Below are 519963 nucleotides of genomic sequence, written 5' to 3'. Positions count from 1 at the left end.
ATTCTCGAAAGCAGCCCGGCTTCCACCGAACGGCGCCTCCGGGAGGGGGAGCAGAGCGCGGGACCCGCACCATGGTCCTCTGATTAGGGTTGGGTCGTGGAGAGCCCGCGACGTGGAAACGCTCCGGATTCGGGAACGGCGCCCACCCCATTGCCGCTCGGCTGCGTCCGGGTTCCAATTCGCTTGACCCTGGTAGGAAGACGGGGTGGGAGCTGGGAACGAGCCAAGGGACCGAGCCACCAGCACGTTCATGGGCTCATCCACCCATTCATTGAGCGATTTTTGAGTGCCTGATCCTGTGCCCCCTACTGTGGAGGTTCGCCAGGAAACGGGGTCCCCCCCCTCCGAGGCAAAGTCACCAGTGTACAACACAAGCCAGTGTCAGGAGAGGGCCCCAAGTCATCAAGGACATTAGGGCTGGAAAAACTGGCAGGGAAAGCTGCAGGTGGGATGGCGGGAATCAACCCAGGTCCTCTGGAAGAAATGGGATGTCATCAGGAGGCAGAGAAGGGAGGGGGAGGACCGAGCCGGGTGGATTCAGGGCACCATCCCCCAGCAGAGGATCTGGGGAGGAACCGGTTGAAGTACAGCCTTGAATCACAACTCTAGGAATTTGAATTCGCTCTATCACTCGGAGAAGAAACTATTGAAAGTTCTTGACAAAGGGAGATAAGCGATTTAAGTGGTATCCTGAATAATCGGTTAATCGTTAATTAGGCACTAGGGTGAAGGTAGAGACAGGTAAGTTATTGGAGGACCAAGTCTAAAACATTGAAATGAAAGAAGGAGCAAAACCTGATTATAAGATCGGCATTGCAGAGGAGAAGAAACGAAGTTAAAATTGAGTTCAAGGTTTTGCACTCAGAGGACTGGAAAATCAGTACTGCCTTTTGACGTCAGTGAGAGGATCTGGGACAGCTGGAGCTGGATATGTTTGATGTCACACCTATTAACTTGGAGGGGTCAACAGGACATCCCTGTTTCCTGTCAGCAGCTAAAATTAACGACCTTGAACCTAGTTTATAATAATTCTTCAGAAAACAGCAAATTCTGTATAAAATTTAGGGGGCGTGAGTTCTGAACCAGCAGACAGGAAGAAAAAGCAAAGGAAACATGCCTTCTAAGCAAAACGCTTTTGATCTCATGAAATCTTGTCTTTTTCTTTTGAATTCATTAGCCATCAGAGATAACATTTATTACCCATCAGAGACAAGGTGTGTTCTACAAATATTCATTCATTTTGCACTCACAGTAACCCTAGGAAACAGTAACCCTAGGAAACAGACCTGCCTTGTTTTACAGAGAAGGGGCATAGAGGCCCAGAGAGGTTAAGTCATATTGCTAAGGTCACACAGCTGGGAGCTGGTAAGTGACCCTAGGTGTCCCAGCTGCAAGGACCCCACTTATAGCCACTGCATTAAGTGCCATCTGTTTACTACCTTTTACTCCTGTTGAAGAGTTACAAATGCAGCCTGCAGTCTGTTGTCAAATACGGTGCTTTTCCTTCAGTTCCCGCCCAACAATACAGCACTGTGAGTCCCCAGTCTGCTCCCCAGAAGCCCTTCTGACTCTGCTCTATGCCATCTGTGGTTCTGACTGTTTCTGGGCTTCTGAGCCCCAGCACTGCCTGTTCCAGCGCTGCAAGAGCTCTGTATGGAGATTCTTCTCTATGTTCACCCGCACGTGCCACCGGCCCCACAACTTCCCCATGCCCTGTGGTTGAGGGAAACCCTAAGCTCTGTCAGCCTTTTTTGGTCTGTGCCTCCAACACTCCTCCTTCGAAAACCCCCACCCCAGCCTCTGTCACACATCAGAGCTGTCTCTGAAGCTGTGGTCTGTGCCTGGAATGCTCTTACCCTTCTCGCGAATTCTCTCCCTTTTTGGTACTCAGGCAGCTTCTGAAACTCCTATTGGTCCATCCGTGGGACTTTCCTCGGGGAATACAGGAGGAGAGCAGTTCTCTGCTTTGCTGGTTCAGCACAGCCTCCCGAGTCCAGCCTGGCTGAGGTCAGGGCTCCCCATTTACTAGCTGTATAAGCGTGGGCAGGTTTCTAAGCTTTAATATCCTTGTCGCTTGTATGGGATGTTCATAGTTAAAATCAAAGGATTGTCATGAGGATTAGATAAGGTGATTCATTAAATGCTCCTAGCTGGGCACAAAGTAAATATTCAGTTAATATCAAACCATCCTTATTACCTAAGGATGGTTCGCCAGGAAACGGGGTCCCACCCTCCGAGGCAAAGTCACCAGTGTACAACACAAGCCAGTGTCAGGTGAGGGCCCCAAGTCATCAAGGAATTTCTATACTAGAAATTCAAAATGCCAAGACCATTAAGGCACAATCCCTTCTTTGAGAAACTCACAATCTATTGGGGAGACAAACACAGCAATAACACAGTGCGATGCTTTAAGAAATACACAAACCAACAAGAGATATCGCTTGTTGAATCCTGCTTCTGCTAGATGCTCCATGTAGCATTCAATTTAATACTAATAACTGCACAAGCTAGTAGCCCAATATGGGCAAAACAAGGTTTGCAGCGATGAGATAACTTGCCCAGTTTCACACAGGTAGTGAAAGACCTAGGATTTGAATCCCACTTTGTCTGACACCAAAGCTATTATTCTTTCTGCCGCACAATCCTGCCCTTCTATGGAAGGAAAGGTTTCTCCCTTTATTTCCACCCACAAGATCTCTTTGCTCCATTGTTTATACATAATGCCCATAATCTCTTTGTGCATGCTTGTGCTCCTTTATTTCATCAGTATCTCTTGGCCTGAGTAAGTCCAGTATATACGGTAAATTCTCTGTCATTTACTATTTATAGCCCTGCACTCGCCTCACATTGCCCAGTCCTTGTAGGACGTGATACTGATGCTGTGTCTCCTAGTAGGACAGTGTGTCCCTGTCACTCCTTTAGAATTTGTAGTTCCAAACACATTCGTCATAGAATACTTACTTTTAAATTGTGCTCTGGACATTTTCTAAGTGTATATAATAATTTGGTCTTTTTTTTTTCTAGTTGTTTCTATGTTTTTCGGGGATAAAAGCTCTTTGGGGGCAAGGCCCATGTGCTTTATTTGTTCTCCTGACTTCACAGAGCCTAGCCCAATGCTGCATACACATGAATAAAATGTGCATGGTTCTTAACCATTTAAGAACTCAGTGATATGTTGAAGAATCATCTGATATCTGCATTACCAACAGCACCCATAATTCTGTAATACACCAGTTTAAAAAAAAATGAAACCTTGCTCTTTTGAGACTTACACTCTTTTCTTGATGGCTGTCATCCTGATGAGGCAGAAACACAAAATTTGAGAAGCAGGTCTCAGGCTGTGTGTCTATAAGAAGCCACAGTAACTTTTACTTTTTTGTTTGTTTGATTTTTGAGATGGAGTCTCGCTCTGTCACCCAGGCTGGAGTGTAGTGGCATGATCTTGGCTCACTGCAACCTCCACCTCCCAGTTGCAAGTGATTCTCCTGCCTCAGCCTCCTGAGTAGCTGGGATTACAGGCATGCCACCACACCTGACTAATTTTTATATTTTTAGTAGAGACGGGATTTCATCATTTTGGCCAGGCTGGTCTCGGACTCCTAACCTCAGGTGATCCTCCTGCCTCAGCCTCCCAAAGAGCTGGGATTACAGTTGTGAGCCATCACGCCCGGCCCCAAGGTAACTTTTCTCTCTGATGATTCAGACAAAAGTCCAGGCAGCTGAGTGGGAAAAGAGTTCAATTGGCTATTGCACTGAAGGAGGCATTTGTTCTAATCTCACTCTCCTGTGAGGATTGGAAACTGACCATGTATGGCCATGGAGCTTTCCTTTATTTTCCAGATACCATGTAGATGTAAATGTATTAGTGTTCCAATTCCAGGGAATTCACCTAATTCAGGAATATTTTAAACAACGCACACTCAATTGTGATCTCAGATAAAAATGACACCTTTGGCCGGGCACGGTGGCTCACACCTGTAATCCCAGCACTTTGGGAGGCTGAGGTGGGTAGATTACAAGGTCAGGAGATCAAGACCATCCTGGCTACCACAGTAAAACCCCATCTCTACTAAAAATACAAAAAATTAGCCGGGCGTGGTGGCAGGCACCTGTAGTCCCAGCTACTCGGGAGGCTGAGGCAGGAGAATGGCGTGAACCTGGGAGGCAGAGCTTGCAGTGAACCGAGACTGTGCCGCTGCACTCCAGCCTGGGCGACAGAGCGAGACTCTGTCTCAAAAAAAAAAAAAAAGACACCCTGACAAAGGATGAGAATGAAGCAGGATTTGGTGCTCACTTTATTCTGTTTTCAAAGGAGATTCGGATAAAAAGTACTTTGGGAAAACACAATTATGTCCACCTATGTGTTTGGGAAGATGCCAAGCTTTTCAGGGTAAAGTTTAATTCCTATAGTTCTACATCCTGTTTTCCCATGAATGTTTTCCTGGTTCATTATCATCAGTCCTCCAGCATTCACTGCCGGGGTTTCACTTGCCTTTTTTTGTTATTTTAATTTTTAATCTTGATTTATGTAATTTTCAGCCTTACCTAAAAATTACAAAAATAATACAAAAAAAGTTCCATATACCCTTATATCCCCATATCTCATTTACTCAGATTTTCCTTAATAGCAACATTTTGCCATGTTTACTTTCTCTCTCTCACTCTCTGTCTCTGTCTCTCTGTCTCTTCACACACTCACACATGCATGCACACACACACACACAGACACATCGATACATATATACACATATATTTTTATCTGGACAATTGAGGGTAAGTTGCAAACATGACACCTCTTTACCTCTGAATGCTTAAGTATATTCTTTAAAACTAGAACATTCTCTCACCTAACCATAACACAATTGCCAAAATAAGAAAATTAACATTGATATCATACTATAATGTAATTGACAGCTCTTATTCAGAGTTCACTGATATCAAAATAATGTCCTGTAATAGCAAAAGAAAATACCAGATTACAAATTGCATTCAATTGTCATGTGCTTTCAGTCTTCTTCAACTTGAAAGAGTTCCTCAGTCATTCTTTACCTTTCATGACTTTAACTTTTTTTTTTTTTTTAGAGATGAGATCTAGCTATGCCCAGGCTGGAGTGCAGTGGCTATTCACAGTGTGATCACAGTATGCTATAGCCTCAAACTCCTGGCCTCAAGTGATCCTCTCACCATAGCCTCTCTAGTAGCTGGGACTACAGGGACAAGTCACTGAGCCTGGCCCTTGATATTTTTTAAGAGGACAGACCAGTTATTTTGTAGGCTGTTCCTCAGTTTGGGTTTGTCTGGTGTTTCTTTCATAATTAGATCAGATTTTGCATACATTTTGGCAGCAGTAACATAGAAGTGATATTGTGTCCTTCTTAGTGCAACATATCAGAAGGAACATGTCCATTTGTCCTAATGCTGATAGTGTTTACTTTCATCACTTGGTACATTTATACCTCCTAATTTCTCCACTGTAAAATTACTGGGTTTTCTTTTCTAATTAATAAATATATTGGAAACAGATAATTTGACACTACATAAATATTCTGCCTTTCATTAAACTTTTACTCTCTAATTTTAACCCCATTAATGACTCTTACCAGAATCAATTGTTATTGTAATGGTTGCAAATATTTTTCTCTCTTCAGTTATTAAAAAAGAATTTTATTTGGTAAACTACACATACATAATATCTCCCATCTTAACCATTTTTAAGTGTAGAGTTCAATAGTATTACATTCAATGTATTAAATGGTAGTACATTCACACTGTTGTGCAACCATCACCATCATCCATCTCTAGGACTCTTTTCATCTCACAAAACTGAAACTCTGTACCCATTAAGCAATAATTCCCATCCTTCCTTCCCTCGGCCTCTGGCAATCACCATTCTACTTTCCATCTCTAAGAATTTGACTACTCTAGATGTCATATTAAGGGAATAATACACTATTTGTCTTTTTGTGACTGGCTTATTTCACTTTGCATAATGTCTTCAAGGTTCATCCATATTGTAGCATGTGTCAGAATTTCCTCCCTTTTTAAGGCTGAATAATATTTCATTGCACAGGCTGGGTGTTGTGGCTGACACCTGTAATCTCAGCATTTTGGCAGGCCAAGGCAGGTGGAGCCTAGGAGTTCGAGACCAGCCTGGGCAACATGGTGAAACCCCTCTGTACAAAAAATACAAAAATACAAAAATTACAAAATACAAAAATTAGCCAGGCATGGTGGTGTGCACCTGTAGTCTCAGCTACTGGGGAGGCTGAAGTAGGGTGATCACTTGAGCCTAGAAGGTCAAGGCTGCAGTGAGCTGTGATCATGCCACTGCACTCCAGCCTGGGTAACAGAGCGAGATCCTGTCTCAAAAGAAAAAAAAAAAAAAAATGTATGTATGTAGTACCACATTTTGCTTATCCATTAATCTGTGTGTGGAAATATCTGTTGCTTTCATGTTTGGCTATTGTGAATAATGCTGCTTTGAACATGTATGGACAAATATTTCTTCAAGACCCTCTTTGCAATTCCTTTGGGTGTATACCCAGAAAGGGAATTGCTAGATCATATGGTAATTCTGTTTTAATTTTCTGAGGAAATGCCATACTGTTTTCCACGGCAGCTATACCATTTTACATTCCCACCACCAGTGTACAAGCATTCTAGTTTCTCTATATACTTTGACAACACTTACTATTTTATATTTTTTAATAGTAGCCATCTAATGGGTATGAAGTGATATCTTATTGTAGTTTTGATTTGCATCTCTCTAATGACTGGGGATGTTGAGCATCTTTTCACGGGCTTATTGGCCATGCATACATCCTGTTTGGAGATACGTCTTTTCATGTCTTTGCTGATTTTGAATCAGGTTGTTCAGTGTTTTTGGCAGTAATGGTCATTTTTAAAGTTTTTAATTTGAAAAATTTCAGGCTGGCACAGTGGCTGACGCCTGTAATCCCAGCACTTTGGGAGGCCGAGGACAGATCACCTGAAGTCAGGAGTTTGAGACCAGGCTGGCCAACACGGCAAAACCCCATCTTTACTTAAATACAAAAAATGAGTCAGGCGTGGTGGCATGCGTCTGTAATCCCAGCTACTTGGGAGGCTGAGGCGGGAGGATCACTTGAACCCAGGAGGCAGAGGTTGCAGTGAGCCAAGATAGTGACTGCACCACAGCCTGGGTGATAGTCCCGTCTCAAAAAAAAAAAAAAAAAAAAAAAAACAAGACCAGGCGCGGTGGCTCACACCCGTAATCCCAGCATTTTGGGAGGCCGGGGTGGGTGGATCACAAGGTCAGAAGTTCAAGACCAGTCTGGCCAACATAGTGAAACCCCACCTCTACAAAAAATACAAAAAAAAATAGCCAGGCATGTTGGGAGGCACCTGTAGTCCCAGCTATTTGGGAGGCTGAGGCAGGAGAATCGCTTGAACCCGGGAGGTGGTGGTTGCAGTGAGCCGAGATCGCGCCACTGCACTCCAGCCTGGGTGACACAGTGAGACTCTGTCTCAAAAAGACAGAGAGAGAGAGAGAAGGAAGAAAGGAAGGAAGGAAGGAAAATTTCAAACCCTCAGGAAATTTGGTAAAAAAAAACAAAAATACATTCAAATGCACCAATTACTGGACATAGAGGTTCGGGCCTATAATCCCAGCATTTTGGGAGGCAGAGGCAGGAGGATCACTTGAGGTCAAGAGTTCAAGGCCAGCTTGGACAACATAGTGGGACCTGTCTCTACAAAAAAAAAAAAATGGTTTTAATTAGCCATGGGTGGTGGCATGTGCCTTGAGTCCCAGCTACTTGGGAGGCTGAGGTAGGAGATCACTTGGGCCCAGGAGTTTGAGGTTGCAGTGAGCTCTGATTGTGCTACTGCATTTTAGCCTGGGCATGACAGTGAGATCCTGTCTCAAAAACCAAATGCAAACCAAATGCACCAATTGTTAACATTTTGCCATGTTTGCTTTACCTCTTTGAACGTCTCTTTTATGCTCTTATTGTTGTTTGCGTAACCATTCGAGAGTCAGTTGCAGACATCATGACCCTTCATGCCTAAATACTTGTGCGCAGGTCTCCTAAGAGCAAAGACTTTCTCTTTATAACCACAGTACACTAATTGTACCTAGGAAACACAATTGTATTGTCTAAATATACAATCCGTATCCTAATTTTACCAATTGTCCCAATAATGTTCTTTGTAATAACTTTTTTAAAAATGATCATCTAACCCAAGATCATACATTGCATTTTGTTGTTCTTTCTTTCTTTCTTTTCTATTTATTTTTTTCTGAGATGGAGTCTCGCTCTGTCTCCCAGGCTGGAATGCAATGGTGTGATCTTAGCTCACTGCAATGTCCACCTCCCAGGTTCAAGTGATTCTCCTGCCTCAGCCTCCCAAGTAGCTGGGATTACAGGTGTGCAACACCATGCCCGGCTAATTTTTGTATTTTTAGTAGAAACGGGGTTTTGCCGTGTTGGCCAGGATGGTCTCGAACTCCTGACCATGTGATCTGCATGCCTCAGCCTCCCAAAGTGCTGGGATTACAGGCGTGAGCCACTGCACCTGGCCTGTCCTGTCTTTTTAGTCTTCATTAAACTGGAACACTTTCTTGGCCTTTCTTTCTTGTTCATGTTATTTACAGTTGTTAAAAGAACAGGCCAGTTGTTTTGTGGGTCTTTCAATTCAGGTGTGTCTAATCGTTCTCTTGTGATTAGATTAGGGTTATGCAATCTGGCAGGAATGCTACAAAACTCACGGGGTGTCCTCAGAGCATCTCATCAAGAGATCCATGATGCCACTGTGTCCCGTTATTGCTGAAGTTAATGTTGATTGATTCAAGTGGTATCTGCCAGATTTCTTTACGTGACTCTTTAAGAAAGTAAATTTACTTAGTAATATTTCCTTAAACTCCAGAATTATTACTATTATTAACAACAAAGACATTATCTTTCATATTCTTAAAGCATCTACATATTATTTAATTTCATTTTGGAATAATGGAATGTTTAATTCTGTTGATATCAAATTTTAAGTTGATATCAGTTTTCTTCTAAATATTTTCTCTCCAAAATCGTTTTTGAAACAGCATTTTTGTAACTATGCTATATCCCAAGACAATATTATAAGAAGGTATTGGGAGGTTAATCTTTTTGTTTGTTTTGAGACGGAGTTTTGCTCTTGTTTCCCAGGCTGGAGTGCAATGGCGTGATCTCAGCTCACCACAACCTCCACGATTCAAGTTCCATGGTTGAACTCCCAGGTTCAAGCAATTCTCCTGCCTCAGCCTCCCGAGTAACTGGAATTACAGACATGCGCCACCACGCTCAGCTAATTTTGTATTTTTTGTAGAGACGGGTTTCTCCATGTTGGTCAGGCTGGTCTTGAACTCCTGACCTCTTGTGATCCTCCCGCCTCGGCCTCCCAAAGTGCTGGGATTATAGGCGTGAGCCACCTCCCCTGGCCAGGAGGTTAATCTTAAAAGCATATATGTATGACTTCTCAGTTTCTGTTGTTAATTGTCTTATTCTAACAATGGACTTCCATATGTTAATTTGATCAGTCTTAATAACCCATACCAATCATTTATTCATCAATTAATATTTATTGAGCCCTTACTATGTACCTGGCGCAGTGCTAGACATTAAAGGCACACCTAAGAACAAAGTATGGTGACTGTTCTCTTGAAGATTACATTCTAATGGGGAAAGACGTATCCCCATTAGATACGTCTTTCCCCATGAATAAGCAATTATATAATGTGTCAGATGGAGATAAAGAAAAGTGCCGTAAATAAAAATGAATTTACATAAGAACTTACAGAGTGGAGGCTGGGCGCGGTGGCTCATGCCTGTAATCCCAGCACTTTGGGAGGCCAAGGAGGGCAGATCACCTGAGGTCAGGAGTTCGAGACCAGCCTGGCCAACATGGCGAAACCCAGTCTCTATTAAAAATACAAAAATTAGCCAGGTGTGGTGGCAAAAGCCTGTAATCCCAGCTACCTGAAGGCTGAGACAGTAGAATCGCTGGAACCCGGGAGGCAGAGGTTGCATGAGCCGAGTTCGCGCTATTGCACTCCAGCCTGGGTGACATAATAAGACTCTGTCTCAAAAAAAAAAAAAAAAAAAAAAAAAGAGCTTACAGAATGATGTGGTTGGGTGTGAGAGGTGCAATTTTATTTTGGTATATCAGGAAAGTTCTCTATAATCTCTTCAATACATTTGGGGCAGAGTCCTGGGAAGTGAGGGAGTGAGCCAAGTGGGTAGGTTAAAGGAAGAGCCCAGGCCGCATTTGTTCTTGAGCATAAGGTGCAAAGTTCTTGAGCATAAGTGAGCTTCCAAAGGTTGGCAAGGGAGCCAGGTGGGTGGAGCAGGGTGAGTGAGGGGTAGACCCCTTGGCCCCACAGGCCACAGTAAGGACTTTGGACAGCATCTGAAAATAGTTCAATGAGCAATACTCCCAGACGCAGAAAGAATCAACCAATCTCCAGAATAAGTATTTTCGTGAGTTGGTTAAATTGCTACCTTTGGTTAGGGAAAACATTGAAGATAGTACAAACCTAGCAAAGGACAGCCAAGAAAGAATTCCAGTGCAAGACTAAATGAGATATTATCATTGGAAAGGTAGAAGTAAAAATCGCAAAATGCTATTGCCTTCTCACTGAACTTAAGTGCAGTAACCTACAATCTAATGCTTGTTCTGAAAATGCAGACTTGTTCCACCTGGATGACATACACACATACCTCAGAGATATTGCAGACTCAGTTTCAGACCAGTGCAATAAAGCAAATATAGCGATCAAGTGAAATTACACAAATGTTTTGGTTTCCTAGTGCATATCGAAGTTATGTTTAGCTGTAAAAACCCTGGAAGAAAACCTAAGTAATACCATCCTGAATATAGGAGCAAGCAAAGATTTAAGACAAAGATAGCAAAAGCAATCACAACAAAAGCAAAAATTGACAAATGGGATCTAATTAAACTTAAGAGCTTCTGCACAGTAAAAGAAACTATCAACAGAGTAAACAGACAACCTATGGAATGGGAGAAAATATTGGCAAACTACACATCTGACAAAGGTCTAATATCCAGCATCTATAAGGAACTTAAATTTACAAGACAGGCCAGCATGGTGGCTCATGCCTGTAGTCTCAGCACTCTGGGAAACTGAGGTGGGCAGATCACCTGAGGTCAGGAGTTCAAGACCAGCCTGCCAACATGGAGAAACCCCATCTCTACTAAAAATACAAACATTAGCCAGGTGCAGTGGCATGTGCCTGTAATCCCCGCTACTCAGGAGGCTGAGGCAGGAGAATCGCTTGAACGCGGGAGGCAGAGGTTGCAGTGAGCCGTGATTGTGCCACTGCATTCAAGCCTAGGGCACAGAGCGAAACCCCATGTCAAAACACACACGCACAAACACACACACACATTTATAAGACAAAAAAAACTACCCCATTAAAAAGTGGGCAAAGAATATGAAAAGACACTTTTCAAAAGAAGACATACAGGCCGGGCACGGTGGTTCACACCTGTAATCCCAGAACTTTGGGAGGCCAAGGTGGGTGGATCACCTAAGGTTGGGAGTTCAATACCAGCCTGACCAACATGGAGAAACCCGCCTCTACTAAAACTACAAAAATTAGCCGGGCGTGGTGGCACATGCCTGTAATCCCAGCTACTTGGGAGGCTGAGGCAGGAGAATTGCCAGCACCCAGGAGGCGGAGATTGCAGTGAGCCGAGATCGTGTCATTGTTCTCCAGTCTGGGCAACAAGAGTGAAACTCCATCTCAAAAAAGAAAAAAAAGAAAAAGAAAAAAAAAAAAAAAGAAATACATGTGGCCAACAATCATGAAAAAATCTCAATATCACTGATCATTACAGAAATGGAAATCAAAACCACAGTGAGACACCATTTCACACAGTCAGAATGGCCATTATTAAAAAGTCAAAAACGGGCGCGGTGGCTCAAGCCTGTAATCCCAGCACTTTGGGAGGCCGAGACGGGCGGATCACAAGGTCAGGAGATCGAGACCATCCTCGCTAACATGGTGAAACCCCGTCTCTACTAAAAAATGCAAAAAAACTAGCCGGGCGGGTTGGCGGGCGCCTGTAGTCCCAGCTACTCGGGAGGCTGAGGTAGGAGAATGGCGTAAACCTGGGAGGCGGAGCTTGCAGTGAGCTGAGATCCGGCCACTGCACCCCAGCCTGGGCGACAGAGCAAGACTCCGTCTCAAAAAAAAAAAAAAAAGTCAAAAAACAGATGCTGGCAAGGTTGAAGAGAAAAGGGAACATTTATACTCTGTTGGTGGGAATCTAAATTAGTTCAACCATTGTGGAAAGCAGTATGGTGATTCCTCAAAGAGCTAAAAGCAGAACTACCATTCAACCCAGCAATCCCGTTACTGGGAATATACCCAGGGGAATATAAATATCATCCTACCATAAAGACACATGCACGTGAATGTTCATAGCAGCATGATTCGCAACAGCAAAGACATGGAATCAACCTAAATGCCCATCAATGACAGATTGGATAAAGATGTGGTACATATACACCAAGGAATACTATACAGCCCACAAAAAAGAACAAGATCATGTCTCTCTTGCAGGAACATAGATGGAGCTGGAGACTATTATCCTTAGCAAACTAACACAGGAACAGAAAACCAAATACTGCATGTTCTCACTTGTAAGTGGGAGCTAAATGATGAGAACTCATGAACACAAAGAGGGGAACAACAGACATGGGGGCCTACTTGAGGGTGGAGGGTGAGAGGAGGGATAGGAGCAGAAAAAATAACTATTGGGTACTGGGCTAAGTATGTAAGTGATGAAATAATCTGTACAACCACCCCCCATGACACGAGTTTACCTGTATAACAAACCTGCACATGTACTCCTACACCTAAAATAAAAATTTTTTTTAAGTTATGTTTAGGCCACGCACGGTGACTCAAGCTTGCAATCCCAACACTTTGGGAGGCCGAGGCAGGTGGATCACCTGAGGTCAGGAGCTCGAAACCAGCCTGGCCAACAGGCCAAACCCTGTCTCTACTAAAAATACAAAAATTAGCTGGGTGTGGTAGCGCATGCCTGTAGTCCCAGCTACTTGGGAAGCTGAGGCAGGAGAATTACTCGAACCCGAGAGGCAGAGGTTGCAGTGAGCCAAGATTGAGCCACTACACTCCAGCCTGGGTGACAGAGCAAGACCCTGTCTCACAAAAACAAAACAAAATGGGAGGCCAAGACGGGTGGATCACGAGGTCAGGAGATGGAGACCATCCTGGCTAACCTGGTGAAACCCCGTCTTCACTAAAAAAATACAAAAAACTAGCCGGGCGAGGTGGCGGGCGCCTGTAGTCCCAGCTACTCAGGAAGCTGAGGCAGGAGAATGGTGTGAACCTAGGAGGCGGAGCTTGCAGTGAGCTGAGATCTGGCCACTGCACTCCAGCCTGGGCGACAGAGCGAGACTGTCTCAAAAAAAAAAAAAGTTATGTTTAGCTGGGTCTGGTGGGTCACACCTGTAATCCCAGTACTTTGTGGGGACTAAGGTGAGAGGCTAGCTTGAGGCCAGGAGTTTGAGACCAGCCTGGGCAACAAAGTAGGATCCTATCTTTACAAAAGAAAAAAACAAGTCATGTTTATACTATACTGTAGTCTATTAAGTGCAATAGCATTATGTCTGAAAAAAAATGCGCACACCAAAAATACTTCATTGTCAAAAAATGCCGGCACAGAAACATGAAGTGTGCCCACACTGTTGGAAAAACGGCACCAATAGAGTTGCTTAATGCAGGGACGTCACAAGCCTTCAATTTGTAAAATAGGCTACATCTGTACAGTGCTATAAAGTGAATCTTAATAAAACAAGGTGTACCTGTATCAGGGAATAATTTGCATAATATGAATGTCGCACTTGCTCATGTGAGATTTTGTCTTTGAAAAATACTAGATGAACAAACAGAGAATACTGCACGCGGGTGAACTGAGCTGCATTGGAGTGCACAAAGCGACCCATGCGCCACCCTGGCCAGGACAGTGAGCCACCCCCACCCCCACCCCCACCCCTGCCCCCACCCCCACCTGGGGTCCCAACTTTCCACACTGAATTTCAGATGCTGCTCCTTCCACCCCTTCACAGTTACTCACAAGCAGCCACCCTTCCAAAGGCCACTGGGCCGTGTGGTCACCTTCTCTTTAACTTCCCCCTCTTCCTTCTCAGTCTACTTTGCGTATTTCCTCTCTGTTCTCTTTCTTTCCCTCCCCTTTTCTTCCTCTCTGTTTTGCGCTCTTCCTCTTTTACACAGGTGGTGGGCCTGGGAGCCAGCCGGTGAGTGGGGAGGAGCGTAGGTGAACACCCTGCATGGGAACTTCAGGTCTTTTGCAAGCTGATGTCCTATCGTTGCTGTACTGTATATGCATTTCTTAGCCATGGAACATGTATGAAACTGTGCTGCCATTTTTATTAGGTTCCTAGGTTGTTAATGTCACTAATGAAGTTTTTGATTATTCTACTCCTAACCTGGTTTTCCTGGTGAGCCCTGTGGTTTTATTGCTGCAGTGATTTTTTTTTTTTTTTTTTTTGAGACGGAGTCTCGCTCTGTCCCCCAGGCTGGAGTGCAGTGGCACGATCTCGGCTCACTGCAAGGTCCGCCTCCCAGGTTCACGCCATTCTCCTGCCTCAGCCTCCTGAGTAGCTGGGACTACAGGCGCCCACCACCGCGCCCGGCTAATTTTGTGTATTTTTAGTAGAGACAGGGTTTCACCGTGGTCTCGATCTCCTGACCTTGTGATCCGCCCGCCTCGGCGTCCCAAAGTACTGGGATTACAGGCGTGAGCCACCGCGCCCAGCCGCTGCAATGATTTTTAGGAACACATCTGTTGCAATCCAGCAGAACCTACCACATTTCAGTAATAGACATCAGCACAGCCACGGTAATCATCATTTTCATCAGGCCCACCTGTTTCTCTCTGGTATCATTTAAGTTAGGAAGAAAGTGATCTGCCAGTACTGGCCAGGCGCGTGACTCACGCCTGTAATCCCAGCACTTTGGGAGGCCGAGGCAGGTGGATCACTTGAGCTCAGGAGTTCGAGACCAGCTTGGGCAATATGGCGAAACTCCATCTCTACCCAAAATACAAAAATTAGCTGGGCATGGTGGCACGCTCCTGTGGTCCCAGCTACTCAGGAGGCTGAAGTGAGAGGATCAATTGTGCCCGGGAAGTTGAGGCTGTGAGCTGAGATCATGCCACTGCACTCCAGCCTGGGTGACGGAGGGAGACCCTGTCTCAAAACTAAATAAATGAACAAGAAAGAGGTCTGCCAGTGCCATCCTTAAGAAGGAAGGCATCTACGCCACAGGGACTGAGGGCTGCTGGCCACTTCGTGGTGGGACTAGCTTTGCCTCCCTGCAGAAAGCCAGGGATGCCCCTGCCAGGCCCTTCTCAAAGCATCGCTTGCTGCACATCTCCTGAGCTGCCACTTGCTCCCAGGAGCCCTTGGCTTCTTGCGCACTAAAAACCCCACACCGTCATCCATTTAGGTGGCAAAAGTTACCTTCTGACAGCAAATGCTGAGCCAGCAGGGTAACTGGAAGGCCACATATGGAAACGAGGAAGTCAGGTTGCACAGGTTCATTCGGGCAGATTCAACAGAGCACTGAACATCCAGAGGAATTTAAGTTTGGGGATGGAGTCTTGCTACATTGCCCAGGCCGGTCTTGAACTCCTGGCCTCAAGCCATCCCCCTGCCTCAGTTTCCCAAAGTACTGGGATTACAGATGTGAGTCACTGCGCCCAAAGTGAGGGTTTTGACACAGAAATCATATACAAGTTAGAGGTGACCAAAATAAACACAAAAGAGACCTTTCTAGAAGCAGCTGGCTGAGGAATATTCCGTGAGCCTGACTTCCCAAATCTCCCACGTGCCTTGTGGGAAGACAGTTGGTGTTCTGCCTGTGCAGGGAAGTGTGTGGGTCTCAGAAAACCTGGAGTGGGGTCTTAGCAAGCTGCTTCTACCCTAATCTCATTTTCTGAAACTCCTATGGGTTGCAAAAGCCATCCAGGTTCCCTGGACACAAAATTCAGGTCCTGAGTGTAATTTCTCACCACACAACCAGAAGCAGCTTCCTATGTTTTTCACGATTAAATAAATAGTTACATGAGCAGTCCCAATGTACGATGTATGTCCGCAGACAGGGACAATCAGGCTAAGACGTAGAAGAGGCTGGAAGAACAGGCCTGGCCCCACCCTGTCACACTAGCTTGGAGAGACAGGCTGGATTCTTAGACAATGAGAAGCCAGTGAGTGTTTGGTGGCGTCAGGTGAGCTGTACTCTGCGATGATTACTCTGTCAGCACAATTTGGGAGGAATTAGAAAATAAATGACATGAACATGGAAGTATGCAGGAGAAAGTTGAAGACTCCAATACATGACAGGGGCAGACTCAGAAAGGTTGGGGAACTGAGGAGGTGACAGGTAAGGAAGAGGAGAACGTGCTGGCCCTAAGTGTACTCCATTCAGCTCTAAGGCACAAAGCATGCCTGACAAACAGCCCTAGCTGCTGGCCTCTGGGGCCACCGCTGCATCACGCTGAGGTCCCATGTCCCTGAGCCCGGTGGGGGTGCTAGAGCAAGCCCATTCCTGTAGGATGCCTGCTCCTCTCTCCAGCGATCTGCTAAGCAGGCCTCAATGGCCCAGCCCAATCTTTCCCAGATCCACACTGCAGGCTGTGGGTCCTCCCACCAATGTTCCTGCCCTTTTCTCCTTCCCCAAGGCTGAAGGATCTCCCTGCCTCTTGGCCTGCTCCTTCCCCTTTATCCTTCATAGGTCTAAGAACAGGGATGAGGTTTGGGGACTGGCTGACTCACTGCCCTGCAGGTGAGGGAGAGGGTTACATCTATGCCATTTACAGTGTGTGATGCATAGACTGTCTCATCTAATCACTACAGCGGCCCTGTGGGCTACCTACCACAAACTCTGCTTCACTAGTGAGGAAACCGAGGCTGGGGGTATTTAAATAGTCTCCCAAGGTCTCACAGCTAATAAATGGCACAGCTAAGACTAGTATGCAGTCTTCTTTTTTTTTTTTTTTTTTCTTTCTGAGATGGAGTCTGGCTCTGTCACCGAGGCTTGAGGGCAATGGCATGATCTCGGCTCACCACAGTCTCTGCCTCTTGGGTTCAAATGATTCTCCTGCCTCAGTCTCCTGAGTAGCTGGCATTACAGGTGCCTGCCACCACACCCAGCTAATTTTTGTATATTTAGTAGAGATGGGGTTTTACCATGTTGGCCAGGCTGGTCTCAAACTCCTGACCTCAGGTGATCCACCCACCTCGGCCTCCCAAAGTGCTGGGATTACAGGTGTGAGCCACCATGCCTGGTCTAACATGCAGTCTTCTAACTTCAAATACAACACTGTTTCCACCAGTGTGATGATATTCAAGGGTTTGTTGGTAATTTATTTTATTTATTTATTTATTTTGAGATGGAGTTTCACTCTTGTTGCCCAGGCTGGAGTGCAATGGCGTGATCTCGGCTCACCACAGCCTCCAGCTCCCAGGTTTAAGTGATTCTCCTGCCTTAGCCTCCCAAGTAGCTGGGATGACAGGCATGTGCCACCACACTCGACTAATTTGGTATTTTTAGTAGAGATGGTGTTTCTCCATGTTGGTCAGGCTGGTCTCGAACTCCCGACCTCAGGTGATCTGCCTGCCTTGGCCTCCCAAAGTGCTGGGATTACAGGCGTGAACCACCGCACCTGGCCCCCTGTTTGGAAATTTTTATACCAACATAAGACTATTACCCCAATACTGCTTTTTTCTTTTTAATATTCTAATCAATTATAATATGCAAATATTCTAGACAGGGTTGCCATTACAATATATAGACATCACTTTGTCTTCACTTTTTCTTTCCATTAGCCTGGTACTGTAATAACCTCCACGTTGCAGCATAGTTTCATACTTAATATTTTGTTTACATTCCATTTATTGGTGCACACTTAATCTAACCATTTCTCTACTGCTAATGTTTAGGTTGTTTCCAGTTTTTTTTTTTCTATTTTAATTTATTTATTCTATTTATTTTATATTTTATTATTTTTTTTTTGAGACAGAGTTTCACTCTTGTTGCCCAGGCTGGAGTGCAGTGGCGCGATCTTGGCTCACTGCAACCTCTGCCTCCTGGGTTCAAGCGATTCTCCTGCCTCAGCCTCCCGAGTAGCTGTGATTACAGGCGCCCACCACCATGCCCAGCTAATTTTTTTGTATTTTTAGTACAGACGAGGTTTCACCATGTTGGCCAGGCTGGTCTCGAACTCCTGACTTCAGGTGATCCACCCACCTCGGCCTCCCAAAGTGCTGGGATTACAGGTGTGAGCCACCATGCCCAACCTTTTTTGGCTATTTTTAAAAAGCATCAGCAGTGAGTATTGCTCTTTCTCTGTAGGGCTTCTTTCCTCAAATCCTCTTCCCCAAAGTGGGATTGCTGGGTGAAAGGCTGTGGACATTTTCATGGCCTTTGATTGTATTGCTATTGTTGGGAATGTGGGCAAGGGGAGTCCTGAGAGGAAGGACATGAGCAAATCACCACCAACACCAGAGATACAAGAGGCATGCCTTTCCACCTTCCTACGGGTCCAGCTCCAAACCCCCCTTGCAAAAATCTGTCTCCAATCCACGCCCCCCGTACAATTAATCTCTCCCTTGCCTTCACCCTATTATACCAATGGTTGTAACAATGCCTCACCTAGTCCTCAAACTCTTTAGTGTACAACGTATCTCTACAACCTCATGTAATCTGCAGGAGTGTCTTTATCTCTCATTTTACAGATGAGGACACTGAGAATCGGAGTGATTGCCTTTCTCAAGGACACTCAGTAAGCAAGAGGCAAGGCCAGCTCTTCAAATACAGAGTTCTTTCCAGTGCAGAGCTGTAAACCAGTAACTCAAATCCACAGTGAACTTTCTGTCTTTGACTGAAGAGGTTCCTGCACCCAGAGTTGGAGATACTTGCATTTGAGATAATACTGACTTCTCCTCCTGGCCAGGCAGCCTCTTCAGCTTTCAAAAAAACTCTATCAGGGCAAGCGACGTGCTTTCTTCCATAACAGTCATTCTCAGCAGAGTAGACTGAACGGTGGGGAGACAGGGAGGAGGAGGGAGGGGAGAATGGTGAATCAGAATTACTTTTTGCAAATTCTGATAAGCCTGAGCATGTGTCAGGGTCTAAGGAGGGGTGAGGAGGGAAAGGAAGGTTGAAACTTGAAAGAGAATCTGATAAGCACCCTAGATGGAGAATCTTTGATCGAAGCTGAAGATTTGCTGGAGGTCAGCATCGGGCTTTGTGTCCTGGTTCCCAGCAGGACAATTCCCGTCATAATGAGATTTCCTAGATACAGCCCATTTAATTCTGATTACAAAGTAGCCATTCCTTATGCAGGAACAAAGGTATGAGGATAAACAAAATGTAAACCCAGACAATGCAAACAGATAAAGGAAGGACCTTTCCACCCACTCTTCATTCTAATGCTGGGAAGAAATTTGTACAGCACCTTGTCACATGTCCTACTAATAATGGCTGAATGGCCAAGTGGGAAAAGATTTGGTGTAGAAACCATGCCAACAAATTTGAAAACCATCAGACGCTGTGACATGAACAGTTTGTTAAAAGACGCACCTAGAGCATCCTCTGTATTTACCTAGTGAGGGACTTCTGGGAAATCCTCCTTCTTTTCTTCATCTGCTGCCTGGGATGCAGATGTGGTAACTGGAACTCCAGCAGCCAACTTGAACCATGAGGCACACTTGGGGAGGGTGCTGTAGTGATCTGCAGGGGTCCCCAAGGACAGCGTGGAGCCGTCCTGACTGCCCGAGCTGCTGACTTCTGGACTCTTATTCCCTGAGACAAGGATCATAGTAAATGACCAAGCTTAACACATTCACAGGACAAATCACAGAAAGGGAGTGCCTTCTACAAGTATAGGAAAAAACGTGGCCAGGTGCCATGGCTCACGCTTGTAATCCCAGCACTTTAGGAAGCTAAGGTGGGAGGATCACTTGAATCCAGGAGTTCAAGACAAGCCTGGGCAACAAAGCGAGACCCCATCTCTATAAAAAATAAAAATAAATAAAAATCAGCAAGGCAGGCATGGTGGCATGGGCCTGTAACTCCAGTGACCCAGGAGGCTGAGGTGGGAGGATGCTCAAGCCCAGGCATCCAAGGCTGCAGTGAGCCGTGATCATGCACTGCACTCCAGCCTGGGCAACAAGTCAGACCCTGCTCTACACACACAAAAAAATTTTTTATCAGGGACAGTGGCATGTGCCTGTAGTCCCAGTGACTTAGGAGGCTGAGGCAGGAGGATACTCAAGCCCAGGAGTTTGAGGCTGCAGTGAGCTGTGATCACACCACTGCACTCTAGCCTGGGCAACAGAGCAAGACCCCATCTCTAATAATAATAATAATAATAATAATAATAATAATACAAAACCAAACACAATCAACCTCTCATAGCTGATGGCACAAGCCTCCCTTGCAGGGCACATGCTGATTCTCCACTTCTCCAATGCTTGAGCGTTAACAGAAAATAAACATAGTAAGTAAATGTTATGATCTATAAAAAAAGCTGAGTGCTCTGGAGAAAATAGAGAGGCGTGGGGGTTGGGAGTGTGGGGAGAGGCAGGAATGTGAAATTTTAAATAAAGGGATCAGAGAAAACCTCACTGAGAAGGCGGCAACTAAGCAAAGTCTAAAAGGAAGTGAAGGAATGAGCCATGAAGCTGTGCAGGGGAAGAGTGTTCCGGGCAGAGGGAAGTCAGTGCAAAGGCCCTGGGGCAGCAGCAGGGCTGGTATGTAGGGGGCAGGGAGGCTAGAGCCAGAGTCAGAGGGGAGTAGTAGGTGAGGTCAGTGTGTGTGTGCATGTATGTGGTGCGTGTATGTGGTGTGTGTGCTCATGTGAGCATAAATGTGTGTGGTGCATATGTGTACACGTGTCTGGTGTGTGCATATGTGTGCTCTGTGTGCATGTGGAGGGTGCATGTATATGGTGTATGTGTGTGCTGCATGTATGTGTATATAGTGTGTCTATATATGTGATGTGTATGTGCATGTGTGGGTGTCTGGGTATGTAGTGTGTATATGCGTGTGTGTATGGTGTATGTATATGAATGTGTATGTGAGTATAAGTGGTACATGTATATGTATATGTGTATATGTATGTGAATGATGTGTGCATGTGTGTGGCATAGATAGGTTAATATGTATGTGTACATGTGAGTGGTGTATGTATGTGTGTGTTGTGCCTGTGTGCATGTGTGGTGTGTGCTTGTGGTGTGCATGCTTTGTGTGTGTGTGTGTTTACTTGGTGTTTGGGGAGTGGGGAGGGGAGTGGCTATTGGAAGGGCATATTCCTGGCATCGCCTGGCCTCTGAACTCTCCCATTTCCAAGCCTGATTCCATCCTGTTCCTCCCTCTTAAGAAAGAATCTGGTATCAGCCGCTGTTAAGGTCATTCTATCTGATTCTCCCAGGTCTGTACCATGACTTAACCTAGGCCGGTCAGTGCTCCTGGCCCATGCAGAAAAGCCAGAGGTGGGAATACAAACCAGTCAGCAGGGTCTCGGTTTTCAGGAAGAGTGTAAGGGGTATCACTTTTCTATCTTTGTCATTGTGTTTATTTTAAAATATCTGATTCTTTCTCCACTAGACTCTGAGTTCCTTGTTTACTGTAGGTCCCCCCACAAAAGTAAGCACATAGTAGATGCTCATTAAATGCCTACCAGGCCAGGCACGGTGGCTCATGCCTATAACCCCAGCACTTCCTGAGGCCGAGGTGGGTCAGGAGTTCTAGACCAGTCTGGCCAACATGGGGAAACCCCGTCTCTACTAAAAATACAAAAACATTAGCCGGGCGTGGTGGTGGGCGCCTGTAATCCCAGCTACTCAGGAGGCTGAGGCAGGAGAATCTCTTGAATCCAGGAGGCGGAGGTTGCAGTGAGCCGAGATCGCGCCACTGGCACTCCAGCCTGGGCAACAAGAGCAAAACTCCATCCCAAAAGAAAAGAAATGCTTACCAAACTGAACTGATGTTGAGCAGAAACCACCCTGTTCAAAGCAAAGTTTGCTTCATGAAAATGACTCATACATGAGCCAAGTAGTTAACAAAACAATTTCCCTGTGCAGTTCACATCATGTACTTGAAGCGGGGCCAAGTCATTCGTCTCAGTGTTCAGACAGGTCCTGAAAGATACATTCTGTAGAGATGTGTTTAAAGCAAAGATCATTTCAGGAGGCTGAGGTGTGAGGATCTCCTGAGCCTGGGAATTCGAGGCTGCAGTGAGTCTTGGTCGCACCACTGCACTCCAGCCTGGATGACACTGTGAGACCATATCTTAAAAAAAAACAAATGAGTAGAACAATGATTATAATGCCTGTACTAACACATCATTTTTAAAAAGGGAATAATTGTATCGTGGGTGGGCTTTTCTTTTCGTTTGTTTAACCTAAAACTTGTTCAGATCAGATCTCATTATTATTATTATTATTATTATTATTTTGAGACAGAGTCTTGCTGTGTCGCCCAGGCTGGAGTGCAGTGACACAGTCTTGGCTCACTGCAACCTCCGCCTCCCAGGTTCAAGCAATTCTTGTGCTTCAGCCTCCTGAGTAGCTGGGATTACAGGCACCTGCCACCACGTGTGGCTAATTTTTATATTTTCAGTAGAAACGAGGTTTCACCATGTTGGCCAGGCTGGCCTAGAACTCTTGACCTCAGGTGATCCACCCACCTCAGCCTCCTAAAGTGCTGGGATTACAGGCATGAGCCACCGCATCTGCCTCAGATCTTATTTTCTTGAAGTAGTCTAGCTGAAGCGCAAAATACCCTTTGCCCCTTTACACTTAAAACACGCCAGCTCACAGTTAGCCAGGCGTGGTAGCAGGCACCTATAATCCCAGCTACTCAGGAGGCTGAGGCAGGAGAACTGCTTGAACTTGGGAGGCAGAGGTTGCAGGGAACTGAGATTGCACCATTGACCTCCAGCCTGGTCGACAGAGTGAAACTCCGTCTCAAAAAACAAAAACACCACCAAAACCAAAAGAACCACACATGCTCAGGGCTCGAATACAGTTCCGTGTCATGCACACGTCTTCCTTCTCAACTACGAAGCTTTGCAGGTTCAGAAGTGGGCAGAAACCCCTGAGACCATGTATTCTTGTGGATGGTAACTGTATGGACCGAATGTCCTTTGTCCCAGTTAAAAGATCTGAAACTAAAACAATCAGCAGTCCACTCATTTCGGACCAAATATGGTATGTTTTGGCTCAGAACATACTCCATGGAGCTGTCATCTACAGGAAGGTTTAGGAGACACAAGCACTTATCTTTTTCCAGGAACTAGAGTGCTAAATATTTATAAATGTGAGAGAGGCTGTGTGCCTGAGACCCTCTCAAGGGACGAGTGGTTGCCTGAGGTTTTTTTTTTTTTCCTCTTTCTGGGTTTACACTGAAGATATATTATTACAAAACAAATGATGAAAAATGAGAAATGTGTTCAACTGGTTGTTTGTGGAACATGACATCAACTGGCTAGCATGGTCCATCTGCGAAGCATTTTTTGTTTTTGTTTTTGAGAGGGAGTCTTGCTGTGTTGCCCAGGCTGGAGTGCAGTGGCGCAATCTCGGCTCACTGCAACCTCCGCCTCCCAGGTTCAAGCAATTCTCTTGCCTCAGCCTCCAGAGTAGCTGGGATTACAGGCACCCGCCACCATGCCAAGGTAATTTTTGTCTTTTTAGTAGACATGGGGTTTCACCATGTTGGTCAGGCTGGTCTCGAACTCCTAACCTCGTGATCCGCCCACCCTGGACTTCCAAAGTGCTGGGATTACAGGCATAAGCCACCATGCCTGGCCCTGCAAAGCATTTTTAGTTCTATTCTGCTCTGCTCCACCCTTCACTCTGTCTCGTTAGAGAATCAGGCTCACTATGGAACAGCTCTCGTCTCTGAGAGGCCAGGTGAACAACTAGGCCTGAGAAGGGAATTTTTTAAGTTTTGTGTGTGTATATATACATATATATGTACATGTATCTATCCATCTATTTTATATATATATAATATGCTTTTTTTTTTTTTTTGAGACAGAGTTTTGCTCTTGTTGCCCAGGCTGGAGTGCAATGGCTCGATCTTGGTTCACTGCAACCTCCACCACCCAGGTTCAAGCGATTCTCCTGCCTCAGCCTCCCGAGTAGCTGGGATTACAGGTGTGCACCATCACACCCAGTTAATTTTTGTATTTTTAATAGAGATGGGGTTTCACTATGTTGGCCAGGCTGGTCTCGAACTCCTGACCTCAGGTAATCCACCAGCCTCAGCCTCCCAAAGTGCTGGGATTATAGGCATGAGCCACCACACCCAACCTCAGTTATATTTTAAACTAATGTTACCTCTCCCTATTACATTTATTTTCCAGTAAAATAGCTTGACTTTTACAGCTTTTCCATTTTTAAAACTATAGAAGTAATGCATGACTTTTATAAAAAATTCAAACATTCAGAGAAGTATAATATAAAAAAGAAAATTTATTATCTCCCTTGCCTACATTGCATACTCCAGATGTCATTTTGGATCTGTACCTCCCGAATGGTTTTCTATGCATGCCATGGTTAGGAACACAGACCTAACCCAGTCAGACTACCTGAGTGCATGCCCCAGCTCTGCTGCTCCTCCTAGCAGTGTGACCTTTCATGATACTTTACCTCCTTGTGTCTCAGTTTTCTCATCTGTAAAATGGGCACAATTATGGTACTCACCTCCCAGGGTTGTTGTGGGGTTTAAGCAAGTTATTTATGTAAAATGCCTAGAACAGTGCTTGGCACATAATAAGCACTAGATGTCGGTAAACTATCATTATTAGCAAAGATAGTACCATAAAGGTGCATTGTATTAATTACTACATGGGATTTGCTGCTGTTAACAGTCCCCAGACTCCCAATCGCCGGGCGCGGTGGCTCAAGCCTATAATCCCAGCACTTTGGGAGGCCGAGACGGGTGGATCATGAGGTCAGGAGATCGAGACCATCCTGGCTAACATGGTGAAACCCCGTCTCTACTAAAAAATACAAAAAACTAGCCAGGCGAAGTGGCGGGTGCCTGTAGTCCCAGCTACTCGGGAGGCTGAGGCAGGAGAATGGCGTGAACCCGAGAGGAGGAGCTTGCAGTGAGCTGAGATCCGGCCACTGCACTCCAGCCTGGGTGACAGAGCAAGACTCCGTCTCAAAAAAAAACAAAAAAAACAGTCCCCAGACTACAGTAACTCAAACCAGATAAAAGTGAATTTCTCTTTCTAGAAGCCATTAGAGGAGTGGGACAAGGCAGGCAGTTGCTCTGTTGCATGAAGATTCGTCCTGTAGCAGGGGGCCCTTGTCTACATCAAAGCATTATCTCCAGGGTGTCACTGCAGAAAGGGGACAGAGGATGTGAACAACAACTAGCTTCCTTTTGAAGGATATGACCCCTTCATTGCATATATCACTTCTGCTCATGTCCTGTGGCCAGAATTTAGACCTTTTGACAAAGCTAGCTAAAAGGGAGGTGACGACTGCCCACTTACATGTAGAATTCAGCCACATTGCCCTAGAACCTTGACACCCACCCAAGCCAACCACTTAAAACGGGGCTGGAGGGGGCCGGATTTCTTTTACTAGATGAAATAAAGGATACTGGGCAACAGCTGGCGGTCTCTGCCACGCACTCTTTTTCTTTAGTGGGATTATTTTGTATGTGCTGCTGTCCACATGGGTTTCTCATCGAGCAATGTGTTGGGTGCTGTTCCCTAAATTCCTGTACACAGATCTGGTTTATGTTGTCCATCAGCTCTCTTGTATTCCAGGAAATTGAAATCTTTTTTTTTTTTTTTTTTTTTTTTGAGATGGAGTCTCACTCTGTCGCCCAGGCTGGAGTGCAGTGGCACAATCTTGGCTCACTCAACGTCTGCCTATGGGGTTCAAGCGATTCTCTAGCCTCAGCCTCTCGAGTAGCTGGGATTACAGGCATGTGCCATGACTCCCGGCTAATTTTTGTATTTTTAGTAGAGTCGGGGTGTTGCCATGTTGGCCAGGCTGGTCTCGAACTCCTGACCTCACGTGATCCACCCGCCACAGCCTCCCAAAGTGCTGGGATTGCAGGCATGAGTCACTGCGCCTGGCCAGGAAATGGAAATCTCTTAATTCACATAGCCAAGCCTTACTGATGGATGGACATTGAGGTTGTCTCCAAGTTTTGCTATTGCAAAGAAAGCAGCAATGTACTTTTTTTTTTTTTTTTTTTTTTTTTTGAGTCAGACTCTCATTCTGTTGCCCAGGCTGGAGTACAGTGGCATGATCTCAGCTCACTGTAACCTCCGTCTCCTGGGTTCAAGTGATTCTCCTGCCTCAGCCTCCTGAGTAGCTGGGACTACAGGCGCACACCCCCACGCCCAGCTAATTTTTATATTTTTGGTAGAGACAGGGTTTCACCATATTGGCCAGGCTGGTCTCGAACTCCTGACCTCAGGCAATATGCCCGCCTCGGCCTCCCAAAGTGCTGGGGTTACAGGCGTGAGCCACTGCACCCGGCCAAAACAGCAATGTACGTCCTTCTACACATTTTTTGCACTTTTTTTTTTTTTTTTTTTTGCCAGCCTTTCTATCACATAGGTTTACAGAAGCAGAAAGGATTTGCACATTTAACATTTTGACACATATGAGAGTCTTCACATCTAGAGATTGCCCCTTTAGAGAGACATGATTCCTATCTGAAGACCTCAGGGGAAAGGTCACCAGTCCCCACCCATCAATGACAGTCTTGATTTATAGCTGGCTCAGACTAACAGTCTGGAAGAAAGAAAGGAAAGGAGACAGAACCTTCACACTTATTGAGAGCTAATTATTATTATCCTTGTAAGTGTGGAAATACAGGCATGGACCAGTTACATAAGCTGTCCAGTTCACAGAGCTGGTAGGCCTTTCCTTTTCGTTCTTTTTGTTTGTTTTTTGAGATGGAGTCTTGCTCTGTTGCCCATGTTGGAGTGCAATGATGTGAACTCAGTTCACAGCAACCTCTGCCTCCTGGGTTCAAGCGATTCTCCTGCCTTAGCCTCCCAAGTAGCTGGGACTACAGGCTGCACCACCACGCCCGGCTAATTTTTTTGTATTTTTAGTAGAGACAGGAGTTCACCATTTTGACCAGGCTGGTCTCGAACTCTTGACCTCAGGTGATCCACCAGCCTTGGTCTCCCAAAGTGCTGGGATTACAGGCATGAGCCACCATGCCCAGCCTTCATTCTTTTCTTAAATCAGCTTTATGGAGGTACAACTTACATATAATAAAATTTGCCAACCTTTAGTGTGTAATTTGTTACATTTTAACAAATGTGGACAGTTTTGTAGCCAGCACTAGAATCACGATATGAAACATTTTCATCACCCCAAAAGATCCCTCATTTACAGTCAATCCCTGTTTTCCACCCCAGCCCTGCCAGCCGCAGATCCGCTTTCTGTGGCTATCATTTTGTTTCTAGAATTTCATGTGAATGGAATCTTACAGTATGTGATCTTTTGTGTCTGACTTCTTTCACTTAGAATACTGCTTTTAAGATTCACCCATGTTGTTACGTATATGTGTAGTTGATTCTTGTTTTTTATTGCCGATGAGCATTTTATGGATATACAAACATTTGTTTATTCATTCTCAAGTCGATGGACATTTGGGTTATTTCCAGTTTTTAACTGTCACAAATAAAGCTGCTATGAATGTCCCTGTACAAGTTTATGTGAATACATGTTTTCATTTCTCTTGGATAAACATTTAGGTGTAGGATGGCTGGGCTGTATCGGTGGTATATATTGAAATATATGAGAAATCGCAAAACTGTTTTCCAAAGTGAGTATATCATTGTGCATTCCCAACAGCTATCTATGGGAGTTCCAGTGGCTCTATATCCTTGCCAACACTATCAGTCTTTTTCATTTTAGCCATTTTAGTGGATATGTAGACATATTTCATTGTGATTTCAAATTGCATTTTCTTTTTAATTTTTTTTTTTTTTTTTTTTTTTTTTTTTTTTTTTTTTTGAGACTGGGTCTTGCTCTGTCTCCTGGTCTAGAGTGCAGTGGTGCGATCACAGCTTACTGATGATGCCTCAACCGCCTGGGCTCAAGCTATCCTCCCACCTCAGCCTACCATGCAGTTGGCACTACAGATGCGTGCACACCACCATGCCCAGCTAATTTATTTGATTTTTGTTTGTTTATTTGTTTTAGTAGAGACAAGTTCTCATTATGTTGCTCAGGCTAGTCTTGAACTCCTGGACTCGAGCGATCCTCCCACCTTGATCTCCCAAAGTGCTAGAATTACAGGCATGAGCCACTGCATGCAACCTGGTTTTCTTTTTTCTTTCTTTCTTTTTTTTTTTTTTTTTTTGAGATGCAGTCTCACTGTGTCGCCCAGGCTGGAGTGCAGTGGCACTATCTGGGCTCACTGCAACCTCCGCCTCCCAGGTTCAAATAATTCTCTTGTCTCAGCCTACCGAGTAGCTGGGATTACAGGTGCACACCACCACGCCCAGATAATTTTTGGTAGAGATGGGGTTTCTCCATGTTGGCCAGGCTGATCTCGAACTCCTGACCTCAGGTGATCTGCCTGCCTCAGCTTCCCAAAGTGCTGGGATTATAGGTGTGAGCCACCATGCCTGGCCATGATTTGTATTTTGTTAATGATGAATGATGTTGATTTCCTTAACCATTTGTATATTTGCTTTGGTGAAATGTCTGTTCAAATATTTCACCTCCTCCCCAACACTTTTAAAGTGTTTTAAATTTTTTTTAATTAGTTCGTTTAGCTTCTTATAACAGACTTGTAATAGTTCTTCATATATTCAGAATACAACTCCTTTAACAGATACATATTTTGCAAATATTTTCTCCCATTCTGTGGCTTGCTTTTTTGTTTTCTTAACAGTGTAGTTTTATTTTGAAACAAAGTCGCACCCTGTTGCCCAGGCTGGAGTGCAGTGGCATGATCATAGCTCACTGCAGCCTCAAATTCCTGGGCTCAAGCCATCCTCCTACTTTAGCCTCCCAAGTAGCTACGACTACAGGTACGTGCTACCTTGCCCAGCTATTTTTTTTCCATAGAGATTGGGGTCTTTTTATATTGCCCAGGCTGGCTCTAACTCCTGGGCTCAAGTGGCCCGCCTGCCTCAGTCTCCCAAAGTGTTGGAATTACGGGCATGAGCCACTGTGCCCAGCCAACAATGTACTTTGAGGAGCAAACGTTTTCAATTTTGATGATGACCCATTTATTGATTGCTTTTTACGAATTGTGCTTTTAAAGTCATTTGTATCAACTACATTTTCTTATTTTTGGTATTGTTGATGCTCTGACATCTGAGACCTTACTGAGCCAAAAGAGGCTACCCCTCCCAGGCAGGGTAAGCTAATTCCCAGAGATAGCAAAGGACATGCCTGCAAGCACGCCTTCCATTTGCAAACCAATCAACCCAGAGCTCACACCCCCAACCACTTCCCTTAGTGGATTCCCACACTCCGCGCCATTATCTACCTGCCCTAGTCACCCCAGAACCTGGTACCAGGGAGCTAGGGACAGTCCCTGTGGCCCAGAGCCACCAAATTGTTCAAACTGCCCAATACTAACCCTGACTAGCCTGCTTATCTTGCATCATCTATTTCTTCCCGTGAAAACCATGATATAGGCTCCTGCCCCCAGTTCGCATCAGCACAGCCTGCTGTCTTGCCTGAGTACTTCTCCCTGTGGCCCTGCACGGAGTACCACACCTCCTGTCTCTAAGGACTGTGAGTATAACAAAAATCTTTTCCTTCATAACAATTATTTTCATATTTGCATGTCTTACCATACCCAATTAAAACAAATCTCAAATACCATTAAAACTCACTTCTGAGAAATCTTTGCCTAACCCAACCTCACAAAGAGTTTCTATGTTTTCTTCTAGAACAGAGGTTACCAAGCTATGGCCTGCATGCCAGTGGCTTGTTTTTCTAAATAAGATTTTACTGGAACATGGCCATACCCTTCATTTTCATAATGTTTATGGCTGCTTTTGTGCTATGACAGAGTTAAGTAGTCATGACAGAGAAGAGACCACATGGCCCATAAGCCTAAACATCTGCTACCTTGCCCTTTAAGAAAAAGTATGATGACTTCTGTTTTAAAATTTTTATAGTTTTAGTTCTTACATTTAGGTCTGAGACCTTTTTAGAGTTAAATATTTTTATGATGTGAAGTGAAAGTTAAGGATATTTTTGTGTATGAACATCCGGTTGTTTCTTTTTCAAAAAAGACCATCCTTTCGAAGTTGAATTTTGTTGGTAGTCATCAAAAATTAATTGACCATGTAGCTGTTTCTCAACTTTTTATTCTGTTCCATTGATCTTCATGTCTGTTCTTCTACCAATACCACCCTGTCACGTCTATTGTATCTTTCTAGTAAATCTTAAAAATCAGGTAACATAAGCCCTCCATTTCCATTTTCTGGAAAAATTTGTGTAAAGTTTGTTGTAAATAAATTTTTGGTGCCACAAATGAAGTAGCACTTATACATAACTTTAATTTTCTCAGCAAGGCAATTTTACTTCTATAGAAGGGTGTGACTCGTGGATGGAACAATGGCGAGAGCACACCTGAACAAGGGAGGGTATAGAAGGGTGTGACTCATGGATGAAATAATGGCAAGAGCACACCTGAACAAGGGAGGGGAAGGGGTTCTTATTCCTGACACAGGTAGCCCCTACTGCGGCATTGTTCCCCTATTGGCTAGGGTTGGACCGCATAGTCTAAGCTAATTCCAACTGGCTACTTTAAAGAGAGCAGGGGTATGAACCAGAGTGGCAGGGTGAGTAGTTCGGTGGGAAGGGCAGTTACAGAACAGGTGACTCTGGATGATTCAGGTCAGAGCAGGTGACCAAGGGTGACTCAGGATGGAGCAGGTGACCAGGGGAACAGATGTGAACTACTCATTGGAGCTGTTGGAGAAGGTTGTTTAGTGAAACTAGGGCTGAGGAGAACGAGGAAGTTCAACTTTAAAATGGAGAACAAAGCACTGAACATACTGACATACTGATTCTTTGAAGAGAAATTTAGAACTCACTGTATTCAACAAATTATTATTGTTGCTTTTAAATGTCTGTAGAATTCACTGGTGATCCACCTGCCTCAGCCTCCCAAAGTGCTGGGATTACAGGTGTGAGCCATCGTGCCCGACCAAGAACAGCCTTTCATTTCTACCTTGCCTATAGCCTCCCAAACCAAATACAGGTCTCAACCAATTTCAAGGGCTTCCAACCTGGTCCTTGATCTCCTTGACTCCCCTTGGACCCAAGAAGTATGGTTTCTGTCCCCTTTCCTCTGGTGGATGACCCTGGACACAACTCACCTCACACTGACGGAGACAGAGGGGTAGTCCCAGGGAAATGAGTGAGCAGTTACCTGCAGAAGAGGGAACTTTTGAGAGAAGGAACCAGGTAGCTGTGAGGCCCTTGAAAACAGAAGGCTGTCAAGGCAGACTTGAAGGGAGAATATATGTGAATTAGCAAGCGCAGGAGATAGAGAGAGCACTAAGTATTAGAAAGAAGTGAAAATAGGGCCAGGCGCTATGGCTCACACTTCTAATCCCAGCACTTTGGGAGGCTGAGGCGAGTGTATCACTTGAGGTCAGGAGTTTCAGGCCAGCCTGGCCAACATGGCGAAACCCCCCCACCGTCTCTACTAAAAATACAAAAGTTAGCCGGGTGTGGTGGTGTGCACATGTAATCCCAGCTACTTGGGAGGCTGAGGCAGGAGAATCTCTTGAACTCAGGAGGTGGAGGCTGCAGTAAGTCAAGATTGGACCACTGCACTCCAGCCTGGGTGACAGAGTGAGACTCCATCAGCAAGGAAGGAAGGAAGGAAGGAAGGAAGGAAGGAAGGAAGGAAGGAAGGAAGGAAGGAAGGAAGGAAGGAAGGGAGGGAAGGGAGGGAGGGAAGGGAGGGAGGGAGGGAAGAAGGAAGGAAGGAAGGAGAAGGGGAAGGGGAAGGGGAAGGGAGGGAAGGGGGGAAGGGAGGGAGGAAGGGAGGGAGGGAGGGAGGAAGGAAGGAAGGAAGGATAAGGGGAAGGGAAAGGGAGGGAAGGGGGGAAGGGAGGGAGGAAAGGAGGAAGGGAGGGAGGGAGGGAGGGAAGGGAGGGAGGGAGGGAAGAAGGAAGGAAGGAAGAAGAAGGGGAAGGGGAAGGGAGGGAAGGGGGGAAGGGAGGGAGGAAGGGAGGGAGGGAGGGAGGAAGGAAGGAAGGAAGGAAGGAGAAGGGGAAGGGGAAGGGAGGGAAGGGGGAAGGGAGGGAGGAAGGGAGGAAGGGAGGGAGGGAGGGAGGAAGGAAGGAAGGAAGGAAGAAAGGGGGAACTAGGAATAGGGAGAGGATAAAGAGATTTTAATTTTTGAAAAAGCTATGTTAAGCTAATCAAGTCACATGAGATCATGCAGAGATGCAGCTACCATAGTATCTAAAGAAAAGGACTCTGAGGCAGGCAGGCTGCCTGGGTTCGAATCCTGCCTCTCCCACTTATTCACTGTGCAATCTTGGGCAAGTTACCTAAACTCTGTCTCAGTTTCCTCATTTGTGATGGTTGTTGTAAGGATCAAGTTATTGCACGTGAAGTACTTAAAACAACTCCTGTCCCATTAAGCACAAGAGACCTGTTTTTGTTCTTGCACCACCTTCCTCCTCATCATTACGTACCTATAAATTAACTAACCTGGATTTTACTGGCATTCCAAGATTTCCTTGCACAGTGCTAAAAGTCACTGTTCAAATTGTGCTCCAGTCTGTGCACTCTTATCAGAATATGGGCAAGAGGTTGGACAGAGTTGCCTACTAGAGAAAGCAGGTATATAGGGAGCATCTTTTACATATGTGCATTGGGGCGGTCTTTCATCACAATGGGAGCAGAATTTGACAGGCAGTAGGGCGGGTGAGGTATAGCTCCACACTAACCAGCTGGGCCGTGTGAGCAAATATTGAGGGTTCCCATTCATCATCAGGCTCCTTCCTTTTTTTTTTTTTTTTTTTTTTTTTGAGACAGAGTCTCACTCTGTTGTCCAGGCTGAAGTGCAGTGACACCATCTCAGCTCACTGCAATTTCTGCTTCCCAGGTTCAAGTGATTCTCGTGCCTCAGCCTCCCGAGTAGCTGGGACTACAGGCACTCACCATCATGCCTGGCTAATGTTTTTTGTATTTTCAGCAGAGACGGGGTTTCATCATGTTGGACAGGCTGGTCTTGAACTCCTGACCTCTGGTAATCCGCCTGCCTCAGCCTCCCAACGTGCTGGGATTACAGGCGTGAGCCACCGAACCCAGCCATCAGGCTCCCTCTAACACGTGTTTACATTTAATCATTCGACTTGCATAAATCTAGCTTCTTGCCTGCCCTAGACATGTGTGGCTTTGTTGCAAAACTAGACATGCTTTAAAATTAATTTGAAATGCATGTATCTTTTGCTATCCCAAAGATGGTAATATAGCTGCATTGCATTCCTGGAGACCTCCAACACTTCCTTCCTTCCCGAACAGAGCATTTAACTCTCTTCTCAAACTACCGACTGTCTGGGGCAGTGTGCCATGATGCCCCGGGGGAAGCTCCGTGGATCCGGAAGGCAACTCGGGACATCTGCTCTGGCCAGCCCACCCACGTAATGCATTCAGCAGACCTGCCCCCTACAGGGAGGGCTGAGCCTCTGAGCTCCCACAGGCTGTACCTTATAAGTAAAGACTGAAGATTCTTTGTTCATAAGAAAGAGAGAAGAAAGAAAAGAAGCAATTAAACAGCATTGCAGGAGCTCCTAGAGTCTGTCAGTTTCTTGAGAGCCACGCCAGGGTCTCAGCTCTCTTCTTAGGCTGCTCAGTGGAAGTGAGGCACCCAGTGGGTGCTGGCTGAGGTTTCCTCTCCCTCGGCAGGGTCCCTTCTGATGGCCTCCCTCCTCCATCTGCAACAATCTCCCGCACCCCTATGGGCTTCCTTCTTCCCGCCACCTCTACATGCTGGGCCCTCTGGGTTCTGTCGTCTTCCTATTGGGAGCTCCCTTTCCAAATGACCTCCTATCCTCTGCTGGCCCAGACCTCTGCTTATGTGCTGTGAATCTCCCATCTCCAACTCCAGCCTGATCTCTCTTCTCAATACCCAGAGACCACTTCCATCATGTCCCCCAGACATCCTAAATTCAGCACTTCCAAAACTGGAATTCACAGATTTTCCAAATGCACTTACACACCTGACTTCCTCATGCAGCCCAGGACACTGCCTTTCCCGGATTCGCTCTGTCTAAAACCCGAGTCTTCTTTGACTTCTCCCTTCCCTCTTTCCCTGGTGCCTAATGATAGTAAAATAGTATCGCTGATATATACTGAGTACACCCAGTGTGCTAGACAGCATACGAATCCCCAGCAGTTTCCTTTGATACACGAGGCAGGCACTATTATCAACAGCATTTTATGGACGAGGAAGTGGGGTGCAGAGAGCTGGCTGGAGGGACCAGAGCTGATGGAGAGCTGGACTGAGACTGGATCTGTTTGATTCCAGAGCTTGAGCCTTTTGCACCACTCTGCCCCATCCTTGACGGCCACACGTCCTAAAAACAAAGCAAAACCCAAAACACTCAACCAATGAACAATTTTAGTGATCACTGTCCCACCTCTGGGAGGGCTGGGAGTCCTCAGAAAACACAGAAGTAGCTCCCAGGCCCATAATTCACCCCAACGTTTTTGGTTATAGAAACCTGGTAAAGCAGCCACACAGGCCCAAGCCAACGACAACCCGCGGCCTGGCTTCCCACAGCCCCGGGCCCAGCGAGGCTGAAAGCAAGTCTGGAAGGCGGCGAGGTGGGAAGGGATGCTCCTCTTTCACTTGCTTCAGAGAAACCCTCCCGAGTCTCAGCATCAGCGGTCCACGTGTGGCCTGCCCTTCAGCGGATCTCACCTGTAACAGCTTCGGGGATTTGGGGCAGAGACTGGGCCCCTGCGGCTGCCCCTGGGAAGCCTGAGGTGTGAAGGAGGATTCAGGATGTGCCTCTGTTTGTGTGTGTCCAAGTGTGAGTATGAGTGTATGTGTGAATGTGGAGGTGGGTGAGTGTATGAATGTGTACGTGTGAATTTGAGTGTCATGTGGGTGTCTTTGTATGCATGTGTGTGTGGGTGTTGTGGGTGTGTGTGTACATGTGCGCATATGTATGTAAATGTAATTCCGTGGATGTGTGTGTGTGTGTATGTGTGAGAGTGTTATGTGGGTGTTTGTGGGTGTTGTGTGTGAATGTGGTTGTGTATGTGGGTGTTATGTGGGTGTGAGTACGTGTATGCGTGGGTGAGTGTGGGTGTTGTGTGAGTGTGAGTGTGCATAAGTGTGTGAGTGCTACCTGAGTGTGTGTGTGTGAGTGTTATGTGGGTGTTTGTGGGTGTTGTGTGAATGTGGCTGTGTATGTGGGTGAGTGTTATGTGGGTGTATGTGTATGCGTAGATGAATGTGGGTGAGTGTTGTGTGAGTGTGAGTGTGCATGAGTGAGTGCTACCTGAGTGTGTGTGTGTTATGTGGGTGTTTGTGGGTATTGTGTGTGTAAATGTGGATGTGCATATGGGTGAGTGAGTGTTATATGGGTGTATGTGTATGCGTGGGTGAGTGTTGTGTGTGAGTGTGCATGAGTGTGGGGTGTGAGTGTGTGGGTACAGAATTTATCTGATCCCAAACCATTTTCACACCTACTCTCCCATTTGGAGGCCCATTAAAGGCCCTCCAAGCACTCCCCTGTCCCTCTCGAGTATGGAAGGGACACTCCTCCTGTGAGGTCTCCTAGCACAGCCCATCTTGCACAGTGGCCATTTCCTGCTTACATGGTAGTTATTTGTACCGTCATCTCTGCTCCCTCTAACTGGACGCCTCATGAGGACAACACAGCATCCACTCTGTCATTGTCTTCCCGAAGCCACCAGCACACAGTAGGGGCTCAACAAATAGCTGGTGAAGGCCAAGCACGGTGGCTCACACCTGTAATCCCAGCACTTTGGGATGCCAAGGTACGAGGATCCCTTAAGCCCAGGAGTTCGAGACTAGCCCGGTCAACATAGCGAAGCCCTGTCTCTATTTAAAATGTATGTAACTGGCGAACTCGTACAACCCACCCCCAGCTCAGTGTTCTCCACAGGGTCTTTGGAGGTGTTTTCTCTCCCCTACATTTCTGCTTTCAGCCCCAGGAACACCTGCCCCGACAGCCTGGGGTGGTTGGGTGGGAGAGTAGCTCCCTGCAGGCTTTGGTGAGGGTGACCCCACTGGAAACTCCACATAACGTCAACCTCCCTGGTCTGTAAGTCATCACAGAGAGGCTGAGAACCTGGCTGAGGTGCTGGAGGGGCCATGCGCGGTGACGGGACGCGCTCAGCCTTCTAGGCGCCTCAGTTTCCCCTCTTGGCACTAGGAGCAGCACCGTCCCACCCACTTCACAGGCGGTTGCAAGATGATAGCGGTGGCAGTTTTGGAAAAGCTCTGAATGATATCAGACGACAAGTCACAGCACTGTAAAAACAGGTCTAGTGCTTCCGGTGTGAGAAAAGGTTATTTTTCAGTGTGCTGAAATACTATACAGCAAGTAAGTTGCTGAAGATGGATTCGAATGAACTAAAACTTAAACGTGGCAGAGAGAAAGCAGCCCGGGGCGTGGCTGACAGTGCTGTTTGGTGTGGAAATGAAGCCCAGCGGCCTGGGGCTTGGCTTTTGTAGATGAACCTCCGAAGTGAAGCTGGAATGAGCGAAGGCATCTGCCCCCAACACCGGGTGTCTGAGGCTCTGGCCCCACCCCACAAAGGGGAGACGCTCTCCAGCAAAGCCGCCGCTAAGCAGGGGCTCCGTGGCGACTGCAGCTGGTACCTCTTTTCTTGCTTCCATTTTGCCGTGGTCACTTGATTTTTAGAAGTTGCTGGAGGTACCTGTCCACCCCCTCCTCACACAAGGGGCTGCGTTGGTTTTGCAGGTAGAATCACTTTCCCTTTCTCTGGACTTGATTTTCAGGCCAGTGGACTTGCACAGCCTTTGTTTTGCCTGTTGTACCTTCTCTAGTCGTTGGCTATGTTCCTGGATATTAGCACCGTATTTGTAAGGGAGGGTGGGTTGGAGTAGAATGAAAATTCAACTATTTTTGCCTGACAGCAGATTTGATAGAAGTTTTAGCAGAAGAGAAGTTAGCATTTAACTAATGATTCATTAAATATGTTTTCGATATTTCTTCTTATAAGAGATTTTCAACATCAATCATGTATCAAAGAACAGAATATACATACAATTTCCATTTTGTCAGTTTTATCCAATTCATCCACATCATGCAGAAACAGAAGTTTCCAGTAGACGGCGCCAAAGTCTGTCTTTTCTCCGCCTCACTGCGCGCTCTTCGTTATTTCAAGATCAGCACATCCACCCTCAAGAAAATGACATTTCTTTATCAGCGCAGACCAGCACGAAGTGCTCTTCACAGCAGAAAATCCCGGTAAGATGTCTGGCAAGAAAAATAGCCCCAAGAGTTGTAGCCCTGGGCAGTAAAACCAGAAGCCAGGAACCCTGGTTTCCAAATAGTTGATGAGTTTTGTGCCAGTTCAGTTTTGAAGAAATAGCCCTGCAATACTGCGAGTCAGAGCCGTCTCCCATCTGCTCCCTCTGTCCCTCCCACTGGCCCCCATGGAAGCAGCTGCCCAGGCGTTTTGAGAAGGTGAGTGCCGGAACTCCAGGATAGGAAGAAGACGCTAAGCTTGGTCTTAAAAGACCACGAAGCATGAGATCCAACAGCCTGGGCAACATGGCGAGACCTTGTCTCTAAAACAAAATTTTAAATTAAAAAAAATTAGCCAGACATAGTGGTGTGCTTGAGCCCGAGAGGTCAAAGCTGCAGTGGGCTGTGATTATGCCACTGCATTCCAGCCTGGGCAATAGAGCAAGACCCTGTCTCAACAAACAAACAAAAAGCCAAACAAACAAAACCCCACGAGATCCTAAGGTTTCCACGGCCTGTCTTCTTGCATTGGGCCCGTGACTCTGCCTCAGGCTGTGACCGGGACGTGAACGGAGAGGAAGGAAAGGGAAATGGTAAAGGGGACAGGATTGTCTCCAAGTACTTCACTAGGTCCAAGGGAAGAGGGCTGGCAGGTGAGGAAACCAGAGAGTGAGAAACCCAGGCTGGGCAATGATGTTGAGCCTAAATGCTGGCTGATGTATTGCCGTCTGTGTGCATTGGACAGTGAAAATTACAAAGAGATGTGGTTCCTGGCCTCCAGGAATTAACAATCAGGTGGAAAGAAAGTTCATTCCACCCGGGGATGCGTTGGGGCCCGCTGGCACCCGTGAGCTGATTGTGCAGGTCTCTATACAATGACGTCATCACGTTGCGTCGGTAGTTTCAAATCTGCCATGAAGGAGTGTTCACATCAGAGAAATCAGCAAACTCAGCAAACCAGGGCTTGCTCCACTCCCCGAGAGCTGAATGTTAAACATTTACCTGCACACTGGTGATTCTGCCTCACTATACCGCAAACTGCTTAAATAAAGGTGGGGCGGGACATTTTGTCATGGTCAGGAAGCTGAAAGTGTCATGGGTTTGAGTGTAAGGTCAAGCTCTTCCACTGATTGACTATCTGGCCTCTCTTTAATGAGACTGACGCTATCTACCCTAGTTAGTTACAGGGTGGCTGGGAGGCTCAAATGAGATCAGTCTGTGTGGATACTATGTAAATGATAATGGATTTTATCAAGGTAATAGAGGTACCCTTAAAATTCATAGAATTATGAGAATGAGGCCCATCAAATCCCAGTTTGATAAGGATACATATGATAATGCATATTTGTTTGATTTCCCATTTATTTAATAACACTTATTGATGCTTCCCATATGCTAGGCACTGCTAGTTGGGCAGTCTTAAGAGAAGATGTAAAAACACTTTGTAGATTACAAAGCCTTTTTTTTTTTTTTTTTTTCTTTTTTTTTGAGATGGAGTCTCACTCTGTCCCTCAGGCTGGAATGCAGAGGCTGATCTTGCCTCACTGCAACCTCCGTGCCTCCGGGTTCAAGCGATTCTCCTGCCTCAGTCTCCCAAGTAGCTGGGACTACAGGCATGCATCACCACACCCAGCCAATTTTTGTATTTTTAGTAGAGATGGGGTTTCACCATGTTGGCCAGGCTGGTCTCAAATTCCTGACCTCAAATGATCCGCGCGCCTCGGCCTCCCAAAGTGCTGGGATTACAGGTGTGAGCCACTGCACCCAGCTGATTACAAAGCTTTTGTACAAGTCTTTTGTAAAGTAGAAGGCATCGTGCAAGGAAAAGTGTTGTTTTTCTCAACTTTCTTCATCTCTTCCAATCTGGAGACACTTGCATTTTCACTGCAACTAATATTATATATACCCTGATACTTTCATTTAGACCAAAATACCTGGCAGCGGTCACAAACAATGATGTGGAAAGGAAACCAAGACAGGAAAATATCCTTGCAATATTTCATTGACAAAAAAAGGCCAAAACAAAATTTATACAATATTATTTCTATGTATATCTATATGAATAGGGAAGAATATACATTAAAATATTCACAGTGGCTGTCTCTAGGTGGTAAGATTATTTTAATTAGCCTTTCTTGCTCATATGTAATTTTTATTTTCTCTACAAGAATTGGCTATGAAATTTTGGAGATTAAAAACTGAGAAGTAAAAGATCTTCATGCAGCTATTTATTTTGTAGAATTACAAATATGGATTTGAAAGGAGCCTTACAGATCATCTGGTTTCATAAGATGGGGAAACTGAGGCCGAGGGAGATGGAGAGGAAATAACTGAGGACTTTGAGTTTTTCTCTGAATTTGCATTCTCCTTTTTCTCTCCAAATGTATGTGTGGAGCTTTTAATAATTAATCTAAACCTGTACACTCTACAATTAGATTCTCATCTTTCATTATCTTTCTGACTTTTTGATGTATCCTCTAGTATGGTCACTTGTCTTTGCCTTATTTCTAATTTTTTTTTTTTTTTTTTTTTTTTATGTTCAACTGACTGCTTGGTTTCTCTTTTCTTTGAAAGACTCTTGATGTAAATAAGCCTTCTATCCGAATCAGTGGCCTCTTTAATTATATCTTCTCACGTTTGCTTTCTGGTCTTTACCGACTAATTTCTTCTAATTTCTCAGAAATTTGCAAGGGTGAATCACAATGCCTCCAAGCCATGATTCCCAGAATCAGAAAACTGCTTTTTAAATTTGAGGTAGACTGAAGCATTTTTCATCCATATATACGATATGATCTAATACACCAGCCTTTGCTTTCTGGACCTCAGCATTTACCTCTGCCAGGTGAATGTTTTCCCAACTTGCATGATGACTGCTTCTTGTCGAAAGCGTCTGGGAAAATCCGAAGCCCTTTCCACCTCAACAGCACAGGCTGGGCGGGTGTGGTGGGCTCACCCTGTAATTCCAGCTGTTTGGGAGACAGAGGCAGGAGGATTACTTGAGTCCAGGAGTTCAAGACCAGACTGGGCAACATAGTGAGACCCTATCTGTATTAAAAATAAATTTGTCAGGCATGGTGGCACATGGCTGTAATTTCAGCTACTTGTGAGGCGGGAAGATTGCTTGAGCCCAGAAGTTCGAAGCTGCAGTGAGCTATGATCACGGCACTGCACTCCAGCCTGGGCAACAGAGTGAGACCCTGTCTCAAAACAAACAAAAACAGCACGAGGCTGGGTACAGTGGCTCATGCCTGTAATCCCAGCACTTTGAGAGGCCGAGGGGGGCAGATCACTTGAGGCCGGGAGTTCGAGACCAACCTGGCCAACATGGTGAAACCCTATTTCTACTAAAAAATACAAAAATTAGCCAGGTGTGGTGATACATGCCTGTAATCCCAGCTACTCGGGAGGCTGAGGCATGAGAATCACTTAAGCTTGGGAGGCAGAGGTTGCAGTGAGCCGAGATCACACCACTACACTTTAGCCTGGGCAACAGAGTGAGACTCTGTCTCAAAAACAAACAAACAAACAAACAAAAAAAACAGCACTAGACACTTGACTGCTAGATTGCACATGAGCAAATGGATCTGAGGCTAGAGATTGCAAAAGAAGCCTAAGCCACCTTCCAAGATGTGAAGAATTGGGCTGCACGCAGGGAAAGTCCAGAGAGGCAGGGCAAAACGTCAGAACAAGTGACTTCGACTCCTCTTTTTGTTGAAGCCTCTCTGTGACACACAGTTATCCAGCTTGGAACATCTCTGGGTACAGTTTGGCTCCTTATCTGTGGCCTCTTCGAAAAGTGTCAATCATAAGGGTTGAAACACCCGCCTGCATACACGCGCACTTAGTGAATCATGAATTGACACAAGCCTCCAAATTCTTTTTTGAGAGTAGAATAGCACTCGCTGTCCAGTAGAAATATGATGCAGGTCCCAAAGTTGAGCCATATATGCAATTTAAAGTTTTTAGCAGCTGCTTTTATTTATTTTTATTTTTTTTTAATTATTTATTTATTTATTTATTTTGAGATGGAGTTTTGCTCTGTCGCCCAAGCTGGAGTGCAGTGGCATGATCTCAGCCGATCTCAGCTCACTGCAACCTCTGCCTCTCGTGCCCAAGCGAGTCTCCTGCCTGAACCTCCCGAGTAGCTGGAATGACAAGTGCGCACCACCACGTCCCACTAATTTTTGTATTTTTAGTAGAGACGGGGTGTTGCCATGTTGGCCAGGCTGGTCTCGAACTCCTGAGCTCAGGTGATCACCCCGCCTTGGCTCCCAAAGTGCTGGGATTACAGGCATGAGCCACTGCATCCAGCCATTAGCAGCCTCATTTAAAAAGGTAAAAAGAAATATGACAATGATTGTAATAATGTAATCAATATTAAAAACGATTGTTGGGGGCCAGGCGCGGTGGCTCACGCATGGAATCCCAGCACTTTGGGAGGCTGAGGCGGACAGATACTGAGGTCGGGAGTTCGAGACCAGCCCAACCAACATGGAGAAACCCCCATCTCTACTGAAAATGCAAAATTAGCCGGGGCCATGGTGGTGCATGCCTGTAATCCCAGCTACTCTGGAGGCTGAGGCAGGAGAATCGCTTGAACCTGGGAGACGGAGGTTGCGGTGAGCCGAGATTGTGCCATTGCACTCCAGCCTGGGCAACAAGAGCAGAAGTCCATTTAAAAAAAAAAAAAAAAAAAAAAAGATTGTTTAAGTATTTTACATTCTTTTGCTCCTACTAAGTCTTCAAAACCCAGTGTGCCTTTTACACTAAGGGTGCGTCTCCGTTCCAACTAGCCACAGCTGAAGTGGTCAGCAGCCACATGGGACTGGCGGCCTGCAGGCTGGACAGCACCAGTCCAGGTGTATCCAGCGAGTTGCTGAGGATGGCAGGATGGAAAGGAGGAGTATGAAATCGTGCTGGAATGTCCAAGCGGATTTAATCTTATTAATTAAAGATGTCCACTAGGTGGCGATATATGCAAGGAATGAAAATTTACTATGTGGCTGGCATTGTTAATATATGCAATTATTTGTAGATAAAATTCAGTATTTCCATCATCCCTGCAAGATGAGTAAGAGGATGTTCATTTTGCACATGAGGAAAATGAACCTGAAGCAACCTAGGTGTCTGGTGAAAGGGTTTCCAGCCAGCAACCGGAGGAGGAGGTGGGAATCAAGCCCAGGTGTGTCTGGTGCTGGAGCCCAGAGGCTTCCCAGATCCCCACACTTCATGCTCACCCATCTGCCAGCCACACAGAGGTCCTGGATGTCTGGTGGGCGATGAGCAAGTGACAGAGAGTCTGTGTGATGAGGTTGCTCAGGCTGATGTGACGGCAGTGAGAAGAGGCGTCTCATCTCATCCCTAACCAGATGGGGTTAGGGATGGTGTCCTGGAGCAGCCAACCAGAGAGAGTGACATCACTGATAAGGAGGCAGATTCACACGCCCTCATCTTTATCAGTGCACGAAATGGCACCCTACGGCCTGCTGGTGACCCGACTGCAGAGAGCTCTGGGTGTGTGGCCTCAGTCCTGTGCCTCAGTCCATGTGGCCTCAGTACTGTGCCAACGGGCCAAGATGGCGACGAGCTACTTTGAGGCCAACGAGTACCTCCACTATGACCTGCTAGAGAAGAACATTAACATTGTTCGCAAACGACTGAACCGGCCTCTGATCCTCTTGGAGAAGATCGTGTATGGACACCTGGATGACCCGGCCAGCCAGGAAATCGAGCAGGGTGAGACATACCTGTGGCTACGCTGGACCGCGTGGCCATGCTGCAGTTCATCAGCAGTGGGCTGCCCAAGGTGACCGTGCCGTCCACCATCCAGTGGCCATCTGATAGAGGCTCAGCTTGGGGACGAGAAAGACCTGCGCCGGGCCAAGGACATCAACCAGGAAGTTTATAATTTCCTAGCAACTGCCTGTGTCAAATATGGTGTGGACTTCTGGAGGCTTGGATCTGGAATCATTCACTAGATTATTCTGGAAAACTATGCATACCTTAGGGTTCTTCTGATTGGCAGTGACTCCCACATCCCCAATGGTGGCAGCCTGGGGGGCATCTGCATTGGAGTTGGGGGTGCCAATGCTGTGGAGATCATGGCTGGGATCCCCTGGGAGCTGAAGTGCCCCAAGGTGATTGGCATGAAGCTAACGGGCTCCCTCTTCAGTTGGACCTCACCCAAAGATGTGATCCTGAAGGTGGCAGGCATCCTCATGGTGAAAGGTGGCACAGGTGCAATCATGGAATACCACAGGCCTGGCGTAGACTCCGTCTCCTGTGCTGGCATGGTGACAATCTGCAACATAGGTGCAGAAATTGGGGCCACCACTTCCGTGTTCCCTTACAACCACAGGATGAAGAAGTACCTAAGCAAGACCGGCCGGACAGACATTGCCAATCTAGCTGATGACTCCAAGGATCACCGGGCGCCTGACCCTGGCTGCCATTATGACCAACTAATTGAAATTAACCTCAGTGAGCTGAAGCCGCACATCCATGGGCCTTTCACCCCTGACCAGGCTCGCCCTGTGGCTGAAGTGGGCAAGGTGGCAGAGAAGGAAGAATGGCCTCTGGACCTCCAAGTGGGTCTGATTGGTAGCTGCAACAATTCAAGCTATGAAGATCTGGAGCGCTCAGCAGCTGTGGCCAAGCAGGCACTGGCGCATGACCTCAAGTGCAAGTCCCAGTTCACTGTCATCCCGGCCAATGCTTGTGGCCCCTGCATTGGCCACTGGGACAGGAAGGACGTCCAGAAGGGGAAGAAGAACACAATCGTCACCTCCTACAACAGGAACTTCACAGGCCACAGTGACGCGAACCCCGAGACCCATGCCTTCGTCACGTCCCCAGAGATTGTCACAGTCCTGGCCATTGCGGGAACCCTCAAGTTCAACCCAGAGACTGACTACCTGCTGGGCAAGGAGGGGAAGAAGTTCAAGCTGGAGGCTCCGGATGCAGATGAGCTTCCCCAAGCAGAGTTTGACCCCGGGCAGGATACCTACCAGCACCCCCACAAGGACAGCAGTGGATAGCACGTGGATGTGAGCCCCACCAGCCAGCGCCTGCAGCTTCAGGAGCCTTTTGACAGGTGGGATGGCAAGGACCTGGAGGACCTGCAGATCCTCATCAAGGTCAAAGGGAAGTGTACTACTGACCACATGTCGCCTGCTGGCCCCTGGCTCAAGTTTTGTTGGCACTTGGACAACATCTCCAACAACCTGCTCATTGGTGCCGTCAACACTGAAAACAGCCAGGCCAACTCCATGTGCAGTGCCGTCACCCAGGAGTTTGGTCCCGTCCCTGACACTGCCCGCTACTGCAAGAAACATGGCATCGGGTGAGTGGTGATCAGGGACAAGAACTATGGCGAGGGCTCGAGCCGGGAGCATGCATGCAGCGCTAGAGCTTCATCACCTCTGGGGCCGGGCCATCATCACCAAGAGCTTTGCCAGGATCCACGAGAACAACCTGAAGAAGCAGGGGCAGCTGCCCCCGACCTTCGCTGACCCAGCCGACTAAACAAGGTTCACCCTGTGGACAAGCTGACCATTCAGGGCCTGAAGGACTTCGCCCCTGGCAAGCCCCTGAAGTGCGTTATCAAGCACCCTGATGGGACCCAGGAGACCATCCACCTGAACCACACCTTCGACGAGATGCAGATCAAGTGGTTCCACGCCGGCAGTGCCCTCAACAGAATGAAGGAGCTGCAGCAGTGAGGGCGGCGCCTCCCACCACACCCCAGCCCCACCCCCCAGCGCTGGCATCATGTTCAAGTTCAGCTCCACACACGCCATCAGCCGATCCAATCCATCCAGCCATGGGCTCTGATTCCAAGGCGGTGTGACCAGACATGCTTCCTGCTCCCCTGCTCAGCCTGCAGAGTGACTGTGGTTGGGGGGTTCTTAAAATAACTTTTTAGCCCCTGTCTTTCTATTTTTAGTGTTTGGTTCAGATCTTAAGCAGCTCCATGCAACTGTTTATTTTTATTGACAAGACTCCCATCTAAAGTTTTTCTCCTGCCTGATCATTTCATTGGTGGCTGAAGGATTCGAGAGAACCTTTTGTTCTTGCAAGGAAAACAAGAATCCAAAAAAAAAAAAAAAAAGGCAGATTCAGCAAGCTGCTGTGGGGAGGTGTCGAGGGCAGCTCTTTGGGGGATCACACACAACACCCTGTGGCTAGAATAGGGTCCAGGGTATGCTGTGAGGTGAACATGTGGGGTGAGAGCAGTAGAGATGTCAGCAGTGGGCACGGCACTGTGGGTATTCTACCTCCAGAGCAGCGGGATTTAAGCAGGCAATTGATATGAAGGGTTTTACTACCTAGAGGGCTCCACACCCCAGATGCAGAGCGTTGAGCAAATGAGGCAGCCGGTCCAGGGATGATCCCACCTGCACACTGCCTTTGCAAATTTGAATGACAAGTTTAACCACACGCAGTTACCCTGCAGCGTAGGACGTGGCCTAGCCAACAGAACGGGGCAAGAGTTCTGGAAGGTGCTTGATGTTTGCACCATATGCTGTGGAGTCCCACACGTCTAAACTCGAGCTCTGGCTTTGCCATTCACTGGTATCATAACTTCCGGCAACCCTTAATTTCTGTATCACACAGTAGGAATAATGCTGGGGTCAGTGGGTTAAGTTATGAGGATTAAATGAAGCATTGCTTGCAAAGTCGTGTTACCAAAGCAGTCCCATAGTGGAGTGTTCAGGACCACGAGTGGATGGAGGCACCAGACTCTGAAATTCTCATCCGGTCCCCTCCTGTGTTGCCCGCATGTTAGCACGTGGCCGGGCGGGGATACCTGCCCCACGAGCCACGTGTTCATTCAGGAACTATTCCGACCTTACACACCAGGCCCTGGGGAGGGAAAGATGCTGCCTTCATGGAGCTGATAGCCTGGTTGGGGAGATAGATGGTAGTTAAATGACACAATGAATATATAAATACAACCATGACAAGCATTTTGGAGGGGAACCCCAGGTTCTAATTGGGGAGGTGGAGAAAGCCTTGCTTTGTGTGTTAGTTTCCCAGCACTGTCATGACAAAGTACCACAAACTGAGGGGCTTGAAACAACAGGATTTTATTCTCACAGTTCTGGAGGCTAGAGGATCGAGATTGAGGTTAGGCAGGGCCGTGCACCCTCTGGAGGCTCTGGGGGAGGCTCTTCCTGGCCCTCTCCCAGCATCTGGCATTGCTGGCAGACCTTGGGATTCCTTGGTGGTAGATGCATCACTCCAGTCTCTGCCTTTGCTGTCACATGAACTTCTCCCTCTGTCTGTGTCTAGACATCTCTTTCCTTTATAAGAACTCCAGTCATTGGATGTAGGGTTCCTACTCCAACATGACCTCATCTTAACTAGATTATATCTGCAGAGACCCCATTTCCAAATAAGGTCAGTTTCACAGCTATGGTGGGGGCGGGGGTTGGGACTTCAGTATAGCTCTTGGGGGAACACAAAAGATATATTGATATATATATTCCTCCACATCATTTGGGGAAGTGATATTTGAGCCAAGATCTGCAACTTGAGAAAGACGTATCCAGTCAAAGAGGTCAGGAAGTAGGTTCTGGGTAGGACGTGGTCTGTGCAAAGGCCCTGGGGCAGGAGGGAGCACAGCACCTACAAGGGACTGAAGGAGGGCAGAGAAAGGATGGGCTTTGGGCACTGATTATCTGTGGGAGTGAAAGAGGTGCTAGGTGTCATTATTGTTGTTTCTATAGAAACTATCACACAGGACAGGTCTTGGTGCCCCGTCCTGATAGAATTGTGCCATCCAAGCTGCGCAATCTGCTTTCCTGCTGTATGCCTTACAGCCAGTTCTTTCCACATGACGTGTCATTCAGAGCAACGTGAAACCACAGATGTTTCTAAACGGGACAACTTCAGCGGATGGCGTGGCATGCCTTCAGCTCAGTGCACAGACTCTGCCCCAGACAACCCACCTGTGTGTCCACATTGCCCACTGAGCTGAGCAACTCCTGAGGGTGGGGGGCGTATCGCGTTAATATTTGTACATCTACCATTTCATGAAACGTTAGGCACATCAGAGGAATTTTATAAGTGTTCGCTAAATGTTACTGACTTAGATCAGGGTGTGGCCAATTCCATCCGAAGGGCGTTATTTCTCTTGTCACTAACCGTATCCTAGGGAAGTTATTAAGCATCCGTCTAATTCAAAGGAAAATGGGTAGGTGGTGGGAGGGTTAGAGAGTGGATGCCATGTTGGAAGTCAGGGGTAGGGGAAAACCAGCTTGCTCATCAGAATGTCAGTGAAGGCTGGGAGCTGGGGCTCACACCTGTCATCGCAGCACTTTGGGAGGCTGAGGCAGGAGGATCACTTGAAGCCAGGACTAGCCTGGGGGAACACAATGAGACCATGTCTCTAGACACACACACACACACACACACACACACACAATTTAAATATTTTAACCAGATGTGGTGGTGCACGCCTGTAATCCCAGCACTTCGGGAAGCTAAGGTGGGCAGATTGCTTGAGCCCAGGAGTTCGAGACCAACCTGGACAATATGGTAAAACCTCATCTCTACAAAAAATACAAAAATTAGCCAGGTATGATGGTGCACACCTGCAGCCCAAGTTACTCAGGAAGGTGAGGTGGGAAGATCACCCTAGCCCAGGGAGGTCGAGGCTACAGTGAGCCGTGATGGTGCCACTGCACTCCATTCTGGGTGTCAAAGCAAGGTCAAGTCTTAAAATAAATAAATAAATAAGTGTTCTATAGAATTGTATTGATTAAAGAAAATGTTCAGAATAGATTTATAAGTAAAAAATTAACAAGGTATATATACATAGGCCGGGCGTGGTGGCTCACGCCTGTAATCCCGGCACTTTGGGAGGCCAGGGCGGGTGGATCACCCTGAGATCGGGAGTTTAAGACCGGTTTAACCAACATGTTGAAACCCCGTCTCTACTAAAAATACAAAAATTAGCCAGGCGTGGTGGCGGGTGCCTGTAATCCCAGCTACTAGGGAGGCTGAGGCAGGAGAATCACTTGAACCTGGGAGATGGAGGTTGCGATGAGCCGAGATTGTGCCACTGCACTCCAGCCTGGGCAACAAGAGCAAAACTCCCTCTCAGGGAAGAAAAAAAAAAAAAAAAAAAAGGCATATATATGTGTGCGTTGATTTGTGTATAGAATAAGACATACTTTTTTTTTTTTTTAAACAGACCCAAATAAATGCTAACAGTTATCTGGGTGGTGGGATTGCAAGTGGGTATTTTCTTTCTTTCTTTTTTTTTTTGGAGACAGAGTTTCGCTCTTGTTGCCCAGGCTAGAGTGCAACGGCGTGATCTTGGTTCACCACAACCACCGCCTCTTGGATTCAAGCGATTCTCCTGCCTCAGCCTCCCAAGTAGCTGGTATCACAGGCATGTGCCACAACACCCGGTTAATTTTTGTATTTTTAGTAGAGATGGGTTTCGCCACGTTGGCTTAGCCAACAATGGTAATTTTAAATTTTATTCCATGGTTTTCTACATTTTCCAAATTCTCCTCAATAAAATAAAAATGATTTCATATTGTATTAATTACTACAATGCAAGATCGTAAGGTCAGAGGGACACTAATGGTGGTCTACCTCATGATCCTCCAGGACACAGTATTTCACCGAGGGTTTTCGCATAGTTTCTCATTTGATACTCAGAGGACCCTGTGCCTAGGTGAGGATGGCGGTGCTGCTTCTGAGAAGTCGCTGCCTCCCCTTCTCCCTTTAGCCTCCCCCACAAAAGAAGACACTTTGATTGCTGGGCCACAGTCAGTTCTGACTCCCATATCTTACAACACTTGTCAGGGACCAGCCTGGACCTGTTACCCGAGCAGTGTGTGGCCTCGTTTCCTCTGAGCTTTCTCGACACCTCAAACTCCTATCATTCAGCCCCTTATCTCTCCAAGCTTTCAGCACAAGCCTCTCCTCAGCCTTCTAAATAAATAAACAACACCTACACAGAACACTACCATTTTCTATAAGCTTTTCTCCCCCTTTAAAAATTGCAACAAAATATACATAGGACAAAATGTATCATTTAATCTTTTTAAGTATACAATTCAGTGCCTGTGATATACATAAGACAAAATGTATCATTTAAATCATTTTAAGTGTACAATTCAGTGGGGTGATATACATAAGACAAAATGTATCATTTAAATCATTTTAAGTATACAATTCAGTGGGGTGATATACATAAGACAAAATGTATCATTTAAATCATTTTAAGTATACAATTCAGTGCCTTTAAGTCCATTCATGATGTTGCAATTGTCACCACCATCCAGCTCCGGAACTTCTTAATCATCCATGCTTTTGAATCCACAGTCTCATAACATTTTATTGCCGTCCTCATTGTCAGGTGAGGAAGCTGAGGCTTTCTTCCTAACCTTGCTTTTGTGTTTTCTCTTTAACACTTGCAGTCTGGCTTTTGCTGGTGGCTGTCCCGGAACTGACCCCCTTCAGGCTGTCAGAGACCTCCCGGGGGCTGAATTTCATGGGCTGCTTCCTGGTCTAGTCTTGTTTCTGGTCTGCAGCATTTGACAATCTTGCTTTCCAATCTCTCTCAGAAATTATCTCCTCCCCAGGTTTCCATAACACTCTCTCTCGAGTTTCCTACTACTAATTCTTGGGTGTTTTCTTGTTCTTTTCTTTTCATGTTTTTCTGTTTATTTGATTGTTTTGTTTCTTTCTGTTTTTTTGAGCTGGAGTCTCGCTCTGTTTCCTAGGCTGGAGTGCGATGGTGCGATCTCGGCTCACTGCAACCTCCACCTCCCTGGTTCAAGTGATTCTCCCGCTTCAGTCTCCCGAGTAGCTGGGATTACAAGTGCCCACCAACCCGCCAGGTTAACTTTTTGTATTTTTAGTAAGAGATGGGTTTTCGTCATGTTGGCCAGGCTGGCCTCGAACTCCTGACCTTGTTGGAACCAAACTGTCGATTCCTTCCTGGGCAGGGGTCGCCGCGAAGGATCACCGACACGAGATTCACAGCAGAGAGTTATTTATTACTAGCGAGTTATTTATTACTAGCGCGCTAGGGTCCCAAGCTCTAAGTTGGCCCTGGGACCCTGACTGCTTGTTACAGGCTGTTTATATAGGCAAACACAAGTTCAAACACAGCTTAGGGCGCGAAATTCAAACAAAGCTTTAGGCGCGTGGTAATTGGGTCTGTCTATGGCCTGAGCAAGGTGTCTTGTTCTAATTGGTTAGAGCAGGACCTTATGAGGTTTTTTCCTGGAGTTGTTGATTCCGGGAACTTCGAGGCAGGGTGGGACCCCCGGAATTGGCAGGGTGGGACCCCATGAGGTTGTTTCCCAGAATTGGCAGGGTGGGACCCTATCAGGGTAGGACCCTATTGAGGCAGGGTGGGACCCTATCCAGAGCCACCTGGTGTTAATTTTTTTAAGTTCTTTTTTTATGAGGCCTAGTTTCTAAGTTTTATGCGGCCTAGTTTCAACCTCAGGTGATCTGCGGGCCTCGGCCTCCCAAAGTGTTGGGATTACAGGTGTAAGCCACTGTCCCTGGCCTCTTCATGTTTTTAAATTAGTCTTCCCTTTTTAATTTATTTTATTTTATTTTATTTTATTAATAGAGACAGGGTCTCGCTATGTTGCCCAGGCTGGTCTCAAACTCCTGGACCCAAGCAGGATCTTTTCTTCTGGCTTCTTCTTCTCCTGGCTCAGGAACTCATCCTCACTCCCTTTAACCTTTCGATAACCACTCGCCTGGTTTCCCTGCCTCTGGCCTTGCTGATGAGACAACTAAGATCTTTCTGCCAGGGAAATGTGATGCTGCCCTCAAGTCTACAAGGGCAGCCTGAGCTGACAGGATAACATCTAACCTCCTTAGTTGGATATAGGATGTCCCTTGTCATCCGGCCCCCGGTGACCTCTAACATTATCCCCACCCCACCCCACCCCTTTACAGTCTGCAGTAGAATCGTCTGCAGTCCCAGTGCTGGAAGCCCAGGCTGCCTCCTGCCTCCCTGTCTCTGCATATGTGGTCGCTTTATCCTAGAACTTAGCATGTAGTTGCCTGTGTGCCCGTCTGTCTCCACAACAGGGCAAGGTCTTGCTTGTCCTCTTTATGTCTCAGTGCTTAGTGTACCTTATATTTGGACAATGAATAAATGTGTGCTGCTCTGGAAAAGAGATCAATGTCTCGATGGAGTGGAAATCACTAAGGGACAGAGCAAGGACTGGAAGTCAGGTCTTGGAAAGTTCTGACCCTTCCCACTATGTAAACATCCTTTCTACTGAGGGACCTCCCGGGGTGACAAAGCCTTGGAGGAAATGCATGCAGTCTCTGCATGGTCCTAAGAAAATAAAGGAAATAAAGTAAGTGGTGTAATCCTGGACCGGAGTAGAGAGACTTCTTACCGGGAGGCATTTTAAGGAGGGTGGAGAGGGGGATGCTCTCCCTGCCTCCCGGTCACAGTCTACAGGAGCTTGCTGCTTCAGATGTGCTCACACGGGACCGAGAGGCAGGCAGGCGGAGTGGTGCGGCTGAAAGACATCTCTGCATCAGAAAACTTGAGTCCCGGTTTTTTCTAGATCTGCCACTGACTGGCCAATCTCAGAAGGCCCAGCAGCCTTCATGTGTGAAACAAACGGGGTCGTTTCCATCTCTTTCAACCTGAAAATCCAGAAAGTGGGGACATCTGTGTTTAAAGATGGTTCAACATTTTTCAGATTAAACTGATCCACATTTTCCAAGGTATCAAAGTGGTGGCTGCGTCCTCTCATGGTGCTGGGAATCACAGACTTCTCCCCTCACCCTTGACCGTGACCTGATTGTAGAGGATTGTTGCTGATAGAAATGTCCAAGATAGGCCGGGCGCGGTGGCTCACACCCGTAATCCCAGCACTTTGGGAGACTGAGACAGGCGGATCACGAGGTCAGGAGATCGAGACCATCCTGGCTAACACGGTGAAACCCCGTCTCTACTAAAAACACCAAAAATTAGCCAGGCATGGTGGCAGGCGCCTGTAGTCCCAGCTACTCGGAAGGCTGAGGCAGAAGAATGGCATGAACTCGGGAGGCGGAGCTTGCAGTGAGCCGAGATCGTGCCACTGCACTCCAGCCTGGGCAACAGAGCGACTCAAAAAAAAAAAAAAGAAAAGAAATGTCCAAGATATTCAAGGGGCTTCTCTAGAGGAAACAACTTCACTTTCACTCTTGATTCTCTAGGGGAAATATAACTTCCGTTTCACTCTTGATTTTTAACTATTTTCACGTTATGAGTTGAGATAAACGGCCTTAGAGTTGATTCATCGAGGAGAGAGTGATGCTGCCTAGCGTTCTGTGAAAGCTGGCTGTACTGAGCGAAATGCTAGGTCACTGCAGGGAAGGAAAGGGAAGAGAAGTGGGGAGGGAGAGGGGCAGGGAGAGGGACAGGGAGATTGGTTTCCTTTTACAAACCCAGCTGGTTTCCTCAGTAGTTGTGTGTGGTTTCCACCAAACCCACCTATCACTTAGTTAGGACTGCTAATTAGCGGGCAGAGATGAGGACTGCTGTCTGTAGCCCTAAGGATGTAATAACCAGGAGGCTGAGCTGGTGGTTGCAGCTGACACTGGAAATTTACCCGGCTCCGCCCCCCAGGAGATGTCCACCCCCATATCCTAGGCGGCTGTGGGCCACAGGCATTTCGTTCTCCAAAATCCTACATTCATCTGACTTCATTTAATATTTGCAGCCACATAAGAAGTAGAAACATGGCCGGGCGCGGTGGCTCAAGCCCGTAGTCCCAGCACTTTGGGAGGCCGAGACGGGCGGATCACGAGGTCAGGAGATCGAGACCATCCTGGCTAACCCAGTGAAACTGCGTCTCTACTAAAAAATACAAAAAACTAGCCGGGCGTGGTGGCGGGCGCCTGTAGTCCCAGCTACTTGGGAGGCTGAGGCGGGAGAATGGCGTGAACCCGGGAGGCGGAGCTTGCAGTGAGCCGAGATCACGCCACTGCACTCCAGCCTGGGAGACACAGCGAGACTCCGTCTCAAAAAAAAAAAAAAAAAAAAAGAAGTAGAAGCATAACTTAATTTCCAGATTCGAAGACTGAAGTTTGGACAGAAAAAATAACTTGCCCCGTGTCACCCAGCTGGCACACAGAGGAGCTGGGATTCAACATCAATGACTCCAGGACCACGGTCTGTCTCCATAAGACAAGTATACCCACCTCGATTCTCCACCTGTCAGGCCTTCTCCATTTTCCCACCTGCTAAATAAATCACACCTGGTTCCATCTCTCCTTCTTTCCTCCCCTAACCCATGATTCTTTGTTGTTGTTGTTGTTGTTGTTTTGGAAACAGAGTTTTGCTGTTGTCGCCCAGGCTGGAGTACAGTGGCGCCATCTCGGCTCACTGCTACCTCTGCCTCCCAGGTTCAAGCGATTCTCCTGCCTCGGCCTCCCAAGTAGCTGGGATTACAGGCACGTGCCACCAAGCCCGGCTAATTTTTGTATTATTAGTAGAGATGGGGTTTCACCATGTTGGCCAGGGTGGTCTTCAACTCCTGACCTCAGGTGATCCTCCCGCCTCGGCCTCCCAAAATGCTGGGATGACAGGCGTGAGCCACTGCGCCCAGCCATATCCCATGACTCCGTAAAGCACTCTGTGGTTGTTTCTGGGTTATTTTCACTTCTTCAACTAGAAGGTAAGTTTTTTGGGGTCAAACAGCATGTTTTCTACTTTGTTTTCATCCTATCCCAAATTGCCTGGTACCAATCTGGGCACATAAGATGTGTTTGGTAGTTGATGAGCCAACAGGGAACCCACAAATGGCATTGTATTAGAAAACCACAGGCTTTGGGCCCGAGGAATGACCCTTCTCTTGTACAGTTCTATCCACGCCTCAAAAGCCCTCTCATAGCTCGGTGGATCTCAGCTGAATGTCACTGAGCCAGAGCTTTCCCCGACCACCCAAGCCCAAGTGCTGTCCCTGGCTGTTCCTCCTCGGAGCATCTCTTTTTCCTCCTTCATTGGACTTACTACAACGTGTACTCATAGGCTCATTTGAGTATCTTCCTTATTTTCTCCACTAAAATGTGAACCCAGCTACTGGGGAGGCTGAGGCACGAGAATCGCTTGAACCCAGGAGGCGGAGGTTGCAGTGAGCCGAGATAGCGCCACTGCACTCCAGCCTAGGCAACAGAGCAAGACTCCATCTCAGAAAATAAAATAAAATAAAACTCTGGAATGCTATAAAAGAAACCAATAGTAATGGTTAAGGGTGGGACCTGGGCAGGTGGGGACAGAGGAGCAAGGGAACGTTGCAAACTTTCCAACTGTCTTGCTCCATGCCTAACACCAAGTAAATCTTTAGTAAATTCAGTAAATTAAGTACATCTGTTGATAGATTTGATTAACTAATGATCTTGAAACCAACACATTGGACAAGCAACAGGTTGCAAATGTGCGTTGAAGACGGATGAAAGCACACACTGAACAGGGCCTGCTCCAGTGAACCGTCATCTGCCTGTATCTTTCCTGTTCCAGTTCAAGACCAGTCCGGATACTTGGGCCTTGTTTGGTTTTGCTCCTCTTGGGAAATGTCAGTTCATTGGTCATTACAAGGATAATAGGAGTTACTTCCCGACTGCATGAAAAGTACGTAGAAAAAGCCTGGCACAGAGAGAGAAGCCAATGAGCAGCAGGAATGATGATCACAGGCAATCTTCCCTTCCGCCACCACTCACCTCAGATGACCTGGTGAGCCTTGTATCACAGGCTGGGTATTTCCCCCGGAATTCATATGTTGAAGCTCTAACCCACAGTACACAGAACGTGACTGTATTTGGAGAGAGGGCCTTCTCTCCAAATAGAAGCAGGTAATTAAGGTAAAAGGAGGCCATCAGTGTAGGTTCTAATACGATATGACTGGTCCTGATGAGAAGTGGAGATTAGGATACTGAAACACACAGAAGGAAGCCCGTGTGAGGACACAGAGGAGGGAGGTTGTCTGCAGCCAAGGAGACTGGCATCAGGAGAAAGCAGCCCTGCCAACACCTTGGCCTCCAACTTTCAGCTTCCAGAACTGGAGATCTGCCAGTCAGTGGCACTTTGTCATAGCAGCCCAAGTCGACTAGCACACCTTGCCTAGCCCTGCATTTCTCAAATATATGCAACTACAGAAGTTGTCTTGATTGTTTAGAGCCAAGCCCTGTGCTGCTACAAGGGCATAGGCTGAACCAACCACCTGTCAAGGAGTTTCCATGCAGAAGCAGATGAAGGAGACTTCACCCTAGGGCGAGACCCTTGACCCTGTCCCCAGGAATTCTCCAGCTACGCCTGGGGATGGAAGCTGCCTCCTTGACTACTCTTTTGCTGTTGTGAAGTGCTGGGGTCTCACTCTGTCACTCAGGTTGGAGTGCAGTGGTACCATTACAGCTCACTGCAGCCTCGAATTCCTGAGCTCAAGTGATCCTCCTGCCTAAGCCTCCTGATTAACTAGGACTGGAAGTGCACACTACCACACTGGCTAATTTCTTTGCTCTTTTGCAGAGATGAAGGTCTTGTTATGTTGCCCAGGCTGGTATCAGATTCCTGACCTCAAGCGATCCTCCCACCTCAGCCTCCCAAAGTGCCGGGATTACAGGTGTGAGCCACAGACCCGCTCCCCTGGCAGAGCTTTGAAAACGCATGCAGAGCTGTAGCAGCCGCGGCCCTGACAGAGACAGAAGCCCCCATTTTCGGGTTGTTGGGGAGCAGGCATCTGCCAGAGATTCCACCTGGTTCTGCCACGTCTCAGGCCAGCCTGGGCTTCGATTCCTTGGCCAACCCTCCTTCCTTTCTTGCTGAAGTAAATGAGATGTGGTTTATGACGTTTGCAGCTCAGACGGTCTTGACTAATATAGTCTCTATGGAGTCAGATCCTGATGTTCAGCTACTCTTGGTCAGTGATTGCTGCCGGGGCTCTGGCCTGCCTCTCACTCCTGTAGTAGTGCAGGGCCCTGCAGGGTCACTCTGGGCCTCTGGGACAAGCCTCTAAGCAGAGTGGGTGGCTCTGCTGAGCAGCGTCTGCTGACACCAACCAGACCACTTCTTCCGATGGTGGTGACAGCTGCTCAGTTCTCACCAAGAGCCTGGGGCTCCCTCCCATGGGCTTTCCTGGCACTGTTTGCCGATGGTTATTTAAGCACATATCACAAGGGTGGGTGTGTATCTGTCTTAGGTTATGATCTGAGAGACCAAAATAGACATCCCTGGCCTGGTGCGATGGCTCATGCCTGTAATCCCAGCATTTTGGGAAGCCAAGGTGAGAGGATACCTTGAGCCTAGGAATTCAAGACCAGCCTGGGCAACATAGGGAGACCACACACACACATACATACACATACACACACACACACACACATACACATACATACACACACATACACACACACACAAGCCAGGTGTGATGGTGCACGCCTGTAGTCCCAGCTACTTGGGAGGCTGATGTAGGAGGATTGAAACTAGGCCGCATAAAACTTAGAAACTAGGCCTCATAAAAAAAGAACTTAAAAAAAATTAACACCAGGTGGCTCTGGATAGGGTCCCACCCTGCCTCGATAAGGTCCCACCCTGATAGGGTCCCACCCTGCCAATTCCGGGAAACAACCTCATGAGGTCCCACCCTGCCAATTCCGGGGGTCCCACCCTGCCTCGAAGTTCCCGGAATCAACAACTCCAGGAAAAAAACCTCATAAGGTCCTGCTCTAACCAATTAGAACAAGACACCTTGCTCAGGCCATAGACAGACCCAATTACCACGCGCCTAAAGCTTTGTTTGAATTTCGCGCCCTAAGCTGTGTTTGAACTTGTGTTTGCCTATATAAACAGCCTGTAACAAGCAGTCGGGGTCCCAGGGCCAACTTAGAGCTTGGGACCCTAGCCCGCTAGTAATAAATAACTCTCTGCTGTGAATCTCGTTTCGGTGATCCTTCGCGGCGACCCCTGCCCAGGAGGGAATCGACAGTTCGGTTCCAACAGGATCACTTGAACCCAGGAGGTCAAGGCTGCAGTGAGCCATGATCACACCACTACAGTCCAGCATGGGTGACAGAGCAAGACCCTATCTCGAAAACAAAACAAAACAAAACAGCAAAATAGACACTCCTTTATCAACTAAGACAGACCCTAAGGTTAAGGAGCCAAAACTTACCAACAGGTGGACTCAAAGTTTGGCAGCCATGGCAACTTCTTAAATTCCTACAGGAAAAACCACACTCTTGATAAACTCCCTAACAATAGGAGCTAACCAGCAAATTATCCTAACTCTGATTTACAACCCAGACCACTAAAACTTCGACTGGACAGAGGACCATCTTACACACGCTCTTTCCTGACAAGCAACTGCACACCTCCAGCCAGTTGCAGTCAGATCTAGAGACTGCACACAAACTGTCTGTGTCCTCTAGGTTACCTTTGACATAAAGAGCCCAATTCCACCTCATTTTAATCTAGGCCTCCCACAAAGTGAACATGGGATGTATGTTACATATGTGTTTACTTATTGCACACACACTGAGCTCCCCTCATAAATATGTATCGATTTTGCCCCAGACTTGCTGAATATGCATGACTCTATTGTGTAACACAGACCCTGTGAAGCGTAACACCCATCCTGCCCTTTCCTTCTTTGAAGAGAGAGCACCTTCAGTCCCAGCTGGAGACCATCGCTTCCTGGTTTGCAAATTAATGTCAACCAACAAAGCTCTCCCTTTTTTTTTTTTTTTTTTTTTTTTTTGAGATGGAGTCTTGCTCTTGTCACCCAGGCTGGAGTGTAGTGGCTTGGTATTGGCTCACTGAAACCCCCACCTCGTAGGTTCAAGCAATTCTCCTGCCTCAGCCTCCCAAGTAGCTGGGACTACAGGCGCCTGCCACCATGCCTGGCTAATTTTTGTATTTTTAGGAGTGACGGGGTTTCGTCATGTTGGCCAGGCTAGTCTCGAATTCCTGACCTCAGGTGATCTGCGGGCCTTGGCCTCCCAAAGGGCTGGGATTACAGGCGTGAGCCACTGTGCCCGGCCAGCATTGACTCTTCTACAGCTTGCTGTTGCAGAGTCAAAAAGGATCCAGACCAAGATCCAACCTCCACAGCAGCTCAGAGTTAAAATGCCATTACTCGAGCAGCACTTACTGGAGCGGAACAGAACTGGCTGCCACTGGCCCTTGGCCTCGCTGCCCTTGCTGGGGGGGGGACCAGAGTCCAGAGCCTGGCTGCATATTGAAGGACGCCAGCCAGACAGGGCAGCAGGGGAATTGCAGTTCATAAGGTCATCAGCTCCAGGGGCCACTATTATAGCCATGGAATTGGCTGTGATCTCATCCCAGGTTGGCGGAAGTGGTGGGTCCTCACTGGGCTTTTTGGGCCACGTTGCCCAGTGGCTCAGAGCTAGACATGAGGCTTTCTGGGCCAGCTCTGACCTCAGTTAGCTGTGTGCCTTTAGGGAAGGTCCCTAACCCTGAGCTTCGTTTAATCCTCTGTTAGGGAGAACAATAATTATACATTAATAAAGACATGTTTAGGGATGAACAAAATACTGTGTGTTAAAATGTTTAATTCTAACACCTTAAAAATGGTTGTTTTTGGTTCGTTTGCTCGTTTGGTTGGCTTAACTCCAATCTGTGGTCCTCCTCCCCCTGTACCTCTTATGGTCTGACCTCCTTAGGTTTCTCCAAAACCTGCTCGCTCTCATTCCTCGCAGCTCACACAGGCTGTACTATCTGAACCCCTACTTTTCTGTGTTCATTCTTTTTCTTTTACATTCCTAGTTCCTCCTGGGCCCTTGAGGCCTCCCTAATTGTATACTTCCTTCTTTCCATCTTAATCGTGTGATTCTCAGTCCTGGAGCTGGGAAATTGTGCACCTAGTAAGTGACTGCTCATTTCAGGGCCATGCATGGCTGAGTCACTTGTGTTTTTTGTTTGTTTGTTTGTGTTTTTGATACGGAGTCTCACTCTGCTGCCCAGGCTGCAGTGCAGTGGCGCGATCTCGGCTCACTGCAACCTCTGCCTCCCGGGTTCAAGGGATTTTCCTGCCTCAGCCTACTAAGTAGATGGGATTACAGGCACACACCACCATGCCTGGCTAATTTTTGTATTTTTAGTAGAGACGGGGTTCCACCATGTTGGCCAGGACGGTCTCGAACTACTGACCTCAAGTGATCAACCACCTCGGCCTCCCAAAGCGCTGGGATTACAGGCATGAGCCACTACGCCCGGCCTAATTTTTGTATTTTTAGTAAAGATAGGGTTCGCTATGTTGGCCAGGCTGGTCTCGAACCCCTGACCTCAGGTGATCCGCCCACTTGGCCTCCCAAAGTGCTGGCATTACAGGCCTGAGCCACCGCGCCCAGCCCCAAGTCAGTTGTTGGTCGCCCAGCCCCAAGTCAAAGGGGAGAGACATAAAGAGCAAGACAGACCAGCATCTACCTGTCAGCGTTAATGTAAGAACAGCTCAAGGTCTTCCATCACCACCGTTAAACTGTCGGGATCAGCACCATTCATGGCTCCCAATTGGTGGGCTCTCATGTTCCAGAGGTAGGGCTAGGCACTTACATGCATTATTTTAATATTTCATTTTCACAGTAGCTCTGTGAGGTTGATGGCCTAGTCTGGACAGGAAGAACTGTGGGTATCGACAAGGCTGTGCTTACAGTACCTCAGTGAAGCACAGCACTTGTGCATCCCAGCAAAACTCAGAGCGACCCATTTCTCACCTCAGTAGCTGGCATCTGTGTGCCAGCGGCCTGCCTCCTTCTCTGGGGCCCCAGTTTGCTCCCGAAACTCACCCAGCTTGCTGACAGGGGACTGTGCAGGCTGCTGCTGTAATCTGGTGGTGGGCTCTCATCAGACTGCCACAGACGATCGCCCTGAGGCTTGGATGTGGAGGTTGTCCAAGCAGAAGGCTGGCAATATTCCCACAGCCCAGACGTGCTGAGGCAGCATACATGAGTCAGGCCGTGGCTGCTGCAGCCACGTTGTGGCTTTGTGCTGTGGTCGTGTGCAGAGCAGAGCAGCCACTCACTCATCCACTGACTCTCCAAATTGCTTCTTAGCACCTATAATTCCAGTTCTCCTGGGAAAAGCCCTGCAAGACCCAGGCTTTCCCCAACCCTGTTCTGCTGATTCCTTTTGGTCGATTTCCCAGTATGAGATCCAGTATTATTCCTTTTGAAATTGCATTCCCTGCTGTTTTCCCACATTGAGAGCGCAACTAAGAGGCACTTTGTTAAGAATCTGCTTCTAGGTGCTCTTGGACCAAGTTTAAGTTCTCTGTCCACTCTAGCAGGGCCCGTCTACTCCCAGGGCATCTGTCTGAAGCGGGGCCTCCTGGCCAAATCCTACCAGCCAAGACCTGGATCTCCCAGAGCTCAGAAAGCTCCCACTTGCAGGACCCCTTGGCTTGCCTTCCTGCCTCCTTTCTCTCCCTTTGTCCCCTAGTCTCCAGATGAGAAGACACAGGATGACTCTTGTCCCAAGAAGGCCTTTACTTGCGCTGTGGGCACAGAGGTCTTTCTTCCCTCTCTAAACACAAAGCAGTCACTGTGCTCTGCCTTGCAGAGGAAAAATGCAAATGGTGCTCTGGGTGTGGCCAAGTTCCTTGGGCCTCAAGTGCTGGCCTGCATTCTTTATGGGGTAGCCTTTGTTTTCCCTTCCTGCAGGCTGGGCCTGAACTCTGAAGATTACTTAAAACTCGTACTATGCCAGGACATGGACATCACAATAAACTAGGTAAAGAGTGTCAACTCAAAGACTATTTAAGATTAATTGCTACACAAGAAAACTTGAAATGCTCTGAAAGCTTTTGAACCATAAATGAAAGAAAAGTTCATCACCATGTCCTGAAGCTTGAAAACAACCCTAAGAATCTACAAGACTAACAATGAGTTGCAAAGCGGAAACCAACTCTCCTGAACTTTAATAACAAAAACAAGGCGTGATCAATGTGCGAGAGGAAAGAATTATCTCTCTATTCCCTCTACAGAAATATATTATTGCAGAATTATTCTTTTTGTTGTCATTTGTTTCATTTTTCATTTTTATTTTTAGAGACAGGGTCTCGTTTGTTTGTCCAGGCTGGAGTGCCGTGGCATGATTATTGCTCACTACAGCCTCGAACTCAGGGGCTGGAGTGATCCTCCAACCTCAGCCTCCCAAGTAGCTAGGACTATAGGTGTGCAGAATCATTCTTATATGAAGAGGGGTATACAGCCAAAAAATGCAGAGGTACTTCGGGCAATTACTAAGCAAAAACATAGCATTATTCTTCTGAGTTTTGTGATATTTGTAGTATTGGTCTTCTAAAACTTTGTAATTTGTTCCAAATAAATTTCTTGTTCTAAATAAATATTCACTTTAGTATTATATTTTGTATATGTAACTTTATTTTTTCTTTCTTTTTTTTTAATTCTTTTTTATTATTATACTTTAAGTTCTAGGGTACATGTGCACAACGTGCAGGTTTGTTACATATGTATACATGTGCCATGTTGGTGTGCTGTACCCATTAACTCGTCATTTACATTAGGTATATCTCCTAATGCTATCCCTCCCCACTCCCCCACCTCATGACAGGCCCTGGTGTATGATGTTCCCTTTCCTGGGTCCAAGTGATCTCATTGTGAAATTCCCACCTGTGAGTGAGAACATGCAGTATTTGGTTTTCTGTTCTTGCGATAGTTTGCTGAGAATGATGGTTTCCAGCTGCATCCATGGCCCTACAAAGGACACGAACTCATCCTTTTTTATGGCTGCATAGTATTCCATGGTGCATGTGTACCACACTTTCTTAATCCAGTCTATCATTGATGGACATTTGGGTTGGTTCCAAGTCTTTGCTTTCTGAATAGTTCCGTGATAAACATATGTGTGCATGTGTCTTTATAGCAGCATGATTTACAATCCTTTGGGTATATACCCAGTGATGGGATGGCTGGGTCAAATGGTATTTCTAGTTCTAGATCCTTGAGGAATCGCCACCCTCTCTTCTGCAATGGTTGAACTAGTTTACAGTCCCACCAACAGTGTAAAAGAGTTCCTATTTCTCCACATCCTCTCCAGCACCTGTTGTTTCCTGACTTTTTAATGATCGCCATTCTAACTGGTGTGAGATGGTATCTTATTGTGGTTTTGATTTGCATTTCTCTGATGGCGAGTGATGATGAGCATTTTTCATGTGTCTGTTGGCTGCATAAATGTCTTCTTTTGAGAAGTGTCTGTTCATATCCTTTTTAATGGGGTTGTTTGTTTTTTTCTTGTAAATTTGTTTGAGTTCTTTGTAGGTTCTGGATATTAGCCCTTTGTCAGATGTGTAGGTAGATTGCAAAAATTTTCTCCCATTCTGTAGGTTGCTTGTTCACTCTGATGGTAGTTTCTTTTGCTGTGCAGAAGCTCTTTAGTTTAATTAGATCCCATTTGTCAATTTTGACTTTTGTTGCCATTGCTTTTGGTGTTTTAGACATGAAGATCTTGTGCATGCCTATGTCCTGAATGGTATTGCCTAGGTTTTCTTCTAGGGTTTTTATGGTTTTAGGTCTAACATTTAAGTCTCTTATCCATCTTGAATTAATTTTTGTGTAAAGTGTAAGAAAGGGATCCAGTTTCAGCTTTCTACATATGGTTAGCCAGTTTTCCCAGCACCATTTATTAAATAGGGAATTCTTTCCCCATTTCTTGTTTTTGTCAGGATTGTCAAAGATCAGACAGTTGTAGATGTGTGGTATTATTTCTGAGGGCTCTGTTCTGTTCCATTGGTCTATATCTCTGTTTTAGTACCAGTACCATGCTGTTTTGGTTACTGTAGCCTTGTAGTATAGTTTGAAGTCAGGTAGCATGATGCCTCCAGCTTTGTTCTTTTGGCTTAGAATTGTCTTGGCAATGAGGGCTCTTTTTTGGTTCCATATGAAGTTTAAAGTAGTTTTTTCCAACTCTGTGAAAAAAAGTCATTGGTAGCTTGATGGAGATGGCATTGAATCTATAAATTACCTTAGGCAGCATGGCCATTTTCACGATATTGATTCTTCCTATCCATGAGCATGGAATGTTCTGCCATTTGTTTCTTTCCTTAAAGAGGATCTCCAGTATTGAATAAGGTTGCAGGTCCCACAAAAACTGGATCTGGCCCGGTCTCTGGAACTGCTTTCTCAGCACTACTTTCAACGTATCCCTCACCTTCATTCCTTTTACCGTGCCCTGGAGCCATAGGTAAAGCCTTTCTTGCATAGTTCACCAAAGCCTGGAGATTTCAACCACTATCAATGGCTATACATGTTGTGTGCCCAGGGACACCCATGGTGCAATCATAATAGCTAATTTTCCCTGCAGTGCATGAATCTTATACTACTGAAAGCAAGATCTGGTCAGTTCTCAGTCCCTTCGATGTAATGAAATTGTGTGGGTGCAACTAGCCACGTCTTCTTGCATGAGCTCCTTGAAACACTGCCTTTTCTGGAGATGAAAATAGGAACCTATTAGGAAGAACATTGAACATTATCAGACAGCTTAAATGCCTTTGCAAGAACTCCTGGAAAGAACTGGATCTAATTTTCCCCTCTGAAACTTGAGAAAACCACTCACTGTGACTTCCTGGAGAAGGGAATGATGTTGTTTTTTTGGGGTGAGGGGAACAGAGTCTTGCTATATCGCCCAGGCTGGAGTGCAATGGCTTGATCTCAGCTCACTGCAATATCTGCCTCCCGAGTTCAAGTGATTCTTCTGCCTCAGTCTCCTGAGTAGCTGGGATTACAGGTGCACACCACCACGCCTAGCTCATTTTTTTACTTTTAGTAGAGAGGGTGTTCCACCATTTTGGCCAGGTTGGTCTCAAACTCATGACCTCGTGATCTACCCACCTCGGCCTCCCAAAGTGCTGGGATTACAGGCGTGAGCCACCACGCCCAGCTGAGGGTATGATGTTAACATGCTTCTTAAGATTCATTTATAGCAACAATTTCATTCTGTTTCCAGGCGAATAGGAAATAGTCTATGTTCTTGACCTTGTAGACTAAATTTCCTTTTTTACCGCAGATCCACTTAATACCAAAGTTTTAATGAAATTATTGAATCATTAAGAGAGCATTTCTGAGCAGCTCTAGGAAGGTTATACTACCTGCCTGTTTGCTTAGGTACTAGTTAGGGATTGTCCTAGATTTGGAGTTTATTATGAAGAATCCCACTGGAACTACTTGCTTGAATTAAAATTTGATTTTTATCTTATGACTGGAGGGATGTAAACAGTCTAAGACAGATTTATGGTGATAGTTGCACAACTTGGTGAAGTTACTGAAAATCACTGACTTATACACTTTGAAATGAGTGAACTTTTATTCGATAATGTTTTTTAAAAATCTGATATGCTTAATGCTCTTTCAATTTAGGAATTACAAACATGAGAGCAAAAAATAGGCATAAAATTCATGTATATCTTACAAAAAGTACAATTTGTTAGTTAAAATAGGAACTTTTAAAACACTCCTGGCTTTTACACAAGAATAATCTTAGCTTGTAAAACCCTACTTATCACTTATGCTATCTTACCTACTCCTTGAATCTCAGCACTCCTAAAACCTTTGAAACTTTTAGCATTCAAATTTTAAGATTGTGACTTAAACCAAAAAGCTCACAAAAAATGTAGACTTTGTCCTGAGTGGCTAAGAACAAACATTCCAGCCAGTGAATCAGTTGTTCATTCAATAATGAATCCAACACCTAACACGTGCTGATCTTGAAAGTGAAGAGGTAACTGTGTGTTTCTAACACTTTAGGTTTGGTGGAGCAGGACTTGTCATTGCCTAGAGCAAACAAAAAGTCTTTTATGGGCAGAATTCAGAGACTGAGAGCCACATGACACTAAGTTTTCAAAGCTTGAATTTTTAGAATTCTACTGTAACTGCTGAGGTGGTTTCCTCTAACAATGTACAACTATGAATATAAATAAGTCCAGCCTGATGATGGGATTCTCTGCTGTTAGGTCAAGGTTTCCATTTTTTAAGGGGCCTGCCCTCCTTAGTTGACTGACATTCCTTCTGGCTAGTGTGTTTTTTCTGGGGGCCTCTATTAATATTCTAGATTGAGCAGGCTATGGCTGGTTATATGGTTCCTAATGATAATTTATTTCTATAGCTGGAATCAGCAGAACCAAACAGTACAAAGTGTTCCTTCCCACGGAAATACTAGCATGGATTTGGTTGTTGAAACCAGCTACTTGCCACCTTGGAAATTCGAGTCCTCTGAAGCGGAACACAGACAGACAGGTTTTATTGGGCAGGAAGTATGGGAGGGGTCTGTTCGCTCATTTCAAGTACACAAGTCATTGATTTTTAGTAAATTCACCAAGTCCTGCAACTATCACCATAAATGTGTGTTAAACTGTTTTCATCCTTCCAGTCATAAATTACAAATCAGATCTTAATTCAAGCAGGTAGCCCCAGTGGGATTTTCTCTAATAAACTCTGGGAGGGGTATCCCGCATGCTGCTGTCAGTGGAACTGGAGGAGCTTCACACTGGGGGTTCCTGGAGTCCTGAGCAGTATAGAGGCAGGGTAGGAGGTTTGGAACTGCAAGAGATGCCTGTTGGTAGCCTGATCTCAGAGACCAGACAAGTTGCAAAACAGGAATTCCATCTTTAGCTTGCCTTCTTTTCACTCCCTAAACATTTAAAAGGAAGTAGGAAAGAATTCCCGAGGACAGATAATAAAAAAGATAATCTCATGCAAATGTGATATACATTTTCCAAAACGTGAATTTTCAATTTTTTTTTTTTTTTTTTTTTTTTTTGAGACAGAGTTTCGCTCTTTTTGCCCAGGCTGGAGTGCAATGGCGCAATCTCAGCTCACCGCAACCTTCGCCTCCCGGGTTCAAGCGATTCTCCTGCCTCAGCCTCCCGAGTAGCTGGGATTACAGGCATGTGCCACCACCCCGGCTAATTTTGTATTTTTAGTAGAGACGGGGTTTCTCCATGTTGGTCAGGCTGGTCTTGAACTCCCGACCTCAGGTGATCCACCTGCCTCGGCCTCCCAGAGTGCTGGGATTACAAGCGTGAGCCACCGCGCCCGGCTTTTTTTTTTTTTTTTTTTTGAGATGGAATCTCGCTCAGTCACCCAGGCTGAAGTGCAGTGGTGCGATCTCGGCTCATTGCAATTTCCACCTCCAGGGTTCAAGCAATTCTCCTGCCTCAGCCTCCCGAGTAGCTAGGATGACAGGCACCCACCATCATGCCCAGCTAATTTTTGTATTTTTGTAAAGACAGGGTTTCACCATTTTGGCCAGACTGGTCTCGAACTCCGGACCTCTGGTGATTCAGCTGCCTTGGCCTCCCAAAGTGCTGGGATTACAGGTGTGAGCCACCACGCCGGAACAATTTTCAACTTTTAACAACACGCATAACATAATCTAGGAAGATCTGTAACAGTAGGGAAAGGTATTTGTCCCCATCTGGACTTCCAGCCTGGGCACTCCCTTTCTCCACCTGGAAAATTCCCTACTTGAAGGGAGTGAAGTGGAAGCTTCCATAGAAGCGGCAGATGCCAGGGAGTCATGCTCCCAGCCACTCTTGCTGCTAAGATGAGAGCATGTGGTCTAGGCTCTGCTAATCAAATGCCCCTGCTCCAGACTTTGAATTGGAAGCTTGTGACTTAAGGAAGCATGGACTGCATAATCTATGCTACAGAGGGATTCACTTATCCAAAACCCTTTGTAACCTCTTCCCTTTGCCTGTCCCTACTATAGAGGCTGGACGTGCCAACTGAGTGCTTCCCTTAGAGCTCTAGATGGCTTATGGCCATCTAGGACTGTTGCTGTGGATTTATTGTGTAACTCTCACTCACCAATCCCCTAACTGGCCCTGGAGAGGGACCAGAAGACACTCCCTTTGTCAAGGCACCGAGAGAGACCCTGGTGAGAAAAGTGTATCTCAAAAATACTGTCATGGCTATACTCTGTACATCAGGGATGCTATTGAGAGCTGCTGGAGAGGAGTGGACTCCCTCATGTTTGCCAGGATCCCGGGTGCCAGAGGTCAATGGCAGCACAACCACCACTAAGGGAGAGGTTATCCCAATAGAAGGCATGATGATCATGACCAGTCTGAGAATGGCCAGTCTGACAGTCAGAATTGCCTGCACATCAAAGATCTTTGGCAGAAACTAATTGGATATAAGCTTTTAGGACAAATGAGATGGGCGGTCCTCTATGGGCCTGCTTCATATAGTTGACAAAAACAAAATAAAAACTCCCTAGATCTGATTTACACCATCCCGACAGAGAGTGTTGTACCCACATCCAATTCTCAGACCCAAACTTGGATGCCAAAGAAGCGCTAAATTCCTAATCCCGGCTACTTGGGAGGCTGAGGCAGGAGAATTGCTTGAACCTGGGAGGCAGAAGTTGCAGTGAGCCGAGATCATGCCACTGCACTCCAGCCTGGACAACAGAGCAAGACTCCATCTTAAAAAAAAAAAAAAAAAAAAAAGGCCAGGCGCAGTGGCTCATGCCTGTAATCCCAGCACTTTGGGAGGCTGAGGCAGGCGGATCACCTGAGGTCAGGAGTTCAAGACCAGCCTGGCCAGCATGGTGAAACCCCATCTCTACTAAAAATACAAAAAAATTAGTCCTATTTCCTTGGATTCCTGCTTCTACATTATGCTGGATAATTTCAGGCCTCTCGGCTTCTCTTGAATGATGTGGGCTGCCATTAATTCTAGGTTTCATTCAACCAATGAACCAGACAAACAGACCCCTCTCTCTGCTCCAGGAAGCATATTAAACTAGAATCTCTTGGTAAACAAATGTTCTTTGCCTCCTAGTCTGGTTTAGCACCCTCAAAATCCATTCCCACGTGTATTCCAAAGACTTTTTTCCAGTATAAAGAGCAAAGTCTTGTAGTTACTCTGGGAAATATAGAAATAGACACCAGGAGTATTGGCAGCCACATACTCTCAGAGAATGGTGAGAATTTGAGCTTGGTTATTATGTCTGCTTGAGCTGGAGGAAAATGAAAATTCAGATAGTGTTAAGACGGTTCATGGCATAAATTGTCATTTGTTGTCAGCAGTGGTAAAGGTAACCCAGTACAATGAGATCCCATTGACATTAAAGTTTTCAGAAACAGAGTGATGCTGCCAGACAACAGTATGAGGACACAAAGAATTTAAGAGCTGTGGGCAAAAGTGGTTGATTCTAATGGCTGGATAGCTTGAGAAGCGAATAGCAAGGGCTGCAATTCTAGTTCAAGGCACACAGTCTGAAAACCAAGGACTTTTGATGACTTTCAATGATGATGCCAAAAAATTATTTTATCTTTTGCAACCCATGGCCAAAAGGCAGAGCCTGTGTGTTTCTGGTTTTCTTCCTTTCTTTCTTCCTTTTTTTTTGAGACAGAGTCTCACTCTGTTGCCCAGGCTGGAGTGCAGTGGCATGATCTCAGCTCACTGCACACTTCGCCTCCCAGCTCAAGTGATTCTCCTGCCTCAGCCTCCCAAGTAGCTGGGATTACAGGCACACACAGCCACACCCAGATAGTTTTTGTATTTTCAGTAGAGACAGGGTTTCACCATGTTGGCCAGGCTGGTCTCGAACTCCTGACCTCAGTGATCCTCCCGCCTCAGCCTCCCAAAGTGTTGGAATTATAGACGTGAGCCACCGCGCTGAGCCAGGTTTCTGATTTTCAACATCTGTTAAATGCACAGCTCCTCTGGTCTCTTATGTGATAGTTTGGGGACTGATTGGAAAGAGTTGGAATCAGGGGATGGAGAATGGGGACAGATGGGACTGAGGACTGAGTGCACAAAGCTCCCCTTATCACAGAAAGCAGCTCTTTCTCCCTGTGTGAGGAGGCTGTTCCTGCCTTGCTGGAAGAACTATCAGGTTCTTGCCTGAGGAAGTCAAGTTGCCTTGTATCTCCCACTTCTCATTGTTTTCAAAGACAGAACTACATACCAATATATCCCTCATTTGATAAAACCAACCCTGGATGGAGAATTACACACCAAAGTAACTACAAGACTTTGCTCTTTATACTGGAAAAAAGTCTTTGGAATACACGTGGGAATGGATTTTGAGGGTGCTAAACCAGACTAGGAGGCAAAGAACATTTGTTTACCAAGAGATTCTAGTTTAATATGCTTCCTGGAGCAGAGAGAGGGGTCTGTTTGTCTGGTTCATTGGTTGAATGAAACCTAGAATTAATGGCAGCCCACATCATTCAAGAGAAGCCGAGAGGCCTGAAATTATCCAGCATAATGTAGAAGCAGGAATCCAAGGAAATAGGACTGTTGCTGTGGATTTATTGTGTAACTCTCACTCACCAATCCCCTAACTGGCCCTGGAGAGGGACCAGAAGACATTCCCTTTGTCAAGGCACCGAGAGTGACCCTGGTGAGAAAAGTATATCTCAAAAATACTGTCATGGCTATACTCTGTACATCAGGGATGCTATTGAGAGCTGCTGGAGAGGAGTGGACTCCCTCATGTTTGCCAGGATCCCGGGTGCCAGAGGTCAATGGCAGCACAACCACCACTAAGGGAGAGGTTATCCCAATAGAAGGCATGATGATCATGACCAGTCTGAGAATGGCCAGTCTGACAGTCAGAATTGCCTGCACATCAAAGATCTTTGGCAGAAACTAATTGGATATAAGCTTTTAGGACAAAAGAGATGGGCGGTCCTTTATGGGCCTGCTTAATATAGTTGACAAAAACAAAATAAAAACTCCCTAGATCTGATTTACACCATCCCGACAGAGAGTGTTGTACCCACATCCAATTCTCAGACCCAAACTTGGATGCCAAAGAAGCACTAAATTCCTAATCCCGGCTACTTGGGAGGCTGAGGCAGGAGAATTGCTTGAACCTGGGAGGTGAAAGTTGCAGTGAGCTGAGATCATGCCACTGCACTCCAGCCTGGGCAACAGAGCAAGACTCCATCTTTAAAAAAAAAAAAAAAAATGGCCAGGCGCAGTGGCTCATGCCTGTAATCCCAGCACTTTGGGAGGCTGAGGCAGGTGGATCACCTGAGGTCAGGAGTTCAAGACCAGCCTGGCCAACATGGTGAAACCCCATTTCTACTAAAAATACAAAAAAATTAGCCAGGCGTGGTAGTGGGCACCTGTAATTCCAGCTACTCAGGAGGCTGAGGTAGGAGAATTGCTTGAACCCAGAAGGCAGGGGTTGCAGTGAGCCGAGATCATACCATTGCACTCTAGCGTGGGCAACAGAGTGAGACTCCATCTCAAAAAAAAAAAAAAAGAAGAAGTGGTAAATTCCCATCACTTTTTCATCTAACTGCTCAGTTGGTACACAGATGGAGGGGTCTTGGAAAATAAAACAGGTAATCATAAACTTCATATGGTGGTGACTTCATTACAGCAAGCCCACACAGCCCCTGGAGGAACATGTTTTTTTTCTCATTCCCAATAAGTGAAGAACTCCAAAAGCCACTTTGTCTCATCTAGAAAGGATGCTTTCCCATCTCCTTCAGGGTTAGGTCAACTCTGGTCCACGCCACAATTTGGTCTTCAGAAATCTTAATCATTTTAATGTTCTTCGGGACATCACAGTGATACTACATTAATGACATCATGCTATAAAGACCTACAAGGCAGGGATGGCAGTTATTCTAGGCATGTAACAGACATGTAAATTTCATGAGTCTACAGGGGCCTGTGACCTCACGGAAGCATTTCACGGAGTCTAGGCTGAGATAGCTCCTCCAAAATGAAGGCTGAGATATTACACCTTACACCGGAAATAGGAAACAGAAGCATAATGCTTTGAGGTCCTATTTACGGAAGTAACATTTGTCACATTAGTGTGCTTCCCTGACCCACTTATGGGGTGTCTCAAAAGGGAGCTAATTTTGAGAAGGGGCCCAGGGCAGACGAGAGGCTCCATTTGGTTCAGGCTGCAATGCCATCTGTTTTGTCATCCATGACTCAGGGGATCTAACGGTGCTTAAAATATCAATGGCAGATTGGAGAGGTGTACGTTACCTGCGACAAGCCCTGTTAGGAGAATCACAGTGTCAATTATAAGGGTTTTGGAACACATACATGCCTTATTCGTCAAATAACTATTTTTCTTTTGAGAAAAAGAGTTGGCTTGCTCCTGGGCTGTGGAAGAGACTGAATGTCTTATCAAGAAGTCAGATTACCATGCAGTCTGAGCCGCCCATCTCAAGCAGCATGTTATTTTGATCCATCAAGCCACCAAATCTGGTTCCCCAAAACACCCAGCTCTACTGGAGACTCTCAGCATTCAGGTGGACACGTTGACCTGTCCTGGGTATGGAAGACGTCTTCTGTCCCCAGTTAGCCCACTGCTTATTCAATGGGCTAATGGACACAGTGACCATGCAGGCAGGGACTGATTGATCCATTTTGTAACAATCTGGACTTCCCCACCAAGGCTGACTTGGCTTTTCATGAGCATCGCCAGCCAACTCCGAGTCTTCCAAGAGGTACGAAACTCAGGAGAAGTCCTAGACAGCCACCTGAAAGCAGATTACATAGACTTTTAATCACGTAGGACATCAGCAATTTGTGCTCGATGTAATAGACAATGCTTCTGAACTTGGACTGACTTTCTTTGCCCCCTGGGCCTGCATTATTGTCTCAGGACTTTCTGAATGCATCGCTCATCATCATGGTATCCTATACAATATTGCTCTGAACAAGGACCTCACTTTATACTAAAAGAAGAAATTAGTGGGCTAATTTCTGTCCCTCAAGTAGCAGCTGGCCTTATCCAGTGGTGGAATAACCGACTGTAGACTTAGTTATTGTGCCTGCAGGACAACAGCGCACAGAAAGGTAGTATTGGTATCCTATAATACATAGAATTTCTTCGGAACCCAAAGCTGACATATAGTGCTATTTGTCCTGGCAGTCAGGATACATGGCTACAGGAACCAAGAGAATGGTGCCTTTCGCTAACACGCAATGACTTACTTGCAAATTTTTGTGTTTCCTGTACCTTCGCCTCTACGCTTGGCTAGCTTGAAGGTCTTAGTAACCAAGGAGGAACTCTTCTACCCCGGGAGATTCAAGTGTGGTTTAATTGAAATAAAAGTTGAGACCCTGGCTACTTCAGACTCCTCATGCTAGTGGATGTGTTGCAAAAAATAGTATGATGGTGTTGGCTGTGATGATAGTAACTATTAAGGGGAAGCAGAGTTGCTGTTACATGATGAGCATAAAAAGGTGAATAGACAGAATTCAGTCATGGTAGTGCCTCTTGCTACTGGCATGTCCAGTGGCAAACATTAACAAGATTAGATTCCTCAGAAATCAGGGCTACCCCTGACTAGCTGAGATTCCTGATGAAGGGAAGGGGAGATTTGTAATGTCCATTAAGGAGAGCAGTCATAAATACCAATTACAGCTTTAGGACCAGTCAGAAAAACAAGAACTCTAACTTATATTTTTTTTCTTGCTGTATCATATATATGTATTTCATAAACTGACGCAAAAGTAATTGTGGTTTTTGTTATTACTTTGAATGGCAAAAAGCCACAATTACTTTGGTGCCAACCTAATAATGAATTCTCCTTTCCTTTACATTTTTTTCCTCTACACTTTTATATAGGACAAACTAGTGATGGATAACTTAATAATTTAGTCCGTAAGATACAGAATGTCGAGAGGAGATAGTGATAGAATTAGAGGAATGGCTGTCACCCAGAGTTCCTGGGCTTGGAGCTGGACACGGAAAATGATGATCCTTTTGCAGGGAAAGAGGGAATGTGTTTTTCTGTTTCCTTCCCTCCCTCCCTCCCTTCCTCCCTCCCTCCCTTCCTCCCTCCCTTCCTTCCCTCCCTCCCTCCCTCTTTCTCTCTCTTTCTTTCTTTCTTTCTTTCTTTCTTTCTTTCTTTCTTTCGTTCGTTCGTTCGTTCGTTCTTTCTTTCTTTCTTTCTTTTCTTTTTCTTTCTTTCCTTCTTCTTTTTTTGAGATGGAGTCTCACTCTGTGGCCTTTTGATCCATGCTGGAGTGCAGTGGTGCAATCTCAGTTCCCTGCAACCTCCACCTTCCCGGTTCAAGTGATTCTTGTGCCTCAGCCTCCTGAGTAGCTGGGATTACAGGCATGTGCCACCACACCTGGCTAATTTTTGTATTTTTAGTAGGAACAGGGTTTCACCTGGTTGGCCGGGCTGGTCTCGAACTCTTGACTTCAGGTGATCCACCTGCCTTGGCCTCCCAAAGTGCTGGGATTACAGGCGTGAGCACCTGGCTTGGAATGTTTTCCAGTTGTACAAGGGTTATAAAGTGGGAGCATCTTTATTGTATATCATCCTTATTTTCAGAATTGTAAAGATGATAAGAAACACATTTGATACTAGGTAGTCAAAAAGGGGAACCGTTGTAGCCATCTGGCGTTCTTTTTGTCTGCTTTGAAGGCATGATAACGATGGCTAGTTTTTCCTAAATCCATTCACCCTTTCATCCATAATTACAGAACCATGACTTTCAGCTGTGTACAATGCCGTGGAGACTAAAACTACATTTCCCAATCTCTTGTAGCCAGCTTACTAGAGTAATTAAGTCCTACCAATGAGCTAAAAGTGGATGCATTGTGTGGTCTTTCTGGGAAGGCTCCAGAAACAGGAGAAACAAGGGCTCTTTAGTCTCCCGTGTTCCTCCTAACGCTGGCCTGGGATGTGGACTCCATGTCTAGAGAGCCAGTAGCCCTCTTGGATCATGAGGTAGAATCCATGCACACTGGAGGGAGAAATATCAGAGTTTGGACCTCTGTTGACAAACAGTATTTCTTCAGTATAATAAAACAGTGTAATAAAATGTATGCGGATGTTTTTCCAATGTGCCAGGGGAGATACTGGTAAACAAGACAGTTTCTATCATAAGGACACATAAATGTGTTGGGTGGGAGCGGGGGGGACTAACAATTAGGCAAGGAGATTGGGGAAGCACACAGGTGAAACCCTAGCCTAATCCTGAGAGTATGGTGGGTGGAGAGTTCTGGAAAGGCTCTCTGCAGGAAGTAACACACTCACGGATAGACAGGAAGGACCAGCTGTTAGAAGAAAGGGTAGAGTTTTCTTAGTCTAGGGGAGTCAGGAGGTGTTAACACTGCTTAACACCTTGGAAGAGATAAGGCAGGGAGGTAAGCTAGGGTAGGAGTTTAGACTCTATCCCCAGAACTCTGAGCAGCAAGGGAAGGGCATTTAAGCCCGGGAGTAAAGTGGCCAGGTGTTCTTTAGAACGATCATTCCATCATTCCACTTGCGGTGTTCAGAACGGGGATTGAGGGGAACGAGGCCAGAGGCGTGGAGACCAATTCCATATTTCCTCTTGAAATCGCGATAGGGAGAGGGAAAAGATAGAAAAACTAGAAAAGGAGCTCCACGCCAAAGGCACACTTGGCCCCAATGAACCACCTGGAATACGCTGGGTGCGCTGTAGCCACTAAGCAATTCTGAGCAAAAGCCAGGGTGGATTCTGAAAATGCCAGGCCCTCTTTTGGAAAAAGAACACACAATTAGGCACGAAGTGGAGTAAGAAAAGAAATCACAACTACTGGAGCCTTGGAAATCCGGATTTCTTTCTTCTGTTTACCAGAAGCGCTTGCCCAGCAATGTTTCCAGAGGGCAGCCCGGCTTTCCCTCTTTTCCCAGAGCACTCCCCAGCTCTCCCAAGACAAGGGTGGCGTGGTGCCCCGGGGCAAAAACTAAGTCCATGTACACCCTCGAGGAGCGAGCTGCTCAGCAAAAGCAAAAGAGAAGGGCTCTCGGGCGGCGGGGACAGACCCTCCTTCGGAATGGGTTGGATCGGACAAGGGAGGCTGTGTGCCGTCAGCTGCCCCACTTCTCTCTGAAGCCCAGTGGGCTCCATCCACTGCCCCGCGGCCCGCGCGCCTCCCGGCACCAGCTGCGTCGCTGGGAGGTGAGGCGCTGGGAGCGCGTGAGGCTCTCCGGGAGAAAACAGCCCAGCTTGCATCCGAGAGGAGGCAGCAGCCGCAGGCACCGTCTGTTTCCTTACTCTGAGTATACAAATTTGACCTCAAAAACACAAACCCTGTCTTTGGCATTTCTGCATTTAGAAATAAACATCATTCCCGACGCCGGCCAGTTCATAGCCACAGAGTCGTAAAGTTTTATTTTTAAAGAGGGGGACGGAAAGGACTTGTAAAGTTTTTTTTAAAAATTTTTTTGTTTTTAAATAAAGGAATTAACTTCTGCAAAACAAGCAATCAGCAGCAGAATGCGTGAGGCCAGGAGCGAGATCCCCCGAGGCGCGGGGCGTGCCTGGGAAGTTTTGGGGGCGCGCGGGGCGGTGCCGGGGCCGGGGAAGAGGCGCGCGGCTCTGGGGGCGCGCAGTGTGGGAGCGCGCGGCCCCTGGGACGGGGAGGGGGCCGGGGCCGGGGAAGAGGCGCGCGGTTCTGGGGACGCGCAGTGCGGGAGCGCGCGGCCCCTGGGAGGGGGAGGGGGCCGGAGGCTGGGAGGGGGCCGGAGGCGGGGAGGAGGCGCGCGGCTCTGGGGGCGCGCACTGCAGGAGCGCGCAGTGGCGAGGATAGGGCGGGCCGAGGTTCGCGGGGCTAAGGCGCGCGGTGCCCGGGAGAGGGCGGGCCGGGGCGCGCGGGCCGGGGCGGGGGCGCGCGGGGCCGGTCGGCGCGCGGGGGCGGCGGGCGCGGCGCTGCCAATCGCAGACAAAGGCCGCCCCAGTGAATCATGTGGTGCCGGGAGAGGAAGTGCGGCTTGTTTTCTTTCCTCCAGTCTCTGGGCTGCAGGCGGAGCGCGATGCGCGGAGACCCCCGCGGGGGCGGTGGCGGCGGCGGCCCCGAGCCCCGATGAGGCCGGAGCGCCCCCGGCCGCGCGGCAGCGCCCCCGGCCCGATGGAGACCCCGCCGTGGGACCCGGCCCGCAACGACTCGCTGCCGCCCACGCTGACCCCGGCCGTGCCCCCCTACGTGAAGCTCGGCCTCACAGTGGTCTACACCGTGTTCTACGCGCTGCTCTTCGTGTTCATCTACGTGCAACTCTGGCTGGTGCTGCGCTACCGTCACAAGCGGCTCAGCTACCAGAGCGTCTTCCTCTTCCTCTGCCTCTTCTGGGCCTCCCTGCGGACCGTCCTCTTCTCCTTCTACTTCAAAGACTTCGTGGCGGCCAATTCGCTCAGCCCCTTCGTCTTCTGGCTGCTCTACTGCTTCCCCGTGTGCCTGCAGTTCTTCACCCTCACGCTGATGAACTTGTACTTCACGCAGGTGAGTCTCAGAGAGGCTCCGCTCACCTGGCGGAGTGGTCCCCGCGGGGCGCCGGAGGCAGGGGCGATGGCAGCCGCGGGGGCGGGTCCGGCCCTAGGGCTGAGAATGTAGGGAGAAGGCGCCGGCTCTGGGGTAGTCCGAACCCTGTCCTGCTTGCCGGCATTTCTTATAGGAAACTCCCTGCCATTCCCAAAAGGGGCGAGGAGAAGGAAGGGGAGGGCTGGGGGCCGCCGGTCACTCGCTGCCCCTGGCTCCGCATCGTTTGGTGGGTTCGGGGCGCTTCTCCGTGCAAAGCGCTAAGCAGCAGCGCCTGCGCACGCCAGTTAGTACGGATGGAAGGTGTGCCCCCCAGGGAGGCCTGAACTCTAGAATTTGCCCTCCCTCCCAAGGCACCTAACTACCGTCCTGGAAAGGTCCTCGGCACGTTAGCTTCCAGATTTGGGCCCGACACTGCTGTTTTGAGCGCTGGCAGGGTGGGACCGTGCTGGTTTTGATGAGATGTTTTGAACCTCCGGCTTAGGAGCTCTACTGAACTGCGGCTTACTAACTCATTCCGCCAGATTGCTAAACGGCAGGCTGGGGTAACACCCAGCTTCCGAGCTGCTGCCGCTCATCAGACTTGCTGTCTGAGCTCATCTGAGAGGCCCCAAGAAAAGGCCATAAAAGTTGACTGGGGATCTTTTACAGCCACACAAAAATTATTTTATGGGGCATATTATTCAATAAGCTAATCGGAGAGTACGTGAATTAACGTGGCTGCTGCTTTACTGGTGATGATTGACTTAATTGAGAGTGCAGTAATTGTTGAGCACTTTGCAAATACTTTGTAAAGCATTGCACAAAGGTTTAATAACGCGGTGCGCAGTCATCATGGGCATCATCATTTCTGATTCCCATTAGTTTTCCAAGTACTAAGGTGTCCAGTTTCACTAGGACTCTGCCGAAGGGGAAGGCGCCCACGGTGTCACCTGGCGAGGGTAATTTAAGAACTGTCGGATGGGCAGAGACCCTGTGCAAGCGGGCATCTCATTCCTTGTAAGTGTCTTTTTTTTTCTTTTTGAGAAAAAGTCACTTATTTTTAAAAAGAGGCCATATGCGGTGGCTCACGCCTGTAATCCCAGCATTGTGGAGGCGGAGGCAGGAGGATCGCTTGTGCCCCTGAGTTTAAGACCAGCCTGGGCAACATGGCGAAACTTCCTCTCTACAAAATGTACGAAAATTAGCTGGGTGTGGTAGTGCCTGCCTGTAGTTCCAGCTACTCAGGAGGCTGAGGTGGGAGGCCGAGCCCGGGAGGCGGAGGTTGCAGTGAGCGGAGACTGAACCACTGCACTCCAGCCTGGGTGACAGAGCCAGACCCTGTCTCAAAAAAAACAAAACAAAACAAAACAAAAAAAAAACAGGTAGGAAAAGGATTGCTCTGGTACCCTGGAAGCCACTGACTGAAAATTTCAAAGAAATACTTTTGGTTAAAAAATAGCGTATGTGATATTTAGTAGATATCTTTTAGAAATGGGTCTACGCTGAGAGACTTCTTATAAGTCCAGCGTATCAGCATATTTTCCAGTCGGAGAGTAATGTGTATTGTCTGTCCAAGTACTACCTTTAAACCAGCAAACCAGTTCAGGCAGTCAGCTGCATTGCACGGACACTTGGGCTTTGTAATTGAAATGGGGTGGTTCCAGCAAGATGCAAAAGACAGGTGAGGTGATGTTACCTCAAGAGCTGTGGCAATGGTGGTATTGCACATTGAGCTCTTTATATTTGTCCCCTTTTGGGGGGCAGTGGGGGAAGAGGAAAATGCAGGGAACTGCCACAGCCCTCTGGTAATCACATGCAAATTCTGAACTTAGAGCCGGATTAGGGGCCAGGCTGCACATTTTCTGCACTGTCTGCTGGTTGGTGAGTAAATGCTGAGCAAGGGAAAAAGTGACCAGGCAGACAGAGCCACTCCGGCCCGGGGGCCCAAAGTCACGGCCCTGTCTTCTTTGTATCTCCCAGGTCTGCAGGCACCACAGCAAAGAGCATTTCCCCTGAGGGCACAGGGTGGCTGGCTGGAGAAGGTGGCACGTCTCCGTCTCCGTCTCTGTCTCTGAGTGCTGGCATTTCAGAGCCTGGCAGAACAAAGCTATTTCTGGCTTACTGACAAAACTGTGATACTTCTGGGGAGTTATAAAGTGGTCGGCCTTTTGTCGCCAACCCAGCTCTGCCTCCCATCTCCTCCTCTCCCCCTCACCCCCTCTTTCTCTTACACAAACCATTGGAATTACCTAAAGTGGGGGGCTTTAAGAATGACTATTGCTTGGGCCTCCATCTCAGACCAAGTAAATGCGATTTTGGAGAAGGGGTAACAGCTAACAATTCAGAAGTAAGTTTAAGAAAGCATACTTTTGATCTCGGCTCACTGCAACCTCTGTCTCCTAGGTTCAAGTGATTCTCCTACCTCAGCCTCGCAAGTAGCTGGGACTACAGGTGTGCACCACCATGCCCAGCTAATTTTTGTATTTTTAGTTGAAACGGGGTTTCACCGTGTTGGCCAGGATGGTCTCGATCTCTTGACCTCGTGACCTCATGATCTGTCCACCTCAGACTCCCAAAATGCCGGGATTACAGGTATGAGCCACCGCACCTGGCAAAGAAAGCACACTTCTAAGCAATTGGTCATACTTATTTTTACCAGAACTCTCTGAAGAAAGTACTGATATTGTCCCCATTTTCCAGAGGAGGAAACTGAGGCTGAGAGGTTATAGATGAGTTGCTGAAGGTCACACTGTCAGTGCATGGTGGAGCTGGGATTCAGTGCACATCTGTGCTGTCTGAGTGTGAGGCTTGTCTTTTTTTTTTTTTTTTTTTTTGAGACGGAGTCTCGCTCTGTTGCCCAGGCTGGAGTGCAGTGGCCAGATCTCAGCTCACTGCAAGCTCTGCCTCCCGGGTTTACGCCATTCTCCTGCCTCAGCCTCCCAAGTAGCTGGGACTACAGGTGCCCACCACTGCGCCCGGCTAATTTTTTGTATTTTTTTGGTAGAGACAGGGTTTCACTGTGTTAGCCAGGATGGTCTCGATCTCCTGACCTCGTGATCCGCCCGTCTCGGCCTCCCACAGTGCTGGGATTACAGGCTTGAGCCACTGCGCCCGGCCGAGGCTTGTCGTTTATGTACAGTATGTGAAACCTCTTTTTATTTTTTTTGAGAGAGAGCCTTGCTTTGTTGTGATCTGGATTCACTGCAACCTCCGCCTCTTGGATTCAAGTGATTCTCCTGCCTCAGCCTCCCGAGTATCTGGGATTACAGGCACCTGCCACTGCGCCTGGCTAATTTTTGTATTTTTAGTAGAGATGGAGTTTTGCCAGGTTGGCCAGGCTGGTCTCAAACTCCTGACCTCAAGTGATCCGCCCGCCTCGGCCTCCCAAAGTGTTGTGATTATAGGCGTGAGCCACCATGCCTGGCCATGAAACCTTTTAACAATGGGAATACATACCTACCTCTAAATGCAACCTCATGTTCTCCAGGAGCGCAAAATCAGGTTGCAGAGAATCAAAGTATACATACAGCACAGTTAAGGCACAATTTGGGGCACTGAAGGGAATGGATATTGAAGCATCAGGAGACTTGAATGAGACAGGAGTCCTCTGAGAAGAAGCAGGTGTCTCGAGGCTGAAGCTGGGTGGGGGAGGAGGAGAGGACGGTGGGAAGGAAGCTGTGGGACAGTTTGGCAATTGGGAATGAATTAGAAGGGGAGGTCTGAGATGGGGAGGAAGCTTTTTCCTGTTGTTGTCAGTCCTTTGTCCTTTTGTGGGGTCCCTGTACCTGGGCCTTACTCATCTCACCCTCCCTGGTGACCCAGAGGGCACTGTTACCCCCCAGCTGAGGCTCAGAGCGGTGAGAACACTTGCCCACACTACCTGCTCTGAGCCTCCATGCAATGCACACGATGCTGCAGAACGCAGCCCCAGCTGCCCTTGGGTACACATCTGAGGGTAATGCAATCCTGAGAAGACTCAATTTGATTTACTTCCCCCTAAATCACTGCTTTTAAATTCTGCCAGGTTAAGTCTCTTTCTACCCCAGTGACCTCTTGGGCAGATCCTATGGCTTTCTAGTTATACTCGGTGATTATTATTACTATTATTCTTTTGGAGTCTGGCTCTGTCACTCAGGCTGCAGTAGTGTGATTTTTGGCTCACTGCAACCTCCGCCTCCCGGATTCAAGCAATTCTCCTGCCTCAGCCTCCTGAGTAGCTGAGATTACAGGTGTGTGCCACCACACCTGGCTAATTTCTGTATTTTTAGTAGAGACAGGGTTTCACCATGTTGGCCGGGCTTGTTTCGAGCTCCTGACCTCAGATGATGCGCCCGCCTCAGCTTCCCAAAGTGCTGGGATTGCAGGCATGAGCCACCGTGCCCAGCCCATACTCCTTTATTAAATCTTTACATCTAATTTAAAGCTTCTCCCACCCTGTCCAAGGCCAGCCAGGCTTCGGGCCGCAGGGCTTGGCGCAGAGGGTGTGCCCCATGCTCTCAGCCTCTCCCCTTCCATCTTCCCAGGCTGCCCAGGGGAGGGGCACACTGTCTCATGACTGCTAGCCTGTCGGCCTCTGATCTTGCTCTGGTGCTTCCTCTGTGGGTAGCTCTGCCACGTGGCCATGTTGACATGATGGACTTCAGCTTCTTCCTAGCCCCATCTTTGGTCTCCTTTCCATCCTAATTCCTGCTTCAGGGGGCAGCCCCATGGCTTTAGGCCCCTTTTCAAAAAGTCGTTTTAGGGCTTTTTCTTACAAAGCCATGGGACCACTGAGGCCCCTCCACTCCCACTTGGCCACATGGATGACAGGCTGGATGCCTAACTAGTGTCTTCAGGACCCTGCACCTTGCTGCTTTTCACTCCTTGCCTGCCTGGGGGTCCTCCTACCTGTAAAAATCCCAGGTGGGGCCGGGTGCGGTGGCTCAAGCCTGTAATCCCAGCACTTTGGGAGGCCGAGAAGGGCAGATCGTGAGGTCAGGAGATCGAGACCATCCTGGTTAACACGGTGAAACCCCGTCTCTACTAAAAAAATACAAAAAATTAGCCGGGCGAGGTGGCGGGCGCCTGTAGTCCCAGCTACTCAGGAGGCTGAGGCAGGAAAATGGCCTGAACCCGGGAGGCGGAGCTTGCAGTGAGCCGAGCTCGTGCCACTGTATTCCAGCCTGGGTGACAGAGCAAGACTCTGTCTCAAAAAAAAAAAAAAAACCCCAGGGGGAAGCAAGCATCACCCTCCGAGTGCCTGGTGCCTCCAGATCACCAGGGCACAGGTCAGGCTCCACCGGGACTCCATCTGCAAACAGTCCCAGCTCAGCAAGCGTCTGGCCGGGCCCCCTTCCTGCGCAGTCCCTGAGAGCAGTGCCCGTGTGTCTTTCTCCTTTCTGACCTGGGGTGAGGTGCCCTGCTGGTAGCAGGCTGTTAACTCTTTTTCTCCATCTCCACCTTCCAGTTCAGCCTGGGAACATGGGGAGGCAGCTGTGGTAGGACTGGTTCTTCTAACTCTCGTCTGTGTGCAGTGTCTGTCTGGCCCCGAATGTTTGGAACATACCGTGCTGAGTGCCTGTTGTTTCCAGCTGTGGCTTCTGTGCCAGCTTTGGGAAACAGCTGAACTTCTGCTCCCGGCTGCATGAGGAAGCGGTGGGACCAAGGCTTTGCACCAAGGCCTTGGACTCAGAGCCTGTTGTAAGCGCTGTGTCAAATCGCCATTTTAATGGGGACTTTATTTATTTATTTTTTTGTTTTTTGAGACAGAGTCTCGCTCTGTCGCCCAGGCTGGAGTGCAGTGCCGCGATCTTGGCTTACTGCAAGCTCCGCCTCCCAGGTTCACGCCATTCTCCTGCCTCAGCCTCCCAAGTAGCTGGGATTACAGGTGCCCATCACCACACCCGGCTAATTTTTTTGTATTTTTAGTAGAGACGGGGTTTCACCATGTTAGCCAGGATGGTCTTGATCTCCTGACCTTGTGATCCGCCCGTCTCGGCCTCCCAAAGTGCTGGGATTACAGGCGTGAGCCACCGCGCCTGGCCCTTATGGGGACTTTAGAGAGGGGCAGGACTCTGGAACCTGAGGCAGGCAGGGGTCTCTGCTCATGAGGAATTGTGGTGCCGTCCACCTCCAGGTTTTAGGGTAGAGGCTCAGAAGCAAAGGCGGTAGCTTCTGTGCCCAGGCAGCTCTTGGGCAGACAGGTCTGTGCCCTGCAGGGGCAGAAGTTGGTGTGACGGTGGGCTCGGTGACACCTCAGCAGCCGTGTATCCCAGCCCTTCTTCCTCGGAATTCCCAGCCTGGAACTCAGACTCTCCAGGTTCCTGAGTTTGGCAGAATGGAACAAGCTGGTTCAGCTCTGTCTTGGGCCCCATGACAAACTCCTGCCATTGCAGTCACATGGTTTGCGGAAGGAAATGGAGAAGCGAGTTCTCTCCGTGGGGAGAGGTGCTGTGATGAATGGACACTGATGTGGGAACTGAGACCTGAGACCTCACCACGCCCTGGAGGGCAGATGGGAAGCTGACATTTATCGGGGTCTGTTCTGTTCTGAAACTCTGCTAGGGACTTCCACACCCTCCACTCAGCTGCAGCAGGGATGGTTCGTGAGTCATGCGGTCCTGTGGGATGGTGCCAGCGGCTCGTGGTGAGGGCCCGCGGCTCATGGTAGGGGCAAACGGTTGGTGCTGGGAGCTCATGATGGGCACTAGGCCAGCAAAGCCTTATGAATCAGGAGGCAGCCCTGGGAGTGAAGGAACAGGGTCCCTGGGTGCAGATCTGGGTTCCAATATGGGCTTGGCCTCCAGTGTGGGTCCCATGGCCAGTCACCACCTCTCCGAGGCTGCTGCTTCACCAGGGAGGCAGAAACCGTAATACTCATCCCACGGGTTGGTGTGGGTTAAAGGAGATGCCGCGTGTCCTGAACCCCTTTGCTCCTCTCCTCCCTTGGCTGAGATTCTCACTGTATGTTGCCTACAGCTCTGAACCCGGGCTCCTGCTTTGACACCCAGCCACTGTCCTGAAGGTCAGGTCTGCGGGCTGACCCTGCCCTTTTCCAGCCCACTGTGCTATCAAAATTACTTTTCCACCAAACAGCAACTTTTCTGTTTGTAAAATGGTGGTGACTCTTGGCACACCCGTAGGGAGCATGTGGCAAGCCTAATCGCAGTGCCTGACATGAGAGCGGAAGGCACTGGGGGTCCAGCAGCCCAGTCCCCCCTTTGCAGATGAGCCGACCAGTGGAGGAAATGGTCCCAGGCAGCCCAGCCAGGCGTGCAGAGGCAGGACAAGTCCCGTGTTTCAGGCTGACCGATCCTGTGCTTGCTGCACACGCCACACTGACTTGAAGTGGGTCATAGTCCTCATTCTTGCTGGTAGGGAACTAAGAGGCCCCTGAAAATCGAATCCAGGACCTAGTCCTCCACGCTCAGAAAGGGACCTGGGTGATTGCAGGAGAAAGGGGCTTCGGCTGTGGCTCTTGGCAGTCAGTTTAGTCGGGACGTGTTTGTCAAATACCTGTCATGTGCCAGGCCCTAGTCTAGGAGTTGTGAAGAGGGAAGCTTCTAGGCCTGTTGGTGATTGTGAAGAAGTAAGAGGCTTAGGAAACAGACAAGGCGGACCAAGGGGAAGGACTGTGCTCAGCCTGACCTCTGAGCCCCGCACCCATGGCCTCAGCCCCTGGCACCGGCTCCCTGCGGAGACAGCTCAGTGGGTTGATGGCCAGCCAGAGCCGTGTGTGCGCCTAGGTGTGTACCTTTGTATGTGTCTGTACGTGCATGTGTGCCTGTGTGCACCTGTGTGTGTATGCACATGTGTGCCTGTGCATGTGTGGCTGCGTGCACCTGTGTGTGTATGTGCATGTGTGCCTGTGTGCACCTGTGTGTGTACGTGCATGTGTGCCTGTGTGCACCTGTGTGTGTATGCACATGTGTGCCTGTGCATGTGTGGCTGCGTGCACCTGTGTGTGTATGTGCATGTGTGCCTGTGTGCACCTGTGTGTGTATGCGCATGTGTGCCTGTGCATGTGTGGCTGCGTGCACCTGTGTGTGTATGTGCATGTATGCCTGTGTGCACCTGTGTGTGTATGTGCATGTGTGCCTGTGTGCACCTGTGTGTGTATGCGCATGTGTGCCTGTGCATGTGTGGCTGCGTGCACCTGTGTATGTGCATATGCGTATGTGCCTGTGTGGACGTGTGTGTGGGGGGTCTGTGTATGTGTGCCTGTGTGTATACCTGTGTGTGTGTGCCTGCCTCTGTGTGTCTGTGTGAGTCTCTGAGTGTCTGTGCATGTGTGTGCCCGTGTGTGTGTGTGCGCCTGCCTCTGTGTGTCTGTGTGAGTCTCTGAGTGTCTGTGCATGTGTGTGCCCGTGTGTGTGTCTGTGCCTGTGTTTGTGTGTTTGCCTGTGTTTGTATGTATGTGCCTGTGTGTGTGTGTGTCTGTGCCTGTGTTTGTGTGTGCCTGTGCCTGTGTTTGTGTGTGTCTGTGCCTGTGTGTGTGTTTGCCTGTGTTTGTGTGTATGTATGTGCCTGTGCGTGTGGAAAGGTTTCCTTATTCTCATTTGGTCTGCCGTTCACCCCCAGCACCTCCCTGTAGGCCACTTTCTAAATGTACAGCCCAGTTTCCCGAGCCCTCTCCTCGAGCCGTGGCAGCGTGCTCTTCTCTCTGCAGCTGAGGCTGTGGCCTCATCAGTGCCTCGGTGATGCCCTGCAAACCAAGGGGGAACCAAATCCTGTTAATGCCCTCAGCACTCGGGAAACAATTAGGCCCCTCAGCACATTCAGCATCCAACCCCAGTGACCACCAGGACTTCCCCACGGCAGAGGCTGGGCTGAGGCTGCCGCCGCAGTCTCCATCAGGAGTGCCCCACTGTCGGCTCCGAACACTGTGGTACTTGCAGGCTTTGCTAGAGCTTCTTGCTCACCTGCCTTTCCGTGGTCAGACAGGTGGGAACTGGTAGTGACCAGCAGGGAGGCAGGGCCGGAGCGCTGTCCTGAGGCTAGTGCAGGTTCTCAGGGGAGTTCCAGGGCCCAGCCATGGCTGTCCCGCTGCTGCTGTGCCCACCGTCTTAGCCCCAGGCTAGCTGCTTGGCATGGAATGATGGGGAGTGGAGGGCAGGGGTCATGACAGTGAGGGGAGAGCTGCCCAGAGAGGAGTATTTGCAAGATCCAAGGCCCCTCAACAAAATCTCACTGCAAGCATCTTAGGGTTTTGCAAACAACGACGTCATGTGATCCCAAGGGCTGCTTTTGTCAGGCTGTTACTGTTGGCCTTGCTTTTCCAGTGACAAGAGGAAAGCCGGTTCCTGGTTGGAAGGTCTGTCTGGGTCCTGACATTTGGCTGGCCAGTTCTCTCAGTACAGAAATAGCCCCAGCAGACTGTTTAGACAGTACCTGGGACAACAGGATTCCCCGAAGGCTGCAGAGGCTCGTAAATATTTCACTTTTTATGTTTCCTGCGGCTGAAGTTTAGAGTCCATTAACCTATGAGGACAGATGAAGCCCAAATGGTTTTACTCTGCAAGTGGGTTGATTATCTCAAGCTTGTGTGGGTCAGGATTTTAGGCCTGTGAGCCACATATGGTCTCTGTTGCATATTCCTTTTTTGAGACGGAGTCTTGCTTTGTTGCCAAGCTGGAGTGCAGTGGCATGATCTCAGCTCACTGCAACCTCCGCCTCCCGGGTTCAAGCGATTCTCCTGCCTGAGTCTCCCAAGTAGCTGGGACCACAGGCATGCGCCACCATGCCTGGCCAATTTTTGTATTTTTAGTAGAGACAGGATTGCACCATGTTTGCCAGGATGGTCTCGATCTCTCGACCTTGTGATCCACCCGCCTCGGCCTCCCAAAGTGCTGGGACTACAGGCATGAGCCACCGTGCCCAGCCGCATATATATATATATTTTTAAACAACAACAGCAGCAAATGCAATGCATTAAAATGGTAAAAACCGTTCTTAGCTCACAGGCTTTACTGAAACAGCTTGTGGGATGGACTTAGCCTGCAGGCTTTAGTTTGCTGACCCCTGGGTTAGGACAGACTCACTATTTGTCACCAAGATCCCCCTCCACCATCATCACCTTTACCATTTTTGCTAAGGCAAGTCAGAAACAGGCTTCAGTTTCTCTCATGGTTTAGGGAGTTTCATGCATTCAGTGAACAAGCTGTAGTGATCCCTACACACAGGTGTCAGGGATCAGAGGTAGGAAGCTGGGATTTCTTCCCTGAAGGGCCACGGTCAATTGGGAAGGACAGACACAGGTAGAAAGGAGAGGGCTGGGAGCCACCTGTACCTCTGGCACATAGGAGGGACCCTCACCATGGCTGTCTGGGCTGGGGAGGCAGTCTTGACATCATGTGATATTATCAGCTCACTCTTTCCCTCGATTTTTTTCTTTTTTTTTTTGAGACGGAGTTTCCTTCTGTTGCCCAGTCCAGAATACAGTGGCGCAATCTCAGCTCACTGCAACCTCTGCCTCCCGGGTTCAAGTGATTCTCGTGCCGCAGCCTCCTGGGTAGCTGGGGCTACAGGCACCTGCCACCATGTCCAGCTAATTTTTGTATTTTTAATAGAGACGGGGTTTCACCATGTAGGCCAGGATGATCTCGATCTCTTGACCTCGTGATCTGCCTGCCTCGGCCCCCCAAAGTGCTGGGATTACAGGTGTGAGCCATTGTGCCTGGCCTCCGTCCTCGAATTTTAAATGGCATACACACATATGAGGCTGAGCTACACAGTCTGCAAAACACAGGGTGAGAAAAAACCACACACACAGTGGAGTCCGCTCCGTGGGCTGTTCCCACCCCATAGGCTACTCTCCCTGGCGCCTTGGACTCTACTGCCACAGCTTCCTCGTAGCTGTCAGAGGTCATGTCCCATCAGGCTGTGTGGCAGTCCGTTTGTAGTGCATGAGTCGTGGCAGATAAGGAGGGAAATGGGCAGGAGTGAGTGAGCCGTGCCGTGAGCCAGGCCCCATCAGGACCACACTCATTTTCTGGGAAGACAGCACACATCTGTCTCTGCGAGAGGGCTGCGTCCTCCCAGCTTTCACAAAGCAGCATAAGGTGCAGCTGGAACATGGAGATTCATTTCATTTATTCAACAGGTGTTTTTCTTTTTTTAATTAAAAAAATTGTATTGGCTGGGTGTGGTGATTTATGCCTGTAATCCCAACACTTTGGGAGGCCGAGGCAGGAGGATCGCTTGAGCCCAGGAGTTCAAGACTATCCTGGGCAATGTAGTGAGATCTCATCTCTACAAAAAATTAAAAAATTAGCCAAGCATAGTACCTGTACCTGTACCAAGCATAGTACACACACCTGTAATCCCAGCTACTCCAGAGGCTGAGGTAGGAGGATTGCTTGAACTTGGGAGGTCAAGGCTGCAGTGAGCCGAGATCGCACCACTGCATTCCAGCCTGGGTGATAGAGCGAGACCTGTCTCAAAAAAATGTACTGGGGCCAGGCACAGTGGCTCGTGCCTGTAATCCCAGTACTTTGGGAGGCAGAGGCGGGTGGATCACCTGAGGTCAGTAGTTCCAGGCCGCCCTGGCCAACACAGTGAAACCCCATCTCTACCAAAAATACAAAGAACTAGCCCGGCAAGGTGGCGGGCGCCTGTAGTCCCAGCTGCTCAGGAGGCTGAGGCAGGAGAATGGCATAAACCAGAGAGGCGGAGCTTGCAGTGAGCTGAGATCCGGCCACTGCACTGCAGCCTGGGCAACAGAGCGAGACTCCATCTCAAAAAAAGATCAAGAAACAAAAATTAGCTAGGCGTGGTGGGGACCTGTAATCGCAGCTGTTCAGGAGGCTGAGACAGGAGAATTGCTTGAACCCGGGAGGCAGAGCTTGCAGTGAGCCAAGATCGCGCCATTGCACTGTAACCTGGGTGACAAGAGTGAAACTCTGTCTCAAAAAGAAAAGAAAATGTATTGGGCTAGGTGTGGTGGCTCACATCTATAATCCCAGCACTTTGGGAGGCTGAGGTGGGTGGATCATGAGGTCAGGCGTTCGAGACCAGCCTGGCCAACATGGTGAAACCCCATCTCTACTAAAAATACAAAAATTAGCTGGGTGCTGTGGCAGGCACCTGTAATCCCAGCTGCTTGGGAGGCTGAGGTAGAATTGCTCGAATCTGGGAGGCGGAGGATGCAGTGAGCTGAGATCACACCACTGCACTCCAGCCTGGGTGACAGAGCAGGACTCCATCTCAAAAGCAAAACAAAACAAAACAAATAAAAGAAAGATGTATTGAAGCAAAATTGATGCAATATGAAATTAACCATTGAATGCTTGCAGCTGAGTGATGTTCAGTGCATTCACGGTGTTGCGCAGCTGTCACCCCTATCTAGTTCAGAACATTTTTCTCACCCCCAAAGGAAACTTTATGCCCATTAAGCAATCACTCCCCAGTTCCCGTCGCCCCAGCCCCTGGCAGCCACCCATCTGCTTTCTATCTCTGTGGATTTACCTATCCTGAATATTTCATATCAAAGGAATCATACAATGTGTCTTCTTGTACGTCTTCCCCTTTCACCTTTCACCTAGCATAGTGTTTTGAGGTTCGTCACATTGTAGCGTTTATCAGAACTTCGTTCCTTTATGAGCTTAAATAATATTGCCCTGCATGAATAGAGACATTTTATTTATCCATTCATCCGCTGGTGGACATTTAGGTTGTTTCATCAGGCGTGTTTGGGTGCTTGTTGTGTGCCAGACACTGTGCAGACTGTTTGAGGTCAGAGTTAGATTCTCCCTCCGTGGAACTCAGCCTTGAGCAGGGAAAACAGACTTCATGTCAATGATTTCTCCATTGTGCGATTGACTGGCTGATGTGACTTAGTGGCTGTCCTTACAGTAGAGATATGAAGTGTGAGATGTTTTCAGGGGAAAAAAGAAGACTTAATTCATTCCTTCACCTCTGTGAGTCCCCCCTCTAGGATACGTGTTTTAAAAAGAACCAGTGGTTTTTGCTGCTATTTAAATGAAAGTCAAATCCCATTAAAAAATCTCACTGTAATGAAATCAAAATATTTCCCAAACACAGATACTCACTATGAAGCAGTGCCAGCATGGCTGTGGAGGAACTTCTTGGTGGAAGCCGCCACCTGTGATTTGGGCTGTCGGGTTTCCACCCACCATTGTCCTGGTCCTGCTCCTAGGGCCCCTTCCTTGGGTGCCACCAGGAGGCGAAGGCCTAGGTTTAGGTTGCCATAACAGGTGTATTTTCACCAGAATCAGATTCTGGGGCAACCAAGTGGGCTCCTGGCTAGTCTTGGGTTTTGTATGTGGAAGCCCCCAACCTCCATGTCCTCCTGGGCCCTGCTCCAGGTTAAGCTGGAATTTCTGGTCTGCCTGGTTTGTTCTCAGCGAATCATGGGGTCCAGACCAACATGAAGATGGAAGGGTGGTGCTGGGTAACCCCCACTCCTGCGCCGTGGGGCCGTGCACAGCACGCGTCACCCCTCCTCCCAGGACACACGGCCTGTCACGGCCTTGACAGCATATATAGTGTCTCTCCCAAGTTCTCTCTGCTTGGGGTCAGCTAGTCCCAGTTTTTTTCATTATTCCTGGAGGAATGTGGGTGTGTCTCCTGCCATCCTGGTTGCTGTTCCCGAAGGCCCCAGTGAGCTGGGACAGTGTCAGGAGCAGACCAAGGCCCTACCCCTAGTGAGGAGCTTCCCCCATTACCCACATGGCTTCTCCTCAAGGAGGCCCGATGATCATTCTCTCGGTGGCAGGACACAGGGAGCATCATCTAATACCAGACATGTCCAGCAAGGGCAGGAGTTCCCAGGGCAGCCTAAAACCTCAGACCTCTCCTCACTTCTGAAGCAGAAAGTTATTTTGTGAGGAGGGGAAAAAAACAAACTGGAGTATTTTCCCTGTGAATTTATTTTGTAGCTTTTGCTTAATTAGCCAGCAAGAATCAGGGCACAATGGTACGACACCACACACTGCCGTACGCGGCCCGGGACCCTCCTTCACAGGGCCATGGGGCCCCGCGGGCCAGCGCTTAGCCACCGGGAGAAACCCATCCTCTGTGCTTCTAAGGTGTCACCTTCCTTAAGTACATTTAGAACAATTAGGGGCAGGGCCCTCGCTGGTAAACTGTGAACTGCAACTTGTGGCTGAGCAGTTAAGAGACATAATAATGACGGTAGGGCCTTGCGTGGCCACAGCCCTTGTCATTCCCAAGGCCAAAGAGAGAGAATCCTGCCAGGGAGGCAGGTCGGAATTATTTGCCTCCACCTCTGTGCGGAACTGATGCTGAGACGGACTCCACCCAGGCGGTGGGCAGGCCGGCAGGCCGGTGCGCTTCTGTGGCTGAAGCGGCCGGGCCGCAGCCGTTCCTGCAGGGCTTCCAGGGCGGGGGACACGGGCTGCCCTGGGAAGGAACTTCAAGTCGTGGAGCTGTCAGAGTAGAAGCAGCTTAATGAATATTTGTCCCAATGCGTTCATCTTGTGGATAGACACTGAGGCCTAGAAAGGTCAATGGAGCTAACCAGGAACCAGCAACATAGGCTCCTGGGGGTTGACCAGCCTTGCCCCTGAATCCAGGTGCTCAGGGGACAAGAGACAAGTCAGAAAAGCAGGGAGACTGAAGGACGGCCTTTGGTGTGGCTTTAGGTTGACTTTGAGAGCCACAAAGGGTGTGGGTGGGAAGTGTGCTCTCTACAGAGTCCAGCCTCCTCGCGTGCTGCCTGCTGGGCTGACTTATCAATGTAGGGGCTCAGGGCCACCCCGAGTTCTGCCTTCTGGGGGGCCAGCCTGCATTGGCGCCGTTGGATGGAGTGAAGCTGTTTATGAGGACAGGGAGGCTCTCGTGAGCTGGTGGAGGGGTGGAGGAGGCGAGAGGTGCTTGCTGCCTGGGGAGCTGGGCTGCTGGGAACAGGAAGAAGAGGAGCCGTTGGGAAGGAGGGCAGCCAGTGGAGGTGCCCTTTATCTGTAAAGGTGAAGACCATTATCCATTATCATTTATGAAATGAGGAATGCCTTGTGAGGACTGACAGTAGGGACATTTTGGGTGGGAGCTGAACTCCTGTGTCATGGGGTACACATACACAAACACATGCACACATACACATGCACACACATACACACAAACACACACGTACACACCTGAGGAAGGATCGTAGGTGCCAGGTGAGCTGAACAGGACCATGCAGCGGAGCTCTCAGAAGGGCCAGAGAAGGGCGCAAACACATCCAGGGGGCTCTGAGGTCTACAGAAATCCAGAGAGGCAATCATGGTTGGCCTCTGATCACATGGGAAGAAGCTTACTGAAGTCTGGGGGCCCCCATTCCAAGGGCCAGCATGAGGCTGGGAGCAGGCAGGACCAGCTTCTTGGGCCACTGCTTGCCATGGTCACAGGTGGGAGGTGATGCTGTGAACACCTGACCCTATATTCCAGTGACCCCTCTCACACCTGGCCAGCCTGGGACACAGACCAGGCACACCTTGGCTTCAGGCCACCGCCTCCCAGAACTTGATGGCATGGACAGCATGCTTGCTTGCCTTTTCTGGCCAGTTACCTTCACTGCCACGGACACAGGACTATGAGTGGGGCTGTGGTGGTGGTTATCCAGGTCCTGAGTCCCTGGACCTACAGCCCACAGCTGACATTTGGAAGAAAAGAACATCCTAACGCAGGCGTAGAGGCGCTGCCCTTGCTCGCACTGTCTTGGAGACTCAGCCTCAAATGCAGATCCCCTCCCAGCCACAGAGCCGCCTCGTGTATCTTCCGGGAACCCTGCAGAAAGGAGGACTCCGGTGTCTGGATTTCGGGGACTCTGACTGTCTTGTCGCCCTGCTCTGGTGAGTGAAGATGCTCAGCATATGGGAACAGACTGAAGCAGCTGACGAATGACTGTTGCCTGGGGAGACCAGGGCCTTGGGGTTTGCATAATTTCCCCAATATATCAGGAAGTGGGTAGCGCAGAGGGACCAGGAGAACAAATATCGAATGCGTCAGTGGTTCTTAACCTTTTTGAGTATGAAAGTTCCTTTTATGGTTAAGAAAGCATCTGTGGTCACAGTTGGTAGTCGTTGTGCATTTAGAATCATGGTTTGGGAACATATATAAGGACTAATAATACCAACAGCAGGGGTTGCAGCCACCCACGTGGTACTTATCAGGTGGCAGGCATTTGTCTAAGTGCTCTGCATGTCTGTTAATGCACCAAACGCTTATGAAAACCGGGTGGATGGTGTTATTAGTCTCATTTTACAGATGAGGTACTTGAGGCACAGAGGGGTCAGGTGACTTTTCAAGGCCACACAGCCAACAATTGGTGGAGCCAGGATTCAAGCCCTGGTAAGCCAGCTCCAGATTCCACACTCTTAACCATCCCTCTGTATCCCTCTGCCAGAGAGGGCTACACAGCTATGGCCTGTTATATAGGAGTAGCGTCGTCTGTCAGTATACGTGGGGGACTGGTTCTAGGACCCCCAAGTATGTCCAGACCTCCACATACTCACATCACTGCAGAACCGGCATATACAAAGAGTTGGTCCTCCTTATACTCAGGTTTTACATCCTGAGAACATCATAGTTTTGATTCCCATTCAGTTGAAAAAAATCCATGTATAGGTACACCCATGCGGTTTAAACCCATGCTGCCCGGGGGTCAACCGTGCTGTGCCTTAGTGAAGATGCATGAACTAGACCTGTGTGTATCAACATAGATATATTCCAAACATCTAATCATGGGGAATAAACAAACTGCAGAAGGCTATGGAAGGTATTAATGCATCCATATAAAGTGCAGAACCGTGCCGGACAGTACACTGTATCGTTCATGAATACCCGTGTACCTAGTGAAAGCCTGCCTGGGCTTTTTTTTTTTTTTTTTTTTTTTTTGAGACGGAGTCTCGCTCTGTCACCCAGGCTGGAGTACAGTGGCCGGATCTCAGCTCACTGCAAGCTCTGTCTCCCAGGTTTATGCCATTCTCCTGCCTCAGCCTCCCGAGTAGCTGGGACTACAGGCGCCCGCCACCTCGCCCGGCTAGTTTTTTTGTATTTTGTAGTAGAGACGGGGTTTCACCGTGTTAGCCAGGATGGTCTCGATCTCCTGACCTTGTGATCCGCCCGTCTCGGCCTCCCAAAGTGCTGGGATTACAGGCTTGAGCCACCGCGCCCGGCCCTGCCTGGGCTTAAAAACACAAAATTCGAGATAGCGATTACTTTCCTGGGAGCCAGCGGCACCAGGAGGGGCAGGCTGGGAGCTCCAGCTGTGTCATTTTTATTTATTAAACCACAGCTGGGGCCAGACATGGTGGCTCACGCCTGTAATCCCAACACTTTGGGAGGCTGAGGTGTGCGGATCACGTGAGGTCAGGAGTTTGAGACCAGCCTGGCCAACATGGTGAAACTCTGTCTCTACTAAAAATACAAAAATTAGCTGAGTGTGGTGGTTGGGAGGCATGAGAATCGCTTGAACCCAGGAGGCAGAGGTTGCAGTGAACCGAGATGCTGCCACTGTGCTCCAGCCTGGGCGACAAAAGTGAAACTCTGTCTCAGAAACAAACAAACAAACAAAATATAGCTGGAGCAAACGTGGCAAAGTGTTAAGGATGGAGTGTTGGGTGCATGAGTATTTGCTGTTATTTGTATATACATAAACGATTTTATAATATAAAATTTCAACTTGCCATGCATTTGTAGCATTTTCAGATGAATTTGCATACATCCGTTTTGAACCAGCGTGTGTGATAGAGACTGGTTTCTTTAGTCTGGAGTCTGTGCTTGGTGCATTGAGAGTTTCAGACCCCCTCAGTTACTGCGAGGGTCTCCTCAGGGGTCTCAGCCCACAGGCAGGTAGGATCAGGATGCACCCCTTTTGAGGATAGGGGGATTATGAAGTGTCCAGAGAGTGGTGGCACAGAAGTGGAGACACTAGGGTGTCCAAATGTGGCTCCTGGCTTCGGGGAGATGATTTATAAAGTAAAATGGCTTCAGAGATTCTGAATCAAGCACGGTTTAGAAGCATCGTGCTTCGTTGGCTCATCACAGGCACTGCCGCCAGGGACATTGGAGGTGACTTCTGTTGAGTTTTGCTGACTGCACAGGAGACACTGTCATACCCACAGAGAACAGCAGGGGACATTTCTGCCAGAAACATCACTATGACATAGTAAAAATGATTGTAACCCAGCAACTCAGGAGGCCGAAATGGGAGGATCACTTGAGTCTAGGAGTTCAAGACCAGCCTGGCCAATGTAGGGAGATATCATCTCTAAAAAATAAGATAAATTAGCCAGGCATTTGGGCTGCACCTGTGTATAGTCTCAGCTACTCAGGAGGTTAAGGCAGGAGGATCCCTGGAGCCCAGGAGGATGGAGGCTGCAGTGAGCTATGATGGTACCACCGCACTCAAAGCTGGGTGACAGAGCAAGACCCTGTTTCTTAAAAACAAACAAACAAAAAGATTGTAAGACAGCAAATGTCAACTTGAGTTAGTAGTTGAAAAAAATAGGCTGGGCGGGGTGGCTCATGCCTATAATCCCAGCACTTTGGGAGGCCGAGGCAGGCAGATCACAAGGTCAGGAGTTCAAGACCAGCCTGACCAACATGGTGAAACCCCGTCTCTTTTCGTATTTGTAAAAATACAAAAATGAACCAGGCATGGTGGTGAGTGCTTGTAATCCCAGCTACTCGGGAGGCTGAGGCAGGAGAATCGCCTGAACATGGGAGGTGGAGGTTTCAGTGAGTGAAGGTCGTACCCACTGTACTCCAGCCTGGGCAACAAGAGCAAAAGTCCATCTCCAAAAAAAAAAAAAAAAAAAATAGGCGAGCAGGAGTTCAAAGGGTGGGAACAAATCAGTGACGCGTGAACAGACTGATTTATGAGGGCAGGGGGCAGAGTCCAGCAGCTGCTCAAAGGTCTTTCTGCTTCTGTCGAAACAAGTACGTCACATGCAGAGTTCTAGGCCCTCCTGTGTCGTCCGAAGGATGGGGTGAAGGCCTGGGTTACCGAGGGGGCACAAGGCACCCACAGGTCGGGGATGAGGAGGCCTTGGCCCATTGTGGGAGCGGGTGGTGCGGAAAGCCCATGAGGGCTCTTGAACATTCCCCAGCACCTGACAGCGGCCAGCTGGGGACATCTTCCAGTTGCAGCTCAGCCTTCAAAGTCAAAAGCCAGCATCACCCACAGCACCATCCCCAGATCCATTCTAGGTTCTGCTGAGGTTTTAGGTGGGACTTTCAAAAGCAGAAGAAACGATGCTAAAACTGAAAGGAATTTGCCACTAGGGAGAAGTGCTTTCTTTTCACCGGATGACAGACTTCAGGGTTTCTGATGAAAGTCACTGCAATTTCTTCTTTCTCCTTCAGGCCTGATTCTGCTCCCCTCCCCTGTCCTCCCATCCTTTTTTGCCACAATGGGGGAAGCCCTGAAAAACCCTGGTGTTTTCAGAGGCTGTGTGGAGCCCAAGGAAGGGGAGGGAAAGGAAGTGGGGCTGTCATTTACTGACCATTCAGTTCCTGATCGGGTTCCCCAAGAAGCAGCTGGGACTCTCCAACCTGAGCTCACTTCCCCTGGGGTCTCTGTCGTTAGGCAGATGGCACCCCCATGGCTGTCCCTGCCATGCTCCCTCAGACCCCTCCCTGCTGCCTCAGTTTCTCGGCCTCCACCCTTCCCTGCCTCCTGCCTCTCCCTGCCTACCCTTCTCTGGACCCAGGCTCCTTCTGTCTGCCTACAAGCATGCTCAGGTCTCCCCATCTTAAAAACCAGGTCTGAACCCCCTGAAAACCTCTGTCTTGGATTTCACAAACATGCGCTTGTGGAAAGCAGTTTATGCTCTTGAACTGACTCACTGCTCCCACTTCCTCCTGCTGCCATCCAGGGCCTGCCCGTTCCCCCTCCAGCCTCCCTGTCAGCTGAGCCCGCCCTTGGCCAGGCCCTATGGCAGCTCAAGGTGAAGCGGTCCAGTCTCTCAGCCGCACTGGACACCCTGACTGTCCCCTGCCCCGGGCCTCTCTCCCCTGTAGTCTTTGAGGCCTTTACCACTGAGGGGACTGCTCCTTGACCTCCTCCCTACTCTTAATTTTTTTTTTTAATAACAGCTTTATTGAGATACAATTCACATTTTCTGTGCTGTCCCTATCTCAAAGTGTACCATATTCAGAGTTGCGCAGTGACCCCACAGTCCACTGTAGACCTTTTGCACCCCAGAAGGAACCCCGTGCCTCTTAGTGGTCACCCTCTATTTCCCCGCCATGCCCTCCAGGCCCAGGCATCCTGAATCTGCGTTGGGCCTCTGATTTGTCTTCATGTTCACCTTCTCTGTCAACCCGTGGTCTGCAGCCTTTGTTTTGCTCTGTACCCCAGGGACCCCTCTCACAGCACAGGTCTGCATTCCAACTGTGCCAATGCTCCCCCGAAGCCCTCCACACCCTTACCCTGGATGGCAGCCTCTTCCTGACTGGTTCGCGCCCCAGCCCGGCCTTCTGCTGCCCTCCCCAGCTCCAGGCTCCTGCAGCACCTTCTCTCCTCATCCCCTCCCTCACCGCTCCTAAGTCCACATGCAGGTTCACACCTCCTCATGCTTCCCACACCTCCTCATACCTCCCACAGCTCCACACACACTTCACACCTCCTCATGCCTCCCACTCACACCTCCCACTCACACCTCTTCATACCTCCCACACCTCCACATGCTTTTCACACCTCCTGTTATGGCTTGGCTGTGTCGCCATCCAAATCTCAGCTTGAATTTTATCTCCCAGAATTCCCATGTGTTGTGGGAGGGACCCACAGGGAGGTAATTGAATCATGGGGGCTGCTCTTTCCCATGCTATTCTTGTGATGGTGAATAAGTCTCACAAGATCTGATGGGTTTATCAGGGGTTTCTGCTTTTGCTTCCTCATTTTTTCTCTCTTGTCGCCACCATGTAAGAAGTGCCTTTTGCCTCCTGCCATGATTCTGAGGCCTCCCCAGCCATGTGGAATTGGAAGTCCAATTAAACCTCTCTTTCTTCTCAGTCTTGGGTATGTCTTTACCAGCAGTGGGAAAACGGACTAATACGGTAAATTGGTACCAGGAGTGGGGTGTTGCTGAAAAGATACCCAAAAATGTGAAGTAACTTTGGAACTGAGTAACAGACAGAGATTGCAACAGTTAGAGGACTCAGAAGAAGACAGGAAAGTGTGGGAAAGTTTGGAACTTCCTAGAGAATTGTTGAATGGCTTTGCCCAAAATGCTGATAGTGATATGGTCAATAAAATCCAGGCTGAGGTAGTCTCAGATAGAGATGAGGAACTTGTTGGGAACTGGAGCAAAGGTGACTCTTGTTATATTTTAGCAAAGAGATTGGTGGCATTTTACCCTTGCCCTAGAGATTTGTGGAACTTTGAACTTCAGAGAGGTGATTTAGGGTATCTGGCAGAAGAAATTTCTAAGCAACAAAACATTTAAGAGGTGACTTTAGTACTCTTAAAGGCATTCAGTTTTAAAAGGGAAACAGAGCATAAAAATTCAGAAAATTTGCAGCCTGACTATACAATAGAAAGGACAAACCGATTTTCTGAGAAGAAATTCAAGCAGGCTACAGAAATGTGTATTAATAGCAAAGAGCCTAGTATTAATCCTCAAGACCATGGGGAAAATATCCCTAGGCTATGTCAGAGACCTTCACGGCAGCCCCTCCCATCATAGGCCCTGAGTCCCAGGAGAAAAAAGGGGTTTTGTGGGCCGGGCCCAGGGTCCCCATACTGTGTGCAGCCTAGGGACTTCGTGCCCTGTGTCCCAGCTGCTCCAGCCATGGCTGAAAGGGGCCAATGTAGAGCTTGGGCTGTGGCTTCAGAGGGTGGAAGCCCCAAGCCTTGACAGCTTCCATATGGTATTGAGCCTGCAGGTGCACAGAAGTCAAGAACTGAGGTTTGGGAACCTCTGCCTAGATTTCAGAAGTTGTATGGAAATGCGTGGATGCCCAGGCAAAAGTTTGCTGTGGGGGTGGGGCCCTCATGGAGAACCTCTGCTGGGGCAGTGCAGAAGGGAAATGTGGGGTCAGAGCCCCCACATAGAGTCCCTACTGGGGCACCACCTAGTGGAGCTGTGAGAAGAGGGTCACTGTCCTCCAGACCCCAGAATGGTAGATCCACAGACAGCTTGCACCGTGCACCTGGAAAAGTCACAGACACTCAACACCAGCCTGTGAAAGCAGCCGGGAGGGAGGCTGTACCCTGCAAAGTCACAGGGGCGGAGCTGCCCAAGACCATGGGAACCTACCTCTTGCATCACCATGACCTGGATATGAGACTTGGAGTCAAAGGAGATCATTTTGGAGCTTTAAAATTTGACTGACTTGCTGGATTTCAGACTTGCATGGGCCCTGTAACCACTTTGTTTTGGCCAGTTTCTCCCACTTGGAATGGCTGTATTTACCCAATGCCTGTACCTCCATTGTATCTAGGAAGTAACTAGCTTGCTTTTGATTTTACAGGCTCATAGGCAGAAGGGACTTGCCTTATCTCAGATGAAACTTTGGACTGTGGACTTCTAGGTTAATGCTGAAATGAGTTAAGACTTTGGGGGACTGTTGGGAAGGCACGATTGGTTTTGAAATATGAGGACATGAGATGTGGAGGGGCCAGGGATGGAATGATATGATTTGACTGTGTCCCCATCTAAATCTCAACTTGAATTGTATCTCCCAGAATTTCCATGTGTTGTGGGAGGGACCTGTGGGGAGGTAATTGAATCATGGGGGCCAGTCTTTCCTGCGCTGTTCTCGTGATAGTGAATAAGTCTCAGGAGATCTGATGGGATTATCAGGGGTTTCCGCTTTTGCTTCCTTCTCATTTTTTCCTCTTGCCACTGCCGTGTAAGAAGTGCCTTTTGCCACCACCCGTGATTTTGAGGCTTCCCTAGCCATGTGGAATTGTAAGTCCAATTAAACCTCTTTTTCTTCCAAGTCTCGCATATGCCTTCATCAGCAGCATGAAAACAGACTAATACACCTCCTCATACCTCCCATGCCTCCACACTTTTCACACCTCCTCACACCTCCACACACCTCCCATACTGCCTCACACTTCCTACACCTCCCATATCTCCACACACTTTTCACACCTCTTCCCATCTCCTCCCACCTCCCGCACCTCCCCATGCATTCCTACACCTCTCATACCTCCTCACACCTCCCATGCCTCCTCACACTTTTCAATACCTCCTCACACCTCCCATGCCTCTCCACACCTCCCCATGCCTCCCCACACTTCTCACACTTCCCATACCTCCTCACACCACTGGTACTTATTACTGACATGTCTGTCTGCCTGTGTATTTCTCTGGGACAGGCCCAGCTTCTCCTTCTTTTTACAATTCTTGGGTCCAACCCAGTGTCTGGTGCAGACTTAATGCTGAGTATCAGTTGACCTGACTTGAACACCAGCAGTCGGAAAGCCAGGATGATGTAAATTTTCATCTGGCCTCATTTGTTCCTTAGCCTCTCATAGGGGTCACATCTCCCTCTTTTTCATTCTCGTACATCTGGGGACACTGAGCAGGGAGTGCCCACTCTGTCAAAGCACCAGAGAGTATGACAACAGAATTAATGTCTGCTTCCCCACAGGAGCCGTCGCCCCTCCCAGCCAAGTTCCTGCCAAGGTCAGTGGGAGCCAGTGCAGACTGGCAGAGATGGGCAGCCGGATATGAGAGCCCGGCCAGTCAGAGAGCCAGGGTGAGCCAGGAGGTTTAGCTCAAGTTCCAGACACCCATCAGTCTTTAGTACAGTCTCTCAGAACACACAGGGGAGTGGGTGGGAGAGTTTATATTTTTATTTTTGAAAACTTGGTTTATGCCCTTTAATTAATGAGGGCAAAAGTTGTACTGAAATTATATGTGTGTGTGCTGATATTATCTATATAATAAGTTATATAGATAATGTAAGTGCATATATATATTATTTCAGTTTCACATGCCAGGAGTTAAAACACAACTTTAAGGAATTTAAGTTTAGGGATTAACTTGAAGGATTAAGGAAGTTTCTAAGCACAGCTTGAATAGTGCCCAGATGAATTCAAGAGAGAGAGAGAGAGAGAAAGAGATAGATACATAGATGGATGGATGCATGGAGTTTCGCTCTTGTTGCCCAGGCTAGAGTGCAATGGTGTAATTGTGCAACAGTTCAGCTCACTGCAACCTCTGCCTCCCGGGTTCAGGCAATTCTCCTGCTTCAGCCTCCCAAGTAGCTGGGATTCCAGGCATCTGCCACCACACCTGGCTAATTTTTATAGTTTTAGTGGAGACAGGGTTTCACCATGTTGGCCAGGTTGGTCTTGAACTCCTGACCTCTGGTGATCCACTTGCCTCAGTCTTCCAAAGTGCTGGGATTACAGGTGTGAGCCACTGCACCCAGCCCGAATTCAAGATATATTGCCACAAATTATAAGAAGTGGATAGAGTTTTTCAAAATCATGGTCAAGGCTTTTATTTTGATGTTGTTAGCACTGTGGCTTTGAGCTTGGGAGGATCAAAATGACTGATTTAACATCAGATTGTGCCTTGATATGCTGATGACTTTTTCCCTTCAGGCAGGGAGGTGGATCTAGTGATGAAATGAGTGAGGGTTTGTGAATTATCCGCTTCTTGGCTGGTGTAAGTCATCCTTTCCTTTCAGGGCTAGAATGGTGAACTCCAGGGCCCTCTTGTACTCAGTGCATTGCTTGATCTGTGTTCATGTTCGTGCGGTAAAGGCTGGGGAGCATCTTAAAGTTGCTGCTGCTTCTCCTTTGTTGTTGTTATTGTTATCATCACTCTTATTAAGGCTGCCGTGAACCTTCTGTTCATACTTGGTTCCATAGCACAGTGCTTTGCAAACTCTATTCCCGGGAACACGCATTAGGAAGACTGTAATTGGTCAAATAAATTTGGAAAACCACTGTCTACCGTATGTTTCTCTTGAAGGTTGACAATGTATCTGCCTTTGAAAGGCTCTGAGAATTCCTGCAGGGGGAGACAGTTTTCCTAGCAGTTTCTGAACTTGTTTGATCACATGACATTTATTTTCAGTAATATTTCTTACTAATTTCCAGTTCTGCTGGGACAGCTTGAGGAGGCCTGCCTCAGAATAAATTCTTACAAGTGGAATTGTTGGGGCAAAGCATATGAACATTTATGTATGGTGGCCCGGAGCGCTGCAATATAGCCGCTTTATGTGTTGGGTAAGAGTAATCCAGGAGCGTTGAACTGAGTTCCCTAACACTCAGTAAACCCCACTAAGTGGGCAAAATACCAGAACAGATTTTTATATTGAACGGGTCAAACACTTTTTTAAAAATTCTGTAGTTTCTTCTTCTTACTTTGGCATTTGTGAAGAAGCCTCAGTTATTAAAAGCAAGATCCCTCAGGACTGTTTAACAGAAGGGCATTGTTCTACGTTGCATGAAATCAGTAGCATATTTTGTAATGGAACTTTGGAGTCATGTATTAATCTGTTTCTTGTTTCTAAGAGAGGTTGTTTGGTAACATGTCCTTTTATGGGTATCAGAGAAATACCAAAGGTGATGTGTCTTGACTGAAATCCCGTGGGGGGTTGTCAGATAAAGCAGAACCAGGACTTCTTTAAAGGAGGGTCGCTGTACTGAGCCATCTGTTGCGCCATTACCAGAGAAAAATATTTTAATATATACATGGTGTAAACCCCTACCTCTTACCTATTTCCAAAAAGGATTTATGACAAAGAGAAAACTCACAGCAGAACCAAATAATTCTTCTAGAAGGTTGGAAGGCTCACCTGTGAAGCTCGGAGGAGGTTATAAAAGGGAAGAGGTGCTTACTTAAAAGTCTTTAGGAATGACGGGGCACAGTGGCTCACGCATGTAATCCCAGCACTTTGGGAGGCCAAGGTGAGTGGAGCACTTGAGGTCAGGTGTGAGCCACCATGCCTGGCCATCATAAGATCATTATTTTATGGTTTTTTTTAAGAGCTGAGGCCTCACACTGTGTTGGCGAGGGTGGTCCCGAACTCCTGGGCACAAGCGATCCTCCCACTTCAGCCATTTCCCTGAGAAGCAGCGGAGAGTGGATGTGACCGGGGATTCATGAGGCAGAGGAGGACCAGGCGGATATGCACGTTGAGCACTGGGGTTCAGGAGCTTCAGGGGGCTGTGGGAGGAAAGGCCCTGAGGCTGAGGGTGGGTTTAGGAACTCCATGGAGAGCAGTTTGCTTGCAAGTGGGGAATCTGAGTCTTCTTTCCCCACCCCAGCTTCATTGAGGTATAATTGACAAAGATGGAATATATTCAAAGTGTGCACTGTGATGTTTTGATAATACATATACATGAGGAATGATTCCCACAGTCAAGCTAGTTAATAACATATCCATCACCTTACATAGTTGCCCACCCTTGTTTTGTGGTGAGAACACTTAAGATCTCTCTTAGCAAATTTCAAGTATACAATACATTGTTACAGACTGTAGTCACCACGCTGTGGAACTCGCCGGGACTTACTCAACATGGCTGGAGGACACTACGCTAAGTGAAAGAAGCCAGGCACAGAAAGACAAATAGATCCCACTTATATGTGGAATCTAAACAGGTTAGAACTTGTAGAAATAGAGAGTACAGTGGTGGTTGCCAGGAGCTGGGGGATGAGGGGGCTGTGGGGGGAGAATGGAGAGATGTTGGTCAAAGAGTCCAGACTTGCTGGAATGCGGGTCTTCAGCTACTCGACAGATTGTTTCTGAAAAGCTATCCTGTCTCCTCCAGTCTTCCACACCCTTTCTGTCTTCTCCCAGTACTGTACTGCAACCCTATTAAACCCCAGGGATCTGCGTGCTCATGTATAACTGCTCCACGGGCTACCCCAGTCCCCAGAGACCCCCCCGCCCACTGAGATCCCCATGAGCCTGGGCCCCTGCTTGAATCTCCAGCACATGCTGTAGCAGTAGCAGCCTCCCTGTCTGGGGAGTGGAAGCGTGCGTGGATGTCTACTTTCTGCCTCCTCTTCACCTTCTCGAAGGCTCTGCCAGGCTCTCTGCCATCCAGTGTGTGTGGGCAATTCAGCAATTGTGAAGACTTAGAAAAGAGCTTGAGAAATGCCAGTCTGCAATATTTCTCTTTTAGAAAACAGTCCAGTGTAATACTTCCATAGTCCAGAGACGTTTTGTTATTTTAAATGTACTGCAATGTTTGAGGCCTGGGTAGGCAGACACTTACTAATTTGGTGCCAGCAAAAATGCTAATAAAGAGAGTGGACTGCTTATCTTAAATAAGAATCTTAAGGCCGGGTGTGGTGGCTCATGCCTGTAATCCCAGCACTTTGGGAGGCTGAGGCTGGTGGATCACCTGAGGTCAGGAGGTCGATACCAGCCTGGCTAACATGGTGAAATCCCATCTCTACTAAAAATACAAAAATTAACTGGGTGTGGTGACACCTGTAATCCCAGCTACTCGGGAGGCTGAGGCAGGAGAATCACTTGAACCCAGGAGGCAGAGGTTGCAGTGAGCCGAAATGGCGCCATTGCACTCCAGCTTGGGCAACGAGAGTGAAATTCCATCTCAAAAAAAAAAAAAAAATCTTAAGAGAAATACTTGGCCATGGTAGACTAGTAATACATTTACTTTTGTTTTCTTTTTTTTAACCATCCTTTACTGTTAAAACTGTATGTGCAATATAAGAAATATTTGGCATAACAAATGTGGATGTTTCCATTACAAAATACATGCCCCAGCACCGGGGGCTGCACGGGCAGAGGAATTCCCAGTGATGGTATCAATCTGGTTCTGTCAACCTGCCATGTTTTTCTGTCGTTGCAGGTGATTTTCAAAGCCAAGTCAAAATATTCTCCAGAATTACTCAAATACCGGTAAGTACCGCAGGGCATCTCTTTCTGTGGTAGAAGGGGAAAGTGCTGACATGTGAGTCTCATCTCTCCGTCAGGGTTTGCACACATCGCTGCTCTGTGAGCCGCCAGAAGCAGTCCTGCCTGCTGGCTGGCTGCCCACAAGCATCGTGTGCATTGCCGGTGACAGTCAGGTCATCGAATCATGACTTCATGAATCATGGGGGCTTGCATCATACTTACCCAGTTCGGAAACAAGAGCCTGGTGCCTTTCCTAACAGGAGGAAACAGATGGGAATAAAATAGGTGTATGTTGCCTCTAAACCTTTCTGAGAAGAGCCTCAGCAGAAGGAAACAGGGTTCCTTGAAGATGCGGTGCTTTGCCAGGTGCTCCCCGTTCCCCATCCTGCCCCTCCCATCCTCCCAGTGCAGGTGCAGTTGCAGGTGTAGGTGCAGGTGCAGCTGCAGCTGTGGAAGGGCCTTGCCCCTGCAGCCTACCACCTGGTGGCCTTACGTGCCTTATCTCAGCTGCTGGTAGGCTCCGGCTCCTTGTTTTCCGGAACTTCAGAGCCCATTGAACCCTAAGTTGCTACACAGCTACTTGAAAGGTATCCATCCACATCCAGAAATACCGTTCTGACCATTCAGTGCTCAGTTAGGCACCACGAGGAAGAATGTATTATAGTTGAGAAGTGGACACTATATTTGTAAAGATGGCTTAACACAAAGGCTTGCAGAATCAGGCAAAGCAGGATATGTAACATGCCAAAAGCATGGACACCGGGAGGCATGGACATTTTGTGGAAGAAGAGAGGCTTGTGCCGGAGTGTAATCTGGAAGGGAACCTCTTAAGTTATGTGAAGAGGGGGATCTGCATTTTTTTTTTTTTTTTTTTTTGAGACCGAGTCTCGCTCTGTCCCCCTGGCTGGAGTGCAATGGCGCGATCTCGGCTCACTGCAAGCTCTGCCTCCCGGGATCACGCCATTCTCCTGCCTCAGCCTCCCGAGTAGCTGGGACTACAGGCGCCCGCCACCTCGCCCAGCTAATTTTTTTTTTTTGTATTTTTAGTAGAGACGGGGTTTCCTGACCTTGTGATCCGCCCGCCTCGGCCTCCCAAAGTGCTGGGATTACAGGCGTGAGCCATCGCGCCCGGCCTGCATTTTCCTATGTAGGGGTTCATAGCTCTCCCCAGATTTTCAAAGAGGCCTATGACTTTCCTAAGGCCAAGAACCAGTGGCTTAAAGAATAGTCAGGTTTGGCCAGGCATGGAGGCTCACGCCTGTAATCCCAGCACTTTGGGAGGCCAAGGTGGTCTGATCACTTGAGGTCAGGAGTTCGAGACCAGCCTGGCCAACACAGTGAAACCCTGTCTCTACTAAAAATACAAAAACTATCTGGGCGAGCTGGCGCACATCTGTTGTCTCAGCTACTTAGGAGGCTGAGGTGGGAGAATCACTTGAGCTCAGGAGGCAGAGGTTTCAGTGAGCCAAGATTGCACCACTGTGCTCCAGCCTGGGCAAGAGAGTGAGAATCTGTCTCAAAAAAAAAAAGAATGGTCAGGTTTGACTGGGGTTGGGGGAGGAGAGCAGCCCTCTGGAAGAGGCGAGGGGGTGCAGCGTGAGTCCAGGGGTTCTGGCGTCTCTGCCCAGGAGAACTCCACTGCCTCTGGCAAACATTTCTGAAAAGGTGACTCTGGCCATCACCTCCTTGGGTCAAAATGAAAAATTATTTTGTCATTTTTTAAAATATGTTAAATCGTATACATATTTTATTTAAATATATATCATCTAAAAATACATAAAGACTTTTTACTTAAAATTCTGAAGGTGTAATAGTTTAATCCTGAGTTTATATCCAAGGAAACCAGTTCAGAAAGTTTCTCTGAAGTTCAGAAAGTTCTGTGAAGGTGCCTGGGCCAAGATATAAGTCCCAAGACTCACCATCCCGGGCTTTGTTTTGTTTTTCACCTGATCTTGCTGTCTCCCTTCACTGCTTTGCACGTGGCTCAGTTCACGTCTCTGCCAGACTCAGGTGGAACCTCAGCATCTGCTATGAAATGATGTTGGTCCCAAGGAGAGCAATTTAAAGTGCAGGTTGAGTGTCCCTAATTTGAAATGCTTGGGACCAAAAGTATTTCAGATTTCAGATTGGATTTTGAAATATTTGCATATACAGGCTGGGCACAGTGGCTCACTTCTGTAATCCTAGCACTTTGGGAGGCTGAAGAGGGTGGATCATTTGAGGTCAGAAGTTTGAGACCAGTCTGACCAACATGGTGAAACCCCGTTTCTACTAAAAATACAAAAATTAGCTGGGTGTGGTGGCAGGCGCCTGTAATCCCAGCTACCCAGGAGGCTGAGATGGGAGAACTGCGTAAGCCTAAGGGGTGGAGGTTGCAGTGTGTGGAGATCACGCCACTGCACTCCAGCCTGGGCAACAGAGCGGACTCTGTCTCAAAAAAAAAAAAAGGAAAAAGAAATACTTGTGTATACATAATGAGAGATGAGGGGATTGGATGGGACACAAGTCTAACATGAAATGTATTTATGTTTCAAATACACCTTATACACATCTCCTGAAGGCAATTTTATACAGTATTTTTAATAATTCAGCATAAAACAGTTTTAACTGTTTTGACTGCAATCCATCACATAAAGTCCGGTGTGGAATTCTCCAATTGTAGCATCATGTTGATAGATGCTCAAAAAGTTTCAGATTTTGGAGCATTTCAGATTTTGAATTTTCAGGTTAGGGATGTTCAACCCGTATAAAGTACAAGTAGACAGTTTCCTCTCTTCTCCAGTAACAAAATAGTAGCCTCGCCTCTGCATCTATAGTCTTTGCCCTGCATGCCCCCAACCAGAAATGTACGTCAAAGCATGAGTGAAGATGGGTGTGGAGAACATTCTGTCTGATTAGATCATGGAACTGATTTTATCTTGGAAGCAGTTGAGGCTAGGGTAATTAAGTGTCTTCTAAAGGTGGAATATGAAAGCACTGGTCAGAAGGGAAATTGTTTAAAAAGCTTTCAACCTCTGAGCACAAGGACTGGGGTCTTCAGGTGAGAAGATATGTGCGTGGGGCAGTCCTCGCTTGATCCTTGAGCCAAAGTGTACCTCAAAGACAGGCTGTGCTGACAGTTATGGCTGCATTTTATTGGGAAGGGATTTGCAGAAATGAAGGGAGAAGATGGGGAGAAATATAGTTGGATCCAGATGTTAAAAATGAGATGTTTGGGACCCGGCACGGTGGCTCATGCCTGTAATCCCAGCACTTTGGGAGGCCGAGGTGGGCAGATCACCTGAGGTCAGGAGTTCAAGACCATCCTGGCCAACATGGTGAAATCCCGTCCCTACTAAAAATAGAAAAATTAGCCGGGCGTGGTGGTGCACACCTGTAATCCCAGCTACTTGGGAGACTGAGGCAGGAGAATCACTTGAACCCAGGAGGTCGAGGTTGCGGTGAGCTGAGATTGCGCCGTTGCATACCAGCCTGGGCAACAAGAACAAAAACGCCATCTCAAAAAAAAAAAAAAGAAAAAAAAAAGTGAGATGTTTGGGCCAGTGAAGTTGGAGAGTTCCTTGAAACAGGAGGGTGAGGTTTCAATGGGAGATGCCTGTTAACCCAGTCCTAGTGATTTTGTTGCCAAATGTAAAGAAATACTAGGAGTTATTCCTGTGTAGGCACATCTTTAGTCTCATCTATAGAATTCCTCAGTTCTCTTAAACCAGACGCCACTAGAGACATTTCAGGCCACAGTCTGTCCCTTGAGATGATTTGGTATGTTGGCTTCTAAATAGATTGGCTTCTCTAATTTAATCATGACTCCCTTGAAATAAAACATGAGCCATTGGTCTAGAACTAGTTGAAACTTTCCACTCCAATCTATTCCTGTGGTAATTCACTGGTTTTGAAGATAATTTATATTCAGCTCAGCCAAGAACCACTTTATTTTTCACTTAAAACCTCCTCTGCCCTCCCACATCTGCTAGCTCGAGTTTTGCTGGAGTGGAAGGCAGTTTGATTCAGGCTTTCTCTTTCTCAGTCTGTGTATTTTAATTTATTTGGTTTAAGAAATGTGAACATTGGGCATGGGAGTGCTCAAGAACACGTTGATTTTAAACATTTTCAACTGTTTGCCCTCTAGCTTTGTGATTTTTTAAATAAGTAAAAAATATAGTGAGCCAGGTTTTCTTTTTTTTTTTTTTTTTAAAGAGACAAGGTCTCAACCAGGCTGGAGTGCAGTGGCGGTGGTGCAGTCATAGCTCACTACAGCCTTAATCTCCTGGGCTCAAGCGATCCTCCTGCCTCAGCTTCCTAAGTAGCTGGGAATACATGTGTACGTCGCTACATCCAGCTACCAAAAAAAAAATTTTTTTTGTAGAGACAGTGTCTTGCTATGTTGCCCAGGCTGGCCTTGAACTCCTGGACTCAAGCAACTCTCCCTCCTCGGCTTCACAGAGTGCTGGGATTATAGGTACACGCCACCATGCCTGGCCTGCTTTTCCGTTTCTTTAAGTGAAAAAGCAGTGGCTTATGTTTGTAATCCTAGCGCTTTGGGAGGCTGAGGTGGGAGCATCACTTGAACCCTGGAATTCAAGACCAGCCGTGACAACAGAGCAAGATCCCATTGCTACCAAAAAAAAAAAAAAAAATCAGCTGGGCATGGTGGTGCGCGCCTGTATTCCCAGCTACTCAGAATGCCGAGGTGAGAGACTTGAGCCTAGGAGATTGAAGCTGCAGTGAGCTGTGATTGCACTACTGCTCTCTAGCCCGGTGACCGAGCAAGACCTGACCCCCCCAAAAAAAAAAAAAAAAAAAAAAAGGGAAGAAAGGGAGGGAACAAAAGAGAAAGGAAGAAAGGAAGGGAAGGAAAGAGAGAGAAAGGAAGGGAGGGAGGGGAACAGAAAGAGGAAGGAAGGAGGGAGGGAGGGAAGAAGGAAGGAAGGAAGCGATGGTATTGAGAGATACATTTAAAGCATGCTTTACAGCACTTTGCTTCTGTCGCCTCCCAGTGGGAGGTGGTCAGGCGCTGCTGTGTTGGCTGCCTTGAAGACTCGCCTCACGCCTGCATCTGCTGACCAGCAGCACTGATCCTTCTGGTCCTACAAGCAAAGTGGTCTTCCCAGATGCGGGGTCACACTGATTGTTTTATTTCTTTGGGTCATTTCTGTCATCATGCCAAGATGAGCTATTTATCCTGGCCCTATGGTTTAGGTTAAAAAGAAGTAGTTTTGGGGGCAATGTACAAAACTCTGTTTCTGTGAAAACACAGTTTTTTGATAGAGTTATTCTGGCCCCCTTTTAAAACTCTCTCACTACCCCTCCAGGTCACTCCCTTTCTACCACAGCTGCAGGCATAGAGGGAAAAAAACTTGTTTTGCAAGATGGTTTTGCATTATAAAAGTGATAACAAGCGTATTAGGAAAAAAATTATAAAATAGAAAAAGATAGACATTTTGTGAATATAGACGTGGAAAGAAAAAAAGCAAGTCCACTGAACCTTCCTTCCTCCCAACATAAACCCCCCTCCAGCCCTAAGGAAATACAATGATGTCTGTATTGCATTTCCAATTTTGCATCCTGACTTTTTAACTTGATGTTAGATCACACATATTTTTTCCATATTGTTTCAAATCTCCCAACACAGCCTCCTTTCTTAAGATAATAACAGGCTTTTGTTTAGTAGACTAAACAAAGCCTCCTAAAGGCTCAGAGAATAGGATTTGATACATAAAAATCAAGGGGGAGGAAGGTTCCAGGCAGAAAAATCAGCTTGCAGAAAGACAGGAGGTGGAGACACCCGGACATGTTTAAAACATGGAGTTGACTGGGTGCGGTGGCTCACGCCTATAATCCCAGCACTTTGGGAGGCCGAGGCGGATGGATCACGAGGTCAGAAGATCGAGACCATCCTGACTAACACGGTGAAACCCCATCTCTACTAAAAATACAAAAAATTAGCCGGGCATGGTGGCGGGCGCCTGTAGTCCCAGCTACCCGGGAGGCTGAGGCAGGAGAATGGCGTGAACCCGGGAGGCGGAGCTCGCAGTGAGCCGAGATCACACCACTGCACTCCAGCCTGGGCAACAGAGCCAGACTCCGTCTCAAAAAAAAAAAAAAAAAAAAAAAAACCCATGGAGTTGACCAGCTTGATTAGCATGTAGCCTGTCCATAGATTGAGCTGCCTCTTGAGTGCTTGGGTCTGGAAGATGCAGGGTGGGGCTTTAGGGCAAAGGTGAATTAGGAAACTACATTAGTTCTGGTCAGAGGCATGAGACAGTGTGTGGGGCTGTCACAGGAGGCATGGATAGAGTGGGAATGAAGAATCTACTGACCTTGACAATGGATTACGTAGCGGGTGGATGGAATCAAAGCAGCACGTTACAGTTAAAGAGTCTATGAAAAGCTATGGCACCTTTAACAGAAATAGGAATACTTAGAGGCGTGTTAGAAGAGGGACACAGGCTGGGCGTGGTGGCACGCACTTGTAGTCCTGGCTACTCAGGAAGCTTAAGCGGGAGAATCGCTTGAGCCTGGGAGTTCAGGGCTGCAGTGAGCTAGGATTGCATCACTGCACTCCAGCCTCGGTGACAGAGCAAGACCCCAACTCAAAAAAAAAGGACATTCGGAATTGAGTTTGGGACATGCTGGCTGGAGGGGGCAGGGCCTCCGAATGGCAGGCTGTTAGGGACATGAGTCTGGAACTCAGATCAGAGGCGTGGCTTGAGACAAAAGATGTTTGAAGTCAGTCGTACAAAAGTCATGATTGAAGCTACAGAAAAAAGCATATTTTCTGAGGAAGAGTGAAGGCCAGGTGCAGTGGCTCACAGCTATAATCCCAGCACTTTGGGAGGCCGAGATGGGAGGATCACTTGAGGCCAGGAGTTCGAGGCTGCAGTGAGCCATGCTTGTGTCACTGCATTCCAGCCTCGGTGACACAGATGCTGTCTCAAAAAATACAGAAAATCCTAAGAGAAAACAAATTTTCTACTCATTAAGTGGAAGCGAATGATCATCAAGGCCTTCATCCTCATTGTGTTTATGCTGAGTAAGTGGAGGAGGAGGAGGGAGAGGAAGGCCTTGCTGTGTCAAGGGTGGCAGTGGAGGAAAATCCATACATAAGTGGCCCTGCACAGTTCAAACCTGTATTGCTCAAGGGTCAGCTGTATTTCAAACAGCACCCACAAGGAATCATCTGGAAAACGTAAGTGGCTGCTTATGTGGAATGTGTGTACACACCAGCAAGGGTCCAGAAACAATAGGGCCATGGCCAGCCGGTTCTAGATGTTTCTATCTAGCGCTCTTCACAGAAGCACAGCAGATAAAACAATAAAAGCAGGGCTTTTGAGAATCTGGAATACAGATTTTTGGTAACTCCCAAGTGGCCCTGCCTTTGTTTCTCTCCACAGCTCCTTTGGCCCATACCCCCCTCCCCTGATTCCCCCATCACTGCGAGAACATGGGGCAGAGCACGTGAAAACCTGTAAGCCAGACGCTGCCCTCAAAGCTCCACAGGCATGATTTCCCTGGCCCGCTCCATGGACCCAAGAGACTGACACGGAACACCTCCAGCTCTAGAGAGGAGGAAGCAGCGGGGCTTGCTTGGTTAGGCGACTGGCTCAAGGTCTCATGCAAATTTCAGTTTCCTGATTCTGACCTCCTACACCCAGGGCTTTACAACAGGTTCCAGGAGGAGAAGAAGCACTGCCACGTTGAATGCAGTGTTCCATAGTGCAAGGTGATCCTGACCGTGGAAACATGAGAACATGAAGCAAAGAGTGTGTCATAGAATTGAAAGATAGGGCATTTAGTGGGAGCCCGGCATGGCATTTTGAGGCTGGGGATGTGGGACGGTGGGGCTGCCCCTCTCATGCCCACAGTCTGGTGGGGAAGAGGTTGGAGGTGCGGAGGGAACAGCAGGGCCTGTGACATGAATGGAGGGGACTTGCTCAGCGATCAGGGCCTAGAAAAGAATCTGTCCATGACAAATCATTAATGTCTGTTTGAAAAGCTCTGAGCGCATCATGACACGTGAGGTCAAATCCCCAAGACTTCACAGCGCTCCCCATCATCACACAGCTCTTGGGGGGTGGGGGACGCTGTTCCCATCCCACTGCAGCCATGCTGGGGTGGCGGCTCCCCTCCTGCATGTCCGACTTGCTCATCTGTCTGATGCAAGTATTGTATCGCTCCTCCAGGGCACACACGTTCCTTACTGTGGCACCTTCCTGCCCCCCTGAGCTGCTTGGAGGCCCGGGCCGCCTCGTCTTCATCCCACTCTCTCAGCACGGGCCTGATGAGCAGCCAGCCCCAGGGCTGTGCAGCGAGAAGCCTGCAGTCTTTTTCGCCTCCCCAGAAAGTTGTTTAATTCCCCTGTGATGGGTCGTTTCCCCACTAGCCAGGGGAAGACCTAGCAGCTGCTGTGCTAGAGCATTCATAGGAAATAAAAGGGCAGCTCTTGAGAGCTGATGTCATGCTTTTTGGACTGACTCCTTCCTTCTTCCCTCCCTCTTAAACCTTCTTCATGGAGACCCTGCCACCTACAGCGTGGATGGAGAGAGTGGAAATGGGGAGTCTCATTTTCCACGGGACTTTCTGTCTGGGGAGATGCAGGCATTGATCAGATGGTCGCCCGTCTGTTTTGTTATAAACTGTGATGAGTCTGTGAAGTTAAAATACAGGGGACCAGGAGAGCAGATGTCAGAGAAACCTGACTGCCTGTGTACCCGTGGTGTGTGTGCATGTGTGGAGGTGCAGGGAGAGTCGGGGCGTGTTTGCTGCAGTGCTGTTTGAGCTAAGATCTAGAGGATGAGCGGGAGCCGGGTAGACAAAGTTCTTTGGTAGAACTGGGTTCTGAAAGTTATGTGAGAGATTTTGCCAGTGGGTCGTACATTATTAATTACAAGACATAAAATGCCATTCAGATTAGCCTGAGTAAGTGGGGGTTGTTATGTCACACTGGAATCTGAAGGCAGGAAGTAAAACTGCAGCTGGGCACGGACCTGGGTGGGTTGAACCAAGGTCTCTTTGGCCCATACTCCCTGCTCCTCTCTGTCTCCTTTTCTCTGTCTGCCTCTTTCTCTTCTACCCCCTGCCTCTCCCTACCCACTCCCTCATCATCAGTGGCATGTCTAGATCTGGGACTAGAATCCCAGTTTCCATGTCTGGGTTTTCCCATAGATTTTATACAGGTCACTTAGGAAGTGCGTAGCTCTGAGAAACTACAGGTTAAAAATGGCCAATGAAGTAGAGTTTTGCATCTATTGATACTTGGGCAGTTTCTGTGGTAAGGTTTTTTTTTTTTTTTTGAGACTGAGTCTCACTGTGTCACTCAGGCTAGAGTGCAATGGCGCGATCTCGGCTCACTGCAAGCTCCACCTCCCAGTTCAAGTGATTCTCCTGCCTCAGCCTCCTAAGTAGCTGGGATTACAAGTGCGTGCCTTAACCTCCTGAGCAGCTGGGATTACAAGTGTGTGCCACCATGCCCAGCTAATTTTAGTATTTTTAGTAGAGATGGGGTTTCACCATGTTGGCCAGGCTGGTCTTGAACTCTTGACCTCAAGCAATCCACCCACCTCGGCCTCCCAAAGTACTGGGATTACAGGCGTGAGCCACTGCACCCGGCCTGTGGCAGATTTTTAATCACATTAGTGAGTGCTCTCTGGACTCCATGTCAATAATGACTTTTGGGGGTAAAATGCGTTATACAAATTCATTATCTCATCTAATCCCCACAAAAGACCTATAAATAAGGTAGGTATTATGTAGTCTTATTTTCAAGTGATGGAACCAAGGCTCAGAGAGGTTGCATTTGGCCTAAGTTAATTCTGACAATGTGGAGTTGTCAGAATGCCTGTAAAACCCCGTCCCCAGCCGTGCTCTCCACTCTTTGATGTGAGTAGGGAGTGCTCAGTGAGTGTCCACGCCAGCCAACGTGTGTGAGCTCTCAGTCCTCACAACATCCCACAGATAGGGAAAGTGGGGTTCAGAGAGGTAAAGGACCATCCAGAGCCACAATTTGGGGTCAGTTTGTAATTTGAATCTGGGAACGTCTACTGCCAAAGTCCAAGCTCTTTTTTTTTTTTTTTTTTTTTTGAGATGGAGTCTTATTCTGTTCCCCAGGCTGGAGTGCAGTGGCGCGATCTCGGCTCACTGCAAGCTCCGCCTACCGGGTTCACGCCATTCTACTGCCTCAGCTTCCCAAGTAGCTGGGACTACAGGCACCTGCCACCACGCCTGGCTAATTTTTTGTATTTTTAGTAGAGACGGAGTTTCACCGTGTTAGCCAGGATGGTCTTGATCTCCTGACCTCGTGATCCACCTGCCTCGGCCTCCCAAAGTGCTGGGATTACAGGTGGGAGCCACCACACCCGGCCATCCAAGCTCTTAAATGTAACCTTTGGTGTGTCTGCTTCTAGCAGTTCACCAAAACACATCACAGTTTCCTTCTAGGTCGACCTGGGATGAGCAGTTGACAAGTTTCTCTCATGCTTTCCAGGTTGCCCCTCTACCTGGCCTCCCTCTTCATCAGCCTTGTTTTCCTGTTGGTGAATTTAACCTGTGCTGTGCTGGTAAAGACGGGAAATTGGGAGAGGAAGGTTATCGTCTCCGTGCGAGTGGCCATTAATGACACACTGTTCGTGCTGTGTGCCGTCTCTCTCTCCATCTGTCTCTACAAAATCTCTAAGATGTCATTAGCCAACATTTACTTGGAGTCCAAGGTAGGTAGAAATGTGGTCAAGATCCCTCCCATGAAACGTGTTCTCAAAATAGTTTCCTGGTTTGCAAAAGTGCATTTTGATGAATTTTAGACTTGATTTTGCCTTGACTTTCTCTGTTTTATTGTGTCCCACACAGGGGTACTCACTTTTTTTTTTTTTTTTTTGAGACGGAGTCTCACTCTGTCGCCCAGGCTGGAGTGCCGTGGCACGGTCTCGGCTCACTGTAAGCTCCGCCTCCCGGGTTCATGCCATTCTCCTGCCTCAGCCTCCCGAGTAGCTGGGACTACAGGTACCTGCCACCACGCCTGGCTAATTTTTTGTATTTTTAGTAGAGACGGGGTTTCACCGTGTTAGCCCGGATGGTCTTGATCTCCTGACCTCATGAGCTCACCCCTGTGGCACACAAGCTAACAAAGCACTACTGGCAAAAGAAAATAGTATCTCAGGTTTAGTTAATGACTGACTAATAACAGTACTCAAAAGTCAGTTTTAGTTTTTTGGTCATGTTAACTATTCATTTTGAGCCAGGGGTCTTTTAACTGTCTTTGGAAATTGATAGCTTCATAACGTGGGGCACAAATCACTGATGTCCACATAATTCCAAGCCCAAAGTCACATGAGGGCTCCTGTATTCCCAGCCTCAAAGACTCTGGACAGAGCTGTCCTGAGCTCTGCCCCAGCCATTGTCCCTCTGAGATTGTTTACTTGCCTCCTTGAGCCAGAGGCCCTGGCCTGGGCTCACCTGCTGTGTGTAGAAGCCAAGAAGATCCTCTTGGAGCTGAGCAGCGGCCATTAGAGGTTTAGCAAATGAGCCATCTGACTTTCTTGCTTGTACACGCCAGGCCTCGGGAAAATGGTGCGTATTTTAACCCTGTTAAAGGCATCTCCAAACCAAGTCCCAGGGTCCTTATGAAGATACTTGAAATTGTAGGAAGGAGGAGTGTGAAAAGGACTCTGATAGAAGACCCAACGAGACCACAGTGCCCCGAGATCCCAAAGGGCTTTACCAGACTGATACCAGGCAGGGGCTGGGGCAGGGACTGGTGTCTTGGACCTGGAGTGGCCCATACCTCCTGCTCCCTCTTTTCCAGGGCTCCTCCGTGTGTCAAGTGACTGCCATCGGTGTCACCGTAATACTGCTTTATACCTCTCGGGCCTGCTACAACCTGTTCATCCTGTCATTTTCTCAGAACAAGAGTGTCCATTCCTTCGATTACGACTGGTACAATGTATCAGACCAGGTCAGTGGGGGCGCTGAGGAGGTGTCACCTGACCAGGGACCACAGTTGACCCTTGGTATCCTCGAGGCACTGGTTCCAGGACCGCAGAAAATACCAAAATCTCGATGCTCAAGTCCCTGATATAAAATGGTGTAGTATCTGCATGCAGCCTACACACATCCTTCTGTATGCTTTCAATTAATCTCTAGATGACTTACAATACCAGATACAACACAAATGCCATGTAAACAGTTGTTATACTACATTGTTTGAAAATGTCTGTTTTTAATTGTTACTAGTATTTGTTATTTTCAAATATTTTTGATCCACGGTTGGTTGAGTCCACGGTTGGTTGAGTCCGCGGATGTGGAACCCGCCGATATGGAGGGCCGACTGTATTTGCATTTCAGTGGTTCACATGGCAGAGAAGTACAGGCTCCTTGTTTCTCCCGGTGAATGACTGAGTGACCTTGAGAGGTCACTTCCCTGTGTGACATCTGAACTCATCTGTCAGATGGGATCACAGCACCTGCCTCATTCCCTTTCACATGTCTTTTGAGAAAACCAGATTACATGTGTGTGTGTATGTATCCACACACATGTGCACACACATACTTTTCACTCCATTCTCCCTCTTAGGGCTCATGTTAAGCAGTACTTAATTTTGTTTTTTGTTGTTGTTGTTTTGTTTTTTTTGAGATGGAGTTTTGCTCTTGTTGTCCAGGCTGGAGTGCAATGGTGCGACCTCAGCTCACTGCAACCTCTGCCTCCCAGGTTCAAGCGATTCTCCTGCCTCAGCCTCCAGAGTAGCTGGGATTACAGGCACCTGCTACCATACCTGGCTAATTTGTTGTATTTTTAGTAGAGATGGGGTTTCACCGTGTTGGCCAGGCTGGTCTTGAACTCCTGACCTCAGTTGATCCACCTGCCTCGGTCTCCCAAAGTGCTGGGATTACAGGCGTAAGCCACTGCGCCAGCCAGTACTTAATTTTTTTTTTTTAACATGCTTCCATATAAATGTAAGATGGTATTATTAAAGGGTGACATTTGCAAAGATTAAGCAAATTGTATTCAGATTTCAGAAAATACATAGGACTATGAAGTTATGAGAATGTTTTTTTTGGTCATCATCCTCCTCAGGGAGAGAATGATTTTTAATAGAGTATGTACACGGCATTTGAGAAAATCTAGACAAAAGTGACTGAGGATATTAAAGTTTTAAAAAAGCTCATGGCACTAGTTGTTGCAGTATGATACTCTTTCTAAAAATGCATTCTATACATGTATATATAAGTTACAAGTCATAAAGCAAATGAACAAAGGTAGTGAAATCTCATCTGCCATCCACGCTCACAAAAACTCAAAACAACAATGAGAATGAACCACCATTCACTCATTTGACAAACAGCATTTTTTTTTTCCTTATCTTGGGCACTGAGAAAAATGCCAGGGATACAAAACCAAACAGACTTTCCCTGCCCTTTGGGAGCTTTGTGGTCCACTAAGGAAAAGAGACACACAGATTAGCCACTAACAGTAAAGAAATGTAACTTCCCTATTATAAATGTATTAGATTGATTTGCAAAGGTTCCTTAGCTTTTCCTGGAAAACTATTGAATACCTAACCATCTATAAATGTGCTTCTAACATCTCAACAGTGCTCAAACCCTCAGCTGCATTTAGATAGTGGAAGAAAGAATAAAATGATCATGATAAGCTAAACCTGAGAGGACAAGGTAAAATTGTGTTATAATTAGAAAGGATTAAAACCACACCTCTGAACCCAAACCAATACGACAAACACAGGATGGCAGAAAGCGGGGCAAGGCACTGCTAAGGGTGTGCACTATTTTGAGGAAATCAAGTATATGAAAATCTAAACTTTAAACAATGATTAATTAGAGACAAGCATAATACACAAAGGATTTGATTTTGTATTGTAGTAAAATATACATAACATTTTAATATTTGCTATTTTAACCTTTTTTTTTTTTTTTTTTTTTTTTGAGACGGAGTCTCTCTGTCACCAGGCTGGAGTGCAGCAGCACAATCTCAGCTTACTGCAACCTGCACTTCCCGGGTTCAAACGATTCTTCTGCCTCAGCCTCCTGAGTAGCTGGGAATACAGGCGAGTGCCACCACACCCGGCTAATTTTTTTTGTATTTTTAGCGGAGATGGTCTTTCACCGTATTGGCCAGGCTGGTCTTGAACTCCTGACCTCATGATCCGCCCACCTCGGCCTCCCAAAGTGCTGGGATTACAGGCATGAGCCACCGTTGCCTGGCCCGATTTTAACCATTTTTAAGTGTACAGTTCACTGGCATTAAGTACATTCAGTGTTGTGCAGCCATCATCACCATCCATCTCTAGAATTTTCTCATCTTCCTAAACTGAAACTCTGTATCCATTAAACAACAAAGATTGGGTTTTAACAAAATTACTTCAGTTTTTCTTTCAATTAAGAATGCATGGGTGCTCTGCCTATAAATTCTGTATATGGAGGAGTAGCCATTCTTTATTTCTGTACTTTCCTAATCTTGCTTTCACAAGCAAGCAACAAAAAAATTTATAGGTGGGTGCAGTGGTCTGTAATCCTGGCATTTGGGAGGATCACTTGAGGCCAGAAGTTTGAGACCTCATCTCTACAAAAAATAAAAAATTAAAATTAAAAAATTAGCCAGGCATGTTGGTGCACACCTGTAGTCCTAGCTGCTTGGGAGGATCACCTGAGCCCAGGAGCTAAAGGCTGAGGTGAGTTGTGATCACACCACTGCACTCTAGCCTGGGTGATGAGCAAGACCCTGTCTCCAGACAAACAAACAAACTATATATATAAATAAAAAAATTTATAATTGCAATAGATTTAAAATATGACAGTCTTTAAAATTCTTCTATTTTTATGGGATATTTATGGTTATCTAGATGTGTGTTGCCACCAAAATAATCTAGGAGCAAGCAAACAAATGACCACAGTTGTATACCTTATTTGTGCGGAATCAAAAAAGAACACATGATTGAGATGTGATGTAGAGGAAGTAGGAGGGTGATTTTTCTGAAAGTAGCCTGAGTAGTTTTGGTCACCATGCTTTAAGGATGATGTTACAGAGAAGGCAAAACAGTTAAGTGTAGGTGTTTTGGCCCTTTTCAGGTACATTCTTTCTTTGAAACAATGGCTTTTCTGATATGGTTGCCCAAACCCAACTGTGCAGTTTCCTCACGAACCTTCTGTCTGTTCTGAAGAGAGAACACTGCTCCACCAAGCTCTCTGGCCATCTCACTGAGCCGCATACCTTAGGCTCTGATGATTGTTTTTCTAGACAAGCTAGCCTACAGTAGGTTTTAAAGGGTAAACAACAGGATATGGTTTATGTGAAGAAAAGTTTGAGAGTTGACCTCTTTATCCTAGGGATGGACTAAGGGATAATAGTTATATGCTGCTCTCAAGAATTTAGGAGGAGGCAGCATAACCTTCTCACTATTCAATTGTTGAAGAAAATCAGCTTAGATTTAAGTGAGAGTGTGAATTTGGACTTAAGAGTTTTGGGGGCATGAAGTATTAAAACATCCTAGGTTAGAAGTTTCTGTCTGAATATTTTGAAGAAGATAATCATTTATCCCATATGGTTTAAATAATCCCTGTCTGAGGTCTAGACCATTACTATTATCTGGTTTCAATGTGCATATTTTAGGAGAATGTACTATACTATATTTTAATACTTTAAATAGAAATATTAACATAGTATATTCTATAGTACATTGTAAAATATAGGGGGATGAATTGTACTATAGTATTAGAATTATTCTCTGTTCATGTTAGAAGGAATCAAATTGATTTCCTCTTGCCTTGGTCTAATGACTCTCCCTCTGTCTTTCTAACAGGCAGATTTGAAGAATCAGCTGGGGGATGCTGGATACGTATTATTTGGAGTGGTGCTATTTGTTTGGGAACTCTTACCTACCACCTTAGTAGTTTATTTCTTCCGAGTTAGAAATCCTACAAAGGACCTTGTAAGTAAGCCATTTTATATTTGTAAGAAAATATCTCCTGACTGTGATCATGAAACTTGCAATTAGAACTTTTTCTTCACTTTTCCCTAGAGAAGAGGGCCTATTCCGTTCTGTGGTGGTATGAAAAGTTTCCTGGAGTATTTTATTGAGACATTCATTTCCCTTATTTTTTGAGGGAAAATGTTTTTCAGCTTAGTTTTATTTTACAAAAGAAATGAAAGTATTGCAAGTTGCATCTTAAGGCCTGGGGAAAGTGATTAACCTTTTTTTTTTTTTTTTTTGAGACGGAGTCTCACTGTGTCGCCCAGGCTGGAGTGCAGTGACTGGATCTCAGCTCACTGCAAGCTCCGCCTCCCGGGTTTACGCCATTCTCCTGCCTCAGCCTCCCAAGTAGCTGGGACTACAGGTGCCCGCCACCTCGCCCGGCTAATTTTTTGTATTTTTTAGTAGAGACGGGGTTTCACCATGTTAGCCAGGATGGTCTCTATCTCCTGACCTCGTGATCCGCCTGTCTCGGCCTCCCAAAGTGCTGGGATTACAGGCTTGAGCCACCCCGCACCCGGCCTATTTTTTTAATGCAACATTGCCTCACTAGTATTTGAGACTTGGACTTGCTACACACCAAATATAGAAGCTTTTCTAATAGCAAAGGAAACTAGAGAATAGAGAAATAGAAATAGGAAATAGAAAATACTCATAAGAAATAGTATGCTGGATGGTGACTAGGGAATGGGAGGATAGGGCAATAAGAAACATTATTGCAAGGAATGCTAAAGCTGCTCCCCTAGTTTGGTCACATTTCTGTTCAATCAACTTTATATAAATGTCTTTATGCGGACAGGACAGAAAATGCAAAACCAAGTGGCGTGAGAAACCACCTGGGAGCCTTGTTCTGTAAATTATTCCAACCACACAAACTAGTGGTAGCTTTTTGACTTACTGATCTATGAAACCCTAGAAAAAATACAGTGAGTGGATTTGGGGCAATGTGAGCAAAGAGCAGGTGGTGAGGAAGGCATAGATGAGTAACGTCCTCCAATAATTCACAATTCTTATTTCATACCCAGATGACTGACCTGTGTTTTATCTTGTTGTTGGAAGCCAGAGACATAGCCAGGCTTCAAATCAAGCAGTCTGGTTCCAGAGTCAATGGTGGTGGTTTTGTTTTGTTTTGTTTTGTGTGTGTGTTTTTTTGAGATGAAGTCTCGCTCTGTTGCCCAAGCTGGAGTGTAGTGGCATGATCTCGGCTCACTGCAACCTCTGCCTCCCGGGTTCAAGCGATTCTCCTGCCTCAGCTTCCCAAGTAGCTGGGACTACAGGTGCCCGCCACGATACCCAGCTAATTTTTGTATTTTTAGTAGAGACAGGGTTTTACTAGTTGGCCACGCTGGTCTCGAACTCCTGACCTCAGGTGATCCACCTGCCTCGGCCTCCCAAAGTGCTGGGATTACAGGCGTAGGCCACCGTGCCCATGTGAGTCCATGGTTTTAATCCCTGTGCTATGCTGTAGCCTTCTCTGGCATCATAAGGTTTTGAGAAGAAATTATATTCTTAATATATATGACCTAATAGTCCTATCTATGACTTCTGTAATTACATAGGAAAAAAGTCTAATATTCTTTTGTGAGGAAATCTATAACTTAACTCATACCCATCAACTTTAAAGGAATACACTGCAGGTGGGGCATTTTTTAAAAATGTCATCTAACATTTGTATCCATAATTCATTTGGTGCAAACGGGTCTCTAAACTTGGCATCATTAGAGCTAAACTTCAGGGTCTAGGTAAGGAGATAGTTAAAGTGTGGCTCTTTACCATCCGTCTCAGAATCCGTCAGGGCGCTTGGTGTAAACATTCTTAGGTCGTGTTGGAGACCCAGATCAGAATCTCTGCGGTAGGTTCTGGGAATGTACATTTTTAATAAGCACTCCAAGTGGTCTGAATGAACTGTAAAGTTTGAGAATCTCTGTCCTTGTCCTTTTCTTTTTTGAGACAGGGGTCCTGCTCTGTCACCTAGGCTGGAGTGCAGTGGCACAGTCACAGCTCACCTCAGCCTTGACCTCCTGGGCTTGAGCAATTCTCTTGCTTCAGTCTCACATGTAGCTGGGATTACTTTCATGAGCCGTGTTGCCCAGGCTGGTCTCAAACTCCTGGCTGTTTTTTTTTTTTTTTGAGACGGAGTCTTGCTCTGTAGCCCGGGCTGGAGTGCAGTGGCCGGATCTCAGCTCACTGCAAGCTCCGCCTCCCGGGTTTGCGCCATTCTCCTGCCTCAGCCTCCTGAGTAGCTGGGACTACAGGCGCCCGCCACCTCGCCCGGCTAGTTTTTTGTATTTTTAGTAGAGACGGGGTTTCACCGTGTTAGCCAGGATGGTCTCGATCTCCTGACCTCGTGATCCGCCCGTCTCGGCCTCCCAAAGTGCTGGGATTACAGGCTTGAGCCACCGCACCCGGCCTTTTTTTTCTTTTAAAAACAGCTTTATTGAGATGTAACTCACTTATATAATTCACCCATTTCATGTGTATAATTCAGTGGTTTGCGGGATATTCACATATGTGCAGCCATCACCACAGCCAATTTTAGAACACTTTCATCATCTCAGAAGGAAACCCCATGCTATCATCTGTCATTCCCCATTTCCTTTCTGTCCCTGACCTACCCCTGGGCATAAGCCACTATAATCTCTTGTGTCTACAGATTTCCCTAGTCTCGACTTTCATATGAATGCAATCATATAGCATGTGGGTTTTTGTGACTGGCTTCTTTCACTTAGCAGAATGCTTTTCAGGATTCATCTACGTTGTAACATATATTTGTACTTAATTCCTTTTTATTGCCAAATAAATATTTCATTGTATGGATAGACCACATTGTGCTTACTCATTCATCCATTGATGGACATCACTGGGTTTTTTTTTTTTTTATACTTTAAGTTCTGGGGTACATGTGCAGAATGTGTAGTTTTGTTACATAGGTATACATGTGCTGTGGTGGTTTGCTGCACCCATCAACCCGTCACCTACATTAGGTATTTCTCTTAATGCTCTCCCTCCCCTAGCTCCCCACCCCATGACAGGTCCTGGTGTGTGATGTTCCCCTCCCTGTGTCCATGTGTTCTCATTGTTCAATTCCCACTTATTAGTGAGAACACGCAGTGTTTGGTTTTCTGTTCTTGTGTTAACTTGCTGAGAATGATGGTTTCCAGCTTCATCCATGGCCCTGCAAAGGACATGAACTTATCCCTTTTTATGCTTGCATAGTACTCCATGGTGTATATGTGCCACATGTTCTTTATCCAGTCTATTATTGATGGACATTTGGGTTGGTTCCAAGTCTTTGCTATTGTGAACAGTGCTGCAGTAAACATGCATGTGCATGTGTCTTTATAGTAGAATGATTTAGATTCCTTTGTGTATATACCCAGTAATGGGATTGCTGGGTCAAATGGTATTTCTAGTTCTAGATCCTTGAGGAATCACCACACTGTCTTCCACAGTGGTTGAACTAATTTACACTACCACCAACAGTGTAAAAGCATTCCTGTTTCTCCATGTCCTCTCCAGTATCTGTTGGATCGCCATTCTAACTGGTGTGATGGTATCTCATTGTGGTTTTGATTTGCATTTCTCTAATGACCAGTGATGAACATTTTTTCATGTTTGTTGGCTGCATAAATGTCTTCTTTTGAGAAGTGTCTGTTCATATCCTTTGCCCACTTTTTGATGGGGTTGTTTTTTTCTTGTAAATTTAAGTTCTTTGTAGATTCTGGATATTAGCCCTTTGTCAGGTGGATAGATTGCAAAAATTTTCTCCCATTCTGTAGGCTGCCTGTTCACTCTAATAATAGTTTCTTTTGCTGTGCAGAAACTCTTTAATTTAATTAGATCCCGTTTGTCAATTTTGGCTTTTGTTGCCATTGCTTTTGGTGTTTTAGAATGAAGTCTTTGCCCATGCCTATGTCCTGAATAGTATTGCCTAGGTTTTCTTCTAGGATTTTTATGGTTTTAGGTCTTATGTTTAACTCTTTAAACCATCCTGAGTTAATTTTTGTATAAGGTGTAAGGAAGGGGTTCAGTTTCAGTTTTTTGCATATGGCTACCCAGTTTTCCCAACACCAATTATTAAATAGGGAATCCTTTCCCCATTGCTTGTTTGTGTCAGGTTTGTCAAAGATCAGATGGTTGTAGATGTGTGGTGTTATTTCTGAGGCTTTTGTTCTGTTCCATTGGTCTATATATCTGTTTTGGTACCAGTACCATGCTATTTTGGTTACTGTAGCCTTGTAGTATAGTTTGAAGTCAGGTAGTGTGATGCCTCCGGCTTTGTTCTTTTTGCTTAGTATTGTCTTGGCTATGCAGGGTCTTTTTTGGTTCCATATGAAGTTCAAGGTAGTTTTTTCCAATTCTGTTAAGAAAGTCGGCCGGGCGCGGTGGCTCAAGCCTGTAATCCCAGCACTTTGGGAGGCCGAGGCGGGTGGATCACGAGGTCAGGAGATCGAGACTATCCTGGCTAACATGGTGAAACCCCGTCTCTACTAAAAATACAAAAAACTAGCCGGGCGTGGTGGCGGGCGCCTGTAGTCTCAGCTACTTGGGAGGCTGAGGCGGGAGAATGGCGTAAACCCGGGAGGCGGAGCTTGCAGTGAGCCGAGATCACGCCACTGCACTCCAGCCTGGGAGACACAGCGAGACTCCGTCTCAAAAAAAAAAAAAAAAAAAAAAAAGTCAATGGTAGCTTGATGGGAATAGCATTGAATCTATAAATTACTTTGGGCAGTATGGCCATTTTCACATTGATTCTTCCTATCCAGGAGCATGGAATGTTTTTCCATTTGTTTGTGTCCTCCAATTTCCTTGAGCAGTGGTTTGTAGTTCTTCTTGAAGAGGTCCTTCACATCCCTTGTAAGTTGTATTTCTAGGTGTTTTATTATTTTAGTAGCAATTGTGAATGGGAGTTCACTCATGATTTGGCTGTTTGTCTGTTATTGGTATGTAGGAATGCTTGTGATTTTTGCACATTGATTTTGTATCCTGAGACTTTGCTGAAGTTGCTTATCAGCTTAAGGAGATTTTGGGCTGAGACAATGGGGTTTTCTAAATATATGATCATGTCATCTGCAAACAGAGACAATTTGACTCCCTCTTTTCCTATTTGAATACCCTTTATTTCTTTCTCTTGCCTGATTGCCCTGGCCAGAACTTCTAATACTATGTTGAATAGGAGTGGCAAGAGAGGGCATCCTTGTGCCAGTTTTCAAAGGGAATGCTTCCAGTTTTTGCCCATTCAGTATGATATTGGCTGTGGGTTTGTCATAAATAGATATTATTTTAAGATATGTTCCATCGATACCTAGTTTATGGAGTTTTTAGCATGAAGGGGTGCTGAATTTTGCTGAAGGTCTGCATCTATTGAGTTAATCATGTGGCTTTTGTCATTGGTTCTGTTTATGTGATGGATTATGTTTGTTGATTTATATATGTTGAACCAACCTTGCATCCCAGATATGAAGCTGACTTGATCGTGGTGGATAAGCTTTTTGATGTGCTGCTAGATTATGTTTGCCAGTATTTTATTGAGGATTTTCACATCGATGCTCATCAGGGATATTGGTCTGAAACTTTCTTTTTTTGTTGTTGTGTCTCTGCCAGGTTTTGGTATCAGGGTGATGCTGGCCTCATTAAAATGAGTTAGGGAGGATTCCCTCTTTTTCTGTTATTTAGAATGGTTTCAGAAGGAACGGTACCAACTCCTTTTTGTATCTCTGGTGGAATTCGGCTGTGAATCTTTCTGGTCCTGGACTTTTTTAGGTTGGTAGGTTATTAATTACTGCCTCAATTTCAGAACTTGTTATTGGTCTATTCAGGGATTCGACTTCTTCCTGGTTTAGACTTGGGAGGGTATATGTGTCCAGGAATTTATCCATTTCTTCTTGATTTTCTAGTTTATTTGCGTAGATGTGTTTATAGTATTCTTTGATAGTAGTTGGTATTTCTGTGGGATCAGTAGTGATATATCAGTAGTGATATCCCCTATATCATTTTTTATTGTGTCTATTTGATTCTTCCCTCTTTTCTTCCTTATTAGTCTGGCTAGTGGTCTATTTTGTTGATCTTTTCAAAAAACCCAGCTCCTGGGTTTTTCATGTCTCAATCTCCTTCAGCTCTGCTCTGATCTATTTCTTCTGCTAGCTTTTGAATGTGTTTGCTCTTGCTTCTCTAGTTGTTTTAATTGTGATGTTAGGGTGTCAATTTTAGATCTTTCCTGCTTTCTTTTGTGGGCATTTTGTGCTATAAATTTCCCTCTACACACTGCTTTAAGTGTGTCCCAGAGATTCTGGTATATTGTGTCTTTTTCTCACTGGTTTCAAATAAGATCTTTATTTCTGCCTTAATTTTGTTATTTACCCAGTAGTCATTCGGGAGAGGGTTGTTCAGTTTCCATGTAGTTGTGCGGTTTTGAGTGCGTTTCTTTTTTTGTGTGTTTTTTTTTCTTGAGGCGGAGTCTCGCTCTGTTGCCCAGGCTGGAGTGCAGTCGTGCGATCTCGGCTCACTGCAACCTCTGCCTTCCGGGTTCACGCCATTCTCCTGCCTCAGCCTCCCGAGTAGCTGGGACTACAGATGCCCACCACCACGCCTGGCTAATTTTTTGTATTTTTATTAGAGACGGGGTTTCACCGTGTTAGCCAGGATGGTCTTGATCTCCTGACCTCGTGATCCGCCCGCCTCAGCCTCCCAAAGTGCTGGGATTACAGGCGTGAGCCACCACACCTGGCCCTTGAGTGAGTTTCTTAATCCTGAGTTCCAATTTGATTGCACTGTGGTCTGAAAGACTGTTATGATTTCCATTCTTTTGCATTTGCTGAGGAGTGTTTTACTTCCAATTATGTGGTCAATTTTAGAATAAATGAGATGAGGTGCTGAGAAGAATGTATATACTGTTAATTTGGGGTAGAGAGTTCTGTAGATGTCTATTAGGTCCACTTGGTCTAGAGTTGAGTTCAAGTCCTGAATATCCTTAATTTTCTGTCTCGTTGATCTGTCTAATATTGACAGTGGGGTGTTAAAGCCTCCCACTATTGTTGTGTGGGAGTCTAAGTGTCTTTGTAGGTCTCTAAGAACTTGCTTTATGAATCTGGGTGCTCCTGTATTGGTGCATATATATTTAGGATAGTTAGCTCTTCTTGTTGCATTGATCCCTTTACCATTATGTAACAGCCTTCTTTGTCTCTTTTGATCTTTGTTGGTTTAAAGTCTATTTTATCAGAGATTAGGATTGAAATTCCTGCTTGCTTTTTTTTTCTTTCCATTTGCTTGGTAAGTATTCCTCCATCCCTTTAGTTTGAGCCTATGTGTGTCTTTTCACGTGAGATGGGTCTCCTGAATACAGCATACTGATGGGTCTTAACTCTTTATCCAGTGTGCCAGTTTGTGTGTTTTAATTGGGGCGTTTAGTCCATTTACGTTTAAGGTTAATATTGTTATGTGTGAATTTGATCCTGACATTATGATGCTAGCTGGTTATTTTGCCCGTTAGTTGATGCAGTTTCTTCATAGTGTCAATGGTCTTTACAATTTGGTATGTTTTTGCAGTGGCTGGTACCGGTTGTTCCTTTCCATATTTAGTGCTTCCTTCAGGAGCTCTTGTAAGGCAGGCCTGGTGGTGACAAAATCTCTCAGCATTTGCTTGTCTGTAATGGATTTTATTTCTCCTTTACTTATGAAGCTTAGTTTGGCTGGATATGAAATTCTGAGTTGAAAATTCTTTTCTTTAAGAATGTTGAATATTGGCCCCCACTCTCTTCTGGCTTGTAGGGTTTCTGCCGAGAGATCTGCTGTTAGTCTGATAGGCTTCCCTTTGTGAGTAACCCAACCTTTCTCTCTGGCTGCCCTTAACATTTTTTCCTTTGTTTAAACCTTGGTGAATCTGATGATTATGTATCTTGGGGTTGCTCTTCTCGAGGAGTATCTTTGAGGTGTTCTCTGTATATCCTGAATTTAAATGTTGGCCTGTCTTGCTAGGTTGGAGAAATTCTCCTGGATAATATCCTGAAGAGTGTTTTCCAACTTGGTTCCATTCTCCACATCATGTTCAGGTACACCAATCAAATGTAGATTTGGTCTTTTCACATAGTTCCGTATTTCTTAGAGACTTTGTTCATTCCTTTTTATTCTTTTTTCTCTAATCTTGTCTTTTCACTTGATTTCATTAAGTTGATCTTCAGTCTCATATCCTTTCTTCCACTTGATCAATTCAGCTCTTGATACTTGTGTATGGTTCATGAAGTTCTTGTGCTGTGTTTTTCAGCTCCATCAGGTTATTTATATTCTTCTCTAAACTCGTTATTGTAGTTAGCAGTTCATCTAACCTTTTTTCAAGGTTCTTAGCGTCCTTGCATTGGGTTAGAACATGCTTCCTTAGCTCGGAGGAGTTTGTTATTACCCACCTTCTGAAGCCTACTTCTGTCAATTCATCAAATTCATTCTCCGTCCAGTTTTGCTCCCTTGTTGGTGAGTTGTGATCCTTTGGAGGAGAAGCAGCATTCTGGTTTTTGGAATTTTCAGCCTTTTTGCACTGATTTCTCCCCATCTTTGTGGATTTATCTACCTTTGGTCTTTGATGTTGGTGACCTTCGGATGGGTCTCTGAGTGGACATGATCTTCCTTTCTGATGTTAGTTTTCCTTCTAACGGTCAGGTCCCTCTGCTGCAAGTCTGCTGGAGGTCCACTCCAGACCCTGTTTGCCTGGGTATCACCAGCAGAGGTTGCAGAACAGCAAAGATTGCTGCCTGTTCTTTCCTCTGAGAAGCTTTGTCCCAGGGGGGCACCTGCCAGATGCCAGCCAGAGCTCTCCTGTATGAGGTGTCTGTCAGCCCCTACTGGGAGGTATCTCTCAGTCAGGATACATGGTGGTCATCAGCCCACTTAAGGAGGCAGTCTTACCCTTAGCAGAGCTTGAACGCAGTGCTGGGAGATCTCCTTCTCTCTTCAGAGCCATCAGGCAGGGACATTTAAGTCTGCTGACGCTGCGCCCACACCTGCCCCTTCCCCAAGGTGTTCTGTCCCAGGGAGATGGGGGTTTTATCTATAAGTCCCTGACTGGGGCTGCTGCCTTTTTTTCAGAGATGCCCTGCCCAGAGAGGAGAAATCTAGCAGTCTGGCCAGAGTGGCCTTGCTGAGCTGGTGTGGGCTCTGCCCAGTTCGAACTTTCCAGAGGCTTTGTTTATACTGTGAGGGTAAAACCGCCGACTCAAGCCTCAGTAATGGCTGACACCCCTCCCCATACCAAGCTCGAGCGTCCCAGGTCAACCTCAGACTGCTGCTGTGCTGGCAGCGAGAATTTCAAACCAGTGGATCTTAGTTTGCTGGGCTCCATGGACGTAGGACCTGCCGAGCGAGACTACCTGGCTCCCTGGCTTCAGCCCCCTTTCCAGGGGAGAGAACGGTTCTGTCTCGCTGGTGTTCCAGATGCCACTGGGGTATGGAGGAAAAAACAAAAGCAAAACCAAAAAAAACCTCCTGCAACTAGTTCAGTGTCTGTCTAAATGGCTGCCCAGTTTTGTGCTTGAAACCCAGGGCCCTGGTGGGGTAGGCACTGGAGGGCATCTCCTGGTCTGCAGGTTGTGAAGACCATGGGAAAAGCGCAGTATCTGGGCTGCAGTGTGCACGGTTTCTCAGGCGCAGTCCCTCACGGCTTCCCTTGGGTAGGGGGGAAAATACCCCGACCTCTTGCGCTTCCTGGTTGAGGCAACACCCTACCCTGCTTTGGCTTGCCGTTTGTGAGCTGCACCCACCGTCCAACCAGTCCCAGTGAGAAGAACCAGGTACCTCAGTTGGAGATGCAGTAATCACCCGCCTTTGCGTCGATCTTGCTGGGAGCTGCAGACTGGAGCTGTTTCTATTCGGCCATCTAATAGGTGATATGTTTTTATTCCTGTATGACATCACTGGTTTTAAGGAATTTTAAGTTTTCCTTCTTTTTATCGTTTCATTTCAAGTTTTTCTTTTTTTGGATACAGTCTGGCTCTGTCACCCAGGCTGGAGTAGAGTGGGGTGATCTCGGCTCACTGCAACCTCTGCCTCCCAGGCAGAGGTTCAAGTGATTCTTCTGCCTCAGACTCCCAAATAGCTGGGATTACAGGCACCCGCCACCACGCCTGGCTAATTTTTGTATTTTTTAGTAGAGATGGGGTTTCATTATGTTGGCCAGGCTGGTCTTGAACTCCTGGGAGTTCTGGGAAGTGCTGGGATTACAGGTGTGAGTGCTGGGATTACAGGTGTGAGCCACTGTGCCTGGACTATAATTTCAAGCTTCTTGACGACCCACATCAAGAAGCTTGAAATGACAAAAAGGACACATTTAAGGAAACCACTTGTGGATATGAGTAGATATTTGGGTCATTTCCACCATTTGGCTATGATGAATAAGGCTGTTGTAAACATTTGTGTACAAGTTTCTGTGTGAACATACGTTTTCATTTCTCTTGGGTATATTCTTAGGAGTGGAATTGCCGAGTCATTGGGTATTTCTGAGTGTCACTTTCTGAAAAACTGCCAGACTATTTTCCACAAAGGCAGCACCGTTTTACATTCTCACCAGCAGTGTATGAAGGTTCTGATTCCTCCACGCTCCTAGCACTTGTAATCTGACTTTTTGATTCTAGATATCCTAATGGGTATTAAATGATATCTCCTTTTGGCTTCTGATGTGTATTTCTCTGTTGACTAAGTTAGTCGAGGATCTCTTTGTGTGCTTAGTGGTCATTTGCTTATCTTCTTTGGAGAAATGTCTATTCACATCCTTTGTCCACTTTTAAACTGGGCTGTCTTTTTATTATTGAGTTGTAAGAGTTCTTTTTTTTTTTTTTTTTTTTTTTTTTTTTTTTTTTTTTGAGACGGAGTCTCGCTCTGTAGCCCAGGCTGGAGGGCAGTGGCCGGATCTCGGCTCACTGCAAGCTCCGCCTCCCGGGTTCACGCCATTCTCCCGCCTCAGCCTCCCAAGTAGCTGAGACTACAGGCGCCCGCCACCACGCCCGGCTAGTTTTTTTTTGTATTTTTAGTAGAGACGGGGTTTCACCATGTTAGCCAGGATAGTCTCGATCTCCTGACCTCGTGATCCACCCGCCTCGGCCTCCCAAAGTGCTGGGATTACAGGCTTGAGCCACCGCGCCCGGCCTAGTTCTTTATATGTTTTAAATATACTCTAAGTCCCTTGTCAGGTATATGATTTGCACATATTTTCTCTCATTCTGTAGCTGTCTTTTCACTTTCTTGATTGGTATTCTTTGAAGCACAAAAGCTTCTAATTTTGTCCACTGTATTTATCTTTTGTTGCTTGTGTTCTGGTGTCATACCCAAGAACCCTTTGCCACATCCTATACCGATGGTCCCTGATTTACAACAGTTCAACTTACAATTTTTCAACTTTACAGATGGTGTGAAAGCAGGACATATTCAGTAGAAACTATAATTGAAATTTTGAATATTTAAGTATTTTCCTGGGCTAACAATATGGGTTATGATAATCTCTCAAGATGTATAGGGCAGTGAGGCACAGCTCTCAGTCAGCCATACGATCATAGGGGTCAAAAACCAATACTCTATGGTGTGTATTTTTTATTTATTTTCAACTTATGATGATTTTATCAGAATGTAACCTCATCACAATTTGAGAAGCATCTGTATTTGCCCCTGAAAACTTGCCCCTATATTTTCTTCTAAGAGTTTTGTAGTTTTTGTTCTTACATTTGGTTTCTAATCCATTTTGAGTTATTTTTTGTATATGGTGTGAGATAAGGATCCAACTTCATTCTTTTGCACGTGGCTCATAGGTATTCTTAAACTATTAAAAATAGTAAATTTTAAGGCAATCCACCTTGTGTTAGTTCCACTTTGCTCCTTATGTTTGGCTACATTAATCTTAGCAAAGCAGGAATTCACATTTAGATAGCCATCCTGTGGCCACCTCTGTTCATGTTCTATTAACTTTTAAATAGATCACTGATGATAAGTACAAGGATGTCAAAACATATGCCTGATTTGGTGTGCCATATAATCTAGTTCTGATCTTGTTTATTTAAAATCTTTCCTGACAAAGACAACTTTACTTTTTAGAAGCTGCCGGCAGAAAAGGCTTTTCAAACCCCAACAGTCATCCTAGGGCAGCTGTGATCTTGAAAACTGGCAGTGACCTCTAGGGTGTACCTGAGACCAGTCATTGAAATTTTTTGAGAAGTAAACTCAGTTTGGGGGCAGAAACAGGATGAAATGATTATAGAGGCAGGAAATGGAAATGGGATGAGAAATCCCCCCCAAATGATTTCACCATTGTCATGAATGCCTTCATGATTTATATCCAAATTGAACTATCTACTTTATTGGCTAATTTGGGCATCACCTAGCTTTTAAAAAAATTTTTGTGGGTACATAATAGGTGTGTGTGTATATTTATGGAGTACATGAGATGTTTTGATACAGGCATGCAATGTGAAATAATCACATCATGGAGACTGGTGTCTCCACCCCAAGCATTTATCCTTTGTGTTATAAATAATCCAATCATACTATTTTAAAATGTACAGTTATTATTGACTATAGTCACCTTGTTGTTAGTGCTATCAAACAGTAAGTCCTATTCATTCATTCAAATTTTTTTTTTAACCCATTAACCATCCTCTCTATCCCATGCCGCTACCCTTCCCAGCCTCTGGCAACCATCCTTCTCCTCTCTGTGTCCGTGAGTTCAATTGTTTGAGTTTAGATCCCACAAATAAGTGAGAACATGTGATGTTTGTCTTTCTGTGTCTGGCTTATTTCACTTAACATAATCATCTCCAGTTCGTCCATGTTGTTCCAAATTACTGGATTTCATTCTTTTTTATGGCTGAATAGTACTCCATTCTGTATCTGTTCCACATTTTCTTCATTCATCTGTTGATGAATACTTAGGTTGCTTCCGAAGCTTAGCTATTGTGAACAGTGCTGCAGCAAACATGGGAGCGCAGATATCTCTTCAATATACTGATTTCCCTTCTTTTGGGTAGACACCAGCAGTGGGATTGCTGGATCATGTGGTAGCTCAATGTTTAGTTTTTTTGAGGAACTGCCAAACTGTTCTCCATAGTGGTTGTACTAATATACATTCCTGCCAACAGTGTTCAAGGGTTCCCTTTTCTCCACATCCTTGCCAGCATTTGTTACTGCCTTTTAGACATAAGCCATTTTAACTGCGGTGTGGTAATATCTCACTGTAGTTTTGATTTGCATTTCTCTGATGATCAGTGATACAGTTTTTCATATGCCTGTTTTTTGCTGTATGTCATCTTTTGAGAAATGTCTGTTCAAATCTTTTGCCCATTTTTAATTTTGATTACTACACCTTTTCCTATATATTCTGGTTATTAATCCCTTGTCAGATGGGTAGTTTGCAAATATTTTCTCCCATTCTGTAGGTTGTCTCGACTTTGTTGTTTCTGTTACTGTGCAAAAGCTTTTAACTTGATACAATCCTATTTTTCCATTTTGCTTTGGTTGCCTGTCCTTGTAGGGTATTGCTCATGAATTCATTTATTTTTATTTTTATTTTTGAGATGGAGTTTTGCTTTGTTGCCCAGGCTGGAGTACAGTAGCGTGATCTTGGCTCATTGCAATCTCCACTTTCTGGGTTCAAGTGATTCTCCTGTGTCAGCCTCCTGAGTAGCTGGGACTAAGACATGAGCTACCACACCCAGATAATTTTTGTATTTTTAGTAGAGATGGGGTTTCACCGTGTTGGCCAGGCTGGTCTCGAACTCCTGACCTCAAGTCATCCACCTGCCTCAGCCTCCCAGAGTGCTGGGATTACAGGCGTGAGGCACTGTGCCTGGCCAAGAATTATTTTTTTTAAAATTTTAATCTTAATTTAAAAAGTTTTTGGGGAATAGGTGGTGTTTGGTCACATGGAAAAGTTGTTTAATGGTGACTACTGAGATTTTGGTGCACCCAGCACCTTAGCATTGTACACTGAACCCAATGCGTAGTCTTTTATCCCTCGCCCCCTTCCATCCTTCCCCCAGGTCCCCAAGTCCATTATATCACTCTTAGCCCTTTGTGTCCTCATAGCTCAGCTCCTGCTTATAAGTGAGAACATATGATGTTTGGTTTTCCATTCCTGAGAATTATTTCACTTAGAATAATGGTCTCCAACTCCATCCAGGTTGCTGTGGATGCTATTTCATTCCTTTTTATGGCTGAGTAGTATTCCATGGTGTGTGTGTATACACACACACACACACCATTTTTCTTTATCCACTAGTTGGTTGATGGGCATTTAGGCTGCTTCCATATTTTTGTATTTTTGGAATTGTGGATTGTGCGGCTATAAACATGCCTGCGCAAGTGTCTTTTTCATATATGATTCCTTTACCTCTGGGTAGATACCTAGTAAGTGGGATTGCTGGATCAAATGGTAGTTCCACTTTTAGTTCTTTAAGGAATCTCCATACTGTTTTCCAGTTTACATTCCCACCAGCAGTATAAAAGTGTTCTTTTTTTACTACATCCATGCCCACATCTGTTATTTTTTGATTTTTGAATTATGGTCATTCTTGCAGGAGTAAGGTGGCATCTCATTGTGGTTTTGGTTTCCATCCCCCTGATAATTAGTGATGTTGAGGATTTTTTCATGTTTCTTGGCCATTTGGATATCTTCTTTTTTTTTTTTTTTTTTTTTTTGAGACGGAGTCTTGCTCTGTCGCCCAGGCTAGAGTGCAGTGGCCGGATCTCAGCTCACTGCATGCTCCGCCTCCCGGGTTTATGCCATTCTCCTGCCTCAGCCTCCTGAGTAGCTGGGACTACAAGCGCCCGCCACCTCGCCCGGCTAGTTTTTTGTATTTTTTTAGTAGAGACGGGGTTTCACCATGTTAGCCAGGATGGTTTCGATCTCCTGACCTCGTGATCCGCCCTTCTCGGCCTCCCAAAGTGCTGGGATTACAGGCTTGAGCCACCGCGCCCGGCCTGGATATCTTCTTTTGAGAATTGTCTATTCATGTCCTTAGCCCACTTTTGGATGGGATTAGTTTTTTTTTTTTTTCTTGCTGATATGTTTGAGTTCCTTGAAGATTTTGGATGTTAGTCCTTTGTTGGATGCATAGTCTGAGAATATTTTCTCCTACTCTATGACTTGTCTGTTTACTATGCTGATTATTTCCTTTGCTGTACAGAAGACTTTTTAATTAGGTTCCATGTATTTATTTAATCTTTGTTTTTGTTGTATTTGCTTTTGGATTCTTGGTCATGATCTCTTTGCCTAAGACAATGTCTAGAAGAGTTTTTCTCATGCTATCTTCTAGAATTTTTATGGTTTCAGGCCTTAGATTTAAGTCTTTGATCCATCTTGAGTTGATTTTTGTATACAGTGAGAGATGAGGATCCAGCTTCATTGTTCTACATGTGGCTTGCCAATTATCCCAGCACCATTTGTTGAACAGGGTATCCTTTCCCCACTTTATGTTTTTATTTGTGTTGTTGAAGATCAGTTGTCTGTAAATATTTGGCTTTATTTCTGGGTTCTCTATTCGTTTCCATCGGTCTACCTGCCTCACTCTGTCACCTAGGCTGGAGTGCCGTGGCGTAATCCCAGCTCATTGCAACCTCCACCTCCCAGGTTCAAGTGATTCTCCTGCCTCAGCCTCCTGAGTAGCTGGGATTACAGGCACCCGCCACCATGCCCAGCTAATTGTTGTATTTTTAGTAGAGATGAGGTTTCACCATGTTGACCAGGCTGATCTTAAACTCCTGACCTCAAGTGATCCACCTGCCTCAGCCTCCCAAAGTGCTGGGATTACAGGCATGAGCCACTGAGCCTGGCCCCGCCTTCCTATTCTTATACCAGTACCATGCTGTTTTGGTAACTATTGCCTTGTAGTATAGTTGGAAGCTGGGTAATGTGATACCTCTGGATTTGTTCTTTTTGCTTCGTCTTGCTTTGGCTATGCAGGGCCTTTCTTGGTTCCATATGAATTTTAGAATTTTTTTCTATTTCTGTGAAGAATGATGACCTTTTTGGTTTTTTGAGACAGAGTCTTGCTCTGTCACCCGGCTGTAGAGCAGTGGTGTGATACTGGCTCACTGCAATCTCTGCCTCCCAGGTTCAAGTAATTCTTGTGCCTCAGCCTCCAAAGTAGCTGTGATTACAGGTATGCACTACCACACCTGGCTAACTTTTGTATTTTTTAGTAGAGACAGGGTTTCGCCATGTTGTCCAGGCTGGTCCTGAACTACTGACCTCAAGTGATCTACCTGCCTGGTCTCCCAAAGTGTTGGGATTACAGGTGTGAGCCACTGCATCCAGCCTGATGATGGTATCTTGATGGGAATTGCATTGAATTTGTAGATTGCTTTTGGCAGTATGGTCCCTTTCACAGTATTGATTCTGCCCATCTATGAGCATGGAGGATGTGTTTCCATTTGTTTGTGTCATCTATGATTTATTTTAGCAGTGTTTTGTAGTTTTCCTTGTAGAGAGCTTTCACCTCCTTGGTTAGGTATATTCCTAAGTAGTTTGCTCTTGCAGCTGTTGTGAAAGGGGTTGAGTTCCTTATTTGATTCTCACCTTGGTCATTGTTGGTGATCCGTTTTAGGAGCTTTTAGGATAAGTCTTTAGGGTTTTCTAGGTATACGATCATATCATTGGTAACAGTGACAGTTTGACTTACTTTTTACTGGTTTGGATGCCCTCTCTTTCTGTTGTCTGATTGCTCTGGCTAAGGACTTCCAGTGCTATGTTGAATAGAAGTGGTGAAAGAGGGCATCCTTGTCTTGTTCCATTTCTCAGGTGGAATGCTTTCAACTTTTCCTGATTCAGAATAATGTTGGCTGTGGGGTTTGTCATAGATGGCTTTTATTACCTTGATGTATGTCCCTTCTATGCCAGTTTTACTGAGGGCTTTAGTCCTAAAGAGATGCTGGATTTTTTTCAAATGCTTTTTCTGCATCCATTGAGGTAATCATTTGATTTTTGTTTTTAATTCTGTTTATGTGATATAGCCCATTTATTGACTCACGTAGGTTAAACCATCCCTGCATCCCTGTTATGAAACTCACTTGATCATGGGGGATTATCTTTTTGATATGCTGTTGGATTCAGTTAGCTATTAGCATTTTGTTGAGGATTTTTACATCTATGTTCATCAGGGATATTGGTCTGTAGTTTTGTTATGTCCTTTTCTGGTTTTGTTATTAGGATGATACTGGTTTCATAGAATGATTTAGGGAGGATTCCCTCTTTCACTATCTTTTGGAACAGTTTCAGTAAGATTGGTACCAATTCTTCTTTGAATATCTGATAGAAATTAGCTGTGAATCCACCTGGTCTTGGACTTTTTTTGTTGTTGGAAATGTTTTTATTGGTGTTTTGATCTTGCTAGTTGTTGCTGGTCTGTTCGGTTTCTGTTTCTTCCTGATTTATCTAGAAGGGTTGTATATTTTGATTTTCTAGTTTGTGTAAAGGTGTTCATAGTAACCTTGAATGATCTTTTGTATGTCTGTGGTATTGGTTGTAATATCTCCCATTTTGTTTCTAATTGAGCTTATTTGGATCTTCTCTCGGTTAATCTCACTGATGGTCTATCGACTTTGTTTATCTTTTCAAAGAGTCAGCTTTTTGTTTCATTTATCTTTTGTATTGCCTTTTTGTTTCAATTTCGTTTAGTTCTACTCTGATCTTTGTTATTTCTTTTCTTCTGCTGGATTTGGGTTTGTTTGTTCTTGTTTCTCTAATTCCTTGAGGTGTGACCTTAGATTTTCTATTTGTGCTCTTCCAGACTTTTTTGATGTAGGCATTTAATGCTGTGAACTTTCCTCTCAGCCCCACTTTTGCTGTGCCTCAGAGGTTTTGGTAAGTTGTGTCATTATTGTCATTCAGTTCTAAGAATTTAATTTCCATCTTGATTTCATTGTTGACCCCAGGATCATTCAGGAGCAGATTATTTAATTTCCATGCATTTATATAGTTTTGAGGGTTCCTTTTGGAGTTAATCTCCAATTTTATTCCACTGTGGTCTGAGAGAGTATTTGATATAATCTCAATTTTCTTAAATTTATTTAGATTCATTTCATGGCCTATCATATGGTCTATCTCAGACAATGTTCTATGTGCCAATGAAAAGAATGTATATTCTGCAGTTGTTGGGTAGAATGTTCTGTAAGTAACTGTTAAATCCATTTGTTCTAGGGTATAATTTAAGTCTTGTTTCTTTGTTAACTTTCTGTGTTGATGGCTTGTCTAGTGCTGTCAGTGGAGTACTGAAGTACCCCACTATTGTGTTGCAATCTATCTCATTTCTTAATGTCTAATAATAATTGTTTTATAAATTTGGGGGCTCCCATATTAGGTGTATATATATTTAGGATTGTGATATTTTCCTGTTGGACTGATCCTTTTATTAATATATAATGTCTCTCTTTGTCTTAACTGTTGATGCTTTAAAGTCTATTTTGTCTGATAAAAGAATAGCTACTCCCGCTTTTTGTTTTCATTTGCGTGGAATATCTTTTTCCACCTCTTTACCTTAAGTTTATGTGAGTCCTTATGCATTAGTTGAGTCTCTTGAAGACAGCAGATACTTGATTGGTGGATTTTTATCTATTCTCCCATTTTGTATCTTTTAAGTGGAGCATTTAGGCCATTTACACTCAACATTAGTATTGAGATGTGAGACTGTTTTATTCATCATGCCACTTGTTGCCTGATACTTTTTTCTTTTTCATTGTTTTATAGGCCTGGTGAGATTTATGCTTAAGGAGGTTCTCTTTTGGTGTATTTTGAAGTTTTGTTTCAAGAATTAGAACTACTTTTAGCATTTCTTGTAGCGCTGGCTTGATAGTGGCAAATTCTCAGCATTTTGTTGTCTAAAGACTTTGTATCTTTTTCTTCATTTACGAAGCTTAGTTTTGCTGGATACAAAATTCTTGGCTAACAATTATTTTGTTTGAAGAGGCTAAAGATAGGACCCCAATCCCTTCTGGCTTGTGGGGTTTCTGCTGAGAAATCTGCTGTTAAACAGCTCTTAAGATTCTTTCCTTTGCCTTTAGATAACCTGATGACTGTGCCTGATTATCTTTTTGAAATTATTTTCCCAGGTGTTCTTTGAGCTTCTTATATTTGGATGTCTAGATCTCTAGTGAGGTCAGGGAAGTTTTCCTTGATTATTCCCTCAAATATGTTTCCCGAACTTTTAGATTTCTCTTCATCCTCAGGAACATCAATTATTATGTTTGGCCATTTAACATCATCACAAATTTCTTGGGAGGCTGTGTTCATTTTGTAAATTCTTTGTCTTTGTTGATTGGGTAAATTCAAAAGCCTTGTCTTCAAGTTCTGAAGTCCTTTCTTTTCTACTTGATTCTGTTGTTGAAACTTTCCAGTGAATTTTTTATTCTCCAAGTGTGTCTTTCATTTCCAGAAGTTGTGATTGTTTTTTATTTTATCTATTTCTCTGGAGACATTTTCATCAATATCTGTATTAAAAAATTGATTTAAGTTGGTTTTTACCTTTCTCTTGTATCTCCTTGAGTAGGTTAATAATCAACCCTCTGAATTATTTATCTGGCAATTCAGGTATTTCTTCTTGGTTTGGATCCATTGCTGGAGAGCTAGAGTGGGCCTTGGGGGGTGTTATAGAACCTTGTTTTGTCATATTACCAGAACTGCTTTTCTGATTCCTTCTCATTTGGGTAGACTGTTTCACTGGAAAAATCTAGAACTCAAAGCTGCTGGTCAGATTCTTTTGTCCCACAGGGTGGTCCCTTGATGTGGGGTGCTTCCCCTTCTCCTAGTGACGGGGCTTCCTATGAGCCAGACTGCAGTGATTGTTACTGCTCTTCTTGGTCTAGTCACCCAGCAGGGCCACCAGGCTTTGGACTGGTGCTGGGGAATGTCTGCAAAGAGTCCTGTGATGCAATTCATCTTCAGGTCTCCCAGCTGTAGATACCAGCACCTGCTTTGCTGGAGGTGGCAGGGGATTGAAGTAGACTCTGTGAGAGTCCTGGTTGTAAGTATGTTTAGTGTGCTGACTTTCTTAAATGCTTTATGCTAGCAATGAAGTTGCCACCATGGACAGACTCAGGACCACTGTTTAGCCAAGATGCTGGAGGCAGTAGAATTAGCTGTTGTTTTTTCCTTCCTTGGAGCAGGGGATCTGTCATGAGTTGTAATGTCCTGAGTTGGTTGGCCTCCAGCCAGGAGGTGGCGCTTTCAAGAGAGCACCAGAGTTTTTCACCTGTCTTTCAGAGTTTGCAGTGACCTGCCGCTTCTTTCCAAGTGTCTGTGAATTCTTTCACTTTTCCTGGTATGCTCCTGTGGTGGTTCCTGGAGCAGAAGTCCATGGTGTGACTCTCCACACACTGTTCTGTCTGTCCAAGTGGGAGCTGCATGTAAGCCCTGTCTCCTATCCACCATCTTCCCTTCAAAGTATTTATATGTAAATAGAATAGATGAACAGAATCTAGATCCAGATGCAAATCTGGGATCCATTCCCTGCCTGTTGCACTTCCACTTCTTCAGGAAACAAATTCTCTGCTCTTTAGCCCCAAACCTCTGCCATCATGGCAGTGCCCATAGGGATACTCTCAAGAAATTTTTGCCCAGACCCATGTCTTGGCGATTTTCCCCAATGTTTTCTTGTAGTAGTTTCATAGTTTGAGGTCTTAATTTTAAGTCTTTAATCCATTTTATTTGATTTTTTTATCTGGTGAGAGATAGGGGTCTAGTTTCATTCTTCTGCATATGGATATCTAGTTTTCCCAGCACCATTTATTGAAGACACTGTCTTTTCCCTAATGTATGTTCTTGGCAGTTTGTTGAAAATGAGTTCACTGTAGGTGTGTGGATTTGTTTCTGGGTTCTCTATTCTGTTCCATTGGTCTATGTGTTTTTCTTTTTTGAGACAGAGTCTTGCTCTGTCACCCAGGCTGGAGTGCAATGGCGCAATCTCGGCTCACTGCAAGCTCTGCCTCCTGGGTTCACACCATTCTCCTGCCTCAGCCTCCTGAGTAGCTGGGACTACAGGCACCCACCACCTTGCCTGGATAATTTTTTGTATTTTTAGTAGAGATGGGGTTTCACCATGTTAGCCAGGATGGTCTCGATCTCCTGACCTCGTGACCTGCCTGCCTCAGCCTCCCAAAAGGTTGGGATTACAGGCGTGAGTCACTGTGCCTGGCCCTATGTATCTGTTTCTATACCAGTACCATGCTGTTTAGTTACTATAACTCTGCAGTGTAATTTGAAGTCAGGTCATGTTCTTTTGTTCTTTCTGCTTAAAATAGCTTTGGCTGTTCTGGGTCTTTTGTGGTTCTGTATAAATTTTAGGATTGTTTTTTCTATTTCTGTGAAGAATATAATTGGTATTTTGATAGGGATTGCATTGAATCTGTAGATTGCTTTGGGTAGTATGGCCATTTTAACAATATTGATTCTTCCAATCCATGAACAGAAAATATTTTTCCATTTTTTTGGTGTCCTCTTCAGTTTCTTTCAATGTTTTATAGTTTTCATTATAGAGATCTTTCACTTCTTTGGTTAATTCCTAGGTATTTATATTTGTGGCTATAAGTGGGATTACTTGTTAATTTTTCAGATTGTTCACTGTTGGCATATAGTTTCACTGTTGGCATATAGAAATGCTACTAATTTTTCGTGCAACTTTACTGCATTTATTAGTTCTCACACTTTTTTTGTGGAGTCATTAGGTTTTCCAAATATATCATCTGTAAACAAGGATAATTTGACTTTTAATATTCCAATTTGAATGCCCTTTCTTTTGTCTGATTGCTCTAGCTAGGACTTCCAGTACTATGTTGGGTAACAGTGGTGACTCTGTGTTCCAGATCTTAGAGGAAAGGCTTTCAGTTTTCCCCTATTCAGTATGATACTAACTATGGGTCTGTCATATATCGCTTTTATTATGTTGAGGTATGTTTCTTCTATCCCCGGTTTGAGGGTTTTTATCATGAAAGAACACTGAATTTTATCAAGTGCTATTTTTGTATCAATTGAAATGATCATATGGTTTTTATCTTTCATTCTGTTATGTTGAGCCATCCTTGCATCACATGGATAAATCCCACTTGGTCATGATGAATAATCTTCCTAATGTATTGTTGAATTGGTTTACTAGTATTTTGTTGAGGATTTTTGCATCAATATTTATCAGAGATATTGGCCTATAGTTTTCTTTTCTTTTTTTAATGTGTCTTTGGTTTTAGTATCAGGGTAATACTGGCCTCCTCCATGAGTGTAGAAGTACTCCCTCTTCCTCTATTTTTTTGGAATAGTTTGAGTAGGACTGATACTAGTTCTTCTTTAAATGTTTGGTAGAATTCTGCAGTGAAGCCATCGGGTCCCAGGCTTTTCTTTACTGGGAGACTTCTTATGGCTTTGATCTCTTGCCTTTTTACTACTCCTTGTTACTAACAGTGAAAGTCTTTAGAAACCTTAAGAGAGCTCTGTTTTAGGGACAGAAGAACTGAAGAAAAGCTGGGAGAAAACATTGCTTTCTCAGTGGATCAGGGAGCAGAGAAATTCTAGTCAGGTAGAATAAAAGACTTGCTATTGGTCTGTTCAGCTTTTAGAGTTCTTTCTGGTTTAGTCTTGGTAGGCTGTATGTGTCTTGGAATTTGCTCATTTCTTCTAGATTTTACAGTTTATTGGCATATAGTTACTCATCATCTAGCTTTTCAATAAGGGATTAAAACAATGATGACTCATTGTTGCAAGCAAGACTCTGATAGATTTTGCCCATACTGATAAAAGGCAAGGCTAATCCCTCTCAAACATAAGAGTAACTGAAATGAATATTCCAGCTGAGCAGATACAGCCTACATGCAAATGAATAGAACATCTTTAGTCTCCTACAAGAAAGAGATCTTATTTTTGTCTAGTGCAAGGACGATGTCTGTAAGTATGCTGAATGATTACCTGTCTTTCTAGACCAATCCTGGAATGGTCCCCAGCCATGGATTCAGTCCCAGATCTTATTTCTTTGACAACCCTCGAAGATATGACAGTGATGATGACCTTGCCTGGAACATTGCCCCTCAGGGACTTCAGGGAGGGTAAGACCCTACTTCATGTTAGACAAGCCTCATTAGGAGGGAAAGGTTACACCAATGAAACAGATTCAAGCTAAAAGAAATTTCCTACATTAAAACTGTGCAGCCTTAGGTGGTATAAGACTGGATTATCAGTAGATCATTTTACTTATGGGAAACATTCAGGAATGAGAAAGGACATCAGATTTTTTTTAAAGCCCCACAGCATTATTGTATACAGTAGTGTTTCCTAACCAATATTCCATGAAGCACTATTGTCTTAATAGCTATGCTGTGCAAAAGGAATGATGATTTAAAAAGAAAATCACCTTTTTTATTTTTTGGAGACCAGGTCTCGCTCTGTTGCCCAGGCTGGAGTGCAGAGTGGTGCGATCTCGGCTCACTGCAACCTCCCCCTCCCAGGTTCAAGGAATTCTCGTGCCTCAGACTCTTTAGTTGGGATTACAGGTGTGCACCACCATGCCCAGCTAATTTTTGTATTTTTAGTAGAGACGGGGTTTCACCATGTTGGCCAAGCTGGATTGCACTCTTGGCCTCAAGTGATCTGCCCACCTTGGCCTCCCAAAGTGCTGGGATTACAGGCGTGAGCCACTGCGCCTGGCCAGAAAATAAACTTTTTAGAAAATGCCAAGAGAGCCCGTAATATGCTAATGTGTGCTCTGAATCTCCAAGAGGGAAATATAGCACTTGTCTATGGAATCACTCAATGGAACATGGTATCTTTAATCACATATTCTAAAGCTAGAGAGTAAATGCAGTAGTATTTATTTATTAGAATAAATTATATATTATAAAGGACCAAGTTTTCAAATTTGAACGATGTCAGTTCTTAATTTAAAATTTCAGTTACATGAAGGGTATTTACTTTAGTATTAATTTTCATGAATACTTATTCAATAAGTACTTCTATAGCATCTACTCTGTATCAGACACTGTTCTAAGAGATTCACAAATATCAACTCATTTAGTCTTAACAGTCCTGAGAGGTCAGTACTATTATTAGCCTCATAATACAGATGAAACTGGGTATCCAGAGGGTAGGTGACTTGTCCAAGGTCACAGCTAGCAAGTGGTTAGGCTAGAATTCTAACTCAGGCAGTCTTGTTCAAACCTGTTTTCTGAATCACTATACTATGTAAACAGTTTGTATATAAGTACCCTGTCGCTTGGTCTCACCTATGCTTATGTTATACTTTCATATGAGTTTTAATAGGAAGAGTCTCCTTGCTTGAATCCACATGCAGATCTGGCCCAGGAAATTTGGAGAGGGCAGTTAAATACTAAGAGTTCAAAGCAGCATACATAGAGGGTGTAAGACAATACGTGAACCATACCAGTCTGCTGCCATTGCCTAAGTTTCAGTGAATTAGGAAGACAAATAAAAAGAGGGAAGCACCTGAAATTGCAACCATAGCAGAGACCCACCCCAGGAGTCCAAGTTTTGCCTACCTCAGCATGGGCATGGTCTGCAAACAGGAAGGGTAGTAGCTATTGGGATTCCCTTCCCTTTTCCTCAGCCTGCTGTGCTCAGCCATTCTCCACTACCCGACGACTATCGACTATCGTGTTTCCCTTTCAGCCTGTGGCTGTGAGACAGTGAGGCCAGCAAGGCCAGCAGGGGTGAGAGGAGCCAAAAGGGCTGCAATAGTGCTTGCCAAGCCTGTCTTCTCTCTGCTTGTCCTGCCAGGACCCCCCCCCATCCTGTTCTTCGGAAAGGGGAGCTTCTTAGAAGTGAAAGCTTATCTTTTGTAATCTTTTGTGAGATTAAAGACTTAGCATTAACAACTTTACAACTTTTTCCCTCTGGGATGAAATGATAAAAAAGATATGCTTGCCTTTTTACGCCTTGTTAGTAACAGTGAAAGTCTTTAGAAAACTTTAAGGGAGCTCTGAAAAGAGCCCTTGTTTTAGGGACAGAATACTGAAGAAAAGCTGGGAGAATACATGCTTTCTCAGTGATCAGGCAGCAGAGAAATCCTGGTCAGATAGGATAAAAGATGGTGGCTGAGAAAAAAGCAGCAAGCTGCCCAATCCGCTGAGCCAGCAGATGTAAAGAATGTAAGCTGCAAGCAAGCCAGCAAACAAGGACTTCTTGAAGTCAAAAGCTGACCTTTGGGTCACTCCACCTCTTCCCTAAAACTGTTCTTTTCCAGTTACCCCACTGCACTTCCTATTAGTTTTTTTGCCCCTTTAAACCCATATTCTCCTGGAGCTGTCCTGCCCTCTCACCTGCCAGAAATGACTTAGAGCTGAGGGAGTCCTCACTACCTATATGGGTGAAGAAAAGACCCCCTTTCTACCACATAGAGGAACATAATTATAATGAAAACGACTTCCATGTATTGAGAATTAACTGTATATTAGGTACTGTTCTAAACACTTTACAGGTGTTAACTCAGTCCCCACAATAGGCCCACGATGTAGTTACTAATAGTACTCCCATTCTAAGTGGAGGAAATCGAGGCACAGAAGTTATTTGTCCAAAGACACCACAGGTTGTGATCTGTACTCCTTGTTAGGATTCAGATACAGTTTGTTGCTAAAAACATTTCCTATACATAATAACTGGCTGGGTTCTCTAGTAATGCTATATACTTCTGTGCTCTACAGAGCTCAGTAGAGTTGTGGGTGGGCATTTAGTCCTGTGTGTAGCATTGTTTTGTAGGAAAATGGACTTTAAGAGCCATTTTAAAGAACTTTAGAGTTATCTACAGTTTGTGTAAAATCTCAGCTCTGTCTGCCTAAACTAGACATGTCGTACATACTGTAATGTTTCAAGTCACTGAAATATTTTTTTCTTTTTAAGTTTTGCTCCAGATTACTATGATTGGGGACAACAAACTAACAGCTTCCTGGCACAAGCAGGAACGTTGCAAGACTCAACTTTGGATCCTGACAAACCAAGCGTTGGGTAGCATCAGTTAACAGTTTTATGGACGATTGCTCAGATGAAGAGCTTCAGAAAAGTGTAGTGACCGCTGAATTTTTAGGGCACTTTTCCTTAAGAAATAGAACTTGATTTTTATTTGTTACAGGTTTCCAGATGGCTCCAGAGGACTAAGCAATAATGTAGATTGATAAACCCTTATTTTAGTACTAAAGAGGGAGCCTTGCTATTTCAGTGGGTATTTAAACTTTTTAAAGAAAATCTGTACTTTTATAAAGATGTATTTTATATAACTTAAATAATAATGCTAAAGCATACTAGGGTTTTTTTTTTCTTGAGAATGTTACTGCAATTATGTTGTAGTTTGCACAGATTTTTATGCATAATTCACTTTAAAAATATAGAATATATGGTCTAATAGTTTTTTAAAGCTTTTGGACTAAAGTATTCCTCAAATCTTACCTCTTCAGGTCACTGATGGTCACTCCGATTCTGAGTGCCGCATTGGTAGACTCCTAAAATACAATTGACAACTTAGCCAATTGCAACTCCAGTGTTGATAGTTACAATGAAATAGAATAGCAGCAGACTGTAAGGTCTTTAGAGATTTTTTTTTAAGGTTCAGGCAATAGGTCCCTCAGAGAATCTCTTAAGGTTTGCCCAAAGATTGGTACTTCCTTTCAGTAGGGCGCTAATGTATACACATTAATGATAACAAGTTGATAACATTAAAAATGTAGCTGACTTATCCTATTAAACCTCCTCTGCTATATTCACAGATTCTGCATAGTTTTTCTTTCAGCCTAATGAAAGTATGCATTACCTCAGGGCTACATCGAGAGTATACCCTTTTCCCAACTCACTGAATGTTGATTACATTCAAGGAGAAAATAAGAGGTTCCATAAAGGGCATTAATAACAAATACCCCAAGCCCCTAAGTTAAGACTATGTGGAATCCTTAGTTTTTTCTGTACTCTCCAACTATATTTAAAATAATGCCCTTACTTCTAAATAGCTCTGTAAAGAGCCTGTTGGAAGCTGCACATTTAAAAATGGCAATAGTACTGCAATATGCTGGAGCATGATGCCTGTCAGCCATGTAAAGGGTATGTTCCAGACAAGTCCTTAAGTCATCTTTCATTTAAGTAAAAAACATGTTATGAAATACTGCCTCCCACACCAGAAGTGCCATTCTAAAAACTCCACTGTATATATACTGGAGCCATAAAACTACCTATTGGGAGGCTAAGTGCTCTGCTTTTCTATAAAACAGAGATAAGGTTCTAGAGGAAGTACTGTTACCAGAAACAAGGTACCTTTCTGCTATGCCTAGGAATGTTCATCTGGGGACAGAGGGAAGGTCCGATGAAAAGGAACTTACATTAACAAATCCTACTACATGATGCAACCCATTTCAAATGACTCTTCTCATTTTGATCTTCAGGAATAACTGATCCCTGGGCACTGATTTCACAGAGATGAAGTCTACTATTGTTTTGGTAGTATTTAAAATTGGGATCTCAAGTTTCAAATCGATCATCATTGGGCTTTTCATTTGTATAGAACACCTTTACTCTGTGTAATCCTACATAACATTCTTGTCTTTCAGTACATGAAAAAACTGGGGTTACAGCATTTAAAATAGTTGTCAGGAAAAATTCTACACTGAAGTGAACCCTACGCTGTTATTCAAGTTGCCTTAACACATTATAAGCTATTATTCCAAATAGCTTTACCAGGTTATTGTGGTCACACTGTATTACTAATACTTGGGAGAATTTAAAGGCAGACTCAGCATGTTTTAAACTCCTTTAAATCACATCTTCAGAAAGTCCTGCAGTCCTTCAGTATTAGGTCAGCTAAGGGAAGATATATTTTTTAAAATAGTGATAAGAAGTATCACTAATACCATACTCATCCTATAATAAGTAAACATAATTCTGTTGCTGCTGGCAGAAAAACTGGAATACTCAGCATTAACTGATAAAAGTCAATCTACTTTTATGATGAAGCTACTGGGATTTATTTGAACTATTATTTTTGTTGGATAGTATAAAAATGTTCTAAGTGCCCATTTTTCTCTAAGTGCCCATTTTTCTCATTCCCTCCCTTTTTTTTTTTTTTGAGACAGAGTCTCGCTCTGTCGCCCAGGCTGGAGTGCAGTGGCCGGATCTCAGCTTACTGCAAGCTGCGCCTCCCGGGTTTATGCCATTCTGCCTCAGCCTCCCGAGTAGCTGGGACTACAGGCGCCCACCACCTCGCCCGGCTAGTTTTTTGTACTTTTTAGTAGAGACGGGGTTTCACCGTGTTAGCCAGGATGGTCTCGATCTCCTGACCTCGTGATCCGCCTGTCTCGGCTTCCCAAAGTGCTGGAATTACACGCTTGAGCCACTGCGCCCGGCCTCATTCCCCTTTTAAAAATGTAATGCTAAAATTTCTAGAAGTGTTATAAACACAGAATACAAAAAAAACTATGATTGGTTACATCAAACTCTACTTCCCTCTTAGTAAGGAAAATTAAAATTCCTTTTGGCTTTCTAATTTACTTGTTCTGCTAGGTACACTAACAAAACTACTACTTATGGCTGGGCGCAGTGGCTCACGCCTGTAATCCCAACACTTTGGAAGGCCAAGGAGGATCATGAGGTCAGGAGATCGAGACCATCCTGGCTAACACACTGAAACCCCATCTATACTAAAAATACAAAATATAGCCGGGCGTGCGCCTGTAGTCCCAGCTACTCAGGAGGCTGAGGTAGGAGAATGGCGTGAACCCGGGAGGTGGAGCTTGCAGTGAGTGGAGATTGTGTCACTGCACTCCAGCCTGGGTGACAGAGCAAGACTCCATCTCAAAAAACAAAAAAAAACTACTTATGTGGAATATTGAATGCTAAGAGGAAAAGAATGGTGATTACTGGTTGCAGAATACCCAAATGTTCATTTGTTTTAAAGCAACACGATGAAATTAAAGCCTTGATAATTTGAAAGTTAAAGTGTATGGGGAAGAGGGAATCACTAAAAATGTTGTACCATCATTTAGCTAAGTCTGATGCAACACTGAAAAGTTTCATGGGAATGTTTCTGGGTAACTGTTGGAAATAGTTTCTCTGACTATTGGAATAGGTGTCTACCTCTGCAGTTAATTGTTTAAGAATATTGTATAGATATTTTTCATTGGCTCTTTATCCTTTTTACAATGAACTCAGTTGAGCTGCTGATGAAAACATCTAGAGTATGTTACACAGAGCTGTGACTGTAAGAAGGTTTGACTATTACAATATACACATCAATCGTATTTATGCCAATTCTCTCTTGAATGTATCAGGCAAATTAAAAGCTTTGCTGGTTAAATTTAGCTGCTTAGATCAGGCACACTCACTAATGCCTCCTCAAATTTCCTTTCACCAAAATCCAAGTCAACTGCTCTTTGTTGACCTCAGTGCTGGGCCAACACCTAGTTGAACACTTAAACCTTATTAAGAAGAAAGGAATACATAATAGTAAACCCTAGAACTTGAGAAGCGCTGTTAGAAAAAGGTTCTCATTTTTATATATCTCATTATATAGTGTATATTACTTGCTTTTAACAGTAAAGGTAAACTTATATTAGAACTAAATAGGTCTAAATATTTGAAACTTTTATCGAGATTTCCAATTAGACAAACTTTATCTAAAAAATACCACTCTTTCACTTTAGATTGTTGCATGATGAAGAATAGACTAGCATAGATCTGATCAGAGACACATCTAATATGCATTCCCAGTTTTCATCTTATGTGAGAATTGTATTAAAGGACATTTCTAACTGTATATCATGCTACTTCAGACATGGGTCCAGATGGAGGAGCTGCTGAAAAGGATCAGGCTAAAATTGTGGAATTCTTCTCATCAAAAAGATTCAATTAACAAACTGATTAAAGTGAGGAAACACTGAACAAGGAACAGTGAGGGTAAGAGAGTGGGATTCAATCTCTATTGAGTACCTATTATATGTGAGACGCTGGGCTAGGCACTCGTCACGTTTCTGTGGATCCTAGTCTATACTCAGGAACACCCACATACTAACATTACTCTAGGCCCTTAGCAAGGATACATGAAGAACTCTTGCACCAAGGGTCAAAATAAGTTGAAGTCTTCTGAGGATGTCCTTGTGCCCATAACCTAGATCTGTGTTAGAGTCCCTGTACCTGCTGCCCGGTTCCTATGGGCCAGGGCACTGATACTACATTCATTCCGTGTGGAATTCTGAGATTGGCTGCCCAGGTCATTAACTATGGGTTCAGGGTCAGGGTCGTAAGATCTAAATCCAGTGACTCAGCAACTCCTAATGACAGGTTCCTCCAAGTCTGGATTCTCTACCTCTAGTCCTTGAGCTATGGCTGGGCCCCATCTTCTGTTTTCTCAAACTGATTAACATCTTGCTAATACTAATCCTCTAGCTCCAAACTTGGTCTGCCCTTTTGGACCTTGGATGCCCTACCATTCAAAATATTAGACTTTCTATGTCCAGAACAGATTTTCTGCCCCTGAACTTAAGTGGAGATCAGATGCCTATAAGATTCTCAAAATTGCCCCCTTTTTCTATTGATTCCTGTTACTATGACCTTTTTCTCCATCTCTCACTAACCTACAACAGTCCCTCCAGTCTCTTGGCAGGCCCAAGTTACAGTGCTCCTTGAAGGGATTAAATGAAGTATATAAAACATGCATTTATCCTAAACAAATAGTGCTTTACCAGGGCCATTAAATATGTGTAACTTAGTATCCTTTGAGCGCTATCTCCTTGGTGAATTCACTAGCCAAGAGTCTGGGCTCTAGGTTTGCAGGTTTAAAGCTCATCAAAGGGAACAGAACACTCACGCATTTGGAGGTATATTCTATGAAGGGAAGCCATAGCGGAAGTTAAATGATATCAGAGTGTTGCTTGGAATGTTAACTCCGCTCTGACCAGTGTTAGGGGAATGACTTTAATTGATTAATAGCATCAATCTATGACAATCTGATGGCACTGTCAAGACAGCATTAAGATTCACTCACATTGAGGACACCTTCTGCACTAGATAGGTGTCTAGTTGGCCATTCCCTTTTGGTTGATGTATTTTTTTCTTTTGGTGCATTCTCACTATAATCTAGTTAGGTTATAATGTCTAAGTTATATGATGGTAGGAATGTTTGTCTGTTTTGTTCACTGCTGTAGTCCCAGCTCCTATAACAGTGAATGAATAGTCAAATCCTGGTTTTTGGTAGATGTCTTTTTTTTTTTCCCCCACAGTAACTTCTTGCACTTGCACTTTTATCCACATATTGATTTTACAAGTTTAGTGCTCTTTTAAGGGTTCCTCCCTCTTGTCTTATGAATCTTTGACAGATACCCAACTTTTGGGCAAATAATTCGTAATGGAATAAAAAATGAAATAGGGATTTTACATGAAAACAGTCCTTAAATCATTCCTAGAGACTATCTTAAAATAGAAGCACTGAGATGACGTTCTGTCCACACAGGCATTGCCTCCTGCCTCTATCTGCCATCATCTGTTTGGGCACTGCCAAATAGAACACTGTAATAATTTAAAAGTAATAAAAAGTATATCTTTATCAGGTAAAGTATCATAAGAACAGTGACAAAATAAGTGGTTAAAAGTGCAACCTTGGGAGAGAACTTGAGTTGGACAGTTTTAATATGCTCTATATGTTAAGAATTTTTTAAAGCTCGTACGGAAAAATAAACAAGAACAGTTAGAAAAACTGTATTAAAAAAAGGTGGTGGGGAAGAATGAGGGAGAACCAGTGCACTAGATTAAAATTAAAGCCTGGGTAATTAAAACAATGTGGTACTAGTGCATGACTAAACAGACCAGTGAAATAGAAACAGAATGCAGATACAGAGCTAAATATATATGAGGATTCTACGATAAGATCCATGTAGCCTCTCAAATTCATCAGGAAAAAACAAACAGTTCAATAAATAATAGTGGAACAACTGGGTTAATCACCTGTGGAAAAAATTAGGTTAGATCCAGAATGTACTTCAACGGTTCAAAATTTAGATGTAGAATTTAGGTGAATTATTCTATTGCTCTGGATTGAGAAAAACATTCTAATTATGACTCAAAATCCAGGAACCACTAAAAAATTGGTAATTCAGACTACATAAAAAATTTTTAAAACTCATGACAAAACCATTAGAAGCAAAAGACAGATGACAAATTGGAAAGAAAATATTTGCAACTCATTACTGTCAAAGGGTTCATATCCCTAACAAATAACATATCAACGATATAGTAGAAAAATGGATAGGAACAAAATAATATGGGAACACAAAAGGAAATACAAATGGCTCCTAAACATATTAAAAGGTGATCAACCTTAGGCATCATAAAAATGTACATACTGAGCAGTCAGGTGTGTGCTGTGCACCTATAATCCAGGCTATTCAGGAGGTTAAGGCTGGAGGATCACTTGAGCCCACGAGTTTGAGGCTACGGTGAGCTATGATCATACAACTGCACTCCAGCCTGGGTGATAAGGTGGGACCCTGTCTCTTTTTTAAGGAAAAAAAAAAGGAAAATAAAAGAATGTACACATTGATATATATTTTCATCTATCAGAATGGCCAGAATCCAACATTTTAATAACACATCTATTGGTAAAGCTGCAGGTTAGCAAGTGCTATCATACATTTTAGATGGTATGTGAATTGATGACTACCCCTATGAAAGACAATATGCCAGTATCTTTCAAAATTATAAATGCACACAGTCTTTGCCCCCAAAATTCTTATCTTTGGGAATATATTCTGCAGGTACAATATTTATATAAATGTGAAATGACGTGTGTACAAGGTCTGGAAACAACTGAACTGCCCATTAATAGAGGACTGGTTAATTCAACGCTGGCACATTCACATAATAGACTACCAAGCATCTACTTAAAAATGAGAAAACTATCTAGTCATATGTGAAGACTGCCAAGAAATACTAGGTGACAAAAATGAAATATTATGTATATGATGTCAATTTTTGAGTAAAAATGAGAGAAAAACATAAGACTTTCCATTTGTTTATGTTTGTACATGTCTAAAACAGTGTGAATGGAAACCTAAGAAACCAAGAACACAGGTTATTAATGGTAGGAGATGTGTGTGCAGTGTAGGAAGCTGGGCCAAGGATAGAAGGAAGACATTCACTGAGTAACTTTTTCTATTGTTTGTTTCTTTTAACCGTGTGAATGTATTACCTATTCAAAAAAATTAAATAAAATAAGCATATTTTATAAGCTTTATGATTCAATACAAATCAAACAATGCTTTTAATAGTTCCCACTTTGTAGCTGAATGGTAAAAGGCCAACTTACAAAACATCACAAAGTTTCTAGAATCAGTCTTTCTCGTCTCAAATTCTTGCTACACAACCTAGAATTTGTGATTATGGACAGGTTACTTAGCCTTTTTTATCCTCAGTCTTCTCACTTACAAAACAGAGAAGTAATTGTACCTACCTACTAGTGCTGTTGTGAAGATCAACGGTGTATTTATTTAAACCCAAACTATGCATGTAAAAGCCCTTCACAGAGTGCCAGCCAATGCTTGCCATTATAAGAAACAACCTCAGACTACTGATAAATACATCTCCCTTCTCCGCAGGTTACAATCAAATCCTCATGCCATAAAAGGAAACACTTAAAATAGGGGGAAAAACAAGACAGAAAAGATTGAGAAACATGTACTTTAATTCACATTTTCTAGATTATGGTGGGTACAACAGTAAATTATTTGGAATTCTGTTCAAAAATCAAAGCTTCACCTGTAGATATTACTTAAAATACAGTACACAAGATTTGTGTGTGTTTTGTTTTTGTTTTTTTTTACCAAATAATTTCCATGATACCATGTACCTAATCTGCGTATTTTGGTGAGTAGCTATGGTTTCTGCAGGTACCTCAGTTTGCAAACTACTGAGAGGTTTACTGTGAACTGTTCCCAAATTTTCAGCTGAAGGCAATGCTGATGAAGATCAAAATAGGTGTCCTTTCTTAATTGTGGCACATAGGCAAAGTTGAAAAATATGGCATAGAGTTTCATATACATACAGAGGATAAAAATAATCGAATAATTCACAATGTTAAATATGTCAAAACGTTTTGACTTATCAAATTTTAAAACTGTGGAGTCTATTACTATTCTGTCTGATCCTCCTCATAATCTAAGAATCAAAACAGGAGAAACATTCAAAGTTGACCAATTTTAATATATAGTTTGTCTAACTTACATAGATGCCACTTAAGTAAAAAATAAACTTATGCCATTGAAGGAAGGAATATTTTCCTTTTCTTCATTTTCATTACTTCATCAGCAGGTACAATCATTTCTGTCAGTTATATTATCAAGTGCTGAGTTTTTAAATTAGGTGATGAGATAAAGACAAAATGCCAAGAGCACCAGCAAAGCATTTTTACAATGCAGACAGTACTCTAGTAAAATATCACTTCACAACAAAAGATGTGAATTGGAAAAACAGTTTATATCACAAGAACCATAAAATGTCACAATCATTTAAGAAATAAAACACATACACAAAAATGTAGGCTGCCCCCTACAATCTAATTTATGATAAAATAAAGTTAATCAAAATGAATTTCAGCCTAAGAATACTTCATTTATTTTCTTAGTTGTGAAAAAATTAGTTAAGAACCTTAAAAAGAACTTTCTACTCTAACTAGATCTTTTAATTTCCTAGAACATTCTCTAATATACTAGTTTTCCTAAGCTTGAAACAAATCACAGTACAGAAAAAAATAAATAAATGGACATGAGCAAGGATTTTCTCTAGTTAAGAGTTTAAATAATAGCCTTTAACTGAGGGAAGGGTGAAATAACACTATCAAAAAGTTCTTTATAGTTAATAAACAAAGTGCAAATTTTTCACATCTTAAAACTCTGAATGAATACTAAGAATAATTCTTACTAATTTACTAAATTAATTGGATAGTCACTTTTTAGACAGTTTGCCTTAAGGCCCCCCCCCACCATACAATACTTGTATCCCTCAAGAAAAAGTAGAGGAGGCTCCAATCAAGTCAGCCTTTTAAACAACTTAACAAAAAATATCACCACCATCAATAACAAAACCCCAAGTTTATAACGGTTTGAAATTAGGTGAGAAAATAAGTAACTCTGAGACCTTAATGCCCCCGCCACATCCCACCGAGAGATGGCTAAGTATTTTTAAGAGGGGTGAGCCAAGCCAACTAAATACAATTTTTTAGATGTCACCAAATCATCAATGAACACATTTCAGACTTTGGCAGGATAAAATATGGATTTAAGAGCACTTATTCTTTAATTCAGAAAAGACTAAAGAGTCTAAGGAAAAACTCTAGATCTTGTACCTACATTACTTCTACACAGATGCAACTTTCCAAATTGTATCTGCTGACATTTTTAAAAAATCAAGATTTTAAATATTGTTTAAAGATTTTAAATCCCAGATTTAGAAAATGACAGTTTAGGACTTAAGAGTCCTCTGTTGCTACGAATCACAGAAAGTACCGTTTATATACAGTGAAAAGAAAAGGTGAGGGGAGAGGAAGCTTAAAGGAGGGTTGACCTAATCTACCTTTTTATATATTCTGTCAGGGAAAAGCACACTGAGTTTGAGGATTGCATAGACTGTATTCTAAAATAAATCCTTTAAAAATGCTTACTTTAAGTGAAAATAGCAACTTTTGTGTATATAATATTTTCAGTTGGCATTATAAATTCATATAATCCCATTTAAATTTTATCAAGAAGTAATCTGTTAAATATTTCTGCAATGTTTTCTTTCTAAAAGTAACTGACAATTTCCAAAATGTCTTTGTCCCTAAAATTTCTAGGGGCAAAGAAAAGCAAAATCAAAAGGAGTTCTAAGTCAAAGAACACTCTTGGGCCAGCCCATTACACACATGAAATCTGGCTGGGTAGCATAGGGGCGAGGTCTTGTTCACCTTTATCAAAGCAGGTCCTTTAGACTGGAAACAGCAACAATAACAGCAACTAAAAACTGCAACTAAAAACTGCAACTAAAAACCAGTGAAATTGAAGTCCTGGGGAATCTTAAGGAGTTTCTGTAACTATGTATTGAAAGGGCCATTCATCATGGTGACAGTTCCAGATTCTAGAAATATTATAATATTTCTTTATATTATAGAAAGTGACACACACAGAGTGAGGCAAGAGTAAAAACACATTAAAAAGCATTGATAATTTTTTATCACTGACACCAGCCCTAAGCAACATTTGTTCCCTAGTTCTCCTTTTCCATATCAGACTGTGAACAGTGTTATTAGAATGCAGACATAGCCATCTAAAGTTTGACAACTGGAAATAAAGGATAATAGAATAAAAACAAAACCAATTCTAAGAAAAATAGAATTTTCAGCACATGAAAACACATGAAATTAAACACAGAATTAGTATAACTTACATGTTTTAAAAGTATATACTTCATTTATAAATATCTCTAGTTGATAATCTATTAAGAATCATAAATATTCAAGTGAGCATTTAAATTTTCTATTTAAGAGTTCAGAATTCTTGAAGTCAGACTAGTCTCTTTCTGCTGAATGTCCATAATTAAAAGGCTTTCCACAGTCACTTTATGTCTCTAGTTAGACACATAAAAGCCTTTATTACCTACTGTGTTGTAATAAGACTTTAAAATTCTGTAAGTCTCTTATACTTGTAGAAAGCCTGTAGAAGAAAGAAAAAGCATATTAGTAAAGTTAACATGATGCATACATATTTCAAATTATTGATATTGTTACATAAGCTATCATTTGAAAGCAAAATCTAAAATAAAAACCACCAAACACTGAAGCTTCCATGTTTCAATGAGTATTCTCATTAAGATTGGTTTAGAAGGGGCAAAGGAAGCCTGTTACTTCATACTATCTGCAGACACAAGATTAATAATGGGAACAGTGATATGAATAATTCTTAATAAAGAATCTCAAATCATTTACGATTGGTCTAATAAATTTATTTTGCACATTTCTCTTCGAATGATTGCTCTTCACTCAACGTTGCCCAAACACACTAATTTGTCTTATGTTATCAGCTCCCTAAGGGTAGAGACTCTTACTCTGTCTCCTGTTGAGTCTCTCTCCTGTGCCCCATACCCACGGATGCTTATAGTATTCAATAAATGATTACTGACTGATCAAATGAAGTGCTTCTCAGAACAGGCCAAAAAGTAAAACTCAGGGATGGGAAATATAAAAAAGTAATTCTAAAAGCTCAATTATCCCTATGGACAATTCAGGGGTGATAGAAAAAAAGTCTTTAACTATTTGATAGAAGTAAAGTTATTCCTTAATCACTTAGGAGGACAGGCAATGTTCTAAGCCCATCACATATATGATCTCACTATCAGGAAACAAACTAGGAAAGCAGTGATTTGCCTGAGTTCATACACTACTAAAGAGCAGGCCAGGATTCCAGAACTTTAGGACCCCTGATTCTGAGTCCATTACTCTGGGGAACAATAAAAGGTAATAAGCTCTAGATAGAGAACTAAAACAAGAAAGGCTGCATTTGCGAGTATTTTTTATGAGACTGAAAGAAATTTTCAATTGTTTTGAAATTCTCAATTGTTTTCATCTTTCTCAACTTGGACTTAAGAGATGCTTAAATTATTTACAATAATTTTCAATTTATTTAAATTTCATTCAGTATCTCCTGTGTTATCTTTCTACAGGCCTCATAAGTGGACTGAATTTTTTATGAAGTGCCAGTTCGTGGATAGTCTATATCTATCCTGTGCCTGAAATCTCAACCTACATAGTCATCTTTAAATACAGGGAAGCAACAGGTGAAATCCTTGCTATTGAGATGGGAAATGGCCAGGCACAGTGGCTCACGCCTGTAATCCCAGCACTTTGGGAGGCCAAGACAGGAGAATCACTTGAAGCCAGGTGTTTGAGACCAGACCGAACAACAAAGTGAGACCCCATCTCTACAAAATTTTTTCTTAATTAGTCAGGCACAATAGCATGTGTCTGTAGTCCCAGCCACTTGGGAAGCGCAGGTGGAAGGAACGCCTGACCCCAGGATTTGGACGCTGCAGTGAGCCATGATCGCACCACTGCATTCCAGCCTGGATGACAGGGCAAGACCCTCATTTCTTTAAAAAAAAAAAAAAAAAGCGGGGGGACATATAATAAATCTGTTTTTAATTTAACTGCTTCTTTTTAACTTAAAACACATGTTAAGAAAAACAAGAAATAATCTGTGTATTACTTAGTCCCCTATTTTTTTTTTTTAATTCTTCTTCAAGTTGACTTTTTTCTCTTTTTCCCCAAGGAATGGGCACAGTATTATTTTCTGTGATTCTTTTCCTTCTGTTCTGTATTCCTCAGTTGGCATTACATGTATCTCTGCCGGCAAATTCAAATTATTTTTTAAACCACTGGTGGTATAAACAAGCAAGCAAATTATATGTCTGAATACAGAAGTAAATCATGTAGAAATGAGTGAAAGAAAAATGACCTCTGAGCTTCAGAAATAAAGAGCATACTGCAGGAAAGAGGTGAGAGAAGAACAAAATAGTAATGAAAATTTAAGAAAAATAAGGAGCAGATGAAGCTTTTAATTTTCTTTTATCATCTTCTCAATCACACATTCCTTACTCCTGCTATTGTAGTTGAACAAGTGATAGCCAAGTAAAAAGAATATTAGAAGAATATCTTCCTCACAAAATTAAGGCGGCAAACGGAAAAACACTGGCAGTTGGAAACTCAGATTTTCCTGTGACCTGCAGAGAAACTGGCTTGTCAGCATTAAGGCCTCTTGAAGTTAGTGCAGGTACAATACAAATTTTTTTTTGTCAGCAAAACAAACCCTACTTTTAGCAGAGAAGATTATCTTTGCAGTTTGTTGAAACCCAATGGGAAATCAAAAATCTTCAACACATAATAGTTCTTACCTTCCAAAAGCATTTAAAAGAGCAACTATTTCCTGTCGGGTGAGCTGGAAGCCTTTAGATGGACTATTCTCTGGCAGCTTTTGGATTTCTTTTTCAGAGAATAATATCTTCAGGGCAGTTCCTAAACCCTGAGTCTAAAGAAAATACCAATAAACTCATAATTAACTTTATATAATAATAACTAGTAGAAAGGCTTAAAGGAATATATAGCCACTGTTATGACAGTTAGAAAATTCATATGAACTGAGCTTTTCACAAAAATGTTACTATAGTTTCTACTTTCTCACAGGTTATGCATATGATAAACATATCTGAGCTGTTAAGGAAACCTGAATAGTCTAACACTTAATTGAATATATATCATACTATTCCAAATTATTAAAATGCCTTTTTTAACCTTGAAAATATCATATTAGGATTACAATGCTCAATTTGTAACCATAAAGGATTTTTTTACAGCTTTTAGCAATTCAAAACTCAGAGATTAATGATACCTACGCTTAATAATTTCTCAATTATTAGCACTATAGAAAAAGACATATTTGATTTCAGTGTAGCCTCCCTCCATTGTAATAATTCTGTCGCTTAATTTCCTATGAATTATCAGCTTTGTAAGAAAAAGAGAAAATATTCACCAATCCTTTGACACTGGCTTACACAGAGTAACAGACCTGTCATACGGAGCTTTCCTATTGTCACTAAGTGACCTTCTTTTGCTCATTTAGACAAATTCAATGACCAAGACTTGATATTTCAATCTTTTTATATAATTACATTTTACCTTTCTATATACATATGTAAAATACAAATATACTCGGTTCGTAATGACCACCAACTTCACAAATGAATCTGGTATCATACCAATAGAAACATAGACACAATGAAACTAAAATCACTAAAGAATAATATCAGAAACATCCTTTCACATACATGTAACACGTATACCTTAATAAATTTCATCAACAGAAAAAACACTTTGGATCTGCCTATTTCTAAATTCTAATTCAATGAACAATGAGGACATTTTAATAAAAAGCTTGCACTCAGTGGAAAAAATAAAGGTTAGCAATGGCTTCAAAAGAGAAGACAGTACATGTACCTGTAATTTTCCCCATAATCTGCATTTGTCACATCCAACACAGTCCATTATACGGGAGATATTCTTGAAATGTAATCGGAATTCCTCCTAGCAAGCAGAAAATTTTTCAGTCTAATTAGACTTTTAAAATTGAACTGCATTTGGCTAAATGATAAGTTTTGATGCTTATTAATAAAGCAGTTGTGTTTTTCATTTGAGAAGGAGTTTTGCTTTGTCGCCCAGGCTAGAGTGCAGTGGCGCAATCTTGGCTCACTGCAACCTCCACCTCCCAGGTTCAAGGGATTCTCCTGCCTCAGCCTCCCAAGTAGCTCAGATTACAGGCACATGCCACTATGTCCAGCTAATTTCTGTATTTTTAGTAGAGACGGGGTTTTGCCATGTTGGCCAGACTGGTCTTGAACTCCTGACCTCAAATGATCCACCCACCTCGACCTCCCAAAGTGCTAAGATTATGGTGTGAGCCACCATACCCAACCTGAGTTGTGTTTTGCAACAGTAAAGAAAAATATTTGAACTTATATAACATGGCACATAAAATACTGACATCAATGGAAATTACAAAATTCATTCTGCATATTAATTCAATAAACTCTTCACTTAGGAGCTACTTTATGCAAAGCACCAAAATATGCACTATGGGAGACACAAAAGTAAAGAATACATGGTCTTTACTTTTAAGGAACTTAATTGCTGCTTCCATTTGTTATCTATATACAACCAACAATAAATATGTCTAGTGTATGTTTCACTTATTTTTGATTCTTTGCTTTGTGTAAGCCTGTATCAGAAAGCTAGTCCTAGAACAAAAATCAATTTTTGTATCACTCCTTAGTACCATACTATGTATGTTTGTCATGGTTGCTGAATCAACATGAATGATAACAGGCCTGTGTGACACATATGGTCCCACAGTCCTCTATGTTTGCCAATGCAGTTTTTATGGAGATGCTTGCTGGATCCCTCTATTTTGCTGTAATAGTTTCCTACACTAGCCAGGCATGGTGGCTCACACCTGTAATCCCAGCACTGTGGGAGGCCAAGGTAGGTGGATCAGTTGAGGTCAAAAGTTTGAGACCAGCCTAAATAACACAGTGAAACCTCATGTCTACTAAAAATACAAAATTAGCCAGGTGTGGTGGCATATGCCTGTAATCCCAGCTACTTGGGAGGCTAGGGCAGAAGGATAGCTTGAACCCGGGAGGCAGAGGTTGCAGTGAGCCAAGATCACACCACTGCACTCTAGCCTGGGCAACAAGAGTGAAATTCTGTCTCAAAAAAGTTTCCTACACTGGGGAAATTCTCCTGCCTGTAAGCATTTGTGTGCAATATGCCTTTAAGGTTGGTCTCACCTTATCTGCAGATAAGATTGGTTAAGAGAAAATTTCCTCATTTGTTTCACATGGCAACTGTAGAAAATAAAAATCATTTTATTGCATTGAGGGAACTATTTTATTGCATGAAGCTGGAGGCAAGTAGCCTGAAAACTCTGGCTACCACAAGCCCTGACTAGCTGCCAAAGGGTTGAAAGGAATCAATACCTTTGCAAAGAAAGACAATATAAATAGAACACAAAAAGTCCTGTGCTGGTCATATTCTCATGTAATATAAGTTCTTTGCAGCAGATGGAAAATGGACATAGGTTCTCCTTCATACATTCTTGACAAAGAGCAAACACAATCCCAGCATTGTGTAGTTAAAAACTTGTTGTGAGACTCTTAGGCTTTGCTTATCTCACTTTCCTCATCTACAAAAACATCCATAATTATAGTTGCCCTATTATACAAGATCATTCTGAAGATTAAAAGTAGAACATATGTGTCGATACTTAGAAAACAGGAAGCATTATAAAAATTCATTATAAAATGAATTATAAAATTCATTATAAATTAAAAATTCATTATAAAAATGAATTAACATATTAAATACCAAAATGGCAATATACCTCTAAAACAACTGTAAAATAAAACAATCTTCCAACACTAAAATATAGTTGTGACTAAATTACTTATTTCAGAAATACCAAGAAAGTCTCACCAATGGAGAATCACTCAGTATTGATTTATTGGTTCCTATAGTACATCCACATCTAAAACATCTTGGGGTCAAATGTGTTTTAGAATTCAGTAGTTTTTAAATTTTAGAAATACAATACATGTACTATATATTATGAAACATCTCACCAGAGTGTGAGGAAACACCCTGCAGTCAAATCCATTAATGTTTCTGTAGCAAAATATAAAAAATTCATACCAAGCAGAATTTGAAAAACAAAAAACCCCACAAAACTATGAGTATCTGCTATATTCTTACATCAGTTTAGGTCAGGTTTTGCTAAAAAATTACCTTGTACTAAACATGAGAAAATGTTTCAGTTTTTGAAACTACCCGGATTTCAGAAGTGCATGTAAATGACTGTGAAGCTGTACTCAAGGATCATTTGTGGCCAGGTATGGTGGCTCGTGCCTGTAATCCTAGGTACTTGGGAGGCTGAGGTGGGAAGACAGCTTGAGGCCAGGAGTTTGAGACCAGCCTGGGCAACATAGCGAGACCCCGTCTCAAAAGATAAATTTAAAACTAAAAAAAAAAAAAAAAAAAAGGTATTTGCCAATTTCAAATACTTTTATAAACATTTTAAGGGTACAATGTGTTTCTTAATGTACTTTAAGCAAATGAAAATAAAGAACACCTAACATAAAGTTTGGTAATGTTCCGAAAACATTCTCCTTTTGATATCACAGGTTAACAGGTAGTTTTTACCTTTTAAGTTAGTCCAAAGGGACAACAACATAATAGTTTCAAAAACTGTAACATTCTATAAAATAAGCTTTAGAAAAATATGTTATTTATTGCCCTCAAAGTGGCTAAAAGCTCATGGTATTTTGAAAGCTGCATCAAAACAACAATATACACTGATTTTAAATAAAGAAAACTTTCCCTCAACTAGTATCTTTTAAAAAGACATTTATAAAGGTGTTATAGGACATACTAATGACCAACGATTCACTAAGCAGTTGGTCAATAGGAACTGAGAAAGAAATATGGAAAAGGCTTTTTGTACCATTTGTGGTAAAATCCAATCAGACCAACTTTGACAAGCTGGAAAACTGGAAAAGAAAATAGTTTAGATGAACAGCGTTAAAACATAACCAGCAAGCTGCTCCTAACCCCATGTCCCAGTCAAGAACTTTTTACCTTTAGTGACTTGGCCCCTTTTTTGTCACCTGCAAACATGGATTTCTCATCAAAGTGCATGGGAAAGGACCTGATAAAATGATAGTATTGTAATAAGTTACACATGAAAAATCCACGTACTCTGTATCAGAAATCTGATAAAATTTTCTATCCTTACAAATATTTAAAATTCATTATTTACTCTGATTTAAGGTTTGGTAATGTAGAAAAGTGACAAACAGTTCACACATAAACTATTTCATAAAAGACTAAAGCAAGACACAGATGGCTGTTAAATTTGATAATACTGTAATGTTTTAAATAAATGACATAATCTAAAAAATTAACTGAAAACAATCTATGTAAAAAATAGGCAATATTCTCTTAATATTCTTTAAAAATTTAATATATAATTTACTTTAAACACTTCTTAATCTTTCTCCTCCATGCTTATTTTAAAAACCAGTAAACTTGAGTTTTCTTGACCAAGTGTTTTGTTTAAAAGGTTATATTCTAGTAGGTAAGGCCAATGTTTCCTTACATATCCACCCCAATGCAAACACACGTATAGTATCACCTAAATTTAAATATAGTAACTAGAGGCCAGGCACGATGGCTCACGCTTCTAATCTCAGTACTTTGGGAGGCAGAGGAGGGTGGATCACTTGAGGCCAGGAGCTTGAGACCAGCCTGTTCAACATGGTGAAACCCCATCTCTACTAAATACAAAAATTAGCTGGGTGTGATGGCACATACCTGTAATCTCAGTTACTCAGGAGGCTGAGGCACAAGAATTGCTTGAACCTGGGAGGCAGAGGCTGCAGTGAGCCAAGATCGTGCCACTGCACTCCAGCCAGGGCAACAGAGCAAGCCTCCGTCTCAAAAATAAGTAAGTAAATAAAGTGACTAGAAGAATACAAAATTGGTAGAAAGACCATTAAAGTAGCACTAAATTTTGATACTACATAAAATTTAGTGATATTTTAAAGCACTATTCTCAAGTGTGAAAATTTCTAGAAAAAAAAAAAAAACAGCCTTATTGATGCTTTTTCATCAACATTTTCAGAAATATTTTTAAATTCTGTTGTTCTATTGATCACTTTCCTCTTCTGTTCTACATCTCCCCTTGCTTAACTGTTAGGGGTCAGTTTTTGTGCTTTAAGTGCTACCTCATTTGAATACAGAGAGGAGAATTTCAAATCACGGATAGTCAATTCTTACTTTGTATCTTGAAAGATATTCAGTAGAAGAGTTTTTGTGTCAGCATCTTCTTCTGCATTTCCAGTGTAAAGATCGACAATTGAGCGCTCAAAATATGGAGCCACCTTTGACAAAGCTCGAAGCTCAATCAAGTATAAAAAGTAAAGATTCTTGAGCCTTCTCGGACCTTCTCCCTTGGTTTCCACAGGGTCAAAGCGGCGTTTGAATTCTTTAATATTAGGTCCCCAACTGGGCTTACCCCAGGTTTCTAAAGAGAAAGAGAAATACATTACATTATTTTAGTAAATAGGATTTTTTTTTTCTGCTCTAAAGAATATGTATTCCCGGCCGGGCGCGGTGGCTCAAGCCTGTAATCCCAGCACTTTGGGAGGCCGAGACGGGCGGATCACGAGGTCGGGAGATCGAGACCATCCTGGCTAACACGGTGAAACCCCGTCTCTACTAAAAAGTACAAAAAACTAGCCGGGCGAGGCGGCGGGCGCCTGTAGTCCCAGCTACTCGGGAGGCTGAGGTAGGAGAATGGCGTGAACCCGGGAGGCGGAGCTTGCAGTGAGCTGAGATCCGGCCACTGTACTCCAGCCTGGGCGACAGAGTGAGACTCCGTCTCAAAAAAAAAAAAAAAAAAAAAAAGAATATGTATTCCCTCCAATAATTTTTACACTAATAGAAGGCAAAATCACTTAAAAATATGATTACCTTCCAAAAGATAATTTGCGCATAGATGTAAATTGATGCTAGCATGAAGTCCTGATATGAGCTTATAGAAGACTCTTTTCTCCAGACACAAACCTATTCAGAAAAATATTGAAAAAGAAATCACACCTATTTAGATATCAGAAATATTGACTCAAGGAGGTTTAGTATGTAAGCTTATTTTTGATTGAAGAACATTATAATAAATCAAGGAATAATATAAAACTGATTAGATCAAGATTTTTTCAATAGAAGGCAACATAAGATTTTGGCTTCAGAATGAAGTTAACTGAATATGATGAGAACTTAATGCTGAAAAAAGCAGAAAAGTTGGAGCAACTGGGAGTCAAAACACTATGGATAAAGTTGGCAAGTTCCCATGTTACTCCGACAGCAACAGCACGGGTTTTCTTGTTGTTTAGGCTAAGAACTTACTAAAGCAAATGTAATTATAAAGTCACTGCTGGATTTTTCCCCCCTTCCTTATATGTGTTATTTGCTAGCAGAGAAATAAGGGTTTTATTAACCTTCTGCCCTGGAATTGTCTAATTTTTTAACCATACGTTCTACTTGTAAGGAGCTGAAATTTGGAAAACAGAAATCCAGACATTTCAACTAATTAAAGAAAAAATACATGTTGACTATTTACTGCTTGGGTGGAATCGTATCAGTGGAGTACAGGAATAGAAGAGAACGTTATTTGATGGAGCCTTAAGCCACACCGGCTTTTTTGCTGAGAACTTAAGAGGCCAAGAGAGCCGGTCATCCTATCCTAACCCCTGCTCCCATTTTAAAAGCTCTTCTCTCATAATAGGAGTAATGCACATTGTGAATGTATTTAATGCCACTAAACAATAAACTTAAAAATGATCAAGATGGTAAATTCTATGTTATATATACCTCACCACAATAAAAAAAGTTCTTCAGAAAAGTAATATTCTTTCCAGGAGATTTTTAAAATAAAAATGCAGAAAATTTTAAGAAGTCAGTGGATACAGGGCCATTTGCTTTTCCCTCCTTTATCCAACAGGTTTTTAACACTTTCCCCATGCAGGGAAATGGGCTTTAACAGTGGAAAGTAAAATAGTATCATTTATATGCTGGGGGAATTTTTTTTTAATATAAGAGTATTTATGTGGTTTTGTGTCTATTAAAATTTTTTAGCAATTCACTCTCTTTCTGTCCTATCACAGATGACTCTGAAGCACATGGCCTCTAATTGGAAAAAAATAATTCTTTTGAGATCTCGTTCCCTAATTGGGAATTCTTGCTAGAATATTCAAATTGTCATGGATGGGGACCAAAAGAAATTAAATTTTATTTTGTAGCTTCCTCCCTAAAAGTATATGGCAATTTTGAATGTTTATGATAACAATGGATACAAACAATATATTTAATACAACATTAAGTACTAACTTCTCTTCTACTAAAACTTTTCATCAAATCTATTATCAAGTAACAAAATATCAGATATGAAGTTCACTTTGTTTTCTTCCCGACCTCTCTCTCTAAGCGGTGCTTATGTCCAATAAAATGGATAAAGATTAGAGAAGGGACAGTAAGCAAAGCAAAACTCATGAAAATCCATATGCCTACAAACCAGGACCTGGAAAACTGGGAGGCAGTTATAATTTGCAAAGCCCACAAAGCCCTACACTGAAATGAGGCAGAGGATAAGTGAGGGGAGAGAAATAGAAATGTATTTCCACAAACTGTGAAAAACAGGTAACTTCAACCATATTAATAAAAAATAATGCAGCAACTAAGTGCACCCAGACACACAACACACTCAGCAGGAAATTGCTGGAGAGCTTCTCCTGGCCTACATACAGTCTGTGCCAGGCTGCAGGGTATCTTTAATTACGGAGGTCCAGGCAAAAGCCTTCTCAATCTCACTCTGAAGTAACATCTGCAAAAGCTGACTTACCAAGGCAGAATCCACCAACTTCTAACAACATAGAGCAATTCAGTTACACAACTTAGAAAATGGTTCTCTTCTTCCTCATTTTGATTTAATTTCATTAAAATTCATTTTCAGCACCTGAACTCTCAGAAAGGTGCTGCATTTACTGTAACAGTAACATTGGGCATTTGGACATGGATTCATGGTTTCCAAAGGAACCTTTACAGACATCATCTACACTCACAGTGTAAGTTAGTAGGATTGCTATTGCTCCTCTCCACACTCCAGATGAGGAAACTGAATCTCAGAAAAGACTGAGTCAGTTGCCTATGAGGGAATGCTCTTTGGAACCACGGATCAATATTCCAACAGTAAGACTGGAAGAATGGTTGATATAGTATACATAGAATCCAACATTGTTTCTAAATTTCATTCTCATTACTAACACTCAGAGTCTCTGACTACCTCTTCTAGCCTAAATGCTACTTTCCACAATTTGTATCTTTAGAGTAGAGCTTATTAAACAAAGCTAAACATCTTCTACATAAGTGATTTTCTCATATAATTCCTAACAGAATTTGCACATCAATAATGTTCACCTTAATAATGGCCAATGTATGCACATAGTTCATTGCAAACAAAGAAATAGGCCAGGTGTGGTGGCTCACACCTGTTATCCCAGCACTTTGGGAGGCTGAGGTGGGCAGATCACTTGAGGCCTGGAGTTCAAACCAGCCTGGCCAACACGGCGAAACTCTACTGAAAATACAAAAATTAGCCAAGTGTGGTGCCAGGTGCCTGTAATCCCAGCTATTTGGGAGGCTGAGGCATGAGAATCACTTGAACCTGGGAAGCAGAGGTTGCAGTGAGCCGAGATGGTGCCACTGCACTCCAGCCTGGGTGACAGCGAGACTCTGACTCAAAAAAAAAAAAAAAAAGAACTAATATTCATAAGATAACATGACCAAATGACATGCATAAAATAGAATTAGTTTTACTCCATAGTACTCCTAAAAGGTTATGGCTATGAAATATCAATTTTCCTATGTCATTCAACTTAATTATCTGTTACTAATATATTTTAATTTTTAATTTCATAAACTAATGGCAATTTGGTAAGGTAAATTTTTAAAAGCATTATATATCCAATTATTAACCTAAGTTATTAAAATCCTACAACATTTCACCTTTCCATTAATAGCATTTAATATTTACAACACTGGAAGTAAAAGAATGCAAAAGCATATAATACATCAGGATCTGTATTGCTTTATCTTTTAATTAGACAAGGTTAGACTATATTAACATGGCAAACATGTTTTGAACCTTTTGAATTCATATTTATCTTCCATTAATTTTATATATAAAAAGTACTTCTTTCCAAAAGGAATGTCTCCACTTTTAAAATATTTTGCATTACTTGTTACTAGAGAAGTAGCTTGAATGAACATTATATACAGAACAGAAATAAGATTAGGGAAACAGTTATGAAAACCTGATGACACTATTTGGCCTGTGTATTTATATAAACCTGGTTTTTAGCTGAGCACTACCTTCAAAATTTTCACATAATTGTATCCCAATATGTTAACCTAAAACACATTTTTTTCAAACACTGTGAAAATTAGTTGACTAGGTAATAAAATCCTAGACCTTACAAAAATATGCTAAATAAATCAGTATTTTTTACAAAAAATCCAATAAATTTAGAACAGACTGTTTACCTTCTAGCCATGTGTAGAATGATTCTCCTGAGAAAGAAAGAAAAGTGGATTAAAATATTATGTGGTCATTTATAAAGTAGAATAAATTAGTTTATAAAATATTTCTGCAGGCTGCAGGGCATGGTGGCTCATGCCTGTAATACCAGCACTTTGGGAGGCCGAGGTGGGCAGATCACTTGAGGACAGGAGTTCAAGACCAGCCTGGCCAACATGGCGAAACCCCATCTCTACTAAAAATACAAAAAATTAGCTGAGTATGGTGGTGCAGGCCTGTAATCCCAGCTACTAGGGAGGCTGAGGCAGGAGAATTGCTTGGACCCAGGAGGCTAAGGTTGCAGTGAGCTGAGATCATACCACTGCCCTCCAGCTTGGATGACAGAGTGAGACCCTGTCTCAAAAAAATAAATAAATAAAAAATAAAAATGACAGATTACGTAATCTCTCTAAAATGTCTACTGCTTCAGGTAAAATAGAAAAACAGTCATATGGTTCTAGGAAATAAAGCCTACAAATAAGTAACTTTAAGTGAGTGTTTTTATAAATATTTTGACTATTAAATTTTTTAAGAAAACATTTCAGTCAAAATATTATGAGCTGGGGACAGTGGCTTGGACCTGTAGTTCCAGTTAACTCAGAAGGTTGAGGGGGAAGGATTGCTTGAGCCCAGGAGTTTGGATCCAACCTGGGCAACATAGCGAGATCCTGCCTCTTTAAAAAAAAAAAAAAAAGTATATAAATCTTATTCATTGAAGGTGTAAATATCTGAAAACATGGAACAAACATTTTAACAATCTCAAATTTGCTTTTCATAACAACCATAGTGCTTTTTAAATATTCCAAAAAAACAGTGAATTATAATTAACACAAACATCAAACTATTGATTATTCCACTTTTCCTAATCCAATAAAACTAAGAATATTTCCTTAATTTTTTTTTTTTTTTTTTTTTTTTTTTTTCCCCGAGATGGAGTCTCGCTCTGTCACCCAGGCTGGAGTGCAGTGGTGCAATCTTGGCTCACTGCAACCTCCACCTCCTGGGTTCACGCCATTCTCCTGTCTCAGCCTCCTGAGAACCTGGGATTACAGGTGCCCGCCACCATGCCTGGCTAATTTTTTTGTATTTTTAGTAGAGATTGGGTTTCACCGTGTTAGCCAGGATGGTCTCGATCTGCTGACCTCGTGATCCGCCCGCCTCGGCCTCCCAAAGTGCTGGGATTACAGACATGAGCCACCGCACCCGGCCGAATATTTCCTCAATTTTCTAAGACTAATAAGGTTTTAAGGGGCAGCTAAGAAAATCTCTTAATTTTCGATATAATTCTTCAGGAAAGTTAATACTAATATAACACAGAAGGGCTTGACTAATCTGTGTACTAAATGCTGAAGAACATTCCTGGGGTTGGGGAGATGCTGGTCAAGGGGTACAAAATTTCAGTTAAAGAAAAGGGGTAAGTTCAAGAGATTTATTGTAAAACATGGTGGCTGTAGTTAATTACAATGTACTGTATTCTTGAAAATTGTTGTGATTTAAAGTGTTTAGGCCAAAAAAATGGTAAGTATGTGAGCTAATTAGCTCAATATACCCATTCCACAACGTATACATATTTCAAAACATGTTAAACATGATAAAAATATATAATTTTTATTTGTCAACTTAAAAAAAAAAGAACTATTCCTGGCCCTATAACCTTCTTCAGAGTGGGGGAAAAAGAAAGAAAAGAGAGCAGTCAATAAGGATCAAAATTGTTAATGCACTTCCTGAGTTACCTATTCTGTTTTTTTTTTTTTTTAATTGAGAACGATAGAAATTATAGAAAAACCGAACACTCAGATGAGCTGAGTAAGGAGTCTAGGGATAAATTAGATGGTGGGGAATTACTTTGCTTACTGAGAGTCTTCATATTTTGCACAACAATGAAAACATCTAGCAAATTAATTCATTCAACATATAGTAAGGATCACTTATCATTATATCACTTGTGATTCAGAAAACCTCAGTGCCAACAGGAAAAGTCTAGTACCCAACGTACTAAAAAATATAACATATGGCCTCTATCAATCTAACTTAAACTACCACTGTATAGTCTTACCTGCCGCTAAAAAGGGTCTCTTTACTGTCTCCCCAAACATGCTTGACTTTCTCAACTCCCAGCTTCATGCTGTTTCCTCCAACATGTACTATCCAATTCTATGGATCTAAATGTGTCCCATTATTCAAAATTCACCTCAAATGCTACCTCCTCCAGTAAGCTTTCCCACATCTCTCCCGTGAGATACGATCTCTTTCTCCTCTAAGGAGCTATATATCATCTACCGTTTGTACCAGGTATGGAGTATTTTTTTACCTCATTACCATTGTTTATGTACAGTGCTTATCTTTCCTACTATCCTATATATCCTCAGCTCCTAGAGGGAAAGCACCATGTTTTAAATACTTTCCTACCCTAGACAACGCCCATCAGTGCCCCTGAACACAGACAGGTAAACATTCAGTTTAAATAATTATTTTGGCTATTTTGGGGGTATCTTTTAACCAGCATTCATTCAGTAATCAATTGTTTATAAACTGCTCGTCATCAAATTAAGTATTATATTGATACCTGAGATTAGAAATTTCAAAGTCAATAAGAAAATAAAGAGGTCACAAGACAAATTATCTGGTAAAACTACCTTAATTCTTTCTCCCCACTCCTCAGAACATATTCAAGTAAATTATATAATAACCAGAAAATGGGGAACTTGTAATGTGACCTGATTTACAAACTAAGCATTTAGGAAAAATGGTCTTTTTTTTTTTTTTTTTTTTTTTAAACATAGGATAACTTTATATATATAAAATAATCTTTTTTTTTTTTGGTCACTATTCATTAGTAGTTATTTTCTTAGAAAATAGGAATACTTTCTTTTGAATTACATAAAGGAAAAATCAAATTCTGATTGTTAAAAAAATTTCCTCCACACTTGAAGCAAACACAAACATGAGTTTTGCTCACCATCATCTTCGCCTAAAAGAGAGAATAATAGAAAAAATTTTAGAAAATGTCTTACATAGCTCAGATCCCAATACTATTTTTTGAGATTAAAACTGTTAAACTATTAATTATATTACGAACCTTGGTCACTGAGTAGACATCCTGCAAATGAGTCTCTTAATCAGAATATAGGCCAAAGAGTGTAAGATTTGCACATTTTGGCCAGGCGCGGTGGCTCACACCTGTAATCCCAGCACTTTGGGAGGCCGAGGAGGGTGGATCACCTGAGGTCAGAAGTTCAAGACCAGCCTGGCCAACATGTGAAACCCCGTCTCTACTAAAAATACAAAAATTAGCCAGGTATGGCGGCATGCACCTGTAATCTCAGCTACTTGGCAGGCTGAGGCAGGAAAATCACTTGAACCCAGGAGACGGAGGTTTCAGTAAGCCAAGATCGTGCCATTGTGCTCCAGCCTGGGCAACAAGAGCAAAACTCCATCTAAAAAAAATAAAGAAAGAAAGAAGCCTGGGCATGGTGGTTCAGGCTTGTAATCCCAGCACTTTGGGAGGACCAAGGGGTCAGGAGTTCAAGATCAGGTTGGCCAAGATGGTGAAACCCCATCTCTCCTAAAAATACAAAAAATTAGCCAGGCGTGGTGATGGGCGCCTTGTAATCCCAGCTACTCGGAGGCTGAGGCAGAGAACTGCTTGAACCCAGGAGGCAGAGGTTGCAATGAGCCAAGATCACACTACTGCACTCCAGCGTGGGTAACAGAGCGCAACTCTGTCTCAAGAAAAGAAAAGAAAAAAAAAGATTTGCACGTTTTAAAATACAATAAATAATAAAATACCAGAAAGCAACTAAAAATAGTCATTAAGACCACTATTTTCAATAATTAATTACTATATAAAGTTGCTCCTTTAATCATTATGCACACAATCCTCTCTGAACACTCCTGTTTCCATCCTGGAATATTTTTCTCTTTTAAATTACTGCTCCTCAGCAGAGATAGGCCTTAATGACAGTACATCCCGAACTGTAATCAGTGAAAGCCTTGGGCAAGGTGCTGCTTCCGGGAGGCCGAGAGGTGGGGAAGAGGCCAGAGGCTGGGCTCTAGGGCTACACGGCAGCTCTGCCTATCAGCTTTATCATGTGGGTTCTGAAGCGAGATTTCATTTTTGGACAAAAGTTCCTATTGCTCAAAACCTGTTAGAAAATAGTTGTATAAGCCTACGGGTTATGACTCAGAAACGTGGAAGAAAGAGTTAAGAAGATTAAAGAACTATTAATCAACCAATTTCAATGGAGATAGCATGTAAATAGCATGAGCAAGAGCTATTACTACACAGAGTACTCCTATAACAGCTAGGAACCATTCTCTTTACCTAGTCTTGTCTTCTATCATATTTCATTTTTCTTCTTGTCTCCTCTTCCCTTCCTCTTTTTCTGTGTAGTAGGTTTCCTGTTTCTCATCTTTCCAGCATAAAATGTTATGTCTCCAATATATCACTAACATGCAAGTAAAGTGTTTCTTAGGACTTGATGGTTTTCTTAAGTGAAAAATTGTATTTTCTGCTTTAAAAGTATTAAGTGGCTGTAGGAAAGGTCTGGAAGAACACCTTTCAAACTCTGTACTATGGAATAGAAGAGCTTTCCCTTTTCACTTTATGTAACTATTATATTGCTTCAATTTTTTACAAAATGTTGTGGAATTAAAACCTTTAAGTTGAAAACAGAAAAGTTGTGAAGCAAAAGTAGTAAAAGAGACAAAGGATAAGAAGCCAGGCACATCTTTTTCAGGACCAACTTCCTTCTCCAGGCAGTTTCAATGTGAATTTGAGGAAAACGAGTATTTGCCACATTGTGATAGAGTGAGCATGAAAAAGCAGTCTATGCAGTCAACCCTTCCAAGTCTATTTGGTTCTCAGAAAGGTCTAAAGATACAAATTTAGATCAGGAAATCAAATTTCTTAAAACACTCCCCATCTAAAGGAAACACTGGAATGGAGGTCAATTACAGAGCTGCTCCCAGGGTTTGGCTCCTCATTGAGAACAGAATGAGGATGTACCCACTGATGACAGTAAAGCTGTTCTATTGAAATATAATGCCAGACACAGGTGTTAACTTAAAATGTTTCTAATAGACACATTTTTAAAATTCAAAAGTATACACACACTACAACAAAAATATGTTACATGACACATAGGTTGTAGTAGTCTTACCACTTACCAAAACAATAAGGTTCTGTCCAACACCAATACAATTTTTACATCTAAATAAGCTAAGATTAAATAAAATTTAAAATTCAGTTTCACACTAGCCAAATTTTGTGTTCAACAGTCCCATGTGGAAACTGGTTACTTTATTGGACAGTACAGATATAGAGCACTGCTAAAGGCAGCCTACGTTTCTCATTTTTCCTACTCAAAGTGTGGCACATGAGTCGGCACCTGAGGCAGTACCTGGGAGCATGTTAGACTGTTGGGCCTCATACAAGATCTACAGAATCAGAACCTGCGTGTTACCAAGGCTCCTAGGTGATTTGTACGCACGCTGAAGTCTTAGAAGCAGTTACGAGACATTGGCTGTCAAACTTGGTTGCATACTGGAACCATCTGGAGAGTTTAAAAAATACCAATGCCTGCTGTTCTCATTCCAAGGATTCTGACTTAATTAGTATAGTGTAGGGCCTGAGAATCCAGATTTTTCAAGAAGTCCCCAGGAAATCTTTGATATATATTTCTTACTCACATATTTTAATTATTTTACATAAACTTCCTAGTTCAGGGTCTGGCACAGAGCAGGCACACAATAAATGACAGTAATTATGTAAAACAACATGCCTAGAAATCTCAAGACTTGACTATGAATTAATCTTATACTTTTTGTTCATCATTCAAATTAAACAAAATATAAAAATGAAAGCTTTTTCAATATAAAGTTTAGTTATAAAGACATTTTATAAACAATGAAAAGCGTGAAAATGTACATAGGAAAAACCTACCTCGGCTAGGTGCCAGAGGATTTAAAGGACGATAAACAGATCGAGGCCTGAAAAAGAAAGCATAATACCCGAACATAAAATGGTTTAATTTTTATAGTGTATAATTTTATTCCAGTAGAAACAAATACTCCCCTCCCCACCCTCTCTCTTTTTTTTTTTCAGACAAGAGTTTCACTTAGTCACCCAGGCTGGAGTGCAATGGCGTGATCTCTGCTCACTGTAACCTCCGCCTCCCGGGTTCAAGCGATTCTCCTGCCTCAGCCTCCCAAGTAGCTGGGATTACAGGTACCTGCCATCACGCCCAGCTAATTTTTTGTATTTTTAGTAGAGATGGGGTTTCACCATGTTGGCCAGGCTGGTCTTGAACTCCTGACCTCAGGTGATCCACCCGCCTCGGCCTCCCTAAGTGCTGGGATTACAGGTGTGAGCCACAGCACCTGGCCTCTCCCCACCCTCTCTTTATCAGTCGTTCCTTCTTCCCCCACCCCCTCCAGTTACTTGAAACAGTTCTCTTCATAGATGCTGTTCCACACTCTCCATGCAGAGGTCCCTTTATAGCCAGTGTAACGCTCTGGGTTCAGCAATAGGTCTACATACTGAGCAGCTGGAGATCTCTCATCTGAACAAGAAACAATTCATAAAAACCATCCATATTTCACCATTTATCTAAGAGTTAACAGTACAAAGCAAATCGGACTACTCAAAAGGTAAGAGAAATGCCATGCTTTTCAAGTAATCTCCAACTTAAATGGTACAGTGGCTAGTACACTTGTGACTACTTGATGCAGGATTTGTAATAACTTGGACAAATTCCTTAAGAGAAGAAAAACAACTCTTCCATTTCCTTTGGATATGCAGTGCTCTCTTAAGCAATACAACATTCCCTTCACCTTATCAGAGGCATGAATCATTTCTTAAGTTTTAACCACCCAGGACTGAAAAGACCAAAGAGAATCATAACCTGCTTTAATATTTCATATGATTTATTCTCTAAGAATATACCTACCTAACCACGCACTTGGAAACATTTTGTAACATATATTGTATTAAAAATAGAGATTTCCCTGCTACTCTCTGCTTGGAGTTATGAAGTAAATGGCTCCATAACGTTGTGATCCAAATCTGATTATTCATAAAGCTATACCATGCTCTAGTTTTTAAAAGTTATATATTACTGTTTTTACTGATGTTAACATACTGAAGTGCTTTTTTTGCTCTCAAACTAAAACGTAGTAGGCACAACTTTCACGAAGTTGTTGAAATATTTAAAATGAAATAACCATTTTCCATATTGAAACCCAAATGAGTATTTACCTGATCTCCACTATTTGGACTTTTTTTTTTTTTTGAGACGGAGTCTCACCCTGTCACCTAGGCTGGAGTGCAGTGGTGCAATCTCAGCTCACCACAACCTCTGCCTCCCGGATTCAAGTGATTCTCCTGCCTCAGCCTCCCTAGTAGCTGGGACCACAGGCGCGCACCACCACATCTGGCTAATTTTTGTATTTTTACTAGAGACGGGGTTTAATATGTTGGCCAGGCTGGTCTCGAACTCCTGACCTTGTGATCCACCTGCCTTGGCCTCTCAAAGTGCTGGGATTACAGGTGTGAGCCACCACTATGTCCGGCCCTATTTGGACATTTTAATTGAGATCTCTAAGGAACACAAAAGATTTTAAAAATCTTAATTATTGAAGCTCACATTCTGAATAGAAATGGGAAACGTGATTTTCATAGCTAAAGAAAAATTACAATGACTAGGCCTCACACATATATGCTCATAATACATATAAGCTCAAGTGTTATATATGATGGCACAGATATATTCCTTTATTTATAGGCTTACTACCTTTTGTTGTCATTAGTTTAAACAATAATACATAATAATAGGCATCTGGTTTAAAACAGGAGTCAAATATGGTCATTAAATGTCCCTCTTTCATTACCTGATAGTATATTTTCCTGTAAGTAAACAGTATTCCCTGGACAGTCAATGACCACAGACTGGGATTATCCATGATCACAGGGCAAAATAACATCTTGATCCATGCCTTCCAAGAATTACCTGGCACTTTTTGTTTCTGAGACAGAGTGAGATCTCAATGTGAGATCTCAGCTCACTTCAACCTCCGCCTCCCGGGTTCAAGCAATTATCCTGTCTCAGCCTCCCAAGTAGCTGAGATTACAGGCACTCACCACCATGCCCAGTTGATTTTTTGTATTTTTAGTAGAGATGGAGTTATGCCATCTTAGCCAGGCTGGTCTCAAACTCCTGACCTCAGATGATCCACCCGCCTGGCACTTTCATGATGTAGGAAGAATACAAGGATAACTAACAATTTACTATATTAAATGGGTTGTATATAACTTAGACAATGGAAACATGATTTTGCAGACCATAAGAATACTGGCTCTATTTCTAGCTCTAAATTTGAAAAGATACTCCACTATAAAAAACAAGGCAAATAAAACAATTTACAGATGGATAGAAAAAACTGTCCAAGAACACAGATTGACTCAGGACTCAAAAACAGTAACTTTCAAAAATCTTACTTTAAAATAAAAATTCAAATTATGAAGTATAAGTGTGGCTTTTGATATGGGCACAGTGGTGCATGCCTCTAGTCCCAGCTGCTTGGGAGGCTGAAGTGGAAGGATCACTTGAGCCCAGGAGTTGGAGGCTGCAGTGAACTATGATGGCACCACGCACTCCAGCCTGAGCAACAGGCCGTTTTTTTTAAAAAAAAAAAAAAAAAAAGAAAGAAAGAAAGTATGGCTTTTAGTAAAGAAAAAAAATCTTAAAACTCAGTATTTAGTTGTATAGTTTTAATCTCCAAAGGTGCTCTTACATAAATTTGTCTGCAAAATTGAATTACGTATAAGTTTCACAATTAAATATAACATTAATTTATGTTCTCTGATGCATATATATGTACATATTCCTAAATAATTTGTGTGTGTGTGTACATGTAGGACTACATGTGTATAGAATCCTCTACAAATGTACAAATTGGATGAGTACCAACCGCTTCTCCCAACAAAACCAACCAAATAATAAAGAAGAAAAACCATGATTCAAATATTAAACCATGATGATTTAAAATATACTTTAAGGGAGCTAAAAAAAAAAAAATCACAAGAGGAAAATCAATTATATCAGGTTTTTCATTGTTCTTTTTTAAGAAATGTGGTCTCACTTTGTTGCGCAGGCTGGACTCAAACTCCTGAGCTCAAGCAAGCCTCCTGACTCAGCCTCCCAAGTAGCTGGGACTCCAGGTGCTCACCACAACACACAGCTCAATTATATCAGTTTATATAACTACTTAAGTAAAACTTACATTTTTAAGATTCTTAATGTTTATTCCCTTATTTTAATCAATACTTGAAAAAAAAAAACTTGTAATACTTTCTCAAATCATGAAGAGTGGGTTTTGTTAACCTACACAAGGAGTTTGCAAACTACAGTTTGTGTTCCAAATCTGGCCTGCTGCTTGTTTTTGTAAATAAAGTTTTCATGGAACACAGCCATGTTCATTTCCTTACATACTGCTTTCACACTATTATGGCAGAGATGAGTAATTGCAACAGAGACCCTATAGTCAGTCTATAAAGCCTAAAATAGTTATTATTAGTCCATTACTTACAAACCTTACCATCCTCTGCTCTATACTGACAAGAATGTCATGAGACATCCAGAGTGAGCAAAGTGTGTGGCAGAAAGCAACTACAGGCTAAGTTCTCTACAAACACACTAGCTGGCAGTGCCCATCCTTATCCCTGGGCCATCTGTGACACTGATTTTCATTTGTTCCTCAACTGCAACTTGTCTCAGTTTGTACAGCTGCATCATTCACTCAGACAATTCTCTCTAAATTATCTGGCCCTCTACTATGACCTCCCCTACAAAAGTTTTATCTTCTTTCTGCCTCTACAAAGCAGCTTCATAATTCCTAACTCTGGGAATTCATGCAGTTGAACTAGTATTATTTCCTCCTCTTCAAGTATACTTTCTTTTTCTTTTTTTTTCTTTTTGCAATGAGTCTTACTCTGTTGCGCAGGCTGGAGTGCAATGGCATGGTCTCGGCTCACTGCAACCTCTGCCTCTCGGGTTCAAGCAATTCTCCTGCCTCAGCCTCTCATGTGGCTGGGACTACAGACATGTACCACCACGCCTGGCTAGTTTTTGTATTTTTAGTAGAGGCAGGGTTTCGCCATGTTGGCCAAGCTGGTCTCAAACTCCTAACTTCAGGTGATTCACCCGCCTCAGCCTCCCAAAGTGCTGGGATTACAGGCATGGGCCACCGTGCCCAGCCTCAAGTATACGATTTTTTCTAACTGAATTTCCTTGTCACTGTCCTAATTTAATAGAGTTATGAGGTCATACCACATTTTCTAGGATGTTAAACTTTCCTCCCTACTTCCTAACTCATATATCTCTTAAACATTAATGGTAGCATATAGGACAACTTAGTGTGCAAGCTCTTTGCTATGGTCACAGATAAAACAATACTGTATTATAGACTCAGGATTCAGCTTAAAGCCCTCCATCACCAACCCTACCCCAAACTGCTACTAACTCACTGTTAAAACATCATTTACAGTCAAGGAGAAGATATAGTATATATAAAGTGCTCAAGAAATTTTGATACACAACCAGATTTAGAAACTACTGTTTTAAACATTAAATTTATTAATGAACATATTTTAAGGGAAAAAATAAAACTAGAAATCTATCGTGCTATTTAGGCTTTTTATGAAACAACTAGTTCATTCGGCAAGTATTTACTAAGCACCTACCACGTCCAGGCACCGTTCTAGGCACTAGGGATACATCAGTGAACCAAAAACAAAGCCCTTGCCCTCAAGTAGCTCACAATCTAGCTGGGGAAGACTGACAAGAAATCGATACACTCAATAATATGCCATATACTGTCAGGCAGTTGTTAGTGCTTGGGCAGGGTGGGGGCCAGCAGTGCAAAGGGACGGGGAGTGATAGTGGCTACTATCTTACATAGCCAGATGAGAGCAGGTTTTTCTGATAAAGTGACATTTGAGGAGAAACATGAACCAAAAAGAAGAAGCAAGCCATGATAAAGATAGTAACAACAACAACAACAACAACAACAAAAGAGTGGTAGGAAAAGCAGTTTACCTTAAAGGATATTAAATTACTAAATTATTTTAAAAACTACGATTTGATCTATAGGGATCATCTTCCATTCAAACGAAGTCATTATCAACAACAAAACGGCAGGAAATGGGGTATATGAATATATTCCCCAGTAAACTAGGTAAATATTCTTTATATTTTTGTTTTAATCCACTGAATTTGGGAAACAGCAATAACTAAACAATGATTATAAAGCTACCCTGACGGTAATTTTAAAAACTACTACAGGCCAGGCATGGTGGCTGACGCCTGTAATCCCAGCGCTGTGGGGTGCCAAGGCAGGTGGATCACCTGAGGTTAGGAGTTCGAGACCAGCCTGGCCAATGTGGCGAAACCCTGTCTCTACTAAAAATAAAAAAATTACCTGGGCATGGTGGTGCATGCCTGTAATCCCAGCCACTAGAGAGGCTGAGGCAGGAGAACTGCTTGAACCCAGGAGGCAGACGTTGCAGTGAGCCAAGATTGTGCCATTGCACTCCAGCCTGGGCAACAGAGTGAGACTCCGTCTCAAAACAAAACAAAACAAAACTGCATATAAACCATTGGAATATATATGAACATTACAACTCAGAAGAGTCATGGTAAACCAATTAGTAGGTACCATGGTTTTATAAGAATATAAAAATAATTGATTTAAAATATAATCTTGAAAATCTTAAGGGGATGATTTCATATAAATTCTTAAGAAACATCTCTTACTTTTTACAATTTAAGAAACTAATATTTTAAAAAACAGTTAACACAGCTGGGTGCGGTGGCTCACGCCTGTAATCCCAGCACTTTGGGAGGCCAAGGCGGGTGGATCACGAGGTCAGGAGATCGAGACCATCCTGGCTAACACGGTGAAACCCCATCTCTACTAAAAATACAAAAATTTAGCCAGCCGTGGTGGTGGGTGCCTGTAGTCCCAGATACTCGGGAGGCTGAGGCAGGAGAATGGCGTGAACCTGGGAGGCGGAGCTTGCAGTGAGCCGAGATTGTGCCACTGCACTCCAGCCTAGGCGACAGAGCGAGACTCTGTCTCAAAAAAAAAAAAAGTTAACACTGTTTATACTGAGGGCAGGTAATCTACATATCAATTATTTATAGCACGTACTTCCTGCAATTAAGTATTTTATTAATTACCTATTTACCATAAGAGTAATATATATTCACACAAATTATTAATCTGAAAACCTATTAAATAAGCACTATTTATACTTTCATCAAAGAATAGGTAAATGGACAATTCAGAAATAAATGACGATGAGTGTTAAGCACTCAAATATAACTGTAATGACAAACAGAGCAAATGCAAGAGTAAGGAGAAGTTCAATGGCTTGCTTTGAAAAAAACTTTACCAATTCTATACATCATAGAGAGGATACTTCATTAATTACCCCTTGGTATAACCTTACTCAGATTCCTTTAAAATTTCCTTACTGAAACCACATAAACCAAGATAACATTCCATCTCCCACCATTATTCTCAGTTTACCATACTACAGCAGAAGCTCACTCTAACTTACTCCACTACAGGCTGGATTGGTAGCACAATTGTAGCTGTGAATCTTTTTTAAAACTTTAGGAAGCAGATCACTCTAGATGCCTGAAGAGTTCCAAAGAACTATTTCCAACTATGCATACTTAATCCCCAAATTATTTTCCACTATGAAAAATATTACAATACCAAGGAAAAAGGTGAAGAGAAACCAAATGAATGATTTACGCCTACTTAGCACAATTCTTTGGGAATATTATCCTATAGATAAAAAATTTTGAGTCACTGCAATTACCTTCTGTTAAGAGAAGTGGTAGTTACTCTGGTGGAGAGTGTCCAGTCTTTCTACCATTCCAGGGGACTCTTGGAAAAAGGGCTGTGGAGAAGTTGAATTAGAGTCCTCTCCAGCATTAGAAAGCATCTTTATATGAGTTTGTTAAGACCTCTAGCAAATTCCAGTGTAAATATTTTTACAAAACGTTCACAGACCTATAACTAAGTGGCTTCAATTGAAGGTCCATGGCAGATGGGGTATCATAATGGAAAGAATACAGGTTTTGGATTCGGATATGGGATCAAATCCTGCCTCAGCCTCTTGCTATTGTGTGATCTTGGGCAAGCTATTTAGTCTTTTTCAGACTCAGTTTTCTCAGATATGAAATTAATACACACTTATGAAGGTAGCTGCAGAGACCAGAAATAATGTATTTAAGGCACTTAACACAAGGCCTGGAACACAGGCTCTCATTAAATGCCAGTATGAATAATAAGGTCTACATAGCAAAATCCAGTATTGAAGCTATAATTCAGTTTATATTTTCATTGATTAAAAATGTCTCATGAAAAGGTTAAAGTTAAAATAATGTAATGATAATAGTTTATTGTATTACCATCGAGTTCACAAAAGTGATCCCGTGAATCATCATATCTTGCCCAGTCAATGAAAGCTTCTTTGCTTTGATTACTATGGGAAGGAGGAATAAAAAAGAAAAATTATTAAATTTAGAGCTGCAACTTTTAACACTGTATTCTAGTATCATTAAAATAGATAATCTGAGGTCAGTTAAAGATTAGATGATGCCACAATTCTGTTATTAGTGATTACACAAAGGAATGATAAAAAACAAGTTATATGAAAATATATATATTAATTTCCTTGAGTAATTTATATTTCTTAACTACACTGAATTATGACTAGTCAATATTTTAACTAGAAATTAATTTATAAATACATATAACGTGTAAACACAAAACTCAAGCTAAACTTTTCAATTAACTTAGAAATTATAATGTTAATTGTATTTTTTCCTGAAGTAATTAAATTTACTTTCAGAATTCTTTTAATTTAAATTGCTTCTATACTTACAAGATCTAAAATACCAGTAACTGTGTTTCTATAATCTCCCATCCAATGTGGTATTCACTGGTTACAACAATGCGACTTTCATCATGGTGTATCATTCATTTCACAGCCTACTTAACATTTAACAAAATCTATGATCAAGATTTCTGACTTGAAGAACTGATGAGGAACAACTTCACTGAAAACAACTTTGATCTACATTAACAAACCTATATTCAGGCCTTCTCTGTATTGAATACTCACGATGGTAGGACCTATCAGAGAGGCATCATTTTGCTACCCTCTTTATTCATAACACAAAAGGAAAAAACAAGGTACAAAAAACTATATAAATCAGGTATATAAAGGTAAAAATCAGGTAATTTCTAAATGTGGTACTGTCGTAATCAAGAATTTGTTTTGTATTTGAGAAGCCGCTACAAAGAAGTATATCAGCTTGGCTATACCACATCAACTTTATCAATATATTTTTCCGGTTCAACTTACTGTGGAATTTTTTTCCCTATGGGAGTATATAATAAAAATTAACAAAAATATTGTATCATAGTTGACTCAATTGAAATACATAATGCCATAAAAATAATGCCTAATTATAGCTAAAATGATGTAACTAAACTTGTGTTTAATAAGATAGATCTTATGTTGAAAATAGTGAAGAACAAATCAATAGTGATATAAATTCCTATTTTCTTGTTAATGATATGACTGACTTTCAGGAACTTTCTTCTTTGAGCATCCTTATTTGAGGAGGCTTTGCTGATTCTTTCACCTAATCCCTGCCTAAAACCATAATAAAGCCATGCCTAAGCCAGAAAAAACATTGAATGTGCATCCAAAGCTAACAAAGCTGACTCAGTTTGATTTATAAATGAATTAGAAGGGACCTTAGAGGTTATCTAGTTGAACTTTTCCAAAAGTCAGCTTGAAGATGGATGCAACACTATTTGCATGAGAATTTCTCAGGCTTATCCTTTCAAGATAGTGTCCTGAAGTTAAAGTAGTAGTCTTCAAACTGGGAAATGAGGAGCACAAAAGATGGAATAGGGAATGAGAAACTTTCTGGGAGTGATAATTTTTTTTTTTTTTTTTTTTTGAGACAGGGTCTCACTGCACCCAGGCTGGAGTGCAGTGACATCATAACTCAATGTAGCCTTGACCTTCCGGGATCAAGTGATCCTCCTACCTTCAGCCTCCCAAGTAGCTCAAACTACAGACATACACCAACACATCCAGCTAATTTATTTATTTAGTTTTTCGTACAGACAGGGTCTCGCTATGTTGCCCAGGCTGGTCTCAAATTCCTGGGCTAAGTGATCTGCTTGTCTTGGCCACCCAAAGTTCTGGGATTACAGGCGTGAGTCACCGTGCCCAGTCAATATATCTTTTATTTATTTACTTACTTATTTATTTATTTGAGACACAGTTTTGCTCTGCCACCCAGGCTTGAGTGTAGTGGCACGATCTTGGCTCACTGCAACCTCCACCTCCTGGGTTCAAGTAATTCTCCTGCCTCACCCTCCTAGGTAGCTGGGATTACAGGCGCCCGCCACTACGCCTAGCTAATTTTTTTAATTTTAGTAGTATTTAAGTAGTATTTTCACCATGTTGGCCAGGTTGGTCTCAAACTCCTGTGATCCCCTGCCTCGGCCTCCTAAAGTGCTGGGATTACAGGCATGAGCCACCAAACCTGGCCTATGGTATCTTAATTGTGATGATGTTATATGGGTGGACACATGTCAAAACATCAAACTGTATACTTTATATGCCGTGTGTCATATTTCATTATACCTCAAAGTAAAGCTGTTTAAAAAATCATAGTACCAGTCGCTGGAGAAGTTGTAGGAAAAATAACTGATACACTGCTAGTAGCAATACAATCTGGTAGCAATTTTAGAAAACAATTTGGCAGTACCTAATCTCATTCCTAGGTGTATTCTCCATAAAAATGTACACATGTATGCACCAAATTTATTTTTTATTTTTTTACACATAGTATCTCACTTTGTCACTCAGGCTGGGGAGTACAGTGGCACAATCATAGCTCATTGCAGTCTCAAACTCATGACCTCAAGTGATCCTCCTGCCTCAGCCTCTCAAGTAGCTGGGACTATAGGCCCACGCCACTGCACCTGGCTTTTCTTTTTTTTTTTTTTTTTTTTAAATTTTTTGTAGAGACAGGATCTTACTTGTTGCCCAGGCTGATCTTGAACTCCTGGCTTCACATAATCCTCCTGCCTTGGCCTCCCAAAATACTGAGATTACAGGCATGAGTCACCATGTCCAACTGTATCCACCAAAATATTTTTGAAATGGCCCCAAAGTATAAGCTATCGAGAGCAGAATGGAAACATAGCACATTCTTACTATAGAATATTATGTGCCGATAAAAAAGAAGTAAACATTGCTATGTCCAAAAACATGAATGAATCTCAGACACATGTTAACAAAAAGAAGCCAGGTACAAAAGAATATATTCTATATCATTCTCTTTATAAACAGTTAAAACCAATCTCTGTCGGTATCTCAAAATCATGGTTAACTTTGGAAGGTGATAATGACTAGAAAAGTCCACATGGTAATCCGGGCAGCAAGTGTACTGCTCTGGATGGTGGCTATAGAGTTGGGTTCACTTTGTAAAGTTAAATTGACCTTTACACTTAATAATTTTCTACTCTACTGCATGTGTATTATACTTAAAAAATTTAAGTTAAAAAAATTTCTGTTCAACAACAAAAAACTACAAGCAAAATTAAAAGACAAGTCCTAACAACCAATAGAGCCAACAAAGAATTATCACATTATATAAAGAATGCTTACAAATCAGTAATAATTTAAAAATCCAACCCAACAGAGAAAAAAATGACAAAGAATATAAACTGGCAATTTACCCCAAAATTTTGTAATGACTTAAGCCTAATCCCTAGATCATTCCTCTATTTACACTCTCTCCTTGGTGACCTCACTCAGGTTATGGCTGCTAAATACCATCTATTCATTGACTGACTTCCAGACCTCTCCCCTAATTCAGACTTGTATACCCAACTGCCTACCTGAAATCTCCAAGGGGATGTCTCACAGGCAGCTCAAACTTAACAAATCCAAATTTGACTTTAACTTTGTATCAGACTTGTTCCTCCTGCAGCTGTCCACAGGTCACTAAATGGCAACTCCATTTTTATAATTCCAAATCTTGTAGTCATCCAAAAGCTCGTATCTTCTCAAAATCACATATCTAATACTGCAGCAAATTCTGTCAGCTTTATCTTCAAAATACATCCAGAACCTGACCGCTTCTCATCATTTCCACTGCTATCACCCTGGTCTAAATCACCATAATGTCTCATTTGGATTACTACAATAATCATGTAATAAGGTTTCTGCAACGTATCAGGCTCCCTCAACACATGCCCTTAACTCCTCTGTTCAAAACCTCCCAGTGACTTTTATTCTACCCACTCTAAAAGCAATACTCATTATAATTGCTTTCAAGGCTCTACAAGATCTCTACCCACCCCACCTCCTGCCCCATCCCCAGCATCTTTTGACCTTGTCTTCTGCTACTTTGCCCTTGATCACTGTGCTCCAGTTACATTGTTTTACTGTGTTTAGGTCTAGGCATGATCCTGCCATGGGGGTTTTCAACTAACATTTATATATACCTGGATTGCTCATACCCCAGCCAACCATAGGATGACTCATGCCTTCACCTTCTTCAGCAATTTGTTCAAGTGTCATATTATCACTTAGGTCTTCTCTGACCACCCAATTTAAAACAATGCCACTCACTCCCAGCCCTCTTTGTTCTTCCCTGCCTGTCTTCCCTAACATTCATAATCATTTTACTTACTTATTTCTCATATATTTTACTTGTCTATCATGTTATTTCCTCTGACAAGGATAAAGCTACACGAGGGCGGAAATTTTATCAGTTGCATTACTGTATTCCTAGTACCCTAGAACAGCGCTTGGCACATTGTAGACATTCATTTGTTGAATGAAGAAGAAACTCAAATGTCCAATAAATAAAAAATGCTCAAATCCACTATAATTACAAAGTATAAATTAAACAAAAATGAGGTGCTATTTCACACTTATCAAACATTACTTTTGGTAAGGATGTAGAGAATGATACAAGCTGTCAGCACTGGAGTCAGTAAACATTCACACCAAGTACTATGGAATGCCATCAGGCAATATCAAGAATGGGTACAAAAAAGACAATCCTAAGATTCAACAATTTTACTTCTAATGTGAAAAAAAATTCAGGAATGCTCAAGGTGGCATGTTTGTAAAAGTAAATAATTGGAAATAGCTAAACAATCGTCAATAGGAGAATAGCTAAGTAAAATGTGGCATATTTATATGATGCAAATCATCAGTTAAAAGAATAAATCTGTGTTTCAACATGGAAAGATCTAGAAAGCAAAATGTATAATGAAAAAAATTGCAGAATGTTAAATATAGGATATCATTTATATAAAGGAAAAATAAAACCATATACACAAAATAAAACTATCTTATGTATACATATAAATATATGATAAAAACAAAAATGGACTGGATATACACCACCAAATTCATGATAGTAGTTACCTCTACTGGATTAGGGAATACAGCATAAGGGATTTAAAATTTACGTGATATTTCTTGTTCCTTAAAACATATGGCAAAAAATGTTAATATTTATTTACTTGGAATGGAGGATTATTTATTTGAAATGGAGGATATATATGTGGGTGTTTATTATCTTTTATTTTCCTATATTAAATTTTGTTTTCAATAAATAAAATTGCTAATTTATACTGAGTCATTAGCAATTATAGTACATAAATACAGATCTTTTTTTGTTTGTTTGTTTGTTTTTGAGACGGAGTCTTGCTCTTGTTACCCAGGCTAGAGTGCAGTGGTGCGATCTCAGCTCACTGCAACCTCCACCTCCCCAGATTCAAGCAATTCTCCTGCCTCAGCCTCCCAGGTAGCTGAGATTACAGGCACCTGCCACCACGCCCGGCTAATTTTTGTATTTTTAGAAACAGACAGGGTTTCACCATGTTGGCCAGGCTAGTCTTAAACTCCTGACCTCAGGTGATCTGCTCACTTCAGCCTCCCAAAGTGCTGGGATTACAGGCGTGAGCCACCGTACCCATCTTGTAAATACAAATCTAATCAAATGGGAATGTAAAGGAATTTCTGAAATATCCCATTCCCAACTACTGATTATGTCTAGTCATTTTACACTGCACAATTTGAGGCCACTTATATATTATTTATGCTGGTTTCTATTTAGAACAAATAAGGAAAAGTTAACAGAAAAAAATCTATGAAATTTAATAGTTAGGCTAATAACTTTTATCATTCAAAAGGTAACATGCAGACTGAATTACTATTTATAAAAGACTTAGGAGTTCAAGCCCCTTCTTCCATAGTAATCAGGAAAAATGGATCCATAAACCCTGTTAGCTGAACAATCTTGTAAATTTCTACTTTTTAAAAGATTTACTATGGATGGTACATTCTAGAAATTTAGGGATAAATCAGCCAAGAAGAGGCAAAGCTATTATGAAATTTAGGATAAAGAAAAACTTTTTCTTCCTTTTAAAAATATATTAGTTAAAACTTTAATGGGTACAAAAATTTTTTACCAAAATCATAAAAAAAATTGATTCTTGATATCAATAAGAGAATATTTTCTTAATACTACCAAAATAAAACTTGCCTTAATGTGCTGTTAATTGCTCCCAGTTTATTAGCTTGCTCACAATCTTCTAATTCTTTGGTACTGTTTGCCATTTTCAAGTACTGCAAAGAAGTTCATAAGTTTAGTAATAATTATTACCTTACTCTTTATTTCAGTTTCTACTGGCAGAATAATCAATCTGTCAACAATGATATACACTAAATATAGATACATTCCATTATAAAAATTCCTATCATATGTAAGAAATACAAATGAAAATGAGGCAGAAATTTCCACCACCTAAATATTATTTCCATCAACAACATATTAAAATTTAACAATTAGGCTGGGCACGGTGGTTCACATCTGTAATCAGCTCTTTGGGAGGCCGAGGCGGGCGGATCACTTGAGGCCAGGAGTTCAAGACCAGCCTGGTCAACATGGTAAAACCCCATCTCTACTAAAAATACAAAAATTATCCAGGTGTGGTGTCACACACCTGTAATCCCAGCTACTCGGGAGAGGCTGAGGCAGGAGAATTGCTAGAACCTGGGAGGTGGAAGTTGAGGTGAGCTGAGATCACACCACTGCACTCCAGCCTGCATGACAGAGCAAGACTCTGTCTCAAAAAAAGAAATAAAAATTTAAAAATAAAAGTTAACAATTAGCACTGATGTGTTGGTGATGATGTCAACTGAAAAAACAACCCTCTTGGGAAGTAAATTTGACCATATATATGTGTGTGTGTGTATGTATATATATGTATGTATACATACATACGTGTGTGTGTGTATATATGTATACATATATACAAACATATGGTCAAATTTAGTTCCCAAGAGGGTTTTAATATATATAAAAGTTATATATATATATACACACACACACATATATATACATATATATACACGCATACATGTTTGCAAAATGCTTAAACCTTTGAACCTGCACCCCCACTAGTGAGACCATATCCCAAGGCAACCATTCTTTTAAAAAGGTACAACTGCCTTGGAAAATTGTTTGGTATTATTTGTAATGTTGAGATAGGCACACCTTGTGGTTCAGCAATCCAGCCTTTACATGTACACCTAGAGAAACTCTTGCATGTGTGCACGAGACAAAGGACAAAAATGCTAATGCATTACTGTTTGAAATAGCCAAAAACTGGGAACAACTGAAATGTCCATCACTAGAGGAATGGCTAATATGTGTTATAGTCATACAACTGACTACAGCTATTAAGATGATGAACAAAATCCACATATACCAACAAAGAAAATTTCAAAAGCATGAGTAAAAACACAAACTGAAAAAAAGTGTTTGTAACCTAAAGAAATACAAAAATATTTAAATAAAAAAATTTACACACAATAAATTACATATTACTTGTGAATACACATGCAATAAAAGTGTAAAATATATTACTTGTAGATACACCTGCAATAGGAATATAAAATCGCAGAAGGATACTTCAGAAAAATGGTTAGTTCTGGGGAGGGAGGAAGTAGAATGAACTGGGAAAGAGCTGAGAGGGTTTCAACTGCTTTTATATGGTTTTAATTATTTCAGATCTGAAACAAAAACAAATACAATAAAGTAAAAACAAAAGATTACACGGGAGAGAGAGCAAGAAGAAAATGCAAAGGAGGCACAAGGAGGAGACAGAGAGGATAGGATGATCTTCATTATGTACGTGCAGTAGTGAAAAACAGGAAATAAACAGTTATCTAAAAACATATAAATGGCAAAATAAACTATAATACTCTCATAAGAGGACAAGAACAATCATTAAAAATGAATATCTTAATACCATCTGAAAGTACTCTGCTCAAAATATCTTGATAATTATTTACTCTATACAATATAATTTTGAACCTGCCAGGCTGACTAGTTGAAACAGAAGACTAAAAATAGCTATGTGATAAAACACCTGCTGACTAAGGGATCTGACACTATAGTTACATTTAATAGTTGTTTCAGAGATTCCAAAAACAGTACTGAAGTAATTTCAAAAGAATCTAGGAATGTACAACCTATCTGCTTGATGCAAGAGTTAGGGATTTGGAATTCTGAGGCAAAATGTCTCCATTCCCAACTAACCATAATATGGTTCTTTATTACAGCCACTGTCAGTCAGTAAATGGTAAATTTCACAATGTAAAACAGAAACACTCAAGGAAGAGGAGGGACTTACCTTATTAGAATGCCCAGCTTTTATTCCAACCGGAATTTTACTCTTAAAAAAACAAGAAAAACACAAATTTAAAAAGTGATCTTTATTGTTTTTGGAATTTCTTCACAAATTGTCAATGCATTGCTCTAATTCATCAAGTATTTTATTCTATGAGGGGCAAATATACATTCGCTCAAATTCTGTTTTCACACTCTCTCATAAGGTAAAAGTGTTATCCCAATATACAGACTTATAAATCAAAGTATAGAAAACTGAATGACGTACACAAAGTCAGAAAGCCAAAAGCAGCTCTAATAACTCTTATTGCAGTATTTTTTATAGTTTATATAATTTAGGTTAAAAACACTGATAATCACTTCTTCCACAAACTTTGTTACCATAGAAAAGAAAGTTTTAAAAGTTCAAAATTATTTGCAATGTATTATGTGCAATTTTAACTTCTGCTCTAATAAAGTGTAGGCAATTGTGGATTACTAGAAGGCTTTTTTTTGGCCCACATGATTAACCTAGTAAATCTAGGGTTTACCAATGGGCGGAATGTGTGTAGCTGGAACATTCTTTTTCACAAGGCCAATAATTAGTGTTAGGCTTTAATAAATGTATCTGAATTATTACAACTGGTTTATCAAACAGAACTGTAAACAAAATACTTAATACATATTTTGTTCTTAAAGGAAACTGAATATTATAAATTTTTAAAGAATATTCCGTTTAGGAAGGACATTGGTGCAGATTTTTAAGGACAACAAACTAGACTGATTAGGTAAGAAAAACAGAAAGTGAAAGGAAAACAAGGCTTCAGCTAATTACTGTTGAAGGAGAGGAATATAATTAATTATGTTAGATAACAAAAATCAAAGTCTAAACTGTAGCATTCTCTTGGTATTAAGTATAGGTTTTTTAAAAAATGTAAATGTAACAAGGCCAAGTGAAAATCTAATTCCAAGCCTGAAATTTCCCCAATTAAATCATTATAAATTTGAAATATAGGGCCGGGCGCGGTGGCTCAAGCCTGTAAGCCCAGCACTTTGGGAGGCCGAGACGGGCGGATCACGAGGTCAGGAGATTGAGATCACCCTGTCTAACACGGTAAAACCCCGTCTCTACTAAAAATACAAAAAACTAGCCGGGCGTGGCGGCGGGCGCCTGTAGTCCCAGCTACTCCGGAGGCTGAGGCAGGAGAATGGCGAGAACCCGGGAGGCGGAGCTTGCAGTGAGCCAAGATCGCGCCACCGCACTCCAGCCTGGGCGACTGAGCAAGACTGGGTCTCAAAAAAAAAAAAAAAAAAAAATTGAAATATAGGGTCTAGTAGTTTATTTTTATTTTGTTTTTTTCCTATGAAACAAGATGCTGATTCAATAAAGCATGAAACAAAAGACAACTGCAGATTCAATCCTAGAACAGTCCTCTGATTTTCCTTCCATTTTAGAATAAGACTATATTTCCACATTCGATGACCAGTATCACTGGATACAAGTGTCTTCAAATCCATTTTGGTGTCAAGTATAGAATCTTCAATAATCTGGTTCTAAAGGAGAAAGCTGAGAGCATGTGAATTTGCTGACATGTCCAAATCCATTGACATTAGCCTGAAATAAAACAGAGGTTATGCTTTTCTAAAAGTCCAAGAGAAAACTGGCTTTGCCCTGCTGTTTTATTTATTATACCTCTGGACAGGGCTCCACATGACAGTCTTTTATTGAACAGTGGCCATCTTCTGCCCAGAAAGGACAAGGTCGCTTCAGATTAACCTTGAAAGAAAGAATAAATTAAAGTTAGTAAACTCATATTATAGTTACGGGATGTTCTCAAAGTGTCACTGTGCTGGACACCAGTGACATGGTGGTGAATAAGAAGGAATACTTCCTACCCTAGTGGGACCTATATGGTTCAGAATTTAAAATGACTGCAATGAGCTAGATCATGCCATTGCACTCCAGCCTGGGTGACAGAGAAAGCATTTAGAACTACTTTAATGTCTTCCAGCCTCCTGATGTTATCTTATTAATGACAGTTCTCTCATGCACCCATTTATTCAACGAATGAGAACTGAGCATCCACTATGTGTCAGACACTGGTTAGGCTCTGGGTGAAAGAAATGGACAGAAAAAGAACTCCCCTCTCCCTCTGGAACTTAAATATCTATTGAAGGAAACAAGTCAAATATTTGTATGTTTCATACAAGTTGTAGTCAGCGCTACAAAGAAAATCCAGAGAATTGTAATAGTGGGGCTGGCGGATGGAGGCCTCTGAGGCGGTAATATTTTAGGATGGAGGAAGTGTGCATTTAGATAAGGCAATAAAAAGCCTGGACAGTTATGTGAACTAAAAATCACCAGTTGAGCTGATGTTTAACGTAGAAGGGGGAGGGTGGTAGAGAACGAGGATGGAGGTAAACAAGGGACAGATCATGCAGGACATTTTAACCATGGTAAAAACTCTGGATTTTCCTATTCTACACATTACAGGAAGACAGTAATGCAATAGGACTTGCAGATTGCCCATGCCAAAATCTAGATTTTATTCTCTTTCCTCCCTTTTCTTGTACCCCATCAAACAATTCATTTTCCATTTTTCACCACCTACCTCTTGCCTACACTATAGCAATAGTCTCCGTGCTTCTACTTCTATTTCCATATAGCAACTACAGTTATCTATTTAAAACAAATCAGATCACATTAATCCCTCCTCAAAACCTTCCTGTGGCTTCCATCACCCTTAGAGTTTATAAACTCTGCAGCAAGCTCCACAAGGCCCTCCATAACCTGGCCTTTGGCCTGCCTCTCTGACCTCTAGTATGCTCCTCTGGCCACACTGGCCTTGCTGGGAACACACCAGGCTCCGTATGTCTCAAGGTCTTTATTATTTTTATTTTTTGAGACAGAGTCTCGCTCTGTCACCCAGGCTGGAGTGCAATGGTGTGATCTCGGCTCACTGCAACCTCTGCCTCTTGGGTTCAAGAAATTCTCCTGCCTCAGCCTCCCAAGTAGCTGGAATTACAGGTGCCCACCACCGCGCCTGGCTAATTTTTGTATTTTTAGTAGAGACAGGGTTTCGCCACATTGGCCAGGCTGGTTTCGAACTCCCGACCTCAGGTGATCTGCCCGCCTTGGCCTCCCAAAGTGCTGGGATTACAGGTGTGAGCCACTGTGCCTGGCCGGTCTTTTTTTTTTTTTTTTCTTTTTTGAGACAGTGTCTTGCTCTGTCACTCAGGCTGGAGTGCAGTGGCACAAACCTGGCTCACTGCAGCCTCAAACTCCTGGGCTCAAGCGATCTTCGTACCTCAACCTTCCAAGCAGCTGGGACCACAGATGTATCACCATGCCCAGCTAATTTTTTTTTTTTTTTTTAAGTAGAGACGAGGTATCACTATGTTTCCCAGGTTGGGCTGGAATTCCTGGGCTCAAGCCATCCACCCACTTCAGACTCCCAAAGTGTTGAGATTATAGGTGTGAGCCACAATGCCTGGCCTCAAGGTCTTTATATTTGCTGTCCTCTCTGCCTGTATTATTGTTCCTCCAGATCTTATGACGGCTCACTCTTTCACCTCATTCAAGTCTCTCTCACATGTCACACCTCAGCAGAGAGACCATTCCTGGCCAGGCTTGCTGAAGTAGTGCTCAGTATGCAACCTCTATCCCAACGTACAGTTTTACATTTTTTTTTTTTTTTTTTTGAGACGGAGTCTCGCTCTGTCGCCCAGGCTGGGATGCAGTGGCCGGATCTGGGCTCACTGCAAGCTCCGCCTCCCGGGTTTACGCCATTCTCCTGCCTCAGCCTCCCGAGTAGCTGGGACTACAGGCGCCCGCCACCTCGCCCGGCTAGTTATTTTTTGTATTTTTTAGTAGAGACGGGGTTTCACCTTGTTAGCCAGGATGGTCTCGAACTCCTGACCTCGTGATCCGCCCGTCTCGGCCTCCCAAAGTGCTGGGATTACAGGCTTGAGCCACCGCACCCGGCCTGTTTTACATTCTTTTATGGCACTTATCACTACCTGAATGTTATCCGCTTATTTATTGTCTGCACCTCCTACCATCATAAGTATCAGAATTTTGCATTATCTTATCCTTAGTGCTTAGAACAGTGGTATAATACATACTAGACACTAAATTAATATGGTTAAGTAAACAATATCTATATTACAGAGAAGAAGGCAAAAATAGGTAGAGACTGGCAACATAGAGGAGAGGGTGATCAACTCTGACTTTTGGTAATATGTAACATGGGTATGACTAGAAGTGTTTGAGGGAGATTTATAGGCAGCGGGGCAGGATGTGCATAAACAAAGAACCTTAAAACAGCATGGCACATTTGGGGACTGCAAGTTCTCAGCCTGGACACCTCCCTCGAGCTTCTGGCCTGTATACCCACCTGCTTCCTTGATTATCTCTTCCTGGATAGGGCATTCATAGGTACCTCAAAATTAACATATCCAAAACTGTACTCCCTCCTTCTAGTAATTCTCACCATCTGAGTAAACAGCAACTCCATTATTCTAGTTCCTCAGGCCAAAATCTTGGCAGCTTTTCCAGCAACTCCCTGAGGCTCTGGCCTCTAACAAGCCATTATCCGGGAACCTAGGTAGCAAATAAAGAATTAAACCTCCTTGAGCCTAAACGGAAGGGACAGCACTCTATGTGCCTTCTTCTCCCCTGGCTTACTTCAGGTGCTAATCCTAGCCATACACTCTCTCCTTGGAAAGAGACTGGAGGCCTCTGCCAGCAAGAACAGGAGGAACAGCACTCTCTGTGCTTTCTTCCCTGGCTTGCAACCTCTCATTAGGAGGAGGCAAGGGGCCCTCTCCATGACTAGAAAGAGAAGGGGACATTCCCTGTGTCTTCTTCCCTGACTTGCTTCAGGGAACTCCAGACCAAAAGGTTACCCCTGCAAGGTGCATGTGAGACTTCTTGCTTGAACAGGAGAGTGAGCACTCTCTGCACCTCCTTCCCTGGCTTGCTCCAGACATAATCCCAGCCCTGAAATCTCTGCCAGCACGAATGGAAGGGACAGCACTTGTCAGGCCTTCTGCCTCCATGTGCTCTAGAGATAAATTCCTATAATCTCCCGGTGGAAGGAGGTGGGGGACCTCCCCATTCCTGAAAAGGAAAGTCAGCACTCCCTGTGCCTTCCTCCTGGCTTGCTCCAGTAATAGCTTCAGATCAGAAGTCTCCCCCTGCTAGGGAGGCATGAGACCTGCTGGCCCAAAAAGTAGAGTGGGCTTCCTGCACCTTTTTCCCTGCAGGCTCTGGCAATAATTCCAGGTCTTCAAACTCACCACGAAAAGTTTTTGAACACATCGAGAACCCCAACTTTTATAGCTTTCATTGGAGGGACAGGCTGCTAAATCACCTAGCTCTGGGAGTTGATGAAGCTCTACACTCCTGAGTCTCCTAGACCACTGAGAACAAACAGGTGACTTTTAAACTTGCAAATAAATATTCAGCAGCTATCTCCTCCAGGTTAAAAGTCAGCAGTTAGATCAAGAATATAGACATCTGCCTCAGACACTCTCCTTGGTGCAGAGCAGAATCAGTGGGAGATAAACTCTGGCTTTCAGCTTCTCTGCAAGGAAAGAAGAAACCAAAGCATGCATCTAACATCCCAATACCTCTAGTCATATCCCAAGGGAATGGCTTCTATACCACCCCTCTCAAGGCAATAGTACAACTTGACTCTAATTTCTTGGAGGCCACTAAGAACAAAGACAGGCTGGACAAGCACAAAGTTCTGAGGAACCAGAATACTGCCCAGGCTGACTGGGAAGAAACACCTGCTACATAAGACCAGTCTAACAAGACTAGAGAAGGTGGTTCTTTTATATAATACACAGAAACCAATACAGAGTTAAGAAAAATGAAGAATTACTTCTAGTAATATTCACCATCTGAGTAAACAGTAACTCCATTATTCTAGTTCCTCAAGCCAAAATCTTGGCAGCCTTTCCAGCAACTCCCCACAGCTTTGGCTTCTAATAAGCCAGTATCTAGGAGCCTATGTAGCAAATAAAGAATAAACCTCCTTGAGCCTAAACAGAAGGGACAGCACTCTATGTGCCTTAAGAAAAATGAAAAAATAGGGAAATATTATGCTCAAAAAAAAAAAAAAAAAAAAAAGACAATCTCAATTAGAAGCCAACCCTACTGAAATGAAGATATGTGATTTACCTAACAGGACATTTAAAAGGAGTCATAAAGATGCTCACTGAGGTAAGGAGTGTGATGCATGAACAAACTAAGAATGTCAACAAAGAGGTAGAAAATATTTTTAAAATACCAAACAGAAATCATTGAGCTGAAGAACACAATAGCCAAACTAAAAAAATTCAATAGAGGGGTCCAACAGCAGACTAGATCAAGCAGAAGAAAGGATTAGCAAACTTGAAGACAGTTCACTGGAAATCATCCAATCTGAGGAACAAAAAGAAAAAAGACTGAAAAAGAGTGAAGACAGCCTAAGGGATTCATAGGATACCACCAAGCAGAATTACACACATTATCAGAGTACCAGAAGTAGAAGAAAGAAAAAAAGGGACCAAAAAAAAAAAAATTCAAAGAAAAAGTGGCAGAACACTTCCCAATTCTGGGGAAGGAAACAGAAAGCCAGATCCCCCTATGTTAGCTTGCTTATGATGAAAGAAAGAAAGAAGGACAGAGAGAGAGAGAGAAAGAAAAAAAAAAGAAACAAAATGAAGCAAAAATAACAAAACAAAAAAACCCAGCCAGATCCAGGAAGTTCAATGAAAACTTGATAGGAGGAATCTGAAGAGACTCACACACCAAAAGACATTATTATCAAATTGTCAAAAGTTAAAGACAGAGAAAATATTGAAAGCTACAAGGGAAAAGTGAGTTGTTACAAACAAGGGAACTTCCAATAAATTACAGGCAAAATTTTCAACAGAAACCTTGTAGGCCAGAAAGGAGTGGAATATTAGATTCAAAAAGCTGATAGAAAAGGAAGAAAAAAAATTGTCAACCAAAAATACTATATTCAGTGATCCTGTTCTTCAAAAATGAAGGAGAAATAAAAACCTTCTCAGACAAAAGGTAAGGGAATTTATCACCACTAGACCTGCCTTATGAAAAATGCTAAAAGGATCCTTTAAGCTGATGAAAAATGTTGCCAACTAGAAATATTAAAAATATATGAAAATGGCTGGGCACAGGGGCTCACACCTGTAATCCCAGCAACTTGGGAGGCCTAGAGGGTGGATCACTTGAGGCCAGGAGTTCAAAACTGTTGGAACCGAACTGTCGATTCCCCCCTGGGCAGGGGTCGCCGCAAAGGATCACTGACACGAGATTCACAGCAGAGAGTTATTTATTACTAGCGCGCTAGGGTCCCAAGCTCTAAGTTGGCCCTGGGACCCCGACTGCTTGTTACAGGTTGTTTATATAGGCAAACACAAGTTCAAACACAGCTTAGGGCGCGAAATTCAAAGCTTTAGGCGCGTGGTAATTGGGTCTGTCTATGGCCTGAGCAAGGTATCTTGTTCTGATTGGTTGGGGCGGGACCTTAGGAGGTTCTTTCCTGGAATTGCTGATTCCGGGAACATCGGGGACATTGAGTCAGGGTGGGACCCCATGAGGTTATCAGGGTGGGACCTCATGAGGCTATCAGGGTGGGACCTCATGAGGCTATTTCCTGGAATTGTCTTTCTGTTTGGGTTCTGGGAACATCGGGGGGCTATCCGTGGCCATCTGGGGTTTAAGTTTCATGATGGCCAAGCTTTCTAAATTTTATGAGGCTTAGGAATTATGAGGCCTAGTTTCAAAAACCAGCCTGGCCAACATGGTGAAATCTCATTTCTACTAAAAAAAAAAAAAAAAAAGTACAAAAATTGTACTTTTGGTGGTGCGTGCCTGTAATCCCAGCTACTCAGGAGGCCGAATCAGGAGAATCACTTGAACTTGGGAGGCAGAGGTTGCAGTGAGCCAAGATCGTGCCATTGTACTCCAGCCTGGGTGATAGAGTGAGACTGCATCTCAAACAAAAATAAATAAATATGAAAACATAAAACTCACTAGTAAAAGTAAGCATACAGTCAAACTCAGAACACTATTATACTGTAGTGGTGGTGTAAATATCAATTATATTTCTAATAGGAAAGTTAAAGGTCAAAATATTAAAAATAAATAACTATAGCTATAATACACTATGCAAACTATACAAGACATAAGACATGTCCGTAAAACCAAATTGGGTGGGTGGGGAGGGGAATAAAAGTATAGCATTTATGCAAGTGATCAAAGTTAAGTAAGTATCAGCTGAAAACAGCCTGCTACTAACGTAAGATGTATGTAGGTCTCATGGTAACTACAAAGCAAAAACCCTTAGTAGTTGCAGAAAAGATAAAAGATTCAAGGCATACCACTACAAAAAAGTCATCAAACCACAAAGGAAAACAGCAAGAGAGGAGGAGATAATAAAGGAATTACAGATTAACAACAACAACAACAAAACAATTAACAGAATGGCAATAGTAAGTCCTTACCTGTCAACGATTACTTTGAATGCAAATGGATTAAATTATCCAATCAAAAGCCATGAACTGGCTGAATGGGTTAAAAAATAAGACCTAATTATATGCTGCTTATAAAGGACTTGCTTCACCTCTTAAGGATACACACAGACTGAAAAGATAGAAAAAGATATTCTATGCAACTAGAAACCAAAAGAGCAGGGGTAGCTATCCGTATGTCAGACAAAATAGACTTTAAGTCTATTTGGGAGGCCAAGACGGGCGGATCACGAGGTCAGGAGATCGAGACCATCCTGGTTAACACGGTGAAACCCCGTCTCTACTAAAAAATACAAAAAATTAGCCGGGCGCGGTGGTGGGCGCCTGTAGTCCCAGCTACTCGGGAGGCTGAGGCAGGAGAATGGCGTGAACCCGGGAGGCGGAGCTTGCAGTGAGCTGAGATCCGGCCACTGCACTCCAGCCCGGGCGACAGAGTGAGACTCTGTCTCAAAAAAAAAAAAAAAAAAAGACTTTAAGTCAAACATGTAAAAAGAGACAAAGAAGGTCATTACAAATGATAAAGGTGTCAATTTATCAAGAAGTTACAAAAACTACATATACATGCACCCAACTTCAGAAAATGTAAATATATAAAGCAAATACTAATAGCTTTGAAGAGAGAGATAAACTGCAATATAATACTCTACTTTCAACATTAGATCTCTAGACAGAAAAAAAAAATCAATGAGGAAACACTGAACTTGAACTACACTTTAGACCAAATTGCCCTACCAGATATTTGTAGGATATTCCATACAACAGTGACAGAATATACATTCTTCTCAGTACATATGGAACATTCTCTAGGGTAGATCATGTTAGGCCACAAAACAAGTCTTAACAAATTTAAGAACACTGAAATCATACGAAGTATCTTTCCTGACCACAATAACATGAAACTAGAAATCAGTAATCAATGAAACCAAAGTTTTTTTTTTTTAAAGACAAACAAAACAGACAAACAAAGAAAAAGAGACTAACAAAGAAAAAGAGAAGATGCAAACAAAATCAGAATTAAAGAGGAGACATTACAACTGATGTTAAAGAAAAAGAGACTACTAATCACAACTATATTCCAATAAATTGGATAACCTAGAAGAAATGAAGAAATTATTAGAAACATGCAGCCTACCAAAGCCAGAGTAAGGAAGTAATGAAAATCTGAATAGGCCAATAATAATTAAGAAGATTGATTCGATAAAAAGTATTTTATCAAAGAAAGATCAGGCACTGGGCACAGTAGCTCATGTCTGTAATCTCAGCACTTTGGGAGGCTAAGGCAGGTGGATCACCTGAGGTCAGGTCAGGAGTTCAAGACCAGCCTGAACAACATGGTGAAACCCTGTTTCTATTAAAAATACAAAAATTAGCTGGATGGGGTGGTGTGGGCCTATAATCCCAGCTACTCAAGAGGCTGAGGCAGGAGAATCACTTGAACCCAGGAGATGGAGGTTGTAATGAGCCAAGATTGTGCCACTGCACTCCAGTCTGGGCAACAGAGCAAGACTTACTCTCAAAAAAAGAAAAAAGAAAGGCCAGGACCTCATCTCATGGCTTCACTGCTGAATTCTACCAAACATATAAAGAATAGCAATCAATCCTTAAACTTGTCAAAAAAAATTGAAGAGAAGGTAATACTTTCAAACTCATTTTAGAAAGCCAGTATTTACCCTGATTCCAAAGCCAAAGACACTACCAAAACAAAAAACAAAAAACAAACAAAAAAAAAGAAACTACAGGACAACAGCCCTGATGAACAAAAATGCAAAAATCCTCAATAAAATACTAGTGAACCAAATCCAACAGCATATTAAAAAGATCATTCACTATTATCAAGTGAGATTTATCCCAGAAATACAAGGGGTAGTTTGACATACATAAATCAATAAAAATAATACACATTAATAAAATTAAAGACAAAAGCCACATGATTATTTTGATAGATGCAGAAAAAGCATATGACAAAATTCAACATCCTTTCATAAAAACTACCCCCAAAAAATAAGGTATGGAAAAAATGTACCCCAGCATAATAAAGGTCATGTACCCACAGCTAACATCATACTCAATGGTGAAAACTGAAAAGCTTTTCTTCTAAGATTAGAAACAAGACAAGAATGCCCACTCTTGCCACTTCTATTCAACATAGTACTGGAAGTTCTAGTCAGAGCAATAAGGTGAGAAAAAGAAATAATATACATCTATATAGAAAAAGAAATGAAAATATCTGTTTGCTGATGACATGATCTCATAGAAAACTTTAAAGACCACCAAAAAATCCAGTAAAAAACTGGTGATAAATTCTGCAAAGCTGCAGGTTACAATGTCAGCATACAAAAGTCCATAGCTTTTCTGTACACTAACAATAAACAATCCCCCCCAAAATTGAGAAAACAATCATATTTACAATAACATCAAGAAATGAAATAGTTGTAAATTTAACCAAGGAGGTGAAAGATCTATGCACTAAAAACTAAAACACTAATGAAAGAAACTGAAGACACAAATAAGTGGAAAGATATTCCCTATTCACTGATTGGAAGAATTAAATTGTTAAAATGTTCATGTTACCTAAAGTGATCGACAGATTCAATGCAATTCCTATCAATATTCCTATGTCATTTCTTTACAGACATATAAAAAACAATCCAGCCAGGCACAGCAGATCACATCTGTAATCCCAGCACTTTAGGAAGCAGAAGTGGGAGGATCAGTTGAGGACAGTTCAAGGTTTTCAAGCCTACAGTGAGCTATGATTGTGCCACTGCACTCCAGCCCACGCAACAGAGCAAGACCCTGTCTCAAAAAAACAAAAACAAACAAACAAAGAACAATCGCAAAATTTGTATGGAACCAGAAAAGACTCTGAATAGCCAAAGCAATCATGAGCAAAAAAACCAAAGGTGGACTCATTGCACACTGTGATTTCAAAATATATTACAAAGTTACTGTAATCAAAACAGCATGGTACTGGCATAAAAACAGACACATCAACCAATGGAACAAGTTAGGAAGCCCAGAAATAAACCTAAGAATCCCAAGTATGTACAGTCAATTGATTTTTGACGAAAGTGCCAAGAACACACAACCGGGAATGGACACTCTGTTTAATAAAGTGTTGGGAAAACTGGATATTCACATTCACAGGAATGAAGCTGGATCTTTACCTCGTACAAAAATGCTCTTTCCCCAGATATCCACATTGCTTGCTTTCTCACTCTTTAGGTCTTCCTGAAATGGCATCTTTTCAGTCTTTTTTTGTTTATTTATTTTTTTGAGACAGGGTCTCGCTATGTCACCCAGGCTGGAGTGCAGTGGTGCGATCTCAGTTCACCGCAACCTCTGCCTCCAAGGCTCAAGTGATTCTCCTGCCTCAGCCTCCCAAGTAGCTCGGATTACAGTTGCACGCCACCACTGGCAGCTAATTTTTTTGTATTTTTAGTAGAGATGGGGTTTCACCATGTTGGCCAGGCTGGTCTTGAACTCCTGACCTCAAATGATCCACCAGTGCTGGGATTACAAAGTGCTGGGATTATAAACGTGAGCCACCATGCCCAGCCCTGCTGTTTTAAGCTGCTAAATGTTACGCTAATTTTTTAATTCAGCAAAAGAAATACATAGTGCAAGGAATGGACTGTGGCAGACACTGTACCATACTACTCAGATCACCCTTCAAGAATAAAGGGGTTATAATTACCCCAGCTGTGGAAATGTTGCAGGTAGACAACCTCGAGTGAAAAGAGCCCCCTTACCCAAGATTGGATCCTTATTTCCTATGGTGGCCTTCATCCAATGACCAACTGATGGAGAGATATAAAGGCCTAGACCTCTTGCCCCAAATGGGGACAACTAACTTGGAAGTGTTATTCCATCTTAAGAATTCCCCACAGGCTTACCTGAGGTTTCCACTGAGGCTGCATCACAGCTTGACTTCTCCCTTTGCCCAATCCTCATTCCCTGCCTTCCCCAAACTGTTGGTCCCAACAGTAGTCCCTAACTAAGCTCTTGTACACTTATCACTGTCTCAGAATATGCTTCTCAGAGAACCTAACCTGTGACAACTTGTCTAGCTCCAGGAAAATAAACAAAAACTTAGGTTTTGTTGTTGTTGTTGTTTGAGATGAAGTCTCGCTCTGTCACCCAGGCTGGAGTGTAGTGGCATGATCTTGGCTCACGGCAACCTCCACCTCCCAGGTTCAAGCGATTCTCCCACCTCACCCTCCCGAGTAGCTGGGATTGCAGGCACACTCCACCATGCTTGGCTAATTTTTTATATTTTTAGTAGAGATGGGGTGTCACCAGGTTGGCCAGGTGGGTCTCGAACCTCAAGTGATCCACCCATCGCGGCTCCCAAAGTGCTGGGATTGCCGGTGTGATCCACTGTGCCAAGCCAAAATTCAGTATTTTTATTAGGATCACATTAAATTTACATATTATTTAGGGGAGAATTAAAATTGTTAAGCTACAAAGGATATCTTTCCATTTGTTCAAATCTACTTTTGTGTCTTTCAAGAATGTTTTAAAGCTTTCCTCCTTTAGGTTTTGCATACTTCTTGATGTACTTATTCCTATATACCTTATCTGTTTTATTGCTAATACATTTTTTGTTTTATTTTGTTTGCTTTTTTTTTTTTTTTTGAGTCAGTAGTATTGCTATGTTGCCTAGGCTTGTCTCGACCTCCTGGGCTCAAGTGATACTTCCAGCTCAGTCTCCCAAGTAACTGGGACTACAGGCATGCACCACCACGCCTGGTTTCATTGCTAATGTAAATGGTGGTTTCCTTACTGTTACAACTTCTAAATGGTTATTATTTACATTTATGAAGATACTGACTTTTTTGTATATCAAGTTTATGGCTTGCTATATTGATATATGTTTTATTGTTTTTCATTTTATTATTGATTCTTTTGCATTTTTTACATATAACTTTTTTCATGTATCTATATTTTTTTATTTTTGAGACAGAGTCTGTCACCCAGGCTGGAGTGCAGTGGCATGATCTTGGCTCACTGCAACCTCTACCTCCCGGTTTCAAGCAATTCTTATGCCTCTGCCCACCCCCCGATCAGTAACTGGGATTACAGGCATACGCCACCATGCCCAGCTAATTTTTTATATTTTTAGTGGAGACAGGGTTTTTGCTATGTTAGATAGGCTAGTCTCGAATTCGTGGCCTCAAGTGATCCACCTACCTCAGCCTCCCAAAGTGCTGGGATTACAGGCAGAAGCCACCATGCCCAGACAACTTTTTTCATTTATCAATGAAAATAGTTATACTTATTCCTTTAAAATCTATATGCCTCTCCATTGTCACTTATAAGGAGGAGCTAAACAATGTGCATACATGGGCATAGAATGTGGAGTAATAGTCACTGGAGACTCAGAAGGGTGGGGTGGGCCAGGCATGGTGGCTCATGCCTATCATCCTAGCACTTTGAGAGGCCAAGGTGGGCAGATCACTTGAGATCATGAGTTCAAGACCAACCTGGCCAACACGGTGAAACTCCGTCTCTACTATAAATATAAAAATTAGTCAGACATGGTGGCGTACACCTGTAGTCCCAGCTACTTGGGAGACCTGAGGCAGGAGAATCATTTGAACCCAGGAGGCAGAGATTGCAGTCAGCCGAGATCACACCACAGCACTCCAGCTTGAGCAACAAAGGTGAGACTCTTGTCTCCAAAAAAAAGAAGGGTGGGAGGGGAGTAAGGGATGAGACATTACATAAGGGGTACAATGCACACTATTCGGGTGATGGTTCCATTAAAAGCCCAGGCTTCACCACTAGGCAATATATCCATGTAACAAAACTGCACTTGTACCCCTTACATTTATACAAAAAAAAGTAAAATAAAATTTTATGACTCTAGTTATTTTTTTCTTTCTTCTTCTTCTTTTTTTTTTTTTTTAAATCAGAGCCATCACATTGGATAGTTGTTTTTTTTTTTTATTTGACTGTGTCAGACAGTATATCCAACAGTTAATGGAGATAGTGGGTATCCTTGTCTTGGTTGTTGACCTAACTGAGAATTCCTCTAGTGTTTCCCCATATGCAAGACATGTTAGGTACGCTGATGTTAGGACTGAAATCATCATATTAAGAAATATACATCATTCTTATTATTTTAAAAATCAGGAGCACATATTGAATTTTGTTGATCAACATCAATGCAAGAATCATCCTTGCATTCTTGGAATAAAATCTATTTGGTCATGATTTTACATATATGTATATTTGCACTTGTACATGTGCACTCAAAACTTAGGCATCATCCTTGATTCATTTCTATCATCATACTTCACACTCAATCCATCAGAAAAGCTTGCTAGTGTTACCTTTTGTGTACAACCCTAATTTGATCATTTTCTACATTTTTCAGCTCTAGCATTCTATCCCAAATCTGTACTGTTTTTATATGAACTAACACAATAGTCTCCTCTATTGGTTCCTCTAAATGGTTCCTCTATTTCTTGTCTTCTACCCTTACAGTCTTTTTTGCACAAAAATGCCTTTAGTAGTTTCTTATCCTGCTTAAAATAAGATCCAGTATCCTTACATGGTCAATAAGGTCCTACTGTTTTTTAAACCTGGTCCCTACCTATATTTCCACCTCTCCCTCTCATTCCCTTTCCTCCAGCTATACCAGCTTTCTGCCCGTTCAACACACCAAGCTTATTCCTATCTCAAGATCATTTACTTGGTATTCTACATCTTTTCCCTGGAATGTTCTTTCCCCAAACCCTCTGATGGCTGTTTCGCATTAGGTAGGACTTTGCTCAAATGTCACATTAGCATAGATACCTTATTTTCCCAAATACCTTTCTTTAATGTAGGGCTACCTACCTCTCCCACCCTCCAATTCCCCAATATTCATTCTCTCCTACTTTACTTTTCTCCATAGAACTTACCTTATAAGCATCTGAAATTATATTTTATTATTTGTTTACTGTTTGTCTCTCTTATCAGAAAAGTTTTGTCTTATCCACTACTGTATCCATAGTACCTGACACAAACTAATCATTCAATAAATATTTAGTGCATAAAGGAATGGAATAAGAAGCAAAAAAGAGAAGTCAGAAACACCAGCTATAGCAGCCAACTGCCCAACTGCGTAAAGGTGGACTGTTACCTCCACCTTGCTTGCTGAATCATAAGTATGTACGTGGTATGTGTTTAAAATTAACCTCTTTTTGGCTGGGCACGGTGGCTCATGCCTATAATCCCAGCACTTTGGGAGGCCAAGGCGGGTGGATCACCTGAGGTCAGGAGTTGTGGACCAGCCTGGTCAACACGGTGAAATGCCGTCTCTACTGAAAATATAAAAATTAGTCAGGTGTAGTGGTGCGGGCCTATAGTCCCAGCTACCCAGGAGGCTGAGGCAGAAGAATCACTTGAACCTGGGAGGATGAGGTTGCAGTGAACCAAGATCGCACCACTGCACTCCAGCCTGGGCGACAGAGCAAGACTCTGTCTCAAAAATAATAATAATAATAATAATAATGATGATAATAATAATAATAAATTAAATTAACCCCTTCTCTTAGCTTTTTCTTTTTAAAGCTTTACTTTTTTTGCCACTGTTGTAGGTAGAGTATATTCCTTTTTCTTTCTTTTATAGGTTGACAGAACAAAAAGAGGAGTAGATATCACCCAAATATCCTAGAGTTACAGCTGAATGCATTAACTAGATCACAGCATTAACCCTCCCCTGTGAGAGGGTATGAGTTTGTTTTGGTTGCATATGGAATAAGTTCACTGTGTTGATCAGAACGTTTTCAAACCGCATGTGTAAGAGGAAGAATGAGAGAGTTTGTTGAGTAGCCAAGAGCCACATTGTCATTTCTGCCTAACTAACTTCCATTATTCCTTCTTTGGTAACAGTCCCTAATTTCCCTTTGGGAAACAATGACTCCACTTTCACTCATGCAAATGAGACTGTCAACCAACGTGTCCTTCCTTCTTTTGGTCCAATGGGTCATATGACTCTACCTGGACAGAAATACAACTCTTGCATAAAGTTTGGAAAATATGGGAAAATAGTTAATTTGATACAAAATTCCAGTGATTCCTTAAAGAAAATGGTCATTAGTTCCAGCTTTAGTTTTATCTTTTCTGAAGTACGCTTCCTCAGCTTATCTTTCAATTTTGTTAGCTACTCTACATCTTTTCTTAATAAAACTTCTGTTCTGTTTGTTAGCCAACAAAAATACCCTACCTGGAATATCTAAACTATTACTTCTTTGTTTGAAAAATGTGGCTAATATTGAGAAAATTTTGGTGTGAAGATTAAATGAGATATTCATTCAAACATTCAAATATTGGAGTACTTCCATTGAGCAAGCCTGCTAGGGATAGAGAAACAGAAGATACAAACCCAAAGTGAAGGAGTGAAAGAGTGAGGGACATAACATTATGTAGAGATGTGAAGTGGACCTCTTGTGAAGAGCTGGTCTTTGATACAAGAAACACTTCCTCCATTGTGTTACATTGAGCCATATGACACCGGCACGTTCAACCATTTTTGAAATATAAAAGTAAAAATTTCACATAGTTCAATGTAATGGTAGAAAAGAAACAAGAGAAAGCAGCTACAAATGCATTTAGATTTACAGATTTAGTGGTGGGAATTTAAAGAAGCACCTGTCTCTCCCACGGCTCCTTGGCCTTTTGGCTAAGATCAAGTGCAGTATCTGTGCTTATCAGTTTACTATCTGATATGTCCTCTATCCGAGAACAATATATTTATGGATTTTTGGAGTAGGGAGATGGAATAGGAGCTTGCTGCATCCACTCCACGCATCGACCTGGTATTGCAGTACTTCCAGGAACGGTGCACTCCTCCAGAAAAAAAAAAAAGCAGCAGCACATGTCTTATTTGTATATAAAATGCCTAGAGTAACAGACACTCAATAGTTTATTTAGGTATAGATTACTCTTTGAAATAAAGTCATGAAATATGCTTTCCTAAAGGATTTTGTATAGAGGAGAAACATCCGTCACCTTTTTTGGATATTCCTGGTGCTGACAAGAAAGAGAGTTGTGTCCCAAAATCTTTAATTCTCTTATTTGTTATCTTTCTGCACAAGATACTAGATTTTTTTTAATCCTCAAAAATATTTAATTTGACCAGCCTAGCCAAAATGGTGAAACCTCATCTCTATGGTGGTGGGCGCCTGTAATCCCAGCTACTCGGGAGGCTGAGACAGAATTGCTTAAACCCAGGAGGCGGAGATTGCAGTGAGCTGAGATCACACTACTGCACTCCAGCCTGGGTGACAGAGCGAGACTCTGTCTGAAAAAAAAAACAAAAAAATTTAACTTAATTTAGCCTAGGAAAAAAAATATATATAATATAAACATATATATTATATATATAACTAGATTTTTATATATATATATATATATATATATAGAGAGAGAGAGAGAGAGAGAGAGAGAGAGAGAGAGAGAGAGATCACTTGAGGCCAGGAATTTGAGATCAGCCCGGGCAAACATGGCAAGACCCTATCTCTGAAAAAAGCAAAAACAAAAACATACATATATTATTAAATAATAAAATATATATATTTAGGCCGGGCACAGTGACTCACACCTGTAATCCTGCACTTTGGGAGGCCGAGGCAGGTGGATCACCTGAGGTCAGGAGTTTGAGACCAGACTGGCCAATATGGCAAAACCCTGTCTCTACTAAAAATACAAAAACTAGCCAGGTGTGGTGGCGCGCGCCTGTAATCCCAGCTACTCAGAAGGCTAAAGCAGAAGAATCGCTTGAAGCCAGGAGGCGGAGGTTGCAGTGAACTGACATTGCACCACTGCACTGGGTGACAGAGTGAGACTCTGTCTAAAAAAAACAAAAAAAAATTAATTTAGCTGACCTAAGCCTAGGAAACAAAAATATAGATAGATCGATCGATCGATTGATCACTTGAGGCCAGGAATTCGAGATCAGCCTGGGCAAAAATGGCAAGACTCTGTCTCTAAAAAAAGCAAAACCGAAAACATACATATATTATTAAATAATAAAATATATATATTTAGGTCGGGCACAGTGACTCCCATCTGTAATCCCAGCACTTTGGGAGGCCGAGGCAGGTGGATCACCTGAGGTCAGGAGTTTGAGATCAGCCTGGCCAATATGGCGAAATCCTGTCTCTACTAAAAATACAAAAACTAGCTGCGTGTGGTGGCGCACACCTGTAATCCCAGTTACTCAGAATGCTGAGGCAGAAGAATTGCTTGAAGCCAGGAGGTGGAGGTTGCAGTGAGCTGAGATTGTGCCACTGCACTCCAGCCTGGGCGACAGAGTGAGACCTCGTCTCAAAAATAATAATAAGAATAAAAAATAAAACAAAGTAGAATAAAACAAAATAAAATGTTGTTCTAAAATTTAAAACACTGTTCTTTTGAATATTGCCTTACTGCTATATTTAAAGATTGCTGCTGCCTTTAAACTATCACTGGTTATTTTGTAAAGGTCTAGAGTAGACTATTATTAGATTTAAGAACCAATTCTGGAGCGTTACTATTGGTAGTGGTCTACCTGAAGTCTCAGCCTGTTTTGCCAGCCCTTTCAGAAAGAGGTCCAACAAAGATGCCGCTGCGGTACTGTGCGCTGCTAACAATGCTAGCACACTGCCATCAGAACAACCCAAAGGCTGAGTAGGTGTGTCCAGATGGCAGAACTATATTATAAGAGAGGCTGACAAAATAAGTCTGTGGCATTTTCAGCTTCTGTAGAGACAGGAGTCTCTGCCTCAAAACCAAAACTGAAAAATGAGGAACTCCCCGTACAAAGGAAGGGGGCTAAGATTTGTACTGTTTAAAAAGATCGATAAGTTTTCACTACGATACACAATAAATTCAATGATGAAAGATAAACACAGGGTGCTGAGAGGAACTGAAATGGATTTCCAAAGGGATCATAAAGGTCACATATAAACCTTTGATATCAACAGAATACAAAATTAAAACCTTACCTTGTAATAACGAAAATAGTCTCTCTCTTGCAATTTTTTTATTTTGGGGAAGATTTTGTAGGTATTGAAGTTATCGATGCTGTCAATGTCACACAAGCAATCATCCAGAACTCCAGTGACCTAGAATTTATATAATTTAAAATATGTAAACTACTGATGTTTCAACCTTATCAAATCTACACTATTATATAAAAATGTAATTTATTCGTTCAAATTAGCCAGTACTTGCTGATTAAGATATAATATTAAAGCAGTCAATTTACTTTTTACTGTGGCCAATGAAATAAAAAAACAATAGAAAGATCAGCTATACCCATTTGGAAGAACATTTTTCTTTAGCACTTGAAGATTATTGAATTCTCCTTCCTCTACTTAAACATATATGAAATCCAAGTGGCCACTGGAATATGAAGGCAGTATCTTCCCAACCTAACCTAGAAGTTACAGACTGTAATAATATTGCTGTAGTAACCCATGTCTTTTATCTTTCCTTTAGGCGGCCATTTATGGAATGCTTACATGATAGGCAGAGTATTAAGAGCTTTATATTATCTCATTTCCTCTTCAAAAGTATTCCATGAATGAGGTATTATAATCTTCATATTACATATAAGGAAATTAAGGTTTAGCAGCCTTATAGTAATTTTTCCAGAGTAGAAATGGAACTTATTCCCAATCTATCAGACTTTATGATCTTATCCACTATTCAAAGATTATTTGCTAATCCAAGAAGAGAAATTGGTATTTCCGAAGTGAATTTAGAGTACCAAAATTCCATAAAACAATCTTTGGCTAAATTAAAAATGGAACTCATTGACTGATATGCACAATCTGGATTTATCTTCCAGGAATTATCCTGAATGAAAAAGCAAGCCAAAAGGTTACACGCTATATGATTCCATTTGCAGAACACTTTTTAAATGAAAAAAATTTAGAAATGGAAAGCATATTATTTGTTGCCAGGGATTAGGGACTGGGGTAGGGGATGGAAGGTGGGATAGGTAGGGTAGGAAGGAAATAGTGTGGTTGTAAAAGGGCAACAGGAGGAATATCTGTGGTGATGAAACTGTTCAGTATTTTGACTGTGATGGTGAATACATGAACCTATGTATGTGATAAGATTGTCTGGCACTAATACATACACACACAAACAAAACAAGTAAAACTGGGAGAATCTGAGTAAGATCAGTAGATTCTATCACTGTCAATGTCCCAGTTATAACACTGAACTACATGTTTACAGGATGTTACCACTGGGATAAACAGATAAAGAGTATATGGGATTTCTGTGTTATTTCTTGCAACTGCATATGAACTTACGACTAAAATTTTCAAAAAACAAAAAATGGGTCTCAGCCTGTTAAAGGTTATTTATATGGTCCATAGGAGGAATATATGCAAGTAATGGTCAGAAAATGGAAACCGGTCCTTGCAAGCTATTTCATTCTCATTCTCCCTCCCTAGGAATATAAATGTGTCCCCAGACTCCCTTCAACAGAGTTAGGGCTATATTATCTTGAGATAAGTGATCATTATCAGAATTTTGGCTCTAGAGTTATATTTATTTTGCTGTCCGACTCACTAGGATCCTATCACTAACTCCCAAATTTCATTCCATTGCTCTCACTTACTACTTACAAGACAGCGAGTTCTATTTTTTTCTTTCCGCTCCCCCGCAGTCTGAAATATGTTTGTAAAGACTTCAAATGCTAGCCCCTAAACAGGAAAAATATACAAACCAAAAAGCTCTCTAGGTTTTAAAAATATTTTATCTACTGATATATATATATTATACATAAAATTATATATATATAATTAAATAACGAAGTAAATACTGCCAGTATCCTTTAAGCTCCTCTTTAATTACATCTATCTCCCTTTCCCTAAAGGCAGAAATAAATCATTTTTGTTATCAATTTTTCTTTTTCTGGTAATGCATCCCTAAACAATACGCTTGAGTTTATTTCTTATAAATTTTTCTTAAATTGTTGACTTTATAAAGCACCATATTTTACTTCTTTTTTTTTTTTTTTTTTTTTTTTTTTTTTTTTTTTTTTTTTTTTTGAGACGGAGTCTCGCTGTGTCTCCCAGGCTGGAGTGCAGTGGCGTGATCTCGGCTCACTGCAAGCTCCGCCTCCTGGGTTCACGCCATTCTCCCGCCTCAGCCTCCCAAGTAGCTGGGACTACAGGCGCCCACCACCGTGCCCGGCTAATTTTTTGTATTTTTAGTAGAGACGGGGTTTCACCATGTTAGCCAGGATAGTCTCGATCTTCTCACCTCGTGATCCACCCGCCTCGGCCTCCCAAAGTGCTGGGATTACAGGCTTGAGCCACCGCGCCCGGCCTATTTTACTTCTTTAAAACATTTTAATTGTGGTAGGGGATGGGTTCACAAAGTTGACATGTACATATTTATAACCTTTAAAAGACTACTGAGACAGAAACCTGTGTGTCACTAAAAGCTTCTAAATACTGCCAGTATCATATTAAAAAGTAAAACAGAAAAACAGATGTTGGCAAGGATGTGGAAAAAAGGGAATGCTTATATACTGTTAGTGGGACTGTAAATTAGTTCAACACCTATGAAAAACAATATGGAGATTTATCAAAGAACTAAAAGTAGAACCATCATTTGACCCGGCAATCCCACTACCGGGTATCTACCCAAAGGATATCATTATATCAAAAAGACACCTGCACTTGAATGTTTATCATTGCACTATTCATAGTAGTGAAGTCATGCAATCATCATGTAGGCAAGTGCCCATCAACGGTGGATGGAATAAAGAAAATGTGGTCCATGTACACCACGGAATACCAAGTAGCCATTAAAAAAAAAGAAATCATGTCCTTTGCAGCAACATGGATGCAGCTGGAGGCCATTACCCTAAGTGAATTAATGCAAAAGCAGAAAATCAAATACTGCATGTTCTCGCTTATAAGTGGGAGCGAACAGTGAGTATACACGAACACAAGGAAGGAAACAACACTGGGGACCCCAAAAGGTGAGGAGGGAGGGGGACAAGAGCTGAAAAATTCCCTATACCCATATAACAAACCTGCACGAGTACCCCCTGAATCTTAGGGAAAAAATAAAAAATAGAAATAAACAGTGCCAGTATCCTTTAAGCTCCTCTTTAATTACATCTACCTCCCTCTCCGTAAAGGTAGAAATAAATCTTATTTTTGTTATCAACTTTTCCTTTTCTGGTAATGCATCCCTAAACAATATGCTTGAGGTTTTCGGCCCCCGTTTCTGAACTTTAATGTTAATGGCTTCTAATGTGTGAATTTTTCTGGGATGTGCCTCTTTGGCTAACACTTTATTATGGCATCTCTGATGATGAAGTCTGTAGTACCTCATTCATTTTCCCTGTTGCAAGTGTTACATTTTATTAGAATATCATAATTTCTCCATTCTACTCTTGATGCATACAGTAGACAGAATGCCCCACTCCCAAGATGTCCCTAATTCCTGAAATATGCAAATATATTATTTTTACATGGCAAAGGGGACTTGAAAGATGAGATGAATTTAAGGATCTTGAGATGGGAAGACTATAGTGGATTATTCAGGTGAAACGAGTGTAGTTCCAAAGTTCTTCATGAGAGAGGAAGGCGGGAGTGCCAGAGTCAGAGAGGAACTGGAAAATGCCATACTGCTGGCTCTGAAGACGAAGGAATAAAGAGGCCATAAGCCAAAAATCACAACAATATCTAGAAGCTTGAAAAGGAGCCTCCAGAAGGAAATGCAACCTTGCTGACATCTTGATTTTAACCCTGTAAATCCCATTTTCAGAATTCTGGCCCCCAGAACCACAGCATAATAAATTTATGTTGTTTTAAGTCATTATATTTGTGGCAATTTGTCACAACAGCAATAGAAAATTACCACAATCTATATTTAGATTGTTTTCAGATTTGGCTAAAGAACATTGCTACACAAACGGTTTTGGACACATATCCTGGTATAAAAACACATGCAAGAGTTTCTCCAGGTTGGGCCAGGCACAATGACTCACACCTGTAATCTTAGCACTTTGGGAGGTGGACACAGGAGAACTGAGACCAGCCTGGGCAACATGGCGAAATCCTGTCTCTATAAAATTACGAAAATTAGCCGGGTCTGGTGGTGAGCATCTGTAGTCACAGCTACTCAAGAGGCTGAGGTGGGAGGATGACCTGAACCCAGGGGATCGAGGTTGCAGTGAGCCAAAATCACACCACTGCACTCCAGCCTGGGGAAAAGAGCCAGACCTTGTCTCAAAAGAAAAAAAAAAAAAGAGTTTCTCCAGGTTATATGCTTAGGAATGGAACTGCTGTAAGTATATGTTCAGCTTTTTCAGGAAATGGCAAAATGATTTCCAAAACAGTTGTACCAATTTACCAGCCCCCCAACAATGAATGGGAGTTACTGTTGAGCCATATCCTCACAATTTTTTTTTTTTTTTTTTGAGACAGAGTCTCCCTTTGTCACCCCAAGCAAGAGTGTAGGGTCTCAGTCTTGGCTCACTGCAACCTCCACTTCCTGGGTTCAAGTGATTCTCGTGCCTCAGCCTTCCGAGTAGCTGGGACTACAGGCACATGCCACCATGCTCAGCTAATTTTTGTATTTTTAGTAGACATGAGTTTCACCATGTTGGCCAGGCTGGTCTCAAACTCCTGGCCTCCAGTGATTAGCCTGCCTCGGCCTCCCAAAGTGCTGGGATTATACGTGTGAGCCACTGTGCCAGCCCATATCCTCAGTAATATTTAACATTAATCAATGCTTTAATTTTTGCCAATCTATTTAGCATGAAAAGTTATCTTTTTTCTTATTTGCACGAATAAGGTACAATGTTCATATGTTTTACAAGACATTTATATTTCTTCTTGTGTAAAATGTCTATTTATATCTTTGATTCACTTTTCTGTTAAGTTATCTTCTTCATACTGATCTGCAGAAATCAATACTGCTTCTTCCCTATTCTATTATTTTAGAACTCCAATTAGACATATTAGACATTCTCACTCTATTCTCCAGGTATCTTAAGTTCTCTTTAATATTTATTGTCCCATTGTCTCTCTAGATTTCATTCTGAATAATTTATTTGCATCTATCTTCCATTCACTTATTCATTAATTCAGCCTATTTACTGAGGCCCAACATAACATTTGCACTGTTTTAAGTGCTGGAGATATAAAATTAGAAGAAAAAAAAAAAAAAACAGACAAAAATCTCTGCCCTCAAGGAGTTTACATTCTCATAGGGAAAAGGGGGTGCAAAATGAATGAACAAGTACAGAATGTCAGATGGTAATAAAGTGATATAGAAGAAACCTAGGGACTGGAAACAGACTGCAGAACTGGGGCTGCTAACCATTTAAAACGGGACAGTTACAGAAGGTGTCAGTGACATTTTGGCGAGGAGTAAGACATGCAGGAATGGAGGGGACAGCATTCCAGGCACTGGGAGTGAGTGCAAAGATCCTAAGCAGTAAGCTTGTCCCGTGTTTGTGAGGAATAAGGAGGACTATGCAATAGGCAAGAAGGAGAATTAGACCACTGTAAGATTTTAGCTTTTACTGAATCTGAGTTATTTTATCACACCAACCGATTCTCTAACTCTGAGACCAACTGGGTGGTGTCCAATAATTCAATTCTGACACTATCCACCATCAGTGCAGACCCACAAATTAAGGGCTGAGTCCCACAAGATGGCCCCACTCCTGACACAAATCTCAGGTCCTGAGCCACTTGTTCTTCTGACTGGCTATCAGTTGGGGGTTCCTAGCACTTCCATTGCAGGTTTGATAATTTGCCAGAATGGCTCACAGAACTCAGAAAGACACTTTACTTACAGTTACCAATTATTATAAAGGATACAATTCAGTAACAACCAAATGGAAGAGATGCATTGGGCAAGCTACTAAGGCAGAGGGATGTGCAGAGCCTCCCTGCCCTCTCTCAACATGCCACCCTCCCAATAATTCAAGGTGTTCCCCACCCAGAAACTCATCAAATCTAGTTGTTCAAGAGTTCTTACAGAGCTAATCTCCAGCACCCACCTCTCCCCTTCCTGGAGGTTGGTGGGGCTAAAAGTTTCAATTTTCTAATCACTTGGGTTCTCGTGGTGACCAGCCCCCCATCCTGAAGCTATGTAGGGTCCCTGTCTTAAGTCATTTCATTACTATAAACACAAGTGTGATTGAAAGGGGCTCATTATGAGTAACAAAAGGCACTCCTATGACTCAAGAAATTCCAAGGGTTTTAAAGGGCTTTGTGTCAGGAATCAGAAATAAAGACCAAATATATTTTTGGATTACACCATGTGAGACAGGAAGCAATTGGGGAGTTTTAAGCAAAGGGTGACAGGAATTTGGTGAGGATAGAAGGTTTCTCTTTTAGATTTGTATGCTCAGGGACATTTAAGACAAGAGACACGTCAGATAAAGTGACACTTTAGCAGAAATCTAACAGAGCAAATCATATGAATACACGAGAAAAGAGGGTGCTAGGTAGAAGAAACAGTACAAGGCTTTGAGGCAAGAACGTATCTGCCGTGTTTAAGAACAGGGAGGCCAATTTGGCTGGAGCTCATGTATAAGGCCCAGGGGGAGGCGGGTTGGGGAAGACTGTGGAAAAAGCAGATATGGGGGAAAAGATCAGAAATGTGGTTTCTATATCAAGTTTGAGATATCAATCATCCAAGAGGAGATGTCGAAAAAGAAGTTGGATACATAGATCTAGAGCTGAGAATCCTAGTCTTGGAGACTAACACTGAGAGTCCACTGTACATCTGGTATTTAAAGCTAAGAGACCAGAAGAGATGACTAAGATAATGAGAAGAAAGAGTACAAGATTTGAACCCCGAGGTTCAAACGATTAGTAGTCAAGGGCAGGGGAGGAACAAAGAAAAAATGCTAAGACAGACTGGTCCACTAGACAGGAAGACAACCAGAAAAGTTTAATATCCAGGATGTCAGAATAAAAATTATTTTAAGGAGATTGAGTGATGAGTTGTGAAAAAATGCCGTCAATTGGTAAAGCTGAGATTTAAGAGCCAACCATTGGTCTTAGCAACAAGGAAGATATTGGTGACCTTGCCAGGAGCAGTTTCAGAGGTGTGGTAGGAGCAAAAGTCCGATTAGAAAGGGCTGAAAAATAGAAGAACCAGCATAGTAAGAATAAATTAAATCTAACTCTTGAATTTTTCTAGAGGGAACAGAAAAAATAGGCAAAGGCAGAGGGAATATGTGGATCAAAAGATAACTTTAAAACAGTAAAATTAGCAGTATGTTTTATGATGTATAGTCCGGCTTTATCTCTTCACCCAAATCTCATGTCAAATTATAATCCCCAGTGTTGGAGAGGAGCCTGGTGGGAGGTGTTTGAATCATGGGGGTGGACTTCCCTCTTTCTGTTCTCCCGATAGTGAGTTCACATGAGATCTGGTTGTTTAAAAGGGTGCAGCACTTCCCCGATTGTAAGTTTCCTGAGGCCTCCCCAGCCATGCTTCCCGTACAGCTGTGAGTCAATTAAATCTCTTTTCTTTAAAAATTACCCAGTCTCAGGTAATTCTTTATAGCAATACAAGAATGGACTAAGCCAGGCACAGTGGCTCAGGCCTGTAATCCCAGCACTCTGGGAGGTCAAGGCAGGCAGATCACTTGAGGTTAGGAATTTGAGACCCGCTTGACCAACATGGCAAAACCCCATCTCTACTAAAAATACAAAAATTAGCCGGGCATTGTGGCTGGAGCTTGTAATCCCAGCTACTCGGGAGGCTGAGGCATAAGAACTGCTTGAACCTGGGAGGCAGAGGTTGCAGTGAGCTGAGATTGAGCCACTGCTCTCCGGCATGGGTGACAGAGCGAGACTCTACTCCAGGAAACAACAACAAAAAAAGAATGGACTAATACATGATGACAGTAAAATTCCATTTGAGAAAGACAAACTGATGATCCAGGAAAGAAAGAGAAGATTACTAGAGCCATGTCCGTGAGTGGGAAAGAAAGAATGAGACCTCACATGCAAGTGAAGGGACTGCCTTTGATAAAAGCACACAGTTCATCAATGGTAACCAACAGGAAGTCAAAATACGTGGGTACAGAGACTAGTAAATGGATAGATGTCAGTTACTCTATGGAATTTCTCTTCTGATTGTTCCAATTTTAGTAAGGTATGAACTGAGAGTAAGGATAGATGAAAAGGTGATGGGGGATTAAGGAGAAAGAAAAAAGACATGAAATGGTTGTCTAATTCAATAATCATTTCTTCAGCTGGATATGATCAGCTATTTAATCCATCCATTGAGTTTTAAAATTCAGTTCTAGAACTTCTAATTCATTACTATTAAAATCTTTTTGGCCATTCTTTAAAATCTTTTTTCCCTTTTATACTTCAAGTTTCTTTTTATTTGAACACATTAAACATAGTGATACTACATTATCTATCTGATAATTTCAGAACCTAAGGTCATTATGTGTTTGTTTCTGTTGTCTGTGTCTAATATCTGATTCATGGTGCCCTGTTTCCTTGTGTTTTGTGATATTTTACTGCTAGCTGTTTAGTCTTCTTGGCACTTTATCTTCAATAATTTTTCAAGGTTTGAGTTAAAAATAAATTCCTCCAGATGTGATGGATATTTGCTTTTATTAGTAACCTGAGGCATACAAATGTGGGACTGCTATGAATTTTCCAAGCATAAATATTTGGCTTGCAAACCTGCGTGAGGACTGACTCATGGTAACAAATTCTCAAAGTTTCTTCCCCACTTCTCCTAGCAAGTTTCTTTGCATTCCCCTTACTTAGAATGGGTTTCATTTCTCATTTACCCTTATATTGAGGATGTAATTGTTTGAAGTGCAGGCTCCAAACAGCTACCTCCTCAATATAAGGGTAAATGAGAAATGAATTTTGGTGGAGCCTCCTATTAGTTTCCTCTCACTGGGCAGACACAGGGCTATTTCTTGCCCACTCCACTCCATGCAACTGTTAAAGTAGCTCAAGATCTTTAGGGTTCAGGAGAAGCTCTCAGAGTAACGGACTGGTATAGCACTATTTGAGTTCTAAGTTTCTGGCTTTTCATTTATTGAGGGGTTCTGTGTATTCCTTAATTTTACACCACCTCAGAAATGCATTCAGAATCTAATTGAAATTACTTTTGAAAGGAAGATTGTTCTATCACTTGTATGCACTATGCCTTTAGCTTCCAGTGCTTCACCATAGTACAAAGTATATTTACATTTCATTTATAAGATAATGGGGCATGAGATATCCAAACGCGTATCCTTTTGTGTGCTCAAAAATATTTTTCTGCTTTTATTTTGGAAGGAGATAACATTTAAAATATGTATCTCCTTAAATGACTGATTTCTTGTAAACAGAGATAGTTTTCAAAAATTCTAATTCTTCCCTTTATCAGTTAGTTTTCTACCAATTTATTATATGGATGAAGTCAAAGAACTGGCTGAATTCCACTTTTTGATTTTCCTGTTTTCCTTCTGCTTTTCTATACTAGAGAGAATTGAAAATACCAACATACTGTATAGACCAGAAGGGGTTCCACATTATGGCTCCACTGTAATGTCACTCGCTCATTTAAGACATTTACGTGCCGGGCGCGGTGGCTCAAGCCTGTAATCCCAGCACTTTGGGAGGCCGAGGTGGGCGGATCACAAGGTCAGGAGATCGAGACCATCCTGGCTAACACGGTGAAACCCCGTCTCTACTAAAAAATACAAAAACTAGCCGGGCGAGGTGGCGGGCACCTGTAGTCCCAGCTACTCGAGAGGCTGAGGCAGGAGAATGGCGGGAACCCGGGAGGCGGAGCTTGCAGTGAGCTGAGATCCGGCCACTGCACTCCAGTCTGGGCGACAGAGCCAGACTCCGTCTCAAAAAAAAAAAAAAAAAAGACATTTACGTTTCTTGAACTTCAGTTATCTCAATGGTCCCATTTCGGAGAGATGTATCAAATAAAATGAGATAATCTGTAACCATCTTACAGATTAAAGTACTATCTAAAAGATGATCAGGCCAGGCATGGTGACTCACGCCTGTAATTCCAGCACTTTGGGAGGCCAAGGCGGGTGGATTACCTGAGGTCAGGAGTTCGAGACCAGCCTGGCCAACATGGCAAAACTCCATCACTACTAAACAAACAAACAAACAAAAATACAAAAATTAGCCAGGTGGGGTGGCAAGCACCTGTTATCCCAGCTACTCGGGAAGCTGAGGCAGGGAGAATTGCTTGAACCCGCGAGGCAGAGGTTGCAGTGAGCCAACACATGCCACTGCACTCCAGCCTAGCCAACAGAGCGAGACATTGTCTCAAAAAATAAAGAAAAAAAGAAAGAAAGTACAGCTGGCAACAAAAACCAAATATATTCACTTGGAAGACTGTTGGCACAATGCTACTTCAAATATTCACAAATCTTTAACTGTTGAACTATATTTATATTCATTTGAATATAATGAAATTAAAAGTACAGGGGCAGGCCAGGCACAGTGGCTCATACCTGTAAGCCCAGCACCTGGGAAGCCAAAGTAAGAAACTTGCTGGAGGCCAGGAGTTGAAGATCAGCCCTACAACATAGTAAGTCCCCATCTCTATGCAAAAATTTTAAAAATACAGGTGAAATTATAAAACATTAGTTACACATAATTAGTGGTAAATGAAAAAATCTAAAATGAAGTTTCTAGATAAGCATAATATATGCTATATAAAAAGAGAAAATGGGAAATCTCATTTTAGAAAAATATCTAATTGTAAATTTCACTCAGAAACTAGTGACTAGAAAATAATTTTGCCAAAGACAATTTGGAAAATGTACTTTCGTAAGTCTGCCCAGACTACCACTATCTATTCTATTTCAGTGTTTTCCAAGTGAGGTCCAAGAGGTAATCAAAAGATAACTTTGCTACAGTTACTGTACTTGCAATGTTTGTTTAAAATGCTGTTATCTGGGCCACATTCCAGATCCATTCAATCAATAATCTGGAGGCCGGAGAATCTGCATTTTAACATGTTCCCCAACACCAAAAAGTCTGCCCCTTTTATTTTTATGGTTCACAGACACAAATGGACCATTCAGGCGCTCTGGGATTTAGTGCAGGGTACCATAAAACCATGAAATAAAGTGACTCAATTCAGAAAAACATGTTTTCACGGTTACACTCATAGTCAACCTTCAATTTTTCTTAGATGAGCACTAATTGCTTCAAATGACATCTCCCCCTCATTATCAGGCCCCCTGAGACTTTCGTTTTATTTTTTTGGCCCTTGCAGCAGGTGCAGACAACAGGCAGCAGCACCTGGCAATCAATTCAAATTCTACTGAATAGAAGCAAACACCTCTCTGAAGGCGAAAGGATCTGGTCAGCTAAGCCTCGGATTTCTAGCACATTGAGAACACTTGTAATCATCTCTTCACATCAACAACCAGCCAGCACCTCACGACTGCCTGAGCCAGAGCCTCCATCCACGAGCCACAACGCCAGACTCAGACCCCCCAGTCTCGTACTGGGACTTAAGTGGCGATGCCACTTGGCAGACACAGCTCAGCTGGGTAAAAACAAAGCAATCTTGAGCAAGGGAAGGTGCTCGAGGAAGGGTAAAAGCCCAGAAAGCTCTAGTCCGAAAGTTCAAGTGAGTGAAGTCTTGTCCCCTCCTAATTCCTCTGAGCCTGGCGGGGCCTCGGGGATCTGCGGAGTGCCCCCTACTCTCAGTCTCCCTCCCTCGCTAACTCCTGAAGGGAAGGACGACACCGTTTCTCTAGGCGCTCGACCCCTTCGCAAGACAGCCGAGGGGGTTCATGCCCGTCTCATCTCCCGCCACACTCCCAGCCGCTTAAAACATCGAGAGGAAAAAACGAAAACAGCTCAGGGGACCGTCACCATCTTCCTCTTTTGACTGCCATTACCCGGAGTGTCGTCGTCCCCCCGCCCTGCGGGCGGTTCGCAGATGTTTCCCGCACTGGACGGTCAGGTCTCTGCTCCCCGGGTTTTCTGCTCACCAGAAATCACCTCTGTTCCGGCCCGGCCCGGCCTGGCCCTCCCCGCACCACAGCCACGGCCCGTGTGTAGCGGCCGCGGGTGTTCGGCCGGGGGTTCCCGGCCCGCCATCACTCGGGCTTACCTGCGCCTCGACGACGCTCCGGAGGAAGCTCAGGGTGACCAGTAGCTGCACCGCGGCCGCTGCCCCCTGCCCAGCGCCTGCCCGGCGGACCCCTTGGCTCATGCTGATCTCTCCCCACGCCGCTGCCAGCCGGGTCCCTCGGGGCCGGGGAACGGCGGGCGGCCCGGGCGACGACCCAAGGGGACGGTTCCCAGCGGCCGAGCGGCTCCAGGATCAGAGGTTTGCACGCCGGTCCAGAGGCGGGAGACTCTCCGAAATACCCGGCAGCTGCGAGTGAGGCAGGAAAGGCTAGCTCCCCTACATCATCCCCCAGGCGGCCCCGCCCCCAGCTCGCTCGGCTCATCGGCCACGCCCCCCGAGCGCGGGGCCTTGTGGGAGTTGTGGTCCTGGGAGGCCGCTTAGGCGCTGCGGCAGGAAGGCGGAGCCGACAAACTAGAGGACTCGGGAACTACAACTGCGAAAGCCGCTCCGCCTCCCCGAGGCCTCGGACTCCACGGCGGCCAATGAGGCGGGACCACGCGGGCCTCCAAAACACCCGGAGGTGCGGGCGGGGGAAGAGGGGCGACCTCTTCTCCGGGAAACCAGGCTGGGGACCTCCCTGCGTCGGTCCGTGCTGTGGCTCCCGCCAGGCTCCAGGATTCACCCAGTATGCGGGAGAGTTAGGAACTAACGGTGCGGGATCTTTGACTTTCGGTCTGAAGCGTATTCTTTGTCTCATCATTTTCCTGTAGCCTGACATCTGCTGTGGGTGCCTATGTAAGCCACCTGTGACTTGTAGAGGTGGCTTCGGCTTTTTTTTAATTTCATGCACCCTAGATGTGGATGTCATGTCCTGCCCTGCCCCCGCCCGACTCCTAGATTGACACGTGCAAGTATAACACATGCTGAAGAATGAAGACAAACCGAAAGGTTTATGATGAAATATGGGGATGGGGTAAAACAGAAAAACTTAGAGTGATATAGTTTGGGCGCAGATCCCAACTCTAAAACATTCTAGTTAGTTATTGGGCCTTAATTCCCACCCCATATCTTGTTCTAGGGCTACATAAGATTAGATGCAGAAAAACCTGAGTATAGTGCCTAGCACCTAGGAAGTACTCAATAAATGGTAACTGCTATTAGTTTTATTAATGTCTTTGATTTCTACAAAACGAATAATACATCTCCCTTGTGTTTATGTGGCAAGTATTAGTTTCTCATTGATGCTATAAGAAGCTATCACACATTTAGTTGCATACAACAAAAGAAATTCATTATCTTATAGTTCCGGAGATCAGGAGTCCAAAATGGACCTGTAGGGCTGTGTTGCTTTTGGAGGCTCTCGGGGACAATGTGTTTCCTTACCTTTTCCAGCTTCCAGAGGCCACCTGCATTTCCTGCCTCATGACCTCACATTATGGTCACATCTTCTTCACTCCTTCTGCTTCCCTCGTCACATGCCTTCTCTTGTGACCCTAGCTCTTCTGTCTCTCTTGTATAAGGACCCTTGTGATTACATTGGTTACAGACCATCCTATCTCAAAATCCTTAACTTAATCACATCTGCAAAGTCCCTTTTGCCATGTTGGATAATATATTCACAAGTTCCAGAGATTAGGATAAGGATCTATAAATAGAGGGCCATTAATTAGCCTACCACATAGTGGTTTATACCTTTCAGAACCAGCAGAGCATTAAACCAAATGCAGGGTCCTGGGGTTGCTGACTGCACCGATCACATGCCCATGAAGCCAGCCCTGCCTGTCCTTTTCCTCTCCAGCAACTCTTTCCCTTCTGCCTCCAAACTATCCAGATCTTCCCTAGTTTAAAAGCAAAAAAACAGGCTGGGTGCGGTGGCTCACACCTGTAATCCCAGAACTTTGGGAGGCTGAGGCGAGCGGATCACCTGAGGTCGGGAGTTCGAGACCAGCCTGACCAACATGGAGAAACCCTGTCTCTACTAAAAATACAAAATTAGCCAGGCAAGGTAGCACATGCCTGTAATCCCAGCTACTTGGGAGGCTGAGGCAGGAGATTGCTTTAACCCGGGAGGCGGAGGTTGCGGTGAGCTGAGATCATGCCATTGCACTCCAGCCTGGGCAGCAAAACAGAAACTCTGTCTCCAAAAAAAAAAAAAAAAAAAAAAAATTGTTGCTTGGTTTTTCCAGCGACTTTTCCATGTCTCCTTTTCTCTTCCAAACCTATACTTCCTATCTGCTCGCTGCCTTCTTCCCTTCATATAAATCTGCTTTTGATAAGAGAAACTTTTTATCAAGTTTGGTAGACTTTTTTAAAGATTCCTTGTCTGTGCTGCATTTGATGTTGTCAATAACACATACTTCCTGGGATTTTGTTATGCAAAACTTTTTTTAAAATTGTGGGTTATAAATTTTCCTATTATAAAATCTCAGGTTCTTTAAGGACTCTCTAGTGCCTGGATATCAGAGGCAGAATTCATGGCCTTCCAGAGGCTTGAAATATTTGTTATTAAAGAACAAAGGAAGAAAGTGGTTTGGGGGTGGAGTGAAAAAAGAAAGAGAGAGAGACAAAATGGACAGGGAACTGTAATGCAGACAGGGGTCAGATAGCTTCTGTCCTCTTAGTTACAGAATCCAGAAAGTCACAGCAACAAACCTCCCCGTTTGCTTGTTTTCAGCTCAGAAGCCGGACACATAACTTCGAGGGACAAATGAGATTTTTCTTGGCGAGTGAAATTGGAAATAGCAGGTATTTGTCATGAGATATCAGTGTACCAAGGTTCACTTAGAGTGGTGCCTGTCATGATCTGTTTTAGTGTTCATTGTTATGAGTGCTATGCCGGGGTTGTTCCTTTGTGAACAGGCAGCCCTCCTCTTTGTTCTCTCATTCTGGCTGATTTACCTCTGCTTTCCCTAAAATCAGCTACACTGAAACTGGCATTGTGAGAGGCCGCGACGATGTGCTATCACCCATGCTTCCTGCAGATGATGTTCTGTTAGAACCTTCTCATTCCTAAGGCTGTGGTTAGAAGTTGAAACAGGAAGAAAGTGCAGACAACTAAACCCCTTTGATTGCACGCCACAAAAATCAGCTCTAACTCTTAATTTTTTTGAAATAGTAAATGAAAAAAATGTCAAATTGCTTACGGTACTGAGGAAAATTTCACCACACACCTCTAGAAAGGTAAGTCCATTAGGACAGAATTCAGGGACTCTAAAGAGTACAACTCATGATTGAACAGTCTCTTCTAGGGCATTGCCATTATACTTATCGATTCCCATCGCTTTTAGTCTTCTGTCCCTCCTATCAAAATTCTTTCTGGAGTTTAGCTTGCAGGTAGAAGGTAGAATGTGAGCACCTTGATTCACAGTCCTACAGACCACAAGAAATGAGCCAGAGGTAGCTGCACAAACTACTACTTTCTTTTTCTTTTTTTTTTTTTTTTTGAGACGGAGTCTGACTCTGTCACCCAGGCTGGAGTGCAGTGGTGTGATCTCACTGCAACCTCCACCTCCCAGATTCAAGTGATTCTCATGCCTCAGCCTCCAGGGGAGCTGGGATTACAGAAGTGTGTCACCACACCTGGCTAATTTTTGTACTTTTAATAGAGATGGGGTTTCACCATGTTGGCCAGGCTGGCCTCAAACAACTTTCTATTTTTAATAGAGGGGAAAGGGATGCTGATCAGACAAAGGCAACAGATGTCTCCTTCAGGATGTTGAGTTCTTATTGAGTACTGCATTCGAATTCACTTCCTTTGCCTCAGCTTGTATTCACACATTCATCACATTATCACAGATGTCTTTCCACGCCCCTCCCCCCAAGTATATATGTTTTTATTCAGCCATTTAGTTTACAACATGAGGTAAAAGGAAAAAGTTCTCCTTGACCAGTATTTTACACAGTTATAGTGTAAAACATTTTAGACTTCAGGGATTTATAAGGGATTACATTTCTGAAAAGTTGGGATCAGGTTAAACAAGTTTTGTTTTTTTTTCTTGAGACGGAGTCTTGCTCTGTCACCCAGGCTGGAGTGCAATGGCACGATCTCAGCTCACTGCAACCTCTGCCTCCGGGGTTCAAGCAATTCTCCTTCCTCAGACTCCCGAGTAGCTGGGATTATAGGCATGCGCCACCACGCCCAGCTAATTTTTTGTATTTTTACTAGAGATGGGGTTTCACCATGCTGGCGAGGCTGGTGTCAAACTCCTGACCTCGTGATTTGCCCACCTCAAACTACTTTTAACTGAATTTTCCAGGTGACTCTTCCCTTCCAATAGTAACAAACTCTAGTTAGTTACATAAGTTTCTTCAAGGCCAAGTTTTATCATCGTTGCTGATATCCTTAGAGCTGAAGCACTGCTATTTCAATCAGTATCCACCAATTCCACTTCAGAAACGAACTTTGCATTTGGTGGAATTTGGCATCAGGCTGCGCTTTCTTTCCATAAGCCCATTCTGCTTCACTCTTCGATTGAGGCTTATCTCTTTTACCCAGTCAAGAGTGCTTCATCCCATCCTGTGATAACTTTGCCACTTTGACCTTAAAACTTAAAGGCTTAGTATTTTCTTTTTTGAGTTTGTTTGAATGTTAGTATCAAAAACAGTCCCATCTTGTAGTGTTCCTGTATACCAGCCGTGAACAACATCTCCCCATCTTCCAAAAAGGAGAAATGTTATTCACTGCTGTTCATTTCCCTTTTTTTTTTTTGGAGATGGAGTTTCGCTCTTGTTGCCCAGGCTGGAGGCTGGAGTGCCGTGGCGCGATCTCAGCTCACCACAACCTCTACCTCCTGAGTTCAAGTGATTCTCGTGCCTCAGCCTTCCCGAGTAGCTGGGATTATAAACATGTGCCACCACACCCAGCAAATTTTGTATTTTTAGTAGAGACTGGATTTCTCTATGTTGGTCAGGCTGGTCTCAAACTCCCGACCTCAGGTGATCCGCCCGCCTCGGCCTCCCAAAGTGCTGGGATTTCAGGCATGAGCAAATGCGCCCCGCCTTATCTCCCTTTTTTAGAACAGATTTTGCATATCTTGGTGGACTCTCAGCCAGAGTCTCTTCAGACTTGGTTTCTTTGGGTTTATCTTCATTAAGCGTCACATTTTTCACTTGCAAACACTTACCATATTGGTACCCTTGAAACACTCGGTTTCAAAAAGATGGTTATAGGCTGTAACCAAATGGTCCTTGTTAGCTGTCTTGCCCACATTTTTAATGTTTCCTAATAATTTATGTTCTGCAAGAAACGAATCTGAATTATGGTCCTGCAGAAACTTGATAAAGTCCTTCTTGGGCAGGTGCTTACTGTGCAGCTGCTCCAGGGTTCACGCCTGCAGTGGAATGGCTGCTGCCATCTTCCCCCACTGCCTGTGCCTCACTGAGCCGGCCGGCTGCAGTTCCCACAGATGTCTTGATTGTGGTATACCAAAAAGCATGCATCGGGACACTGGCTGACCAGAAATGGCAACAGTATGCCTATCGTAGCTTATGTAATTTATGATTAACTATCATCAACCTGGTTAGATGAACCTAATTACCTGGAAGTGAGGTACAGGAAAACTGACCACATTTTTTGAATGGAAGAATTTATGAACCTCTTGTATTTCCTAATCTGAGATAGGGCAGGGCTAGCTATGTCAATCAGCATAACTCCCTCATTGTAAGCAATGATAATATGTAATTGATTTGGCCATGACAGTAGGTCACAGGGGTGTCCGAGAGAGAGAATACAGTCATGGGTTCTTAGTTTTTGTTTCTGGCTGGGCCACTAAAGCCTATTAAGTTTAGCCTCAAGCTGCCTCCTTACATATATAATTTCAGCCGAAAGATATTTCTGTACATCATGAACTATAACAACTGGAAGTATAAACCAACCATAGCTCACACTTGTGCCAGTCACTAAGTTTTGGGCCAAGAAATGGAGCCAACTGTTTGAACCGTGTTCAAATAAGGCAAATACCAAGCTGTAACCAATCCAGTTGTTTCTGTACCTCACTTCCATTTCCTGCAGGTCACTTTCCTTTTGCTGTCCATAAATCTTCCACCACGTGGCTGCGGGGGAGTCTCTCTGAACCCGCTGTGATTCTGGGGGCCGCCCAATTCAGAAATAGTTCATTGCTCAGTTAAACTCTTTTAAATTTAATTCGGCTGAAGTTTTTCTTTTAACAAGCCCCTTCCTCATCTCTCTTTTCTGCTTATCACTAGAGACAGAAACTAAAACTATGACTTCAGGCCGCTAAAAACCTAAAACTAAACTAAAAACAACGACAGAAGAAGGCGGGTTGAACAAGCTTGAGAGGGACATAGATGGTCATTCCACTAGGGCCAGCCATGACTGTATTTCCTATGATTCTAAATGAAGCCAAACAGCCTCAACTATGGATGACCTCAGTGTGCTTTTCAAACGGATAGTGTCAAAATGACAGAGGAGTTAAGAAGAAACTACTTAGGCAGATAGTGAGGGTATGGGAGTCCTCAGTAAGGTTTTTCTTTTTAACGAAAAGCAGCCCCCAAATCATTTTCTAACAAAGAGCAGCGTGTAAAATCGAGCTGCAGACAATAGAAGATAAGCTGGAAGCTTGCAGGGGTGAATACCGGCAGGAAAAAAGCTACCTGGGACTAGACATCTTCAAATTAGAGGCCTCAACTTCCCTTTTCTTTGGCAGTGGCCTGGTCAAGTGGAAAGGCCATTTGCATAATAAGATTAGGGTGGGGTAGCCAGTCTTCCCCGCCCGCTATGTAAATGTCACACCTGATCCGTCCAATCTGTGGGCCCTATGTAAATCAGACACCGCCTCTTCAAACCAAACTATAAAATCCAGCGCACTCCAGCACCCACCCGTCTTTCCTTGCAGAAGCCTCTCAGTGGAGAGCTAGTCTCCTTTCTCTTTCTTTTGCCTATTAAGCCTCTGCTCCTAAACTCCTCGTGTGTGTTCCTGTCCTAAATCTTCCTGGTGCAAGATGACGAATCCTGGATATTTACCCCAGACAACGAAGCCGCTTCAAAAAGTGTTTCGATCAAGATTAACCTTATTTGTATTGGAAGTGTAGTCACACTGACACCATGTACAAAAACAGACTGATGTTGAGAAGCCAGAAGAACAGAAAAAAAAAAACCAAAAACAGATTTACATTGATTACAGATGGACTCTGTTTTACTCTCAAATAGAAATGATTCCCCTCATCTCTTTATTTCTATGCTTCCCTTCCCCCTTCCCACTCCATGTTCCCCTCTTCTGTGGAAGGATGGCGAATCATTCCATCTCTGTAGTCCAAAGTGAATCAGTGGAGCCCTATGGCAGTTCCTACACACAGTATTCACGTAGCACTAGCAATCTGCCACTCTGCATTACAGTGAGCTTTTCTGTGCACTGTGTATGTGTATTATAGCCCACCTAGAGTGCAAAGTTTTAGTAGACTCTATCTTTTTGTACTGTATTCCCTTTAGTGGTTACTGCCTAAGAACAATAGTCAGTTGCAAGAACAATAGTCAGTAAACACTTGTTCATTGACTGGATATTGTTTACTATCTCAATTTATCTTAGGAGATAATATCTCAGAACCAATCCTGAATGTGGGGGCCCCTGAACGTGTCTTGTGGAGGGGCTGGGAAGTGGCTTTGTTAGGAAGGCATGTTCCTGGAGAATGCAGTAAAATGAAACTGGCAGTCTTCCATTAAAGCAAAGGATTACAGTTTTTTTAAATGGGGGTGCATCTGGGGGCTATGAAAAAGACTGAGGGAGTAACAGACTCCTCAGACTGGTGGAGACCCATTACTGGAAACCATCACTGCTAGAGTTTGCCTCAAGCAGTACTTGAAGTGTCTATAGCTAATGGATTCTGAAGCAAAGGCTTGAGAATTATCTTGAATAGATTGCCATAATGCTTAAGAAACTTTGTGAATTAACAAAATTGCACTAAGCATTTACATTTTCAAGATATCATCAAATGTATTGTGTTTTTTTGATTGTGTTTCTTTGTATGGCTTGGTTAACTTGTGACTTCTAATGAAGGAGGAAATTGTTGATGAATGGCTGTAAATAAAAGTCAAGGTAATGGGATGGAAGTTAAAAACACCAGTAATTTTCTCTCCTAATAGCAAGCTGAATTGTGATTAATGAACCTGCTGAGTAATGGCAATCTGTTGTGTTTAAACAACTGTGTTTGCAGATAGTACTGGTGTGTTAACAACTGACCATGCCAGTTTCTTAAAATTGGATTTCCATCTGTGACATAGTTATAGGGGAATTTTGGCTTGGTGATTGGATTTCTGAATTTTACTGAGGGGATTTCTTCCCCTTGTCTTTTGATAATTAATAGGGATTAAAAGTTGTTAAAATCAAAGAACTTGCCTGGCCTGCGGCTTGTTATTAGTTACCCTACCTTAAGTATTCCTTGTTTTTCTTTAATATTTACTCAGCTGTGTCATTCTCAAGTATTTTCACTTAAGAGCATTAAAGCTGATAAACTTGAATCAGTTAGAATTCATTCTATTTCTAAAGGAGTTGACATGGTGATATAGTTTGGATAAAACCTTTTCTATAACAAACACGATACTATGCTAGAAGTTAATATAAGATGTAACAAGGAATCTAAATAATTGGAAAAACTAGAAACATAATTCTACCAATTTCCACCCCCCACATAACTTCTATAATTAAAAAAAAAAAAAAATTAAAAAAAAGCCTTCACATAACCACAGAATTGTGAGGCACATTGGGACCATTTCACTTTTACCTACTCTCCTTACCCACTCCATTCCACATAGGGTCCAGGGTAAATCACAGTGACAGCTAATACCACAAACATCATAGTAAGTAGAAAGGACCAAGGTCACAGAGATGGTGACAGCAAGTCGGAAAAGGCTGACTACACAGCCCAGCTGGACATGGTGGTGAGTGGGCGGTTCTATGCTGGTACTAAGTTCTTCCCTTCTGTTGGTCTGTACGCCATGTCATTGGGAGCCTCAATAAGTTTAGTTTCTCTACATTCAGCTTCTTTTTCATGAGTTCAGTTGAGTATGTATATGGATTTTAGTCAGATGCGTCGTCCGTGCCTTGTGCCGCTCCTGCTTCTCTGCCTCCGCTGCCTTACTGTCCCCCTTTCCCACCCACCTGCAAGGAAAGTCTGTTTTTGTTGTTGTTGTTGTTGTTGTTTGAAATGGAGTCTCACCTTGTCACCAGGCTGGAGTGCAGCGGCGTGATCTTGGCTCACTGCAACCTCCGCCTCCCAGGTTCAAGCGATTCTCCTGCCTCAGCCTCCCAAGTAGCTGGGATTACAGGCGCGCACCACCATGCCCAGCTAATTTTTGTATTTTTAGTAGGGATGGGGTTTCACCATGTTGGCCAGGATGCTCTTGATCTCTTGACGTCATGATCCACCTGCCTCTGCCTCCCAAAGTGCTGGGATTACAGGCGTGAGCCACCACGCCCAGCCTAGAGTCTGGTTTTTATTGTGCAGCCTCAGTGAGGCAAGATCCTGACCTCCTGTATGTTATTCTTTCTGGACTCAGATTTGGATTCTACTTGGCCTTAACAGAATCACCTTCTTGCCGGTTTTATTTTATATAATTTCCATTGTTCCATTTAGGGACTTTTGATGATCTCTCAGAGATACACATTCTTCAAGGATCTTTTTCTTCTACTTGAGCAGGATGGCCTTGCGTTTAGAATTGTATTTAAACATACTGTGCTCTTTTTCTGGAAAAGACAAGCTTATGATATAATCTGCAAGGCATTACAAGTGCCTCTTACCTAATACTTCTCAAGGTTGGAATCCTAGTGGAATTCTTGTTTATTATAACCCACAGTCACCCACAGGAGCAGGATGAGCCACCATAGTAAACTTACATGAGAGAATCGTTCTAGTCCCCAAGAATGAAAAAGGCCATTTTATGTGTCTCCTTTTTCTCGTGATTCTAGGGATTTGGTTTCTATTCTGTTATCCAATGAAATCATCTCGCTATTTCTTAGGAATATTTTCAACAGTCTGCATTGCCACCAAGTTATAAAGCAATCAGAAAACAGAGAGAAAATGTCCAACTAATTCAGATTATAATTATTTGGGAGTATCTTCTCCCCAATTTTCAGATACTGTTTTTTTTTTAGTTTTGTTTTTTTTGTTTTGTTTTTGAGAGAGTCCCACTCTGTTGCCCAGGCTGGAGTGCAGTGGCACAATCTTGGCTCACTGCAACCTCCGCCTCCCAGGTTCAAGCAATTCTCTGCTTCAGACTCCCAAGTAGCTGGGATTACAGGTGCCCGCCAACACACCGGGCTAATTTTTGTATTTTTAGTAGAGACGGGGTTTCACCATCTTGGCCAGGCCGATCTTGAACTCCTGACTTCGTGATCCACCCACCGCAGCCTCCCAAAGTGCTGGGATTACAGGCCTGAGCCACCGTGCCTGGCCCAGACACTGTTTTAATGATGTTTTAAAGTCTGATGTTCCTGGTGGTGCTTTTAAAAGGGATCCCTGGATTTATCATACAACCACATTAGAGCGATTCTTCACCATACGAAATAACTTACCAAAGAGGTTTTCCTACCAAATGACTTCACTGTACTTCTGAAATCACCATACATAAAAATTTACTGATTTATCCAAAAAAAAAAGGCTCTAAGACTTTTAATAAAACATTTTTGAAAATCAGAAGGTGTGCTTATTCGAAACCATATGTTTATATCTGAAAGCTTTGTATAGTCATTTTTTAAAAATAGACTTCATCTTTTAGAGCAGTTTTAGTCTCACAGCAAAGTTAAGTGGAAAGTACAGAGAGTTTCCTTATAACCCTGCCCTGCACACACTGCCTCCCTACAGTCAACTTCACCACCACCGTGGTACATTTGTTACAATCAATTAAGCAGCATTGACACATCATTATCAAGTTCATAGTTTACGTTCGGGTTAACTCTTTGTATTATATATCCTGTGGAGTTTTTTTGTTTTGTTTTGTTTTGAGATGGAGTCTGGCTCTGTAACCCAGGCTGGAGTGCAATGGCGGGATCTCGGCTCACTGCAACCTCCGCATCCCGGGTTCAAGCGATTCTCCTGCCTCAGCCTCTCAAGTAGCTGGGATTACAGGAGGGCGCCACCACACCTAATTTTTGCATTTTTAGTAGAGACAGGGTTTCACCATGTTGGCCAGGCTGGTCTTGAACTCCTGACCTCAAATGATCCACTCACCTCGGCCTCCCAAAGTGCTGAGATTACAGGCGTGAGCCACTGCGCCCGGCCCATCCTGTGGGTTTTGACAAGTGTTTAATAATGTGTATCTACTGTTGTAGAATCACACAGAATAGTTTTCACTGCCTTAAAAATCCCCTGCACTCTACCTTTTCATTCCTCTTTGCCCCAGTGAAATAATTTTAAAATAAACCTTACTACCTAGAAGTTTATCTCACAAATGGAAAAGTCCATAGAGCTGGAATTCATTCTAACCATGTAGATTAAAACAAAACATCAAATTCATTAGCTTAAAATGGTTTCTCTTCATTCTGTCTGCATGATGTGCTTTCAAGAGAAAAAGAACTGATGGGTAGTGGTGCCCAGTTAGCTTACAAAACATTAATGATCATCAACTCAATATTCTGACCAAAACTATGAACCAGGAAAGTGGGATTTTAAATCTTGCAGCAATCCAGATGGCTTAAGTGAAATCAGAGATAAGAAAAATCTCTGTAGCACTGTCAGGGTTATGGAAGAAAATTAAGATACAATGACTGCTGTAGACGACTTGTTAAGCCTCCCAAAATGTATGCACACTAAAATGAGGGTATTTAGAAGTGGGGCCTTTGGGAGGTAATTAAGTCATGAGAGTCGAGCTTTCATGAATGGGATTAGTGTCCTTATGAAAGAGACTGCGGAGAGCTCCTTCGTCTCTTCTTTATATGAGGACCCAGAGAGAAGATGGCGGTCTATGAACTAGGAAGTGGGCCTTCACCAGACACTGAATCTGGCACATTGATCTTGGACTCCCAGCCTCCAGAACTGTGAGAAATAAATATTTGCTGTTTAAGCTATGTAGTCTATGGTATTTCTGTTATAGCAGCCCAGACAGAGAGACAATGATTTTCCTTAAGTGTCTTTGGAATAGCACCCTACAGCCATGACTTCCCACATCATTCTGTATGGTCACCTCTGAAGTGCTTCAGACCAGAATTGGCTTAGAATTCTCTACACCTCAGCCTGCTGCATAAGGTGTCTATGCCACCTGCATTTCCGCATGTAAAAAACAGCTCTGATATGTTTTGAGTGACAACTAAAAAATCCCCGTACTGTCCTGAAAAGTTGCATTCAATTCTTAATCTTTTTTTTTTTTTTTTTTCCCAGACAGAGTCTCGCTCTATCGCCCGGCTGGAGTGCAGTGGTGCAATCTTGGCTCATTGCAACCTCCACCTCCCAGGTTCAAGCAATTCTCCTGCCTCAGCCTCCTGAGTAGCTGGGATTACAGGCATGCGCCATCACGCCTGGCTAATTTTTGTATTTTTAGTAGAGACGGGGTTTCACCATGTTGGTCAGGCTGGTCTCGAACTCCTGACCTCATGATCTGCCTGCTTCGGCCTCCCAAAATGCTGGGATTACAGGCATGAGCCACCGCGCCTGGCCCTTTCTTAATCATTTTTTAATGGAAACCTACTAATGTGTTCTTGTTTGTTAATTTCTATGATACGGAGGAATAGACCCTCCCCTGCCACTAGAGATAAGTAAAGGGTAGACAGCCACTTCTCAGGGATGTTATAGGGGGTTTAGGCATCAAAATGAATGATTGGGCCATGTGGGTTTTAAGAGTTTTTCAACCTTGACTTTCATGATTCCACCTAAAAAACAGAGCTGTACTGAGCGTTTTTTCAACCAACCAACAAATGAAAAACACTTTTTCTGACCTATTTGAAACATTTTAGAACAGTCCCTTTCTATTTTTAGTATGAACATCAGTGTCAGCAACTCAGTGAGTGGCCCATTGTCCTGTCCTCCCACATTCAATAGTTTGAACTGGATTGAGTGAATGGAACCATTGGAAGTCACAGTCCTCATACTCATGAAATAAACTAGACTACACTACATATAATAATGCCCAAGAAACAGGAATGTAGTATACTTTAAAATACATATATATATATATATATAGAGAGAGAGAGAGAGAGAGCGCGAGAGCAAGTGAACGGGCGTTGTGGCTCAAACCAGTAATCCCAGCACTTTGGGAGGCTGAGGCAGGCGATTCACTTGAGGTCAGGAGTGTGAGACCAGCCTGGCCAACATAGCAAAACCTCCTCTCTACTAAAAATATAAAAAATTAGCTGGGCATGGTGGTGCGTGCCTGTAATCCCAGCTACTTGGGAGGCTGAGGCAGGAGAGTTGCCTGAACCTGGCAGGCAGAGATTGCAGTGAGCTGAGATCACATCACTGCACTCCAGTCTGGGTGACAGAGTGATACTGTCTCAAAAAAAAAAAAAAAAAAAAAAAAAAAAAGTGAGAAACACTTTCTGACTCAAAGATTGAAACTTTAAACTAACAAAAGCTGGTGTTGAGATGAAGGGAACTAGTTATTGTGGGGTTATTTTAATATAATTGTTTACTAAAGAAATATTTTAAAGCATCTGAATATTAGTGTCATAAATAACTATTTGGGAGAAAAGTCATTGGACTGTCTTGGGATATCAGTACACCATTTCTTCCAACATTCATAGCACCAGCATTAGCAACATTTGGACTTTGCAGATTTTGAAGACAATCTTCTCATCCCAGAGTGAGTGTCTCATCCATCACTGTCATTATATTTAAAATATAATTATGTTGGCCGGGCGCAGTGGCTCATGCCTGTAATCCCAGCACTTTGGGAGGCCAAGGAGGGCGAATCACCTGAGTTCAGGACCTTGAGACGAGCCTGGCCAACATGGTGAAACCCATCTCTACTAAAATTACAAAAATTAGCCAGGTGTGGTGGCAGACGCCTGTAATCCCAGCTACTTGGGAGGCTGAGGCAGGAGAATCACTTGAACCCAGAAGGTGGAGGTTGTAATGAGCCAAGACTGTGCCATTGCACTCCAGCCTGGCCTACAAGAGCGAAACTCTGTATCAAAAAAAAAAAGAAAAAGAAAAAGAAAAAGAAAATAATATGCTCTACTGTATTTACCACTTTTATAGGATTTTCTGTGTTGTGAATGAGAATTTGAATCAATTTTTCCTTTTTAAATTAAAAAAATAATAAACTTAAGCTGAGACTTGTTTTAAATGAGTCCTTTCCATCCCCCCAAAATTTTTTTCTTGTTCTTCCACATGATTCTCATCTGTAAGTACTTCCCATGCTGAAAGGCAAAACTGGTGCGCGTCTCTCTTCGACTTCCTATGACCCATGAAGGAGAGAAGTTGTTGTTGTTGTTTTTGTTGTTTTTGAGATGGAGTTTCACTCTTGTTGCCCAGGCTGGAGTGCAATGGCGCTATCTCGGCTCACCGCAGCCTCCACCTCTTGAGTTCAAGCGATTCTCCTGCCTCAGCCTCCTGAGTAGCTGGAATTACAGGCATGCACCACCATGCCCGGCTAATTTTTTGTATTTTTAGTAGAGACGGGATTTCTCCATTTTAGTCAGGCTGATCTCGGACTCCCAACCTCAGGTGATCCGCCCGCCTTGGCCTCCCAAAATGTTGGGATTACAGGTGTGAGCCACCGCGCCCAGCCAGGAAAGAATGTTTTATGGAGATGTAATCCTTCAGTTGAGGGTTCAAGTATGAAGCAATGGTCTTTGATTTTCCTTCCTTTAGATCAATCAAAAATTTTAAAGTGAATAAAATGACCATAAGGCAATTAAGGTAATATTATTTACGTATTTTTTTAAAAAATAAAAGTTGAGCCTGGGCATAGTGGCTAATACCTGTACTCTCAGTGCTGTGGGAGGCTGAGGCAGGAAGATCGCTTGAGCCCAGGAGCTAGAGACCAGCCTGGGCAACAGAGCAAGACTGCGTCTCTACAAAATTTTGAAAATTAGTCACGTGTGGTGGTGTGTCCCTTTAGCCAGGCTACTTCAGCCAAGCTGAAGTGGGAGGACTGCTTGAGCCCAGGGGTTCATGGCTGCAGTGAGCCATGATCACACCACTGCACTCCAACCTGCGTGACAGAGTAAAACCCTGTCTCAGAAAATCAATACAAAATTGTTAAAAGTTGAACGATGATTAAAAACTACATATGGCGTTTGTATGCATGTGGATAAGATCCGGTTAGAAAACATGGACAAATGAAATCAGTGTGATATGCTTGCAAAAATGTAGGTACATTTTAAATGTTTATTGAAATGTACATTTGTTGGAGGCACAAATGTTTCTTATGATTAAGCATAATTGAAGCCTGTCAGTAACAATATGAACAATTAAGCAGCTGATCAATCATTACCTCCTCCTCCCTGCTCTTGTTACCCAATAAATAGGAAGAGCTGTAGAAGTTTGGGGGACTGCCTTTACTCACTAGAAGCAGGGAACTCTCTTCTTTCCCATGCTAGTCCTTCCTTAAAATAGTTACTTTTGTTTTAAATTGTTTTTTCTAGTTCATCCCTTCGTTCAGTCATAATGATGGTCTCAAAAGTAATGGTAGTAACTGCTGTAGTGACGGTCTCAAGTAGTAGTAGTGGCAGTCAGCCACATACATTTATACAGCTACCTTATCTGTGAAATAAAGTTAGTGATGACACTGAATATCTACAGCTAGAGATAAAGATAGGATGGGAACAGATGTGCATATATATATATGCATATTTTCAAATGGAGTTAATCTTTTAAGTATTATATCTATAGGCCCTTTGCTTGTTCTTAAAAGTTTACTACCAACTCTCTAGGAAACAGCCCTAAGTTCAGATTTTCGGAACTTGGGAAGTCTCTAAAAAAAATTTATTGAAGTGGCAATTTGATAAGACTTACTAAAGGGACTTAAGGAACACTAGTCCTGATAACGCTTAGTGTCCACTGGGATGCACTAGAATTTTTGTTTTCATGGGAAGTTGGGCCCTTTGGGGAAAGTAGAAAGAAGACTTTGTTCAGTAAGAGAAAAGAACAGTGATGCTACTTACTGGTAACCTGTCTATAGGAAACCAAACTTCCAGTCCTTCTTCTACCACCAAGTGACTTGAGTCAGGTCATCTAATCTTTCTTTTTAGATATCTTCATCTGTAAAGTGAGTGTGATAATTCTTGCCTTCCCTAAGCCTTATAAAGCTGATGTACAAGTAAAGTGAAATAACAGCATTTGGTGGTGCTGACTCCTTGCTATTTCCAGGTACTTTTCATTTCAAGGCTCATCCAAACTTCGTTGGAGGATCCAACTTCATAATAAAAGAACAGGACTATCAATGGAACCATATTTTGGATTGTGAATTGCAAAAATAAACCCAGATGACAAAACCTTAACGTCCACGAAGGCAAGGACAGGGTCTGTTTGGTCACAACTGAGTGCCCAGCCCCAGGTCAGGAGACTAACAAATAAGTAGTCGGTCTACAGATATTTGTCAAATGGACATGCAGATTGGCCTTCATGGTTATCTCTATGGAGAAACTAGCTCTGAGAAAGTAGCCCATACTTAGGGTATGAATGCAGTGCTCAATATTCTTTTTTGTTTTTTTTTGAGACAGAGTCTTGCACTGTCCCTCGGGCTGGAGTACAACGACACGAACTCAGCTCACTGCAACCTCCGCCTCCTGGGTTCATGTGATTCTCCTGCCTCAGCCTCCTGAGTAGCTAGGATTACAGGTGACACCACCACACCTGGCTAATTTTTTGTATTTTTAGTACAGATGGATTTTCACCATGTTGGCCAGACTGGTCTTGAACTCCTAACCTCGTGATCCGCCTGCTTCGGCCTCGCAAAGTGCTGGGATGACAGGCGTGAGCCACCCCACATGGCCGGAAAGTTGTTTGTTCTTTTCCTTTTGGTTTTTTTTGGGTGCCATCTCAGCTCACTGCAACCTCTGCCTCCCAGGTTCAAGCGATTCTCCTGCTCCAGCCTCCCGAGTAGGTGGGATTACAGGCACGCACCACCATGCCCAGCTAATTTTTGTATTTTTAGTAGAGATGGGGTTTCACTATGTTGGCCAGGATGGTCTTGATCTCTTGACCTTGTGATCTGCCTGACTCGGCCTCCCAAAATGTTGGAATTACAGGCACGAGCCACTGCACCTGCACAGTGCTCAATATTCTACCGGATATAGAAGGCAGCCAGACGGGGAGGGATTTGGAAAGTATATACTAATGGCTCTCTACTTGCGTGCTTAAGCAGTATTCTATGTTGTCTTTGAAGTCTACATATCCATAAATGTGGATATGAATGTGGGTAGAGATTATTCAAAACAGCAATATGTTATTTGATTTGTTATATAGAGTTAAGTCATTGGCTCTTCCAATGTTGCAGGTAGGTAGTTCACAGACAGCACTAACAGTAATACCAGTTAAAGTGTTTGCTGGATGCATTGTGGTCTTTGTTGGTGTGTTTGTAGTGAGAAGAGCTCCCTAGAAGACTCAGACCCAAGTCACCTTGGTTGACTTGATAGATCACCTTGGTTCCTTTGATAGATCACAGTTCTTGGTTCATTCAGTTCTGGTTATAGGTCCTCAAGACTATTCTACCTCTTTAATAGATTATATAGCTACATCATAAAAGATGGGCTGAATGAACCTCCTTATAATGATTTAAAATTTTTCATTTCTGGGTCATTTTGTAAAAAGTTCTTTCCCTCTCTCAGAAGCCAGACACAAACATGTAGTACCCTTGAAGCAAATATTCCCTCCACCCGAGAAGAAAAGGGAAAAATGGGAATAAGGAAAAGGAGTGATTACACTTCATAATCTGAACAAAATCTGATCCTGGCATTGGTAATTCTGAACTGAGCCTCACTGGAAAGCCTGGGAACTCTACTACCCGCTGCTGTCTTGAATGCAGGCTTACAAACAGCTAGACTTTATAATGGCTTACAACAATTTATTCAACCAAAAATTATGGTAATTTAAAATAGAGTGGCTCTATTTTAAATAGAGCCGTGGCTCACACCTGTAATCCCAGCACTTTGGAAGGCCGAGGCGGGCGGATCACTTGAGGTCAGGAGTTCAAGACCAGCCTGGCCAACATGGCGAAACCTCATCTGTACAAAAAATACAAAAATTAGCTGGGCATCATGGCGCATGCCTGTAATCCCAGCTACTCGGGAGGCTGAGGCAGGAGAATCGCTTGAACCTGGGAGCCGGAGGTTGCAGTGAACCGAGATCGTGCCACCGCACTCCAGCCTGGGTGACAGAGTGAGTCTTCATCTCAATAAATAAATAAATAATAACATAGGGATACTGTACCACAAAAACCTTGTTAGTTTGAAGCCTTCTGTTCCCTCATCATTTACTCTTATTTTTCATAAGTTCATCTATGAGGTTCAGAAATTTCATATTTGTCTTTTTTTCCTAACCAATATTTGCAGAGGGTTAACAAATTTTTACCCACAAAGAAGTTCTCCGTTAAAAAACACTGGTTCAATTTTAAAATTGTAATTGTTGCCCAGATAAGAACTAATTTAATAATTATATTGGACCAATGTTCTTTATTTGTCGAAGTAGCTCATGTTATTTATACAGCTTTAAGAGAATTTGTTTTACATAAGAAGAATGGATTATCATTTTATTGTTAGTTTAAGTTGCAGTATGACCCTTCAGTTCCTGGCAACACAGAAATTACTTTTTAGTGCCTCATTTTCCAAATAAATACATCCAAATAATTTCACATTTAGAACACAATTTCAGGCTGGGTGCGGTGGCTCATACCTGTAATCTCAGCACTTTGGGAGGCCAAGGTAGGTGGATCATTTGAGGCCAGGAGTTCAAGACCAGCCTGGTCACCATGTAACTCCATGTACACCATGTGTAACTCCGTCTCTACTAAAAATACAAAAAATTAGCTGGGTGTGGTGGCACATGCCTGTAGTCCCAGTTATTCAGGAAGCTGAGGCAGGAGAGTCACATGAACCTGGGAGGTGGGGGCTGCAGTGAGCCAAGATCACACCATTGCACTCCAGCTTGGGCAACAGAGCAAGACTCTGTCTCAAAAACAAAAACAAAAACCCATAATTTTAAAATCATTACTCCTTTTTATATAGCATTTCTCAAAATCACACAGGCACATATATGCACCATGGATACATTATAGTTCCCATGTGTACATGGATACATGTGGTTTCTTTGATATTCCTAGAAAAGATTCTAATGGAAATACTAGATCCTTTTGTAACTCATAAGCATGATGACTGAGGTTTCACACACATGTATGAAATGTGCCTCCCTCAAACTGATAGGGACAGGAGGCAGGGAAATTCTGGGCAGAAGACAGTGGGTCCCTGGCAAGGGCCCCACCCTCAAGCCTGGAACCGCAGCCCAAAGTGAGAACTGACATCCCTGTTTTCCCACTCAAATGTTGCCTTTTCCAAAACCCCCATGGCCCGTTCCACCCCCGATCCTGTGCCTATAAGAACCCCAGACTCTGCGGGCAGAGAAGAGCAGAAGCAGCTGGATATCGGAGATTAGGGCTGAACATCAGAGAGAAGTGGCTTGACTTCAGAGGGACAGCTTGACCGTGTAGCTCTGGAGAGGAGTCTAGCTGAGGGCAGCCAGACTCTGGGGGAAGATTACCTTCCTGCTCCATCCCCTTTTCAGCTCCTCTTCCTGCTGAGAGCTGTTTCCATCGACAATAAAATCCCCTGCATTTACCATCTCCAACTTGTTTGTGTGACCTCATTCCTTCTGGACGCTGGACAAGAACTCGGTACGGGTGTGAAAGGCTGTCACACGGACCCTCCACTGAGCTGTTAACACTTAAGCTGTCTGTGGAGAGCAAGGCTAAAAGAGCACTGACTGTAACACTCCTTCTGGGGCTTCAGGGGTTGTGGGCGCACCCCTAGAGGCTGCCATGGGGGTGGTATAAAGTTCATTCCTGCCAGCGCCCAAAAGCGGTCACCCCGGCTCCTGCACCTGCTCACCCGCATGCTCCCTCCTGGGAGAGGTCGAGTGCGGTGGGTTCAAGTGAGTGGAGTTCACTCCCGCCTGCGTGGAAGCAGCCAGCTACTTCCAGCAGCTGCACTCCAGTTCCTGCTCACGAAGGGGTCAGGGAAACTTCTTGATTCAAAACTTTGTTACTACATCAGCACATTACCCACCTGGTTAAAACATATATATACTGAAGAAAACATGATAACAGTTTAACGTTAATCTGTTGGAAACATTCTTTCCGCTTTCATGCCCATTTTTACACCTGTGGAAACGGAGGTGGGAGGAAACATCACAGGAGGAGGCCCTGGGACAACAGCCAAGCCAATTAGTTGGGAAACTGAAGCAAAGGTAGTCCCGGCACCTGGGTTCTTCCCTCTCTTCTGGGCCTGGAGTGAGAAGTGGGAGGGGATCTACCTCTAGGCTGGAGTTGTAAGGGTGGGCAGCACATTCTGCTTCCCCCTCATTCCAACCAGAAATCGGCCAGGACATAAGTCTCTGTTGCCTCTGTAGACTCTCACCGCCCCTCTCCCAAGAAGGTGTACAAATAAGCGCAACAGACACTCTATGCGGACTCTGATCCCAAAAGATAAGCCCATGGTCTAAAGTTACTGAATACCTGGGGCAAGCTGACACTAGAGAACAGAAAATAAAGGGAATTTCTTACTCAGGAGAAAACAGAGTTAATACAGCAAACAAGGCAGGGCTTTATATATTTAAAAAGTATATAGTCTCCAAATTTAAGAGAAGACATACTTACATGAAAGGCTATTATACATTTTTAAAACATTTAGGGATCTTGGAAATGAAATGCCTAGTTGTTCAAAAATCATTTTCAGCCAACAACAGATGAATAGGTCAACTAAATGTGATATAGACATACAATAGAATATTTTTCAGCCTTAAAAGGAAATACTTTCTTTTTTTTCTTTTTTTTTTTTTTTTTTTTTTTTTTTTTGAGACACCGTCTTACTCTATCACCCAGGCTAGAGTGCAGTGGTACTGCAACTCCCAGGTAATTTTTTAAAAATTTTTTGTAGAGACAGGATTGCTGTATTTCCCAGGCTGGTCTCCAACTCCTGGGCTCAAGTAATCCTCCTGCCTTGGCCTCCCAAAGGGCTGGGATTACAGGCAAGCCACTGCACCTGGCCAAGGAAAGAGATTCTGAAGTATGCCACAACATGGATAAACCTGGAGGACGTTATGCTAAGTTAAATAAGGCGGACACAAAGGGACAAATATTGTATGATTCCACTTATATGAGGTACCTAGAATAGGCAAATACATAGAGACAGAAAGTGTAACAAAGATTAGCTGTGGCTGGGAAGAGAAAGGAATGGGGAGTTACTGTTTTGGGTGTAGAGTTTCTGTCTGAGATGATTAAAAGGTTCTGGGAATGAATAGTGGTGATGGTTGCACAATAGTACGAATGTACTTAATGCCACTGAATTGTACACTTAAAATAGTTAAAATGATACATTTTATATTATGCATATTTTACCACAATTTTAAAAAAATCACTTTGGGGCCGGGCATGGTTCACACCTGTAATCCCAGTACCTTGGGAGGATGAGACGGGAAGATCCCTTGAGGCCAGGAGTTCAAGACCAGCCTGGGCAAATAGTAAGACCCCATTTCTATTTAAAAAAAAAAAAAGAAGAAGAAGAAGAAGAAGAAAGGAGGAGGAGGAGGAGGAGAAGAAGAAAAGAAAAAAACCACTTTGTTTTATACAGAAGAATGAGAATAGCAGCTGAAGAATTTCACCCCAAAGTTAAGAGGCAGAGTGGATACAACTAAAAGTTCTAATATTGGGGTTCATGCATTTCATTGACTTCATTGTCCTCATGCCTCATCAATTTCTCCCCCAGAGAAATTACCTTAAGGGGCCTAATTCAGTCCCACCCCCATCCCAACTTCCACCCAGCAATAGGTTCCAGCCAGCAGCACTGGACCTGCTGGGTGCCTGGTCTGGAGCCTGGGCTTGTGGCTTGGCCAAGACATGTGCCTCCAAGGAGCACTCTAAGAAGCCCAGACCCAACAGCAGCCCCTCAGCACCCGCTTCCGTCTCCAGCAAGGTGCCTCCCTAGATGTGGACATCTGCATGGCTCAGACTGTCCCCATCTAGAGTACAGGTCTCAGAAAATGAAAGACCAGAATTAATCGATTACTCCAAAACACATGAAAAACCCCCCTCCAAATGCTAGTAGCCCTCAGCAAAGGCCCCAAAGCTCAATGCCCTTACTTCCTCCTTCATGCCTAAACCTGCTCCTTTGCCCTGGGCCAGGGCCCTGTAGTGGCTTGTCTTGCATTGTGGTGTTTGGAGTCTTGTCTTGGGTCTCCAGGTCCCCCAGTGGAGTATGCAATGTAGCAACCAGAGGAAGCAGCCCTGGGTAGTAAGCAGGGGCATGAGCTTAGCCTCCAGGGGAGCCCATGACCTTGGGGCCCGAAAAGCGTGAGAACCAAGCAGCCTTTAAAGCAAAGCAAGAGGGAGAGGCAGGCCGAATGTGACTCTCCCCTCAGCCTGTGAAAGCAGTCACAGCGTACTCACCCAAACGTGCCCAGATTTACCTGTCCACAGAGTCTGACTGCCCCACTGAAACCCTAGTTACCATCTGTTGTTAATGGACTCCAGAGGCCTGAGTGAACCTGCTTCATAAGAAGCCTAGTCCTGGCTGGGCACGGTGGCTCAAGCCTGTAATCCCAGCACTTTGGGAGGCCGAGACGGGCGGATCATGAGGTCAGGAGATCGAGACCATCCTGGCTAACCCGGTGAAACCCCGTCTCTACTAAAAAATACAAAAAACTAGCCGGGCGAGGTGGCGGGCGCCTGTATAGTCCCAGCTACTCAGGAGGCTGAGGCAGGAGAATGGCGTAAACCCGGGAGGCGGAGCTTGCAGTGAGCTGAGATCCGGCCACTGCACTCCAGCCTGGGCGACAGAGCGAGACTCCGTCTCAAAAACAAACAAACAAAAAGAAGCCTAGTCTCAGGCCTGGTTAAACCTAGCAAGTGCAGGTTGTCCACAGCTTTTTCTGCTTTGAACTGATTTGGGAGAGAAGTACCTTTCCATATCAACCCAATAAAGCGATCCTTTTATTCCGTTTTCCTGCTTTATTTATTAAATGCAATTGCGCAGTTGAAGGCGCACTGTGCGAGCAGTCATCACAGTAAGAGCTAATGTCTGAGTGCTTCCTCTGTGCCAGGCTTTATGGCGAAGGCTTTTCATGGATCACATCCTCAGAACAACAGTGTGATGAAGCAAGGGCTGCTCTCCCTTTTATTTTAGACAGGAGAAAACTGAATCTTAGAAAGAGTTCATAATACCCTAAACTAACAGAGATAATAACAAGCAATGTAGGATTTGGCTCCACAGAATTTGATTCCAGGGACCTGGGCCCATCCACTGATGTATATGGGCTTGGAGTCTAGTTTTCATTCTGTTGCTAGCTCACTGGGTGACATTGTGCAAGTCATTCATGTGTCACGGCCTTGGTTTCCTTATCTGTAAATAAATGATCACATTAAGCCGCTTTTAGCGGAGGTTTTATGACTATTATTGAGTACCTGCTGTTTAGAAGGCCTTTGCTGATAGAGAGATGTCGAACTGCTGTAAGTGTTTTGGGGTGAACTTTTTGCTGTACATTAATTTTGCAAGGTCATTTAGCTCAGGAGTCCTCTTTCAGTCTCTAGGCTTTACTGACTAGTTTGTTATCCAGTCTTGAATTTATTCTACCTCATCCCCAAACAAGCGCCAAGTGAAAAGCTTTTCATTTTCTCCACTAAAAGAACAAACCTTTTTATTAACATTTGGAATCCACTGTCTCTGGAGAGACTCTTTTTCCCCTGCCATCTGGGTTATGGGACCTATACCAGCTTTGCCTTATTAACATTCATCTATTGACTTGAACCTGCTTTCCTCTTTAGAGAATCAGTCTTGATCATTTAGAAGGCTATTGACCTAGAATTACCTCCATTGATTTCTATAATATACTGGATTCAGATGCAACCAGAATTTGCAGCAAAACACAGTTATATATAAACTTATATTGAACTTGTAAGTTACATTGAACAGGCTGGGTGCAGTGGCTCACTCTTGTAATCCCAGCACTTTTGGAGGCCAAGGCAGGCGGATCCCAGCATGGTGAAAACCCGTCTCTACCAAAAACACAAAAATTAGTCGGGCGTCGTGGTGGGTGCCTGTAGTGCCAGCTACTCAGGAGGCTGAGGCAGGAGAATTGCTTGAGCCCAGGAGATGGAGGTTGCAGTGAGCAGAGATTGTGCCATTGCACTCCAGCCTGGGCAACAGAGCGTGATTCCATCTCAAAAAAAAAAAAAAAAAAAAGTTATATTGAACAATCAGACAAACCTAACATAGAACAATCAGATAAACCTAACATCATATAAGAACATTTTGGGTGCAGTGAAAGGACCAGAATACTATAATACTATGTTTAAAATTAGACAAACTGGAGTTCAAATGTCAGTACCTACTTTTTTTTTTTTTTAGTTAATGTGACTTTAGATAAGCCAATTAGCTTCTCTGAGCACTACTTTCCTCAGCTCTTCAAAGTAATATTTTCCCCATAATAACAAACAACTATATGATGCTCTGTTCTAAGTATTAACTTGTTCAATCCTTAGACAAACCACCTAGGTAGATATTTCATTATCCCCAATTTTATAGACAGTTATGCAACTTGCCTAAGTTCAGTTACTAAGTGGTGGAGACAGAATCTGAGCCAGGCAGTTGGCTCCAGGGGTCATGTTCCTAAACACAGCAGGGCCCTAACTAACTTAGCAGTGTTTATAATACCAACTCCCAGTCCTGACGTTCATGTTCCAAGCTCCTAGTAATCTGTCATTGAAGAAACCAAGTACTGTACTATATATACAATATACGGAAGGAGAGCTGAGTAAGCTAAGTATATCACAACTTTTATGCTCTTAAATCCCTAGAAGAAGTAGCGGCAGGATTCCCCATGATTTTATTAACTCAGAAGATTGACTTGTGACTTCTGGGCAAGGGTAAGGCCTCTGCTTGTGCTGAAAATGTTGACAGAGCTGAATATTGGCTTTGAACTTCATCTTCAGGCCTAGTTCATAGAAACATTTCTTAGGCAAAGCTTGATCATGGATAGTTCATAAAGAATAAAGGTGAGAATTCCTTGTGTCATTAGCTCTAGTTTCAGCTGAGAAGAGGGCAACTGTTTTTTTTTTGTTTTGTTTTGTTTTTTTTGCTTTGTTTTGAGACGAAGTCTCACTCTGTTGCCCAGGCCGGAGTGCAGTGACACCATCTCGGCTCACTACAACCTCGGCCTCCAGGGTTCAAGTGATTCTCCTGCCTCAGCCTCCTGAGTAGCTGAGATTACAGGCGCCCACCACCACGCCCAGCTAATTTTTGTATTTTTAGTGGAGACGGGTTTTGACATGTTGGCCAGGCTGATCTCGAACTTCTGACCTCAGGTGATCCACCTGCCTCGGCCTCCCAAAGTGCTGGGATTAGAGGATTGAGCCACTGCACCAGGCCAGAAGAGAGCAACTTTCATCTTCAAGACTCTTCAACTTCCTTTGGGAAATGTCCTATCCTTGGGGTTTCAAACTGGTGGTCTGAAGTTAGTGGCGCCATATGATGCAAAACTATCCTGTTTGGCTTGCAAAATGTTAACATACAGATTTTGCTTAAATTGAATTAGTCATTAACATTTAACAAGAAGGGCAGTTCACATTTTTATTCAAGCTGCTGTTCCATTGAAAAATCTGAAGGAGCCAGGCACAGTGACCCTAGCCTGTATTTCCAGCATGTTGGGAGGCCAAGGCGGGAGGATCACTTGAGGCCAGGAGCTTGAGACCAGCCTGAGCAACACAGTGAGACCCTGTCTCTATAAATAAATAAATAAAAATGGAAAGATTTTTAAAAAGTAGGAAAAATCAGAATATTGGACAACAGTCAGATGTGTCAATCATCATCTGGAGCTTAGCAGACGCTGCTGCTACTGGAATGGGCATGTACCGCACTTCTCCATAGCCCCTCACCAATGCCCCTTTCATTAACATCCCATTTCACTAATGTCCCTACCTCATGGCTCCTAATAGCAACTGAAATGGCCATCACGACTCCTGACTCTTGGGGCTTTTCCCTGACATCAGCCCTTTTCACCAAATGCCTAGCACTTTTCTGTTTGAAGTCTGTCTGCTTCATTAACTCAATTAGAGACTCTTTCCAGGTTTTAAAAAGTCCGGAAACATAGCCTTGCTAAAATGCAAACATCTCCCTAGAGGCCATTAAGGGGATAGGATTAATAGGATTTCAGGCGTCCAGAAGACCCATGTTATAAATGGCCTTTCAGCAGGATTTGCTTGATAATAAATCATCTTCAGGGCACATATTAGAGACATTTTTAAGGCTATAGTTTCTTTATAAAGTTTTTATTTTTCCAGTAGTCACTTTTGAGAAGTGACTCAGTTTGAGAAATGGGTAAGTCAAGATCCAGAATTATATGGATAATGTACTCCAAATGTCATGTCTAAAGAAATCTATAGTGATGATCTACTTATTGCTAACTTATTAAGGGATTATTTCTTAAAAACTCCTAAAGTGATATGTACATAAGTGAATAAAACAAAATCCTTCATAGAGAGAGTTTTCCTGACGATAGTTCTTCAGGAAAACCTTTTTGGCCTCCAATTGCAGTCTTAGATATGTTTTTCCTAATCTGATACTTTCTAAGACAGTATCTTCCTATGGAACCTTTTGTAATAGATCTGCTACACAACTCAATTTTTTTTTTTTTTTTTTTTTTTTTTTTTTTTTTTGAGACGGAGTCTGGCTCTGTCGCCCAGGCTGGAGTGCAATGGCCGGATCTCAGCTCACTGCAAGCTCCGCCTCCCGGATTCACGCCATTCTCCTGCCTCAGCCTCCCGAGTAGCTGGGACTACAGGCGCCTGCCACCTCGCCCGGCTAAGTTTTTGTATTTTTAGTAGAGACGGGGTTTCACTGTGTTAGCCAGGATGGTCTCGATCTCCTGACCTCGTGATCCGCCCGTCTCGGCCTCCCAAAGTGCTGGGATTACAGGCTTGAGCCACCGCGCCCGGCCAATATTTTTGACAATAGTTAAACCATATTTAATCAAGATCTCTGGAAAATCTAGAGCTATGTCCCATATATAATGAAAGTCCATTCAGATTTAAGTGGATACGAACCATGATAGCAGTATCATCAAAAGCAGTATCATCAAAGCCATAATCATCAAAGCCATAATTGAGAATATCACCTCTCCCATAAGTAATCAGTGATTATAGATTTATGTTATATTTAGCATCTCTTACAGCAGGTACTGTACAGTATAAAAAGCATCATATTATATCATTTCTCAACTAGGAACGCGAAAACATTGCTGACAATAGATGTGCTATCCAGAAAGAACAAGGAGTGTACATAGTAGTTTGAAGTCTTATATTTGCAAGCCTAGTCCTTGTTGAACTTTACGACACAATTAAAATTACTTTATGTCTTTTTATGTTTATTTTCATTTACTTATTATTTTTTTTTTTTTGAGACAGAGTCTTGCTCTGCCGGCCAGGCTGGAGTGCAGCAGCACCATCTTGGCTCACTGCAACCTCCGTTTTCCAGGCTCAAGCAATTCTCCTGCCTTAGCCTCCAGAGCAGCTGGGACTACAGGCGTGTGCACCACACCCGGCTATTTTTTGTATTTTTAGTAGAGACAGAGTTTCACCATGTTGGCCAGACTGGTCTCAAACTCCTGACCTCAGGTAATCTGCCTGCCTCGGCCTCCCAAAGTGTTGGGATTACAGGCGTAAGCCACCGTGCCCAGTCTTTATGTCTTTTTAAATATTTATAGGACAACTCATATTTTGTATACTTTTAATTTTTATAAAATATTTTAACCACAATTCCCCTGGAAAGAAAAAAGGTGGCCATCTACTTACTATATTTTATAGGGCACCCAAAGTTCTCTGCCATTCAACATCAGTAGGCTTTGACGGCCTCTGAAATCATAGCTGTTGGTGACACACAATGCTGCCAAAAAATCTGCAACCTCTCTTATCTTGGCATCATTTTAATTCATGATACCATGTCTGCAAATCTATCTGGATTGCAATCTTGGTCACATCTAATTTTACTTTTTTTTAAAAAAAAATCTCAACTCCAAGTTGTCCTCATGACAACCCCTGGCAATATTATTGGTTCAGACGCAGGATAAGTGATCAAAGTTGGTCCAGTGAGACATATGGGAAGGGCTTTCATTTTATGGCTAGAATAGAAGTCAGTGAGGAAGTGTCTTGTTCTAAAAGCTACTAGCAGCCATCTTGTGACCTGGAGGGAAGGGAGTCTGCAGTCTTCTCCGCTACATTGCTTAAATGTTTAATCAGGGTTACTAGATCCTTATCCCTATATTTAACCAAATCATTTCTAATTTGTTTTAATGTTTTTAAAAATTTTTTTGAGACAGAGTCTTGCTCTGTTGCCTAGGCTGGAGTACAATGGCACGATTTCGGCTCGCTGCAACCTCCGTCTCCCTGGTTCAAGTGATTCTCCTGTCTCAGCCTCCTCAGTAGCTGGGACTACAGGTGCCCACCACCACACCCAGCTAATTTTTGTAATTTTAGTAGAGACAAGGTTTCACCATGTTGGCCAGGATGGTCTCCATCTTCTTACCTCGTGATCTGCCCACCTTGGCCTCCCAAAGTGCTGGGATTACAGGTGTGAGCCACCGCACCCAGCCAATTTTTGTATTTTTAGTAGAGACTGAGTTTCACCATGTTGGCCAGGCTGGTCTCGAACTCCCGACCTCAGATGATCTGCCCGCTTTGGCCTCCCAAAGTGCTGGGATTACAGGCATGAGCCACTGCACCCAGCCCTAATGTATTATAAAAGCACACTGCTCAAAGCAGAATTCTGTTTTTCTAAATTACTAAAAAGAAATAAATTTCTTTGTTATATGATATTTCAACTGTTAATCAAACACTGGTTAAGCAATGTAACAGATCTCTTACAATTTCATAATATTTCTCTTTCCATAGGTAACCAAGTTTTAGCTGTCACAGAACAAGTTTGATCAGGCTTGGGATCTTTAGAAGCCTTTTGATTATTCTTACTAATGTGTTCCACCATGTTCTACAACCCCAAATAACTTATTGGCCCACTGCTTCATTCTTGATCATTGCCGATTGCAGGAGAGAATTCACAGATAACAATGTTGACAGAGTCGAGGCAGACAGAGGAGGCAAATCCAAATGCAGAGTGGATATGTCCTGGGGAAGGAAAAATTGCTGCCCTTTCCAAGAAGAAAGGAGTCCAAAGTCACTGGCAGACCCCCAGTTAGCTGGCTGGTCACCTTGAGACACGGTGCCAGAGTAGGTGTCCAGTGTGAACTATGGTGGCCAGAAAAAGTAGAAAAATTAGTCACTCAGCAGTGAAAGCTTTGATGATGGAAAGTCCATATTAATGAGCTTTCACATAACTTGAAGCCTTGCCACTAAGAATGATATATTCATGACCGGGCACAGTGGCTCACACCTATAATCTCAGCACTTTAAGAGGCCAAGGTGGGAGGGTCACCCGAGGTCAGGAGTTTGAGACCAGCAGGGCCAACATGGTGAAACCCCGTCTGTACTAAAAATACAAAAATTAGCCGGGTGTGGTGACCGCCTGTTGTAATCCCAGCTACTTAGGAGGCTGAGGCAGGAAAATCGCTTGCACCCAAGAGGCGGAGATTGCAGTGAGCTGAGATCGTGCCACTGAACTCCAGTCTGAGCAACAGAGCTAGACTCCGTCTCAAAAAAAAAAAAAAAAAAAAGGAAAGATATATATTTATGAACACACCGGGTTGGCAAGGGGAAAGGGAGACTAACATTTAGACCTCAGGTGGTCTTGTCTCCTTATTTTAAAACTTCTTTTGCAATGGGATCTAAATAATCTTCTTGGCCTTCTTGGGATGTAGTGATGGGACATGGATGAGTCTGACATACATGTGGCTCAGAGTCAGTATTTCTACTGTTCCAAGTCTTAGCATTCCTTCCCCGACATCAGGGATTCTCAGCCTTGGCACTGTGGTCATTTTGGGGCATCGAGAGTGTTTCATAGCACTTCTGACCCTACCCACTAGAAAACTGTAGCTCCCTGCCAGTTGTGACAGTCTAAACTGTATGTGGACACTGCCCAGTTGTAAGAACCACTGCTCTACACCATCCCAAGGGGTTTCTTATCTTTACCCTGCAGTGCAGCCAACCTCACGGCCACAGGCTAAAGCAATCTCGTTCTTTGAAGTTCATTGGCAACTGTAGTCCATCATCATCTATTTACCGCTCACCATTAGCTGCTCTGTATTATGAGCTATCTTCTATGTGTGTTTGTATCATAGCCTATCCAGAATGTAACATCCTTGAGGAGAGAATTCCTCATCCGTGCAATAGCTCTCTATTTCTCACAGCACCCCCGACAGTTGCCAGTAATCATTAGTTGCTTGAATCATTGATAGTGTTTCAATGTTCCATTTGATGTCAAAGGATATCTCAGATGACCCTTTTAGAATTCGTGCCCTTTGTGCAAACAGAAAATTATAAACCCTAGACTTTGATTTAGCTCTTATTAAAAGTGAAGCCACAGGGGGAGAAAAACCAGGATAGTATTTCTTTGAGAGGGTAAGATGACCCATGAGGCAAACGCTTTTGAGAAGGAAGCTCTGAATTTGTTACCCTTGGACAGGGAAGAGGGAGAAGGCTGAAAAATATTTACTTGTCAGTCACCATAACGACACAAGGAGAAAAGAGCATTAGCCAAGTGGGGTAAAGCTCTGAACTTATTCTGATTTTTAGTATCATAAAGTTATGTTTCTGGCTATTTTTTTTAAATGAAGGGCAAAACATCCTCTTGTAATAATCAATTTTTAAGTGCAAATTTTTTTTGCCCACTCCTATGGAATTTAGCCCTTAACTTTGAGTCTAAGGTTACAAGTTTGTTGCAGGATGCTGTATTTATTATATGTTTATTATAGGGAAATACAACTTTTTAACTCATTTATTATAAAAATTTAGTTTACCCACCTAAGTTTTAACATATGCAATTGGCCTTCCATATGGCATCTGTTGATTGAACCACCCATGGATCAAAAATATTTGGAGGTTGGGTTGTGGTGGCTCATGCCTGTAATCCTAGCACATTGGGAGGTCGAGGTGGGAGGATCACTTGAGCCCGGGAGTTTGAGACTAACTTGGGCAGTATAACAAGACCTTGACTATACAAAAATTTAAAATATTAGCCGGGGTTGGTGGTGTGCACCTGTAGTTTTGGCTACTTGAAGGGCTGAGATGGGAGGATTGTCTGAGCACAGGAAGTCGAGACTGCACTAAGCCTCAATAGTGCCACTGCACTCCAACTGGGTGTGGTGGCAGGCGCCTGTAATCCCAGCTACTTGGGAGGCTGAGGCAGGAGAATTGCTTGAACCCTGGAGGCGGAGGTTGCAGTGAGCTGAGATCGCACCACTGCACTCCAGCCTGGGCAATAAGAGAGAAACTCCGTCTCAAAACAACAACAACAAAAAAAGAAATACCTTGAAAATAACTTATCTCTACTGTCTCATCCTATGCTCACTTTCCAGGAGGCTATTTCTGTCACCAAGCATCATAGAGAATTCCTATTTAATGAGTATAACTTGTATTTTATGATGATACTTTGTTTTCCACACAATTTTATTAAATAACTAAAAAATTCATTTTAAAACTCCATACTTTAAATATGTTACATAAGTTAGACAATAAAACTAGAAATCATCCACTGACTGGCCAGGTGCAGCAGCTCATGCCTGTAATGCCAGCACTTTGGGAGGTGTCAAAGTGGGAGGATTGCTTGAGCCCAGGAGTTCGAGACCAGCCTGGGCAACATAGCAAGACCCTGTCTCTACTAAAATAAAATTAAAAATTTGACTTTAAAAAAGAGTTCATCCACTGACTATGCAGGCTAGCTGATGTTTGGTGAGAACCTAAAAGGAAAGGAGATTCCATAAATGGCTGATGGGGGATACAATTGTCGGGGGGATACGGTTTGCTGTGACAGTCACTCGCATTAGCAATATCAAGAAATGGAGAAAGCTGGGCTGGGCGCGGTGGCTCATGCCCGTAATCCCAACACTTCGGGAGGCTGAGGTGGGTGGATCACTTGAAGCTAGGAGTTCAAGACCAGCCTGGCCAACATGGTGAAACCCTGTCTCTACTAAAAATACAAAAATTAGCTGGGTATGGTGGGTGGCACGCACCTGTAATCCCAGCTACTTGGGAGGCTGAGGCAGGAGAATCGCTGGTCATAAAACATGTTCCTTGAAAAGTAAGAAATGATGTAATACATGTCTCAATTAAATAACTGTCTTTGTTTCTCACTTCTGTAATATGCTTCCCCCTGCACAGATCTACCCCCGCCCCACAAAATGCTTAAGAGGAGGTAACCAGACTCTTTGTTCGAGGCTCAGTCCTTTGGATGTTAATCTGACTGAGTTGGTACACCTAAATAATTAAATAATTCCTCCTCAACCCCTTGATCTCTCTGATTCCTTAATTATCCTGCTGCACGTGAATAGACAGAGATTGGCAAAATGGATTTAAAACAAATAAACAAAACAGGATCCAGCTATCTGGTCTCTACAGAAGATTCACTTTAGATTTAAGGGCACACATAGATGGAAAATGAAAGGATAAAAAGATTCCATGCAAATAGTAACCAAAAGACAGTAGGGGTGGTTATACTAAAAAATCATAGACAAATAGACTTTAAGTAGAAAACTGTCACAAGAGACAAAGAAGAATATTGAATAATAATAAAGGTTTCAATTCACCAAGAAAACATAACAATTATAAATATGTATGCAATAAATATCAAATTTCCTATATATGAAGCAAACATTGATAGAATTAAAGGGAGAAATAGACAGCTCTACAATAATAGTAAAATACGTCAGTACATCACTTTCAATAATGGATAGAACAACCAGACAGATGGTCAATAAGAAAATAGAAGACTTGAACAACACCACAGGCCAACTGGTTCTAAAAAACATCCATAGAACATTCCACCAAACAACAGCAGAATATATATTCTACTCAAGTGCACATAGAACATTCTCCAGTATAGGTTAATAGATTAGGTCACAAAACAAGTCCTAAAAATTTGAAAAGAATGAAATCATACAAAGCATCTTTTCTGATCACAATGGAATTAAACTAGAAATCAATAGCAGAAGTAAAACTGGAAAATTTATAAATATGTGGAAATTAATTAACACCATCTTAAGCAACCAAAGGTCAAAGAAGAAATCACAACAGGAATTAGAAAACATCTTGAGACTAATGAAAGCGAAAATCAAAATACAGCATATCAAAACTTATAAAATGCAGTGAAAGCAGTGCTAAGAGGAAAATATGTAGCTGGAAATGCTTACATTAAAAAAGAAAAACTCTCAAATCAACAAAAACCTAAGTTTACACCTTAATCAACTAGAAAAAGAAGAACAAACTAAATCCAAAGCTAGCAAAAGGAAGGAAAAAATAAATATTAGAACAGCAATAAATAAAATAGAGAATAGAAAAACAATTAAAAAAATAAAAAACCAAGAGTTCTTTCTTTGAAAGTATGAACAAAATTATAAGCCTTTAGATACACTTAGAAAAGAGACAAGATTCAAATTACTACTACCAGAAACGAAAGTGTGAATGTAAGTACTGATGATTTACAGGAGAGTACTATGAACTACTGTTATCCCAACAAACTGGATAACCTAAAAATTGAAGATGAAGGAACGCTTTCTAACTCATTCTGTGAGACTAGCATTACCCTTAATGTCAAAGCCAGACAAAGACAATACAAGAAAACTACTGACCAATAATCCTTATGAATATTAATGTAAAAAACACTCAACAAAATACTAGCAAACTAAATTCACCAGCATACCGAAAGGATTATACCCCTTGAGAAAATGGGATTCTTTTTTTTCTGGAATACAAGGATGGTGCAGCATATGAAAATCAATCAATTAAAAAGTGAATTACCACATGATTCGGCAATTTCACCACATGATTCAGCAATTTCACTTCTGAATATATACCCTGTGCAGGCTGAAGCAATCCATCTTAGATGCTCATATGCCACATTAGCTTCTGATTAACTCCAAATCTGGGAAGGCCTCTGAGATTTCCAATTTGTCTACTGCTCCTTGTGTAAGACCACCTACTCACCGTCAATCAGGGCAAATTCCTACCCATTCCCTCTGAAGCACAGATGCCCCTCCCCTATGGTATATAATCCCTTGGTCTGGGGGTAACCGTGAAGGGATCTACCATCTTGTCTCACTGCGGGAGACACAAACATAGCTTCTTCTCACAAATCTCTATTAAATGTTTCTTTCTAAGAAACTGGATTTGTCCTCCTCTTGAGCCTCTCAGCTTCCTTGGACTTTGGGGTAGGTTTGCATAGACCTGCCCATTGTGAAACACACCTCCCAATAACTGAATGCAGGGATTCAAACAGATATTTGTCCACACATGGGAACATTATACACAATAGTCATAAAGTGGAAGCAGGCTGGGTACAGGGGCTCACACCTGTAATACCAGCACTTTGGAAGGCTGAGGCAGGTGGATCACTTGAGGTTAGGCGTTTGAGACCAACCTAGCCAACATGGTGAGACCCCATCTCTACTAAAAATACAAAAATTAGCTGGGCCTGGTGGCATGTGCCTGTAATCCCAGCTACTCAGGAGGCTGAGGCAGGAGAATCGCTTGAACTCGGGAGGCAGAGGTTGCAGTGAGCCGAGATCATTCCGTTGCACTCCAGCCTGGGCAACAGAGCTAGATTCCATAAAAAAAAAAAAAGAAAAAAAAAAAGGTGGAAGCAGCCCAATTCTCCACCAGTAGTTGAATGAATAAACAAAATGTGGTAGATACATACAATGGAATATCATTCAGAAATTGTAGTCATTATTCTTTTTGATACTCAACTTGACTCTTTCACCAGTGAGAGTCCCTTTAAGTCAGCTGTGTTCACAGTATTTTATAGCTTCCTTGCTTTCTGGCGCAAAAGTTGCAGGCTTATCTGCAATACAGTATTTGTTGATCTAGACCTTGAATTTGCCATTTCATAGTAAAATGGTAAAATGGTATTTTTTAGGTAAAAATGGCATTTAGAAATACCAATCTACTTGCTATTTGATATTGCTAAAGGATATCACTACTTTTAGATCCTTTCAGTGCACGTGAATTCATATTGCTAGTCCCAATTCAAATGTAACATTATAGGATTTATTATTAGCTTATTACTTTTATTTTCATGTATATTTTCTTTTACACTGAAAACATTGATGCAAATGCTATGTGTGTCTGTAATTTTCAAAAGTCATTTCCATGAAGATCTACAGTTTATAAACATATTTAAGTGAAATAATTTTAGTGCAAGACTGGGCACGGTGGCTCACGCCTGTAATCCCAGCACTTTGGGAGGCCAAGGCAGGCAGATCACCTGAGGTCGGGAGTTTGAGACCAGCCTAACCAACATGGAGAAACCCCGTCTCTACTAAAAATACAAAAATTAGCCAGGCGTGGTGGTGTGTGCCTGTAATCTCAGCTACTTGGGAGGCTGAGGCAGGAGAATTGCTTGAACCTCGTAGGTGGAAGTTGCGGTGAGCCGAGATCGTGCCATTGCACTCCAGCCTGGGCAACAAGAGTGAAACTCCATCTCAAAAAATAAATAAATAAATAAATAATTTTAGTGCAATTTACATAAAGCTTTTAGTAATGATGTTAACTATTTTCAACACGTTTTCACTTAGGGGAAGATGCCTTTCCTGAATTGAAGCTCACTAAAGTAAGGAGAAATAGGCAGAACACATGAGGCCTCTCCAAAGTTATAAAGCTTTTGAAGGTGAGGAAACTATAGTATGGGTCATTTAAAACTTTGAGTCAGTTTAACAGTGCATTTTCTGAGTATTGGAAGTTGAGAAAGGGAGATGCTTCCTTCTTTATTCTTTTAATAAGAGGTTATTATATCAGATTTGTAAGTAAACATTACAAAATCTATTGCACTAAAGAGGATGTTTTTTAATTTTTGAGATGGGTCTTGCTATTTCACCCAGCCTGGCCTTGAGCTGCTGGGCCCAAAGGATGCTCCTGCCTCAGTCCTCCTGTGTAGCTGGGACTACAGACATGCACCACTGTGCCCAGCTTGGGATTTTTTTTTTTTAAAGTTATTTTAATAGCGTGAAGAGCTCCAGCACAATGAGAACAGAGCAACCAAAGAGGAAGTAGCCCTTTGCTGCAGAGAATCCAGGGGCACCTAAATCCTAGCCATGCATCCCTCCATATGTTTACATATATACTACCTGCACCAGATGAGGCTAGAAGAGAGAGAGAATTAGAAGAATGGAGGCGGAAGTTAAAAAAAAAATGACTTTATAAAACAGAACCTCTGTTCTCAGCTCAGTTATACTTTTTAGCTTTAACTTTTTTGTTTGTTTATTTTTTGTAATCTTAATTTCTCTGCAGTTTTTTTAATCTAATCTGTTTATTTATAAAACCATATTTTCCTTTAAGTCATTGGACATTTATACTAGCTGTTTTAATATCTCTGATGAAATCTGACATCTGGGCCATCTAGTGATCATATTTTCTAGTCCCATGAGCCTAAAGCATTTATTATCTTGCCTCTTACAGCAAAAGGTTGCCAATCCATGTTCTAGAGCATGGCCTTTATTCCTAAGGTATGGGATTTCTGTTGTTTTATATTGATGCATCAGGTGTTGTAAAAGTCCTTAACTAAAAGGGCCAGAACTTGGTCTTCCAGCAACTCTTAACCTCTAATATCTCTGTTCTACTCTCAACCCCATAGCAACCACTATCAGATAATCCTTGATTTGTCTTTCATGTGCATATAAATCCCATCCCTCTGCCAAAGATTTGCAGGAAACCCATTCAGATTTCTGCCTGGCAAGGATTTTCAGAAAACTCTCACACACAATTCTGCCTTTGTTCACTGTGCAGTTCCTTCTTTTCTAGTGTCCTGCTCTGCAGAATTCAGCCATATCAATAGCCCCAAACTCTAAAGTCCCTCCTCAGCTCCATGGGACCACCAGGCTATGCTTGGGTTCCAGGTTCCTGGAATGCAGTCAGGAAATTTTTCCTAGAGAGAATGCTGGACAACTGTAGAAGTCTTTGTCTGAGTTTCCCTTCTCTCAGGGATTGCAGTCTATGTTGCTTTTGCCTGGTGCCTTGAAACCATTGCCCTATATATTTTGTCTAGTTTTACAGAATTTCCTGTTGTTGGCCAGGCACAGTGGCTCAAGCCTGTAATCCCAACACTTTGGGAGTCCAAGGCAGGTGGACCACTTGAGGTCAGGAGTTCAAGACTAGCCTGGCCAACATAATGAAACCCTGTCTCTACTAAAAATACAAAAAATTAGCCAAGCATGGTGGCATGGGCCTGTAATGCCAGCTACTTGGGAGGCTGAGGTGGGAGGATCGCCTGAACCTGGGAGGTTGCAGTGAGCTGAGATGGCACCATGGCACTCCAGCCTGGGCCACAGAGTGAGACTCCACCTCAAAAAAAAAAAAAAAAAAAAAAAAGAATTTCTTCTTGTCTTAAGGAAAGAGGAAAATGGAAATTTTTATAAAGGGAAATATTATATTTTAAAGTGTGGTGAGGTCTGATACTATCATAGTCTGTCTTTGAAATAAACTTACTATCATCCTGGGGATATTATAAAAGAAAACAGGCAGGGTGCGGTGGCTCACACCTGTAATCCAAGCACTTTGGGAGGCTGAGGCAGGCGGATAACGAGGTCAGGAGTTTGAGACCAGCCTGGCCAAGATGGTGAAACCCTGTCTCCACTAAAAACACAAAAATTAGCCAGGCGTGGTGGCAGGCGCCTGTAATCCCAGCTACTCAAGAGGCTGAGGTAGTAGAATCGCTTGAACCTGGAGGTGGAGGTTGCAGTGAGCCAAGATTGCACCACTGCACACTAGCCTGGGTGACAGAGCAAGACTTTATCTAAAAAAAAAAAAAAGAGAGAGAGAAGAAAAGAAAAGATTAATTCATCTAAAGTTCAGTAATATAAAATAGGAATATAATATTCTAATTCTGTTAGTTCAAGTCTTATACACCTTCATATCGTACTTTTCCATAAGAACACATTTGAGCTTTGGATAACTCTATGTGCCCTTGGTTATTTACCTGAAGAATGCTGAGAAGTCAAAATTGAATAAACTAAAGACATTTGACCTCAACTTTTTCCACTTAAAAAAAAAATTCAGTTTTATGTGGACCCATTACTCCAGGGATTGATGGTACTAATAGGATTTAAACTACTAATTGCATTTTGCCAGTTTTCAGATAATGTGTTTTAAGGGTCAATACTACAAAATCTTTGAGGAGAAGCTAGAATGAGAGGTGGTCCTTTTGTTGCTATTTTAAGTATGAGTTTGGAAATGAGAAAGAATATGCAATATGATTATCTGTAACCTACTCTCATATCTAAAACATAAGTTTTAAAAAATTATTTATATCTATCTATATCTATCTACCTAAATATATATAGATTTTTTTTCAAGGCAGGGTCTTGCTCTGTCACCCAGGCAGGAGAACAGTGGTGCAATCTTGGCTTATTGCAACCTCCACCTCCTGGGCTCAAGTCATCCTCTTACCTAAGCCTCCTGAGTAGCTGGGACTATAGACATATGCCACCACACGCAGCTAATTTTTAAAAATATATATTTTTAATTATTCCTATCTTTGACAACATAAAAAATCTTATTTTATGATAAGATTTGCCACTAAAAACCACTATGCAAAACAGTGGTTTCTGTAAAAAATTTAATGCTTAATATTTTTTATGTTCTTTGACATTCCCAGAATATATGCCTGTTTAAGTCTCAGTTATGAAGAGACTATAAAAATTCAATGTTTTGACATATTAAATCGTCCTCTCATCACATCATAGAGATGAGGAAAATGCAGCCAGAATGCTTTATGCCTCTCTTTGAGCTAGGTAGCAGCACATGGAGGGTCTGCCTTTAGACAACAGTTTTTCCCACAGTGATGTGGACAGTAAGGTATCAAGTTATTAGGAACTCTCAAACTTAGATTTGTTAATAATCAACAATCACAAACATTTGAGGAAAACCAACGTCCTGAGAGACAGTAATCTCTATACATGAGGAGACTTTAACAAAGCAGAAGGGGGTTCTAAAATAACTATAGTTAATATTTTTGGAGGGCTAAGAGTCAATAACACCTGCAGAATGGAGATTGGATGTTAAGAAAAGGTTTTACATGAGAAAAATAGCTTTTAAAGGTAAAAAATTCAACAGATGGGCTGAACAGCAGATAAGACACAGTCCAAGAGCAAATCAGTGAACTAGATAGAATATCAAGCGAAGGACTTCTTCGAGAATACAACACACAATGAGAAGCAAGTTATGAGAGAAAAGTTAAAAGATAGGAGGGACAGATCCTCGAGTTCCATCATTCCCAAGTTGCTTAGCTTATGTGACTGTCGTAAGTAAAGACTGGCTTCTTGCTTTTCTTCTTAGCCCAAAATAAGTTATGTTAGCCAGCCTTTTCTCTTCCGTGGATTTGAGGTACTGCACAGCCCATTATAGGGGCCAAAGGCACCACCACACCTGAAGAGCCGAGATCACTGGAGGAGGTACCAGCCTGGCCAGAGTATGCCCTCTTTTTTTTCTTTTCTTTTTTTTTTTTTTTCTTTTTTGAGATGGAATCTTGCTCTGTTGCCCAGGCTGGAGTGCAGTGGTGCAATCTCGGCTCACTGAAGCCTCCGCCTCCCAGGTTCAAGTGATTCTCCTGCCTCAGCCCCCCGAGTAGCTGGGATTAGAGCTGTGCACCACCACATCAGCTAATTTTTGTATCTTTAGTAGAGATGGGGTTTCACCATATTGGCCAGGCTGGTCTTGAACTCCTGGGCTCAAGTGATCTGCCTGCCTTGGCCTCCCAAAGTGCTGGGATTACAGGCCTGAGCCACCGCACCCAGCCTTGCCCTCTTGTGCCACATGGTCTGAGGTGTGGTCCTGCTCTTTGTACCCTGGCCTGCTGCTCCTCGTTCCCAAGCCTCGGCCTTAAACTAAGGTTTGCTCCTGGAACAGCCCAAGTAAATGAGGCTGAGGAGGACCTCCCTGCATGGAGTCTCCAAAGTTCTTTAACTAAAATTTAGCCTGTCCTGGGACCACACAGAGCCCTGGCACTTGGCCCAGACTTTCAAAAAATAGAGGCAGAAGTGCTTCTCTCTCTTTCGCTCTCTAGCCTCATACCAACTGGGAGTTCTTAAAAGTTTCATTAGTAACTTCTAGGTGCAGCTTCTGCCTCATTTTCACTGAAAGCCCAACTAAGGGCTCTCACTATCACTACCATTTAAACACACACATAAGGGCAGGCATGGTGGGTCCCACCTATAATCTCAGCATTTTGAGAGGCCAAGGTGGGAGGATCGCTTTAAGCCAGGATTCAAGACCAGCCTGGGCTACTTGACAAGACCCATTTCTACAACAAAAATACACACACACACACCCCACACACACATATAAACACACATACAAGCAATTAAATTTTAAAAATGAAACAAGCCAATGTATATGAACCCATTGGTGGCAGCCCAGGATGTGAACAAGACTAGAGTTCCCTAACTTGTGAACACCGACAGAGGCTGGGTTCAGAGACCAGTGACTCTGGACCTTTGGCAGTTTCCACAATTGTGCAAACAAACTTGCTAAATTCCAGTGGACAACACGCTAACTCTGAGAGGGTCACAATCTGTCAGCACTGAAAGTGGAAATCAGTTTGAACTGAAAAAGGAAACAGTGGCTCTGCTGTGAATCAGGCTCGGAGGACAGGCAGAGAGACCAGCTGCAAAGGTCACGAGAATCATCATTTCTCTAAGGCAGAAGTCCCCAAACTCCTGGGCTGCCGACTGGAACCAGTCTGTGGCCTGTTAGGAACTGGGCTGCACAGCCGGAGGTGAGCACGCATTTCCACCCGAGCTCTGCCTCCCGTCCGATCAGCAGCCACATTCCATTCTCATAGGAGCACGGACCCTATTGTGAACTGTACATGCGAGGGATCTAGGTTGCCTGCTCCTTATGAGAATCGAATTCCTGATGATCTGAGGTGGAACAGTTTCATCTGGAAAACATCCCCCCTGCCACCCCACACGCTGTCCGTGGAAAAATTGTCTTCCATGAAACCGGCCCCTGGTGCCAAAAAAGTTGGGGACTGCTGCTCTAAAGTCATGCTGCAGTTTGAAATGCCATAAGGCTCACAAAGATCCCCTCTTTGATTGACTACTGGTTTTTCACCAATGATGCCCCCACACCTGCTTTGCGAATCTTGTCTATTACTGGGGATACCCAACTGGAAAGGGTTTATGACAGCACCCACATCATGATTAATCCCTGCTTCTATGAACCCCACTTTAGATACCACAACCAATCTAGAACTGATCTCTGCTTCCCTTAGATCTGCCTCAGACTCCTACAGTGGGATCCTAAACCTTGCTAAAGATGCATTTCTTCTCCCTTATTTTGAGCAGGATGCTATGGTTCCTATGGAATGTCCTGCTCACTGCACCAAGTTAAAAAGTTCGATTTGATCAGGCTGCAGGCCTGTCTCTGGTGGTCTTTGGAAGATTCGGCTTGAATACCTCTGAGAAATTTCCTGATAGACTGGGTCATGAAGGGGTGAGCCATTTCTCTGAGGCCTGTTTTGCCACCTTCTAATCAGGAGGCACAGCCAAGATAAACCCTCCCAGGTGCCAGTTTCTCATAGGGCTCCAGGTGCCAGCTCTTCTTAGGACAACTCTGTTTTAATGAGCTCTTGACAAAAGAGTCCATCGATATTGGGTGCAAAGTGCAGTGATAAGTTATCCTAATATGAGGGAACAGTTTTTGGGTGCCAGGCATTTCCGTGTGTGTGCACACACCAAGTATTGTGATAAATGCCTGACAAAAATCTCAGAATAACCCTTTGAAACAGGTACTATTTTTTTTTTTTTTTTTTTTTTTGAGACGGAGTCTTGCTCTGTTGCCTAGGCTGGAGTGCAGTGGCGTGATCTTGGCTCACTGCAACCTCTGCCTCCAGGGCAGGCAAGGGTGACAAGATATTGAGGGTGGGGGATAAGGAATTTGATCAGCTATCAAGGAGGATCAGATAGGCTGGGCATGGTGGCGCACACTTGTGGTCCCAGCACTTCTGGAGGCCCAGTGGGGCGGATCACTTTAGGTCAGAAGTTGGAGACCAGCCTGGACAACATGGAGAAACCCTGTCTCTACTAAAAATGGAGTCTTGTTTCAAAAACAAAAACAAAAACAAAAAGAATGATCAGATAGCAAGTGTGAAGGATTTTCACTAAACTGACGTGGCAGGATTCTTGCTAAAACTGGATTAAGTGGGCAGAGTCACTGGATGAAAGACAGAGCCCAAAGTTGGTGATTGGTCAGAAGAACTCAGAGGAGCATGACTCTAGTTTGGTTAAAGGAGACAGTCTTTGTCATGACTCATCCTGTTTTTTGCAGCCACACATTTTCATTAATTCTTTCATCGAACACACAGTAAGTGAGGAGTATTAAAACAGTTAAAACAACAACATGCAAGCACTCTGGCAGAGACATGGGCAGTGCAACAACCTGCTTTGTTAGGTTTAGAATACATGATTCCAGGTCTGGGCTCAGTGGTTTATGCCTGTAATACCAACACTCTAGGAGGCCAAGGCAGGAGGACAGCTTGAGGTCAGGAGTTTAAGACCAGCTTGATCAATATAGCAAGACCCCATCTCTACAAAAAAAAAAAAAAAAAAAAATTTAATTAGCCAGGCATGGTGGCAGGCACCTGTAGTCTCAGCTACTCTGGCGGCTGGGGCAGGAGGATCACTTGAGCTCAGGAGTTGGAGGTTACAATGAGCTGTGATTAGGCCACTGCCCTCCAGCCTGAGTGACAGCACAAGATTTTCTCTCAAAACAAACAAACAAAAACAACAAAAAAAACCCCCATGATTCCATGATTGAGTTATTACCACCACTTCATTAATTGACTTAATTGAAATTAAGATGAAGAATAACTCAGAACAACATCTTTTGAATAGAAGAATATGTGGACTATCTAGACCTGTACCATCCCATACTGTGGCCAGTAGCCACACGTGGCTAGTGAACACCTGAAAAGTGGCTGAATGCTGCTGAAGTGGCAAGTCAGTGGGCCTGAGCGGGAGGCTAGGAGAGCACCACCCACAAAGGCCCTAAAGGGCAGAGCTGCCCACAACTAGTCTAAACTGAGATATGCTATAAACTTAAATTTAAAACACACAGTGGCTTTCAAACACTTAGTATGACCAAGTCAGGCAATACTGCATTCATAATCATCAAAAAAATGCAAATCAAAACTACAATGAGATATAATCTCACCTCAGTTTAAATGGCTTTTGTCAAAAATGGAATAACAGAAGCTGATGAGGATGCAGAGAAAGGGAAATCCTCATACACTGTTGGTGGGAATGTAAATTAGTACAGCCACTATGCAGAACAGTATGGACAGTCCTCAAAAAACTGAAAATAGGCTAGGCACGGTGGCTCACTCCTGTAATCCCAGCACTTTGGGAAGCCAAGGTGGGTGGATCACCTGAGGTCAGGAGTTCGAGACCAGCCTGGCCAACATGGTGAAATCCTGTCTCTACTAAAAATACAAATTAGCTGGGTGTGGTGGCATGCGCCTGTAATCCCAGTTACTGAGGAGGCCGAGGCAGGAGAATCACTGTAACCTGGGAGGCTGAACCCACCACTGCACGCCAGCCTGGGCAACAACAGCAAAACTCTGTGTCAAAAAAAAAAAAAAATACTGAAAATAGAACCACAATATGATTGATCCAGCAATTTCACTCTTGAGTATATACCTAAAAGAAAGGAAATCAATATATCAAAAAGACGTTAGCACTCCCATGTTTACGGAGGCACTATTCACAATAGCAAAAACATGGAATAAACCTAAGTGCCCATCAATGGATGAGTGGATAAAGATAACATAGTATATTTACACGATGGAATATTATTCAGCCCTAATCCTGTCATTTGCAGCAACATGGATGGAACTGGAGGTCATTATGCTAAGTGAAATAAGCCAAGCACAGAAAGACAAATATCACATGTTCTTACTTATATGTGTGAGCTAACGAAGTGAATCTCATGGAGGTAGAAAGTAGATTAGTGGTTACCAGAGACCGGGAGGCATGGGTGGGGAGTGAAGAAAAGTTTATTAATGGCTACAAATACACAGTTTGATCAAAGAAATAAACAGTCTACAATAATCTATTGTATATTTCAAAATAGCTAAAAGAATTCAAGTGGTTTGAGCATAAACAAAAGACAAATATTTAAGGTGATGGATACCCCAAGTATGTTAATTTGATCTTTACAAATTATATGAATGCATTAAATTATCACATGTATCCTGAAACTACATACCTCTATTATACATCAATAAAATTTTTTAAATGAATGTATACCCACTCCAAAGTGTGTCCTTTAGAGTCTTAGCCTCTCAATTTTGCTGTTTGGCTCCTTCCATTCTTGAAATCCCAACACAAATCTCACCCCTTACCTGAGTCTCATAAGCTAACCAACAACTTCACTGTGAAAGACCAAAGTGATTCATTCAAAGCTATTTGATTTTGAGTGGTTACAAAGTGCCGGGTGCTGTTCTAGGTGCTGGTAACACAGCAGTGAATGAAACGGGCCAAGACCTTGCTCTCATGGAGTCCATATATTAGCAGGCTTACTCCTCGGAATTTTCATGTTTACTCTTCCTTCCATTTGTTTGTTTGTGGGGTTTTTTTTGAGATGAGGTCTCACTGTTGTCACCCAGGCTGGAGTGCAATGGCATGATCCTGGCTCACTGCAACCTCCACCTCCCAGGTTCAAGCGATTCTCCCACCTCAGCCTCCCCAGTAGCTGGGACTATAGGTGCGCGCCACCATGCCCAGCTAATTTTTTGTATTTTTGGTAGAGATGGGGTTTCACCATGTTGGCCAGGCTGATCTCAAACTCCTGACCTCAAGTAATCTGCCCGCCTTGGCCTCCCAAAATGCTGGGATTACCAGCGTGAGTCACTGTGCCTGGCCTATTCTTCCTTCCATTTATTGGGCTGCTCTGTTGTTTTGAGTTATCCTTCCATATATGGGTGTGTATGACATTACGGTATGCAGGGGGAAATCCTTGTCTTATAAATATTATAGACTTATGGTCTTGAAGGATATCTCAGGTGGATACCTTGGAGCTGGTTCTTTTGAAAATTCCCTTGGAGAGCTGGTTCATACTCTCTGAGTCAGTACCTTTCCTGAAGAGGGCAGCAACCTGAAAGGTGATAAAACTAGCATTCTTGCATCAAGAAAAAGGATTACAAAGCCTTAAATACAGGTCTGCTATTCAGCTGTCAAAAAGTCCACAAGGCAGCCAGATGTGTGTAGCCAACTAATGGAAACTGTCAGCTCACAGAGGCGGGAGGCTATCATCCCCAAAAGCAATGGGAAATTCCTCTAGTTAATGACTCTCCTTGACATATGCTTGACAATGGCCTTGGTTCATTTATTATAGTGGTTAAGTAATTGTACAAATTAAGAAGCTTGCTCTGGGCAGTTACAGTTTCATGATACAATCAAGGGTATTGTTTGCTATTAAAATTTTGTGGGTTCCTGATTTAGGAATCAGCTAATGAATCAGCTAATTCTGTATTAGTGTCAAGGTAACGAGATGAAAGTGTAACAAACGGCCGGGTGCAGTGGCTCATGCCTGTAATCCCAGCACTTTGGGAGGCCAAGGTGGGTGGATCACTTGAGGCCTGGAGTTCGAGATCAGCCTGGCCAAAATGGTGAAACCCCATCTCTACTAAAAATATAAAAATTAGGTGAGTGTGGTAGTGTGCACCTGTAATCCCAGCTAAGGGAGGTGGCAGACAATTCTCTGAAGCAGAGAATCGCTTGAACCTGGGAGGCGGAGACTGCAGTGAGCCAAGATTGCACTACTGCACTTCAGCCTTGGCAACAGGGTGAGACTCCATCTCAAAAAAAAAAAAAAAAAAAAAAAAACCAAAAACAAAACAACAAAAACAAAAAAAAAACGGCTGGGCACGATGGCTCATGCCTGTAATCCCAGCACTTTGGGAGGCCAAGGCTGGAGGATCACTTGAGGTCAGGAGTTCGAGACCAGCCTGGCCAACATGGAGAAACCCCATCTCTACTAAAAATACAAAAAAAATTAGCCGGGCATGGTGGTGTGTGCCTGTAGTCCCAGCTACTCAGGAGGCTGAGGCAGGATAATCACTTGAATCCAGGAGGCAGAGGTCGCAGTGAGCCCAATATTGCACCACTGTGCTCCAGCCTGGGTGACAGAGTGAGACTCCATCTCAAAAAAAAAAAAAAAAAAAAAAGAGCGTAACAAACGATTTGTACTTCCAGGAGTAAGCTGAACTCTGATAAGTGAACCAACTGGGGTCTGGTAACTACCTTAATCTGTATGGTATAATAGAGATATGATAAGAAATAAGGCTTCTGAAGAGCCTGATGATTTTGACTTGGGCATAAATTGCAATTTGTACTTGGTGGTAAGATTTCTGATATTTACTTTCTCCTTTCTTTGGCAAGTACACAGGATAAAAAGTAACTAGAATGAGTCCACTGTTTTTCTTCAATGTTTATAGAACTATAAAACTCTCAAGTTGGCTTTACTAGACAGGGTTAGATAAATTTGGGATAAAGTTAGAATGATTTGCATTCCTAAAAGAGGACACAAAATGAGAATTGTCAGTTTAAAGAAAGCCCATTTTTATAACTAACATATCGACTAGGCTAGAGATTAATGAGTGCTGTTCAGAATAAAAAAACTTAATAAACTCGATGACTGGAAAACTTCTTCCATCATTCTCCCCTTTGTTCCACAAACCATCTTATTCCGCACAAGATGGTTTGCAGAATTGAAACATCAGGAAGTCAGTTAACATAACTGGGCTGTTAGCATTGCTTTTAAACGCCAGACCACTCCGCACAGCACGCCTACTAACCTTTGGGAACTAGCCACATTCTTGGAATATGCTCGACTCCCAAGAGTAAGAGGGACCACTGGGGACTTGCTCTTCTTTCACGGTCCCCCACTCTTCTCTCACAAATAACACCTTGGACATTGCAGATTAATTACAACTTTCAGCAACTAGGAACCGCCCCCAGAGTACAAAATAGATGGTGAATGGAAAGAAGAGAAATGCCTTGCCTTTTCAAGGCGGAGCCAAACTTAGGAGCACACTGAGGACACTGCCGTCACTTTACAGAATCAGACACTTGCAACCCTGTAAGCACTTGCACAGTGATTCAAGAAGACAGAATGGGAAAGAGAACAGAGGGGCTTCAGTTTCATGGAAATAGAGACCAAATCTCTTTTTTTTTTTTTTTAATTTTTATCTCACCATTCTAGACCCAGGTGACAGCACAGTGCCTGGAACAGAATAGAGTAAGCGCCCGTAACTGACCTCTGTTGCTATTTTTACTGCTATAGGTTGCACAGCGAGTACATGCTGAATGCTGCTGAAGTGGCAAGTCAGTGGGCCTGAGCGGGAGGCCAGGAGAGCACCACCCACAAAGGCCCCAAAGGGCATAGCTGCCCACAACTTCCTCACACTGCATTGCAGCAGGGCCCTTTTCACTTAATGCCATGAAGATTCATTCCATTAGGTTAAAAACAGTGAGGCAAGTTTAGCAGGTCCAATACTACATCAGGCATAGTGTATTGTTAGAATTGCAGTCTTGCCAATGGCTAGGCGTTTACATCACTTAAGATAGCTCCTACTCCAGGAGCGGTGGCTCACACCTGTAATCCCAGCATGTTGGGAGGCCGAGGCGGATGGATCACTTGAGGTCAACAGTTCGAGACCAGCCTGGCCAACATGGTGAAATCCTGTCTCTATTAAAAATAAAAAAAAAAGTTAGCTGGGCATGGTGGCACATGCCTATAATCCCAGTTACTCAGGAATTTGAGGCAGGAGAATCAATTGAACCCAGGAGGCGGAGGTTGCAGTGAGCCCAGATCGCGTCACTGCACTCCAGCCTGGGTGACAAGAGTGAAACTCCATCTAAAAACAAACAAACAAAAACAACAACAACAAAAAGAAGAAGACAGCTCTTTGGATCTGCCTCTCCAAATCTTTGGTTCCACCACTGGCACTCCATTTACAATCATATAGAATTTCTCGGTATCACAGAAAAAAAAACTCATCAGACAAAAAGCAAATGCTATTTTCTGATTTAAAAATTTAGGCTGGGCATGGTGGCTCATGCCTGTAATCCCAGCACTTTGGGAGGCAGAGGCAGTCAGATAGCTTGAGTTCAAGACCAGCCTGGGCAACAGCAACATGGCGAAAGCTGGTTTCTAAAGAATATATAGACACACACACATATATTAATATATATACATATATATAAAAAATATTTGTATACACATATATATGGAAAAAACTGGCATATGTCTGTAATCCCAGCTACTCAGGAGGCTGAGGTGGGAGGATCCCTTGAGCCCGGGAGGTGGAGGTTGCAGTGAGCCATAATTATGCCACCCCACTCCAGCCTTGGTGACAGAGACTCTTCTCAAAAAAAAAATTAAAAAAAAACGTAGTACATTTTCTCTCATGCACATACATACACATGCACACACACTTGCAAAATCCAAAACAACCAAACCCTCCTGTTCCAATGGCTCCAGTCTTCTCTAGGCCTGTTGCTGCTCCATCTCCACACTGCTCCCTGCTCCACCTCAAAGCGCCTTCTGTGATGGAAGGAGAACAAGTGGAGGCACCTCCTGCCCGCCTCCTGTGAGTCTCCTACCAGCACACTCTGCCCCGGGCATGCGGTCCCAGGGGCTTGCCGGGTTTCCCTTATTGGTCAGAGTTGATAGAGCTGGTCCACCGTCCGCAAGGGGAAATGAAAAGTATCTACCTCTCACCAGTGGTTGTCTTGCACCTGACATACAGGATGGTCAGCCCAACTAGCAGACCTGGAGCCAAAGGACCTGGGTCTGGTTATGGATAAAATAAACTCACTGTGGGGCTTGGGACACATGCTACCATAACACACCCACATAAGACACACACATGCGTGCACACACACAAAACTTCAAATATGATAATTCAGCTGAATTATATTGGTGGTGTCTTGATACCCAAATTCGAATGCCAGCTTCATTTTGGAGTAGCAACTTTACCACCTCCCTGCATCCCATCCACTTCAGTATTGCACCAGGACACCCTCATACCTCAACTCCTGCCAAGCCAACAACAAAAATTCATGACTCCAGTCCTACCTCTCAAGCTTCATTCATTACCTCCTAAATCTGGTAATCCCACCCTCATTTTCTTTCCCCCCAAAACCCACCACTTCCTGGGAACCTTCCAGATGTTTGTCACCCCTGCAAACAATTGGTGCCAATTTGTCACACTGCCTACGCTACATAATAGCCTCTCCTACAATTTTAACAACCAGGGCTTTGACTTGTAGCAAAAGCCTTCAAAGCTCCACTGCCTGTAATAGTTTGTAAGTAGCTGGAGATGGATTTTAATCAGTCTATTGTGCAAATACCTGAAGCAATAAGACACCTGACCAGTGAGTGACAGGGTAACCGAGACACTGCAACAAAAAGTTTCACCAAAATACAACCTTCCAGGAAATAGAAAATGGGGTCTCTGCTTCCATCTGGGAGTATGGGTACAAATGCCAATGATTATCACACTAGGGGGAACGGGGAGCCCCCAGCTGGCCACTGGGCTACAAATACTGCCTCTTCTCTCATTTAAAAAAAAAAAAAAATTGGGCCAGGCACAGTGGCTCACTGTGGGATTACAGTGCCTGGAATCCCAACATTTTCAGAAGCTCAGGTAGGAGCATCACTTGAGGCCAGGAGTTGAAGACGAGTCTGGTCAACAAAGCCAGACCCCATCTCCACAAAAAAAAGTAAAACATTAGCCAGGTGTGATGGCACATGCCTGTAGTCCCAACTACTTGGGAAGCTGAGGCAGGAGGATCCCTTGAGCCCAGGAGTTTGAGGCTGCAGTGAGCTATGATTATGCCACTGCACTTCAACCTGGGTGACAGAGTGAGACCCTGTCTCTTCAAATAAAATAAAAAACAAACAAATTGGCCGGGCTTGGTGGCCCACGCCTGTAATCCCAGCACTTTGGGAGGCCAAGGCTGGTGGATCACCTGAGGTCAGGAGTTTGAGACCATCCTGGCCAACATGGTGAAATTCCGTCTCCACTAAAAACACAAAAATTAGCCAGGGATGGTGGCAGGTGCCTGTAATCTCAGCTACTTAGGAGGCTGAGGCAGGAGAATCTCTTGAACCCAGGAGGCAGAGGTTGCAGTGAGCCGAGATTGTGCCATTGAACTCCAGTCCAGGCCAACAACAGCGAGACTCCATCTCAAAAAGAAAAAAAAAAAAAATTTAAATAAATCCTGTAGCACCCGTTTCTCTCTGCACATACCTGGGGGAGGGGCAAATCTGTGCAAAGAGTGGAAAACAGGCCAACAAGGAATCTCAGGTACAGAAATGTGACATAACCAGTCACAAACATTTGAGGAAAACCACACATGGAAAGAATAACCTTATATAATTTTCTTTTCTTTTTTTTTCTTTTCTTTTTTTTTTTTTTTTTGACAGAGTTTCACTCTTGTTGCCCAGGCTGAAGTGCAATGGCACTATCTGGGCTCACCGCAACCTCCACCTCCCAGGTTCAAGCAATTCTCCTGCCTCAGCCTCCCGAGTAGCTGGGATTACAGGCATGCACCACCACGCCCCGCTAATTTTGTATTTTTAGTAGAGACGGGGTTTCTCCATGTTGGTCAGGCTGGTCTCGAACTCCCGACCTCAGGTGATCTGCCCGCCTCGGCCTCCCAAAGTGCTCGGATTACAGGTGTGAGCCACCGTACCCAGCCTCATTTTTTTTTCTAAAGGAGAACCTGCACTTGGAAAAAAGTTTAAAAGAGTGAAAATCAGTGTAACTAAAATACGGATACAGATAAGCAAGAATATCACAGCATGAAATGAGAGCAGGCAGTTATGAAAAGAAAGCCAGGCCGGGCGAGGTGGCTCACGCCTGTAATCCCAGCACTGTGGGAGGCTGAAGCAGGCCTCACCTGAGGTCAGGAGTTTGAGACCAGCCTGGCTAACATGGTGAAACCCCGTCTCTACTAAAAACACAAAAATTAGCCAGGTGTGGTGACGCAAGCCTGTAATCCCAGCTACTCCGGAGGTTGAGGCAGGAGAATCGCTTGAACCCAGGAGATGGAGGTTGCAGTGAGCCGAGATCTCGCCACTGCATTCCAGTCTGGGCAACAGAGCAAGACTCCATCTAAAAAAAAGAATAAGAATAGTAATAAGAATTAACCAGAGATCTTGGACACAGAAACAGCTACTGAAAGAAAAAGAAACCTTCAAGAGGTGGGCAAAACAGCAGGACGGGCACTGCTGAAAAGCAAACAAGAGAGCTGGAATAAATACGAAGCCAAGGAATTCTCCCAGAAGGTAACTTAAGGGATAAAACGATCAAAGCTTTATGAAAGACAAAGAATTATGGAGGACATTTAAACGCCGCAGCATAATCCACAGACATTCATCCCATTGATCTGGCTGTAGTCTTTCCTGCTCATCTTCTTAGCCAAAATTAAAGCACCTTAGCGGCTCTGCTTTTTCCCAGTTACAGTCGGCTTCCACCCCGTGGTGCTGGTTTGGACTTGGGGGTCCTGGGTGGGGACCCCCGGGGTTCCCCCATGGTTCCCCTCTTAGCACCGTAACTTCCTGGGCGCCAAACAGGCTGTCCAGGCAGGCCGGAGGACCAGCAGCTTCAACGCCACCCAGTCCCCAGCCCTGCGCCTCCTCAGCCGCTCTGGAACGTGCTGCCCTTCGAGCAGTGTCCGAGGTGACGGTCGGGGCGGTGAGAGAGTCCAGAGGTCAGAGGAGGAGGAATCCTTCCGGCCGTGAGAAAGCTTTTCCTCGCCCCTTGGAAGCCCAGTGAGGGCGCGCAGATGCTGGGCGCAGAGACTTCATTTGCATCTCTGCAACGCCCACCCTGCAGTGTCACGCCCACGAGCGTGAGGCCTTCTGGGAGTTCTGATCCCAGACGCCCGTAGGGCGCTACAGTCCGACCGGGGAGCCGGTTGAGGAAACTCGGGAACTACAACGGCGGTGGCGGCTCCGCCTACTCGGGGCTGGAGCTCCCTGACGGCCAATGAGGCGGAATCACGTGGGCCTCCAAAACACCGTGAGGTGCGGGCGGGGCTGCTGGGCGCGCTCTTCTCGGCCCCGCCGGCAGTCGCAGCGCTTCTCCCTGGGCCCTCCCACATCCCCGGTTACAGCCTCCACGTGCAGCATTTACGCCCTCACCCTGCACAGCCTTGATTGTCCAAAGATAGGCCTGGACTTTTGCAAACAGGGGGCTCTCCTCCTTCATGAGTCTTTCTGTAGCCTCATACCTACAGGCTGTTAGAAATTACACCTGTGACTTGTAGGATTCCGGAGTAAACAGAAGCTGCTTTCGGAAATCTGGTACCCTGCACGGTCCACAGTTGCAAACACAAAGACCTACTTCCAGGCTGCCGTCGATGTACTGCCCAATGAAGCAACACGTAAACCTCGGTGGAAGGCGCCCACCTTTTCTCTAGTCCTTCTCTCACTGAGTGCCCTATCAAAATGGAAGAATCCCTGAATGAAGCCATTTCAAGTTTGAATTGTGGTAAAATATTGCAATCTCAAGTGTTGGTTGCCTACAACTTCCTACTGATTTTGCCTGGTGTCTAAAACGAATATACCCCCCAAATAAGATAAAAACAAGGACCAGAAATGTCTCCTGTGTTAGCCCAGTAAATAGTTGATTTTCTTTTCTTTCCTTTTTTTTTTTTTTAGAGACAGGGTCTTGCTATATTGCCCAGACTAGATTCAAACTCCTGGGCTCAAGTGATCCTCCTGCCTCAGCCTCCCAAGGAGCTGGGACTACAGGCAGGTACCACGGTGTACTCGACTTTTTTTTTTTTTTTTTTTTTTTTGAGAGGGAGTCTTGCTCTGTCACCCAGGCTGGACTGTAGCGATGGGATCTTGGCTCACTGCAACTCCACCTCCCGGGTTCAAAGCGATTATCCTGCCTCAGCGTCCCCAGTAGCTGGGACTACAGGCATGTTGACGAAAGAGTCAAACTCTGTAAAATATTTTAAGAGATTTATTCTCTTAAATATGAGACGGCCAAATATGAGTGGCCATGTCCCGTGACACAGCCCTCAGGCGGTCCTGAGAACACGTGCCCAAGGTGGTCCGGGTACAGCTTGGTTTTATACATTTTAGGGAGGCATGAGACATCAATCAAATACATTTAAGAAATACATTGGTTCCGTTCAGAAAGGCGGGACAACTCAAAGCGGGGTGCGGGGAGGGGGGTGCTTCCAGGCTATAGGTCAATTTAAACATTTTCTGGTTGACGGTTGAGTTTATCCTGGGATCAAGAGAAAGGAAATGTTCAGGTTAAGATAAAGGATTGTGGAGACCAAGTTTTATTGTGCAGAGGAAGCTCTCCGATAGCAGACCAGAGAGAGCAGGTTGTAAAATGTTTCTTATCGGACCTAAAAGGGTATCTGGCTCTTAGTTGATTATCTCCTGAATCTGGAAAGGAAGGAAGGGAAAAAAAAGGGCAGGGGGTTGGGGTGGTGGCAGGCGCGGTGGCTCACGCCTGTATTCCCAGCAGATCGCCTGAGGTCGGGAGTTCAAGACCAGCCTGGTCAACATGGGGAAACCCTGTCTCTACTAAAAATACAAAAACTGGACGGGTGAGGTGGTGCACACCTGTAGTCCCAGATACTCAGGAGGCTGAGGCAGGAGGATTGCTTGAACCCAGGAGGCAGAGGTTGCAGTGAGCCAAGATCTTGCCACTGTACTCCAGCCTGGCGACAGAGTGAGACACTGTCTCAAAAAAACAAAAACAAAAAAGAACAACGAAAGAAAGGGGGAAAGAGGATTCCCTATAGAATGTGGATTTTTCCCACAAGGGATGGCTTTGCAGGGCCATTTCAAGATGTGGCAGAGAAACATGTTTTGGGGTAAAATATTTTGATATTCTTCCTTGTCATGCCAGGGTCAGATTGGAAAGTAAGTCATGATATACAGGGTTAAATAAAACCCATCTGATGAGAATTTATGGTTTGTAGGGCATGACTCCCCAGATCCCTTAGATAGGGATTTGGGCAAGATTAAAAAAAAAAAAAAAAAAATTCTGGGCTTAGTCCTCTCAGGTGTGTACCACCACACCCAGCTAATTTTTTTTTTTTTTTTTTTTTTTTTTTTTTTTTTTTGTATTTTTAGTAGAGACAGGGTTTTACCATGTTTGCCAGGCTGGTCTCACACTCCTGACCTCAGGTGATCCTCCCACCTCGGCCTCCCAAAGTGCTGGGATTACAGGCGTGAGCCACCAGGCTGGGACAGAATGAGGGTTCTGATGAGCTGAGCAGAGGCGGTTGGCTTGGTAGACAGAAAAAGGCTGAGGAAAGTGTTAGGGGAAGCTGAGAACAAAAAGCAGATTGGTCCTTTCAAAGTTATTTTCCTTCTACAGGTTTGAGGGAAGAAAAATAGCTCCAAGCATTCTGAGCTCTGTAAAGTACTCGGGACCAGAGAGACAGGAGTGTGAGACTTCAGTCATGCCTGCCTCCAGCCCTCCCCCTGCCCCATACCTGGGGGTCAATTGTTTAAGGTAATTTTGTTCCTGACTAGCTGCCTCACCCAGTGTCTTCCTGTTCCTGGAATTTGTGATACAAAGAATGTATAGCCAATCCATAGCTTATATTATTTAATTGTGAAATCTTGGCAAACAATTTAGGAACTGCCTCTTCTTTTCCTTTAAAAACCTCGAGGTAGTGAGTCCCTGCATTCCCAAGTACTTGGGAGGCTGAGGCAGGAGGATTGCTGGAGCCCAGGAATTGAAGGCTGTGGTGAGCCATGATTGCACCACTGCACTCTAGATAAAATAAATTAGCCAGGGCCGGGCGTGATGGCTCACACCTGTAATCCCAGCACTCTGGGAGGCTGAGGTGGGTGGATCACTTGAGGTCAGGAGTTCAAGACCAGCCTGGCCAACATGGTGAAACCCTGTCTGTACTAAAAATACAAAAATTAGCCGGGCGTGGTGGTGGGCGCCTGTAATCCCAGCTACTCAGGAGGCTGAGGCAGGAGAATCGCTTGAACCCGGAAGGTGGAGGTTGTAGTGAGCCAAGATTGTGCCACTGTACCCCAGCCTGGGCGACAGAGCAAAACTCCATCTCATAAATAAATAAATAAATAAATAAATAAATAAATAAATAAGCCAGGTGCAGTGGTGTGTGCATGTAGTCCCAGCTACTTGGGAGGCTGAGGCAGAAGGATCACTTCAGTCCAGGAGTTCAAGGCTGCAGTGAGCTATGACCATGCCTTGGCACTTGAGCCTGGGCAACAGAGCAAGACTCTGTCTCTAAAAAAACCAATTATCTAACAGTAATAATGGTACTAACAGTAGTGAATTTAGGGCAAGCACACCACATGCCTCATGGCTTATCCTTTCTTGGGATTGTCACAAGACTCCAGCCTTGAACTGAGGCAGCCTCACTTCACAGACCAGGGTTGCTACCTCTCAGCCCCCACATAACTGGGATTTGTTTCAGCTCTGCAGGAGAGAACTGTGTGACCTTGGGCAAACTCTTCCCCTCCTGGTCTCCCTTATCTGTATCTGCACCCAGCTAATGGTAAGTGGTGGTAAAAATCGTTCTAGCTCTGAGTTTGTAGGATTATTGGACACCCACTGTGCATGAGGTGACTGCTTACACAAGGAGATGTTACATTAAGATATTGGACAGTCAGGCGTGGTGGCTCACACCTGTAATCCTAGCACTTGGGGAGGCCAGGGCAGGTGGATGACGAGGTCTGGAGTTCAAGACCAGCCTGGTCAACATGGTGAAACCTTGTCTCCACTAAAAATACAAAAATTAGCCGGGCGTGGTGGTGGGCACCTGTAATCCCAGCTACTCAGGAGGCTGAGGCAGATAATTACTTGAATCCGGGAGGCGGAGGTTGCAGTGAGCCAAGATCGCATGACTGCACTCCAGCCTGGGCAACAGAGTGAGACTCCATCTCAAAAAAAAAAAAAAAGATATTGTACTAAGGTTGGTGTTTAAATGGACCCTATTTGGTAGTTACTCAACTGTGTAGTAATATTTTAGTTGTTAAATGAGGTGGTATCTTTTCATCATTTGGTTTTTCTGCCTTGTACTGAGAGCAGGCACCAGATAATCAGCTTTTGGTGTTGCTTAGCAAAATGACAGCTCTTTCCTTAAAAAAAAATTTTTTTTTTTTTTTGCAAGAGAAAAGACGGATTTATATTCATGTATGTATGGGAGTTCAGGGGAAAATGTGACTCTAGCTCTTTTGTTTAAAGCTCATTAGTTCTCTTGGAGCTGGAGACATTTTTTCTCTTCTGCTCTTTGGGTTGTGAGGCTGAGAGATTCTAAGACACTAAGCCTTGCCTTTGTAATCCTGTTTTATAACGCTGTTTTCTCCTTTGAAGACTAACTCTCGATCATTTAGATACTTAAAAGCCTAGACACAGCACAATTTATTCCTATAATGTACTGACCTCAAATACCAAGGAGGTATTGCAGCGCCTACCCAGGAAACAAACCTTGGCTTCTGCACAAATGACTTAAACACGTTAAAGTGCCAGGATAAACCCAGGGGTTTTCAGAGAAAATATCAGAATGAGAGAAAAGGCTAGAATATAGAATGTCAGATATACTTGGGTTCGAATCCAGCATTCTCCCTTCTTGACTCCGTGACCTTGGACAAATTAATTAAACTCTCTGAGCTTCAGGTTCCCCAGCCATAAGATGATAGATAATATCTGTGATCTGGGAGAGCCAAGTTGGCATCCCTTTATCAACGAAGACAAACCTTAAGGTTAAGGAAACAAAAGTTACCGGTGAGTCAAGGGTTCAGGGCTCAGCTGGCATGGCAATTTCCTAAATTCCTGTGGCTACAAGAAAAACCACACTCTTGTTAAACTCCCTAACGGTAGGAATTATCAGGCAAATTGTCAGATACTTCCTAAGTCTGATGTACAATCCAGACCACTACAGCCCCGATTGGACAGAGACTTGTCTCTACAAAAGAAAAATAAAAAAAATTAATTAAATGTGGTGGTGCACACCTGTAGTTCCAGCTACTTGGGAGGCAAAGGCAAGGGTGAATTGAGCTCAGGAGGTCAAGGCTGAAGTTAGCTGTGATTAAGCCATTGCACTCCAGTCTGGACAACAGAGCTAGATCCTATCTTATGAAAAAAGAAAAAAGAAGTGGAGATTTCAGGTACTTAGGAGACTAAAAGGAGGAAAGAGTTGCCTTCTGACATCCATCCAAGATCACACAGAGATTCGTCTACTGGCCTGGATAAATTATTACTGTGTGGTGACCAAATATATCAGACAGGATCTGTTAGGTAAACAGAAGCAACTTCAAATATTCAGGACAGAGGGATTTTAATTCAGGGACTTTTTTTTTTTTTTTTTTTTTTTGAGACAGAGTCTCGCTCTGTCACCCAGGCAGGAGTACAGTGGTGCCATCTTGGTTCACTGCAACCTCCACCTCCCATGCTCAAGTGAACTTCCACCTCAGCGTCTCAAGCAGCTGGGACCACAGGTGTGAGCCACTGTGCCCAGCTAATTTTTATACTTTTTTGTAGAGACAGGGTTTTTCCATGTTGCCCAGTGTGGTCTCAAACTCCTAAGCTTAAGTGATTTGCCCACTTTGGCCTCCCAAAGTGCTGGGATTATAGGTACGAGCCACCACGCCCAGACAGGGATACTTTTTTACAGTAGTGATGAAGAACTGAGAAGCCAAACTGGACGGTGAGGTGAATCAGAGATCAGCCAGAGTAGGAAGGCAGCCAACATTAAGGACACAAGGAAAGAAGCAGCATTGCCAGAGCCTGGAAACAGGTGTTGGAGTGACACCCAGAATAGTCTCATTTTAAGGTTTTTGTAAAAACCAAAACCAAAAACAAAAACAAAGAACCCTGCTGTATTGACATACAGTTGACACACAACAAAGTGCACATATCTGAGGTACAAAATTTGACAAATCGTTGACATATGTATACACCCGTGAAAACATTACCGCAGTCGATACGGTGAACAAGCCTATCATCTCCAATAGTTTCCTCATAACCCTGTGTAATTCCTTTCCCCTACGCCACCAGTCCTTAAGCAACAATGATCTACTTTATACCACTATCGATTCCTTGGTTTTGTTTTATATTTTATTTAATTTTATTGAGATGGAATCTTGCTTTGTCACCCAGGCTGGAGTGCAGTGGCACGATCTCAGCTCACTGCAACCTCCACCTCCTGGGTTCAAGCGATTCTCCTCCCTCAGCCTCCCGAGTAGCTGGAATTACAGGCGCCTGCCACCACGCCCAGCTAATTTTTGTATTTTTAGTAGAGGCTGGATTTCACCATGTTGGCCAGGCTGGTCTCAAACTCCTGACCTTCAGTGATCTGCCCACCTCGGCCTCCCAAAGTGCTAGGATTACAGGCATGAGCCACCACGCATGGCCAAATTTTATATAAATATATTCATTCATACCATAGGTATTCGACTTTGTCCAGCTTCTTGCATTCAGAATAATTATTTTCAGATTCATCTATGTTGTTAGTATCAGTGGTCCCTTTTTATTTTTCCATAATATTATGGCTTTTGTGTGGCTATACCACAATGTGTTTATTCATATTATTCATCACCTACTGATGAATGAATATGGTCATTTGGGTTGTTTCCAGTTTGGGGCTATTACAAGTAATGCTTTTCTGAACATCCATGTACAAGGTTTTGTTTATTTATATGCCTTCTTTTATCTTAGGGAAATATTTAGGTGTTGGAATGCCTGGATTATGTGGTAGACGTATGTTTAACATTTTAGGAAATTGTCTAATGGTTTTCTAAAGGGGCTTTGTCACTTTATGGTCTCACAAGCAGAATAGGAGAGTCCCAGTTGCTTCCATATTTACCCACAATTGGTATTGTCATCTGTTTCTTTTTTGAGACAGGGTTTCGCTTTGTCATCCAGGCTGGAGTGCAGTGGCATGATCATAGCTCACTGTAACCTCAAGCTCCTGGGCTCAGTGATCCTCGCACCTTGGCCTCCCAAAGTACTGGGATTACTTGTCATCTTTTTAAATCTCTGCCATCTAAAGAGTCTGCAGTGGCATCTTGTTGTGGCTTTAATTTGCATGTATGGAACAACTGATGATGTTGAGCATCTGTTTGTGTGCCTCTTTGCCACCCATATATCTTTCTGGTGAATCTAGATCTTTAGCCTAGTTTTAATTGTGCTGTTTGTTTTCTTATTGTCAAGTTTTGCGAGATGTTTATTTATGATGGATACAAATCCTTTATCAGGCAGATGCTTTGCAAAACACTTCCCCAGCCTGTGGCTTGTCCTTCTGCTCTTTTAGCAGTGTCTTTTGTAGAGCAGAAGTTTTCATTTTTGATGAAGTCCAAGTTTTCATTTGATGTTATTATTCTATGGATTCCACTTTTGGTGTTGTGCCTAAGAAATGCCTAACCCAATGTCACCAAGGGTTTTCTCCGTTGCTGCTTCTAGAAGTTTTATTAGATCTAGAATCAATTTTGAGTTAATTTTTGTATACTGTGAAGTATTCAAATTCTTTTTTCTTCCTCATCAATATCCAGTTGTTCCAGCAATATTTGTTGTAAAAGCCATCTTATCTCCACTGCCTTGCCTTGTGCCCTTACCAAACACTTATTGTCGATTTATGTGTGGATCTACTTCTTAAATATTATTTGTGGGCTGGTTGCAGTGGCTCGTGCCTATAATCCCAGCATTTTGGAAAGCTGAGGTGGGAGAATCACTTGAGCCTAGGAGTTCAAGACCCCATCTTATTTTTTTAAGTAAAAAAAAAAAAATGTATATAAACATATATAAAATTACATATAAATATATAATATATAATATATTTATATTATATAAATATAAAATGTATAAATTTAAATATATATAATTTATATTTATTTTTATATAATTATATATTTATATATAATTTTATACATATTTATATATTTATATGTTTTTATATATTTAATAATATATTATTTATATATTTATATATTTATATATTATATATTAATGATATATAATATATATTATATATTATATATTATTAAATATATATTTTTATATAAATATATATAATTATATATATAAAACATATATACACACACAATTGTATATATATAAATATATATGAAATTTGTGTAGAGACAAATCTTGGTATGTTCTCCAGGCTGGTCTCAAACTCCTGGCCTCAAGTGATCCTCCTGCCTTGGCCTCCCAAAGTGCTGGGATTATAGGCATAAACCACTATGCCTGGCCCAGATCTATTTCTGACATCTCTACTCTCTTTCATTGATCCATGTGTCAATTTTTGTTTGTTTGTTTTATCATCTGATATGGTTTGGATCTGTGTCCCCGCCCAAATCTCATGTCAAGTAGTAATCCCAATGTTGGGGGTGAGGCCTGGTGGGAGTGATTGGATCATAGGGGCGGATGTCCCTCTTGGTGCTGTTCTGGTAGTCAGTGAGTTCTTGTGATATCTGGTTGTTGAAAAGTGTGTCACATCCCCCACATGTTCCTTCTTCAGCCATGGTTCATGCCTGTAATCCCAGCACTTTGGGAGGCCAAGGCAGGAGGACCACTTGAGGCCAGGAGTTTGAGACCAGCCTGGACAACATAGCAAGATTCCGTCTCTACACAAATGATTTGTTTGTATATATGTATGTACGTATGTATGTATGTATGTATGTATGTATGTATGTATGTATGTATTTTTACTTAAAAAAATAAGATGGGATCTTGAACTCCTGGTCTCAAGCAATTCTCCCACCTCAGCTTCCCAAGGTGCTGGGATTACAGGCATGAGCCACCACAACCACTCCACAAATAATTTTTAAAAAGAAGTACATCCACTTTAAAAGAAGTACATCCAGCTCCCCTTTTGCCTTCTGCCACAGTTGTTTCCTGAGACCTCCCTAGAAGCCCAGCAGATGCCAGCATCATGCTTCCTATACAGCCTGTGGAACCGTGAGCCAAGTGAACCTCTTTTCTTTATAAATTACCAGTCTTGGCCAGGCTCAGTGGCTCAAACCCGCAATCCCAGCACTTTGGGAGGCCGAGGTGGGCAGATCACTTGAGGTCAGGAGTTCGAGACCAGCCTGGACAACATAGCAAGACTCTGTCGCTACAAAAAATTAGCTGGGTGTGGTGACATGCACCTGTAATTCCAGTTACTTGGGAGGCTGAGGCAGGAGAATCGCTTGAACCCAGGAGGTGGAGGTTGAAGTGAGCCAAGATTGCACTACTGCCCATCTCAAATAATAAAATAAAATAAAATAAATTCCCCAGTCTTGATAGTATTTATAATATTTAACTTAATTCCTATAGTTAAAGGAATTAACAACAGTTTTCATTTTATAGCAATGCAAGAATGAACTAATACATTATCCCAGATACATGTCTATCTTACTGCTAATATGAAGCTATTTGGTCTATCATAGCCTTGTCTTGAAATCGGGTGGGGTCAGCCCTCCACCTTTGTCCTTTGGCGGAGTTGTTTGCCCACTCTATAAACTCTGCATTGCCACGTCACTTTTTAAATGGCTTCTCAATTTCCACAAAAAAACTAGCTGGGATTTTGATCATAATTACTTTGAATAGATAGATCAACTCGGAGGAAATTGATATCTTAACAGTAATGAGTCTTCCAACCCATGAACAAGGTATACTTCTCCATTTATTCATATCTTCCTTAATCTAGCTCAGCGATGTTTTTAGTTACCAGCATACAGGTCTTTCACATCCTCAGATTAATCCTTAAGTATTTCATCATCTTTTAGAATTCTATTGTAAATTGTAGTTCTTAATTTCCATTTCTGATTGATTGTTGCTGGTAAACAGAAATATAATTCATTTGAGTGTGTTGATTTTGTGCTCTGCAAACTTGCTAAACTCACTTATTAGTTCTAGTAGCTCTTTTGTATAATCTATCACATTTTCTACATAGATATCATGTCATCTATGAATAAGAGTTTTAATTTCTTTCCAATCTGATGCTTTTTATTTTTCTTGGCTTGATTCCACTGGCAAGAACCTCTAGTGGAATGCTGAATAGAATTGGTGAAAGCAGACATCCTTGCATTGTTCCTGATCTTAGGAGAAAAATACTCAATTTTCACCATCGCGTATAATGTTAGATGTAGTTTTTTTGATTTTCTATAGCAGTTTGAGGAAATTCCCTTTTATTCCAAGTTTACTGAGACTATCAGGAATAGGTGTTGGATTTGGTCAAAAGTTTTTCTGCATCTATTGAAGTGATCACATAGGTTTTCTTTTTTTTTTTCTCTCTCTCTCTCTTTCTCTCTGTCTTTTTGAGACAGGGTCTTTCTCTGTCACTCATGCTGGAATGCAGTGGCACAATCAGGGCTCAGTGCAGCCTCAACCTCCCAGGCTCAAGTGATCCTCCCACCTCAGCCTCCCAAGTAGCTGGGACCACAGGTGTGTGCCACCACACCTAGCTAATTTTGTTTATCTTTTGTAGAGACAAGGTCTCACTATGTTGCAGGATGATCTCAGACTCCTAGGCTTAAGTGATCCTCCAGCCTTGGCCTCCCAAAGTTCTAGCATTACAGGCATGAACCACTGCACCCAACTAATTTTTAAATTTTTTTATATTTTGTAGAGAGAGAGTTGCTTTCACTATGTTGCCCAGGCTGGTCTTGAACTCCTGGCCTCAAGCAATCCTCCCACCTTGGCCTCCCAAAGTGCTGAGAGTACAGGAATGAGGCACTGTGCCTGCTTGGTTTACTTTACTTCATGAATCTCGTGTCTGATTTCTTAGATTTGTAGGTGCATAATTTTAATCAAGTTTCGAAAACTTTTGTCTGTTCTTCCTCCAAATACATTTTTCAGTTGGCCTCCCTCCTTTGGAGGCTCTTTTTATCTACATGCTAAGCAGCTCTAAGTTGTCCCACAGTTAACTAGGGCTCTCATCATCCTTTGTTATTCTTATTTTTCTCACAGTATGTCATTTGGTTTAGTGTCTACTGCTATGTTTTCAAATTCACTAACCTTTTTTCTGCAATGTTTAATCTGCCTTTAATTCCATCCAGTGTATTTGTCTTCTTGTAATTGGTCATTTCTTCAATGGAACTTTGATTTAGGTATTTTAAAAATACCTCCCATATTTCTACTTTAACTTCTTGAACACATGAAATGCAATTTTAATAACATCTAAACGTAATTCTAAATGTAACAGATCTGACGCTAACATCTGTGTCAGTTCTGGGACAGTTACGATGGATTCCTCTCTCAGTGTGGGTCATGTTTTTCTGCCTCTTCGCATGCCTGGAAATCTTTGGTCGACTGCCAGACATTGTGACTTTATCTTGCTGGGTGCTGGATATTTTTATATTCCTGTAAATCTTCTTGAGCTTTGTTTTTTGAAAACAGTTGGAGCTTCTCGTGTCTTGCTTTTAAGATTTGTTAGGTGGGTGTGGAGCAGTGCTCTGACAGAAGCTAATGACTCGCCACCACTGAGCTGAGACCTTTTTGAGCGTGTTACTCAATGCCCTGTGAATTATGAGTTTTTCCAGTCGGCCTGGTGGGAACAGGCATTGTGTCCTTTTGGTCCTCTGTGTACACTGGGCACCTCTAATCTTTTCTGATAGTTCTGTCCTTGGCCTTGTGTAGATTCTGTCCACACCTGTGCTGACTGGCACTCTACTGAGTACTGAAGGAAACCCTGTCCAGATCTTTGTGTAGCCCTTTCCTGCCTGGTGTTCTGACCTACCGACACCAACTGCTTTGGTCTCCCTAAACTCTTAGCTCTATTTCTTCAGTGCAGGAAGTTGGCCAGATTTGGCCTCAGTTTCTTCTTCCCTGCATCTTGGCCTGGAAGCTTTCTCAAGGCAGTAACCTGAGTCAGAGAGCTCATCTCTCTCTCTCTCTCTTTTTTTTTTTTTTGTCTTTCAGGGATCATTGTTCACCTTTGCTTAATGTAGAGTATCTGGCCAGGTGTGGTGGCTCATGCCTGTAAATCCAGCACTTTGGGAGCCCGAGGTGGGCGGATTACCTGAGGTCAGGAGTCCGAGACCAGCCTGGCAACATAGTGAAACCCCATTACTACTAAAAATACAAAAGTTAGCCAGAGGTGGTGGCGTGCACCAGTAGTCCCAGCTACTCAGGAGATTCATGCAGGAGGCAGGAGAATTGCTTGAACTCAGGAGATGGAGGTTGCAGTGAGCCGAGATTGCACCACTGCACTCCAACCTGGGCGACACAGTGAGACTCCATCTCCAAAAAAAAAAAAAAAAAAAAGTAGAGTGTCTTGAAAACTACATTTTCACATATCTTGCCTGTTTTTTGGGTTGTTTCAGGCTAGACAATACCTCCAGTTCCTGTTATCTCATCTTGGCTTGAAGCAGAAACTAAGGGTTTTATTTATTTTATTTTATTTTAGACAGAGTTTCACTCTGTCACCCAGGCTGAAGTGCAGTGGCATGATCTTGGCTCACTGAGAACTCCGCCTCCCAGGTTCAATCGATTCCCCTGCCTCAGCCTCTCCAGTAGCTGGGATTACAGGCGCCTGCCACCACGCCCAGCTATTTTTTCTATTTTTACTAGAGATGGGGTTTCACCAAGTTGGCCAGGCTGGTCTCAAACTCCTGACCTCAGGTGATCCACCCACCTCAGCTTCCCAAAGTGCTGGGATTACAGGCATGGGCCACTGCACCCAGCCCATCTTATTTCATTTTTGTAGAGATGAGTTCTCACTATGTTGCTCAGGCTGGTCTCAAACTCGTGGGCTCAAGCAGTCCTCCAGCCTTGGCCTCCCAAAGGGCTGGGATTATCGGCGTGAGTCACCACGCCCAGCCACAATATTTTTCAAACCCTAAAATGAGACATTTGGGCTAAGATGTTTTGGCTTATTTATTTATAAAAAGGGACCTACTCAGACATAGGCTACTGTTGATATACATTTCATAACTGACTCTAATGAAAAATAAAGAGGAAAAACATAGTCAGAGTATACTATTGATTGGGCACTGTGGCTTATGCCTGTAATCCTAGCACTTAGGGAGGCAGATGCTGGAAGATCACTTGAGCCCAGGAATTCGAGACCAGCCTGGGCAACATAGCGAGACCTAGTCTCTACAAAAAATTAAAAAATTATCCGTTTGTGGTGGTGTACACCTGTAGTACCAGCTACTTGGGAGGCTGAGGCAGGGGGATCACTTGAGCCCAGGAGTTTGAGACCACCTTGGGCAACATAGTGAGACACTGCACTGCAGCCTGGGTGACAGAGTGAGACCCTGTCTCAAATAAAAAGAAAAAATCCAATCCCAATAAGTAATATAAAATATTTGGAATCCAGTCAAAATTAATTTCTCTATCTCCAAAAGGTCATAAAACTTTCATCATATAACTCATAATATTTACCACCATCAACATCACAAGCAAGCCTCTGGCTGGCATTTAAGGTCTTCAGTTGGGCTTTTCCACCTCTTTCAAACGTTATGTCCCATAGAAATCTTTACTTCAGCCAAGTGTTATTTAGCTATTGTTCGATTTCTCATTGTATAACCATTCACGTTATTCTCTTGTCTTCATAATCTTTGTTCTCACCTCCTCTTACCCCAGCCCTCATCCAGTCTTTCTTTCTTTTTTTTTTTTTAGACAGAGTTTTGCTCTTGTTGCCCAGGCTGGAGTGCAATGGCGCAATCTCGGCTCACTGCAACCTCCGCCTCCCGGGTTCAAGCGATTCTCCTGCCTCAGTCTCCCTGGTAGCTGGGATTACAGGCAGGTGCCACCACACCTGGCTAATTTTGTATTTTTAGTAGAGATAGGGTTTCTCCATGTTGGTCAGCCTGGTCTCGAACTCCTGACCTCAAGTGATCCATCCACCTCGGCCTCCCAAAGTGCTGGGATTATAGGCGTGAGCCACTGTGCCCAGCTTTCATCCTGTCATTCTTACAACATTCTTACCTCTTGTTAGTCATGTGAACTTTCAACTCTAAAAAATCTTTCTCTTATATTTCTATTTCTTTTAAGCTTTATAGTACTTACTTTCTGTATCAATCATTTGACAATCCATGATCCAGCTATGTATTTTTCTTTTACTATCTGTGTATGTCTTCCCAAGAATATGTAAATTTTTGAGGTAAGGAATATGCCTTTTTGAAACAAGTTTTTAGAGACAGAGTCTTGCCATGTTGCCCAGGCTGGTCTTGAACTCCTGAGCCAAGTGATCTGCCTGCCTAAGCCCCCCAAAGTGCTGGGATTACAGGTGTGAGCCACTGTGCTCAGCCTATAGCTAGTTTCTAGTAAGTCTTGAAGCAAGGTATTGTCAATCCTCCAAATTTGCTGTTCTTCTTCAATATTGAATTGGCTCTACTAGGTCTTTTGACTCTTCACATACACTTTAACATCAGTTTGTTGATATCCACAAAGTAACTTGCTGGGACTTTGACTGAAATTGTGTTAAATCTATATAGATCAAGGTGGGAAGAACTGTCACCTTGATGATATTGAGTCCCCTTACCCATGAGCATCAAATATCTTTTCATTTATTTAGTTCTTCTTCGAGTTCTTTCATCTTTTCTTTTATTATTTTCCTTATACAGATTGCAGAGGCCAAAGCGACTTCATTTGGATCCTAATCTGCCATTTTGGCTTCTGATTAACCCCTGTTCCAGGAAGCCATCTAAGATTTCCAGTTTATCCTTTGTTTTTTGTATAAGAGCCAGTACTTATCATAAAATTGTTACCATACTTCAACTATCCTTAATGTTATCATACTTCAGTTGTTCTACACATCCCTTCTGAACCACAACTTCTCTTTGGTATGTAAGTGCTGGGTGTAAGGGATAAGGGTGCAGGGATCCACCATCTTGTCTCGCTGCCACCCAAGACACAGTCATGGCTTCTGTTCAGAAGTCCCTGTTAACTATTTCTTTCTAAGAAACTTGTAACCACCCAAGGGGTTCATCTTCCTGCTGCCTAGACAGAGCCTATTCATCAAGATGGAGGAATTGGCCAGGCACTGTGGCTCACACCTGTAATCCTAGCACTTTGGGAGATGCAGGCAGGCAGATTGCCTGAGCTCAGGAGTTCAAGACCAGCCTGGGCAACATGGTGAAACACCATCTCTACTAAAATACAAAAAATCAGCCAGGTGTGGTGGTGTGCGCCTGTAGTCCCAGCTGCTCAGGAGGCTGAGACATGAGAATTGCTTAAACCCGGGAGGCAGATGTTGCAGTGAGCCAATATCACGCCACTGCACTCCAGCCTGGGTGACAAAGCGAAACTCTGTCTCCAAAAAAAAGGCAGGAGAATTGCAATAGAGAAAGAGTAATTCACACAGAGCTGGCTGTGTGGGAGACTAGAATTTTGTTATTACTCAAATCAGTCCCCCTCAGCATTTGGGGAACAGAGTTTTTAAGGATAACTTGGTGAACTGGGGGAGGCCAGTGAGCCAGGAGTGCTGATCAGTCGGAGATGAAATCACAGGGAGTCAAAGCTGTCTTCTTGCACTGAGTCAGTTCCTGGGTGGGGGCCACAAGACCAGATGAGCCAGTTTATTGATCAGGGTGGTGCCCCGTGATCCATCAAGTGCAGGGTCTACAAAATATCCAAAGCACTAATCTTAGGAGCAGTTTAGGCAGAGTCAGAAGCTTGTAGCCTCCAGCTGCGTGACTCCTAAACCATAATTTATAATCTTGTGGCTAATATTAGTCCTACAAAGGCAGTCTAGTCCCTAGACAAAAAGGAAGTCTTTGTTTAAACTGTCAACTGTAAACTAAATTTCTTTCAAAGTTAGTTCAGCCTATACCCAGGAATAAATAAAGACAGCTTGGAGGTTAGAAGCAAGATAGAGTCGGTTAAGTTAGGTCTCTTTCGCTATCTCAGTCATAATTTTGCAAAGGCAGTTTCAATCCAACTTTGTCAGCCTCTTTCTTCAGCCTCTCGGCTTCCTTGGACTTTAGAGGTAGGTTTGCATAGGTACCCCCCATGAAACATAGATCTTGTACAGATTTTGTTAGATTTATATCTAAGTATTGCATTTTTAGAGGTGCTAATATAAATGGTACTGTGTTTTTAATTTCAAATTCTACTTTTTCATTGCTAGCGTATGAAAAAGTGATTTGGCTTTTGTATATTAATGTTGGATTCTGCAACCTTGCTGTAGTTATTTATTAGTTTCAGGAGCTTTTTGTTGTTGTCATTGAATATTTCAGATTTTCTACATAGACAATCATGCTATATCTGCAAAGACAGTGATAATTCTTCCTTCCCAATCAATATATTTTATTTCCTTTTTTTTTTTTTTTTTTTGTCTTATTGCCTTAGCTCAGACTTCCAGTATGATGTTGAAAAGGAGTGGCAAGAGAAGACATCCTTGACTTGTTACTGATCATATCAGAAAACTTCTAGTTTCTCACTATTCATGGATGTTGGCTGTAGGTTTTTAGATGTTTTTCTTTGAGACGAAGTTTTGCTCTTGTTGCCCAGATTGGAGTGCAGTGGCACAATCTCAGCTCACTCTAAGCTCTGCCTCCCAGGTTCAAGCGATTCTCCTGCCTCAGCCTCCCAAGTAGCTGGGATTACAGGCGCCTGCCACCATACCCAGCTAATTTTTTTGTATTTTTAGTAGAGACGGGGTTTCACCATGCTGGCCAGGCTGGTCTTGAACTCCTGACCTCAAATAAATCACCTGCCTTGGCCTCCCAAAGTGCTGGGATTACAGGCATGAGCCACCGTGCCCAGCCCCTTCTTACATTTCTGATATTAATGATTTGTGTCTTCTTTCTTTTTCTAGGTTAGCTTTTCTAGAAGCTTGCTGATTTTACTGATCTTTTTAAAGAGGCAGCTTTTGGTTTTGTTGGTTTTTCTTTATTGATTTTCTGTTTCCAATTTTATTGTCTTGGGCTCTAATTTTTATAATTTATTTTCTTCTCCTTTCTTTGGATTTGATTTGATCTCCTTTTTCTGTTTTCCTAAAGTGGAAACATAGACTATTGATTTAAAATCTTACTTATTTTCTAATATATACATTCAAACTATAAATTTCCCTCTAAGTACTGCTTTTGCTGAATCCCACAAATTTTGATAAGTTGTAGTTTCATTTTCATTTAGTTCAAAGTATTTTTAAAATTTATCTTGCAATTTCTTCCTTGACCCATGTGTTATTCAGAAGTGTGTTGTTTGATCTACAAGTATAATATTTTGAGATTTTCCAGATATCTTTTTATTATTGATTTCTAGTTTAATTCCACTGTGGTCTAAGAGCAGATATTGTGTAATTTCTATTCTTTTAAATTTGTTGTGGTGTGTTTATGACTAAGTCTGTTGTCTATCTTGATGAATGTTCATGTGAGCTTGGAAAGAGTGTGTGTTGTACTGTTGTTAGACGAAATAGTCAATAGACATCAGTAATATCAAGTTGACTGATGGTGCTATTGAATTCCACTATGTTCTGTTCCTACTCATTTTCTGCCTGCTAGATCTGTTCCCTCTCTCCTTGCCTCCCTCCCTCTCTTCCTTCCTTCCTTCTTTGAGACAGGGTCTTGCTCTGTTTCCCAGGCTGGAGTGCAGTGACATGAACCTCCTGGGCTCAAGTGATCTTCCCCACCTCAGCCTCCCAAGTAACTACAGGTATGCATCACCACACCCAGCTAATTTTTTTATTTTTAGTAGAGACAAAGTCTCACCATGTTGCCCAGGCTTGTTTCGAACTCCTGGGCTCAAGCTATTTCCAACCATAATAGTAGATTCACTTAGTTCTTGCACTTCTGTTTTTGCCTTGTACATTTTGATGCTTCGTTGTTAGGTGCATACACATTAAGGATTGTTACGTCTTCTTGAATAATTGACCCCTTTATTATTATATAATGCCCCCTCTTTAGCTCTGATAACTTCCTTGCTCTGAAGTCTGCTCTTTCAATATTAATATAGCTATTTTCACTTTCTTTTGATTAATGTTATCATGGTATGTATCTCTCTAATTTTTACATTTAATGTCCATGTGCCTTTATATTTAAAGTGGGTCTCTTGTGAACAACATATAGTTGGGTCTTTTTTTGATCTACTCTGAACTCTGACAATCTCTTTTAATTGGTTTACTTAGATCATTGATGTTTAGAGTGATTATTGATATAATTGAGTATCTACCATATTTGTTACTGTTTTCTATTCATTGTCTTTATTCTTTGTTCCTATTTTTGTCTTCTACAGTTTTTCTGCTTTTTGTGATTTTAATGAAGTATTTCATATAATTCCATTTTCTCTCCTTTCTTAGTATATCAGTTATACTACTGTTTTTAAACTTTCTTTTTCTTTAGTTGCTGTCCTACAGTTTGCAATATACATTTACAGCTAATACAAATCCACTTTCAAGTAGCATTATACCATTACACAGGCAGTGCAGGTACCTATAATAACAAAATAATCCTAATTCTTCCCTCCTATTTCTTATATCATTATTGTAATTCATTTCACAGATACATAAGCATACGTAAATATGTATGTAAGCATACATAATTGAGTACATTGTTGTTGTTATTATTTTGAACAAACTGTTATTGTTAGTTAAATTAATAATAAGAAAAATAACCAGGCCAGGCGCGGTGGCTCATGCCTGTAATCCCAGCACTTTGGGAGGCCGAGGTGGGCGAATCACCTGAGGTCAGGAGTTCAAGACCATCCTGGCCAACATCGTGAAACCCCATCTCTACTAAAAATACAAATATTAGCCAGGTGTGGTGGCTCATGCCTGTAATCCCAGCTACTCAGGAAGCTGAGGCATGAGAATCACTTGAACCCAGGAGGTGGAGGTTGAAATGAGCTGAGATCACACCACTGCATTCCAGTCTGGGCAACAGAGTAAGACTCAGTCTCAAAAAGAAAAAAAAAAAGAAAAAAGAAAAATAACCAGCCTGGGCAACACTGCAAGACCCTGTTTCTACAAAATAAATTTAAAATTAGCCAAGATTGGTGTTGCATGCCTATAGTCCCAGCTACTTGGGAGGCTGAAGCAGTAGGATTGTTTGAGTCCAGGAGGTCAGGGCTACCATGAGATATGACTGTGCCACTGCACTCCAGCCTGGGTAACAGATTGAGCCCCTGTCTCTAAGGAAAAAAAAAGAATGTTTTTGTTTTACTTTCTTTTTTTTTTTTTTTTTTTGAGACAGAGTCTCACTCTCTTACCTAGGCTGGAGTGCAATGGTACAATCTTGGCTCACTGCAATCTCTGCTTCTGAGGTTCGAGCGATTCTCCTGCCTCAGCCTCCCAAGGAGCTAGGATTACAGGCGTGCACCACCATGCCCAACTAATTTTTGTATTTTTAGTAGAGACGGGGTTTCACCATGTTGGTCAGGCTGGTCTTGAACTCCTCACCAAAGGTGATCCACCTGCCGTGGCCTTCCAAAGTGCTGGGATTACAGGCGTGAGCCACCACGCCCAGCCTACTTTCACTTTTTTCTAAAGATCTTCCTTTCTTCTTGTAATCTGAGTTTCTGACTTATGTCATTTTCTTTTACTTTAAAGAACTTTTAACATTTCTTCCAAGCATGACTACAGGCAAGACATTCTCTCAATTTCTGTTTATCCGAGAAGCTTTTTATCTCTCCATCATTTGTGCAGGATAATTTTGCAGGATATAGAATTTCAGATTGGTGACTTTTTTTCTCTCTCTCAACAACACTTAAAAAAATTTCACTTCGCTTTCATCTTGCTTACATTTCTGAAGAGAAGTTGGGTGTAATTCTTACTTTTGGTCCTCTATAAATAAGGTGTTTTTTTCTCTCTGTCTTCTTTCAAACTTTTTTCTTTATATTTGATTTCCTACAGTTTGAACGTGATATGCCTACATGTAATCTTTTGGCATTTATCCTGCTTTGCATATTCTGAGCTTCCTGGATATGTGGTTTGGTGTATGACATTATTAATATGGGGGAAATACACAGTCATTGTTCAAATAGGTTTTCTGTTCCTTCCTCTCTTTTCCTTCTGATATTCTCATTATGTGTATGTTAAACCTTTAGTAGTTGTCTTACAGTTCTTAGATATTCATTCCAGTTTTTTTCCAATCTCTTTTCTCTTTGCGTTTCCATCTTGTAAGTTTCTATTGACATATCCTCAAGCTCAGAGGAGATTTTCTTCCTCAGCCATGTCCAGTCTACCAATGAGTCCATGAAAGACATTCCTTCATTTCTGTTACAGTATTTTTATCTCTAGCATTTCTTTTTTGATTTTTTTCTTAGAATTTCTGTCTCTCTGTTTACATTGCCCATTTGTTCTTTCATGCTACCTACTGTGTCCATTATAGCCCTTAACATACATATATATATATATATGTACGTTATATATTTTGTTTATTTATTTATTTATTTAGAGACAGAGTCTTGCTCTGTTGCCCAGGCTGGAGAACAGTGGCATGATCTCGGTTCACTGCAACCTCCGCCTCCGGGGTTTGCACCATTCTCCTGCCTCAGCCTCCTGAGTAGTTGGGATTACAGGCGCTGCCACCACACCTGGCTAATTTTACCATTTTTAGTAGAGATGGGTTTTTGCCATGTTGGCCAGGCTGGTCTCAAACTCCTGACCTCAAGCTATCTGCCCGTCTCGGCCTCCCAAAGTGCTGGGATTACAGGTGTGAGCCACCACGCCCAGCCCAGCTCTTAACAAATTAATAATAGTTATTTTAAATTCCCAGTCTGATAATTCCAACATTCCTGCCGTATATATATGAGTCTGATTCTGATGCTTGTCCTGTCTCTTCGAACTGTATTTTTTTGGCTGAGCCTGTAATTCCAGTACTTTGGGAGGCCAAGGTGGGCAGATCACGAAGTCAAGAAATCGAGACCATCCTGGCCAACATGGTAAAACCCCGTCTCTACTAAAAATACAAAAATTAGCTGGGCGTGGTGGTGGGCGCCTGTAGTCTTAGCTAGTCGGGAGTCTGAGGCAGGAGAATGATTTGAACCCAGGAGGCAGAGGTTGCAGTGAGCCAAGATTGTGCCACTGCACTCCAGCCTCATGACAGAGTGCGACTCCATTAAAAAACAAAACCTGTAATTTTTTTGCCTTTTAGTATGTCTTATGATTTTTTCTTAACCGGCTGGACGTGATATACTGGGTAAAAGGAACTGATATTCACAGGTCTTCAGCAATGTGGTGTTAAGGGAGGGGAGCTTTCCCTAGTCCTATGATTACATCTCAGTCTTTTTGTCAGCCTATGACACTGAATTGTGAACTTCACAAGTGTTTCTCAGTCCCACCCACCCTCCTTTAGGTGGGATCTGATGGTTAGAGTGGGCTGGAGTTGGGTATTTTCCTTCTTCCTGGTCAGTTAGGCTCTCATGAAGTAGTTTCCCCTAAGATCAGGCCTTGTTAAGAAGAATAGAGTGCTCTGGTATTTTTTTTTTTTTTTTTTTTTTTTGAGACGGAGTCTCCCTCTGTTGCCCAGGCTGGAGTGCAGTGGCGCGATCTCGGCTCACTGCAAGCTCCGCCTCCCGGGTTCACGGCATTCTCCTGCCTCAGCCTCCCGAGTAGCTGGGACTACAGGCGCCCACCACCTCGCCCGGCTAGTTTTTTTTGTATTTTTAGTAGAGACGGGGTTTCACCGTGGTCTCGATCTCCTGACCTTGTGATCCGCCCGCCTCGGCCTCCCAAAGTGCTGGGATTACAGGCGTGAGCCACCGCGCCCGGCCACTCTGGTATATTTCAAAATGGTTCTTTCGCCTCCCTCTTCTGCAAGCACAAGGGGATTTTTCTCCAGTAGTCACTGTGTGAACCTGGGGGAACTTCTAAGGTGAATACAAAAGTGTGGTAAGGGAGCCTGAAGTTTTTATTGCTCAGAGAGTTGCTGGCAACTCAGCAATTCTTCAGTTACAGTTCAGGTTTTCCTACCCCAGAGCTGGTTCCTGGGGAGGTTTCTACGCCCATAAGTTGTGGGTCTCTATATCCACCTGTCTGTGTCTCCAATTCTGGGGGGCAGGAATTTGCCCTATGACCTTACTTCTCTGATAAATATAAGAAGACTGTTAGATGTTTCAGTGTGTGGAGCTCTGTACTTGTTAGGACAGAGTGACGACTTCCAAGCTCCCTGCGTGCTGGTCATTATAAAGTTTTAAGTATTTGAGAGCAAAATAACTATTTTATTGTTGAATTGATATATTTTGCAATCTTCATTAATGTACCATGATTCAACCACTCTACTACTTCAAGCACTTACTGAACTTTTAAATACACCTTTTCCTTTTTTATCTCTGAAGCACTTATACTTCAGCTAAAATGATCATCTTATGTACTTAAAATTCTTCTTCTTTTGCATTATTTTCTTTTTATATTCAACATTTAGATCCATAATCCTCAATCCCAAACTCTATTTTTTAAAAACAGACTACAGTGTTTGTAATTGATTAGATCACTAGATGCAGAGAGGGGATGAGGAGAGAGGGATAAAAATTATTCTTTCTGGAGCTACAAGTCTTTGCACTGATTGAAGTAAAAAAATTCTGAGGAAAACTCAGCATTATTGGAAGTTACCTGTTTAAACAGCTAAAGTCAGCCGTGGTGGCTCACACCTGTAATCCCAGCACTTTGAGAGGCCAAGGCGGGAGGATCACCTGAGGTCAGCAGTTCAAGACCAGCCTGGCCAACATGGTGAAACCCTGTCTCTACTAAAAATACAAAGATCAGCTGGGTGTGCTGTCGCATGTCTGTAATCCTAGCTACTTGGGAGGCTGAGGCAGGAGAATCGCTTGAACCTGGGAGGCAGAGGTTGCAGTGAGCCGAGATCATGCCACTGCATTCTAGCCTGGTTGCCAGATCGAGACTCCATCTCAAAAATAAATAAATAAATAAATAAACAACTAAAGTCACAATCCCTGCCTTCTCAACAAAACAGATACCCTTGAAACTGAGAAAGTGTCTATTGAAATACTGGTGATAGGCAATTCTAAAATTCAGGGTTGGGGCCGGGTGCAGTGGCTCACGCCTGTAATCCCAGCACTTTGGGAGGCCAAGGCGGGCAGATCACCTGAGGTCAGGAGTTCGAGACCAGCCTGGCCCACATGGCAAAACCACATCTCTACTAAAAATACAAAAATTAGCCAGGCATGGTGGCAGGCGTCTGTAAACCCAGCTACTTGGGAGGCTGAGGCAGGAGAATTGCTTGAGCCCAGGGGGTGGAGGCTGCGGCGAGCTGAGATGACGCCACTGTACTCCAGCCTGGGCAACAGAGTGAGACTTCTCTCCCCACCCTCAATCCTGGGCACCCATTAATCAGCTTTCTGTTATTATAAATTGGCTTGTGTTGCAATAGATTTATTATCAGTGGAGTCACACAATATGCATGCTTTTGTTTTTTTCTGGCCTCTTTCACTCAGCATAACTATTTTGATATTCATTTACGTGGTTATGTGTGTCAATAGTTTGTTCCTTTTATTGCTAAGTAGTATTCCATTCTAAAGAGATACCATTTTTTGTTTATTTTTTATTTTTATTTATTTATTTATTTTTAGATGGAGTCTTGCTGTGTTGCCCAGACTGGAGTGCAGTGGCGTGATCTCGGCTCACTGCAACCTCCACCTCTTAGGTTCAAGTGATTCTCCTGTCTCAGTCTCCCGAGTAGCTAGGATTACAGGCATACACTGCCGTGCCCGGCTAATTTTCATATTTTTAGTGAAGATGGAGTTTTACTATGTCGGCCAGGCTAGTCTCAGACTCCTGACCTCAAGTGATCCACCCATCTTGGCCTCCCAAAATGCTGAATTACAGGCTTGAGCCACCGCGCCTAGCCAATATTTTTTTAATCCATTCATCTGATGATGAACATTTGTGTTCTTTCCTGTTTGGAACGATTACAAATAAAGCTGCAGTGAACATTTGTGTACAGGTCTCTGTATGTATATAAGTTTTTTTTAAAACTTGGGTTAATACATAAAAGTAGAATAGCAAAATCATACGGTTTGTGTATATTTAATTTTTTATGAAACTGTCAAATGGTTTTCCAAATAGTTGTACCCTTTCACATTCCAACTTCCTGGGTATGAGGATATCAGTTCCTCCATATCCTTGCCAATGCTTGGTGTGGTCAGTAGTTTCAAGTTTAGCCATTCTAATAGGTGTTCATAAGTATCTCATTATGGTTTAAATTTTTTTTTTTTTTAGAGATGGGGTCTCACTATATTGCCCAGGCTGGTCTTGAATTCCTGGCCTCAAGAAATCCTCCTGCCTCAGCCTCCCAAGTAGCTGGGATTACAGCATGAGCCACCATGCCCAGTTCACTCATTATGGTTTTATTTTATTTTATTTTAGTTATTTATTTTGAGATGGAGTCTCACTCTGTCGCCCAGGCTGGAGTGCAGTGACAAGATCTCGACTCACTGCAACCTCTGCCTTCTGGGTTCCAGCAATTCTCCTGTCTCAGCCTCCCGAGTAGCTGGAATCACAAGCCACCACGTCCGGCTAATTTTTGTATTTTTAATACAGACAGGGTTTCACCATGTTGGCCAGGCTGATCTTGTACTCCTAACCTCATGATCTGCACGCCTCGGCCTCCCAAAGTGCTGGGATTATAGGTGCAAGCCACCGGACCCAGCCCTCATTATGGTTTTAATTAGAATTTCCCAAAAGACCAGTAATGTGAGCATCTATTCATGTGTTTACTTGCCATCTTCTTTGGTAAAGTGTCTCTCTGAATGTTTTGTCCGTTTTTTTTAATGAGTTGGTTAGTTGATTTCTTATAATTAAGTATTGAGGGTTTCTTTTTTTAAATACTCTAGATAAAAGTCCTTTGTCAGATATATGCTTTGCAAATAGTTCCCCCTAGCAGTGGCTGGTCTTTCCAGTCTCTTAAGAGTTTCTCTAGAAAAGCAAATGTTTAAAAAAATGATGAGACCCAGTTTTTAAATATTTTCCCTTAGGATCATCTTTTTGGTGTTTTGCCTAAGAAATCTTGGCCTAACCCACAGTTATAAAAATTTCTACTATGTTTTCTTCTAGAAGTTTTGTCATTTCAGCTTTTACATTCATGTATAAGTCTTTGAACACACATGTGCTTTAATTGCTCTTGGGTGAATAGGAGTGGAATGAGTGGGTCATATAATAGGTGTACACTTAAATTTTTAAATAAACTGCCAAAATGTTATTTTGATTTTGTTTCCTTTATTGGCTTATTAGCTATAACTCTTGTTTGTGCTATTTTAGTGCTTACTTTAGCATTTTTTGTATACATCTTTAACATGTCGGAGTGTATTTTTAAGTGATATTACAACAATTCATGCATGAAAACCTTAGCTTCCATATCTCCCCTCTAGGCTTTTGAACAATTATTGTCATCAGTTTTATCTCTACATATATCATAAGCCCCAAATACATTCTTACATTTTGATTTAAAATATATTTTTTAAGCTGGGCATGGTGGCTCATGCCTGTAATCCCAGACTTTTGGGAGGCCTAGGTGGGAGGATGGCTTGAGGCCAGGAGTTCAAGACCAGCCTGGGCAACAAAGTGCTATCCCATCTCTACAAAAAATAAAAAAAAGTTAGCTAGGTGTGGTGACATGCACCTGTAGTCCTAGCTACTTAGGAGGCTAAACTGGGGGGATTGCTTGAGCCTGGAAATTTGAGGCTGCAGTGGCTGGAATCATGTCACTGCACCCCCTCCTGGGTGATGGAGGGAGACCCTGTCTCAACAAAACAAAACAAAACAAAGACCTATTTTTAAAATAAAAAAATAGAAAAATCCTTTTCTATTTACCCACATATTGTTCATTTCTGTGCCCTTCATTCTCTTGCATAGATCTAAATTTCCATCTAGTGTCATTTTCTGTTGGCCCAAAGGACTTTCATTAACATTTTTTTGTAGTTCAGTTCTCCTGGCGTTAGCTCTGTCAACTCTCATATATTTGAAAAAGTCTTTATTTGGTGTTCATTTTTGAAAGATACTTCTACTGGGTGTACAATTCTAGGTTGACATATTTTTCTGTCAATTCTTTAAAGAACTAGCTCCACTGCCTCCTGCCTTACATGGTTTCTGATGAAAAATCTGCTGTTATCCTTGTTTTTATGCTTCTGTAATGTGTCTTTTTTTTTTCTTCCTGTGGTTGCTTTAATTTGTTTTTTCAGAGATGGACGGGATCTTTATGTTGCTCAGGCTGGCCTCAAACTCTTGGGCTCAAGCCATCCTACTGTCACAGCCTCCAGAGTAACTGGGACTACAGGCACATGCCACTATACCTGGCTTAGTCTGTTCAAATTTTATCTTTATCCATGGCTTTGAGCAATGTGATTATGCTGGGTTTTGGTGATTTTTTTTTCATATGTCTTGTGCTTGGTGTTCATTGAGCTTTTGGAGTCTGTGAGTTTAGGGTTTTCCTCAAATTAAAAAAAAATTTTGGCCATTATTTCTTCAAACATTTTTGTTCTTCTTCTTTACATTTCTGGGATTCCAATTACATGTATATTAAGAGATTTGAAGTTACTCATAGTCCTTTTCATTGTCTAAAATTACTTTTTCCCTTCAATATCTATGTCTCCAAGTCACTAATATTTTCTTCTGCAATATCTTATCTGCCATTAATTCCACCCAGAGTATCTTTAATCTCAGGGATTACCGTTTTAATTTCTAAAAGTTGTAGTTTGGGCCTTTTTATATTTTTTGTGTCTCTACTTAGCTTGTTGAACCCATGGAATACACTTATAATAAAAGTTTTAATGTCCTTCTTACTAACTTATCATCTGTGTCCATTCTGGGTCTGTTTCAATCAACCAATTTTTCTCCTCATTGTAAGCTACGTTTTTTTGCTTCCTGCAAGTCTGGCAATCATTGTATTCCAGATGTTATGAATTCACTTCATTGGATACTGGATATTTTTGTATTCCTATACCTCTTCTTGAGCTTTGTCCTGGGTGCAGTTAAGTTGGTTGGAAAGAATTTGAAACTTTCGTGTCTCACTTTTAAGGTTTGTTAGGTGGAACTGGGGCAGGGTGTGCTCAGTCTAGGACTAATTATTCTCCACTATTCAGGCAAGACCCTTTTGTGTACTCTACCAAATGCTCATGAATTATGAGGTTGTTTTCCCGTCTGGTTGGCAGGAACAGACACTATTACCGGCCCTGAGTAAGCACCAGGCATGGTTCCCTCTAATGTTCCCACATGGTTCTTTCCCCAGCCTTGGATAATTTCCAGGATGCATGCACAGATCAGTAAGTGTTCTACTGGGTCTTCAAGGGGGACATTCTTTAGGTCTCTTAGGATCTTTCTGGGACGTCTTTACCCTATTTTTTTTGCAGAGACAGGGTCTCACTATGCTGCCAAAGCTGGTCTAATCTCAAACTCCTGGCCTCAAGGAATTCCTGGACCTTCCAAAGCTCCTGGCCCATTTTCAGACAATAATTTTATTGCCTATTTTTATTTCTTCTGGAAATTTTCTGTTTAGTCTTTGTTTACATTTATATTGAATTATTTTTATTATATTTTAACTTACTTGAAGAAATGCTTTAAAATTTGGATCTCACCTTTGTTATATATCAAAGATTAATAATTAATATAAATTAATTTATCCAAGTCTATCCCCTGCTTTAGAACCTCTCTTGTCTTGCTGCAGAGAATTGAAATTTGTATCTGATTGGGTTTATCAGATTTTTCTTCTATGCCTTTTGATTTTTTTTTTTTTTTTTTTTTTTGCCTTAAGAAAGCTCTTCCAGGCTGGGCCCGGTGGCTCACGCCTGTAATCCCAGCACTTTGGGAGGCCAAGGCGGGCAGATCACCTGAGGTCAGGAGTGCGAGACCAGCCTGGCCCACATGGCAAAACCACATCTCTACTAAAAATACAAAAATTAGCCAGGCATGGTGGCAGGCGTCTGTAAACCCAGCTACTTGGGAGGCTGAGACAGGAGAATTGCTTGAGCCCAGGGGGTGGAGGCTGCAGCGAGCTGAGATGACGCCACTGTACTCCAGCCTGGGCAACAGAGTGAGACTTCTCTCCCCACCCTCAATCCTGGGCACCCATTAATCAGCTTTCTGTTATTATAAATTGGCTTGTGTTGCAATAGATTTATTATCAGTGGAGTCACACAATATGCATGCTTTTGTTTTTTTCTGGCCTCTTTCACTCAGCATAACTATTTTGATATTCATTTACGTGGTTATGTGTGTCAATAGTTTGTTCCTTTTATTGCTAAGTAGTATTCCATTCTAAAGAGATACCATTTTTTGTTTATTTTTTATTTTTATTTATTTATTTATTTTTAGATGGAGTCTTGCTGTGTTGCCCAGACTGGAGTGCAGTGGCGTGATCTCGGCTCACTGCAACCTCCACCTCTTAGGTTCAAGTGATTCTCCTGTCTCAGTCTCCCGAGTAGCTAGGATTACAGGCATACACTGCCGTGCCCGGCTAATTTTCATATTTTTAGTGAAGATGGAGTTTTACTATGTCGGCCAGGCTAGTCTCAGACTCCTGACCTCAAGTGATCCACCCATCTTGGCCTCCCAAAATGCTGAATTACAGGCTTGAGCCACCGCGCCTAGCCAATATTTTTTTAATCCATTCATCTGATGATGAATATTTGTGTTCTTTCCTGTTTGGAACAATTACAAATAAAGCTGCAGTGAACATTTGTGTACAGGTCTCTGTATGTATATAAGTTTTTTTTAAAACTTGGGTTAATACATAAAAGTAGAATAGCAAAATCATACGGTTTGTGTATATTTAATTTTTTATGAAACTGTCAAATGGTTTTCCAAATAGTTGTACCCTTTCACATTCCAACTTCCTGGGTATGAGGATATCAGTTCCTCCATATCCTTGCCAATGCTTGGTGTGGTCAGTAGTTTCAAGTTTAGCCATTCTAATAGGTGTTCATAAGTATCTCATTATGGTTTAAATTTTTTTTTTTTTAGAGATGGGGTCTCACTATATTGCCCAGGCTGGTCTTGAATTCCTGGCCTCAAGAAATCCTCCTGCCTCAGCCTCCCAAGTAGCTGGGATTACAGCATGAGCCACCATGCCCAGTTCACTCATTATGGTTTTATTTTATTTTATTTTAGTTATTTATTTTGAGATGGAGTCTCACTCTGTCGCCCAGGCTGGAGTGCAGTGACAAGATCTCGACTCACTGCAACCTCTGCCTTCTGGGTTCCAGCAATTCTCCTGTCTCAGCCTCCCGAGTAGCTGGAATCACAAGCCACCACGTCCGGCTAATTTTTGTATTTTTAATACAGACAGGGTTTCACCATGTTGGCCAGGCTGATCTTGTACTCCTGACCTCATGATCTGCACGCCTCGGCCTCCCAAAGTGCTGGGATTATAGGTGCAAGCCACCGGACCCAGCCCTCATTATGGTTTTAATTAGAATTTCCCAAAAGACCAGTAATGTGAGCATCTATTCATGTGTTTACTTGCCATCTTCTTTGGTAAAGTGTCTCTCTGAATGTTTTGTCCGTTTTTTTTAATGAGTTGGTTAGTTGATTTCTTATAATTAAGTATTGAGGGTTTCTTTTTTTAAATACTCTAGATAAAAGTCCTTTGTCAGATATATGCTTTGCAAATAGTTCCCCCTAGCAGTGGCTGGTCTTTCCAGTCTCTTAAGAGTTTCTCTAGAAAAGCAAATGTTTAAAAAAAATGATGAGACCCAGTTTTTAAATATTTTCCCTTAGGATCATCTTTTTGGTGTTTTGCCTAAGAAATCTTGGCCTAACCCACAGTTATAAAAATTTCTACTATGTTTTCTTCTAGAAGTTTTGTCATTTCAGCTTTTACATTCATGTATAAGTCTTTGAACACACATGTGCTTTAATTGCTCTTGGGTGAATAGGAGTGGAATGAGTGGGTCATATAATAGGTGTACACTTAAATTTTTAAATAAACTGCCAAAATGTTATTTTGATTTTATTTCCTTTATTGGCTTATTAGCTATAACTCTTGTTTGTGCTATTTTAGTGCTTACTTTAGCATTTTTTGTATACATCTTTAACATGTCGGAGTGTATTTTTAAGTGATATTACAACAATTCATGCATGAAAACCTTAGCTTCCATATCTCCCCTCTAGGCTTTTGAACAATTATTGTCATCAGTTTTATCTCTACATATATCATAAGCCCCAAATACATTCTTACATTTTGATTTAAAATATATTTTTTAAGCTGGGCATGGTGGCTCATGCCTGTAATCCCAGACTTTTGGGAGGCCTAGGTGGGAGGATGGCTTGAGGCCAGGAGTTCAAGACCAGCCTGGGCAACAAAGTGCTATCCCATCTCTACAAAAAATAAAAAAAAGTTAGCTAGGTGTGGTGACATGCACCTGTAGTCGTAGCTACTTAGGAGGCTAAACTGGGGGGATTGCTTGAGCCTGGAAATTTGAGGCTGCAGTGGCTGGAATCATGTCACTGCACCCCCTCCTGGGTGATGGAGGGAGACCCTGTCTCAACAAAACAAAACAAAACAAAGACCTATTTTTAAAATAAAAAAATAGAAAAATCCTTTTCTATTTACCCACATATTGTTCATTTCTGTGCCCTTCATTCTCTTGCATAGATCTAAATTTCCATCTAATGTCATTTTCTGTTGGCCCAAAGGACTTTCATTAACATTTTTTTGTAGTTCAGTTCTCCTGGCGTTAGCTCTGTCAACTCTCATATATTTGAAAAAGTCTTTATTTGGTGTTCATTTTTGAAAGATACTTCTACTGGGTGTACAATTCTAGGTTGACATATTTTTCTGTCAATTCTTTAAAGAACTAGCTCCACTGCCTCCTGCCTTACATGGTTTCTGATGAAAAATCTGCTGTTATCCTTGTTTTTATGCTTCTGTAATGTGTCTTTTTTTTTTCTTCCTGTGGTTGCTTTAATTTGTTTTTTCAGAGATGGACGGGATCTTTATGTTGCTCAGGCTGGCCTCAAACTCTTGGGCTCAAGCCATCCTACTGTCACAGCCTCCAGAGTAACTGGGACTACAGGCACATGCCACTATACCTGGCTTAGTCTGTTCAAATTTTATCTTTATCCATGGCTTTGAGCAATGTGATTATGCTGGGTTTTGGTGATTTTTTTTTCATATGTCTTGTGCTTGGTGTTCATTGAGCTTTTGGAGTCTGTGAGTTTAGGGTTTTCCTCAAATTAAAAAAAAATTTTGGCCATTATTTCTTCAAACATTTTTGTTCTCCTTCTTCTTTACATTTCTGGGATTCCAATTACATGTATATTAAGAGATTTGAAGTTACTCATAGTCCTTTTCATTGTCTAAAATTACTTTTTCCCTTCAATATCTATGTCTCCAAGTCACTAATATTTTCTTCTGCAATATCTTATCTGCCATTAATTCCACCCAGAGTATCTTTAATCTCAGGGATTACCGTTTTAATTTCTAAAAGTTGTAGTTTGGGCCTTTTTATATTTTTTGTGTCTCTACTTAGCTTGTTGAACCCATGGAATACAGTTATAATAAAAGTTTTAATGTCCTTCTTACTAACTTATCATCTGTGTCCATTCTGGGTCTGTTTCAATCAACCAATTTTTCTCCTCATTGTAAGCTACGTTTTTTTGCTTCCTGCAAGTCTGGCAATCATTGTATTCCAGATGTTATGAATTCACTTCATTGGATACTGGATATTTTTGTATTCCTATACCTCTTCTTGAGCTTTGTCCTGGGTGCAGTTAAGTTGGTTGGAAAGAATTTGAAACTTTCGTGTCTCACTTTTAAGGTTTGTTAGGTGGAACTGGGGCAGGGTGTGCTCAGTCTAGGACTAATTATTCTCCACTATTCAGGCAAGACCCTTTTGTGTACTCTACCAAATGCTCATGAATTATGAGGTTGTTTTCCCATCTGGTTGGCAGGAACAGACACTATTACCGGCCCTGAGTAAGCACCAGGCATGGTTCCCTCTAATGTTCCCACATGGTTCTTTCCCCAGCCTTGGATAATTTCCAGGATGCATGCACAGATCAGTAAGTGTTCTACTGGGTCTTCAAGGGGGACATTCTTTAGGTCTCTTAGGATCTTTCTGGGACGTCTTTACCCTATTTTTTTTGCAGAGACAGGGTCTCACTATGCTGCCAAAGCTGGTCTAATCTCAAACTCCTGGCCTCAAGGAATTCCTGGACCTTCCAAAGCTCCTGGCCCATTTTCAGACAATAATTTTATTGCCTATTTTTATTTCTTCTGGAAATTTTCTGTTTAGTCTTTGTTTACATTTATATTGAATTATTTTTATTATATTTTAACTTACTTGAAGAAATGCTTTAAAATTTGGATCTCACCTTTGTTATATATCAAAGATTAATAATTAATATAAATTAATTTATCCAAGTCTATCCCCTGCTTTAGAACCTCTCTTGTCTTGCTGCAGAGAATTGAAATTTGTATCTGATTGGGTTTATCAGATTTTTCTTCTATGCCTTTTGATTTTTTTTTTTTTTTTTTTTTTTTGCCTTAAGAAAGCTCTTCCAGGCTGGGCCCGGTGGCTCACGCCTGTAATCTCAGCACTTTGGGAGGCCGAGGCGGGTGGGTCATCTGAAGTCAGGAGTTTGAGACCAGCCTGGCCAACATGATGAAACCCCGTCTCTACTAAAAATACAAAAATTAGATGAATGTGGTGACAGGTGCCTGTAATCCCAGCTACTTGAGAGGCTGAGGCAGGAGAATCGCTTGAGCCTGGGAGGCAGAGGTTTCAGTGAGCAGAGATTGTGCCATTGCACTCCAGCTTGGGCGACAAGAGTGAGACTCCATCTCAAAAAAAAAAGAAAGCTCTTTCTTTTACCAAATTGTTAAAAGATTTTCTTGCATTCTCTCTTAATAATTTGAAAATTAATGTTTTACAATTAGATCTTTAATCTATCCAAAGCTTACTTTTGTGTATAGGGTGAGGCAGAAATATAAATTGCATTGTGTGTGTGTGTGTGTGTGTGTGTGTATCCTCCCAACACCATTTTTGAACTGTCTTTTTACTGTTTAAATGTGTTTATCATTTATCATATTCCAAACACATACATGAGTCTGTGTCTTGAATTTTTGTTCTGCTCCATTAATCTTTTTTTCACTTTTCTTGTACCAATATTCAGTGTTTTAACTACTGTTGTTTTATCATATCTTGCTATATTATAAGCCAAATCCTTGTTATTCTTTCTCAAAGTGATCTTGAATTTACTCTCCCATATGAGTTTTGCAATCAGTTTTATGTTCCAAGAAAATCTTGTTAATTTGGTTGAGTTAGCATTGAATCTGTAGATTAATTAAGGAATCATGATTATCTTTACAATATTGAGACATTTTATCCATTAACATGGTATAGCTTGCTATTTAGTCAGATTTCTTTTTATGTTTTTCATTAAAGCTTTGTAGTATTTGCAATAATGCTCTCACAAAGTTATATTGAATTTATTTCTAGTTACTTTATAGTTTTATTTGTTGGTTTCAATGGGACCTTCCCCCCGCCCCCAGTTGGGTATTGTTGGCATATAAGAAAGCTCTTGGTGTTTGGTAACTCCCCACCAAGCTATATTCACCTATTACTTCTAATAGTTTCTCAGGTGACTCACTTGGATCCAAGTCCACCTTCTTGTCTTAGCTCAGAACAGGTTTTAAATGACAATTTGTTAAATGAATGTTAAAGTGATTGATGATTTTGTAGATTCCTGAGTTACCAGTCTGAGCCTGTGTTCTCCATTCTGGGGGTAGAAAGCACAGGAAACTGAGCGCTAGCTACAGTCACTGATAACACTAGATTGTTTTTCCATTTGTCCTTTTCTTGTAACAGCAATAACCAAAGCAAACATCCCCCAAAAAACTTCTCTAGCTGAATTTTGTTACTTGGGTTTCAGGTTTTAATATATGAAGTTCATCTCTTGGAACAGATTTTACCTCAAAATCTGAAGCAAGAAATCAATTGCTATCTATGAAGGCATTCACTAAAAAAGTAGCTGGAAATGATGCTGGGTGTGGGAGCACCCATGATCAAGGCACCAGGAACACCTGCGAGGTGGTGAGTGAGGATCCCGAGACTGCAGGAGGATATGTAGAATAAAAGTGCCCTCTGCCCAGCCACACTTTTTTATCCCATCCTGTCCCTCCTCTCTGCTCTGCACCTACCACTCCCCACCCAGGGCATTCAAAGTGTGTTTAGCAACACACCATACTAAGAATCACCCACACTTTGCCATTCTCTTTGTGGGAAACCAAACATTGCTCATGCTTCTAGTGAGTAAACAATTCAAAGTAAATTGCAAGTAGACAAGAGAGATTTAATCTCCTGTGTGAGGAAGGGTGTTGCATAAGTGAAGAGAGGAAACTTTAAGAATTATTCATGCTTGGCTGGGCGCAGTGGCTCACGCCTGTAATCCCAGCACTTTGGGAGGCTGAGGTGGGCGGATCACAAGGTCAGGAGATCGAGACCATCCTGGCTAACACGGTGAAACCCTGTCTCTACTAAAAATACAAAAAATTAGCCGGGCGTGGTGGCGGGTGCCTGTGGTCCCAGCTGCTTGGGAGGCTGAGGCAGGAGAATGGCGTGAACCCGGGAGGTGGAGCTTGCAGTGAGCCGAGATTGCACCACTGCACTCCAGCCTGGGCGACAGAGCAAGACTCCGTCTCAAAAAAATAAAATAAAATAAAAAATAAAGAATTATTCATGCTTAAATACATGCACTGGAATACTGTGCCTCTGACAAACAGAAATCAAATCAGCACAAAAGGTAATATTTTATTTTATTTATTTATTTTTTTTGAGACGGAGTCTCGCTCTGTCGCCCGGGCTGGAGTGCAGTGGCCGGATCTCAGCTCACTGCAAGCTCCGCCTCCCAGGTTTACGCCATTCTCCTGCCTCAGCCTCCCGAGTAGCTGGGACTACAGGTGCCGCCACCTCGCCCGGTGAGTTTTTTGTATTTTTTTTTTAGTAGAGACGGGGTTTCATGGTGTTAGCCAGGATGGTCTCGATCTCTGTTGACATTTTGGAATATAACTTTCCAGATAATTTTATGTATGTATGCAAAATCTACAAGGCAATTGACTCCTGTATAATAATGAATGCTTAAGAAGGTAAGAAGTCTAGGCACAGTGGCTCATACCTGTAATCCCAGTACTTTAGCAGGCCAAGGCAGGTGAATCCCCTGAGTCCAGGAGTTCGAGACCTGCCTAGGTAATGTAGTGAGATTCCTGTCTCTACAAAAAATAAAAATAAAAAAATTGGCCAGGAGTGGTGGGGTGCGTCTGTAGTCCCAGACACTCAGGAGGCTGAGGTGGGAGGATTGCTTGAACCCCAGGACTATGAAGCCGCAGTGAGCTGTGATCATGCCACTACACTTTGCACTCGAGCCTCAGAGACAGAGCAAGACCCTGTCTCAAAAAAAAAAAAAAAGAAGGTAGCAAAAGAAGATTTAAAATTTTCTAATGGGAATGGAAAACCAAACATCATATGTTCTCACTGATATGTAGGAGCTAAGCTATGAGGACACAAAGGCATAAGAATGATACAGTGAACTTTGGGGACTTGGAGGGAAGAGTGGGAGGGGGCCTGGGATAAAAGACTACCAGTATGGTGCAGTGTATACTCCTCGGGTGATGGGTGCACCAAAATCTCACAAACCACCACTAAAGAACTTACTCATGTAACCAAATACCACCTGTACCCCAATAACTTATGGAAAAAAAAATTCTGATATGAGTTTCTCCTGCATTTGGATGAGGATGTAAATTCAACTCTAATAAATTACAGTGTATCAAAAGGATTAAAGGATCTCTCCCTGCATTCTCTCCTAGCTCTGTTGCATCCTACACACAGCTGCTGGATTAATCTTCCAAAACACCAATTTCCTCATGCCACTTTTCAAACGCTAGCTTCCTGGCTTCCTGTTGTCTAAAAACTAGTTTCAGATGCTTTTGTCTGACATTCAAGGAGGTCAGTAGTGTAGAGCCTCCTAAATGTTTCACTCCTACTCCTTCCTTCCACCACATACCAGCTGTGTGCTCTTGGGCTAGTTATTACTATTATTATTATTATTTGAAATGGAGTCTCACTCTGTTGCCAGGCTGCAGTGCAGTGGTGTGATCTCAACTCACTGCAAACTGTCCCTCCTGGGTTCAAGCGATTCTCCCGCCTTAGCCTCCCAAGTAGCTGAGACTACAGGCACCCGCCACCACGCCCAGCTTGGGCTAGTTATTTTAGACCCATTCGCCTGTCCCTGTGAAGATCGCACCCACCTCCTCCACTCAGTGGCTCACTGTAGCAATGCCCCGAAAGGCTGTAATTAAGTCATATTCCAGCCCCTGGACTCAGGAGTCAGGGGTGAGGTCGCCACCACCTGATTGCTGGGATTGAGGATGGGAACGGTGATTCTCAAGAAGAAAACTTGGACACTATTACGAGAAGTTAGTACAACTGCCTTAAAGCACTCTGGGCAAAATTTAACAACCGTGTTCCAAAAATGCAGCGACACAGGAACTTAGTAACTCTTGTTGGGGCATCTTCCATCACATATGATTCAGTAAGGGTATATCAAGCAAATTCAGCTGTAGGAACTGGCCCATTCTGAGGCATAGGGTCTCTTATGTTCCTAAATTCATATTTTACCATTGTGGTTCTAGCTGCTTTTCTATAGCTCAGGCCCACTTGAGTAGCCCAATTTGCTGGGTTTTATCTGTACACAATGTACATATCCTTTGAAATAAGAGGTATGTGGTTCAATAATTTAACTTTTTATCTTAGACTGCAGAAATTTCTGTAACACTTACCTCAAATGATATAAAATAAACAAAAACGATGTATTCTATGATGAATCAAACAAAATATATTTTGAGTTGTTGTTCCCCCATTTGAAACAGCACATTTCTGATCATTGTCATCTGTTTGTGAAACAACACGAGACCAACAGTTCTCTCCACACTTACGGCTGCAGCCTCGTACCCATGAGTTAAGGCCTTGGAATTTGCCTGAAACTTCCCCTGTCAATCCAAGATGGTCGTGACCAAGCCACTTTGCTTCCGTACATCTTCAGTGCCTCCTTCCACACACACCTTTCCTGGTTTAAACTTTCATTTCTCCAGTTCTATAGCAAAACAATATTTGCAAATCTCTTTTGACCACAAACTCCTAACAGTCAGGGACTTCTCATTTTAATTTCCCCAGGGCTTGGAATTTTGTTTCGTTCATGGGGAGGCACTCAGATTTTTAAAATTGCATTAATGAATGCAACCAATCAATCCATTGCTCCATGCTATGTACAAACACTGTAATAAATATTGGTTTATTTCTTATAACAAAGGCAATAGGAGCTTCTCTCAATAAACTAAATTACAAGGAAAGAACGAAGGTAGGAGAGTAGCTGGTTTATTTTTAACTACTGTATGACAGGCCTTAGTTTAGGTTTGTTTGTTAGCTTGGAGACAGGGTCTCATTCTGTCACCCAGTGGTGTGGTGTTATCATAGCTCCCTGAGGTCTGTAACTCCTGGGCTCAAATGACCCTCGTGCTTCACCCTTCCAGAGTAGTAGGGACTGCAGGTACGTACCACCATGCGCAGCTAATTTTTTTTTTTTTTTAAGACAGAGTCTCGCTCCATCACTCAGACTGGAGTTCAGTGGTGCAATTTCAGCTCACTGCAGCTCTGCCTCCCAGGTTTAAGTGATTGTCCTGCCTCAGCCTCCCAAGTAGTTGGGGGCCTGCTACCATGCCTGGCTAATTTTTGTTTTTGTATTTGTGTTTGTTTATTTATTTATTTTGAGATGGAGTCTCGCTCTGTTGCCCAGGCTGGAGTGCAGTGGCACAATCTCAGTTCACTGCACCTCAGCTTCCTGGGTTCAAGTGATTCTCCTGCCTCAGCCTCCCTAGTAGCTGGGATTAGAGGCACCCGCCACTACGCCTAGCTAATTTTTGTATTTTAATTAGAGACGGGGTTTTGCCATGTTGGACAGTCTGGTCTCGAACTTCTGACTTCAAGTGATCCACCCACCTTGGCCTCTCAAAGTGCTGGGATCCAGCTAATTTTTAAATAATTTTGTAGAGACTGGGTCTCAAAATGTTGCATAAGCTGGTCTTGAACTCCTGTCCTCAAGCAATCCTGCTACCTTGGCCTCTGATAGTGCTGAAATTGCATGTGTGAGCCACCGTGCCCAGCCAGTATTTTCACATAAACATTATTTCAGTGAATTATCACAATCCTGCAGACACTTACAGACTCAGTTTTGGTTTCTTACTTAATGTAACACAACCTTACAGTGACAGGTCCATCAGCAAAATCCAGCATATTTGACTCCATGATTACCAAATGTACTATCTCCATTTATTGGAAAGGGAAAATTGGAGATCACTCAAAGAGCAGTGAAGTTACGGAAATATGAAATTTTTCACATGACTCTGAGATTGTTTGGGTACTATCAGGAAATGTTAAAAATGTCCATTTTCTTTTCTTTTTTTTTTTTTGAGACAGAATCTCACTCTGTTGCCCAGGCCAGAGTGCCATGGTACAATCTTAGCTCACTGCAACCTCCACCTCCCGGGTACAAGCAAATTCTTCTGCCTCCGCCTCCTGAGTGGCTGGGACTACAGGCATGTGCCACCATGTCCAGCTAAGTTTTTTTGTATTTTTAGTAGAGGCAGGGTTTCATCACATTGGCCAGGCTGGCCTCGAACTCCTGACCTCAGATGATCTGCCTGCCTCGGCCTCCCAAAGTGCTGGGATTACAGGTGTAAGCCACTACGCCCAACCCAAAAATGTCTATTTTCAACAGTAAGGTTTAAAACACTCTTGGACAGCAAGAGAAATAAAAGTCAAAGGACATATTATGACAGCAAATTGATTGTATGGGAACTCTGGTGAATGAGAATCAGTTTTAAATTACTTTTTTTGTAAAGTGCAAAACAACAATAGCACCCATTTGTATCATACTTTATAGTTCGCAAAGCACATGGGAAAAATAAAGGTAATGATAGGGATCATTGCAATTCATAGGAAAGGAGGCACAAGGAAAGGAAAATGAAAGGGAATAGTAACCTACATAACTAGTCAATCTTCCTTAAAAACAAACAAACAAACAAACTTAAAATATACCGCCCATCTTCTATTTGATATAATGCAGAATGGGAATGATAAAAAGATGAATTACAGTTCAGAGTTTCAAAAAGCAAACCAGCTCTAGAGCAATGCTTGAGGTTGGGCTGCTAACAAGCTCACTTAGTGTTTCCTGACGGCCAACGTCAGAATAATTCCATCTTCATGAGAAGTACAGAAAGAACCACAAACAAACCTCCAAATCGATTCTAAGATAAAATACCCTTTAAAAAAATTTCCCTTCCTATCCGAAGGCAGACCAAAAGGAAGTTTATCCTCCCACCCACAAATTCCCCCAGAGAGCTTTCATCTAGAAGGTTTGACTCTGGCTAGACAACCAGCGAGCATCTTCTTGGAACCTCTTGCTTCTTCCATGGCAAACTCCAGAGAATAAGAAGCCAAGCTCAAGATTGCCATGGGCCTCAGGAAGACTAAACAGATGGGGAGAGGCACTAAAGCTCCTGGTCACCAAGACGGTATGTGGGCATTTGCTGTCTTCCTGGATTTCTCAGAGCTGAGTTTTTAGCCAGAGGTTGCTTATTTATGATAATTTTCGGATATATTATACACTAAATAATGTGTTATTATCTTTTTCGAGCCAACTTTTATCTTTCTGTTCTTATGTGCGAAGGCAGAGAAAGATTAGAGCTCTTCAAAGATTCCTATTTAATTTAAAATGCCCGTCGCCTTCCTATAATAGACTTATGATGGATGATAGTTTTAGTTAAAATGTAGCAATCTTAAATATATTCTTCATAACCAATTCCAACGTGTTCCCCCTTAAGTAATGGGTATAAAACCCTACTTAAACGTAATATTTTAAATATTTGAAGCCATCCTTTCCGAAGCTGTTTTTTCTAGGGAGGCTGTGAGTGTGTATCGGGCCACTTGTTTTCACTCCTTTTGTGCAGCACTCACCCTGGAGGTCATATAGTAACTAATGCCAAAGAAAAATCAAAATGGAAAGTACCAGCGTGTGCCATCATGCAGCGGCAGAGTCTGCTTAAAGATCAGGAAATTGTCTAAATATCAGCTCGCCGGCGGGCATCTCGGCCCAGGCCTGTGTAAGGGGAGTTCTGGTGTCTCAGCTGAGGGCGTGATTAGGGAGCCGGGAAAGCGACCCGCGACTGCAGCCGTTTCTTAAGGCCAGTCCTTCTCCCGCGGTCTGTCCGGGCGGCAGTCGTGTCAGCCCCCCGCTAGGACGCGCCCAGGGGGACGTGGGCACCGGGCAGGACGCGCGCTCCGGGCGTTGGGGACGCCCGGGACACTCGCGGCCCCGCCTTGTGTCCCAGCCCCGGGTCGCGGCACCCCGGCTCCCGCCCCGCGCCTCGGGAGGGAGGTACCGAGGGACGCGCAGCGAAGGGGCTTTGCTGATTGCCAAAGCAGGAAGTGAGCTCGTGGAAGAAGCGAAGGAGGAGAAGAAGGAGGCGGGGGGGAAGGCGGAGGAGGGCAGGGGCGCGCAGAGCCGCGGTTTGCTGCAGGCGCGTCGGAACCGCAGGAGTTTTCACCCCCGGAGGCCGGCCAGCCCCGCTTGGACACTCGTTTGCCCCTAGCCCGCCCCCATGGCTTCACCGGACGACCCTCTCCGCGCAGGTAAAGGGACACAGCGCCGCGCCCGCACCTGGTGCGGGCACCGCGGGGCGGGAGCTCGGGAGACGCTCGCAGCAGCCGCAGGGCTATCGAGGCCGGGCCTTGGCGACCCCCGAAGGACGCCCGGGAACCACCCCCAACCCAGGCGCCAGACCCGGGGTCTCACGGGGCTCCTAGTCCAACCCCGCGAGCGGCTGCTGACCGCCCCTCCCGCGCTCGCCACGGCCCTTGCCCCGCGTCACCCACTGAGCGCCTTCCCCCTGCCCACGCCGCATCCCCCGTGGCTTTTGTTCTGGACTCGGGATGCCAGGTTGAGACACGTCCTGCAAACCTCTGGCAGAAATGAGCGCAAGGGGGTGGATTTCGTTTTCCCCTCCCGGGCTTTTTCTTTTCTCTCCGCTCACATGCCTTCTCATTACTCCTCTTCCTCACCCCCAGTGCACTTGGATGAAATGGTTTTGTCTGTCTAAACATTGGCCCTCGGAGCTATTTCATCAGATAGTTTCCGCAGAATGGAGAGGCAGATCCCACCTGTGGGATCCCATCTGTGATTAGAATGGCCTCTAGTTCTGTCTCTATTTTAAAATACTGTGTGTTGGTACCCGAGGTCAGAGTGGAGATTTTTCTCTTTTCTCTCATGTGAATCTAAAATCCGTCCCAGACCTCACTTTCCTGGAGTTCTCTCTTTGCGCTCTCCTATAACCTAGACGGTGACCTCCGTGGGTGTTTCTTGAACACACAAGTGAATGAATGATCTATCCCTCGGAGTACACTGGGGCTTTACTTGGTTTCGTTGAGGTTGGAAACACTGAAGAGAGTTACGTAGAACCTGATATAACCGTCTAGATAAACGCGTTTCTTATTTCATTTCTTGAGCTTGGGCAGGGGCCGAGTTTGAATGTTCCATCCTTAAATTGTGGCTTCAGCAGTTAGAATAAGACAGTGTGTCTGCAGGTGGTCAGAATACTACACCCAACAACTAAGTTGGCATTGTGATGGCTGGGTTTGGGGGCGTTTCTTGGAAACTTCAAAGAAAGATCTACCTTTTTTTTTTTTTTAAAGTGGGGTTTGGTGAACATTTTATCAATTGGATGCAGAAAATAAATACATTGTCTAGATATTATTCCCCATCCCCATACCTGTTATTTGAAAAAATAGAAGGGGAAACAAAGGGAGAAACCCTCCTACCGCCCCATCCCACTCCACTCCTACCCTAGCATCCATCTCCTCTTCTAAGAACCGAATTGACAAGGTGCCCAGGGATGTTTTCGGCTAGATTTCACTAACAGTGGCCTCAGATCTCATTAAATGATCATTGCAGGTGTATGTGGTGGGGGATTCAAAAAGATCTTGAGAGAGACACACTGAATAGAGATAAAATGTAAAATCTACTTGGGCCCCCCCTAAATCGACACTACCAGGTAAGATAGGGGTTGGAAAACAGCTCAGCAGTGACCACAGTGTATAAAAAGCTCAGTGGTTGGGTGCAGTGGCTCCGGCCTGTAATGCCAGCACTTTGGGAGGCTGAGGCAAGAGGATTGCTTCAGGCCAGGAGTTTGAGATCAGCCTTGGCAACATAGTGAGACACTGACTCTACAAAAAATAGAAAAATTAGCCAAATGTGGCAGTGCATGCCTATTGTCCCAGCTACTCGGGAGGCTGAGGCAGGAGGATTGCTTGAGTCCAGGAGGTCGAGGCTTCAGTAAGCTGTGATTGAGCCACTGCACTCCAGCCTAGGCGACAGAGCAAAAACCTGTATCTCAAAAAAAAAAAAAAAAAAAAAAAAAGCTACAGGTTCCAGATTTCCCAAGATGGTATTCTTAGTCTGCCTGGTCCAGCCAAAATGGATGCGCACAACCTGGAACAAATGGGCAACGTGGAACAAAGGGATTTCAAAATCCCAGAACATGTGGAGGAGTAGAGGATATGATGGACGGAGGATATGATGGTAAGAGGGAGTCATGTGGAAAGAATCTGTCTCTTTGACTTTAAGAGGTAGAACCCAAACCTGTCGGTGAAAACTTTAGAGAGAGATGGATTTGGGCTTCCCACAAAGAGAAAGGAGGCCTCCTGAGGGTGAGAGCTCCCCACCAGTTGGCAGAGGATGCCGAAGAACATATTTGACCATCCGAAAGATGATCCAAATGTCCATTCCCACTCTGGGACTCTATTCTGTCTATAAAATGAGCACTCCTCCATTTAAACACAGGCATACACACACCCCAATTTCCCCTTCCTAACATATTGTTTCATTTCTGCAGCCCACAGGAGACACCCCCTTACTCCTATTTCTGTAATGAAACCATAGATGGTGCCCATATCTTGAGCTCGCTTTACCCCAGACCAAGTTACCATACTCTCTTGCCTGATTTCCCACCTTCCTCTCCCGCCTGGTGTTTTCACACCGTTCCAACTTAGGTTTTCACACCCACTCTTGCCTTCTGGTAACGTATTCTGCAAAAGGTGGCCAGGGTCATCTTTTATTTTATTTTTATTATTATTATTTTTCAAGACGGAGCCTCACTCTGTCACCCAGGCTGGAGTGCAGTGGCATGATCCCCACTCACTGCAACCTCTGCCTCCCGGGTTCAAGAGATTCTCCTGTCTCAGCCTCCCAAGTAACTGGTATTACAGGTACACACCACCACGCCTGGCTAATTTTTTGTATTTTTAGGCTGGTCTCGAACTCCTGACCTCAAGTGATCCACCCACCTTGGCCTCCCAGAGTGCTGGGATTACTGTTGTGAACCACTGTGCTCAGCCAGTCATCTTTTAAAAACAAATCAGATTCTGCCATTTTTCTGTGCTGACTTTGAATCCGGTGCTGGCTTTCCAACACTTTCTGACAGATCCTCAGTCCTTGAGGCTTCCACACTCTGTACAATCAATCCCTACCTATTCCTTCGCCTGCTTCACCTGACACCTAGCTTGACCCCTGCTTTCTGCACACGGCTGTGCTGCCTCCCTTCATTTCCTTGAAGCCTCTTGCACCCTCACACCTCCTGGCCTCTACAAATTTTGTTCCTGCGGCCTGGAAGGCCCCCTGCATTCCAACCCTCACCCCATCCTCCATTCACCCGTCTCCTTCTACTTAACCTCCAGATTTCAGCTCATAGGTCACCCAGATCCAGCCCGATGTTATACACGCTCAGCAAACCCTGTACCTTTCATTTCTGGCACCTGTCACCATTTCTAGCTGTGATGATTTGGCCACTGTGGCTATTTCCAGTAGGCCATAAACTCGTGGCCAGAGGCCATGTCTGTGTGGTAGCTCTCCCTGACACTCAGCACAGTACTCCGCACATAGTAAGCCCTGGGCATACCGCCTGAGTGAGTGAAGGAAGATTATAAAATTTAACCACAGGCCCTTTAAAGAGTTCGGGGGAAAAAAAGCTCTTCCCACATTGGCATTTTAGGAACTTATTCATCGAGTTAGCCGTATTAACCAAGTTTTCTTTGTAAAGTTAAAGTAAGATGTTTTGTATATCCACATGCATATAACAAAAGTATGTATATGATTATACTATATTATGAGTTAGTTTTATTTATTTTTTATTATTTACTTATTTATTTATTTTTGAGACAGAGTCTCACTCTGTCACCCAGACTGGAGTGCAATGGTGTGATCTTGGCTCACTGCAACCTCCGCCTCCTGGGTTCAAGCCATTCTCCTACCTCAGCCTCCCAAGTAGCTCGGATTACAGGGGTGTGCCACCACACCCGGCTAATTTTTGTATTTCTTTTTCAGTAGAGATAGGATTTCACCATGTTGGCCAGGCTGGTCTGGAACCCCTGACCTCAAGTGATCTGCCTGCCTCAGCTTCCCAAAGTGCTGGGATTATAGGCGTGAGCCACCATGCCCTGGCCATGAGTTAATTTTAAAAGTGACTTTTTACATTGAGAAAATTCACAAGACTCACAGTCAAATGGAAGGAAAACAATGATGGTGGTTACAGTGTAGCTATCACCCTGTGTCTCTTCCAATAAGAAACAGTCTCGCACTGGATGAGCCAGATATGTCTGTCAAATGTGTGTAAAATCTGGTTATTCTTGATTGTTCATACAGATAGATTTTAAAGACAGAAACAAACAACCGGGCTTTGAAGGTCTGGGTCAAAGGTGGCACAATTCCTTGCTTCGTTACAGTAAGGCAAGTGCCAATGGCCACAGAGCACTGCAAGAGAGCACATTCTCCCTTTGTTCTGAGACTCCACAGCACAGGGCTGTTTCCTGGGGGAACCCCGGCCCTGGGCCACCAACTCAGGACAGCCCCAGTGGTGGCACTTCACCTCCCACAGCCCCTCCTGTGGGCTTCGATGGGTCCAAGGTGGCAACCTACCCTCCCATGGCATTGGGGGCAGTACCCAGGACTAAAGGGTAAACCACTTCCTGGAGCACTCATATATGCAAAGCTGGACCAGCCAATTCTTTCTGCAGATACACCAAAGAGAGGGATGGCAATCTGTGGTTTTCCCTTCTCTGCTCCTTCTGCCCTCTCTTTCTCCTCCGTGTGGGTTTTCCCAATTCTCACTTCATTTCTCTTCCTTTTGTTTTTTTGTATCGCTCTGCAATCAGGCTGGAATGCAGTGACGCGATCTTGGCTCATTGCAACTTCCATCTCCTGGGCTCAAGCAATCCTCCCACCTCAGCCTCCTGAGTAGCTGGGACCACAGGCTCATACCACCACACCTGACTTTTGTGTGTGTGTGTGTGTGTGTCTTGTGAGTAGAGATGGAGTCTCGCCATGTTGCCTAAGCAATTTCCTGAGCTCAAGCAATCTGCCTGCCTCTGCCTCCCAAAGTGCTGGGATTACAGGAGTGAGCCACCACGCCCCACCTCCAAGCCTTTTTTATATCCAATAATGACAATAGCAGTCAAAAGAAAAGTTATGGGCTGGGAGTGGTGGCTCACGCCTATAATCTCAGCACTTTAGGGGCTGAGGCAGGTGGATCGCATGAGGTCAGGAGTTCCAGAACCAGGCTGGCCAACATGGCGAAACCCCATGTCTAACAAAAATACAAAAATTAGCCGGGCGTGGTGGTAGGCACCTGTGATCTCAGCTATAGGGGAGGCTGAGGCAGGAGAATCACTTGAACTCAGGAGGCAGAGGTTGCTGTGAGCTGGGATCGCACTACTGCACTCCAGCCTGGGTGACAGAGCGAGAATGTCTAAAAAAAAAAAAAAAAAAAAAAAAGCTATGGTACAAAACAAATAACAAATGAGAAAGAAATTAATCCTGCAACCACACGTTCAAAGAATTGCCTGTAATTCTTCACTAGAAAGCACAGTGACTGCGTTTTTCTGGCTCAGGATGCTTGGGAACCCCAGGAAGTCCTGACATACTTCCTTCTTTGTTTTCTCTGAAAGGACATCTTTAGAGATGTTTGAACTTCCTTTGAGAAACCGTCTCTAGGAACCATTCACCACTATCTGATGTCAGAATGCGGCAGTGCAGTCCTCGGCCACCTCAGTGTCTGTTTCGGGTTATGTGCTGAGGATTCTTTCTGGAGAGGCTGTTGCATACAGTACGTGTTTCCTAGCATTCCTGAAAAGGCTCTGATTTGGTAGATGATGAGATTTGAGTCTTTGAGTTGAAGATGAGTGATGAGATTTGGGATTTAGAGGGGATACTGGAATGATTAATGCTTTTGGGGATGTCGGGAGGAGGCAAATAGATTCTGCATGTGGAAAGGATGGGCAGGGGGCGGAGTGTGAACTGTTAGGGGTTGAATTGTGTCCCTCTAAAAAGATATGTTGAAGTCAGAATTCCCAGTACCTCAGAATTTAACTTTCTTTGGAAACAGAGTCTTTCCAGCGGTAACCAAGTCAAAATGAAGTCATCAAAGTGGGCTCTAAACCAATATGATTGGTGCCCATATAAAAAGGGGAAATGGGACACACAGACACTCACCTTCTCAAGAGAGTCTGTCAGGTGGTCAGTGCATGAACCACTTCTGTTTTATTTTGAGACGAAGTTTCGCTCTTGTTGCCCAGGCTGGAGTGTGATAGTGCAGTCTCAGCTCACTGCAAGCTCTACCTTCCGGGTTCAAGCGATTCTCCTGCCTCAGCTTCCTGAGTAGCTGAGATTACAGGCGTCCATCACCATGCCCAGTTAGTTTTTTTATTTTTATTTTTTTTTTGAGATGGAGTCTCGCTCTGTCACCCAAGCTGGAGTGCAGTGGCCAGATCTCAGCTCACTGCAAGCTCCACCTCCCGGGTTTATGCTATTCTCCTGCCTCAGCCTCCTGAGTAGCTGGGACTACAGGCGCCCGCCACCTCACCAGGCTAGTTTTTGTATTTTTTAGTAGAGATGGGGTTTCACTGTGTTAGCCAGAATGGTCTCGATCTCCTGACCTCGTAATCCGCCCGTCTCGGCCTCCCGAAGTGCTGGGATTACAGGCATGAGCCACCGTGCCCAGCCCACTTCTATTTTAAATTTTATTTTATTGGCCAGGCATGGTGGCTCATGCCTATAATCCTTGGGAAGCCAAGGCAGGTTCAGGAGTTTGAAACCAGTCTGGGTAACATAGTGAGACCCCCATCTCTACAAAAATAAAAATAAATTAGCCAGATGTGACAGCGCATGCCTGTAGTCCTAGCTACTCAGGAGGAGGTGGGAGGATTGCTTGAGCCCAGGAGGTGGAGGCTGCACTGAGCTGTGATTAAGCAACTGCACTCCAGCCTGGGTGAGAGAGTGAAACCCTGTCTCAAAATTTTTATTTTATTTTTTATTATTTTAAATAAGTAGAGATGGGGTCTCACTATGTTGCCCAGGCTGTTCTCAAGCATCCTGAACTCAAGCAATCCTCCCACCTTGGCTTCCCAAAGTGCTGGGACTACAGATGTCAGCCACCACATCTGGCCATGAGGCACTTCTAGAACCTGATTATACTGGAAAACAAGCAGATTATGAAGCCAGAAAGTCCCAGATACAAATTCTGGCTTTTCCACTTACCACCCACCCTATGATCTTGGGTACTCAATGTGTGAAAAAGGGGATGTCTAATGCCTTCCTCGGGGTTACTGTAAGGCTTAGCTGAGACTGTGAGTAAGCCGTGCCATGCAGAGCAGACACTAGGGAAGCTTTTAAGCTTTCCAAACTTTTCTTTTATTTTCTTTTTTTTTGAGACAGAGTCTCACTCTATTGCCCAGGCTGGAGTGCAGTGGTGAGATCTTGGCTCACCGAAACCTCCACCTCCCAGGTTCAAGCGATTTTCCTGCCTCAGCCTCTCTAGTAGCTGGGATTACAGGCATGTGCCACCATGCCTGGCTAATTTTTGTATTTTTAGTAGAGATGGGGTTTCACCAGGTTGGCCAGGTCTCGAACTCCTGACTTCAAGTGATCCACCCGCCCTGGCCTTCCAAAGTGCTGGGATTACAGACATGAGCCACCACGCCTGGACAGCTTTTCGAACTTTTCAAAGTGAGAGCTTTGAAAGTTTAATTGTGAACTTTCAGCTTGGAGATGCTCTTTGACCCTTATGGCTACTACTACTCACCACTCATGGACTTTTAAAGCAGGAAGGGGATGTAGAGGTGCTCTGTTCACCTCCTGAGGTTTAAGTTAGGCATTTAGGGCCCACAGAAAGAAAATGAGGGTGCAGCCTGCCCTGCTGGCTCTCACCTGCAGCCTCTGTGAGCCAGGCCAGGTGCCCTCGCCAGCCCTGATGCATCAGTTCACCAGGTTTCTCTCATGCCTTTTGAGGAACTTTCCAGAATATGCTTGAGGGAGTTAAACCTCAATCTTACTGCCGGCAGAGATATCCCCATCAGTCAGTTACCAGCTAATTTGAGGTGATCTGAGCCTTGTGCAGAGTCACCGACCCAGGGGAGCCCAGGCAGCTTTGGCAGAAAAACACAGCCCGGCATAAGATGGCAGCCACGAGCAGGGGACGGATCCTGCACCCGGCCCTGGCAAAGCCACTGGTCTTGTCTCCGCCGGGCTCTAGCCCCGCTTCTGTTTGGGGCTCCTCTGAGCCATGTCCCATCAGATATCAGAGCCTTGCCTGAAGGCTCAGCCTGCTGTTAGGCGGGAGCTGGGAAAAACAAACATTTTAAAGCTTCTAGATAAATGATTTGATTTTATACTTAATAGTATTGTAAACATGCAACTCCAAGGCCCTAAGAAAGACCTTAGGGCAACTTTCCACATCTGGATCAGTCTCAAATAACCAGGCTCTGCTCTCCTGGGAATAACTTCCCTGGTACACACACCCATCTGGACCTGTGAGAACAAAAGGAGTCTGGCGTGATCTCAAACAGGCCAGGGAGAAGGTGCAGTACCAGATAGAGTGCATGGGGCGCCATCGTGGGCCTGGGTCTGTGAGCATTTATGGCAATAACACGTATGTAAGAACTTAATCCACAGCTTAATATAAGGCAAAGGTTGATAAAGTCAGAACCACAAGAAGGAAAATAATAAAAGACCTGACTAGCCTGGGCAACATAGCGAGACCCTGTCTCTACAAAAAACAAAGACAAAATCCCCCATAAATTAGCTGGGTGTGGTGATGTGTGCCTGTGGTCCCAGCTACTTGGGAAGCTGAGGCGGGAGGATTGCTTGTGCTTGGGAGGTTGGGGCTGCAGTAAGCAGTGATCACACCACAGCCCTCCAGCCTGAGTGACACTGCTAGACACCATCTCAAAAAAAAAAAAAAAAAAAAAAAAAAAAAAAATGCTGGGCGCAGTGGCTCATACCTGTAATCCCAGCACTTTGGGAGGCTGAGGCGGGTGGATCATCTGAAGTCAGGAGTTTGAGACCAGCCTGGTCCAACATGGGGAAACCCCGTCTCTACTAAAAATGCAAACATGTATCAGTCGTGGTGGTGGGTGCCTGTAATCCCAGCTACTCAGGAGGCTGAGGCAGGAGAATCGCTTGAACTCAGGAGGCGGAGGTTGCAGTGAGCCGAGATCACGCCACTGCACTCCAGCCTGGGCGACAGAGTGAGACCCCATCTCAAAAGAAAAAAAAAAATTAACTAATTAATTTTTTTAAAAAGACCTGAAAATGCCTCTAATACCTGTTCTAAAAGTAGTGCCTTTCCCCGTTCCCCTCTCACTTCATTGTTGTGCTTCAGAAAACAAAAAAACCTAAATTCTCTGTGTCTTTGTCTTCTTAAGTTCCATTTATTCTGAGATGTCAGCCAAAGCAAGAGACTTTGTGCCTCCAAGCCTATGTTGTCTTCTGTCTCTATCTTGTTAGCTTCATAACCCTCCAACGCAGGCCCCAGGATCTCACAGAACTCGGTCAGAGTCTGAGGGGAGTTGAAATTCACCTACCCAGGTGGTTCCCAAATCCAGAATAATGGTAGTAAGCTGAGTGTGGGATCCAGAGACCCGGGACTCCTCATGGTGCAGAGGAAGAGCCCGAGGCTTAGAAAGCTTACGTGACTTCTCCAAGGTCACACCTCTAGGCTTGTCCAAGGCCACAGCACTAGATTTGTTCAAGGCCAGACTGCCAGCTCTTAGTGATGTGCCAGTGAGGACCGGTCCTTCCTTGCTTTTAACTGTCCTGTGTGTGTCCTCAATGATGCTTTTTTTGTGGCTCTGCCTTTCCCAGCGATCTACTGCATTTTCCTCTTTTATGTTTTTTCTTTCCTTCTTTCCTTCTTTCTTTCTTTCTTTCTTTCTTTCTTTCTTTCTTTCTTTCTTTCTTTCTTTCTTTCTCTCTCTCTCTCCCTCTCTCTCTCTCTTTCTTTCTTTCTTTCTTTCTTTCTTTCTTTCTTTCTTTCTTTCTTTCTTTCTTTCTTTCTTTCTTTCTTTCTTTCTTTCTTTCTCTCTTTTTTTCTGCTCATTCTAATTTTCCTGTGGGAAACAAGATTAACTTGTCCTGGACACAGCGGGCATTGTTTGCAGAGGATGGTGTCAGGGGCATTTAAAAGCCCCCAGCCTCACCCCAGCCTCAGCACTCCAAACCCATTTACCTGAAATTTCACTGTGTTGATGCCTATTAACAAGCCACACTCCTAGCAGGATGGCATTTTAAAGCATGTCCTCCAGTACACTTCAGTGAAGATGAAATATGTGAGACTAGGCTGTGACAGGAGGAGGGAGAAGGGACTCTGGGCTATTTTGTGGTGGCTTCTACCACCCCCTCCCCAGCTAGGAACCAGCGTGTGAGAAGGATGGGAAGGAAAAACTGGAAAACTGAATGCACGTGTGTCTGGCTATAAGGACTCATTTGAAGTATCGTCATATGTCACTTAACAACAGGGATACACTGTGAGAAATGCGTCACTAGATGGTTTCATAGTTGTGTGAGCATCACAGAGTGCACTTACACAAACCTTCATGGTGTAACCTACAACACTCCTGGGCTGTATGGTGCAGCCCACTGCTCCTGGGCTGCATACCTGCACAGCATGGGACCATCCTGAATACAGCAGGCAGTTGTCATGCAGTGCTGTTTGTGTGTCTAAACATATCTCAACATGGAAAAGGTAGGGTGAGAAGATAGTGATCTAATCTTTATGGGACCACCGTCATATACATGGTCTGCCCTGTGATTGTACATTAATGTGTCATGTTCTCTGTCTTCTCTACGCCTGTGCTATTCCCTCTTCCTGGAATGCTTTTCCCTCTCTACCACGTCAACTCATCCTTCCAGACTCAGCCCTCAGGCCCTCTGCAGGCTCTTCTCCCGCCCCTCCTCCTCTCTCCGGGAGCTCCCCAGGCTTCGAGTGCTGGTTCTGGGTGTCCCCTGGTTGTCCTGCACTGCCACTGCCTTAGCACTAAGGGCTCTGTGTCATTACTTGTTGCTTGGGCGGTAAGAGTTCTGCCATCTCCGAGAGGCGTTAGTAGCACAATTTGTTTTTCATTTTCTTTCTATCCATTTAAATCCAAGTCTGAGTGTGTATTGCCCTGGACTGGCAGGAAATCCCACTTCAGTCAGAATTGGGGCCCTGTCCCTCAGGGCCGCCCAGTAATCTGAGGGGTTCGTGGGGTGCTGGGAAAACTAGGAAAGGACCTCAAATTTTTAGCGCATCAGGGAGGCATTGCTGTCTCATGGTCCAGGCCTGAGAAGTCCCTTGAGACCCAGCAGCCCTCTGTTTCTGTGCTGGACACAGGGCACAGGTCTCTTTGCTGGGGCTAGGCCGCAGTCCCCGGGGGTTAGGCTGCTCTGTGCTGTCTCTGATGCAGTCTTGCCTCCTTCGTGCTCTGCAGATGTCTGTGCCCTGCTCATGGGAGGCACTGCCGGAGGCTCTCTCCATTCATCCCCACTTCTTTTCAGTGACCGGAGGCCGTCATAAAACAAAGAGATGTTGCCTTCTCGAAGCTTCTTTGGGCATTATCAACACCTGCAGGGTGAAGAAATTACGTAAAGTTCAGACACATTCTCAGCAGGGAAACACCTAGGAAGAACACACACGAATTATTATCTTGACAAATTGTCCTGGTGTGCTTATTTGGATACCCAAAGGCATTCCCAGGATCTAATTCCTAGTCTGCAATATGTGCTTAATGAGGATTTGGATCAAAAGTGAACGTTGACGCTTGGCGGGCCCATGACTGCCACTTAGGGTACTGCAGGTTGTGCAGTGCACAAATCTAGAGGATCCCATGCAAATAGGTTTGATTATTTATTGAGACAGCTCTCTGGCAGATGTCTTACAAAGCATTTTGGAGGTTGGAAACTTTTCTAATTTGTACTAATTAGGTTCTGACTGAGGTCTGTGCCTTTTTCTGTATTTCCCCATTAAATTCCTTAAATGCAACAAGTGGTAAAGTATCAGAAATGAAATATTGAGAAATCAAGTTTATTTTTGATTTAAAAAACTGTAAGTTTTTTGCTTGATTGGCTCACGTAAACAACATTCAGAAGATTAATAAAAATGAGTTGCAGCAGAACAGGAAATCAGGAAAGAAGTAGATTCAGAATGGAATAATTCCTGCTGAAGGTAGTGTCAAATGCAGTAGGCAAGAGGGTCATTAATATCATGCCTGTATAGTTTGTGGTTGTTTGTAACTCTGGGTATTTGAAGATATTTATAGTTAACCTGTTCCAAAATATGGTGGGGTTTTTTATATAGTTATTTTTTTATATTTTTAATTAATTAATTTTTTTTTTTTTTGAGATGGAGTTTTACTCTGTCGCCCAGGCTGGAGTGCAGTTGTGTGATCTCAGCTCACTGCAACCTCCACCTCCCAGGTTCAAGCAATTCTCGTGCCTCAGCCTTCTAAGTAGCTGGGACTATAGGTGCACACCACTGTGCCGGGCTAATTTTTGTATTTTTAGTAGAGATGGGGTTTCCCTGTGTTGGACCAGGCTGATCTCAAACTCCTGACCTCAGGTGATCAGCCTGGCTTGGCCTCCCAAAGTGCTGGGATTACAGGCATGAGCCACTGCATCTAGCCTATAGTTTCTTTTTATTAATCTCTTTGTTGATGCAATCTGAATCTGTTCCTCCTTATTTTGTCTCAACTAATAATTGGAAGTAAGGCTTTCAGGCCGGGTGCGGTGTCTCATGCCTGTAATCCCAGTGCTTTGGGAGGCTGAGGTGGGAGGATCGCTTGAAGCCGGGAGCTCGAGGTTATAGTGAGCTATGATTGTGCCACTGACTGTACTCCAGCCTGGGCTACAGAGCAAGACCCTATTTCTTTTTTCTTTCTTTTCTTTCTTTTTTTTTTTGAGATAGAGTCTCACTCTGTCTCCTAGGCTGGAGTACAGTGGCACTGTGTTGGCTCACTGCAACCTACGATTCCTGGGTTCAAGCAGTTCTCCTGCCTCAGCCTCCCGGGTAGCTGGGATTGCAGGTGCCCATCACCACGCCAGGCTAATTTTTATATTTTTATTTTATTTTATTTTTTAGTAGAGACGGGGTTTCACCATGTTGGCCAGGCTGGTCTTGAACTCCTGACCTCAGGTGATCCACCCACCTCAGCCTTCCAAAGTGCTGGGATTACAGGCATGAACCACCGTGCCCGGCCGACCCTATTTCTAAAAAAAAAAAAAAAAAAAAAAGTAAAGTTTTCTTCAGCCTAAGTAAAATTACTTGCCTCTGTAAGAGACAGTTATCAAAGGACTAATTTGTGGTTTTAAATGAAAGCAAAGGTGCTCTATTTGTTTTTGTTCTGTGTTTGTTTCTTTTACAGATCATATGGCACAGGAACCAGTGGAAGACACAGACCCTAGCACTTTGTCCTTTAACACGGTAGGTTACAAATTTTACACTAATGGTGATAATTATTGTTTTGCTTTTCTTCTTTGTTACTTCTTTATATTTTTATTACTCTGTATTTACATGTGCATCAGAAAGCCCAAAGTAAGATTTTTCTAAGATAAACTGCTTTATCTGGTGTATGTGATAATAATAAACTTTGGGTTGGCTAAAAATGGCATTAGATTCTGTTCTTGTTTTGCACATGTTGTAGGTGATATTAAATTATGTGAAGGCTTTGTCTACTTGCCTTTTTTTTTATTTTATATTTTATTACTATTGTTTTTTAGACGGAGTCTTGCTCTGTCACCCAGGCTAGAGTGCAGTGGCGTAATCTCAGCTCACTGCAATCTCTGTCTCCCAGGTTCAAGCGATTCTCCTGCCTCAGCCTCCTAAGTAGCTGGGACCACAGGCGTGTGCCACCATGCCTGGCTAATTTTTGTATTATTATTTTTTCTTTTTAGTAGAGTCGGGGTTTCACCAGGTTGACCAGGCTGGTCTCGAACTCCTGACCTCAGCTGATCCGCCCCCGCCTCAGCCTCCCAAAGTGCTGGGATTACAGATGTGAGCCACCATGCCCGGCCTACTTGCCTGTTTTTTTTTTTTTTTTTTTTTTTGAGACGGAGTCTTGCCCTGCCGCTGGGACTGGAGTGCAGTGGCACGAACTCAGCTCACTGCAAGCTCTGCTTCCCGGGTTCACGCCATTCTCCTGCCTCAGCCTACTGAGTAGCTGAGACTACAGTCGGCCGCCACCACGCCTGGCCAATTTTTTGTATTTTTAGTAGAGACGAGGTTTCACTGGCCTGTTTTTAATACTACTGGTTTGGTAATGGAGCAGCCTGGATGCCAGATGGACACATGCTACTGGATTTACCTCAGTTAGGGCGTTTAATCCTAGCAGCTGGCTTCTGAGCCTCATCCTCTCCCCATCCTCCCATAACCATTCTGAGGCTATTGCTTTAAGGTTACCCAAAGATTTCACACATATTGGTTTTTTAGAATTCATTTAATGGTTTTATTATTATTATCATCATTTTAATTTCAGATTCCATGGGTACATACTCACGTTTGTTACGTGGATACATAGCATAATGGTTAGGTTTGGGCTTCTTGTAAATCCATCACCCAAATAGTGAATGCTGTACCTAATAGGTAATTTTTCAACCCTGAGCCCCCTTTCCACCCTCCCCCCTTTTGGAGTCCCCAGTGTCTGTTATTTCCATCTTTATGTCCATGTGTACCTATTCTTTAGCTCCCACTTATAAGTGAGAACATGCAGTATTTGATTTTCTGTTTCTCAGTTATTTCACTTGGGATGATGGCTTCCAGCTGCATCCATGTTGCTGCAAAGGACAGAATTTTTTTTTTTTTTTTTTTTTTTTTTTGAGATGGAGTCTTGCTCTGTCACCCAGGCTGGAGTGCAGTGGCGTGATCTCGGCTCACTGCAAGTTCTGCCTCCTGGGTTCACGCCATTCTCCTGCCTCAGCTTCCCAAGTAGCTGGGACTACAGGCGCCCACCACCACTCCTGGATAATTTTTTTGTATTTTTAGTAGACATGGGGTTTCACCGTGTTAGCCAGGATGGTCTCGATCTCCTGACCTCATGATCCACCCACCTCAGCCTCCCAAAGTGCTGGAATAACAGGCATGAGCCACTGTGAACGGCCAAAGGAAAGAATTTTATTCTTTTTTATGGCTGCCATCATTATTTTTCAGCCTCCCAACCATCCCTTGAGATGGTGGGGCAGGTATCCCTATCCTACAGATGCAGAAAGGACAGTTAATGGAAGTGTATAGCCACCTAGACCGGAGCCCTGTTCTCCTGCCCAGCCCTGCCTCTTGCTCAGGGCCAAAGCAGTGCCCTCTGACAGCACAGCATATGTGATGGGCATATTGTGTAGGACATATTCCTTCTGTTCCAGATCCTCGAAGGATGGGATCTACCAACTCATAAAAAGTTTTGGTTAACTAATTTAGTTACAGAGACATAAAATACACTTCATATAATTCAACTAAATGTCTTTAAATCTTAGGTGTCTTGAGGACCTGAGGTGTTTAATTTCCTGTTCTTTAATTACCCCTGGCTTGGTAAATTGTGGACAGCATAGGGGGTCAAGCTTTGATACCTGCTGGAAATTCCTATGAAAAATTCTCAGTCTCTTCACTCTCATCAAAATGAAACGAAGAACAACCCTGTGGCCATGGCTCCTATGTCTTTGGAGGAGCTTGCTACTAAAGCGTTTGGTTTCTATAACGTGTTATTCAGTTTGCCTTCTTTCCCTTGCCGCTGCCCCCACCTGTGACTATCCGGGTCTCCCTGGTATCCTGCTCACTTCCTGATAGCAGGTTTTCTTTCCCTCCCTTAGAGTCATCTCCTTGTGCTCACCTTGGGGCTTGGCTACCTCTAATTACTTCTCCATGATGGGGACAAAGTGATCTTTCCAAAGTGTCCCTGGTACTAGTTTCTTAGGGCTGTTGCAATAAAATACCACAGACTGGGCAGCTTAAACAACAGAAATGTGTTTGCTCATGGTTCTGGAGGCTGGAAGCTTGAAATCAAGGCGTCCTCAGAGCCATGCTCCCTCTGAGACCCACAGGAAAGAATCTTTCCTTGGCTCTTCTAGCTTGTAGTGGTTGCCAGCCATCGTGGAAGCTCCTCAGCTTATAGAGCATCACTGCGTTCTCTCACTTTGTTAGCACACGGCCATCTTCTCCTGGGGTGTTTGTGTCTTGTCTCTTCTTCTTCTTGGTTTTTTTTTTTTTTTTTTCTGAGATTGAGTTTTGCTCTTGTCGCCTAGGCTGGAGTGCAATATGCAACAGCTCACTGCAACCTCCGCCACCCGGGTTCAAGTGATTCTCCTGCCTCAGCCTCCCAAGTAGCTGGGATTACAGGCGCCTGCCACCAGGCCTGGCTAATTTTTTGTATTTTTCATAGAGATGGGGTTTCACCATGTTGGCTGGGCTGGTCTTGTACTCCTGATCTCAGGTGATCCACCCGCCTTGGCCTCCCAAAGTGCTGGGATTACAGGCGTGAGCCACCGCGCCCTGCCCTCATCTCTTCTTTTAAAGATACTGATCATATTGGGTCAAGGGCCTGCCTTCTTCATAACTTAACTAATTACCTCTACAACTATCTTATTTGCAAATAAAGTCATATTCTGAGGAACTGGGGATGAGGACTTCAACACATCCGGTTTGGGAGACAGAATCCAACCCGCAGCATGCCCGCTGGGTACAGGGTTTAGTATATACCCCTTGACGTGGGAGATGAGGTCCTCCACGGCCTTACCTCAGCATCCAGTGCTCACCTGATGACCCAGCCCTGTGTGGCTGTGTGGTGCTTCTTCATACGCCATGCCCTTCCACCCTCCCAGGGTAGCAATAATGCTGTTCCCTCTGGCAAGGAAAATCTCCCTGCATCCTTACCTAATGAACTCCTGTGCTTCTTCCCATCTCACTTCAAGTGTCCCCCTGATCTACGAAGCCTTCTTTGCCTTGGGACCTTTAGGTGCTCCCTTTTCCGTAGCCCAATCCCTATTTGCTATCTCAGAGAATTGTCATTGCCTGCTTGTCTGACTTCTTGCAAGACTGTGTTGAACCATCTTCCCTTATGCAAAGTGCATGAGGTGCAAGGCAGGTAGCAAGTTTCATGAGAACCTAGAAGGGCATCCCACCTAAATCCCTTTGCTTATCTTTCTTGGTCTTTCTTGGAAACTGGGTTCATCATTTCTCATCTAATCCCACCTTCCTCTCTCCACCTCCAACAAACTGTTTCAGTTCTGTACCCTCAGCTCTTCCAGCCACCTGGTCCCTGCTCCTGCCATGCCTGCCACCTGCAACTACTTTGCTGCTGCGTCTCAGTTCATCCAATTCTTGGCCATTCTCTAGGCCCAGCTCCAGTGTCAGTCTCTCTAGGAGCTTTGTGCTTGCTCCAAGCAGCTTGTGCCGTCTTCCATGCAGACTTTCAGTGAATGTTTGCTTAAAACTATGTTACAATCTGGGGATGCACAGATTGTAGTTCCATCTCTGGAAAAACTCAGTCTATCTGAGGAAATAGATAAGTACTTTTTTTTTTTTTTTTTTTTAGACCAGCTCTTGCTCTGTTGCACAGGCTGGAGTGTGATGGCACAATCTCAGCTCACTGCAACCTCCACCTCCCGGGTTCAAGCAATTCTCGTGCCTCAGCCTCCTGAGCAGCTGGGATTACAGGCATGAGCCACCATGCCCAGCTAATCTTTGTATTTTTAGTAGAGATAGGGTTTCACCATGTTGGCCAGGCTGATCTCGAACTTCTGACCTCAGGTGATCCGCCTGCCTCTGCCTCCCAAAGTGCTAGGATTACAGGCATGAGCCACCGCGCCTAGCCTCTTTTTAAAACAGAGTGCTAAATGTTCTAGTACAGATTTGTGTTCCACAGTCTTGGGAATAGAATGATGAGAACTAATTTGATCTGGGGTAGTACTGTAGGACTATTCTTTGTGATTAACTTTTATTTACTAATTTATTTTTGTTAGGAGAGGTTGAGGTTGGAGGCTTCTAGAAGTTCTGAAACTTTATTGCCCAGCTCCAAAGAAACTCCAAGGAAAGGCATTTAAAACAAAACGCTCGATTCTCCATCTCTTTCTTTCTCTCCTCTCTCAGAGGAAGACATGGGTGAGACCTACAGGAAATTGTTGAGGTGTAATTTTGTTCAGGCTGAAGGACAGGGGCTGAGTGGAGTTGGGAGCCGAGCAGGGGTTAGGGGACAGGGTTGGGAAATTAGGCTCCTTTTCATTCCCCTTATGGACGGTTTCAGAAATGGCTACATTGTTTAGTCTGAAATAAGTTTCCGGAACTTTAGATACCTGCATGGAAGTATGAATAAATGAAAAGAAATATATGTGATTGTGAGAACATTTGCTATTTTGAATTCCTGTAACAGTATTACTCTCAACTGATACACTGAGGAACTGTGCTGAATTTTAGAGCTTTGTGCAATCAGTAAGAAAAGGATCTTTTGAATCATCCTGTCTCAGTCAACCCAGGCCAGAGCTCTGCAATAGATGAGTACTGCCCAGAACACGTGACCCAATGACTGTTGCAGAAACAGCGAGAGAAAGGCGTCTGTCCTCAGAATTCATGACAACAAATGCTCCTCAGTTGTCAGCTGCTGGAGGCTAGCACTGCACAAAAGAGAGGAAGTGTAGTTTTGTGGTCCAAGCTGTGGAAATTTGGAAAGCTTATTGTGTTTCATGTTCCAGCATTAACCTCTTGTCAACCTTGCTTTCATTCCTGTCAGCTGAGAATAAATACAATCAATGGATGAGGCTAGTTGATAAGTTTGAGGCTAAACATGTTCAAGTTTTTAATCGAAGTCATAACTTTCCCAAGACAAAGCTTTCTTTTCACTTTGATCTTACATGGCATTTAAAAATAACTCTCCTCTTTTGTTGGTTTCTGCAGTCAGACAAATATCCCGTTCAAGATACGGAACTCCCTAAAGGTATGTACAGTTAAAATAACTACTTGAACGTGTGATGATTTTAATATTGTGACATAATTTTTCATTATTTAAATTGTAAAGCAGAAACATGCCCATAGATTAGCTCGTGACTTGTGACATGATTATCTCAGAAATTAATTCTTTTTTCTTTTTTAAAATCGTATCTTTTAACCTTGCAATAGAAATGAATTTTCTTATTAAAAAATGTAAATTATTCCATAACACATTATGCATTAAATTCCTGTGGTGTTTTTAACAGGAATCAAATGAAGATAGTCGGGACTCTGGGTTGCAAAGGGAGATAAATCTAACACTAATTTGTTTAAAAAGTGGGAACTGGCCAGGTGCAGTGGCTCACACCTGTAATCCCTGCACTTTGGGAGGCCGAGGCAGGTGGATCGCCTGAGGTCAGGAGTTCGAGACCAGCCTGGTAAACATGATGAAGCTCCATCTCTATTAAAAATATAAAAATTAGCTGGGCATGGTGGCAGGCGCCTATAATCCCAGCTACTCAGGAGGCTAAGGCAGGAGAATCTCTTGAACCCGGGAGGTGGAGGTTGCAGTGAGCCAAGATTGCACCACTGCACTCCAGCCTGGGAAGCAAGAGCGAAACTCCGTCTCAAAAAAAAAAAAAAAAAAAAGTGGGAACTCACTGACTTTGGGGTCTTTGGACCCTGCTGAATCCAAGCAACTAAATGAGGCTGTCAGGTTGAGTCTCTCAGTCTCATGGCTCTGTCTTGTTCCATGTTGGCTCCATTCTTGGGCAGGATGCTTCCCCCACCCCCACCCCCGTGGAGGGAAAGATGATTCCTAGCGCCTCCTGCTTTAGATGGTGTTCTCAAGGTGGTGGAGGAAGAGGGAGCCTTTCCGCCAGCACGGATAGCACAATTTTAGAGATGATTGTGACTGGGGCAGTTCAGGTCATGTGGTCATCCTTAAGTCAACTATTGTCGTCGGGAGGATGGAAGACATTGGCCAGGTCTGAGCCTTGAGACGGGGTCACACAGTAGATTTTGCCCAAACCACTTTGTCTAGGAAAGAATGTTCTGTGGCTAGACAAAGGGGTGAGGGATGCTTGTTAGGCCCAAAAGCAAAGTAAAAAAGCTATCTTTGATAACCCATACACTTATGCTTTAGGCATGGTGCAGACCATAGGGGTGGCTAGACACTACACTAGCCTTCCATAACCTCTCCTACTGGGTGGTCAGCAGGGCTCTGTTCCTTTTTTTTTTTTTTTTTTTTTTTTTTGAGACAGAGTTTCACTCTTGTTGCCCAGGCTGAAGTGCAATGGCGCCATCTTGGCTCCTGCAACCTCCGCCTCCCAGTTTCAAGCGATTCTCCTCCCTCAGCCTTCCAAGTAGCTGGGATTATAGGTGCCCACCACCACACCCGGCTAATTTTGTATTTTTAATAGAGGCGGGGTTTCACCGTGTTGGTCAAGCTGGTCTTGAACTCCTGACTTCAGGTGATCCACCTGCCTTGGCCTCCCAAAGTGCTGGGATTACAGGTGGGAGCCACCCACCTCACCTGGGCCCTGTGTTCCTTTATGGAGGCCAGGCTGCTGGTTGTCACAGTGTTGCCTCTACCTTGTAGTCTGCTGACAACCCAGAGACGAGGGGTGGGATGGGGTGAGGTTGGGGATAATCAGATCTGACTAGTTTCAGAGATGGCAGGGGCACCTGGCATCCTGGTCACCATGGAGGGGTAGGCCTGCCCAGCATGCACTAACGTGGGTCTCCCCAGCAGTTCTCATGGTAGTGGATAATTGTAGGGAGATCCCCAGGGCCAACCTGTCCAGAGTTTGGCCAAAGCTCTCCTCCTCTTCTCCCCCTACTATCCCAGACCCTTCTCCCTGCTCCCTGAAATGACACCATTAGAGTGTCCTTTCTTTTCTGTCCAAAAAGGCTGTGAGTGGCCTCAGCAAGTGGCTTCAGGTCTCAGGGTCTCTGTTTCCTCCTCAGCGCAGCAGGAAGGACAAGGTTACTGTCCACCTCCCAGGGTGCTGGTGAGAATTCAATGAAATAAATCGAGAATGGTGCCTGGCACTTGTGAGCACCAGACAGGGGTGCAGGGAAATCCGGCTGAAGAAGTGTGAAAAATCAAGCTTTCAGTCAGAGTGGCAAAGTGAAACTGTCTTAGAAAAAGACGGAGCTGCAGTGGCCCTAGCATTGAATGTCGTGGTGCCATCGGGCTCAATATCTTTTTTTGTCACTCTTAAGTGGATTTCCTGTTTTGAAAGAAAAAGATTGTTGCCTAGCAACCTGATAATACAGTAATTGTATCATCAAATTTCTCCTAGAATTTGAGTTCTACAAAACCTTAATGAATTTATAAGTAACATGAATGTGAAAACCATACCCTCGGTCTTTCCTTTGTCCTTATTCATGCTGAATAGTATTTTTTTCTTAGATCAAGGAACAGATTGGGGTGAACATTATTATTAAGTGCATAATTTCTTATTTCCAAAGAAATACATCATTTTATAAGTAAATGAACCATGTCTGGAAGTTTAAAAACTTACTCCTGCATTTGCACTCAACAATATAACAATTTGATGTCTGCTAGTATTTTTCTTTGATGTCACTAGTGGGACCAATACTATCATTAGACATTATGGTAATTTTCTCATTCAAGTTGTTTATGGCTGGGTGCCTTGGCTCACAGTTGACCCCAGGAGTTCAAGACCAGCCTGGACAACATGGTGAAACCCCGTCTATCCAAAAACTATAAAAAATTAGCCAAGCGTGGTGACATGTGCCATAATCCCAGCTACCAGGGAAGCTGGGGTGGATGGATCACCTGAGCCTGGTAGGTTGAGGCTACAGTGAGGCATGAACCTCCTGGGCTGCACCCCAGCCTAGGTGACAGAATGAGACCTTGTCTCATAAATAAATAAATAAATAAATAAATAAATAAATAAATAAATTGTTTTTAGGGAAAGAAAAATCCACGTGAATTAACAAAGAGACTGATTTATAGACTTAAAAGCAATTGTAATTTAATTCTATAAAGGAAAGACTAGGACGCCAACATTTAAGTGAGTTTTAAGGAGGCCAGCTTTATTTACTAGAAGCATCATTTGTAATTAGCGTTAACAGTTTCACAAAATCTCTTTCATACTGCTAGCATATTCCTACATTATTCACAGAGAGTATAAACCTTTAACAGTGGCCAGAATAGATTGGTGTTGAATAATGTGGTTTAATAATCAGCTGTGGAAATCTAGTGTAATTTCAGTGATCAGCATCTGTTTTTGAGGTGAAATGTGTTAATATAAATTATATCTGTTTTCTCATTGGGCATAAATGCAGAGCTTCCATCTCAAGCAGTCACCCCCTGATTTTACAGTTTTCGGGGGTTCATTTTTTTGGGGGCTCTTTTCTGATGGCCATTCTGTGAGTCTGCGGGTACTAAGAACTGGTGAGATTGAGGTTTACTTTCCATCACATGATTCCCAGTATCTCATAGAAGCTGCTGCTTAATTGTTCTGAAGGGAATGTGACTGTTCACATTTTCGAGAGAAAAATGTGTTTGAAAAAGGAATTTTGATTTTTGAGCCACTATTCATAATGGGAGAAAATTACACTTAAATACATGAATCTAACAAGATTTTATCATCTTCATTTCCTCTCGTGTCCTTGCTCTTTTCTTTGATCATTCAAAAAATATTATAGTGTATTTAGAAGTTAAAGAGAAGTAAGGTAGACTTTTTTTTTTCTTTTCTTTTCTTTTTTTCTTTTTTTTTTTTAAGACGGAGTCTCGCTCTGTCACCCAGGCTGGAGCGCAGTGGTGTGATCTCAGCTCACTGCAAGCTCTGCCTCCTGGCTTAGCCTGCCGAGTAGCTGGGACTACAGGCGCTGGCTACCAAGCCCAGCTAATTTTTTGTATTTTTGGTAGAGACGGGGTTTCATTGTGTTAGCCAGGATGGTTTTGATCTCCTGACTTCGTGATCCACCCACCTCGACCTCCCAAAGTGCTGGGATTACAGGTGTAAGCCACCGCACCGGCCTCTTTTTTTTTTTTCTGAGTCTTGCTCTGTCACCCAGGCTGGAGTGCAGTGGCATGATCTCAACTCACTGCAACCTCTGCCTCCCAGGTTCAAGCAATTCTCTCACTTCAGCCTTCTAAGTAGCTGGGACTATGGACGCCCACCACCACACCTAGCTAATTTTTGTATTTTTTAGTAGAAAGGAGGTTTCACCATGTTGGCCAGGCTGGTCTCAAACTCCTGACCTCAAGCAATCCACCCATCTCAGCTTCCCAAAGTTCTGGGATTACAGGCGTGAGCCCACCGAAGTAAGGTAGACTAATGCTACCTTAAGAAGTTTGAGGAACTTGAACTTAAGCATAGATGCTGTTTGGGGATGCCTTTTAGAGCAATGTAATTAACATTGTTAATTACATTAACAATCTAATTAACTATGAAGGAGTAGTTCAGTTTGAACACGTGAAGAGAAAATAAACGAGTACCAGGAAATTACTAAATAATTCAAAAGTAGAAATGTCTGTCCTAAAACTAGGAAGCCAATATGTTGTATTTGATATGATTTCCTACCTCACGGATTGATAGTGATGCCATGGGAAGAGTTGTCCCTGTTCTCATGGGAAACTCCGCATCCTCCCACCTGCATGGTGTGCTGTGTGTTCTCATCCTGCTTGTTCAATAAATACACTCCCCGCCCCTGTCCCCCAAGCCTTGACAGAGACCCTCTTGGGAATCTTCTGTTACAGTAAACCAAAAATCAGTGTGCCCTCCCCTCCCAGTTATGGCAAGAATACAATGGAAACAACTCTCCAAAACATTTTTTAATCTTTTATGTATAAGAGGATAGAGGGGAGGGAGAAGACTGTGACCATGGGAGCATTTGGAAAACCACCTGAGAAAAGTTGCTATTAAATTCAAATTCTTTCCCAGTGTTTCAGGAGCCTGAGGCAGGAGGACCACTTGAGACTAGGAGTTTGAGACCAGCCTGAGCAACATAGTGAGACTCCTATCTATACAAAAAAAAAAAAAAAATTAATTAGCTGAGTGTAGTGGTGCACACCTATAGTCCCAGCTACATGGGAGGCTGAGGCTGGAGGATCGTTTGAGCCTGGAGTTCGAGGCTGCAGTGAGCTATAGCTATAACTGTGCCGCTGCACTATAGCTTGGGTGACAGTGAGTCCCCATCTCAACAAAAACAAAACTAAAACAAAACAAAAAACTCAACTTCTCATATTGAGAAAAAAAAAAAACACTTTAAAGAAATCTGGGTTAATAATTTTGACATTGTGGGAATGACTGTGATTGAAGTCACATGCTTATTACATTGGGCTGTGATGAATGACCCTTCAGTGTGCATCAGAATGTGGGGATGCTTGTCAACAATGCAGACGTGTGCAGCCCTGGAGATTCCAACTAAGGAGGTCTGGGGGAGAGCCCAGCACTCTGATTGAGAGGCAGGAGAGCTGAGAGGGACACAAACGTGGGTCAGATGGCAACCACTGTAGCTGTAAAAAGATGAGATACACAGCCTTAGGCAAAGGCCACACTTTTAGCTTCAGTTTCTCAGATCATACTATTATGAAAAGAAAGTCTTTTATTCTAGTCAGAATTGTGTGTGAGACAATGAATACACATGGTCTTTTATTTGAACCAGTCTAGCAGCTCAGTGCATAATAGGTGAATGAATACCAATGCATGTACGGTGACTCACGCCTGTAATCCCAGAGCTTTGGGAGGCCAAGGTGGCTGGATTACTTGAGGCCAGGAGTTCCAGACCAGCCTGGTCAACATGGCGATACCCCGTCTCTACTAAAAATACAAAAATAAAATTAGTCAGGTGTGGTGGCATGCACCTGTAATCCCAGATACTGGAGTGGCTGAGGCAGGAGAATCGCTTGAACCTGGGAGGCAGAGATTGCAATGAGCTGAGATCATGCCACTGCACTCCAGCCTGGGCAACGAAGTGAGACTCTGTTTCAAAATAAATAAACACATAAAATAAAAAAGACTGCTAATGAATGTAAAAAACAAATGACTTAATCAATCAATCCCTTACTTCATCCTGACTTTTCAACCCTGAGTTAAATAGTTCTGTATTTAAGGCTAAATAACTTTAAAATTTTACATGATACTAAAATTTCTTTTATAATATATTTCTGCCAACTTTAAAGTTTAGAGTATGGCCTTGAATTCTGTGACTAAAGATTAGAATCTGATGGAACAAAATCAGTTTTTAAGCTGTGTACCATCTTCACCATTGGTAGGGAAACTGTGAAGTTAACACAACTTTGGAATGGAAGTTGCTTCCTAGAAATTCATATGGAAAGATGTTAAATGTTTAACATGAGTTTTAAGTTCCTTTGCTTTTTGCTGGCAACCTGAACTTGAACAAGAGAACCAAAGTGGTTTAGGTCTGACCTTTAGGAGGGTGAGCTGTTGGGACAAGTATAATCCCACTCTCTACTGTCTGAAAGGCTTAGTAAAATGACAGACAAATGAATACAGTGGAATTTAATATCATGTTGTTAATCAGGGGATTTTTTTTTTTTTTTTTTTGAGATGGAGTCTCCCTCTGTCTCCTAGGCTGGAGTTCATAAGATTGCAGGCATGTGCCACCACACCCAGCTAATTTTTGTATTTTCAGTAGAGACGTGGTTTCACCATGTTGGCCAGGCTGGTCTCGAACTCCTGACCTCAGGTGATCCACCTGCCTCAGCCTTCCAAAGTGCTGGGATTACAGGCATGAGCCACCGCAACCCACCAGGCGAGAATGTGTTTTGATTGTCTCCTCTTCACCCCGTTGGTGAGGGAGGGATTCCATCTTAGGGTTACAGGGATGGCCAAACACACAACACTCAACACTGAACAGATGAGATCGACAGGAATTTATGAGTCATGTATACTCAGCCTGGGAGAGGAGGACACTGTGCATCACGCAGGGCCACAGGGGGGTTTCACTTAAGAGCAGAGCAAACAACCAGGGGCTGTCAGACAGTCTTTATAGTATTAAGAGGGTGGGGTGCCTCCTGGTTGTCATGCAGAATGTGATTGACTTGTTTGAGTAAGTCCATGGAGTCGGGGGAAATGAAGCCCTTTACAAAAAGAGAACAAGGACTGTGCCTGGTCCCCTTGGTAAGGGGCATTGTTTGGCTAGGGGACTTTCTCTATGGGAGCAGAGTGGCAAGGGGAACTTGTGGTTAAGCCATTCAGGACCTTCCCAGTTCTTTTTTTTTTTTTTGAGATGAAGTCTCACTCTGTCACCCAGCCTGGAGTGCGGTGGCACGATCTCGGCTCACTACAACCTCCACCTCCTGGGTTCAAGCAATTCTCCTGCCTCAGCCTCCTGTGTAGCTGGGATTACAGGTGTGAGCCACCACGCCCGGTTAAGTTTTGTACTTTTAGTAAAAATGGGGTTTCACCATGTTGGCCAGGCTGGTCTCCAACTCCTGACCTCAGATGATCCACCCGCCTTGGCCTCCCAAAGTGCTGGGATTACAGGTGTGAGCCACCATTCCTGGTTAAGTTTTGTATTTTTAATAAAGATGGGGTTTCACCATGTTAACCAGGCTGGTCTCCAACTCCTAACCTCAAATGACCCACCTGCCCTGGCCTCCCAAAGTGCTGGGATTCCAGGCGTGAGCCACTATGCCTGGTTAAGTTTTGTATTTTTAGTAAAGATGGGGTTTCACCGTGTTAGCCAGGCTGATCTCGAACTCCTAACCTCAAATGATCCACCCGCCCTGGCCTCCCAAAGTGCTGGGATTCCAGGCGTGAGCCACCACGCCCAGTTAAGTTTTGTATTTTTGGTAAAGATGGGATTTCATCATGTTAGCCAGGCTGGTCTCAAACTCCTAACCTCAAATGATCCACCCGCCTTGGCCTCCCAAAGTGCTGGGCTTACAGGTGTGAGCCCTTCCAGGTTCTACCAGTGTCAGGGCATCACATAAATTGAGCCTCAATGTTAGGTCTTATACAGCAGTTCACCCCTGGATGCCATGGCATAAATTTAAACCTTGATGATGGCTGAGACTTCTAGGGAATAGAAGTGCCCCACTAAGAAGCAAGGAAGGCACTTGACCAGGAGGGAGAGGGCCACATGGTGAGACTATCACCAAAAACATGAACTTTAGAGGTGTCCCACGATGGCCAGTAAAGGCGGTTGAGTAGGGAGTACATGTCCCCAGAGGTTGTGGATTTAGATTCATTAAGGCCTGTGGCAGTAGTGACACCCAGTAACTTACATAGGAGTTCCTTGAAGATTTCATTATGCCTCTCAATTGAACCTGCTGCCTGATAAGAGAGGGGAGGTGAAAGTGTCATTGAATGGCTTAAGAACCCGGCATTGTATATTCTCAGAAGAAAAATGAGTGTCTTGTTCACTGTCAGTAATATGTGGGACTCCAAGGGGGGCCAGAAATGTTCTACTGAAGCCTCGTATGATGGCCTTGCTGTGCGTAGGGACATCTGTTTCTTTGGTTTATAGTTTGGGTGTATTTGAAGCAAGAGATTCTGAGAGTTCCTTACCACAAAGGATGCAGCTCTTAGGCAATGGTCCAAGAGTTTATAAAAACTGTGCAGATGGGGCAGTTTGTTGGCCAGGACATCCAGCAATAAGATGACTGCCTGAAGTTTGACCAGTTTTGCTAACCTTGGGTCCCTCCTTTATCAGGGATATGCTGGTTAAGGGATGGAAAGCAGCAGCTATCCCCTGAGCTTCATCGTGTATGATGGAGGTGATGTCATCTGTAAAGTCTACGAATTCCCATTGCTTTTCACCCAGTTGTTTTGAAGGGGCTCCCCAGATAACCTAGGAGTCTGCAAGAGGGGTGACTTTTTCCAGCACCACGGGCTCTGGTGAGGGATGGGGGACGCCACCCCTTCCTGCAGATGGAATATGCCAGAGGGCCCGGGTTTGGCTCCATCCTGTATCAAGGAGGCCTTGGTAACCATGCGGAGCTTGCAGGATTTTGCTTCCATGACCCAAGACACAATGGACAGAGCAGTGTGGAGGGGCACAGCTAGGGTTTAATGACGGCCTCGATTTCCAAGAGAGCCCAGTATGCAGCTAGCAGATGCTGCTCTAATAATGTATAGAACAGAGCCTAGGAGGGCAGTTTCTTGCGTCAAAAGCCTGTGGACAACTTTCAGCTGTCATGGGTGGTCCAGAGACTTCAGGGGGAATGCGAGGAGGTTGCTGAAGCCCCTGCAGTGTAGAAATCTCTAGGGGTCCCAATGGGACTGCCTGCTGTAGACTTTTATTAGAGGGGCTCAAATTTACATTGAGCTAACTTGCAAGTACTGGCATCAATGGGACTAAATTTGTAAATGAGAAATATGTTGCCACCAGAACCCAAAAAAGAACTAAAAACTACTAGACTTGTATTCACATTGTGGGTGCAGAAAGGGTTAATAGCTCTTTATTGACAGTGTCTGCGTGGGAGCAGCCCTTAGTTTACCAAGTAATTTTTAGAAATTTCACCACAGTGGCAGGGCCTTGCACTGTGTGTGGGGGCAGTGGCCCATCTCTTTCCGTGAGCATTGTTGTGAGTACTGTACTGCGTGGCCTGCATGAGAATGTCAAGTGAGAATGTCCTCAGAGGAGAATCTCATCCATGTAATGTCATCACACTCATGAGGCTGAGAAAGGGGGATGCAGTTAGATCTTGCCTACAAAGCCCGTGTGTGATGACCAGGCTCTTGAAAGGCCCCATCGGTGCCTTGTAAATATGTATTGTGTCCCTTTGCAGATGAAGGCAAACTTTGACTGAGAGACTATTGTGATAGGCACTGAGCAGAACATTTCAGGCAAATCTGTAATAGCAAAATATTTTCTGGTCACTAATTGGATGGAGTCGGTGTTTTCCAATCATACTGGGCATGGGGTATGGAAGCCTTAAGGGATGGGACCACAGCAATAAAAGTGTAGTAATCCAGCTGGATGCGGTGGCTCATGCCTGTAATCGCAGCACTTTGGGAGGCTGAGGTGGGCAGATCACCTGAGGTCAGGAGTTCAAGACCAGCCTAGACAACATGGTGAAATCCTGTCTCTACTAAAAATACAAAAATTAGCTGGGTGTGGTGGTGAGCACCTGTAATCCTACTTTCTTGGGAGGCTGGGGCAGGAGAATCACTTGAACCTGGGAAATGGAGGTTGCAATGAACTGAGATAATGCCACTGCACTCCAACCTGGGTGACAGAGCAAGACTCTGTCTCAAAAAATAAATAAATAAAATAAAATTGTAGTAATCCACCGTGAAGCATCTTCTTCTTTTTTTTTTTTTTTTTTCAGGAGACAGGACGTTGCTCTGTCACTCAGGGCTGGAGTGCGGGGGTGTGATCACAGATCACTGCAGCCTTGACCTCTGGGAGTCAAGTGATCCTCCCACCTCAGCCTCCCAAGTAGCTGGGGCAATAGGCATGTGACACCAGGCCCAGCTAATTTTTAAATTTTTTTGTAGAGATAGGGTCTTGCTCTGTTGCCTGGGCTGATCTTGAACTCCGGACCCCTAAGCCACCCTCCCATCTTAGCCTCCCAAGTGCTGGGATTACAGGTGTGAGCCACCACACCCGGCCTGTCTTCTCCTTTGTGTCCAGGTTTCTTTTTATCTTTCTTTCATTCCCTTTTTATGGTCACTGTATATACTTTTGGCAGGGGCGGTCTTCTCTACTCTGCTCACATTGATAAATTTCTTCCCACGGAGAACCACAAATCGTACAATCAGGGGTGGGGCCTTCCCTGTGGCAGTGGTTGCTGTCATGTAGTTTAAAAATTGTGGGCTTATGTCAGGGTGAATTAACCCTTTTACTGTGCCCCGGGGCTACCAGGAGTTTTCCCTACAACTCGGAGGATCAGGATCTTTGTTGCAATAGGGGCATAAGCTGCAGCGTGGTCCCGCCCAATGGAAGAGTGCTGGCCTGTAACCCAGAGGTGGAGGGACTCTGCTACGGCTTTGTCTTTTCTGCCATGAGGGTTTTCTTTAATTAATTAACTAATCTGTTTAGGGATTTTTTCTCTCTTGTACAAATGCCCTCAGAATATTTTGGATTTCTAGCGACAAAAAGTTGTGGCTTTCAGTTTTTGTCTTCATATGATCATCTGTGACAGGGACCTTCTGGGAGGTTATGAGCAGAGGGTTGGGAGCCAGGTGGACCCCGTCGCAGGCAGCCACCTCTTCCTCCAGGGAATGCCAGTCGGTCTCCCTGGGGATGGGGTCCTCATCCAGTCAGGTGGTTTTGTCTGTGGCCCAGGTGGGGACATTAAACCCCCTATGGCAAGATGAGCTATTTGGTGTGTTGGAAGCAGCAGCGCTGAGCACAGCTGGGTGCACTCGCCAGGGGCTGTGTGCCAAGAGAGCAGTTGAGTACTAAGTACTTTTTCCCCTTTTCTTTCTTCATTAGCCCCTGGGCCGCAGACCGCCATGGCTGTGCACCTCGATGCCCCTGGGGGTCAGGAGAACACATGGGCAGCAGCAAGGGAAGCAGCAGCTGAGGGGATAGGCAGGGTCATGCCCTCGGCCTTAACAGCAACCAGGGCACAAGGGAAACTCCCCTGGGGAATTCCCTGGTTTCTCTCCTTCCTTTCTGCAAACCTCTGTCTGCAAAGGACCATCCCCATGGCTGACCTGGGGATGCACATTCACAAACAGTGTCTGTACAGCTGCCCCAAGTGGCCAGTGATGGTCACCAGGCTAGTTGTGTTGCTAAGAGAGCTTGCACCTATCCCTCGATAAGTGGGACTTAAGCAGCAACCGGTTAGGGGGCTGTGCTACCACCGTCTTTACAGATGGGAGCCTCAAGAGACCACCTGCCAAACACAGGCCCAACCTGACAGCACTGGGGTCCAGTCAGTTCACAACAGTTTTCATCTTGGGATGAGATAGCAAGCAATCAACAGAGACAACACAGCATTGCATAGGCCAGAATGCAAATCTTCTGGTAATCGTCAATTCCATCCCAGGCAGCCTGCATGGTATTAGTGAAGTTGGTTAGCCGAGAGCAATTAATAAAATCTGACCAAATATCCTTGATTGTGGTTGGGTCATCCTGTTCATTACGCCAGTTGTTTCTTTTTTTGGAGACAGGGTCTCATTCTGTCCCCCAGGCTGGAGTGCAGTGGCATGATCAGAGCTCACTGCAGCCTTGAACTCCTGGGCTCAAGCGATCCTCCCCTCTCAGCCTCCCAAGTAGCTGGGACTACAGGCACACACCACCATGCCTGGCTAATTTTTAATTTTTTTGAGATCGGGTCTCACTGTGTTGCCCAGGCTGCCCTCAAACTCCTGTCTCAAGTGATCCTCCTGCCTCAGCCTCCTGAGTAGCTGTCGTTACAGGCACGAGCCACCACTCCTGGCTATCACTCCAGTTGTTTTGATCACCTTCTCCTCACCCCTGCTCTAGGATTATGGGGATGGACAAACACACACACCCAACACTGGAGAGACAAGATCAGCAGCAGTTTATGAGTCACATATGCTGACAGCCCAGGGGAGGAGGACACTGCCCGTCACACAGAGCCACGCAGGGAGACACAGATGTTGTACCTGAGAGCAGAGCGAAAAACCGTGGGCTGTGTGAGGCAAACACTGTGGCATCAAAAGGGTGGGCTGCCTTCTGGTTCCCATGGGAGGACATGATCAGCCTGTTGGAATAATTCCACAGGTTGGCAGGAAACTGAAACCCACTACCCAAAGATAAGCAGGGGGCAGTCACAGTGGCTCACGCTAGTAGTCCCAACACTTTGGGAGGCCAAGACAGGAGGATCAGTTGAGGCCAGGAGTTCGAAACCAGCACGGACAACACAGTGAGACCCTATGTCTTCCTTCGCTGGGTGTGGTGGCACATGCCTATCTTCCCAGACACTTGGGAGGCTGAGGCGGGAGGATCACATGAGCCCAGGAGCTCCAAGTTACTGTGAGCTGCACTCCAGCCTGGATGACAGAGTGAGACCCTCTATCTCTTATTTTTTTTTTTTTTTGAGTTGGAGTTTTGCTCTTGTTGTCCAGGCTGGAGTGCAATGGCACGATCTCAGCTCACTGCAACCTTCGCCTCCTGGGTTCAAGCGATTCTCCTGCCTCAGCCTCCCGAGCAGCTGGGATTACAGGCATGCGCCACCACGCCCGGCTAATTTTGTGTTTTTAGTAGGGACGAGGTTTCACCATATTGGTCAGGCTGGTCTCGAGCTCCTGACCTCAAGATGATTCGCCCACCTTTGTCTCTTATTTTAAAAAAATAAATAAAAAATAAGCAGGAATTGTACCTAATCTCTTGCTAAGGAGCATTGTTTAGCAGGGGGATCTTATCCTTAAGAGCAGAGTTTGGAGAGGAGTTTGTAGTCCAGCCCTTCTGATTTTACCAGGTGCCAAGGCAGCATGTGACACTGAGCCTTAATTTTAGGTCTTACACCATGGAGTGTGTGCTTTTTAAAATCACACTTTGTTTCTTTCTTTCTTTTTTTTTTTTCCCCTAGCTGAAGAATGTAATACGATTACTTTGAACTGCCCACCAAATTCAGATATGAAAAATCAGGTAAGAATAATTTCAACTATATTTTACCCTTAGGTACATGATAACCCACCTAAAATGTTTTGAGAATTATAGAACTTTACAAATAAAAAATGAAAAACAGGATTTCTAGATCATATACAGGGTTTGCAAATGGTCTCTAAGCATCCTAGTAAAGCAGCATATCTTTAGAACTTTTTTACTTCTAATAAGTATTATAGCTTTCACTCATTTTTTGAAATACTTGTCTACATGCCAGCAACAGAAAATCAATGCTGGTGAGTTAGAAAGGAGAGCTGCTTTCTTTCTAATGCAGTTGGCACCTTGGGGATGGGCAAATTCTTTAAGACACAACAAAACTAGATACTCTAATATAATACTTTTGTAATGCTTTATAAAACTTTAATTTTTTTAGATATCAGATGTCAAACTTTAACATATTATTTCTATTATCCTTTTACAAAAAAGGAAATATTTATTGTGTTATGATTATAAAAGAATGTTATTTTTAAAAATCATTTATTTATTTATTTTTTGAGACAGAATCTCACTCTGTTGTCCAGGCTGGAGTGCAGTGGTGTGATCTTGGCTCACTGTAATCTCTGCCTCCCAGGTTCAAGAGATTCTTGTGCCTCAGCCTCCTGAGTAACTGAGATTACAGGTGTGTGCCACCATGCCTGGCTAATTTTTTTTTTTTTTTTTTTTTTTTTTTTGAGACGGAGTCTCGCTCTGTCGCCCAGGCTGGAGTGCAGTGGTGTGATCTCGGCTCACTGCAGGCTCCACCTCCCAGGTTCACGTGATTCTCCTGCCTCAGCCTCCCGAGTAACTGGGACTACAGGCGCCCGCCACCACGCCCGGCTAATTTTTTATTTTTATTTTTTGTATTTTTAGTAGAGATAGGGTTTTGCCATGTTGGCCAGGCTAGTCTCAAACTCTTGGCCTCAAGTGATCTGTCCACCTAGGCCCCCCAAAGTGCTGGTATTACAGGCGTGAGCCACTGCACCTGACCAGAATGTTCATCATGTTAAAGTTCAGATTGTGCAAAAAGGTACATACAAAAAAGTGAGAATTACCTGTCATTCCACTGTTCCACCTTTTGATATACATCTTTCTGGGGACTTCCTTGGTCAGTTACTTGTACTGTCCAAGCCACCTCTGTTCTCTCCCAAAGCTCATTAGCAGAGTTGCTTAACTATATTTACAGCATTCGATATCTCAAAGGCATGTCTTGCCTCAAATAGGCTGATTCAGTTCTGCTCCTTCTATATATAACATCAAGTTAATTTGTAACAAGTTTTGCCTAGTCTTGCTTTAAAAACATCAGTCTGTAATAAAGTCTTTAATAGTAACATTGTTGGGTAGTCAAATCACCTCTGTAATAAAGAGAAGTTACACAATAGTTGATAAAATAAGCAATTTAAATTAAAACACATAACTCTTGAAAATGGTCAGTGGTACTACTTTTAACTTTGTTTCGGGGAATCTTCAGCCATTAATTGTGAATATCAGACTTTACTTTACTCTTGATACTCAACATTTTCCTTGAAATTACAATCTAATAATGGGCTTCTGTACTTACCGAATTTAAACTAGTTTAGTAAACTGAAAGTATAAATTTGTTCTTCTCATTATCCTAATTTTTAAACAAAGTTTTGCTCCTCAAATTTTTTTGGTAGCATGTAGACTTCCTTGAAGATAAAAGAATGCTAAGTTTTTCATGTACTTTACTTTTAGGGATTTTCCAAAACCACTTAAGATGAGGTACAGAATATATGTTAGCACACTGTTCAGCATTTTCCCTAATTTCAGTGTTATAATTTTGGCTATATCAAGTAAATACTGTCCTAAAAGGTGAAAATATATTTATCAACTAAAAAATTAGGGGAATGACCTCTTTGAGATTTTTAAAGTTCTGTTTTAAAACAAATGTCTTCTTGTCCTATAAAAAGTAGTACTATAAGCAGCTGGCTGCTTCCGTTGACTATTCCCTTGTATAATCTATAGGATTTGTTTTAACTGCTAGATACTCAGAAGGATTCTTTGAAATGAACTTGGCAGTTAGAACAAAGAAACTTCACCAGGGAGAAACGTTTAAAAGAAGAAAACAACCCACACTCCACTCTATAGTTCAGACATTAAAAGCAAGCTGGAGGCCGAGCTCGGTGGCTCATGCCTATAATCCCAGCACTTTGGGGGGTCGAGGCAGGTGGATCACGAGGTCAGGAGTTCAAGACCAGCCTGGCCAAGATGGTGAAACCCTGTCTCTACTAACACTACAATAATTAGCAGGGTGCAGTGGCAGGCACCTGTAATCCCAACTACTTGGGAGGCTGAGGCAGGAGAATTGCTTGAACCAGGAGGTGGAGGTTGCAGTGAGCCGAGATTGTGCCACTGCACTCTAGCCTAGGTGACAGAGTGAGACTCTGTCTTAAAATAAATAAATAAATAAAACAAAAGCAAGCTGGAAGTATGTTCTTTAGAATAATTATTATCTGCCTTTTTAGTGATTTTTGTAATTTAAGAACTAAAATCTACTCCTACTAAGGATTAATTTTAGCTTCCTTTTTTGAATGATGCTGAGGAACAACATGGTAGTGTCCTAGTGTCAAAAGTTAAAGTCTAAGCCAGGCATGGTCGCATATGCCTGTGGTCCCAGCTACTCAGGAGACTGAGGTGGGAGGATCGCTTGAGAGCTGGAGTTTGAGGCTAGTCTGGCAACATAGCAAGACCTGGCTCTTAAACGAAACAAAACAATAAGGTCTGACATCTCAAGTAGAGTTTCAGAAAGAACCCTATATTTTTAGTTATTTAAAATCAATACCCCATCTACTAGAACTATTCAACTTCTACAACTTACTACAACTGGTATTTATTGAGGATATACTCTAAGACCAATGTGAACTGGGTATTCTTGGACATAAAAAATACAGGAGAAGGAGGTGGTGGAAGATGAGACCCCAGGCAGACCTTATAGAGTTGTTGGAGAGGCGGTACACACACAGTTTGATTCTTGGATGTGCGTAAGGCTCAGATATGTAAACAATTTCCATACTTTACGTTAAGGAAAACATTTCCTAGGACCTTTATCAATCAATAAAGTTTTAATTACTTTAACTACATGCACAAGCATATGGCAAATGAAAGTAAAGCAAAAATTTGTTCCCGCTGGGTACAGAGGTGCACGCCTGTAATCCCAGCACTTTGGGAAGCCAAGGTGGGCAGATCACTTGAGCCCAGGAGTTTGAGACCAGCCTGGGCAACATGGCAAAACCTCAAACTACAGAAGATACAAAAATTAACCACACCTGTGGTCCTAGCTACTCAGGAGGCTGAGGTGAGAGGATTGCTTAAACCTGGGAAACAGAGGTTGCAGGGAGCGGAAATCGTGCCACTGCACTCCAGCCTGGGAGACAGAGCCAGACCCTGTTACCCAAAAAAAAAAAAAAAAAAAATTAGTTCCACTTTGTAGCCAAGAATCCATGCCAAGAGGAATCTAAGGTAATAAAACAAAAATAAGAAAAATAATAAATATTAGGGTACTAAGTTGGAGTTAGAAGTTATGAAAAGAATGACATTGTCTTCTTTGTTGTTTATTTGGGTTACAAAACAAGTTTTTTTAGTTTTAGAAACTACATTAAGAAACTACAGTCCGGCTCGGTGGCTCATGCCTGTAATCCCAGCACTTTGGGAGGCCAAAGTGGGCAGATCACCTGAGATCAGGAGTTCTAGACCAGCCTGGCCAACATGGTGAAACCCCATCCCTACTAAAAATACAAAAATTAGCCGGGCATGATGGTGGGCGCCTGTAATCCCAGTTATTCGGGAGGCTGAGGCAGGAGAATGGCATGAACTCAGGAGGGGAAGGTTGCAGTGAGCTGAGATCATGCTCAGCTTGAGCCTGGGAGGCTGAAGCTGCAGTGAGCTGTGATTTTGCTACTGCACTCCAGCATGGGTGACAGAGCAAGACTCTCTCTCAAAAAAGAGGAAGAAACTACAGTATCATTAAGTTATTGGCTCATTTACTCGCGACAAACATATTCCACTAATGTAAGATGTTCATAATAAGAGAAACCGGGGGTAGGATATATATATATAGGAATTCTTTACACTGTCTTCTCAAATTTTCTGTTAATCTAAAATGATTCTAAAAGGGTTACTTTAAAAAGCATACTATATAAAATTTAGATTCTAGATCAATGAAAGGCGCATTGCCCGTTTCACCACTTGAATACAACTATTTTTGTTACTTCGTTGTATTCCTTTGTACATTTTTGTATGTATAATTATAAAAAATGCAAATAAGCCTGGGCGCAGTGGCTCATGCCTATAATCCCAGCACTTTGGGAGGCCGAGGCAGGTGGACCACCTGAGGTTAGGAGTTTGAGACCAGCCTGGCCAACATGGGGAAACGGAAACCCTGTCTCTACTAAAAATACAAAAATTAGCCGGGCGTGGTGGTGGGTGCCTGTTATCCCAGCTACTCTGGAGGCTGAGGCAGGATCGTCACTTGAACCCAGGAGGTAGAGGTTGTGGTGAGCCGATATTGCACCACTGTACTCCAGCCTAGGCCACAGAGTGAGACTCCATCTCAAAAATCAAAAACAAACAGAAAACCCCCCAAAAAAACCCTGCAAATAATTTGATATTGTTCCATATCCTGCTTTTGTTGTTTAATAATTCAGAAACATTTTATCCAGTTTGCTCCATGGTTTTGCCATCCTGTTGCTCTATGGCCATGATGATGTCATGGTCATGATGATGTCACAGTCAATGGCAGCATGGTATGCCCATCTAACACAGAAATAGATTCTAGGATGCGAGTCTGAGGGCCGGAGCCAGAGCCCTCCTAGTGGGTGGAATGGTATAGCCCAAGCTTGTCCAACCCGTGGCCTGCAGGCCATATGTGGCCCAGGACAGCTTTGAACGCAGCCCAACACTAATCTGTAAACTTTCTTAAAACGTTATGAGTGTTTTTGCAATTTTTTTTTTGCTTTTTTTTTTTTTTTTTGAGATGGAATCTTACTCTGTCTCCCAGGCTGGAATGCAGTGGTGTGATCTCAGCTCACTGCAACCTCCGCCACCTGGGTTCAAGCGATTTTCCTGGCTCAGCCTCCCTAGTAGCTGGGATTACAGGTGCGCACCACCACACCCAGCTAAATTTTTTTGTGTTTTTAGTAGAGACAGGGTTTTGCTATGTTGGCCAGGCTGGTCTCGAACTCCTGACCTCAAGTGATCTACCCGCCTCAGCCTCACAAAGTGCTAGGATTACAGACGTGAGCCACCGTGCCGGGGTTTTGGCAATTTTTTAAAGCTCTTCAGCTATCATTAGCGTTAGTATATTTTACGTGTGGCCCAAGACAATTCTTCTTCCAGTATGGCCCAGGGAAGCCCAAATATTGGACACCCCTAGTATAGACAGAGGATCTGAGGGGAGAGTCTGTGACAGAGTGAACTTGGCCTGAGAGATCTTAGGTGATGAGACTGGAAGGTAAGTTGAGACCAGGGCACCAGAGCCTTGAATGCCGGAGAGGCGTAGGTGGTGGAAGGTATTGGGGATTTTCAGTGATTTTCTCATGACCTTATCTGGGATCCCAGGGGGACTTGAACGAAGATGAGACTGGATTTTAAGCCTCTGCCTGGGAGAAGGATGCTATTGACAAGATCAATAGAGAATTCAGGAAGAAGACCATCAGATGTGTGTGTGTGTTGTTAGGACTGAGTTTTCTTGGTTGGCTGGTTAAGAAAGAGGAGATAAAGGTGTGTGGAGTTTGGGGTATGTGAGATTTGTTGTGCCAGTGAGACTGCTTGTGTGGATGACACAGCACTAGGTACTGTGCTTAGGATTCATGCATTGGGAGGTTATAGTTGAAGCCCTAGGCATGGATGAGACTGTCAAGGAAATTCGTCCTTATAGGAAAGCAGACAAGTGAACCAAGATGGAACCTTGAGGAACACTTACTTTTGGAGGCCAGAGGAAGAAAGGAGCTCAGGGGTAACTAGAGGAATAGCCAGAGAAGAAAGCCATCTGTGGTCAAGGCAACGATTCTTTCCTTCATAGCACTGATCCTAGTTCATAGCCACATGTCTGCTGACTATTTCATTGTCTTCGCCCATTGATTAGGCTATGCTCCTTGAGGGAGGGACTCCTGTGTCTTTTTGTTCATAATTGTATCTTCAATGCCTACTACATAGTAGGTCTCAATAACTATGTATTGAATAAAGAAAGGGAAAAGCCAGGGAAGGACATTGCCTCACGTGTCGGGGAAGGAATAGTCACCACCCGCAGGAGGCACCGTGTGGTCAAGAGGGAGACCTACCAAGACGTCATTGGATTTACTGGCAAGAGTTAAGAAGTGAGTACGAGAATGCTTATGCAGTTCTATCCAGAAATTCATTAAGGTAGCAAAGAAACATATTAAAATGTTATTTGAAGGTATTGAAAAGTACAGAAAAGGCTTCCTTTTTACTTTTCAGGGTGAGAAACTTCAGGATTTTAGAAAGAAAAAGGATCAGCAGGAGTGGAGGATTACAAATAATGGCGAGAAGGGGGATAATACATGGGATGTTTTCCTATAGAAGGTAGAGGGGATTCATTTTCTGAGCAAATATTTATTGATACGTATGTTTGGTAGAGAACACACAACACTAAATTTTCCTCAAGGAATCTGTAACCTGGCAAGGAAGTCAAGAAATACGCACACGTAATTTTGATAAATAAGAGTCATCAAAGGCACGGAGAGATGAATATTGCATTTTGAAAGTAAGAACCTCAGCCGGGCATGGTGACTCAGGCCTGTAACCCCAGCACTTTGGGAGGCCAAGGCAGGAGAATTGCTTGAGACCAGGAGTTCAAGACAAGCCTGGGCAATAAAGTGAGACCCCATCTCTCTAAAAAATTTCTTTCTTTCTTTTTTCTTTTTTTTGAGATGGAGTCTCACTCTGTCGCCCAGGCTGGAGTGCAGTGGTGTGATCTCAGCTCACTGCAACTTCCACCTCCTGGGTTCAAGCAATTTACCTGCCTCAGCCTCCCAAGTAGCTTAGACTACAGGCGTGCACCACTGCTCCCGGCTAATTTTTGCATTTTTAGTAGAGACCACCATAGGTCTCACCGTGTCGGCCAGACTGGTCTCGAACTCCTGGCCTCAGGTGATCCCCCCACCTCGGCCTCCCAAAGTGCTGAGATTACAGGTGTGAGCCACTGTACCCAACCAAAACTTTCTTTTTAATTAGCCAGGTGTGGTTGTGCACACTTGTAGTCCCAGCTGCTTGGGAGGCTGAGGCGGGAGAATCACTTGAGTCTGGGAGGTTGAGGCTGCAGTAAGCTGTGATTGTGCTACTGCATGCCAGCATGGGTGACAGAGCAAGATCTTGTCAAATAAATGAATAAATAAATAAATAAATAAGAATCTTAACTCTTTTTCAGAGGCAGGACTCAAAGAAGGTTGGATGGGGAAAGTTAGAAATATTCTTTTTGGATGCAAAGGCAAGAAGTTGAGTTAGTTGATGTGAAGCTGGTGTTGTGGCTTGAATCATGGCATTTGGTTGGGACAGGAGGGAGGAAATGGAGCAGAGTTATTAGGGGGCGGGCTAAAGAGTTTACTCTGTTCATACAGCAGGGAGGCAGAGACCTGCGTGAAATAGGCAATGGTATGACAGTATTTGATAAATGTGAAATAGATTGCGAGATAGTAGATGGTGAAACATCCATTCATCCCTCTATCTTTCAAGTATTTCAGCGCCAAGAATGTATTACCTGCACTCCCTTAGGGACTGCGGATACAATAGTGAATACCTAGAACTTACAGTCAAGTTTGGCATTGAAACTCTCCAACTGGGAAGGGTGAGTGGAAGTGTTTACGGATGCTCCAATAACAGAAGCTCCATAGGCAAGTACACTAAGAAAATCCCCCTCTTAGAGAAGCTCAGCACATATCCCTAAAGGCAAAAGATAGAGAGAACACCTGATCGACAGGTAAGCTTAGTTGAACAGAGAAATACTTGTTTTCCCAACCCCCGGGGCATACCTGTTAAATGTCCCCTGCATCTCACGTTTCCTCTAAATACTACTTTGGGAAGAGTTGTTCAAATGGAAGTCTTGAATGCCAGGATGGAAGAGTGTGAACTTGATGTCCCACACCCTGGAAATTTCCTGAAAGTCTGACGGTGGAATGATGGGGTAAAAAGGCAGAGTTCTAGAAAGGGCATCCTAGCAGAGGATGGTCTAGAGATTAGATAGGAAGAAAGACTGAGGCCAGGAGAGCCTGAGGGCTATTGCACTCACCCAGGGATGTAATCCCAAGGGTTTGGGATTTGGATTGTGGCAGGGAGAAGGAAGAGGGGAGAGTGCAGTTCTAATATGTTGGTGTTAGTGTATTAGGGCTGCCATAACAAAGTGCCACAAATGAAGTGGCTTAAACTTACCATCATCTCATAGCTCTGGAGGCTACAAGTCTGAGCTCAAGGTGTTGGCAGGGTTGGTTCCTTCTTTTTTTTTTTTTTTTTTTTGAGACTTGCTCTGTCACCCAGGCCAGAGTGCAGTGGTGTGATCTCAGCTCACTGCAACTTCTGCCTCCTTGGTTCAAGCGATTCTCCCACCTCAGCCTTCTAAGAGTAGCTGGGATCATGGGCACATGCCACCATGCCCGGCTAATTTTTGTATTTTTGTAGAGACGGGGTTTTACCATGTTGGCCAGGCTGGTCTTGAACTCCTGACCTCAGGTGATCCACCCACCTCGTCCTCCCAAAGTGCTGGCATGACAGGCGTGAGCCACCGTGCCCCGCCCAGGGTTGGTTCCTTCTGAGGGCTGTGAGGGAAGGACCTGCTCCAGGCCTCTCTTCTTGGCTTGTAGCTGCCTGGCTTCTCCCTGTGTTTCTTCACATAGTTTTCCCTCTTTGTTTGTCTGTCTGTGTCCAAATTTCCCCTTTTCATAAGGAAGCCAGTCATACTGAGTTAGAGTCCACCCCAATGACCTCATTTTAACTTGATTACTTCTGTAAGGACCCCATTTCAAAATACAGTCACATTCTAAAGTACTGAGGGTTAGGATGCCAACATGGGAATTGTGTGGAGACACGGGTCAATCCACAACAATGTTTGAAAACAAAGTAAAACAAGAACCTTACAATATAACAACAGCGCATTTTCAGGGAGAGATAAAGACTTGCTTTGGTGTCTGGCAGACGCTGGGACAGAAGTGGAGGGAAGGGCTGAAGGTCTGCTTCAGAGAATCCCGGCTGGTGACCAGGGCTGTGGTGCAGACCACTGTCGAAAATAGAAAAACCACTTGTTTGGGCAGTGGGAAAAGCAAGCACAGAGTCTGATCAACAAAAACTGAAGACCCCATGTCATTTAATCCTCTGAGGGCTGATTATCTAATTGGTGAATTACCTAATGCTATCATTTTCCCACTCCCGGCACATCATCCGTAGTTGATTCTTTTATTATTATTTTTAATACGCTTTATGTTTTTAGAGAATTTTTAGGTTCACAGCTAAATTGAGCAAAAGGTGCACAAATTTCCCATTCACTCCCTGCCCCCACTCATGCACAGCTCCACCATGAACTGCACCCATATAAGACAGTGAACTTAATTGATAAATGTGTGTGTTCTGACTGCTCCGATGACTGGCCATTCCTCTGTCTCCCTCTCCTTGGGCCTCTCTATTCCCTGAGACACAACAGTATTGAAACTAGGCCAATTGATAACCCTACGATGGGCTCTAAGTGAGGAAGAGTTACATATTTCTCACTTCCAATCAAAAGCTAGAAATAATTAAGCTTAGAGAGGAAGGCATATCAAAAGCCAAGATAGGCTGAAAGTCAGGTCTCTCATGCTAAACAGCCAAGTTATGAATGCAAAAGAGAAATTCTTGAAGGAAATTAAAAGGGCTACTCCAGTGAACACACAAATGATAAGAAAGCCATTATTCTTATCTTATGCTTATCTTATTGCTGATATGGAGAATGTTTTAATGGTCTAGATAAAATGGTCTAGAATGTTTTAATGGTCTAGATAAAATGGTCTAGAATGTTTTAATGGTCTAGAATGTTTTAATGGTGTAGATAAAATGGTCTAGAATGTTTTAATGGTCTAGAATGTTTTAATGGTCTAGATAAAAAATCAAACCACCCACAACATTCCCATAAGCCAAAGACTAACCCAGAGTAAGGCCCTAACTCTCTTCATTTACATATATATATATATATAAAGAAGAAAGTCCTAGATGGCATCTTCTTCCAGTAAAGAAGTAAAAGTAAAGGAATATTATATATTATAGATATTTTATATAATATAAATATATAAATATATTATATATTATATAATTATATATATTATTTATGTATATTTATTTATATATTATAATATATAATTATATATAAATATATATATAATATATGATAAATCAATACAAAAATACATGTTATAATATTATATTATATTAGAATATATAGATATATATTTTTTTAGATGAAGTCTTGCTCTATTGCCCAAGCTGGAGTGCAATGGCGCAATCTCCACTACTGCAACCTCCATCTCCTGGGTTCAAGTGATTCTCCTGGTTCAGCCTCCTGAGGTGCTGGGATTACCGGGATTACACACCTGGCTAATTTTTGTATTGTTAGTAGAAACAAGGTTTCACCATATTGGCCAGGCTGGTCTTGAACTCCTGACCTCAAGTGATCCACACTTCTCAGCCTCCCAAATTGCTGGGAATATAGGCATGAGCCACCGTGCCCGGACTCCTAACCCTCTTTAATTATATAAAGGCTGAGAGAATTGAGGAAGCTGCAGAAGCGAAGTTTGAAGCTAGCATAGGTTGGTTCATGAGTTTAAGGAAAGAAACCATCTCCGTAATATAAAAGTGCAAGATAAAACAAGCAGCAAGTGCTGAGAAGCTGCAGCAAGTGATCCAGAAGATGGAGCTACCATCATTGATGAAGTAGCTATACTAAACAACAGATTTCCAGTGTAGACGAAACAGCCTTTTACTGGAAGAAGATGCCACCTATGACTTCCCTTTTTTTTTTTTTTTTTTGAAACAGAGCCTCATTCTGTCGCCCAGACTGGAGTGCAGGGGCGCGATCTCAGCTCACTGCAACCTCCACCTCCAGGGTTCAAGTGATTTTCGTGCCTCAGCCTCCCAAGTAGCTGTGATTACAGGCATGCACCACCATGCCCAGCTATTTTTTGTATTTTTAGTAGAGACAAGGTCTCATCTTGTTGGCCAGACTGGTCTCAAACTCCTAACCTCAAGTGATCCTCCCGCCTCAGCCTCCCAAAGTGCTGGGATTACAGGCGTGAGCCACTGTGCCTGGCCATGAGCCACCAAGCCTGGCCATCTAGGACTTTCCTAGCTAGAGAGGAGAAGTCAATTCCTGGATTCAAACTTTATAGGAGAGGCTAACTCTCTTGTTAAGGGCTAATGCAGCTGATGACCTTAAGTTGAAGCTAATGATCATTGACCATTCTGAAAATCACAGTGCCCTTGGAATAAGCCTCAATTTACTCTGTCTGTGCTATGCTCTGTAAATAAAACACCAAGCTTGGCTAACAACACATCTGTTTATATCATGGTTTACTGAATATTTTAGGCCCGCTGTTAAGACTTATCGCTCAATCAAAAAGATTCCTTTCAACACATTACTGTTCATTGACAATGTTCCTGGTCACTCAAGAGCTTTGGTGGAGATATACAAGGAGATTAATGTTGTTTTCATGCCTGCTGACACAATATCCATAGCGCAGCTGCTGTGGTTTGAATATTTGTCCTCTCCAAAACTCATGTTGAAATTTAATCCCCCATGTAGTAGTTGAGAGAAGTGGGGCCTTTAAAAGGTGATTGGATCATGAGGGCTCTGGCATCATGAATGGATTAATCCGTTCACAGATTACTGGGTTTATGGATTAATGAGTTATCATGGGAAGGGAACTGAAGGTTTCCTAAGAAGGAGAAGCTACCATGTTAGCATGATCAGTTCCTTTGCCATGAGATACCCTGCACTGCCTCAGTAGAGGCCCCACCAGCAAGAGGGCCCTCACCAGATGCAGCCCCTCAACCTGGGACTTCTTTGCCTCCAGAACTGTAAGAAATAAATTCCTTTTCTTTATAAGTTGCACATTTTCAGATATTCTGTTATGAGTAACAGAAAATGGACTAATACAGCACCCCATGGACCAAGAAATAATTCTGGCTTTCAAGACTTATTTAATAAATACATTTGGTAAGGCTAAATGTAGTGATTCTTCTGATGGTTCTGTGAAAAGTAAATTGAAAACCTTCTGGAAAGGATTCACCATTCTAGATGCTATTAAGAGTATTCATGATTCATGAGAGGAGATCAAAATATCAACATTAACAGGAGTTTGGAAGAAGTTGATTCCAGCCCTCATGGAGGACCTTGAGGGGTTCAAGATTTCAGTGGGGGAAGTAACTGCAGATATAGTAGAAATAGCAAGCGAATTAAAATTAGAAGTGGTGCTGAAGATGGGGCTGGATTTCTGCAGTCTCATGATAAAACTTGAATGGATGAATAGTTGCTTCTTACGGATGAGCAAAGAAAGTAGTTTCTTGTGATGGAATCTACTTCTGGCGAAAATGCTGTGAACACTGTTGAAAAGACAACGAAGACTTTAGAGTAGTACATAAACTTAGAATAGTACATCAACTTAGTTCATAAATAATGCATAAAGCAGTGGCAGGGCTTGAGAGAATTCACTTCAGTTTTGAAAGAATGTCTACTGTGGGTTAGATGCTCTCAAACAGCATCATATGCTGCGGAGAAATCTTTTGTGAAATGAAAAGTCCATTGATGCAGCAAACTTTATTATTGTATTTTTAAAGAAATTGCCACTTCTACCCTAATCTTCAGCAACCACCACCCTGATCAGTCAGCAGCCATCAACATCAAGGCAAGACCCTCCATCAGCAGAAAGATTACAACTTGCTGAAGGCTCAGGTGATCATTAGCATTTTTTAGCAATAAAATATTTTTGATTAAGACATGTACTTTTTTAGACATAATGCTATTTCTAGACTACAGTATAATGTAAATATACCTTTTCCATGCACTGGGAAACCAATTTGTGTGATCTGCTTTATTGCTATATTTGTTTTATTAACTATGTTTAATTATTATTATTGTTTTATTTTATGTTTAATTAAATCATATTAACTAATATAGTTTTCAAAACGACCCTATGCAGGATGTACTATTATTATGCCCACTTTACACATCAAGATCCAGAGAGGTTAAATAATTTAAGGTCATACAGCACTGAGCACTGATTCTCCTATCTTGACTCTACCATCTTTTTTTTTTGGAATGGAGTTTCACTTCTGTTGCCCAGGCTGGAGTGCAATGGCACGATTTCAGCTCACTGCAACCTCTGTCTCTGGGAGACTGTGATGGAATCTACTCCTGACAAAAATGCTGTGAACATTGTTGAAAAGACAACAAAGAATTTAGAGTAGTATATGACTTAGAATAGTACATAAACTTAGTACATAAATAATGCATGAAGCAGGGGCAGGGCATTCTCCTGCCTCAGCCTCACTAGTAGCTGGGATTATAGGCATGTGCCACTATGCCCAGCACGTTTTTGTATTTTTAGTAGAGACGGGGTTTCTTCATGTTGGTCAGGCTGTTCTCAAACTCCTGACCTCAGGTGATCCGCCCGCCTCAGCCTCCCAAAGTGCTGGGACTACAGGTGTGAGCCATGGCACCCGATTGACTCTACCATCTTGATTCTATTACCATGGCCACTGCACAGTTATCTGATATGGGCAGTGTACTCTAAGCTGAATTTTTGCACCTACCCCCAGCAGCCAACCCCACCTCTTCAGTCTGGAGCTGAACCCACAATAATTCTGAGATATGCCTGTATTTAGTTATTTGATTTCCTTCATCAGACTTTGTATAGTTTTCCTCACATAGATCATATATGTATTTTGTTAGATTTCAGCCTAAGTCTTTCATTTTGGGGGGAGTTAATATATTATAAATGGTATTGTGCTTGAGATGTCAGGATCTTCTTCATTGCTCATATATAGGAAAGCAATTGACTTATTTGTATTTATTTATTTATTTATCCTGCCACCCTGCCATAATAATTTACTTTTTTGTTGACTGTTTCAGATTTTCTATGTAAACGGTCATATCATCTAAGCAAAGACAGTTTTATTTATTTTTCCACTGTACCTTTTATTTACTTTTTTGTGTTATTGCATTAGTTGAGACATAATCAATTCTTTTTTTTTTTTTCTTTTTTTTTTAAGACGGAGTCTTGCTCTGTCACCCAGGTTGGAGTACAATGGTGTAATCTCGGCTTACTGCAACCTCTGACTCCCAGGTTCAAATGATTCTCCTGCCTCACCCTCCCGAGTAGGTGGGACTATAGGCATGCACCACCACGCCTGGCTAATTTTTATATTTTTGGTAGAGACAGGGTTTCACCATGTTGGCCAGGCTGGTCTTGAATATCTGACCTTGGGTGATCTGCCCGCCTTGGCCCCCCAAAGTGCTGGGATTACAGCCATGAGCCACCACACCCAGACCATAATCAATTCTTTATTGACCGTCCTCTACATCTGAGGATGAGCTAGGCAGGAGGCAGGAGCACACTACAGCAGGGATCTTTGCCACTGGCCAAGGTCACAGGGAGGTAGAAATGAAGAAGAAGGTTAAATTGGTGACTAATAAACTTTTCAATATATTTGTAAGTCACATTACAGTCTTCATAAATGTGTATGCCCATATTTGATACCTCCAACAGTCTTAGGAGGTGAGATATTACCTCCACTTCATAGATGAAGAAATGCAGAAGAGTTAAACCATCTGTTCATGTTCCAGAAGAATGAAGGTGGGAGCCCAGGTTCTCTGTCTCCAGGCTCCCTGCTTGGCTGCCTTTGTGCCTTTCCTTTTTCTCAGCAGTTCCACCCCTGTTGGAACCGATCACTGTGAGCACCCATACACAAAGAGTGCTTGTAGGATTGGCAGGTCTAAGTACCAGAGTGTCAGTGGTTGGAGAGCGAGAAGTCATGATTCATTATTGATGTCTGCAGAGCGTGGCACTTATACTTTGAAAGACATAGAAATGCTTTATATGAAACATGCAAGCTCCATTTTACTGTAAGAGAAGAGCGGGACATCTTCCTGCTGCCATTTTTTAAACAAAGACCAAGAGGCCTCGGGCCCCTAAGGACCTTCCCCTTCTCCCCTTTGTTACACAGACCTCTCTTACAGCCCTTGGCCTGGCTATGATTGCTTTCACCAAGTCTGCCTATAGTTCAGTATTTTTCAAACTTTAGACAATGACATAGATTAGAAAGTCATAAGGAGGCTGAGGTGGGTGGATCATGAGGTCAGGAGTTCGAGACCAGCCTGACCAACATGGTGAAACCCCGTCTCTACTAAATATACAAAAAATTAGCCAGGCATGGTGGCATGCGCCTGTAATCCCAGCTACTCGGGAGGCTAAGGCACAAGAATTGCTTGAACCTGGGAGACAGAGGTTGAGTGAGCCAAGACTGCACCACTGCACTCCAGCCTGGGCGACAGAGCAAGACTCCGTCTCAAAAAAAAAAAAAAAGAAGAGAAAGTCACAAAAGCTTCTTAAGTCTTGACCAGCATTTCTACCAATGAAATGAGTAGAATGCAATACAAAAAAGTAGAAAATGTGTCAAAATGCTATGCATGAAATAGAATTATTTTTGTAAATTTTTGGTTTCGAGTAGACATTTTTTAAAAACACATATATTTGTGCAAAATAGTGTTACATGTTTCATTCTGTAGGTTGAGGTCAAAAAGTTGGAAGAGGCCTGCACTAGACTGTGAGTTGTTTAAGGACAGAGAGGCTGTCCTGGTCGTCTTTGGTCTCCAGTGTCGTGCATGAAGTGTGCACACACTGTAAAGTGTGTGAATATTTCGTGAGCGCGCTGGGTCAGGTTGTCCTGGGTACTGCTCAGAGTGCTGAGATGTGGTGGTAAACAAAAGACAGAACCCTGCCATCAGGAGCTGACAGCCAATGGGTGAGGAGGGCGCACAGCGGGGCAGGGCAGGTCAGGTCACTAGTGCTGGCACCAGAGCACCTATAGCAAAATCTCTGTGACCCTGGGCTGTGACCCTGGGCAGTGCCTTCATTTCTTCCTTTTTTTTTTTTTTTTTTTTTGAGATGGAGTCTCGCTCTGTCACCCAGGCTGGAGTGCAGTGGCGTGATCTTGGCTCACTGCAGCCTCTGCCTCCCAGGTTTCAGCAGTTCTCCTGTCTCAGCCCCCCGAGTAGCCAGGATTACAGGCACATGCCACCAAGCCTGGCTGATTTTTTATTACTAGTAGACACAGGGTTTTGCCATGTTGGCCAGGCTGGTCTCGAACTCCTGACCTCAGGTGATCCGCCCACCTTGAAATCCCAAAGTGCTGGAATTCCAGGCATGAGCCACCACGCCTGGCCTTCATTTCCCTGTCTGTGAAATACTAGGCAATAGAATTAGATAAGGCATACAGTAGCACCTCCCTCAGGGTGGTTTTGATGATGAAGTGAGCTAATATTTTTTAAGCTTTAAAAATATTATCAAGTGCATCATTAATGCCTTATGGGTGTGTAACAAATAAGACTAACCATGAACAGATTTGTACAAGATTATGTAATACAGATAGTTTCTAATGGGAATGGGTGCTGTGGAGAAAAATAAAGCAGGGGAGAATGAGGAGTGTCATTTTAACAGAGAAAAAGACACAAACTCTGCTGTGTTCAAGGTGCCCCAGGAGGAGGAGGCTGCAGTGGGCTCTGATTGCCCCACTGTGCTCCAGCCTGGGCGACAGAGCGAGATCCTATCTCAAAAAGAAAAACAAAACCAAAAAACAGTAGATGTGGAGAGTCCCCAGCAATCAAAGGTTGGCTTGTGCTAACTCAAGTCCAAGCGGCCTTGCCTCTTCCGCCGCACAGGCGGTGGCTTGAGCAGTGGTTTGCAGAGGATGTACAAGGCCAAGCTCCCTGCTCCAGAAACTGCGGTGAAGCTGAGCTAGCAAGACACTTGCACAGGGAACAAATGCAGCTCAGGACCCTGCAGGGCTCATCCAGGCACATGCATCCAGCCCTGTGCTCTGAAGAGGTTTCCAGGACTCTCCGGTAGTGGGTTAGTCCTGTCTCTCGGGTGGGTGGAAGGTGGGGAGGCCTTAGCTAGACCACACAGCTGTCATTGAGAACAGAGGCAGGCAGGGTGGGGGAAGGAAGTAGGGCCGCGTTGCAGGAGCCCTCAGCTTCCAGAGCTGCAAAAGCAGATCTTCTCAATCTTCTTTTCTCTGTCCCTCCCCAGCCCCCCAGCTAACATTGCCTGGGAGGAAGTAGTTTTTAAAAGTCTTATGGGGCCGGGCGCGGTGGCTCAAGCCTGTAATCCCAGCACTTTGGGAGGCCGAGACGGGCGGATCACGAGGTCAGGAGATCGAGACCATCCTGGCTAACACGGTGAAACCCCGTCTCTACTAAAAAATACAAAAAACTAGCCAGGCGAGGTGGCGGGCGCCTGTAGTCCCAGCTACTCGGGAGGCTGAGGCAGGAGAATGGCGCAAACCCGGGAGGCGGAGCTTGCAGTGAGCTGAGATCCGGCCACTGCACTCCAGCCTGGGCGACAGCGCGAGACTCTGTCTCAAAAAAATAAATAAATAAAAATAAAAGTCTTATGGGAGCAGGGCATGGTGGCATGCACCTGTAATCTCAGCAGCTCAGAAGGCAGAGGTGGGAGGATTGCTTGAGCCCAGGAGGTTGAGACCAGCCTAAGCAGCTTGGTAACAAAGTGAGACCCTGCCTCAAAAAAATAAAAATAAAAGCCTTATAGGTGATTCTGATGTACCCAAACACATACCCAATATGAAATAATTGAACAGGAGGGCTAACTGGCTATGGGTTAAATTCACCTGTTCCACAGCAGGACGGATATATGAATAATTTTAGTGTGGGCTAACACAAATCTACGGTAGTAGTGATTGTGAGATTAGTCACACATGTACCTCTTACCCTTCATTTGCATGTCCTCCTGCCATCCTACCCTTCTTAGCTGTTTTTGTATAACCCCTGAGCCTGCCGCATCACTTTACACATAGAAGGTGCTTCAAACATGAGCCCCATTAAGGGGGAGGGGTCAGCAAGCTTCAAGCGGCCACCCTGTGACTAGCACCTTAGGCAGTAATGAGAATCCCTAACGATAGATTTAAAAAAAAAAAAAACATGGAAAGTGCCTATTAGTTAGTGGCCCAAAGAAAACAGATTTAAATTTTCTTACCAACAGTATTAGTACCCATCTATGATCTGCTTAAACCAGTGGTTCTGGTCCTTGACTGCACATTAGAATTACTTGGAGAACTTTTTTTTTTTTGAGACAGTTTCATTCTTGTTGCCCAAGCTGGAGTGCAAAGGTGCAATCTCAGCTCACTGCGTCCTCTGCCTCCCAGGTTCAAGCGATCCTCCTGCCTCAGCCTCCTGAGTAGCTGGGATTACACATGCATGCCACCACACCTGGCTAATTTTGTACTTTTAGTAGAGACAGGGTTTCTCCATGTTGGCCAGGCTGGTCTCAAACTCCTGACCTCAGGTGATCTGCCCGACTCGGCCTCCCGAAGTGCTGGGATTACAGGTGTGAGCCACCGTGCCTGGCCTACTTGGAGAGCTTTTATAAAATGCCAGTGCCTGGGCCCCATGCCCCAGAGATTCTGGCTTAAGTGATCTGGGGTAGACTCCAAGTATTGATCTTCCTTAAATGTCCCAGGGCTCTCCCAGCATAGCCAGAGCAGGGAAGGCTGGCTTAGACCACGCATCCACAGGGCAGAGAAATGCAGACACGTTCACTGCCTAACTCTTCATGTAGCCTGTGTGTGGGCTGCTCCTCCTGGCTGCCATGGATGGCCTGCTGGGCTGAAGTTGAACTGGGCAGCTTGGGAGGGTCTGATCCTAGAGTCGGTCCCACCATGGTGGTCATAGCAGGCCCACAATGGCAGCCTCAGCTGCTGGGGAAGAGCACGAGAGAGCGTATTCCCTAACTCCCAAAATTCTTTCCCCATTTCTAATATATTAACTCCCCCCAAAATGAAAGACTGAGGTTGAAATCTAACAAAATACATGTATGATCTATGTGAAGAAAACTATAAAAACTCTGATGAAAGAAATCAAATAACTAACTATAGGTGCTCCAGTGCCAGCGCTGGTGACCTGCCCCGCCCTGCTATGCAAATTTTTTAGGCCAAGGAACGCATCTTGGGAAATGCCGTCCTCACCTAACCAATGTGCATTTCTGATACAGAGATTGTGTAGACTTATAGGACATTAGAGGTGGAAGGAGCTGCATCATTTAGTCCAGCTTTCTTTGCAGATACAAAAACAGAGGCCCAGAGGTTTCTTCTTGCTCCTTTTCAGAAGCAACTGACATAACCACGTGTGTCTAGTCTGCTTGGGCTGCCCTAACTAAGTACCATAAAGTCAGAGGCTCAAACGACAGGGATTTATGGTCTCCCAGTTCTGGAGGCTGGAAGTCTGAGATCAAGGTGCCAGCAGTGTTGGATTCTCCTGTCCTGAGGGCTGTGAGGGAGATTCTGTTCTATGCCCCTCTCCTAGCTTCTGGTGGTTTGCTGGCACTCTTTGGCATTCCTTGGCTTGTAGAAGCATCCTCCCAACCTCTGCCTGTTGTTCTCCCTGTGTGCAGGCCTGTCTCCAAATGTCCCCATTTTATAAGACACTGGCCATACTGGATTTCAGAGCCCACCCTAGTGATCTCATAGTAACTTGCTTACCTCTGTAGAGACCCTATGTCCAAATAAGCCTACATTCTGAGATATTGGGTATCAGGACCCCAACAAAGGGATTTTGCGGGGGACACAATTCAGCCCATAACAGCACACGATAATTTGATGATTATTGCAGCATTTATCTTGGAATCTGTTACTTAGTAGACATAAATGGAATGGATGGATGAATACATAAGTCTTAGCATCCAGGATATTGTGTGTTTATCTGTATCAGAAAACATACACCCTGATGGTTTCCATTATCCTCTGAGCAGAAGGCTGGAGTTTTCCCGACCAGCCTCCACTGTCATGGATCATTGTGCTTTATCATTCATTCTGGCTATATCTGTTATACTTACATCTTTTCCTATGTATTCTGTTTGGTTCTACTTCCCATCCGGGATGTGGCTGCATATGCTTACCTAGCCTTTGCTAAGTCACAAAGTCTTAGATGTGATAGGTACTCATTATATGTTTAAAACTGTTAATAGTAACAGCAAGCTAGGGCTACCAAATTCTTTCTGTTACATGATTACTTTTCCATTATAAAAGTAACAGGCAGCTGGGCGCGGTGGCTCACGCCTGTAATCCTAATACTTTGGGAGGCCAAGGCGGGTGGATGCCTGAGCTCAGGAGTTCAAGACCTGCCTGGCCAACATGGCGAAACCCTGTCTCTACTAAAAATACAAAAATTATCTGGGCGTAGTAGTGGGCACCTGTAATCCCAGCTACTGGGGAGGCTGAGGCACGAGAATCCCTTGAACCCAGGAGGCAGAGGTTGCAGTGAGCCGAGATTACGCCACTTCACTCCAGCCTGGGTGACAGAACGAGACTCTGTCTCAAAAAAAAAAAAAAACAAAAAAAAACCACAAAGTAATAGGCTTATTAAAAGATGATGAATGACGAGGGCCCGGTGTGGTGGTACACGTCTGTAGTCCCAGCTACTCGGGTGGCTGAGGATAAAGGATCACTTAAGCCTAGGCATATGATCGTGCCACTGCACTCCTGCCTGGGTCACAGAGGAAGACTCTGTCTCTAAAATAATAACAATAATAATAAAGACAATGAAGGAAGTATGATTTTCTCTTTTTTCCCTTGCATGGGTATAATTTTTTTTTGTATAGTTATGGTCACACTGTATAGACAATGGAATGTCTTGCTTTCTTTACTTACTACAGTATCATAAACGTTTTGTATAAAGAGTTAATTTGATGTGATCAAAAGAATAATCATTATAATTAAAAATGTTAAGGCCAAGTGCCGTTCTAAGGACAGCCCCATTTTAAAAAAAAATTTTTTTTATTTTTTGAGACAGAGTCTTGCTGGAGTGCAGTGGTGCAATCTCAGCTCACTGCAACCTCTGTCTCCCAGGTTCAAGCGATTCTCCTGCCTCAGCCTCCTGAGTAGCTGGGATTACAGGTGCCCGCCACCACACCCGGCTAATTTTTGTGTTTTTAGTAGAGATGGAGTTTCACCATGTCGGCCAGGTTGGTCTCTAACTCCTGACCTCCAGTGATCCACCAGCCTCAGCCTCCCGAAGTGCTGGGATTACAGGCATGAGCCACTACACCCAGGCTAACTCACATAGTTTTCAAAATGATCCTATGCAGGATGTACCATTATTATGCTCACTTTACACATCGAGATCCAGAGAGGTTAAATATTTGTTGACGGTCATAGAGTACTGAGCGCTGATACTACTATCTTGACTCTACCATCCTGATTCTATCACCATGGCCACTGCACAGTCACCTCATATGGGCCGTGCACTCCCAGCTGAATTTTTGCACCTACCCCCAGCAGCCAACTCCAGCTCTTCCTCTCCCAGGGGTACATAATGCAAGTCTTGACTCTACTACTCAGTACTGTGTGACTGGAAACATGGTGATAAAATCTACTATCTTGATTCTATCGCCATGGCCTCTGGACCTAGATGGACCTTCTCAGTCCCTAGCTTTGCTACTTTGCTGTGTCACCTGGAGCTGGTTCCCTAACCCCTCTCAGTCAGCTTTCTCCTTGGTAAAATGGACATCATAATACTCATCTCCTACCACACAGTAAGTGCTCAATAAATTTCTGGTTAATGTTATATTTACATGAAACGAACTCAGTGGAGTATTTGTCAACAAGTTCAAAACTTTCTTTCCTTCTTTCTTTCTTTCTTTCTTTCTTTCTTTCTTTCTTTCTTTCTTTCTTTCTTTCTTTCTTTTTCTTTCTTTCTCTTTCCTTCTTTCTTTCCTTTCTTTCTTTCCTTTCTTTCCGTCTTTCCTTCTTTCCTTCTTTTCTTTTCTTTTCTTTTTTTTTCTTTTCTTTTTTCTTTTCTTTTCTTCTCTTTTCTTTTCTTTTCTTTTCTTTTCTTTTCTTTTCTTTTCTTTCCTTTTCTTTCTGGAAACAGAGTCTTGCTATGTCACCCAGACTGGAGTACAGTGGCACAGTCTTGGCTCACTGCAACCTCTGCCTCCCGGGTTCAAGGAGTTCTCCTGGCCCAGCCTCCCGAGTAGCTGGGACTACAGGTGCCCACCACCATGTCCGGCTAATTTTTGTATTTTTAGTAGAGATGGGGTTTCACCATGTTGCCCAGGCTGGTTTTGAACTCCTGACCTCAACGATCTGCCTGCCTTAGCCTACCAAAGTGCTGAGATTACAGGCATGAGCCACCACACCCGGCTCAATGCTTCTTTCCTCACCTTCAGCACAGGCCTGATCTGGAATTTGGAGGCCTAAAAGTTAGGCGGTTGAACCTGGCTCTCTCCCTCCTCCCCAGAGATGAGAATTTGGCCACTGCACAATTACCTGAAATGGGCAGTGCACTCCCAGCTGAATTTTTACACCTCCCCCCAGCAGCCAACCCCAGCTCCTTCTCTCCCAGGAGTACACCTTGCACCTCTTACCTGAGCAGGTAAGAGGCCTTTGTGCTTTCCAGAAGGCCCTGGTGCATGTGACCCATAGAAAACATGCCCCACGGTGCCATCATCCAGGGCGGCTCCAGCTAGCATCTCGCTTCCTCAGGCCCACAGGTTAGGTCTTCCAGTGGTTGAAAGGTTGGGCCTGTGAGTATCTACAGTCCACAGGAATCCAGTTGGGGAGTGAGAGGCTGGTCCCCACCCCTGCTGATAAGCAGCCCCTCGTGGTGATCTTGAAGCCCCCATCACTTGGCTTGGATGGGGCAGAGAGCAGTCCCGTTTCTCCTTGTGAGCAGAGGGAGGACAGCGGCCCCAGCTTTCACTTCTTCTGTGAATTTCTTCTAAGAAATCTCTTTCTCTTATTGATACGGTTTGGCTCTGTGTCCCCACCCAAGTCTCCTCTTGAATTGTAATCCGCATGTGTCTGGGGAGGGAGCTGGTGGGAGGTGATTGGATCATGGGGGTGGTTATCCCCATGCTGTTCTCACAATAGTGAGTGAGTTCTCACGAAATCTGATGGTTTAAAAGTGTGTGGCCGGTCCCCCTGCCTCTCTCTTTCTTGCTGCCATGTAAGACGTGCCCTGCTTCCCCTTCACCTTCTATTGTGACTGTGAGTTTCTTGAGGCCTCCCCAGCCATGTGGAACTGTGAGTCAATTAAACCTCTTTTCTTTTTTTTTTTTTTGAGACGGAGTCTCGCTCTTTCGCCCGGGCTGGAGTGCAGTGGCCGGATCTCAGCTCACTGCAAGCTCTGCCTCCCGGGTTTACTCCATTCTCCTTCCTCAGCCTCCCGAGTAGCTGGGACTACAGGTGCCCGCCACCTCACCTGGCTAGTTTTTTGTATTTTTTAGTGGAGACGGGATTTCACCGTGTTAGCCAGGATGGTCTCGATCTCCTGACCTCGTGATCCGCCCGTCTCGGCCTCCCAAAGTGCTGGGATTACAGGCTTGAGCCACCACGCCCGGCCAATTACCCAGTCTCAGGCAGCTCTTTATAGCAGTGTGAAAATGGACTAATAGACTTCTATAAGCTGAAGGTGGGGCTTGGGGCAAGGGTCATACCACCACATTTGGCCCACCCTTAGCTGGTCTTTTGGGGTTTATCTGGCACCTCTCTGTGGAACATGTACATACCACTGTCCTCACTTGGGCCCAATCAAAACTCCTGTGACACTAAAGACGTCCCATCTCACATCCTCCTATAGGATGTCCTGTTACACTCTCTGCCGTACAGCTATGTAAGAGTTTCTTTATGTCCATTATGGGACCTGGAGATTGTTTCAACTGTTTCACTGTTCTAAATGCTGCTTTGGTGAATGTCACAATGTGAGTACCTGCCCCTACCCCCACGTAAAGCTGTCTCTCTCCTACAGCTATCCGGATGTCTACATTTGCAGACTAGACCTGAGGCCGATTGCCAGTTCATTCTTCCACTAAGCAAACCAGAGGCACTCCAAGTCCCTTCCTAGTGATAAATGCCACCAAATAAAAGAAATGATGCTGTTTTATCTGTTGAAAATGATGCTGTTTTATCTGTTTAGAGCCTAGCAGTAACTACAGTCTTGTGCTGCATAATAACTTGACTGTCAACAACAGACCATGTGTTCGACAGTGGTCCCTTGAGATTCTTTTTTTTTTTTTGAGATGGAGTCTCGCTGTCAGCCAGGCTGGAATGCAGTGACGTTGTCTCAGCTCACTTCAGCCTCCTCCTCCCGGGTTCAAGCGATTCTCCTGTCTCAGCCTCCCAAGTAGCTGGGATTACAGGCGCACACCACCATGCCAAGACTAATTATTGTATTTCTAGTAGGGATGGAGTTTCGACATGTTGGCCAGGTTGGTCTCTAACTCCTGACCTTATGATCCCACCCGCCTCAGCCTCCCAACGTGTTGGGATTACAGGTGTGAGTCACTGCGCCTAGCCAAGATTCTAATACCATTCTAGTGCCTCTTCTGTGTTTAGATACGTACTTACCATTGTGTTACAGTTGCCTACAGTATTCAAGTCAGTAACATGCTGCACAGGTTTGTAGCCTAGGAACGATAGGCTTTACCACCCAGCCTAGGTGTGTAGTGGGCTACACCATCTAGGTTTGTGTAAGTGCACTCTATGATGTTCACACAGTGACATCACCTGAGGACGCATTTCTTAGAACATATCCCCATTGTTAGGTGACACATGACTGTAATTGATTTCTTTGATATCTACCAAGTCTCTCAACAATTTAAGTTCTGCATTATGTCATACAGAATAAATGGGGAACTATCTTAGTTAATGATTGATGCTAATGTAGCCACCCAATAAATAGTGACTGGTTTTGCATCTTGTTGCCTCATTGAAGAAACAGAAATCAAGCAGTTCTCCTGCCTCAGCCTCCCAGGTTCAAGCAATTCTCCTGCCTCAGCCTCCTGAGTAGCTGGAACTACAGGCATGTGCCACCACACCTGGCTAATTTTTTGTATTTTTTTAGTAGAGACAGGGTTTCACCCTGTTAGCCAAGATGGTCTTGATCTCCTGACCTTGTGATCTGCCTGCCTTGGCCTCCCAAAGTACTGGGATTACAGGCGTGAGCCACCGCTCCTGGCCCAGAGTTTGTATCTTAAGTGGGACACACCCCTTTGTCTTTGACCCCTCACACACCACCTACACCTTCCTTTTAGAGGGCTGGATTCCTCCTTCCTCCTAGCCCCCATGCACACTCTGTCATTCAGAGACCAGGGCCCCATCTATTGTGCTTTATTTCCTAGGCTTGGTGCCATCCAGAACTAGAGCAGGGGGATGACTCAGCATTGCTAATCTTGACAATTTAGAAAGTGAGCCTGGGGCCCAGCTGCCCAGTTTGACAACTTGGCATCTTAAAGCTGAAGGGAACCTTAGAAGTCACGTAGTTCAGCCTCCTTGCTTTACAGATGAGGGAGCCTGGGACCGTGGATGAGCAGCAGAGTTGGCACCGGGACCTGGCCCAGCACCCCTGCCAGGTGCCCAGCGTGTCTGAGTTGGTAGCAGTTGTTACCACCTGCTGCCGGGCCTCTTGCCTTGCCTAACTCGAGGGAGATTTAGACTTTTCCACAGTTCTAAATGGTACCCATCTGGCAGAATGGTGCAGATAAAAGCTACTGGGAGATGGAAGGGTTGCTCCTTTCCTTAAATTGGATGGAGAGGCTGGGCGCGGTGGTCACGCCTGTAATCCCAGCGTTTTGGGAGGCCAAGGCGGGCGGATCACGAGGTGAGGAGTTCGAGAGCAACTTGGCCAGTATGGTGAAACCCCATCTCTACTAAAAATGCAAAAATTCGCCGGGCATGGTGGTGTGTGCCTGCAGTCCCAGCTACTTGGGAGGCCGAGGCAGAAGAATCGCTTAAACCTACGAGGCAGAGGTTGCAGTGAGCTGAGATTGTGCCACTGCACTCCAGCCTGGGTGACAGAGCAAGGCTCTGTCTTTTAAAAACAAAAACAAAAACAAAAAAAAACTGGATGGAGAGGCAGTGGGCAGAATCCCATCCAACAACTTCATTGGCTTGGCAGGGCAACCAGCTCACCAGATTCTCTGCAGACCCCAAGTCATTACCTACAGTATAATAACAGGGAATGGACCCGACCAGCACTTGCTGGAGATGATATCTGGTGTGAGTCAGCCCGGCAGGCCCCTACCTGCTTCTCATGATTTGCAGGAATCCTTTCAAGCTCCGACAAGATCTGTTTAATAGACTGGAGAGTCCTTAGTTCCTTCCTCTAAGGGAAAATCTGATCATTCTGGTTTGCTTGGTAACTCTTTACTTTATCCCTGATGGGAAGTTTATAGAACGGGGGGGAAACCAGGGCTATTAGATGAAACTATAAAACTGCCTAGAGCACATACTTGGTGTTTTTAACACTGATGAGAGGGACTCACTTCAGCCTTGCAGCTATTGCATTCCAGTCCAAACTAACGGCAGGTTCCCAAAACAGGCGGTGAAAGGGTTCCTGTTGCAGAGCTGTCTGGACATTTAAAGAAGGGAGAGGAAATCTCAAGGGGTCAGTTGCACTGGAATAGAAATCGCCTGTTCTTTTTTTTGAGACGGAGTCTTGCTCTGACATCCAGGCTGGAGAGCAGTGGCACGATCTCGGCTCACTGCAACCTCCGCCTCCTGGGTTCAAGTGATTCTCCTGCCTCAGCCTCCCAAGTAGCTGGGACTACAGGCATGTGCCGCCACATCTGGCTATTTTTTTAAACTTTTAGTAGAGACAGGGTTTCACCATTTTAGCCAGGATGGTCTTGATCTGCTAATCTTGTGATTTGCCCGCCTCGGCCTCCCAAAACGACAGGGATTACAGGTGTGAGCCACTGCTCCTGGCCGCCTGGTCTTATTTTTAGAGTCTTGCTCTGTCACCCAGGCTGGAGTGCAGTGGCGTGATCTCCGCTCACTGCAATCTCCATCTCCTGGGTTCAAGGGAGAAATCACTTGTTCTGTTCTGTGAACAAAAGCATCGCGGATCTCTCTTGGCCTCACACTCCTCCATCTCCCTGTTTTCTCTGTTCTTCATTTACCTACCTTCCCAGCAGTCTGTAGAGCTGGCCACTCACTCATCTCTAGTAAGGTGATCGAGGGTCCTGTGTTAGAATAACTCACTGACCACTAGAAAGTTAAAAATAAGTGAGTAATGCTGGGAGAACTTGGCTGGGGTCTTTAAAAACTGTAGAACTTCTCTTTCTGTCTTTAGATAACTGTAAACAATTTTGTCCAAAACAGATAATCATCTGATTCTACCTCCCATTGGTATTTACCTTCCTCGGCATGTGGCTTCTCACTTTCTCTAGACTGAACTTCTTTATCCCAGACCGTGACCTTGCCATGACCTTCCTCCCACGTGTGCCTGTGCCACCAAGGGAATGGCCACGCCTCAGATCATGCCACCGCTGGGAACACACCCTCTACCTGTGACTCTGAAGTTCCCTCTCTGACCCCAGCTTTCCTCTTTTCTTTCTTCCCCTTCCCCCCCTCCCCCTCACTCCCTCTGCACCTGTGTTTAGCTGTCACACTCCCCACTCATCCCTGTACAGCCGCTGGAGAGATGCTGATGTAGTTCTTGACCTTGAACCGCAGCCCTGCAGCCCTCCTCTGGCCTCACTGACCCAGCCCGATGCCCTGGTCAAACATTTTGGCAATGCTCCTGGTGATTTTTAATGGAACCTGCCTTGCCAAGCCCTAGGCTTGGGTGAACCAGGGCCACCTGCATTCTTTGTTTTTGATTGCTGGAAAAAAATCATGAAATGTCAACTGTTGTTCTTATTTTTCCCACTGCCAATTCCTACTACCCAACCTCAGCCATCATTTCAAGGCCTTGAGTATTTTTTTTCTATAGTGAAACCTCCCCAAAATGCTATTTTTTTAAAAAAAGAAAAACCATAGTACTCTGCTTTGATGTGGTCTGTTAATACTTATGGGCTTTGACTTATTTCTGCTTTTAGACCCGGACAAAATAAAATATTTGTGGTAAAACATATTCAAGTTTACTGGGCATGGGGGCTCACGCCTGTAATCCCAGCACTTTGGGAGGCTGGAGTAGGCAGATCACTTGAGCCCAGGAGTTTGAGGCCAGCCTGGGCAACATGGCGAAACACCATCTCTACAAAAATACAAAAAGTATCTGGGCATTGTGGTGTGTGCCTGTAGTCACAGTTACTCGGGAGACTGAGGTAGGAGGATGGCTTGAGCTCTGGAGGCAGAGGTAATAGTGAGCCGAGATCATGCCACTGAACTCCAGCCTAAGCAACAGAGCCAGACTCTTTCTCTGTCTCTAAAAAAAAAAAAAAAAGAAAAAAAAAGAAAAAAAACAGACCAGGTGCAGTGGCTCATGCTTGTAATCCCAGCACTTTGGGAGGCTGAGGTGGGCAGACCACGAGGTCAGGAGATCGAGACCATCCTGGCCAACATGGTGAAACCCCGTCTCTACTAAAAATACAAAAATTAGCCAGGCGTCGTAGCGCATGCCTGTAGTCTCAGCTACTCAGGAGGCTGAGGCAGGAGAATTGCTTAAACCCGAGAGGCGGAGGCTGCAGTGAGCCAAGATCGCGCCACTGCACTCCAGCATGGGTGACAGAGACTCTGTGCCCCACCAAAAAAAAAAAAAAAATTCAGGCCAAAGGGCAAAAATGCTTGCTTTTTAGCACTTAGTACTTATTTCCCCAAGAAGAGCAGGAGAGAAGTTTATTAATAATTAAACTGGACAGTTCTTTAAGAGCTCTAATTAATTGATTCAGTGGCTCCTCTTCTCATTACCTTGCAGTGCTCCACTGACTGCAATGCCTTTGAACTTTACGGGCAGGTTGGAATTTCACTTAGACATTCGGATGGTGTGGGTGTCAGGGTGCAGCTCTCACACACAGTTGAGAGTGTAAATTGATACAACTTTACGGAAAATTGTTTAGCAGTACCCACTCACACTCCTGTCTAGCAGTCTCACTTTAAGGACTTGATCCTATAGAACTCATTACATGGTGCAAGGTACACAGTGTGGCATTCAAAATAGAGAAGAGCTGCGGGTAACTCCCATGCCCGTTGGCAGGCACTGGTTGAATAAATTATGGTGCATTGGTGCTGTGGGATATTTTTAAACCATTAAAAAGAAGAGAGAGCCTTGGCCTTAAGAAATATATCTGATGTATTGTTAAGCAGATAAAGCAAGTTGTGGATCAATGTGATATGGGGCCTAAAAAAATATTTCTCCATATATGTGAACATGGCCATGACTAAGGAATCAGGAAGGAAGTGCCCAGATTGTAACCAGTAATGTGCAGTGAGTGAGATGGGATTGAGAGACGTGATAATAGATTGAGAGAGAAAGTTTTTCCTATCTCTTTTTGATTTCTAAAGAGACAGCATGATTTTGAGTAATTTTTACTTTTTGGGTGTTTTTGGTACTTTTTCTTTCTTTTTTTTTTTTTTTGAGATGGAGTTTCACTCTTGTTGCCCAGGCTGGAGTGCAATGGCCTGGTCTCAGCTCACTGCAACCTCCGCTTCCCAGGTTCAAGAGATTCTCCTGCCTCAGCCTCCCGGGTAGCTGGGATTACAGGTGTCCACCACCATGCCCGGCTAATTTTTATATTTTTAGTAGAGACAAGGTTTCACTGTTTTGGTTAGGCTGGTCTCGAACTCCTGAGCTCAGGCAATCTGCCCGCATCAGCCTCCTAAAGTGCTGGGATTATAGCCGTGAGCCACCACGCCCAGCTGGTATTTTTTCAAATCAAAGAAAAAATAATAGAGTAAATCATCCAAAACTTTAGATGGTATTTAGACTCAGTAAACTTTTCATATATGACAGATGAAGCCAAATGGTCTTTCTGTGCGGTCAGCTAGCACACAATTGTGCACCCAAGGAAAATTATAGACTGAGCCAGGGAGTCTGTGGGTGCATTTCCTCAGCACTCAGCCTTCCCTTTGCCTGTGTTCTAGCATTACTTCTGTCCTACAGCCTGGGTTTTGTGAATGAAATAGATAGGTGCGAAAACTCCCTGCCTCTCTGTAATATCCAGAGCCCCATGCTCTACTTGTATTCGCATGTACAAACCGTAATCTCCTGTAAAATACTCTGTGATATTTCTGAATAATAATCAACTCTACATCCTACACAGGGAAAACCCCTTTATCTTTCATCTTTGAAACCATAGCAAAGGTATGAAATTACACCTGAGCTTGCCTGGCCTCAAAGTCCCGGAACGGTTATGTCTTTGACCCCCCACTTCAACTCCAGAAGAAGCAGGTCTTCCTTGTAATTGGATAGAAAACTCATTGCAGAGAAGAAGGACCTACAGGTCCAGAAACCCACAGGCTTGCTCTCATCCAAGCAAAGCACTGTAGCATTTATTTCACACTTTCACTCTTCCTTATTTAGCTCTTTTTTTTTTTTTAGACAGAGTTTCACTGTTGTCACCCGGGCTGGAGCAATGGTGCGATCTCGGCTCACTGCAACCTCTGCCTCCTGGGTTCAAGCAATTCTCCTCCCTCAGCCTCCTGAGTAGCTGGGATTACAGGCTCCCGCCACCACACCCAGCTAATTTTTTGTATTTTTAGCAGAGATGGGGTTTTAGCCAGACTAGTCTCCTGACCTTAGGTGATCCTCCTGTCTCAGCCTCCCAAAGTGCTGGGATTACAGGCACCTGCCACCATGTCGAGCTTATTTTTGTGTTTTTAGTAAAGATGGGGTTTCACCATGTTGGCTAGGCTGGTCTTAAACTCCTGACCTCAGGTGATCCGCCTACCTCGGCCTCCCAAAGTGCTGGGATTACAGGCATGAGCCACCGTGCCCAGCCTGAGAAAGTTTTGAACAGTCTAAATCCATATGCTGTGAATCCTGTTACCATCACACACCTAGGCATTTAAAATCATATTTTCAAGGCCATGTACTGAAATATTTTCTGCAAGCAGAGAGATCAAACTTGAGCATTGTTATTCTTGTAGTGGTTTCATAGTTCGAGGTCTTAGATTTAAGTCTTCCATTGATTTTGATTTGATTTTTGTATATGGAGAGGGATAGGGGTCTAGTTTCACTCCTTTGCATATGGATATCCAGTTTTCCCAGCACCATTTATTGAAGAGACTATCTTTTCCCCAGAGTATGCTCTTGGCACCTTTGTCAAAAGTGAGTTCCCTGTAGGTGTATGGGTTTGTTTCTGGGTTCTCTATTCTGTCCCATTGGTCTAAGTGTTTGTTTTTATGCTACTACTGTACTGGTTACTATAGCTCTGCAGTATAACTTGAAATCAGGTAATGTGATTCCAAAGAAGCTAGTTAAGTAATTGAGCTGAACTGGTGCCTCAAGTCATAAGCGTGCGGAGCGTTTCTTCTCAGGTTCTCTGCCTATAATTTAGTTTGCCACACCAGATGAAGAGTGACTACTTGGTCTTGGTGTTCGTGGTGGTTTCCATTCAGACTTTGGTCATACCAGGTGAACCAGCCTGGGCCACGCTTTCCCATTCAGTTATCCTCCCCGTAGTTTGCAAAGTAGCACAGATGAACGCTTTATGAGTTAACCAAACTAGACAGTCCTGAAGAGCATGTTTCACAGAAAACTAGCCCCTATTGGACCAGTGCGGGCTGTAAGAGAACAAGGTTTCAACTTACTGAGTTTTAAAGATCTAATTGGCTTTTAATAACGATTCATGAACCAGGCACCATAGTCTGCAAAATAGACAAGGGTTCTGCTGGGCACTGCAGGACAGTTGGTTTTTGGAAGGTGGCTTGAGCAGGAGCAAGGAAACAGCACAGTGCCTAGAGTGGATTGGTTAACATCAGGGGACTTCGGGTGACTTTCCTTCTATGGGTTAAACAAAGGGGACTTCCCTAGCATGTCAGTTCCTGACTGGCCCCCTTTTCATTGGTTGCTGTGAATCTCCTGGGTTTTTTTTTTTTTTTTTTTTTTGGTTTGGTTTGGTTTGGTTCTTTTGGGGAAAACTGGCCGGTTTTTAGAGTCAGCTATTATTTCTCTCTCCTGATATCAGGTCAGATCTTAGGAATACACAGCTGAGGTTTTGGGTTGCTGATGTGGAACCTTAGTGCGAGTGACTCCATTTTGGGTTGGTCTATTGGGGTCTCAGTGCAGGAGCTCAGTCCAAATCAGTAGCCTCTCCTTGTTTTTATTTGACTTCTCCATCAACCTATTAATGTCTCTGGTCACATCAGTCCATTCCCACGCGGGCTGCACTTTCAGCTGGGAGCTGGGAGCTTTTCCCAAGTGTGCCCTGGGCCCTGGGGTTTCTGTTGCTTGGAGCCTGATATTAAATCTCAGTTGTAAATAGTTAGAGGCAACTGTTCCTTAGTACCCAGAGCTTTCAGCTCCCTGAGCAGAAATGGGACTGACTGTCAGTTTATAAAATAACCAAGGTGTGAAATTCATGGAACTTAGCCAACTTTCTGTTCAAAGAATTCTTGGCAGCAGTTAATACATTTTGCCCAAATATAAGATAATTCTCTTGTTCTTACAATGAGAAGGTTTTACAAAATGGGGGTTTTCTTTAGTTTACTTGAATATAAAACATAGGTGTTTGACTCTGCAACACCTTAACATTTCTTAAGGAGATATTTAAAACAACCCATGTCCAGGCCTCACACCACGCCAATTAAATAAGTGAGAAGTTCTTCCCAGCCAGTGTTAAGAAAAATTAACATCAAGTTTTAGGAAGGTAGACTGACTATGCAAATGCATACCTATATGATTTAAGTTATTACATTAATTTACACACACATATTTAAAATCAGAGATTAATCTAATTTAGAGATGCCACATTTTTTTCCCGTCTCTCCTATCTCATAAATGTTATTCACACGGCATTTCTCTATCCTTGGAATAGTGTTTGTTTCGTGTCACTCTGGCACAGGGCTCTACAGAGTATGTCGAGCATGTCGCCTTCCTTACTGCCCACATCGTTTAAGAGAACACATTTTAAACATTTTTTATTGTGGTAAAATATACATAACTTAAAAGTTAACGACTTTAACCGTTTTTAACTCTGTCACCCAGGCTGGAGTGCAGTGGCAAGATCTCGGTTCACTGCAACCTCCACCTTCCAGGTTCAAGTGATTCTCCTGCCTCAGCCTTCCAAGAAGCTGGGATTACAGGTGCATACCACCATGCCCGGCTTATTTTGTATTTTTAGTGGAGATGGGGTTTCACCATGTTAGCCAGGCTGGTCTCGAACTCCCGACCTCAGGTGATCCGCCCACCTCGCCTCCCCAGTGCTGGGATTATAGGCGTGAGCCACCGCGCCTGACCCATTTTAACAATTTTTAAGTGCACAGCTCAGTGGCATTAAGTATATTCATGGTGTTGCGCAACCATCACCACCGTCCACCTCCAGAACTTTTCTGTCTTTCCAAACTGAAATTCTATATGCATTGAACGGTAACTCCCCATTCCCCGTTTCTGCTTCCTATCCCCTGACATGGAGGCTGGGCCAACGGATATCTCACCTCCCTCCAGGTTTCTCCAGATTTGCCCCCGTGTTTCTCCCTCTTTGTCCCATCTCCAAAGAAATGGTGTCTTTTCATCATCAAGGTCCATCCCTTGCTCCTTGAATACACTCCAGGCCCAGTGGAACAGGCATGCTGTGGGGTGCATGGACAGGGTGCCTGGGGAACGCCCAGGGCACAGAACCCAGACTGGGGGTTTGGAGAAGGTGTCCTAGAGGAAGTGATGTCTAAGCTGAGGCTCTACAGATAAGAGAAATTAAGCAGATGACAGGGCTGGGGAGGGTGGCATTTCAGGCCTACACAACCACACGCGTGTTCTTCAGCCATCTCCATGGCCTCACTGCCTACCTGGTATCAGCCAGCCACCACTCTGCTAGAACGGCTTTCAAAATTGCTGCTCGTCTCCTCCTCACCAAGTCTTGTCTTCACTTGGTGCTCAGAGTCCATCCCTTTCTGCAAGTTTTTTTTTTTTTTTTGGAGATGGAGTCTCAGTCACCTGGGTTGGAGTGCTGCAATCGCTTTTTTTTTTTTTTTTTTTGAGACAGAGTCTTGCTCTGTTACTCAGGCTGGAATGCAGTGGCGTGATCTCGGTTCACTGCAACCTCCGCCTCCCAGGTTCAGGTGATTCTCCTGCCTCACCCTCCCGAGTAGCTGGGATCACAGGCACTCACCACCACATCCAGCTAATTTTTGTATTTTTAATAGAGCCGCGGTTTCACCATGTTGGCCACGCTTGTCTCAAACTCCTGACCTCAGGCGATTGGCCTGCCTCGGCCTCCCAAAGTGCTGGAATTACAGGCATGAGCCACCGTGCCTGGCCGTTTGCTGCAACTTTTGATACTGCTTCCCCTGCTTTTCTTCCCCTCTCTAACCTCCTTTCTCTGCTGTCCTTTCGTTCCTTCCTCTGCCACTGACGTGTCCTTCTCAGGTCCTTCTCGAGGTTGTGACCTCACAGCTGTCTTTTCACTTCCAGTCATTTCTTTCGTAATCACTTCGACATCCTTATTTTCATCTCCTGCCCTGGCCTCTCCCAGGGACCAGGACCATGCTTTCAGCTCCTATGGGTATCTCAAGTTTGTTGTGTGTGAGCCTGCCCTTGTCTTCTCTGTCACCTCTTCACAGCTTGCTCTGCATTTCACCTCCTTTCCTGTTTTCCCCAGTGATCGCATCTCTACAGCGGCTCTCGCTTCATCCCCTTCTCTCCTGGAGGAGTGATGCGGAGTCTCATTAATCCTTGCTCATGTCATTCTTCCCCCTTCTCTGTCCGTCGCCTCCACATGTTCTGTTCCCCCACGCGTCCTACACTGTAGCCCGACAGGTATTTCCTGCGCTGGTCTTAGACACCTGTGAGGATGCCCTGCTTCAGACAAGAGCCCCTCAGTGACTCCCTGTTGTCTGGAATGACGTCCAGCTCCTTGGACAGGCCCCAGTCTATTCACCTGTCTCACCCCCTTCTTTTTGTTTTGTTTGTTTTTCTTAACTTCCAGCCTGATTTCTGAATCATCTCCCTCTTGCCCCTCTCATGGTCTTTGCTTAAGATTAGATGTTTCTTCCTCTCAAGTCCCCACTGCCCGGATTTCAGCAGGGTCCGTCTCAAACATGTCTGTCTCCAAGAGACTGCCTCTGATTTTTTTCATCAGAAGACACCTTTCCTCTCTGACTTCATCTGTACCCCTCTCCTGGAATTCACTATCTCGTGCCTTGCATTTTAGTTGTTTAAGTGGTCTCCATTTCCCAGCATATCTTGAGGTCAAGGGTTCAGGTCCTTTTATCTTTGTGCATTGCAGTAGGGCTTTTACATATTAGCTGCTCAATAAATAGGTGTTGAATAAAGGCATGTGTATGCTTTCATTAAGACTACAAAACCCACAAAAATCAGTGGTTTCCCTATTTCACTCTTAGAAAACAAACCCACAACATAGCGCAACCTGATAATCAGAGCTAAGAACAAAGATCATGCATATTAATCTAAATTCTATCGTTATCAACTTTCACAAGTAATTCATATTCCCTGTCTGCATCATGGGGATGATTCTGGCCAGACATTGACATTGGTAAAATTTTCTCTCGATTATGAGAAATCAAGTCAAATATGCCAAGTAACATAGTTTCTACTTAGAGTCAAGTTCATGTTTTAGCAGGAACCTCAAATACCACAAAATCTGTCAAGTTCTAACATTTGTATCTCTCGAGAGTACCTGAAGTTCCTGCTTCTGTTTCCTCAGCCCAGGTTTCCAATTCAGTGAGCAGAACCGTGACTGTGTTGATAAAAGAGTCCACATACCTGCCCGATCCTGCAGGAGTGATGCAGATGCGAAAAGGCAGGTCTCCACATGACCTGCGGAGTAATGACTAGTGTCCCTAAAGTCGTGGGGCTTCTGGGGTTAGCCTTGAAATAAAACAAAAGGTTGCATAGAGAGAGATTTCTATCTGCTCAGAGACTCACTATAATTCTCTCTTTCCATCTCTGTCTCTTCATCTGTTTCTCTCTTTCTCTCTCACACTCTCTCTCTGATACACACACACATACACACACACACACACACACACTCCTGAGTAAGGGAAATGTGAGAAGAAAGTACGACTTCACCTAAATGAAAAGAAATTGTATGAATTATGGTAAGCAAGTTGGTTTTTAGTTCCAGCAAAGATAAGAAATATTTAGATGACTTAGGAGAAAAGTCTAGCTGGTAACACATGGGAATGTGCCTGTGTGGAAAAAAAAAAGTCTAGGTTTGTGGTTAGGTTAAGGTATGTACACGGCGGAGACATGGGGATGGATGAGCTTGGGATGAGGCAAAAGGCTCCTCTGAGAAGATTAAGAGAGAAAGATTGTTTAAAATGTTTAAAACACACCAGGCACAGTGACTCACGCCTGTAATCCCAGCACTTTGCGAGGCTGAGGCAGGCAGATCACGAGGTCAGGAGATGGAGACCATCCTGGCCAACATGGTGAAACCCCATCTCTACAAAAATACAAAAATTAGCTGAGTGTGGTGGCGCGTGCCTGTAATCCCAGCTACTCAGGAGGCTGAGGCAGGAGAATGACTTGAACCTGGGAGGCAGAGATTGCAGTGAGCCGAGATTGCTCCGGTGCACTCCAGCCTGGTGACAGAGAGCGACTCCATCTCAAAAAAAAAAAAAAAAAAAAAAAAAATGCTTAAAACACATTGACACCACGGATTTAGCACATCTTGACAGGTGAAACTCTCAGACCCAAGAAAATAGAGGCACGTTAGAGCTGAGCTAATCCCACAGCTACCTCAGTACACAAACGGGGGATCTGAGACCCTCACTGGTACTGTCCCTGAGGTTCTAAAGCCCAGGGCTTCTGACTGGCCTCTTGTGCTTCTTCAGTACTGTGGATGGGGGTGGAGTGGGGGGTGGCATTAGCTGATAAGAAAGATTTGGTTGTAGAAAGATGGAGTTAACATAAACGAAGGTATACTGGGACCGGTCTCCTCTGCTGACTTCATGGGAAGCACACACACACACACACACACACACACACACACCCCCTTCCAAGATCAGAGTAAATCCCTCACATCCCTGTAGCATGGTCCTGATTATAAAAATGGAACCCCAGTCAGAAGGGCAGAAACACGATTGTCTCTCAAGAGATTTGGACACCACTTTTTCATAGTTGGTTTTAGCTGCTTTGCGATATATACTGAAATAAATAGAAAAGGGAAAGAATTGTAACCTGGATCGACAGACAAGCCCTGACAGACAAAAAGCAGATAAGAAATAATATAAGGAAGATAACCCATAATGTAAAATAAAAATAGCACATTGTTGCTTGCATTGATACCCTTTTTTTTTTTTCTTTCTTTGAGATCTTGCTGTCTTTCAGGCTGAAGTACAGTGGCTCAGTCATAGCTCACTGCAGCCTCCAACTCCTGGGCTCAAGCGATCCTCCCATCTCAGCCACCCAAGTAGCTGGGGCTGCAGGCACAAACTATGGTGTCCAGCTGATAATTTTTAAAAATAGGGACACTAGGGCATTTAGCAAGTTTGAGTGTCTGCTGTGTATCAAGCACTGTTCTGGGCACTGGGACAGCACAGGGAGCAAATAAACAAAAGTCCCTGCACTCAAGGTGCTCATATTCTAGAGGCAGATGCTGGGTTCACCTCCCATTAAAATACCATTCTCAAGATTCAGTCCCTCCACCCACCCCAGCCCCTAGGGTTTTAGTGGAAATTTAAGTAAGTTGGAAGATGGATAATATCTCCATTCACATTTGGATATGATTTTAATGAAGGTTGCTTTTTGGTTTTTAGGGAGAAGAAAATGGCTTTCCAGATAGCACTGGAGATCCCCTTCCAGGTAAATGATTTATTCTAAAAAATATCTGGGCCAATAGCTAGTATGACTGAATTAAAGATAATTGGAGGCCGGGGTCGGTGACTCACACCTGTAATTCCAGCACTTTGGGAGGCCGAGGTGGGTGAATCACCTGAGGTCATGAGTTCAAGACCAGTTGGCCAACATGGTGAAACCCCGTCTCTACCAAAAATACAAAAATTAGCTGGGCGTGGTGGCAGGCGCCTGTAATCCCAGCTACTTGGGAGGCTGAGGCAGGAGAATCGCTTGAACCCAGGAGGCGGAGGTTGCAGTGAGCCGAGATCGCGCCATTGCACTCCAGCCTGGACAACAGAGTGAAACTCCATCTCAAAAAATTAAAATAAAATAAAATAAAATAAAAGTAATTTGAGACTATGTTTATCATTAACTTTAAAATCTGTACTGCAGAATAGAGCAACTTTCTACTTGCGGCAAACTGCAGGGAAAGCCCTATCTTACAAGACTTCACAAAAGCCTTCAAAGAGTATGTTCTCTGCACTACCCTTCCTTTGCATGTGAGGGGCATGGCAGGGTTCTGAATAGGGCAGGTGTAGGATCCGGCCAGTCGGGACTGAACGGATTCTCCTTCCCTCTGAGTTCTAAGAGCCATAGCATTGGTGGAGAACGTGCTGTTTGTTGCTTGGTGGAAGGGACCAGAAGCCAGCTGGGTCATCTCTCTCTGTGTGTCTTGGCTACTTGGGTAGCCAAAGGAGCCCTCCTGACATTAGGCCAGGTGTTAGTCCTGCTTCTTTTCTGCTTTCAGTGTGTTTAAGCAAAGAAACATTAAAGTTTATTTTCCCCCCTCCCCTTTTTTAATCATAAGACAGACATTTTTGCAATGTTTAAATTTCTCATTAATTAATCAGAAGGGACAGGGAGTGAGGGAGTAAGCATTAAAATAAGCTAGCAAATGGCCAGGTGTGGTGGCTCACACCTGTAATCCTGGCACTTTGGGAGGCCAAGGTGGGCAGATCACTTGAGACCAGGAGTTCGAGACCAGCATGGCCAACATGGCGAAACTCCATCTCTACTAAAAATACAAAAATTAGCCAGGCATGGTGACAGGCACCTATAATCTGAGCTACTCAGGAGGCTCAGGTAGGAGACTTGCTTGAACCCGGGAGGCAAAGATTGCAGTGAGCTGAGGTCACACCGCTGCATTCCAGCCTGAGCGACAGAGCAAGACTCCATCTCAAAAAAAATGCTAGTAAAATAATAATAATAAAAAGACCTCACCAACATTTTCTACATCTTGTAAAGCATACATTGACTGACTGGAGTCACCAGAGTTTTGTTTATTTCTTTCTTAAGCAGGGTGGGGAACCCACAGAGCCCTCAGGGGCAGCTATCATCAGCCCAGGTAACCAAGCTGAGAAACCAGAACATGCAGTGCATACTCAACTTTTTTTCCCCTTAGAAACATGATATTAGAAAATACAGCAATACCAGCATGTGAGCAGCAGTTCTCTCTGGAAGGTGCAGTTCTAGGTGATTTCTTTTTCATTCCATAGATTTTTTTGTTTTGTTTTGTTTTGAGATGGAGTTTCACACTCTTGTCACCCAGGCTTGAGTGCAATGGTGAGCCACCGCGCCTGTCAAATTTTTGTAATTTTAGTAGAGATGGGGTTTCACCATGTTGGCCAGGCTGTTCTCAAACTCCTGACCTCAGGTGATCCAACCGCCTCGGCCTCCCAAAGTGCTGGGATTACAGGCATGAGCCACCATGCCTGGTGAATTTTTATTTTCTTTCCACTATCCTGTATTTCTGAAATTTCTAACATGAGCTGGTATCGGAAACGGCCCTCCGCATTTAATCTGTGTATACAAATGTGTATGTAACAAATGATCACATGTCGGTAAGTATACCTTGCTGCATGGTAAATAACCAAGGAAATTTCTAAAAGGTTAACTGTGGTTGGCCTGGGTAATGGGAGCATTAATTTTTTCCATATGCTCATCTGAATTTTCAGGTTTGCCATGACAAGCACATATTTATTTTCTAATTTAAAAAATCTATGTTTAAACTCTTTAAAGACTAACACCCCACACACTAATGTGGCACGTTAACTAAAATAAAAATGAGTACAGAAATTTGTTTAGAAATATTTATAAACCCTTTAAGGACTCTTCTGAATGATAGTCATTATTACTTAGTAGATTAATTTTAATCAGGCTTCTGGTCATCTTCAAACATTTTTTACTTGTGTCAGAATGAACCACCAGAGTGTTGTTTGTTTGTTTGTTTTTTGAGATGGAGTTTCACTCTTGTTGCCCAGGCTGGAGTGCAATGGCATGGCCTCCACATCCTGGGTTCAAGCAATTCTCCTGCCTCAGCCTCCCAAGTAGCTGGGATTACAGGCATGTGCCACCACACCCGGATAATTTTCTATTTTTAATAGAGACAGAGTTTCACCATGGTTGGTCAAGCTGGACTCAAACTCCTGACCTCAGGTGATCCACCCGCCTCAGCCTCCCAAAGTGCTGGGATTACCGGCCTCAGTCACCACGCCCAGCCCAACCTGGGTCTTTTTGTATGTGAGAGTTTGCTTCTTTTTCTCACGTGCTTTCTCTACTCCAGTTTTATTCGATGACACAATTGAGGCCCAGCATGATTTACTTGCCTGGATCCACCCAACCTGTCAGTTAGACTTCCCAGTGCTGCTGCCAACTTAATGTCTCCTTAAAAGGATGCTTTAGAGAAAACGAAATCACGTTGTTCTTCCCCTTTGGTTAAGAGATCAAACGCCCACCAAAAGCCCTTGGGTCAGTTTCTTAGTAGGTAAAAATAATTCTTCATCACTTTCCGAAAACTGCTAATATATAACTCTTATGATGAATAATGTGGGGGGTGTGTGTGTGTTTGTGTGTGCCCCAAGTTCCAATGATTTATCAAAGCCAGAAACTGGTAATTTAACTATGTTTATTTCCAACCACATTGGAAACCACACACAGAAAAAAAAAAAAAAAAAAGCATGATTATACCCCCTTAATAACCATTACTGCAGAAGGATGTGACTCTACTTCAACATTTGTTGGTATTTTGCAGCCTCCAAATCTGATCATGTATAACCACCTGGGATAGAGTTATTTATTTATTTATTTATTTGAGACAGAGTCTCGGTCTGTCACCCAGGCTGGAGTGCAGTGGCACGATCTCGGCTCACTGCAAGCTTCGTCTCCCGGTTCATGCCATTCTCCTGCCTCAGCCTCCTGAGTAGCTGGGACTACAGATACCCACCACCATGCCCGGCTAATTTTTTGTATTTTTAATAGAAATGGGGTTTCACCGTGTTAGCCAGGATGGTCTCGATCTCCTGACCTCGTGATCTGCCCGCGTGGGCCTCCCAAAGTGCTGGGACTACAGGCGTGAGCCGCCGCGCCCGGCCGGAATAGAGTTATTTTATTTCAGAACCACAGTACTTAGCTATCTCTGAAGTTGCCAATATAAAATGTTTACTCTCTAATGGTTTTGAACGAACTCAAGACCTGGTTATCCCGGGGAGCATCCTTACAAATGTCCTGAGAGCTAACAGTCCTCTTGCAGCAGTGGAGGGAGACGCTGCCGTAGCAGTCACTCTCCAAAAGCCAGAGGGTGCAAGATGAAAGGGCACCTTCCTGCAGGGAGGCACATTAAGTCAGTCTGTGATCCGCTGCCAACATCCTGACTGGAGCCATTTCTACTCCTAACTAATCATGACGTGTGTGCATTGTGAATCTTGTTCCAATTCACAATTAACTGTTAATTGACCCATATTTTATAACCCGCCAGCCACGAACTTATGAGTTAGATACAGACACTACCAGTCACTTATTTTTTTTAACAGTTGTTTTAAATGACATTAATGAGCGTGCTTGATTCCTGAACTCTTCTTTACAGTATAATTTTAAAACATTTGAGTGAGAAACGATGGAGAGGCGGAGGGTGGGGGGAGAAATGTCCCATGGAAAACCACTTATCAGGTTGTGAGTGTGGAGAAGCACTGCGTATCCGAGAACTCTTAATCATCAACAGACATGGCGTCTCACAAAGAGAGGTGGGTGTAATTCCAAAACCTAATTTTGGCAGGTGCTTCTGACTAAGTACTTAATCTGGAGATGTCTTCAAGGCCGGCGGAGGTTTTCAGTCCTGGCTGCACATTAGAAGTCCCAAGGGAGCTTTAAAAAATTCCCGTGTCCTCCCTGCATCCCAGACTAATTAATCAGGATCTCCGAGGGTGGGACCACACATCAGGGTTTTGTAAATTTCCCTGGGGGATTGGTAGGGTGGGGGGTTGGGGGGTCTATCCTATGACCAAGGTTGGGAACCACTGCTTTTTAAAAGACTGTTGGTTTGGTTTTTTGTTTTGTTTTGTTTTGTTTTGTTTTGTTTTGTTTTGTTTTGTTTTGTTTGAGACGGGTTCTTGCTCTGTCGCCCAGGCTGGAGTGCAGTGGCGCGATCTCAGCTCACTGCAGCCTCCACCTCCTGGGCTCAAGCGATTATCCTGAAAAAGGCTGTTGGTTATTAATGCTTCCCCACAGCTATGCTATTCATTGTTGCATGCTTCTTACCGTGTGCTAGGATGGGGGCTTTAAAGGATTACCTCATCTAATCCTCACAACCACCGTGTGAGAGAGGTGTCATTATCCCTGTTCGGAGAGTGAGACGGGGGCTTAGCAAGCTCAGTAACCTGTCCAAGTTCCGCATCTGCACGGGGTTAGCTGCCTCCAAAGCTCATGCCGTTAATCTCCATGGTACACAGTGTCCTCTCCATAGCAGTCTTGCAGCTGCCTGGTTAACACCAAAAACGCTTGCGTCAGCTGGTTTGAAAACTTCTAGATAGAGAACTCTTCTTGGGCTGCTAAGAAGCCTAATTTCTCATTTGATTTTTTTCTTGAACTGTCACACTCCTCATTCATTTGATGTATTCATCAGATATTTATTGGGCACCTGCTGTGTGCCTGGTGTGCAGCAGTGACACCAGACATCCAAAGACCTTTTCCTCTTAGAGCTTATATTCTAGTTGGGAGAGACAGACAATAAACACAGAATCAGTAAGTCATCTTATATGGTGGTAGGTGCCTTGAGGAAGATAAGCCAGGTTAATGGGATTAAGCCTGGTAGGGGGAGGGTGCCATTTAGCTCGGAAGGGGCAGTGAGACCCGAACAATGCAAAGGACCCGGCCCGTGGAGATCTAAGACAGGAGGATGCCAGGGACAGGAACTTGCTGGGGCAAACGCCCTGAGGCTGGACTGAGCTCAGTGTTCTAGGATGGGTGTGGGCAGTGAGGAGCAGCAGAGGAGGTGCGCTGAGACATGGCCTGGGGCCTCTTTCTTCCCCTGCCTCCTTCAAAAAATAAAACTAGCCGGATGTGGTGGCTCACACCTGTAATCCCAACAATTTGGGAAGCTGAGGTGGGTGGATTGCTTGAGTCCAGGAGTTCAAGACCAGCCTGGGCAACATAGTGAGACCCCTGTTTCTACCAAAAATATAAGAAAATTAGCTGGGCCTGGTGTTGTGCACCTGTGGTCCCAGCTACTCAGGAGGCTGAACCCGGGAGGTGGAGGCTGCAGTGAGCCATGATTGTGCCACTGTACTCCAGCCTGGGTGACAGAGTGAGACTCTGTCTCTAAATAAATAAATAAATCTAAAACCTAATATCTTGGAGTGCAGTAGCACGATCATGGCTCACTGCAGCTTCAATCTCCTGGGCTAAGCAAGCTTCCCCTTCAGCCTCCTGAGTAGCTGGGACTATAGGCGTGCACCACCACACCTGATTAATCAAAACCGAACATCTTCAAAGAACATTGGCATAAGACTTGGCAAAAATGGCATCTTGTCCCTCATCTCATTTAGTCCAAGAGATACAGGCAATACTGCCATCTCCATTTTATAGATGAGGAGATGAGGAGTCTGACATTCCTAGAGGTTCAATGCCCTGAGACATCAAGCCCTGAGGAAGTTGGAGCATTGGGATTTGAAGAGCACCATCCAAAAAGACCCGGAATCAGGATGATTTGGGATTATGCTTGTCAAGGACTCAGGGCAGGGCTACCATACGTTAGGCACAAGAATTTTGATAGTGATAATTACTGTGTTAATTGTCACTTCATCATGACAGTTACTCTGATGACAAGGAACCTGGCCGTTCTTCACCTGACAAATGTTTTCTTCGTTTGAGCCACTGCTCAAACTAGACTGACCAAGAGTAGACCTTCGGGGCTTTGGCCTTTAAAACAGGAAGTCAACATAAATGACTTGACGTGGCTTCATTCTTGCTTTGCACCAGTGGAAAATATACAGGTCAAGAGTCAAAACATGGCAAATGGGGATCCCAATTATTAGCGAATCTAAGTGAATTTTTATGTATAATTAATTTTTCAACAACCCTCTCTTCTCCTCAAACCTAGAATTAATCCATCTTTTGTATTTTAAGGCCAATTCTGCAGTATTTTCCATCAGTATCTATTTACTGCTAGCAGATATCAGCTACATTCTTTCTCCTTTAGTAGAAGTTCCCTCTTTAGGTATTAAGATTCATTAAGCGACAATAACAAATCTACTTTGTCCCCCAGGGACAATACACAGTTCTCATTCATTTGTTCATTTAGCAGATAATTTTTGAATTTCCACTGTATAGCAACCCTGGGCTTGTTATTTGAGAAGCATCAAATAATAATCTCATTTTTTGACTGGGTGCGATGGCTCACACCTGTAATCCCAGCACTTCGGGAGGCCAAGGCAGGTGGATCACTTGAGGTTGGGCATTTGAGACCAGCCTGGCCAACATGGTGAAACCCTGTCTCTATTAAAAATACAAAAATTAGATGGGCGTGGTAGCAGGCGCCTGTCATCCCAGCTACTCGGGAGGGTGAGGCAGGAGAATCGCTTGAACCTGGGAGGCAGAGCTTGCAGTGAGCCAAGATCGCCCCATTGCACTCCAGCCTGGGCAATAAGAGCGAGACTCCGTCTCAAAAATAAAATAAAATAAATAATCACGTTTTTCTCCATTTCTGATAAGGATTTATTTGGTCCGAAGTCTTTCTCTCCCCTCTCTAAGGCATTACCCAGTTTAACCTTTCATGTATAATATATATGATAGTAATTTAAAGTATAGCAGAACAAAATGTATTTGATAGGAAAAAACCTTGTTTGCTCTGTGTTAAGTCCTCCAGAGAGCTAATTAGAGTTTGTAATTCTAAAAGGCAGCTATAGATTCATTTATATTAGCAGTCCATGTAGATTCCAATTAAGGAAATGGTTTGTCACTTGTGTTATTGAAAACACACACAGGGCGAGCGTGGTGGCTCATGCTGGTAATCTCAGCGCTTTGGGAGGCTGAGGCAGGCGGATCATGAGGTCAGGAGTTTGAGATCAGCCTGGCCAACATGGTGAAACCCCGTCTCTACTACAAATCCAAAAAAAATTAGCTGGGAGTAGTGGCAGGCGCCTGTAATTTCAGCTAGGTCGGAATGCTGAGGTGGGAGAATCGCTTGAACCCAGGAGGTGGAGGTTGCAGTGAGCCGAGATGGCACCATTGCACTCCAGCTTGGGCAACAAGGGCAAGACTCCATCTCAAAAAAAAGAAAGAAAACACACACAAACAAAAACTTTAGTAGATCTTTTGGCATATCATTTTTTAAAATAAACTGATAATGGTCGATATGATTGTTCAAAGAAATAAGAGCTTTTCATACACTCAGTTTAAAGGAACTTTCTAGACCAGGCGTGGTGGCCCATGCCTGTAATCCCAGCACTTTGGGAGGCTGAGGCGGGTAGATCACCTGAGGTAAAGAGTTCAAGATCAGCCTGGCCAACGTGGTGAAACCCTAAAAGTTTTAAAACCCTAAAACCCTTTAGTCTCTACTAAAAAAATACAAAAATTAGCCGGGCATGGTGGCTGGTGCCTGTAATCTCAGCAACGCGGGAGGCTGAGGCAGGAGAATGGTTGGAACCTGGGAGGCAGAAGTTGCAGTGAGCTGAGATCGTGCCATTGCACTCCAGCCCGAGCTGACAACAGCGACACTGTCTCAAAAATAAATAAATAAATAAATAAATAAATAAATAAATAAATAAATAAAGGAGCCTGACAGAAACTTTCTGATGTTTTTTCCTTCTTGACGGTAACATTGCCAACACTAACTCTTACAAAGACAAGACAAGAAAGGGAACTTGAGACACCATTACATATAATTCTGGACCTAGCAGTTTAAATCCTTATTTTTTTATGACATTAAAAAATGTCTATTTTAGGCCAGGCACAGTGGCTCACACCTGTAATCCCAGCACTTTGGGAGGCTGAGGGAGGTGGATTGCTTCAGCCCAGGAGTTCAAGACCAGCCTGGGGAGCATTGTGAGACCCCTGTCCCTACAACAATTTTTTTTTTTTTTGAGATGGAGTTTCGCTCATGTTGCCCAGGCTGGAGTGCAGTGGCATGGTCTCAACTCACCGCAACCTCTGCCTCCCAGGTTTAAGCAATTCTCCTGCCTCAGCCTCCCAAGTAGTTGGGATGACAGGCATGTGCCACTATGCCCAGTTAATTTTTGTATTTTTAGTAGAGATGGGGTTTCTCCATGTTGGTCAGACTGGTCTCGAACTCCCAACCTCAGGTGATCTGCCCCCCTCAGCCTCCTAAAGTACTGGGATTACAAACATGAGCCATATCGCCCAGCCTACAGAAAGTTTTAAAAAATCAAAAAATTAGTTGGGTATGGTGGTGCATGCCAACTACTCGGGAGGCTGAGGCAGGAGGATTGCTTGAGCCCATGAGGTGGAGGCTACAGTGAGCCATGGTTGCAGCACTGCACTCCAACCTGGGCCACAGAGCAAGACCCTGTCTCAAAAATACATATAGTATTCAAATAAACACAATAATTATAGAAAATTGGAAAATATCCATAAGCAAAAAAAAAAAATTAGTCACCTGTGTTCTCATCACCCAGAATTAACCATTGTTAACATTTTTGTTATAGATCCTTCCAAACTTTTCTCCATGCTTGTGATTGTATTTATAATACATGATTTACAGGGATATAAATGAATTATTTGTCATTATAAGAACTGCATTATAGCCAGGTACAGTGGCTCACGCCTGTAATCCCAGTACTTTGGGAGGCCACAGTGAGCGGATAATGAGGTCAGGAGATCGAGACCATCCTGGCTAACACAGTGAAACTCCGTCTCTACTAAAAATATAAAAAATTACCCGGGCCTGGTGGCGGGCGCCTGTAGTCCCAGCTACTCGGGAGGCTGAGGCAGGAGCGGAGATGCCTGTCTGTTCTCAGGATTTTAAGGTGTTGCATGGAAATAAGAAAACCGTACAGTATTTCTCACTACAAGGCAGGGTCAGGAGATGCAAACAAAATGATGTGGGGGTTCCAAGTGAGGTGGAATTCCAGACAGCGGCCGGGAAGACTTCATGGAAAGGGGGAATCCGAGTGGGTTTTCTAGGATGGGTAGAGTCCATTAGAGGAAGGGAAGTGCCATAGAGGAAGTTCGGCGAGAAGGAGAGGGAAGGCATTCTGATCATGAAGGAAACACTGAAAACGGCATGGAGATAGGAAAAGATACGGCCTGATTTTTTAACCTACCACTTTTTAAGAACCTTTAAAAAGAGATTTTTAAAACGAATACTTGGCGCTGACAAAGGGGAAATGACTGGGCGTGGTAGTTCACACCTGTAATCTCGGCACACTGGGAGGCCAAGAGGGGAGATCACCTGAGGTCAGGAGTTTGAGACCAGCCTGGCCAACATGGTGAAACTCCACCTCTACTAAAAATATAGAAATTAGACGAGTGTGATGGCGGGTGCCTGAAATCCCAACTACTCAGGAGGCTGAGGCAGGAGAATTGCTTGAACTCAAGAGGCAGAGGTTGCTGTGAGCTGAGATTGTGCCACTGCACTCCAGCCTGGATGACAGGACGAGACTGTCTCAAAAAAAGAAAAAAAAGAAAGAAAAGAAAAAAATTCATACTGTAAACTGGTACAGCCTTTCTTTCTGGAGAGCAATTTGGGGCACATGCACCAGTAGCCTTAGAAGGCTCATTCTTTTCACTTAATTATCCTGTTAGTGGTGAGATGATTAAAGATGCGGCCAAAATTTATGTGAAAGGTATGCATCACATCTTCACTCAGTCAGGATAATTGGGGAAAACCCTAACCGTTAATAGTTTATCCAAAATTCATATATATATAATATATACGTGTATATATGTGTATATATATGTATTATGTATGTGTGTACATATACGTATTCTATATGTGTATATATGTATATGTGTGTATTATATATTATATACATATATACATATTATATGTGTGTATATATGTGTATTATATGTGTGTGTGTATATATATACACACGTGTGTGTGTGTGTGTGTGTATATATATATTCCAAATTTTCTACACTGAGATTAGATTAGGGATTTTGTTTTGTTTTTTGAGACAGTCCCACTCTGTTACCCAGGCTGGAATGCAATGGCACAGTCATAGTTCATTATAACTTGGAACTCTGGGTTCAAGCAATCCTCCTGCCTCAGCCTCCCAAGCAGCTGGGACTGCAGGTGCACACCATCACACTCAGCCAATTTTAAAATTTTTTTTGTGGAGATGGAGGTCTTGCTGTGTTGCCCAGGCTCATCTTGAACTTCTGGCCTTAAGCAATCTTCCTGCCTCAGTTTCCCAAAGCACTGGAACTGTGGGCAGAAGCCACTGTACCCAGCCAGTTTTTTTTTTTTTTTAATTAAATTAAACTTTAAAAAAGAAAATGCAGGGAATTGAGTAGTCCAGTTTGGTTCAGCACAAGTTATATTGAGGCAGTCATGGAAAATAAAACAGGAAGAGAGCATGGGGAGCATGGAGTGGAAGGCTGGGACTTGGTAACTGGACAGATACAGAAAAGAAAGTCTAAGCACCCCAGCGAAGCTTAAGTGTACATAGGGAAGTTCAGGTATTCTTAAAAGGTGCACAGAGAGAATTTTTGGTTTTTTTGAGACAGGGTCTCACTTTGTTGCCCAGGTTGGATGGCAGCGGCGCAGTCACGGCTCACTGCCGCCTCAACCTCCTAAGCTCAAGCAATCCGCTCACCTCAGCCTCCCACGAAGCTGAGACCACAGGCATGCACCAGCACACCCGGCTAATTTTTAGGTTTTTTTTTTGAGACAGGGTTCCACTATGTTGCACTGGCTGATTTCGAACTATTGGGCTCAAGTGATCCTCCTGCCTCAGCCTTCCAAATTGCTGGGATTACAGGTGTGAGCCACTGTGACTGGCCAGGGAGAAATTTTTTTTTTCCCAGGTTGCTTTTTACTTTTTATTTTTTAATTTCCATAGTTTATTGAGGAATAGGTGGTATTTGGTTACATGAGTAAGTTCTTTAGTGGTGATTTATGAGATTTTGGTGCACCCATAACCCGAGCAGTATACACTGCACCCGATTTGTATATTTTATCCTTCACCCCCTTCCCACCTTTTCCCCCTGAGTCCCCAAAGTCTATTGTATCATTCTTATGCCTTTGCATCCTCATAGCTTAACTTCCACTTATGAGTGAGAACATACGATGTTTGGTTTTCCATTCCTGAGTTACTTCACTTAGAACAATAGTCTTACTGGGCACGGTGGCTCACGCCTGTAATCCCAGCACTTTGGGAGTCTGAGGCGGGCAGATCACAAGGTTGGGAGAACAAGACCATCCTGGCTAACACAGTGAAACCCTGTCTCTACTAAAAATACAAAAAATTAGCCAGGCGTGATGGCGGGCGCCTGTAGTCCCAGCTACTCGGGAGGCTGAGGCAGGAGAATGGCGTGAACCCGGGAGGCAGAGCTTGCAGTGAGCCGAGTTCGCACCACTGCACTCCAGCCTGGGCGACAGAGCGAGACTCCATCTCAAAAAAAAAAGAATAATAGTCTCGAATTCCATCCAGGTTACTGCAAATGCCATTAATTAATTCCTTTTTATGGATAAATAGTATTTCATCATATATATATAAAATCAATGAGTGGATAAAGAAAATGTGATATATATATCATATATATATATATCACATATATCTCATATATATATCACATTTTCTTTATCCACTCATTGATTTTCATGTAGTTCTAATCGTAGAATTCATACATTTTTTTCTATCTTGCATTTTTCCCATAACATCACAAACATTTTCTAGGTTGCCATATTGTCTTCATAGTTACTTAAATAATATTCCATCAAGTAGTACAATCATTTATTTCACAAGTCCCCTAACTTTAGACATTTTGGTTGTTTTTGAAACTCAATAATGTAAATAACACCGTGATAACAATGTTTATGTAAATGCGTATTTTGGATTATCTCCTTAGGATGGATTCCCAGGAGTTACATTAATAGGTCAAAGAGTATGAGCATATTTTCATGGCTCTTGTTTTATTGCCTTTGAATTTCCACTGGCCTCAAGATTGCTGGTTTGCTCCCTTATGATCACCAGAGTTACTCCCTCTGTCCAAATTCTTTACCTTCCCAAACTAGGAAGGCCATGACTCAACGTCATATATATAGTAAAGGCTATTATAACCTTCCCCAGAATTTTCCAAGCCAGTGGCCTTTCCAAGCAAAGTGGCCTTTGGCTATTAAAATCTGAATTCAGAGGGCTCATGAGACTCAGTGTTGTTGTAGAATTTAAGCTGCTTAATTTGCCATGTTGTTTAGACACCACTTAATACTTTATTACAAATGACTTGTCCACACCTCTCACCTACAAACTTTGTCCTCCTACTAACATGCCTCCTGCTCGTCAAATGAGGCTACAGTTGAGTCTTTAAGATTCAGTAGGAAGGCGGCTCTTCCTCTGGTGTGGGCGCATGCTCTTCATGCTGAAGCTCAGCTGAAAAGCCTCCTGCTGGGTTTTCCGCCTCTTTCCCTCCCACTGCACACACCCCAGGGTGTTGGCGCCACTTCAAAGGGAGCCTATGGGTGAAGAAAGCACAGGTAAAGGCAGAGGGCTGATAAGGGGGCCGTAAATTTAAAAAGTAAGATTTCTGGCACTCTCAACTATCGCTTGTTTTCAAATATGCATATGGAGTGGATATTCCAGTTTTCATGTCTGCGTTGTTTTTTTGTTTTTTGTTTTTTTTTAAAAAAAGACCTTTCAAAGAAGTGTGCAGTTTTGTACACGCTGACATGGTGTGTTTGGTGTTAAACTGTCAGGGCTGACTGGTCACTTGGAAGGGGCAAGGGCTGAGGTGCATGCAGGTGTGGGCTGGTTACTCACGGGCACTGCATGCAGGTGTGGGCTGGTTACTCATGGGCACTGCAGACCTTTGTGCCTCAGGGAGCGTTCTGTTTGCTGGAGCCCTTGTTCTGGCCAGCAGTGTCACAGATGCACACTGTAAGACATAGACAGTCTTGGAAAGAAAGGCTTTAAAAATTCCTACTCCTTCCAGCAAAGCAACCCACCTTTGGCTATGAAGAATAACACAGCCAAGTGCAGTGGCTCATGCCTGTAATCCCAGCACTTTGGGAGGTCAAGCTGGGCAGATCACTTGAGCCTAGGAGTTCAAGATCAGCCTGGGAAACATGGTGAAACCCCATCTCTACCAAAAAAATAGCCAGGTTTGGTGGTACGTGCCTATAGTCCCAGGTACTCGGGAGGCTGAGGTGGGAGGATCACCTGAGCCTGGAAGGTGGAGGTTGCAGTGAGCCAAGATCATGCCACTGCACTGCAGCCTGAGCAACAGGGTGACACCCTGTATCAAGAAAAAAAAAAGAAAAGAAAAGAAAAGAAAAAAAGAGTAACACATTATTAGAAATGAGCATTCTTAGGCCAGGCACAGCGGCTCACACCTGTAATCCCAGCACTTTGGGAGGCCGAGGCAGGCAGATCACGAAGTCAGGAGATCAAGACTATCCTGGCTAACACGGTGAAACCCCGTCTTTACTAAAAATACAAAAAATTAGCCAAGCGCGGTGGCAGCGCCTGTAGTCCCAGCTACTCAGGAGGCTGAGGCAAGAGAATGGCATGAACCCGGGAGGCGGAGCTTGCAGTGAGCTGAGATCATGCCACTACACTCCAGCCTGGGCAACAGAGCGAGACTCCATCTCAAAAAAAAAAAAAAGAAATGAGAATTCTGAAATAGTCTTCCATATGATGCTTTTGACAATTCAGCAGGAACATAAAGGATGTAAGAAATGAATGCATATGTTAGGCCTCTTGTTGACCTGTGGACTAAATTGTTTCTCCCTGCAGAGATCAGCAAGGACAACTCCTGCAAAGAAAACTGTACTTGTTCCTCCTGCTTGCTCCGGGCCCCCACCATCAGTGACTTGCTCAATGATCAGGACTTACTAGATGTGATCAGGATAAAGCTGGATCCGTGTCACCCAACGGTGAAAAACTGGAGGAATTTTGCAAGCAAATGGGGGATGTCCTATGATGAATTGTGCTTCCTGGAGCAGAGGCCACAGAGCCCCACCTTGGAGTTCCTGCTGCGGAACAGTCAGAGGACGGTGGGCCAGCTGATGGAGCTCTGCAGGCTCTACCACAGGGCCGACGTGGAGAAGGTTCTGCGCAGGTGGGTGGACGAGGAGTGGCCCAAGCGGGAGCGTGGAGACCCCTCCAGGCACTTCTAGAGCTCTTCTTCTTCCTTCATTGGCCTCCCCGGACGTTGACACAACCACAGGTGAAGAAGGAATGTGAATCTGTTCTTTTGTAGGAATTTAGTATAAGGACGTGGAACAGTGGACACTGGTTTTCCCCAAAGCTGGTAGTTTTGTGGAGGGGTAGCTTGTTTTGGTGGTGGATCTCTGTTTGTTTAGTTTTGCACATCTATTTTAATTTAATATTCAAATCTGGAATTAGGAAAGCATATTTTCTAGTATCCGCTAAGGGCCAAAGTCCTGCAGTCGGAATGGATTCATGCCATGATGAAAATAAAATTATCCTCTCCCTGAAATACGGCTAAAGATTTAAATAGGTCCTGAGACTGCTGATAGGCCCAGACATACCCACAGCACTATATGTAACATCTCTTCCTGATCAGTGCCATTCCCACGGTTTCAAAGAAAACAGCAATGAGGAGCGCTCACCTCAGTGTCTGCAGCGCCCTCCACGTCTCTCCTAGGCCACGAGACCCAGCGGCTAGAAATTCACCACATCTATTCTCAAGATCCATGCCAGGGAGATCTTTGACTCTTGTGGGAATCCCACTATTGAGGTTGATCTCTTGACCTCAAAAAGTCTCTTCAGAGCTGCTGTGCCCAGTGGTGCTTCAGCTGGTATCTGTGCGGTCCTAGAACTCCAGGACAATAATAAGACTCACCATATGGGGAAGGGTGTCTCAAAGGCTGTTGCGTACATCAATAAAACTATTGCACCTGCCCTGGTTAGAAAAAAACTGAACGTCACAGAACAAGAGAAGATTGACCAACTGATGATCGAGATGGATGGAACAGAAAATAAATCTCAATTTGTGGGAACGCTATTCTGGGGTTTCCCTCGCCGCCTGCAAAGCTGGCGCTGTTGTGAAGGGGGTTCCCCTGTACCACCACATTGCCGACTTGCCTGGCAACCCCAAAGTCGTCTTGCCAGTCCCGGTGTTCAGTGTCATCAATGGCAGTTCTCATGCTGGCAACAAGCTGGCCATGCAGGAGTTCATGGTCCTCCCAGTCGGTGTGGCAAACTTCAGGAAGCCATGCCCAGTGGAGCAGAGGTTTACCACAACCTGAAGAATGTCATCAAGGAGAAATAAGGGAAAGATGCCACCAGCATGGGGGATGGAGGCGCATTTGCTGCCAAGGCCTGGAGCTGCTGAAGCTGCGATTGGGAAAGCTGGCTACACTGATAAGGTGATCATCGGCATGGACACAGCGGCCTCCGACTTCTTCAGGTCTGGGAAGTATGACCTGGAATTCAGGTCTCCCGATGACCCCATAAGGTACCTCTCACCTAACCATCTGGCTGATCTGTCCAAGTCCTGCATCAAAAACTACCCAGTGGTGTCTGTCAAAGATCCCTTTGACCAGGATGACTGGGGAGCTTGGCAGAAGTTCACGGCCAGTGCAGGAATCCAGGTAGTGAGGGATGGTCTCACAGTGACCAGCCCAAAGAGGACGGCCAAGGCGGTGAATGAGAAGGCGTGCAGCTGCCTCCTGCTCAAAGTGAACCAGATTTGCTCCATGACTGAGTCCCTCCGGGTGTGCAAGCTGGCCCAGGCCAGTGGTTGGGGTGTCATGGTGTCTCATCGTTCTGGGGAGACTGAAAATACTTTCATTGCTGACCTGGTGGTGGGGCTGTGCCCTGGCAGCTCAAGACTGGTGCCCCTTGCTGATCTGAGCGCTTGGCCAAGTACAACCAGCTCCTCAGAACTGAAGAGGAGCTTGGCAGCAAGGCTAAGTTTGCTGGCAGGAACTTCAGAAACCCCCCGGCCAACTAAGCTGTGGGCAGGCAAGCCCTTCAGTCACCTGGTGGCTAATTAGACCCTCCCCTCGTGTCAGCTCGGGCAGCCGAAGGCCCCTGACCAACGTTTGTAGGGGCCGCTGCTAGTGAGCTCCCCTCGCCCACCGCCGTGGAGTTTGCACCGCTTCTTTAGAACTTCTACAGAAGCAGGTTGCAGTGAGCCGAGATCATGCCACTGCACTCCAGTCTGGTGACAGAGCGAGACTCCATCTCAAAAAAAAAAAAAAAAAAAAAAAAGAACTTCTACAGAAGCCAAGCTCCCTGGAGCCCTGTTGGCAGCTCTAACTTTGCGGTCATGTAATTGGCCCAAATCATTGTTTTTCTCGCCTCACTTTCCACCAAGTGTCTGGAGCCACGTGACCCTCCGGTGTCATCTCCAGGGTGGCCACAGGCAAGATCCCCAGTGATTTTGTGCTCAAAATAAAAAGCCTCAGTGACTCATGAGAAAAAAGAAAAAAAAAAAAAAAACAGCAATGAGAAGTGACCCTGTCTTGTTGGTTTATTACTTTTTTTGTTATAAAGTACTTTGGTGAATTAACAGGATGCTGTTACTCTTGAGAACACCTGCCCCATCTTTTTTATGCAAATATGTTTACAATATGTGGACTATCAGTAATGTCATTTGCTCAAATATTTTTTAAAGACCTGCAGAAACTGATGGTTATTGGGAAAACAGTCAGGAAGCAGCGAGGTAATCAAGGCCATGGGAATAGTGTTTGACAAAGAGAGTACTCCAAATCCCCTTTGGTTACTCAGGACTTTAAAAAAGAGAGTACTCCATCACACCTGTAATCCCAGCACTTTGGGAGGCCGAGGCGGGCAGATCATGAGGTCAGGAGATCGAGACCATCCTGGCTAACATGGTGAAACCCCATCTCTACTGAAAATACAAAAAATTAGCCGGGCGTCATGGCATGCGCCTATAGTCCCAGCTACTTGGGAGGCTGAGGCTTGAAACCGGGAGGCGGAGCTTGCAGTGAGCAGAGATCGCACCACTGCACTCCAGCCTGGGCAACAGCGTGAGACTCTGTCTCAAAAAAAAAAAAAAAAAAAAAAAAAAAAAAAGAGGACTCCAAATCCCCTTTGGTTACCCGGGACTTTAAAAAATGTAATGTGATAGTTAGGCTGGGCGTGGTTGCTCATGCCTGTAATCCCAGCACTTTCAGAGGCGGAGGTGGGTGGATCACTTGAGGTCAGGAGTTTGAGACCAGCCTGGCCAACATGGCAAAACCCCGTCTCTACTAAAAATACAAAAATCAGCCAGGCGTCGTGGCAGGCGCCTGTAATCCCAGCTCCTTGGGAAATTGAGGCACTAGAATTGCTTGAACCCAGGAGGCAGAGGTTGCAGTGAGCCGAGATCATGCCACTGCACTCCAGCCTAGGCAACAGAGCGAGACTCCATCTCAAAAAAAAAAAAAAAAATTGTAATAATAATTTAATGTAATGTTTACTTTTTCATTCTTTGTGTAAGGCTGAGTGCTTCACCCCTAAAATAAAGCTCAGTTAAGAAATAAATGAAAATCCAGTAACCTGTTGGTGAAATGTAACCACTTCCAGCTTCTACTAGCCCAGCTTAAAACAGTACCTCATCACACTACACAGCGGTTTAGCCAAGAAGAGGGAGTCTTCATGTGGACGCTGGGAGGGACGGGATTCCTTCAAATCCAAACTTTAAAGGATTTTAAACAAACGAAACATTTGGTTCAAATTTGTTATTGGAAAGATCAGATTTTCTAGGTAATTTGGGGGAGAAAAGATAAAAGGCAAAGCCTTGCTTTGACTGACAATTCCATGAAAGTGCTATTTGGTTTTGGTTATGGGCTTAGAAAATTGAGACACTTAGTTCAATTTGGAAGGATTCTGTGTAAGTCCCTGATTAAAATAAGCAAAAATGATGAATAACACTGATTCAGTACAACCGAAAGATTAGGATTAACTCAAAAGAAAGTTATTTTCTAAACCACCATGTTTTTTTCCACTGACAATTACAGTGGTTTTCATTAGGTTGCTAGCACATGAAGTCAGCCTCACCATCAATTGTAAACTCTACACCAGCAAAATCTATTATAGAGACATACTTATCACTTCTGATTTAGTGCTCATCTCACCCAGCTCATCTTCTCTTGTCAGATTTATGAAATAAATGTCAGATTTATCACCAGATATATTGAAAGTAACAGCCAGTAATAAAATGTTGAGATTTTTAAAAATAGATTCTTTGGCAAATTGGTGTCCAGTGAGGCAATTATTAAACATTTTTGTCAGCCAGGTTCCGGGCACTGTACAGAAGCCGTTAGGAGTTCTCGCCATCTACGAATTGGATTTGATGTATCACATTCTCATTAAACTACGTGTGACACATTCTCATTTATTAGCCCAGAGTTTACTGCGGGGAAATGGAAGAGGACATTCCTTTTTTACCTGTTAGAGAAGTGGGATTTGAAAGGCTGTGGTTGTTTAGTGTTGGTGGTAGCAGACCCCAGCAGTCTGATGCGCTGCACCACTTCTGTCCTGCCACCGCCTGGGGATGCAAAGAATGGATCTCAGGGTGACAATCTTCTTGCGCACGACTGCCTGGCCAAGTGCCTCCAGAAAGCTCCTTCCTTCCCCCATCTCCACCCAGGCCCACTTGTCGCCTGAGCCTAACACCAGCCTGCACAGTCTGTGGCCACCATACAGGCAGTGGGAGAGGGAAGGGGGAGGAGGGTGGGAGGAAAACCCCTTTCTATACCTCTCCTCACCTGTTCTTTCCTCCTCCCACCTCTGGGCCTCCACCCCCCACAAACAGAGACAGAAAAGATGGAAGAACAGGTGGGACCTGCACCCCCCTCCAAAGCCTTCATCCTGGTGGAGGGGGATGGGAAGCTTTATCTCATTTCAAGAGACTCCTCCACCTCAGACTGACAAAAGGGCAGAGGCCTGGCAAGAAGAAAGGGCAGCCTGGGGAAGAAGGGCATTGAAATAGCACCTGCGGCTGGGCACGGTGGCTCATGCCTGTAATTTCAGCACTTTGGGAGGCCGAGGCAGGTGGATCACGAGGTCAGGAGTTCAAGACCAGCCTGGCCAAGACAGTGAGACCCCGTCTCTACTAAAAATACAAAAATTAGCCAGGCATGATAGCAGGTGCCTGTAATCCCAGTTACTTGGAAGGCTGAGACAGGCAACTGCTTGAACCGGGGAGGCGGAGGTTGCAGTGAGCTGAGCTTGTGCCACTGCACTACAGCCTGTGCGACAGAGTGAGACTCCGTCTCAAAAGACAAAAACAGAAATAGCACCCGCCCCCACCCCCTGCCCGCCCTCCTTCCCGCCCCCATCCTGTCCTAGTCTTCACTCAAGTCCTCCGCTCAGAGGAAGCCCTGCTCTACTGAAAGCCACAGGGCCACTCTCGGTGGCCTGGGACAGCAGCCCAAGAAGTGGGCTTCTAACTCCCTCCGAAGGGCCACAGCAGCAAGCATAAATAAAAATTGTAAAATGATCTTAAATTCTAAATTTAAAATTTGGAAAATTTAGTGAGCACAGCTTCTAGGGGGCATGTTTCCAAAATTCCAACCACAAAAGTGCAGTCTCAAAACCGACTGTAAACTGAACGTACCATCTTATCTGAAACACAGCTATTGTTCACAAGTGTCAGTGGAACTTTCCTTCCTTGAGACGGATCAAAAATGTCAAGCAAGATGACATTTGCTGATTTGCAGGGTTCAGGCAGATAAGATACAGGCAGAGTTGAGTGTGTGCCTTTATCATTAAATTCAGGAATAACAGGAAAAACAAGAAAAACATAGGATCACAGGGTACCTCCCACTTGTCTCATTTGGTATCATTATTTCCAGAGTCCCGATTGCTAGTCATGTCTAACACTGGGTTTATCATCATCTCGTTGCTAGCATGGCTAGGAAAGCTTTGAACACCCTTATAGTTCTGTTTTAATTCCTATTAAAATTGCATGGGGAAGTTCCAAGGTGGAGGAATTTTCTTTCTTTTCTTTTCTTTTTTTTTTTTTTTTTTGTAAAAGGCGAGTTGGCTGGGGGCAGTGGCTTACGCCTGTGATCCCAGCACTTTGGGAGGCCAAGGCAGATGGATCACCTGAGGTCAGGAGTTCAAGACAAGCCTGGCCAACATAGTGAAACCCCATCTTTACTACTAAAAATACAAAATTAGCTGGGTATGGTGGTGTGCACCTATAGTCCCAGCTCCTGGGAAGGCTGAGACAGGAGAATCACTTGAATCCGGGAGACAGCAATGAGCCGAGATTGCGCACTGCACTCTGGGTGAGATCTGCCACTGGGCGAGACAGAGCAGAACTCCATCTCAAAAAAAAGAGTTGATGTAAATTTGCTGTTATAATTTGACTGTACTGTTTCTTGCACATGTTGTCATCTGTAATGACCAGAGTTTATGAAAATTTTTGATGAGTAGGAGCGTGCCATTAACAGAGAAATTTTATCAAAAGATTTTTAAAGTTCCTTCGGAGTCCAGACTTTGACTAAATGTAGTATGATTTATATCATTGTTGCATACAAAAATATCAAACAGTAATTCCCAGCTGAAATACAAGTATCAATCAGTTGCATAACAATGCAAAAATCATTTTATTTAAAGTTAATTTATAGCAAATAAGTACTGTCATAGCATAAGCATGATGATATTTTACAAAGGAGAGAGTGGAAAGGACATTATAACTAATTGATCAAATAATTGTTAAAATTCAAGTTTATTAATACTTTTACTTCTGTCCGTAGGGATCCATGTTAAATTGGGCATATTGTAAACTTAACTGCTGATGATGAGGTCCTTTTGCTATTAGAAATCTGTTTTTTATTTTTTTTAATTATTTTTTGGAGACACGGTCTTGCTCTGTTGCCCAGGCTGGAGTGCAGTGGCGAAATTATAGCTCACTGCAGCTTCAACCTCCTGGGCTCAAGGAATCCTCCTGCCTTGCCCTCCTACCTCACCCTCCTAAATAATGGAAACTGCAGTCCTATACAAGCACGCCTAGCTAATTTTTTCTTTCTTTCTTTCTTTTTTTTTTTTAAGTAGAGATGGAGTTTAGCTGTGCTGTCCAAGCTGATCTCAAACTCCTGGCCTCAAGTAATCCTCCCACGTCAGCCTCCCAAGTGCTGGAATTACAGGCTGGAGCCACCATTCCCAGCCTAGAATGAAATATCTTTTGCTAAATTACAGGGCTGGGTGTTATGTCTCATGTCTGTAATCCCAGCACTTTGGGAGACTGAGGGTGGGAGGGTCACTTGAGGTCAGGAGTTCGAGACCAGCCTGGGCAACACGTGATAATTCTGTCTCTATTTTAAAAAGAGAAAAATCTGGGGTATATTCTCTTAAACAAAACTTTGTTCTGTAATGGTAGTTGATGAGGTTCTATGTAGTATGCATTTCCTTGGTTGCAACAGCAAATTACTACACACAGAGAAAGGAAGGCCGCACTCACCCACGCATCCACACACAGGAGGGCTCACACAGGAGGGAGACTCAAAGAAGACACGTGACTTTTCAAATGGCAAAGGTTTACATTGTTAGGGCTTAAGTGGTGCTGGGATTTCCCACCAGTACTCAGAAGATCAACTGTATGAACAAGTCACCTATTTTTATGGCACTAAATAATAATTACTCAACAACATAGAAAATATGAGGTAGCAGACAAAAGATGCTGCGCCCTAGATTTTCCTTAATAGTAATTTTTATGTGGTACTGCCCCCTGCTGGAGTATAGCATCTATACACATCCTTTCTGACTGGGCTGACGTCCTAAAACCAGCCTAGGACCAACCAGCCTTTTATTAATATTAATTTTTGGCCGGGTGCGGTGGCTCGCCTGTAATCCCAGCACTCTGGAAGGCAAGGCGGGCAGATCGCGAGGTCAGGCGGGCAGATCGCGAGGTCAGGAGTTCGAGACCAGCCTGGCCAACATGGTGAAACCCCGGCTCTACTGAAAATACAAAAATTAGCTGGGCATGGTGGTGCATTCCTGTAATTCCAGCTAGTCGGGAGGCTGAGGCAGGAGAATTACTTGAACCAGGATCCAGGAGGCAGAGGTTGCAGTGAGCCAAAATCACACCACTGCCCTCCAGCCTGGGCTACAGAGCGAAACTCCATCTCAAAAATAAATAAAAATAAAAATAAATTAACTCTTGGTTGTATGCTAAAAGCCTTGCAAGTAGCCCCACTAGAAGATAGGAAGAGTTAGGCTGTTTTACCAATGAGCACATACAAGCAGAATGAGGCTGGCATAATTGAGATGAGGGTCCCTGTGTCCTGGATGTGTCCATCACTACTTCACCCTGTCATTCGGATCCAGTGTGTGACCAGCCAACTCCAATAACAGTTCCGTACTCTGGGAATTATTTTTACCACTCAGCAGGATGCCTTCTTCCTGTAGATTTAGGCTTAGCCCTTTGTGGACTTTTGGTCTCTTTCCCTTTCAATTTAGCATCCGAGGAAGCGGTTGTGACCAAAGGTAGCTGTAATGTTAGAGGACAAAGTTCATAGTTACAGCAAATATTGACCCAGAGCACTATCCTTGTCCCTTCCTCTATAATATGCAATGCAAAAATATGTTCTTTTAAGTACAATATTAATAAGTAAGGTCTAGGAGATTTTCTTCCCCCTTCCTTTCTCTTTTAGATGAATTAATGTTTTACCTAGTTTTGAGGAGACTATCCTTCTTATCACATCTCTTTCCACTTCTGCCCTCCTTGTTTTATAATTTTCCTCTCCTCTGGGTCCATGTCATTGTTTCGTGTCACTTGTTTTCGAGCCATTCACTCATTTCTCAAATCAGATTTCCTCCATATGCTGACGGCCTTCCTCTCCCCGCCACGGGCTTCCTTTTTCCTGACCATGCCGAGGCAGTTGTTGGCTTGTGTTTCTTTTTCTTTTTTTTTTTTTTTTTTGAGACAGAGTCTCGCTCTGTCACCCAGGCTGGAGTATCAAAATCTCGGCTCACTGCAACCTCCGCCTGTCAGGTTCAAGCGATTCTCGTGCATCAGCCTCCAGAGTAGCTGGGATTACAGGTGTTTGCCACCACCCTTGGCTAATTTTTAGTAGAGACGGGTTTCACCATGTTGGCCAGGCTGGTCTTGAACTCCCAACTTCGGGTGATCCACCCATCTCGGCCTTCCAAAATGCTGGGATTATAGGCATGAGCCTTGTCTTTCATCATTAATGACACTTTGGTCCTACTATTGCTAAAACCATTTTCTACTCTTTGAAACACAGCTTATCTACGTGAGCCCAAGGCAGTAGCAACGTTCACCCCCATGTCTTCTCTGATCTCCACCTTCTGAACCCTGTGTACTCGGTTGTAAATGGATGAGGGCAAGTCTTGCTTCCTTCCCCTGTGTTTACAGAGGATCGTGGCTGAGATGCTGGGCCATGCACTGGGCCTGTTGACACCCCTGGGCTGGTGGATACCACCCCTCAGGGTGCTCACCACCTAGACCAGAAGAATCAAGGTGAGGGAGAGCCTGTTCCCTTTCTTTCTGTGGCTGCAGGGGCTGCGAGTCATGGGTCTAGTGGCCGTGTTTAGCTGGGGATGCCTCCTAGAAATCAGCTCCACCGCTGAAGAGACCAAAGCAATGCACAGTGCCACTTGAAATTAAACAATTGAGCTTATCAGCACTTTTGCAAATGTACAAGAGGGTAGCTTCCTCGGACATCCTGAACTGAGCCATGCTCTTCTATTTGGTGTAACAGCCCAGTGACCCCTGCATCTTCCCAAGGCAGGTCCTCGAAGCTTCATGGAGGATGTTCTTTAGCCGCGAAGGTGATGCTCTTGAGCTCCTAAATCTTTGTGACACTGTTTATACATCTTTGTGCTGTACTTTTTAAGCTGCCTTCATGTTATCATCTGTATGGTTGTATGTTTTGCTTCTAAATAAGTAAAGATTATTTTAAACTCTAATAATGGGTGCTACAAAATTAAAGATTATGTCAATCACTGTCTCTGATGAATTATTTTATGCAGATTGCAACACAATCGTTGATTCATGTGTACTCTCGGCACACATGATTATCAGCCATCTGAGCACCTACTGGCTATCTAAAATGGGCCCTGGATGCTGGGGATGCAAAGATAAGCAACACATTTCTATCCTCAAGGAGCCTGTGGACGAGGGAGAATCACTGCAGACAATGAGGGAAGCTACCGGAGAGAGCAGTGCACACATGGTCCAGAAATGGGTGGAACAAAGTTGAGAATCACTGAACTAGGAGAAAAGACAGGCCATTGACAATCCAAGGCTGGGCACAGTGACTCACACCCTAATCTCAGCACTTTGGGAGGCCAAGGCAGGAGGATCTATTGAGCTCAGGAGATAAAGACCAACCTGGGCAATCTATGGAGACCCTTCTCTACAAAAAAAAAAAAAAAAAAGAAAAGAAAAAAAAGAAAAAAATTAGCCTGGCGTGGTAGGGTGCGCCTGTGGTACCAGCTATTCAGGAGGCTGAAGTAGGAGGATCGCTTGAGCCCAGGAGGTGAAGACTGCAGTGAACCATGATCACGCCATTGCACTCCAGCCTAGGGAAGAGAGCAAGAAAGACCTTGTCTCAAAAAAAAAAAAAAAAAAAAAAAGAAAAATCCAATAAAGTGTTTCAGATGTTGTGATATGTGTAAGTGAAAGGTGGTTTCACCATTACTTTTCACCTCTCCTCATTTTACATCTCTGACCCATGCTTGTCCTCTGAGTGACCAGACATTCCTAGCTATGGACTTGATGTCTCCACATGGAGCCTCTCAGGCACCCCAAACTCAACCTGCTCTAAGCTGAACCCATGATCTTTCCTTCCAAACTTGTTTCTCACCAGAGTTCCCATCTTACCATCCACCTAGTTGTTCAAGTCATCCTTAGACCTCCCTCTCCTTCCCTGTCTATTCTACATCCCAAATATCTCTTAAATCCTTCCATCCTCTCCCACCTCACAGCCACCATCCTAACCCAAACCCAAACAGCTACCCTTCCTCACCCAATAATGACCTCCCGGCTGTTGTCTGCAGAGCTGGTGAATCCTTTCGTCTTCAGCCTGAATCTCTTTTGACAAATTCCTTTTTTTTTTTTTTTGAGATGCAGTCTCGCTCTGTGGCCCAGGCTGGAGTACAGGGGCGAAATTTTGGCTCACCGCAACCTCCACCTCCCAGGTTCAAGTGATTCTCCTGCCTCAGCCTCCCAAGTAGCTGGGATTACAGGCATGTGCCACCATGCCCAGCTAATTTTGTATTTTCGTAGAGACGGGGTTTCACCATGTTGGCCAGGCTGGTCTTGAACTCCTGACCTCGGGTGATCCACCCACCTCGGCCTCCCGAAGTGCTGGGATTACAGGTATGAGCCACTGCGCCTGGTCAGATTCCTGTCTTGAAGACAAAGCCCCAGATCATCGACACGGCCTGCAAGGCCCTGCGTGACTTGCCTCCTGCCCCAATACCTCGTGTCATCTTGCTCTACTCTCCTGCAGCTCCTGAGGCTTTAGTCACCCTGGAATTCCAAGTCCCCATGGCCATTTTTTTTCCTGCTCCAGGTGTCACCATGTGCCATCCCCTCTGCCCTTGTGTACACCCACGCATCCTTCTCCCGCCCCAGCCACACTCATGTCTCACACCGTCCTTCCCTGGCTAATCCTCCCACACTCAATACCACTTTCTCCGGGAAATTGCACCCAATCCTCTGCCGCAGTTATCTCCCTATGACCCACTCCCACAGCTCTTGCCACAATGGTAGTTGTTTGATTCCTACTTGTCATCCCTGCAAGGCTGCAAACCCCAGAGGACAGGGACCCTGTGTTCTCCTTCGCCTCTGGATCATCAGCACTGAGTACCTGGCCTAGAAGAGAGGCTAACGATGCTGAATGAATGAAATGGGATGAACGAATAGATAAGTGGAAAGCCTCTCAAAGCAAAACCTTTCTTTACCATTTTATGGCCCTCAAGGAGGAAAACACATTATCAATGGAAAATGCAAAATGAGGGGATCTGTTTAGCAAAGGAAACCATGGATTCCTCTGGCACCCTGGCAGCCTTGGTTTCTTTTGATGAGGTCCACCCCCTTCCATCCATCTTCTGGGCTAAAGAGGTCAAAACAAAACATGTTGTGGAATTTGATACTGGTGCTGGTTGCACAACATTGTGAATGAACTAAAAGCCACTGGATTGTACAACTGAAAATGGTTAAAATAGTGAATTGCATGTTACATGAATTATAACCTAATTGGGGAAAAAAGGCTTAAAAAAAAGACAAAGCTTCCCCCACAATGGAAAGGAAGGTATAATAGAAACAGCAGCTCTCAAACCTTGGCAGGATAACGAAACCCCGTCTCTATTTTTAAAAATTAGCCGGGCACAGTGGCACATACCTATAGTCCCAGCTACTCGGGAGGCTGAGGCTGGAGGATCGCTTGAGCCCAGGAGTTCAAGCCTGCAGTAAACTATAATCACACTACTGTACTCCAGCCTGGGTGACAGAGCAAGACCCTGTCTCAAACAAGGAAAGAAGGAAGGAAGGAAGGAAGGAAGGAAGGAAGGAAGGAAGGAAGGAAGGAAGGAAGGAAGGAAAGTAGGGAGGGAGGGAGGGAGGAAGGAAATAGCAGCTCTGAGCTTAGAAACAGGAAGGAAGGAAAGAAGGAAATAGGAACTCTGAGCTTAGAAACAAGAGTCTGGCTAGTAGGGGATGGGAAGAAAGAGGGACCCGGGGAGCTGAGGAAGAAGCAGGTATTGTAACCAGTGAGGACTGTGCTCTTGTGAGCCCAGCTAGGCAACGGCAATTCCATTCTGTTAGTTACAGCTAAAATAACCCAAAGCCCTCTAGAGCTCTGCTTTCCTCTGCTCTCTTCGCGGCTTGACCAGGAGCTGAAGATCCTGCTCCTCTCAGAGCATCTGCGGAGCTGGGCCCTGCTGCAAATCCCACCCTCCACCCACCCTGCCTCTGTGCTCCTCCACCTGCTGCCTCGAGGCCCCTCCCACTCCCGGGATGGACAAACTGCAGAGGCTGAAGTGACTGGGGCTGTAGCTGTTGGATTTGTACATGTTTTAGAAAATCGTCATATGTTTTGTGTGGACTCCATGCATAACAACAAAAGAGAACCAACCAGATCCCATAGACAGAAGGGGGTGTGAATTGAAGACAAAATTTAAATTATAATGAGTTGCCTTCCATTCAGATTTCTCCCATTTTTTAAAAAAAGGGCCCCAAATTCCTAAATTTTATAGCTGTCTGCAGCAACTTATCATCTTTCTCCTTTCCTTCACAGCCAAGGTTTTTGAAAGAGCTATCTGCGGCTGGGCACGGTGACTCACGCCTGTAATCCCAGCATGGAGGCCAAGGTGGGTGGATCACCTGAGGTCAGGAGTTCGAGACCAGCCTGGCAAAAATGGCAAAACCCCATCTCCACTAAAAATACAAAAATTACCCAAGCATTGTGACGTGCGCCTGTAATCCCAGCTGCTCAGGAGGCTGAGGCAGGAGAATCACTTGAACCCAGGAGGTGGAGGCTGCAGTGAGCCAAGATCTCGCCACTGCATTCTAGCCTGGGCGACAGAGTGAGACTCCATCAAAAAAAAAAAAAAAAAAAACAGTAAGTGTCTGTTCTTTCTTCTCAAACTCTGTTTCCCATTGGAGTCTGTGACCTGCTGCCGTCTGCCTCAAGCGAAAGGGACTAGCAGAGCTGGTGAATTACCTTCTAATTCCTGCGGCTGCACCCTGCCCATACCAGCTTGAATCTGTATGTAGAAGCTTAGCTTAATCCCTGCAGGACCTCCAGCATCCACTGGTCACAAAATAACACCAAATAGTGTGACAAAGAATGGTCACATGGAGCTGAGGCGCTGCTGAGACTGAACTCAAGCCGGGGCTACCGCTGGGTGGAACCGGACATGCCCAGCCCATGGGAAGTTCTTCCCACAAAAGTCATATTTGCAGGGGCCTCCCAGGAGACAGCACACTCTGAGCAAAGGAGCCAGGCAGAGGTAACTCTTCAGGAACCAAGACAGACTCATTGGAAAGAAGCAGAGATTTTCAGCACAGCGTCGTGGATGTTTCTTGAATCTTCCCCTGTGGATGCCCCAAACCTTGAGGTCCTTGCAACAAATAGCACATCACTGACAAACTGTGGCTCAAAGAGGAGGGACCCATGCTCCCCTACTCTGTCACAAATGACTGTGAAGCTCTGGCACCCTGACTGCTCAGGTGGCCACCCACAGAGAAGGACCACGAATGGCTGAGTCAGGAAGTCACAGCCGTGTGGCCGGAAGAGGCTCTGCCGTGCTCTGGGAGAAATGCCTATCCCCAAGAAAGCCTGAGTATCCATGGGAGAGAAACTGCAGCAATGGTCCCCAGGACTCTTGGGAAGCCACTTCTGGTGGGAGGGGACTCAAAGGGTGCTGGGGGACCTGTGTCTGTATCTGGAAGTGAGGAGCCAGAGAAAATTTTCTTTCAGCTTTTTTTTTTTTTTTTTTTTTTTTTTGAGACAGGGCCTTACTCTGTTGCTTAGGCTGGAGTGTGGTGGTGCGATCTCGGCTCACTGCAACTTCCACCTCCCAGATTCAAGTGATTCTCCTGCCTCAGCCTCCCGAGTAGCTGGGACTACAGGTGTGCACCACCACGCCCAGCTAATTTTTGTATTTTCAGTAGAGATGCGGTTTCGCCGTGTTGGCCAGGCTGGTCTCGAACTCCTGGCTTCAAGTGATCCACCCAAAGTGCTGGGATTACAGGTGTTAGCCACCGTGCCTGGCCTCTTTCTGCTTCATTTAACATTAATGGTCATCCCACAGGATGGCAGTGTGCACCTATAGTCCCAGCTACTTAGGTGGCTGAGGTGGGAGAATCACTTGCGTTCCAGCTGTAGTGAGCCTTGATCGTGCCTGTGAATAAATGCCACTTCTCTCCAGCTTGGGCAACATAGGGAGACTCTGTCTCTTAAAAAACAAAGCAAAACAGGCTGGGCTCGGTGGCCCACGCCTGTAATACCAGCACTTTGGGAGGCCAAGGCAAGGGGATTGCTTGAGCCCAGGAGGTCAAGAGTAGTCTGGGCAAAATAGGGAGACCCCATCTTTACAAAAAATTAAAAAATAAAAAAAAAAACTGGGTGTGGTGACACACCTGTAGTCCCAGCTACTCTGGAGGCTGAGGTGGGAGGATCTCTTGAACCTGAGAGGTCGAGGCTGCAGTGAGCCATGATCATGCCACTGCACTCCAGCCCAGGCAACACAGTGAGATCCCGCCTCAAAAAAATAAAACAAAACAAATCTCATCTCTCCCTTGGCTCCTGAGACCACAATCCCTCATGGATTTTCCCTACTTCTCTGTTTTTCTCTTCTTGTCTCCCTTTTTTCTGGTCTCTCTGTCACCCAGGCTGGAGTGCAGTGGTGTGATCATAGCTCACTGCAACCTTGACCTGTTAGGTTCAAGAGATCCTCCCACCTCGGCCTTTTGAGTAGCTGGGACTACAGGCGTATACCACCATGCCTAGCTACTATTTGTAGATTTTGTAGGACAGGGTCTTGCTATGTTGTCCAGGTTGGTCTCGAGCTCCTGGCCTCAAGTGATCCACCCACCTCAGCCTCCCAAAGTGCTGGGATTACAGGTGTCAGTCACCTCATTCGACTTCTTCTTGTCTCCTTTTTGGCCTTTATTTATTTATTTATTTTTGAGATGGAGTCTTATCTGTCGCCCAGGCTGGAGTGCAGTGGCATGATCTTGGCTCACTGCAAGCTCTGCCTCCCGGGTTCAAGCAATTCTCCTGCTTCAGCCTCCCGAGTAGCTGGGATTACAGGAGCCCGCCACCATGCCCGGCTATTTTTTTGTATTTTTAGTAGACATGGGGTTTCACCGTATTAGCCAGGATGGTCTCTATCTCCTGATCTCATGTGATCTGCCCGCCTCGGCCTCCCAAAGTGCTGGGATTATAGGCATGAGCCACCACGTCTGGCCGATAATTTTTAAAAAATCATTTCCAGTGAAGGTATCCACTTTAGGTCAGAAAATGAGAATTTTTTTTTTTTTAAGCTGTAAGTAAAACAGACTCAGTGGGGACATGATGGCTCACGCCTGCAATCTCAGCACTTTGGGAGGTTGAGGTAGGATAGTCACTTGAGCCCAGGAGTTCAAGATCAGCCTGGGCAACATAGCGAGACCTTAGCTCTACAAAAAAATTTTAAAATTGCCCAGGCATGGTGGCATATACCTGCATTCCCTGCTACTTGGATGGCTGAAGTGGGAGGATCCCTTGAACTCAGGTGTTAGAGGCTGCGTGAAACATGATTGTGTCACTGTCCTCCAGCCTGGTTGACAGAGCAAGACCCTGTCCCCTCCCCCCAACCCCGAAAAAAAAACAAAAAACAAACCTAAATCCAAATTTTAAAAGCTTCCTTGACTCTTCAACTTGCTCACCCCCTGTCAAATAAAATAACTATGAAGGAGACTTATTTTTTACTCTTTCCAGAGGTACCATATACATTTGTCCTGAAAATATACATCATGGCTTTACTCAAGCCACAGTGATGAGCCCTCATTGTCACTGTAGCCTAATTACGATTTTACAACTCCATTTAAAATTCAATTTAAACACAGTTGAAAAATTCAGTCCAAGTCAAACAAGCTCTCAGTAGCTAGAAGCAAAACTCTGTTCAGGTCCTTGATGGATCTATTTGTACTTTCTTTCATGAAAACAGAAAGTCCTTTTTTACACACCACACAACAGGAAAATTCATAACGGACATTGTTTTTCCTGTTCTTGGCAAAGACAGCTGAGCTCTTAACAAGCAAGGTAACTGTGGAGATGACGTTTGGCTCCAAGTTAACCCTTACATATCAGAAAGATTTTGAAGGTGGACAGATTCACTGGAAAGTTTCCAAAAGCTTCACTTGTTCAACAATCAATGTCAGAGAGGGAGCACCACGCCCTCAGGCCCCTAGGAACTAGTCCCACGCGGTCCAGTCCTCTGTCCAGCATGCCCAGAGTCCGCTTGGGAGAACAGCATGGCCTCCTGTCCAGGGCAGCCCACGCCAGCACTGCCTGCCCTCTCAGGCCCATGGTTCCCACTAAGTGCCATATCAAGCACACTTGGCCAGGTTTCCCTATCACGGCCAACAAAGAGGTTGTTCAAAGATACTTGTCAGGTCGAGCATGGCAGCTCACACCTGTAATCCCAGCACTTTGGGAGGCTGAGGCGGGCAGATCACCTGAGGTCAGGAATTCAAGAACAATCTGGTCAATATGGTGAAACCCTGTCTCTAAAAAATACAAAAAGTAGCCGGGCATGATGGCAGGTGCCTATAATCCCAGCTACTAGGGAGGCTGAGACGGGAGAATTGCTTGAACCCAAGAGGTGGAGTTTGCAGTGAGCTGAGATCACACCACTGCACTCCAGCTGGGGTGACATAGCGAGACTCCGTCTCAATAAATAAATAAATAAATAAATAATAAATGGTTGTCAACAGTTGCACTGAATCCAGAATACTTTTATGAAATGTCAATCCTATAGAATACATTTTATAAAATTACGAAGGCCTGGTCTGGTGCAGTGGCTCACGCTCGTAATCCCAGCACTCTGGGAGGCCAAGGCAGGTGGATTACTTGAGGCCAGGAGTTTGAGACCAGCCTGGCCAACAAGGCGAAACCCTGACTCTACTAAAAAATACAAAAATTAGCTGGGCATGACGGTTCACACCTGTAATCCCAGCTACTCGGGAGGCTGAGGCAAGAGAATCACCTGAACCCAGGAGGCGGAGGTTGCAGTGAGTGGAGATCGCGCCATTGCACTCTAGCCTGGGTGACAGAGCAAGACTCTATCTTCGAAAAATAGATAGGCCAGGCGCGGTGGCTCATGCCTGTAATCCCAGCACTTTGGGAGGCCAAGGCGGGTAGATCACAAGATCAGAAGATCGAGACCATCCTGCCCAGCATGGCGAAACCCCGTCTCTACTAAAAATACAAAAATTAGCTGGGCATGGTGGTGGGTGCCTGTAATCCCAGCTACTCAGGAGACTGAGGCAGGAGAATCATCTGAACCCAGGAGGTGGAGGTTGCAGTGAGCCGAGATCAGTGCCATTACACTCCAGCGTGGGTCACAGGGCAAGACTCCATCTCAAAAGAAAAAAAAAAAAAGATAAATAAATAATAAAATAAAATTATGAGGGCTTTAGGTCAGAGAATTACCAAGGGAATATTCAAAGTTATACCTCCAAGTATCTACAATGAAGATACTTTCGCCAGAAAAAAGGAGTTTACTGCCAGGCCCTGTGGTTCATGCCTATAATCTCAGCACTCTGGGAAGCCAAGGCTGAGGCAGGAGGATCACTTGAGGCCAGGAGTTTGAGACCAGCCTGAGCAACAAAGTGAGATCCCATCTCTACCAAAAATAAAAATATAAGCTAAGCATGCAACTGTAGTCCCATCTACTCGAGAGGCTGAGGCAAGAGGATCACTTAAACCCAGAACCCCAGCCTGAGCAACAGAGCAAAACCCTGTTTATTAAAAAAAAAAAAAAAAAAAAAAGAGAGAGAGAGAAAAAGAAGAAGAAGAAGAAGAAAAGAAATAAAATTTAAGGGAAAAAAGGACTTAATAAGGTTGAATGAAGGCAAGAATATTCTTAGCTCTGTTTAAGTCAAGACCTGAGTAGTAGCTCTACGTAGCTGTATGTCCATAATGTTTTTGAGACAGCACTACCGATAAATTGTTACATAATAAACTGCTATGGCTGGGCGCAGTGGCTCACGCCCATAATCCCAGCACTTTGGGAAGCCGAGGTGGATGGATCACCTGAGGTCAGGAGTTCGAGACCAGCCTGACCAATATGCTGAAATCCCGTCTCTACTGAAAAGATGAAAATTAGCTGGGCGTGGTGGCGTGCCTGTAATCCCAGCTACTCAGGAGGCTGAGGCAGGAGGATTTCTTGAACCCAAGAGGCAGAGGTTGCAGTGAGCCGAGATTGCGCCACTGCACTCCAGCCTGGAAGACAGAGCGAGACTCCATCTCAAATAAATAAATAAACTGTCAAATTAAGTTTAGCCTAAAGTTGCTCCCTTACATATTTTAAATTCAGGTTAAAGGTTTCCCTGTACATAGTGAACTGTAACCTGACTGGATGTGTAAACAGACTATAACCTACTCTTGGGCCAGTCACTGAGCTTTGGTCAATCAAAGGCAGCCAACTGTTCAAACCAGGCTAACACAAGGCAAGTGCTGAGCTCTAACCAATCCAGCCATTTCTGTGCCTCGCTTCCATTTTCTGTCCATCACTTTCCCTTTTTTGTCCATAAATCTTCCTCCACGTGGCTGTGCTGGAGCCACTGTGAACCTATTCTGTTTCAGGGGCTGCCCGATTCATGGATCACTCCTTGCTCAATTCAGCTCTGTTCATTTAATTTGTCTAATGTTTTTCTTTTAATCAAAGTAATTTGGCCGGGTGCAGTGGCTCATGCCTGTAATCCCGACACTTTGGGAGGCCGAGGCGGGTGGATCACCTGAGGTCAAGAGTTCAAGACCAGCCTGGCCAACATGGTGAAACCCCGTCTCTATTAAAAATACAAAAATTAGCCGGGCATGGTGGCAGACACCTGTAATCCCAGCTACTCAGGAGGCTGAGGCAGGAGAATCGCTTGAACCCGGGAGGTGGAAGTTGCAGTGAGCTGAGATTGTGCCATTGCACTCCAGCCTAGGCGACAGGGCAAGACTCTGTCTCAAAAAAAAAAAAAAAAAAAAAAAAAGATTAATTCAGAGACCTACTGATGTGAAGTTGTATTTTTTTATTCTCCATATAACAAAATAGAACAATTGGCACAGAGATGAAGAAATACTTTTGCAAAACATCTAGAGAGGTTAAGTGCCATGAGTCTTTAAAATGTAAGACTCCTTTTACTTGAGCAATCTAGTGTCCATTTCTAGAGCTAGCTTAAACGTCCCTCCTAAATCCCCGTAATTGGTTGGGATAGCAATTACCTATGTTGTATGATTTGAGTCAAAAACTATGTTTCCACTGCCTGCCACCCCTATGGGTGGTTTTCTCTTACGGTATCAAATTTTACCACGAAAGACCTAGATAAAATACAGCGAAAATGAGGAGCGGCGTCATGGCACACGCCTGTAATCCCAGCACTTTGGGAGGCTGAGTCAGTAAGGTCTTTGAATTCAGGAGTTCACGACCAGCCTGGGCAATATAGCTGTAGCAGGACGAGCGGCAGACAAAACCCCTCAGACACCGAGTTAAAGAAGGAAGGGGTTTATTCAGCCGGGGGCATCTCAAGACTCCTGTCTCAAGAGCCCAGCTCCCCGAGTGAGCAATTCCTGTGATTGATGGAGCAAGCAGGGGGTACGTGACCCAGGGCTGCATGCACCAGTAATTAAATCGGAACAAAACAAGATAGGGATTTTCACAGTGCATTCCTATACAATGTCTGTAATCTATAGATAACAGAAGCAATTAGGTCAGGTATTTTAACTACCAGGCCCAGGGTGTGGCACTGGGCTGTCTGCCTGCGGATTTCATTTCTGCCTTTTAGTTTTTACTTCTTCTTTCTTTGGAGGCAGAAATTGGGCATAAGATGATATGAGGGGTAGTCTCCTCCATTATAGTAAGATCCTGTCTCTACAAAAAATTAAAAATTAGCTAGGCATGGGGCATGGGCCTGTAGTCCCACCTACTTGGGTGGGTGGCTGATGTGGGAGAATCACTTGAGCCTGGGAGGTTGAGGCTACAGTGAGCTCTGACCATGCCCCTACACTCCAGCCTGGGTGACAGAGCGAGACGCTGTCTTAAAAATTAAAAAAAAGAGTAACCTACCTTGACTTTCTGTTACTATGGAAGATATTCTGGGTATCTCTGAGATCCAAGTACTATGGCACTTCAGTAATTCCTATCTATTGTTCCACTCGGTTCCTCAGGAGTAAAAGTCAAACCCAAAAGGCCGTGGGATTGCCAGAATTTTAAAAGCAATAATAGTTAATGTTCTCCCATGGGAGTTACTACATGTTTTTACATATGTTCCATATGTTAACTCATTTAAACCTCATTGCTTTATGAGGTAAGTACCCTCCTTATCCCCAATTTACAGGTGGGGAAACTGAGGCACAGAAAGAGTAAGTTGCTTGCCTAAGGCCCTGTTACTAGCAGGTGGTGAAACCAGGATTCCAACCTGGGAGTCTGGTAAATGTGTGTAAAGACCACACGTTTGGAAATGACAGTCACGAGGACATTATAAGACTTCTGGAATGTTTATAATTTCACCTCTGCTTGTTAGTTTTCCTGTCTGTTTCCCTAGAGTGAGTTGAGTAAAATGGAAGAAAAAAGAAAGAAAAGAGAGAAAGAAACAAAGAAAAAGAAGGAAAGAAGAAAGAAAAAAAGAAAGGAAGGAAGGAAAGAAGAGAGAAAGAAAGCAAGAAAGAGAAAAAGAAAGAAAACAGGAAGGAAGGAAGGTGGGAGGGGGGGAAAGGGAGGAAGAAAGAAGGGGGACAGAGGGAGGGAATGAAGGAGGGAGAGAGGGAGGGAAGGAGGAAGCAATAAAAAGACGAGGATCTGTATGCTTGTGGAGTGGTGGGATGGGCAGAAAGCAGGAGGGAGCCCTGGACCGACTGCATTCCACAGAGGATTGTGGGTGCAACGTAGGCGGCAGATTGAGAAAAGCAAACAAACAAGCTCAACCTTTGGAGCTTTGGGGAAAAAAAACTGCTGAGCAGTGAATGCTGGCTTCCCACGGAGAAGGCAGGCTGCTTCCCCAGCTCACATCCTTCCGTGCACCCACCTCCTCTTTCCGGAGGTCACTTGAGATTGCTTTATGGCAGAATCTCCGGGTCACAGGAATGTTACGTTTTGATTGGGGTTTCCCCCTCCCCTGGGAGGCCTGGGCCAGCTCCCCAAGGGCTCATCTCTGTCCCAGGCCCTATACTCCCATAGCACTTAGCAAAAGCCTAGAGAGAGCACCGCAAAATGCCAAGCACAACAGGAGCGCGTAGGAAGAACACACTTAGAATGACAGGGACGCTAGAACTGCCTATGGTCGTGGTCTGACATTTTCGTTCCATGGTCTGAAATACTAAAAGTTCCTAAACAGCTATTTGATTTCATACAATTGTTTTCAAGAAAACAGTTTTTGTTTGTTGGTTGGTTGTTGTTTTTTTGTTTGTTTGTTTGTTTTGTTTTTTTTTTTTTTGCTGCTGTTGTTTTGAGACAGAGTTTTGCTCTTGTTGCCGGGTTTCTCCATGTTGGTCAGGCTGGTCTGGAACTCCTGACCTCAGGTAATCCACCGGCCTCGGCCTCCCAAAGTGCTGGGATTACAGGAAAACAGTTGTTTATTTGAAACAATGATATAGGCTGGGCGCGGTGGCGCACGCCTGTAATCTCCACACTTTGGGAGGCTGAGGTGGGTGAATTACCTGAGGTCAGGGGTTCGAGAACAGCCTTGCCAACACGGTGAACCTCCGTCTCTACTAAAAATGCAAAAAATTAGCTGGGTGTGGTGGCGCATTCCTGTAATCCCAGGTACTTGGGAGGCTGAGGCAGGAGAATCGCTTGAACCCAGGAGGTGGAGGTTGCAGTGAGCCGAGATAGCGCCACTGTACTCCAGCCTGGGCGACAAGAACAAAACTCCATCTCGCAATCTCAAAAAAATAAAATAAAATAAATAATTATATAAGCTACCTTATTGATGTAGTTACAAATGAGCCGCTGAAACATATAAATTTTAAGGAACAAGCCACATATCTTTCACCCACAGCTTCACCAACTAAAGGTGTACGTGGTACTTTTGTGGAAGGCATTTGGACATGCTTTGAGGGAACCTGAAATACCGCCATGATTACGTGATTTTTCAAAAACCAGGCTCTATTCCTACATTACCAGAATTTAAAAGTTCAGAGTAAATATTTTTTTTTTTTTTTTTTTTTGTTGAGACAGTCTTGCTTTGTCGCCCAGCCTGGAGTGCAGTGGCCGGATCTCAGCTCACTGCAAGCTCCGCCTCCCGGGTTCACGCCATTCTCCTGCCTCAGCCTCCTGAGTAGCTGGGACTACAGGCGCCCGCCACCTCGCCCGGCTAGGTTTTTGTATTTTTTAGTAGAGACGGGGTTTCACCGTGTTAGCCAGGATGGTCTCGATCTCCTGACCTTGTGATCCGCCCGTCTCGGCCTCCCAAAGTGCTGGGATTACAGGCTTGAGCCACCGCGCCCGGCCCCAGAGTAAATATTTGTAAGACCTAGGTTACTAGAAAAGATGATGATTTTTTAAAAGACGCTGCCCATTTTGTCTCCACTTCCTTGATTAAAAAAAAGAAAAGAAAAAAAATTTGCCCAAGTTGGATTCATTCACAGAATTTTACACGTTAAAAATGATGTTGCAGGTCGAGTGTGGTGGCTCATGCCTATAAGCCCAGTGCTTCGGGAGGCTTGAGCCCAGGAGGTCAAGGCTGCAGGGAACCGAGATCGCACCACTGCACTCCAGCCTGGGCGACAGAGCAAGACCCTGTCTCAAAGAAAAACAAAACAAAACAAAAACAGAAAAAAATAATGTTACAGAAAAAGTACAATATTTTTAATATATACAGATTTTTTTTTCTGAGACAGAGTCTTGCTCTGTCAACCCTGTCTTGCTGGAGAGCTGTGGCGCAATCTCAGCTCACTGCAACCTCCGCCTCCCGGGTTCAAGCAATTCTCCTGCCTCAGCCTTCCGAGTAGCTGGGACTACAGGCGCCCACCACCACGCCTGGCTGATTTTTGTATTTTTAGTAGAGACAGGGTTTCATCATGTTGGCCAGGCTGGCCTCGAACTCCTGACTTTGTGATCCGCCTGCCTCGGCCTCCCAAAGTGTTGGGATTACAGGCATGAGCCCCCGCACCCAGTCAAAAGTACAATATTTTTAATGACGTATAAAGATGTTCATTCTTTGTGGTTGCCCTGGATGAGAGGGACTATTGATACTCAATAGTGTTTCTTTTGTTTCTACATTGTTTCTATAGTGAAAATACGCGTTGGCTTTGTATTGAAAATGTATAGTAAAAATGGTTTTATTAAAAACAGCAAATAACTACAAAAACTCCATTGGAATGGAAAGCAGCCCTTGGATTTTCTAGTTGAATGAAACAAGTAATTTATCCAATGTTAGAAATGTCTAAAGGCTTGCTCAAGTTTCATGGGCAGAACAGGAATTGAATTAAAGGTGAAACTGCAACGCCTGATGTGGCGGCTCGTTCCTGTGATCCCAGCACTTTGGGAAGCCGAGGCAGGGGATCACTTGAGCCCAGGAGTTTGAGACCAGCATGGGTAACATAGGGAGGCCCCATCTCTACAAAAAATTAGAATCGTTAGCTGGGCAGGTTGGTGCATGCTTGTGTTCCCAGCTGAGGCTGGGTGGAGGCTGAGGTGGAAGGATCGACTGAGCCCAGGAGGTTGAGGCTGCAGTGAGACATGATCGATGCACTCCAGCCTGGATGACAGAGTGAGACCCAGTCTCAAAAAATAAATACATAAATAAATAAGGGTACAATCGCAATTAAATGTCTTTGCATTGGTGGTTCCTGACCAAATTGCCTAAGCAAGCAGTACATTAATGAGCAGAGAGGCCACAACTCCCCTTGCTCAATTAAAGGCAGGAGCAGGCCAGGCGCCGTGGCTCACGCCTGTAATCCCAGCACTTTGGGAGGCCGAGGCGGGCGGATCATGAGGTCAAGAGATCGAGACCATCCTGCCCAACATGGTGAAACCCCGTCTCTACTAAAAATACAAAAATTAACTGGGCGTGTGGTATGCACCTGTAATCCCAGCTACTTGGGAGGCTGAGGCAGGAGAATTGCTTGAACCCGGGAGGTGTTACTCTTTCGTATACATGATCTCAAGAATCGCCTGATCACTGCTAGGGTTAAACCAATACAGTAACCACCTGAAGTGCTGAAAAGTCAAATAGGGGCTTAGAACCTCACTCCAGATCCTACACAAGCCGATGGTTCTGTTCCCAGAAACAGCCCAGCTTCCTGATCATCTATGGCCAGAGCCTTGTAGCAGAGCGGGAGATCACCCCTTAGGGGGTTCTTCAGCTGGATCTAGAAATCAAATGGAACCGGCAGATTAATAAGAGAAAAGCATACAGATTTTATTGCTTTTATATGTACATGGGAACCTGCACAAGAGCAAAGTCTGAAGAGGTGGCCAAAGCAAGGTGTTTTTATACTTTTTTAGAAAAAGAGCAATACATTGGAGAAGAAATGATAGCACAAAGAAAATCTAGCTGGGCAGTAAATTTTCTAGGAGAATCACTAGGACATATATGAGGGATGGTGTGTAAAGCAGGTGAAAGATAAGGGCTAGTTCGTTAAACATGTTTACCCTGGTCCAGTGTAGCCTCTACGATAAGGAGTATCTTCTCGCTCTGGTGTGGCGAGGGCATGCCTCCCAGAGCAACCTTTATCACTCACTGCACTCAGGAAGAGACAGGTCAGCCTGCCCTTTCTGAAACTACAATTTCTTCAGTGTTTTCAACTCAAAATAACCAATATCCCCCACCTGGCATATTTGGGGATGGCACGTCCTTTACTCCTTCAGCCTGTTCTCCCTGAAGGTCCTTTGTGTAGTTGGGAATCTCCACAGGAGGGGCAGCTCTTTGGTCTAAATCCATGGCAGGCAGAGTTTCGACAATATTCCCAACTTAAATGTTTCTGATTCTGAGTGGCGGTTAGATCCCTTAGTACACCCGTGTCCCCAGTGTCTACAGAATGGGCATGTTAATAAGCGTTGGCTGAACATTCAGTGATGGATACGGAAGAATAGGAGGCAAGAGAGATGGTGGTCTCCAATGCCAAGCCTCTGTGCTAACTGGGGCAGTTTTTTCCATGACTCATTTTCCTAAAAGCACCCTCAAGAGTCCCACAAAGCTTTTTCCAACAGCTAAATCACAGACTGATCTCCCGTCAACATCTTCCCATGACTATATATTAATCTTTTTTTTCTTTTGAGGTGGAGTCTTGCTCTGTCACCCAGGCTGGAGTGCAATGGCACTATCTCAGCTCACAGCAACTTCCACCTCCTGGGTTCAAGGATTTTTCTGCCTCAGCCTCCTGAGTAGCTGGGACTGTCAGTGCATGCCACCATACCTGCTAATTTTTTTTTCTTTTTTTTTTTTTTTGTAGAGATGGGGTTTCACCATGTTGGCCAGGATGGTCTTGAACTCCTGACCTCAAGTGATCCGCTTGCTTTGGCCTCCCAAAGTGCTGGGATTACAGGCGTGAGCCACTGCGCCTGACCATGTATTAATGGTATCTGATGAATTTGTTCCGTAGATTAAAATCTTGTGCCCCATCGCATGTGGCACTCCATCACATGTGGGGCACAGGGCTCCTGAGTGTTTGTGGCTGTCAAACCAAGATGATTTCTTGCTTAATCATGCAGATTTAAAAGTTCATCTCTGCTACCAGGAAGCACTTGCTCAACTCAGAAGACAACGTCCTATCAGCCTTTCACTATCACGCATCTGTTCTTCAAGATTCGTCAAATTGGTTAAAGCTCCAGTGAAATGGAGGCTAAAGTGAAACTTTTTCTCTTGTATAGATTTTTACTTGTAACTAGGAAAAAATTAGGCACCCACAGGAAAATAATGACCTAAAAAAATTAGGCTGAATGTAAGAAAAATTTGTGATGAAGTAAACATTTCAATCAACTGAAAATATTTTTCTGCCTTTTTATGTGCCACCATTAGCTACGTCATTGAGAAAACAATATTTGTATTTAAAAAAAAAAAAGAGCTGGTGAAAATCTGGCAATTGGCCGGGCATAGTGGCTTATGCCTATAATCCCAGCACTTTGGAAGGCTGAGGCAGACAGATCATTTGAGGTCAGGAATTTGAGACCAGGCTGATCCATGTGGTGAAACCCCATCTTAACTAAAAATACAAAAATTAGCTGGGCGTGGTGGTGGGTATCTGTAAACCCAGCCACTTGGGAGGCTGAGGCAGGAGAATTGCTTGAATCTGGGAGATAGAAGTTGCAGTGAGCCGAGATTGAGCCACTGCACTCCAGCCTGGGTGACAGAGCAAGACTTCATCTCTCTTTCTCGCTTTTTTTTTTTTTAAACTTCATCTCAAAAATAAAAAGAAATAAAGAAAATCTGGCAATCTAGTAAAAACTGGCCACTATGGCTTGCATGTGCTATGCATAAACGTAAATTGATGCATAAACTTAATTTTAGAACTGGAAGGAAATCTGGAGTTCTTTAGGAGCCGGATTTTACAGATGCAGAAATATAACAGCTTCAGTTTCGATTCAGTAAAATTTGACTAACTAAATTTAAGATAAGCATAGTTATGCATTAGAGTATTAACTCTCAAACTTTTAAAAAAGAATTCTTCCTTTGCTTGCTAATTTTCTTTCTTTCTTTCTCTTTTTTTTTTTTTTTTTGAGATAGGGTCTTGCTCTGTCGTCCTGGCTGAAGTGCAGTGACATCATCATAGTTCACGGCAACCTCTACTTCCCCAGCTCAAGTAATCCTCCTGCCTCAGCCTTCTGAGTATCTGGGACTACAGGTATAAGCCACCATGCCCAGCCTTTCTTTTCTTTTTTTTTCTCTTCTTTTTTCTTTTCTTTCTTTTCTGTCTCCCTCCCTCTCTCCCTCCCTTCTTTCCTTCCTTCCTTCCTTCCTTCCTTCCTTCTTTTTTTTTTTTTTTTTGGATGGAGTCTTGCTCTATCGCCAGGCTGGAGTGCAGTGGCACGATCTTGGCTCACTGCAACCTCTGCCTCCCAAGCAATTCTCCTGCCTCAGCCTCCCGAGTAGCTGAGACAACAGGCTTATGCTACCATGCCCAGCTAATTTTTGTATTTTTAGTAGAGACGGGGTTTCACCATGTTGGCCAGGATGGTCTTGATCTCTTGACCTCATGATCCGCCCACCTAGACCTCCCAAAGTGCTGGGATTACAGGCATGAGCCACAGCGCCCGGCCCTGTCTTTCTTTTTATCAAGACAATAACATGTCTTTATAGTGCTCCCAAGGCTAAAGTATACCTTCCATCTGTGTAAACACTCAACCTGGGCTTTGCAATGGCCCATGTTGGCAGCAGTGCAAACAAAAACAATTATGAAACCCATTTTCCTTTGACAAAGAGAAATAAGTGGCAAGAATCGCTTCTTTCTCTTCGTATGGGTCTCTGAAAAGAACCAGATCAATCAAAAGGGGAACATTTTTCTGGAGGGATAGGTTTGGCCTAGTGGCTTCTGCCTCTTTTAGATGACTACTGTTTCTCGTTTTAATGTTAAATGGAGACTAATAGGAGAAATCACATTAATTCAGTCAACAAACATTTACTGAGCACTTCCTGTGGTCAGGCCCTCTGTTAACTTCTCAGACTACAGTGACAACTCTGACACTCCCAACTCAAGGAGCCAACAAGTCCAGGAATAGAGACAGACAAGAAAACGGACAATTACAACTCCACTGTTAGGATAAAGGTACACTGAGAACTTGCAAATATTCTTCATCCCTTATCTTAATTATTCATGACATGTTTACCACCAATCAGAACAGCAATAACAATGAATGCCCGACTCAGACAGTAATGTCCATTTACCCTGTGTTTACACAGCATAATACAAGAAGGCAGTGGACAGGGATTCTCTTGTTTAGTCCTCACAACTCTGCAAGGTGGGTTTTATTACTCTCCATTTCTAGAGAAAGGATCTAACCTAATACTACATGGGCTGGCGGTCTTCCAATTGGGGTATGCACAACCCTGGGGGTAGGTGAGGACCCTGCTCTGGGGCCTTCAGGTGGGGACCATCAACCTCCATTTGTACTCTTTTCTGAACATTGGTCTGAGATAGAAAGTCCCTGCAATTAAGGCATTAAGCTGGCTCTTTTTCTATTTCTCATTTCATAATTGCCCTTCTCCCACTTTACCAAAACCTTTCACCCATCATATATATATATAAAATCCCCATATATATCCTATATATATCCCCTATATATTCTATATATACATATCCTATATATACACACATCATATATGTGTGTATATACACACATATATGTATGCATATATGATATATACATATATGATATGTATACATATGTATATATACATGTGTGCATGTATGTGTATGTGTATATATGTGTGTATATGCATATTTATACACGTGTGTGTACATATATACATCATATATATGTATATATGTGTGTGTCTATATATGCAAACATATATATGATGTGACATAAGATATGTGTGTATATATATGTGTGCATGTGTGTGCATATATATATAATATACAGATTAACAAGAGAAATATATATGTATATTTTGAGACAGCGTCTCACTCTGTCGCCCGGGTGGAAGTTCAGTGGCTGATGACAGCTCACTGCAGCCTCCCGGCTCAAGTGATTCTTTCACCTCAGCCTCCTGAATGGCTGGGACTACAGGAGCGCGTCACCACACCCAGTGAGTTATTTTATTTTTTGTAGAGATGGTGGTCTCACTATATTGCCCAGGCTGGTCTCGAACTCCTGGGCTTAAGCAATTTTCCACCTCGGCTTCCCAAATTGCTGAGATTACAGGTGTGAGCCACTGCATCCGGCCCATCCTTTATTTTAATATTATGCAGTGCCTTGAGGCATATAAAAAACCCATCTTCCCAAGTAAAGGAAACTCAAGCTGATGCCTGCAGAGCCTGCTTTAACGAAGGCTCTGAAACACCCTCTCTCATTAAAATGATAATTTCCAATAAAATTTTGTTTAACAATGATTTACAAAATGATAAAATTTATTTATTTGGGTTGTGTATGGATCATGGTAACAATAAAAAGACTTGTAAAACTAACTAAATTGAAGGAATCTTTGAATATTTAGAGCCTTAAGACCACAGGAATTGAAGACCACAGAAATATTAATTTATATTAATATTTTTGTTGCAGAGACATAAGAATGATCAATGAAAGGCTTTTAAGCACTAAAAATATATTATACTAGATAAAATTCTTTGGGGGAAATGGGATGGAAATACATTTTCAAGAGAGAAAGGAGCAACGTAAAATGAGGATGTAAAACCCTTTTGCTGGTTGTCCTTGGGGTTTCCTTTTAAAGAAAAGCTTGGCAAAGTTTCCCCCCCCCCATTGGATGATGGTGAATATCAAATCACTTTGGTGCTAATATTTCATTTAATACATTAATTTTAAAATGTTCTGTAGAGATGGGATCTCACTATGTTGTCCAGGCTGGTTTCAAACTCCTGGCCTCAAGCAGTGTTCCTGCCTCAGCCTCCCACAGTGCTGGGATTACAGGTGTGAGCCGCTGCATCCAGCCCCATTTACTACATTTAAAAGAGTGGTGTAACAATTTTTATTTAAAATGTCATATTTACAAGATTCTAGAATGTATATCATTTTCAACTAATCAAACCTAAACATCCTTGTAAAAAGTGTGAAAAGTTATATAGTTTTTCAAAATTCGATTAGTGGTTATGTGAGCAGAAATGTTTGAAGTATGTATGGCAGAGCCAGGCTTCAGTTCCCTGTCTTAAACATCAACAGGTACTGCATGGTTTGCTGTTTTTCCTCCTTCCCCCATCTCCAAATAAACGAAAGTATCAACATGCCTCACCTCATATAACCCTAAGGTTCCAGCAGTTGGCAATTACATTTTGACTTGGAAACCATTTTTCTAAAATAAACAGGAACTGTTTGCTTATGGATCAAAATGCAAAGGGCCATACCATTTAGCCTCACCTTCGTACTACAGATCGAGTTTCAAAGTGCCATGGTATAGCTAAATTATAGAGAAAAATATGAATATAACTGCAAAAGAGGAAGGAGATTTGGGATAATTCTTGTCCATTTTGTTAGGCCAAACGCGTCTTTGTGCAAATTAGAAAAAGGTGGCCTTTGTCCCTTCACAGGATCCTATCGTTTTGGGGATGGAGGGGCAGTGCAGGACTGGACGAGTGTGGCTAAAGTACAGACTGGGTTTCAGCTACCACATCCTCCTTCGGTTAGCTGCCCTCAGTGTGATCGAAACATGTGCCACGGCCCTGGGCCTTTGTCTTATGCTCCAGCCAGCCAGGAAAAATAATGTAAAAGAGCAGCTGCTATTTGGGGTAATGACCTTGGACCTTCCCCAATTTGTTCAAGCCTGTTTTTGCATTCATTTTTCCCACATTTATGTTCCTGGATGGAAGCTTCCGTATCTGCTCTTGGCCCTACTTGAAATTCCGTAGATTTCCTTCCTGGCTCCTGGCCTTTGGCTTTTCAAGTGGCTCCTGGTCCCGCACACTCCCTTAATTGGATTCTCCTGTCATTTCAGGTGAGAGGTTTCCCACTACAGCCTCTTGGGCCTCACACCCAATACCACTTTCCCATCAGAACAGCCTGGACCTTCGCCTATCGTAGAGCAGAAACAGAATTTAAATGAATTCTCAACAAGTGCTTGGACTTATATCTAGCAAAATTACATGGCATTTAACCTTTGACACAAAAAATGCAGCTTCTAGGAATCTATCTAAAGATACACTGTGGCAAATACATGAAAAGAAGCATTATTTATCAAGCACTATTTCCTAATAAAATAATTCTTAGGTCAGGTACAGTGGCTCAGGCCTGTAATCCCAGCACTCTGGGAGGCTGAGGAAGACAGGTGGCTTGAGTTATGAAGTTCAGGACCAGCGTGGGCAACATGGCAAAACCCCATCTCTAACAAAAATACAAAAATTAGCCGGGCATGGTGGCATGCACCTGTAGTCCCAGCTACTCGGGAGGCTGAGGTGGGAGGATCGCTTGAGCCTGGGAGGCAGAGGTTGCAGTGAGCCAAGATCGCAGCACTGTACTCCAGCCTGGGTGACAGAGTGAGACCCTGTCAAAAGAAAAGGGAAGGAAGGAAGGAAGGGAGGGAGGGAAGGCGGGAGGGAGGGAGAGAGGGAGGGAGGGAAAGGAAAGAAAGGAAGAAAGGAAGGAAAGAAAGAAAGAAAAAAGAAAAAAGAAAAAGAGAAAGAAAGAGAAAAAGAATTCTTACTAATAAATGCAGAAGAAATGATAGAATTAAAATATCACCATTTTCAATTCCTAATGAAATAATGGATCTAGGCAATGACCATCAATAGCTAGATGCTAAAATCATCTGATCAAAAACTAATGGGAACTTCGTAATAGATGGATGAGGCTAACAACATCTGAAACCACTGACTGGTTTTGCTGTCCTAAAAAGAAAAACAACCAGTTATTTTCTGTCTCCTGATGAGTTACAGTTGGAACTACATATCACCTGTAAAGGCTTCTGGCCAAAAATTAAACCCAGCTGGATCTTATTAAGCCTTTAAATCTAACAGTTAGTTTTGAAGCTTTCACAGATGAAATGAAGTCTGAGATTTGCTTCAAAATGAACCAGTGGTGGGGAGGAAGTGGGTGAGGTGTAGATGAAACAAGATTGGCCACGCTGATAATTGCTGGAGCTGGGCGATGAAAGCACAGGTATTCATCACACCATCTCTCTACTTTTGTGTATTTGTTTGTTTCTGGTTTTGGTTTTAAGGAGCAGAGAGTTTGATAGGCAAGAAAGGAAAGAGAAGGCTGAAGGAAGAAGCTCCCCAGTACAGAGACAGAGGGAGGGGGCTCCAAGGCCGAAAGAGGAGGTCCCCTTGTGTATGTTTTAAAATGCCCCCAGATAAAATATTTTTGGAAAAGTACTTGGTTGGATTCGATAGTTTTTTTTTTAATTTAAAAAAATCACCTCAATTTTTTTCTTGCTCTAACCTGCCGTAGAAATTCCTGAGGTTTCACTTGTTGCTTTATAATGAACTGTGTAAACACAAGCTGGAAGAGATTAGTTATGTGCAAGAAGGGTTGGTTAAACATTGAACCTGGCTTGCTGAGGGAAGCCTTTTAATGAATCTCAGTAATTTTGCAAAAGAAAAGATAACAATGAACACTACGTTAAACATCATTCTTTTGCACTTGGCTAAGTATGTATATGTAATTACTGTCTGACTGTCACTGGATGTATACAGCATATACACATTTACTTTTTTTTTTTTTTTTTTTTTTTTTTTTGAGACAGAGTCTGGCTCTGCCGCCCAGGCTGGAGTGCAGTGGCCGGATCTCAGCTCACTGCAAGCTCCGCCTCCCGGGTTCACGCCATTCTCCTGCCTCAGCCTCCCGAGTAGTTGGGACTACAGGCGCCCGCCACCGCGCCCGGCTAGTTTTTTGTATTTTTTAGTAGAGACGGGGTTTCACCGTGTTAGCCAGGATGGTCTCGATCTCCTGACCTCGTGATCCGCCCGTCTCGGCCTCCCAAAGTGCTGGGATTACAGGCTTGAGCCACCGCGCCCGGCCACATTTACTTTTTAAACCTTTTTTTTTTTTTTGAACGGAGTCTTGCTCTGTAACCTAGGCTGGAGTGCAGTGCCATAATCTCGGCTCACTGCAAGCTCTGCCTCCCAGTTTCAAGCGATTCTCCTGTCTCAGCCTCCAGAGTAGCTGGGACTACAGGAGCCTGCCACCACTCCTGGCTAATTTTTGTATTTTTAGTAGAAAAAGGGTTTCACTATGTTGGCCAGGCTGGTCTCGAACTCCTGACCTCGTGATCCATCTGCCTCAGCCTCCCAAAGTGCTGGGATTACAGGCGTGAGCCACCACGCCCGGCCCATATATACTATTTATACATTTTTAGTATCATTTTGCCTTTACATTTTACATAATTTCAGATACATTTTCCTCATATCAAATAATTCAGCGTTTTTTAGTACTAGTATCATAGTCTGTAAGTCATTCAAAAAATGTATTTCACAAAACAGGCTATCTCATCCTTTGAGCTATCGAGATGAATTAATGTATACTCCTTCTAAGATCCCTCTCATCACTAAGATTCTTTTATTTTATGACAAAACCATAGTTCTAGAAGCTTGTTTCTCCCACCTGAAAAGACTGGATTTGGGACATGATCCTGTAGAACTTCAGAGGTAAGCCTGGTGAATCTGATCATAGGGGGTCTGGAGGGTGAAAAAAAAGTTTGGTGCTCATGGATGGGGCTAGTATTGGGGTGTGGGGGAGATTAGGTCAATGCAAGAGGATTCAAAGGAGAAATTAATGCCTTTAGATTGGGGAAGATAATCAGAAGAGGTAGATGACACTATCCATGACATTTCCTGGGGAAGCAGATGTATGTATAAGGATATGAGTGTTGTGGTTTTGTAAAGAATGCATTCCTGAAGATGTTGCATAATTTAAAACTTACATATTTTGATTAATTTTCTCATAAGAATAGCAGGGTATGTGTTCTCAGGGCTCACAAATGTATAATCCATTGTGGCAAATTTTTGCTTTCAATTTTTTTTATCATGATTGTCACAGGTTCTGTGACAAGAGTTCTGGTTTCTAAATTCACAGCTTACCAAGGCAGTTCTTTAAAGTTCTGGATACGGTTTTATCATATCTAGCTTGTATTCCAAAATTATTGAGTTGGGGCATATTTTCCAAGCACTAGCAGTGCTATTTAATGGATAGTTGGAGGGGGGTCCAAAAATTTTAAAATTATGTTAACAAAAATAACACAGCAACAAAATAATAAGCAAAATCACTGCCAGAGTATTCCTTAGCTTGAAACAATATGGTTCACATGGATAGAATACGGCATCTATTTCTGTTTAATCAGTTAACCTGCTAAGTAGCAAGAGCTTACAATTCATGTCTAAAATAATGATTTTTTTTTTACTAGTTTTTTAAAAAATGTGGGCTATATATAAATAGATATAATTTAACATTTTGCTTATAAGACTCAATTTTGCCTGGGTATGGTGGCTCATGCCTGTAATCCTAGCACTTTAGGAGGCTGAGGCAGGAGGATTGCTTGAGCCCAGGAGTTCAAGACCAGCCTGGGCAACATAGTGGGACCCCATCACTACCAAAAATAATAATAATAATTAGTCAGGCATGGTGGTGTGCACTTGTAGTCCCAGCTACTTGGGAGGCTGAGGTGGGAGGATCACTTGAGCCCAGGAGGTCACGGCTGCAGTGAGCCACTATTGTACTACAACACTCCAGCCTAGGTGATAGAGTGAGACTATGTCTCAAAAAAAAAAAGACTATTTCTAAATGTATGGCTATATTATACCATATAAATGTGGCTTCTTGGGTAAGGAAAGAGGACAATATAGATGAAAAAGAAATTGATCCTACCTGAAGTGATCCTTTTATTGTATAACTCCCAGGCAGTTGTGGCAAATAATTTGCAACATCTACTCTGTTGTTCTGAAGCTGGTTTTCACAAGTTTTATTGGGAACACCATCCCCTCTCCTGCATGATCAGTTTCTCCTCTCCACAGATCATTCACATGAGCAAAGTCAGTAGCGCGCTGGTAAATGTTTAAGATCTTGTTCTTTAGGGGAAAAAGGTCCTAAGTTATAGCAGTTGCCCCGGATAACTTCAAGGTATCAACATGGAAGTTATGTGCAAAATTGGCTGTCACCAACCAGTATGAGCTAACACCAACATAGCACCCAGTGTTCTCCAAACTTCAGGTCACAGCCCGTTAGTGGGGCTTGCAAACAGTTTAGTGGGCTATAAGTAGCATTTTTTTAAAATGAAAAAAGTAGATTGCTTTACACATAACAGGAGTATTGTTTTGTACGAATTTTTTTTTTTTTTTAAGACACAGTTTCACTCTCTTGCCCAGGCTGGAGTGCCAGTGGTGCAATCTCAGCTCACTGCAACCTCCGCCTCCAGAGTTCAAGCGATTCTCATGCCTCAGCCTCCCGAGTAGCTGAAATTACAGGCATGCGCCACAAGGCCCAGCTAATTTTTGTATTTTTAGTAGATACAGGGTTTCGCCATGTTGGCCAGGCTGGTCTCAAACTCCTGACCTCAAGTGATCCACCTGCCTCGGCCTCCCAAAGTGCTGGGATTACAGGAGTGAGCCAGGCCAAAAGTTTTGTTTTCATAATTTTAAGTATGTATGTAGTAAGTCTCAATGGAAATGTCATTCTTATGGCAGGTCACCTGAAAAAAAAGTCTAAAAGTTGCCAGTGTAGTATCTTCTTTTTCAAAACAAAAACAACATGAGAAAACCGTCTCCCCTTTGTTCCACTGCTTCCTCAGCTATAATGCTGCTTCTCCGTTCCTCCTCACAGCAAACATTTTCAAAATCTTTATAGTCACGGTTTCCACCAGTTCTTCACCTCCCATTTCTCAACCCATTTCAGAGTCACCGTCAGCCATAACTTCACGTTCCTAAGCCCATTGCTCACTTCCGTCTTTCTTGGCCTCTCAGCACACTTGGCACAATAGGCTGTTCCTCTTTCTTTGGCGTCTGTGACACCACTTTCAGCAAATTCCCCTGGTTGTTTCTTCTCAGTCTCATTTATTGACATTGTCTTATCTCCCCACAGCTGTCTGAGGTGATTTTCTCCCTCTACTCTCGTAGGTGGCGCCATCCAATCCCATGACATCCTATCATTCTCCCCTCCTGCTTCAGCCATGCTGGTTGGTGGCCTTTGTTTCCTGAACACATTTAATGCATTCTCAAGACCCTCAGGGACTTTGCAGTAGCTGGTCACTAAGGCGGGAATGCTCTTGCGCACCATCTTCATATGGCTGTTTCCTTTCTTTCACTCACCAGCTGCTTAAACTTTGCCTCCTCTGAGAAAATTTCCTTGTCACCCAACTAAGGTTGCCACTCAGGTGCTCCCAATTTAATCTTCTCTAAAACACATCACTATATGTGTCCTCAACTAGAGTGTAAGCTTCCTTGAAACAAGAACAATCAAAATGCCCTGCCCTCATGGAGTTTATAGTCTTATGATGGGCGAAGTAACATAAAATAAAAAGGTACCTTATATAGTATATTAGCATGACAAATGTTAGCCAGAAATAGAGCAAGGAAGAGTTGATAGGGAGTGTGTATGAGTGTGTTTTGGGACAGTGTTTGCAATTTTAAATATTGGTGGTCAGGAAGGGCCCCACTGAAAATTGACACCTGAATAGACTTGAAAAGGGAAAAGGAAATATTGAGTAAAGATTTTAGGATGGGAGTGTGACAGGCCTGCTAGGAGAATAGCAAAGTAGGTGTGTCTGCTGCAGAAAAAGCGAGAAGGCAAATATTTGGAGATAAAGTCACAGTGTGTGAGGATTGGGGCAGATCATGAAGTGTTCCTGTAATAACTGGATCTTTACTCAAAGAATGAGCAAAAATTAGTAGACCATTGGCCGGAAGTGGTGGCTCACACCTGCAATCCCAGGTTACAGGAGGCCGAGGCGGGCAGATCACTTGAGGTCAGGAGTTCGAGACGAACCTGGGCAACATAGTGAAACCTCATCCCTACTAAAAATACAAAACTTAGCTGGGCATGGTGGTGCACACTTGTAGTTCCAGCTACTCAGGAGGCTAAGGCACATGAATCACTTGAACGTGGGAGGCGGAGGCTGCAGCGAGCTGAGACCGCAACACTGCACTCCACTCCAACTTGGGCGACAGAGTGAGACTGTCAAAAAAAAAAACCAAAAAAAAGTAGTTTTTAGTAAGGGATTAACATGATCTGAATTACGTTTTATCATGATTTCTCTGGCTGCTGTGTTGAGACTGAATTGCAGAGGGGCAAGGGCGAAAATAGGGAGACCAATTTGGGTACTGCAGTAATAATGTAAGAGATGTGGGACTCTATCTAGAAGGGCCCATGAGGTCCTTTGCATGCTAGTATTCTTTACTGCTGTGCCTGGCCATGATAGGCATTCAGTGAATATTTGCTTATTTAAAATTACACACTGGGCTAGTTGAACAACAGTGCCAAATGAGGGAGATATTTCTAGGAATAAGTTCTTAGGATTTATGAACATTTTAATCCAGATTTTCTTTGTTCACTCTCTGGCCCTTTTACTCAGCCCCATTTGTGCCTAAATATGACTTACGAAAGAAACATAGCATTTATGTGTACTTATTTCAACTTATTTTAGCTTTGTAAAGGAGAAGTACTAGGTAGACTCAGGGCCCAGCTTGGTGACTCACGTCTGTAATTTCAGCATTGTGGGAGGCCAAGGCAGGAAGATACTGTGAGCCCAGGAGTTTGTGACCAGCCTGGGCAACACAGTGGACCCCGTCTCTACAAGAAAAAATTTTTTAAATTAGCTGGGCATAGTGGTGTGTGTCTGTAGTCCCAGCTACTCCTGAGGCTGAGGTGGGAGGATCACTTGAGAGAAACCCTGTCTCAAAGGGGGTGGGGGCGGGGGAGACTCAGGCAGAATTTGTGAAGATATTCAGTTGCTCCTGACTTTATCAATAATCTAACACTTCAACCTAACATTGATATCTATTTTATGCAAAGCATTACACTATGCACTGGGGAATGTATAAGACAAGTTCATTCTCAAACTACAGTCGAGTTGGACAGAAAAAACACACGACACACACCAGAAGATAACTATAAATCCAAGGCAGTGTATGTCAAGGGTAAATTCACTTATTCAAATTGGATCTTGAGAAGTGTATCTAACTTGGAAAATGGGTAAGGAGGAGAGAAAAGCAACAGTGAATCAGAACATGAGTTCCCAGTTATGGGACTTGTAATGAATTCCTCGATTAAAATAAAAAGTAATGAAAACAAAAGCCAAGGAGGAGAAAGCCCATGTTGGTGACACTAAAATATATCTTTCCAAACAAATGTGGATAAAAGTTAAGTAGAGAAGATGAGAACTTTGAGGTCCCTAACACAAAACAAACAATAAGCAGCAAGCCATTCCAAGTGGCTGACATGACTTTGTTTCAAACTTTATTTATATTTCTGGCTGGTGTGTTTACAGCCAATAGGTCAAACTATCAGTGTAGAGCCCTGAGAAGTTGGGTATTTACGGAGCATCTAATACGCACAGAATTGTGCTCCATACTGCTTAAACTGTTCCCTAAGTGTCCAATTTGGAGAAAACACCCACGCGCAGGGTAACTAGCGAGTGACGCGGAGTGGCTGCGAGTCCATGTTATCACTAACGGATGGGGCGCTTTGAGCTGGGCACAGTCCAAGGTACTGAACCCTTCCCCCAGTTTCGCCTACATCCAGAGGTGTGTACCTTCAAAAAGCAGTGCCTTCAGGTCTCTTCTGGCACTGTCTGGACTCTGTTCCGAGGCAGACGAGGAAGCTGAGAAAACCCTGGCATTGACCCCGTGGACCTGGGCGCCCCGGGAAGGCCAGCGCTGGGTCCAGGCAGGCGGGGCCTGTGCGGTGATCACCCCGGTCCCGGAAAGTCCCAGCCCTGAGCGCCCTCCTAGACCTGGAGGCCTGGAACAGCCAAGTGGACGTTGGCCCACTTGCTGCGGAAGAGAAAGCCTTTCTCTTCTTTCCTTCCCATTTTCCTACCACCTTCCACCCACTCCGCCTTCGGGGCAAAGGCAGCCAGATCCACCCAGGACACATTCTTTGTCCTTATCCTCTGTGCTCTCCCACAGCAAGCCAGTCGCGGTCCAACGCCCCAGAGGCTGTGCAGGAGGCCGAGCTGGGTGGCGATCAGTGGCGGGTCCCTGTCCAAAATCCAGCAGAGCCGCCAGGGACGCTCCATACACAGACGGCGCGGCGCGGGTAGGGTGGGGAGACCACAGCGGGAGAGGCAGGAAGTGAACGAGGACTGACTCCTGTCGCTTCCCGTAGCCGCCCACGGACGCCCCAGCCGGGAACCGGACGGCACCTAGTGGCTGACGAACAACTTGCTCCGTGGAGCGCCTGAAACACCAGTCCTTGGGTGAGTAGCGCGACCCCCGGCCACTGGGACAGTCGCTAGGGGAGTGGCTGCTCTGAGGGCCTCGCCAGTGGAGGATGGCATTCGGATGTCACGCCTCCTAAATCACAATTTGATGGGTGGGACAGTGTCCAGTCCACCCCAACCCGCAGGTCCTCACCGCGGCAGAGCCGGGGCTGGGTGGCGGGGACGCTGCCTCTGCAGGCGAGGCTGCTCCGGGGCATAAGGGGTTATCAGGAGTCGCGGCCTTTCTTGTACATCCCTGGCTGGAGTCAGGCTGTTTGTCCTGGGGTGTCTCCTCGCTGCAAATCCACCGCACCTGTGCTGCTTTCTACCCTGTTCCCTCCTAACCTGAGGCCTAGAGCCACCTTCAAGTGGAGGAATCTGGGGAAGCTGCCGTCCCGGAATTTGTAGTGACATTGCTTTCCCTGCCTCTGACACGCGCTTTAGGATGCCGAGTCATTTGACTGCAGTATTAAACATTACAAAGGGCAAGTCATGTGACTTCCTTTGACCCTACGTGAAACTTAAGTGATGGCTTCTTGTGATGCATACGAAGTGGTCATGCTGGCGGGACCTGTCCCTGGGGATACTTCAGGGGTTGCGTGATTTAATGCAAGCCGATGATTTAAATTGGGTCACTCGCTGGTTATCACACATGTGTATGGCAACTCGGCATCCATTCTTTTTGCTCTTGTTCTTGCTTCCTGTATTGAGTCACGGAGCCAGAGTTTTGAGGTTTTGACTAACGAATTAAGTTAATGACATAGACTGGGGTTATATTTAGGTGGTAAACCAAGAGGGGTACAGTTTTTTTCTTAATAAAGAAAAAGTAATAGATTTGATCGGTGTGTATTGTTGGTGTGCGGTATAATGACAATTGCTGGAAGTAAAATACAGGAAGCTCTAGTTTCGTTTCCCCTTTAGTTCTGCTTAAAGTCATCGAGTTTTTCCTAGAGTTATTAAATGTAGTGTCCATGGGTGCTTTTATCTTTAAAAATGTGGCTAATGCTTTCCAACACTCCCCTGCCCTGTGATTTTTTTTTTTAAAGCAGCAGAGAAAATTGTATCTTAATAGTATTAAAATTATTGGATTTCCACACCTTGATTTGTTTAAATTGGAGGAAGAAGAGCAGTTCTTTTTATTCACAATAATAATAGCTAACATAGCACTTACTCTTTCACTATTTTATTAACTCAATCCTCAGAACAAACCAATGATGTGAATACTGTAATTATTGTCCTTTTATGGAAGTGAAAAGTGAAATGAATACCTCTGATAATTGTACAGGACTGTTTGATTAGTAATTGCCATTAATTAATTAGTTTGTTTTTTTGAGATGGAGCCTCGTTCTGTTGCCCAGGCTGGAGTGCAGTGGCACGATCTTGACTCACTTCAACCTCCACCTCCCAGGTTTAAGCAATTCTCCTGTCTCAGCCTCCTGAGTAGCTGGGACTGCAGGTGCATGCCACCACATCTGGCTAATTTTTGTATTTTTAGTAGAGATGGGATTTCACCATATTGTTCAGGCTGGTCTCGAACTCCTGACCTCAGGTGATCCACCCGCCTTGGCCTCCCAAAGTGCTGGGATTACAGGCGTGAGCCACCATGCCTGGCCTATTTTAGTATTTTTAATAATAAATTCCATGTTAGAAATTTTCTACTGATGTATTTTCTAAGTCAGTATTTCCTACACTCACAATCCAAAATTGTTTAGTATATGAGCACACTGGTAAGAATGGGAGGCAGATCTTTGATTGTAATCACATTCTATTATTTGGTAAATATCAGTAACAATATATAATTTACATTGTAAAATAGGATATGAAGAAAAATGCTACATGCTTACTTTTCTTTTCCTCTGTTTTTACTTTACACAGGGCCAGTGCCTCAGTTTCAATCCAGGTAATCTTTAAATGAAACTGGCCTAAAATCTCAGGTCATACACGAAGAGACTCCAACAAGAAGCTGGAAAAGAATGATGTTGTCATTAAACAACCTCCAGAATATCATCTATAACCCGGTAACTGAGTTCTAGAAAATAACGTTTTACCTATGCCAGGATTGAGAGCAGATCCAATAGAATATTAATTATCCATTGGGAGACAGGGCAAAAATAAAAGCCAGTGAACATATTTAAAGCACCTACTATGTAATAGGGATGGTGGTGGGCGCTGACTACAAAACAGCTGTTGTCCTCTAGTGGAGGAAGAAGTCACAATGGCAATATGATGTGATGAAACAGTGTTATAAACAGGGAACGTTTGGGTAGAGTGGAGGGAATGCCAACTTTTGGTAATGGGAGGAGGCTCAGCTAATCATAAATTTTAGTTTTTAAAGGCAAATGGATTTCTTACTCTACAAGTTTTTCATTTTCTTTTTTAATTAGAGCTGTCCATGAGAAGTTAATGTCTCGATCTTTCCCTCAGCCTTTCAAATACTGCTTGGCACTTGAGCAGGGAAAATGTCAAAAGCCAGTGGGGAGACGGAGAGTGAGAAGTAGTAAAGGGTCTCGTGCAGTTCAGGCTGGTCCTAGAACCCCTGAATGACTGTAATTGCTGGAAATTGCCCTGTAATCCTAAGCAGTAAAGAGCTTGTTTTAGTTTTATGTGGTGGTGAGAATCTTTAGGAATGTCTAGTTTCCACTTATTTGAAGCTGAATCCTGATTTGAGGTCTGGGAAAGGACAGCCACTTTTTTAGTAAACCCCCTAGAAGATTCTTGGGCAAAAGGAAGGGCGAGAATCCTTGAAATAAGGCCCTAAACCAGTTTTGTTAGTGTGTGTGGGTTCAAGTTTTTGTCATTTACTTTATAGCTGTAATTCCTTTTTCCCTAAGTTTTAATGTCATTGTGTAAGAATGAGGTATCACTGCTGTATCAAGCAAAGTCAGTTTTAGGAGAAATAGCCGTACAGTGGCAGTAAGTTTTAAAAAGATGACTTCCTGAAATGGAAGCTAGTGAGACATTTAAGATGACTTTGTGCATGTTAGAGTGAAAAACATCTCAAGGTTGTAAACTGATTTCCTGCAAAGATCTTTAAAAAACAACAACAAACTAGGCTGCCTGCCGGGGGTATCTGAAGTTTCATTTTGGCTCAAGCTGGGAGAATGGATGAAGGTTACACTGTTCAATTCTGCCCTTCACACAGAAAAGAAGATACTTTCATAGACACAATACCTGCATATCTTGATTCTCTCATACTGATGATTCCTGTAGTTTCTGCGGTCAGTACTCTCAACTATTGAGGTGGAACAAAAATAAGTAGACTTCATTTCCTGAGGAAGGGGATCTGGAGAAGTCAAGTTCTGCTCCAGGGCAGAAAATGCCTTCGCTCCTGTGGCATGGTCTGGATGCTGTTCTGAGGATAATGCGTTTCCAAGGGAGATATTTTTGGCAAATAGCTTTTTTTTCTTTCTTTTTAAATTTCTCTATTTTTTAATCAGTTCTCACAAAAGAGTAGGAAAGGTTAGAGGTAGAAAGACTGAACTGAATGGCAAAAACATTTTGCTCTGTCTTTAAATTTCACTACTGTAAAATATTTATAGTATTAAGGGCCCGTATTGCACTGAATTTCTTTCATTTGTAGCTAGTTGCCCTTTCAATGTTCCACAAAAAAAGGCTGTAAATAACTTATTTTATTTATTCAATTAATTTAAAAAGATTTTTTTTTGAGACGTAGTTTCCCTCTGTTTGCCCAGGCTGGAGTGAAATGACGGAATCTCGGTTCACTGCAATTTCTGCTTCCTGGGTTCAAGCAATTCTAGTGCCTGAGCCTCCTGAGTAGCCGGGACTACAGGCACCGGCTACCATGCCCAGATAATTTTTGTGTTTTTAGTAGATACAAGGTTTCACCATGTTGGCCAGGCTGGTCTCAAACTTCTGACCTCAGGTGATCTGCCCATCTTGGCCTCCAAAAGTGCTGGGATTACAGGCGTGAGGCACCGTGCCTGGCCAACTTAGTTATTTAATCAATTAGTATATTTTATAAGCTAGACTTAGGAAAACTGTTTTCAGCCAGGCGCAGTGGCTCACACCTGTAATCCCAACACTTTGGGAGGCTGAGGCAGGTGGATCATGAGGTCAGGAGTTCAAGATCAGCCTGGCCAAAATGGTGAAACTAAATACAAAATTATTTTTTGTATTTCTACTAAAAAATAAAAAATTAGCAAGGCGTGGTGGTGGCCTCCTGTAGTCCCAGCTACTCGGGAGGCTGAGGCAGGAGAATCGCTTGAACCTGGGAGGCGGAGGTTGCAGTGAGCCAAGATGGTGCCACTGCACTCCAGCCTGGGTGACAGAGTGAGACTCTATCTCCAAACAAACAAACAAACAAACAAAACACACACATACACACAAAACCTGTTTTCTTGAATCATGGTTATTTTGTTACTGATAGGTTTAATGAGTAAATATTGATTGAGTGTCAGTATTCTTTATTAGGCATTATAAACACATCACCACTTTTTAATTTTTATTTCATTAATCTTTCCAATTTTTTTTTTTTTTTTTTTTTTTTTTTTTTTTTTTTAAGACAGAGGCTCGCTCTGTCACCCAGGCTGGAGTGGAGTGGTGCAATCTTACCCCACTGCAACCTCCACCTCCTGGGCTCAGCCTCACAAATAGCTGGGACTACAGGCATGCACCACCATGCCTGGCTAATTTTTGTATTTTTTTTCGGTAGAGACAGAGTTTTGCCATGTTTCTCAGTCTGGTCAAGCACTCCTCCTGCCTTGGCCTCCCAAAGTGTTGGTATTACAGGCATGAGCCGCCATGCCTGGCCTATTTCTAATATTTTGGTCCACATTGGTGTTAGACCAACTGTCCACATTAAGTTTTCTTGGAAAAGATGAAGTAAATATTGTGACTGGCCTATGTATTTTTTTCCCTATTTAGTATATTTCTTTGACTAGTTCAACTGATAGAATTCCAAGACTTAGTCAGGCTCTAAGGCTGGGTCCAGAGGCTCACGCCTGTAATTCCAGTACTGTGGGAGGCCAAGGCTAGTGGATCACTTGAGCCCAGGAGTTCAAGACCAGTTTGAGCAACATAGGTGAGACCTTGTCTCTCTATAAAAATACAAAAATTAGCTGGGCATTGTGGTGCACATCTGTAGTCCTACGAGGAAGGCTGAGGTGGGAGGATTGCTTGAGCCCAGGAGGTTGAGGCTGCAGTGAGTAGTGAGTGTGGACTCTGTGCTCCAGTCTGGGTGACAGAGCAAGAACCAAGCTCAAAAATAAAAATAACTCAGAGGCCGGGCGCGGTGACTCACGCCTGTAATCCCAGCACTTTGGGAAGCCGAGGCGGGAGGATCACTTGAGGTCAGGAGTCGAGACCAGCCTAACATAGTGAAACCCTGTCTCTACTAAAAATACAAAAATTAGCCAGGCATGGTGGCGGGGGCCTGTAATCCCAGCTACATGGGAGGTTGAGGCAGGAGAATTGCTTGAACTTGGGAGGTGGAGGTTGCAGTGAGCTGAGATTATACAAGTGCACTGCAGCCTAGGCGACAGAGCGATACTTCATCAGAAAGAGAGAAGAGAGAAGAGAGAAGAGAGAGAGAGAAAAGAAAGAAAGAAAGGAAAGAAAGAAAGAGGAGGAGGAGGGGAGGGAAGGAAGGAGGGAGGGAGGGAGGGTGGGAGGAAGGAAGGAAGGCAGGCAGGCAGGCTTCCTTTTCTGGTTTTTTTTTTTTTTTTCCCTTTTCTTTTATTTATTTATTTTTTTTAAGAGACGGAGGCTTGCTCTGTTGCCCAGGCTGGAGTGCAGTGGTGTGATCTCATCTCACTGCCACCTCCGCCTCTTGGGTTCTAGCAATTCTCCTGCCTCAGCCTCCCGAGTAGCTGGGACTACAGGTGCACACCGCCACGCCCAGCTAATTGTTATTTTGTGTTTTAGTAGAGACAGGGTTTCACCATGTTGCCCAGGCTGGTCTCGAACTCCTGAGCTCAAGCAGTCCGCCCGCCTTGGCCTCCCAAAGTGCTAGGATTAGAGGCGTGAGCTACCGTGCCTGGCTGCTTCCTTTTCTTTCTATTGAATTTGAATGAATAATTTGGAAGACAGTATCTTTACTTCATACCAGGAATGCTGTCAGTGAAATTCCTTGTTTAGCAGTTCATTATCTACCTATATATTTTATTTTTCTTGTTGTTTATAGAGTTCTTAAGGTATGATTAAATGCTAGCTGGTTAAGAAATTATTTAGAAATGAAACAGAATTGGTTGTTACTCTAAACCCCCTCTTTTTTTTTTTTTTTTGAGGCAGAGTTTTGCTCTTGTTGCCCAGGTTGGAGTGCAATGGCCTGATCTCAGTTCACTGCAGCCTCTGTCTCCCGCGTTCAAGTGATTCTCCTGCCTTAGTCTCCTGAGTAGCTGGGATTACAGTCATGGGCCACCACGCCCAGCTAATTTTGTATTTTTAGTAGAGACGGGGTTTCTCCATGTTGGTCAGGCTGGTCTTCAACTCCCAACCTCAAGTGATCCGCCACCTCCCAAAATGCTGGGATTACAGGTGTGAGCCACCATGCCTGGACCCCATTTTTTTTTTAAAGATGTTGAATTGGTCAGAGTTTGTAGTTACAAGCAACAGAAGCCAACTCTTTAAGCAGAAAAGGAATTTGCTAAATGATAGTGCGACTGGGAGAATAGGTAGCCACAGATATACAAGCATGCTATAGGACCGTTCCCATGAAGAGGCATCTGTTGTCACCACTGGACACAGATGGTACTGTGTCTCTGCTACTTTACCAATGCCACTGCTGTCTCTGACCCCAGATGTAGCCCCCTCTGACCCTGGATGTAGCTCCCTCTGGCCCCAGATGTAGCTCCCTCTGACCCTGGATGTAGCCCCCTCTGACCCTGGATGTAGCTGCCTCTGACCCCGGATGTAGCTCCCTCTGACCCTGGATGTAGCTGCCTCTGACCCTGGATGTAACTTTCTCCAACCCCAAATACAGCTGCTGCCCCCTTGCCAGAGTGAATACTGCATCATTGTGGCTGCTTCTTGTCACTGGTTCTTACTTAAAATCTGAGCTGGAAATTCTAATTGGCAGTTTTGTCCCCTGCTCTTACCTTGTTGCAGTCTAGATGAGGTCTTATGTTCATAAGGTAGGGGATTTTCCAGATATGGAAGGGGATACCAATTTTCAGCAGCCAAACAGAGTATCACATTTTCGCTCTAATTATGTTTCCTGGGTGTCTGACTCTTACGCTTCTTTCTAGCTGCAGTCTGCCTAATAGAGAGCCTTGCATCCAGAAGCTCATTACCTCCCAAAGCAACCCCAGCACTTTGGGAGAATCACTTTGAGCCCAGGAGTTCGAGACCAGCCCAGCAACATGGCAAAACCCCGTCTCTACTAAAAATACAAAAAATTAGCTGGGCATCCCAGCTACTTGGAAGGCTGAGGCAGGAGAATGGCTTGAACCCGGGTGGTGGAGGTTGCAGTGAGCTGAGATCATGCCACTGCACTCTAGCCTGGGGTTTTTTTTTTTTAAGACTCTGTCTTAAAAAAAAAAAAAAAAGTGATGGGAATAGATTGTTTTGTCTCAAAAAGCTCTTTCCAGCTCTAAAATTAAACATATAATTAAAAATATTTTTGTGGTTATAAAAATGTCGATGCTTGCCGGGCGCGGTGGCTCAAGCCTGTAATCCTAGCACTTTGGGAGGCCGAGACGGGTGGATCACGAGGTCAGGAGATCGAGACCATCCTGGCTAACACGGTGAAACCCCGTCTCTACTAAAAAATACAAAAAACTAGCCGGGCGAGGTGGCAGGCGCCTGTAGTCCCAGCTACTCGGGAGGCTGAGGCAGGAGAATGGCATGAACCCGGGAGGCAGAGCTTGCAGTGAGCTGAGATCCGGCCACTGCACTCCAGCCTGGGCGACAGAGCTAGACTCCGTCTCAAAAAAAAAAAAAAAAAAAAAGTAAAAATATCGATGCTTATTATAGACATCTGCAAAGTAAGAAAGTATATAAAGAAAAAAATTAAAATCCCATCCTCCCCCATGAAAACTATTGTTATCATTTTTGGCTGACTTCTTTAGTGTTTTTCTTTTTTTAATTTTGAATTTTTTTGAGTATGTAGTAGGTATATCTATTTATGGGGTATATGGGGTATTTTGATACAGGATACGATGTGATTAATTAGCAAGGTTTTCTTTTTAATGCTCGTATTTATTTAGTTGAAATCATACTATATATGCCTTTATAGATTACTTTCTCACTTAATTACTAAAATTTGTGTTATTACATATTTCGCATAAATATAATTTTAACATGAAATTTGAAGTTATAAAAACCTCTCGTTTTATTAAGAGATTAACGCTATGAAACATGCTGCTATATATTTTTGGAACCAGCTGTGACCCAAAAGATCAAGGTAGGGATGTAGGTCCTTCCCCATTCTCTACACACAAAATCAGCTACCCTGATGTGCAGCTGTAGCCCCAGTGTACACTCTCTGTTGTATTTTTTGTTCTCTGATGTCATGGGCCTTCCACCCTACTCCTAGCAATTGCTATGACAGCAAATAGATAACTGGCTTCCATAATTTCCCATCTTATTGCCTAAGGCAACAGGGAGCTTGTGGGCTCAGCTTGCAGTTCAGCAGCTGCTTTGTTGCCTCTCCTCTATAGGTATGAGGCCTGCCAGAGCCCACTTTTCAGACAGGTGAGAGTTCGTTCATTCACTATGCAATTACCGATCGTCTCTGGACCTCTCTCCTGGGGAGGTAAAGGTGATGAGCCAGTCCTGTCCCCTGCAGCCCACAGTCTAGGCAAACCGACACTCAAACAAACAGAATCCAAAGCGTTCTCACGAAGCCTCTGAGAGGGGCTGCCTCAGTCACCGAGGGAGCTTGAAGAGGGCTCCACAGAGGAGGCTGTGCCTGAAGTCGATTTCAGTTTAGGAGCTACCAATTGATAATCACTTTTCTGTGGCCCGTCTTATTTTATTTCTTATTTCTTGACAATCAGAAGTACCTTGGGTAGGTTTTACCGTGCACATCATAATTTGGGTGAGCTTGGTGTGAGGTGTAACGGTGTGTGGGCTGCGCATCCTGGTCAGATGCTCCAGATGGAGGCAGATGGCTGTGATGCAGGAGAGGCAGCCACACAGCACAGGTCCCCAGCCAGTGGACTGGGAGGACATTGTGGTCATCTCTGGAGAAGGGGAATGACAAGATCTGGTAGTGTGGCAGGTCCCAGAAGAAAAGGGCTGGGTTCTGGGCAGTGACGGTGCAGGTTGAGACCTGAATACTGGGTGGGGCCAACTGTAAGAGCCCACGCCTGCAGACTGGACTGGTGCAAGGTAGGTGGATGCCGTGTCTTGAAGACCCACAGGCACCCACTCTTCCTCATGATCATGCAGTTCTCTGGTTTCTCACAGTGCAGTCTGGGTTGCAGTCTGGGAGTCCAGCGGAGAAGAGCAGGCCCTGGAATCCCAGGTGTGGGGGTGTGGCTTAACTTGGAGCTTCCTTCAGAGGCAGTGAGTGCTTGTCATCGTCTCCATCAGCATTGGCTTTTGGGCCTAGTGTGGCCTTGAACTTTCTGTTGGGATCAGCAGTGGAACAGTGGGAAAAGGAATGAGTAGACATGGCATTGCAACAACTGTTTTTTGTTTTTTTTTTTTCTATTATAATTATCATATTAAGCAGAAGTTTTGCTTCACAAACTCTCAGCCAGATACAAACTACTGTGAATAATATTTCATATCTTGTGTCTCTTTCCAAAGTGACATAGTGGTTTGCAGCTATTGCAAATATCCTGGCCATGCGGTTCCTTTTTATAGCTGTTTGAATAGGAAAGATGACTTGGAAAATGCTGGATTCTGAGCAGATTTATGTGCAGCCTTAAAAAACGTAGTTTTTCTCTATCAATAATGAGTTTGGATTGTAATTGCTTAGAAAGTAATGTTGTTTATGTAAATGTACATTTGTTAAATTTTTTTTTCTTAGGTAATCCCGTATGTTGGCACCATTCCTGATCAGTTGGATCCTGGAACTTTGATTGTAATACGTGGGCATGTTCCTAGTGATGCAGACAGGTAAAATCATTGTGCTGAAGGAAGGAGCATGAATAAGCTGTCTTTTTGTGATTGTGGAACGATAACAAAGAGTAATGTGGGAGAGACCATTTGATACTTTGAGGCCTAATTTGCTTTCGTCAGCATCCCTGGCCAAGGTGCTGAGGAGCGTGGAATGAATGACTAAATAAAGGTTATTGGGATTTATTTCATTGCTGTAAGTCTGATTTCAGTATAAAAAATTAGAACTATCAGCTGGATGTGGTGACTTACACATGCTTTTCCAGCACTTTGGGAGGCCAAGGTGGGAGGACTGTTAGAGGCCAGGAGTTTGAGACCAGCCTGGGCAACATAGTGAGACCCTCCCATCTGTTAAAAAAAAAAAAATTAAAAAAAAAAATTAACTGGGCATAGTGGTGTGCGCCTGTAGTTCCAGCTACTCAGGGGGCTCAGGTAGGAGGATCACTTGATCCCAGGAGTTTGAGGTTGCAGTGAGCTGTGATCAAGCCACTGCACTCCAGACTGGGTGACAAAAAAAAAAAGAGAAAAAGAAAAAAAGAATTAGGTATGTCATTAAAGAAAGGAATTGTGGTCAGATGACAGGGATAGTCTAGTTGTAGTCTGACATTCCCACAGCATCACAGAAGATCCAGTTCAGATGGTTTTACTGAATACTTGCTTTGGATGCAAGCTGTGGTATCGTTAGTGTTGGGCTTGGCTCTGTGTACCTAACACCTGAAGAGCAGTGGTTTAAGTGAGATGTGAAAATTAAGTCTCAAGGAGACAGCCCAGGCCTTTCAGTCAACTCCTTCAAGTCGTTAGAGAAGGAGACTCCTTCCAGCTCACCACTCTGCTATCTTGAGGGTGAGGTGAGGTCCCTTTTCCCGTTATCCTTGGCAGCTAGATTTCCAGCCCTCACCTCTGTGCTTTGGGTAGCTGGATGGGTGCACATGGTGTTTGCGGGGAAGCAGAGATGAACAAAAGGCAAGTGCTTGCTGACTTTGAAGGCAGTTTCCAGTAGTCTTCCCTGAGCCCTTCACTTCCATCTTATCAGCAGAGCTTTAGCTGCACAGGCAGGCCTAGCTGCAAGGAAGGCTGGGAAAGGTAGGTTTTTATTCTGGGCAGATTCAGACCCATTTCAAACTCGGGGGCTGTGTTACTGAGGAAGACAGAAAAGAAGATTAGGCAGCCAGCTCTTTCGGCCTCATAGTGAATGAACGAGGAGGGATCCGTCAGTCCGGTCACTGGGCCTGGAGTGTAGTGCCTGCTGGGCCGTTCGCGGGAGCTTTCCTTTCTGAGCACTCTTGGGGCCCCTGTGTCTTCCCTCATAGATTCCAGGTGGATCTGCAGTATGGCAGCAGCGTGAAACCTCGCGCCGACGTGGCCTTTCATTTCAATCCTCGTTTCAAAAGGGCCGGCTGCATTGTTTGCAATACTTTGATAAAAGAAAAATGGGGACGGGAAGAGATCACCTATGACACGCCTTTCAAAAGAGAGAAGTCTTTTGAGATCGTGATTATGGTGCTGAAGGACAAATTCCAGGTAGGTTTTGGAGAGGACCAGGTTGAGTCCTCATGAGCGAGCGGGACTGCACAGGGGCGCTTTTCACGTTTGTGAGCCCGGCCTTATATTTCCTACACCTGAGACATGGTTTGTTTGGCTTTGTAGTTTTTCTCCATAAAAGGACCAGGAAGGCACCTAAATGTGAGGTGTGGCACCACTACTCTCCAGCCAGTTGTTGCCGTGCAGAAATATGGTCCATTGTGACCAGATCTTTTTATTAGATCCTGTTTCTCCTAGCAGGGCTGAGTTCTGAATTGACACAGTATTATGTTAATGATGGGAGGGTAAGTTATAATATAACCGCCACCATCCGAAGAGCTAACAAGGGCAATCCTAGCATAGAAATCAGAAGGGTTTTATAAATTCAAGTCTTGCCACAAGATAGTTCTGTAGGATCGAGAGTTTAGATCCAGAGGAGATCCTAGAAATCCTTGATGTCACTTCCATCTCTGGCTTCATGGAGTGTCTTATACCTAGCGCGTATGTGTACGGTTGAATTTGGTCCTAGAGGCTCTTACACCGGCTGGCACTCCGGCCTGTGGAGCTTTCCCAGAGTAGAGGTTTGTACCAATGTGAGAACAGACCCACATGTCTTTGGCACAGATCCTTTCTGATCTTTAGGATACCGCTCCCGCCCAAAAATCTTTCTGAATCTCCCAAACTCCATTCACCTCTCCCTTCTCTGGCCTTTCCAGCCGTGTCTGTATCATTCTTTTTAACCATTTTTTAACAGTTGTGCTTTGGCTTGATGTGTTTATTTTGCCCCCACAATGGGATTTGAAGCTTCTTGAGTCAGAGACTGTATTGTATGCTGCTTGCGTTTTCTGCCTATAACCTAACCTGGTACCTGGCATTTGAGAGGGAGGGAGGAGGAGCAACGTAGAGTGCTGAGGACCTGCGGAAGCTACTTTCTCGTCATCTTGCTACTGTAGTCTGTTGAGGTAGAGATTGTTCCTACTTCAGAATATGAAAACCGAATCTTAAAAATATGTTGAGTAACTTGTCCATATTAGTTTTATTTAGCAAAGTCAACAGATTTTGATCTTTAACCTGGGTTCACGACCTCCAGGGCACCTGTGCCTGGGCTTCCAGGAGACCTTCGAACCCAGATGTCTCACATGTGTGCAGAGGCTCACAGAGGCACACGCACCTGTATTTGTGACTGCGTGTTTGTCTGGGGAGAGACAGTTCCTGGTGCTTAATCAGATCAGGAACTCGAAGTTCAGAAGCACTGCTAGTGTTTTGGGTGCTTTTGGTTACAATGTGGTCAGATGTGTGTGGAGACCTGTGGGAAAGGGTATAAAATTGGATGCAAGGAAACATCTGGATAAGAAGTTAATTTATTAACTTCTTTTTTGGGGGGGGTTGTCTTCTGTATCTTCCTAGGTGGCTGTAAATGGAAAACATACTCTGCTCTATGGCCACAGGATCGGCACAGAGAAAATAGACACTCTGGGCATTTATGGCAAAGTGAATATTCACTCCATTGGTTTTAGATTCAGCTCGGTGAGTGACCTGCCACAGCTTGGGGTCTTTTATGAGGATGGTTTTTGATGAGATGGTAGAAAAAGTCTTCAAATAACACTTCTATTGACATAAAAAGGACGGCTCTCCCTGATTGCAGTATTAATTTTTTGGAAGTGAACTATTCACACTAGCAGAAGGGTTTTTATCAGCCAGCGCTTCATTGTCTGTAGGATCTCAAATCTCATGTGGTTTTAGCAAAACACACATTGTTTTTAGCTGGGTAGTGGCTATTGCCTTTGCATGGGTGTAAAATGGACTATTTCCATAAGAGAGTTTCCTAGACTGGGAGTGTCTGAGTCAAAGAGCACAGTCATGTGTTGCATAAGGACAGTTCAATGATGAACTGCACATACAACAGTGGTCCCATAAGCTTGTCATACTGTATTTTTACTGTACCTTTTCTATGTTTAGATAAGTTTATATGCACAAATACTTACTATCCCGCTCTGGTTGCCTACAGAATTCAGTACAGTGCATGCTGTACAGATTCACTGTCCAGGAGCAACAGGCCACACCCTATAGCCTAGGTGTGTAGTAGGCAGTACCATCTAAGGTTGTTAAGTAATATTCTGTGATGTTCGCACGATGACAAAAATCACCTAAGGACACATTTCTCAGAACGTACCCCCTTCGGCCAGGCACAGTGGCTCACACCTGTAATCCCAGCACTTTGGGAGGCCAAGGAGGGCGGATCACGAGGTCAGGAGATCGAGACCATCCTGGCTAACATGGTGAAACCCCGTCTCTACGAAAAATACAAAAATTTAGCCGGGCGTGGTGGCGGGTGCCTGTAGTCCCAGCTACTCGGGAGGCTGAGGCAGGAGAATGGCGTGAGCCCAGGAGGCGGAGCTTGCAGTGAGCCAAGATTGCAAGTGCCACTGTACTCCAGCGACAGACTCTGTCTAAAAAAAAAAAAAAAAAAAAGAATGTACCCTCTTGGTTAAGCAACACGTGACTGTATTTGCATTGAACATTTTGATAGATACTAACTCACCCTTCTTCACGAGGATAAAAACAATTTGCATTCTCAGCCGCCATCTTCCCACCTTCTTGTTGACATTACCTCTTATTCTGTGTAATGTTTGCCAATCTGATGGGGGCCGGAAAGGACCCCAGTGTTAAGTGTATTTTTGGATCATAGTTTTCAAGCATATTTTTAGTACCATTTATAATTTTTTGATATGTCAAACAGATTATATATAGAAAATATTTTCTACTGGATGTTACAAATTAATCTTTATTTTCTCAGGATTTACAGAGTACCCAAGCATCTGGTCTGGAACTGACAGAGATAAGTAGAGAAAAGGTAAATACTAAATCTTTTAATGAGCCACTGGTTCAAAAATGTTGTTTTAGCTCTCATATAAATGAAGTGGCAAGAAGACTGGGTTTTTGAAAATTATGCTTTTAGAACGCAAGTAATCATTTGAAAATTGAGATCCATACTTGTGGTGCCAGGCACTCAATAAGTTTTTGCTGACGCTTCACCAGTCAGTTTATGTAACTGCCACTCACTGTTCTTATGTAAAAAGAACTCTCTCACTCTTAACTGCTGAATAGTACTGTTCTGGGGTATTTCTGAATATTGAACATCAGCCAGTGCACTGGCAAATGAACTTCCACGTGCATCTTCAACCCCTGGGAGAATAACTGCAATGTAAAAACACGCCGTTATTAATGGAGAAAGTGAGGTCTTACTGACTGGCACGTTCACAACTCACAGACAGAATAGAATCTCAGCATTCTGGGGGCACCTTGGAAAGGACAACTAAGACACGTTTGAAGTTCATGTAGTCCTGGGTAAATGTGGTGGCTCAGGCCTGTAATCCCAGCACTTTGGGAGGCTGAGGTGGAGGATTGCTTGAGCCTAGGAGTTTGAGATCAGCCTGGGCCACATAGGGAGAACCCCATCTCTACAAAAAATTAAATTATCCGGGCATGGTGGCGCATGGCAGTAATCCCAGCTTTGGGAGGCTGAGGTAGGAGGATGACTTGAGCCCAGGAGGTTGAGGCTGCAGTGAGCCATGATTGAGCCACTGCACCCCAGTGTGGGTGACAGAATAAGACCCTATCTCTTAAAAAAAATTTCATATAGTTCTATGAAAAATTATTAATTTATGGTGGAGGATAAAGGACTCAATGAACAGGGATATCAGACTGTCTTCTCAACCTGTGTAGCCCTTCACACCATACCATCCCATCATAAAGCACCAGCTGCCTGGAGGTCACACCAGAGTGGAGCAGGAACGTCCCCGGCTCCGGCCAGGCTCAGCTCAGCACAACCAAGGCTTCATATTATAAACTATAATTCTTCCCCTTCTCACGTTCTTGTGTTTTGTTTCTTTTCCAATAGGTTCCAAAGTCTGGCACGCCCCAGCTTGTGAGTATTTTTGCCTGGGTTATTTCATGTGGAATATTTTATAAAATTGCATAGAAAATGAACAGTTTAAACCTTGGAGGGCAGCTTCATTCATTCCATTCCTTACTGTAGAACTGTTTCCCTACAGCCTAGTAATAGAGGAGACATTTCTAAAATCGTACCCAGAACTGTCTACACCAAGAGCAAAGATTCGACTGTCAATCACAGTTTGACTTGCACCAAAATACCACCTATGAACTATGTGTCAAAGGTTTGAAGAGCCCCCAATTTTCTTAACTCTATATAAAAATTAAGTTGTAATGAGCTGTTACAAGTAACCTGTATCCACAGTAGAAGCCCAAAGCAGCCCCCACTGCATTTGTGTGCTGTCCCTGGACAGATTCGAGCGTCAGCCAGGCCTGCCTCTGAGCCATTCCTGTGTATTTCCTCAGCGCCTCCCAGCTTGGCTGCTTCCCTTGCAAGCAGAACACAGTGCTGCCTCAGACCCCAGGCACAGGGGCCTTCCTGGGGTGTTTCACTCATACAGAGGGCATCGGGTCCCACCCTGTCACTCATTTCATTGTCTAAAATAAATCAGTGAGTGCGTGCCTCGAGCTGGGGACAGTGCTGCTGCAGGAGACCCAGCTGGGACCAAGGCAGACTGTCTCCCCTCCTGGGATTTACAGGGTCATGGCTCTGAAACATTCTCTAGTGTTCTTTGGACACGAGTTTTCCCTGGAGATCACTTTCTGCAGACCTCTTTGTCCTAACTGTGGCTTCTTTTCAGAGCCTGCCATTTGCTGCAAGGTTGAACACCCCCATGGGCCCTGGACGAACTGTCGTCGTTAAAGGAGAAGTGAATACAAATGCCAAAAGGTCAGTATCCTTGGGTGGCAGTCACAGTGCAGATACCTCCGTGCCTGTTACGCCTTCCACCCGTGAGCGGTCTTATGAGCTAGAATTAGGGCTAGTGTCAGAATCTTCATTTCCAAGGTGAGATGATTCAAGCAGGAGGAGGTTAGATTGCTAACAGCTAGTTGGCGGCAGAGCCAAGACTAAAGCCCAGTGTTCTGACGTCACCTTTTTCTGGCCAGACGAGAGAGTAGCATTTTTGTCCACGAGGCCTACCCTTGCCTTGGAGAACTCCAGGGCAGCCCCGTAAAATCAGGCAACATTGTTTTTTCTTTTTTTTTTTTTTTGAGATCGAGCCTCACTGTGTCATCCAGACTGGAGTGCAGTGTCGCAATCCCAGCACACCACAACCTCCGCCCCCTGGGTGTTCAAGCGATTCTCCTACCTCAGCCTCTGGAGTACCTGGGATTACAGGCGCACCACCACGCCCAGCTAGTTTTTGAATTTTTGTATTTTTAGTAGAGACAGGGTTTCACCATGTTGGCCAGGCTGATCTCGAACGCCTGACCTCAAGTGATCCGCCCACTTTGGCCTCCCAAAGTGCTGGGATTACAGGTGTGAGCCACCGCGTCCGGCCCAGGCAACATTTTTTAGGGCCCCTACTGTCATGTGATTTAGAAAATTTCTGCTTTAACAACTTTTTCCAGAGATGTCCAGCCTTCTGAAAGCTTGAAATTAGAGCTATTTCCTAGAAAGTGGCATACTTTCAAGGGAGGAAGGAACACGGGTAGATGATGAAAAGAGAATACCTGCTTGAGAGGATCCCAGGCTCCTGTGGCCTGAAGTAGTCATTTGGTTTAACTGGTGTTAAACCTTCAATTTCTGTCCAGCCTCATCTCAACCTCAACGCTCATTTTAAAGGGTTTTAAATTTTTTTTTTATTTTACAAGTAACAAATTAGTGGAATACTGAGTTTAAAATTTCAACTTCATCTGCATTCCCATGTCCATGTGGACACGTTTCACAGAGTTAGGGTCATAGTTCAAGCCTGGCCATTAACATTGCTGAAACTGCCACTACTCTGTCCTACTTGGTTAATTAAGGTTTGTTGTTTTGTTTTTTTTTTTTCCTTTCTCAAAAGCTTTAATGTTGACCTACTAGCAGGAAAATCAAAGGATATCGCTCTACACTTGAACCCACGCCTGAATATTAAAGCATTTATAAGAAATTCTTTTCTTCAGGAGTCCTGGGGAGAAGAAGAGAGAAATATTACCTCTTTCCCATTTAGTCCTGGGATGTACTTTGAGGTGAGGTTACAGTTTTTGAAAATGGGACAGTACCAAGCATCCTGGGAGCAGGAGTGGGATAAGTGGTCCATTTAAATCAAGTCCTAACTCAGTATGTGGAGGTCGTGTATGTTTTTTGTTTACTTGGAGATTGTAATTTGCCCCATTTTATAATGTGGGCAATCAGTATAAATAGCAAAGCCAGTAGAGTGTCAAATTATGTGCACTGGAATTGACATTTGTCATCATATTAAAATTCCTGTGTAGCCCCATATTGATAGGAATGTAACCAGGAAGCTTGTCTCAGGACTGGAGTCACACATTTAATTGCAGAAGCGGACATGAGGACGTGGAGACCCTAAAACTGCTTGCTTGCACTGGCCATCACCTCCCATCAGGGTAGATGGTTTCAGGTGGCAGTCCTTTCTCCTAAGGAGTTAGTCTTGTTTGTATGTATTCAAGGAAAAATACATCAGTCCCTTGGAGCTAAAAGGCATGTAGTCCCGAGTCCCCAAATAGGTGACTATTGTAACACATACCTTTCCCAAAATATGTTTTTGGGATGCTGAGCAGAGAATCGTCTCCTTGCGATGCGGATGCCGGGTGGTTGGCCAGCCTCACTCACCAGCTCAGGTGCCACTGCCTCACACAGTCACTTAGGGTCATTGGTTTAGGTTATAATTCTACAGCATTTTAAACTGCCACATCCTCTGGACCATGTGGGTTCTTGAGGACTCATCAAAACCCGTTACTAAAAGCATGAGTATCAGGCGGAATAGATAGCAATGTGACATGCGTTATTTATTCCTAAGTTCCAGTCTAATGCAGCGCCCTGGTATGTGGAGCGTAGACAGATGTGGGCTAATCATGGAGGGTTCCCTGGAAATTGTGGATATTGGTTTGGAATTCAGAAAGCTGGGAAGGATGTGGAAGGCTGAAGGTTGGCTTTTCTAGATGTAGGGCTTGATCTGAACAAGTCCTTAGAGTGGGAAGGGCAGCACAGGGTTGCTGGCTTGGCAAGAGTCAAGGCGTAAAGGGTGACGTGGGGTTCGCTGGAGGGAAACAGAGGTGAGCGCTCTAGAAGGAAGTTGAGCCTTGTGGTGGGTGACAGGAAACCAATGACGTAACTTGTTTTGGACCTATCTCGGCCCCAAGTTTGGATTTACTATATTAATATAAAAAAGGACAATAATGATACATTCAAGTAATGCTGAAAGATACTAAGATGAAAATATCTCCAACTTCGTAATTGAAATCGCGCCATGAGGATTAGATGAACCATGTTCCAGGCCATTTTTTTTTGCAGAGACAGTGAAAAGCATGGCTGGCTGAAGGAATGAATAGATGGATGTTGTATGCTTTTGAACAATCATCTTTTCCATTTAATTTTCTAATTCAGGAACAGTAATTATCCTCATGTTGATCACTGTTGACGATTTTCTGTACTGATCGGTCCTTTCCAGGGGCTTCCATCTCTTGCCTTTTAGCTATGCTTGCACTGAGATTATCTCAGGTCTTTCCATTATACCATCACTGTCATTTTAAATCTTCTTGCTGTTTCAAACACACTTTAGTTGTATCTACAGTGTTTTAAAAACAATCTCATTCAGTATTGTAATTTCATCCGTGGGCTCTTCCTCTGGATGGAATCCATGTTCCTCGCAGCTGTTCGGCAGCATCAGATGGTTGTGAGGGATTCTGTTGTTCTGTCTTCTTCTAGGCTGGGGGTCTTGCAAAGGATGTGCCGCCTTTTCATTTGCAGTAGTCTGCTCACCCAGAGGCATGTCATTTCTTTGCCACTTGCTTGTAATTCACTGGCTTTGTACTTGCTCTGATACAGTACAGGTGACTAATTGACTCCCTCTGCTGCCAACTTGGTTTTCCTTCTGAGCGATAGCATGAGGCTGTGTGTTTTGTGTTTTCTTGAGATTTTGTTAAATATATCCAGGGTCCCTTCTACCTGGTTGGAATTGGGATTTCCACCATTCTTGTGGGGACAGAATCTCAGGTTACATCTATTTCCCCAATCCTCTGTAGCCACAGAAGCTTCATTGGCCAGCTCTGTTATCAGAGTGCAGGACTTGAGCTGAAACTTCCTCCCTCCTGATTTTCCTTGGCAGCCCTTTCCACGGCTCCTGTCAAAAGAACGAAAACCCTCAACTTGCCGCTTTGCAGATTCAGGTTTTGTGCTTCATTCTGGCCTCTGGGGGTGGGGCCGGGTTGGCAGCAAGGCTGAGCTGCCCCTCCTTCTTCTGAAGCCTTCATGGGGGGCCAGGAGCACAGGGAGAGCTCAGTGCAAGGCCTCCCAGAGGCCTTCTCAGTGTGCGTGGAAACCCAGCCTGGCACTAGCAGCGTGGCGCCAGCAGTGTAAAGTTGAGGTGTAAAGGTGATGTAAAAGGCTGGTTGTTTTTTTGGTTTTTCATTGTTTGAGTTTTGGGCACAGATGACTGTGAAGGGCAGACACTGCTGATGAATCTGAATGAATCTGCCGGAATGCACAGCACTTCGCACTCATGGGATACCCAGCTTTGATGGCTTTGGACAAACACACTGAGGCTAAGATGTGCTGAGCTTATGGAATCAGGATCACCAAGCAGCTGTAAAAACCCTAGCAAGTGCCTTAAGCTGCTGAAATTTTGTATTAATTGTCTGGCTTGTTCACGATCCTAGCGTTTGAGGCAGAAACGACAGGATCCAAGTCCCTTGGTTCCAGGCTACTAGCTGGAAACAGCATCTCAGTGAACTAGAGCGACCATATTAGGAGTTTTCCTGCTTTAGGAGAGTCCCCAGCATCAGTGAGGAGGGGCAGCACTCCAGCTTTCCAGGAGCAAGGGGCAGGATGCGGCCGAGGGAGAGGGGCTGTTGAGGAAAGGAAGGCCGCAGGCCCTGGGGATGGTGTGAGGCTCCAGACACATCCAGGTCACGTCCCTGGGTGGGATGAGGCAGACAGTGCCACCACCAGGGACACTTTCGTTAGATTAGGGTCTTGGAAGTCACAGAAGGAAGTCAGCAGCAGCAGGCTAGGACTTTTCTACGTATAAAGAAATCAAATGGTTTATTCTGACACCCTGTTAGTGTGTAACACACACAAAATTTTAAACTAAGGGGAACCACTAATGGCATGTTTCCTTTCCTTTCAGATGATAATTTATTGTGATGTTAGAGAATTCAAGGTTGCAGTAAATGGCGTACACAGCCTGGAGTACAAACACAGATTTAAAGAGCTCAGCAGTATTGACACGCTGGAAATTAATGGAGACATCCACTTAGTGGAAGTAAGGAGCTGGTAGCCTACCTGCACAGCTGCTACAAAAACCGAAATACAGAATGGCTTTTGTGATACTGGCCTTGCCAAATCGCATCTCACTGTCATTCTATTGTTTATATTGTTAAAATGAGCTTGTGTGCCCTTCGGTCCTGCTGGGTGTTCTCAGTCCTTGCCATGAAGTATGGCAGTGTCTAGCACTGAATGGGGAAACTGGGGACAGCAACACTTACAACCAGTTAAAGCCACTCTGCCGTCTCTCCTACTTTGGCTGACTCTTCAAGAATCCCATTCAACAAGTATTTATGGAGTACCTACTAGAATACAGTAGCTAACATGTATTGAGCACAGATTTTTTTTTTTTTGGCAAAACTGTGCAAGGAGCTGGCATATACACTTAGTGGTCAAACAGACCAGTATGTTCCCTGTTCTCTTGAGCTTCGACTCTTCTGTGCTCTATTGCTGTGCACTGCTTTTTCTACAGGTATTACATCAACTCTAAGGGGTCCTCTGGGATTAGTTATGCAGCCGTTAAATCACCCGAAGACACTAATTTATCGAAGACACACCTCCTTCCCCGGTGATCACGCTCATAACCAGTACGCTATCATATCCCATCACTGGGAGGACTGATGTTGACTTACATCATTTTCTTTATCACAATAAACATGTGGCTCTATTAGCTGCAAGCTTTACCAAATAATTAGCACGACATCTGAGCACAGCACAGAAATTAAGGCAAAAAAACCAAAGCAGAACAAGGAAATGGTGCTGAAATTAACCTGATGCCAAGCCCAAGACAGCTGATTTCTGTGTATTTGAACTTAGGGCGAATCCGAGTCTACACAGACTCCTACAGAAAGCTTAAGGAAGAGGCAAGATGCATTCAATTTGAAAGGTATTTATGGGCAACAAAGTAAGGTCAGGATTAGACTTCAGGGAGTCATAAGGCAGGCAGTATCAGAAAGTGTACACCAACTAAGAGACCCACCAAGCAGGCAGAGGTAATGCAAACATCTGTTTTGTTCCCATGCAAATCACCACTCAAGGCTTCTGTTCTTAAGATTAGTCCATCATCATTAGCAACTGAGATCAAAGCATTCTTCTGCTTTAAGTGATTAAAATCAAACCTGTATCAGCAAGTTAAATTGTTGCATTTCTGTAATTTTTCTATTATTTGAGGGGAGTTGGCAGAAGTTCCACGTATATGGGATCTTTACAGGTCAGATCTTGTTTCAGGAAATTTCAAAGGTTTGGGAGTCGGGAGGGAAAAAAGCTCGCTCAGTGAGGATCATTTTATCACATTAAACTGGGGCAGAACTCTGCCAGGATTTAGGAATATTTTCAGAACAGATTTCAGTTAGATATTATTTCTATCCATATATTGAAAAGAATGCCATTGTCAGTCTTATCTTTTAAAAAGTACTCAGTGTAGAAATTGCTAGCCCTTAATTCTTTTTCAGCTTTTCATGTTAATTTATGCAGAGTCTCACCAAGCTCAAAGACACTGGTTGGGGGTGGGGGGTGCCACAGGGAAAGCTGTAGAAGGCAAGAAGACTCCAGAATCCTCCAGTTATTTTTCTTCTTAAAGACCATCAAGGTGCTTAACTGAGCTTTGGAGACTGTGAGGCATTTGGGAAAAAAATAGCCCACTCACATCATTCCTTATAAGTCTTAAGTTCATTTTCATTTTATATGGAGTAAAAAATTTAAAAAGCTATTAGTATTTATTAATGAATTTTATTGAGACATTTCTTTTTTTTTTTGAGACGGAGTCTTGCTCTGTCACCCAGGCTGGAGTGCAGTGGCCGGATCTCAGCTCACTGCAAGCTCCGCCTCCCGGGTTTACGCCATTCTCCGGCCTCAGCCTCCCGAGTAGCTGGGACTACAGGCGCCCGCCACCTCGCCCGGCTAGTTTTTTGTATTAATAGAGACGGGGTTTCACCGTGTTAGCCAGGATGGTCTCGATCTCCTGACCTCCAGGATGGTCTCGATCTCCTGACCTCGTGATCCGCCTGTCTCGGCCTCCCAAAGTGCTGGGATTACAGGCTTGAGCCACCGCGCCCGGCCGAGACATTTCTTAGAAATATGCAATTCTATACAAGCAAGCTCTGTCTCTAAACTGCAAGTTGACCTTTTGCTTGCCACATTTCTGCATTAAACTTCTATATTAGTTTCAAAGGCTTTTAAACTCAATGCGAACATTCTATGGGATTGTTCTTGATGCCTTTAAAAAGGGGGCAGATTTAATTTCATTTGAGCCCTCACTTTCCAACTTCACCATGACCCAGTACTAGAGATTAGGGCACTTGAAAGCACTGAAAAAAATCTACTGATACTTACTGTCTTAGACAAGTAATTCTTAGTTAACCACCGATGGAACTGGGTTCATTCTTAATCCGGGAGGAGCTTCCTCGTGCCACCCAGTGTTTCTGGGCCCTCTGTGTGAGCAGCCAGGTGTGAGCTGCTTTAGAAGCAGCGTATTATTGCCTCCATCTCCCCTGTTTCCCAGAAGAATAAAGGATAAAGGTGACAGTCACACTTCTGGGTTAAAAAAAAAAAAAGCATTCCAGAACCACTTCTCTTTATAGGCACAAGAAATGAAGGCTGAAGTTCGCCTACCCAAAATGAAAAGTAGGCTTTATGGTCAAAAGTATTTCTGTTGATTGCTAAATAACTTCATTTTCTTGAAGTAGAGAGCAACTTGGAGTGAAATCTGCAACACAGATACCATGTATATAAGACACTGCTGTACAGAAGAGTTAAGGCTTACAGTACAAATGAGGCGTCTGCTTTGGGTGCTAAAAGTAAACAGGTCTGATATTATTACCATCAATCAGGAAGAGAATAATAAATGTTTAAACACACACATCAGTCTGTATAAAAATACCATGTCATTTACTCTTTCTGCAGCTCTATACAGTAGGCAGGAGAGGCTTATGTGGTAGCATAAACCAGGTGAGAATTTTGTAAAGTGATAAAACATTTGTTAAGTACCACGTAGGTGTATTAAGGCACCAAAAGTAACATGGCACCCAACACCCAAAAATAAAAATACGAAAAATCAGAACTCTGAGTAGAGTATGAAACACCATAGAAAGTCTTAGAAATAGCTCTGGAGCGGCTCTCCCAGGACAGTTTCCAGTTGCTGAATAGTCTTTTGGCACTGATGTTCTACTTCTTCACATTCATCTAAAAAAAAAAAAAAAACATCAAAATTAAAATCTGAGTCCGTCCGCCTGCCTCAGTTCTCATTAGTTGAATCTTAATGTCTTGCATTCTCTGGCAATCGTTCAATCAAGAGTGAAATGAAGCACATTAACAAAGCAGGGGGCGCCACGGACCCCCTCCCTCCACACTGCTCCTTCTGCCTTCATTCCCTGCCCACAGGCTTGCCCTGGAAGCTGAATAAGAACCCCAAAAACTCAAACTTCCTAGGGATGCCACCCCTTTAGCAGCTCACACTTCCCCCCTCCAGGAGCTAAGAAACAAAGGAGAATGTACTTTTTTAGCTTAGATAAGCAGTGAATCAGTTCAGTACTGATCTACTTGTTCCACCACCCCTCCCTTAATAACATTTACTGGTATTTCCTGGGCCTAAGGCTATGTTCTAGAACTGTCATAGCTCCCCATGTCACACTCACGAGCTTGTGATCTTTGTCAAATAATTGAAACCATTTAAGCCTCTAGTTTCTTCCTTTGTAAAACAGAGATAAAACGTGATTTTTAAGTGAAATAATCCATGTAAAGCACCTAACATGGAGTAGTGAAGGAAAGTCGCTTGCTACTAAAAGTGGACATCCTACTGCATCCTTAATGCCACTAGGCCTTTCCATTAAACAACCTCCCATCTGGGGACCAAAACTTCAATCATATAAATGTATGAGGTTAATTAAAAACACTACTGTAATCTGCTTGTATGATCAAAAAACACCACAAAACTAAAGACAGTGAAGATCACACTGTAAACGAACTCTCAAATGATCACGAGGTGGTCACTTCACAACTCGCTCCCTCCACCCAACTCAAAACAGGAGCTCGAGCCTGCCTGTATTTGAGACTGGAGCCGCCTGTATGAGGACTGGATCAACTGCTAGTCATGTTATATCCAAATCTGCATTATCATTGGGCACATTTTCACAGAATTTTACTGAATTATTCCTTAATTGTTTAATAGTTGGGAATAGTTTGGGAATTACCTTCCATCAACTCTGCTAAGAAAGGAATGGATTCTGGTAGCAAGACAATATAATTCTCCTTTAGTTTTTCAGCCAGTGCTAACACAGTAATCAAAGCAGCAAATCGAACCTGAAAGGGATAAAAGAGCAAAGAAATAAAAGGTAGTGTTACTGTATTATTTTAAGAGCTGTACTGACTTGAGACAAGCTCTAACTTTCTAAACTAAACATTAGTTCACATGCATTTATTCACCTCATTCAGCTTTCATCTTAGAATACCAGTTTAACCATTTGGGAGCTATTTGTAATATGCATAACCTTATAAATCAGTGTTTTCCAAACCATGTCCCACGACTGCAAATCTTTAATGTGAAATGTCTTTTTATAATCTCTTCCTTTGAAAAAAAAAAAACCAATAAAATAAAATGCCTCATGCAAACTCAAGTCTGTTGCAAATTTTATTTCACTGGAGCTCGCCAGCCCACCAGGCTGCCAATACAGTGCCTCTAGCTACCTCTGGTGGGTCTCCCCACCCATAGCCCCTGACTGTGGTCACCACCATAGTTGTATGAGGGGCCAGGACACTCGCTTGGGGAAAGTGCCCATCTCAGCACTGAATAAAAAACATTCTGTGTCACGATACCCTAGTTTTGGGGCTTTAAAAATGTCTGGGTGTTCCTCACATGCCTTGTCTATGATAAGGAAAGCAAGCAGTAGTTGGGTATTGTTAGCTTTTGAAACAAAAGCCCTACTGGTCATCTAATTTTGGATATTTTAAAGAATATCTGGATAGTACAAAGTGAATTATTAAAAAACCAGTTGTAACTACCTAGATTCAATCAGGATTTCCTTGATTTGTGCAATCAAAGTAAAATATTACAATAAATTTGACACTACTACTTGTATAAAAACCTATGGTTTAAAATGTGGGGGTTCATGAAAACAGTCTCATTGTTAGCATATCCTAATAAAGAATTTGAACTAATAAATCTTCTTAATAAAATTCGGCTTTGGGCTGTTAAATCCAGTAAGGTTCTAATACAGTCATTAGTTTGAGAAATGGCGACTTACTGCGAAAAGTTTGAAATTTGTGACACTTGGGTGTGGAATTTTGACTTACACTCAACCTACCCACCCATGTTTTATTTCCACTGCCACCACTTACTCAACAAGATCATAAACTTAGTATCTATAAACAACAGAAGGTACTGCGCTAACTCAAAAGACTATTCTGTGGACAAATTCAATGCATCTCTCTCTGGAGCACAATGACATTTCAATGGCACTTAAAAAACAAGGAATTACTTCGTCTTTGTTATTTAAAAGTATTTAGAAAGTATTTTAGTACTTCTGCCCAATGCACCATTGGGGTGGGGATAAGGGCATTGCTATTCTTTACAAATAGCCTGTAAGTAAAAACCAAAATTTTCTTAGGCACAAATTTCTGCCTAATACAAAAGACCGGACCTCTAGTACTGGACGACAAATAGCAATGTTCTTCCCTGTCGGTTTACCAGGGGCCTGCATCTGTGACCACCTGCAGGCTGTTTAGGCCATACAGTGAAAAGATGCAGTGTCAGTACTTGTCACCCAGTTCCTAACCTTAGGCGAGGCATCTCTGGTCTTTAGCAGAATCTGGTAGTTCAGTGGTTTCCAAAGAGAGTCATCCGCCATGGCCACCGAAAACTGCGCGATGCACGGTATCAACTGCTTTGTCACCCGTTCCTGGAATTTCTCTTCTCCCCCAAGCCTGTTTTCCAGCTATGAAGACACAAAGACTTTGAACAACAGGTCTCATTTCTTTCTTCTGTTTGAAAAAATACCCAACATACACATATTTTACTATCTTTCATGATAGAGCAGGTTCAAAAACCAGGCACTATTCTAATACCATCTAGGGCAAATGTATTGCCTTCTGGAACTCAAATGGAGTTTTATGCCCTTTACCGTCGCCCCTTTCTCTCCAGCAGAACACCTTGGAGGAGCTCTTTCCTCCAGAGGGCAGCCATGCTCTGACGCGTTCTCAATGAGGCCCAGTTAAAACAAATGAATACATTAACCATGACACCTTGTATCATGTCTTTCTTTTGAGCAGTTAAACAAACAAACAAAAAACCCAAAAAACAACTCAGGGCCAGGCACGGTGGTTCACGCCTGTAATCCCAGCACTCTGGGAGGCCAAGGTGGGCAGATCACTTGAGGTCAGGAGTTCCAGACCAGCCTGGCCAACACGGCAAAACCCCATCCCTACTAAAAATACAAAAATTAGCCAGGTATGGAGGCAGGCGCCTGTAATCTCAGCCATTCAGGAGGCTGAAGCACAAGAATTGCTTGAACCTGGGAGGTGGAGGTGCAGTGAGCTGAGATTGCATACTGCACTCCAGTCTGGGTGACAGAGCAATACCCTGTCCTGTCTCAAAAAAACAAAACAACCAAACAAAAAACTCAAATTCCACAATGAAGTTATATCTTTGAAAAAACAATTTTCAAATAAAAAATTTCATTTAATAAGACCAAAAAAAAAAAAACAACCTTACAAAGGAAAAAGCCTAACAAGCTGTCATTCGAGCAGATCTAAAACCTCCAAGCTCGAACAGCGATGGCTTCCTCAGTAACGAAAGATGGTTCTGTTCGGTTACCTGATCCACCAGAGGCATCATCAAGGCTTCTGCTCTCTCTTTACTTATAAAATGCTGGGTATCAAAAAGGAAGATTTTGTATAAACAGTTCAAAATAAACTGCAACAGCAAGCAGCACTTTTCAGGGTCATTTTCAGAGTCAAAAAATGCTTCATCTGTAGATGTGGGAAGAGTAAAAATGAAAAAACACTGAACTTAACCATTTAACCTCCAATGTTTACACTGAAATCACTATTAAAGTAACCATAATCAGAAGAGTCTAAAATGATCTAGAAATCATAATCAGGATGAAGGTAGAACACAAAAAGGATGGTCTCTCAAAGAATGATTTCTTCTTTTAGAGTTAAGATGCTAACACTCGGTTTGGCAAGTTAAATTCCCTCAGCTGTCAAGTGGGTCATTTATTAGCATCAGAGAATAAACGAATCTTAATTTTTATGTTTTAAAGTTACTTCCAGTAACTGACAGCGATGGCCATTTACTTTATCCTTTCTCTCAAGTGAGCTGACATATAACATTTGTTCATCATGCTAAAACAACACTTCACTGTCTGACAACAATGAAGTAAAAAATTCACCCTCCTCAGCTTAGAACTTAAGAACTTTTAAAATCTTGTCTCCAAGCACTAGGTTGTGTCTTACTGGTACCTTGTATAAGGCACACAGAGCGACAACTGAACTGAAGCAACTACCCACCTGTTTTGGAGATGTTCACCTGGTTCAAGGTGTCAGCAAAAGGCTTCACTAAGTGGCCGGCAAACAGCGTAAAAAGCCCTTTCAGCTTTTCAGCAATGCAATCTGCCAAGTTGTAAAATGTCAACAACCTGTCCTTTGGGGCATCTTCTGTTTTAGCCCAATCAAACAGCTGAAAGGATAAGATAGTATTAGTTTCTTCAACATCTTGTCACTTAAATCTGAGCACAAAAGGAAGAGGAAGAAAGCATCACCTTGAAGAACAGGGGTCGGAATGTGACCTCGGAAAGCTTGACAACCATGGCTACTAGACAGTCAATGATACAATTTTCTGTTCTTCCAACTTCCTCCAGATCGTTCTGAAAACAGAAGAGCCCATTTATTAGAGTGCTGATATCTAACTGTAAATTATGTTGGCAAGTACCACTGTTACACAGCTAAACAGATTGTCCTTGGACTCTTCAACAGGTGGGTAACAACTTTAGGATTTGGAGGAGTGAACCTGAGCTTACCTCAGAGTGCTGGGCTCGGAAGTCCAGGGCCTCCAGGAAAAAGGCGGTTAGCTGAGACTGATGGGAGGTGAGCTCTTCCTTCTTCATCACCCCAATATGCTCTTGCAAGATGCTCATAAACGGACCCATATGATTCTACCAATAACACAGTAAAGAGATGTGCCATTTTCAAATGATTCCTAGAGTTCAGCAACGTGCATTTTTCAAAATTAAATAAACATATTCTTCTTTAAGTCAAAGTTTACACATTTCAGTACCACCTCTCCCTTCTCCAAAGTCTTAATACCCAATATGATCTAACCTTCCAGTTCTTCTCAATCTGCTTGTAAGTTTTTCTGATGGCGGGCAACAGGACTCGGGGTGCGAGTGTGGTAGCCAGTGTCTTTTTCAGAGATGTGAGACGGATATTAGCCTGTGAGGAGGCAGAACCCACTTCACTAGTGATTTTCTCCAAGTGAATCACCTACAGGAATATAAAAAAAGTGATCAGGGCCATTGCAGATCCTCGCTGACAAACATACACTTAGAGAAAGGCTTCATGATGACGCACTAGTGTTTGGAAAATGCTTAGCACCTTTTAACTACACTCAGTGTTCCTTTTAAAGCCAGCCCTAAACGTCAGTGGATAAAACTGGGCAGACACCTCTTGCCCAGCTTGCGATCAGGGACAAAGGCCAGTGGTAGAGGCAGACGCACGCAGAGCACCCAGACAGATGATTTTCTTAGAGGACAGGAATGCAAGAGACCATGGCAAGAGTCAAGTTGCTAAAAAACCAAGAAAGCTCCTCAGAGCACAGGCTGAGAAGGTTACTTGTAAGCCCTGGCTGTGGTGTATGTGAACCGGTTTAATCATTTGCCCGTGGTAATGAAGGCTCCTAACCTTGTAAATGGCAAACGATCAACACAATGGAACAGCCAGGGCTCAACATTCTTGAGCATTTTCAATCAGAAATACCACTGGCCCCTAGCGTGCTGACAGGAAACTGCTGACCTGCAATACAAAAATTCTGCTTTGCAAGATGCCTTCGGATTAAACCTCTCACAGTAGAAACAGGGCCCACAAATTTCCACAAGTAATAAAAGGCGGCTCTATCAGCCCAACTCCAAATATCTCACAGAAGAGAAAAAAAACCAGAATACGTTCCGCACAATTAAAGAAGAGAAGCGCCTCACTAAAAAGTGACCCCCATATCAATTTCAAGATTAAGCGGCAAGGAGGATGGAAGAGAAAAAAATCCACATTTAATAAAAGCAAGCACATCTCTTTAGAAATAAGACTCCTTTCTGTCAAACAGAAACTAACCCTTAAAGAAAAAACAATCACGAAATCTGTGATCTTTTACTTGCCCCAGCCACCCCGTGTAGCGTGTCGCGGTCATCGTGGCTCACCTGGGAGAGAATGCCTTCCAGGTAGGGGCTGATGAAGTGCGGGAGAGTCTCCACAACCTTCTGCAGGGCGGCCAAGGCACTGAGCAGGTAGACCTCGCTGGAGACCAGCTCGCTGGTGTTCTTCATTGTTGTCAGCAACGATGGCATCAGGCTAGAAATGGAGTAAGAGCTTTAGAGGAACTGAAAGCAGAAACGGAGGCTAGGGAATGCAGCAGAGGCATTAGGAAAAAAACAACAAACTGCCTGTTCCCTCATATCTCTCTCTACCTCACAGCCTAAAAAGCGTTGTCTACACATTTTATGTGGCTAAGCACAAGAGATCTCCCAGTGCCAACAGTACGGACACAACCGTAATTTAAAAATTAACAATGGCTTTCATTAACTGAACACTTACTATGTTTCAGGCACTATGCAAAACTCCTTGCAAGCACTGCCCTCCGGAAACCCTATGAGGTAGGTACTGTCTCTGTTTCACAGCCAGTAAAGCTCTAACAGGTTCAGGAACATACTGGCTGTGTACAGTAAGGAACTACCACAGCCAGCAGCTTCTAACTTCCACGTTTGGCAACAGAAGGCAGCTTTGGCCTTGCCTAACTGGGTGGGCCCCTCTGCCGAGAACCTTCACCCACTGCTTTTTGACTATGCTAGACAAAAGGAAGGAAGAATGGGGGACGATTAACATCACAAAGCAGTGCATCTGAAGATAAATGGGAAGGCTGTCTTTCCGTTTGAAGATTATTTTTATTGTTTTTTTAAGAGACAGGGTCTCACTCTGTTGCCCAGGCTGCAGTGCAGTGGTGCAGTCATAGCTTACTATAGCATCACACTCCTGGGCTCAAACGATCTCCCTGCCTTGGCCTCCCAAAGTGCTGGGATCACAGCCTTGAGCCACCACACCCTGCAAGATCAATTCTTTAACAAATCCAATTTTATGCAACGTCTACTCAGAGGAAAAAGAAAAAAGTCACCAAGGTGTTATTTTTCAACGTGTGCCAGGCGGTAACAGCTCCTGTTTAAGTCTCCGGCCGCATACCTGGGAAGCTGGGGGATGGCCAGCGCCTCCAGGGTGGAGGTCACCTCTGCTAGGCACAGCAGCGCGCTTCCCAAGACATTCTTCTCCTCCTTTCTCTCTGGAGCAATCAGTTTCACAGCAGTGCTCAGCACTGGGACAAAAGGATCTGGATTTTCTGCACCAAAATTCTTGCATAAAAGCTTTAAGGTATACAATGCTGTCTGTCTGTTGATTGCTTGTTCTTCTTCCCCTTCCTTTTTCTTACGCTGCACAATGGCCAAAAGGTCTGGAACCAGTTTTAGGAAACGGGTAACCTGAAGGGGACAGCCAGAATCCCCAAATCATTAAAGCTGCAAAAAATGTTTGTCCATTTTTCCCATTGTCACAGCTTGAGACTGTCCAAATGGAAATCAGACTTGGGGGTCCTGAGTCACACAGTCATGGTAAGCAAAATGCATGTTCTAACCAGTTTTTCACGCATACAATTTGGAGTAAAAGGGACTTAGAATTATGCTAAGGCTAAAGCCACAAAGCTGTGTAGTAAGAATTCCAATAGGCTGAAATTTCATTCTAAGAGCTCTTACAACACACATGTATTCCCATTAGAATTAACATCACATTTTAAAACATGTCATGGTATTATATTCAGATAATAATATACTTCAATTTGAAATTGTACCACTAGAGAAACTGAAGGGAGTTAAATGCAGCTCCTTGATAAAGCAAAGTAAATGGGTGTGTCCTGGGTCTTCACTCACTATTGTCTTCTTCCAGGATATATTCTGCTGTAGCTTGTTATTCAAAAGGTCCAGCGCTTTCCGCCGAACAGATGGCAGGCGATTGCCCACCAGCCCTCTGATCACAGGAATGAATGTCTCTGTGGGCAGCAAGGCATTGACCTGAAGAGAAGTTTTATATTTAACATGATAAGAAAAAAAAATTAAAAAAAGATCAACTTCAGTTAAGACAGACTGCTGTCCATTGCACACCTCCAGGCACCAGGCACTTTCACACACATTTTCTTATTTAATTCATAAAATAACCTTTCAGGTAGGCATTACTAACCACACATTATCAAACAAAACAAAAGCTTGATGTCAGGAGGAAGTGTCAAAGGCATGAAGCTAAACCATTTAGCTAGATTTGAATTAGCAATCCTAATTTCAAGGCCAGTGATATGCATGTAACATACTTCATATTTTTATTGTATTCTACTTGAATAAAGTAGAACATTATATATTACATGACTTAATTTTTAAAATATATGAGGTACATATTCTCATAACTGGTAGGGAAACAATTTTTTCCAGACAAATTTATTTCTAGTCATCACGAGATTATTTTCTAAGAAAAATCTGAGCTTCATTGTATTCATAAAAGGAATTGCTAAGTTTTTTCTTAAAACCTTTAAATGATTTCACAGTAATATAAAAAACAGCAACGAAACAATTAATTCCAGGGAGAAATGAAAACCTACCTTGTCCAACAGGTCGTAAGCTTTACTAAGGAGCGCACGCCAGAACTTCACAGTGAGTTTGTCTGCGTTCCTTTCCATGGACTGTGCAACAGCATTGATATAGCCGAGAACGGTCTCCAGCAACCTGAAACACGCAGCCTCGCTCAGCAAACAGCAGCTGAAGGCACTCAGAGAACTCGCTCATGTCTATCTCATGCTAAATGTTTCAAGTAGAAAGACCAATTAAATAATTCTGTACTAAATTATTTCAAAAACTACTCGGACAGAAAGGAAATGAGGGATTACTGCCATAGACAGAGATCATCAAGAAGTAACTAGGCACTTCCGCGCAGAAGCATCGTCCTCGCTCAGACTGTGAGGTGAGGAATAAACAACAGATGCTGAATGCATTTAAGGAACTCACTCATATCTAGCTCATGCTCAGTGGGTCTCACTGTGCTGTCCAAGTGGGGTGTTCAGGGAATTATGGTCCTAGGTTAATGGCAGGTGTGTGCACACACACACATGCACACACACGCACACACCATTTGTATAAAGAGAAATATTAATACAAATGAACATATAACCCACTTCTTTCACATTAGGAGACCAAAAAAAAAAAAAAAAAAAAAAAGACTATAAACTTCAAATAACCTGTAATCAGAAAAGCACACATCAAATTCCAACACAACTACACAACTACCACTGGAGATCCCCCCACTGCTGCCAGCCTGAGGTGGGAGCTAGAAGGAAGAGTGGAGACAGAAGTTGACATAGCACAGCAGAGGAGGGGAGAAGGGGGCTCAGACAAATCAGCTCCAAAAACAAAAGTCCTACACATAGCGCTAAAAGTCGGCCCACAGGACTCGAGCTCAGCAGCTCACAATCCTGGCTACAGGGCAGGCACTTTCCAGCGGACAGGGCAGGACAGTGGCCCTGGGAACGCCCTGCATCTGAAAAGGAGGTACACAGCAAGGCCAGGAGGCACCCCCTCCGAGGACATGAGAGTGAAAGGAAAATTCCTGTACCCAAATATATAATGGCAACATATGGATTATAATCCATGGAATAAAGAATTCATGAGCCCACAGAAATCAGGGCCAGATGAAAAGACACTAAACAGATATGGCAACTCAATACGATACCGAAACTTGACATGGATTGTGAAGCAGAAACACATGCGGTGTAAAGGACAGTGCTGGGATAACTTGGGAGACTGGAATAGGAACTGTAGATTACATCACTGGATTGGACCAATGTTAAATTTTCTGAATTTGATCAATGTACTGTGGTTTTATAAGAACATCTCTTATTCTTAGAGACATAATATATATGACTTACTTTCACATGGCTCAGAGAAAAAAACCCTACGTAGCGAGAACGTTAAGGTAAATGTGGCAAAAGTGAACCTGGTTGTAAAGAGTATATGAATTTTCTGTACTATTTTTCCAGGTTTTCTATAAGTTTGAAGTCATTCCCAAATAAAAAGTAAAAAAAGAAAAGTAAACATACCTCTCTTCAAGGCCTTTTAAAATCTCAGGACCACCACTCTCAACTACCTAATTTTTAAAGAAGATGTCATTAGAATATAAAAGTTGATAATAAAAGTCATTTCGAGTCAGTTCAATGAAACTTGGACCATTCACTCAAACTTTCCATAGCAACTTTTTCTGACATTACAATTTAATCAGGTTCATATCATCCTCATTATACTGTAGTAACTCTATTTATCTTAATTTAATTACATTCTAGTACTACAATGGTTCAGAAAAATACAGCAATCAACACTGAATTACCGCTACCGAATTCTATGACATACTGATCTGGTGAGCACACATATCATTGTTTGAGAAGTTAAACATTACAGATTTCAGCTGGAATCCCCCAAGTACTGCTCCTTGGTCCTATTCTCCCATTACCCAAGTCCCACAAACACAACCATCATCCCAAATCTGCTACCAAATGTTTCAAACAGTACGTATCATGGAACAACATGTTTTTCTGGAAACATATTTTTGAGATCTATGCATGGTGACTTATGTTCTAGTTCATTCATTTTAACTGCATATGATATTCCTCTATAAATACAACTTATCTATCCATTTGCCTCTGTTGCCAGATGTTCAGTTTATGTCCATTTTTTTCCCCTTTTATTAGCAATGCTAGAGAAGAACATTTTTATGTCCCTTTGAGCATCTAGGCAAGTTTTTACAACATATATGCCTAAGGAAGGGAATGACCAGATCATAGGAATTTCCAGAACTTTCAACCTCATGGGATCCTGCCAACTGCTTTCCAAAGTGGTTGGAACAATCACGCTGTCTGCCACTACCTGCCCACTCCCTGGGATTAACAACTTCAACAGTTTTGCCAATTTGATGGGTATCACATTTATTCACATTTCCTGCTTACTGGAGAGGCTAAATGACATTGTACATTAATTGGCCATTTGTGATCCCTCTTCAGTGAATTCATCTTCTTTGCCAGTTGTTCTAACGGAAACTGATGTTTTTTTATTTATGCAGAGCAATAATCTTCTCTTAGGCTGTGGCCTTCTAGTGAATCAAAATTTTAAAGAAATTCTTTTCTATCCTCCAGTCACGATCATGTTCTCCTTGATTTTCTTCTAAACATTTGAACTGTTGTTTTTCACAATGAAGTTTTACTCTGACTAAAGTTGTCTTTTCTATAAGGTGTGACATCAGACTTTTCCCCAAATGGAAAACAAATCATGCCAGGGCCAGCACTTGAACCATTCTCTCCCCCAACTGCTTTGTAAAACCACCTACTGCACTTCTTACCTACGCCTGCATGTGTTTCTGGGCCTACTGTTCAGTCGTACTGGTCCATCATCAGATGTATGGTATAGTATCAGATGGTATAGTATGGTATCAGATGTATGGTATGGTATCAGATGGTACTCCTGCACCATACCCCCGTCCTTGGCCCCTTACAGTTTGGTATTAATGTATCAATATAATTTCTTAAAATGATATAATTGAAAAAGCACATTAAGTTTCTAGACTAATCTGGGCAGATCTGCCATCTTTAAATAGCGAGGCTTCTTATGCGTAAATAGTGTCTCTCTTTCCATTTCTTCCAAGTTTTCTTCTGTGTCCCTTCATATCTTGGACATTCCTCCATAATATTTGTGCACATATTTTTGTCAGGCTTGTTCTTGGTACCTTATAAGCTTATGTTTTTTTTAAGTTTGTTTTTATTATACAGGAAATCTTTTTTATCTACTCTGTTTTCTAATTTGAGGAATAATATTAGTAACGGTGTGTGAGACTAATTAGTTCAGCCAGCTTACTTGATACAGATCACGACCTACACTTATCTCTAGATAGTGTCTACACTGATCTCTCTCAAGCTAGCTTACTGAACTCATTATTAGTTCTAATTGCTGATTCTCTTCTTTCCTGTTTCTTACACTTCATTTCTTTTCCTGAATAGAAACAATGACAGAGGGCATTCTTGTCCCTGACTGCAGCAGGCACACCATTAATATTTCATCATTAGGTATGATATAAACCACAAGCTTCAGATTGTCACCTTTATTAGGCCAGAGTAATTCCCATCTATCCTGCACCGCCGAGAGGATTTTCTTAAGTTGTGAATGAGTACTGAATCTGCTGAATTATTTCACTGTAAAATGTAAAATGATCATATGTTTTCCCTTCTTCATCTGTTAATGCATTATAGGACTTAATGTACTTTACAGTACTCTAATGTCAAACCATTTTTATATTCCTGGTCATGATATTCCTTTCTTTCCTTCCTTTTCTCTCATTGTTTAAACAAGTTTAATACACAAACAGAGATGTACACAAATCATACATGCAGAACTCACTATATCCAGGTAAAGAAAGGCTGGGCATGGTAAAGAAAGGCTCGGCATGGTGGCTCATGCCTGTAATGCTAGCACTATGGGAGTCTGAGGTAGGAGGATCGCTTGAGGCCAGGAATTGGACATCAGCCTGGACAATATAGCGAGAACTCATCTCTATAAAAAAAAGTTTTAAAATTAGCCAGACGTAGGTGGCACACGCCTATAGTCCCAGCTACTTGGGAGGCTGAGGCAAGAGGATTGCTTGAGCCCAGGAGTTCCAGGTTGCAGTGAGCCATGATGAGTCTGCTGCACTTCAGCCTGGGACACAGAGTGAGACCTGTCTCACAAAATAAAATAAAACACAGGCAATTTATCTACTCTGCTGGTAGACATTTGAGTTGTTACCAACTTTGTGCTACCACGAAGAATGTTATGAATATTATAAACATTCTTGTAGTTTTTTTGGTGTACATGTTCATATACTTCTGGTGGGTACACAACACTTAAGAATGAAACCACTGAACATAGAGTTTACATTATGTTCAATCTCAGTAGATCGTGACGAACAGTTTTTCAGAGTGAAATGTACTTTTTTTTCTATTATCTTTAAAGGCATGCCTCACATTTTCATAAGCCATTTACCAAGCTACTTCTACTAACTGAAAACACAGTTCCCTTGGAAACAGCAGAATTACCTTTTTATAAACACATTTAAAGAACATATTACCTTTTTCAGAAAATTATTGGAAGACAGGAGCTGAGACATGAAGGACACTGACAAAAATTTAAAATGCCGCAGTTGCTTGCTAGTGTGAGTCTCTACATTAAAAATCTGTAGCATTTCTTCTTGTGATTCACTCTTATTGGACACTGCTTTGGAAATGGTTTCTGAAACAGCAACAAAACAAGTGACCCAACTCACTTTCACCCAAATCCTTCATACAGAATTAATAGATATGACCTTTCAAGTAAAGGATGGTTAATGGGATAACATTTTCACAGAGAAATTTATTCATCTATTACATCCAGTTTCTCCTCTTCTAAATTAGTGAAAAACATGAGTGTATTTGCCAAGAAAGTACCCAATGGCCCTGAGAAGCGAGTGTTTAAGACAAAAAACAAAACAGGGAAAGTGGACAATCAAATGGAAGAAGGCCATATCACAGAAGGAGCCTTGAACTTCCAACTGCAGATGTAGATTTCTTTATTAAATGTATCTAATGTAAATGGGGTTGGCAGTGCAGTGTTAAAAACCACTATCCTACAGAATGACTTACTGCTAAGACATTTCCTTACCCACGTCACCACATACTCTCCAGGGACCTCCCATGTCTGTCCCTGCCAAACCTGAGCTGACTGCAGGATAGGACAAGTCACTGCCCGGCCAAACAGGGATGACAGGGCCAATGGCTGGCCATGCAGAAAACAGTCTCCGCGGAGCTCTTAGAGTATCTTCTTTCTAACGTGCCTTGTTGTTCTGCTTCGAAGAGTAGAAAACTAAGAACTTTCAACATGTCAACCCTTTCTTAACGAAAAAAATATTTTTAGAGATGGGGTCTTACTATGTTGCTAAGGCTGGTCTTGAACCGGGCTAAAGTAATCCTCCTGTCTCACTCTCCTGGGTAGCTGGGACCACAGGCTGATACCATCACACCTGGCTTCATCAACCCTTTCCCAAGCCAGCCTCAGTGGTGCTGCGGTTAGTGGGATTTTCTTCAAGGCTCTGCTGTATGGTACAATTTTAATATTTTGCTGCCACTCCTGTGGTACCTACTTTTTTTCTTTTCATGTACATGTCTTCAGATATTTTAATGAGAAGCTGAGAGACAGCTAACGAGGTCCTGATCATTTACTGTCATTCGAACCTAACTCATCCTGGATACCAGCAACATTCCACAGCCAAGATGTAAGCACAGGGCACAGAGGTATAAAAGACAATGTGTGAGGAATGGCAAATGGAATTCCGACTATTTTCCATAAGGATTCAAGAAAGTACACAACCAAATTAAAATGATTAACTTACTTTAAAAATCCTTCTGAAGATGTACTAAGGATAACCTACATTCTCTTCTGTTTCTCCTTAGCTTTCAGATTGAACGGTAAGTGACACCCGATCTACGCTTACCTTCTTTTTCCTCTGGCAGCTTTAGTAAGTACTGGAGGATATTCATCAAGCTTTGTATCTGATGCTGGACACTAAACTCACAACAGACTGAAAACCAAAATTCAGTGTCTGCTTCTAAAATAGCATCCTGTGTAGAAAGAGAAAAAAGTCATAAATCTGTACTTAGGAATTGTGAAGGCATAATTTCAGGATAATGTGCGTTAGGATTTCTAGCAGAAAAGAGTATACTACTTTATTTAGAGTAGGTCGAGATCTACTCCCAGATCCCATGTCTAAGAAGTCATTTAAAAATGGTCCTTGGCTTATCCAAACAGGGCTTTTCCAAACAATCACCCGTGTTTGTGTCTTACTAACTTCAGGGACACGGAGGCTCCATTTCCCCACAAACTGCCTTCAAAACCACTTTGAAGAGATGCTGTTTCATTACTCATCAGCCATACTCTCCTGGGCTCAAAACAGAACCACCTGCATGGCACCAGATCTGTTTCTCAGAAAAGTTAATTCACCCTCAGATGTTTTGCTGCAACTGAGGATATTCAGAGTGCTACGGGCTCTGAATGAAATTTTTTTAAATGCCAAAAACCTTTTTGAAAAAGGTTCTGAGCAAAAAGGTTCCAAATAACACACATTAGGCATCACCAGCCCCATGTTTAAACTGGACAATAACATAAAATCTGTGTAAATCACCATTTTCCTTATCTTCCCACTCTAGGTTCTGACCTTTTCTCCATAGGCAGCCGCCAGCACTGTTTTTGTGACATACTGTTCAAAAAGCAAGATGAGGAGAACCCAGAGGAATTTCTCTGCACCCAGCGTATCAACAAGCTGAACAAGGATGGGCAGGCGCCTGTGCTCCGGGACGTGTGGCAGTGCATCCACAAATACACTAATGATTTTTACCACGATCTCTTCAACGTTTCTTGAAACTTCTATAGAATCTCCACTGTCAGACTGCCAAACAGCAAGCAGAGACGGTAAGTAGGTGCAAGTAATCTTCCACAAAACAAGCTTTAGGTGGACAAGATAAGGTTTTTAGATGGGCCCCAAGAAGTTACCAGAAGAATTTTATTTATTTTTTTAGAGACAGGGTCTTTCTCCGTGGCCCAAGCTGAAGTGCAGTGGCGTGACCATATCTCACCGTAGCCTGGATTTCCTAAGCTCAAAGCGATCCTCCTACCCCAGCCTCCCAAGAAGCTGGGACATCCCAGAACCCCCACCACCACTTTTAAAAAAATTTTGTAGAGACGGGCTTTTGCTGTGTTGACCAGGCTGGTCTCAAACTCCTGGCCTCAAATAATCCCACCTCAGCCCCCAACGTGCTGGTGTTACAGGGGCATGTCACCACACTCAGTCAGCCATAAGAGTTTTAATAATCAAAGCCCTAACAATAAATATTCAGTAAGTAACTATCATGTCCCAGGTGCTATTTAGCCCTGAGGGGAATACAAAGTGTATGATATGAGCCCTGCCCCAAAGGAGGTTTATTTTCTGTATGAAACAGGATACATGGCCGAGTGCAGTGGCTCACGCCTATAATCCCAACACTTTGGGAGGCCAAGGTGGGCAGATCATCTAAGGCCAGGAGTTCAAGACCAGCCAGGCCAACATGGTGAACCCCATCTCTACTAAAAATACAAAATTGCTGGGTGTGGTGGTTCCTGCCTGTAGTCCCAGCTACTCGGGAGGCTGAGGCAGGAGAATCACTTGAAAGCAGGAAGCGGAGGTTGCAGTGACCCGAGATCATGCCATTGCACTCCGGCCTGGGAAACAAGAGCAAAACTCAGTCTCAAACAAACAAACAAACAAAAGACACAGAATACATATGTGAAAAGATAACAGGAGGCAGTAACGGCAGATGGCAAATACGTGACACTGATAGCGAGTCCACTTAGGCTGCCTGGGAACGCTGCACAAATCACGCAGGATCTGGGTTGTGCCTCAAGAAGAATGAAGATAAGCAGAGCACAGAAAAGGCCAACAACTTCTTGCTGCTTTCGGAATAAAGTTTGGACCATTTTACTCCAGGTATTGGCGATCAAAATACAGTTGTTGAATAAATGACAGAAAACACTCGAATGAATGACTAAACCAGCGTCTACCTGCCTCAACTCTCTGCTCTCCATCCATCTATCACCATTACATTCTTCAAACACACTGTGAACATTCCTAGATCACGCCTGTTCTCATACTATTGGCTCTGCCATCACTGAACAAATCCTATCTTCTTTCACACCGGTTCAAATTTTCTTACAGAACCTTCTGGTCATCCTGTCCCATATGGACTATCTCCTATTCTGAACTCTTTAGCATTTACTTGACTGGCACTGACCATATGAATGCATATTATTATTTTTCTTTTTAGGTATATATCCTATATTTGCCAACTTGGTGGACACTGAGAACACCAATCTAATACTAAGGTTAAAAGAAGGTGCTGAATATGGTGATCCCTGGGATGGTCAATAGCATGAGAAAAGACATTCATTAACAAGTGAGGGTACATAGAAAACTCAAGCAGATGACCAAGCTCTTTTATTCTTGAGGCTACTTTTAACTTTTGAATTGTTCATTCCTTACTGGGAGAGAGAACATCTCACCTCTCTCTCTGAGTTAATGCTTGGCAAACATCTGCTAAACTGCATGTTAACAAATTTGTCACTGCAGCTCTAAAAGTTCCTATCCTCATCAACATGTAAGAAGGTACTATCAAACTGATGCAGTGTCCTGAAATAGATGGTGGATGTAAATTTACCCCATCCAAATGATGTTAAGACACTTACAGGTACACACACACAGAGCACAGCAGAACCAGCTAAAACATGTTTGGATTATTGGGAAAGACATTGCCCAGACTGCTTCTTAGCTTCAGCATTCTAAAACTTAAGGGCAATGTATCTGAGCATTTCAGAAAGGCTTTTATACAATTGTTGAGGATATAAAAAAAAAAAAACCCCAGGCTTTTAATGTCATTTATATGCAAAATTCTTAAATTAAAAAAAGAAACCCCAGGATGGTAAAAAGAGAGCTTACCTGAATAAGTGCAGGAATAACCATTTTCACCGTCTTGTTAATAACCTGAAAACTGTAAGTATCATCCAGGCGCATGACATTGGCTCCCATAAATGTAAAAATAGACATGATATTGTGTAGAACTTTATCCTGAAAGAAAACATAACTATCAACATTTTCTATTTCTACTAATTTTTTTTTTTAAGAGACAGGGTCTCGCTCTGTCATTCAGGCTGGGGTGCAGTTATGTGATCATAGTTCACTGTAACCTTGGACTCCTGAGCTCAAGCAATCCTTCCACCTCAGCCTCCTGAGTGGCTAGGACTACAGGTGCACAATACCATGCCCAGCTAATTTTTTTTCTTTTTCCTTTTTATAAGGATGGGGTCTTGCTATGTTACCCAGGCTGGTCTTGAACTCCTGGCCACAAGTGATATTCCTGCTCAGGCTAACATTTTCCATTTCGATGATTCATTACAACTCACCAATAAAAAGAGAAATAACCTGATTAAAAAACAGGCAAAGGATTTGAAAAGACATTTCTCCAAAGAAAAAATTCATACGAAAAGAATGTAAGCACAAATACTACTTCACACCCACTAGAATGGTGATAAAAAAGACAATAGCAAGTACTGGCAAGGATGTGAAGAAATTGGGATCTTTACAGGCTGTAAGCAAAATGGTGTGGCCACTATGGAAAATAGTCTCGCAAGTTACTCAAAAGTTAAACATAAAATTCCGTTTGACCCAATAATTCCACTCCTAGGTAAATATACCCAAGAGATATGAAAACGTGTCCACACAAAACCTGGTCTAGAATATTCATAGCAACATAATTTATAATAGCCCCAAAGTAGAAACAACCCAAATGTCCATCAACCGATGAAGAGATAAACAAAATGTGGCATACACATACAACAATATTATTCAGTCATAAAAGGAATACGGATTCAAGCTTCAACATGAATGAACCTCAAAAACGTTATGCTAAGCAAAAGAAACCAGACACAGAGGGCCACATACTGCATGGCTCAATTTATATGCCACGTCCAGCATAGGCATCAACAGAGACGGAAAATGAATTACTAGTGGCCAGGAGCAGGGTGGTGGTGGTGGTGGCAGAGAGGAGGGGGAGGAAGAGTGACTGTTAATGGGTGTAGAGTTTCTTTTCTGGGGTGATGAAAATGCTCTTAAAGTAGATCGTGGTGGTGATTACACAAACTTTGTGAATAGACTAAAATCAACTGTATACTTATTAAATGGGTGAATTTTATGGCATCTGAATAATATTTCAATAAAAACAAAAAATATTAATGATTCTTACCTATTTTTGGATTATCAACCCCTTTGAGAAGCACAGACTGTCTTACAAGAAAAAAAAAAAACCCCATAGACATAAAACCTTGCATATGATTTCAGTACATTAAGAGCCCCTAAAGCTCACAGAGAACCCCAGGTTAAAAACCTCTGACCTAAATCTGCAATATGAAAATAGTTTCAATCTCTTTACAAATGTTTAAATGATGTTTTTCATAAAAGGGACATGATTTCTTTAAATCATATAGTTTGTGATCAAATTAATTTTCTTAAGTCACTGGTTAAAGGTTATTTTGAGGATTACTTGAGGATAAATGAGATATTAACTTTTACCAAATAACACTAATGCCCGCTGTTTTATTAGATAGATAGTGTGCCAGGTGTTGTGCTAAGTACTAACCATAAATTATCCAACTGAATTCCCCCAACAATCCAGTGAAGAAGGTCATTATTCCCACTTGATAAAAAGGGAAACCAAAGCTTAGCAAGATCAACTGGCTCAGACAGTCCCAGCTATGAAGAGGCAGGGCTGACTCTCACGGGTGCTGGAAGATTCCAAAGCCTACCTGATTAAATTTAAAATCAATAGGTGCCAGTGCATTTCTGTGGAAGAAAAATCTTGAAATATCTGCTAAAACCTTGTATGATTAACACTTACCGGGAATATTCCAGCCACAGTGCCCAAAAGTAAAAGGGCGTGGTGATGGGTCTGTGGCATCTCCGAAAGGCGGACGCACTGAACTATCAACTCCACATTGAACTTCTCCTCATCTAAAACATCTACAGTGGCGAGAAAGACAAAAACCCTAAGTGGCAGGTGCACTCACACTCAAAGCAGGTAATTTTTCTAACCTTTCCTTCCAAAAAGTACCTACCTTTGGGTATTTTGCCACCATCCGGAGAGAGTTTCTGGCAGATGTTGAGCAGACAACTAAGAATTAACTGTTTGGTGTATTCCATATTTCCCTGCTCTTGTGGCAAGGGCTCTAAACACCTTCAGGACACCCAAAAGAGAAATGATGGGAAATGTAAAAAGTTGTACAATTCATGGCTGCATTAATGACCGTTGTCCAGAACTCATATTCAATAAAGAATAACTAAAATACTACCATTAAACATGAAGTCTAGAAATAAGATATAAGATTTCTAACTCTAATTTTCTCTCATATAGACAGGTGCTATGTCAAATTCCACTTCCTCTCTATTGCACTTTCTATTAACCTATTTGGAATCTTACAGGACAACCTTCAGAATTACTTTGCCTTTCACATGAAAGCACACTCTACAATTCATACTCAATTTACACACACACACACACAAATCTATATATATAAAATATATACATCTATATATGAAAATATAGATAGCAAATACTATATATACACACACATATATATCTATATAAATTCAACATTATATCTTGAAATACAAGTGATGATGCCCCAGGCATGTTACTGAAAAGTTCAGAGGGAAGTAGGCTGTAAAGTGAGTGGTCATTTACTACGTGACACAGGACACTAAGGTCAGTTTGGGGTACTGGCAATGGATACCTAAAACCAATCTTTTAATTTCACCTATAGTACTTGCTTTATTTTACAGACTATCTAAACAAGAGAAGAGTATGTTGAAAAGAGAATGTTAGATAAGATGGGCAAGAATCAGAGTCCTGTTCTCTCACAGATCAAAGCCAAGTGTCACTACCTTGATAGCAAGTTAAAAAGAGTTGGCACCAATATCTGAGGACTTTTGAGCTTCTTTTTGTGCTGCAGTAATTCCAGGATGAGAGTTACTCTTTGCCAGTAGGAACCTCCAACTTCCTGGACAGATTCTAGATCTTGTGATTTTCTGGAAAATGGAGAAGACAAAAAGTTGGAAAAGCAAACCCTATCATGTGCTAAGTAAAAACCATTGTGCTTTATTATAGCAAATTGATGGGTATCAAAAAGTTCCAAGATTTCATAACATTCCGAGTCAGGGGAACAACAGCAAGTGCTCAATGCATTTGTAGCTCTTACTTCTGCTGCATTTTTTGTCTTCTTTTTTGCTGAACTGTGCCCAAGGGTTTAGCTTTATCTGGTGGCTCCAGTTCTATTCTGACTTGTTCAGCATTAACGGAAATCTGAAATATTGAAGGAAGAACAGTTGATGATATAATCCATTGGGATAAAATTAGAGCAATATATGTTAGATTAAGACATACAATGAAAGCATTTACGTCCATTTTTATGTCTTTATGCCACTCCATACCCTAGCCCAATCACCAAAGGCAAACATCACTGACAATTTCTTAAGCATCCTTTTAAAAACTTTCCGTATACCAATGGCTAAATAAAGATTCTATTAAAAAACATAAATAGAAACATACTATACACATTGCTCTGTACCTTGGTATGCTTCACTTAGTGTACCTTGCATACCTATACTCTCACCAGTATATACTTAATTTATCATACGGTGTATATTTATTGTCACAGACCATGAGAGTGTTTCATATAATCGAGTGTATTCTGGTAACCAAAATAATTTTTGTAGTCAAAGTACAACTGGCCTGACATTTAAGGCCAATCTTATTTCTGGCTGATATGACATGTCTAGCAAGTATCTCATATGCTCCCTAGCCCACTGTCAAATAGAAGAGGGAGGAATTTGGGCTAACACTTTCCTTCTAATAATCCTTTAAATTCTTTAAGATGTTCTCATTTGGACTAGATCTTAGCTCAATTAGCACTTAATTAGTACTATATTTGAAGCCTCCTAAAAATGTGTTTTTTTGTGATTCCAATTTTTCCAACATTTCCTTAAAAATATTAAGACTAAAATCAGACATTAACCCCTAGGAAGGATTTATTCCATTAAGAGAGAAGAACGACTTACTGGACACACATCTGCACCCACCCAGCACTGGAGGCTACTGCCTTGTTACAGACCTCTTGAAAAACCAGAATGAGAAGAAAGCAAAGTAGGGAAGGGTATAAACCAAAAGCAATAGCCAACATAAATTCATCTTCAGATTTTCATTTTAACTAAGCTCTCCTACTACCATGCACTTGCTTTCTATATAATTTGTCTTGGAAGTCTCAAATTACAGTCCTGCACTTGTCGTGATTATGATATGGTATCACTTCTCCAGTCCAGAGTCACTCAATTTCACGTTCATCCCTTAGAGTGGAAAACTAGTAACGCAACACAGAATCATGCATACCAATGGTTTCCAAGTGCCGGATTAGATATGTATATTCTAATCAGCTGGGCAGGAATAAGACATATACACACATGCACAAAAACAGATTCATAGCCCCAGAGATTCTTTAGATATGGGGTGGGATCCAGATATCTCCTTTTATAAGGTTCTAACATCACGACTAAATCTTTGGATTCTGATTAAGAGAACAACTATAAAAAACACTTTTGAGATAACCATGGAAATATGATTATGAACTAGGTATTAGATAATATCAAGGAATTATTAATTTTTTAAAATTCTAATGCCATTGTAGTCGTATCCACTTTTCAAAAGATGCACACTGAAGCACAGAGGGATGAAAGCGCATGACATTTTGAGATTTTCTTTAAAATACTTCAGCAAAGAAAAAGAAGGAAAAAAGATTAAGTAAATACGTTAAAATTCTGAGAACTGCTGAATCTAGATACTAGAACTTTATATTATCCTATATTCAAAAAACAGAATAACCAGGTGGCTATTCTGATAATAGCTAGGTTTCAATATACATATAAAACCAACAAGCAGAATTTCAATTCCATTACAAGTCATTAAACAACTAAATTAAGTAGAATTAAATTAAAACATAACATTTAAACTAAAACAATTAAGTAGAATAATGTCACCCCGTTCAATATTGAGCCACTCACTCATTCCTATTCCTGGCATAAAGGAATAGGTAGATTCCATGTAACATGAGTAAGATCACACACACACATATTCCTACACACCCTATCTGGTTAAAATTATCAACAAATATTTCATAAAATAAAATAATGGTCAAGATTTAAGATTTTTATTTTATGCCTCTCTATGACTCACTTTTCCATGATTTTTGTTAATGGTAACATCTGACCTCTTACAAGCACTAAAAAATGCAGGACTCTTAAACATGGTGTCCTTCGGAAGACACTAAACATTAATAAAAAAATTACAGGAAGTTTGCAGCTTACCCCTTTAAAAACACTGCTGACAGTCTGAGCACAATGTGAGTTTTTACAGTTCACCAATAAATCAAACAGCATTCTTAAAAGCTTCTGCTGAACTTTTTCATCTGATATGGCTGCAAAAAATGGTTTTGTAATCTAGAGGGGGTAGAAAAAAGGCAACTGAGTTCAGTGAACAAGTTTAAACTCCAGAAATAATTTTTATATCAACCTCTCTCAAAATATAAAATTGTTTCCCATTTAATTGTGTCGGTTAAAATGCAATTCGTTTTAATGACCCATGTACAACATTCAGTTTTCAAAAATGGGTCAAATACATCATATTCCTTTAAAACATGCCTAGTCCACCTGTAACTATCTTCTCCAAATAAATTAAAGCTTTTTTGTTTTTTTTTTAACGCTGTTCCTGTTGCCTTCTACCTTTAAATGCTTGAACATGCTATGCCTTCGTTTCTGAAAGAAATCACTGACCTTTTCAAGGGCTGTGATCTGAATGGTTGGCATTCCTGCGTAAAGTTCCTTTGTTGCGTGCACAGCTTTTATAAATATATCTAGACTCTTTGGATCCTTATTTAAAAGGGAAGCTGAAAATTCATTATACTTTCCCAGAGCAAGATGCAAAACAATGGCCTCATCTTTCAGCATAGCTGTGGGCTCCTTCTGGATCTTTTCTAGCAGTTGTTCAGCCATAGGCAATAGCTGAGAAAGCACCATCTAAAGATCGAAAGACTTGTAAGTAAATAGTTATGTATACTGATACATTTTTGCTCACCCTACAGAGACACTCAAAGCCTGTCAAAAGATGGGAGTTTAGCCTGGAGGAAAAAACCCAATGATGACAACTTCTTAGACGTGGGGACAGCTATTAACTCACACTGAGGCACTCAGGTCCTTTCTGATAGTTCATGTGTAATGCTCAAAAGTTCTAAACCCTTCAGAGATGAGCAGAAAGATAATCTGTGAGCATCCCTCAAGACTTGAGAAAAGAAAACACAAACTAAAACTTTAGAGAATAAAAATAAAGTTTAACATCCCCTAAAACACTGTATGTAGCCTTCAATGCTTCCAACTTGGTATAATTAATATTACTTCAAATTATGTATGTGAATCTTTAACTGCTAAACTGGGGGCCAGCAAATTATGGCTTGCAGGTCAATTCAACAGACCACCTGTTTTTGTAAATTTTATTTATTGAAACATAGCCATGCTCATTTGTTTACACCCTGTCTGTGGCTGCTTTCCTGATACAACTGCAGAGATGAGTAGCTGCAACAGAGACTGTGTGGCCCCGAAAGCATAAAATATTTCCTATCTGGTCCTTTACACAAGAAATTTGTCAATTCCTAATTTAAACTATACCAGGGACAACTAGGGGCTGAATGCAACCTGTCTGTTCCTACCAAAAAAATGTAATCAAATGGTCTTCAATCCATTTGACTCATTTGAGTTCTCTAAGCCCACAGTCAGTCCAGGACTGAAGCACACAGGCGTTTCTGGAACACTGGGACGACAGAATCTTTTTTTTGTTGGTTAGCACATGCCATCACATCAACGAGTGTTTCACAACTGCTTTCTTTTGTAACACAAGCTTCTTTGAGAACATAATGAAAGCTCTAATTATATATAACAAACGAGCAAATGATTTTGGAATTTTCACAGACTCATGTCCAAATAGATTCCTTTGTATAGAATTTTCACTTGAAAAACAGAGATAAACCAACAGCTTCTTTTAGCAGTGCAGCCCCAGGAGACACAAGACTGTGAAGTTCATTTCAAATAAACTCAATGATTAGATAGGGACAACACATTTAATTTTAAAATTAAAAGAAACTCACCAGTACTTGTTTTTGTATCTTGTATCTTTTCTTCTCTACCTCAACTCATCTCCCTCTCAAATTAATATTACATTTATCTCTTCTGAGCGCACACATGCAACTCTTACAATGGACTTTCTCACCCACAAGCAGTTACAGCTATTCTTTAGTAACATCACAGGAATGCACGATCCACTTAAACGGCACATACCTCACCGTGGACTCCCTGAAGTACTTTCATCAAATCTTTTGCTATATAAGATGGGCAACTATATACACAACTAAGTAAGTTTTTCAAAGTTTCAGACAACTTCTGATGAGACTTCAGTTTCTTTTCTCTCTGTAGTTCTTCAAATAAAGTAGCCAAATCCTAAGATACCAAAAAGGAAATTGGATAAAAAAGGGTTAAGAAACTACAAAGGCTAAATATATTAATTTTGGAAGATTCTTACTTTTCCATTTCTCCTTAAAACCTTAATAAGAAAGGTTATTAAAAACACAGAGTTGGCTTACTATGAAAAGCTATACCCTAGTCCTTTATCCGATGAAAAGAGCAAAACTGAAATATGACATTGCTATCTTTTAAAAAGTAGGGGAAGACAGATGTACAGACAATGACCAATCAGTTCCTAAATTCAGTGACTTAGTCCATCAAAACCCCTACACAGTGAAATGTCGAGAATAGAGAAAATTGCTCATGAGTACACACAGGCATGAACACACTCAATCTTCTTTGCTAACAAGCTTACCTGAATAACATAGGCAGCATCTGAAGTGATCTCCTCTGCTTTAGGAATCAAATGATCTATTATCAGATGAAAGGGGGACGCCACTCCACTGAGGGCCTGGAGACACTGAATGGCAGCCCTACGAACTTCTTTTATGGAGCTTCCCAGGTTAACAAGTAAAGATGTCACCACTAAAACCAAAGGGGAAAAAAATTTAAGAAACAATTTTAAAAATTGAAACAGTACAAAATTTACATAGTACCAAAGGTACTTGATAAAAAGATAAAAAGAATCCCTTCGAATTCAAACCCCGTCTCCGAAGACTGTTCACTGTTTGAATATTTAATATTCCAGAGAAAGGTTAGGCATGTTACCAGGTGCATTCTTTTGAAAATACACAAATAAGAGCAAACTATAAACCCTGTTCTACACCAACTACTCTCATATCTGAGCTGGACGTTGTACAATGGTGCAATCTCGGCTCACTGCAACCTCCGCCTCCTGGGTTCAAGCAATTCTCCTGCCTCAGCCTCTCGAGCAGCTGGGATTACAGGTGCACGCCACACGCCCGGCTAATTTTGGTATTGTTAGCAGAGACTGGGTTTCACCATGTTGGCCAGGCTGGTCTCCAACTACTGACCTCAAGTGATCCACCCACCTCGGCCTCCCAAAGTGCTGGGATAACAGACACATCTCAACTCTTGGGACTGTTTTCCATAAGTACACACATATCCAAATTCAATCATTCTTTTTTTTTTTTTTTTTTTGAGATGGGAGTTTTGCTCTTGTTGCCCAGGCTGGAGCTTGTAACACAAGCTTCTTTGAGAACATAATGAAAGCTCTGCCTCCAGGTTCAAGCGATTCTCCTGCCTCAGCCTCCTGAGTAGCTGGGACTACAGGTATGCGCCACCACATCCAGCTAATTTTGTATTTTTGGTAGAGATGAGGTTTCTCCATGTTGGTCAGGCTGGTCTAGAACTCCCAACCTCAGGTGATCCACCCACGGCTTCCCAAAGTGATGGGATTATAGGCGTGAGTCACCATGCCCGGCCAAATCATTCTTTTTAATTGTAAAGTATACTCCAATGTATTTTCCATATTTTAAAAACCGGTACCTTACTGGTAAAGTTTAAGTTGTTTCTATTCTTCTGTCATCAAAACAATGCTGCCACAAACACCCCTGTGCATACAGCCTTGTACAAGCGTGCACAGAAAATCACCCACCTGTGCATTGTTCTCTGCAAACACTTGGCCCCAGACTGCTGTGTTTTGATTTTACTTTTTGATAGAGAAATGTTAGAGTCAAATTTTTCTTCTACTTTTTTCTGTTGCTTAAAAAGGCCCTCCCCACTCTGTGTGAATTTAGAAAGTATCTATCTCTATATTTAGAGAGAGAGATCATATGTACCTCATGCTTTCGTCGAATGCCAGAGCTAAGTTTATATTAAATCTTTAGTTCACATGAAATTTTTATCTAAGGAATGAGGTTGCAGTCAAACTTTCTAATGTTTCCAAATGGATAGTCAGATGTCCCATTTAACAATCCACATTCGGCTTTATTATATTCATACATTCCATAAGTATTTGAAACTTGTCTATTTCTGCCAGCTAGTACTTCTAGAATCACGTTCAATGAGAGTGATGATTTTAACAAGAATGCCTTTGTTTTCCCAATTATGAAGTGAAAATGCTAACTTCTAATTCGAGGAATTTTTTGATCATGTTACTTCTATTTTGCTGTCAATTAGGAATAATTACTATTTTTGGCTAATGCCTTTTCAAATATTTGGACATTTTATGGGTTTTGTCCTTCACTGACATAGTCAATTATATATTAACATAGTTCCTTTTACTGAACCAATTTTATGTTCTGGGCATGAACTCTTAACTATGTAAATGATTTTTATAAATATGCTGCTAAAGCCTATTTGCAAATATTTTATTTAGGATTTTTACATAACATTATTCAAAGCAACATGGCCTATATAGTCTTTTGTCTGTAGGCTTTCTGAATTTTCAATGTTATGCTAGTTTTAAACGAAGAATCTGGAAGCCTCCCTTCTCTATACCCTGCCCAGTTCAACAACATTGAAAAAATCTGCTTCAAAGATCTGGTAAGAATGCATCTGTGAGACCAACTGCGCTAGGGTTTTTAAAAAGATGTCTTTGGAACAAAGAGGTACCTAAGTTCCTTTTACAGTAATTAGTTATTTAAGCTTTATTTCATATCCACTGCAGCAAACTACAGTCATTTATATTTTGCTAGAAATTATCAATTATACTTTCCATTTCTGAAATACTAAGATAAAGCTTGACAAGCTTTCAAACCTGCCTAAGAAGTCCATATAGGCTGAGCAATGTTGATCCAGAAATCCAAAATCTCAAATTTTCAGAGCACCAATATGACATATGACAATATGAAAATTCCACACCTGATCTCGTGACGGGCTGCAGTGAAAATGCAGGCATACAACTGTTTATTCAGCGTCCCCACAGAAAAAAAGACAGAGCCAGCCCCCTGCAGCTGCAATATATCTTTTTCACAAAAATGAAATTCTTCCACACAAGCATGCCCACAAAGGATAGTAAAATGGGTCAATGTACCCAAACTTTGTTTCAAGCACAAATTAAAAATATTGTATAAAACAGGATGGGCAGAGGCTCATGCCTATAATCCCAGCACTTTGGGAGGCTGAGGCAGGAGGATCACTTGAGGCCAGGAGTTCAAGACTAGTCTGGGCAACATCACCAAGACTCCGTCTCCACAAAAAATTTAACAAGAAAATTAGTAAGGCATGGTGGCGCAGGCCTATAGTCCTAGCTATGAGGGAGGCTGAGATGGGAGGATGACTTGAGCCGAGGAGTTCAAGGCTGCAATTAAAAACTGAAACAGGGCTGGGTATGGTGCCTCACACCTATAATCCCAGCACCTGGGAGGCCACGGCAGGTGGATCACTTGAGCTCAGGAGCTCAGCCTAGGCAATATAGCGAAACCCTGTCTCTACCAAAAATATAAAAACTTAGCTGGGCATGGTGGCACGTGTACTTGCGAGGCTAAGGTAGGAGGACCGCTTGGGCCTGGGTGGAGGGGGTGGGGAGAGGTTGCAATGAGCTGAGATTGCACCACTGCACTACACCCTGGGCAACAAAGTGAGACGCTGTCTCCTAAAATAAAATTTTAAAAATTGTATAAAATTACCTTCAGGCTATGTGCAAAAGGTGTATATAAAACATAAATGTATTGTGTTCAGACCCGGGTCCCAATGCCAAAATATTACATTATGTAGATGCAAATATTCTAAAATCTGAAAAAATCTGAAGTCCCAAACACTTTTGGTCCCAAGCACGTTGGATAAGAGACACTCAACCTGTATCATCTATGAAAGCTGGAAATCCTTTCTGGTTTTCACATGGTTAATTTACAAAACAAAGTCAAGGACAAATAGCTGGAACGTTTAATTCACACAAGGGGCAGGCTTGGGCCAAAATATCTATTTGGTAATATTCCCTGAAGAGTGAAGGACAGCTTCTACAATATCCAAATTCAAGGACAAATTCAAAGTACCAACTACCAAAGTTATCATGTTCAAGTAAGATACTAGAACCCAACAAAAATTATAGCCACTTACTTAAATGATCAGCTTATAGAATTTTTGTTCTTTCATTTAAAAGTCTATGTGATTTCATTCTTTCAACTACTTTTATCTAGATCTACACTAGCATGTTTTTATGTAAAAATAAAAAATACTTGAGTTTGCTTTTAAACATAAAAATAGATTTAATACATTGATTTGACATAAAAAATAAATGAAAGGCAGCCCCCATCTTGAGGCAGAGATTTAAAAATAAATATGCATTCATTCACTCCAACAAAAGTAACAGGATGGGCAAGGGTTAAAAATAAAAGAAACAAGTTTTCTTCTGCTTAGCAGCTCACTTCAAGGACAGCTATAAGACAACGGTGTCTGAAAAGCCAAGGCCAAAGGAATGGGCTCCAGACACCCCCCGCACCCCCCTAGAGCAAGGTCGAAGGAAAAAAAAAAAAAGAGAGAAAGACAAATTCCTTTACTGTTACTCCTTTCCCTGGCCTCTGAAGCATGACTGTTTTACAAATGTCTGTGTTTAGCCAGTTCTTGTTTTTCTTTCGCTGCAGCTACAAGGCCACAAGGTATGCAAGGCCCCAAGTTATGCACTGTATGATTAACGGCCTTTGTTTTGCTTTTGTAAGCCTGCTTATAAAAGGCCCCACTCCGTCTTTGTTCGAGGCTCAGCTTTTTGGATATGAATCCGCTAAGCTGGTGCGTATCCTAAAATAAATTCTTCCTATTCTCCCATATCTGTCTCTCTGTTCCTCAGTTTACTGCAACAATCTCACAAATGACAGGAGGAATAGATTTGTATTGGCTGGGCGCAGTGGCTCATGCCTGTCATTCCAGAACTTTGGGAGGCCAAGGCGGGTGGATCACCTGAGGTCAGGAGTTCAAGACAAGCCTGGCCACCATGGTGAAACCCCGTCTCTACTAAAAATATAAAAATTAGCCGGGTGTGGTGGTGCGTGCCTGTAATCCCAGATACTCGGGAGGATGGGGCAAGAGAATTGCTTGAACCTGGGAGGGGGAGGTTGCAGTGAGCCAAGATCACGACACTGCACTACCAGCCTAGGTAACAAAGTGAGACTATGTCTCTTTAAAAAAAAAAAAAAAAAAAAAAAAAAGAATAGATTGTATTTATTCATTTAACAAAGACTTGCTATGTGCAAGACTTTTTATAATACATACCTGCATAGAAAATAATAAATGGTGGTTAGATTACCAAGCTACTGACAAAAACTCATAATATTGTGTTATATTACTATGTCATGTTGTATGATTATAATATCATATAACATTGTATTGCCTTTTACTTCTGAACACAAAAATTTAGTAATATAAACACATTTATGTATCATTAATGTTATATTACATGATATCATGCTTTACTTATGAACACTACATTTTTGTAAATATATTAAAACAGATGCCAACCAATAATTCCTAGACTCTTCACAGATAAGGTGGGGCTAGAAGCTCACTGCAGCCCTAAAGTGGAGAGCCCGCAGGGCATGCGCAATAAGCGGCCTTCCACTTGAGGCGACTCGAGTGTCTGGTCTTTGAACTTCCAAGTAGAACGAGGTGCATCTCTCCTGTGTTCAGGAGTACTGCAACCGGTGTACACAGCATAAATGCAAAGTACGTCAGGCAGGCAGGAGGAGATGGATGACAGGGCAGCAGTGGGAGGCAGGCAGCCTGTCTAGCAGCAATACCAGTGGAAAAGTGAAGTTCTTCCATCTTGCTACTTATAGTCAAAATGACATATATTACTCAGAGGCCACTGTCAAAGGACAGTAAACATTTAATACCGAATTGGAAAACTGAAATAGTTATCTCTAAATAAAATATATATACCTTTTTGAAAACCCACAAGTTTAGGAGAAAATAACTATTTGAATAAATTGCTATCTCCGTACAATGGAATACTCTGCAGGCAGTTATAAAAAGATAAATTTTTCCATTTATTAATATGGAAAGATGTCCCTAACATATTAATTGAAAAATTAAAGTTAAAAAATGTATAGGGAGTTGTTCTTATCCAAATATAACTAGAAAAACCTTAACAGTAAACTCACCTAAAATAAAGATCGAAATTTTGTAAGTCAATAAAAAAATTACTTTTATGGAATTTTATTTTAGAAATAAAACTTGAAATTACATATCTACATTACTTTAGATGCAACAAAATTTGGTTATAAATGTAATTATGTGCTCTTTCAAAGAACTAATAAAAAATAAACACTGAGAAATTGTTCAGGGAAAAGTATACGATCATCTACCTTGCTTTCACAGAACATTTACAAAGAGTAATTTTGGAATTAAAAAAAAAAAACAACCAAGGACATCTTCAAATTTCCGCAGGGCCACTCTTATGCCTCTGATATTAATAACATTCCAGTTTGAAGCATCAATCATGTCATTATTCTAATCAACTTTTTCATCTTCAACCATTCTTCTTTGATCTAATTTTGCCACATCCCCTCATGCCAACAGCTCTGAGTCAACCCACTTTTCAATATCGCAGTCATTGTTTCATGAAATTCTGCATCTTTTGCAAAATCTGCAATTCCACGTTATAAAAAAACTTAACTTTCAGATAGATATTTCATTAGAGAATGCCGAACCTGAATATGATTTTTGCCTGATAAGAGATAAATGCAGGAGGGTTTTGTTTTTATTAGTTCATTATTAAATTGTATTATGATGATCTGACTTCCATATCTAACCCTACTGCTGCTACAGCTCAGAAAATGAATAGCTGATTATTAAGAACTCATATAATCACCTGCCATTTCTATTGTTAAACTTTTCTGTTTGGTGAGATTTTGCAAGTGACACTAATAACTTAAAAGCAACACTTAGAAGTAACCAGAAATATGTATAGATGTACAATTTTTTTTGTTGTTTTTTTGAGATAGGGTCTCGCACTGTTGCTTAGTTTGGAGTATGGTGGTGCAATCACAGCTCACTGCAGCCTTGACCTCCCAGGCACAAGCTATCCTCCTACCTCAGGCACCTGAGTAGCTGGGACTACAGGCGCGCACCATCACGCCCACCTAATTTTTGTATTTTTTGTAGAGGCAGGATCTCATCATGTTGTCCAAGCTGGTCTTGAACTCCTGGCCTCAAGTGATCCTCCTGCCTTAGCCTCCCAAAGTGCTGAGACTATAGGCGTGAGCCACCTTGCCTGGGCTTTATAGATTTTTTTTTTTCGAGATGGAATCTCGCTCTGTCGCCAAGCTGGAGTGCAGTGGCATGATCTCAGCTCACTGCAACCTCCAATTCCCTGGTTCAAGCAATTCTCCTGCCTCAACCTCCCGAGTATGGGATTACGGGCATGTGCCACCATGTCCAGCTAATTTTTGTATTTTTAGTACAGACAGGGCTTCACCATGTTGGCCAGGATGGTCTCGATCTCCTGATCTCATGATCCACCTGCCTCGGCCTCCCAAAGTGCTGGGATTACAGACATGAGCCACTAGGCCCACTCTCTGCTACTTTTTAAGTTATAATTTTCCAAACTACATAAACCATATAAAGCAAGCATGAACAGTTGGTCATGACAAAACGTAACAATGCTACTTTTAATACCTGGAGAAGATATGGATGCCAGTTGGTGTTTACACTGTGTCTTCTGAGAAGAGAGCACTGCAGAGCCCACATAAAGAGCTTGAGTCTGCAGCACTGTTTTCACATTGCAGTTAAGTGGATTTGAAAGGCTAGAACCATAGGTCCATAAAACAGAAGAGAACTTGAATAACTGAAAAACATCTTCTAGATGTACCTAATCACAAAAAAAAGAGCAAACTTTTAATTCTTACTCAAATAAGTTGGTTCCAAATCCTCTTTCACCAGTGTACAATTATAAAGAAACAAATAATTTAAGGCAATGTTTTGCTTTGTCTAATCATTTCAAATTATTCTATACTCTATGTTTTAATGAACTGGGAAGATGTCAATGAAGAGTGATATTCAGAAGCTTCACTATAACTTTGCACTTGAAAACACTGAGAACCAAGACAAGAGCAGTATCTGGGATGCCTAATTAAGAAAATGCTTCAACAATGTGGTTAGCAATGCCAACTCAATGTCAAATGCTGTACAGAGAACAAGTCAGGCAAGAACAGGAACTGACCACTGGGCCTGGCAACATGGAGGTCACTGGTGCTGGGGATGAAATTTCCTGAGTAACTTCACATCTGCTAAATAACCTCTCGAACATCAGTATTCACATTTCTAAATGGTATTAACCAATCAAAAAGACTGGGCTGTTGTTATTTTTAAATATAGTAATGGGCTTAACATACTAGTAGGAGTGTAGAAATGTTAGTTTCTATTCAACCTACCAATTAGTATCGTGATCGTACTCTTTCACAGGGCCTGTGCTTACTACTATATACTCTTCACTGTTTAGAAGTCTACTTTCATTTACATTATAAACTGACATAACCAAAATAACCCACAATATTTCTTTTTTTGAGACACAGTCTCACTCTGTCGCCCAAGCTAGAGTGCGGTGGTGTGATCTCGGTTCACTGCAAGCTCTGCCTCCCCGGGTTCAAGCGAATTCTCCTGCTTCTGCCTTCCAAGTAGCTGGGATTATAGACCCCGCCACCACGCCCAGCTAATTTTTGTATTTTTAGTAGAAGTGGGGTTTCATCATGTTGGCCAGGCTAGTCTCGAACTCCTGACCTCAAGTGATCCATTCGCCTCGGCCTCCCAAAGTGCTGGGATTACAGGAATGAGCCACTGCACTCAGCCAGCCATATCTTCTTTAAGGGCAGAGTACGCCCGAAAAGGATGAGCCTTGTACCTTTATGAAAAGTTTCATCAGAACTCTGAAATGAACAGCATCGGCACCATTGAGCATCATCTCAAAGAGCCCAATGAGCAAGTGCAGATAGTCCCTGCTGTCTTCTTTCAGTTGTTCAGGATTCCACCATATGTCACCTACATGGACATGGAAAGAGAAATGATGCACAGCCCTGCATGAACATGCCGGCAGCTTTTTATTCAAGACAAGCAGTCACTGTGGAGTCAATCATTCAGTTTTGCAGAGTATCACATTTAAAAGATTCACAGCTTGTATCTTACCTTTAGGAAAAGATTTAGGTGCTTTCAGTGCATAAATAAAATTTTTCAGGGAAAATACAAGAAAAACCGAGTCCTCCACGGCCATCCTCTGAGTGCTGTTGAGCTCTTCTACATAATGTGCCCACAGCTCCGCTGGTATCCCTCTGTCTAACATCAGTTCAATGTGCCATTCTGAGGGGATTTCCTGAAATGTTAAAGGAAACAAAAACTAGTACAAACTAAGGGTTCTGAACATGGGTTAATGAATTCCTTGCAAAATATGCAAAAGTTTTGTTTATGTGTGTATTTTGGTGGGGAAAGGATTAATAGACCTGCTTTCATCAGATTTTTAAAGAGGTCTAACTATCACCATTCACAAGGAAAGACAAAGTTAAGTTAAATTTTATCTATGTCTTACCTTAAAACATTAAACAAACTTTACTCATATAAACTGTTTATCCAATAAAGGGTAGGAATAAATAGGCATATTTCTTTTTTTTTTTTTTTTTTGAGACGGGGTCTGGCTCTGTTTGTTGCCCAGGCTAGAGTGCAGTGGCACAATCTCAGCTCACTGCAACCTCCGCTTCCCAGGTTCAAGCAATTCTCCTGCTTCAGCCTCCCGAGTAGGTAGGATTACAGGCATCCGCTATCATGCCTGGCTAATTTTTGTATCTTTCGTAGAGATGAGGTTTTACCATGTTGGCCAGGTTGGTCTCGAACTCCTGTCCTCAAGTGATCCACCCGCCTCAGTGTCCCAAAGTGCTGGGATGACAGGCGTGAGCTACGTGCCTGGCCAAAATAGGCCTATTTAAAAACAGGAAGATAAAGAGTTGGATTGCCAAGACATAGTTAAAGGGACTTCTTTCATTTCACTGTTTTACCACTCATCTGAATAAGGTAAACACAGTAAAATTTCCAAACCTGCAGATAATTTTAAACAAGTAGCAAAATGTCAGGTGTTCAGAAATTATACTGTAAATGCCGAAAGAATGCAGAAGAACAGGTGTAAGAAAATGACAAATGTGACTCTGTACAACCAGAGCAGAGTAATAACTTAGCAGGAAAATAATCCAAAGCCAGATTTACAATGCAACGTCTCCAGTGAGGGATTTGATTAACTCAATGTGCTGCTACAGGCAAAAATATGCTCATGACATCGAGAAAGGGTATTAAAACTAAAGCAATATAAAATAACCTGTTATCTACACATGTATAATAAAACAATCAATTTGTCCATACTTTTACCACTGAGAACCAGTACAGTTCAGGTCATCACACTTCACAAAAGACACTTCTAATAAGAAATTATTCTAATAAGAAATTAGAAGTTAAGAACGGACTATCTGGGCTATTTTTCAAAATATGAAGATTTTACTCTTTTTAAAGTTTACAAATTTTAGCTAACAATGGCCATGATCAGAACTTATAAAATCCTGGGGGTATATGTAAATGTGAAAAAGATATAATTCATTTAGTAAATCCTATAATGAGAAGCCCTCTAAAATTTGGAGGACAAATAAAAACAAAATACTTACATATAGCAGATATTTAAAAAAAAAACAGTCTTGCTACCTCAAAATGTGTCATGAAGTAAAAATATAAACAGCTGAAACATGTCCCTCAGTAATACTATCAAAGACAGTAGTAGGCTGGAGAGATACACATCTGTGTAATATTAAAATTGTTTAAAGCCTAAAAGATCTATTTTTAGTAAACAATGGAATGAAATAGTATTTTGTTCAAGCACTAACACACCAAGTGAATTTCTTCATCACTAGAGGTAGTTAGGTGTAGCTTGGGTAATTATCCAATAAAGACAATAAAAGAGAGGAGAGTCAGGCATCAGATACAAAATATTGCAACCCTGAAATTTTATAATTCAACTAAACTTTCTGCAAAAGCAAGGGAGTGCCTAGTTGACTATCACTTCTACCCAAGACTGCTTCACATTTCATCCAGCCAGTATCCACAAACTCAACATCTCGCCTCTGATTTCCAGTTTGGCTGTGACTAATGGGCCAGGCTGTTGCTTTACTCAACATTCCACTTTTTGGAGATTCTGCTTTCCTTACCACTGCAGTAATGACACTTTCAAGCTTCTTTATTTTTTTCTGCAACAAACTGAAGACTCTTATCGCAAATGGAAAGTGGGTTTCTTTTAAAGATGAACAACAAGAGACGAGCACAGACATGACCACGTGAAACGTTACTTTCTGCTTCTGGTTAACGGACTCCTCCTCACCCAGGCTTATTAAATCCTCCACCTTGAAAAATAAACACACTCTATCACTAGTCGCTCCTGACTTTCATAAAACAATTTTTCCAACTCAGGTCTATCTAGGTATTGTGTTTTACATTTAAAGTGAGATGACAAATAGAAAGCCTTTATAAAGTACTAAGCACTGATTTCTAAGTAATTACAAGAATAATGTCAGAAATTGTAATGAACATAATTGCACTTGCCAACTGGTTAATGTATTTAAATCACACATCTAATACCTTTACAAAGGTTTATTTACTAAGGCAAAGATAATTCTCTCCTCTTTGGGATTATATTTTGCTATTTTAACAACAACAAAAATACTAATATTTTAAAAGGGAATGAGAGAAAATGATGGTCAAAAGGATATATTCTTATGGGTGTGATATGGATCCACATTGAACAAATATATAAAATGTTAAAGATTTCAAACATTGCACAGAATTTATTAAACACTGTAATGTTTAAAGTAAAACCAAGTACTCAAGAATGAAAAAAAAAATTTTTTTTGAAGAAAAATCTAGTAAAGCAAAAGCTGCGAATTTAATAAGAGTATGAGAAAGAAATCCAGGGGTTGGACTTTCACGGCATACTTACCATCTTTAACATTAAAGAAGGATCTCCTAAATTTATATTATCAGCTAACAACTCAATCATCTTCTGATTTGCTACGCCAGTTAGTTTTCCTGGCTTTGTGCTTTTAATCACATTTTCAAGAACTGTAAAGTAAAATTGAATGCAGAGAGCTTTTATGTCACCAACATCAAAGAATCATATGAAGAATTCAGGCAAACAGTTTACTATTTTTTATGTAAGGCTTGCTTTTTATTTTTCCTTATATCCAATTCTGAATTTGTCTATCTATGAATTGGCTTCCTTCTCACTGTATACTTTTTATCTTGGCAAAACTTTTAAAAGACCTTACTGGCATATAACATGACAAACAATAAATTTTAATTTTCTTTGTTTTCTTTTGTACTATTTGTTTACTTTTTCTAAAAAATAACTAAATTTTTTACCTTCTTCCCAGCCTCTTAATAGAGGGTGCAGAGAGCAGATTCCTGATTTTGATAAATATATAGCAATTTTCATCTCAGCAGATTCCATGTCATCATTATTGATAACCATAAATGGCAGCAAACATACAACCACCTGATTTGACAACCGATCATTTTCACTTAGTATCTCTTCTTTAATTAATATGTCAGCTGCTATCTTAAGTACCTTGTACCTAAAAGACATGCAAGCACATTTGGTTGAAAGACACATTGGAAGGCTTCAACTGGGCAAAAATTCATCATTACATTACTCCAGCTAAACTGACAATATCCTGGTCTCCTGACCAAAACTATTATTCAGACACACTAAGACACCACTTAAAATCCATGTCAATAATAGAGTTATCTGTGACAATATTTTTATTTATTTATTTCTTGTACAAGCATGGGGATTATAGGCATGAGCCACTGTGCCTGGCCAACAATACTTTTAATCTGTTCATCCTGTCTGATCTTAAAAAAAATAATAATTTTTCTTAGAGAAATCACTAGAGGTTAACTATAACATAAGACATATCACACCAGATGTCTCAACTCTACTGGAAATCAGATTCACTCAGGCATTCAAAGAAAATGAACCAAGCACATCCTACATGATAGATATCTACCCATATGATAGACACAAAAACACGTAAGACACACTGTCATCCTCTATGGAGCTTACTTACTTTTTCTTGCAAAAAGCTTTGGTGCCAAAAATGAAATAAACAGAGCTCATTAAAAACTTACCACAGATGGTATCATGTGTCTCTGAACTTATTTTTTAGTTTGTTTAATACATTGGTATGTTTTTAAATATAAAGTAGAAAATTAGAAAGTCCTTCCCATCTTACTTCCCAGAATTCAGTATCATCCATTATGTATTTCCTTTTGCATTTTTTTTAAGAGAAATTCCAAACACAGAGAATAGTATAATGAACACACACAAACACAAATTAATTAACTGTATAATGAAAAAAAGTATTACATTAAGATCTGTTCTACTACCACAATAAAGGGGTCATGTAATCAAAGCCTTAAAAAAAAAGAAGAAGAAATAGAAAGAATCTGATATAAGAACTTAATCAATTCAAAATAGTATGAGGAGAAATGAATACATACCATTCTCTATTCTTTGAAAGTTCCGCTCTTTGAAAGAGATTCAGAAGATTTGAAATCGTCACTTCTGCAGTGAAATGTTCTTTGAAAATCTAAAGGGAAAAAATATCCATCAGTAGATTTGTACTTGCTTCAAACATACATGGTGTTTTTTAAATGCAAATTTTAAAAAGAATGAATTATAAGGAATTTCTCCCAGGAATCCTAGTACAACTTAAAAGTTTTAAGACGTATTTCTCAAAAGTGGCATTCATAAGACAACGGTCCCAAGGTATTTGCTATTGATAAAAATATGTTAAAAGGAATATAAAAATTCACAAAACATTTCCTGTTTGAACAACTTCCATATATATTTAATATATTACATTGTGAATTCCTATGAGTTTCTCCTAACCAGATTTAAGTCGGTGCTCTCCAGAGAACAAATTTCCCATGGAAAAATAATTTCCAAAAATACTCTAGTCTCCAGCAGAGAATCACATGAGAAGGGCAAGAAAATTTACAAAATTGTTTATCTCAACAAATGACAAATTGACTCACCTCAAAAGCACTTACAGCCGACAAAACAACATCTATATTATCATCATCTAATCGGGCTAAAACAGCTTCTTTTATGAAAGACTCATCGACACCCTCCTGAGCAATAAAAGAAAAAAAATTAATTTAGCTGTTGCTAAAAATCTCTTAAGGCTTTGCACTAGAAAGGAAGTATGGTTTTGTGAAAAACACTCCAGAATAACAGTCTAACACAGGCTCTGCTCTGGATGAGGACTGAAACACACTAGAACTAGGTAATCGTTAAGGGCCTTTCGAGATTAATAATTGTTTGGTATAATTTTTTTCAAGTTTTCGGTGAAAATACAGTAAATATAGTAAATATGATATACTCCAAATATAGTTTTTGTAATTAAGGAGTTCATCTTATTAAAGTGAGAGCCCAGATATTGACAGGGTATAGACTAAAGAATAAGAATGTCTAATTTAAATCCGAGCTCTACCACTTACTAGCTGTGTGACTTTAGTCAAGTCACTTAACCTTTCTGGATCTCACTAATCCCACCTTTAAACAGGTTTGTTAATAATAATACCTACCTCCAAGGGTTGTTAGAAGATTAAAAAATACATGTCAGTCTGTAGCAGAGTGCTTTACACATAAGTACTGTTAGAAGTTAGCTAGTATTATCTAAATTTTTACAAGGATAAGGACATGTACTACAAGGCCAGTCTGCCAAAAATAGAGATCATTTTTCAAACATAATGAATAAAAGAAAACAATGTCTATTCATTCACAGAGAAAAAAAATAAGCCTGCTAACCAACCTGAATATATCCCTATCAGTATGTGGCAGGCAACTAAATAATATAAAAAACATAGGTCACTCTGTTGGGAGAAAAATGAAAATTCATAGAATTCACAAAGATTAAGTTATTCAGGCACAGTGGTGCATGTCTATAATCCCAGCTACTCTGGAGGCTGAGGTGGGAGGACTGCTTAAACCCAGGAGTTTGAGGCCAGCCTCGATAACATAGCAAGACCCCATCACTTAAAAAAAAAATCCTCAAGAGCTAATAAGCAGCCATATATCTGAACCTGGAGTTTAGAATAAAACCTATGTCCTGTCATGGATGGAGAAAAGAAAATGAAACATGGTATGCAAAGGAAGACATCAACTGCAGTTACAATACTCAAGCCTGTAAACTGAATGTATGCAGCTAACCAAACCCAGAGAACGGGAGAGAAAGGCAGTAAGAGTAAAAGGAGGAAGGATGAGAACAACTGCAGAAACAGAAGATTCCAGGACTCCCCCTTTATTCCAGAAGAATTTCTTATCACTACAATCCTCCTATCACAACAAAGACTATTATTCAATGAAATTATTTAACACATCAACAAAATAAACCTATTGGCAGTTTATAAAAGCAGAATTCATGCCAGATCAAATAAAGCAACGTTTCTTAAACCTGAATATTACATCAGCCACTTTTAAAGAAACTTTCTCAAAGATCTAAATGTTGTTTAAATTGTTTATTGTTTACATATCAACTTTAAGTATAACTTCTTAAAATACAGGTAACATAAAACAAAAATTTTTTTTTAATCTACAAGGGAAATACTAAAAACTCTATAAAACCAATACAATTCAAATGAAGATGAATTCAGTGTGATTAATTGTAATTAGCTGAAATTAAATTTTACTGATCATAGGATTTACTTGTAATACGAACCTGGCTATAATTGCTGTGACACAAGTTTGAGAGTTCGGCATGTTTACACTGCCATGTGCTACATGGAAACTAAACTCTGTTACCACTTTACTCTATTCCAGAAATTTCTCAAATATGCAAATCATGGTGCATAATTTTAGACATGACACAGATGGAGCATTCCTATTTTAATTACAGTAACTGTAGTAAAATGTATATACAATTAGCACCTCACACCCACAATCTGAAGGCTATGTAAAAAAATAATGAGTCCATCTGAAATGAAAAATTTTGAGAAAACAATACTACTATCAGTGGCAATTTATAATTTAGCAAAAATTGTAAAAGGACTGCTTGAATGACTAAAGTTTGGAAACTACTATTCTATTTGTATTACTATCAAGTCTTCATACCAATGCCTTTTGGTATAAATGCAAATTAGACCAAATTATTTACAAATAAAGTCAGCCTCAATACATATTTGAAGCCACTTACATTTTAAAGACAAATGAAACTGCAGGTACCCAAATCACGGAACAGTGTTCAAAAGTTATCATCCAAATGTCCCAAAATATGCCTTCATCTAAAATTAAGGCTATCAAAATCAAATTTCTTGGCTTTTCTTTAAACAGGGTCTTGCCCTGTCACCCAGGGTGGAGAGCAGTGGCATGATCGTGGCTTACTGCAGCCTCAACCTCACGCCCAAGAGATCCTCCTACCTCAGCCTCTCAAGTAGCTGCGACCACAAGCGTGTGCCACCAAACTTGGCTAATTTTTTATTTTTTTTATTTTCCTATAGAGAAGGGGGTATCCCTTTGTTGCCCAGGTTGGTCTCAAACGTTTGGGCTCAAGTGATCCTTCTCACAGAGTGTTGGGATTATAGGCATGAGCTGCTGTGACCAGCCCAAAATCAAATTTCAAAACTAAAAAAATTCTCAGATAGTTAATGAACCTATGTGAATTAATCTACAAACTCTAGTTTGAAAAACACTAAAGATAAACAAATAACCGTCAATGTGGAAACATAAAAGCAGTTATTAGGTTATTGTCAAAATGGGGACTATTGGCACACACAGTCCTAAATATTAGTCTGAAGTAAGTACTCTCATGAGGTTTATTCAGCTCATCTGTACAATTATCCACTATCAATTCTAGGTAGTAACTCCAATTTCTTATTCAGAATTACACTGCTCATCATTAAGAAAAAAAAAAAAAAAAGTCATACACAAAAGCAATCTGAAACAAACCTTTGATGTTTTCATGATCTTTTTCAAATGATTAATGGCCAGAAGTCTCACAGGAGCAAGTGGATGATTCAGGCTGAGCATCAAAGAAGTATCAGAATCTGCTAAAAACTACAGGGTTCAACGTAATTATCAAATTATTTCACTTAATCTGAACAGTCTACGATCAAGAATAAAACCCAAAGAAAATCACCCCAAACTGTCCAACGTTTTCAGTAACAACCATCTAACTAGAGAAAACAAACAAAAAAATGCAAAATCTTTGTTTCTAGAACATTATTACATGAGTTGCAACAGATGAAAAAAATTTGTATTGTTAGTGGTATAATTTCACGTATACTTGTGTCTATGTGTAGGTTTAATTTGGTGAAGTAATTCTACAAAGTAATTTTGTATTTTGTATGCATATCTGATTCCAAAGTAAAGAGTACCTAAGATAAATCACTGTTTCAGCACCTCCCAGAAAACAGAATGCAATTCATCTACATGCTATAACAAATAGTGACACTCAAATTAGTGACACCTTAGTTCACCTATGCAATTAGACAAAAAAGGAAGTCTACCCATCAACCTGATTCGGAAATGCAACACCATCAAAGATGAAAGTCTAATTATGGAAGAGAAATACTAAAACAATCGTATTTCTCTTCATAATTATGTTTTTAAGGCTAATTAAAGAACTTCTGCTTAAATGTCTAACTTCTAGTATAACGCTTTAGGCTTGAATCACCAGAAAATTTCTCAAGTTTTAATGTGATCATGAAATAGAACCCATCTCCCCCTTGCTAATCAATACTATAAATAGCCATTTGTGGCTGGTACACTGGAACGCATAGACCTAGCTGAAAGACAGAGGACGCCAGAAACCTACGAGGCCGTCCTCTGATGATTCTTAATGAATATCCCGTACAAAATTCTCCAACAATACTTTTCCTGAAATAAGTATCACGTTCATGGTTATGTACAAATTATTGTACCTTTCTCCAATTATTCTATTCCTGCCTCAGAGCCATACTTCAGGCAACCAGGCAAACTATATAAGGTCATCTCTGTAAAATTTTCCACACCATGGAAAAAACTGGCAAATTTCCTTCTGGATCTCTTCACATAACCATACAAATATACCCCAAATTGTCGTAATTCCCTTGGAGAACAACATACCTGATACTTTCCTCCACTTGTTGAAAGAGAAACAAACCGATGAAAAAGCTCTTGTTTCTTCAGATCTGCAATTTCCTTTAAGTGCTCCTCTAATACAACATCTAACGTTCTGGGGTATCTGGGAAGCAATTAAAGAGTGAATTCATTACTCTTAATAAATTTATTAATCTCATACACCATACACATATAATGGAAAGACATAAAATTTTAAAAATTACTGAGACTACGACTTGAATTTTAACAAATGCTGTATGTAAAACCAAATGATATTGGTCAAATTTGTTACTATAACTACTCCAATAACAAAACAGTCTCTCTATAAAAAATTATACTCTCCATAGCCCCCACACAGTCACTATTTCCTCTTATATTTCAAATAGTTTTAATTCCGATATTCGACCCTTCTTGAAGAAAAAATTTAAAAAAGGACAATCTCTGTACAATTCAGTATATTAAGATGTGACTTGTGAATCATATCTTTATAGAACAGGAAGTACTTTAGAAGAGCATAAACATACACGCATGACTTACTTGCTTTCTAAAAGCCTAATGAGTGGAAGAAATTGTTCATTAAGCAAAGACACTTTATTAGAATCCATTTCTTCCTGTGAACTATATGAAATATACTCTTCAAATAGAAGGCTGTGAAAAAAAACACACACACACAGAAATGTCAGCATACATAAGAGTTACTATTTATTGAGTACCTACTATATTCTAAGTGCTTTAGAAATATTATCTCTAATTGTTATACAAGGTATAATTTAATACTTATTTTACAGATAAAGAAACTAGGGGTCTGGTGTAGTGGTTCACACCACTGGCATTACAATCTCCGCACTTTCAGAGGCCAGGGCAGGAGGACTGCTTAAGGTCAGGAGTTCGAAACCTGTCTGGACAACACAGCAAGACTATATTGCTATTTGAAATTGTGGTGGCTCACGCCTGTAATCCCAGTACTTTGGGAGGCCAAGGCAGGTGGATCACCTGAGGTCAGGAGTTTGAGATCAGCCTGACCAACAAGGAGAAACCTCGTCTCTACTAAAAACACAAAATTAGCCAGGTGTGGTGGCACATGCCTGTAATCCCAGCTACTAGTGAGGCTGAGGCAGGCAAATCGCTTGAACCTGGGAGGCAGAGGTTGCAGTGAGCTGAGATGGCACCACTGCACTCCAGCCTGGGCAATAAGCGCAAAACTCCATCTCAAAAGAAAAAAAAAAAAAAAGGAAAAGAAACCAGGGTATAAGTCTTCCAATTTGCTCACGAGAACAGCAACAAAAGGCAACACTCAGTGAGCCCTTCTGTGCCACAGAGTGCAGTTTCACATTTTAAGCCCCAGTCTGATTCTAGAACCTATGTTCTCAACATTACTACATGTGTATACTCTCCTTTAATTCACAAACCAACCCTCTGAGCAAAGGGGCATGCACGATGCACACCAACACATAGGTACCCTCTTGATGCTACAAAATGGCAAAGCCACATCCAGTCTCACCTCCAAAACTTACTATAGTCCTGGAAGTGGTAAGGGCAGAATCACACCTATGTCTGACTGCAACGCCTACATCTTTTCACTGTATCAAGTTGCCCATTAAGAAAAAAAAAAAAGACTGAATTATCTTTAGAGCAATGAAATAATCCTTACTCTATGCCTACCTTCAATATTGTTTCTAAATGACATTTATGGCGTTTCAATTGTGATGTGTTATTTCAGATATTACGGTCCATTTACTAATAGAAAACTTCAAATGGCCAAAAACTGCGTTTAGTTATTACCCAAATTTAGCTTAACCACTAACTTTCCATTTTCATCTATAAGCACTAAAGGTATGCAAGAAAAATTACTTTTGCTTTTAATGCTGCCAGTTACTGGATTAAGTACTTATAGTTAACAAAATGATACAGACAAAACAAGATATACATTAAAAAGGAATACTGGGAAATTTCTAACCAATCTGGAAAATAATACTGAGTCACAAAAATGTAAATCAAAAGCATGTCAAAAATAATAGCTTACCTAGCCAACAAATGGTCTAAGTTGTTCTTCAGTGATATTTTTGTAAGTATAGCTTCTAAGTGTCTCTTGTAGATTTGACCATCCATTCCTTCAGTTTCTTCTCCTTAATATGTAGAAATTAAAATTGTGTTGGGAAAAATTTACTTTGCAAGCTAACATTATTAAATTCACTTATAGCAGAAAAACTTTCTCAGAATAAAACACACACACTGATATCCAGCTTTTTTATCTATTTCCAGAAGTGCATTCTACTTATTTAGTCATTTTTCAAAGCTTTTTTGTATAGATCACCTTCATTTTTCCTTTATCTGAAATTCTCTATTTTTAACAAGTACTATCACGCTTATAACAATAATAAAACAAAAGTCCAAAATTAATCTTTCCCCAGGTAACATTACAAATTAGTTGTGATGTTCCAAACAACTATCTCTGAAAACACGCTAGACTTTCATCTCAGTACCTACCCCCTTACTGAACCAAGAGTTGTCATCTATTTCAGATTTATAATAAATGTATGAATCTGATCTTAGCCCTTGCTTTCAAAGAATGGGACATTACTCATTACCTTCAGAACAGGAAGAATACATTTTCATTTGGCTAGTCACTTTTCTAAAATGCATGTTTAAACCAAGATTGGTTATGAAAATCTCATTTTCCAGTAGACTAACATAAGTTTAGAGAAGTCTTTCTTAGGATTCTCCAAGTAGCAACAGAACCTAGTGTTTCTTCCTAGTCTTTTCGTATTTATTAAAAGACGTAACGCAAACAATCAATTTCTAATTATAATTACTATTATTTTTGAGACAGAGTCTCGCTCTGTCGCCCAGGCTGAACTGCAGTGGCGCAAACACAGCTCCCTGTAGCCTCGAACTCCCTGGGCTCAGGTGATCTCCCACCTCAGTCTCCCGAGCAGCTGGGACCACAGCTGCATGTCACCATGCCCGGCTAATTTTTGTACATTTTTGTAGAGACAGGGTTTTGCCATGATCTGCCCGTCTCAGTTTCTCAAAGTGCTAGGATTATAGGTTTGAGCCACCTGGCCCTCTAATTATTATTTTTTGCTTTGTTTCATAATTTGTATTTTTATGTATAAAAATTTTCTTGGTCTTATATTTTTAATTACTGTAGGGAAAAGACTTTTTTGGCAACTGGATGAGATATTCACTGTAAATGAATCACTAAAGTTCATTAAAGACCTATGAGAGGGCAAAGGTTTACTCAGTAATGAATTTTAAAATTATTCTAGTCTTTTTCATGAAGAGACTATTTAAGTGTTTAAGAACACAGATCTAAAAAAAAGAAAATTGGATTCTAAGAAATTACTCATTTAACAAGGATCTCTCTTCAACCAACCTGCTCCCCACCCCAAATGTTTCTCACTTAAGAAATAGGTAAGTTACACAAGAACAACTGGAAAACAGAAATTTTAAATATTTTAAAGCCGTTAACCAGGATATAGTTACTATTTTAAGATAAAATCTAAGAAAATTTCTGGACAAAAAATATAAAACCACATACCTGTAACATGATGAATGATGGAGACAACCAGATGGGGAAGCATGTAACGCAGAAGAGGACTGACATCATAAGTTTCAGAAATCCCATGAAGTATTGTAATAAGATCGGGAACACTACATAAGTGAGGGAATGGCCTTTGAAGAAGCAAAAGTACATATCCTTTTGACTTTACAAGTTAGACAGTAAGTGACAATATAAACAAATATACATAATCACTTATCTTACAAAAAAAATTATTCAAAATAATTTTATTCACCTCTGACTAGCACCATTTCTCAATTCAATGGTACGTACTTTTTCCCAAGGCTCTCTGGCTGCTGTCTTTGCAGGAGCACTATCAAGCAACTTAATCCATCCTTGATCAAAGAGGGAATCTTGGTCAATGTTTTGATGATCTGTGACGCCAATGAATTCACAAAGGTATCTTCCATGGTCACTTTCACAGAAATTTGACATATTATCATGTATGTTGCAGCTCTGTAATCTGGTAAAGATGATTTCAATCCCTAAATATTTTTTAAATATAAGGAAAAATGATAAACCATATTATTTTCTGCTACTTTAAATGTTAATCTGACAAATTAGAAACATCACAGAGATTAATACAACCTAATGCATAAGCAATCACTCTTCAGACGTAAACAATAAAGGAGCTGACCCCTTTTTCAAAGTGGATACAGAGATAAGTCTGTTGGACGAGAAAAAGGATCTCAGAAAATTTCCCAACTCAAACATCTACCGCATGTCCTAACAGGAGCCAGTAAGCTCTTCTTTTATACATAAAATCCTACTTATGGGAGGGAGACCTCAATCATATCACTAATGGAAGAGACAAGTCTGATGAAAGATAACAAGTTGGGACACTGTGGGAAGTGAAAGCAGTACCTCCATGGGGCACCTGGGAAGGCAGCAGGCAACAAGGCATTTGGGAAGGAGAAACGCTGAGAGGCAGGAGCCAGTGCACAAAGAATGCTGAGAGGCTGCTTACGCCCCGAAGAGACTGTCTGCTCCATCCTTCTTCCAGTGAGGTACAAAGACTGCTATGGAAATCAATCTAGGAGATAGCGTCAGGGCCAGACAGCCAATGTTTATTCTTAAGAGTCCTGATTAAGGTCCCAGTCTGGTGCAGTCTGGTGAGTTTCCAATAAAAAAGTGTCATATTTTCAACCTAAAGGCTAAATCTCATCAACCATCTGAAATAAACTGTCCATTTAAAAACACTTAAATCTAAACAAACTTTCGAAAGCAAGAAAATTCCTTTAAGTACAAAATAATCTACTTAACACATCAGCAGTGCCAACCTTTTGGATATAGGGAAATAGTTTGGCGATGATATTGTCTGATACGTCCTCTGCAGCTACCAGCGCCGACACTATGGTAGAAGCATAGAAAGCCAAGAGCACCCTCAACTGAGCTGAGCTGCCCGGGGACTCAGCAAAAACCTGAAATAAGGAACACAAACAAAACACATTTAACAGTGAAAGGGAGGAAGAAGGATTGCTTGAGGCCAGGAGTTTGAGGCTGAGACTTCAGTGAACTATGATGGCACCACTGTACTCTAGCCTGGGCGAGAGAGCAAGACCATGTCTCCAAAAAAAAAAACAAAACAAAAGTGAAAGGCCAAATAAATATTTACAGTTCTCCTGAACTACCATATGCAACAATGAATAAATACACTACACAATGTGACAAGAATTAACTGCCTAATGATATTCCTAACATTTTAATTTTTTAAATTTTTGTTTGAGAAGGAGTCTCGCCCTGTCGCCCAGATTGCAGTACAGTGGCACAATCTTGGCTCACTGCAACCTCCACCTCCCAGGTTCAAGCAATTCTCCTGCCTCAGCCTCCTGAATAGCCGGGATTACAGGCATGCGCCACCATGCTCAGTTTATTTTTGTATTTTTAGTAGAGACGGTGTTTCACCATGTTGGTTGGCCAGGCTGGTCTCAAACTCCTGACGTCAAGGGATCTGCCTGCCTCGGCCTCCCAAAGTGTTGGGATTACAGGCGTGAGCCACCGTGCCTGGCCTTGTAATTTTTTAAACAGCTTTCCCAGGTTGAATATTCCTGACATTTCTAGAAGCCTCTTCGAATAGTCACTGTAACTAGAATCTGGCAAGGAATAGGCATTTATTTTTGTAGAAAAACACCTTTGGTGATAAAAGATTGATTCTTTAAAAAAAAAAAAAACAAAAAAAAAAACCAAAACATACACCACAGACTCTCAAACTACTCCTGCTTCAAAACACCAGACCATTTAACAAAATAAATTTATCCAAAGTACTACTGTTATTAGGGTATGCTTTAGTATGTTTTCTTCATTCAAAGCAGGCAATCTTTTCATAAAATTATATACTCATGAAACAAGATCGCTCACCTTCACAGATTTTGTCACCAAACTACAAATGAAATCCATGAATCCAAGATCTTTGTAGCAGTGGGTAATCAAAGTTCCTTTAGCTAAGGGCACTCCAGATTGCTGTTATTGACAGAAAGAACAAACTCTTAGCGACATTCATCAACTGATCCTTATTTAAAAGTACCGTAGTAATGTCTTCACACTGCTCCAATTCATAAATTAAAAATATAATCGCTCTTTATAACTGGTGTTGGTGATGAAATTAACACAGAAAATCATGTAAACTTAGAAATTCAAAAGAGAAGGTCAGCAAAGAGGGCAGAGGTATTTAGTGAAAAATGTTTGCTTATCATATGTCACATTTTGAAAGGTATTTATCATAATCTGGATGCTCTAGATTCTCAGTAATTTTACTGGTTCGATATGGTTTCTGAGCCAATATGATATGCTTCTGTCATTGCTTTACAATAATGCTAAGAACAGAAATAGACGAGGAACATGGACAACTTATACCACTATTCCCACCATCTAGCATTGTACATGGTATGTAATAGATGCTCAATAAATATTAAGTGAAAGGAGAATTTTAAGTGAACTTTAGTAGGTGAGTGGAGTTTGGATACCTGGAATAAGAATGCCTAGGGAGCAGCAAGGTCCAAGGGTAGATCAGAGGAAGAATAATTTTGATGCTATGGGCAGAGTGAATGTTGTGAAAAGCAGTTTAAGAGCTTTATCAAAGGCTGGCCTTCTCCAACGTTCTTTAAAGTGCTTTACATTCAGATTCTTAAATTATCCTTCTAATTAAAGAGTCCTCATTCCTCCTGTTTTACTAATTCTGAACACTGACCCCACTACCATCATCAGCCAAATGTGCACAGCCCCATGATGTTAGCTTACTCTCATCCCAATGTGCCTCCTCTCCTACCCTGGATCACCATGCTCAATATGCAGTAAAGTTCCTGCTAACAACATACGTCTACTTTCCTACCATATGCTGCAAAGTGCTAACGGTTAGTCAGTTGGTTTGCCTACAGTATCAGGCTGTCTTTTCTTACCCAGACCCTTCCTGTTACACAAGCATCCTTTTATTCATCTGTAAATTAATTACTAGCATCTTCCTTACAACTTTAATAAATTATTGAAGCCCCTGAAGTTATCTTTATCCTTTTCATTTTTGTAAGTATTTTCTGCCTTTGTTCGTCTTCAACTTTTAAGTTCTCAGTTCCAAAATTTAAAATGCCAAACAGCATGGTACAACAGAAAGGCACAGGCTCTGGAATCAGACTGGGGTTCAAATCTCAACTCTGCCACTTTTTAGTTATGTGAACTCTGGCAAGCAGCCTGTCCTCATCTGTAAAAATGAAGTTTTGTGATAATCCAAGATAATATAATGTACATTGCCTAGCCTGACGTCAGATACTAAATAAAAGCTAAATATTATGAACATTAATAATAGTTTCAATTGGAAGTTAGGAAATAAAAATGATGGAGGTAATTATCTGGACTATCCCCAGGAGCACTGACTTATTTTTTCCTAATTAAATCCCTTAATCAAGATTTGTAATGATTACAGACATGTGTCATTCAGCAATCGTACCTTAACTGGCAACAACCAGAACCATTTGTGCTTTGAATTATTAATTTTTAGAAGCTGTATGACTCGCACAAATATTCTTGTCTCATGGTATGGCAGAACACAAGCAATGAGGCTATCTTGATTATAGAGATGTATATGGAACCTGGGGAAAAAAAGCAAACAGTCCAACTGGATACAAAACTTAATAATAAGCACCTATTTCCTCACGTGCTCAAACTGTATATTAATGAGCTAAAACAACCTAGAATGAGTAGCAGTGAAAATCACACAATCATAAGCAAGACACAGAGCATTTAAAAAGTCCTCAATTGTGCATTCGCATATCCCTCAACATGGTCCAGCCAATCCTATGCAATATCTTTGAATATTCAACATCAAAATCTACATCCCATTTTCTCTCAGCTTTAAAATTTTCATTTATTTTTTTGAAATAGAGTCTTGCTCTGCCACCCAGGCTGGAGCACGATCATGGCTCACTGCAGCCTTGACCTCCCAGATTCAAGTGATCCTCCCACCTAGGTCTCCTGAGGAGCTCGGACCACAGGTGAGCACCATCGCAGCTGGCTAATTTTTCATTGCCATATAGAGACCAAGTCTCCCTATGTTGCCCAGACTAGTCTCTCAACCATTTTTTTTTTTTCGAGAGGGAGTCTTGCTGTTGCCCAGGCTAGAGTGCAGCGCGACAATCCCAGCTCACTGCAACCTCCACCTCCCAAGTTCAAGTGATTCTCCTGCCTCAGCCTCCCAAGTAGCTGGGACTACAAGCGTACACCACCACGCCCAGCTAATTTTTTTTTTTTTTACTTTAGTAGAGATGGGGTTTCACCGTGTTGCCCAGGCTGGTCTCCAACTCCTGAGCTCAGGCAATCCACCCATCTCAGCCTCCCAAAGTGCTGGGAATACAGGCGTGAGCCACTGAACCCAGCCTATTAGTTTGACATACAATTTTAGCACTATCCAAGCCATTACCTTTACCATGAAGCTTTCTTCAACTATTCCAGGCAGAACTACATCCAAAAACTGTGCTTAATCCTTTATTACAGCATTTATTTCAAAACAGTAATCAAGAGCAATGTACTTACCTGTGTACTGAACTTAGTATTTGCTGAATAAATAAATAAGTTATCTGAAGAAATAAAATGAAAAATCAAATGCAGAAAGTATAAGTATTTCTTACATTAATGATCTAATTGGGGGTAAAATTAAGTGCTAGAAAACGGATGGAAATATTACAGATTTTTAAATATTCTTTTTTGTCTGACTGCCCTAATGTTCTGACAATCAGAAGACCCAAGATAAAATTATATTTTCTTGATGACTCACTTGCTTCTTGAAAAAAAATTAGTTTATCCCCATGTCTCCATTTTTTGTGTTTTTTTTGATACAGAGTCTCCCTCTGTTACCCAGGCTGGAGTGCAGTGGCGCAATCTCAGCTCACTGCAAAATCCGTCTCCTGAATTCAAGTTAATTCTCCTGCCTCAGCCTCCCAAGTAGCTGGAATTCCAAGTGCTCACCATTGCACCTAGCTCATTTTTGTCTTTTTCATAGAGATGGGTTTTACCATGCTGGCCAGGCCATGTCTCCAATTAATGGAATAGAAATCTACTTTTAAAATATGTAAGGTGGACTGGGTGTGGTGGCTCATGCCTGTAACCTCAGCACTTTGGGAGGCCGACGAGGCAGGAGGATCGCTGGAGGCCAGGAGTTCCAGACCAGCCCAGGCAACAAAGTGAGCTACTATCTCTACGAAAAACGAAAAAACGAAAAAACTAGCTGGGCATGGTGGTGCATGTCTGCAATCCCAGCTACTTGGGTGGCTGAGATCTGAGGATCATCTGAGCATCATCTGAGCCCTGGAGGTCAAGTGGGCCATGATCACACCACTGCACTCCAGCCTGGGTGACAGTGTGAAATCCCGACACTCAAAAAAAATAAAAATGAAAAAGACAGTCGTGTGCAGGGGCTGCAGAGGCTCACACCAGCACTTTGGGAGGCTGAGGTGGGTGGATCATGAGGTCAGGAGTTTGAGACCCGCCTGGCCAACACGGGGAGACCTCGCCTTTACGACAAAAAATACAAAAAATTAGCTGGGCTTGGTGGTGGGCGCCTGTAATCCCAGCTGCTTGGGAGGCTGAGGCAGGAGAATTGCTTGAACCTGGGAGGCGGAGGTTGCAGTGAGCTGAGATCGTACTAATGCACTACAGCTGGGGCAACAGTGCGAGACTATCTCTAAAAAAAAAAAAAAAAGACATATATAATGGGAGAATAAACAAAACAAAAATGTGTATGCTGTGATGTGATACCAATATGCGAGAACATAAACCTAGGAAACTTATTGAGACAATTCCCAAAGCAGATAAAAGATCAGACCTTGGAAATAAACTTCAGTTGTATCCTAGCTCTGCCACTTACTAGCTGTGTGACTCAAGGAACTTAACCCCTCTAAGCCTCAGTTTTCTCAACTGTAAAACAAGGTTAATACAAGTAATCTCACCAGAGGAATGCTGTGAAAATTAAATGAGATAATGCAGGTAAAGTGCTTAGCAAGGCCTGGTGTATACATGCTCAAAACACATTAGCTACCACTGTTTTTCTCAAGTAATGGTATTTCAGAGGATAACACTGCCTGCTTCCCCAACCATTTTGTTATTTTGCCAAGAAAGAAGCTTAATACTCATTGCCCCAAGTGTACAGGAACAAGCTGTAATGGCAAAGTGACATGGGCTCCTTAGAAATAATGAGGTTAGGCTGGGCGAGGTGGCTCAAGCCTGTAATCCCAGTACTTTGGGAGGCTGAAGCTGGTTGATCACCTGAGGTCAGGGGTTCAAGACCAGCCTGGCTAACATGGTGAAACCCCATCTCTACAAAAACACAAAACAGCCCGGCATTATGGCAGGTGCCTGTAATCCCAGCTACTTGGGAGGCTGAAGTGGGAGAACTGCTTGAACCCAGGAGGCAGAGGTTTCAGTGAGCCAAGATTTCACTATCGTATGCCAGCCTGAGTGACAGAGCAAGACTCTATCTCAAAAAAAAAAAAAGAACTAATGAGGTTAGACCATTTACTCAAAATCATCAGTAGTTCTACTTTTCACTATCAACAAAAAAGAATTTAAAGGCAGAAAAGCATGTTTATCTCACACGACGGACACTGTATCAATCTCTTAATACACCTAATTTTTCAGCTTTCACTTGATAAGTGTTCTCAACTACTTAATTTTTTAAAAGACCAAAGTGATTAGCCCACAGTTATTTCTGTAATTCTATTAGCTACCTGTGAATCAACCACTCCAGACACTTCTGTGCCGGCTTAAGCAGGAAGTAAGGCGACAAGTGAATAAGGAATAATGAAATGTTTTCATCCAGCTGTTTGTTTACTGCTTTGGTCTGAACACTTCGCTCCAAGGTTTTTGCTAGCTGACTGAACAACGGTGCTTCAAACTGCTCAAAGGAAGGATCAATTCCAAGCAACTCTTCCAGGCCAGTGCATCCTAAATTTCAAAAACAGCCAGTTTATTTAACAATTCTTTACAAGCAAACTCATCCCACCCCTCTTTTACAGCTTTACTTACCCCTAAAAAGTCTCTGAATTCTTTAAGTACATATAATTTATAATACAGTCCCAAACACTGATTTCTAGTTTTCAACATATAGAGTAAATCCCATCTCATCTACTAGAACAGAAAGCACTTCGTGGCAGGGAACATTGCCTTTTTGTTTGTTTTTTTTTTTTTTGGCTATCCCCTACAATAACTAGGCCAGTCCCTGAGAGGACTTCTCCTCTCAGTCACTGCCTCCATCCCCTTTTAGCTGTTCTTCTTTCTGACATATTAGTTAACCTCTCTTAACCTCGTTTCATCTGTGAAATCCAGACACCACTACTCATAAACATTTCAAGAACCAAGCACCTGGCTCTTATGTTCTCTTTCCTTTAAAATATACGTCAACATGTTAGAAACTGCTAAGGAAGAGGACAAGGCAAAAGAGAAAACAAACAAAAAAGTAACATCCAGAAAACGCTTCAAAGAGCTTTTCGAAGTTAAAAGATGGCTCACCTATGGCAAAGGCGGTGTCTCTGTCGATGGTGGCCGCTTCCTTAGGGTCAAACAACAAAGAGGCAACTTCATCTCTAGACAAGAGGCTGGCATCACTTTGAGGGAGGGCGAGTCGCTGGAGCTGCTGGGCTAAGGACGTCATCTTTCACGCCAGCGGAGTTTTAATGACACAGGCTAAAAAAACATAACCACTTTGAGAAGTTTCTACGAAACTATAAGGCGCCTCATAAACAAACAATTTTCCTCTGCGCTCAGAGCCGTCATGGACACATAACACGGCTGTCCTGAGATTTGTGGACCCCGGAGAGGCAAAGACGATGGCAACAGCGCTAACAACTAATTACAGTACCGGCTACCGCGCCAAGGTTTTCCTTCAAACCTGATTCCGCAGATATCCGGAAAACTCTTACCCTCCCTCAGTATGCCGCCCCCATCCGCAGCCACATCAAGCGGCTCTGTGCTCCTCCTTACCCGGAACTGGGAATTTGGGTATATCTTGGAATGCGACAACTCTTCACAGCAGCTCCCACATGGTACCAAGGAACCCTACCCTCACCCGGAAACCTAAAACACGCTGTAGAGCAGCTTCCGGCTGCCCGCACTACGGCAAGTGAAGAGGTTCAAGCTTGCCGGGAATGCGACGAGACAGCTCCGCCTCCCGAGACGAAAGCCCGCCCCCTCAGCCCGCCCCCTCAGCCCGCCCCTCAGCCCGCCCCTCAGTCCGCCTCTCAGCCTGCCGGACTCAGGCTCAAGTCTGAGCGTCGCCCGCGTAGCTCCAGTCTATCCGTCTGCGCTGCGGCTCATGTATGAAGCTTTCGGTCTCTGGATGGGCCTTCTGTGGGCTTTAAGGATCCGTAGCGGGAATCATTCATTCAGTATATAGTGATCTAGCCTTTACTAGATGCCAGCGGCACCGCGTAGTGCTGAAAGCCACGGGTTGTGAAGTCACGTGGTTTGGGTTCAACTCCTGGCGCTGGCGCCTGTTGACCGGGTGAACGCCACTAAATTATTTCATCTCTCTGAGCTTGTTCCTTACTCTACGAAGTGGGAAGAGGCCGAGTTTGTCGTGAGATGAGCTTCTGCTGCTAGTGCAAACCGATCTATGAATGCTGGGCTCCACCGCCCCAGAGCTTGGGGCAGATCTTGTTACTCCTCTTTGTTTCCATTCCCGAGGGGTACGTCGCATATATTTTTTTCTTTCAAAACGAATCCTAGCCGGACGCGGTGGCTCACGCCTGTAATCCCAGCACTTTGGGAAGCTGAGGCGGGCTGATCACCTGAGGTCAGGAGTTCGAGACCAGCCTGGCCAAAATAGA

At 43.2% G+C, this 519963-nt stretch overlaps 5 protein-coding genes, 1 long non-coding RNA gene, 1 other non-coding gene and 4 pseudogenes across 25 annotated transcripts; 7 read left to right on the top strand and 4 right to left on the bottom strand.

The window, feature by feature from the left end:
• The first annotated feature begins 43025 nt into the window (after positions 1–43025).
• On the top strand, positions 43026–45614 carry LOC105474612 (aconitate hydratase, mitochondrial pseudogene; annotated as a pseudogene).
• A 30649-nt stretch (positions 45615–76263) lies between these two features.
• Positions 76264–147248, top strand: LOC105474782 (G protein-coupled receptor 137B). Its single transcript, XM_071073930.1, has 7 exons — positions 76264–76768; positions 104526–104575; positions 115053–115275; positions 116367–116516; positions 120376–120504; positions 143468–143592; positions 146396–147248. Exons 1-7 carry the CDS (start codon positions 76355–76357, stop codon positions 146502–146504), a joined length of 1200 nt encoding a protein of 399 aa, XP_070930031.1. The 5' UTR covers positions 76264–76354; the 3' UTR covers positions 146505–147248.
• Positions 141408–223007, bottom strand: LOC105474783 (endoplasmic reticulum oxidoreductase 1 beta). 3 transcript variants are annotated; one of them, XM_071073926.1, is made up of 16 exons: positions 222732–223007; positions 210614–210733; positions 192781–192864; positions 191113–191154; positions 188958–189040; positions 182769–182842; positions 175727–175847; positions 175229–175275; positions 172244–172255; positions 169251–169277; positions 165627–165719; positions 164931–165177; positions 163731–163800; positions 160539–160625; positions 159440–159573; positions 141408–157206 (listed from the first exon to the last, which is right to left on the bottom strand). In XM_071073926.1, exons 1-16 carry the CDS (start codon positions 222831–222833, stop codon positions 157146–157148), a joined length of 1404 nt encoding a protein of 467 aa, XP_070930027.1. In that variant the 5' UTR covers positions 222834–223007; the 3' UTR covers positions 141408–157145. The 3 variants fall into 3 exon arrangements, 2 of the variants coding, with proteins under 2 accessions (XP_070930027.1, XP_070930029.1); XR_011610283.1 differs by lacking the exon at positions 141408–157206 and adding an exon at positions 161888–161944 and having other exon boundaries at positions 159525–159573; positions 222732–222993; XM_071073928.1 differs by lacking the exon at positions 172244–172255 and having other exon boundaries at positions 222732–222993.
• LOC112425389 (U2 spliceosomal RNA) lies at positions 208289–208478 on the top strand. The gene has a single exon (XR_003016433.2). It is a non-coding gene; the product is annotated as a U2 spliceosomal RNA (small nuclear RNA).
• Positions 223008–223135: 128 nt separating the features above from the next.
• On the top strand, positions 223136–414455 carry LOC105474618 (EDAR associated via death domain). Of its 11 annotated transcripts, XM_011729428.2 has the most exons (10): positions 223138–223272; positions 225367–225437; positions 258516–258607; positions 277358–277495; positions 278439–278519; positions 328619–328677; positions 334126–334165; positions 347618–347676; positions 385549–385594; positions 399817–400842. In XM_011729428.2, exons 6-10 carry the CDS (start codon positions 328624–328626, stop codon positions 400197–400199), a joined length of 582 nt encoding a protein of 193 aa, XP_011727730.1. In that variant the 5' UTR covers positions 223138–223272; positions 225367–225437; positions 258516–258607; positions 277358–277495; positions 278439–278519; positions 328619–328623; the 3' UTR covers positions 400200–400842. The 11 variants fall into 11 exon arrangements, with proteins under 11 accessions (XP_070930041.1, XP_011727730.1, XP_070930042.1 ...); XM_071073945.1 differs by lacking the exons at positions 223138–223272; positions 225367–225437; positions 258516–258607 and adding exons at positions 274396–275031; positions 275274–275497; XM_071073940.1 differs by lacking the exons at positions 277358–277495; positions 278439–278519 and having other exon boundaries at positions 223136–223272; positions 399817–400843.
• On the bottom strand, positions 226937–228046 carry LOC112425337 (peptidyl-prolyl cis-trans isomerase FKBP3-like; annotated as a pseudogene).
• Positions 241924–241995, top strand: LOC112425387 (small nucleolar RNA U13; annotated as a pseudogene).
• Positions 400856–402264, top strand: LOC105474617 (alpha-enolase pseudogene; annotated as a pseudogene).
• A 10441-nt stretch (positions 414456–424896) lies between the features above and the next one.
• LOC139357337 (uncharacterized) lies at positions 424897–441652 on the bottom strand. The gene is made up of 3 exons (XR_011610333.1): positions 441532–441652; positions 435142–435341; positions 424897–425045 (listed from the first exon to the last, which is right to left on the bottom strand). It is a non-coding gene; the product is annotated as an uncharacterized lncRNA (long non-coding RNA).
• LOC105474615 (galectin 8) lies at positions 433848–461686 on the top strand. 7 transcript variants are annotated; one of them, XM_011729415.3, is made up of 12 exons: positions 433848–433925; positions 439594–439684; positions 441563–441705; positions 449625–449713; positions 451024–451234; positions 452642–452761; positions 454032–454088; positions 455136–455162; positions 455290–455412; positions 455929–456017; positions 457135–457300; positions 460420–461686. In XM_011729415.3, exons 3-12 carry the CDS (start codon positions 441661–441663, stop codon positions 460567–460569), a joined length of 1077 nt encoding a protein of 358 aa, XP_011727717.2. In that variant the 5' UTR covers positions 433848–433925; positions 439594–439684; positions 441563–441660; the 3' UTR covers positions 460570–461686. The 7 variants fall into 7 exon arrangements, with proteins under 7 accessions (XP_011727717.2, XP_011727719.2, XP_070930037.1 ...); XM_011729417.3 differs by lacking the exon at positions 433848–433925 and adding an exon at positions 438751–438972; XM_011729419.2 differs by lacking the exon at positions 433848–433925 and having other exon boundaries at positions 439196–439684; positions 451105–451234.
• Positions 461687–463419: 1733 nt separating this feature from the next.
• LOC105474614 (HEAT repeat containing 1) lies at positions 463420–519262 on the bottom strand. Its single transcript, XM_011729414.3, has 45 exons — positions 519119–519262; positions 518648–518821; positions 517867–518083; positions 514596–514737; positions 513017–513118; positions 511939–512079; positions 510932–511143; positions 510638–510771; positions 509120–509222; positions 507634–507744; positions 507103–507220; positions 505945–506052; positions 503034–503129; positions 502497–502585; positions 501357–501568; positions 500935–501056; positions 500150–500341; positions 498099–498282; positions 497818–497954; positions 496596–496788; positions 489436–489605; positions 488898–489056; positions 487344–487586; positions 486879–487010; positions 484721–484824; positions 484407–484550; positions 483581–483699; positions 483364–483485; positions 481410–481538; positions 479100–479330; positions 478380–478506; positions 476982–477142; positions 473935–473981; positions 472444–472567; positions 471725–471865; positions 470988–471280; positions 469955–470105; positions 468867–469028; positions 468566–468700; positions 468308–468412; positions 468057–468225; positions 467362–467516; positions 466325–466483; positions 464744–464852; positions 463420–463736 (listed from the first exon to the last, which is right to left on the bottom strand). The coding sequence occupies exons 2-45, from the start codon at positions 518787–518789 to the stop codon at positions 463648–463650; spliced, it is 6435 nt and encodes a 2144-aa protein (XP_011727716.2). The 5' UTR covers positions 518790–518821; positions 519119–519262; the 3' UTR covers positions 463420–463647.
• Between the last annotated feature and the right edge of the window lie 701 nt (positions 519263–519963).

Source organism: Macaca nemestrina, chromosome 1, assembly GCF_043159975.1.
Source record: "Macaca nemestrina isolate mMacNem1 chromosome 1, mMacNem.hap1, whole genome shotgun sequence".
Lineage (NCBI taxonomy): Eukaryota > Metazoa > Chordata > Mammalia > Primates > Cercopithecidae > Macaca > Macaca nemestrina.
Note: the sequence above shows the minus strand (reverse complement) of the source record. Positions and strands in the feature narration are given on the sequence as shown.

Coding starts and splice junctions, on each gene's coding strand:
- LOC105474614 (XM_011729414.3), bottom strand. CDS start 518,789: ATGACGTCCTTAGCCCAGCAGCTCCAGCGACTCGCCCTCCCTCAAAGT. Junction 483,486..483,580: donor TGGTGGCAAAATACCCAAAG/GTAGGTACTTTT, acceptor TCGCCACTGTAG/ATGTTTTAGATGAGGAGAAG. Junction 471,281..471,724: donor TATCCTGGAAGAAGACAATA/GTGAGTGAAGAC, acceptor TGTCCCCTTCAG/GTTACCCGTTTCCTAAAACT.
- LOC105474618 (XM_011729423.3), top strand. CDS start 314,352: ATGGGCCTCAGGAAGACTAAACAGATGGGGAGAGGCACTAAAGCTCCT. Junction 334,166..347,617: donor AGATACGGAACTCCCTAAAG/GTATGTACAGTT, acceptor TTTTTCCCCTAG/CTGAAGAATGTAATACGATT. Junction 385,595..399,816: donor CACTGGAGATCCCCTTCCAG/GTAAATGATTTA, acceptor TTCTCCCTGCAG/AGATCAGCAAGGACAACTCC.
- LOC105474615 (XM_011729415.3), top strand. CDS start 441,661: ATGATGTTGTCATTAAACAACCTCCAGAATATCATCTATAACCCG. Junction 452,762..454,031: donor TTGGTTTTAGATTCAGCTCG/GTGAGTGACCTG, acceptor TTATTTTCTCAG/GATTTACAGAGTACCCAAGC. Junction 456,018..457,134: donor GTGAATACAAATGCCAAAAG/GTCAGTATCCTT, acceptor CTTTCTCAAAAG/CTTTAATGTTGACCTACTAG.
- LOC105474782 (XM_071073930.1), top strand. CDS start 76,355: ATGAGGCCGGAGCGCCCCCGGCCGCGCGGCAGCGCCCCCGGCCCGATG. Junction 104,576..115,052: donor CCAGAATTACTCAAATACCG/GTAAGTACCGCA, acceptor CATGCTTTCCAG/GTTGCCCCTCTACCTGGCCT. Junction 120,505..143,467: donor GAAATCCTACAAAGGACCTT/GTAAGTAAGCCA, acceptor CTGTCTTTCTAG/ACCAATCCTGGAATGGTCCC.
- LOC105474783 (XM_071073926.1), bottom strand. CDS start 222,833: ATGAGCCAAGGGGTCCGCCGGGCAGGCGCTGGGCAGGGGGCAGCGGCC. Junction 192,865..210,613: donor ACTATTTTCGTTATTACAAG/GTAAGGTTTTAA, acceptor CTTTCTTTCAAG/GTTAATCTGAAGCGACCTTG. Junction 165,178..165,626: donor CGCAAATTATCTTTTGGAAG/GTAATCATATTT, acceptor CTTTCTCTTTAG/AAACCTGGGGTAAGCCCAGT.